The sequence below is a fragment of the Calonectris borealis genome, chromosome 3, assembly GCF_964195595.1.
Source record: "Calonectris borealis chromosome 3, bCalBor7.hap1.2, whole genome shotgun sequence".
Lineage (NCBI taxonomy): Eukaryota > Metazoa > Chordata > Aves > Procellariiformes > Procellariidae > Calonectris > Calonectris borealis.
In genome coordinates, this window is record NC_134314.1 from 69,543,923 (window position 1) to 70,120,638 (window position 576,716).

At 41.4% G+C, this 576,716-nt stretch overlaps 1 protein-coding gene and 2 long non-coding RNA genes across 30 annotated transcripts; 2 read left to right on the forward strand and 1 right to left on the reverse strand.

The window, feature by feature from the left end:
• The first annotated feature begins 24,653 nt into the window (after positions 1 to 24,653).
• Positions 24,654 to 27,795, forward strand: LOC142080528 (uncharacterized). Its single transcript, XR_012673021.1, has 3 exons — positions 24,654 to 24,720; positions 26,301 to 26,445; positions 27,663 to 27,795. It is a non-coding gene; the product is annotated as an uncharacterized LOC142080528 (long non-coding RNA).
• Positions 27,796 to 31,599: 3,804 nt separating this feature from the next.
• ARID1B (AT-rich interaction domain 1B) lies at positions 31,600 to 368,171 on the reverse strand. Of its 28 annotated transcripts, none has more exons than XM_075146074.1 (22): positions 365,924 to 368,160; positions 334,381 to 334,575; positions 284,951 to 285,091; positions 265,161 to 265,271; positions 180,722 to 180,763; positions 133,045 to 133,288; positions 116,780 to 116,869; positions 100,444 to 100,623; positions 93,741 to 94,068; positions 75,680 to 75,831; positions 68,305 to 68,414; positions 67,405 to 67,563; positions 61,213 to 61,422; positions 57,569 to 57,773; positions 47,821 to 47,959; positions 46,318 to 46,490; positions 44,503 to 44,653; positions 43,389 to 43,505; positions 41,755 to 41,851; positions 37,710 to 38,499; positions 36,729 to 36,859; positions 31,600 to 34,685 (listed from the first exon to the last, which is right to left on the reverse strand). In XM_075146074.1, exons 1-22 carry the CDS (start codon positions 367,706 to 367,708, stop codon positions 32,976 to 32,978), a joined length of 7,260 nt encoding a protein of 2,419 aa, XP_075002175.1. In that variant the 5' UTR covers positions 367,709 to 368,160; the 3' UTR covers positions 31,600 to 32,975. The 28 variants fall into 28 exon arrangements, 25 of the variants coding, with proteins under 25 accessions (XP_075002175.1, XP_075002176.1, XP_075002179.1 ...); XM_075146075.1 differs by having other exon boundaries at positions 75,686 to 75,831; positions 365,924 to 368,159; XM_075146078.1 differs by lacking the exon at positions 67,405 to 67,563.
• Positions 368,172 to 419,095: 50,924 nt separating this feature from the next.
• On the forward strand, positions 419,096 to 533,132 carry LOC142081393 (uncharacterized). The gene is made up of 4 exons (XR_012673313.1): positions 419,096 to 419,479; positions 420,618 to 420,714; positions 530,772 to 530,846; positions 532,278 to 533,132. It is a non-coding gene; the product is annotated as an uncharacterized LOC142081393 (long non-coding RNA).
• Positions 533,133 to 576,716: the final 43,584 nt, after the last annotated feature.

Consider the following 576,716-nt stretch of genomic DNA (forward strand, 5'->3'; position numbering starts at 1 on the left):
CTATATCAACTTTGATCACAGTCCCCACTTCTATCACTTCTCCTTCTTTTCTTTGTTTCTTTTCCTCTTCGCTTTCTTCCTTCAGGTGTTATTTTTATTCCTCTTTGGGTGCTCTCAACCACTTTTGTTTTATGCTCCCTCATTCTCCTCTTTCTCTGATAAGGTTACAACCACTTTTTTTCAATTTTTATACTACAGCATCTCTTGACTCTATTCTTCCCCCTTAATCTGTCCTTCAAGAAAGAGATAAGATGATGGTAGCTATGGCCAGAGAACGGAGAAATCAGGCATCAAGAATGAAAAGAAAAGGGCTGAATGTCACAGAGCCTTCAAGCATGAGGAAGAACAAGGTAGAGTAACAATTATGAAAAGAAGAGGAGGGAAGGAGAGGTTTCCATAAAGAACATGGAAAAAGGATGGAAAATAAGGGTGGTGGGGGAAAAACTACAGTGCTGCTACTTTTATTCCCAAGTTCAATGTTCCCTCATTTTTGAAGGACCTGAAGCTGCAAGGAGTAGAGAGCTCCATTTAGCCTTAAATCAATCCTGTTAAAAGGAATACCTTGATTACAGTTAGCTTGCCAGCATTTAGAAATGAGACAGGAACATGGCCAACATTCTTCTGGCTGAATACACAGATATAGTGAGACACATTATGGAATGATAAAGTATCTAAGTGCACCAAGCCCTTATTTATCTAACTTTTGTTAACCTTAGCAGAAAGCCTGCCAAAGTATTCTGGTAGTACTGAAAAGCCAAGCAAGTAATAGTCTTATAACCAGGCAACATTTTGCATGGCATGAATCACTGTATTTGTACTGCTTAGGGACTTCATAGTTTCCTGCTTTTGAGACAGTCAAGAAATGTGAGAAGTGCAAGATTGAAATCCTGGCCTCACTGTAGTCAAAGGCAATATATCCTCTTAACTTCTATGGGATTAAGCGCAGCTAGTTTCCAATTAAAAAGGAGCTGACAGAATGCTGTCTGTGTGAATGTATCTAATTTAGATGGTTTAAAAAAGCACCAGAGGAGAAAACACAGAAAGCTGATGAATATTAGGACAGGAGAGATAGAGAAACTACAGGTAGAGCAAGATCATGAAAGGACAAGGGCTGAAAGAGTGGAAGAGAAAGCATATCCAGATAGGACTGTAAAAGGAACAGATGAGGATCAAAATTGTCAGGGACGGTAGAGGAGGTGAAAAGGAGGATACAGGTAATGAGAACTCAGTTAGAGCCATTGTAGGCAAAGCAGAGGTTGTTGCTACCAAGTGGGCTGAACTGAGGGCCATGACAGGAAAGAATGAGGCTCAGGATGTGTCTGTGGAATGAGAGAGGTATCCTGTATTTGTGCTTGGGAACCTGGCACAATATCGTCATAGCTTTGCATCTGTTCAATTTGTAGCTATAAAATATATTTTGTTTTCAAAAAGTATGAAACATATGTACTTCTTAAATATTCAGCATTTATAGCACTCATCCTCTGTATTTCAAGGGTGCCACACCTGAAGTCTCCCTGGATGAGAAGGATGAGAAGGCAACACCAGGGGCAGCTCTGCTCACGTGAAAAGCTGGATTTCACCTGTTAAAAATCTTTTAATGCTTCTCCAAGCAGAAATACAAATATTAGACTGCTGCTTCACTAGGCAATACAAATCTATTATTTTCTTCTCTGTAGTGAGAAAGCACTAATAAAGCACTAATTTCATTCCCTGAGAGGCAGCAAGAGGGAGAAGCTGTTACATCACCAAAAACAAATCTGGGTAATAGTGAACAGTATTTGATATAAATTTTCTATTGTCTTGTCAAAACTAGTTTAAATTCCCGATGGATAGGTCTTCTGCTACTCCTTCTGGGAGCACACTCCATTATTCCTAATGTCTTTTTCTTGATTTTGTCTTTGCTTTACAGTAAGGTAATTTTTCTTTCTCCTTAGCATTTACATCCTATAAACATTTACAACTTGTTACATTTCATCTCAGTTACTCTTTCACTAAGCTGCCTATACTTGACTGCATTATTTTTTCCGTGCTAGTTCATCTTCCTGTTCTGCTTCTCTGGATTTGCTTTACTTTATCAGTTGCACTCCAGCAACACACTAAATCAAACACATACCTAGTATTCTAGCCAGGCTATAACAGAACTACACAGAGAGGGCTATTAAGACAGGGCTCAGTGATGCACAGTTTTTACACATGCAGCCTGAAATTATGCTACGCTTCATTGCAACTGTGTTATGTTACATATGCATGCTTAATTTTCTATTCACTATTACCTCTTAACAATATGGAAGACAGTAGCATGAGGCTATTCAGCCGGTTTACACTCTTTCTGAGCACTGCTTGAATGCTAGTAATGATGTCATTAAAAAAATCTGAAATCTGAATTGGGCTACTGTGGACTTTATCCATTTTATTTTTAAGCTGTTATGAGAGGTCTGAAGTTTAGCAAAATATTTACCTTTTGCAGCTAATGGTTTCACTTAACAAAAGCAGGTTTTGGCTTTTCTTAGTTTGAAGAAAGCCCACTCAGATCTTAAGCTACTTGAACAAAAGAAACAGTTTTGCTAATTAGAAAACAATTCTAATGCTCCAATGGACATAGCTAATTCAAAGAGGACTTGAAGTTAAAGATTAAAATCAGAATTGTACATAGGCTTAGTAAAGAGTTTATACAGTGGTTTCCTGGGACATCATCAGCAGTACATTGCTGCTTGCAGAAGTGAAAATTCTGGCACTAAATACATACATAGGATCTTCAGAAACAAAACCTATCAGGAGAAAATACTCCAGAAATAAGTATGTATAAACGATTTCAAATCGAGTACTGTTCTCCCTTTAGATACACAAGGTAGATCTGCCTGAAGCAATCTGCAGATGGGAAACATCCACTATAGTGCAGTATTAGTACTTCATTTGTATTTGTAAATCATTCTGGGGTAAGGAATATTTTTTCCTTCACTGCCTTCGTCCTGTTCCTCTGCAAAAGAGGGGATGCTCTAGCAGCATGGATGATTGCCTTGAGAAGATGTGACAGCAGCAAGTGTAAATGTACCTATACTACTGCTAAATTAGTTTCCCTCAACAGCGTGAACAGCAACATAAGCCACTCATGTTTGCCTGGGACCCATGGTATATAGTCAGATGGCTAGTTTACATGGAAGTCTAATTCACATTCCACTGCATTTCACTGCTGTTATTAAAGTTACGGTTGCTCAGGAAGCAATTAGTCCTTCTTGTTGCAATATAGACACTGCAAGTACACAGAAACTGAAACAGAGTCCTTGATCAGTCAGCCCTTCCTTGATCCTCGTCACAGCTTCTCCTACACTGACTTCCCACCCTGAACAATAACAGTTGCAGATCAGAAGCAATGCCTTCCAGCTGTGTATTCTCTTCCTTTCAGATAAAGAAGATATAGGATCAGCTTGAGACACTGCAGATGAGAAACTTACAGTGTGATGTCAGCTAATTCCGTAGTGTTTATAAATCATTTTCAGATAATGGATGCCATGGAATTCAGATTATTATTGGCTCTTTAATCTGGTTTGAAACTGATAAAGCTAACACAGTTTCACAAGCCAAGCCATCTTCTCCATAGGTTTAGAAACTGGGTTTGTGCATAAACTAGGTTTAAACCAAGTTTGACCTTATTAGTACTAGCAGCCCAATCCACATTTAAATCAAAACTGCATGGAGTAGTAAGTTTTTATGCCAAAGTAATAAAAACTATAATGAGACACACACATACACACATCCCTATCACAACATATATACATTGTGTCCTAAGCATACTTTTAATCTATGTCTAACTTTTTTAGTAGTGACGAAGCACCTTTCAGTCATTACTAGAACCATTAAGTATCAGCATTGTCTGGATGTACTGTTCTCTTACAGTGCCTAGGATGTCCACGCAGCCATTGATTTAAGAGACAATATCACTTGCTTCCAAGTTTATGAGGCAATAAACAGCTCCCGCATATTGATGAATGCTGAGGTGTTTGCTCAGCACATTTGCAGGGGACGTTTATTACCCAAGTGCTGTGCTTTAAAAGCAAATGAAATTGCAACTATTCTCACTTTCTTCTGTTGGGGGGAAGGGAGAAAAATACTGTTGTTTTTAATTTGTTCCTCCACTCTCCCTCCTCCTGTGACTCATTAAAATGACTGACACAGCCATGGACGTTTCCCTCATCTGTGCAGCTGACGACTACAGTCATTTTTTGTTTGGTGGCTTTGCATGAAACTGCTTTAGAACAGGGTGGAATTGTCGGAATACCAGAGAGACATGACTAAGATTATTCCTTCGTGCTTTAGTACCCTATTATCGCCTTCCAAAGAATTAAGCTAGCTCATCAGCATAGCCACTTGGAGTTACTAACCCTACAATAATGTTCATTGTTTTGTCCACACAATAAAAGAATGAAATAATTTTTAATCTGCAGAATTGGGATCATGCGAATGTCAGGGATTAAAAGATGAGTCTTTGGATTGTATAGCTGGCAAAACACTTCTTGGGATCTAAACTCCTTTTAAGTATATGATACTGGGAAGGAAGAGAGGGCGGAGAAAGAGATGAGATTGATTGCAAAGCTGCATGCCAACTGAGTTGTTATGAGGATGCCAAACAGAGAGAGCAACCCGTGAAAAATGTATTAAATTATCAAAAACACAAACCTGATTCATAGCTGCTATAATTTCTGCTTTGCTCTTTTTTCCCATAAGAAGGATGTCAGGGACAATATTTTCTTACAAGGAAAAAAAATATTTCTAGCTATTATTAAAATATATACAATTTTTTTTAATTATTTTATTTAACTAGGTTGGGAATTAAAACAGAAAGACAATTGAATGAAAAGTTGGAATACAAAATCTAAGAAGCAAACAAATATTTTCCAAAATCCTCAAGATGAATGGATCATTGAATCTTCTGGCTTGTATGAAAAGTCTTTAATCTAAATAGCAGCATATCTGTTGTTTTAAGAAAAGGATGTTTGAAATTTCTAGCAGAGTAGATGATTCCTTTCTTACCCTTACAATATGAGATTAGGGAAAAAATATTAACTTAAAATATTTTATAATGCTCATTAACTTGTTTCATTGTTTGTCTCATTATGTTCTTTTCTAATTTAAGACTCAGATATGCCAACCTGCATTCATTTATATAAACCTCTTCATCTGAGTAGTGCCATTAAAATCAATGGGACACATTCTTAGGACAAGCCAGCCATTAGCAATGTTATGCCAGTAGGCTGTAAAAGGTCATTCTTTTCCTTCATGTTTGAAAAATCCCTTCAATCCATTTGGAGGTATAAAAACTATAACATTAAGAACTAATACTTACATTTAAAAGTAGAAAAACTTTCATTGGTCATACTTAACTAGCTCTTATTACTTCACACTGTTAGAAAAAGAATGTCTACCACATTTGCTTTAATCCATATACTTGGTCTTTTCCATTATGGTCCTTTTCTCTCTAATACTCTTTCTCCAGTTGTCCTGATTTTTCATTTTGCGTCAATTTTTGTCCTTCATTCTCATTTGACAGAGTGAATTTGTTAAGGAGAAGTGAAGGGAGCTTATGGGGATAACAGGTTATGCTGACACCTGTTCTGTCTTTGTGGCCTGTGCTGAGCATTATTCACCACAAACAGCCAGACTCCAGTTTACTCTGCTTTTACTGTCCTCTGCCTTCCTGTTGCTGCGGGTTAAAGGGTAGTCCCTGTAAGTGAGATGGAAAATAGTAGCATCTGTTTAATTTGCAAGTCAGTTGGCACGATTTAGTTTACATCATTAGCTTGGTAATGTTAGGTTATCATAGATTATGAATTATGGAAATTAGAAGGAACAAGTTGTCTAACAGGTTTTGACAACCTCACTGACTGCTGTTTGGGGAATTTATTGGGGCAGGATAGGGGTGGCCATTTAAGGTAACATATTTAGATTCTGCTTTTACATACCCAAGCTGGCTGCAAAAAGTGTATTCCAGAAAGTCAAGAAACGGAAATTAATGTTTTTCCATGCTTATAATTTTAAATAATGGATGTGTGGAATTCTGGAATTGGAATGACTTAAAAAAAAGTCATGGCAATAATGGATGGAGCCTGTGCTTCAGTCTGGGAACTGAAGTAAAAATCAGTGTCATCACAAAATGGTTTAAGTTAGATCTAGTTACCTCAAGTGTGAAACAAAATAATGGAAAAGAATGTTTAATATATAGGGGTTTTTTATGTATCCTGTTCTATAACAATTGGGCTACTTCTGAGAACTGATATAGGAAAAAGGTTCAGTTGCTCAGTAAACTTTACTACATAATTTGCTCTACTGTTATTAATTTTATCTGAATGTCTCTAGAGAAGTTCATAGTAGCCTTGACTAAGGTCCACGCATGACCTCATTCTTTGCAGGACTGGCTATGACAACAATCTACTAAAGTGGTAGGAAGGAATGCTGGCATAAATGTAAATGAGGCATCTCTTGGATTTAATGTACCTAGGGAACATTAAATGGCAATATCTAATAGCACAGGGCTACATTGTCTAATACAGAACTTTTAAACTAAAAATATAAAATAATTCCCAATCAACGTAGTAAGAAAGAATCAAGCCTGCCAGTACATACTGATGATAAAGTATAATATCTATCAAAGACATAGGATTAAATCAGAGTATGCATTTTTTTAAAGAAAGATTTTTAAAGAGTTGTTTCTTTTATTCTTTATTTAGGTTGTCATTGTGGAAGAAAACTGAGTATAATTTTTGTGTCCTAGTTTGGGGATTTCATCTTCATAAATTTTTCTATTACATGAAAGCTCAAGAAGAATTGCTTTCTTTCCAAAAGCTGTTTTCAAAATGACTGCTGCCTCCTGTTTTTCTTTCTGGTCACCCTATTTGATCTTTTTTTTTTTCTCAAAGCAATGGGAGCAAAGTAAATTTGCCTCCAGGAAGGATAACAGTGGCTTTTGGCACCATGTGCTGGAGAGAAACGTCAAGAAGAAGCAAATGGGGACAGTGACAAGTCTAGTTATGAAGGACTGTTATCCACGTCCCATGGAGAAAAGTGGGCGATGGCAATAATTTTGGAAAAGTCATTCTGAGTGTGTGGGCAGGTGTCTCTGACCCATTGAAAAAACTAGGAGATGGCAATGATTTTGAGAGAGGATCAGTTTTTTTATGGATGTGATGTGCCAGCCTCTGCAGGAGGAAACTTCAGAAGTGTATACTAACAAATAAGACAATTTTCCTTCCATATTTTCTCTGCTAAGGGTCTCAAATACGATCAATGCAGTCAGTAAGCTCTAATGGCAGGGAAAGTGTGGAAAGCCTATAATACTCTGTGTGAAGATTATTCGGGCGTCCCCAAAAATCTCATGTTGAGTGACTAATTGCTAGCAGCAGACACATTCCTGATTAATTTTAACAAAAATTAAATTATTAATTTCAGATACACTGTTTCATTGTCTGAAAATGTGTAAGTAAGCTCTGCTATTTGCATACGCTGTTTGGCCCAAGGGACATGTTAGTGCTGCAGCAAAAGGAAACCAACAAACACTTTTGTTAAAAGGAGAAAGGAGTGATGCAATCAGGTCTGTTCTCTGATGCAGTTTTACTGAGTTATTGAAAACACATGCAACCTTGTATCTCCAAACACAGAACAAACCTATATTGAATATTGATATTCACACTCACAATTGCCAAGTTTGTCTTCCCAGTCTGTTCAGTGCCCCAGAAAGTCTTCTCCTTTCTCCTGTTCCCTATTAAAGCCAAACAAGCACCTCGTATCTCTACCTGTAGTTGGAGAACTCCTCATGACACACAGCCTAAATTTGAATCAGGCCCTAACATGAAGCCTTTTGCTAGTGAAGGGAACTCTACTCTTACCAGCTATTTCATTTGTATAAAGAGGCTTAATCAAGCCTCCCCTTTAGCCAGAATTAGGGGTGTTTAGCACACCTTTAGCTAGAGCTGCCATGGCCCAGAGATCACAGGCTTACTTGACAGCAGCCACTGACATTTTCCAGCACAGCAATATTGTATCCAGATACAATCCCATATATGATTTCATTTCAAAGCCCTTTTGTTTCTGCAAGGGTCCCATCAAGGAAAGCATACACCAAAAGTATAAATTCATAGAAAACACTGGCTCCCTACATGGATAAGAAATATATGTTAAAGGGGAAAAATAAAAAGGAATTATATCTGCTGCTTATGTGTGATTTTCATATTTATTAACATAATCAGATTTATCATTATTCTTATGTATCTCTTGAGAAGCACAGCTGACAATTATTTAATTTTTTAGTAGCAAAGAAAAGCACATCTCTTAAGCACCAGGTGACAAGGGCGAGAGCCTCGCTTTGAGACAGGGCAGTACTTCAAAACCATACCCTCTGTGCCAGAAGGACACTTTGGATGAGCCAGTGTGCATAAAAAGTACGTATATACTGGAGTACACTGGAGGCACTGAAAGGAGAGCAGTCCCTTCCTTAATGAATTAGTACAGGCAAGCTTTGCGTGCTGGATTTATTCACTCCCTCCTCCCCCCAAAAAACACCACCACACACTTACCTCCTGAAAACAGCTGCACTTTTGATGTGTTCTTAATACCATTTGTTATTTCCTGGGCAAAACTGAACTATGGCTCACCCTCCAAAAAAAGCAGACGTAGCTCTATAAAAACTATCTTGCTATAAAGGACTCTATAAAACAGTATGTTTTAATTGCTTCCTGGTTTCAGCGAACTGTTTTATACTCAAAGTTAACATTAGGTTGACACTTAACTTCTTTGGGCTTTTTATTATTTTAAAACATAAATTATCAGGAGCTATTTATTTTAGCATTTGCTTTCACGAATGGAGGTAGCATTTGTGTGACTGATTAAGCATTTAAAAAAGCAGTACAACCCACCCCCGTTTTTAATTAGTTGCACAAATTATTACCAAGCACCGTAAACTTAATGTCATCCCTTTTACAATAACCAAATAAATACTGAGCAGGTAATAACACATTTGTATGGATCAACTGAGTATCCTGCGGGCAGGTTACTATTATATTCATTTGGGATACAGGAAGATGGGATTGAAGGAGATGCCCAAGGTGATGCACTCAACTGATGGCTTGGATTCTGAAACAGGGAGACTGATAATTCAGGAAATGAGGTTGGCTGGCTTCGTGCAGAGATGACCAGAGGTTCTTCCCCTCCCCCCCATACAGAATAGTTTAAGAATCACAAATATGATCAGCTGAGCAATTACTGCCTTTCTTGGAAAAAATAGATGAAACAGTCTCTCTTTGCATTGTACATGTCTAACAATGTTTTGGTGCTCAGCCAGGTAAGTCTTTCCCTTAATAACCTGTCTTCTCACAGATGTTGAGCCTGTAATATGGCCACTAAAATGTATTTAAAAGGTTTATTAACTTCGAGACTCTTCTGAAATCTGTGTCACAACAAACTGGTATCATTCTGGAGAGAAAGATATACAGTAGCTTCTGTAGTGAGCCTCTGGCACTGTTTATCTCTCAAATGAGATATCAGCTCATGAGGTTAAAGTGAATTTTTATATTATAGATTCTCACAAGAATCAGATGAAAACTGATGACGTGCAAGAGAACTGAAAGCATGCATGCTGTTTACAGTACAATCTACAGTCATTAATAGCCTGCTCCCAGGTAACATGTGGTAAAGAAAACCATGGCTGAACTGTAAGCACAAAAGGGTCAGTGGGTAGTTTAAATACACCTAGTTTTTGGAAAAATCTGTTCCACATTCTTCCCTGTGGAGGATAGGAATGTTCAAAGAAAAGCAGTATGTTACTTAAAGGTAAGTCAGCACCCTAAGAAAAACAAGAAAAATGAGTCTGCACAATCTGAAGACTTAGTCCTTTTCCTGGAGCAGTCAAAACTTTATAAGCCACAGCAGAAGCAACATTGAAACTCTGTGATCAGTAGTGATCGTCTATAACAAGCACTCTTCCAAGGTCATGCATTTAAGGGAGCTGACAGATGAAGTCTGATAAATCTAGCTGCAGCAATTTAGGATGTTATTCCCAGTGTTTGTCTGGATTCCCCTCTCTGCCATGGATTACTGCAGAACGCAATACATGCTCGCGCTTCAGCCCATCTCAGCATTGTTACTGGAGGTTTGTGCTAGAGTGGCAAGCTGTGAATTGAGCTGGCTGAGCTGCAGACACGCACGCTGTTCTGCTGCCCCTGCTACAGCGGCTGCAGCCTCTGGCAGAGGAGTAGGCCAGCTATACTCTCCTTGGCTAGAGCTGCCTGAACTTGCCTGTTGAATTCACTCGGGCGCACTACAATTCAGAGGCTTAACTGCAACCCCTGTAGATAAGAGCTTTCAGCTGCCAGATATTATGCAGGATCCCTGATGGGCTCGGCAGCCTATGTCAAACCCTGTGAGGTTGTAGTTACCATCACGCTGCAATCATGTACCTGAACTGCAGGCTACAATTGCACCTTAAGAGGAGCAGCACTGAGAAAACATAACAGAAATCTGTCTAGCATGCAATCCTGTCTCTTAACAGCAGATGCCTAGAGCAGCACAATATAAGAACACAGGTACTTTTAAAGCCAGAGGTAGCATCACAAACTCCTCTTGTAGGAATCTAGCTAATTGCTTTTAGAACTCATAAACTTCTGACTTCTACATGAGGAGGAGCTCCAAATTATAACATTTTCGTAAAAACTATCTCTTCTTGTTGCTTTCAACCAGCCATTTGCTAGTTCCAGTAACAGCACCTATTTCTTGGATTGGAAAAAGCAACAATTCCTTGTCCACTTCCCTGTCTCTCTCACAGGTTCACAGATCTGGATTGTCACCATCTTCAGTCATTGCTTCCCTAGACAGAACCATCCTAGTCTAGTTATTTCTCATCTGGAAGTCATTCCCTATCTTTGCTCACTCTTGTCATTTTTCTCCATCTTTCCTACTCTGCTAGTTAGGCAGGGGTATCACAGGAGTCAGTGGCCCCTGATATTGGCACACATACATGAGGAACAGCCTAAATCTCAGCTAACTGCCCAGCACTGGGGATGGCCACCAGCCTAGCAGCTCTATAGGATAATGTGCACATCCATCTGTGATGTGCTCCTCCATGATCCCCACACAGTCACAATCATATACCCTAGACTATGGGTTCATGAATGATTTTCTGCTCCTCTCAGGCCTCTCCACCTCCTACCTTTTGTAAAGGGATGAAGGATCCTTGCAGAGATGGAGACTCTCAGTAAATACACTGCTTGAGTTTAATTATAAGTTTGTGCTGATATCAGATTTATTAATAGTTAGAAAAATTCTAAGATACAACTACAATTACTCATTCTGCTCTCCCGCTGCTTGACCCATTCGGTTAAATTCACTAAATTAACAAGATTATTTCCACCCAATTGAACTATCAAACAGCAAACAAAAAAAAAGCAAAGCAAAATAGCAAACAAAAAAAACCCACAGAAGCATTAAGTTGGGTTCCAAGAAACTATGAGACTGCATTACAGATTATTAGGTTAAAAAAATAATAATAACTTGGGATAAGCCTTTTAGTAAAGTAGGGATTCTGTTTTCGTGTTCATGCAAGATGAAAAAGTTGACTTTTAAAAAGAAAGCTGACTATCTGTAGCTTTTTTCAAGGTACAGCTTGAAAAACCAATGAACAAATTCTGGGTGATGACACCATGATACCAGCCAAGGTCCAAGTCACATGGGATTTCACTTGGCTTAGCATTTTCAGTTTGTGCAGTTAAAACTATAAGATTCAGCTGTTTACAGTAAACTAGTGAAGCAAGGACAGTTGTTCAGTATCATATATTAGTTCAGGTAACAGGTACTCTGGATTTTATATTCATCTCCAGTATATTTCATGTTTCTTCTCTTCTATCTCCCCTTCCAAATAAGCAGAAAAGACTTTTTGAGACTGGTAACACATATTTGGGGAATGACTATGCCTTTGTGTTCACAGCCTCAAGAGGAAAACTGTAGTTGTGGAGCATTTGTATCTAGTGAATTCTCTTTTCAGAAAAAGAAATGGGAATCTTTGAAAACTGTGAATGTATTGCTGGAAAAAAATGCAAAACCCCAATCTCATTACTAAGCATTAAAAAAACCCAACACAAAGAAAAGACACTGTAAGGAAATTTTATCCCTTAAAGAATTTTAGCTGCAATTACAGTTAATACAGTCAAGCTAAACAGTTCTGCAAAGCATTACTTTAACAGTGTCCATAGTAGTTATTGATCATAAATTAGCCATGTCTTATTACTAAGCTATTTTAGTGGGGATTGCTTGGCCATCACAGGTCAAATCAAGCCCTCAATTACCACTTTTGTAACATTACTAAATTAATAGAGATGCATAATCTAGATGGCAGGGAATACTCAAAATGCATCACATCTTTTCTGTATTAGACAGAGTATATTTGCTTTAAAATAAGAACTCATCATTACCCACAAATTTGTACAGGTCTCTCCCCCATCATGTCAGAAACTGGAAAAAGCAGTGAACATGCACTCTGTATGATTTATGTATGGAAAAGAAGTAAGGTTTGCTTAATTCCCCCCGCTTCCCCTGCCCCAATGCTATGGAGAAATATGAAGTAGGCAGTATCAACCTCCAGTTTTCTACAAACTTCCCCAAACATAAAAAAATTATACTTACAAATGTCTATCAAATAATTATACAATAAATAATATTAACTGTGCTATCAGACCGTATTAGTGCCTTTAAATATAATTTTTATTCTTAACCCCAGAAAACATATTATATTTTTTCATTGGAACTAAGGGCAAACACCTAACATGTAAGATATTTCAGAGTTTGTTAATTGCGAAAGGAGAAATGTAATTAGTCATAATAATTCTTGGGATCAGTTTATAGTCAGTCTTTCTCAATTAAACTTGCAATCTATAATTTTCCTGGAGGAGATTCTGAAATGTCTCAGATCTCAGCAGACCAAATTCTGTATGTAAAACAGCCCCATAAAAAGTTGTCACAGAGCAAAGCATGGACTCTGTCTAAACTGTTCTTGACAGTAGTAATGTTCAGATTTTACAGTTTGCAGTAGAATAACCTTCCTGTAGATTATGTGCAAAGGGTGCCCCTGTTCTATTGCAGCCTCTGCCAGAGGTAGACTGGACTTGAAGAGGGAGTGCAACGGGAATGTATTTTGACCTGGGACCATATTTATCTCTTGATCTTTATGCTGGCAGGCACTTGCCTCTACATGTAGTTAGCTCTCTGGACTGCTGATAGCCTATGTTGGAAGAATTCACTATTTAAATATTTCCATCAGTTCTAAGGGTAAGCACTCCTTTTTACTGCAGGAAAAGCAACTTTATAGTGAATAAAAGAATAAAGTAAAACATGGTGCACTATGGGCCATGCTATTCTATGTAGGCATAGAATAGTTAAACCCTTCACACCTCTGATAAATATGGAGGAGGTGTCTTTTATCCTCTCACCTGTAACGTTTGTCCATATAGCAGAATCACAGCTACACTCAGGAACACTTTCTAGAAATGTATTTTAATGTGCTGGTTTTGGCTGGGGTAGAGTTAATTTTCTTCATAGTAGCTAGTATGGGGCCATGGTTTGGATTTGTGCTGAAAACAGTGTTGATAACACAGGAGCATTTTCGTTACTGCTGAGCAGTGCTTACACAGAGTCAAGGCCTTTTCTGCTTCTCATCCCACCCCACCAGCGAGGAGGCTGGGGTGTACAAGAAGTTGGGAGGGGACACAGCCGGGACAGCTGACCCCAACTGACCAAAGGGATATTCCATACCATATGGCATCAGCTCAGCATATAAAGCTGGGGGAAGAAGGAAGTGGGGGACGTTCGGAGTGATGGTGTTTGTCTTCCCAAGTAACGGTTATGCATGATGGAGCCCTGCTTTCCTGGAGATGGCTGAACACCTGCCTGCCGGTGGCAAGGAGTGAATGAATTCCTTGTTTTGCTTTGCTTGCATGCGTGGCTTTTGCTTTCCCTATTAAACTGTCTTTATCTCAACCCACGAGCCTTCTCACTTTTACTCTTCTGATTCTCTCCCCCATCCCACCGGGGGGGGAGTGAGCGAGCAGCTGGGTGAGGCTTAGTGGCCAGCTGGGGTTAAACCATGACAGACCTTTTTGGCACCCAATGTAGTGGGCATTTTGCTCATACGTGGGGGCACTTTTCAATGCCTTACAGATTAAATTACATTTCTGTTACTCCTCTTAGATTGGTATCCTAACGCATTAACGTGTGACACATGTGGAGCAGGAAGGCAACATTGTCCCCTGGACTACATATGAGATATTTAATAATGTGTAGTTATTAAAACATACATGTTTGATTGTACAGTATGATCAAAGGCAACTATAGATGGAGTCTAAATTGGGGTACTATGCAATACATAATTTATGGATGCCTCCGTAAGTATTTTAAGGTAAATATGCCTTGATCTGCTTTCAAAAAATTTTACAGTAACTTTTTTTTTGTATGATTGCATCATCATTAGGCCAAACTCCAACTAAGTGTCCAAAGCGCATAACCAAAATGAGTTCTGTTTGCAGAAAACTTGTTTTTATGAGATGCAGCTAGAAAGAGAAGCTATAGCAGAAAAAGCATGGAAATATCTAGATGGAAATTAGTTACCATACTGTCACACATAACTCTCAGGTTATCTGTAAAATCCCTGAACCCTAGTCAGTATTTCTATAGGTAATATGTCTGTGTGTAAACAGTACAAGGGGAAGTTTATCCCAAAGTGTCTCTTCTTCTGGAGCGTCTCCATTTTTGATCCCTCATAACTTCTTCCTCCTTTGGCAATAATTCTTTGCTTTTACCTCTGCTTTTGGGCATATTACTTGGAAGTACAGATTATCCAAGAATATGGACTACTTGAAGATTTTTTTTCAAGGAACAGAATTTTTAAAGTACCAGTTATCAGAAGCGCTGAATGTGGAAGAAAATATGGACAATTCACTCAGTCCCTGTATCAGTGTGCTTGAAGCCTAGGAATCCAATACTCAGCTCTCTTGGTCAGGTTGTAATTTCAGATACTGCTGGGCAGCTATCTGAATCTCTTTGCAAGTTTACGTGGCCTATCCCCACATGCTGACAGGTTCACACCTGTAAATCTGATTAGCAGACAATGTTTGACTTGATTAGTCAAGTGCAAAGCTCAATGCAGTCAGACATTTGAAATTCAAGATTTCCTGGAGCTGTGTTAATAGATTTGAGACCTGAGCAGTGTGCAAATGAAGCTACAGGAGCCACACATTCTTACAGTCAGTGTTTCATTTCTTCATGCTCAGGGGGTATTGAATCAGGAATTGTTTGGAAGTGACATGTCCCTCCCTTGCTAAATACCCTAGGACAGACAGTGGTCGCCATCAGAGCTTTTCTGGAGCTTCTTCAAATGAAAAGTAGCAAATTTCTGTAATAGTAACCAGCAAATTCCAGCCTCCTATTGACTACTGTCTGTGCATTTGATGATCTCGAAAGGTCTAAAGGCTGCTTTCAGATTATTCCTTCACATGAGAAAGAAGGACTATATTCTTCCTCCAGCCTTTTACAAGGCTTATCTATTTGCAGTCTCTAAGCTCATCCTCTTGTTTTCTTATTACTCTTCCATTCCTGTGACTCCCATTTCTCCTCAAATTAATGTCAATGCAAAACCTTCTTTCTCTTCTAATACTCTGTCTCAGCAGAGCATTTGTGATACCACACATTATGGATGCTCTGTGAAATCACTTTCAGAGTGATGATACACTATGTATGCTTAGAAATGCACTTATGCTTCCAAATGTCTCCTTGCATATTATTAAGGTTAGTGAACCAAAAAGATGAGTAGTTCTGTCACCATAAGGAGACCAAAGAAGACACCCATGACTATAGATACAGACCAGTCCTAGTTAGTGTGGGAAAAAGTCATGGAAGGGTTGTCATCTATTATTTACACCTACCCAATATGCACATGGTATTTTAATATCCAGTAACGAGACATGGATCCTTGCCCCTTGATCCTGTAGGAGCTGGAATATGAGAGAAATTCACACTGTACTGAAGTAATTGCAGTATTGCAAACCCCTAATACTGACACAGTTTGTAAGAAGCAAAGCAAGATTTATTTTCATGCTGTGCACTCTGTAACACATTGCAATAAGTAGTCTTAGGAATAAGCTCTACTCTCTGGTACCGCACCTGAGTATCTGTATTCAGACTCTCAGAATATTGTCCTAAATTAGGTCAAAACACAGTACAAGAACAACAGGACATTATGACAGGGCAAAGTAACGGTGGAAGGAAAAAAATCAATAAATACAAAGAAAGGCTGAAAATTGCTTTGAGGTGAGGAGAGTTATTCCCACAGAAAGATTATTTGCATTGATTTAATTTCTGACATGCTTTGTTTTCAAGAGTTGTAATGATCTGTACTATTACTGTTTGTTCTGAAGCATTGTCAGAACGCCTGAGCAAAGTAATGAATAAGCAAGAATGGGAAAGAAAAATTTTAATGTCTCCACGCCATCTGTGAAGGGCGGGAATCACCTACAGGCATTAAAACATGAGCTGGATAAACAGGATAGGCAGGAGGCTGGAGTAGAACAGAGTTCAGAGAGCAGCAACTGAAGTTGGGGACTTAGCAGGAAAATCATAGACACAGTGCTTTAATAATCATTGACCTTGCACTAAACAGCACGGGAGAAAGGCAGTGCTCCAGAGATTTAACACGGGGCAAAACCAACAAGACGAACATTAAACAGATTTCTCTTTCATGCACATGTTATTTTCCTACCCATTTCTCCCTAGCCATATTAGCTCTGTCCCTTCTCCGGTATCGTAAGTCTACTCTCCCCTTCCTCCAGCCAGTTCTCTCTCTCTCATCCTCCCGCCTCCCCCTGAAACTCAAAGGCCTCTCCGAAACCTGCAGGGTAACATTTATATCCAAACCAACACTTTCTTTAATATGAGAGAACTACTTACCAACGAAATTTTGTAATTTTTGAGAAGACATTAAAAAAAAAATCCAAACCCTAAAATTACAACACTGTGTTTAAACTGAGAAAATCCATGGAATAGCTGGCTTTCATTTGGTGCTTATGTGAATGCACAAATGAGTATCAAAAGGCTTTTCCCTGTACCATTTGCTTTATCGCAAAGCAGCCATTTGGAAACTTAACAAAGATTTCAGTGAATTTGCATTAAGACCAATGTTAGTTACGCTATCATTTTGCATAGCACCATGCAATTTCAGAATTTGTTTATTTTGAGAGCAAAGTACTTCTTGCTCATGGGCACTTTCAAATGAAGCCCATATTTTTACAAAAAGTGAGTCTCAGGGATTGACCTTCCTCTGTCATTCACTTCCACATGTTCTGCCTCCTTTCTCACATCTTTCAAGACACGCGTGAAGGCAGCGTGGTTTGTAACGGTGATGCAGGTGATGCCTCCAGTCACAGAACAGGAAACAAACTGGCTACTGCTTCCACTTCCCACCTCAGCTGACCCAGTGCCCCTTTCATGATTCATCTTTCTCCTTCCACAGGTGATGCGGAAACTTCTCTCACCCAGGCCTCCTTCCTCTCTAAATTACCTGGACCCTTGCGTCCCCTTCAGAAAAATCCTGCCTACCCTCCTGATGAAATATGGCTGCAGGATATAGAGTGTACACACACGCACAGAGTCTGTGGGAAGGCATGAGGTAACCTACTGTTACGCCGCACTCTCAGTGGGTATAACTTCGGCAGGTCTCTATCCCTGTGGCAACCACTAGCAAATGCTTGAAGGAATCATTAGGACAGTATTTAACACAGGGTTGCCTTCACATCGAACGCATTCACTGGAAATAACGAGGAGTGAGCAAATCGCTACTGCTTTGCAAAAGGAGTGCACGGCCTCCAGTTTTGAGAGTTTCTGCCTCAGGGAAGCAGGCAGTGTGAACGGTATTTAAATGTTAGCGGGGAGGGAGGGGAAGGTCACTAGAACAAACAGGTTGGAGTGAATTTCTCTCTCTAACACACCATGGTCACCAAGGCTGGCAGTGTATGTCAACTGCCTGATCTGGAAGGATCACTGCCATTCTGCTGCTGCTGCAGCAGTTTGTATGACAGCTTGGGTCATCTGATTCAGGCAAAATCAGCCAACCTAGCGTAACCCGTTGAAATATGCAGTGTGAGTTTTCCTGGCTCATGTTGTTCGAAGCAGCTGAGGCAGAGCTCATACAAACGGCTCCCCAGCAGCGCCACAGGAAAGGGGCAGCAACAGGCAATTGGTAGGTAGTGATGGCTTAAATCAGAGCTGTATGCAACACGAACATCTGTGGTTTGGTCATTTGTCAGTATAGTCAGTGTTTGTCAACGTGGTCAATGAGGTCATTTGTCAAAGCAAAACTCTGCTGAGTTCCCAGATGCCTCGTTCTTTCATGTGAACTTCCCTAACATAAGTGCGGGAATAAAAATAATGTTCTTGTCATTACAAGAATAAATTCATTAAAGGTTAGAGCAAAATCCAAAACAATTACAAGGAAGCATTTACCTCTCCACAGACAGCATCTCTCTGTTATTTTTGCCAGCAATTTGGAAAACTAATTAAAATAATGGATTATGGTACTGCATGTTTTAAACTAATCAGTAATGCTAACATGCTATGCATTTGCTCTTTCCTAAAAACACTATTTTTAAAAGCCTTCCTAAATTGACACTTTTAAATAAAAATAATTTTCTTGCTCTTTTTAATTCTTTCTAATCCAATAAATAATAAAGCTCAGCTTGCTGATATTTGCATGAGTGCGAGAAAGCACAGGTCATTGGGCCTGAGTAGCTGAGGAGGTTTAATAGCCCAGAGTATCTTTTTCCACTAGTTTGATCAAATTAGACTTAGATAGCAGTAACAAGAAAGCGTTAGCATTACAGAGTGTCTTGACTCCTTTTCTCCAGGAGAAATGTCAGAGTCTGATCCCATGATATTGATGTACAAATGCAGGTTCATCGACCGATACAGAATCCCATTAACTTAAATGGGGCTTTACGCAGGCATCTGCCCTGCTCCCAAGATTCAAGAACTTTATGATTGGAACCTAGTTCCTGAACAACAGGAGTTCACATCTCACAACCTCCTTCCTCCTCCATGCCCCATTCCCGGGTTGTCACACTGCTGACAGTTTCAGGAAATTTGGGAAAAATAAAGATACATGAATTCACTTTTAATGCATAGAGCGACTCTTCACTACTGTGAGTGAAGTATGCTTATTGGTAAACACAGAAATGTTTATGTTGAGACTCTGTTCTGTGGGTAAATGCTGCGACTAGATCCCCAGGAAGGCAAGATTTTCATAAAGCTTTTTCGATACCAAATATGTAATGTTTTAAAACAGTTGACCTTCCAAAAGGGTGGAGCATCTTTCAGATGTCTCCAGGTGAGCTTTCCAAAGCAGAAGCCCACTAACCTAACAGTCAGGCTTGAATACCTTGCCTCAGGGTGTTTTTGACAAACAATACATACACGTACCCTCTGCTCATAACATCTGTCTCTTCCACTTGCCTGAGAACTAAAACCCAAATAAGGGAAAGAGATCCTCAGTCGAGCTATAAATTATGAATAGTTCTTCAGTGAATTGAACTTTGAAGCTTAAATAACAAAGCAGTGGAAGTCTGGGAAACTGAAAGATGTACAGTTTTAATTTAGTGCTACCCCAAAAACTCAGTTAAAACATTTAAACATCTTTCTTTCTTTACCTAGAATCTTCAGTGGACTGAAAGTGCCTCTGGGGAATCACCAAAGCAAAAATAATGTTTTGAATGCCACTATTAAATTGCTAATTTTAATTAGATTTTTTTCTCCTGTCCTAAGTAAATCCCTTACTCTGTATTATAGTATGTATCATTGTAGATTCATTAGTTACATTGAAGATGTAACTTCAAGATCTGAAGAAGATTTGGGGGGAGGAGGCCATGGGGGGAACTATCCGCACTTCAAAGAGTTTCCGGCAATATCACTATTTTAGAAGAAGATTTACAAAATGTTTATTATTTATACATTTAGTTATTTAAACAAATGTAATGTATTACTCAGATGAGAACAAAAAGAGTTTGAAAACTTAATTTTTATGCTGTAAAAAAATTAAAGCCCATTGGACTGAAGTTTCCTTTGACGTTCCTTTTTCTTTTTAGAGATTTTTTTCAAACCAAAGACAAAAATAATGTCAACCTCTCTGTTGAGGTTCAAAGGATTTTCCCCCCTTCATTTTAGTATTATTTTGTATGGTAAGTATCGTATCAAATGAAGGCTGCGTTTGTTTGAATTTCAATGAAAAATAAGATAGAAGTAAGGAGCCAGAAGCAAGCAATGCCCACTGAGAATGCTACTTTCTACACTTTTGATATAGCTACTCTAAAAAGTGTGCAAAAAGAACACAAACAGCAATTGAAAAAATGCAAAAAACCCATATTGTCATAACTTTGCTGTTTCATTATGTCACATCATTTAAAACTAGTTTCAGAAAATAGGAAAGTACTTTCTAAGGCCAGGGTATCTAGAGGTATTCAGTGGCCATGGCTGTTACCTGCGGCACAAAAATGCTAGGAAAATTTTCTTTTTGTTAAGTTTCTGTGTGATACATAAATTCAGGAAGTCCTTTAAGCATATGATGAACTTCAAAAATATGTTTAAGTTCCGCTTGGTTATATGACTTTAGTACGGGCTTGACGCTGTTCTGAACTGGCTCCTAAGTCTGCAACAACCTACCACAATGTTATTTTTTTGATCTTCATCATTCCCAGGCCCCATTCTGCAGGTCCAAATAATTTCTGTTTCTTTGAAAACATATATTTACTATTGGAGAAGTTTCATTCAAACTAAGCAGGCTAACCTTTCAAAAAACCTGATCTGCCAGGTGAGACAGATTTAATAAAAAGCATTAGTAAGCATCTCTCCTGTGTCCTCTGGGCCTTTGCGGAGCAGGTCCTTTCAGGAGAGGAGCAGTGCAGGAAAAACGTGTACACCTTTGCTCTCAGTCCACCAGTTTTCCGTGGTCTCCTCTGCAGCCAGAGTTTCTGCCCGGTGCCCCTGGGTCCTTTGGAAGCATTTCTTTCTGTTAATGGGCGCCTGGCTGCACCCAGTCTCACTGCTGTGCTGGGCCTTCCCTGCTGGCCGTGAGAGCATTCCCCCAGCTGCTCCTGCCCAGCCCGCCGAGGGACTGTGCTGGTTTGCCCCAAGGCGCTTCACCTGCTGCAGGTGCCCGGGCGGTGGCGAGCAGCCAGCCACCTGCCCTGCGCTACAGCCTCGGAGCAGCATGTCGGCAAACCAGCAGGCAGCTCTCTTCCAGCAGCTTCCAGGCCAGCCTGGGAGATGGGTGTACGGAAGTTTCTACGCAACCTTTGACTGTGAAGGTGAGTTCCTACAGCCTACCTAAAAAGCAGTGGCAAATCAGAAGCTTTGCAACGGCATGTGGCATATTTTAGCGTAAGTTCAGTAAAATCAGAGGCTATTGATTGATTTTATGGCCATGCGAATGTTGTCGGCTAGACTAAAATATATGGCAGGCCAGAACGGAGTTAATGTGCCAGTAAGACAAAGAGCCTTTGCTAGCAGGGAACTGTAAAGCTCTGAATTCCCCAAGGCTGTAACTAGGTGAAGCAAAGGTATGGCTGGTTACCTACTGCTATGCTAACATGACTTGTACGACTCGTACAGCTGATGAGAAACTCCTAGAAAAATGGAGATGCCTTGGCAATAGCGTGCTTAGTTCTATTGAGCGTATTGTAATGTCCGTTTGCCTTTTCTTTGCTTGAAGTAGCATTTATCATTGTTTAGGGAGTACCAATGGCAGGGGTTTTAGTAAGCTTCTCCAGCACGCTGTTCGTTATCTCCTTCTGTTGTTCCTGTCCCTGCTGAGAGCTAGTCAACACGCTTTTTTCTGGATGAAAGTTTGTGTTTTCTCAATCGGGGGCTGAACTTTCACCGCAATTGAGAAGTTTTGCAAAAAGTTACCGCTTTCAAATACATTTTTATTAAGGGAAAAATTCAGAACAAACCAGTTGAATTTACTGTTTTGTTTTGACTATGTTTCATGCCTTTGAAATCTTTAGCTTTGACAAAATGATGTAGGTTATTATTCTGATTAATTTCCCATCTTTTTGTATTATATTAGTATCAGTTAGTATTGTGTTATAGACAAGTTAGCTATTACTATTCAGCACTGAAGCAATGTACTTTTACTTATCAGTGTTTCAAGATTACAAATTACCTTGCAACCTGTGTCTTAACAAAACAACCTCCTACCTTTATACAAGGCTTGCTTCAAAATTTGAAAATACTCTCTGGAATATGGGAAATAAAGTTAGAATCATAGAAATCTCACTTCAAGTTATGAAAATCTCAGTTACTGAAATTTCTGTACTGAAAACTCAGTGTAGTTATTTCTGCTTGCTGTTGATCTGCATTAGTTTGATTGATTCAGCCTTCTCTTACTTCATGATGAATTAACGAAATACAGAAGTTCTCTTAATGTGAAGGATGCGTTATCCGATTCAAAGTCCAAAGAACCCACAACTTCAATGGTGATGCCACTTGCAAGGATGGTTTAAGTTAACACATTTAACTTAACAATGGAAGTAGCATTGTAAGAGCAAACACAGCCATAGTTAGCAGCAGCTGCCAAGCCACAGACCAGCTTGTGCCCCATACTCCTTTAAACTCTCATCGACTCTCCTCCAGGTTAGAGAAAGGAAGAGTTAGGGAGAGGCTCAGAGTACTGCAAACCTTTTAATGCCTCGTGAAGGGCACTGTAAGGCAGGCCAGTCCACGCAGAGCCTTGTGGCTGAAAGGGAACATCTAAGCAGAACTTCGATGTGAAGCGTGAAGACTGGTCCCTGCCAGCTTGGGATCTCTCAAATGAACTTGTTGCAGAGGAAGTTCAGATAGAAAGCAGTCAGTCAGCTTTTTCATCGAGTCTTAGATCTAAGAGTCTTACAGGGACCTTTGTTATTTTAGCCAGTTTTTATCTAGTTACTTAGAAAATTTCTATATCATTTTATCTGTTGTATGTTGCTGTGACTATGTTGTTTTCTTTCTAGTTAAAAAAAACAACAAGATGTGCTTGATATCTTAGTCTGCGGCCACCAGATGCCTTGAACCATAGAAATATCAAAATACTACAACACTTTGTTACTATACGGTTAAAGGAGGAATGGGTCATTATTTATTTGATTATTTTCAAAACAGCACTGAAATTGCAAAAAGATTCTTCAAAAAATGTGAAGATATAGTAATATCATGCATTTTTAACTTTGACTTATCTTCAGCTGATAATGCTGATACTAAATTTAGTAAACACCACTGCCTACGAGCTAATTAGAAAATAAAAATTTATGCTTAGGTGATTGTTCTGCTTGCATTCTTCATAACTCACTGTAGCAAAATCATTGTTTGATCTTGAGTGTTGCAGAATAAATGTTATCAGTTACTTTATCAGCCAAAGAATTTTGGAACAGAAGATATTTTTTCAACTTTTGATTCCATGAAAGTGAAGGGGTGTGTCTATAATATAGCACTGAAAGGGTCTTAAAATATTACATATTATCAGATACTTATAAACATGAAGTGAGGATTGCAATTTTTAATAGTCTAAGGATAATAAAGTTGTTCTTTCAGTGAATGACTACTACTCATATTTCTTTCATTATGAGCTAATTTTTTTTTTTTTAAATTAGAACAAGCTGATCTCGTATATGCTTAAGTTTGATACAGTGTGTTAATTGCTGTGTTATCAGAGTCTGATGACAAAAGCTTTGGTCATAAATAGAGCTCTCATATAAACACACCCTAGTAGAAGGGAAAAAAATTAATTCAAAGATATACCTAGGCTTTTATAACCGCCTCTCCATTTTGAATGCACCAAACAAAAATTACCTTGATTCTGTTCTCCATGGGGAAAAAAATAAGATTGACTTTTCAGGAGATCACCGGTATTACTCAGCTGATGACATTTGATTCAAAAGGTGGGTAAGGGTTGCAGATCCTTGCGGAGCAGGAACCCCGGTGTCACGCCGCAGGTGCTGGGGGAGCCCAGCCGGGGCCGGGGAGCCCGGCAGCGCATGGTGGCCGCTCCCGCCTCACCCGCAGCAGCGCGGGCAGGGCTTTCCCTGTGCAAATAGACTCGGACAGATTGCAGAAACCTGCTAAATATTGATTCTGCTAAGGCTTCGAATTAAAGTTAATTTAAATAGTACGTGTAAAGAGTTTTATGAATTGAGTTCAAATGACAAAGAAGTATTGAAAAAGCATTAATCCTAAGTACCATTTTAAACGATAAACTTAAGCTCACGATAATTGAATTACGTGTTTGAGTGCAGCTGAAAGGGCAGGCTGGGGGAAAAACGCAGCCTGTGCTGCGGGACACGGGCTCCCTGAAAAGCGTCCTTAAAGTAAAACGCTGTCCCGCGTGCGGAGGGGCTGCGGCTGGGCTACGCCAGCTTCCCCCGCACGAACCCGCCCCGGCCGCTGCCGAGGGGACGAGAAGGTTCTCGAAGGCGGGCTCCAAAAGCCGCCGCGCGCGGCGGGGCGGCACGAGCTCAGCCCCTGCTGGCGGCAGCCGCGGGGAGGGGGCGGGAAGGGGCCGGTCAGTCAGAGCAGCGGGCGGGCCGCCCGGGCCGCCTCTTTGCCGAGCCGCGGCCCTCGCAGCGGGTCGGGTTGCGTGCGAAAAAGAGGGAAAGCCAGCGGGACCCGAAGAGGCAGGTATGGCGCAGGAGGAGGGCTGGAGAGCAGGGCCGGAAGGAGCTGTAGGGACAATCCCGTAGAGAATGAGGTCCCGCGTGCCCTACCGGAAGGCGCTAGGGGTGTTTCTTTCCAGGTATCCTTGTCATCACCCACCTCACTGACTACTAAATAATTAAACATTGAAAGTTGGGAACAGACTTCCCTCCAAACCCCACCACCATTTTCAGTCCCAAGGCAAAAGAGTGCTGCTGATGGAGAGTAAGTGTCAAATTCGTACAAATTAGGGGATTATTGGCTTCCTTCCATGCTTGCTCAGGGATGGTGCTGCTGCCGAAAACTGTGTGCATGGCCTTCGGGTGCCGCAACACCTTTGCGATGGATCGATCGCCTGCTGGCTGCCCCCCTGCCCAAGGTGGAAGGGAAATGAGAAGCCTTTCTTTGTTCTTGCAGTAGAATGTGTAGTTTCGCAAATAGCAGGTCCAGACATTAAAATCCAAGCAAAGAGAGTGCAGATTAGACTGCCTATTAGAGGAATTTAATAGGAGTTGTGCAATCTCCTTAGATACTGATTTATCGGTATATTTTGTAGTGCCCTTTCAGCGTGAGTTTATCACTCGAGCACCACATCCTCTGCCTGTACCTGGGGCAAGAAGCTGTGCCGCGCTTTGTGCAGTCAGGCTGAAGGTCCAATGCATGTCGGCTCTCTCTTACACTAGGTTTTGGGATGCTCTGGGAGGTAAATCAAAGCAACTGGCTCTTGGAGAGTTTGCAGCCAGCAACAAATCATTGTTCGTAGTGTAATGGGTGAGTAACTCTGTGAGTGTATGGTCATAGCAGCTGTCAAAATGTTCTAGGTGGAAAAACAAGCAAAACAAACATCTGAATGCATTAAGTGCTTAACCCTCTTTGCCTGGACTAGGAGGGAAACAACCACTAGCAGTAGCGCTGCTGTGTTTGCAGGGAGGCAATAACTTCTAGGAGGCACAGGCCAGGAATGGTAACCTCCTTGGGTAAGGCCACAGCCAGAAGAACGTACCTAGCTGCAGCTGAAGATAAAATAAGCTAATGAAATTAGGTTAAAAATCTCCTATTTAAAAGAAGGTGTTTAATGGATATGATCTGCACATACACATTATATATTGGTATATTTTCTTCCTTATGCCACACATAAGGACCAAAATATATCTCAGCTGATAGCCCACTAGTCAATGTTTTGGTTCTGTGAGTTGCCTTTCCTAGACAAGATATGCATGTTGTGGAAGGTTGGCATATGCCTGGCTGATAAATATGCGTGAGCCGCCTGAGATACAGAATGAGCTGTGGCTGAGGTGACATTATGGAGGCCCTAATGTTATTTTCACAGGTCACACTGGTCAGGCATCTAAGTGCTTTTAAATGGGCAGTTTTATTGATATTTAAAGAAAACTCTCTTACTCAAAAGACCCTATATAATAGAAAAGCTGAGGAAGTTATAGTTGCTGACTGGAAAGGTTGGTTATTTATGCTTACCATAAGTAACATGCCCGTCTTTTGAAGAGGTGTAGAAATGTCAAATGTATAACTCGAAGCCTTTTTCTCTTTTTTCCTCTCCTTGACAGATCTCGGCCACCTCCACGCTCTTAAGGCTGGGAGCCCATTGTAGTCACTTTTCCTTGCAGGATAAGAACCTTCAGGAGATGCTGCTGTCTCAAGAATTGGTGATACAATCCAGCACAAAGAAGAAATCCTTCTGTACACTAAAAGGTATCAATAATAGGCAAAACCCAGGCTATTCAGTTATTTAAAAAATCAGGACTCTGTATTTGGTACTACTGTATGGGGGAAAGGAAGGAAGCAACATGAGAGGCTTAGGGAGTAAATATTAGGAAAGAAAAAAAAGAACAAATGAGAAGAACAACTTCTCCTGCACTACTCTGTTATGAGATATGCCAGTGAGACATGCATGACTATATGAAATGGATGGAAATACAGGGAAATACACTTTTTTAGGTGGGCACAGGATATTGATAACAAATAACTTGTTGTTACAAGTCTGTCTTCCCTGACTGCATATAAAATGTATAGTGCTAGTTCTGCTCATGAAGCCTTGTGCTTAAATCTCAGTATTTCTCAGTCACTGTGTTTCATTCTGTACAGAGCTTCATCTTTCATATAAAAAAAAGAATCATCTATAAGGAGTCCATTATAAGCTTTAGTGGTGGTGATACAACCAGTGGAACATTGTTTCTTTTCAAATTCTCTTAGAGAAAAAGAGATTTAATAGGTGACTTTGCAGTTTTTTGTTATAATTTGACATGTGCTAGGTTTAGTTATTTTTCTGTGTTCTTCTCAGTTGCAGATGTATACGTAGAACTGATAAGCAAATTGCTACATGTAAAATGGAATTGCATCATGGAGTCCTGTAAGCTTTTTCTAGCATGCGTCTAACAGTTTTTCATGTTAGATAATCATATATCTTTCTCCTGGCATGATAATATATAAACTTGCCTTTTTAAAATACTCCATAGTGGAGCAAAAGTCAGAATGTTTGTCCTTCAGGAGTCTCTTTGCAGACCTGGATAAACATTGCAGAGATGTCTGAATCATTAGGGATTTGCTCTGCTAGCTAGGCAATTCCACCCCATCACCCTTTCAATGTAAATAACTATCCTTAATTAATGGAAATGCAATATATACTAAGTAATGACAGACCAAGTAAATTAACAAATGCAGGGTAAGATGATGTAGCTCTGTTGAAGGCACTGTTGAAGGATCTTGCTCTTTCATCTCATTAGTTTAGGCCAGTTAAAAACAATGTGAAGTATAAACCTACATTTTTTTACACTGTACAACAGCATTAAAATGAAATGCATTTTAGACTTTTGTTAGAATAAGTAATTGGAAGCATAAATCAAGTCATTTAGGCATGTGAATAGCTGGATTGGTATGCAGTCCAGAACAGCTGTCTCCTGTACCCACAGCTACTGACAATGACAGAAAGGAAGGCCAGACCTCGAAAACCCATTTCTGACAGTGCACAAATAAACAACTGGGGGTGAAATGAACAGTGAAGACAATATTAATCCTTCCCCGTTCCTGCTGTCTTGGGGATTTGAAAGGTAAATGTAATTAAGTAAAATTTGAATTTACCAGTCTACATGTGGAAGCTCATCTTTTCCTTTGCCTTCCCTTCCCTTGCTCCCCCTACCTCTCAAAATCTCTTTTTACTTCCTTTTTCTTCATACCAACCACCAATTAAATGCCAAATTCCCTTAGCTTGGTTTAATTATTCATTTATTTGGAATGACCCTAATGTAAAAATAGAACAATGCAGCAGGGACATAGGATGCTTTTCTTTCAGCTCTGTCTTTGTGTTCTGCCTCCCTTTCTCCAAATGGCCATGTCTTTTCTCCCTTTCCTCCCTCAGAACTTTTTCTCTCCTTTCTTCAGACTCAGTAATCCTTAAAAAAAATCTTTTTGAGGGATGAAGGGAAAGGAATTGGGCATGGGAAGTGTAAGATGTCATAATGAGAAAACAGAAGGGGGGAGCCCCCAGAAATTTCACAAATTATCCTGAGGAAAATTAAATTTGCAGGTGATACGGGGCCATGTTTTAGATCTGCATAATTCCACTCTGCTACAAGAGTGGTACCTGCCTTTTCAGTTTACTGTTGCTTTTGTTTCCATTTTCTCCTGTCCGTCTCCACCTGCAGTTACTTGTTCATGACTTGGAAAATAAGCTTTTTGCAGCAGGGACTGCTTTGTGGTTTTGTGTGCGAGTGTGGTTTCCACATGTTTGATATTACCAGGTCGATGGTGATAAAAATAGAAGTCATCATCCCTCTCTGGGGAGCTCTTGTCTCAAAATTTGAGACTGTGCTCCTATTAAAAACACAGAAAAGACTGACTTCTGCGATAGTGATAGTGTTACAGTTACAGTGTTTAGGCAATAGGTGTGTTATTATTTCTTAGGTACACCAGTACTACTACTTGCAGAGTAAGGAACCTACACACAGCTCCTTGAAAGGGTGAACTAGCTGTGTGCCGCCTCCATTCAGTTCCCACGTTCCAGTGCAGTTTCAAGTTAGCTTGGGCATCTGCACTGTAGACGCTTAGAACTCTTCCTCTTGTACAGGGGGGAACAGAGGAGATGAGAGTGATTTTTTTCTTTGCTACTAAATAACATTGAACAAGCAGCTTCAGAATGAAAGTGAAGCACGATGCTGTGGGTTAAAACACTGGTTGGACTGAACATACCCCCTGCAATGGCTGGATCTTTTTTGGATGGAAGTGTTTTTGTCATAAATGACAGCTACATTTGATTCTTTATTACTGAGAGGTGTTTTCATATTATCTGTAAAATAAGAGGTGTACCGTGCATTGCACTGTAGAAGTGTTGTATAGGAATCATTAACGTGGAAGACAAGCATATGCTTTTGCTACAATATTTGTCAAAGTAAGTAAATTTTTCTTCTGGATGTAGCCTGGCCAAAAAGATAATGGTCTCACAGCAGTGTGAGTTCACAGCAGAGTTCACTGTTTGTGGTATAAAACAGCAAAAGAAGATGGAAGAGAAAGTGCAGAGGCTTTTAAGCATGTGGATGAATTTTTCTTCTGCATCCTTCTGTTTGGGTAGTTGAAAATGTGGCACTTCTGAGTAGGGTGTTTTCATGTGGTGTTTTTTGATGGTTTTTTTTTTGTTTGTTTTGTTTTTTTGAAAGGATAGTGTAGGAAATTATGTTAACAAGAAACAAAACCATTTTTTCCTGCCAAAGGGGATAGGCACCTTTTAATTCCTGAAGTGATTCTAAAGGTCAGTAAGATTCAGGGACTCCATATATCTCATTGCTGCTCTTTCAGTCTACAAGCAATTAGTTGCTTGGGCCGGCCAAAGAAACAGTTAGCTTATTGATATATACGTGTCAAATATTTGTGTTTGATTATTGCCTAAAATATTAATTGGCTGCTGTCCCCTAAATAACTCATTGCAGTTTTAGAATTTCAAATATTGCACCTTCTTCTTGGTACTGGTCTGAGCTTCACTACAGAGTATCTGTGATTACATCAGCACAAAAATGTAGAAATTTTTTTCAAAACTGAAAACCAAAATACCTCTTGTAGGAACAATACCAACAGCAGCTCAAACTTGTTCAGGATTCAGTCAGAACATGCTAAGTTCACAAGTCCCATGAGCAGGTCTTCTCCAAAGGCTTAAGAGAACATTGTGGGAGAGGTGAAATCATACGCAGACAACAGAGGGAATTGGAGTTCTTGCGCTTCACCTTTCTCCTGATAAATGTGCTGTAATACTAACCAGCGATTTAGATCATTTACTTCTACTATAACAGCACAAAATCATGTTCAGGCAGAATCTGTATTATTTTCCTTTCCCTTCCACTCTTCCAGTTCCCCAGCTAGTTCTTGGCCCAACTGGAAAAGTGGCAGCAATGTTACATACATATGGACATTACGTGGCTGGCTGGCTAGCTGGGTGGCTTTTTTTCCCCCACCACGTTGTTTAACCAAGCTCGGAGCAGTCCTGAATAACATTAAGGCGCCGCCTCTGACAGCTCACAGCGTTTTGCCACAGGTGTAGTTCCCCCAGAGAACTCTGGGTCTGAATGCTGAAGAGAAAAAGAGAATAGGTGCCCTTTCTTGTCCTTGACAAGAGAGGTGAGTATCGCTCAGCAGAGGGTTTGTTTAACAGCTTGCTTGTATCCATGGGGTAATATCAAGCAGTAAAATGTTAGTAAGAAGTAAGTTTAGCAGGGGATACTACTTCCACACTGCCCAGTATTAAGCTATAAAAATCATCCCTGAAATATGCCTCCTTCTGTGATGAAGAGTTACAAGTGGGTTATAATTCACCATGTATTTCTTAATGTAGCGATACGCAAGAGAAAGACAGACCGCTATAGCAGGTCATGTGGGAGTGGAGAGATTACTGAATAAGAAAAGCTAGAAGGAGAAATTACTTTTCATGACACTAGGGAGTCACGTTTCAAACTTGGCTTATAATTGTATGTACTTTACCTGTCTCTGAAATTCTCTTACATATATTACTATTATAGCAATCTATATGAACAAGATGGGCAGTATGCCAAAGGGTATTGTAATTTTCAAGTACCTCCGTATTGTTACTGGAGAGGGGAGGAGGATATCCACTAACAGTGTAATTATGTGGCAATTCCAGGGAAATTGATTATTATTAGCTTTTTATGATCACACTAACAAAGTCAATGATCCAAGATGAAATAGCAAAAATTAGCGCTTGAACAATATTCAGCAACAAGATATCACCAGGTGAGAGTGGATGCATCTGAAACCAGGTAATTCCTGAAACTGAAATGGCCATCTCCCACCAATTACAACGATGGATGTGCTCTATTAAAGCCTGATCCACTTTAATGGGGGACTCCCAGGATGAGAGGCCATGTAAGTATGCAATGACACATACAGTATCGAGAAGTGGGTGGGTGTTTATTCTAAATACCCACATCACTGGGGTATTTGCACCTTTAACCAGCAGAGAGAATTACAGGTAGTGAATACAGATCAATTTCTTCAAGTTGGTTATTGCTTTAACAAAATCTTTTGTCACTTTTTCTAACATCCGTCTTCAGTCGCCCAAACACAGCACGGAGACTGGATACCTGCATAGTCAGAACTACCATTTGCCAGCCGTGTCTTCCCCTTTGAGGCTCCGTGGTTTTATAAATAATAATTAAAAACACTTCTCTGTGATGCGAGAAGGCTTTTCTAAAAGGAGAGCAAGTTGCTACAACACAATAGCGTAATATTTTTGAAGGTCATAATAATGAAGTAGGGGAAAGAGAATAATCATTATTGCTCTTTCTTGTAATTAGTTTGCTTTCCGATATCCCACACTGCAACTAGAACATTATTCAAGAACACCCATCACAGTGCTTAACAAGATTTAATGTACATTTATTCTTAACATGTGGAACATATAAAGATTTTATACTGAATAAATGAAATTCATTAAGCCAGAGGAAAAGGAGGAATTTACATCAAGTTTTTTCTTTTTTAACTACATTATCTTGAAATACAAATGCAGATTCTTGTCACTGAAAAATCTTTGAAGTTGTGTTTCTTCCTTTTTTTTTTTTCCTGTATATATTTTTTTGTCTGTAGACTGGTAACCATTTTCTTAAACCAATCCATACGTAACCATTTCCACACCTTGATTTATAAAGCAAATTGTGATCGGCTGCTCTCCCGAAATAGAGCATGACTTTATACATACAGAAACTTGTACATTACCCTCAGTTGTTGGTTTTCTGTGTTGGGTTTTTTCTTTTTTCTTTTTTTTTTTTATTATTTTTTGGAGATATGGCCCAAATGAAAGAAAAAATAATTCTACTATCACTTTGTAGATACCACATCATGAAAAAGAAACTAAAAACTTTGTACTAAAAAAAAAAAAAATGAGGGTATGTTTAATGTACAACTTCTATATACATCACGGCCCTTAGGCAATAAAAAAATATTTTAAAAAATGATTAAAGGAATTGTGAAGAACTGTCATTGTGGAAGGTCAAAAAAAACAGATGTAGACAAGACAGTTCTGGTGAGGAAGCAATTGATGTTTATCATCAGGTTTTGTTTAAAAATCTTTTAACTTGACTTTTTTGTTTTGCTCCTAGCCTAACGTAACCATTTCTCCTGAGGAGAAACCAGTATCGTGTTGTATTTTGACTACTGACTGACACCCTCCTTGATCCCCTATACCTACATCACTAGAATCTTCTATTGCACAGAGCTTTGGGTGATGGTATACAAGTTTTTTTTTATTTTTTCCTTATTTGAAAAAATAAAACACACAGGAACTTGGTATGTTGGTTATTTTTCACCTTTTTGTTTCAAAGTGGTGAGATTTTTTTTCCATCATACAATGGTTTGCCATAACATTTTTTTTAAAAAGTCACTAGTTCGCTTCCCAAAAAATATGCAATACAAACATGGAAAAGAACATTGAAAAGGATAATCTATGGAAAAAAAAAAGTGTGACCTTTGAATGTACTAGACAGCAACTTTGGTTAAAAAAAATAAAATAAAAAGATGTACTTATACACAGAGACAGCAAATATTAATTTCATAACTGTTCAAATTAATAATTTCTTTAATTCCCAATTGGTAAATAGTGAATGGGGCAGAGGAGCAAAGATTCTTTTTTTTTCCTTCTTCCTACGTTGGATAAACAAGAACAGAAAACAGCCAGTTATATGTGACCCTCTAATCTCCACTCACACATGCTTGGCTTCTCACTTATGTCATAACTGCCCAATCTGAAAAAGTACATCACAGATGACAGATGCAACCAGAGAGTTCAGGACAGCAGATATTGAGATATCCAGCAAACGACCCTCGTGCAAAAGGAACTCTGAGCGGTTCTCGTCCACTCTAGCCATGGCCAGCAAGGCCTTGGCTGCCCTGCACATCATGTCTACGCTAGGCGGCTCCAGAGGTGGAGGCTGCATGTGCATGAGGTTATGCTGGCTCTGCTGGTACTGGGCCATAGTGACCCCATCCTCCAGGAAGCTTATCAAGTTTCCGATGCTTCCCTTCTGCACAGCTATTGCCCTTGCTGCTAATGTGTCCCCCTGGGCAAGGTTCGATAACAGCGCCATGGACATTTCTCGGCAGACCGGGTTTTTGCGGTCCCCAACGTACCTAACTAAAGTAGCGTAGAGTTTCTCCTGACGACTGAATGGGGGGGTGGCCAAGATAAGGTCCACATTATTGTCCTGGATACTGAGCTTACACAGGGTCTCCAGCACAAGTCTCTGAGGCGAAAGAACTGAGTTGGGCCCCACGGTTGGAAAAGGATCCTGTGCCTCCGCAGACGGGCACACCATCCAGTGCAGCAAGCCATCCAAAATTGGCAAACAGATGCTTTCTGTGTAAGCAGACAAGTCTAGCTGCCCAGAAATGTTGGCTAATGTGACCAATGTATTATCCCTCAAGACCTCGAGGCAGTCCCACCACCACTCATCCTTGCTGCAGGCCACCCCTTTGTCCTCCTCTTCTTCTTTCTCGTAAGTCTGCGGCGCTCGCTTTCTTTCTGGATGCTCATGGTGAAGAAGGATCAACTTTCCCAGGATCAGCACCAAGCCTGGATGTTTGGACATTTCGGTGTCATTGCCAGGCACAAAAGACAAGCTACGGACGATATTTGACACACAGATGCAGCGTTTGGCCAAGGAGTCTTGCCAGTGAGTTATGGTGCATAGAGGAGTCTCATCCCGGCTCCTTGGCTCATCCTCTAGCAGTTTAATATTCCGGTGGCTTTTGGCTTGATGGATCCCAAAGGGAAATTTACTGCTCTCTGTTTGGGAACCAGAGTTTGAGTCTTCAGGCAATGCTCCTGGCCGAGCTGAGAGGACATCATCGATGGTTGCTGTTATACTTTTTTCTTGTTGTTCCTCAGATTCACCTTTCCCCTCAAGGTCCTTCTTTTTGCTTGGAGAGTTCAAGGGAGGAGGGGCTTTCCTGCGTGGAGGAATCTCCATCTTGCTTTCAAAGTGAGTCTGGATATGCTCAGTTGTGTCACCACCACCAAGCTGCCAGTGGAGAAGTCCACTATCAAATTCCTGAACACGTCCAAGTTTGTCAGATCGGTCAACAACAAATAGGTTATTTTTCTTTACAATCTTTATTGGCAGCTTGTCAAATTTACTGGCTTGTTTTGGCCTCTCACTTGGATCAGCAATGGCACCAGGAGTGGAAAAAACAATGCTCTTCTCTTCTTCTACCTTTTCATCCTCCCCCTCCTCCTCATCTTCATCAAAATAGTCAATACATTCGTCATTCTCCTCTTTTCCAGTATCCTCTGCCAAGGACTGGCTATCATCTTTCTTGGCTGCTCTGTGATCAAGTGCTTTGTGGCCTGGATCTCCCACTTCATATTCCATAAGGATTCCAAAAATGTCAATCAGGCATTTTCTAAAATATTCTACTAAAAGCTCAAGAAATCCAGACAACTGAGGGGAGAAGAAAGAACATAAACATCAGGTAAATATTTTGGTCTGCATGGGATTTTATTAGGAACACTGATGCATACATCTGTGAGTACTTCCCTCCTCCTGCTGTGGACTTGTGGCTAGGTCCTGCATGGCAGAAGTTAATCAAAGGAAATTCTTCTAGTGTCTGTCCAAACAGTATATAATGTCAAACTATCACAGCTCCATTTGCTTAAACTGTAACAGCTATGAGGAGTACAGAACTTTATTCATATGTTTCCTTTAAGCTACAGTAGACATCTAGCCCAGCTGTTCTGTCCCCTTGGAAGTGTCTAGTATTCTCTATTTTCTGTACAGAGTACTGAAGTTTCTAACTCACTCAGTTTTTCTGATTTGCACTTTTATTAGGTGCCTAAAGTTTACGATTTTTCCTCTCCTCTTTTGTCTCTCAGTCTCTAAAACCAACTGTCCTGTAGGAATCTGCAGTTCAGGGTCTAGGTACTGACATCCTAGATTAATATCCCATCTGTGTTGGAATAGTTCATTTTTTGCCTGGCAATATTTAAAAATTGTTATTGGAGCCTGTTGCTGTAAGTCACCCTTCAGAAACAGTTTTCATTTAGGTTTAATCCTCTTAATTAACTTGTAATCACCTTCTTATGGAAAGGCAGTAGTTGGACTTGGTATTAATTTACCCTCAGTGGCTTTATTATTAAAAATTCTTTGCTGTTATGATGTATTCAGCAGAATTGTCTGGCTTTTAATGTTTTTTTTCAATTGTGGGCTAATAGATTTTCAGCAAAATGTATCCTTTTGTCCATTCTGTATTCTTTTACAATTGCCAAACCCTTGAAGAATTAAGAACAATGATGCTTATGAACTGCAGAAATTATCAGTCATCATATGGAGTCCTGACTGCATTGGAAATAGAGTCCAAGGCAAAAGTAACAAAAAAAAAAATATTAAAATATGCCTGGTATTCTGTGCAACTTGCACAGGGTGCATTAATGCAATTTCTAATAAAATTCAGAGGAGATTCACCTCACTTAACTTCAAACACCAGCAACAGTTACACACCTAACCTAATTGTCTAGATTCCTTTTATAATCAATGGTCTTTTACAGGCCATTTCTAGGGCATGATTCATCTGACCTATTTTAGATCTCAACTTCAAGATGAGATGAATCATGCTATAGATATCCCTAGTTCTAAAGTTAGGTGGGATGAAATGTACCATTTCTGTCTGTATTTTAAAAAAAAGGTCATTATATTTAAAAAAGTGATGAGTTACACTATTAGTAACCAAGGAATGAATGGAGCAGAGAAACTGAATATTTAATTTGTACAAATTTTAAATTATGTGCATTATCACCATGCCATCTATTACTATGACCTAACAGGCCAATGGTTAGAGCAGGGCTGAAAAATGCTGGGAGGTAGTGAGGCAAAAGCACACAGTGTTAAATCCTGTGTTACTTGCATCCTGTGGACAGACAGTGAATTTTAGCCTTCAAATTGTCAATCTGATACTTCTGTGCAAACTTAGTTTACTGGAAGAAGAAACCAAACAGAAACCAAGCAATTAAAAAAATCCCACAGCCTAGTATGGAACTACTGAATAAGACAAGTAGTCAACAAAAGACGGCCTCAAATCAGTTTAATATAGTTTTGCAAAGCCTTTTATGGAAACACAGGTTAAGCAAGGTTACTAACAGCAAGATATTGCTGTTTTCTGGGATGTACTGTCATGAGTGTGAATTTACACATTAGTCTTCTGTCAGTGCTAAAATTCTTATAGGAATATAAGAATTTTAGCACTGACAGAAGACTAATGTGTAATCCTTTCTACAAGAGATACTCTTCCTTCAGGCTTATTATTTCCCCTATTTGACCTAACGCTATCTCTTGTTGTTCACTGTTACCAAGCATAAAAAAGGGAAGTTTTGCAATATTCAAATTTATGTTAATTATAATAAATTTTAAAGGATTTCAGCATTTTCGTAGGTATCTCATTTCAGTTTTCTTTCCTTGGAAAGTTGAGAAGTATATTGCTTTCCCACCTACCTGGGAGAGGTTGAAAGTAGCAACAGTGCTGTCATCATACAGAAGAATATTAATAGTGTCTAGCGCCCAGGTACTTTCAGCCAAAAGACCAGATTTAAGAGACATCATCACTCTCCAGGCCTCAGGAGTTACTGAAGAAAGGAGGAGAAGTAAAACAGTATTAGTGCATCCTTGGAGACTGTTAATGAGTTCTGAAAGATTAAACTGTGACATTCTGAGGATGCAGAATTTAAATGAAATAGTTACTGAAACACTGGTTAAGACCCTGCTTTCACCACTTAGTCCTGTTCAGTTTTTCTTTAACTGCTGCTCAGCCTTAATACTGGAGAATGTCTTAACATGGCTGTTCTTCCTGACTTTGCTGAAGCCGAAATAATCGTGCAAACTTAGAGAAGTTGACTAAACCAAGTAATTGGTAAATAAAGGTAGAATACTCTGTCAGGAGTATGGGAACTTGAAGTATGAGAACTTGAATGTGTGAAATGTAACAGGAATTCAAGATAAGATACTTGGGAAAGAACAGGGGGAGAAACAAACGTGACAAATAATATGGAATGAATAAATGGGCCATTCAAGGGAGGCAGAGACTATCACTACACAGCAGAACAGCATGAGCTTCCATGGAACAAGAATACAGAAAGCTTTGCTCAGCTAAATGTTGTATTGGTGATTTAACAGATATTCTGAAGGACCTTTCAACACATACCCCATTTGGACATCTGAGGCAAGCTTCATTTTTAATGCATTTCTGGAGACCTGAGGTCTTCATAAAAAATACTGCTTTCATATCACGTCAGATTGTCTGGGATGAGTTTTACCTATCATCCTCACTGATGCATATGTTATTACATTTTTATTGAAGACAATCACATTATAGTGACCAAGTTAACTATTTGTCAAAATAGTCTTAAAATGAAAATCAAAATCAAAGTCCCTTTCTCCCAACCTATTTCGGTATTTGGCTTTTGTTTTGATGCTTACCAATATCTTTTGAGGTAATCTTTCGTCTTGGTTTTAAGACTGGTTGGGATGCTTCTACAGAGCCTGGGGGGAAGGTAATTTCTCGCCTAATCGGTGGTGGTTGGGGTGGAGGTCCTGTCACCTGTGACACTGGAACTGTGGGTATAACCTTTTGCATCTTCATGGAAGGTAGGAAAGGAGACTTGCTTGGAGACATACGGTTTTCCAAAGAGCGCTGGAAGGATGCAGGACTTGGAGCTCTAGAGATGTGGTTTGGCATAGAGGGTGGCGTCTGGTAGGATGACTGAGGAGGTCTAGTGATAGGCTGCATGGAGGCTGAGGATGACATATAAGAAGGCTGACGTTGGTTGACATGAGAAGGCCACTGACTCTCGTGGTTTATCCTCTGGTCAGGTACCATCATATCATCAGTGCGATTCATCCCTGGATATGGTGGGGCCTGTGCAGGGCCTCCTGGACCTTGCCTATTCTGGTAAGGGTAAGGCATATCATTTCGTGTTGGCCACATGTTCTGCTGAGGACCTTCGCTGGAGGATGACGACTGCATGGGGCCACCAATCATCTGGGGAGGTATTCCATGCTGCTGCATTTGTCCTGGGCCCTGCATCCTCTCCCTGTTATACGGATATGGATACTGTCCCTGCATGGGCCTCCTGTCAGGCCCCGTGTAAGCGTTGCTGTACTGGTTATACATTTCCTGTTGCTGGTTGCCATACTGCATGTTATACATATCCCCTTCATGGCGTTTGGCTGGAGGCCCATACATGCCATCCATGTGTCGCTTATAGTTCTGAAAAAAAATTTTGGAAAGAAGACGCGTCACTTTTACTCCATATACAATACAAATATATTGGCTGAAAGCTCGTTTAAAAAGCTGAAGGCGCTTAGTTCTAGAGGGATCATGCTGATTCCAGAGTCAGGCATGCAGCGCTATGGTTAGGCTTGGTCCAGTGCTTTCTTTTTAAGCCCCTGTTTTGCTGCGCTTATAACTTAATACTAAAAGGAAACTTATCCTTGGGCTAAATTTTCTTATGCTTGCTCTCATTTTCTCCCTTTCCCTTTCCTTTCCTATCTGTCAGATTAAATTCCACTGGTCATTTCAGACATGCACGAAAAGGCAGTGGTCCTCACCAACTAAAATATTTTCACTTCTTTATGCTTAATCTACTGAGAAGAAAAATCTTAAAAAAATTCAAAACCACTCAGTGAATCTTTTCAAGAGACAAGCACTGAACAAACTCTTAAAATAACAAGATATGCTGCAAGCATGCATGGCTGAAACACTGGTTCTTACGATAGGGCATAGGCTACACACAGTAAATTTATTAGTAGGAGAAAACATTCTGCTGCATTTGCTACTCTGTGTAATTCCCAGGAACATGGTCCTGTTTGGGCAACCATCTCTCTTCCCAAATCATCCTAATCACATTTAATTTACTGTGAGATTATTACAGCAAATGGTCACATCCAAATCATGGATTCTGTTCTAGTTTATGCAAGTTCTTACCCTGCTGATCAGTAATGAATTAAGCAATGTAACTAACAGCTGCCACCTATGGTTTATTCCCTCTTTGTTTCTCACCCTCTCAAGTGGGGAATGTTGTGTGAGGTAAGCTGTTTTACCCTGCGGGGAGCTGAGCTGTTCTTAAATCATACAAGCTTGTATGTATTTACGTTTAAGATGGCAGGACAAAAAAAGACATGTTGCAGTTTGAGGGGAAGGTGGTAAGGTTTGCAGCGGTCCTTAGTTCCTGTGGGAGTTTGTTCCACAGTTCAAACCACACTGAGTGCTCTGAAGCAAAAAATGTGAATTAAATGGGGGATTTTTGAATATATGATCTATGGCAAATTCAGAGTTACAGCTCCCCCGGAAACTGTAGCTCAGTCACATTGCACAATGTATACTAATGTACTAGAGTTAAGATCAGATAAAATTCTGTAGGTATTCAATACAGGTCAGTTAAAACAGCTCTGGGATTCATAAACTCATCTTCCAACTTTGGTGCACATAAAACTAAAACTACTGTATTGCATGAAAGTATTTTTTTTTTAAACCTGCTATAGAGCTGCCTGGCTACCTGAGAAATACCTATTTTCAGCCTTACATAAACTACTTGCTGTAGTAAATTCCACCCTTGGGGCCAATTTATACGTTAAGAACTGACTCGGCAGTTGCCACACCTAAAAAGGTGGTGTTTGTTTTGCTACAGTGACTCAGAGGGCTTGAAGTAAACACTTGGGAAGGAAGCATGTGCCTTTTTAAAAGCAGTTGAGCGCTCTTGTATATGTAGGGGCAACACGCCTAATGGTACCCAATGCTGAGGACAGTGATGCACCTGAACTCCCCCTCCTGTGTAAAGGTTCGGCAGGAGACTGAGGCCGCACGATGTGTGCCCCTCTCCACTGGGAATGATGTGGAATTCTGAGACCTCGCAGAAGACAAAAAGACACCAACACAGGGCACCTGCTGCATAATAGCTCTCGGGGTACGAGCATTCATACGGGAATTGAAAAACCTGGCTCAAAGTGCTTCATTAGCCCCAGGAGTTCATGCTCCAAGCACCTCCTTCCCAGGTCATTCCTTAGCCTTCAGGTTGTAGATAAAGCTTTAAAAGGGCCATTTTTCACATTCTTCCTGTACCGCTATAGAGTGAGATTTAGGAAATTGAAGATAAACTAGTGGCAACTTAATCTCTAGCTAAATGAAGAAGTGGAATCCTCTGGGAGGGGGAGGGACAGGCCGAGGCCGGCCGGGATCCTTGCCCTTCATCCTTCACTGCTTTTTTGCATTAATGCATTTTGCATTCAAGACTCATTGTACAAAGCATATAAACAGCACTAACGACAAGGCCAAATATAGTTTTATAAATTCTATCTGTCTCCTTGCTTAAATTAACATGTAGTTAATATATTCCCTGCATATGTTAGCATGGAGTATCACAAACTGTTATGTTATATATCGTTGCAATTTCCCCACTAAATCACCTAGACTGCTAGCATATGCTCATCATAAAGAACAACAAAACAGTTTTTTGATTATGCTATTTTAGAGATGTTACAAACCAAAGAGATAAGCAAGAAATTCTAAAATTGAAATTTATATACATTTTCAGTACAGTGCAACTTAAGATCTCCTCTTTTAGGTCCCACCCCTGAATTTCCTAGTAAAACTCTATCCCAAACTGAAAAGAACTATCTGAAATCGACTGAAAACTAGCTTACATTTTAATTTTTATATTGTAAGGAAATGCTTTGTATTTTGGAAGGTAACTTCAACTTTAATTATTGTATGACTAGAAATGAATTAATAACATGCAGGATGAAACTCTGATCCTGTTGAAGTCAGTGGAGTTTTGCTATTGACTTATAAGATGGGATTTTGCCCACAAGGTATCAATGATACACCTAACAAAAAAATCTTAATATAATTTTTATTTTCAAGGTTATTACGCAGTTAGGGAGACTGGAATGTACAAATGTTTAAACTACTTTTAACACTAATAATGTTCTCTCTCATGTATTTGTACCATATTATTACTACAGGTAACATGTGGGGAATATGCCATCTGATCTATATTAAAGGTAGGTATCTCATGTGACCCACCACAGCATTGTCGATAATTAAGAGTGCTGCATGTTTTACTTTGTTCCAGTTTTCTGTTGGGTTCACTTGGCTGCATGACATAAAGTTAGGCCCTTCAACCTGCCAGCCAAGCAGCTTTCCTATTTGTTTCTGGAATTGAGGCAGCATCACTTTACTAGCCTACGAATTATACTTTCCCAGTCTGCTGGTTATTAACTTGAGACAATCACTTGATACACATCCAAAGCCACAGAACATCTGTTAAAATTTACACTCTTCCAGTGTAATGAACACATTTTCCTATAGCTGCACACACACTGCTTATCCATATGGGCTGTGATTTTGACCAGAACTACAGTGCTCCTCTGTGCCAAAAGACATATATTGTATAAACAAAGTTTTGAATGTATACAGAATTTATTAAACAAATATTATGAATATAGCTGTTTTCCCCTCTCCTACCTGCTGCTGTGGATACATTCCAGGTTGATGTCCTCCATATGGTGGCTGTCCTGAGGGAGGTCCTTGTCCTGGATACTGCTGCCCGTATGGTTCATGCCTAAAATTAAGCATTCAAATCAACACTTAGAGCTGCTGGAATTTCCAAGCCAACAGGAAAAGCCAAGTACTTTGATGATCTTGCACCTTGAAGATATTTGCCATTTGGAAACACGGTGAAGGTACAGTGTGGTATGGTCCTGAGCCTGATGTAGAAAGCTCTGCTGGAGCTGGTAGTGGAAGGAAGGAGATAAAGCAGATAGAAGAAAGGAGGAGCAGTGAAGATGCAACAGAGAGATTTAGAGGTAGCAGTCAGGAATGGGAACAGGGCATGGTCAGCAAAGAGGTGAGAAAGGCAGCTGCAGCCGCTGGGAACCCATCTTAGGTGGAAAAGTATCTGATGTACAGCTCAAAGGTTGCAAGTCAAAATTCTTGTGTTTTGTCAGTCTCCAAGCAAGCTACTTTCCAGATTATTTAAGAATATAATCAATAGTTAACTGCTGATCTAAAGTGAAATTGTGATTTTAGTCTGATGATAGTGACAGAAAGTGAGTACAAATTTCATTACAATATGTAACATTTAAATACATCATTACTGAGTAAAAACAGTACTTATAATTTTGCTAATGTTCATGTAATTGTTAATTAAAGCTACATAATGAAGCATACACATAAAAGGCAGAGTTGTGTTGCACTTGGAAACTTACCTGTGGCCTTTAAGACCTCTGAGGAGCACTACAGTGCAACTGCAATACTTTTAGCACATCTGAATGAAATTTAGGTTGCTGAAATGAAGTACTTGGAAAGTATTAAGATTGATAAATAACACCGTATTGCAGACCAATATGTCAGTAATTCCTCTCTGTACACTACCAGTGAGAACACATCTACAATTCAAGTATAATTATGGAAGTAATATATCAGGGAGAGTCAGAGCAACAGGGAACTGGGGAACCTGACATGTTAAAAGAGCTAATGGGACCTAATTTTTCCGAAAGCATAGAAAACTCACATTTTTTGAGAGCTGACCGGAGTGAAAGCAATAGCTGTTCAGTATTGCCTAAAATTATGATGTGGATGGAGAAAAATTACGTAATGCCAGTTAAAAGAACAACATAACCGATGGGAATTGTCTACAGTTGTCCAAGATGGTACATGCAATAAGATAAAACTGAGCAAAAGTACATGTATGTTATACATAAGGGAACACTTTCTAAATGTTCAATCTGTTAGCCACAGGATAACCACAAACCAGGTGAAGTTGTGGAAGCATCAGAACCGGTGTCATTTAACGCTGCTCTGGAGAACTTGGGCCTATAAAATATTTTCTAGTTCAGTGTTGGCAGGGAGATACACAAGGTAGCATGTATACTCCTTTTCTCACATCTCGGATTCTATGGCTACACAAAGTCAACCGATTCACCCAAGCCTCCGCCCCCCCAAGAAACTGAACCAACGGGAAGAGCCTGAATAAGAACAGACAAAACAGAAGTAACACACCAAGAGGCCACATATTCTGCCTATGTGCTCTCACAGAGGCTGCTAGCGCTCGTTAGCTGGTTATTGCAGATATTACAAACAGAGAAATCAGTGTTCACCTTTGCTGGCCAGGATAACGATTAGGAGAGTACATGCTTGGGTCACTGTTTGAAGGCACCATGTTGCTTTGACCAGGTGGTCCCATACTGCCTTCAGGACCCAGCCCATGATCCGACCTAAAAAATGACAAAGGAAACCTCATTCTATAAAAAGCACTTATTCTCCAAAATTGCCAACAAAATAAAACAAAACACACCCCTTAAAGAAAACATTCTCTTGACTTATCACCTTCCACTGGAACCCTTACTCTCACTGACTCCCCAGCAATGTGACCTGTTGAACAACATGATTACACTCGTGTTACTCTACACATCTACTACGTCGAAACTACTGACTGAAAACTACTCCGCTGTTACACTTAAAAGACCCACACTGCACCACTTTGGCTACCATCAGGAAACTAAAAGTGAAGGTAAAGCCTAATGGAAGTAAAAATAGGAATACAGCCAGAGCTGCAAAACCTACTGGAATACTTAATATAATCCAAACATTCCCAAACCATTCTGCTTGCTATACCAATGCTTAGGCATCAGTGATTTTACTGATTTTTTTTTCCCAAAGCCTTTCCCAGGATAAACAAAAGAGGACCAAATTTATTTTGTGTACTTCACTGAAAGACAAACTTATGATGGTCGTGATGGACACACTGCAAGACTGGTGCCCCTACAGCTCAGACAACAGACTCCAGACTCTCCAAAGGCAAAATTCACTAACAGACCACAAACCAGACATATTTAGGCTGTGCATTTTGTTTTTCATAAAAAGCCCACCAACAACTGTTTAGGTGAAAACATGGCCAGAAGACTAACTCAAGTGCTAGTTTATGCCATCACAGCCCAGCCCAGCCGCCAGCTGAAGGCAGCTGTCAAACACACCCACGTGCTGATCTGCTGCAGCTTGAGTGACTTCTAAGGTGTGACAATTCCTCCTTATTTATTTCTGTGAACAGCCAGACTCAGTCATTACCAGTGCTTTGACTCCCAGTGATTTAGTAAGATGCTGTAGGAAATGTAGGCTGCTACGTTCTCTGCAAGGTGCAATGGGAAAATAAGAAGGGGAGAGAGAGGATCATTTTCACTAACGGGCTTTGCTTTTTCCTGAAGATTGACTCACCTCCTGTCATAGCCACTTCCATAAGAGAACTGCTGTCGCTGGCTCATGCTCATGTTGGACATTGCTCCAGATGGACTCTGGTTATACATATCTTGTATTCCACTGTTAGGCATTTGTCCAGGGGTCATGAAAGGCTCATTGCTTCCAGGCACTGCAACAGTAAGGGAAGTCAAATATATTATTCTGGGTGTTTGAAGATATCTTTCTATTAAATGATGTATTTAAAAATAATGTTCAGATCCCTAATACTGCCAAGGAGAATTAGCTGGTGTCTGACAAGCTCTCCAGAGTCTGATGAAAACACATGAAGCAGCACTACTACCAAGATGATGGTAATAATATTAAGGAGCTGCAAGTGAGGAAAGTAATCTCATCCTATGGAATTGAGCTCATCAGGCACCAGGCAGCTTCTTCCCTGTGGTCTTCACAGCTGAAGATGAACTCACTTGTGTTCTTTTCACCCCAAACAATGCTAAATATGAATGCAAACATAAACCTTACAAACCAGATGAAAGCAAATCTCCTAGTCTGGATTACAAAGCTGTCAGAATCAGGCTCTTCTTTTTCCCATAAAGCCCTCATACACACATGTATACCATAATTTAGTTATGGAAAGGATACTGTATCCTAATGTAGCTTCTTGAGCAGGATGGGCATATTCTACGGGACCAAAAAAAGGCATATTGACCACTATTATCGGATACAAATCCTCAAGCAAATAGAGTGAGATCCTATCCTTTAGTCCTTCATAGTAGATGCTGAACAGAGACATTTCTGTTTCGACAGGATAAATGTGAAATGTACGACAAAGTGCAATAAACCCACTTAATCTCACATGGATATAAAACCTAAAGTGAATCTAAGGCAGAGAGAGTTTTCCCTTCCTCCAACTGTGTTATGCTGGTGTCCACAGTCCAGGCAAAAGGATTTAAAGGGAAGGTTTAAAAAAAATCACGTTAGATTAACTATCTTTTAAAGCATCTCCCCACTTTATAACATATCTTTCTTCCCCTGATTTCTGGACCCCTTCTTCCCATTCCTCCCTTTTGCTCCCTTTCAGTTTCCACTTTCTTAATTTCATCTCCTCCATCTGCTCTTTTCTTTGCAGCCATTGTAAGCCCTGCTTGTGTTTTCCTCCCACTTTGCTATAAACGAAGCATGCAAGATTGATTCATTTTAAGCACATTTTACGATATCCACAAAACCATCTGTAGGTTAAGTGCCCAAAAGGACAAGAGTCAGGTTTGACATTAATTTGAATTTTTGCTTTCTAGAAATAAACAAACTTTGAGTGTGTTTATCACCTTTTGTCAGGGGCTGTCCAAGTGAGAAAAAAATTAGCTTTCCTATTCTGAAAAATATGTAAACTGAGACAGAGAGCATTAGGAGACTTGCTCAGTTCTGCACAGTGAATTCCCAGTTCAGCCCTACTACAACTAGGCATGTTGCCTCACCATTTCACATTCTAACACTGAAGTCCAGCATCTGATTTGGAGAGTAGCTAACCACCTTCAAACATACAGCGTTGCACAAAATCTAACCCTATGAATTTATGCCATTTCTTGAAATGTATTCCTACAAGCATTTTTAGGATTCTGTTAAGTTTAAAATAAACAGAATTTTGTGTGACTCTGAGAGGGGAAAATATGACCAGAAAAGAATGAAACACAACTGCACTGCACCTCTCTTTTTGCTACAAGGGTACCGTTTTACCAGTGGCAAAATCAGCAAAGTAAAAAAGCTCATTCTGATGACTAGAACATCTTGATTACACAGAAGTAGGGAAGAACACTTAACCTCCCACAAAGAAAATACCTTTTCTCATTCCACCGAAAGGATCTTTATTCGGCTCATATGGCATCCTTCCCATCATATCTGGCATGTTGATTCCCTGCTGGTATGGTGCATTTGGCGTCATGGAGTTTCGCTTCGGGAATGCTGAATCGCTTACGTCAGAAAAGGGATCATGCACACTAACTGCGCTGTTTCTGGCAGATGAGAAAAAGGAGGCATTAACATCATCATGTATTCACAAGAACTGTGAAAACAGACTGGACTGTAATACACCTAGCCCATGATGCTGTGACAGTGATCGGTGCAGGGCACATCTGAGGAAGACACAAAAAACTTTCACAATGGACAAGCATTAGAAAAATAGACCCATTTTTTCCCCAAGCTTATCTGGCTACTTACCTTAAAGATCAGGGTTTTTAATCGAATTCAACTGTGCATCTTCCTATTACTTATATAAAAGTCTAACCCTTTCTGAAGTTTCACTAAGCTGTTTGCCTCACTACCCCAAGGCAGTGAACTCCACAGGTTAATTATATGCTGTGTCAAAATAGTATTACTTTTTATCAGTTTCATATTTATTACCTTTCAAATTTACCAAGCACCCCACTGCTCTTCTACTAGAGGAAAGACTAAACAGCCACATTTGATTTATCTCCCAAATACCATTTACTATTACGGAGAGGCACCAATCATTATGGTTGCAGCCAGCTTTATTCTAAAGCCCTTAAAAATTTGCCTTGGAAAATGGAGTTTCCCTGATAACGATCAGATTTATTCTTAATGCAAAAGAAAATTTTTACATAGTGAAAGAAAACTCAATCTGAATTTAAGATGATTAAAAAAGGTTCTTATCCTTTCTGCAGTATTACAGATGGAAAAAAAAATAAGTATGTTAAGTTCGGAATGACTCTATACACAGTTCAGAGCTCAGCGACATTCCTGCTGAAGTCAACAAGAACTTTTTTTGCTGGACTTCAGTGGGCTAAGGATCCTTAACGAATGGTGAGAAGGCTTCACGTCAGATTAAGCTGGCCTATGTGATTCACAGGACATAGAACTGAAAGGGATCTCTTGGTCCATCCAGTTGAATCCTCTGCTGTCTCAACCAGTGTTATTATATACACTTTTCATAATTTGAATTTAAGTAACACATTAAAACGACATATTCCTCCTTCCTGAGCATGAATGTCTGGACCTGTATACCAGAGGAGGACAGGGTAAGCAAGGAAAGGAAGGTTGTGGTTCTAAGTTGGTGCTGCTGGCTTCCCACCTTCCTCCCCACTCTTCATATATTCACATGCCCTCCTTTGCACTGGTGCTTCTCTGATCCTTCTCTGGTGTTTAGGAAGCTAATGCAGCTCCTACTCCTTCCTCCCTTTCCCTCTCGCCTCTCCAAAGAGATAACATTCTGCCGCTTTTAAGGCTCTGACCGGTTCACCACAGAATCAGATGAGTGCCCGAGCAGTTGGGAAAGGAAAGGTTGGCTTCAACTGTTGTAGAACTACAGCAAAGCCCTTTTCATACCTGCCACCCTGCATAGGTGTCATCTGTCCATGAGGTGTTGATGCTGGTGTTGGGGGCTTCAAATCGCCTGGCACTTCTGTCATGGAATTACTACCAGTAGACTGTGGAGTCTGTGGGCCTTGCAAGGAACCAGAATTAGCTGGGAATTTAAAGAAAAAGGAAATATTAAAAGGTAGCAGCCAAATTCCTGTGGAAATAATAATCATCAAGTAGAGAAACTGGTTCCTTCCCCCATAAGCCTGCTTGTACCATGCATCTTGTAACTTCCCCCAAATCCTCTGAGATCAGGATATGCTATGCAGTAATAGCCATCATCTTTCCTAGAACCATGAATTTAATCTGCTGCCTGAAGCAACATGAATAGAAATCATCTAGATGAAGGATCATTTAAATCAGAGGTCAGAGATACAAAGTTAATTGTCTATAGTTTACAACAGAGTAAATGAAGGTTGTTCTTTGGCACAGCTTCTTTATATAATCACTATCACAACACGTATGTTTATAAGGCAAATTTCAGCCAGAAGCTTTTCCTCACAAATATAAACTGCTATATTAATATAAATTCCTAATTTCATTTACCACTAAAAGGCAGACATTTCCATGGTGAAACATGGCAAATAATTAGTGGCACACTCCAACCCTATGCCACCTTTGAGATAGCATGGCAAAAGATTGTATTTAAGAAATGCAAACGGCAATCTGGGGTAAGAAGAAAGTGATCACTGAAAGTAGAATTTGAACAGGAGGCTATAGCTAACACTCCTAATGAAATTGTAAAAATAGCAATGGGCATCTTAACAAAATGATCAAAATGAACAAAATCTTAACAAAACCCTTAACTAGGGTCATTGTAGAGCGTATGTAACAAGACCAGGTCAATTCTGCAAAGCATCTATTTCATCTGCAAGAACTTCTATGTTGAGAACTCAGAAAGCGATAGAGTACCTGCGCTACTGTCCTCCTTACCCATGGTAAATAGCGATATTCTTGATATGACAACAAGCGTAGAAAAGCGTGTACTGTTCTATTCCGATGAGACTGAGCAGTAATAAGGGCATTAAATGAATACATCATATAAGCTAATGATAAAATACATCCAGACCAGTCTTTTAAAGTAGACACTGAAGTTACTATTTGCATATGCCTACTGAGGAGAAACACCCCCCAACCCCAAAGATCTGACGTAGTAGTTTTCTGATTTAGAAGGTGGTAAGTGGGAATTAGTAACAACATCTAAGCCTTGGATCTGACTGGTGTTGCAGCAGAAATTCTACCTGAGGAGAAGTTGTAGGATTCAAATCTTCAGATGCAATTGGGAAAAAAAAATTACCAACAGAAAAAATTCACAAATCTAATAGACTCAGAAAGTCTTGAGAGGTCCTTCTTTTTTATGAACTGTCATGTGACCATTTTATAGTGCCTGACTATCTACATTCAACAACCAATTAACAAAACTTTATAAATTACTGTTAGAGGGAAAATTGGAACAAGCAGTACGGCCTTTTCTTCTGTATGTGGAAGAGAGAGTAGTTTATAATTGACTCAGAATCCTAGAACACTCATCATCTTGACAGGCAGAGCTTGTTTTTAACTGAAGAACACCTTTTTTATATGTGTTTCATTTACATCTGTAACACATGTTCCACTATCCGGAAATCAGTCTCAGTAGCAAGTGCATATGTAAAATCCACACTGTGTAGAACCACATTGTTCTTATCCTCAGCTTTCTGAGGCATGTTTGGATTATGCTCACATAGTAATGAGGTTCAAAAAAGTTTACGAAAAGCCCTCTGATTGCATTAATACAGTAACAACAGCATTTGCAATAACTAATGCTACAGTTGACTGAAGGCTTTAGTGCTATCATGAAACAAATCCATACGATTATAAAAAAAATCATGTTCACATAAAATGAGCCCTTTGTATATATGACCCCTGAGAGAGCCAGGATCATTCTCCTGCTCTTGAGCTTTAAACACAATTCTAATTACTTCTAAAAAGCTTGAAAGCATTTCTGAGTTAAGCCACACATTGTCACATACCATCTTGTTATATTAGAACCATGTAAGTAAACATCTTAGTGTACCCATATACTTACTGCAAAATATGATATTGCCTAACCCTGCATATTTCTCTTATGGTGGGCTATTAAGCAGCAGTTAAGTTCTTCCCTATCCTACCTGAGCAAGAACTTAATTCATATCTAAAGTAAACCTAAAAAAAACAAGTAAAATATTTTTTCAGTATTTATGGGCTGCATCAATATAGAATCTTTATTATGAATAACAATGTGTTTTATATAATCATCTTAGATTAAGAAAGGTTTAAAAGCAAAAAGAAGATATCCAACTGAGAAGCTACAAGTCGAATTTCTATCTGCTGGGTGGTGGTTATAGATCGGTTATTTTTCTTCCGCCTCTTTCTAAATGACTGCTTATAAACAGCTGAAAAAATGGAAGGCAAATGCTATCTTGAGGAGTGCAAAGTTTCTGGTACTGCTTCGTTAATGCGTTTGCTCTTGACCTCCATTGGGTCACAGACGCTTCTACAGAATAGGGACTGCAAGTGTTTCAATCTCTGGATTAAGTCATCAGCTACCACGAAGAGCCCAAGTGTGGATATGACCTACAAGCAACTGCAAAGACAATTATTCCTGTGTCACACACTCACAGGCCACTGAATAGTTCATCTATATTTTAGTAATAGCATCAATGTAAATAGCACATTCCTTGAGAAAGAATAAGGTAAGTATGTACTCTTAATGGTTACTGTTGGTAGAGCAGGTACAATTTTTTAAGCAACTTAACTTTCGCTTGTAGGATGTGATTTTCAGTACCTTTGCCAAGCTTTAGCCAATCATCAGAAGTCATCCTGATGGATATTCCCCTCAAGTTAATTTTGTTTTGGAAATTTTCAGTTGTAACTGGCCAGCTTTTTTTAAGAATATGCCTTTGAAAATATACGGTCCTCTTCTGTTGTCCCCAAAACAGAAATATTTTTCTGTGAGTCTTCCAAGCCAAGTATATATTGGGTCACCTTTTTCACACATAGCACCAGTAGTCCCTTCGTTGTTTGAAGAGGAGACTTGGTGGTCATGCTGGGGACATGCCTGTGACAGGGAAAGTACTCTTGCTTTTCCAGTGGTTGTTCTGATTTGGTCAAATAAATTTGTGAAAAATACCTGTTTTTATGTAAAGATTATTAGCTTGCTATACATTCACTGCTTGGTTTTCTGAAGACCCTGTTTGTATTTATTTCAGGCTGGGGGTGAGCAGGACTCTCACTGTAATTGAGCTCCTGGGTTGACCTGGCAGTCTTGAATGTGGAGCTGAGCACGAGAACCTATAGCCAGGAAGCCACCCCACGCAAGCTCTCATGGAGGTTGGCAAGCAAAGGCAAGGTGATAGGGTTTCTGACCGTCAACAGAAAAAAGAATAGAAGGAAACAGACAAGGGGACTGGGAACCTGGAAAGGAGATATGGATGCTGCTGAGATCAGATTAGAATCTGAGAAGTCTGAAGTTGCATGGACATGGTACTACACAATAGGGAACACCAAAAAAGCCCAGAAAATGTACCTAATGAGAGTTAAAGTACAGGGAAAGAACCATAAGTGGCTGGATAAAGAGACAAAGAGTTAAATACTGGGAAGAGCCCAATACTGGGCATATGAGTGAAATTAAATTTTGCATAAGAGGTTCTCAGATGTGTGTTCCTTTTCTCAGAGGGTCTGTTTAGAGATGCTGTTTTCCAGCTGTGCAGAACATGTAGAGCAACAGATGAGATCATATAAAGGGCTATATATGGCAAAAGTTAGAAAACTGGCTCATGTTGTGAATTTTCTGGTAGCCCAGTTCCTCTTCTGTAGAATGGGAATCATACTACTTTCCCTCTCAGATGGATCTTGCAAAGGCTGATTAATACTTTTTAAAGCCCTCAAATACAGTTGTAGTGAAGATGAGAAAAACCAAGGAGCAAATTTATAACTCTCTGTTTGAGTCTGGTTGAAATCTGTGGCACAAGTAAGGGCTGTGTACTGAAAAGGGAGGAAAACACAAAATACTGAATAGCTCCTCATTCACTGAGCACTGTTTATTCTGTGCAGTGAATGACACAGACATTTCATGGAAAAAATTTCAATGTGACTGCGTAATTAGGAGTGTATTGAACTGTATATGCACAAGGAAACATAATTAAGGTTGCAAAGATTATATCTCACTTTTGGCATTTCCTAACCTTTGAGCACTTGACTTTGCATCAAAGCAATATACTTTACGGAGTTTTTGGATATAGCATGTGCACACAGGTGCCTGCATGACACATGTTAAATGCAAACTAGTTACATTCTCTCACACATGCATATTACACACATTGCTATTAGCAATGTTTTCTAATTAAAGAATATGAAAACAACCCTCGTCTCTGTAAGAAAGTACCATATTCCTTTTTCGTGTTTCACCTTAAATTTTACATTTGCTAAGCTGCTCTCTGAAATTTTTACATCTATCCTTGCAGGGTTTTTATTTGTTTAATTTTGATTGTGAACATCCTGAAATAGAAACCGTATCTTTTAAAGTGCTTGATAAGCTTCAGTATTAAACAAAGAACTAAGAAGGAAGACAAACAACAATGTTCTTTTAGAATAGGTAATCTCTGCTTACATGATTCTGCAGCTGACTTGGGGACGTCCAGGAAAAAATCTGTGTGTACATAGCTACTGAATTCTTCATCTCACATCCACATCTAAGCAACACTTGTCTTTCAAGTGTCATAATAGATTTGTAAGAATATGCTTTTAACAATAGAAAATCCATCCAAAATGAAATAAAATGAACATCTTTGTCAGTGAGAAGGCGAGGTCCTACAAACTTTTCCACAGTTTACTCAATGGCACAATTATTCTCGGCAGCACGGAATTATAGCGCTGGCATGGCTTTTTTCTTTGCAAAGTCCGCATGACAGTAAGTACTGCTTTCAGGAAAGACCCTTTATTTACCAGAACAGAAATATGCAGTTTAAAAAAAAAAAAAAATCTTTCTCTTGCTAGCAATTTTTTCCTTTCAGGGAAAAAAAAAAAAAGAATGCAACCTCTTGAAACTCCATTAATATGAGGCCTGACATGCTCTCTAGGATATCCCTACCTTTTGCCAGAAGCTACAAATGTATACTCTAAAGTAAACAATGGAAAGGTTACTGAAGGTTAAGTACATTCACATACTTCAGAGTGAACTGCCAGCCGCCACGCTGGGAAGATAATTTACACAGCACGAACCCAGTGCCCCAGTTAGGCTGGGCTGGGGGCCGCTGGCTGCAGCAGGGCCCCCCCAGGTGGGCGCGGGTGCAAGCACGGGGGCACCTCTGTCTGTCCTCCCGTCCACCCCTCCCGACCCCTCGCCCATCCATCTTCCGTGGGGATTCCCTGGCTGGCCTCATGACATGCTCCATGACATCACCTGCCTGCTAATAATAGCACTTCAGTCAGCCACCCGCCAGCAGAGACGGATGGGTTTGGTTACAGACGCACTCACTGAATGGCTGTGTCGTGTGGTGTTGTGTCGCGTCTCCCCCGCCATCCCCCTCCCCAAGTCTTGTTTCTCTGCTGCCAAGGAAACGCAGGGAACACACTCTTGGCGCGCTCTGCTCCCTCTTCCCTTCACAGGCGCACAATTTTCCAGGTTTGCTGTAATGAAATCTCCGATGACTTCAGGGCCAGCTGCTGAGTGTTACTCAGGAGCATCCTCAGCTGTACCACTGTGACCATCCTGTTCATTCAGCGTAGGATAAACTGCTCAGTCTGTTACTTTGAGAGTCACGCATACATAACCGCATACTGCAGCTAAGAACTTACAGTGCCAGAGTACGGCAATGGAAAATAACTCCTTCACGCTGATGTTTTTTTGAAATTTGTTCTTCGGCACCCATCAGTGCTTAGCATAACGGCCCCCAGAATTATTTTCAGTTTAGAACTTGCCACATAATTTGTGCCTATTTTGGTCAAAACTATCAAACACGCATGACAGGAAGAGCATTTTGTCTTTGCACCCTCTTCTGGAAAGCACTGGAGTCCTAGAAGGATGATTATGAAGACCTACAATGCCTCTCTCTCTATAAGGGACTTTCTACGCAGCAAAAGAGCAGTCAACAGTTGACGTGGACCTCGGCACGGACCCAACAATCAGGACATAAGGCCAATAGGGGTCCTCTAATAGCTAGCCGGTCATTAGGCATCTGCTGCTGGCCTTCACTGCTGATGGCATTATCTGACCCAGACAGATTTAAACTGTGACACAGAGGCCTCAGCCTACCACAAGCACGCCTCCAACTTGCACAGCCTCAGAGCAGTGCAAGCCACGCTAAAACACATTCAGGCCCCCACCTCTCCCTGCGAGTTTTATGAAAGAACAGAAGAGGCTCTGACAGTTGTATGAAGCCAGAACATTTATCAAAATAGGCAGGTGATCCTACCCCTGATACCGTGGCTACTGTGCAAACCTCTGCTGAACAAAGCCAACCAGCCTGTCACTTTGCTGCTCTACCCTCACTCCCTTTTTCAACTTCTTACAATTGCTGACGCTATCCTGAATTGCACTGTACATAGCACTAAATTATTCACTCCTTTACATACTATTTACCTTATTAATGATGTTGTAAAAACCAGAAGTGATGGGAGAATCCCAAATACAGTGCTACAAGCAACACGTGGACCCAGACCACCGCCTTGCAGTCCCATAAATTTGACTTACACGATGCATCCTTTCCCTGACCAGGTTCTTCCATGGCAATCTCCTCACTGTGGTTGTTGCGCTGCGCTTCCTAGGGTTCCCTCTATGCTTGCATTCTAAAGGTCGTCTGCGAGGCAATCACATAATCACCCCTTGGATGCGGGGCATCTGCAACAACTGATTTGCTCTGAACTGTGTGTCACCGTGCTCCCGCCTTGCGTAACATCTGCCTGGGAACTACATCTACATAGGAACTGAATTCTTCTCTGTACCAAGAAGGCTGCCACTCCCTATATATTCTTATATATATTCCCTATATATTCTTATATATAGTCTCTATATATCCTTATGAGAAATTGAAATATTAAGTTTTAAAAGTTTTATGAAGATGAGCTCATTTTTAAACTCTCATGACCCTGATTTCATAGCATCAGCTGGTTAGAACTGGACAAAATACAACACCCTCTCCTCTGAGACAAGCCCCCCTGCTTTTTTATCGGAATTAAGTTCAGCCCTAATACTGTAACTAGTTCTCTGCAAATGGCTTTGGCTTCAAAGTGGCTCTGCCTACGCTGAGCTAACTGCACAACAGAGGCTAATGGTTAAAGCAAGGACCTTTGGAGGCTACTGTTTCTTGTCGTATTGGGCTCCTGTTCCCTCTGAATGCCAAAGAGTAACAGATTATCTAAAGTACATCTACAACTCTACTTCTTTTGTGCTGTTAAAATGTTAATGTTGGTATATAGTAAAGGAAAAGGAGCAAGAAAAAAAGCTGACTATTAAAGAGAACAGGCTTGTAGTCTCTGCAGCATCTATACCTCAGCGGGATTTCATGTACTAAAGCTGATACACACTGGGAAAGCCTTTCTCCGTACAGAAGTGCAGTCCATTCAGTGACACAAGCTCTTTTCTCGCCAACAAAACAAACCTTGAGATCTTTGCTTGCTTCCCTCTCTTCTAGTCTCTATGTCCTGCTGTGTTTTTATTTTAGAAAAATAGTTTCAGTTCTCCTCATAGACAGCTTGCTTGAATGTTATGATAAATTTAAACTTGGACTTTGCCATTTTCATCTGTAGCGTCATGATGCAAAAGGACCCTCTAAAAGTGGTACGTCTGATATTTCTATTCCTTTGTTTCAGCTTTACGTATTTAAATAACAATTCTTCATCTCAAAATTCAGCCAATTTATGGTGATCATCCCCAAACCAACTACTGAGAGCAGTGTTGGAGGGAGAGGGGTAAGGGAGGAGAGAGCAAAGCAAAATACTCTCATTTTTAGTACTGCTGTTTAGTTTTAGAAACAGATGAATTTCCTCTTCACCCTCCTTAACAAGCCTAACAGTTTCAGCTCCCCTTACCAGCCTTCTCAAGAGGTGACAGGCACATCCAACATCTTTTATTTTTTGCAGTGGTGCACATTCAGGACACTCTATGCTCATTTCAGACAGATAAACATTTGGACTATAGGCTTCACTTCTAATACCAAGTATTTTTACCCATCTTCTAAACTTGCCTTGCAAAGTAACCTAGTTACCTTCTCCATTAAATAATCAGCGTTGGGGTACCTGATAACCCTAGGTGTTAACAAGGTGGAGGAAATATTTCAGGTATTACACGAAGAGATGTACCTAGAAAGATTTTAACTAAACACTCCCCAAAATCCTTACACTGAATACATCAAGCTGAAAAAGATTTAAGCCTTACTGCCTTTATCTTCTTCTGTACTGACAAAGCACTATCATAACAAATGATCTTGTAAAAGCTAGAACTGTATTATTTGATTATAAAGGTCTTTGCAATTTTCTGGTATCCACGATAGGAATTCTCAAACTGGAGCCACGTAGCCTGCAAACTGCCTGGAGAGCTTGCTGGGTCCCCGACTCGCCACTTCCCATTTTCAATCAGTGAACTGCACTAACAGAAATTAAGGTATTTAATACTCTCCTAATACTGCCTTCTAATGCAGGAAACTGCTGTGAACATTCTAGGAATTATAATCTCTTGGCAATAAAATAAGGTAGTCTGCCTAACAGTAATTGTGAAGGTAGGTATTAACAAAATTATTTTGTTGGTCAGAAAAGCCTAATAACCAGCAAATCAAAGGAAATAGTTCCTCTTCCATGGGTAGTCCAGAAGTCAAACATCATAGACTAATACTTACTACACCTTTTCCTATGTACTTAAAATGTTATAACTGAAGAATTTTCCTGTCTTGAATATCACTCATGACTATCCAATCTTGAGAGTCTTAAGCTGAATTAATTTAGAAAGAAAACAGTGTGGTTTCAAACACCGCACTATACATGCAAAAAGAACAGCCAAAATCAAGCATTTCCAGTTCCAATTTTTCAGACCAGAAGATAAAGACAGTGATGCTAACGACTTATCTGACATACAGGATTAGCAACAAAAGAACTGAGAGCGTGCCTCCAAACTATGAGGTCTGGCAGTGGGGATATACCATACTCTCAGCTCTCTCCATCTGCCACGCGTTCAACATGAGCTGTATCAGAGCAACCATCTGAGACCCGCTGATCAGTCCAGCATCTGCCATCCTGACTCCAACTGAAGCTCTACTGACCAATAGTTGCATTGAAAATGCAGCTTCAGAATCATAACAAGGAAAGCACAAGTACCAGAATCTGATCTTTAGACAAACGGACGCTCCTTTTAGGACTGGCTAACGGCCTTGTGTCTTACAGTGCAAGCACATCCGTGCAGAATGCTGTTCTTTTTACTATGCCAACGTAACTCTGAATATTAAGGGTATGCTGGCGCACACGTCTTTATCTGTTAGAGTGAGCAATGACAAACGAGACACATGACTGCAGATGGCCCCTCAGAGTTAAATCTGACTTGACTCAGGACCTAGCTCCAAGTCTGAAAACAAGATGCCAACAACATATTTATCTTTGTTGTTTGTCCAGCATTAGCAAGACGTGCTTCTAAATATATAAATGCAACCTAGTGAGTATCTTTTGCATTCAAAAAATGGTTGTGTAAGAGGCTGCAGTTTTTTTGACTTACCAGGAGATGGCGGCTGAATCTTAGGTTGTTTCTTAGTATCTCCAGTGCTGAAGACTTCTGGAGGGGGCTCCTCCCCTCGCTCAATCTTGCACTCGAAGGCAAACAGGTACTGAATGTATTGTTTTTTCAGGGAGCTGGCTGCGCTGCTCGAAGTGCCAACGTTCAAGGTGGTTGCCAGCTCACGCCACTTCTTGTTTTTATTAACCTAGCAAAATAAATGGCAGAATCATGGGTTGGCAGCAAAGTGGTTTGTTCAAGTCAGGAGACAAAAAAGGGAAAAAAAAAGGAAAAAAACCACTTAATGTCTTGGTTTACTTTTTTTATTTTCCTCTTTTAACTAATGCTCATTACTCCCACACGCAGTAATGCACAGACAGCATTTACAGTTATAAAACCATTAAGGAACCTGCTGATAGCTACATAAAAAGCTTTGCTTGTGGAGAGTCTTCTGTATGGTGCATCTTTTAAATGCCTTGCACTTTTCCAGGGCCTATGCTCTTCAGTTAGCGATCCATCTCCAAGCAAATGCACCTCATTCTCCCGCTCTTTGACACCCACCCACACCCACCCCATTCTAATTAAAAAACAGCTTCTAAAAACTAATTTAGAAAGCAGTAACAGCGTTATTCTGCAATTTAAGTGTTTGAGCATGGACATGAAAAATAAATTTTTCTCCAAAATAGCCACTAGCTGTCAAATAGTTCAGCCTGTAATTCCTGGTTCAAGTCCTTTCACTTTAGGGCGTCTTGCATGGACAGATCGATGGTCCTTTGGCTAGATGAGAGGCAGAGTAAAGCAAGGCCCCTTAATTAATTAAGGCAGACTTCAAACACACAGGGCTAGTCCAGCAATACTCTGTATTACAGTGCTGACTGCACAACTCCGCTGCGAGTCTTGTTTGCAGTGTAAGGCTGAGAATATTGAAAGACTCTGTCCATGAGCTCCTCAAACACAGCTGATCTGTAATAACAGCGAAGTTCATTTGTCATCCTGGATGATGCCACTGGCTCGCTCAGCTGTACCACTCATAGCAGCCAGTATTTTTGCTGTAATACCTGATGCTCCAGAGTTCACTCAATCACTTGTGCAATTGCTAGGTATGATCTAAGGAGGGGAGGCAGCACTGAAATAAATGGGCTTTAAACGTCTGCGCATCTCAGCTTTTGTTGGGGAAGAATCCCGATTCTTGCCCGCCATGATGACTGCTACTTGCCCTGAGGCCTGAGATTTTAATGACTCCAACTTAACTTGTATGGCTACACAGGTTATCGCTAGCCGTGCTGTTCCTGAGCCTGCATGCCAGCAAAGGAAACATTCCTCTTACGTTTCTCTCCGTGTTTAGTAACACCGTAACTGCTGCCAGTCAGCAAAGATCTTTTGGGGATAGCGTTAATAGTAAGCAGGTTGGCATGGCTATGAGAAGTGTTTTTATTTCTCTGATACATCCTGCAAGAACCCAGGAGTTAAAGGAGACAAGATTTTCATAAACTGTCCCTGTTGAGGCTTGAAACCCAGCTACACAGTCCTTTGTGCCTACTGACTTACAGCTAAGTGGTGCGTAATGAACACATTGCATAATGCAAACAGAAACATTCATGCCTAAATGCCCAGTATACTGGCATTTAAAAAAAGACTGCCAACAGCTGGTCTGTTCATGTTGGGACCCCATCAATTGCAACTATTCAGACAGAGAATATGCACCGCTGCTGCACAGCTCCACTCCCTGTCACTCTCCGGGCAGAATCATGAGATGTGGAGTGCAGCAGTCGGAGCAACAGCTTTTTAGGAGAGCATCACACAGATGCATTTAAATAAACCTCAGCAAGCAAAGCTCTGCACCTCTCCGTAGCCGCAAACAGATAAACATGGTGATCATTCATGTGGGCGCACCAGCAAAACCAGGAGCCTTTATTTTCAGTGTCAACTTTTACCAGTGCTGAAGCACACACGTTTGTAACTCAAGCTCTTTCAAAAATCAGTCTAAATGAACAGCATCTATTCTTTGGCAATGCATAATGTCTGCCACTGCAAATCAACACTGAGTGTCCCAAAATAAAATAAATTTCCATAATAAGCAAACATGAATGACTCTCTAGAATATCCCATCTGCCCCCCATCTTGCTTAATTTTTGATGCTAAGAGTCATACTATGGGCACAACCACGCTGTCTGAGGCAGAGCAGCTGCATGACACGATTTACCTGTAATAAAATTTCTGAGCTAAAAGTAATCAAATCTTTATGATGCTGGGGGGCATGAGCTGATCACTAGAAATGTCAGGATAACATCTCTTACCCAAATACACAGCATTTAACAACCAGCAAGGTGAACTATATTAGGTTTCTCTGCCTTCCTTTAGTAACACGAATAGCCAAAATCTCTGGACTTGAAGGGCCAATGATCTAATTCAGTAGTCAAATCCTGTGTTGTGAGGTGTACTATTCAAAACAGCATTGAAAATGGTACTAATTGATGATGGACATTTCTTTCTTGCACTAACCACATAGATTATTAAAATGTGCTCGCTTTCTGAGGATCTAATGCCATATTTTTGAGTTCAGATTTTGTAATTAGTGTAAAATTGTATCTATTTAAATATTAAATATTATCTATTTTATATTAAATATTGCATATACGTATTTATCTACATAGCTATGTTTAAGACCTCATCTTGCAAAGCACTGAGCATCCACAAACGTTCTTAAATTCACAGAAATTATGGGTCTCAGCACTTCACAGTAGCTTCTAGCACCTAGCCAGAGTGATCCCCTAGATGCAAGGGATGCTTTGTAAAAGCATCAGGTAAGGACAGATGACTTTGAATACCAAATCTAAGGCTGCAAATACTGACCATTTTCTCCTGCTTTCCCTTTGGATGGTGCTAGACAATGAAACATTTGGTCTTGCTCTGTGGTGATCAGTCTTACAGAACTCACAAGTAATTTCCAAACATCCCGTTGCAAAACCTCCAGTTAACTGGTGAGAACACAAACGAAAGCTTCTCTCTCCCATCTGTGACTTTTATTGTCAGCTCTTCCTGCTTTTATTTTCCTTCATCTCAATGAAATAATTCACCTCTTCCTTGTAATCATTATGTTTGTAAGGCAACCCAAAATATCCTGTAAGCATTTTCCAAACACAGATAAAGCACAGTCTGTGTCTAAGAAACAAATGTACCATACAGAGCCACTCAGAGATGAAAGGTTTGGGACGAAGGACTGTGTTTCTAGAAAGTATCTGCCACTTCTCTGGCGAGATTATTTGATTTGTCCTAGAGGCAGTACCCCTATGTGGGAATGATGGATTTCAAAATCTCCCTTTCCTTTCAGCTCTATCATGTGTTTCTTACTCGTAACTTTGATCCAATGGCTTTTTCCTCTTTTCTTCTCTTAGTGGCATTACTGGATTCCCCTGAACAGGTAACAATTTCATCTGTCTATAGCAATGGTCAATTTTGATTCAAACTGTAGAGTTTTAGGGCAGTTATGCAGCCCAAAATGAACTCCAGACAAATATTAAAGCATGAAACTATTTTCTTCAACAATGTTGTCAGGGCTGAAAATGTAGTGGTGTAACCAGCAGGAAATACTCTAGGAAAAAATGAGTATCACCTTTTCAAAAGGTTCACTTTCAAGCACTTCTCACCTGTGCTAAACCTCCAATCTCTTTGACGCAGACATAGAGCCTGAACAGGTCCAGGGGCTTCTTGCCCACAGCTGGCAGACTGGCCACGGGCGTGCCCCTCTCCTCCATGAACGTGAGGTACCGATCTACCCACATCTTGCGCTCCGGCTCGTTTCCTAGTTCATAGACTTTTGTGATCTTCTCTCCAGTTGTGGTAGAGGAACTTGACTTCTAAATCGCAAGAAGAGAAAAAAAAGTTGGGGGAAGGGCGGGAGGGGGAGGGAAAAGAAAGTAAGAAACTCACAACATTGAAAAAGAGAAGATGTCAAACAAACTAAAGCTATCACACAACAGTCAGGAATGAAGGCTACTAGTTCAGGCACAAACAGTACATTCTGTCCATATACGGAAAATTCAGCTTTTTAAATAAAGGGCCCAAACTCCCCATTTTCATTATTTCTTTCACTGATCTGAACTTTGAATCCCAGAAGGCAAGTTTCTGATGTTGCCTCATGTCATTTTAAGAAGAGGTAGCTCTCACATAGTGCTTCTCATCCACTTATCTCAAAGTGCTTTGTAAGCAATAATTTGGGTAAAATTAAAACAAGTTTGTCCCACACAAGTTTAGATAATCCTAAAAACAAACCAAATCAACCCTCTCTCCTTTGCCCCCCAAAAGGGGCTAGAAAACCTGAAAGTGTTCCTCCAGAACAGCAATTGCACAAAAGTAGCCTACAGCGTGAATCACGGCAAACTAGCACACTGAGGAGTACCCTCTGTAGAGAGTCACAAATGGTTATGCTTTACTACCGCTTCACACCATCGCTGGCCAAAAAGCAAGACGAGCAAGAGGGCTACAGTACAAGGAGACTGGTGGCAATACTCTTCCTGAACTGCCAATTAGGTGCCTGAGCCAATAATGCTTATGAATAGCTACTACTCTCCTCCCTTGAAAGAGGACAGAAGATAGCCATCTCACATGTCCTACCTTGCAAAGAGAACATGTGTTATGACCCGGGAAAAAGCAGGGATGCACAGCGGTAGGATTTGAACCACCATCAGGAAAAGCGAAAGAGGTGGAAAGAGCAGAATTCTTTCCCATGTGGCAGAAGTGCAGGAGTGAACCCGTTTTCCTGCTGCTATTTGAGCTTGACAGCTAATGAAAGCTCACGTTATCTTGATGCCTGTTTCTTCTCCATGGAGATGGCGGAAAGCACTGAGGCTGCTACACAAGCTATAACTTCTCACCGTATCTTTTCTGTGCAATGTAACCCTGTGAGCTGGGCTCTGTGCCATGTGTGGATGGACTACACCCTATCCGAGCTGCCTCTGGTCTGATAGCAGAGAGGGGCTGCTGCTACTGCAGGAAGACCCTCCAGCTTGCAGAAGGTGAAGTGATTTGCTCAGCAGTGGAAAATGGGAGTGGTTCAGAATTAAACACAAGCGAAAAGGATTGACATAAAGCTTTGGGAAAGGAGCCATACATATGAAGGGAAACATAGCCTTTATGTCTGTATAGTAAAATCCTAAACTTGATTGTTGACTGCAGTAGACACTTCTTTAAACTCATCTAGTCAATCACTCTTTCCCTCCTTTGCCTTTTCCTCACTTTGAACAGGAGACAGCACCATTCTGAAGTAAACAGGAACTTACTCCTAGTTGAACATCTCTGAAGAAGACCCTAGCTGTACCTCACGGATGCTACAGAACCACCCACTTTGTCCATGTCCCCACACAGCACTGCTGAGGACTGGCACTCAAGAGCATGAAAGATGCAGTGGGGTAGCATCCAATGATTGTAAAAGCATTGCCACCATTCATCTTGCATGTTAGCCTGGAAAATATGACAGGCTCTGTATCTCCCTCCAGCCATTAGCTGAAACTTGGCAACACTGGAGGAGAGCCAGGCAAAAAGAGACGTGAAGCCAAGGGGGGTGACCCAGCAGTTCCATGAGCCATTGCTGTTCTTTCCAGTGAATGGATATTAATTTTAATTAAATAAATAGCCTCCTGTAAAGTTTTCTGCCTTGCTTCCTGATACTGTAACTTCTTTGCAGTAGTCCTTCCTACAGACAGATATTATTACCTTTCTTACTTAGAAATGAGGTGCACTCCTGAATTTACCTGAGCCAGATTCAGTTGTGTTACAACTCCTACTGAAGTCAGAGTCAAGGCTGAGTTTGTTTTACTAATACTAAGTGGCTGGCAGGAAAGTACTTTGACATGAGTCCTGCAGATTATGGAATGAAAGCACAAACTGATTCTGTAATGGCAACCAGTTTACTCTAAGCATCACTTGCTATGTATCTGGGTATTTAAGAAAATCAGTTTAACTCTTTTCAACAAATACACTTTCTCAAAGATTTTTTTTGGGGGTGGGTGGAGAGAGGGAAGTAGGCAAGTCATGCTCCTACTAATTTGATTTTGTAGTGAGAACAGATATATGATCACATAGGCTTGAACAGCTGAATAAACTGGAGCTACCCCACTACCAACTGCAGTAAGAACAAAGTTACTCTACTGCTCATCAGCATTAATTTTAATCTGACACTTATAATGCCACAGAACTCTAATAAAAACGAAGGTGGGAAATTTCAGCTTTTACCCAGCAAATTTTGCATGTGCTTATATTCTAACATGGGGCCACAAAATAGTTTCTATTTCACTTTTATGGTAGTTCACATTAAGAATGTTCAGATTTACCAGTCTTACATTTTCATTTTTATATGGTAAGATTCTCTTTTTCAAATCAGATTCAGAGCAGAATGGAAACCAGTTAAGAATTTTTCATTCTGGGTTTTTCTACTACGTCTCAAATGATGCTGCTTTTCTGCAGTGTGGCAGCAGGCTCTAAAATGACAGTATAATCTGAAAACTTTTCACAGCTTACAGAAGGTAAGAAGTGTTTCTTACTGTGTGAGCTTTCAGGTTGTCATGCTTTGTAAAATGGGTGCAATTTTCTTCTAAAATGAAATGTTAACTTTAGAAGAATGCACTGGAGGGAAGAATGCTATTCCTCAAGAGTAAAGATCTTTTTCTCTTCTCTATTTTTATAAATGTAAACATATAAAAATGACAGATGTGTGCAAGCTAGTCTACACACAAACAAACTTCAGTTCCACATGGGCAGGTTCAGCTGGAAGCCTAAATCTGCCTATAGGTAAATGTTAACCCTCAGAAAATAAGGGTTTATTACAAAATGATCCCATTAGCGGATTGTTAACTAAAATGAGCACATGCCAGGCAATGCTGGAAGAATACAGATCATGAGCTTTTCTTTTGTTAAGTTTGCTGATAATTCTGGCAATAGAAGAATGCTGGTGCAAGCCTGTGGCACATACCTTTCCTGATTTAGTTGTATCCTACTCTGCCCTCAATCCCTGGCACTCTTCTACATGCTATGACTGGCCATGTTTAAATGGGCGATTTAAAAAAACCGCATCTAAATATGGACACCAAAGCCAATTCTCATATTAAATTTGTTAAATCCCATACTTTATTTTCAATACATCTACCACCCATTAAAACTGTATTACACACAAACTCTTTTGTAGTGAGTCTGCAGAATCCTTCAGAGCAACACAGATTTCTGTAGGAGTTCTTTTCACATTAAGGCAGTGGGTAGTTGTTTCTGTACAGATCTCTAAGCATCTATATTTATAGAACTATCTACCATTCACTTCCCCCACTTCAATAAAGAATTTGCCAATATTACACTTATTACGTAGACCTATTTTACTACAGAGTGTGCATACACAGGCAGCAAAAACCGCCAAAGTCCAGTCTCTGGCAGAGGCTTTCGCAGGACACAACCCTCTGTCAAGATCTCCTGAAGGACTCTGCAGACCCCTCACATCTAGCACTATGGAGAGATAGTACTATTCACTGTCACATTTATGTGTACTTATGGACAGTAAACAGCATTTTATGGCATTTTCATAACCTACTGTTTTATCCGTGTTCCAGTGACTCTGCATAGTTCACACCCACACTTGCAAATTCTCTTTTAAAGAATTTTAAAGCCACCTCACCACTGTCAGGGATGCACACTACGTGCAAAATTAGCATAGCAGAAGTGTTTCTTTCACCTATGTACCCAAAGAGGCCACAAAACATAACATTCAACAATTCCTTCTCCACATTTTCTCATGCCTCACTTCCATATAAGACTGCTGAAAGAGAGGATCCACTTAGGAGGATCACAGACCATTCACCTTTGCTTTTATCCTCTGCTGGAATGGAGAAGTTGTAGCACACGAAGCAGCTCTGGGATTTAATGACCAAATTCAGGCTGCTTTCAAGTGTAACGGAACGCCTGCAATCAATCGTTCCAGTCTATGTCAGGCTGCTGTTGAAGTCGATGAATTTATCCAATACACTGGCCTTCATAGGTAAAAAGCGATCAGCTAATTTACAGCACTTATTTTTGTATCGTTCCAAAGCACTGCATTTATCCATATCTGTGTACCAAGAAGCTAACTGAAGCTAAAGATGCAGCAGCATTTGGACAGAAGGGCGTTCAGAAGAAACTGAAAGCACAAACGTCCTCTACTTATTTTTCCCAACACTATACTTTGTCATATTTACATGGAAAAAACTCCACATATGTTCACAATGATTCTAGGATTTGTTATGCAGTTTATGCAATGAGCTCAGGAATGCATTATCATTTGGTAGCCTTGTAGAGGAATAACTCGATGTGTTAGACAGCCTGCGCCGTAACTCTCTTGCTTTCCTCCAGAAAACCGCCCAAACAAGCAATACCCAAAACATTACTACAAAGAAAACTAACTCCGTTTCCAGTACCACCCTTTCAGAAATGCTGTTAAGAAAAAGATGAGACTTTGTGGGAACAAGTAACACCAGCTGCCTTCTGAGACTCAAAGTCGCTGCCAAATAAACATCAAAACATTAAGGTGGTGCATTTCATGCCATGCTGCCCCTCTGCTCAGGGGATTCACGAGATGTCTGGTTTTTGGATGGGGAGACCTTTTTCACTCCAATTGGCCTTCCTCTGTTTGTCCCGAGACATACTCTTCAACATACCATTTTGTGAAAATTAAGTTATCAAAGAATTGCTATTTTAAGTGCACATTAACATCAGAAAAAAACTTTCATATTCCTCACAAAAATATACGGCAGTATTTTTCTACAGAGAAATTATGATCATTATTACTTTTGGTAAAAAGAAAAGAAAGAGGAACAACATTTATCTTCCTAATTCCAAAAAACAAAGCAAAAATGACCAAGTGGACATTTGCTCCCCATAGGCCATATTTGCTTATACCTCCTTCTCTTTTCTATATATGTATATAGATTTTCTATGCGTGTATATATATACATATGATGAAATTCATTTTTAGCTCCACGCATTTCTCTCAGGTTTTTCTTTACAACCTGTATGAGAATAACTAAACATTATTAGTCTAAAAATAATCTAAACATAATCTAAAAAAAACATAAACATAATCTAAAAAAATAGTTTTCGAAAAACATACACCTATCAGGTTTTTTCTACCCAAAATCTGGGTTATTTCAAAATAACTGAATGAAGCAAATCAGAAACAATTTTGTTTCAGACTGTGCCCTGATAATCTAATGATTGTATTTCCAAATACACAATTCAAAATTAAAAATGTTTCAAAAACATACATGGCAGCTTTTTCATGGTGCTGAGTCTACAATTCAAACTTTGATGGATCTTAGTTTCAATAGGGGAGAAGATTTCTTGTTTTGTTTTGTTTTGGTTTTTTTTTCCTAAATAATCCTAGCAAAGACAAGTGCAGCAACCAGAGTGAAGTCAGTTGTGTGAAGGAGTTTGGGCCCAGGAACAGAAATGGAATTGTCCTTAACAACACAGTCGGCATGCTTGGAAGCTGATGCATTACAGGAAGGATGTTTTCTTCACAACAACTGCTGTATTACCAGACAGCACACTTGCACGATGCACGCAATTTTACTCTTTCTTATTTCAAAGTACTGTTGGGACAAATTTTGCCCTTGGATAAGCATGCTCAGGCCCCACTGAAGCTAGGCAGCGGAACTTACAGTCATGTGTCCGAGAGCAGAATTTGTACCCAGTATTATAAAGAAAGAAAACTGTTTAGTGGATAAATAATGAAGAAAAGGAACTTACAAAACAAACAAGCAAGCATTAAAATATAATTAATTACAAAAAAATAAACAAAACCAAAAAAAACCAGAGCCACTTACAGGGCTTGATGGAGTCTTTGGCCAGCCTGGGCTGCTAATGCTATCACTTTCATCTCCATGAAATGAGGAGATGCTAGCAGAGCTTGGGGACATTGGGGAAGGGACTGGCAGGTTGCCTGGGGTTGGGGGCTGAGAAATACCCTGAGAGCTGTAGCTATCCTGTGGTAGAGGAATAAAAAAAAAAAATATGACAAAGGCAGGGCAAACTTTATTAAAAACAAAAAAAATACATCCAGTTTAACAGACTGACCAATTTTTATATATAAAATATATATAAACAGAGAGACACATACAGAAAACACACACATATATAAATATATTTTTATATATATATAAAAGGTATTAAAACAACATTGTTCATTAGTATAATTTGGAAAGTTTGCTGGATGCTTGGCTAAAGTCACTAAGCCACCATGCTTATTTCAAGCTCACATGGAATGCTAAGCATGGGTTTCCCCTTATGAAAGAAAGAAAAAAACCAAGCTGTTCACCTTATTTTATCAAATAAGGCAGGAAAGCAAAATATTAAAGTATGTTGCTGCTGCTGAGGCGGCCAAAACAGGAAGCTATAACTGAAGGCAGAGAAAAATGGCTGCAAGTATTGAAACCAGGCAAGACCCTTCTTTCCCACCCACCTGGCACAGCCGAATCCCCACGCAACTTTTGGCTTGGGTTGCTTTGCCCCCGCAAGTTAAAATGCCGTAAGAACTAGTAACTTTCAGATCCACACAATGAAGGAAAAAAGAAAAAAAATAAGAAAAGAAACAAACAAAGAGATTGCACGTGAATGGAAAGGCATGCAGGAAAGAACAGAAGTGGGTAGGCCAAAACCAGAAGATGAAGACAACACAGCAGACTTCTGCGGGCTGAACCAACACCACGTGCGGAGGTGGTAAATACCTTTGACTTGCTCTCGGGTTGGGGGGGTCCTTCTTCTTTGCCATCTGCTTTGAGAGGAAGGGGTAGTTTGGACTCACCGGGTGTCATCATATCTGCAAGACCCATAGGTGCTAATCGAAAACAGGAGAAACAGTTAAGCATGACTATGTTTGGCTTTGTAGGAAAAAACACGCTTCCTGCTGCAAGATCGTGGTGCCACGTGAAGCAGAGCTTATCCCACCTCTGTACTGTTATTCTAGCATCCGGAAACCTGGAAACCTCTTCAGTTGAAGTAAGGAAATAAAGAGACAATGAGCAAGCCGAGAATACAAGCACCATGCATCAACAACAATAAACAGTTTACAAAGTAAAATTCATTCTTTATGCTGCTGGTGGTCTTCAACTGTGTCCACATTTGACCACTACATTTTAACAGAACAACAGTCTATTTTAATAACTACTGCACCTTCCCTTTAGCAACAGACAAACGTAAATGAAAATGATGCACATTTTGCTTGCAATGTTGAATCTGAGAAAAAGGATGAATTTCCCAGTTACATCTGTATTAAGGTTGGTGTCCAGCAGATAATTCCTGCCCCTACCGACTTGAGCATGAATGGCTCAGCCACTGTGAGCCTTAACTACAGAATTACAAGCTGTAAACTCCACTCTGTTGGAGAAGCGGCACTCAACTTCTTCCCCTCCTGCTAAAATGAGGTGGGACTATAACGAAGACACAAATGTCTTTCTATGATAATGGCACACAGTTGCTTCCCAGGGGTGTGAGGAGTTTAAGGGTTTTTTTTTATTTGAAGATGCAAGTGCTAAGTATAGTATTATTGCTGCAAAGCTGCTGGGTTCCTGGATTTCTGGAAAGATGCAAGGAGAAACATTCAGATAAATAGACAGAAAATACTGGGCAGATCAGATGCTAGAAGGTGCCATGACACTGAGTCAATGCAAATAACCAGAGAACAACAGCAAGACACCAGGTGATTCTTTTCCTGCAGAAAACCACGTGCACAGCACTTATGAAGGACTGGATTATCTTCCCTTCCTCTCCCTTTTTTCTCCCCCTCATGCCCTTCTTTCAAAGTAGGATCTGAGGTAAGAAAAACATAGGATAGAATAACGTACAAGGCAATAAAAAGGAAAAAATACATATCCCAAACTTACAAATTTTAAGAATCGGCAAAGCATCATTGTTAAAAAAAATAAAAAATCTGATCATTACCAGACTAGCGCGCCCCTCTGCAAAATGACAATGCTGGCTCGCACTAGGCAGCAGGCACACTGCATAGCAAGCCAAAGAGAGGAGGGGGAAAAGAAGCTTTAAAAATACTTCACAGATTGCCCACTACAAAATGATTATTGCACATATTCATGTATTACTATGTTTTAGAAAATAATTAGTTTTAATTACAGCAGTGAGAGCATGAGCAGGACTCTGGCGAATACGCTGGCAAGCTTTGCAGTGCTAATTTGCTAATATCTTTAGCATCACTGCAGGTTGAGACTATGGGTCTGCCAAAAAAACCTACCCAGCCATGTGCCATGCGAGTTTACAACTCTATGCTCAATATTCAGCTTTGAACTGCCGGTGTTTTTCATGGGCACATTTTCTTGTTTTTTCAAAGCACATTTGTAGCCCAATCAAGCCCTTAAAGTCATCACAACACATAAATCATAATTGAGATTTAAAAAAAAAAAAATTACTTGCAATACTTAAGACTTCAAGAATTGGAACAAAAAGCCTTTTTCAAGTGATGCAGCTGCAGAGAAAAATCTATTGGGATCAGCTAAAAATGCTGTTATTTTTATGTATGTGTGTGAAACCTCAACAAAACAGCCAAGCAATATGATACTGGGAAGCCAGCATCCACTAAGCGTTTGATTTGTATGCATTTTGCCCTTAGACTCTGTTGGAGGAATTGGGGCAGCTTGTGACCATTATGAAGTGAAGGATGGCAGCCTAACACATTTTAGTTTTGAATTCCACAGTTAAAAAAAAGTTATTTTTCTTTTAGACGTTTTTTAAAAATATATGTACAAAATGGTCAAATGTATGCCACAGTCTGGTTTCAAACTGGGATGCAGAACTGTTATACAAAATCCATTTTAACAGTTAACACATTTCATGCTGTGAACGCGCTAAAAAAGAAGTCTTAGTTTTAGTTTCAAAGCAACCAAAGATGACCCTTCCCCTCTAAAGCAATTTTAGAGAGGTCAAACAAAGCAAAGTTAACAATCACACTTCTTCACCAGAATTCTGCATGGCTAAATCCTCTGCTGATATCTCACTGTTATCTAGGTTGGCACATCGTATTTCTATTACAAATATAATAATTGTGCCCACTCCTGGTAGTCCTGTTTCCATCAGAATTCCTTTATAAAATCTCTTTTCCAGAGAGGTTTAAGTTAACATCTCATAAAGGGCAAGTAACTCCAGTCTGCAAATTACCACATGTATTCTGACTGTATTAATCATGTTTAGAAATGTAAAAATACGAATTCATTTTGGCTTTTGAATATTTCTTGTTGGCATATGTAAATATAACTATCAGGAGTTGGAGACAATTATGAAAAAAAATAATAGTTTCCCAAATTCTGTTTTACTTTTTGTTCTAAATTATTTACTTCATCTACGTCCTTTCTTTCTACCTATACGAGGAGAACTGCAAGGATTTTACTAGCAATTTGTAAGGCTGTCTAGTTTCCCTATAGCTTTTACCAAAGATGTTTCCACAGCTACTTTTCTATCCACTGTTGAAATGTTGTTCCATAACTTCTTGCAAACGTACTCTCCAGTGATTTGCAAACACACATTCCTTCCTTTTTTTAGCAAAGCAGTACAGCGAGAACATTGTTTTGACCCTTTCTGAGCAGTGAAATACTGTTATTCTCATGAAACTGCTAAAATAAGACGTGGTCTCTTTCTACACAGGTACTAATAATTCTGCGTGTGAAGTGCAGACCAAAGGATAAAACATTTTAGAGAGGAGGGTAACAGGGAAATCTTGACTCAAAAAGTGCTGTAGCGTACTGTGAATAGGTTTCAAGTACTAGCCTCTGGCTTATTATAAGAATTTAAGAGCTAGAATGATTTCAAAAAGCAAGTATGGGTCACGGTCCTGAATTAACTATTCCACACTGAATTTAATGTACTCAAAGGCAGATATTGACATGAGTAAAACTGCAGCAAAGTACTCTTTTTTGCTAAAGGCTGCTCTATCAGTCCCAGAAGATGATGAAATACTGTAGGAGCAGCAATACACAAACATTGTTTTTCTCTTTATTGCTAGTGCAATAACAAATCATACTCTACAAAACATAATATTACATCCTTTGTAAGACATTCCTTCCTCCCTTCCACCCCTAGCACTCTCCTTCCTAAAAAAAAGGAAGAAAAAGAAAAAGCAGCGAATTTGTGACTCGTGGAGTTTGGAAGAGGATCCCCACTGCTTTTAGGCTCACAGGAAAAATGGAAGAGGGACAACAGCACTGCGTAATGTCCTGCCACGAATGGCCGTCAGCCTCTGGGGAAAAGCACAGCCCAGGGCGCTCGGGCACCTTATCCGAAAGGGACGAGTGGGCCACCAAGGACCTCAGCACCGCATCTCCTTTCTGCCTACCAAGTCTCATCCGAGGGATGACAAGTGCCTGCGGTTTGGGACGCGGGCATCTCTGTGCCAGGAGCTGGCTTGATTTACAGTCACACAATGACCACTGGGTAACGGTCATCGCTTGTTTGGCGTATAGGTGATGGGATACTTCAGCTATTACCCACTGCTGACATCCTCCAGAAAGTTTATTTAAATGTGCATTATACAATAGCTCATACAAAGATATGCGTTAGAGCAAAAAAATAGTGAAATAAATGGAGGTTTCCATTTTTCAGAAAAATATAACCAAGCTGCAAAACAGAGAAAACCAATTAAGATTTCTAGAAAATGCTTCACATTCATAAATATGATTGCTTTCTCTATCAGAGCTTCATCCAAATAAATACAAAGTCAAATATATATAATATATATGAAAAGGTAAGTTGTATCTATTTTTAATGTTATTTTTAAAAGCATCCTTTTAATTCCTTTAGTGCAAATAACTTTTCCTAGAACTTCATGTTTTATATAAAGTATTACAATGTTAAAAATTCGTTGGGAATAATAATACCCAGAAAATGGAAGATGTCAGTAGGACAGAGGTAGTGAAATTAGGAAAGGATCCTTGTGGCAGTAAAGAAATTAACGTCTTTTTATTGCTTTGTTCACTTCCAGAGGTAGCAGAGATTATGAGTGCCAGTTTCTGTGCAAGCACAATATGGAAATCTGTGAGATCCAAACTCCATATTCTTTTTGAAGATAATTTTCACCAGAATTAACAAGGCTCACAGCGTGATATTATTATTTTATTTAGGTTGGGTTTTGTAAGTTTACTTTTATTATACACATTTTTAAAGCTTGAATTTAAAAAATAGGGGAAAAAAATCTAAAATATATATGGGAAATGTGAACTCATATAACAAAAGGACAGTGGAGGTTATACAATTTTTCTGAATGGCAGTTTGTTCCATAATTGTGAAGGAATTCTGGCACTTTTTCTTGAAACTTTTGTTATTGTTATGGATGGGATACTCTTTCAGAAGCATCTGTCTTCTTTGATCTCATAATTTCTGTGTTCCTAAACTGCTCTACATCAGCAGACGCTGGCGATCTGCTGTTTGATCCACAGTCACTGTTGAAGTACCAGGATGCATAACTGCAACACGATTTTCCTTTCAATTGTGACATTAATTAAAAAAACTAAAGAAAAAAAAGGATCAACTAGAAAGGAGGAGTTATAACTACTCCTAAAAATGTGTGGCAAAACCAGTGTTAGGTGTACTGAAGCTCCAAAACCATATGAAAACAATTCCATCAGCATCAGCAATTTTCCTCTATTTTAGAGTAAAACCTAAAAGCGCATTTGATTAAAATGAATATAACCAAAACCCACCCGCCTCCCTCAAAACAGGCAACACAACTGCACTCTCGAAAACCCAGACAGTTCAAGCCCATAAGGAGGTATCACCTGCAAGTTCTCCACCTCATCAAACGCACCTCATCAAATGCAGGGCCAGAGCTGACCCTGAAGTGCTCCCCCAGCTCAAGACATTATCATTTTAAGTGCTGTATTTACACTTGTCTCAAACTCGGCCCTTCATTTCTTTGACCCAAGCAGAAGGATGAGTCAGGACAGGGGGAAATGCAGCATTCCCACTGCGTGTGCCCCCAGCAGCATATTCACACCTAATTTTCTCTTTTTCTTCCCCCTGTACCAACCCCGTCTGTGTGCTCTTGGCGGCTGGCTGCATGAAGCAATCTAGATGCATGCCCGCTGACACACAGAGGAAAAGAGGTGCACTGAACTCTAGTTCATCTCGTACTTACTTTCCATTGGGTAATCTTTGAATTAATAAAACTGGAACAAAAGAAAACCTCACAAATGCACTGGCAGAAAAAACCCTGATAAATGTTTAAATTATTAAAAATCCAATATTTCAGAATGCATAACACAATAAAAAGAGTATGACTACCCCATACAAAAGACTGCTAGGATAAATGGCCTTGCATTGAACAGATTTCCACTGTATGAAATAACGAATGGCTGAATTATCTGAACAAAAAAACCTCTGTGAATCTTCCTTTAAACTGGTTATTCCTTAGGAATACATAAATCTTCTTAGGCAGGGCACTCTGCCATCTGTTTGCTGTTGGTTATTTTTGCAGCTCTGGGGGCCAAAGGAAAAGGGGGAAAAATTACTTCTGCTAATAGCAAAACAGAATTTATAGCACAGTTTCAATGCTCAGAAGTAATTTTATTTGAGCAAGCCAGACAAAACACATAACTACACAAACGAAACATAATATTACCTGGGACAGCTCTGGTGGGGGAAAAGCAAGCTATTATCTAATGGTCTTTTCAATAGCTCTTCCCTCTTCATCCAGACGGTGAAGTGTGCTGTCTGGACTAACCAATGGCTTCCAAGCCAGCACTGGAAAAAGCCTTTTTTTTTGGTTTTCCTTTTCTTTTTAAAAAATCTTATTGATTAACAGCTTCCTTCCTGTTTCTTCTGCTAACTAAAACCGTAAGATAATATTCTTGAAAAATAAGACACTGTTAAGTGTCTCAGGAGCTCCTCTGTAGAGGAAAGAAACCCTCTGGATACTAGACACTAGAATCTCACAGTGGCCATTTTCTGCCCAGGAAGCAGGGAGATACAAAGCTGACAGGGAGGAAGGACAGGGAAGGAGGCAAAGGATGAAGGAACGAAATAGGCTAAGCGGGGCAGAGAGGAAGATACTGAAACACAGGCTCTTAGTAAGATACAATTTAAGTAGTAAGGCATCTCTAAAGAAATAAACAAAAGTAGAAACAAAACGAAGAAACAACATGAAATCACCTTAGCACAACCTATCCAGTTTTCAGAAAAGCTTCAAAAACCCCAACATTTCAAAAAGGGCTAAAGTAATCAGTAAAGCATGCACAGAAACTCCATAACTGGAATAAGTATTCCGGAGGATCCACTTCAGGGTCACTGAAACTCCATCCAAACCCACCCCAGTCAAAGAATTGATCTTTACTGTTCGTATCGTGATGGAGGATAATTGTTAGGAGCTCAAGCTGAATACGGACTATAAAGCACATTTCCACAGAACTACATTTACCCGTCTTCAGTCACACACAAAGATGCAAATAATTCTAAATTCACAAGTCATGATATGAAGGATAAATCCAGAAGCTACATTGAATATGCTTTTTTTTTGCAAAAGGATGCTATGATTAAATTTCATATACTGATATTTAAATAAGTAAATGAAGAAACCTTATATATGGTTATATGAATTTTAGAAACAGTAAATATGGCCTATGTTTTCAGAACAGAGTAACTATTTTAATTGCTCAACTTACAGCATCTTCAACTCAGAGCAGGTGCACATCTCTTTTTTTAAACCAGTACCACATTAAATATCTGAAATTGCCATCTTAGGAAGCAAGACATTGAAAATCAACAGCAGCCTCTTAAAAGATGAAGTTTTTCTCCTTCCCCCTCTTGCAGACACATACACACAAATATACATACACTTGCCAGTCAACACCTACGTCAAACTGGGTCCGAGTGTTGCTGGAACTGTTCAAAACATTGTACTCATCTACATGCTGTGCAAAAGGACTTAATGAAAAATGTATGAGTTACTGTACAAAAATATGCGAATACCTTAGCCTAGTTTCAAATCACTCCAAACTGCCCAACAGGGGTGAACCGAATGAAGAAGGCTATCCCTCTGCCACCAGCCCAGGGCTGGTACCGTTAGGCAGATTTATGGAGGAAGGCCACTGCTGGAAGGTTACCCACCATTACCTGTTGAACTGTTCACCATGTTAGGTGCCATGCTGTAAGGAGGAGCCTGCGGGTTCATCAAGCCAGAGCTGTTGTTCATCGGCTGAGTGTAGGGGGAGCTGGATCCCATAATACCGCTCTGATTCATGGCAGGAAAATTGCCTTGCCTACGAGAAGAAAGAGCACACACACGATGTCTCATTACCTACCTCATTGCTGAAGATGCTGTGGTTTGTCATAGAGTACATCTCCTATTGTTTGCAAATAGCTAAGGAGAAGGCACGCAATTAGTTCACTTTACCTACATGGGGAGCTTTGAATTAGTCTTGATTAGTTACCGTATATCTGAGACAGAATTGGACTGAACACAAATTTCAAGAGATGTATGCAGTGTCTTTTTACATCACAACCAATCAGCAGAAAAATACAACTCATATTATTTATCCTATGAGTTGACAGCAATGTGATCAGAAGTCAGAATTAGAACCGAGCGTTGGCATAAAAAAATACCAGTGAATTGCAATTTTGACCATGTAATAGAAATCCTTACCTGCCATAGCTTAAAAAACTGAAATGAGCAGAAGAAAAATGGGTACCATAGAATCTGTTTCAGATTTCTGTATCTGATGTTATTGCATTGAATACAATGTTCATCTTTTGTACATGCCATCTATGTCCAATCTTTCAAAAAACCACGTACTTTGTTGAAACAAAAAACCTCAGCAGAACTATTTTGGTTTTGAAAATTAATCACATATCTGTATAATGCTTTCATAACTGAGACTTAAGTTTGTCTGAAAAACTGCCCTGAATGAAGCCCTTACCTAATTCTTCATATCTTCAGATGTGAAGATCTTCAGACCAAATATTTTTGAAGGCTTAACCTTATCTACTCTTAAGTTCTAAAAAGTATCTAAGTACGCTTTGTACTTGATTTATCAAATTCTATAGATAAACTGAGGCATAAGGAAGAAAATAATCCAATCCAAGTAAGCAGAATAATAATGCATGATCCAACTTCAAAAATAACCTTTTATTCTTTTAATCCTTAATACAATTATTTACCTTTTCTTGGTAAAGCTGAAGACTGCACATATTATGATATGTAAGTGGATATAGGCTTACACATATAAAATCATATATATACATAAAAACACATGCAAAAATATACTTACTCGTATATTCATAGTCTACATAAGAAAATACAAAACTCGGACCTGTTTCTTCAATGTACCCCCTGTAAATTTATCCTGTTTTTCCAAATAAAGGAGACAAGAAAGGAAGCAACCACCCCTTTACATAGCTTTGGTACCTGTCAGGTTTTTGTTCTCACGAAAAACAAAGCATTTAATTTTATCCTACAGGCAGGGAAAGCTGCATGTCCTGGTAGCAAGATGGAGTTTTGGTATAAATTCTACTTTTCATTATTATACAGTATTCAAACAACAGAGACAACCCCCAAACCAACAACCCTGAATAACTTCAATGGCTTCTTGTCTTCTCCAAACTCATGGCAGATTCTTAACACAATTGGTAGAAACAGATTTCTTTTTTAAGAGGTACAGGAGGAAAACCATTAAAGCACTATTTGGCCTAATTTTTCTTGACACACTGAATTTCTTCAAAGGAAAAGAGAACGTGTTATCTAAATAAAGCATCTTTTTCCAAGTCAGTTTTGTCCTTTGCTCTCTGAAGACAAACTTTTCTTCACTCTTGCAAAGAGGCAAAGGCTCTCTTTTGATATGAAGGAGACAACTGCCACACAATGTCATTTCCCTGATGAAGCTTGCAATGAGTAGAGGAGGGAAAAGATTTAAAATGCACAGTGGTGCAATGCTCCAAGGGAAAATTACAAAGGGAAAAGAGAAGAGCAGGACCATTTGGCAACAACTTTAAAAGGTTTCAGTCACACAATCAAGCTTTTCTTATGTAAATACTGTATCTTAAACACCCCCACCCCTCTTTTTTAGCTGAAAACTGCTATATTTCAACAAATGCAGTTAACTGAAAAGTTCTTTCTATGCTGGATAAGCGAGTTGCTTTCCGTTACTGGGTAAAGTTACTAGTGAAGATGAAGAAAGTCTGCAATTGCATTTTTGCACTTAAAAAGAAGAAGAAATAGATTTTGAAAGGTTCTTTTATGGAGTAAGGCTGGGATTCTGGAAAAGACAGAAGTCTCTACAGGTATCTATCTCTCCAATGTCCTTCTTTTGCTTTAAGAATACACAGGAGATATGCACCTTGCAGGTAAACTGAAATTGCTCCTCACCTACTAATATTTCAATACTATTACTTCCTATAGCATGTATATCTTCTAAGCTGTGGGGCTCTTCATTGTCTCAAATTGAGGTACAACCTATTTCATGTTACCCACAATGGACATCGATCTCAATTGTAGCTCATGAAAGCATACTGCTGTACAACAGCTTTAAATCAAAAAGTAGGAAACTATTTCCAGTTTAGACGGAGAGTGGAAATTAAATAAAAGGAATATACTAGCTTTGGCCAGGACAGCAAGAAAACAACTGAAGTCTAAAAAAATTGCTTCTGTACCCAGAAAGACCTGAATGGCAGAACCTAATTCCAAAATTTCATCTGGCAAGGCAATACCTTTCCCTTTCATCCTCCCATGTAATGCCGTACTTGGAACGGACACAGCTCTCCATCTCTGGAAAGAGCCAGCAAGTGAAAAGACTCAGCACTATCCCTGGCAGAACTTTGTCCTTCCCCGGTCCCCTATCAAAGCACTGACGCAGCACGTGTGAGCTAATTCAGTAACACTGACAGGCGACATCCTGTAAGAGTAAACGTTATTTTATCCTGAGATTGGGTGCAGTGCGCAGTACAGAGCTCCTCCACATATTATTCTGCTCTATGAGGGCTTGGAATGGAAAGTTTCTTTAGGGAGAAATAATCAGGTATTACTTCAGCCTTTAATTCTCACTCCACAGTGGGCCTCCTTTGAGTAAAGACTGCCGACTGTGACAAATCGTGCTGCATCAGTGCTATAATATGAAGTGGAGTCCATTAAGAACTGAGCTGAGATCACCAAACTCATTCTGATTAACCTCAGGTCACTAAACACTTATAAATATGTTACACAGCAGCTGCTAAACATATTTATATATGCTTAAGGTCACAGCATCATCTGTTGGTTGTTGGAGTTAAGTCAAAAATCTTATGTTTCCTTCTGTGCTGCTTTTAGTAAAGGCATATCCAACATACTATTTAAGTAGTAATCTCAAAGCATACTACCAGACTCTCTCCTACATCTCCCAATTCCCTCCTCCATTTTTCTGGGAGGCTAAATAAAAATCAAGTCCTTTAAAAATAGTCTGCTCTACACGTAGTGACATCTAATGGCAAAAATTCAACTGACCGGCTATGAATTCTACACCAGAACAAACCCAGTTAAGTGTACAATTTTACAGTATTTACCACATAAACACCAATGGCTGGGTTGCTTAGGGATGATGCGAGTGATAATTAGGAATAATAGGAAGAAATTAAGAAAAGAAACACTTATGTTCAGTATAATGAAAAAATGTCTTTGTGGTGAGATGCAGTTACCCTCCAAGGGAATGAAGGAAATGCCAGTACTTTACACTTCTGCACACAGACAACACATTAGAAAACATACTGGTCAGAGAAATCATGCATCACGTATGAACTAGATGACCTGTCAGGTATTTTCCAGCTCTAACTTTTCCAACACCGTGATCACATAATTTTCCCCATTTACAAGAAAATGCAGCTGGGCCAATACAAATTTAGGATTATGCTATCAATTTAAACACTATACTTAAGCCTACACATTTCTTTTTTCTACTTTACTGCTACAAGTAGATCTCCAAGTATTCAGCAAATGGAAGAGATTAAAAATGGGAAGGGGGGGAATCTGCTTGCTTTCTGTGGTTTATTTGCTCTGTTGACAATTTAGTAATTCACAGCACTTGCATAATGCCAGAGCCAGTTGTTACGCTCGAGAAAAAGGCTGCCACCCAGGGGGACCTAGACAGGCTGGAAGAATGTGCTGACAGGAACCTTATGAAAGTCAACAGGGACAAGTGCAAGGTCCTGCACCTGGGAAGGATGAGCCCCCTGCAGCGGTGCCGGCTGGGGCTTGACTGGGGGGAGCAGCTTCGCTGAAAAGCCCCTGGGCATCTTGGCAGACAGGGAGCTGGTGAGCCAGCAGAGTGTCCTGGCAGCAGAGAGGGCCAACAACATCCTGGGCTGTGTGACCAGGAGTAGGGCCAGCAGGTGGAGGGAACTGACCATCCCCTCCTTACTCGGCACTCATTAGACTCCATCTAGAGTATCATGTCCGGTTTTGGATCCGCCAGTAAAGGAAAGATGATGATAAACTGGAGTGAGTTTAGCAAAGGGCCCCTTAGATGGTCAGGGCTTGAGCACTCACCCTGGAGGGGCGGAAGGACGAGGGCTAGTTCAGCCTGGGGCAGAGACAGCTTTTGAGAAGAAGCTAACAGCAGCCCCCCAGCACCTAAAAGGAGGTCAGCAAGAAGATGAAGCTGGGGCATGGTGGGAGGATGAGACACAATGGGCATCAGAAGTTCAGACTGGATGTAAGGAAACCCTTTTCCCAGTGAAAACAGTCAGGCACTAGATCTGCTGACCCAGATAGGCTGTGCAATCTCTGTCCTTGGAGGTTTTCAAGACCCAACTGGACAAAGCCCTGAGCTCTCAGCTGAGCCTGCTGAGGAGGAAGTTGGACCAGAGGCCTCTTGAGGTTCCTTCCAGCCTGAATGACCCTATGATCCTAGATCGTCAGCTTCATTGTGCTGTTGATAGTCTGGTGTACTATCGGCTCCAAAATACAACTGCTCAAATTCAAAACATTGCCTTTTAAGAAGGTCCTGTTCTGCTCTTTTGTCTTCCTTCATTTGCAATCTACCCGAAACTTAATCTGCACTTAATCTCTTTTCTCTGCAAACACAAGTAGCATCAGATCTAATTGTGTCTTCTGAGCTAATGCAGAAGTCCATGTATTTAAAGAGAGGAGATGACATGTGAGATCTGGTCATCGTTAAAAAGTAGAACAAAGAAATTGTAAGAAAGAGGAGCACTGACAACACCAAGGAGCACACGAGTGATCACAGCTGCTGAGCAGTGTCTCTTATACTGAGATGTCTTCCTTTAATTGGACCTGAAATCACCAGTAGGTTAGTGTGTTGTCTCTGACTGCTACACAGAAGTCACTCTGCAGCCCTGTGTTTAATACTTGCTGGTATGTGATGTAGCACCTCCTCAGTGTTGCCATCTGATGAAGGTTTTTACTGTCACCTTCCTCAGATTTGAACAGACAACTAATTACAAAGTTGAGTTCGGAGGCAGGTGTGGTTTAGCTATGGACAATGATAAAAGTGGATTATGCTTCTCAGCAGGACAAGAAATGAAGACACAACTTTTCATATGGAAACATGTCAAAGTTCAGGTTTTTGCTGTGTGCAGAGGGATCAAGTTCTACAACTTTCTGTGGATTTTCTGGCATGCATCTGACACTCTGTGCTCTCCTCTCGATCTAAACCTGCAATATTGGAGCAAAGCCCTTCATGCAGTCAGAAAAAATGATCCAGCTTCTGCAATGAGCCCTGTGACAGCCTGAGCACAGGGGTGAGTCGAGTACAGAAGTGCGTAGAGAACAGAAGAAGGGTTCAGGGGTGGAGAGTCTAGAAGTGCTGGAGGTGAGGAGAGTTTGGGGCAGAAAAGATGGAAACGGAGGGGAGAGTAGATGGAAATGAAGAATGAACAACAAGGGTTGGGAGCATCTTCACTAGGTGCCAAAGGTTTTTAGGGCCAGAAGGATGATGGGTGCTCCGGAGAAGGGAGATGAAACAGAGATGCAGGAGGAGGAGCAGAGAGGAACACACAGAGAGCCGCTACTCCGAGGGAAGGTCCCTCCAGCATGAACGTGGAGCCTCTCAGCCAGGTCCGCCTGAAGGAAGGGAGGGATTTATGGGGGAGCCTCAAAAGCAGGGTGCTACCAGAGATGTGCCTTCCTGCAGCTCCTCTGCTTGTGCACACTACTGCGAGGCAGCCACCCTGGCCAGGAGCTGTGCGAGCCCCCGTCCAGCAGCGTGGCACAGTGGGGCAATGCCGAAGGAGCAGTGCTGCAAGGATGGGAGTCGGGATGGGGCACACAGCCCAGGTAGGGAAGAGCTGCCACTAAGTCACACCTTACGCATCCTGGTGGCCACAAGCTTGCACCAATTATTATTATTTATGCAACTCTGCACTGTGCTTCCTGATGCTTCCCGTAGCACTCATGTAACATAGGGATTTCTCCCAGTTATCCTGCCCTAGGCACTAGACCTGAAAAATCATCCTGTTACTGTGACCTGGCCACCTGAACAATTGGCTGGTGAAAAAAAAAAATGGCCCACAAGCTCATGGAAGTTTGCCATTTCTGCTCCAGATCTTTAACCTACATCAGTTTTGCAGTGAATGCACTGTAGCACCTCAGGGGAGTAATTTGTGTAAACATTTTAAAAGGAACATTTTTTTTAATGCTGACACACTGCTAAGGTGGCTACTTGATTACAAACTGTGAAAATGACTGCGTTAGGCTGCACTCACAAATCACAGTGTACTGACCAAATTGCCCTGTGCTTATCTGTGCCAGGTCTGCAGCATGACAATATTTCCTTTCTCTTTTAAATGTCAAAGTATGATTTGGGGGGGTTGTTATTTAAACACACTGACCTGCACAATAACCAGAAGTACTTTATTTAAATCTGTCTTGAGCTGGGACTAGCCTTAAGCGCTTATAATCTGTCATACTTGGACACCAAATGGGTTATTATAATGAGAGCAATTCAGGAGTGAGACCTGCGAACGTTTTCTCCCTGGAGAATTTACACATAAACATGTGCATGCAGATACATATGCTCTTTTGTTATGGATTTTCCCTCTTGCTACATTATGGGCTTCCTCGGAGAAGTGAAACCGTTTCTGTGGTCAGGGGATATGGGAGAACTGGAGGAGGGAGAAGAGAGCAAGGGAAAATAAACCCTAACATTGCTTACTTTGCTCTGAGTGGAAGTTCATCAGTGCGTCAGCGCTGTTAGTCAAGGCCAAGACACACAAACTCTGAATACTGGCTTGAGCAGCCATAAAGAGGCATTAAAGGCAATTCTCATGTAAATAAAACAAATTTAACATCACTCTATGTGAAAGCTAAGTATCTCCCCCTCTTGTCAGCTGCTATTATAAGTGTAGTAACCTCGATTTACATTTCCTCCCTTTGTTCAGCAGGGACCCTTGCCACTTGCAGCAACGAAGTTTTAAAAAAGCAACTATGAAAGCTGGTGATGTGACAGGTGTTAGGTCTGCCATGAGGTTTTTGATAAAATCAATTTTTCAGGTTAGTAGGAAAAAGAAAATATTATACTTGTGTGTGTGTGCATGTGTGAAAAAGGGAGGCCAAAGCTCTGAAACACACTGACAAAACATTAGGAAACAAAATAAAAAAGCATCCAGATTTGTACCAGGGTGCATGCACCTGTGTGTGTGTGTGTGCCTCTGCTGACATCTGGTACACAGAACCATCACCAAACTATTCTTCCCAACGACCAGGCCTAAAAGGCAATGCTAAAATGGGGAAAAATTTTCTAGCACCATAATTATGTGATAGTGCACATCACCTTGTAATCCACTGCAATCTGAACAAGTACACTGCCTGCTTTCTTCATCTGGTTATCTAAAGATTATTCTGTAAGATACTTTTTGGAAGAATAAGAGAAATAGCCTTTCTAAATATATTCTTTTTCTTCTGATTACGCAAATACTTGTGCTTTTAGCATCATCATTACTTGGATTTCACTAAGAAACAATCAAGGAGGGAGAAGAAACTTAAAAATTAGTTGTTCCTACCAGACTGATTCAATGCTCAGCCCCTCAGAAAAGCAGCGACAAAAACTTATTGTTTGCTTTTATGCTGTTGTCATCACATTAACCATTTTTCCAGTGGAAACATCTGCCCAATGGACTACTACTTGGTAGTAATTTAAAGCCCAGTAAAACGCAGGAGTGTCACACCGCGTCAAACACTGAAAGGGCAAGATAAGAGGCACGTGTAATTCATGAATATTGACGCTAGTAACAACACAGCTACACAATATTTGTACTGCTGAATGCATGTTGAGGTCAGAATAAATCTCCCTATCCTATTTTACAGATAACAAAAACTGAGGAAGAGATCCAAGATTAATAACGGTCTAAAATATGGCCAGAAGAATAATGAAGAAGTTGAATACAGTGAGGAAAACATAGCACAAACCTTCAGAAAAATAAATCCTTAACTTCATTTGATCCTAATGATATAAGGGTGTATGACTGAAAAACATGAAGGATATTTAGTGAAATACTGTAGGGTTTTTTTGTTTGGTTTTGTTTGTTTGTTTTTAGGTTGCAACTATTTATTTTTGTTTTTATAAAGCTCCTTTTGTGTTAGTTAAAGTTTTTTTGCTCTGAATTTCATGGTGACTGCAGCATTTGGTCACCAGTCTTCAAACCCACAGGGATTCCCTGAAATGCCTTTATTGCGCAGCATTCTTAGAAGCGCAGCAAGACCTCTGCATTTGTATTTATTTGTGTAAGAACAAACCAAGCACTTTGTACTCAGTGCAACCTGTACTAGGTAAATACAATATAACACTGTGTGACAGAGACATGGGACTACTGAAAAGCGGACCAAGTCAAATGGCTTGTAGTCCCGTCAAAGCTCCGCTCTTAGTGACCCCTGCCTACCTTCCTGACAATGTGGATTTAAACAGCAGCCCTAACGGCAGATGCTTGCACGCTGTCCCCATCAGACAGAATATCTGAGTACTAAAAGGAGATACATTTCTTAGCTCATGTGGAGTGTGTGATGGGTAAAAGAGGGCTGCTGTAATCTGTCTGGCAAGCAGGAGCATGCATGAACTGAGTTTATAGCAAAAAAAGAAATTTGCCCGGTATGGCATGACGCAGTCAAGCTGAACCAGAATGCCAAGAAGGGTGATTTAGCCTGGTGTGTCTCGATATCCAAACGGGAATGACTCATATGACTATCTCACTACGCACCTTCTATTTTTGCGCATGTTTATAAATAGCTTTATTAAAAAGTCGGAAGGCCCTATGAACTCTCTCCCAGAAGGATTACTTGAAAGTGGGTAAGAGTCTGTTCCCAGCACATGAACAGCCAGGAGGTCACCAAAGTGTGGTGCTAAAAAGCTAAGGACACACTGCGTTTCACTGATTCAGTTTCCTCTGGTGCGGCACTGCCTCCGGAGAGGCTCGACCCCTGAGCTCCCTCCTCTTCCACCCAGGGATGTGGACCTCCTGCCACCTCTCAGGTGTTCAGTCACATCCTCGCACCATTTTTCAGCACCACTGCAGCTCCATGGAGCTCGCTGTGCTGGCAACCAACTGAAAACCTAATAAAATCCTGATTGTTTCATGCCAGCTCTTCAGTGTATCTTTTCATAGTAAAATGTCATCTGCCTGACAGCACACTGAACGCAACTGTGCATGTGCAGCAGCATGGTGAGGAAGTTCTCCAAAGGGACTTCCCAACAGACACATTTTCACTTACCTATCTTTGCCCAATAGCCTGGAGCTGTTATATGTTTATCAGTATTATTACTACCACCATTACCATCAGTCTTGGCACTTTGGCATTCCAGACAGTTTCACAAGAGCAATGTGGTGCATATGTCAACATGGTTTCAGCTGGCTCTTTTCTTCATCTTTGGCTCAGAAGATGCCTGAAACCTACTGTGACAACTGCAACAGGTATTTAACGTGTTAGTGAAACTGCTGGCCATCATTAAAAAAGTCTTATTGCTGTTATGTTACCATTTAATATGATTCCTATTAGAACCGATGCTCCCATCTGAACTTCATCAATAAAGGGCTCTTCCCACTCATACTTCCCCAGGTGGCATTGCTAAAAAAAAAAATTGTTTAATTTTCTCTCAACTATTACCATTGTAAAACAACCTAAAACCTTAAAAACGCTTTGAAACCTGAAACCCTCCTATCATTTTTTATCTCTCTCCCTTTCTGTCACAAAAATCTTAGGCTGTTCAATCACAGTCTTGTACTTGCACAACGTATGTGCCAAATCACACAGAGCAGTCACGGAATTAGCTTTCTTCACGAGTCCCATTAAACAGATGGCTATTCTCCTGTTTTTTGGTGTTTTTTTCCTGACTAGTGCTGTGATTTAAACTAGTAGACCTTCTGGCTAATAGGCAAAAAGACAAACAGTGTGAAAATCCAGTTTCCTCATCTGAAACATTTCTTGCCACCCAAGAAAGAATACTCAATCTAAAGTCCTCCCTTATTCTTTACTTTTATACAATAACAATTAATGAAGTACTGCATTCTTAATGCCCTCAAGATTACCTTTTGAAGTACAGAATTTCTACGTAACATACGACTCTGAGGCAGAATGTTAATAAACTACACAGAGTCCAACACTGCAATTTCGTTTCAAAATAATTAGTATTTCTATAGAGAGCCTAAATAACCAAATCAAGCCAAAATTAATCCTGACACAATAATAATCAAATTAGAAGTGAAAATTCTCATTCATGACTCTGAAAATCACCCTTCCTTCCCAACATACTCCTGCTTTCACAATTTAAGAATGGTTACTCTCCGAAGGAGGGAAGGAGTAGGACTCTTGAGGTCTGTGGTTAATCTCTAACGGCACGAACAGCATACAGCAGTCTACTTGATTGATGAGTAACCAAAAAAGAAAAAAACGTCTCCCCAGATCACTGGTTGCCTGCACGAGCTCTGCAGCATAGTGACATCCAGGGCTCCAAAATGATGGATTTACCTTTTAGTAAAACAAAATTCCAGATAAAAATGTATTTCTCTCAGTCTCCCACAAGAAATGGCTTTGGTTAGCTCAGCATGTAAAGTTTCTTCCAATCCTTACACTACTTTATCAGCAATTTAGAGCTGATCTACAAAATGCATCTCTATTTAAAAAAAAAATAATCACAGAAGTGTGATTTCCAGCTCTCCCTTTACTATAATAAATACATGTAAGCTAAGTTGTACTTCACCCCTCCTAATACATTATAGAAAAAAGCCATATATGGTTCTGCTTTGAAAAGCAAAACATGAAGAAAGGAAGTGCCCTTTCAAAAAAAGAAAGAATAAAAAAATCAGCTTGATATAAATGACTATTTCTCATGAAGAGGGAAGAAGCACGGGTCCTTTTGAAGAAAAATATGTCAATACTGGTTAATAGCTCCCTTAGAAATTATACTTACAGTAAGCATTAATATTTGGACTTTAACCGCTCAAATCACACAGGAACTTGGCGTAGAGAGAAAATATTCCACCCGTTACTGAAACGCTGCCAGCCTCAGGTGGAGCAAGCACAGCAGCTACTTGGAGTTCACAGAAACGCTATACAGTCATTTAGGCCAAGAAGCAATACCACTTCATCCAGCTGAAACTATACATGGACTTTTTTTATTTTGGAAGCCAAATGTAGTTTCATGGACTGAAATGTACTGCCTGGATATTCAAACAGCACTAACAGAAAGCAAAGTGGGGCTCATTTCAGGGTGATTCATCAGGATCCCTAACGGAAATCCAGAATCTGGGAGTGTTCAGAGGAGCAGGATAGAGGGGAAATGACCAGACACCTTGAGACTGGAGAATTGTGAATGGCCTGAATTTGAACAGGAGTAACTCCTTCCCTGTGACTGAATGTTAACTAAGAGAGCCAGCAGAAAGAGCCTTTCTGCTAGGGGCTTATTTCAAAAGCAACAGAAAACATACCCCGGCACTGGGTCCAATTATGGCTACCAGTCCTATCTTAGCCTAGTTTACTTTGGGGATTTCACAGTTGGCAGCCTTTCATCTAGAAGTAGCCTAGTTTGAATAAGCAAAGAAACTTGAATGAGTACTTAACCCTCCTGCACTTCCCAGCAGAGAAGAACAGCACCTCCAAGCTTAAGGCGAAAAGGGAAAACAATGGAAAATATATACTCTCTCCAGGGATTAAAGACAGTCTTACTGTAGCACTTCAAGTCTTCCTGCTACATAACCGCAGCTTTTAAAATCACAATTAGAATTTTAAACCAACTTTCAAGATCAAAAGGGCTAGACTGGAAAATACTGCATAGAAATTGACAGGCTCTAGGATGTAAAACACCTAAGAGAGTTCTGGTTTTTATTTATATTATTATTCTTTTTAAAAAATTTATTCCCCATTTCCGCCTCGTTCTTTTTCCTTTTGACATTTTAATGCACCATGTCCATTACTATATTTCCTCACCAGTACCTTCTAGTCCATCAGCAGTGCTGCATTACCCTGCTGTTGGAGAAAATAATACGGAAAAAGTGCTTTGCTGGCACCAGCGACATGGAATATGAATTATACATACATAGCAGGAGAGAAATGCTGATGGAAGGTTAGCCTGCTTGTATGGGCGCAAGCGTGCATGTATATACAGAGACAAGACTAAAAAGAAGACATAGAATGCACATTTTAAACTCATTTACACTAATTGTAACTGTTACTCTGTACAACAGAAATTCTCTAATATCAGTGCAGCTTTTATAGATCAGAGTTAGGACTGAATGAAAACTTACCAAAATTCTTCTGACCTCACCACAATGAGGCTGTAGTATCTAACCAGCTGCTAAGCAGTTTAGAATCAGAACCACTTTCTAGAGTGCCTAAAAGTATGTCAAAGCAATGCAACACCACACGTTACTATAAAGTCTGAACACCATTTCTCAGGTGGCACGGGGAGCAGCAGATGATAATGTAAATATCCACCTCAATTTAGCAACCCAATGACCAGGATTTAAAATGGTCAGAGGTTGCAAATAGCTAAGCTGGATCCCAATTCCTCAGTTTAATAAACTACTATGTCTAAATCGTCTCCTCTAAAATCAATGAGACTGAATTCTAAATTCATGCAATCTATAAAAAAATTGCTTTAAATGTATAAAATTGCAACATGCAATCCCGAGAATCATATTAAGGTACAGTACACTGAGGTCAAAGACGCTGCCTTCAAAGATAGGATTGCTCCTCACGTAGGCACATCAAAACTCATTTATAGTAATTAGTTCAGGTATTGGTAACTGTAGTTGCACCAGCAAGAGGCTCATTTTAGCATCCAGCTGGGTGTGTATTTTACAGCCAGCTAGTACTGAATTACGTCTTCCTAAGGCTGCACTGCTAATAGTATGTAAGCCAGCTATTTCGCAACTACATTTTTACCTTTCCGTATACTACAGTCACACTTTCAACTGCTAAGAAGACATGCTCAGAATGATACTCACTGCTAGCACGAGAGATGCTGAAAATGATGATGACAAGCATCTAGCTCCAAAAACGTCTGTTGACTTCAGGTGTCAACCTAATAATCAATTTTCAAAAGCGTGTACTGGGCACTTACTGTAAGAAACAAAAGCTCACAGACAGTAAACACATAGACCTGAGAAGTTTCAAGGTGGGCATCTACAAACTGAGGAACTCAAAATTGGCTGGTACTAGAAGATACTGGCTAAATTTGCTGCCTTTCACATCAACATCAAGGGAAAATGCTATCTCATTTGCTTAAAATTGTTTGCTTTTACTGAAGGCTTACTGTGTTGCAGGTGTATACACACATAAATACTTATCTATCACTATAAATACATGTACTGTTGTAAGAACTACAGTGTGATAAAAGACTTTATTTTTTGGAGTCACCTGGTTCTCAGAGGCCTCCACTGGGTTCTAACCTCCAGCAGCAGCAGATCCTTGGGGTCTCGGCCAATGCCAACCTAAGTTATGAAAAGCCTCTCCTTGGAGTTTAGTGGATACATTAGGTCTTCAACATACAGTCAATGTATGGGTGTGCTGAGGCCAAGACAGATATAAAAAGGAAAACAGTGTTTTGTAGTTCCTTCACACTGTCTTCCTGAAAATAAAGGGAATTACTATACAGGGTATTAGAGAGTTATTTAGCATTGCCTGCTGTAAACTGTTACCCAGACCAAGCTTAAACATCCTGGGTAGCGTGAAACCACAGATACTGCTGGTTCAATGAAGAGGTCTTAAGAACACCTTTCTCCTTCTTTGCCTGACATGCTACATATCATTTGGGAAACACTGGCCTGTGTGCACAAGACAGACTAGCACATCTTAAGATTTTAGGTTACAGGGAAGGTATTCTATAGCTGTAGAAATTAATCTAAGCTTAACATATAACAGGCCTCAAGGTGAAGTCAAAGGCTAATTCAAATGGCATAAACCTAGTATCTTCCACAGCCACCACTTTTATTTATAGGATTTTATCTTTTCTAATTAAAAGGGTGGTGGTCTGCACTGAGGATGATACCTAGGTATAACTGGCTGACACTCAGATCTTGATCATCCAGCCCTGGTTAACGAACATTGATTTTCTGCCCCAGTGGAAGTGGTTTTATTCTGATGCATGCCATTTAAATTCATTTTACACAGCTGCTTAGTGTGGCTTGGCAAGGCAGAGGCAAACCAGCTTTCTGTGTCTAAATGAGACTCCTGAGCTGGTAAAGGATAGATCCTGTGGATTAACAGCTGAAGATAAATTTCTCTTCCCTATTGATACTTGGCTACTGATTCAACAAGTTGACCTTGAAGGGGATCACAACCAACTCAAACAGAAATTCTGCTGTGTAACCATGACTCTGACATAACCATTTCATTTTCTTCTTAATTCTACATAGAGGCGTGTGTTTTATAGTAATAAAAATTCAACAGTTTTTGAACCCCACAGCTGAGTATTATAAACTGAAGACATTCAAAGAAAAAGGTTGGCCGCTATTCATGCACTTTGACATAATAGTGGATGTCTTTTTAGTTAGACGCAATAGTACGGTGCAAGTGCTCTCCCATTTCACTAATTTTTGCTTTTTGAACAGGAGAACCAGTAGACTTGTGTTCTAATTTTTTGTTTTGCTTTGTCCTTTTTCATATGCACACATATCAATGATGTTATTAAGGAAAAAAAAAAACAAAGAAAGGCAGCTACAGAAAACTGGTAATTAAAACTTGTTAATAACCAGGAAGGCAGCAGTAATTTGGGTATTATAGATTTCCTAAGGAGGTAACAACTGAAATAACATGATGGCAGGGAAGTCCATGAAACTTGAATCTCACGTGAAGCTAGACTTGGTTGTGAGGGAGCAACAGGCTGAGAGCCAGTGTAGATACTTTCTCTCAGTGCTGTAATTTACGACATGGTTACAGAAATCACAGTGTGAAGGACTCTGGTGAGAAAACAGCAGCTGCATTTCAGGCGAATGTTTTGCACTGGATACTTAGTGCTCCTAAAAATTGTTCTAGTGACTAACCGAAATTTTTCAAACACATGCACGCTCAGTTACAGTGTAATAAAACTTTCTTGAAAATCCCATTAAGAAACCCTGTCATCACTCCTGCAGTACAGCACCTTTCAGAAAGGGATCATACTTTGGGGGTTGCAGCTCACTGCCCAGGCAGCATTGACAATACCACCAAGTCAAGAAAATGGGGTTGCACAGCACCGCTGCAAGGCAAGAACACCAACAATGAGGGGAGAAAGACGATGCGTGGGTCAGGGGGAGGAGGAATCTCATTCCTTCTCAGTGATGAGGTTCTTCATTTCCCTCTCAGGCACAAGGAGACGGAGCCATGCCAAAAACCATGTAGGTGTGTGAGCGAGTGCCATAGAGATCTTCATCATACTGTCACAGTGGTGTTAGTAAAAAGAAAACAAAAAACTAAAATCCCCTCTACAATGCAAGTATTTGTGTATCTTTCACATGACTTTTATGTTCCTTCAGCAGCCAGATGGCATGTTTGTAAACATTAAAAAAAAATTACCAAGGTCCCACAGCAAGTCCAGTTTACATTGCTACCTACCCATACTGGCCAGGCTGGTGCACTAAGGGAGCCTGAGCGTTGCCATAGTTAGGGTGCTGTGAAGAAAACATGGGGGGTCCACCAGGCCCAGACTAGCTGGGATAAGCAGGCAACCTAATGTATGGTGGCCTAAAGCAGAACAAAAGAACAGCCTCTTTGGATTTGCTCTGTATCACAAATACAAATCACTGTCAAGTACATTCCTTCCATATGCACGTATGGAGGACTTGCAGGAATAGCCAAAAGCCATTACGCTTTCTTCCCTACAGTTGACTTGAGATCAGAGAAGAAAACAGTGTGCTTGCAACCCCGTGGCATCAGAGGGGTGTGACAGCTTTTGCTCAATTTGCAGTTTATAAATAGCCCTTTTGCCAGTATTTGCAATAGAGATTCAATGACTGCTCAGCCCTTCCACAGGTCCTGGATCACTGGAATGGGCAGTGTGTGACAAAAAGGTTCTGAAATGGTGCAGTTTTGCCCAGGCAAAGCTAGAAACCAAAAGCAGTTTTACAAAACTGACTTGGGAGGAAAGTGTGAGACAGGAGTGGTAATCATTTAACCTAGTTTTTGATCAAACACCATACACTATGCCCAAAGTGTAAGTTGAATCACAACCAAATACTTTCCGCTTAACACAAAGTCTTTTCTTGCTGTAAAGACTAACAAACGTAAGCTTTTCCGTTCATTACATGATTATAAAGAAAGTGTTCCTGCAGCTGCAGTGATGGCCCATTTATTTCTTCGTGCTTGATCTATCAGCTTATAGCCTAAACCAGAGAGACAGAAGCAAACTTTTGTAAATCCTACTAGACAGGTCTGTTAGAACAACCAACACAAGCAAGAGACTGCTGGTTCACAGATATCTGTTGAAGTACGGTCTATTTTAAGCGAGTGTAGTTCTATTTTACTGAACAAGAACATGAAGAACATCAACTAAATTTACTGTTATTGTTTTAAAAGTTTGCTATTGCTTATCACTAGAAGCCACCTGCCTTCCAAACTCGCAGAACAAGAAAGCAACAGATACGGGGACACATTAGCTTCCTATTTCTAGTTTTACATTGCATCTTGGAATTAGAGCAACTCTAGTGTCCACAAACACCGGCCTTGAATGATAAATACCTGTATACGTATATGCACATCTGTGTAGGCATATGCATAAATAAATGCAAGATACTTAATACAAACACACACATAAACATGCTCACCAGAACAGTGCAACCAGCTTTGTGTAGTTCTCAAATGTAATGGAACTTCTTGCAACAGAAAAAGATAATAAATACACCAGGAGCTATTTAAGTCCAGGAAAATGTGGAAATTACTTCATCTGAAAAATTTCCCAGAAAATATGATTTCATTTCAAGTATTCAGGCATCTTAAGAATAACCACGGACAGAAAAGTGCCTTTGCCAAAATTCATGTACAAATGCTGAGCGGCACTGCACTCAATTATGCTGCCCAAAGGGGAGACAAGATGACAGATGATGGTTCCAACCTCTACAAACCTGTTTGCAGGTTCTCTCCTATGGATGCATAAGTAGCAGTTATCAACTCCAGATAACTACAGATTGCTTTTATGCCTCCTTCTGCCTTTCCCCTCCAGCTGCTCCCCTCAGCCTGCCCTCCTGTCCCCCTCTGCATGCCTGCCTAGGAACAAGAACATCCCGTAGAAGAGAACTGCCATCAGCACTGCTGCTCACAACATGGGCAGTAAATGCAGGAGTTGATGAGCAGCTTCATAAGCTTCCTTACTCTCCGGCAGGGGCAAGCTGCCAAGGACATGTTGGCCCTCTCTCTACTGGAGATAAAAAAAATACATATCCAGCTAATCAATTTTAAGTTGCAGAGGGCTTGTTTTCGACTCCTAATGTCGCTGCAACCCTGCGGGTTTTCCTAAAGCTTACAGTGCCAAGAACCAAACTGGAAGTGGCCGTCATCTCCATTGTCACAGCTGCTTTTCGAGAGGATAATTCAAACACACGATAGCATGCTTTCCCCTTACGTTTAAGGAAAAGTACTCTTCCCACATGCCATCTCCTCCCAGAGATAAGGGCACAGATAGAACATGTATAAATGCATATGCATACACCTATACAGTGCCGTTACTTCAGAAAAGACAAGAAAAACATTCCTACTCATTTAAGCTCCTTTCACCTGGATGCATACCTGCTCTGAGCGGAGTTTGCAGCAGCCTGCATCACTGCAGCAGCCGCCTCCTGTGCCTTACGGTTCACAGTTGGCATGGGTGGGCCCATCCCGGGGCCTCCCTGCTGAGACATGCCAGGAGAATTGGGGGTCATACTGCTCATGTTTCCAGGAAATGGTCTGCTCTGCATCCCAGCTGATGGCATCCGTCCCAGGGGCATGGTACCGCAAGGCTGGCTTGGCCCCTGTCCGTGCATCTGGCTGTTGGCATTTATCCCCATGCCGGGTCCTGGGCCACTGTAACTTGTGTTGGGCACGCCGCTGTACGTCGGTGGTCTGGAGTAGTTTCCTGAACAAAATGATAAAAAGCACAGAGAAAAACATTAAACTTTTGAGCAAATATTTCTATTTAGGAAGTTAGCAGCTGCAGAACTTACACATGTGAACTAAAGTGAACCACGCTGGCCTCAAAGTCAGAACAACTTTTTCACCATGAGGACAAACAAGTAGTGGAACAAGCTGCCCAAGGAGGTTGTGCACACTCCCTCCTTGGAGGTTTTCAAGACCCAGTTGGATAAAGCCACGAGTAACCTGCTCTGATCTTATATCTGATGCTGATTTGAATACAAGGTCAGCAAGAACAACTCCTGAGCACCCTTCCAATCTAAACAATCCTATGAACCTGATTTTCATGTACCCTCAAACATCTTCTGCCTAATATATGTCATGGGATAATAGCAAGTACAGAAAAGCACAGCCTCCAGAGGGTTAACAACATAGCATACAGTACAAAAGTGCCTTATGCAGTAAAGAGATATGTGGCATGTAAGAAACCCATTACATAAGCTCAAGGGAGAAGCTTATTTTTGTAATTTCATGTTCTCATTCTTCATCTTTCTGCAATTTCAGCAACAGGCTATTCTCACTGGCTTCTTGTTCCTAACCGCTCTGCCCATTTGTGTCAGAGATGCTTTGGCACGGACTGGTGAGGACGGCTGCCGGGCCCCGAGAAACATTCCCACTCCCTCCTGGCCTACCCTGCTTTCCTGCTAAGTTCAAAGTTTGGCTATGCCAGCAGAAGGGCTGGTAGCTTACAGTGCACCTCCTCTAGGAAAACTAGTATTACAAGAGTAATCAGCAATAGTACAAAGATGCTAATACAAACAGGTGCCTTATGAAGGATGGCATGAAAACCTGGCTGACCCCAATCTACGTTGTCACTGGAGCAAACTGCTCCACTTGCAGCAGCTTAACTCATTTCAGTGTCGATTTTCCTATCATGTTGAAAGCTCAAGAAAAAGCGGGTGTACAGCATTCAGTGTTACAGAAACAAACCCAAGCAGCATGAGAAAGAGAAAAAAAAGGTAAAGATATGATAGAAAATTATTTTAGGAAACGGATCACATTACACTACTTCAGTCATCAGATTTGACTTGTCTTTATTTCCATCTCATCCAGATTAGTGGAAACACGACCCGTTCCCTCCCTGTGGGATGCCGCAGAGCAGAGTTTCCTGACTACTCTCAGATATTCCCACACTTGTTCAAAGGCAGCAGCCCTTGAACTCTTCCTCTGAACATGGAGATCAGCCACGTCTCTCCTCAGGCCTCAGCTACCAGGCAGAAGAGTCAGTGGCATGCAACTCCTGTTTATATTTAAAATAAATATATTCATCCATCATTTGAATGCACACATAATTAATTCATATGCTCCTGCTGCTGTGCTTTGGCTAATCCTCCCCTCCTCCCCACCCAGTAACTGACTCACTCTGCTACAAGTTCTTCTCAGCAAGAACGCGTGAGACCTACGCTTCCCAAGGAAATGGAGCAACAATTCTCTTCTGCTTTAGAAACCAAGTTTCTGCCTGGGGGTCTTCACAGAAGGATCCCCAATATGTGATTCAACAGAGATGAAAGGCTCCAGATTCAGCTTTATGCTGATTTCAGACTGCCCTGTCACTTCTCCTCCTCTAGGCTCGGCCACTGGCAGCTGACCATTTTCTGTTCAGTGAGCCATCGCCCCCAGCCAGAGTTTTGGTTGCTGAGACCTGCTAAAGTCACACTTCTGATCCAACATACGTGACCACAAACTGAAGGGTTCACTAGTTTCATACTGCTTTGCTTAGTGTTAAAGGTGTAACACGCAACCCGGATGCTGCTCTGGTTTTCCAGTTGCTTTGTGCAAGAAAAATGTAATGCAGCAAGATGGTGTGTATGTGTGCTCAAAGATTACATACAGCCAGTTAACACATTTTATGTACATGCTATTAGTAACACTGCTTCCCAAAGTGAAGCAAATTCCCTCCCTAGACTAGCAGACCTGACATCCGTAATCACTGGGAGCTACTGTCAGTCCAATTTACATAAAGCCGATTTGTTTTGTCAGTTAGGGTCTACAAAGTATGGTTCAGCAGCATGCTTGGAAGAGCAAACACCAATGCTAAACACTATTGCTGTTTCGATGCTATTTTGAATTGGGATAAAAAATCTCTTCTTTTGTGTTTTGGCTTCTCCAGCGTAAGCACAACACAGAAAAAACAGTGGAATCTTCTCCATAAAAATATGTGGCTCAGTTAAAATAGCTCCTAATCATTCATCTCCGGGGATACACGTCCAAGAGCACGGGGAAGTGGTATCTTTTCAGTAAGGAAAACAAGTTTCAATGTTTTTTCCATGTTTTTTTTTCCCTAAGCATTTCCTCAATACCTCAAGTACTAGCTATTCTTATACCTTTCCCAGACCACAAAAAAAAGGCAAAATAAAAGCCAAACAAAATACAAGAGGAATTGCCAGGAATGAGGAGTGCAATCTTATTTCCATGTTTCTCTAATAGATTAGTAATTTGTTGGCAGTGGCTTTGACAGAAAACAGATGGATGCAGCATTAAACACAATGAATGCAGCAGATGCTAGGCCAGCCCACATCAGCTGGATGTGTCAGGCAGCCAAGTCCAAGAGCCCACACTTTTCAAGTGGGTACAAGCCTGGCAACAGCGGCTGTACGATACTACTGAACAACTCCTCCCCTCCATATCCGAGGGATTTTTGATTCCAACTCCCCCTCGGCAGAATAGAATTGTACCCAGAGAGATGACATCTCAAATGCAGGAGAAAAACCAAAGCACTAACTGGAATCAGGAAGAAAAAAAAAAAAAAGCGTAATGAAGATAAAATATAAAAAAGCCTACTAACAACCTGCCAAAGACAGATGTTCATACTTACTGCTGAAACTCTGGTCCACTTTGTCCAGGTTTGCTGAACAAAGTGCTCTGATATCTTGCCATTTCTAGGCAAGCTGAAAAGCGGGAAATTTGAGACCTACCTGTTAGTTTTGCTCTCTGCTTTAGAGACATAAGTCAGATTCACAGTATTAAAAACAGTATCTTAAAATAATTTCAGAATTTTTTACATGTGCACTTAACCATCAAGTTTTTCTTATACAGATGATTTAAATGTATTGTTCCGAATTCCTCTGAAACTATTTTACCTAGGGGACTTTGGTAGATACAGTTAAGTCTTAACTCTACAGGCTCTTGCATATGTGGGTCTGGATTCGGAGGTCCAGACTCTCGAGATACTTAGGGCATCTCATCCTTAAGATGCTATCACTTTAATTAAATTCTAGGATTAAAATCAGTGGGAGCTAGATAGCAAAGTGCTTTTGTGAAATGAGTCCAACATTAAAGGTTACAAAGCACAAATACTCAATTCATATTACTTTACCATGAACTAAAAGGGGGTTTAACTTAATGTGAAGTTCTGGGGTTGTGGTTCAAACATATTCAGTAGTGGTTTCTCTCTTTGTTATACCCAAACAGACCAGTTTTACTGCTGAATTGATAGGAAAAGTTCGGGAGACGGGATGCATTTCTGACACGTTTTACTGATTCACAGGAAGTTTTTCTCTGCCCCAGTCTTAAAAGACCCAACTGACTACAGCATCTGACTGCTCTCCAGAGTGCATTTAAGGGACATTTTGCTGTGGCAGCAGTTTGATGCTCAGGTCATAGACCAGAGCTCCGTTAGCCCCCGAGCTAGATGTTGTCCAAATACAAACCAAAGAGACTGTTTCTTTCAGTAACAACTTCCATTCTCGTTCTGCTTTTTTTTATTCTTGGGGACAGGAAAATGCTGGGATTTAATACAAGATTAAAACTAATGTTCTGTACTGCATGCTCCTGTGTTGTATCACAGACACACAGAAGTGTGGAGCCAAAGCCATTTTTTATTTTTGTAGGAAATGGTTTCACAGGATTGGACTAGGTCCCCAGTACAGAACTGCTTCCTGGGAAAATATATTCTACTCTTATTATAGATCTAAGTGTCATGTAAACACATGAAAACCAAATAAATCAACCATACGCATGAAATGGATCATTCTGCTCTCATAAACTGGGGGCTAATTCCTCCAACCCAAACTTACTGGTGTAGTCTTTACTATGGTGAGCAATTCCACTGCAGAAAAAGGACACTAGCCTTGAGCAACGGTTTTCAGGACAGCACATAGTGAAATCTAGCATTCAAACTAAAAGCTTAATGTCACAGAATGCTTTGACGCATATATAAAAATACAAGTAGTCCTGTCAAACTTAGCCCATGCTTAACAATATTCTGGAGGAAGGCCTATGTGAACAAAACATGGAAAGCAAATAAAATCCTTGAGAATTATTTTAGTTTAATAATTTAAGAACTTGGTTGCAACCCAGGTAATTTTTAATATATTTGTTATTTTGGCGATAAAAGGCAAACGGGGTAACATTATTATATATTCATCATTGCTGGCGTATAATTGTGCTTTGTAAGAGGGTATGTTAAGAGTTGCGATTACAGATTATTTTCATTAAAAATGAAAAATGCTATTAAAAACTTAAATCCAGGTAAATATATGACTTTGAAATATCACCATCTTCATCCCCAGATTTTATTAATGGTCACATTAGCCTGATGAAAACGTAGTATTCTTCTGCTCTAATTGTTACCTGTAGAGCTGAGAGTCTGCAGGGCCCTAATATTATGACGACCAGTGCACAGGATCACCGGTACTCTCCAAGAGCTGGCAGAAGAACACGCTTTTCATCCATCACACTATTCACCAGACCCTTCTGAAACGGCCTGTTAATGACAATGATGCTCATTTTCTTCCTGCCCCTCAAGTTCACTTTTTAATAGCCGTTTCTTCCTGACCGCAACCCATAAAATCATTACATAGGCACTTTCATCTACAGAGGGAGGAAAAGAACTGCTGAACTCAAGCAAAAAAGAAAGTAGTATTCGGCGTGTTACTTAAATGCATTGATTTAGTACAAAAACCTTTCCATTCAATCAGTGTGGATGGCTAATGTTTTACTGCACTTGACACCCACTATTCCCATGGTTCGGAATCTCAGCAGCAGCAGTACAGCTGGAAGTCAGGATAGCACATCATAAATCCACTGGATTTTTACCAGTTAAGCTAGTTGCTCACTGTGCAGATAAAAATAAGCACTTGGACAGCATTTTATGGCCACAAAATGCTTTCCAAATAAAAGGAAAGCACCAGTCAACTGGAGTTAGGTAATTAATCTTCACACATGGCTATAAGGCATTACTAGCCCCATCTTACAGTTACGGAAAGCGAAGCAGAGAAATGAATCTACTTGCCTAGGTTGAAAGATGGTGTAAAAGGCAGAGCCAAAATTAGAAACTGGGAAATCTTGGCTTGTAGCCTTGTGCTCAGAACACTACAACAAACGCTACCCAGAGATGAAACAGAAAGGACGACTGCGCAGGGCAGCAAGGCTCCCTGCAAACAAACATCAGAACTAGTTCTCAGAAACTCCGGAGATTAAAATAACCATCCTTGCTTGCATGGGGAAGCCATCGAGCCCTTACACAATTTCCCATCGCTGACTCCAGTCCTTTTTGAGGATTTTAAGTAAGAAAGCAATAGTAGGAAGTGCTGAAATAGAAAAGCTTCTTTATGTTTCTCTAAAGAAAATACTGCCCCTTATATATTCTGTGGCTTGACTTCAACTTCATTAAACCCCTAAACAGATGCATACTTTATAAAGGTTATCCATTAAAGGCAAAACAATAGACAAGTTCAAAGTTGTCCAGGGGCAGAAATTGTGTATTCTGTTTTTGTTTTAGTCCTCCAACAATTCTGTCAAACAAGCAAAATAAAAAGAACTGTCTCTCTCTGTCTGAAGGATTAGTTAAGATTCACAAACCGTATGCATTAGAGCTCAATATTATATTCCCACAGTAGCCACTGTATTATTATGCTCGTTAGAAGACTTTAACCCTCACAGTCACCACGCAATTTCAGATTGGCCTTGGGATTTCATCTAAGAAAAGAAGTCCTATTTTGGGATCGGTGTTGTGACCCTTATTCCATGCTTGGTCAAACGCGGCCTCGTCGCAGAGATAACATGCTTGGACTCCCAAACAATGGCCCTGGCAATGCAACACATTCATCATTTCCTTGCCCAATTTAAGGTCGCTATTTTTATACAGAGAAAGGTGCTAAGAACAGAAGCAACTTCTTCCACAAGGTGCAGTTCTACATCTGGATGAGAGTTTTGTTTGTTTAGGATTTTTTTTCAGGGAGGGTGTTGTATGTGTGGTTTTTGGTGGTGTTTTTTTTTTTTTAAAAGAAATCACATACCTACCTAGATACACAGTACATATACATTTTATAAATATATATATAAAAATTATCATATGTATTACCAGCAAGCATTTTACCTTGTGGTCCATACTGGCTCATCTGCGGCCCATAAGTACCACTTGAATTACTCTGCTGAAAGCTACTGATTCCAGGATGCACTTGGCCTCCAGGTGAGGGGTGTGGTGACATGGAAGGTCCAGTTTGCTGAGGTCCATACTGTGACATCTGGGGGTTCCTCTGTATGCCTGCCATAAAACCTAAAGGGAAAAAAGCACCAAAGCAAAAATTAACACTCAGGTAACTGTTCTTCATTTAAGAAATCTTTGACATTAAAAAAAAAAACAACCCTCTTTAGTTATTTTCAGACTAAAGATACCCAGAAAACTGCTATTGTTCATATGAACAGAAACAAACGCATCTCCAGGTCCGCAAAGCTGTCTCAACAACCAAAACCTGTATAAAAGGCTTAAAAACTTTTACTTGTAAAAGAAAGACAGGGCAGCCCTGCTTAGTTACAAATGGCTGCTGATTGTAAAATTGAAACAATCTTTAGGAAAAAAAATTAAAGGCAATTATCTGCATTACCTAATAAGTAGTAGGGAATTTGCCTGATGACTTATGGTGGGAGTATCGTAACTTCCAAAACTGTATGTTGCTACCAAAATGCGTAACTTCAGCATATAGAAATCCACTGTAAATACTCCTATTGCCCACAAACTCTCCAGAGCTAAAATTTCCCTTTATGTGAAGGCTAGTCATACCAGCCAGGAAAAAAAGTCATTTTGGTATGTATTTGTGCTCTAGGTCCTTCTTCTGGTCTGTCCCCAGCACACCTGTATTGCATTCTCTCCTTTTTCCCTTTTGTAAATGTATTAATGAATCCCAATTTAATTTAAGGTTCAAAAGCTGCAGCAAGAGACCTAGTGAAATGCTATAAAATTTAGAAGCTTCATATAAAGGAACAGAACTAAGCCTATTAAATGGGAGAAGAGGAGGGTTTTGTGGTGCGGTTTCTTTAAGTTTTCATGAGCTGGGAAAAATCCTGCAATCCTGCTCATGAAATGTCTATGCAGGGATGCTGGTTTTCTAACATTTTACCCTGAAAGGTTTTAGTGCTGCTTTCAATGTTGAAGAGGATGTGCTGAGGAGACGGCAAGGTTTTTTTCTTATTTCTGGAGGAAATCCGCTTTCTCTTCTGTTCTGCTTGCATATTAAATTTCATCTTCGCATTTCTCTGAGAGGCAAAACGCGAGCGTACTGAAGGACCGCGTTTGCTCTGCTGCCACGGGCAGCCCGCGAGGCCGCTGGCGGCTCACCCATGCCCGGTGAGGCGGGAGGCACGGCGCGCTGCTGCCCAGCAGGCGAACGTGCACGAGCAAGTCTGCATTTGGGCCCATCCTGCGACTAGTTCAGGCACCCACGCTTTGAGGCTGCAGAGAGCTGAAGCACTGTTTATGCAAGGTGCCTGTTTCCACTCCCCTCCATTAATTTTAGTGGCGTGCGTGCGGGAAGGTGTGAAGTTGAAAGCCAAAAGACACCTCACCTGGCAGCTAATTACACCTTTCCTTACAGGAGGGAGGGAATAGAGGAAAGGTAAGAGCAAAACCCCCTGACAGTGAATGGACAAATGGAAGCTGCTGAAGGGAAGATCAGAAAAAGAAAAAGAGAGAAAAGGGGAGAGAAAGGCAAAGACAGGTTGTGAAGACAGACAGAAACGGGTGACAGGAGGAGGGAGAGGTGGCAGAAAGATGACTCTCCCAAAGGTCCGGCGTGTCCTCCCACTGGTTAGCATCAAACGTCACGCAGACCGAATGCTCAATGCCTGATTAATGGAGAGAGGTAATTTTTTCTGAGCCATATATAGACACATGATCAAACTCATAACTGAAAACATTGAGGTGCTATGGCTCCCACGACCAGGCGGGTCAGGGGCCTCTCTGTGGGGATGACAGCCCCAAGAAGCACATCTTGAACTCAAAAGAGTAAGTTTCTCATCCTAGTGCTGCTGCTACTGACACGGTAGGTGGCACTGGGTGAATGACCTTCCCGCCTTTCTGCAGGTCAGCCTCCCTGATTGTACACTGCTGACAAAGTGCTGTACGAAAGGGGACAGTATCCGCAATGTAGAAATGAAAGGTGGTGTGTACTTTAACAGAGATCAGGCTTTGAGTCCAAACACATGTAAACAGTTTTTGACCCTCCACAAACCTTTGCTATATAGCATACTTATACATTCACTAAAACCCTGTCAGAGAGACCACAAGCTCAATGCCGCAGGTCATAAGGGGAAAAACCAGGAGCTGAGATGATCTTGCACCCCCTTGAGCCCAGTTCTTTCGTGCTATGAACAGCTCAACCCATAACGTGCTAAAACTCTAACAACTGCAAGGTTTGGAAGAATATGCACAGAGTTTTCCTGATCTTTGTGCAAGCCCCAAGACAAGGGATTGCAAAGTCAGAGCCTGGCACCTGCTCTGGAGGAAGTTGGACCACATGCACTGGCATGCGGCATAGCAAATAACCAAGGGCGAAATGGTGGCTTGGAAACTGGTCTGTACTGGTTGGAAAACTCCACACTTCTGCAAAGGAAAGCTCATATGACCTTCTCCACTTAGCTTTATTTTGAAACAGACCCCTCGATTTTTAAAATAGTTCCACTCTGCACACAAATCTTATTACAAAGTCTATGTCTTCTGCTGACAGTGCTGTAACTAATTTAGAAACCTAATACAATCGTATGTCTGTATGAAATAAAGGCTCGCATTCCTGACACACATACACATATATATCACACTCGTGGGATCCATTTAAATGAAAAATTTTGTATTGGTCACACTAAGTTTTTTATTATAAAGATAGTAAAGTTACTCCTATATCTAGTACAGAAGTGAGGGGTTTCTGTTCACTGTGGGCCTTTTAATCTATACAAGGTAACTTTCCAAACATTGTGCTAGTGATAAAGGTTTTTCAGCCCGGTTATTATTGCAGGCAGTACTTTTCTTAACACCACAAGGATGGATGACACATTGAAAAGCTATCGTTTGTAAGGGTTGTAGTGATTTCCAGTAGCGATGCAGAGGGACTGCTGGTTGTTGAATCTAATGGAGAACGTGGACTAATGTCTAATGGAGAACATGGAGAACATCCGTTTTAGCCAGCTCTGCTGTTGTCAGAAGGGCTCCTGAAGGGACTAGAGTAATAAGTGAAATAAATGTTTCCACTCAAATGACCTCTTCTTCAGGAAACTTCTCGTAATCCGTTTCTGACGCTGTGAAGTGGACTGTGTGGCTATGTGTACAGTCATAAACGCCACGACCATTCCCTGGCCTGGAGAGCGGTGTGGCACGCTCGTGTCCATCCAACTAAACCTTCCCACTCAATCCTGGTAGTCTTATCTGTATGACTTCTGTGCGCAGTCTCCTGTGCTGCCTTATCCATGCCCTGGGCTGTGGCTCAGGGAGTGCTCACAGCCATCGGCCAAAACCATGCCATGGGGCACGCCAGTAATTCAACAGCAGAGATAACTGTGTGATACTACTCAAACTCATGCTCTGGCCTTAGTTTACAGAGGTGTTGATTAACACGAGAAGAACAGAACAGACTCCTTAGCAGCTTTGGACGCGAGGCATGAGTTTCATCATCCCAGAGGGTGTGAGATCCCCCTCAAATGAGGTTGGCTTTCCTATCTTCTCTTGAGCATGGACAGGTAAAGAATTAAGGAAAAGGAGGCCTGAAATTCAGGAAGAATATCTGTGCCATGTTATCTTCTATCACTGTTTGTACGGCACATTGAAGCATGCCCTTAGAATAGGACACACTCCAACTTCCTTCCAGAGAGCAGAGGAGTAATTTCAGCTATAGATGCGACAAGGAGAAGAAGGTAAGATCAGGTTCTTACTGTGATCTGGATTCCACTACAACAAAGAAGAGTCTATCCTCCTCTACCTCCGTGAGAGCCCAGTGAATGTTCAGAGACCAGTGCATGAGTTTGAAGCGTTTCAAATATTTGCAGAAAGCTCAGATGTCTTAGAAAGAAAAGGGGTTCCTGGTCAAGACGTTAACATTCTTGCATCAAAAAGAGAAAACAACATCAATTCTAGAAATCTTATCAGAAATGAAAGGGAGCAGCTGGCATACATTCATTTTTCCTTATTTACACACATTTTCCCTAGTGTTCAACTTCATTTTATAACTGATACAAAAAGAAATAAATTTTCTTTCCACAAAATTAGATCTAAGATAAAGTTTGCTTTTGTAAAGACGGGAAGCAGGATTACATTAGAGCTGCACTGGAGTAAAGGCGGTGGAGTGATTAAACAGCCAGACTGCATCTGACATGTCAACCTCTGTGACAACAAGGTGGGGTTTTTTGTCTTTTAAATAAACTGCTAGGAAACAGCTATGAGTTAAGACTTTAAAAATTGCAATGGCAACATGCTCATCAGTGAACAAATCTACTCCTTTCCCTTAATATTAGTCATAAAAGAGGTACAGATGATGCTTTACTTGCCATCACAAGAGATTACTTACCAAAAAAACACTTGAGTGGATTTTGGCAAACTAAGCTATTTCAGGAGTAGCTGAATAAAGTGAGCCTGCCAGAAGTGTTCTCTTCCTTTTTAGTTATTTTTTATACTACATTTCTGTACTTAAAGAAAGGTTGTCTTTATTAAAAGCCTATTTAATGTTGTAGAGTTGTCTTTTTATTTAGTTCTAAATGAAACAGTAGCATACTATTAACAATCAGCACACCATAACTATAATAAAATATGTTTGCATGTTCAAATAAAACATACGTACAAGGTTTAAAATGGTCAGGTAGCAGTGTATTCGTCTTCTGTCTTTTTAGCAAAATACAGAGAAAAAATATAAAACAGGTAATGCTTATGATAGAAGTGTTTCTGCTCCTTTGATAAAGGAAAAGACAAAAATGAAGCTTCTGTTGTCCTATACAGTACTAACATCTGGTAATATACATCATATAGCTAATACCATTTATGACGCCTTTGTAAAAAAATTTAAAATCTTGTTTTTCCCCTATGCATATGTGTACACAAACCAGATAAACAACAGTAAATTACTTCGTGAAATTATGCACTAAGGTTGTCTTAATTACATTTGTACACTGACCAATATAAAATCACCTGTTTGTTGAATACTATCTCCTTAGCACTAACCATGAAAAACACCCACCGAATGTGCTGGGTGTTGCTGTAAAATCTGAAATGGATTCTTCTGATATTTTAAAGTCTTGGCTTGAATATGAAAAAAACTTTCCAGGAAAGCAGGAGCTCAAACACAAAGGAAGTGACTGCAAAGTAGTAAGTTACTGCATATTAGCTGATGGACAGCAACTGTCTACTGGCACACACTTAACCCACGGTCAATGAGAGGTCTTTTGATTTAGCCAGGAGTAGCGCATTGATTTTCATGAATGAATTAAACCTGAAAACACACGGAAAACTTACTCATTTTAAGCTCAGGAAAACTTTGGAGTTTACAGCCATAGCAGATCATCATTAAATTACACATTTGATAAATAAAAAATGAGGAAAGATACAACTTGCAACGGTACTTTGTAAAAAAGAACTTAAAATAAGAGAAAATACATCAGACTATCACTCTTTCTAGAGAGGCATGCTTAGTGACAGAGCATGGGACCAAAACAACTGAGGAACCCTTCTGAGTAAGGAATAAGGAAATTCCCCTTGTTCCAGGGCAGAGGCTAAAGAAGGGGCTAGACAGGCTTATTACTCTGAAAATCATGGAATGAGAAAAGCAGAAACAGATTGGATGCATTCACTAATCATCAAATAATTACGAGAAAAATAACATAAAATTATCTACTTACAAATCAGCTCAAAAAAATTAAATATGTGAAAAGAGGTATTTTCCACTACCTATAAAGGAAAAACTTGTGTGGGGGGGAATCGCACAAATTTCCAACGCTTGGTAAGTTAGCAAGGCACTGGCCAGTACCCTTGAGAAAAAAGAGCAAAAGTTTGCACACCCATGACACAGTTTTTGGCAGACTTTCCTTCCTCAGACAGCCGTTTGGGTTGCATTCACTACCTCAGGATTTTCACCAGAGAATACAACAGAACTGAGATGGATCTAAAGCGGCAACTCCCAAATGTAGCTCATCCATGGGTAAACAACACTGAGACAGAAGTGGCAGAGTAAAGCTAAACAAACGAAAAACAATATTCTGTGCAGTGGATATAATAAAATTTGGCAACCTGTTAGCATGGCAGGATGCTCAGGAAGATCACTATTAGACTGAAACTCTCCCTAGCCCACCCGCCTCGAATGGCAAGGACAGTTCAAGAAGTCTTTGGACTGGTGAACCATGTCTGGGTTTTTGCCCAGCTAAACACGTCCACAGTCAGCACCTCAGAGCACTACAAAGAAACATCCAACAGAACAAGATTCACACATTAATGAAGCGTTTTAGTAATTGAAAGAGTTCGTTACCCTCACATAAGTCTGAGATACCAGGACCCTAAATATGCAACCAGGTTGTCTGCACAGACTGCTAATGGTACTGGAACAAATATCTTCAAATGGTGTAGTCAAACCTAGAGATGAGCAGCTTCCCGACTGTAGGAGCTAAGAAAACATGTCTATTGCTTATGGACAGCCAGTGCTACCTGGCCACAAACTACTTACTGCCACTGGCGAGAATGGCATGGTACCTCCTAAGGTGCTACTTAAAATATACATTAAAAAGGACACAATGAGAGAGATTTAGATACTGGAAAAAATCTAAGCAGCCAAAAATTTTATGCAAGTCTAAACAAGTAACAGCAATGAAGAAACTGGGGAAGGTTTGACCCATGTACCAGAATACAACCCAAGTAAACCAAGTGAAACCATGTGGGTGGCGCAAGAAAACTGGCCTCTAGAGCAAGCAGGCATGAGATTTCTTTACATTCAAAATAATGTACTTTCCTCAGCTGTTATTCTCACTTTCCAGAAGCCAGCCTTACTAAAATATGCCCAGCTGGACTGGTGACAGCACTTAATGAAACCTACGTTTGTCACACACAGAACATCCGACAGTAATGTACACTACAGCGTGATGGGTTGGTGAGCATGAGTAGACCAGCTTTCAGTGTAAACCTCATTTAGATGATGCAAACACTAATTCTCAATATTCCTGTCCAGTTAACAGGCTGGTAAAAAAAAATACAAATCAAATAAAGAAAACACCTTCACATACAGATGGCAAACAAGATTCTGATCCATATTTAGCACAGCTAAGTCACAGCACTGCACCAATACGGTATCGTTGGATGGCTCTGGTATGAACCTGTCAGATGTGTTCCAAGCAGCAGCACTGACATGGGTAATACTTAGGTATTGAATACATCAGATCTTTGCTAACATCCCTGGTACTGAGTGAACACTTCTACTGACAAGCAACTTGGGCAACTGAAGGGTAGCAGCATAAAAAAATGTACTGAGACCACTGACATAGGAGAAATTAAGAGGCTTATTCTTTAGCCTCTAACAAGAAAGCTAATAATCTTCCTGATAATAAGTTTTTTACTCATATAAAAGCTAAAAAAAGATTTTAAAATCCTCACTTCTTTCTCTGATCACAATCTATTTTTTAAAAAAGTCCCGAAGAATTTTTAGGAGAAAGTTCTTTATTGTTTCCCCATTAACCGTGGGAAAAAAAAAAACTAATTTCTACATTGAGCTCTTTCTTCAGCCGACATAAAACCTTGTTGTCTTCTCCAAGTCCATCAGGGTGCCACTAAAAACATCTGAAGTTCTCTGGGTCAGTGTAACAGGGACATGGTTTACCTTTGGTACCTGGACGTTTTCACGTTGGCATCTGCTAATATCTGCAGAACGACCACATTTCTTCACACCCATTCAACAAAGGATGTTTCTTTGCTTATGTGAATTAGCAGTTATGGAAAACATCACCTTAGCAAAACTGGGGCTTCCTGCAAAGATCACTGTGGTATTTCTCCTTTTCACAAAAGGAGCAATGTTCTGTTTAAGAAAAAGCACTGGATTGGATTTATTTTTTTTAAAAGTATTTTCTTATTATACTTTAATATCTATCTTACAGTCTCCTCACTGTTTATTTATCTGAATGCTTTTCTTCACAATGTGAATAGCTTTGGGGAAGATGGAAACTAATGACCTAGCTAAGGTTTTAACCCAGACCCCCTAGTGTTTTACCAGCTGTGCTATTAGGTTAACTGGCTGAATCTCCTCTGCTTCTCTCTCTGATATTACAAAACCCAGTCTATGTATAGCATGCAATAATGTTTAAATTTCTCCCACCCCTAAACCTCCCTCTGCTACTGCCTAGCCTTGAAATTCATATAATCTATCATTGATAAATTAGAATCTGGGGAAGGATCAGACAGATTACCCAGATGGTAGCTGGGGAAGAAATATCCAACCTTTCCTAATGCAAACCTTGCGTAATGGTCTCTGATGTAAATTTTAAGTGCTATACTGAGGGCAGAGAAGGGAAGACATTTGTGGAGATGTTGATGCACAGACAGAACAAAAAAACATTGCTTATCCACCATCTTACACACAATTTGTCACTTGCCTTACGCAAGATGCTTTTACTATGGTGCTCGGAAAATCAGGGTAACGGTGAATTGCAGTACAAAAGCACCCCACCCCGCCCTCCCAATTGCCCGTGAAGCGAATCCTCAATTTCAGTAGGTAGCTCGGGCTGCTGGAATTAATCTGAGCAACAACATGAAAAACCTGAGGAATCCATCTGTTTTATACAATCAACATTTGTCTAAGTTTCCCTAATAACGTGCATACTTATGAAAATCATGGAGGAGAGCAAAGAAGAAGCGGCATTTTTCAACGTGTAATGTGCAAGGCCTGCAGGCTTAATGGTCTAAATTTCAGGTTTGAAAAATTTACCCTCCCTGGAGACTCCTGTTCAAAGGTTCTATGGACCAACTCAGATCTTCCTTTTCATGAAGTAAATATATTGAATACCATGAGATATATATGGATTTTGTGGACAAGACTAAAATACACACAATGTGTCTTTTCTGTCTTGCACACACGTAAAATAAATCATAATATTTTTTCAAAAATATAAAATCAGTGTGTTGTCCTCAGTCCCAAAATGCCTTTGTCTTGGTCTTATTTTACCATGCGTTACGATTTGACTGGTTCTTCGCTGCCTTGATTTGCAACTGTTCCCTGACGAGTGTTTATTATGCAGCCTTTTGGGATCCTTCGGGATGGAAAGAACTATCCAGTGTTAGCTATTAATATATACATTGTATAGATGTCAGCTCACTGCCCTATATATTAACTTAAAAAGACATACAGGGTCTTAGATCAGAAGTTCTTTATTTTTAGAGAAGCTTCATAAAAAGGTTAACTTAGGTACCGAGGGAGCAGAGTGTCCTGGAAATGATGGTGCTGCTGAACAGGCAGATCCAGTTTATAGGCCATGATGGGAAGCTGTCCCAGGGACACGGATCGTACCCAGTAACTTTACATCGAGCCTGGTGACAGGAACATTGACTGTCACTTCGTCAAGTTCTTCACCAGTGACTGCTTGTGGCTTATCTCGCTCCCTGACCCCAGAGGCAGGGAATCTGATGCTGCCTAATGAAGTCAGTGGAAACTTTTCTATTGAGAAGTCTCTCTGCTGGCAACTATATAAACTCTCTCAGAATAATTCAATTCTGCTCCCTAATCTCAAAAAGAGAATCCTCAATTTAGTTTAAAAAATGAAATAAAGATTCATCCCCAAGTATAACAAGATTTAACATCAGCAAGAAGAAAGCAAGCACCAGCTGCTAGTATACAAAATTTACTTGGGAGACCTGACTCCGGGTTTTGATTGTACAGATATTATTATCTACTTCAAATCCTACTTCTGCAGTTCTGCTCTCTCCCAGCATGGCTTGTCACATGTAAATCATACCCTTTCCTCCTTCGGTTCTTCTTGCAGATGGCCAATACTGCTGTATATTTAGTGTAGGCCACAACTAATCAGATCGGCCTGAAGCTGAGACTGGCTGGCATGTGTTTGAAATCCAAGTACAGTCTGAAACCAGCACCCTGAAAAGGCAACTTTCTTTACAAATTAACCTGGTTTAGCAGAGTAACATCACTTCTAATACTTTTGGGCAAGAAAAGCAGGTCTTCCTGCAATGCTTGAGACAAAGAGACATGAAACTATTCACTCCCACAGCTCAGAGTGAAAACTACTAACCTTTTATCCCAAAGATCTTGATTACTAATCAAAGTAGACATATTGTAAGCTTTTTTGCTGTGCATTGCTACATGATGTAGTACAATACAAACAGGTAGAAAAATGGAGGTCTTGGGTGCTATTGCAATTAAAATAGCAAAGAAAAATAGTGTGTATACATTTAAAAAACCTGCTCATCACACCAACACTACATTTCAGTGCACTACACTTCCACTTTTACAATCAAATTAAAAATACAGTGGTAAAAAACGATGATGGCCTGATCCTTTTTAAAGACTGTTGATAAATTTAGTAATCACTAAATTGAGAAACTGTCGTAACTTTTTGAGTCACCAAAGTAGTTGAGTGCATGGCTCTACTGCATGCCTCTGCCTTCACACACAGATCAGCTCTGTATGTTCCTATGCATCATGTTCCTATTTCATCAGGTGACTTGAGATGAAAGAGAGATGTTTTACAGAGCTACCCTTGCAATGAAATAATGCCTTAAAAAGATGTGTGACCGTTTCAACTAAAACCTGCTTTTCCTCCTTACATGACGCACTTTTCTAGCTGTTGAGGGCACAATTCCTCTAACCCCAGTTTTCTAGGCATGAACACCAGCCTGGCACGGCGTTCCTGCGTACCAGCTGGAGCTCAGCTCTGCTGCACTGACCCACTTGGAGAACGCTATGTGCAGAAGAGGCACTCAAACATACCTGTGGCTTTGCACTCAGTGCATGTCTCAAGCATCTTTCTTTAAGAGCCTGAAACACTTCAGTCTACATCAAGTAAACTTATTACCAAGTCTGATTTAACCTTAAGTGGTGTCATCGTTAACATGGCAAGCAGAAGAATTTTAATGACAAGAATCATTTTATTCTCTAGCTCCTCCGTGCTCTGAATAGATCCCAAATCCCCAAATGAGAGCAAAAAACGTATTTTCAGAGAAAAAGTCTTTTTAAGATCTAAAAGCAAACTACAGTGTCTTTTTTGTTGCAATAAGAATTCTTTGATCTATTTTCTTCCTTCTGGTTTCTTTTTTGAGAAGAAAATAGATCTCAGGGAAAAGAATCTCTATCACCAAATGTCAGTATTAAGCCATAAATCTGATCAGGAATTGTAGGTGCAAAATGCCAGATTGGTATTCTGCGTCTTCCACACAAGCAAAAACATTTATATTTTGTTAGAAGAAAATACATGACAGTGGAATTTATGTGATGACTGCGTACCAATAAGCATGCCCAGAAAACAGTTAAAGGGGAGAAAAATACCTATATGAAATCTAATGGGCAAATTAGGAAATTGTAGTTACAGGAATTCAGTTGCTACTTAGTGTTTATAGGGAAGCACAAAGAGAACATCAAAATGCCTGATCACATCCCATCTGTTACTACCTCTTGCTGGATAACATCTTGGCTGCCAAAAAAGCTATTTAAATTTACTACATTGCAGCTACTGATAAATATCACTTCTGTGAAGATCTCATACTAAATAAGGACTAGATGTGAGGATAAAGCTCACAAGCAGTTGTGTCAAAAAGATCCAAATTTTGCTTAGTATAACACCTGTACTCCTACAAGCCTGCAGTTTCTTACTCCCTGTCCCTGTCTGTGATACGTTTTTAATAGAGCATACAACTGTACAACAATCCTCAAAAGCTGGATCACGTCAACAACAGAAAGAAATAAAGCTAGAATGGAAAGAATGACATAAAAAAAGAAAAAAGAAAAGGTACTGGGAGGAGGTGACGGAGAAGAGGAAGGCTACTATTCAACAATTTTGGAGGTGCTTACTCCGGGCACTTTCCACATAGATCTGACAGGCACAGAATGGTGCCATGAAACTGCCTCCAGCAATAGAATACATTTTCCAGCACATCACAGCAGCTGCAGCGGCATCAATTCTGCTTGCAATCCATGTCCAAACAGAAAAGTTCTCAGTGGTCCTATTTCAGCATATCTCAAGGACTAATTAAATCCTCATTACTATCTTCTAATTATTCCAGTGCTCTGGGATTTCACTGAGCAAGTCCCCAATGGTGCATTAGATGAAAAGGGTTAAATAACCTGTGTTGATTTTGAGACTCCAGATCTATTTCAGACCTTTAGCATATCATCAGCATTATCATGAATATTTAACTACGTACCGCTGTGAAAATTATAAGGGGAAAACAATTAAAGATTTTTTAAAAATTAATTCTGACCCATATACATTTGCACTAATAAATAAGGCTTCTTTAAGTATCCCCATTATGAGAGTGCTTGCTAGAGTAATAACGTGAAGTCATTAACTGTTTCCATTAAATTCAATGGTTTTCAGGAGCTCCCAATTCACTGTTTTAATATAAGACTGAAACCTGACATGTACATATCCAACTGGATAAGCATGAAAAATACTACTTAAAAGTAGGTAAGTTTTCTAAGCTTTTTCAAAATTAGGTAAGGAACCATCCACTTCTGCAGGGGTAAAAGTGCTATTTCAACATTATTGTGACACATATTCTCCTATTAGTTTTTGCAAAGTATTCATGTACACAGACTGACATCTCCATTAGGTTACAAAAGTAAGAGTGGGAGTATAAGCTAACGGCCAGGATGGAAGGCTTCTTTTTCATGCTGCAACTTCAGGAAACTGATTTAGGGGGGCAATCTGGATATGCTGTGGTTCTATTTGATCCATACAAATAACTTCTAACCCACTGAGCAGTTTTGGCTACTAAGCACATCCTCAAAGTGCAGCTCCCAAAACCCAAACAGGCAAGGTAAGTAGGTACAGCTGAATATAGGGAACTCAAGCGACTGTGTACCTCAATTATTTGCCAAACGGTTATGACAGCTGTGGTATCACCGCTGCCCTACCTCTGGGGGCTGATGTAAATAAAGTTTATAAAAAGCTCTGACTTCAATAAACATGAAAAATCAAAACCCTGCATTTGATCATAGTGAAGAAAAATCTGGAGTAGCAGTATCAGAAACAAAGAGCAAAACATGCATCCCCCTTGCCCCCAAAAGCATAGCAAGTTTCAATGACTAGCTTAATTACACTACATTTTCGTATGGTATCCTCAAGTAATGGTAATTGCTGGGACTTAGCAGCAGTTAAATGCATGTGTAGGTGAGCGGCCATGGCTACTCCTGGTTCTCCAAGAGACTTCTGATCCCAGTCCTGCACAGCCTGCTTTCTCTGTCTCCAGAGCTCTCTGGCTCTGACAGTCCACTAAGGTATATGGGACTTATTTCAAGCCCCAGTACTTTCAGACATGTGAGCTGAGACATAGGTTATGCACATGAAAGTACATGCAATTTCTTATTGCCTAGGTAGATAACACGTGTTGGTAGAACTGAAAAAGTTTCATTCACTGGACATCAAACAACACTGGCCGGTTACTGATTCTGGGCCAAGAACAGAAGTGGGCTGCCTAGAATAGCATGCTCCATTTACGCTGAGCCAGGTCCAAATGTCCTACAGCTTGAGCAGGACGTGAAAAATTTTCGAATTATTTTAAAAAAGTAAGCATTTTTATGCTTATTACAAAAAGTACGAAATAAGCTATATGAAAAGCAAGCTGAGAGCACAGAAAATCCAATCCCCCAAGAAACTTTTATTACTGTACACACGTAACTATGTTACCACTCCCCTCCTTCCACACACAGAATGTACATATAACAATATGCTCATCGCTTCATGCTGCACTGTATGACAGGGGATGCATAGCCTTAGGCAGGCAAACATAAAAATCCCAGTTGGGTGCTGAGTAACCATGGAAAGTAGGGTAAAATATAATCAAACACTTTCATAATAAAATAAAGAAGTGTAAACTTAATGGTTCAAGGTGGTGGTTTAGCATCCTGAAGTGCTACAGCTCAGACTCCACCTGTCAATCAAGCTTCACAATAGCTGGTAAACAAGATTTTTTCCAAGTATTGAGAGCAGAGGATTCTGCTCAAGAAACGATTAGTAGTCTTCCATTCATTCAATTCTCTCTCTAAACAAGTAAAGAAATGTTATACAAAGTGCTAAACCAAACAACATTACCTTATCCTATGGAGGTTTTCTGGGTTTTTTGTTTTCTTTTTTTTTTTTTTTTTTTTAATTTTTTTTGGCGGGGGGAGAAAGTGTATCAGTAAGCCAAGAGTTTAAATTACTGTAGCAGATGCCTATGGATCAGGTGTCCTTAGCAGCAACGATTTTCTGCTCAGGTTTTTATCAGTAAATGACAAGCACCTTCCCTTTGAGTCCCCATCACTCCCCCTCCTTCCTTTCTTCAAGTTCAGTGGAAACCAGTTCAACCAAGCAAAGGAATCAACTAATGTAACAGCCTTTTTAAAAGGTGAAGTTTTCCATTTCAAAGGAGCCTCTAATCAATGACAGGGCGCAAGAGGGAATGCACGCATGTTTATTCGCGTATAGCACAGACTTTAGAGAAGCTTTGGGGAACACGTTCTGCAAAATCGATATGACCTAGCTAGTCACAAATTTCGTATCTGCTGCATGAAACAAATGGACTTCTTGTACAAGCTGGGTCACAAGGATCATGCATATTACACCAGATTTTGCGTATGAAGAGTGCAAAAATCGCAACATTCCCAAATACATTTTCTCTAAGACCATACCCACAATCCTCCTCCCCGCCCCGCACAGAGGAAGAACCAGACTAAATCAATCTGTAAATTTTATTTGTCTCACTGTTATTTACTTGTTTGACTTCCCAGTTATGGCAGCTGTCTTCTCTGTTTTACTTTTGAATACTCCTCTGACTTCCCCGACCATACAATGACCCCTGGTTTTGTTCTACAGCAGCAACAGAGAGGTTTGATCCTTCCAGCTCTGTCAGACCTGCCTAACTCATCCCCCAAAGCCAGGTGAGGAACACACACGGCGGAAATAATTATTGCCGGGCAGTGTAACATTTTGTGCCAAGACCCAGTTGTGCCAGGAAATGCACACATCTTTCTGAGATGCTTGGGTCTTCAAAGCCTCAGTCTGATTTGTTCCCACTGCCTTGTGACATTCTATCCCACAAAACATCATATATTTGTATTGGGTACCGAGGCCATTCTTTTTTCACCAAACATGTACATTATTCTAAACATTTTTTAAGGGGAAAATAAGTCCCTGCAGTAACAACTGTATATAAAGAACGACCTGAAAAGGAAACAAAACAAATGAGTTCAGTGTGAAATTGTGTTTTTCATATTCTCATTAATCAGCATTCATGGAGGAGGGGACATCCAACACAGAAAAATAGCAAAAATTAAGACTCTCTCCTCTTGTTTGAGAGTCCTCTTAGCTCCTCCTGGATGCTATCCCAGAAATTTGTCATTCTGTGAGTTCAACTTGTTTCACTGTGAGAAAACTTCTAGTATTTACGGTATCCCCATATGGTGCTACTTGGAATATTTCTGGTAGCAAGACATTTTAGGAGGGGCATTTCATAAATAACTCCATGTTTATCACAGTTATCATGTGTCTGTTTTGCAAGCTTGTCGCTGGCACATGTTAACCACTGCATGGACAGGATGCCCAGTTTACAGCAGTTGATCGTATGGCCGCACAACAAAGCTGTGACAACTATCTTTCATGAGCTAGGGAGGAAGGAGGCGAAAGGAAAAGGACTTAAAAAACCGCTCTGTTTATTTTTGTGAGCACCTGCTAGGAAGCACCCTTTTAGAACGGTGCTGTTGCCTGCAAGGTTTTCCCTTGCAAGATTTCCAAATCTTTGAACCATTTGACCTAAATAGTTGATTTCCCTTTATATTTAAAGATATTTTTATTTCTAGAACTGGCTAGAGGACTAGCTATCGTGTCCATGCAAAGACATGAGAGATGAGAATTTTAAGAACAGTAGCAAAACTGCAGTGCTCGTAGCTAGCACTATTTCTATACATCTTAATTCCAAGACAGACAACGAAAAGTTGAATTCTCTAGGGTATGAATCAAGTATTTACAGCAAACTGCCTTTATACTCTGGGCATTCACAGTATTTTGAGAAAGCCTTGTTTCCAATTACATTTTGGTAAAACCTGCTATTCAATTGCTCTTTCCCCAGAGAAGGAAACCCCCCGAGCCTTTTACAATGAAGACTGTCATTATTTTCCCTGGGAAAAGAAAAGAAAAACCAGGAAATCCCACATTGCTAATGTGCGACTTAAAATGAAGGCTGCATTTGGCACCAACTAAAAAAGCCCCAACACCTAACAAACCTCGGTCCTGTGGCATTGGTGACTGGCTCAAGGCAGGGTGGGAGCTGGATTCTGACTGGCTGCCAGGAGGCTGCGGTGGCATCTGACTGCCTGTAACACACAGAGAAAAAAGGGAAAATAGACTTGCTTTTAACATTGCAATGCACAAAACCAAGCCTGCTGCATTTTTCAACCGCTCAACATCAAAGAAAGTACCAGGTGTATAAGGTAAAGACAGAGCTCAACAGGTCTAGCTTTTTTCAGTTTTTTTCTATTTTTTCCTTTTTTTTCTCCTTTTTGAAACCCATGGAGGAAACATGCATAAACATATTTAGCAACAGGCATGGCGAAATGTTCAATTTCGTATTGAGCGAGTTCCCAACCTCACCGACATGATCCAATTTATAGCTGCAAATCTCCTGACACATATTTCTGTTAGAGAGTTTAACAAAATCCAAGTCTGCTGAACAATAGGGCTCATCCTGCCGAGCTTAAACTGGCCTCCAGCCAGGCAGACATGGACTGCTGCCAACTATATTACCAACGAAAAATTCAGTCAATACAAAAATGACTAACAACAACAGTTTAAAAAGTATTTCAATGAATCAGTGGTTTTAATATTATTTGAATGTATTCCATGTAGAATATGGGAATAAAGAATAATATGTAGGTGCACGTGGTGAAAGTGATGCATGTTTGAAAGAGATCAGACAGAAAAGGGGCACTTTATTATTCAAATAAAAACAAAGGGAAGATACTTGCTTATTAAAACGTCCATCCAGAACAGACAGACCCATTTTTATGGCACCCACACAGTTCATCCACTGCTGTCTACCCACCCAAAGAAGAACAGCACGAAACGTTCCCTTTCAATATTACTGAATAGTAAAGCAGGTGCTTATTGCACCGATGCAAGTCACTCCTCTGGGTCACCATTCAACACCGTGTCAAGCAGGGAGGTCCACGGTACCACCTTCCCACTGCACAATGCCCCAACGGCCTCGTGTCTAACAGCCAACCTGCCACAGCCTGAGCAGGAGTAAGAATGAGACTTGGACGTCTCCTGGGACTCCTCTCCGCTGCTGGTCTGAAACACGCCTGCTCTTGGCAGCCCAAGCGGCTTGAAGACCACCTCAGGTTAGGCAGCAAATACATACTTAAGCATTTAGATGCTGTAGTGACGAGCACGGTATAAATAGCAGCAGACAGATTTATATCCCTCATCCTCAGAAACTGCTCCGATTGTTTTCTGTTTGAAAGAAATGGAAAGAATAAAAACACAGGCAATAGATTTGTGCCTGCTGAGACTCATTTCCTCCTGCTCAGCAGCCGCCCCTCCGCAGTGGCAGGAGCGAGAATCCCGCGGCCGGTCCTGGCGCTGGGAGCTGGGCTGCCGGGGGGGGCTGCTCTTTCTTTAGAGTGATGAAGGGCCCCAAGTTGGACGTAAACACAGGAAAGCAAATGTGTCTGCTCTGCCCCATCCACTTCCCAGCCTCAAAGCAAGTGGCTCTCAGCACTGACTCTAAAGAAAGGCCAGATTGATACAGAACAAAAAGAAAACCCATAAAATGTGGAGTGTAACCACTGCCTAGCTATTCAGATGAGGTGCATTTGCACTAAAAAACATGACAGTCAACATCACCGGGAGCAGCTGTGACAACTGTCTCAGAGATGCAAATGCTGGACTAGAGGCAGAATTGCTCCTCCAAAAGACCAAACATGCCACTCAACGCCCAAGGCTTTGGGATCCACGGCCCATTCATGAACTCTAAGGCATATGACAATAATATTCTGACTTATGTTTTGATGTCACTCAAGAGCGGGCTGTGGAGATGGCAAGTGCCTGCATTATAACGAACACTTTCTGCTTGACAGGAAGGATTCAGTGACTCAAGACTGTAAACAAACAGCAATTCCATGTTAACACGGGGCACTGCCACTTCCACTGTGTATGCCCGAGGCACCGCTACCAGACAGAATACTTCAAGTAGATCTGAACCATCTAAGATTTTTACAAATACTTAAAAAAAAAAAAATAAAGGCAGGGGTAGTCCTGACTGTATCACACAGCTCCCAGTGGGATCCCCCTTTAGGTGGAGGCTTGGCAAACTTTGAGAGACGTTAATAGTGCATGGAAGATCTATGCCAGGCAATGTATTTTGAACACATTTATACATGGTCTTTATTTTTTTACGTTGATAATAACTTCAGTTATCTGGCAGGAGCCTTATCCTGCACAAGCAGATGTGCAAGAATTGACTGGGAGAGTCAAAGCCTAGGACAGCACGTGTATGACGTGTTACAAAGAAATTGTTTTGATCTGCATCCTTAGGGAATACAGACTCAGGAGTTTTGCAAATTTGAAATTATCCGCCTCTGCAAACATTAATGCTATTTTATTAGTTCACTTTTTAAAGTTTACTTCTGATTTTTTTCTGTATTAAAAAAACTTTAAAAGCAAAATTTTTGTTTCACAAAGGAAAACAATTTCGTAAACAAGACCAACTCTACATATATTCCGACAAGTAATGAACTTGCAAGAGAAGTGTCCATTATGCTAATTATCAGTGGGTGCTACAAATTACCCAGGTGCTGGACATGAAAGTATTGCACCAAAATGTTTTCAGTTGAACTGCCATTTTATCCTTAGAAGTGATCTGAAAGGTAAAAGGAGGTTAAGCACCCAAATACCTTTGAAGACTTGAACTGAACTCTTAATTTGGGTATCTAACTCCTATTGATTGGAAGCTGATGACAGGACTTTAAAAACCTTTGAAGATCCTGTCTGCCATCCTTTTTAAGTTTCTTTGTCATGAAAAGAAATGACCTTAAAGATTATCCATTTCTTTCCTTTAAATGATATTAATCCTTCTCTCTTTCAACCAGTATTGTAGTTGGGATTCTTGGAAGACACTTTAAATAATACATGAACAGACTTTTGTATTTTATTAGGGAAGGAAAACTTCCACAAAAGAAAAACAACCTCTTTTCTTTTTAAACCTAAATTCTACAGCTATTTAAGAGAGAGAAAAAAAAACAAATTATTTTTTTCACTGACAGACCACTGCCTCCTTTGACCCAAAGATACACAGATAAACAGGGATGACCTTTTCCCATGTTTTGAATAGTATTGTTGCTACATTGGTGAGATACTCCACCTGCCAAAACTTACGCAAAGTGAATACTATGGATGTTTCACAATATTTTTATTATGCAAAATCACAGCAAATACAATAATGCATGCTAAAAAGATAGATGCTGCCACACTAGTTCTTTCACCTAGATTCAACAGAGGATTTGTTATAATTTGTATAGCTATCTTGTAAAATTAGTTGTTAAAAATACCCAAACCAGCAGTCTACCTAATACCATGTCTGCTATTTTTTTTTAAAAAAAAGTAAAGTCAGTTGAAGAGGTGAGAGAATTTAAAAATGCTTAATAGCATAGTTGTAAGCTGGTTTTCTATTTTTTAAATTATGTTAGAAATGCTTTTAAACATTTTGCATGAGACACTGAAAATCTATGCTTGAAACAGAGTCAGGAGAGACTGCACTGCACCTTTGGAAAAGATGGATTGAGAAAAGTACTAAATGGCAATTGCATTATGACTACAGCCATGAAACCTGCAGTTAAAGTGTAAAAAGTAAATTCCTCGGAGCCAACATAGCAGGAAAGAGCAGACCTTTGCTATCCTGCTGAGGAGGTCCTTACGATGAATTACGGCCCAAATCAGAAACGTTTTGAAACATTGCTGAGGGCTTTCCGCTCCCATCACTGTAATGACACTGGAGGATGCTCAGCAGTGATACCCTGTACCAGCTGGACAATACCTCACAGAATTGTGCCTGAACAATTGAATCAAGAAAGCACTTCAGTGATAACAGGTTCCCCCTGGGAAATTACTAGTTAAGGAAGGAAGGAGGGATACCAGCACAGGAATTTTAAGACGTGTGAGGAACTGGGAAACAGGAGGGCGGGGGACTGATCACAGCCTGTGTTGAAAGGGGAACATTAGGCTGGAGGAAAGGCAGAAGTTAAAGATCTTGTGGGTTGTCTTTGGGACAATTCTCAATCTAATTTAGGAATTAAGAGCTAGGACCGGATTAATGACATTGGCTGATGACAAAGTAGGGAATCTTTAGTCGATATAGAAGATGATCAAAATACTATCTAAGAAACTGGATCACCTTTTGGGTTGAAGTAACAAAAATACAAACATTTATACTCACAGACCAGAAGTAGGCCTTTTCTAACTGAAGAACTGTAGGGATATCAGTTAGAAATGGAAGAAGAAAAGCAAGGAAAATCTGACCATGTTTCTGATCTACAAATGGTTGTAACTTACAAATGGTTATAACCTACAAATGGTTACAACTAACCATTTGACGTGACTCTGAATCAAACAAATTTATTATAAGGATGAATTAGGAGAATTGTTTCCAGTAGACGTAAGGAAACATAATGCCATTGCTGATATGTCACTGGTAAGGCTTCACACAGACAAAACCAGAAAGCCTAATGCTAACTGGAAAGGGAACCAAGAACAGTTACCAGCATGATGTGACAGGAGGCTGAAAGGGCAACTATTATTTAGCATGGCAAAAACTAAAGCTGTGGTTTTGTGACTTCTTTTTAAAAATATATCTGTGGCTAAATATCAGGGAGGAAAAAGAGCATGATGTTTAGGATGATAACCAAACCATTACTGGAATTTGAAACGACTTCCTTTTAGGAATAATAAGGTCCAGGAAACCTACTGATTAAGATGAAATCTGATAAAATAATGGGATTATACCACACAGTCAATGTGACAGTAAAGGCTTACAGACCGGAAAGGACATTCTGGGTCTCGGATCCCTACATCAGAAATGAAAGATCATAAATAGGCTTCTATATGGGATTGTTTTAAATGAGCTTTTCAGGAAATTGGAAGTGAGGTGCAAATGACCTCAAAGGAAAGAAATTTTTCTATGGGTAGCATAAAGGGAAACTGGTCATTTGGTTTGTGTTATCTCTTTCATCTTACAAAGCCTATGACCCCTCAAGAAAAAAGATTTTTTTCTTCCTTAATTTATGCATTGTAGCTAAGCTTCCTGTTGTATCAACAGTATTTTTAAAATGACTTATTCATACGAGTAAAAAGCAAGGGTTGCCTGCACATCCCCCCAAATTAAGACACACAAAGTATTAACACCTTCCTCGTATCTATACAGTAAACTGAGTACAGATGCTTTAAAAGGCCAGTGACAATGAGGACCCTTTCAGATCCAGCAGCCGTGGCCTCGCTGAACCACTCTGAGGGGGGTATGCAGAGTCAAGCCTGCTCGAACCAAGCCTTCTGGCTCTGCTCAGCACCATGCTGTAGCTAATAACCCTTTGCAAGCAACGGCGACGCTGGTAATCCACTGCTGCCTGCTCACCGAGATGACTTCCACCTCTCCGACCCGGGAGCTCGGGACCAAGCCCAGAGCCCTCCTGCCTTGGGATGCTTTTGGTGGCTGGCTGCATGGCTTGTTGAAGGCGAGATCGCAAGCGGCTGATTTCTTCCGCGGCAGCAACACAAAGCGTCTGTAAACATGAAGACTATCAATTTAAGCCAGACTTACAAGTGCTCCACATTACAAAAATTATCAAGGCTGTTGTTGGGCCTGGCCCTGATTTTCCATATTACCTCTTAAAACAAATGCGTCATGCTCCAAAGACACAAGATTCCCTAACATACACGAGTATCACTCACAATCCACATAAAATCAACAAAGGTAAAAACCCACTTCTCTTCTCATGAAAGTATATCATTCTCAGACTACTAATCCTTGAAAGTTATACTCCATCTTCTTTTTCATATTTGTGTTATATTTACCATATCAAGGACTGGGTTGTGAGCAAGTTCCAGAGATGTCAGTGTAACCTAAGTGCTAAATTACTCTCAAATCTCCATTAAAAAATGCAACACTGAGCTAAGGTGGCCTGCAGAACCCTAGCTCTGACTTTTCTCCACACACATACAATAGCATAAACATCTTAATTTCATGACCAGAAGCTACTTGTTTGACATGATATAACATTTAATACAAAGTGAAGTTGACACTGACAGGATGAGGTAGCTATTCAATATTTTGTTTCATCCTCATTATTCAGCATGTAGTCCCAAGGTATTACTTATGGAACACCATCCAAATGTCACCCTCACTAAAGAATAATTCATTTTATTACGGACTTTTTTAAAAAAAGAATTAAGTTGCTGAAACTGGGGTCTGCCAAATTAGACATCCAACTTTTATTCCCATGTTGTGTAATCTCTGAGTAAGGTATGAAGACTTTTAACAAATACTCAGGAGTATAAAGTGAAATAATTGTTAGTACTGCCTAAACTGACAACGGGCTGAGTGGCAAGGGGTAGGAAAGCAAACATATTGCCCCCCAAAGCCGAAGCTTACTTTGCTCAGGAGGGGGAGGGAGAGCAGCAGCAGCCACTGCAAGAGGGTCTGTTTCATTCACGCCCCATCCAGCAGTCACCTCTGTGTTTGGACCAAAGTGAAGCACCGCAGCATTTTTTCCTGAGATTTTGGCAACAAGCCCACAGCAAGCTGTCAATGGAAATCTTCAAAAGGCTGTGACTCACCCGATAATGAATGGATTTCCAGTAGGCCACAGCAAGCACCTGTCTGCCTGAGGACTATTCCTCTCCAAAAAATTTCAAAATCCTGCTGCAAAGCAGGAAAGGCACTAGAGCTCCTCAAAATTAAGGATGCATCATTTATTTATTTATATAAGCAAAGGCGTAAGTCAGTCTAAGTCTAGGGATCACTACTTCTCTATCCTCAATAACATCCACCCCAGACATGTAATTTCTCTTCATAGTTATGAGAAGTTTCATTTTGGGGGATCAAATTCTTTCTGCTTTCACCTCTGCCTAACTCCGCATTCATTTAATGCATTATTTCCATTAAGCTCGGGAGACTTCCCAGCCCAGGGTATTTCTGCTGGAGGCCGATCCAGAATGGCGCAGCCTAGGATAGCAACCAGTTAAATCTTTTCTAATCCCTGCATTCAGAAATGGTGGCTCACAGCGGCTGGCACGCAGGAACTGAATAGAGCAGGCAAGCTCGTATTTCTCTCACCAGGCCAAATTAATAAAAACAAAACCTGATTTCTCCTTCTCGTTTTCCTATTCTTCCCGCTCCCCAATATTTTTCCTCTTTCAAACAATTTTTTTTTTTTTTTTATTTGAGAAGCTTAATGTTTGGCTGCCTTCTGAAGAAATGGGCACAGTGACAGATGAAAGGCCGTATTCATCGCCTAATTCAGAATAGGGAAAAACCGACTGCTGTGCATTTAAGATTCTAACAACCTTGCAATTTTGTATAGCCGTTTTCCCCAACCCGTTCTTTTGAAGAAATCTGCTTTTATTCTGTTAATAACTAACCACAGTTGCAGCAGCATGGATCCGATTAGCAGTTCTTATGCTACAAAGGAGAGGGGGGGAGGGCTGTGAACAGGGTTGCCAATTTGTCCACCTGGGTCCCCAGGAGAAAGATTAGATGAGGCACTTGCTCCTTTCTTCCCCACTCGCTCGCTGCTCTGCACTAGACAAACCTCTTCAAAGCTCAGCCACTGACTTCATTTTTTTTTTCTCTAAAGTCTCATTTAACCGCCCCTCCACATGTTTTGCACTCTGTGTCACCACGTCCCTCCAAAGCGACGGCGTGAATTGGCATGAGAGGGGTTGGGAGAGGCTGCGGCTGCAGCTTGCCCAGCGCTTTCTCTCACACCTCTACAGGGCCTCTGAATTGCTTTTAAATTTCATAAATTGTATTTTCTTAAATTTGTGCAAACCATTGGAAAAAAGCATCTATGTTCTTTAGGGAACATAAAGATCCAAACCCTGTAATCATACCATATTTTTTCACTCTGTCCTTTTAAGCCTTTCATAAAAATGACAGTTTTGCTTGCATTTAGACTGAAGTAGAAGATTGCAAAGGGTTGCATGGATTTAGTAATTGGTAATTACTTGGGACATGACATTACATGTTTGTTAATGCAAAAAGCATATGCTTCGGCTAGAGAAAAAACATTCTCAATTTCTTTATAAAATGTCTATTAACCAGAATATAAAATTGTAATTGATGCAAGTCCTAAATATCTAAAAGCTCCTAACAAAGGACGGGGTAGTATTTCTTCCGTATATTTGGCTCATTTCTTCCTTCCAGAAATGAAACCTACCCTGCCACACACCTGAAACTTAAAATTTCAGAAATCCATGTATGGAGTTAATCCAAGTTCCAAAAGTAAGAATCTTTCATTATCAATGCTCATTCTCTAGACTGCATTTATAACTACGAGGAGAGTTTTTCTCTAAGCTGTTCCTCATCGTGTCTACTGGTTTTAAGAGCCTGAGAAACACAACAAATGCAGCAGACATACACTTCTGATATTTGCCAGCTAATAAAAGCCTTAACTCCTACCATTGCCAAATTCTAACAAAACTATGTATCAACTTTCATTTATAATATTTGAAGTGTGAAAACATGCAAGATACCTAAGAAGGGTGAATGTGAACTGAAATTGCTATTTCTTATCCGTATTTCTTTTCCCTTGATCCAGCTACATGTAAGAATTGCTCAGAATAAATATTCATCATCAGGCAGCATTAACTCGAAAGACCAGCAGCGATGAAGTTTCACTCCTCCCTGCTCCTCCCGACTCTCTCAAGTTCAGGCAAGCAGGTAGAAATTGGAGCAGCGCTGATATGTGGCAATGAACTATTTTGCGAGTCCTGCCTGCTACTTCTCACACTAGTCCATTGCCTGTGATTAATGGGTGTTTTAGTAGCAAAATGTATGTGCTCTCATTAATACTATCCTCAAAAGGAACAAACTCTTAGATAATCTAGTTTTTCTTACTGCGTTATATTGCATATTACACAGCCCTGGACTCAACGGTTCTCAGGGACAGGGGAGAAAAGGGCAAGTTGAATGCATAAAGGATAAAAGCACCTTGAGGCAAACCCGCTTCCAAAAACCATTTGGTCGGTCCGATCTTCCTGAAGACAAGATCTATCATGCCATATTTCATCTCGCCCGACAACGGTAAGCTCCAAAGACCAGTGCAAAAGCAGCACAATTCTTCATGTATTTTTAATCAACTGAGAACTTTCATCCAGCGAGCTCCCTCCGCAAGGTCACACACCCCACGCGCGGCCACGCGCCTCTCATGCAGTTTGCAAACGCCAACTTCTATGTCAGCTTCTGTTTGGAAGGGGGAGTATCAATGTTAGCAACCCCTGGTTATATCATTTATAAACATGCAGATGTGGATTATTAAAGATTAATGCATTTTGGGATTGGTGTCGGCATTCCGTTTGTCTCACGCCGAAACCAATTCTGTTCTTCATTAGTCAACGACAACCCACATCACCCTGTTGTGGAAGAGAAATCAAAGGTGCAAGCGTGAATTGAGAGTAAGTGATGAAACTGATTACTAAGAAACTTAACGGCTGTAATCAATCAACACATCACAATAATTTGAGTCCACTGTTATCTGGAGATGGGGAAGAAACAGAAAAGCTCGCTGCCGGAGTGAGTTGTTCTTTTGTGTTTGCTTGCTAAAAACCCACTTTGCAATTTGACTTCCATATCTACCTATGGAGCGATGCTGTCAAAGGGCCATTCAAATCTTTCAAGCCGCAGCTCAACCTGCATGAATTCTGTCCCTAAGGAGGAGAGAGAACATCTTGCTTTTCATTAATTTTTAAAAAAATTATTATCTGGAGGTAGTGAAAATGTTCTTCTTTTGAGGCTAAATGGCTATTTTCTAGCTGGCCCAGAATTAATTCAAGCCATATATGCAATTGTTCAGGTTCCTTCTTCTAAGGGGTGACACACCACGTATCCGTCTAGTCAAGTCTGACACTAACTATGAAGCATGAAGGCCGCTTTAAATATCTCTAACGGCAGTGATACACAGCCCACTGAAAAACTGAAAACTGCAACAGCCTATCCCATCACAGAAACCAAACCACTTACGATATTTATGCTCTATTTTATCTAGGTATAATAACCATCTGTCAACAACAACAAAAACATACTGATGGAAACATGAGAGACTTTTCCCATTCGCTCATCAATCACTGCTTAGCATTGCAAAGGACGAGGGAGTGAAAGACAACCTTTTAATTTATGATAATATGCAAATTAATGCCTTATTTGGCAACACAAAGAAGGAAAGAGAGTCTATGTTTGTGTAGCCAAAAATGACAGAATAAAAAAACCCAAACGTTCAAAAACACATAAATTTCTTGACAAAAACATACGTGGGTTGAGCAAAAAAAGTTAGAAAGAAATGCAGAGGTTAATGATTAAATGTAAACAATAATTGCCCAGTGATGGCCTTAAAGTATACATCCAAAACTAACAACAAACATACCTGTCAAATCTTGGCGGCTGTGGTTAAGTATATTTGAATTTTGTTATGTGAACCAGAGCACATGCATAATTATGCAAAGATTTTAATTGGATTTCAACAGCCGTCATACTCTAGGTGGATTTGTACCAGTTCGGGGCTATCAATGACTCACAGAGCTACAAGAAGTGGCCTGTTGCACGCGTGCTGCCACAGCGTGCACAGCAGCAGATGCCCGGCCGTGCCGGCTGTTTGGCAATTGCCAGGATGGTGAAAACAGGCCTGGCAGGAATCAATGAAGAGCACAAACCAGGCATGGGGCAGAGCACAGCTATGGGGATGTGAGCACTACTGATCTGGCCGTCTGGGGGAGGTTTACACGAAGCCTTTGTAGGGTGCTGGATGACCCTCAGTGCCGTGCTCCAGTCCATGGGGCAGAAAAGTTTGTCACTGGCTTACACAGCAATTAAACACTGAAACTGAAACGTGTGACCGTGAAATACAAACATTGATAAACCAGATATTAAGCAACTGAAAACTCTAAAAACCAAAAACTACCCCTAAAAAATAACCAGCCAGGGCATGCTGGTTTCGGTGATTTATTGTTTTTCTATCTGACGCTTAACTTAGAGCTGATGAAAACCAGCAGGTTGATGGTGCTGGAACATGAAACCCTCTGTCGTCAGGAAAACCTAACAGGAGAAACTCGAACAGCGTGTCTCTGTCTCATTTCATCTCCTGCACCTGTTCTGGGAAGACCACCTCTGCAGAGAAGAACACCTCCCTGATCTCTCTGGCCAGACTGCGAGTATGACAGCAGGTTTGATAGTGCCTTTTGTAGCATGGGCTTTCCTCAAGAAACTGGATTAGGACTATTTAGTTATTTCACGAAGCCTTGAGACAACACATTATTCATCAGTTGTGACCTGGGCTGAATTCTAATAGGTATCACAGGTTAGATGCTTCATATGCTTATGCAATGCCTTGAGCTAGAGCGCCTTACAATTTGCTTATTTTTCTCTTGTCAAAAGACAGAAAAACCCTAAATGTTGTTCAAACCCTTCAAAATAAAAGGTTTTAAACTACTGCTATGTGAAACATTCACATATTTCATTTGTAAGCATTCTAGTTTTGCAAAACTGCTGAATAGATGTTTTGTGCACTAGCAGTGATTAAGAACATAGCTATGTCAATGGCATTTTGTGTTTTGTTTTTTTCTGGTCCGGATGCCAATGAACAGCATGCATCTTCCTTGCAACAAGCTGTTGCAAGATTTTTGCCTCCGGAGAAGCCAAGGGGGAAATATTGATAGATGTGTTAAAATAATCTTTCTAGACAGGGGGATCATATCCATTTTACAAGGATATAATCCCCTTTTTTGTTTTGCAATTATTTTAGGGTATCTGTAAAACTTCAACAAAAAATATAGTATTATAAATTCACTTTGATATAGTAGTCTTCTCTCCCTCAAATAATGTTTGAAAAGAGTCCACGTGTATAACATACCAGTAGTGGTGGTCAATGGAGTAAGCATGTGGAATAGCTCAATCCCAAGCAAAAGATTTTTCCAAATTCTTGTTTAAAACGTGATCTGTCTGATCGTCTTGTCTTACTGCAGCCACTTCTGGAAACAGTTCAACTCTTAGGCTTCTCCTTTTATAAGGCATGAAAGAAAGCATCACTCCTATTCAGATTTTTGCATCAAAATATCCTTTTGGACTATGATAGACTATTGCTCCTTTTTTTTCTTCTCTCAGCATTTTAGTCACTCTAGTCTATCCATACATTGCCTAACATGCACACCAAGGCAAGGTTTCCTGTTACAGCTCTCTTTGGGCATCCCATTCCCCTCTTGCTCCTTTTTTGCCTGGAGTGCCAGCTGTAATTCTGACGGGTCCTGGATTTCAAGCTAGCTAGCTGATCAATACAGGAGGGGAAGACCTCCGGGTTTGCAGAGAGTAGAGTTGATCACTGAATAGAACACATCTATTGACTCATATAATTATCAGAATTAAAAATTAGGGGTCTTTTTAATCAGAGGAGGGTGCTGACTACTGGTTAGCATAAATGGCAATAACATTCCTAAGTGAGAGTATACACACATAGATTTCTTCCTGAAAATTATAACTCCAGCTGTATCCAAGCTCCTTGGTGAAAGAAGACATCAATACAATTGTAACAAAAACAACAACGCAGCTTAACAGAGTGAAAATAAGGTTGTTTGTTCAGAAAGTATTAAAAGTGCAAGTCAAAATACTGATCTATGCGAAAATAATAGTTTTATGTATTTCTAAAGATGGCATTTGCTATTCATTATTAGTGTAGCATACCCTTTTCTTCTATACAGATAAAAATTGCTGCAGAGGTTTAAAAATAATAGAATCTATTAACTTGTACAAAATCTGCTTGTCCATCATGGGTTAAGGCATTCCTGGCCTATCAGCAATCTTCCACAGAACTCTTACTATTAAAAATTTTTGCTGCTTACACCGCAAGGGAGAAAAAGCTGACAAAAGCCTTTGGCCAGTGAGATCAAAATTGGGGATGGGGGGGAGAAAGGGGAGTTTAGCTTATTTACATTTTTGCTTTGTTAGTAAACCAGAATGGTTGGAGCAGGAGGGAAAGGAAAAAAAACCAAAGAGAGAAAAGTGAAATTAACAGCCACTAAATCTTCTGGCAACAGCACTGCATTTTGATGATGTGCTGCGTCAGCTTCCACTAATGGTTTAGGGTTGAATCAGGCACAGTTCAAGACCCAAAGCAGTACAGGGCATCACACCTCATTCTTCGGAAGAACACGTACCCTAATTATGAACATGGCTACAAAATAAAGAGATTAGGATTTCTGGCAAAGCAGAATAATGATCTACTTAACAGGAAATCAGAATGCCATTTTGAATCGCTAAAAATCATAGAAGAGTAGGATTTCAGTGCTGTAATGAATGTGCGTCTGAATGAGAAGTGTTACCATTTGAGAGAATACTATCTTTCTGAGCAAAACCCTTGTAAGTTGCTTTTTCTGCTCTTAGGGGTTAATCTCCCTGGTCTATTCCAGTAATGCAAATGGAAACAAAGGCTGTATATGTGTGTGCCACTTACCACACAAAATATCCGTCCAGTATTTCAGAGAGCACAGGAAGGAAATGCCCACTGAGCTAGGGACGTGCCAATGTCAGTGCTGCCTGTGCCAGTCCATTCCCGTGAAATTCACGGCGTGTGGCAGAAAGCAATGCGGGCAGCAGGCTTGTGGTGGGGTGGGAAGACAGCTTTAACAGGCAGTGGAAGAGAATCAGCCATTTGGGAGGTTTAATAGGGGGCTGTTTGTTTGTCTGCCCTTTTGATGTTAAATTAGTCTTCAATTTTGTTGCAAGGAAGGAGGCATTGGGAAAAGGATGCTTCTCTTCCAGTAAACCCTGGGAAAGCAACACCTTTATTTTAACGGCCTTCCCACCAAGAACCCCCTGCAACATTTTGGCTTTCCCTAGCCATAGCTATCAGCAACACAACAGCTGCTCATTTTACAATGACTTGCTGGAGAGAGAATGATTGAAAGAGCCAATCTATGTCACATGGAGAAGCTGTGGCACAACATTGCAGGAGGTAATAGGAGAGGAATGAGGTCAGAACAAACAAGGGTAGGGTGAGAACGGAGAGGAAAATAGCAGCGAACAAAATTATTAAAGGCGAGACGCTGTACTACACAATCTATGTTTAAAAACGGCCACAACCTGAATGCTGCAAACAGCCGCAGAAATGCAAACAAGCTCTGTATTACTTTTTCATAGGGTCTCGTGAATATGGCTGATGAAAAAAGCTACCAAAGTGCTAGCAATGAAGCACAATGGTGGGAATACACTTAAGTGAAAGCACAATCTAATTCATACGGCTTGAAAGCCCCAGCACCCGGCAGCATCCCACTAGTCGCAGGGTTTTAAATAGCAGCCTTGCTCATGTCATTTTGTAGCTTGAGAAACACAGCAGCAGCAGCGGCAGCAGCAGCAATGCTACCGCAGCTGCCCGGCTCCCCTCTGGAGAGCGCTGCATTAGCTCACGCCTGGGAGTTCACCTTTAGCAAAAGAGCTGCAGAGACCAGGAGCTCGCCCACACTGGGGAAACAGCGGCGGGTGATTTTGATTTAGTGCCATTCATAAAAATCCTTCCTGAGGAACAGTTGCTTTTGTGTTACCGCAGCAGACCAGAAAACCATCATGCAAAATGGTGGCATGGTTTGTATGAAGAGGCAATACTTTTCACTAGGCCAGTCACAAAAATGAGCTTTTGGGCTCAGCTGAAGTGATGAAGCGACTCTGACCCTGACCTCTGGGCCCACACCCCTTCTATTTTTACCCCACGGGGATCAACTGGTTTCATAAAAGTTATTACTTTCCCCTACACACTGTCCTTTTCCCATCCTTATCTATCATGGCTACAATAAAGCTATTTTCAACGTCACAACGTTGTTTCCCTATTCAGCAATCAGGCTGCTAAAATGCCAATCCATTTACTTGCCTGAATCTGACTGTGGGAAAATGTTACCTTTCCAGCTAGGTGGACTATCTGGCTTCACTCAACAACAGGGACGGGCTTCTGCGCCACGTACTGGGAAATACGCTGCAAATACAAAGCTACCGTACTGCACATAATGCAAATACGCTGGTCCTGCCGCTGTCCCCGCTATTCCTGCCCCACCTGAACACGTGCTGCCGGTCAGAGTGGCTGGAGAGGGAAGAAATAACTGCAGGACACGCATGCAGCATCAGGGCTCGACACGCTCAGGCCACATTCAGTATGCAATATTCCTGTGTGCACTGAGCTTAATCCCCTTTGCTTATCTAATTTAACCTCTCTATACAAACAGGCACGTACATTTTACACAGGTACGTTTGTACTGAATACCAAAACACATGCTGCTCACTGAATTTTAACCTGCATTTGGTTTACAGCACATGTAATGAAAAGGCATCACTGCTTTTGTTTCTTTTAACTGAACTCCATGTTGATTTTTTCGTGGTTTTGTCAGCAACTGATGTTATCCCTGGGGTAATGCCAGCATTCTCCTAACTCTTAGGAATTCCCCTAGTATTCAAGATGTCAGAAAATAATAAAAAACTTGAGCATCAGAAAGAGAATAAACTCATCTGAAATACCAAATACACATTGCTGCCTGACTCCCTGCAAGTAACATGCCAGATGGGTGGGGACAAGGTAAGAACTGGAATTAATGCATGCCTTTTTTTTCTTCTGGGTATCTTAACAGATGTCCACAAATTTCTGAACGTACATGAATGACTGTGTGTCATACTCTATGTGGCACAAGAGGGCGAGTGGCAAGCCTGCCACTGGCATTTCAATTATTACCGGTGGGGATGGATTCCTAGTAACTTGTTGACCTTTGCAAATATTAAGAAATAGCTCATACAATATTCTGTACTCGTGTCCAAAATTACATTATCACAATACATGGTTGGAAAATCTGTGCCTCATCGTGCGGGTCTGAAACCACCATACAAGTCCAAGAGCTAAAACCAACAAAAATACACAGTAAAACCAAAAAAGGGGCCCTGTAAATAATACAGAGAAATATGTGACAGATAGATGACACACGAACCAAATACAAAAATTACGATCAAGTATTCGCATTGGTCGATCATAAAGACATTTATCAAACACATGTATGGAGTCAAGTTCAGAACTTTAAGCACTCCGAGGGCTTGGCAGCTGAAGTTTAGATGGCATTCACCCCTGCTTTAAGTATGCATTTTTTGCAGAAAAAGGCCCTGAAAATGCAGGATTCTCAGAAAATAAATTAATTTGGAATACAGGAGTATTTATTTATTTAATAAACCCATCTATCGGTTCAATTTTGTTTGTTGGAACAAACTTACCTGGAATACTCGCTGGAGAAATGGGACCAGATCTTGACTGGTTGCTTCCAACGGGAGAGCCTACAGGGGAAGGTGATGGGCCCCCGGGGATGCCAGAGAGATGTGGAGAAGCATGAGGGGAGAACGGAGACTGTGCAGGGTTGCTCTGCTCCCCCTGGCTGCTCGTAGAGCCTGACGCACTAACGGCTGAGCTCAGGGTTGCTTCGGTTCCAGTTGGCAAGTCGTCAATGGATCCAGATAAATCCTGAGGAAAAAGGAAAAAAGAATGTAAGTAGTCGTACGAACTAATACTCAGGCCGCTGGACTCAAGAGCCGGCATAACAACGAGGTCCATTTATTTACTTATTGCAGCAGATAACTGAGAAGTTGTCTTCAACATTGGTTCATGTAGTTAAATGATGGCAGAAAACGAGGATAGTATGTACAATTCTCTGCTTAACCTCTAATTCTTCTGAGAAAAAGAACAAGCAAGGGCAACAAATGAATTGGAACCAAATTCACTCAACATTGAATCTAACCTTTTCCATCTGGATTAAGCTTTCAAAATTAATCCCACAAATTCTGCCTGAGCATACCAAAACTAATGAAAATGATACATCAGCTTCACTTTCACACCGTATTTCATTTTGGGGTTTGCTACCGTTACAATCACAGCTTATACACTTCACTCTTTAAACCATCGCCAAAACGAGAAAAGAAGGGTGTAAAATATGCAGCCCTTCTAAAATTCGCATGCAGCTCCTTCACCTCGCAGAAGAGACACAAGAAGAGGCCCTGCCCTCAGCAGCAGCATAGGACCCGCTGGCCACATAGGAGCAAAGAAGGCTGCTTCTCTATTTCCATCAAATACCAGTGTACAACTCACAGTTTCTCTTCAATTTCATTTGAATACACTGCTAAACAGTTGCTCCATTTCAGTTCATAACTGCTGTGTCTTCAATGAGGAATTTCCTCCATAGGTCAAAGCACATCTGAGTTCTAACTATGAATCGCTGGGCATACTCCCTAAAGCTGTAACACGGGAGTTATACTGGTCTTTGGATCTGTGGGAGTTATTTGTTTTTTTCAATCATTGTAAAATCAGATATGAAAAACCAAGAATGCTGTGACAAAGCAAGTGCATGCCCGTTAACTGTCAGGAAAAATGTTAATCCCTAAGCATCACAGAAAAATCTCATACAAACTGAAAAGCGCAAAGATAGCTGTGCTCCCGTGACTGTTGGCAAGGCACAAGTTAACGAGCACGTTACTATTTCTATTAGCAAATGAAGGTGCAAACGAGGCAGAGAGCTACCTCACATATAAAACAGGTCATTAAATGACCTTTGAGGCTTCCAATAATTGGGATGACAGAGTGTGGTTACTTTGGCTGATAATGACTTCACTTGTCTGGCTCATGCAAGTGGTTGTACTGCAGACAACGGGACCCGTCATCCAAGTAGCACAACAAAAAGAACTGGGCTCTGCCTGAGCAAAGAGCTCAGGAAGCAAATCCTTACTGATGCCTAATTTTCATAACAAAAAATAAAGTTATTTTTAGAAGTTACAGAACTTGGATGAAATGCAAAGTGGTGCATTTAGAGTAAGAGTCCTGCCCGATGCTGACTACGCCCATTACGAGGGAGGCTCACAGCCAGTCTCCCCTAAGAGACAGACAGTCAGTCTTCCAAGGCATGGAAAGAATAGGATTAACAGTTTAAACACCAGTAACACTCATAAGAAGCCACCTAGAACGCTACGTCTTATTCCTCCTCATGCATTAAGGTAGCAAATACAACCCACTCGACTTAGCTCTCTGCAGGACATCTTGCAGACCTTATTTCCAACGAATTTCCATGGATACTTCAAGCACAACTCTCACCACAGGTTAATTTTGCTTTTTCTGACAAGCACAAAATTGTACATGTATTTCATTAGGCATATGAAAAGCAAAAATTAAGTTTGCAACTTCAATCCATGTGTGGACTCTGCATTCACTCAAGAGTAGACTTCCAAATCCCTACAAATGGAATTTAATTGTGAAATGGGCAATAAACTATTTTCACGGTTTCTTTTTCGAAACTATTAACTATAGAAAATGTAAACAAGAAATAACACCGTTTGGTACTGTATAGAGCAACGCTAGCAACACAGTAGAACGTATTTGGCAAACAGGTAAGCAATTACTGCTTTTCCATACATAATACGGTATTCTTCTAAATGGAATCAAATCGCTGCTGTCGTGATGTGTAACAAATGCTGCAGGAAGTGCTGATAAAACAAATGCTGCTGAAAAGCATATAATAAACCCCTGAAAACCGAATGTAGCAGAATAGAGCCTATTCTAAAGGAATACAAATTCTGCGTAAAAACACAGACAGGCGCCCAACTGATAGAAGATATAGAAAGCACAGGGTTTTACGTTTAGAATAACAAAGATTTTAAAAGGGTGTGTGGATTAAAGCTTTCATTTGTTTTGGCAAGCCACGAAGTACTTGAAAAACAAACACGCCAAAATAACAAAAAGCCATGAAGCACTTAGCACTGTCCGTGATAAAATTATCTGTTGTTCAGAGACCAAGGCAAAACCAGACTGCTCCCCACAGCATCTCCCCAGCTTGCCGAGCATGCGTGTGGGAAAGAACTTGGGGACAGGAATGAAGTTCACTTTTCCCATCAGGTCGCATCTGACTTCTCCAGCCTCCTGTGGGGGTGGAGCAACTGACGAGTCCCAGGCGTTTCCTCAAGTGCCTGCCTTCCAGGGATTTCCTCACCAACCTCATGCAACTCCTTCACCAAAGCGGAAAAGAAAGAGGAAAGCTTGCATGACGCCAGCTATTTAAAGAGCGAAGCCACACCACCCCCCCAGTACATGCAGAGGGAGCAGCCAGGCGGGCTCAGCACACCCGCAGTGCCTCGCGCTCCCCACGTGCGCTCAGCGTAAGCACTGATTTCCTCCCCGGGCTGGGGAACTTCGCAATCAACTCATCTGCTGAGGATGCTACGGTAGCATTCATTCGTCAGACCCATCAAGAAAGCTGATAATGAGGTTGCTCTCAGGACGGCACGAAAGGCTGTTGCCTATCTAGATGCCTGGGCTGTGCTACACAACCTTTACCTTGTGTTACAGCGGGCTAAAATGAGAAATACCAGCTGTTCTGCGCAGGGTGGTTTGCAGATCATTACTTTGTATTTTTTGCTAACATACACTTCGTGGCCTTACCTAGTCTTCTAAGGTAGAAAGCCTGAGCAGGTGAGCTATGGGGAAACTTCCAGCATACAAAGGCTTTAGAAACACCTCTGTTATCCACAAAAGCTAATTGGGAAATTAAAGAGAAGGAGAAGAAAGACTTTCTGTGAAGCGCCTGGACAGAAAGAGCAGAAGTCGACTTACTGTTCTCCTATTATCAGTATTTTAATGCTTGCTTTTACCTTGGTTTAACAGAACAGTAATGAAGTCATGTGCAATTTCCACATCACAAACATTTATTTATGTATAAAATACTGTACACGTACACATTATATACGTAAATTACATGGATATACTTGCATTTACTTAACATAACCATATGTAAAGCTATTAAAAAGCCTACTAATAAGAGAAATTCACAGTGGTTTAAGCATACAGCCTAGTTAACAAAGAAGCTCTGTAACTAATACTCCTCTAGAGGACAATTTAGTCAGCAGGGCACCAACTCTATTCTTCTTTTATAAGTACTATCAGATCTATGATGCCTGTAAAGAACAGAGAGACCTTACTTACTGCATCTCATTCAAACCAAGGCACCTTCAAGCTACAGTGCTTCCATTTATCTTGTTGGAAAGTTGGCAGGTTAGGTAATTGCTGGGATTCTTTTAAGGGGCTGAAGTCCCCGTACCCTAAGGCATGCCTTAAATTTTGCCTCTCTTCAGAGGCTTTTTCTGGAAAGCACTCGTATCTTCCAGTAAAATACAGTAAGTCTAGAAATACCAGAAATCTCTTGTTTCTTGTAGATCTGTTTCTTGTAGAGTAATCTTATTATTCTTGTCTATGGTATTGGTATGACTATATTTTCAAATGTGGCACCAACTCTAAGAAAAAATGAAGGACAAAATAATTTTTTTCCCTTGTCGCAAATCCATATTACAGTTCTGCATTCTCTATGTCAGCTTTACAACCTATATTATTCAGGACATCCCAGCCAGGTTTCAAAGTTCATTTCTAGATAATACCTTGATTACAAACTGAAATGTCCCTGTGCAGGATTTATCTGTTTTAGCAAAGTGTTTTATCTCTAACTATCTTCACTTCTAGCCTCACCTTCCACCCATGCACAACCTTTATTCTTGTCCCTCTGACAAGTACAAGAGCTAAAATGAACAGGATCACATTGTGCTTGGGATTATAATGTTATGCCTTCCTGGTGGTATGATCTTATCAGACTGACAGGAGAGACACTCTTGAAACAGCACAGCAATTTACTATTGCAACGCAGCCAGCAAGGGGTAGAAGGAAGCAAACTGCTTACATAGAGCCAGGAAACCCAAAGTTACCTACAAAGAGAGTAAAAGAAAAAAAAATACAAACACCCATATATAATATAATAATGTTAACTTACGCGAGGAATACACCTAGATCCAATAAACAGCAAAAAGGAGAATATAGTAACTCAATAATACCACCACAATTTTACAGAGTGTGACAGGATTAGAGCATTCACCACGGAGCAAAAATTTACACCACAAACACTTCATAGAGTTGCCCGTTTTGTCAAGAGTGTCTCACCAGACATAAAACAAGATTTTACTAAAGGGATCCCTTGCTAAATACCTACAGTTGAAAAATGATAAGCATCTTCTCTGAAATCAGTATAAAGGGAAAGTGTGGAGCACCTTGCTAACTGAGCTCCTACGCTGCTAAATTGCACCCTAAGTTCACTGTTAGTTACACACTAGGTTACTGTAGTTTGGGGCTTTCTTGCAGGGATTGTGCGGAGCATATACAACCTGGGATTTATTTAAACTTCCCAGTTGTTGCCTGTTGATTCCTTTATGCTCAGGGAGTAGAAGAAAAGCAGAGGTATTCTGTAGATATTAAAATTAAAGACACCCAAAAACCTCCCGGTCTCCAAGAAGCTGAAAACCCCAGACTCTACCCTACCGTCTGTTTTGCTAGCACGAATCCCAGCGCTATGCGTAGGGAACTGCAGCAACTGACTGGCTGCAAGATCAAAGCCCTGCTCGCTCCATTCAGGCCTTCCTGCAGTCTTTTATATAGGATGCAGGATGGTGCTGCTCAAAGACAGGATCCTGCATGAAATATCCATCTCCTTAACACGAATTACCGCTTTTAGAAGTAAAATTATATATACACGCAAACATATTTTACATGTAAGTATGTAAATATATATTCAAGCAGACATACACTCTGCTATTGTTTTGGAGCCATGGGGGATTATGAACAATATGCTCTGTAATTGAGATTAACTTTGAACAAATGATTTGGCTGACAAACACACATACGCACACAAAGGGAAAACCCACAATAGCTCTGTTTAAATTTCAAGATATTTGTAAGACCTCTTTTCATCACAAAGCAGCCTATAATAGCATGTTTCAAGAAGTCTTCCAAAGGCCCTGCTGGTCACATTGTCGAGGCAGCGAGCGAGCTAACAGCCTCCCATTGCCCGCACAACTGGAAAAAACACACAGGCACAGCGACGATGGGGACGACGAGGGAAATCCTTTCATTTTCAAAGGCTGCTACACCCTACACGGATGTCTTCCTTCCATGCCAGCTACACTGCGAGACCCTCAACTAAGCACATCAAACATACCTAACGCACATCCTTAACAAATTCTTCTTTAACAGGAGACAGCAAGGCTGCCGTCACATTTTTGCCAAAGTGCCTTTTACACCCCTTACTGAAATGAATTCGGGGACAGAAAACAACATTCATTCTCTGAATCTTGTTAATTCAAGGTTTGGAAAAGGAAAAGTAGACAAGATCACTTCCATTTCAAACACCTCCTTGAGGAAAAAGCTCGATTTTTATGGATGGGCACAACTCTACCTCAGAACATGCTATTGCAAGGAGAGGATTTGTTTCATGCTAAAAACTTACTTGCATGACAAACCCAAACTTTGACAATAGTTGGGTGGAGGTACTTTTTAGTTAGTCATGGTACTTGTCACTCTTAATTTACTCCACTTACTAGATGTTTTAGTGTTTTTAATCAAATTTTTAACTTTAACCTCTATGCGGTAAACTATTCATGCAATACTCTGGATGAAGGAAATTCTATGTATGTGATAAAAACACTAGCTGCTTGCACTAAATTTAGTGACAAAGCACCACTTGCTGGGGAAACAAATTCCCTTCATTCTGCAGACCTCATATGCTTCCCAAAATAACTCAGTTACTGAACTGTGTTGCAAGGACTCTGATCAGTATCAAATACCTTCTCTGAGAAGTTATACAGGGAAGTCCCCAAGGATGCAAAATCTTTTCCCCAAAGCTCTATATTCACTCAAGCAACTGAGAAAAAGCGTAAGCAAACAATGCAGTGCCAGTGCTCTATCTGCTGTCTTTTCAACCTATGGGATCCTGGAATTACATCAGCCTTCAAGAAATTATCTACAAAAAGCCAACTTGGAAAAACAGATTCAAGGCACAGCTTACTACCTAATCGCTAAGTGAATGACTGTTTTGGACAGTTCTTACTCATAATTTGGATATGAAATTCATTTCCAGTCTTAAAAAATCCCCCTGATTAAAAGTGCACAGAAAATGTTGTTTCTAAGAAAAGTGTTAGTCCTAATAAATAATTATTTGCCGAGAGTGGGGAAAGAGCAAAGGAAGGTTTGCTTTTTTGTTTTTTAAACAGGTTCACTAAAGCTGGTATGAATTTTGCTTCTGACTTTAACTGACTTGGGTTTTTCTCCAAACACTCAGTTAATGGGAATGTTTCATCTTCCAAATGTAAGGGATCTTAAGTGGACTCGCTGCAAAGGCAAACCCAAATGTACAGTCACGCCTGTTTTTTCCCCCTTCTCTTCTTTTTTTAGGTAAGTCCTGGTCCTATGATATGAACACCAAAGCATACATGATGAGTTGGTGCAGAGTGTCACTGGCTCAGATCTCAGATTAAGGACCTGAGCTGTCGGGACTATGCAGACCGCGCAGGAGAGGCTGTGGCTGAAGGCACACCTCCTTGAACATGTGCCCGCAGGCTTGGACTTCCGTCGACAGTGAACACCACTGCAACAGCATAGCCCGCGAGGGTCAAGAGATGCAACCGGCCTTCCCGGCTGCCCAGGCAGGACTGCCACCCTAATGAGGAATTAGGAATTGTTCTGCTGAATATGGCATCTCACTGTAGCATTCAATTCCCAGTTCATTTAAAGAATGAATAATTTCTTACCACATTTGTCTAACAAGCAAAGGATCTGTGTTTGTAAGACAACCTCAACTAAAAATAAAAATTGTTGACCTGTGGATACAGGTGTCCAAGAACAGAACATGGTATGCCCGCATCTGTGAGACACGGGATGAGAAGAAGTTGCTAAGATGGTCACACTTCTGTGCCTATGCTGACCCACAATGGGATCTTATTTGCTTGTCCAGACAAGAGCTTTATAGCAAAAACAACTTAGGGCAATTAGAAATGCAAAACTGACACTGCAGCTTCGAGGCACCAGACGAAAGCCCAGACAACCGCACACCTCCCTGCCCATGCTGAATGCCACTCATTACGGGGTCTGCAGCTCCCTGACAGTTAACGGGAAGGGGGCTCCTGAGGTCTCCAGCTGCATCAAGAAATCTCCTAATGGCATAAAAGAAGTTGCTAGTTTACAAACATCGACTCCTGTGTATGAAACGATAAATACTAATGACCCATGTGCTATCAAAGCAAACTGACAACGTCTAACAAGGACTGTAAACAGGTAAGACACACAGCTTGTCTGACAACAATACTTTTTTATATCAGAAATAAACAGTAAATCTCCAGAACAGAAAAACAATAATACAGCATCTCTCAAGATACGAACTTCACTGTTTATCTCTGAAGCAGAATGCTTAGCACGTAGAATTTCTGGAAATAAAATTTAAAAACAAAAAGGCATAAACCCTTAGGAGCCATTTGTTTCTTCAGTACTGGAGCAAAGAAAAATTCTCAGCCAACAACTCCTGTAGCTACAGCATCAGCTATTTATCATCAATAAATCATCAATATTTAAAACAACCAAATCAATGAAAACCACAACAAACTGCCCCTATGAAGAAGAAAGAAAAGTTACTTTTGCGTAACAGCAACCTAATAAAATTTAGTCATACTCATACTACTTCCCATCCATCGTTTCCTCAGTGCCGATCTTAACCATCCCCAAACATGAAATCCCCTCTGTTAAACTTAAGGCTTTTTCCGATAAAGAACAATGAGATGAGACATAACAACTTCCTTCTTTTGCGTCTCTTTGGATTACAACCATTTTCTAGATCATATAGCCTACAGCCACCTCCCCAGGGAGAAGACAGACTAAACTGGCAGGATAAAACAGAGAGGAAGCTGATTGAAGGAAACCATGCACTGATCCAGAACTTTTCAAGCTCTCTGGAGCTTGTTATTTTGGGGATCACTATCCTCCTCCCTCTCTGCAGAAAGCTTAGAATTTGAACGGCCACGGGGCAACTCCCCTGCTCGCCAGCCCTGCCTGCTTTCCTAGCTGTGCTTCTGGCCATTTGAACCCAGCATCACAAAGCCCCAAGGAAAACACCACGCGCCTGCTACTCCCCCTCCCATTACCTACTTGTTCTACTTTCACAGCTGATGTAGAAAGAAATCAGACCAAATAAGCAAAGGAAAGGAGTACTGAATCACCAGAAAGACAAACATGGATTTGAGCAAAAGCATATGAGCAAGAAGAACAAGACATTACCAAAAGAACATATGGGTCTGAAAGAGGACCTAAAATTTTAGCATGTGCAGCAGCAATATGCCTTAGAAATTATTGCTTACTCCCTTTATTCCACTTACTCTGGCTACCATACTTTTGGAAACTTGCAGCACATGCAGTCAGACATAGACCATCTATCTTGAGACTACGTATTGAAAAACCTGATATTTTGCAGGTGTGACTCAAGCAAAAAGGAGCAACACCACTTCAGAATATGGTAACATGAAATGTGGTAAAATTCGCACCATGTCTATCCTGCAGTACGCCCACACGTGACTGAAGTGCAGAGATTCTCAATAGGTCTATGCAGGGTAGCTCACATAGGACAAGCTCTTTAAACATGACCACACAACCTCACATGACTTAATGTACCTTACTGTTTACTACTACAGACATACCCTGAGTCACAACACACCGATTTTGCAATTCTAGATTAACATCTTTCCACATAGGCTTCTCAGACTACCCCACATTGCATTCAGAAGGCATTAGCTGTGCTGTTAAAAAGTTTGGACCTACAATACTATCTGATTTGGAGACTGCAGTTGAGAGAACAGAAAAAGTGTTGGTTCAACAATCAATTGCCCACTGATCACTGAAAGCAGATCTTTTCATCCCACAGTCAATGAGGCAAGTTGATAACAAGTGAGCTGTTCTGAGAGCTCAAGGCTACCTATGTGTGGACCACGATAAAGGGCTTAAGCAACTGATGAACCTATACACCTATATGCCCAAGGTTTAAAAGCTCTTGATCTACAACACTTGCCTTTTTTTTTTGGCACATTAATACCCTTTGTAGAGTTATGGTTTGATAAAAAAGGATGTCCCAGCAGGTTACCGTGGGAATAAGGATCTGCAAAACATAGTTTTTCATTAGCTTAGGGCTTGTGCATGCATCGTACTGTGTCTCTTTCTTCTCTCTCCCACAACACCCTGTAACCAAATACCACAATTCAATGAGATGGTAAATAAGCCACAGACACTTCAAAACCACAGGTGCTCCAATAACTTCCATCTCTTCCTCTTGAATCAGAAGCTGAAAGGAGCAGAAAAATATATACACCAAAAAGAGCGATAGATGTTAGAAAGGCTTCCTTTTTAAGGGACTGAGTAAGGTGACTTGCCTCAAACAGTATTAATTAATTAATTAAGTCTTATTTAACAAAACTGGAACAAACTGGATATGCAGTGTTGTATTGGGGTATCAGGCAGGAATGAGTGTCATAACATTTACTGCAGTAAGTTCAGCTTAATTTGCCACTCCAAACTCATTCTCTCAGCATCACGCGAGAATCTCTCATCCTCCTCCCTCTTTGTTTCTCTTTCCTTTTTCTGAACTGAATGCGACCCCAGCGGCGCGTAGTTCGACAACCAGTAAAGCACAAACAAATGGGGCTGTGATCGCTCTGACTCTGCTTTGCTCCATACCCTCCGCCACGCACACGAACTGCTTACTCCTTTCTGAGGTTTATGGGCCACAGCAGCAAAACCAAACAACTATGCTTCAAGAGCTGTTCACTCAACCCCTCCCACCTCTTCATTTTCCAGTAACCTGGGAAAAGGTTGGGAAATGAAATCCAAGACGGTAATAAAGCAGAAAATAAACTTTCAGATCGTTTGTCACACGTGCCAGCTAGAACCAGACTCCCTCATCACCCCAAGTTCTGGAATTCATATCTCTTCACAGTAATTCAGTGCTGGTTGGGCACGCTATTGTGCAAAATAATTGAACGGCAAGGGAACGCGATATTTTGAGATGATACGGCTTTAACAGGCCTGTGTAGAACTCTTGTTTCAGAAACCTCTATATAAATTTCAAAAGGCTTTTGAAATCCTAGAGAAGTGTCTTGGCCTCAGATTTCTTTTGAAATAATGTCTTGATTACCCTAGTAGGAAGAATTACTTGTAGTGCTTCAATTTAGCTTTAAGAAAAAATTCTGAAAGGCCAATATCCTCCCCTGTCTACTGCTAAGCATGCTGCCCCAGCCATGGCTTACAAACTTTGCTTTTGAGGTGGGAAGAGGTATCTCGAGGCTAAGATATCAACATGGTTGTCCTGATCATTGAGTGCATTAAGCTAGTCTTTATCCAACAGGTTCATAATTTTAGATGCACTCTTAAAATCCAACAAATGAGGAGAAATGTGGAAAAGTCACTACAGAAGTGTTAAACCACATAGACTATGCAATCTAAGAAAAAGCAATATACCAGTTACTACTGTTCTTTAATATACCACAGAAAGGAAAGATTTCCATGGTGAATTGCAAAAGCCAGCTTTTTCTGAGTGTCTGAGCATGCTTCAAAGTTGCAGCTTTTTCTTATCATGGAGAAGACAGGGAGTCCTGAGATCTTTTAGATAAAGCTTTCAGTAGGTTGTTCCTCCAAAATTTTCCTTGGCTTGAAGGGAGTAGGTTGGTATTGCACAGAACTACCAATTCAGTGTAATGCTAATAAAAATGCTCCGAAAAAATTCTAAGCAAGCATGGGTAGGATGTTCAGTGTACAGCAATTGTGATCAGAAAAAATGTGGCTGCTGCTCAATGGACCACAAAGGGTGGACACTCAGTGGAGCCTTACTGAGCAGGGTGCTCCCATCTGCCCTCTTGTACGTTGGTGCTTCACCCAGCCCTTCATCCGAGGTACCAACTGTCCTTCCCCAACACCTGCCAAGCTATGTCCCTGCTGTGGCTCCCTCCAGCAAGCACCACTGCAGTACCACGGCCCACAGAGACAGTGCATTTGGAAGCCACTTGTATGAAATGCTTGTAAATAGAATAAAAGAGAACTTTTTTCCCCACTGATCTCTATTCTAGTTGCACTGAATTTTTAGTGTGTTCATACATGGTACGAAAAAACACGTCAGGTAATGTGACAGAGGTAGAAAAAAAGGGCTGCAGGTGGAAGCTTCTTTCAAAGACGGTTTGCCAGGATCTTGTAAGGCAGTGATCCTTTCCCATCCTCTCCTGCTGCTGCTGTTCTCCCATGGAAAACCCACATCACAGGCAGCAGGCTGAGGAACTGCAGCACTTGTCAATGGCTGCATCCTGGTCCTTGCAAGATGAAGCAAAGAGAGACTTCAGCCCTGCCAGACCTTCAGGTGCAGCCTTACCTATTGCTGATTCTCCATCCTCCAAATCTGTGTCTGAGCTACATAACATAGCTTAGGGAGCAGGGCCAAGAGGTTATCTGGGGAATGTGTGTGATAGAAAGACAGGAAAACAGCCATCTGTGTCAAGGCATGGTTTGTAAGAGCTACAGTTCAAGAAGAACATGTTTCTTAACCTGATGAAAGTTTTGCTGCGTGGCTTGTAAGGTCGTTGCTGCTTTTCTGCAGTGTTGCCTGAGCACTCGTCCCAGTCCCCCGTTTGCAGTCTTCTACACTGAAGACTGCAAATAGGGCCAGCATTTATACACTCCTGTCTTTCTTTAAAAAAACCCCTACCTATCTCACAACTTCTAAGAAGATCTACCTGTTGGAACTATCGAACTAAAACTCATTTCATCCTCTGAGTTATTCATTAGACAGACCACCAAAAAAAGAGGAAAAAAAGCAAATCAGTAAGTTGGGATCTTCACAAAGTCCCAAAATACTTCTGAAGGGTGCTTGTCAGAATAAACAAACGTACCAAAGGAACAAACAGCCTTATGAATTAAGTCAAGAAATAAATAAAGGGAAAACATACGAAAATTTCAACAACCGTGCCAATCTGTTGCGAGCTGTACCCGTGCCAGTGAGCGGCCTCGGGGCGCCGTAGGATTCCTCAGCGCAGTGCCAAGCTCCAGCAATATTGTTATGGTTAGAGAGGAATTTCTCACAAGAGCTAACAAAGGCAGAAGGTCATAAATAAACACAGCAGGATCGCCTTGTCAGTTCTCATTATTAGCACTGCAGGCACTTGCTTTTCTATGGGCTGCTCACAGGTTCATTTAAGTGTAAGAGCTCGTCCTCAGAATTTCACATGCTCATAAATAAAGAAAACATTTCTTAAGAAAGAAAGGCACACACCTAAGTTATTTTTTATTATTATTTTTTATGCACACAGGGGCACATGCGCATGAGCTGCTCGTGCTGTCTGCAGCTGCCCTGTCCATACGCACCCACACGTGCTTCCCGCACTGGCCAAAAGCTTACGTGCAGCTAACCCAGAGCTGCAACATCCTTTTACACCGGCCTCTGTTACGCCGTGCAGGCCTCCGTCAGACTGTGGCAGTAATGAATGAGCAGAGCCTTCCTACTGTAATAATGGTCACCAGAATTACATCTGGGCAGGAAATGAGGCTGAGCTCCTAAACTGATCCCGACATGCATTATACAACTAAGAAAGCACAGCTGTGTGATCTTTATTGCAATTATAAAATTACACTTAGTGTTAACTTTCTTCTGTTACTGAATTTTGAAACAGAGAGAGAGCACTACCAGTAACTCTAGGGGTACAAATGTGCAAACAAGGGAGGGAAAAGTTCTTAAGGTCTCAAGCGTTGGTCCTTCGTCTCCTATCAGAAGTTAACAAACAGCCCAAGTGAAAATATCTCATCTCTCCCACACAGATACCTACCTATCTATCTATCTATATTCATACCTATATAAATGAGTGAAAAGTGAGCTCTAGATGCAGTTTAAATAAATTAACACTATCATGTAGTGCATACTGATTTCAAGTTGCATATGTAGTGCTTTTCAGAATATTAGGGGAAATTTAGAGACAGCAATGCTATCCCTAGAATATTTTTATTTTCTATAATATGCTGGAATAAAAAAATGTAAAGACGTGAAGAAAGCTCAAAGGTCATGATCTTGGAAACATCACCATTAAATTAAAAGTAAGTAAATGAACAGGCCTTATGTTACACAGGGGATACCAGGGGATGCCTGGCAGCAGAAAGAATGCTGCTCAGTCGCCGTCCCTTCCAACACTAGAGGGGTGATAGGGAATGTTATTACTCACCTGCCAAGAAACCCCAAAACAGTGCTCCCTCCTGTGAACTGTACTGAACACTAATGCACTGGTTCGTTAAATGGTCATGTCTATGTTTCTAGTGGGCTAAAATTTGACCAACGTTATCGTTACTATAATCCATGCAATCTTGAATTCTCACCTTTTAAAGCAAATTGCATGACTGACAAGCAAAAGCCCTGGTGCCTCATAGGCCTTCTGTGAGAAGCTCAGGAAAATCATTTTCCTTCCAGTTTGCTTCCTATCCCATCACCTGCTATCAAAGGAAGTCGGGTTGTGAGTCCTGATGCGCTACAGTGGAAAAGCCATGTTCAAAGAACTGTTTCTCTCAGCTGCACAGCCCTTCATTACACACCATTCATCATTATCAACATCAGGAGTTGTTGGAACAGCCCTTGTGAATGAAAAATCTCCCTATTTAACTTTTAGAGGCTGCCAGCCCGCTCCCTTTTGCCTCCGTGCTCAGGCAGGGTTTGTACTTCGGGCAGCGGGCTGCCGGCTGTGCTGCGTGCGCCTTCTCAACACAGCCCACCCTGAGAGGGGGACAGCAGCCTCTCCCTTCCACCAGCTGGTACACACAGAGCCATTTTCCAAATTTCCTACCCTATTAAGCTGGCTTCTACCAGACACAACACCGAAGGTGCTAGGGAAGCTGCTTTCTTTCTGCACAGCAGCAATGGTGTGTTTCTCAGCTCCAGCCTGCTTGAGAGGAAAGAGCTGCTGGAAGTGGAAGGTGCTGGAGTAAAGGATAATGGTTTCCAACTGGTCAGTTCCTCGGTCTCCCTCGATCAGCAGGCAAGGTGCCGTCAGGGACCTTGTAATCCCCTCTATAAGCACGGAAATGGAGATGCTCCTCTATTTCTAGCCTCTTCCCTGTGCTGAGTTTCCCCGACTCCCCACCATCTTGCTTTGGGCCTCCAGCACCTCCACGGGCGCCATCTCGGCAGGCGGCTCCTCCTGCCAACCTGCTGCCACACACCTGCATTTCCAGCCGCGGGGCAGAGACCCACAGCACTGCCGGCAGCGGGGAGCACGCTCAGCATAGTGGGGGCCCGAGAGCCTCATCAACCGACGAGCAGGTTATCTGCTGTCTGCTGCCAGCGCGCTGAGGGCCATGCAGCCTCAAAAGATGTCGTCCCCGCCGCAGGCAGCACGCGAAACCACTGGACACGGCGCAGAAAGGGAATTTTTTTTCTGATAAAATACAATCTCTTTCTTACTCACTTAAATTTTCTCTTTCCCGTCTTACCGATAAATCATCGTAATTACAAGAACCCTCCAGAAAAAGAATGTGTAAACTAAGGCGGGGAAGGGGAGGAAGGCCCATAATAAACTATATTCAAAGGATAAATGCACGGAACTTAACATTTTTGTTCCTCCTTACCCACAAAGTAAGATATAAGAGAACCGAACGGGGAAGACAGCCCGCTTTGTGAATCGCAAGCCATGAGGCAGGCCACCTGCCATCCAGCACAGTTCTCCACACACAATCTATCCCTCCGCAGCTGGAGACGGTGAATAGTTTCACGTTGACTTCTGAGACCTCCATGTCTTCTTGACTTGTGGATCTCAAATATGGGTATTTCTGAGAGCAGAATACCCCAGTCAAAGCAGTACTTACGTATTTTTTTCTCAATTTTTTCTTATTAATATTTTAAAAACATTTACCTATCAGACACGTTGCAATTAATTTATCTTCCCTGATCAAAACACATTTAAAAACACTCCTCTGCCACCAATTTCAAAAGAAGAGCCGGTTTCAGCCCACTCGCTCTAACGTGCATTTGTGTTAATTCTTGCGTCTTGTTAATTATTTCAGAAGGCGAGAATTCCTTACACAAGTCAGAAGGTGTCTTAAACCTACTAAGTGCTGTGTGCTATGAACGGCGGTGGACAGAGTTGAGGAGAAGGACATTTCTAAGGGGTCTCTGCAGCGCTTTGAAGTGGCAGTGAAAAGAACTTCAGGTTTCCCAGACTCATCTTTTTTTTTCTTCTTTTTTTTAGTACGATCTATTTTGTTCTTCAATGTTTGTGGTCATATTTTAGTAGCATGACACCCATGACTTTTCTGCATTTTTGATATTTTCAACTTATTTTACATAGTTACACACTTGGAATTATATCAAACATTATAAAAATGTTTCAAGGGCTTCAGATTTCTAAATTAAATCATTAAATGCTTTCTTATATTCAGCAGTATATTTCATTGCCATAGATGCATTACTGTGGAGTTTTTCCTCTAGAAGCAGGAAATATTTATTTTGTACAGTCTGAAAAAGGTCATTTTACATTTTTTAAGAGTGTGAAAAAATTATGCAAAGAATAGTTGAGGGAGGGAAAAAAAGAGCAGGAGGTATATTTCTCATAAGAATTATGGAGATATTTTCTTGTTACAAAATATCATTTGTTATTTTTCAATCAAAGAAAACTGCAAGGGAAGATAAAAAGGTTGAACCAACTCCTCTAAAAAATTATGAATGTGCCAAAAGATCACAAATAGCACGTTAATGTCAGAGTGTTGGCTCCTGTTCACTTCTCAGGGTTTTAATTTTGCTTTTTAAAGGGAGAAAAGAGGAGAGAAACAGAGAAGGCCTCATTAGACTAAATCCATCCTGCCTAGTCTTAGTTTTTTAAAGCTAAAACCCCCAAACTGTGTCCATGATCTGTATCGGTTTGTAACTGACCACTTCAGCTGTCCCTGACACTTGACCTGCTTCCGAAAAGCAAGAAGTCCAATTTAAGTCGACGGTCCTACAGGGAGGTAATGGTTTGACCCTTGGTCCCTCCACCACAACCGTTCCAATTCTCTAATGATTTCCCTGCAGGGTTCATTTACCAGTTCTGGGTCAATGACCAGCGCATCCACGAAGGCAAGGGGCAGCACAAGCACCGCATGATGGATTTGAAAATAAGTGCATCGTAAAGGAAAGCTCCATCAATTAGGGATGGCCTTTGAAATTAAAAACAAAAGGAAGCAAAGTGCAAATCATAATGCCTACTCTGTTCACTTTAGCAGCAACAGATACGAACGTTAGGAGATGTATTCTAGCCTAGGTGCAGAACCAGCAATCATCCTAGGACAAACAGTCCCCATTGATTGGCCTTTCGCTCATGCTCAGCAACTGGGAAGTCGAAGGGATTCACTATTTGATTCCAAGCAAGCTTTTGGTACATCTTAGCACTTCAATATTATACGCATCGTGACTCTAACCAGGAATATTAAGACCTGCTGTAACTAAGAAGTAGAAGATTATCCAGATCCACTTTCACTTTTTGGAATCTGTGCCTTAATTTACCTTTACAGGCAACAGCAAAATCACCAGTTACAAGTACTGCTTTTCCATCCACCCATTGCCATGCATATATTAAAGCAGCTGCGAATTTCCTTTTTTTCCAGTGGTCCTCAACATTGAAATGCACTACGTGCTTTTTTGGAAAGAAAGGTACAAGGAAGTATATTTAATAGTACAGAAGGAGATGCTGTAAGGGCATAAATATATGAACACTGGAGGAAAAAAAAGATACCCTCTGCTTGTTGCTAGTGAAAGATGAAGGGGAAAAAAGAATTATGCCCCTTATTACCAGCGAACATGCAAATTAAAAAAGTATGAGAATGCTAAAAATAACTCTGAAGAAGGTCTCCACTTTCCTGCATGAAGCGACCAGGCGAAGCCATGTTAACAACTCGGCTGATGCTAGTCTTCGGAAGCCCTGGCCATGGCTAGTGGTCACTGAGCTCTCATCTAGCAAATTCAGATTAGTTGTAACAACTAGGGAGGGTAGCTGTATCCACACATGCAACTCTTTCAGTGCTATGGTTATAAGACCCCCAAAATTAAAACATGGAAGAAATCCTACAGTGACAAATTGTCTTCTTTTTATATTATGCTTTTAATACATCTAGGTTTCCCTTCCCTATCCATTTCCAAAGGACAGGGAAAAACTGCTTATCTGGTGTTCAAAATATGTTTGTTATCATGCCTCTTGCCAAGGCGTTTCAAAATTAATAGCAATTGAGATCCCGTAAAAATACTCTAATGTTCCAAGAGTGCCAAGAAGCCTGAAAAGAAGGGACTTCTTCATAGTGTCTCAACATCAGCACCTGAAAATCACAACTTGTCTTTGAAATTTTTGTCTGCCTGTGTGCATGAGTATCACTCACTCTCTCTCCAACATTCTGCCCAATACTAATATGTGTGTATTATTTTCCACCACAAGAGGCATATATAAATCCATGAATCTGGCTAAAACAGAAAGAAAGAAAAAAAATCAAAACCTTTCTAATGTGATTTTCTCCAACAATATGTCTGAAAAAAAATAGAGAGTATGATCGGTAAGACTGAGAACAGCCAAATCTAAACAGGGAGCAGAGAGAAAAAATGATAATGAAAACATTTTTAAAGCACCTTTTCTTCACAAATTCAAAATTTAAAAGCTATGTAAAATCCGCAGTATTGAGCCCATCGAGTTTGCTGACCTTGAATCTCATGCATTACCTCCCGAAGTCTTTAGTATTCTCACTTCTATTTTGGCAAAAGTGAGGGATGGGCAACAACCCCTGGGATCTGATTGAACAGGGTTTGTCTATGCGATCAGGCTGCCCGAGAGTAAGTTCTTGCTGCCAACCACACTATATATGACAGGAAAACTGTTGTTAATAAAAACCATATTGATGTACTTGTTAATGACTTGAACACTCCAGTAATTGAATTTAAACCAGTTAACTATTCACCAGGGCTTCATCAGCCCACCTCCTTCATCTCCTCTACCCCTGCGTTGCTTCAAAGCAACTGGAAGAGTTTTACACCACCACCACCCTTCTCACCACAACCCTTTCACCATTACATGAGCTCGGGAAGCCTAGCATTTGAGCAGCTCATTTGAAGTGCTCTTAACTGCGTTTTTGAAAGAACAAAGCAGTTTTATAACTCACTCTATACAAACAGAAGGCCCTTCTCTGAGAGCTTCTCTTATTTTCAGTCCATCAGTAAGAGACACCGGTACGCTACAACTGGCTACCACCACGGAGACAAGGTCTGTCTGTCCCTGACCTCATAGGGATCAATCACATCAATGTTTCTGTGTGGTTTTTTTTTATTAAAAGGGATCAAGGCAAGAAACAAAGCTGCCCAAAGCACTCAAGCCCCAGTACAAAAAATGTTTTAACACAGAAGTTTTCCAATTTCCTCATCAGCAACATTATTTGAAAGCTGAATTACTAAAAATTTGCAATTACAGAAAGACGGTTTTCAGTTTGTTTGTTTGGTTTTTTTGAAGTAGTAATTCTTTAATTTCTTTTCCCTTATTTTTCATCAATTACATTTAATTTTCCTGTGAATCAACACAAGGGAGTTGACAATAAAAGCCTGATGCAGCAAATGTTTCCGGAGGCCCTTAAGCCAAGTGATTTCAGCTTACAATCAGGATATGCTACAACCTGTATTCACAACTACCCTTACTGTGGCTCCACCTCTACTCAAAAGTGTGGTTTTGCATGATTTCTTCCGGGCTGGCAACATTCTGCTTTTGTAGTTGCATGCAAAGAATGGCTCACTACAAACATTATTGGAAAGAAATGACCTAATTTGTTTATTTTGACTTGAATTAAATTACTCTGTGTGCACCTCATTTATCTCACACAGACCACAATTTACTATTGCCATTTATTTAAACAAATTCTGCATCTGATGAACTCCTTATTGGTGAGCACCTACAAATAACAAAGACATTTCTCTCATCGCAGTCCCTCTTCCTCCCTAAATTCAGGTGGGAACAGAAAAGCCAATAGTTGTCTTCAACTTCACACCGGGTCTAAGGCCATACAATAATCATACACATTGCAAGAGACTTGCATTTGGGCAGCATCTCAATGGATTGATAGCTTGTCTGTAGAGATGTGAACTTATCAAGGTTCTGCTTAGTGTAGATATCCAGACAAGCAGTTGGCAGCAAGGTTTCTTCTGCACTAATTACATTCTTTTCCAAAAGTTCACCCTGCCTGGGTGTCCAGGTAATTGCAATTAAGGCAGGAATCTGGTAATTAGAAATTCAAGTGCCCTGCCAAGAACAATACACTTCCTCTTAACGTGCTGCCCAAAGAACTAATTCACTTGGAAAGGACAGAAGCTGATGTGAAGTGGCATAGTAGATGTTGATTAAGCAACAACCACAGAAATAAATTCCCCTCCCCCTAAAATCAAATTCATTACATCTCGTTTAGACTCCTAGAAAGTGTTTTATTACCTTTGAAACATTTAGAATAAATGAGAACTCAAAATTTCAGACCTCCAAACAGCAGCATTTTCTGCTCCCCAGCCTCAGAGCCCATCTGCTTAGAATTGCTGGAACATCTTTTATGAAGCTGAAAATACAACGCTGGTCATACTCCCCTTCAATCTCCCACCAAAATGCTAACTTTGACTCAGCCCTTACTGCTCATGGGCACTATTCGGTAAATATCAAACCACTTAGTAATCTTCACACAGAACAACAAACACATTTTTAAAAAAGTATAAAGCAAAGCCACTCACAATTTAGCGCTCTCACTGGATAGAAAGATACTACACTGTCCTCTAAATTCTAAATTTTTAAATGGTACTGTTAGCTGGAAACAAAATTATTCTTTACTCTCCCTATACATTTCTTTCTAACTCACAGTTGTTCTTATCGATTCAGAATAACATCTCTATCCCAAATCTTGGGCTTAGCCTCTTACACTTTATACTAGTGTTTTTTTTTTCAGGAAACACAAAAAGCCTTGTGCCACTGGGGATAAGAAAACTCTTATTGTGTGTATATTGTGTACATGTGTGTGCGTGTGCGTATTTACATAAAGTTACATGAACACAGAGGTTTCTGTCCAAATCAAAGCCCTGGAATCATGTGCCTGGCTTTAGACATAGCAGTGTCTATTCATTTTTATATAGCTGAATAATTTGAAATTCAAAGTTGGAGGGATCTGGGCTGATGCTGTTTAAAATTATTTGAAAAAAATGGGGTGGGGGAGGAATTCCCTCTCTCTTTCTGAATAAAAATCTATACCAGGTCCATGTTAGTGCCAGATGAGTCAAGGAGTACTCTCCCCAGTAGCACACTCTGTGGTTCCCAAACTGCTTCTTTTGGATGACACTACCATCTCTTCTAATGAGCTACCCAAGCACTCTCAAAGGAGCTTCTGCTGCTTTGTCCCGTGTTTCACCCACTGGAGGCTTCAATAAACTCCCATCACTGGGATTGATCTAGGGATCAAAAACCACCACAAGCATCGCTCACATAATCTGTAACGCACTTCACAAACCGAGCCTAGAGCAGCACCGCAAAACGTATATAGAGCCCTGATGGAAAACTATGAAAAGGAAAGGATGCTTTGAAATTCTCAAGATACGTTGTAGGTTTGCTTTCATAAAGCATTGTAAGAGCAGTTCTGCCCCCCTCCCGCCCCCATTGTTTTTAAGTCTAAAAAATTACTCCGTTCTCTCCTGACCTCTGTTTCCTATTGCCTTAGTGGGTTTCCAAGATTCCTTAGATCATACCCAGACATAACCACTAAAGGAACAAGCTGAGATCATCAAAACCTTATGACTGAAACACTGAAAACAAAATAAAATGTACAGTTTTCACCGCCCACCCCAGAAGTACATCAAGTGCACAGTAAGAAAAGCCTACGGTAAGAAATTACCTCTCACGCGCTGCAGCAAAGCCTCAGGAGCTAATAATACAAGAAATAAAACTGCTGTTTTGATTGATAGATCTGTTAAAGTTTCTTATCGCTTATTTCCAACAATGTCAGTCAAATATGTTTCATCTTTTATCAATAACAAAATAAAGTTATTTTTGCCTCAGAATCTAAATTATAGATACTTACATGTAGAGAAATAGCACTAAGCCAAGCGACAACTGAGGACTAATATTTTCCAATTGACCTAACAATGTATTAAACAAAAAATAACAAAGATTAACTATTATGAACTAACACTCTGTTCCTTCCTATAATTCATTTCAGCTGATCATAAGCAAGGTGTTTAGTTCAGGTATATTGGTATATAAGTTAATCTTCCCATCTTCCCTATTATAGGTACCTCTCAGGGCACAGCAGAATAAGCTGAAATTCTCTGCTAGATAGGCATTTGCATCACGATACAATATAGAAATTAACTGTATGGATTCATGACACATGAATTTTACATGTGTTACGCATGTATTTACACATATTTATATGTTTATGTAAACATACACACTACATATAATGATGACAAATCTTTTGATCGGTAAAGCTGGGTACTGAAAAGTGGCTCACTCTCAGCAATGCTTTGCTGTTGTATCCTAAGTGATTTTTATTTCCTTGGGTAAGTTAAAATTTATTATTCAAGGAGTATGACAATCTTCTAAACTGCATGCTGATTTCATAGTTGCAACATGCTGAAAGTCATCGGATGCTTTGTACATGGCATAATAGTCAAAATAGTGCTTTGCAGAGAATTTGGACTAGAAAAGACTGAAAAAAGTTAGTAGCCTTATCCTCATTGTATTCACATGTACTTACACGGAAGCCGATGAATAGCTGACTGCAAACACGCAGTTGGATAAGATCATTTCCCAGGGTGCTAGCGCTACCTGCAAATGAGCAGGGCTGGGCCCCATTCCCTTCCTAATTGCAGGGGTCCATCACAACCAGGAGAGCGAGAGAAAACTGTAAAAGGCCACAAACCACAAAAACAGCAGAAGGATTTAGAAAAAAAAAAAAAGTATTTGTCATGTCAGAAGCTACCAGATCCCCAGCAGACGCCACTTGCGGGTCCATCCTGCTGCTTCTGCACGGCTGCTGGAGGGACCTGCTCCCACCTGGGACCAGGGGTGAGCAGCAGCTCCCCTGCCCCTTTCCGTAAGCTCTCTCTCCTCATCTGTGTGCTGCTACACTAAGACCACAGCTTATACCACATTAAACCATGCTATTACAATGTTATCTCCCATCGGCTCTGCATGGATATTAAAGACCCCAGCAGGGTGCCAAGCATCGGCCATGCTCCCCAACGCTGGCTGCCATCAGGGGTATCCCACCTCAAGAAACAAAACTGCCTGGGTCTCTCTCTGGATGGGAAATGGCACATTTTTTTACATTAAATATGTTATTACAATCTAAGTCATTTCTAACATCTTTAAAAATGGTTAATAAGGGATTTTTAAAAGTTAGGTTTTTCTATATAACACTCCATAAAACAATAACGTTAGAGCATTTCACTGCTGCTTTCTTCAAAGATGCACAGCTTTTCTGAGAGCTGCATCCATTCAACTAATGGAAAGAAGCCAAGGTGCAACCAGAAGCACTCACATTTCGAAATCCAAGTGGTCATTTTACAAAAATTATATTAACCAGCACATAGCAATATAAATAGCTCCATAAAAGCAGCAAACTGCCTTATAAACTGCTCTTTTAAAACTAACTTATGAAAAAAAAAATTAGGTTAACAATGGGCTGCACAGCTGTAAAATAAGTTGCCAGTCCCCGACTAAGATAATGAAAAGCAGCCATAAAGAAATTTTGGTGAATGGCAGAAAGAATAAGGTGACGATTGTATTTGGGGGAGTGATCGGGCCCTACAGACTGTACTTCAGCAGCAGAGTACCACATCCGTCTCAAGCTGGCATCCACGAGGCATGATATCCTAGACAAATCCATTACCATTCAATAATAATGGCTCAAGAGCCAGTATTTTCTGCGAAAAAAAACGTACTGCAATGGACAAGTAGCAGCCTCCCAGCAGTTAGACGGATTCGGGGACAAGTCAACCTCACTGGAGATTGTTTCTTCCATTTTGTAAAGGTTTGGTCGCAGTACAGACAGATACCTTATTTTCCTAACTGCAAATCGGAATTCCTTCCCAAAAACCTAACCCACACACGCCTTCACGGAACAGACGCCAAATATTTTTCTAAACCACAGGCAAAGCCTCGTGTAAATGCAAAGAATGCCACAACAGGAAAATTACCGGTCACCTTCATTGTTTTTCACTAGGTAATTTTTTTTAAAAAGGAGATACAGTTTCTAATGACCTTCCCACCCAAAGGGTAAGAGCTTTGTCACTTGTGAGTTATTTGTATACTCTTGCTAATTGTATCGCAACACTCCTCCAACCGTTATGAATATTCATTTTATCTCACTTCTTTCTCTGTGCACTTATTAACTGTGTAACACATATACTCGAGAGATTTTGTGTGTGTGTATGTGTGTATATGTGTGCGTGATATTATTTATGTAAATCTATATCTGACCTATGCACACAAATGCACTGTTCAGCAGTGGTACCACAGCCCTTAGAAATGAGGTTTTAAAGGTCTGAACTGCAACAGAAATTGAAAGGGTTCCAAATCACCAAATATCACCTCAAATAAAAACAGTTCCTTCTATAACGATTTTTTTTTGGCAAGGCTGTGAACTCACCAAGCGTTTCTTATCATTATTGTTACTATTATTTACTGAACACTAAACCGTGTTTTGTCTTATATATTTAAATTAAGAGAGTAAGCTGCCTAAAAGACCTTGTCTTGTTGTGTTTGCTTCTATCTGCTGCTACAGTTTTAAAGCACATTTCCCTTTATTTCACTTTTCCACAAGCCATAAAAAAACTCATTTCTAATTCATCCGTTCGTTCAGCTTAACCTCTCTTCTCAGCAATTAAAGCACTCTGCGCATCCCTCATCTATCACACAGCCAGCTAAATAATGCATTGCGTCCTCCGCTCATCTTTTATCATCCCAAATGACAGGTATTAGCATATCTCCCCAGTCAATTACAGTGCAGCGGAATAATCACAGCATAATTGGGCGAAAGCCACTCTAATCACCAACCCTGCAAACTCGCAGAATAAAAACTGAGTGGCAGTTCAGACAGGCCTTGCTCTTGTCCATGACTCCAGCCAACAAGCTTGGCAGGTCTCCATTTCCTTCTGCCTTTTCAAACTTGTTCTTCGGGGCTAAACTTCTCAGCACATACACACGCAACTCGTTTCGGTTTTCTTAAAGGAAGACCACGCGCATTGATAAGTATTACCCAAAGACTGACTGCTGACAAATGCAAGCCTGGAATATAGCACGGCTGTTTTCTGCCCTTCAGATCATGCAGCAGGGCTCTGCTTTACAGACTAGCTTTGACAGATGGGTTTGTTGCTCAAGGTAGAAAGTTTTACATTCCATGTTAGAGCAAGCAGAATTTCTTTTCCTTTAAGTATAAAGGATTTACGAGATCTAACACAGTTAGGTACTGCTTTAGATGGTGCTGCTTACCGCAGACATCAGCCTTCTGTTTTTCAACACTAGCGAAATGCCCACAAAGCATAATTTTTATTTGTTGTCTGTTTAATAGATCTAGATTAAAATCCTACGTATATATTTGAACATAAAACAAATGTTTCATTTGATAAACAAAGAAACACAAGTAAATCAACATCAGGTTGCTGTCTCCTGTGCTCAACCTGAGCAAATTAGAGTATCAACAGAAATTCTCCATGGTCATTACGCCAACTTAAGACTAACAGGCTCCTGGATGTGTGCTCTTACAGCAGCTCACAAACCAGTGGTGCAGGATTAATCTCAGGTCAGCTACCTGCTCCAAGACCTCCCTGCTCTGGGATTCAGAGCCATGCTCTGATGGAGGAGCTACCTGTAGACAGTGGTGGGACCATCCCAGGCCTATGTGTGCTCCTGGGATCTGCTTTCCCTACAGGGTAGGCGTGCGTCAGCTCTATGGAGTCTGGGATCTTCTCAACAGCAGGAAGTTCAGGGCATGAAAAGTGCCCTGGGAAATCAGGATATGCATTTAAAAGAAAATTTGTGACAATACTACTTCAGTACAGTTGAAATTTTCAAATGTATTACAAACATGGGGAAAGTCATCTGAAATCCAACAGCCAAATTATCTTCTTTGAAATTCTAAGACATACTAAATTTGTGCTGTCGTCATCACTGGTAGCAGACTCTGGTTGTGCGTATTTAGATGACGTCTCTGTAATTTACCAGTGTAGCCCCAAAGACAGAATGAAACTCTACTGAAGAAAAAGGGCCATTAGACATAACCAGACCATCAGTTTAGTGCATTCCTGCTGTTTGGATAGGATTATGCGTAACCACAAGTTCTACTCACTATTAAGGTTAAATAGCACAAAATGAGGAAAATTAAGACTTTCTGGAAGCAAAGTTTAGGCAAGTTATGTACCTATTTCAGTCTAAAGGGAGGGGGTTGCTTTCACCTCCTTGTACTAAATGGTTGAGACCTTACTCATTATTTTAGCTACATCATCATTTAAAAAGAGCTGTTAATGTTTCATCTTCGTAACCTCTTCTCCCCAATAACCGTTTTCTCTAAACCACTTTCAAATTTCTACATGTGTGCAATTCCTTTGTTGTCAACAGAATTACACCAAATACATTTAATCAACGGTGATCTTCCCATCCTTGCTTGCCACAATGGAGCTGAACAAGACATGGACTTTTTTTTTTAAATTATTTTTAAATTCATCTTGTATAATGTCTCATCATATAGCTCTGTGTGCCAGCACTGTTCCATACAGTGCAACTACATGAACAATTTGGTATTAAACCACTGCTGCGAAGCCGGGGAGGGAAGAACAAAAGCTTGTGTATTTGTAGGACAAAGACAAATGCCTTCGTTACCCCATGTCTTCCATAAGACCTATGCTACTGATCTGCACCTTCCTTCCACACACAGGCTGCTGCAGCCACAGCACAAGCAAGAAGGGGAAAGCGAGGCTCGAGGCTGTTTGACGCTGGAAATGCCGGTGGAGGATCTGTGTTTCCTTCCCCTCAACGGAGCCGAGTGTCCACAAAGATGCAGCAATTACTCAGCTTTCTGTGCTGCTTCTTTCTTCTGTGCCACTGAGGAGCTTCCCAGGGCCAAAGCCTGGCTCTTCCGCTAAGTGCTGGAGAGCAAAAGGCATACCGGTTGTACCCTTCCAATGCCTTTCATCTTAAGTCGTTTCTCATTCTCACTTTTGCTTAAAAAAAAGTATAAAGTAGCTATACAAATAAAATTTTCACTGTTTTTAAAATCCTGGTGTTACTCTGTTGTACCGCCTCCCAAGTCTGCTTACTTCATACAGATAGACGGAGGATTCTTTCCAGATTCCAACTTATTACCCCTTATAATGTCAGGCACTGTGCTACTCTCAACAGATTCACTGAAAACGATGTGACTTGGGGACAAGCCAACCAACAGGGGAAAAAAAGCCATTAAAAAATGGCTTTAAATCTTGGCTTTGAACTGATAGAAAGACTTTTTAAAAAAAAAGCTTTTTTTTTTAATTTCTCTCCTGCAATTGCTGATTTCACTCCTCCTGTTCTGTATAAATCCCAACAAACTGAATGAAGGCCAGTCAGCTAGGTCATAACAGGTTATGTTGAAAAAACCACTAAGTTAGATGCTGCTACAGGAACCTTTATAAAGCCCTGCAGACATTGCTTTTCGTTCTGCAGTGTATTTACTGCTCATAAAAAGTGTTCAATAGCTATTGAGAAGAGGTTTCTTCATCTCTGCTATATAAGGGAAGCATAGCGTCACCGAACAACCCTTGCCGACAGTGCCCTTCACATCGCCCTGCACTAAGAAACGCATCTGCTCTGCTTTTGTTCTTCCTTTTTATCTTTCTGTTCTCCTGAACACCAACATCCAGCTTTATGAAACTAACAACTTCTCCATGAAGAAGCAGGCTAACACCAAATCTAATTTTGCAGAAGTATGCAAGTCTCCCTGATTTCTCAATGGATAAATCTGGAAAAGCCAAAAAGCGAAGGATTTGGCGGCCTGTGATAGAAAGCCTTCCCAGGAACTGGTGAGGTATTTTGAGGTGCAAGCAGCCTTGTTAATCTGCTTCATCTACAGGGACCAAGGGCTTTTACAGCCCAATTCCAACAGACCTGGCTGGGCCAGGTTAGGGCTGTTCTACCTGTCTATCTCACTACTTTGCTGCTTTTACAGAAAAATCATGGTAAGAGAATGTAAACTTGCACCCAGATGCTCAAACTCAAACTGAATCCATGTTTGAAACTACTGTCTGCGATTGTCTGGACTACTGCAGCATACTTCTACCTGTTACAAGGCTGGTAGCTTCTGGTAAGTAGCTGGGGTAGTTAACACCTTCTGCAATAACATCTGTCAAAAGACCGCTTGGTAGGCACCTAATCTAAAGAATGCAGAGATGATCCTTAAAATCACACAACCCAAATTCTACAACATTATGTGATATCATGACCGATCTCGGCTGATCCAAGGAAGCAAACAGAAAGCAGGCTCATCAGAGTATCATCGAAACCTTAGCCCAAGTTTTGCATATTACCTACTTGATGGCACATCCAGATGCAGATTGTAATTCATATTTTTGAGAAAAGGATAATTCATCTAATAACAACATCCAAAATCATGTACAAATAAGAAATTCCCATAGGGGATATGAAAGGCTCTGCAAACAGTAGCTGTTAAGACAAGGTCCCAGAACTTCAGACGGAAGGAGAACATGCTATACAAACCCCGCCACCAACATCCGGAACGAAAAACAGCTTAAAAAGAAATTTCCAAATCTACATTATTTGGATCAACCGAATTTTGGAAACAACATTTCCTTTCATCGACGACCACGATTCTGTAAGCAGCAAATGGATCAAGTTCCACCAAGATTTCCTAGAGACACAGTATTTTAATGCCTTCAAGCTGCATGCAAATTTCTATCCAGCAAGGGAATTTCTGTGTTGAGGTTTAGAAAGTGCAAATGTGACATGCTGCAGCTGCCTTGCACATTATGAGACACATTCTCATACTCTTGGACAATGCCTGTCTGCCAAACTATAAAAATAGAGAGACATAAACTATACAACATCGTAGTCAGAGAAAAAAGCATGGGGGGGAGGGTGGGGAGAAGGCATGACTATATCACCAACCTCAGCTCTACAGCGATGATGGAGAATTCTGTAAATTAGTCTTTGCTTCTCTGAACATTACTCTGCTGGAGTGGACATTACCACAGTGTCTGAATGCAAAAGAACCGTCTGCAGAAAAGGCACGCAACAGAAATCTAAGAACTGATGGGAAGATGTACCACTTACTCCAGAGAGGTTAGTAGGGAACTACTATGGTTAGAAGGGAACCGTAACCTACTACTCAAACCAGAACTGAAAGACTACCGAAAGTGTGCGGATTTGCAAAGTTTAGTCACACAGCAATTCTCTCCTGGATGCAAACTCTTCATGTTCTCACTAAGGACAGTCCTAGCGACACAGACAGAAATACCGTCCCTTCCTTCACAACTGCACTGGTTTATGTTTAACAAGTTAGGCAGCAGTATCCCTTTATCACTGAACTGTTATCACCATTGTAGTACTATAATTTATTTGAAAGTCAGGTTTGCATTTGTTTTGTAGAACTTGAGGAATGTTAAAATACTGACATTTTTATTAAAATACATTTCTTTTATTCCAGCAGATCTTACAGCCCTAACACTTATTTATCTTTTTCAAGAACGCTCTAATAGTGTAATAATTATGACCTATCTTCAATTGACTTGACGACTAATGAGCCTTCTGTAACCCAAGTAAAAATCCCATAAGCTTTGATAAATTGCATAGATGTAACGTCATAGCAACACTCAGTCACTACTTTTCCAGAGTGAAACAGAAGCACCGAGACAAAGCTGGGAGGATAAATGTCTTCCCTAGAATGTTGTTTTCCAAGTGGGAATTAAATAAATGTTCCTCTTCCTTCTTTTTTCGGGAGCAGGGGTAGAACGAGGAGAATATGCACTATGTTAGAGCCCCAAAATCCTCAAATCTGAGAGGAAGGTTAGAAACAACAGGAACCTCTTTTAATTTAAAAGACTTCCTACGCTGCCTGGATTATACCATTAACAGGAACGATGGCTCATTTTTTCCATGGATCTTTCAGCACAACCACACCTACAATGTGGGGATGCAAGTGTCTCCAAAGTAACAGCATTTTCCATCCAAGAGAAAATACAGTTGTTTTGAGATCTTATTAGAGAATGTAATACTCTGCATTTTAGTTACTGCTTGGAAGATTGTAAGAAAAACATACATAGTATCAAAAGTGGGATTTAGAGTTCCCTTTATCGTAAGAATTACTCTAAATATATGGAATGCAATCAGTTCTACACATAGCTATTCTCATTCCCTTTCTGTACGTGCATGAGTGTAAGCAGGCACATGTGGTTATTTCATTTCTTAGTATACATACGATATTAAGGGAATGACACAATCTTTGGTTATCTAGGACTTTCAAAATCCACATTATTAAATAACTTACATCATTTTAAAGACAGGTTAGCAAAATTTCCATTGTTTTCTTCTATAAACAATGTTAAAGAAATGAGACAAATCAATAAAGTAACTGAATTCAGAGCATGGTCACAAAGAGTGTTCTCTCTAGATGGAGTTATTAAAAATAGCTTATGACTCTCTCCCTGAAAAATACTCCAAAACCTGGGTAATGTCCGAATAGTATTTTGGAATTAGACACTTGCTCATCACATCAGCTACCTTACAATTTCCTTGCAGACTGGTTCCAGCTATTAACAAGTAATTTTTTTGTCAGGGATGATGATATACAACTACAGAACAAAAACGCTAACATAGATTCCCTTCAAAACAGTTTCCATTTTAAAATATTGCTTTCTTTCTGATTTGCAAGATCATATGCATGTAAGAATAGAAACCATTTGTAATCCCTGTAATTCCTTGATGGCAATTTACTAAGGAAATATAAATACGAATTATTATAAAGTAAAGCATTTTGAAACACAGAAACACTACATTCCGATTTTGAATATACTTCAAACATTAAACTAACTTTCCAAATTCACTTTAAAAAATTGTCTTTCCATTGTTGCAGAAGGACTCGAAAATGGGAGCTTTTCTCCGTCGGTCAGCTATGGCAGGTGCCAACTTTGGGAGGGAGACGTGCACCAAAAGTTTGCGTAGCCCTTCTGAAACTCTGAAGACTGGCATCCGCAATACTCCTCCTAAATTTATTATGCTCTTTCTTACAGCTCAGCGGTGACACATAGCAACAAGCAGAGCTGTGGGCAATTCACAGTGACAATCTCAGGCTTGTTTTATTTTCATTGAAGAGTTTAGTATTACCACTATCCATACAGCTGGTAGGTATAAAATGGACCCAAGGTATAGAAAGTCTTTGATTTTGTTACTTCCAACTGAGCATGTACAGCTATGCAGATATGCAGCCAGAACTTTATATGCATAAGCCTTTTATAAGATCTTCTCAGTGCAAACATGAAAATTCAGAGTGTATGCATAAAGAAATCTGAAAATTGACAGAAAACCAGCTTAGCTTTTTCACATACATTTCCCAGCACAAACTTTAGCATACAGTGGGGAGCCGTAACTTTGAAATACTAGCAGATAACACTGCATTCAAACCATATTTCCTGTTATTTGGGGGTGCCTATTGCCTTTTTCTTTTTTTTTTTTTCTTTTAAATAATAAAACGACAAGGGCGCAAAACCAATTATAGAAACAAGGCAACCTGCCCTTAAACTGATTAGCCTAAATTTCAAAATGGTCATATTCACTTTTACTGAACACCTTTCCAGCAAAGCAAACCCACTCTCTTCTAGACCAAGTGTCATATACAAGTGTACATATGCAAATATGTACACTCCAATCTACTGACTGGTGTTTGATCAATTTACATAGTCGAGTGGCTCACTCAAACTCTCTGCGCTTTGAGGTTACATGTCCCAGAATGTACTGAGCTTGTTGGCATTCTGAAAATTAAATTTAGAAAAATGTATTACTTCACAGTTCTTTCCTCTAAGTTACTGAAATATTTAGGCGTAAGATATTCTACATCTAGATAAGGGGATAAATCAAAGATCAAGACAATGAACTTCCACTCAACACCAGCCCTTCTCTGCACCTTTCATCTCCTTATCAAAACACGGAGAAGAGATGAGCCTTGAGGGAAGGAAGCCCTGGAGTGAGACAGTCCGAGTCTGCTGAAGTATGCAAGGAGACCGCGCTACGATGATCGCACGTATTTGAGTGGAGCAAAAACCATCTTTCACTTCTAAATTAGAACGTGCTGAACTCAAATAACTTTGCAGAGCAAAATTGGAAGTGCAAGACTAAAATAAGAAGAGACAATTTTAACCAGGAGAAAGATCTGGAAATCTGTCTAGACCTCATAGGCTTTTTTTTTTTAACCTTAAAGATGTGCCAGTGGAAAAAACAGAAGGCTAACCCTTCTCCTCTACTGAAGCATAGCAATCATCTGGGCCTCACCAAAAGTTCATTTCAGATTTTGCACACTGTGGCCCCCAGTTCTGGGGAGACTTCAAGGCTCCACATAACTCCGCATTTGAAAAAGCTCTCTTAAGTGAGGGCTGTTGACATATTTAATGTTAAGCGGGAGCATATACCCAATGTGGCACCCTGGCGTCGACAGAGCTGTGGCACCCAGCCCACAGAGTGCAGGATGTGCTCGGAGAAGCCAGCACTCCTCCAGGGGTAAGGTTAATGCTGCAGTTTATTATGCAGTAATTTGCATTCTGATGGTGTAAAGGTAAACCACCCGATATCCTGGCCAACGCCACGAAGTGACAGGCATCCTCTGTATGGTTGTTTTTTATGCGTGTGCACATTTGGGATTTGAAATTTGTATTTTATCAGATTTAGCAGAAGGATGGCCTCTGCCAGAACATGATGGAAGGGTATGTATGGAACGCAATCTCCAAATTACCATGCCTGTCATAGTTTAGAGTATAATTACTTTACATCAGAGTAAAATACCATAAACTAATCTCCAAATCTTAGTGAGCAATGCTCTTTGGTAAAACATATATTCGCAGTAAAGATCAACACAGAGAAACTGTGGCAATAGTTGCAGCCGGGAAAAAAAAACAAAAGGAACCAGGTGACACCATATAAACTCTTGTTCATAATTACCTGTAATTATTTCACAAGGTAAACTAATATTTTAGGAATTCCTGCAAAAAAAAAAGTGTTAGATACTTCTGAAACATTTCTCTTCCGGAGTGAAGATTTCATTCTGCCTGGTAGTCTGAAGTAAGTAAGTGGCAGTGAGCGAAAGGAAACCTTCGCTGGCCTCACCTACTGGGGTTTAGGCAAAATAAACAAAGTTTAACTCCCAAACACAAAAAGGACATAGTTATCTTCTTCCCTTGTAACACAGGTTTTCTTTGTTTAACTAAAACCATTTATTTCAAATCTGATGGAGATACAATTATAGCACATTTCCCACACACAGCTTCTCTCCAGTAACCCCAAAACGTTATGAGCACCGTCCAAACAAACGAGGGCACATCCCTTCCTAGGAAGGATGTATTTCAGTGTATATTCAAGTCCTAGCCCGATCCCACTGAAATCAAACTGTGGTGTAGAAAAATTATTTTGCCATCAATTCCGATGGTGACGGTCCCTGGCAGACAGATCTGCTGCCGATGCACGAGCAGGTGGCTGCCCCGCACCGCCCTGCTCGCTCGCCGCGGGGCACCAACTTGCTTCTTGCACAGTCCCATCAAACTCAGAGATGATTTTCAGTCCAACCCTCACCTGCCATAAGAAAAAGGTGTCTGAAATGAAGCCTGAGAGCCACTAGTTACTTCAAATAAGGCTGACTCCCTGGTAAAGCTAACGGAAGAGTCGTGGAACAAGTCATTTAAAATCAAATAGTTCTGCCCATCTCCAACAGCAACTGGGCCTGTGCTATAATGTGCATTTGTGTACACATATGCCTAATGATAATGTGGTTCACACTACTTTTTCATTCCTATATTTCAACTTTAAAATTGTGAATGCCGTTCTGGCACAAAAATGAAACGCACCAAGGCCCAGAAGGTCCTGGAGCATCTAAGGTCGGTACCGGTTTTCGGCAGAGAGGAGCACCATGGCCACACCGAGCTCCTCTGCTGTCCTTCCCCAACACTTCTGCCCTGAACACAATAAACCTAAGAGAAGGGACACTCATTGCATCTGCCATTACAGTTGCCCAACGGCCCGAAAGACCTGAAGAGCCTTTTCTGGCAGCAGTTTACAGGACTCTTGAATTCTGCCTGCCTGCCACCCCGTCACCAGCACCTCCCAGGCAAGTCTGTAAATCTGTAATCTTTGTGATCGAGGGGGGCTAAGAGACTGGAATTCAGGATTTTAAAAGGGTGTATTACAAGTTACACTGCGAAATATGGAGAAAGTACAACATCGCCTAAAGTCTACAGCTGCTGTTGGAAGCCACTGCCTGTGCAACTGCAGTTGTTTTGCTGTAAAACATCTGAAGAAAAGAAACAACGGTTAGATTTTTTCTTTTTTAATACAAATTTAGGATGAGATGGAATTAGAATAAAGCCTGTATCTTAATAATTAAGAAAAAATACACCCTCTGTAAGAGAAAATTTGTACACCAGAACATGCCAGTGGGTGATCATGTGCAACTCTGAGCTTCTCCCGACTGTGGAGGGGCCCCACTCCACCTGGCTGGCAGGAGGGAAGGAGAGCGGGTGGAGGTGGGCAGAAAATCCTGAGAAACTCTTTGCATGCATTACAGGAAGATTTAGCGCACAGGTATGGTATGAACCAACTTATGAAAAAATTACAAGATCTGCAATTATCCCTGCTTTCAAGCCATGCACAAATCCCGCCAAAAAAGAGAAAAAAACGAAGTAACTAAATATAGATATATAAAAAATAAAACTATACATATATATTTAAATACGCAGCTCCGTGTATGTACATTTTATATTTCTCTGTGTGTGTATAAAAATACAGTTTTGAGTATTTTAATAGAAGCGAGCACAAATTGATTTAAATTAATCTCTGAACATATTGGAGAGCCAGCACAGTAATTAACTGTGTTATTTATTAATTATTATACCATACCAACTGTCCTTTCTCTTCATCTCTCCAATAAAAACAATTCATCTCTAATCCACTACAGCTGCAGAAACTTTTATGAAACGTTACATATGGTAATAAAATAGCTCCAGTTTTAGGTCTGCAGGATCCATTTCTGGCCTTCAATCATTCCTGTCAGATTATAATCTCCAGTGAAGAGTTTGATGTTATTTCAACAATCCAATACCTCACTGGCACAGGCGAATACACAAAAAGATTCGTTAAATTACACAGCAATATAGTCTGAATAGGAGATCGGTCACTGAACAAGCTAAATCTGCGTGAAACAGAAAGACTGAAAGAGCTGGGGGGGGGTGTAGCAAGCAGTATCAGAAAAATGAAAATAGAACTGAAAATGGAGGAAGGATCATAGAAATGTACCTTAGTTGAAAAGGTTTCTTGCGATATCTGCTGGCAGTTTCTTCTAATCTGTGTAACTAGTTCCCTCTGTTGCAGTCAGTAACTTGAGTGGGCATAAAATAGGGAATTTCTAATCGTTTAGATCAACACAGGATATAAACCACAATTGAAATGTATTTCCATGTGCTAAATTCAGCAATGATTATTGCAATCCGATTGCTTATATAGCATACTTTGACGATTGAGGTGGTAGGCACAGGGAATATGGAGCAAAAAGGAAGGTAGAAATATGTTGATTCAGATTACTGCTTACCGCATTTACCTTTGTTTTGCTAGCATATTGTTAAATCCTTTTTTGTGCTTCATGGGAAGATACACATTTTGAAGACAGTTAGTCATAACAAGTTCTTTATTTTGTTTTTGGTTTAAAATGCCTATAATTTGCACACCCTGACACCTGCTGATTTCATGCCCTGCCTTTTCCCGTCAAAGCCCCTTCTCGGCTCTCCACACAAGGAAATCTCATTTATCAAAATTCTGTTAGCGTAAGGGGAAGGGCTATGCTGAGCTGAGCCATGGCCTTCATTAAACATGCAGAACATAAACTGCTGACACTAAGCACAGTCAACTTGCAGCATGGCAGAGGAGGGGGGGGAAAGAAAAGAAAAAAAAGAGCAATGAGACAGAAGGAATGGTGCGATGGTGAGATGGGAATAAAAGCCACAGTTTTGCAAAGCATTTAAGTCGTACTGGAGTCAGTGAGATTTAATCACAGACCTGAAGTTAAGCATGTGCTTAACTTTGCCAAACAGAAATAGATCACTAAATTATGAATGGAATAATCTATTTCTGTTCCCAGGAACACAGACACTTTGTTCTCCAGACCATTCCCTCAGAGAATGAAAAAGGTGAGGGGGTAAAATGATAACAAAATTGGAGAAAACAATCCCTTCTTCAACTCAAAATACTGGTCCGGATAAAGGAATTATATGTTACGTTTAATATAACAAGATTAAAAAAGGTTTCCATTATTTAGGTTCCAGAAGAGAGAAAAGAGCAAATGCCGTGATGGTCACTAATTTCAACAGGGTACCAAAGGCAGGTGCTCTGCACAGGAAGAAAGAAGAATTTGTAAATTTGGAAGAGGCAAGCATGAAAACAGAAATGCACTGAAAATCGACATTAGGGCTGAGGGGGAACAAAGTGGGTTTTTAAATTGTTACTTCAGTTACTGTTCCTGGTATTTTTTTCCCCTTTAATTCTCAAAGATAGCTGTGTAATGCTGCCTACAATAGAAACTTGAATTTAATAGGCACAAAGCCGAAGGTGTGTAGCATTTTCCTCTGATCACAAGGAACAAGCACTTAGCTGTAAGAGAGATCCACAATGAGTCACTGCAGGGAGGAATCAAATGCATCACAGGTACATGCAAGCCTTTTTATTATTATTGTATCAACTGAAAATACATTATAACTTACAGCCCTAGAAAAAAAAATCAGTGTTAGACCTCCTAGTCCTGCAAAAATACAGCCTAACGCAATCATATATGCCTGCATTTACACAGTTCGAGCAGAGGCTAAGGCAGATGCAAGGGTGGGGGGTGGGGAGGGAAGTCAACATTTCCTCTGCAAGCTTTTTTTGATATTTATAAATAAGCTAAGATAATCATTCCAAGTTGAAACTGTTTCAATATCAAAATGAATGACTTCCCATCAAGTTTCAAACAGCAGCTAAAAGCTATTTTAATATTCATTATCTGAAAAATAGTATCATATTAACATTTTTTGATACTTTGACACCTCTTAAAATAGTTCTTCAAAGTTAACCTGGAATTAAAAGTACCGTAAAATTAATGGCCGGATTCTGCTGCCCTTTCCCATACTGAATATCATCACATTCCAGAAAGAAAGAATTTAGCTCTGATCAACTAACTCTTAACATGATACTAATTTTTCTTCCATCTTCCAGGGTTCTGTGTACATGTAGCTCAGACAGAAGAGAGCAGAAAGTAGACACACACTTGTGGTGATGGGGCATGCACGTTGATCATTCCCCAGAACTGATTTCTGTCGTTTTTTTTTAAACAAACGCTTATACATTTAGCAGAAGTCAACTGCTGCTTTCATAATGAAAAAGCTCTAATATTGTTCTTTTTCTTAATATCACCTATAAAATAGGATGGTCCAATTCTTCTATCTTTTCTTTGGACTTGTAAACAGCGCAGTATTTTCAGCTTTCTTAGCTTTATTCTGGTCGACAAGACGCTGCAGCCTGCCATATAAAACTGCACACCACATGGCACCATTCAACAATATATCTAGGTCAGCTTGCATTTTTAATGTGTTCCATTATCTTTCCCTTGCTCACTGTATCAAGTTTGAACTTCTCCTTCTCACTTTCAAACCTCTGTATAACTAAGCCAGGCAACACACAGGATCCTATGAGTATTGTGACCGTCTTCAACATTTGTTCCACCAAAGACACCAATTCTAGTTCGAATTAATATCCTTGATTTCATGCCATTTCCAAGCCCAGCATCCTCAAAATTCCTCCTTCAAGATCCTTCTCCACAACACTGCTGGTAAAAAAAGTTTACTTAAAAAAATAAAAAAGCTTCAGCTAACATAATTCCTTCCTCAGTACTATTTGGGGCAGCTTAACAACTGTGACCTTGGCAGCATTCTGCACACACCTCAGCTAAAAAACTACGAGTTAATAAGCATATAAACAGCCATACCCACATTACTGTAAAGCTTTTGCGCGCAATCGTATGTGCTATAATGATATTTAGTTACTTAGATGTGACAAAAGCCAGTTCCACATGATTCACTTCATTGCTTTCTTTCATAAACAGCAGTTAACACATTTCTCAAAATACATTTATTAATTTTTAAACTACTATGTATTCTAACTGTTCTTCCCACAAGTGTTTTTAAGGTGTACATCCCTCCATTGGAGCACAGCCCTTGCATAAGGACTGAAGTTGTAAAACCACTCTAGATATAGATTACATTTATGAGGTAATCAGTACATTGGTTCTGACACAAGGAATGACACTGTGAGGAAGTTTCACAGGAGGCTCGGGGAGATTCAAATACATCTTGATAAAGGGGGGTGGAAATCAGCCAGTGGAATGAAAACAGACAGTCACATTAAATAAAACGGTAAGAATGATGCTTATTTTGCTTCAGATTAAAATGTTAAGGCAAGTTTTACTAAAGAGACTGTAAATCTGCCTGCTTCCTATTTCAGGTGGTAGCAAGGACTCAATAGTAAAATCATAAAACACATAGAATGATTGTTACACTAGAAATATATCACAATAGTTTACATGTGTATAATACTGAATAATTTAAAGTGTTGCAACAGTATGAAAATCATGCCAGAACCACCTATAATCTTGATCTTCTTATAGAAGAAAATATTAAGACCCTGTATAATTAACTGTTCACCAAGAAAATCAAAGAAATAACCTTGAAAACCAAGATTTCCCAGTGTCATTCTAATCCAATAAAATTATCCATCAAAATCCCAATTCACTAGAAAACCCTGTCTCACACGAAGAAATTCTTAAAAAATGAACAATGGAATAGTTGAAGCTTCACAGTTACAAAACGATGTTTTTTGTAGAAGAAATGTACGTTCAGTAAAAAGCCCAAGATTCTGCATTATTGTTATTGTTTTTTCCGCTTTGAAATCTGCGACATGTCAACAGCCCTTTGTCCAGCAAAGCACAGCTCCGAAGCATGATACACACCTGACCTTGTCTCAGGAAAAAAAAGGGGAAATGAAAACCTAAATCACATCTGTCTACCCAACAACTTTCTCACGTTCCTCTTTGCAATTCCTATTCTCCAAACCTCGCATTAGTTTTAACAAGCCGACTATGCAATCAGGGGAAGCAGCCACATAGCAGAAATGGAATCTTTTTCTATACATGTATTGCATGCTGTTAAAAAAAGAATGCTATACCAAAAAAGCAAACAAATCAACAGTAGTTTTTAAAAAAAAATATTTGTGGTTTCTTTGTTGTTGTTTTTTAAGTCGCAATATGAATCAGAGCATGCTTCCTGTAGCAAGGTGGGGTTGGTTGCTGGAGGGAGCAGTTCTGGTCCCACCAGTTGTGCAATCAGGTAGAATTTACAGAAGAAAAAGAAATCTGGTCTAACCTGCTCTCCTAATCAAGAAGGAACAGCAAACTATTTGCAAATACTCTGTCCTGCCCTCTTCCCACCCCCAAACAAAGAGACCACCTGCCTCAACATCTATTTAAAATGTGCAGGTATTTACAAGCAAACATTGTGTTCCGATTGTTAGATGACTTCTTGGTAAAAGTTCAAACCAGCAGTATAAATCAAAGGGGCCACACAGAACTGTAAAGGACCTGCCGTATCAGGCAAGCATCACCCGCTTGCATGCTAGCAGGGGGCAGCTGAGCGGGGGAGGACCCTGAGCAGCACACCCAGCCAGAGGTGGGCAGCCAGCTCAGGCACGCCAGACTCAGGCCGCCTAAGCGCGCCCACCAGTTAAAAATGTCAAGAGTAACAGAAGGAAGACTGAGAAAATAAATTATCTTCTTTTTTCTGTGCTAACTTCCATCACTGCATCATAGTGACTGGTGTGAAATGGTGGGTTCAGTCAAACCCTCAAGGTGATGCATGCTCCCACCACGAAAACAGCACCAAACTTTGCACTTCTTCGGGCATTTCTACAGAGTTTGGAAAGGGCAAACTATATGACAGACCATCCCTTCAAAAAAGCAGCACAGGGAAGTATGGACTGCTAGTGCTGCCGCCACAAGAACTGGGTGGTTCAACGTTGCAGCAGTTAATTTCAACAAAGGGGCAACCTAAACTGGCACAGAAATGCAGGAGAAATAACTGATCGCAGAGGGATACAGATCGATCAGAAAAGCAAAACCAGTTGCCAAGCCTTCTTCTTTGCAGACATCACTTCAGCAAAAACTAAACAGTTGCCTTGAATCACATACACATCTGCTTCTGAAAACGGCACACCACCTTCTGCCCCCTGGCACTCTCAGAAAGGTGGTGGGAGCTTTAAACCTATATCAAAACCCAAGTGTGGCCCCATCCACACCTTGGTAACATAAACTGTGCATATTGGAGATGGAGGCTGTTCATCGTGTTTATGTATGCCCACGAAGTACAGCCGATGTAGGAGGAAAGCTAGCAGTTTACATGTTTTTAGTGCTAATCCCAGTGGACTGCAGGGCGCTGGGCAAACCACGTGACAGCGGTGTTCAAGGGTGCCGAGGCAGGCGCGATGTTCACCGGCTGTGCTCACACCAGCCTGCCACTGAGCGCTCAGGAGCTTTGTAAAATAAATGTTACCACATACCCGTGCAGACTGCCTAAGTCTAACCCTGAGGCCACCAGTATTTATGCTGCAAGCATCGTGAGATGCTTCATGCTGAAAAGGAGCATTAAACATGTTTTTATTGCCAGTCTGGGTCATCGACAAGAGAAGAAGCAAGGGAATATCCAAGAAAGCCTGACACGCTGTACCCACACACGGACGCTGCCACAGGAGACAGTTCCTTCCTAAAGCCTTGCCTTGTCTTCCCTGAGACCACAGTCCAGCAGCGCGGGCTACAGGGCACAAGGAGGAAAGAAGCAACTGTTACTACGCCATTTATCCAGCGTGTCTTGACATTCTCACATCTGGGGGTTCTCAGCTAGCATATGACTTTTTTTTCCTGTTCTATGTCTCATTTAATCTTTTCTTCTTCATGCAAGATTGTTTTGGAATTGTCCAGATCCACCTCCACTGCACAAGGAGGCACTAGGACCTCTAAGAAGCCCTCACTTTTTTCCATCCTCCCACAAAGCTTTAAAATCCTCTCTACATGGGAAGCGGGAGTGAGCTGTGAGGCATGGGGCACCACAACAAGCGGGTGCTGTTTGGAATGGATTTTGATGGGGTACAGCACTCTCATTCTGATTTCACCCTCCATATTCAAGCTGGTTAGATGCACTCCTCTACAGCCTGCAGCACTCAGGACAAAGTTGGACCACAGTCAGGACTTTACTGATAGATGGAGAGGAACTTACGGCGCTACATCTCTTGGTGTGCCTCTTAATTTCTATAAAAACTAATTGGGGAAAAAAACCAAAACCACAGAGATATTTCTTGAGACTAAACTTACCAGACATTAAGAACTATTGATTACGTAGATGAAATTTCTAAAATACGATCAGAATTGCTCAGTTTTGCATGTTCTCGGATTGTCCTGAATAACAGGGCAGTGATATGCATAGGTCCAGGCAGAAATATGTTCAAGTTGCTGCTACTTACTTAGTCATAACTACTTCAAAACACTTTGACACATCTGTAAGGGGTCCCTAAGAATATTAAAAGAGCGCCTTGTTCCCTGCTATAATGCCATTCTCTACTCTTAGAAAACACCCAACAGAGGGGGCACTCAAAAGACTTCAGCAATCCTAAAATGCAGCTTTAAAAATGACTCAAAAGAAAGAAGGCTGAAAAATCCTTTCAGTCATCTGAACTCCTCAGGTGAAACAACTCCACAAAGAATACAACAACAACAACAGAACTGGGGAAATGTGTAATCCTAACTCTGCTCTGAGTAGCGAAACAGAAGTTACTGGAGGCTAATATGAATATCTATTTTTTCTAAGCTGAAACAAATCCAAAAACTTATTTACAACCCCCACATTCCTACCTAAGTCAACAGTGCACAGACAGATGTAAATGAGGACTCATTTCTCTATATTTTCCCATATACTAAGCACACACATAGACACTCCAAGTGTCAACATATCAAGACAGAGATAATTCAGACACTTGAAAACATCCTCTTCTGAAAAGGATTAATTGGCTTTAAAACAATTTAATTTGGCTTTGAAGATGCAACTTTTATTAGCAACCACCAGATGGCAGAAGCAGAGGCTGCTTAGAGTCTTCAACAAAAGAAAGCGGTCTTAAACAAGGCGTGCATTAAAAGAAAACAATTTTTAATGCCTACTTTTTCTTCTCCTTCAATGGCTTCTTTTCTCCTTCTTTCCAAGAAGTAAGTACTATTTTGTTACAATCAAGCTAACATAAATTTAAAAAAAAAATTAAGAAAATATCTCTTGAGAACACGTTTTCTCAATTTTCTCAAATGGCATCTCTACTCCATCTCGTAGCTCAAGGTTTCTGTGTTACGGATACAGCTAAAACAACAGTTTCCTTCTGGATTTGCACAGTCATAGCTCACAGTCAGCCACCAAATGTATTCTCTTTGGTGTCCTACGCTTCAAACCAGGAAGCTGACACGTAGCTACACTGCATAGCTGAATTTCCCCTCGGGATTTGAACTTCTGGTATCTGGGACCGTGCAAATAAGTGGGCTACAGAAGATGCACTGTGATGTGCTGAGTGTTGCAATAAAGCAGTGTTTGCAAGGTGGAGGAAAGCAAAAAAAATAAAAAAAAAAACCACACAAAAAGAAAATCTTAATAAACTCAAGTAAAAGTACCATGTTTGGGAGGAAAAAAAGATGTTAGTCCCAAGCACATTTGATTCTTAAAACCATGCATCCTGTATCAGAGAAAAAGCATTAAAAAAATGCATCCCAGGAGCACACACTTAAAAAGACTTAGAAATAGACTCTCTCAACAACTTCCAGAGTTACTAAATTATGGAGACGAGATCATCACTTTATGCTGTGTCACAAAACAAAAATACAGCTAGTTCCACGAACAATGTTGAAAGCTCCACCGCACAGACACAGTCACATCAGAAATGCCACCCTTGCTGCATTTCTTTAATGGAGCTGTGTCTCCATTATGCTGATTCTTCGATCAAAGAGAAAGCTTTTCTCCTGCATTTGTCTTCCGCAAAAAAAATGTAAAATCACTCCTACAGTGAACACATCCATCCAGCACGAGATTCTCTTTCCTCAACCCCAGCAGCACAGAGCCAGAAATGAACAGGTGAAGCTTGTTCCTACTTCAAGACAGCGTGAGATGCAGTTGCATAGTTAATTCTGCCTCTGTACATTAGCAAACACGCCGCTTGCAAAATATGAAAGGCTTTCTTCCCTGCCCCGTTTTTAAATGACACCTGCAAATCACTAATCCAGTTGCCATTTATTTCCGTATGTCAAATTACAATCTTATCTTGTGCAAAGCAACATAATAGTAATGATTAAGCCAATTACATCACAACACAGCTTAAAACGACACACAATGGAAGGATTAAAGCTCACTACCAAATAAGAGAGTGCTGTTCTTGGTGGAGCACCCCCACTGTGGGAACATAAGTGTCTCTTTTCCTGTTGCACAAAGTTGTGAGCCTTCTGACATGTAGCTGCTGGACTGCCATTAACAAACTTATTTATATTAATGCTGCGCTGAGCTGGGATCACTGCACCTCGGCATTAGCTGCGGTAGGCGGGCTCTGCGGCCGTCTCTGCAAACAGAGCTTATGGCACTTTACACGTCCACAGACAGGTTGAGACACGTGGACGAGGTGATCTCACTCTGCTTAGCTGAATGAAGCCGCCTCTACCCTACGTTATTTGGGTCAGGTAGATGCTGACAGTAAAAGCCTCAGGGAAAGGGAGGGAAAGAAGAGGAGAGTAAACCGAGCACAAATATTTTAGAAGTCAAGCATCTCATTCTCTAGATAGCGCCAGACACCATTTGTAGCCTGTCCGGATGGAGTATGTGCTACTGCATTCGACACCGTAATTCCGACTGATGCCAACATGCAGCTCCTACAACAATAAAATGTGGGTTAAATCTTTATATAATAACCAACCTTTCAGACCAAAATTTTCAATTCTACCTCAGGGATTAAAATGTTCTAATGGAAATTGAGCATCTAAATCTCTTAGGAGGATTTTAAAAAGTCAGACACTGTTATTTTTATTTGTTCATTGCCTTGGTGTTTAAATCAGCATCATTCGAAATGGTTAAACCTTTTACCTTTTATTTCTGCTCTGTGCACCTTATTCTTTTTTTCTTTCTTTTTCACATCTTTGTATCGCTCCTAATTTTCTCTACCATCTGGGAACACTGGTCCCATCTGCTAAAATGTATCTTCCTATTCCAGCTAAAATAAACACAAAATAAATTGGTACTGTTAGTACTTTACATGTCATCATTAGGCTTTAATAAGATTAATGGGACTGAAGGAGTTTCCAACTTTGAAATACATTCCTGTGTGTTGACTGGGGCAGACACCATTCCATCTAATCACTCTTACTCTACGTTGTTTCTTGGCAACTACGGTTTTAAAGAAACTTATTATTTGTGTAAGTTTGTCCTCAGCAGAATCTGAACGAACCAGTCATAACTGTTAAGTCTGTCCCGTATCACCTATCAGCTGTTGCTGTTTGCTAGGTGGTCATTTCCCCTACATCTCTCCATACACAACCATGCATATATCACAACCCTTCTAAATACTGAAACAGAAGGATCAGTCAAAAGCTGGATGTTTTGTTTTTTTCTTTTCTTTAAGAAATAAACACGCATACAAACACACACAAAAATGCATGTGTGAATTAAACTGAACACCACATGTACCATCTTTGAAAAAGCTGCTACAGCACACTAACAGCTTCCCCCTTCTGTAAAATTCAGCAAAGAAAGCTGAATGGTTTTGCTTCCTATTATTCAACCGAAGGAAAGGTTTGGACAGCAATGCTGTCAAATCTGGGCATCTTTATACTTATCAAACAACAACTTCTATTTAAACTGAAAAACTGCTTACATTTTCATGGCCCATTAAGGAGTACTGGTCTCACATATGCACAAAATGAAAAAAAAAGGTTCATATTCAAAGTGTTGGTTTTACTCCAATAAATACCTTATATTCTACCTTTGTTTTGGGAAGACTCTTCTCTTATTGAAAAGGTGAGCTGGAGGGAACATTTTGAAGGACTATTGCTGATGGTCTGCAATTTCCACCTGTTCTATGCATACGGACTACAGATAAGATTCGGCACGTGAAGGTGCCTCTTCCCTGAGTATTTTGACAGTGTGAAACAATAGCTTTTGTTTTAATTTTCTTTTCTAAAATAAGAATTATTTTGTCCAAATCAATATGCATATCTTGCATCAAAAGCATCCTATAGCTGATTTCTACAGGCGCTTACCATCAGCATCATCAAAGACTTAACTATTCAAGGGGCAGCCAGATCTTCGCTTCACCGACAATAGCTGCAGTGAAGCTGAACAATGTTGTCCCGTCTCATTCAGCACGTTTTCCTGGGAAACAGCCCCATTTGCTGCCACTGTGCATATATACCATGAGACTAAAATCATGGAGAATTTAAGACTAACGGATAACACTGGAAGCTCTTCCAGCAGTCTAGAAATATCCTTTTTTAAAAACAGTATTCTAGTATCTACAGGCAACACAGCCTGTCAACAACCCTACAACTAAGTGGTAAGTGCCTAAGGATAGGTGGAATGGATACAGTCAAAAGAAGAGTATTCTCTGCAGCAAATTATGCTTCTGCTTATGCATACAGACGGGTCCTACAACGTTTCAAGCTGAGGCATATGCTACACCCAAAACCATAAAGATAGCCCCCTCAACAGTTTCCAGTAGACTTGGAGGGAAATTCAGGCTGGAAACTGGTATCAAGGAAAGCACTCCATTGTGCAAACTCTAACCTTACATGCTTCTTAACTATGTTATCTGGTATTTGCCATACAAGCTTATTTTCCAATTTGTAACATGAAAATTATTTTTCATTTAAAAAATTGTGCTTGTATGTATTCTTTGTGGGCATACCAACGGATTTGTTAATATAACAGAGACACTAACATTTATTTGTCATTGAGACAGACAGTAGAGGAAGCATTTCTTAAGGGAGAGGAGGAAAGAAAGTGCTTTCACAGCATGCCTAAATAGACAGCTAAGATAAATTCTGGGATTAACAAATTTGGGATGATACATTTGCTTTTCTTCTTGATTGATAAAAAGTACATGACATTCCTAGACATATATAGTTCACTATATAATGTAAAGCTACTATTTTAAGAGAGTAAGAAGACCCTGTTGGTTCTGAAGCTGAATCTTACAGAAAAGTTGCTTGGGACTCTGGAGGATGACGTTAAGAGTTGATCTGATTCTGTTTTGTAAAACTGAAGCTTAGCACTGATTTGGTTTTGTAAAACTGAAGCTTAGCAATAGAAAATTCTTAAAACTTTTGGTAATAAAAAGGAATTTCAAAGGATGTCCATCAAGATCACTCCAAGACTGAAAAACACCCTGCAAGTCTAGCCATGAAGAAAATAAGAAACCTCCTCCACAGCGCTTTAGTTGTGAGAGTGATTGGCTACAATCAGAGTATTTCTGTTCGTCCACCTAGTCTGAAAGATTATGGAGATGAGTTCACAAGAGCTGGCTCTCCAAGTTTATTAAATATTCAATGAATATTCTATATGCATGCTGGGTATTAAATAAAAAACAGAAAATACTGCAGACTACCGTATGTTAAACACTTCAAAATAATACTGGAGTAGCTCTGTTTGTTTTTTAGTAATTTATTTAAATCACTTTATCACATATCAACACAAAAATGTACAATATGGACACAATGTAAATTCTGGCACCATGAATATTTAGGTGCTTTTAAAGCTTTTTTTTTTCCCTGTGGGTTAATTTTGTTTATGGTATTCTATACAAACTTGGAGAACTTACTTCATCTTTTCTTGATTTTTTTTTTACCTTGATAGTAATAGCACTGCTATTTTCTCGCCTGCAGTAGTATCACAGCATGTGGGCCTTCAGCAGCAGGAAACTCTTCATTGTCATGATTTAGCCTACTATTCCCACAATCTCCTTCTTCCCCTCCCCATCCACTCTCTTCCTTGCTAACTAGATATAGCCTACACACAATCTGCCCTGCTTAGAATCATCTGCTATTAGAGCTCAATTAAAACTGTGGTCGTCACCATAATGCTCACCGGCCAAAGAAACTCGAGCAGTAACTAGGATACAGCCCATCCATTTAGCAGAGCAGGTCTACAGTGGTCTCTCCAACACGCATACTGCGTGCCATACATTGATCTACAATTGAACACAGGGTGATGCAGCTGTTCAGTGTACTACTTTCTACTTGAGATGCACTGTGAAAAAGGACCATGAATAAAGTGGCTTATTCAACAGACTGCGAAGCAGATAACAACTACAAATTTTGAGCTGCAAATCTATGGAACAAGAACAAATCCAGCATTTGGGCAAGTCCAATCTTAAAAGTTACTCCAAAGCCCAATGTTCCGTGTTTCCACACGGGCTTCTGCAAGTTAAATCTGCTCACAGGTTTTATACCAAATAATAGGATTAAGACAGCCTGTGTGTCGTTCTCAGATTACCACAATTAAGGGAAAGTTTCTGAATTGGTGGATATAAGTCACAGAATCTTCAATTCTCAGGTTGAAAATTGTCATCTTCTGTGACATCACATCCAACAATTTAAATTGATGGGACCTATATAGCAAAACTGCATCAAACTACACACCTTGTGTCCAAATGTAGCATCCTCGGAGGCCAAGACTTCAACCTGAAATTATAAGGAGAAAGATCGTTTCAAATTTAGCCACTACCAAGAACCTCTCTCTCCTGAGCACAGCGCCACAGTCCAGGCAAAGAGGAGATCTGGAAATGAATACGCCAGTCTGGGTCATCCCTAGGAAACCTACATACGATAGGTCACGCTGAACAAACAGCTGACAAAGGAAATCCTCACGAGAGGAAACTCAGGAAGCATCCCTCACGACACAAGCAAGGTTTCTCACCTAAATGACGTAAAGAGGATCTGTCCGTGTCCCAAAATTTACTGTACCACAGCTGGAATACTGTTCTCCATATGGAGTTTTGTGCTTGAGCACAACGAGAATCATCTGCCACGACAACTCCCTGTAAAAAAAGGCTGGGAATATCTGAACTCTTCCCCTAGCATTATCTTCTAACCAGGCTGGGTACTCCTGCACCAGCACCAAGTGCCCTAACAGCACTGATGGGAAACTCTGCAGCAGAGGTCTCGCTTGCAGGCTCCTGTCCTGTCTTGCGCACAGCGAATTCTTTGAAAACTGTAGAATTCGGGAAACACAAACTCCCCAGGCAAAGGCTGAAACTAGCTGGCTGCAAGATGCAGTGCATGTTTGAAAGCTGGAGGAAAGCAAGCTGCTAGGTCATCTAGCGGTGCTCCAAATCAAACTCCTTGCTGGCTGCCACGTACCGCACAGCTCGAAGAGTTGACACGCGCTGATCTGGGACAACAGGCAACAGACGCAGAAAAGCAGACGCACTGACTTTTCATTAGACTCCTTAAAAATACTTCACACTTCAGCACCTTTCACCTGAGAATCTCCGTGCTTTTATGAATTCTAATTAATTAAGCTTCCCAATACACCAGTGAAGCAGGAAATGTCATCATCCCGATATACAAGCAGAAAAGTGAGGCAGAAAGAGGTTAAATAATTTCTTAGTAGTCATGTGCCAAGACAGGGACACATTCAAGAAAAGAATCCCAGATTTCTACTCCCAGGCTCACAGTTTTAACAACTAGGAAATTCTCTAGTTCTCTGATTTACGTCCCATTTAAAATGCCTACTGCTGCATTATAATTTATACAACTAGTATAACTATAACTAATGTATCTAATCTCCAGTTTAACTTAAGAAGAGTGAAGGATTTAAAGCAAATCAAGAGGGAAAAAATGAATGTCAAGTTTCAGCCTGAAGCACGTTATAATGCCAGAGTTGTAAACCCCTGAACAAGAGGGTTTATAATGGAAAGGCTGATAAACCAACAATGATGGCAGCACTTAAATATATTTATGTCATGATCTGGCAACATATGGTATCTCTTCATCTCTAAATTAAAAAAGGGAGGGAAAAAAAAAGGGGAAGGAAGTAAAGCATTTATAGGAACTAGGAATAAAAGAAGAAAATGAACCTGAAGTTACCCAATTGTGACCTGTCCAGCTGATTAGGAATGGCAGTAAGAGGCTACAAAATAGCACCTCATTCAATAGGAGGTAGAGAAAAAATCCAAGTAAATAAAATCAATCTAAAATGATATGCATTAGCTACTTATATTAAGCTTCTAATCCTTTAGGCACTTTATAAATATTAAACAATCAGTCCTAGTGAGACTGATAAATATCCATAATATATTTTACAGATGAAGAAACAGACAGAGGGTTAAGTGACTTGCCCAAGGCCAAAAAGAGAATAATCAGCCACTGGATTGGAAATAGCAGTATGACTGCCTGTCACAATACAGTGCCCTACTCAGATGCTCAAGTGGCTTCTGAAACAAGTCATTCCAATACCAGAAATAGCCCAGCTAGGGGTTCATGTGGTACCCTCTAAACTGTGAATGCTTATTTTCACTGGGCTTACTGTTTTGGTACACCAACCATAACTAGAGAGACCCCAAAACTTGAACAACCTTGTTCAAAACTCACTCAAGTTTTCTCTATCCAGTATTGTGCCAGTCACATACCTTAGACGCTACCTCCAGACCCATTAATGTTTATTACTCTGCTACTTTGCTGCTATGGAGATTCATTAGGAAAACCGGAGCCTTCTCTGCATCCGTGGTGCCCTCTCCTGACTCCCCCCTTGAACCCAGCAGGGCTGCTGACTCCTTGCCCGCCCCAGTCCACCCTGCCTCCCTCGCCCTGCTGTCCCTTCCTCCTCCTCTCCTTCCCAAGCGGTCCCAGCTGGGCTAACAGCCCCACCGAGCCTGCCCAGAGCCGCCGGCTCTCTGCCCTGCCCTCCCGCAACGCTCCCAGCTGCAGCAGCACGCTGCGGGCGGCACGGAACTCCCGCGCTGACCCAGCACGGATCGGGCAGAGCGTCCTTTGTTTGGGCTCCGCACCCCGCCTCATCTGCAGAGAGGCCACCTCACCATGCAGGGACCTTCGCTGTGGAGGACAGTGGTATTGTCAACAAACGGGTTGTGCTAATTAAGCTCCCGCTCGCTCAGCGGCGCCAAGAGAATGCTCGCGATTGCCATAGTTTCAAAACACATAAATTAACATGGCACGACGACCAGCACATTCACAAAACTCAATCCTCCTCCTTTTCACCAAGAAACTGAGAATAGGAACAAACTGTGACATCAAAGAGTAAAGCAGAAGTTTAAGCTGATGTAACATACTCTTAGTCTCTTTTACAGACAGAAATATTTTCTTTTATGCTCAGAAACGTAAGGCTTGCAGAGACAATAAAATGGTTCGGAGCGCAGCTATTGGTGTAGATGATAATTCTAATTAAAAACACGTTATTCAACCGGTCTGATAAAGCCACTTCTGTTTTTCCAAGAGTGATCACACCACTTCTGTGATAAATGCTTGTCCTCACCTGGAGGATGATGCAATAAAACATCCTCTGTATTCTTTGTTACTACCGTGTTTACCAGTGTACCAGTGTGTTAGTCCATTCATTTTGTTTTTCACCTCTTTGTATAAAAGGCAGTTAAGATCAGTAAGAGACAAGTAACTGCTGACACCGTAAGATACACCATATAAAGTACTGAAACAAGATGTGGGACAACGTGAGGTTTTCCTCATGCTGAGTTTCAAAAAAAAAAAAAAAAAAGCCAAAATCATTACAACCTAGGCTGAGAGGACCCCCCTCTAGTGGGAATGAGTGTGTACTTCAATCAGCACCCACATCACCCGAGCAGAAAAGAAAATTTTGTGTCCTTAAGAATCAGGCAAGCACCATCTTTCTCTTAATCATCTTCAAAATATACCACTTCCATTCCAATAAACAAAAAAATGAACAAGAGATTTATTATTGCTTCAAGATAATCAGACATTAGTTAATAACTTCTCATTATATACTTATTTGTGGCAGTGAAACATCTCCTATTTTAGTTGTCTGTTCTGACTATACATACGTAAATATATTATCTTGGGTGGGGGGGTGTTCTTCTTTTACAGTGAAAAATTCACTGCATCATGAAAAAAAGCAGACTTGGTTCTTAAAACAAGCACTGTTGATTTCATGTGTATATATCTGGATCAGATACAGTAGCTTTCCCCTAGGCACTACTCTGAATCTTTGCTGAATGCCCTTCTCCATCTCCACTTCAGTCCACCTTCCACTCCCCACAGTACAGTCTTATAGTTGAATGGGCCTGTTTGCCCCGTATTTTATTTCTATATAAAAGCAACTTTTAATCACTGTTCATTGGTGTTTTTTCCAGTTTATCTAAAGAATCACACAGCCTTTTCGCTTCTGATAAACAAAGCCAAACCACACTACAGTATCCTGCAATTCTGGGCTAGAAGGCTATTGTAAGTGGTAAGGGGTAAACGATGGGGTAGTATTCAGGGGAGTGTGTGTATTAATCATACACTGCGGACCAACTGTGTTAGATGCAATTAGTGGTTTAAGCAGGAGTGCCCCACAGCTGGAGCACGCCTGTTCTGCCTGGGCGATTCACCCCTCCTGGAGCCTGCTCCCTGCTGCCGCCCCCGGCCCAGGCACCCCAGGGACCAGGGAGCCGGCCTGAGCGCAGCCCCCAGGGCTGGCCGGGATGGTGCCAAGGAGCCCTGCAGGTCTCCCCAACGCGTGACAAGACGAACTTCCCACCTCCTACACAACCTACATGGTCTCTAAAATGGGCAGCTGTGGCCAAGACCACTACTGCTTATGTAGTAATCTGTAATTTAATAGCAGAATAGAGTAGCAGTTAATAGTTTTTTATTTTACAAGACGGAACAATTCATAAACGTGCTCACATCAGCCTGGAGGATACTCGGTGAATAACATGTGGAGCACCCTGAAACAAGTTGGGGAGTAGCCCTGAGTCTCTTTTTGTCAGAAGTAACGAGACTTTTTCAGTATTTTTGTTTTGCTTTTCAATAAAGGACTCCTACAGCCCCAATTCTACAAACAATATTGCATCGCAACCAAGAGACTTACATCAAACCATGCAGAGTTATTTTTACCTCCCTCTCAAAAAGAAAAGGAGTTGAAACATAGATCAAAACCTTGAGGAGCAATGCTGAACAATACCTTTTTGGAACAGAGTTGTACAACCTAGTGATCAGATGACACAAGGAATTATTACAATTTGGTATTCTCCAAAGCCATACTCAGCATTGATTTGGTCCTCAGCTCAGCCCAGCTCCTTTTTGTCTCATCAAGACTTTGTTTGAGATAGGATTAGCTGGAATCGAGCAACAGCCACGGGAAGTGGAATACCTTTAACAGGAGAAATTACAGCTACACTTAATACCCAGACTGTTATCCAAACAACAGAATATGAGGTAGCAAGTACGCAAGGACAAAATAACTCACAAAAGACACGGGTCACAGAACCCCTCTCTATCTTTTTTTGGGGAATCTGAAAAGAAGCACTAATAATAATCTCTGATGCATGACAATTCCCATATAATACCCTGTTAACACTAACGCTGAAAAGGATCATCAATCCGCATTTAACTACTCAGGCAAAAACTCCCAATACAACACACACTTAATGCTCCTCTCAGACTTGGGTCGGGGCTCCTCACAGTTTATCTAACGGAGCCGCTATTTGCAGCTGGCAGGTGAGGGGGTTACAGCTATTCTGGCAAGAAACGCAGTAGGCTGGAGCAGCTCTGATCAAGACAAAATATTCTGCATGGGCACTTACAGTTGCCATGGGTCACACATGAGAATTTGCCCAGCTGGCTCCAAATTTTATAGGCTTTCTATTGTCATTTGTTTGACATTATTATTCTAAGAAAATTATAGCACAGGGCTTCTCTGATACCTAGAGGGTTTTTGCCAACTGCCTGCTTACTAAAAAGGCATGCCTCTGGCACTTTTAAAATATGCTCAAAACAAAATAAATGTATATGTTAATACTTGCATTTTGCAGTACTTTTGTCTTCCCTGTTCTGTAAACATCAATCAGACCAGAAAGAAGACTCTTTCCCATGATAACAAAATCCGAAAAGAATGAGGAAATACAGGTGCTCTCTCCCGAATTACTGTCAAATCACCTTCCCACCGTTGGGGTGCACTTCTTGCTCAATAGTGCTACGACAAACTGCATCACACTGCCCAGTTCATAATCAGACTGTTTGCTCTTGTACCCACGTTTGCCCTCTGACAGGACTTCTTGGCAGGTGGCGGAGGCTCTGTAGTCCCAACAACTTATAAATGGGACTCATTAGTCCAGGCGCCAAGCGATCCAAATGTAACTCCGACTACTATTTCCACATGCCAGTCTTGCTGAGCTATCTATAGGAAATAGCCTGGATAGCGTGAAACACGGAGGATGCTGTAGTGCTTGGCGCAGATATACCCTCATAATCCTTTTCTAGTGCAGATTCTCAGCTTTTAAGGTTTTCCCATCAGCCTAACCGCCCACACACCACCAGTTCTGAACTCGCCTTTTTTAAACAGAGGTGACAAGAAGTTAATCCAGTTTTTATTTTTCAAAGTCTTTAGGAAGTTTCTTTCAAAGATGAATATGGCTGTAGTCATTCATATCTTTACGAAATCCAGCCTAACTAGCTGTAATATCTCCTCACTTTGACTTCCTTTTAAAGCAATTTAGGATTTAGCAATTGTAGAAGATGGTTGTCCTTCTCACTGGAGCAGGGACAAACCTACATGACCCACACTAGTTTCTGGCAATTCTTCAAGGACTTACTGAGGGCGTACACAGCTTTTAATGCATGTAGAACTGTAGGAATAAACTTTGGTAACTGCGACAACCCTTCCTTCCCTTTTTCTCTAACTGCCACCAGTTTTGTTTATTTTTAATGGCAATCATGCATGTACTTCAGGCTAGGTTACAGGTCTGTAGCAAGCAAGGACTGGGCATGTTCCCTGGGCAATCCTTGAGCAAACACACCAAAGACACACCTTTGTCATGACCCTGAATCTCTGCCTGAAATAGAGGCATGATAGTTGCACAGTGTAAATCTCATGAATTAAGGATATATCAGCTGAGATTTCCTCGTTTTCTATACAGTCTGTTAAGACTACTTCCTCAAGGCCTTTCAGTTAAGTAAATGCCATCTCCTCACAGTTTGACCTGTGTAAAAACTGGATACAATGTGATCCAGGTTCAGGGCAATTATTCATTAAATCTGGCATCCACTTTTTCTTAGACCTTCCCTTTAATTTATTATGCTTGTTCTTTGTGGTATCAGTCATTTATCTCTTAGCTCACGAGGTCTAGCAATAATAAAAATCAATGTTCTAATTTTTGAAGCCGCAACTTTTAGCTCCAAAAATACAAATTAAGTAACAAAATTATCCCTTTTTAAATGATAGAATATCTTCGTGTGCTACTTTATTTTAAAAAGGTTTGAAAAGATGTTTCAAGAAACTATGCTGCAGCTCAAACTTGCTTATTAATTCTCCTCATTCTCCTTATTAGCATGTACAGACAACACAGCGGCTCAAGGACGCAGCTCGCTGAAGCAGCTCTGTACTTGGTCAGCCAGTGTTCGAGATAAAACACAATGATGCCTCCTGTTCTTAAAAGCTGTTTAGTGGAACAGATCTGTCCTGCTCATACTTTTAAACTTTTTCTTAAATGCCAATGTCTTTGGGGAAGCTGATTTACAACAACAACAAAAAAAATCATTCACATCTTCAACACTGTGCCCAACACACATTCTTGGACATGCTGTTGACTAGCCTGCTGGTTTAGTCTCCCATTGCAAATATTTTGCAAAATCCTGGGAACAAGGCCAATCCCTAAGAAGCAAAAAAATTAGACTCTAGATATTAGCGAACTAAAAGCAATAACGATCAGCCTTGTGAGATACAAAACTTACAAGAGAATTACATATATTAGAAGGAACTCGGGAGAAAAAAAAGTTGTGCACTATGGGGCAATGGGGGAATTCCTGTAACCTCAAAAAGACAGATCTGCACCAGGAAACAACCATTACAAATCCCAGGTAAATTGACATTTGAGATTGTGCACATGTCCGCTCGGCGTGCGCTCACTGCAGGGGAACCTATGAGACCTATCTGTGAGCATGCTCCCATCCCTTACAATTCTGCGATAACTTATTCCTCCATAGGTACCTCCATAGGTACCATATAAACAGTTGATCAGCAGCAAGTTCATGACTAACATGTCCATCTGCTCTTGTCATTAGGAGACGAAAGAGGTAAGATATATACACGTTTTCCCCCTGTAAACATATATTCACAGTTCAAATTCCTTTGTATGTTTCTGTCATGCTGTTTTTCATACATATATGCGAAGATGTAACATACAATTAGTTCTTTCACACCAGAACACTGCAAGAAACAGACTAACTGCACGGAAAATTTGCTTTTGATATTTACGTGTTTGACAATGTAGAGAGCAAAACGATCGTTGTACTTAGGCCGAAATCTCAGAGCAGTCGCTATTTAATTTCCCTTCAGAAAAGAGTGGTAGGTATTATAAAAACAAAATTCCAACCTTTCATCCTCACGCATTCTAATACATGGGAAATCCTGAAAAACTGTCATTATACTGTGTGACATACACAGTAACAATTACTGCCACCAGTAAGCCTTTTATTTAGATATTGTGTCCACATCTTTTCTAATCCATTTGTATTTCTTACTCTCTTGTTCCAACACCATGATTTCATTTTCATTCCCCACTTCCAAAACTGGGAATCATAAAACCCCGTCTACCCAAGTCCGCTGCAAGGGTCTCTACAGCAGCTGCCGTTGTGCGTGACCACACTGTCAGGCTGTAGAGGGACCCTGCTACGGAAAACGCCAACAAGGGTTAAAACACCACTGCCCTCTACTCGCAGGGCTGGAGGTCCCCGCTGCCACAGCTCAGCAACCCCAGGGGCCACCTGAACACCCCCGAAAAGACCTTTTCAAAGTTGGGTGGCTTAGCGTAGATACAAGATGCCATCCACCAGCAACTAGGGGGTGGTACTGAACAGCTGGAGTGCCATAATGCTTTCAAATATTCCGGAAAGTTCCAGAAAGGCATGTTTTAAAGCCACCCTCACTAGCGGGGAGGGGTTTTGCTGCTTAAGGCTACAACTGCAGAGTACTCCCCTGCCCCCTTTTCCTACCTCTCTACAGAATTCTTGTACATACCACCTGTGAAAGTGAAAACAAATACAGTCCTAGCTAAAACTGCGCGTCTTAAACAACTTGACAATCTTGCCTAAAAGAAGTCAAACAATCTGCAGCAAAAATTGAAGATAAGTGACCAAGGACAAAATCTTTACAGAAACAAAGCGTCCAAGTTTCAACTCTACACCATTCTGTCAGCAGCTTTCTTATTTAATTGAGCCCGTATACAATCAACATCAAAGATACTAAGCTATTTTGTGCTGAAAATATTGGAAGCATGTTAGGAAGAGGTGGCAAACAGAAAGGATCTGTCAAAGGTAACAGATGTATCAAGGGCACCAAGCACTGTGAAGAAGGCGTTAATTATCTATGCTGAAAAAGAAAAGGTGTTTGAAAAACAGAAACTGTTTTCAAAAGGTTCAACATATTCCTATTGTGCTCAAGAGAAAAAGCTTCCTGCACCTTAGACAACATTATTTTGGGTATGTGGGTTAAAAGATTTTTTTTAGGCGAGGAGGCACACAAGGTAGGGAGCACTCTGTTTCAGAAACACGGTTTTAACTTCAAAACCTTTACTGTGTCTCACAACCGATTCCAACCGTAAATTGCATTCTTTATTCCTACTTTTAATGGAATGGGTAACTTACACAACCTAGCTGAATCTCAAAAATAACAGGAAAAGAACACCTTTTTGAGCACCTTTTTGTAATTGAGCACAATCTCCACAGTACTTTCAACTCCTGCCCTACAAGGACCATTTCATTTTTCCTTTTGCTTTATCTAAAAAAAAGTGGTACTTTTTGAGAATAAAACACGAATAAGCAAAAAAGTCACACCAAAGCAAAATTTGTCACCAGAGGACCTACCCTACATACAGCATATGTTCTTACTAACTTTTTTCTAGATTGTATATGGTTCTACTCTCTCACAACCTAGTTCTGAGTCAGGAGAAGAAACTATGCTTATTATACCTATGCTCCCCTCCTCCACCTTTCCTCGTAGGACTGGTGAATCCAGGGGACTTTCTAAAGCATGATTTTGAGAAAACTGTTTAACACAAAAATGACCCTTTTAATTTGCAACAGAAAAAAAAATCGGAACAGATCAGAAAGGAGATGAGCAACAATTAAATGCAAGGCAAGCCTCCAGCTTTATACAAAAAAAGGCTGAAACATATTTCTCTGAAGATAATTAAAACATACTAAATGCATGTCTGATATTGCATACTCAGCTAAATTAACGTTGTTGCCATAGGAGTGTGATAGGATCAACAACAGAACCCCGGTGGTCCATGCAACAGTAAATTACATGGGGAAATGGCCCAGGCAATTGCCAGCAGGGACGTAACAGGCTCTCAGAACCTGGTCCCTACCTTCCCAACTAGACAGAAAGCTCTTCCTGACGTCCCCTTCTCCTGTACCAGTATCATGCCATATACAGAGGGTGGCTACTACTGACGACATCTGGGCAATTCACTTGGGCATCATCTGGGCATCGTCAGATCCAGAGCACAGGTTTGGAAGGGACGGTTTCCACAACAAAGTATCAACACACCTGCCAAATAGTCACACAGGAGGAATCCCCTGGGTAATGTTCTGTTTTTCACACCGTAACTTGAAAAGGTAAATCTGTGGAACAAGACTCAGCTGAATTAAATTATTTTTGCCAATGACCTGGGCTTTTCTCTTGAAGTATTTTAGGCTGCATCCCCATCGCCTCCCCACGAGGTACGAAAATTGATAAGCACTCTGACTGGATTAACTGCTTTAAAAATTACTCAGATGTCACAGCTGGCCAGTTTTTGACCCTTCTGGTATCAGGATTTAAGAGTTTACTGGGAAAGAACAAGTGCTCCAGTCAGAGCCATAACTCTTCCACACTCTTCCAGCTCACAACAGCAGTACACTTCCTCAGAACTGAAGGAAAAACTGGCTCTCAAACCTAGTCTGGCTTTACACTGAACCTTTCAATGGCACAGGCGAAAATACAAACATTCCTAGGAGTCACTTCAGTCGTAAGTAGGGCACATAATAATAAAAGCCTTGATAAACTGACAATTTTTGGGTTTTTTTCCATTTTACTCAAGTTCTCTACCTGTTGCAATAGAGAAAAATGAACACAAGCCCTGAAAACATGTCCTCCAAAAACACGTTCCACGATTCACATGCACAAAGCCCGAATTTGCATACAGGAATCAAACAATTATGTTTCCTCAAATGCTTGAACCACTTACACAAATTGGGACTTTTGCTCACCCAAGCAAGTGCACAATGTACGATTTTGCAGACCGCTTCAGCATTTCACTTTTTTGCTATACCCATAAACAAAAAAAAAAATTTTAAGTCCAAATTTTTCTCAAAGTTACTTCACACAAATAGCAGCTCCCTTATAAAAGCCTGATTAATTGCAGAATCTTGGCTTCAGAATTCAATTATGTTAGAATATTAAAAACTCTAGAGTCCATAAACAATGACTATAAAACTGTTTATAGCATTTTTAGTATTTTATTTGAATATTGCAATATGAACTATAAATGTTCTTCCCTCCTCACTTTTCTTCTTATTTGCTGCAGTTTCTTCATACAAACAGAACAAGAACGACACTCGGGGCAAGAGGAGAGGAGAAAGGATGTGGCAGGCTATTGACACGCCACCTCCTCACAAACTCTGATTCTTCATTGTGCTTTATGCCTGTTCTGTGAGTTTTATTCTCAGTCTACAAGGGTGCTTCTGGATAATTACAGGATACAAGCTAGCATTTTTTTCCAGCCTGTCTCAATTTCAAAGTAAGCCCCCTATTCATGCTTTTATTATTATTCAAAGTAAAACTGCAAAACAAATCAATTGCTAACAACCTTGTGCAGTTTTCTAAACTTAGCATTTCGGTACGATGGTGTGCATATAAGGTAATATTCAGTGCAGCAGTACATGTTCAGGCATGAAAAAACCTTGTACAAATCCTCAACTTCAATGACCGTTTTTGTAAAGATTTCTTCTTTATGCACATATATATTGCATGGGTTAGCCTAAAAGAGGATACAGCAAGTACCTGAGTAAAGATTTTTCTTGTAACTTTTCCTGAAGAACTAAACCCCAACACTCACCCTGTTTTCCAATTACAGTATCTGCACCAATTATAACAGTAAGCTGGCAACCCCGGAGACTGCTTTTTATACTCATTTTAAGCTTATTTTACTCAGAATGTAAAGAAAGACTTGAACTACAATCTCAAAGGTGAAAGGCTAGGGGTTTAATTTCTGAACTGCGCAGCCCTGGCAGGTCTTTTCAACACTTTTTATGTTTTGTGGAGTCCATTTTGTTTCTGTATTTATTCCTACTAAGGTCCCCCCTCTCCCTTCAAACCAAGAATATATCACTGTATTTACAAGAAAGCCAGTCATGGACAGGTTTTGCTGCAGCTCATTTGTTATGTCTCCCTAAGAGTTTACAAACAGCTGTCCCATGCATCTCCACTGGATACAGTTTTAGTCTAGACAGGGGAAATCCAAGCTACTGCTGCCCAAACAACATAAACACAGGAAGGTTTTCAATCTATCATTTCATTAATAGGAACACGTCTAATAATATAAGGGGAGGGTGTTTTGGAAGAAAGCCTATTTCAGAGCCTGAAACAGTGTAATTGCGTGGTATTGTTCTTGTGCTAGGCAGGGCTATGGAACGACACTCTCACAAACCAGATTTTGGTGCCGTGGTAGATTTCAATAAAATGAGCCTTGTTTCTCCAACACAAGTGGCTTTCAAGACCACTGACAACTTTGAATTAAATGGTAAACAGACTAAATAAGACTTGCACAGCGCTGGCATTCATCTCCGCTTTGATACAATCAGGTCAGTGCCCACACAAATATATTTCTAGCATGACCATTATTTCTGGTTTTCTTCAAGTTGTTTTACCTGGGAAACAGCGTTTAACACAGCAGTTCCTAAATACTAATTACTTTCTCCTGTTCTCCTCTGTGTCAGCCTGTTGTCTGTCCCCAAACATATAAACGTCTGGAAATAAAGTGCTTCTAATGCAATTATTTCTCTGTTGTTACATTTTTAGAGAAAAAAACCACTGTGGCCTCCCTTCTTATGTCTGGAGCATCCACACACTAATTCCTAATAAAATAAAAATTAAGAACATTGCAAGGCTTTTCTCAGGGGGAGGAAGGGGAAGAAGCTATTCTTCGGTCCTTATTTTATTTTTTTTATTCCTGAGTAATAGCTGTCCCTTCATCAAGAGGCTCAATTTACAATCGTGATCTCAGATCAACTTTTACCAGTGGGTGTCAGTGTAACAGTGTAATGATATAATGGGGGGAGGACAGGGAGAAAACGCATGAAAAAACAAAGATTAAGTTTTATTTTTAAATGACACATTTCTACGAAAAAATGAAGAGAAAACGTTTCTTTTTGGAGCCCATTTCACTGCTGATCTATGCTGCAAAGATCCTCCAACTTCGCATGTATTTGTGTTAACACGCCCAATGTAATTTATTTCAATTTTTGCTTTCCAGAGCTACATGTGTTCTGTGTGTGTATACACACAAACGCAGACATGCAGTAAATGTTTGATATATAAACCTTTTTCATCGTTTTGACAAAGTGAGACTGTCTCTTTAATTCAAATTTCACAGTGAACAGTTAAGAGGCTCTGTGGACCCCAACTTATTAACCTGTGCCAATTTAACTAGTATTACTCAAGAGGTTCAAAAACCTAAAAATAGGTGTTAATCTGTGCAGACTGACAGCAACTAATCAGTACCTGCCCTGTCACAACTTCTGTCCCTCCTACTCATTAAGGAGTGGGGGGGGAAGTAGAGCACATGGGGAAGCAAGAAAAGGAGTTTTAGTTTGCGTTTGTCTTTACTGAAAGAAAAAAAAAAGTATATTTGGTAGAGCTCAATTTGAAAACTTGTTTCCATACTAGCAAGCAATGGCTTCCTGAAATCAAGAACTGCTTGAACGTCATTGCTGAAATCATTCTGTCAAAGTGATAAAATCCTTTATTTTCACTTACCATAAAAATAAACAAGCTTAAAAAACATTGGCCCTAGCTTCAAGTCTAATTAGATGCATAGCGTGCATTTGAAGGTTTGAACATGCAACTTCTGTCTTTTCAAATGTTGTTACATTAATTAATAACCTGGTTCAGAGCCTCTCCCCACCAGTGCAACAAAGGTATGTGTGTATGCCTACGCAGCTACGTCCTCTTCACTTGCCTGGTTCCCTACAGTAAGCCGGTCCTGTGCATTGGAGATAACCCCAACAGTTACGTGCTCACGTACTCAGCTGCCTTTTATTAATATAAACAGAATTATATGCTGAACGAAAAGCAACCCAAGTTGCAGATCACAGATTACCCGCTGCTCTGTCTACAGGGACAACTGTAGCTCTGCCCCTAAAACCATACCCTAGAAAAGTGGATTAATTTTAAAAAAAAAAAAAAAAAGTCAGTTGGGCCAGCTCGTAACTACGCTGTCAAATAAAAATAAGCACTGAACTAGGTTAGGTCTTTCCGTATATAACTCGTACGGTTAGGGATATGCCAGGTTTTGTTAAAGGGAAGAAACGTTTTTCCGAGTAAATCATCATGGGCAGATTTGCAGGAAGTACCAAAATAACGTAAAACAATTCTGTAAAGCCATTGTTAAGAGAAGGAAGTAAACAACACTGGTTTGGGGGGGTGCTGCGCTTTGCGAGCCTCGTTCGTGCGTGGCTGAAAAGAAAACGAAAAGAAAAAAGCCCCCGCAAGGCCCCGAGCGGGCTTTCCCGCCAGCCGGGGCCGCCGAGCCCGCACTGGGCCGGGGCGGGCGGCGGGGAGACAAATGGCCGCGGCCTGCCGGCGCAGCCGCTGCCGCCCCGCGCCGCGCTCCCGCAGCTGCGCCCGCGCCCCGCCGCGCGCCAATGGCGGCCCGCGCGCCCCTCCCCCGCCGCCGCGCGACCAGACCTGTTTTTGTCTGCTTCAGCAGCAGCGCTCCAGCCCGCCCGGCTTCCTCCCGCCGCCCTCCTCCCCCCCCCCCCCCCCCGGCCTTATTTTCCATCCCTTTTCAACCATCATCCACTCATTTTAATTACGCAGAACGAGTTGCAACTCATCCAGCCTGAAAGTTATATTAAAAAGAGAGAGAGAGAGCGAGTGTGGGGAAAGAGGACGGGAGAAAAGAGGGAGATGGAAACGCAGAAAAAGCAGTTGAGGGTGGAGTTACAGCCGGCGAGGGCATGACAAACAACGCTCCCTGCCTTACAGTAAATTTTAATGCAACGTTTTATTTTAAGCTTTCTCCGAGGTCAGCAGAAACTCCCCCCTCCGTGTTTCTCCCACTCTCCCAAGTCCTCTCAGAAAAAGACCAGTATCTTCGGTGCCTAGCCCTTTAACGTATGACCTAAAACAAGACAGAAAAAAGAAGGAACAAAAAAAAAGCAAAGCCCCACACAGGCCAAGCAGACCCCCGGCCTCGCAACTGCGCTCAGCCCCGCAGGCAGGGGCGAGGCTGCCGTGTGAGGAGCGGGCTTCCCTCCACGAGTTTCCAAGTTTCCATATTTAGGCCGCCTCCAGGTTTCGCTGCTCTTTAAGCCACTCTGAGGAATTAAACCAGGGCCACTAAAAGGCGGGGGGGGGGGGAGGGCCGGCCTTCGGCAAGGAGAAGCCGCCTGCCGTTAGCCTCGGCTCTGTCCTCCGAAGGGAGGGTGTCTGCCCTCAGCACGCAATCCTCCTCAGCATTTATGTGGATTTACAAAGGCACATCTGTGCGTGTTGGAGGGCCAGCCTGACGTGTTTTCTGCTCGCAGCAGCTGCGGTTTCTGAGGAAACAAGGCTGATTTTCTAGTCAGGCTGGAAGGGCTTTTTTTTTTTTTTTTCCTCCCAAGCGCCTACGTGCGGGGGAGGGGGAGCGGGAACGGCGGGGGGAGGAGAGGCGAGGAAAGGAGAGAGAGCGGCCGCGCCGCAGCGGAGCCTTCGGAGCCGGCGGGGGAGGGGCGGGCCGCGCCACGCCGCGCGGGGCCTGCCGGGAGCGGGCTGGGGCTGGCTTTCCCAAGGCGGCTCTCGGTGTCGCAATCCCTCTCCCTGTCGGTTGCTGTTTTTTTTTTTTTTTTTTTAATTCGACCTTTGTAGTCGCGCGGCTGTGGCGCGAGGGGTCGGAACTGTCAAGGGGTGCCTCACGTCCTTTGCCAAACTCCCCTTTTAATCGCGCCAACTTGGAAAAACAAGCCCCGCTTAACTAAGTCCTCGCACTCCTCGGTCCTGCGGGGCGGATGGTCACGTTGTCCCCTTCGCGGGCGCCCCCTTCTGCTTCCCCGCCGCCCTCCGAGGGGGCTGGCTCCTCGAAAGGTAAACGGTTAATTTAAACGCCTCCAGTTATTTAAGCCAGCGGCAGATTTCCAACGCGATAGCGTTTTGCAGGGGATGAGCACATCTGAGCAGGGGGTTGTCCTTCTCTCTCCCTCGCGCGTCCCGAGTCCCTTTTCAAAAACCCGGCCCTGGCAACCAGTAAAAATAGATAAATTCCCGTGCCGAGGAATGATTAACTCCGGCGCTGACACGCAGGCCAGGGCGGCGGGAGGAGAGCAGGAGCGACGCGGGCAGGCGGGCGGGGGCAGCCAGCGAGGGGCCCGCGCGGGGAGGCGCCCGCGCGGCAGCAAACGGCCGCCCCCCTCAGCCACCGCCGCCGTCTCTGCCCCCCCCTCCCCCCGCCGCTCTCCCGAAGGGGCCTTCGACACGCAGGTTCGCCTTCACATTAAATTTTGTAAGGCCTGTGCTACCTGCATCGTGAAAAGACACGGAAATTAATTAAACTTAAGGCTGTAGAGCAAACCCGGGGCCAACATGGGCATGCCAGGCAAGATCAAATGTTCCAAGTGAAAAACGAGAGCAGCCCTTCAGCTCCCCTGTTCTACCCACCCTCAATAAAACCCCCTAATAACTAGAAATTAAAGACTGGGGGGAGGACAGAGGATGAGAACTACTGCTGTTTCGACAAGGATGGGAAGAAAGAGGAGACCAGATAAAATGCCCATGGAAAGACTTTTGCTAAGTTCGGTAAATAAAGTACTAATTGACTGTAATAGGCAAAGGTGGAAGATAAAAGAAACATTTGTGCTCTTTGTCTGATACTAAGTGTCAGATAAAACTTTAATCCCTTGTAACTGGTTATTTTTAAAACGTCCAAACATTTTCCTGTGCACCCACCATAACAAATTAATTTCACTGATGTTTAGCACTTGAGATCGCTGTAGACAAGCAAGGAATTGATTCCGAGATATAAAAGCTAATGTTACAAATTTTTCAAACTTGATTGCTTACTATTAGGTACCTATGTTCATATTTAGTCACTGAAATAATTGGCCTAATTTTCAGAAATGATAAGCACTCACATTTTCAATTAATTTCACATCTCTGAAAATTAGGCCATTACGTATCTAAATTTGACCTACGTTTGAAAATTTTGGTTGTATCTCTGAAAACAGAAAAAAATAATCTTAAAGTGATTACAACCAAATACTGGCATAATTACTTAACATTAAATATGGAAAGACTGAAAAGGGAATATATATTTATTGGATGATGGTATCTAGTGCTACAGAAGCTACATGACAATTGCATTAAAAATATTCAAAGCTCTATTTGAATCTGATACTTAGATTGGTTCCACTTACTGCCATGGAAAAAATTAATATAAACAACTCCCACCCCAACAGAAAACAAAAGCCCACAATTTACAAATTGTCAGGACTGACCCAAAACATTTGGCCATATTAATCACACTTAATGCACATTTTCCCACAAAAGAATTAAAGAAAAAATATCACCTCTGCTTTAAAGGGGAGAAAAGGCAAACCGGGTAAGGGCTGCATGTGCATACATACCCCAATGAATATAATTTAACTTATTTCTAACTGTACAAGGGCTGTTTTTCCCACAGTTTGAAATGAACTTTTCTGCAAGTTTGAGCAAGGCACAAGGGTGGCTCTAAAGAGTAGTATTAGAAACAGAGGAAAAAAGATTATTGAGAAATGCCAAAAATAATCATGTTTCTTGCCTTCTGCCAGAACTGGAGTCAGTTTTACCAAGCAGAAGCACTTAAAAATTCTGTGTTTGGGCTCAAAACAAGGGAAAAAGCTTTACAAAACATGAAACTTTTAGGAAACAACTTTGGATTCTTTTTATATGTCTTCTCGTTTGTGAACCTGTAGTAGGTACTTAGATCATTATTCTCACATCCCTCCCCCTCCATTTTACAAGAGCTAAAAAATGCCCCCCTACAAGCATTGGAATGTAGAGGCTGAAGGGTTTTTTTGTTGTTGTTGTTGTTTTGGTTTTTTAAATTATCCAAGAAACACAAATCCAGTCCCCGTTCTATCCTCATCTCTTCCCCTCCTCATATCTTCTTCCCCTCCACCCTCCAATCCAAACCCTGAAGCAGACTCCCAAGTCAAAACGCCCTGGGAGCAGGCAGCCAGGCTTCCCAGAGGACGTAGGCTTCTGCCTCTGCCTCGGCCCCAGGCAGGGCAGCGGCAATAATCGCTCCTTCTGCCGCGTTCACCAAAAAAAGGTGAACCCAGTGCCCTGCTGTAATCGTTAGGTAATATCTTTAGCTTGATCTAGGTCCTTTATGCAGGGAAAAATCAAGTGCAGTGGCTTTGAAAGTACTAGAGCTCCGTGTTGTTAGCAGGCCTCCTAGGCATATAGATTGCAGGAGACAATTTACGGTTTTCTTCCAGGAATCCTGTCCCAGCCCTATTGCAGTTGGGGAATGCGGCAAGCAAGGGCAAGTTGTGGGCTGCGTTCGGGATGGCCAACGTAAGGTAAAATTCCTAGCCACAATCGTGTAGTTCTCAATTGATTTAACAAAGCTGAAATCCTTAGAGGAACCTAAGGGTTACCTTGACCTGCTAAATTGTTTGAAAAACCCAAGTTATCTCATCCTCATCATATTACCTCATGGTAGTTAACTTGCTAAGAATGCTGCTCTTTGATGACAAGCCCTTAAAGGCACAGTGCAGAATCTCACCCACTGTACTTGCGTTCCCCATAACAGCTTTGGGAGGCCCTGTAGGAATGATGATCTGTCACTTTATGTGCCTCTGCAGGCTCTCTAAGACTAGCTCATCTAATGGTCAGTGTTAACGGCCAGGGGGGAGGTGAAAAGAAAAAAAAAAAGGCTTCAGGAACTGAACGACACGGAGGACGAAAAATCTAGTAAGCTTCTCCGATGTAGGGGGAAAAGCACAAATGAATGGCCACCATCTTTTCAAAGAGAACACCTGCACTTTATCAGTACTTTAATATGCACAAGTGTAAGTTCAGATATAATGACTTGTAAGCAGTAGATGTGACTTTAAATAAGGCAGAAGAAGATACTTTTTTTCAGTCTTGTACTATGTGGGCAGTAACAACAATTGAAAAATCAAGCAGCTATAGCTCACGTACAGAAAGAAAACGGTTTGTTTATACTTAAAAAACCCAAACATTTAATATGTAGACTATACTGGCTTACGATGTCTTCAAATGAAAACACTAATGCTTTGTATGTATGATTTTCTAGAACTGCCAACAAGACCATTACGAGATACAAAGCATAAAAAAAAAGCCATCCCTTTCAGTGCCTGTTAAACAGAAAGTAACCCCAATTCCTTGAAAATAAGCTTTCCAAAACTCTAGAAAAGCAAGAAAATTCCCTTGCTGGTAACTAAATCTCTATTTCCAAATCTTCAAAAATCCAATAGCAACATTTAACACAACACAATCACAAAGCTCTGAAAACTGCTTTTAAAAAGTTCTAAGACAGCCTGTACTGCCTCATAGGAATTACTCACATCTCTTTCCATGCTCTGGAACTAACACTTGAAAGGGAAAATAAGGTATATATGCATAAATATTTGACATACTGGTCCAATCCTTTTAAAACTTATGAAAATACAGAACGTGAAAGGAACCAACCCAGACGAACGCCTGCATGATTAGATGAGTGCTGCCTTCCATTCCCTTCCTTTTACCACTAAATGAAATTGTCATTAGCAGAGTGTCAGGCCCAATATCATCAACTTAATAAAGCAGGATTGAAACAGGAGACTAAGCCAGTTAATGCAGTCCTCCAAATGCAACCCATATCAGAAGAAAACTGTTTGAAAGGCATGGTGCTGCTTCTAGTGGAGGAACTAATAACTAATAGACTGGGCACAACTCTTGAAGAAAAAATGCCAAGGTACTTGTTTCACCGCACAGAACACTGAAAACCTACATCCTATAAAGGTATGGGTAAAGAAGAAACATGATAACAATACAGAAATGGGTTATTTATGATTCAGTTCAAGTATCTCAAAACTCTTCAGTAATGAACAATCAGCAGACAAGTAGTAGATAGGTTAGGCAGATACAACCTTGGGCACTTTACAAGACCAACACTTAATTAATTACCACCGCTCCTGGATATTTCCCTTTTTCCCCCCAGTTTGAACTAGTGTCATCACCACTGTTCACATATGAGTGGGAAACACCCCCAAAACACAATCAGTTTACTTGCTGATCACACCAATGCACTGTATGCAAGGAAAATCCTTACATAGACTACACACGCTCCCTGACAAGGTTTCTCTGAAAAGAAACCTCCTATGGTAGGTGTGGGCAAAAGTGAGAATTCATGGTCATTGGAAGTAGTTCAGTCTTCTTCAGGGACTGGAAAACTGGGATTGTTTTAATACTGTACGAAAGCCAGGCACTCAAATCAATATGAGGAAAGCCAAAGAAGTTTCAATGTAGCAATTCAACAACCTACTGAAGTTCTCATCTTCTCCCATGCATCAAGAGATTTACAAACAGAGCTCTACATGCTCCATAGCACAATGGGACCAATTTCTGAAACAAGAAACCTGTAACAAAGCTAATTTATTCCATCAGAATGAAATATCCTTCATTAGGTTCCCCACAACCTTTCATAAACATGGCTTTATTGTTCAAGCATAAAATTCTTCAATAATTGTTTTTAACTACATTGTACAGTTATAGGTAAGTGTTCTTGTATAAATATTGTCTATGTGTACAGTCTCATTGTGAGTGAAACCATACGCAAGCACAGAAAGCCTAAGAAAATTTTATTTTCTCAGCAGTATCTGCAGAGGAGGGAGACAAACATGACCTCCTCCACGTGCCCTGCATATGGCTACGACATCATTGGTGCGTGCTCTTCCCCTTCAATTCCTAACCTGAGAAATTTTTTCCTAAGGTACTCCACGGAGAGGGATAACAGGATGGTTTGTGAAAATATAGGAGAATAACACACCTTAGAGGCAGAATGGCTATGAGTAAATAACCTTTCCATCTCCTTTAAATGCCTCTCCATGTGAGCTCCAAATTGTACTTCCCACAAAATACCATTTACCTAAAGGAGGGTTCCAGAGTCCATGGGAGATCAAAGCTCTGCTCTCCCAAAACCAGCATCAATCAGCCAGGCTCCAACAGGGTGCAAAGCCTGGTAAATATATGAAAAAAACCCTCTAGGTTTGAATGTTGAAAAAAACGAGAGAGAGAAAATCTGCTAGCATTACCTGAGCTATGGTGGAGCATGCCTTGGTCATCATGTGCCTTCCACGTTTCTAACCGACCCTCACAGCATCATTCAACTAGTGACAGTCTCTGTGTTGAGAGCACGAGGCACTAAGAGTTTCTAGTCACAGATCCAGAAAGCTGAGGGAGTCCTCCTGATAGAATATTTTTTTCTTTTTGTCTTGATCACAAAACATTTAAGACATAAAAGGAAGCCTCAAGCCCTTAGAGGAGAACATGAGCAGATAGGCTGCGGAGACTCAAATGGAGTTCTGACATGGCCTCAGGAGAAAACTTCGCTTGCATCCTAGAAGTTACCTTGTCCTGAAAAGTACTTAATTAAGGGTCCACCACAAGGCCCTGGATATCTTCTTTCCTTTTGGCCCAGATTATATAGGCATGAAGACAACCATCAGCTTCTCTGCAAAAATAACAGAGAGGATAAGTGGACACTGACTGTAACAGATGAGTAATCCAGAAGGTAAGGCTGATACCGACATTTCACTTAAGGACCTACTCCTCAGCCAGAGAAGAGATTGCATGGATCCTTCAGCGATCTCCAGAGGGTGGGGTGAATTAGCACTGGGAAAGTCTCTACTTGTGAGTTCCAGGCAGAGAGGGAGAGCAAGTGCAACCTAAGCAAACTTAACAGAGCCCACTTCTTTTCAGCTCAAGCAAGTAATACAGAATCCTGGGCAGAGCAACCTGAAACAGGGTCATGTTTGTTTTGTTCCTCTGCAGATACTGCTGAGGAAATAAATTTTTCTGGCTTTCCATGCTTGCATATGGGTTCACTCACAATTTCAGCCACCCACCAAGCTGAAAAATGTGGTTTCTTTGGCTATATACATCCATTTAAGATATATTCCCAATCTTCAGTGATTTGTAATTCAAGACTTGCTGAACCAGAGGTCACACATCTTTGTACTAAGTAACATTTGATGCAGTTGTCTTCCACTAATTTGTCCAATCTTTATTTTGAACCCATGTACTTTTTTGGCATCTGCAACATCCTTCAGCAAAGATACCTACAGCTTAACTTGGCTCTTTTTGTTTGCTTTCAGCATGCTGCCTTGCTTTGGAAGAGACAGAAATGGGACTGGACTTCACAAGTGTTTCTGAAATGGCACCTCAAGACAGGACTTCTGCACATGCACATTTGGTCCCAGAATGCAAGAACATGAACGTGAGTCCTAAAGCACTCAATATTCTTCCCTCAGAAGTGTCCCTGCTAAGCCAACCACCCAAATACTAACATTGATATATATACACACACACACATATATATTAAAAAAATGATACCTTTTATGAGCAGAGGACCTGTTTCTGTGCAGACGTTAGGTGGGAATCAGAGGATTCCAGGTGCAGCACACTTCCTGCACCCGTCACTTGTTTCCATTACTGAGCTGAGGCACAGTGACAGTTGTGAACACTGGAACTGTCACCCTGACACTTTGGTGCTGGAATTACAAGCTAACAGAGCCCAAAACACAAGAAGTTGGGGGCTGTATGAAGACGACAGTCTTTGTTGGACAGAGTCTATGTCCAGGAAGTCTCTTACTGAAAAGCCAGCCTTTCAGCCTTGGAAAGCACAGTTTGAAAGGTTAAGTCACTTCGGCATTTGAGATGCTGAACCACTATCTTAACTTTTGCCTTAGGAGAAGGAATGAACAACTACTAGAACTTGTTACATTGACTAATTTGCATTTGCCTTACCAGAGGAAGAATATTTGTTGGGAACACCTTGGTTAAACATGCACTAATCGATTAAGTGCAAAATACAATTTACTTTGACTGTTTAAATCACGATATTTCCCAAAATTTGAATTCAGCATTATTTCTAAGGTAAGGTAAATACCTCTTAAAGTATTACCAAAATTTTGGAATGACTGCCAGTATTTCATTCTTTTACAAAACACGTTTTTCAGAGGAAAAAACCCTCAAGACAAACTGAAGCCATTAACGTCATCTTAAAAGGAAAAAAAAATGCATAGGTTTATCAGTCCTATCCATTGAAAGACATTGTATAGGAGACGAAGTTGTTATAAACAGTTAATAAAGGTTATTTTTATTTTAACTTCACTGCCCCCATCCCAGTTACACTTTTATCAAGAGTAACTGCAATAACTTTTAAATTTGATAAATCAAATTAAATAGGAAGAAAAGAAAACTTGCACTGGCTCTTTCTTGTGTTTCTTGTCTTTAAGGAAGGAGGCTTAACCTAATTCTGTTTTAAAGGGGTAAAATAACTATTGGACTATACGGCCAGACTTCTTGGGCTAATAATGAAGACAAGCTCTTCAAAACAGGAGTAAAGTACAAGACAACTTACTACAGAAATGGTGTTAACTCAAATCCAACTATGACAGCTCAGAGCTATCAGGCAGATGTCTTCTCACCTCCACAGCATTAGCATCTATGTGTGTGTCTATATACACACATATAAAAATAATTTCTTAATGCATTTCTTTTACAGAAACTACCATTCAAAGCACTTCACGAGCTGGAGGGTATTTTAAGCAGGGAAGAATGATGATTACAAAGGTGAGGGAGATTTACATTAAATTTGGCTGTGGATCTCACAAACTACCTTTCAATGGAAAATCATCTCTCTTCTACAGGGCACGTAATTTACTTGTCTTCACAAAAGGCAGCTGACACTAACGTTACAAATACAAGGCTCTTTGAGTCTCAATTACAGGAATTAACTTCATTTGGCCTGCCTGGATTTTGTTCCCTAGCCTTGCTGCACCCATGTTTCAATGCAAATTCTGAGCTCAAACACAAATGGTAGCAAATGTTAGGTTATTGGTAAAATAGCTTTATGTATACACACACACAAATACATCGTTCTCCTCAATAGACCTCAGCTAAGATGATGTACAATCTTTCACTTTTCAAGAGCTAAAAGTTGTGTTGCGTCTCTCAGTACCAACTGCGTAAGTCCATATTACCTTACTGAAAAACCATCCCGACCTCCATGTCACAAAGGCAAAATCTCAAAACCACAAGTGAGCAAAATGAGACCCAGAGTTCTACAATGGACATAGCATTGTCTTTAGCAACGAGCTGTAGTCCGCAAAGCGTGCATGTCCCAGCGCACAGTGCTCCACACTGCACCTCCACAGTATGAAAAATTAGAACTGCTGCACTAGATCTACCGCATTTTACAAAAACCAGCAAATAAACACTGTGCTTTCTATAGTTTGTGTGTTATGGTCTTTATGTAAACCTGTGTAAAACCAGATTTTGTTTGTGTAATACAGGAAAAAGCATACTTCCAACTAATCAAAAAGACGCCAATTCATATAATCCAGTCAGCTTTCAGTCATAAAGACAGGAAAACTGATTTTCACAATTATTCACAAAAGCTGTTACGTTTAAAATAAGTGGTTATTTTCAAAGTGAAATGCAACACATTAATGTTATTAAGTATCTTAATACCTGCATTGCTTTTATGCTTTGGTATGTATTAAAGCAATGGAATACAGCTTTGCGAGATGTAATGATACTGAATTTTCCATCTTTTTTCTCCAGTTCTCTGTGTGTGTGTGTACGTGCGTGCACACACTCTCTCTTCTCCCTCTCCCCGATGGTACTTGCACAGTTACAGTGTTTCAGTGAGTAAAGTCTGAAGAAAATTTCCTTTTTTCCTCCTCTGCTTTCACACAAGCATCTAGAAGAAGAGTAAAATGAGGAGGGAAGGTTCTGCTAATGATCCAGTTTGCTTCAAGTCATCAACATCTCAATTTTCATTTCACACACACTCCCCAGCTGGTGCACATAAATGACCAGTACACAGCACCTAGTAAGAGAGTCCATTGATGAGAGGAAGAAAACAAAAGAGAGAAAAGGTTAAGGGAAGACTGCAACTCATTCATACTCACTTTTCAGCAGCATTTGTTAGAAAAATATATTCCCATAAACAGGGATGTATTAAAAGTTGTATGCTTAATCACAAACAGAAGAGGACAAAATATTTATTTTTCGTGCAAAATGACAGGCTATTGGATGGCTCTGTTTATCTTTGGAATTAATAGCATAACCATGGTATCTGAGCTGTAAATATATGCAATTAATAAATGAAAACTTGCTGGCTGTAAGTCTCTTCTGAATTTTGTAAGTACTCTTCCCAAAGTCCCAAAGAACAATGTTTCCTTAACAGTTTAATATTCTGACAATTTCTGTACCTGAAAACCTGCCCTATTCTACACTTTTTGTTGTACAGCAATAATTAAATCCATTCTTTAGGGCTAAATGGTACTAGTATTTACCTTGACTTCTACCTGCAGCTGCTACAAACCGACTTCTATGGAACCAGTCATGGTAATGCATGTTGTTTGCTGGGCTGAGGGCTCAGGAGAGCGCTCCATTCTAAACTTCAGTTCCATCTATCCTACATGAAGGAACCGACGTAAATCAGTGTCTTGCTATGCCTTGGCTTCTACAGCCTCCATGTTCCAAAAATCACAGGGGGGAAAAAAAAAACCTATTTGTCCTTTATCAGACTGTTTTTTAGAAAGCTTAATTCCTTACTCCAGTAACTTTAAAAAACCCCCAACTAACAGAAAAAAAATTCTCACCTTGGTATCTCCCACACAACAGCCCCCCAAAGAAGTCAACTCAACAGCTGTGCTGCATCAGCACATAGGCAAGAAAATGAAAGGAGAACAGGGAGGCAGGCTTGTAAGACACATACTGCAAGTAGAAAGTTAGCTTGTAAGCGGCATGTAAGCCTTGGGGCCTTCTCCAGGCCCTGGAAAAAACAAAGCAATTAACAGATAACCAAGCGGAATGATTTGTTTGCTTGTTTGGGCTTTGGATTTTTTGTTGGGTTGGTTTTTTTTGTTGTTGTTGTTTATTTTTTAATGCTCAAGAACAGAGATTATTCATAATTTGCAGATTTCCTAAAAAGCCAAGGCAGCCAAATAATATAACATTGTTATTTGTACTTGTTAACAACAGCAGCAGCAGCAATAACAAAATACTGGAAAAGAAGAGACAGTAGGGAAAGGAATATGATGTTTCCTTTATTCCCCAGCATTTGGAAAATGGCCTATAGGGAAACACCACTGATTATTTTTCATAGAAAAAACAACAGAAACCGTGCTTAGTCCCCCACCACTGAGGATTAGCTGCTCAGAGAAAAGATTTTTCATTTTCACACATGCACACGCTTATACACACGCTTGGTTTAGATAAATTTGCACAAGCTGCTTTAACTAAACTGATGGGAACCTTGGCTGCATCTGAAATACATGGTTATTCTCATGGACAAGAGGGTGGGTACTGCATGCATGTTGTTCAGAATTAGACAGCAATTCAGGCCTTCAAATTGATCTGGGAAGAGCAACCATGCTTTTATTCAGTCACTTACTATGAAGCAACCAATACTGTGATCATGGTAATAAACTCGGATGCAAGTATGTGTGCAGGCAGAAGAAGAAAGAGGACGTATTTTCATTCTTTTTCCTTTTTAGATTTTAATAAACACAACCTCAATTTGGGCATGGATAGAGCCATTTAACTGTCTGGTTTGGTTCACATGAAAGCATAATTCACCTTCCTTCTCTTCTTCCCTCCTCCTCCCCTTCTCCCTTCATTTGTTTGCTCTTTCCATGCCTCCCTTATGGTCAGATTTGACAAAATCTGAAAATTTTATAACATCTTTCAGAAGTTACCTAAGAAATACATCTGAAAAACCTCCATGACTATGGAACCAGAGCTCAGGGGGAGATCACTTCACTCACCATGGTTCACTCTGTTTTCATGTTCAATTTTTCATTACTAACTACAATTACATCTCTGCAATAATACATTTAAAGGAAAAAAAAAGAAAAAAAAAATCATTTCCAGGTCAGCAAGTGCCTTTTGTATTGTTTGCCAGATTTAAGCCTAGCTCAAAAAAAGCCAATGGTGGGTTTGGGATAAAGAGCCCACTCATCCTCCACTGGTAGAAAAAGTCCAGTGGCATCAAACTGATGGAGAGAAAGGAGTGGTATCATTGGAAAGTCAAGTACAAGTCTGATCAATTCTTTGAGACACTACTAAACTGCATTTCTAAAGAGACTTTTACAGACTTATACTTACTGTAAGTCACATATGCTCTGTATTAAATATAACCAAATAAGCTCTAATCTTTGAGATAGTCAGATGTTGTAACATGTGAGAATGTAATCTTCTGTAAGAATCTTTTTGCTATTATACATGTTTTGAATTTGTGTATAGAGCCTTCCCCTCTTGACTACATGGTATGCACATTTTGCTTAATTTTTAGAAGTATTCTTGTTTGCATATGGTATTCCCAAGGAGAATTAATAGCTTCCTACAAAACACATAATTCAGCTGTCTTTTGCCATTCTGCAAATACTACCAACCGTACTTCAGTACACAATTCTGAATATCTTAAAACTAGTAGCATTCTCACACTCAACATTTTCCAGTAAAAAAAAAAAACAAAACCAAAAACAACAAAACCAACCGAACAAAAAAAACCCAAAGACAAAACAGAGTTTTCTGGCACTCCATATAATGGTCTGAAAATTCTTAAGTTCATGTAAAGTCTCTTATCAATTGTCAGTACATAAGAAAGGATTTTCAGAATAGTTCCTGTTTCTGTATATACCATTTAATTAATTAATACTTCACAATTATATAAATGCAAAAAACCTAGGCTCACAGTAAATTCTGACACAAGTTTTCTACAGATGAAGAAGTGAAGATACCAAGAACTTAAGTGAAAGGTAATGTTATAGAAAAAACTAGTTGCTGCACCTAGAACTCCCTTGATGCTTAAGAGCAGAAAACCTTCATCCTCGACTCCGTAAAAATGGCAACCCCCTGTCTAACCCCAAAGTAAAGTGTTCGGCCTCTTCCTTCAACACAAGTTCCAAGCTCCCTTCCTGGACGCACCGGATAGCCTATTTATCAACACGCTGCTTGGAAGCAGCTCGTGCATCGCTACTGCCAGGGGTGCTGTTGTGGGAACCCCTCTCCTGGAGCCTAGTGGCAGAGAGTAACTGCATACAACGTGCAGAAGGAAGAAAGCGAACCATACCCACCTGTCATCGTGCATTTTCCATTAGATTTATTCATCAATAAATCAAACTGGGATGCGGGGGCGACCTCCTATCTTCTGCTTTAGTTTACTGTGGAACCTTGTCATGACTACAAGTGGCCAGGACTTTGGTTTTACATCTCATCTGAAGGGGGCCAGCAAAAGGTATACTGTCCCCTGACGCACTGCTGGGGCATTGATTCAGCACGGGTTTAGAGAGAAGAGTGTCACCTACTGAATCACAAATACCACTTGCTAGAGCAGTTTTTCTTCTATGTGTCACATCTAATCAGCATAGCACAATTCTCACAGCTGCTAGGAAGGCTGATAACATTTTCTTTCAAGGAACTAAAATTTAATTTTATTCAGGCAAGATACTAGCATTGCTGGAAAGAAAGGCTTTTACCGAGATTTGGAAGAGCATTAACAAAATGTTATAGGGCCATATGGCCTTTAGTATTCTGGCCAAGCTGAAGACCATTTAGGGGTAGTTTGAGATGCGGAGGGAGTTTCACCACAATGGAAAGATCTCTCGTTGTAAGAGTGCAGAGTTGATGAATACAGAGATGGGTGACACACGCAGGGGCATATCCACACTGCTCAGCAGATCACCTCTTTATTTTTTAAAGTAATATCCAGGACTTTTTTTTAGATTGAATTTGCTATTCAAAACAACTTAACATGAATGTTCTTTTAGTATTAGTGATAAATCTGCACAGCCTCCGTGCAGCGTGGAGCACTGAATCCATGTGGCTAAAAAACTGGTTATGCAAGCAAGGCATATGCTTGAGGGGATGAAGAAAAATTGGCAAGATACAGCTTGCCAAGGCATGCCACACATTAGCTCTACTTTAAAACTGTTAGCAAATTCCAGCATTTGCAGTTCATTTTTGTCTACAGATACACAGAACGGGATGCATCTTCTTTCAAGAATCATCCTGAGATGCCCTCCCCTCCCCTATTTTTGATCACATCTTCTCTTTGAAATTAATGGCCACCTTTCTCAGATGATGTCATCTCTAAGCTAAATAACACTACGTCCTTTATTATTTAAAATTAGGTATTAAACAGAAGCAAACATTTTTTGTAAAGTAATTACTGCACATTTGTGCAGCATACAGCATTGTTCTTGGAAATGGCTTAAAACATTGTACAAACACATAAAAGAAAGACTGCACACATAGGATACTGCCATGTTATTTTAAAGAATTGCTTTACCATAAATTGCCTTTTTTTTTTTTTGAACCTGTGTTCTGAATTGTTTCTAATTGTAATCCTGGGGATTGGAGGAGTGGGGGGTAGAATCAGACAGTACCAGAAATCTTAAGGAATCAATATCACCTACAGTGTTTCTGAAGTAAATCTCTTACAATGACCAACTAAACAAAATACGTTCTGTGTTTAAAACATGAAAGCAACTAAAATGTTAGAAAAATGTTAGTTTCTTATTTACAAGTAGTGCAGAAAGTAGGTATTAGGTATTGACCCAATCAATTAATGTTTATCACGGGATGGTGAAGTATAAAATCTTGTCTGGAAAAAGAAGCTAGAGAAAACACGTAAAGGGAGTAAAGGGGGGGGACTGTCTGGAAAAATACACGAGAATTACAATAAAGTAAAAGATGAAGCATCAGATTACATCACTGAATATCAATGTTTACATTCCAGTCTTCCTTACAACAATAAATTTTCCAGAAACTTTTAGAAAAACTCTAGATTTTCAATACATATTTAAAAAGTTAAAACGAATATAAAATACTGGATTGTTAAAAATCCTGTTCAATATATCCAGACTATCTTCCTCCTCCCCAACGTTACACTTAGCTTTCTGCTAACCTCCATCAATGCAGTTAACATAATTACTGAGGAGTGTTATATTTAAGCTTCTGCTTTCAAAGTGACCATATATTTAGTGTTGCACCTGGAACCCTGCAAGCAAAATAGGAAAAACAAAACAAGCCCCCTAGTATTTTACATTAAAACATTGCATTCAACCAAATTCCTGTCTCCCCAAGTCGCTTCTGTGTGTTCTTTTCATTTTTTTTTAATTTTTTTTTTTTAAGAGGGAAATTAATTTCATTAATAGTAATGATGTAGGTCGTCTTTCTCTTCCCACTCTTCCATTATCATTCTTTTGAATATAGACACACCAGTTACTGTGAAGCAGAGATTTTACCCCAAACTTTCTGGAGTTCCACTCACACTGTAACTCCATAAACTTACACTCCCTAAAGCAAAGCGCAGGGTATCTTCCCTATAACCCTGTTATTCCGCCCCCCCCCAATATTTGTTCACGAGAGACAAAAATGACCCCATTTAACATTTTTGGGGTCTGCAAAGCTATTACCCTTGCTAAACACTCAGCAAACATGTAATTTACCCGGCAGCATTAGACAGAGTTCAAGCTCTTGTTTGGCATGCATTTAGTATCCCAAGCCCATGACATTTCAATGCAAAGCAGGCTTCCTGAGAAGTAAACTAATGCTAATCAATAGATCTGACTCAGTGAAAAGCCTCAGACTGATAAAAGAAGGCATCAAACATGAAGACAGATCATTACCTCGTCTAGCAGCTGTCTATCATTTCCAGCAAGGTGCAAAACTGTTTCTTAAAACATCACTTTAACTCAGTTCAAACTGAAGCACCATTTCAAAAGCAAGCTCGGTGGGTTTAGTGCCCCTATGTTACTAAAATTGGTCAGATCCCATTCAGCAATTGCCAGAAACCATTGTTATTAGCACCGCTCAAAATACTTCCACAAAGGCTGTTTTAAGTCTCCGCAGAGAGACATTTGGATATCCCCTTTAAAGTCAGGTACTTTAAAGGTTAAAAAACAAAACAAAAAAAAAACCAAAACCCAAAACCAAAACCCCAATGAAACTGTAAAAAGGCGAAGAGTTTCTTGCTATGTAAAAGGCTGTAGTCAAAACTGATCAAGTTTTCTCCCTTTGCTCTATGTAACAGGTGTTAAGAGAGACAGCAGTTAACCCTTGAGCCCAAATTCATTCCTGATAGCAGTATTTGCTTCAATGAGCTTTCAGGAGCACAGATTAATTTGGCTCTCACTGCGAATAACAGCCTATCAGTGGAATATTTAAGATATTTAAAATTTTTAGTAAGAAGCAAAAGGAGCTACATTAACATTTGGAAGGAAGGGAAAAAAGCTTGCATGAAATCCTACCTCTTTTACAAAAGACTTCTTTTTGTGCCAAAGTCATACTGAAAGCTGGATGAGCATGGTATCAAGTAAGATTCATAGCTAGCTTTGAAAACAGTACCAATAAGTCTAATAATCACATTGAACACCCAGCTTCCCCAGCTTCAAAAAGTCTTTTGGTAACCTCATTCATTGTAACTTAAGCCTCTATGTCAGTTTACAAGCACCTTCATAGAAACAGCCAACCCAAACTGAAGTTTTGCAATATAAAAATGATGTGTAGTTCTCATGAGGGAAAATTTCATATGTATTTGCTTCGGATTGCAGTCAGCTTATTTCAATGAACCCTTCCCTCTAAAAAAAATACACAAATTTCAAGATGTGTCATGATTGTTTAGAATATGAGCACTGGAGGTCATGGATGTTGAAGTATGTACTTCAGGAAATACAGGCTGTGTTTTTACAAATGCTCATACAGTAAGGATATTCTATGTTCTTCCAAGGTCAGGTATTTTTAACACCCCTACGCACAGAGTCCTGTACGTTAAAACATTATATTAGGTCACAAAAATAGGATCAAAAGTTAAGTTGTGAAAATTGAGGTTGCCGATGTCAACTCAGATGTGGTCTTCTTTCCCTGTCACCTCCCATTTGTTCATGTCCTAGTTCTGCTATCTTTCCCGTGTGAAGCTCTTGGTCTTACTCTCACGGCAGACATAGAGGCTTCACCCTCCTCTCCTCCGCATTCGTGTCTCTACAGCTCCCTGTCTCTGCTCTCCCTGTGGTCCCCATTCCCGGGGACTCAGGCCCTGCGTTCCCCCTGCCCTCACACAGCGTCACCCCTCCTCTTTCTCTGTGTCCAGCCTTTGCTGCCTCACCCCAGCACCAGCACCACCTCCAACGCTTATCTCACTCCTGCCCTACCACGGTGCAGCTCCAGCTCCTCTACGGCTCCTCATCAGACCTCGGTTTCTTCCTCCTACTTCTGCCCCTTCCTCCAGCCAGTCATCCTCTCTTCTCGCCCCCACAACGGGTTTCTCTCCCTTCCCGCAGCTGCCAACGATCCCTCCGTGCCACATCCTCGCTCAGGTCTTACGCCTCACCTCTGCTTTCAGAGCATCGCCAGGCACAGCCCACTGCTGCTAGCACGGGTGAGAGCACGATGCTGAAAGGCTCTTGGAGGAATTTAGCTACGCTCCTGGACCGAGCAGGAGGCATCACGAACTTAGATCTGCCAGGTGTGGGTAACATGGGCAGATTTATGGCAACGCTAAGTGAGCTACCCCGCACGCCAAGCGCAGCAGCAGTTCATTTTTAAGTTTCTACTAAAAACAATGGGACTGCAAGGTCTGTTTAAAGAGGAGGGGTTGTAGTGTGTTTTTTTTTAATATGTCTAAACCCCTTTTTCTTTACACCCATTTTTAAAAAAAGGCTGAGCTGTTTTTGCGAAAGTTTCAACATTTTTAAAAACTATCTGTAAGCAACTTAAACCAGGCTCTTACAGTAGGAAATGTCAGACACCCTGAATATTAGCGCTATCGCGCCTGCCCATAATAATTTCCAAATTAAATTTAGATCCTGTGGTATATCTTCACCTAAACAGATTTCCATAACCACCAACCAGTAACTCTTATTTTAATTTAGGAGCGCTGTGTTAGATGAATTTGTTCCCAGACTCAGACTGTGCGGCTAGCATCCCAAGAGACACTCCCACCTCTTCCTGGGGATAAACAAGCCAGCCCTGGGAACATGAAACAAACAGCAAGAAACACTATTTAGCTTTTATAAATTTTAATAAACTAAAACACAGGATTGAAAGCTTGAGATTTTTTTTTATTTACTATTACCCTGAAGTGAAAATGGGGCAGGGAGGGGGACAGAGTATTTTTTGCATATACTTTGAATATATAAATATACCATTTTTGCCATTCAATACACTTCTATCTACCCATCCTTTTTTGTTTGCTTTGTTTTTTAAGCAGTCTGGCATTAGGAAAAAATCTACCTTTTTTCTTTTTTATCTACAAGAGGAATGTATCTACAGTAGGCTTCATAATCCTAGCAGATATTTTTCATGGTCGTTCTTCAGTTTGTGAATCGGGCAATTAAAAGTAAGTTGTGTCACTGCCATCGCCATTTTGATCATCACGTGTGAGAAGTTACTGTTCTACTTGGGAACTTGTTCTGGAGTCTGTCCCTCAGAATGGCACATTGCTTTTTACTCCTTCCCTTTCCTCATTTTTGTAATATTATAAACATAAATATATATATAAAGAGACACTTATATACATTTCAGCTAAGTAAGCAATTTTTGACATTCCTAAATACTTACGTTTACAAAGGATATTTGTAATTAGAAGGGCCATCTTAGCCTATTTTATCACTGCATCACTAATACTGATTTCTAACGTATTGCTGTGTTACACAAATGTGCACGTGAGGTATGTATTGCTGGGTGGGAGAGGACAAAGGGGAACATGAGGATACATTAAGTATCTTGGAGAGAGTGGAAGACAATAGACATATTACCAAGAAATTCAATATATATTGTTCAGAATGGGTTAGTATCAGCTTTTGAAATCCAAGAATTGCTCTGCTCTATCATATAAATGAGAAATGAGGGGGCTGCAGATGATAATTGCTACTCTGACCTTCACCTTCCTGGGTTAAGCGGTCAGAAAGGAAAACTTTGTAAATACCATTAGTAAGAATGCAACAAATCTGAAGATCCCAAACTACTCCAGAGTACACTGGGTCTCCAGTGACCCATACCAGGATTTTTTTTCCTGGAATGGGCTATCTCCTCCCATCTTTTGCAGGCTCAAAAACTCAGAGAAGAGAAAGCTGCCATCTCAACATCAATACCTGAGCTGTGTTTTTCTCTCTTCCTTTCCTCAGCTATCACTCCTTATTCACTCCACATGGTGGAAGAGAGTCTCATCTCTTCGAACTTGTCTCCACTATTTTCAAAAGAGACAGGGGGCAGCGGAAAAAAGAAGAGAGGGAGGGAAAAAAAGAGAGAAAGAAAAAGACAGAGAGGACACATCAAGGTGAGTTAGATTTCCACATCATTTATCCTACAAGAAAGCACATGTTTTAATCTACCCTGAGCCAGACACAGGCATTGTTAGGGTTGCATTTTGTCTACAAAGCTAAAGAAGTAGCGAGTGTAGTATTATGCTGCTGTGTCAGTCTAGTTTGACCAGTTTCACAAGTTCGCTAGAAAAGGAAGTGTGACATTTTCATTTAGAAGAACATGAGCAAAGCTTAAAAACATGGCTAGGCATGTTGGAGTAAATGGGACGGTGTGTTTCTGAACAAGAGAACCTTATTTTAAAATCAAGTGAACATTTTAACAACCGATGACAGATTTGCCTGAACTTAAAATCTGAATGCAGAAAAACTTCACTGAAGATAATGGAAAAAAAAAAGGAGAGAGATTTCAAGAGGAAAAGAAAGGTTATATATTGCAATTCTAGTTCTTTGATATCCACGGCTCATATGTACCCTCCCACAGCAGGTACAGATACACCCTGTCACTCAGGAACAGATGCCCTGTACCATTACTTGTCTGGCATACCAGTGTGGTCCTCCCACACGCTTACTCTCCTGCGCGTGTAAACCAGAGTGTGCTCCGTGCCACGCCAGTTTTTAATCCGATTGCACTATCCCAAAGACAGGAGTTTCAAAAGGACTTTCAGGCGGGAGAGGGAAGGGAGGGAAAGAGGAATGCAAAACGTGAATGTTCATGTGGGCTGTGTGTTGTAAAGAACATCAGTTACCAGCAAGTTTCCAAACCCATGTTTATATTCGTGAAGGGCAAATGCAGAGAGGTCCAGGAATAAGCCCCCTTCACACTCGCAAACCTGGTAGTGGTCCCAGAATCTTTTAGGTAAGGAATTGCTGCAGGACTTTCCTCCCGGAGTACCCTGCGCGCCCGGCAGGAGCTGAGCTCCATGAGGTTTTGGACAGAGTTCCAGGCGGGTACTTTGAGGACATCAGGAATGGCGGTATTCCTCAGTGAGGCCAGAGCAGTAGCTTGAGCACGCTCTGATGACAGAAGGGAACTCCACCCCGGCAGTCCTATAAGAGACTTTAATGCATCTGATTATCCAGTTGAACAGTCTCTGCACGGATATGGTTACACTCTTTGTCCTTTCATTATTTGCTACAAATATCTTCAGGGACTGATCTGCTTCGTCACTATAGGAAGAACGAACCTTTTGACATTTGAGGATGCAAAGAGGGGCCTTGGCACTGGAAGCAAGTGGTTTGGCTAAAAACACACAGGCTGACAGCTGGGTTTAAAAGGAATTAAAAAAACACCTTGCAGAGAAACTCCAAATGGGGCACAGGAGCACCCTGTCCAGCCAGAGCACTGTCTGAGAAGGATCAGCAATAAGGGCCTGGATTTCTTCCACCTTCCCGGAAAAGGCAACTGCAAAAGGAACATCACCTTCACAGTAAGGTGAAAGAAGAAACAGATTCTTGTGGATTGAAGGGCGGGCCAAAGAGAATTGAAAGAGAGTACCTGGGGTGGCTTTATCCATCACCACACAAACAAGATCATTTTAAAAATAAGCTAGAAATGCCTGTCCCTTTCACGTAATCCTGTCATCACGGGCAGGGATAAGAAAATTCTGCTCCCTCAGCCCTCTGTGCTCACAGCCAAAATGTGCTCCCTCATTAAAAATGAAGTATCTGTCACATCAAATCTCAGCCAGACAGAGAGGAAGGGTTTCCAGTGTTAGGGCTGTCCAGTCCTGAAGAACAGACTTCCTTGCTGGGATGTGAACCAGTTGTCCATAAACTGAGATGTTTCCGCATACTAAGGGAACCAGCCATTCCTCACAAATCAGGAAATAGTCGAAACCCAGGATTTTCGGTTTCATGTCAGTTTATGAAGCTACACGGTTTAAAAGGGCTGCACATAACCATATTGATGGGGGGGGGGGAAGTCAGGATGCCAAGACAAACAACACATGGTCTAAAACCTACGCTGCTGCACAAAGACCTTTGAGCCACTCAATCCAGATTCTCTACAATGATCTTTAAAGCCTGGATGCAGCTAACCTGTTGCTTTTTGGCGTTCATCTTTATACCTCCAGCTCTTAAGGCATAAAATGCTGCTACAGAAAGGCTGTAAGATTCTTTCATCAGGCAGTTGTTCAGATAAAGTGAGGAAGATAGTGAATTCCCCTGAGGTAGGAACAGCTTTGTTAAGGTGCTCACTATAGTAGGCAAGGAGACAATTTGGAATTATAAATGGTCTTGCCTACCCTAAGAGAAAGAAAGCATCTGCGGGATGTTCTTACAGCTGTATTAAACCAGAAACCTCAAGATCAAAAAGACATGAACCAGCCTTTTACCTCAAAAGCCAATAAATGGAGCAGCCAGGGTCACTACCCTGAACTTGAACTTGTGAATTATGGTGCTTAGTTTTTCTAAATACAGAACCAATTTAAATCTGCTACTCCTCTTCAGTTCCATGAAATACCTGGTTTAGGTATCTCACACACTTTGTAGTGCATGAAAATTATCTATAGGGCAACCTAGCATCACAAAGGTATTCACTATTTATGTGAAGTAACTTTAATGAAATAATCAAACGGGGGTAAAAAAAAGTTTTGCGGAGACAACGCGTACAGAATAACTTCTGATAATGGTGTGCTGGACCCATAAGTCCGACATTGCATGGGCTCCTCGAAGAACTCCGTCTCCAGTGGTAAAATCAGTGTGCACTTACTACACAGTATCACTGCAGAGGAAGAGAGAAGATTATATCTAAAAATATATTTATTCACATTTAATCCACATCACTTCCCAAGGTGTAATAAATTTTAACAGTTTGGAAATCAGATGCTATAGGTAACAACATAATAATCAAGGACAGCAAAAAGGATGTCGGAAATTGACCAGTTCTGAAACACCTGATGTTGTGTTATGAATGGTTTCCAAAACTATTACTGTATAGAGAGCTACTCCTAATCTGCAGAAAAATTGGGCTGCTATAGTTTATGTATATCATTAGTTACAGATGACGCATACCTATGAAAAAAAGTTACAGTAAAATAAACTACCTAAATTAAAATAATCAGAAGATAAACATGACAGGAAAGACAGCTAAATAAGAGAAAGGGCAATCTGGCATAAGCAAAATGGGTAAAAACTCCCAGTAACAACTGCACTTAAGCTGGAAGAGAGAAAAAATTCCTAAGTAATGGGATGACCTTCCAGTCAGGGAACCGAATGCAAGAAGGTCCCTGTCCAGAAGGAAATAACGCAATATGCTATGCGCAGAACCAAGTAACAGATCTTGCATGATCTTCTGTGATTACAGCTTAAGGGTTCCTCATCTGTCCCACGTGCAGAGCTATTCCATCACCCAGGAGTGTGCCCATGCGTGTTGCTGACCTTGTCATAATGTTTATTTCAGAGTAAATGTACAACCATTAGCAAATTAACTGTGTTTCCTTGGTTTCCTTCTCCTTTTCTCTTTTCTTTTTCCCTTTTTCTTAAGGGTGGGAGGGGAGGTGCAAGGGTAAGAAGGCGGCAGAGCAAAAGGCATGGGGAAAGACAAGCTAAGAAGATATTTTAAGCAAACCTAAAAACATACAACCTGAATTACAAGTATTATTTCCAGAACAGAATATGGCTGCCTATACTTCTACTGACAATTTTTTTTTTTTAAGTAATATAAAAATGATACATACAACTTCACTCTGTCTGTCCTTCCTCAAAGGCATGCTGCAGACACAAATGGATCCTCCTAAAAAGTTGTGAATGGTGAAAAGATCTGTGTTTCAGCCTCAGGCTACAAACGTAATCTATTTCTACTATATCAGTTTCCTTTTCAATACCAATAAACAACACAAGTCCTGGGTGACTTCCCTCCAAGACTTGCTGTTTCTGCTTCTGTTCATCCATTTATGTTGTCTATTATATTTCAGGTTAAACACATTTTGTTAATTATGCAGCAGGATAGGATACGTCTTCCATTCACACGCTTTTAATTAAAAAACAAAACAAACACAGCAATAAGTAGATTCTCCTAGTCATTTAAGCCTTTAAGCTCAGGTCAAAGCCTGCCCACCAAATTACGCAGTTATGTTTTATTTCCCTGCACCAATTTCTTCATTGCAAAATAAAAGCTGATGATAAAGACTTTTTTTCATATACTGCTGAGGAAGGCCAGAAAAAGAGTGCCATGGTGGCACAGAAGTGCACTAAACATGAATAGTCAGCTGTAGCATACCCCAGACTTTAACTATAAAAATGACCCATACAAACACGGGAGCATCAAAATACCACTACAAAATATGTGACAAATGCTACCTTCTGCCTTGATGCAAACTGCAAACACATGGTCATTTTCTTATTGAAATCAGCCTTCATCACACTACATTTGGTGGGAATCCTGGGGCAGGTAGTGCTCAAACATGACCACTGCCAGACCACGTGGCCAGCTTACGGCATGTCACAAAACGACTCAATAAAAGCTCTGGGATGCAAGCACTGGTGGCAGCACAACTGGGAGAGGTTTTGCAGAAACACCTGCAAGGTTAGAGACTGCGAAGAAGAATTATCCAATATTAGAAAGAAATCATACAGAAGTCCTCACAACACACAGGCAATTTATTCTCCGACAACATGGGAAACCAACAAAATTACCCGACAACTTCATCAACTAATGCCTCATCTCCAGTCTCTCCTTCATTAGCGAAATCGTGCTTCACCATGCCTTTCCACGTCCTCACCTCCATTTTCACCCTCCGCTTTTTCTAAACAAGCTTTTGCTGCTGGATCTCAGCTCAAACCCTTCTCCCCAAGAATCCCTTTGGGCTTCATCAAAGCCCAAAACGTTCCCATCCTCCCTTGTCCACTCCAGCAGCCTTCCTCCCGAACCTTTCTCCTCCTGTGGCTTCCCGGCGTCCATCCCCCTTCCTAGTGCTAACCCCACCTCTAGTAACTTCTTCCAGGTGCTCCTGGGAGAGCCGCATCCAATCTTCTGCCATCTCTCCAACAGAGATCTATGAGTCTTGGACACAGCGTTTCACACCAAAGACTGATGCCTTGGGGAGGGGAATACCACTGAGCCAGGAAGACAACTGGAGTTAAGGAGAAAGTAGCCAGTATTTTTAGAGAAACACATAACTGTCACACTGTATTTGTATAAATTCTGCACTTTTCATAACAGACTCTCCACCGAACATGGCATTTCACAGAGCACTTGAAATTTAATCCTTGGCATTGATACCCAAGTAAAAACCACTGCCAGAGCTGCTGCACCCCTTCCAGTCTCACCTTAAAGACAGACGATAGTGACAGATAAGGAATAGAGACATGCCCAACGGGGAAGGCCTCATGCACATGTATGAAAAGATGTTCTGGGAGCCACCAAATCACTAAAAGGGAACAGGATAACATGTATTTTTAGGATGCTATTTTCAGTTTTTTAAAAACTTTTTTATTATTTAAATAGTGTCTTTCAACATCTGCAGAGCATATTGATATTAATTCTATTTACATGCTAGGTTTGACTTTCAGTAAATTTCAGTAAATTCTAAATTATTTGATTCATCTAGAAAAAAATTCTGTTATGACCAGATTTTACCATGCCTTCTTCATGCATCCATTTACATACTCCTCAAAAAATTACCGTTTTGAACTCCTAAGTCCTGATATCGGAATGTTTAACTAAAACAAAAAATACTTCTACTGACTAAATGCAAGAACTTACATCTCCGTAGGAAAACTATGGCACTGCTTCCATAGTGCTATAATAATTAGAGTTAACATAATGAAAACCTAGTAAAGAGACTATAAATACACCATATGAGCACATATGGATGTGAAAAAGGAAATCAAATGAGTTCTCCAAACTAAAATTAGATTCAAAACAGAACAGTGTCCCACAGAAATAGCACAGGCCTAAAAAGTCTATATAAATTTACTATGCCAAATCCAATTTCACCTAACATTCGGTTTCATCTATTCATGTTTCCACAGTGTATTTAAGGTATTGAGAGTTTAACTGTTCATGTAAGCCTGGACTACAGCGTAGTGACTTTAGATAGATTTTCATGTTTGAAGCAAACCAGGGCTGGGTTCATCGCAGAGCTACAAAACCACAGAGCCCAGTCAACTGAGTTGTGAATGTGATTTTCCTAACCTAGCTTCTGCTCCGAGATTCTGCATTGCTTGCTCTGTTCATGTTTTCTGTACAATTGAGTCTTCCTTTCTAAGGATTTCAACACAATGATTCATTTAAAATATACCTTCTGAAGAGTGGTCTCATCATAAAAAAGGAGAACAAAATCCATTCATTCTCTGTTACTGTGTATGTATTCATCTAAATACGCTTTTAAAGCAATTCACCTGTGAAGCTGGGCCACCTCTCAGTTCAAATACAGGTAGTTTCAAATATGATACTGCTTTTCTTGTAGCCTCTGCAACTTTCTGCCACAAAACTTCGGTGTAAAAAGCTTGCGACAGAGCTCTGAGCAGTTTTTGTTTTGTTGTGTTTATGCTGCATCCTCCACGTCAGTTTGAATTGCTGTGTCCTGCATCTTCTAACATGTCATATACACTGAAGGTCATGTCAACCATCAATTAGGGAATCAAATCAAGCAGTAGCAGTGTGTCCATTTTGCTTCTGGACTGCCCCAAAGGTGTTTGCTGCAACCGATGCCAATCATTAGATTGGGATTCTGTTAAACTCGCAGGCACTTCTTTTGTGGGATAAACCAATTTCTTCTGAGCTGTTTAATTATCTTGTGACTTGCGGGATTTAGCTTTTTTTTTTAGAGAAGTCGTCAAATAAATAGCAAAGCTACACATCTATTGACGCAGTTGCAAGAGACATGTGGTAGCGGAGGATGTGCTGCTTCTACTGACCGGGGAACCGCAACAAGGGACAAGGCAGTTAATCACTCCCTGCCTACGTCTTTCATTTTTATTGTTCAGATGCTTGGCGATCCCATGTTTCACAAGCATCCCAAAATATTCAAGTCCTCTTTAATATAAGAAAGAACTACTACTTCTAACACATGATTGAAGAGTCACATCCCTCACCTACAAGGTCTTAACTTACCAGCCCATTTTACAGCTTTTCAGCTCTTGTGCAGCTCTGCCACGTGTATGCTCCCTGACATCTTTCTATTCTTGTTCTCTTTCTGAACTTTTCTGAATCTTCTGCTGCATCTCCCGTTCTCAGCAACCCTCCTCTCAGACCCTCCAGGCTCAATGACAGATTTTGTGCACAAAAGGCTGTAAATTTTTAGGGCAGGAATTATCTCACTACTTTTGTTAGTTAACAAGCTATGTAGCCTTGATAGGGGAGCGAAATGCAACCTACTACATGGTTTTAAATAACCACTATACTCATAAATTATTTGTAACAGCAATAATACGCCTACACCAAAAAGCAGTAGGAAAGATCGCGTACAGCCATGGTCTCTCACAGTTGTCGGTGCCATCTGGAGCTCTGAGCGGCTAACTCTGCTCGGCGGACTGTGCGCGCCGAGTTGCACGATACACAGGAAAATACTTCAGGACTTCACAATTCCTTCCCAAGTAACACATTAATAACAATCTTCCACCCATAGCTAGCACTTCAACTGCAAACACGCTGTTGTTGACGGTGGCACAACAGGTCAGCTGGGAGGAGAGAGACCGGCTTTGTCCCCGGCACAATGCCCTAGAGCCACCACACATGCCCCTCGCTCAAGTTGCGTGTGCCCCGTCATTATACTTGCTGTCAGGTCCAGCGGGACCACTCGGGGGCTACGGCAACTCTCCGAGGTCCACAGGCCTCCGAGAAGGGACAGGCCACCTTCTGATCCACAGCCGGGATGAATGGATTAGCGGCGAGCCGAGCCAGCTGCCGCAAGCTTTATCAGCGCGCAGCCCTGACAGATGGGAGCCCATTGGAAAAGCCTCCTGCTACAGCCCGCGTGGCCCTCGTGCCGGCCTTCTGCTCACCCCGCGCTCGCTGACACGAAAGCGGATACAAAATACGTAGAAGGGGCAAACACGCATTTAAAAACACATGCACCCGGTTTGGGACGCTGCTTAGGTTAAGCAACACCAAGCAAGCTGCCCTGGAAGAGTGAGCTGGTTTACACTGCAGTGCAGCTACTCGTGGCGAAACGCTTCATTTTTGTTTGACTTTTCAGTTGGTAGGATTTCTAACAGATGACACTTGTTTCCACCAGAACCGAATTATCTGCTGGCATTAAAACTGCATACATGACGACTACAGTAAGAGACACACAAAAGGCAGAGAAGACTGTAAACGGTAGAGATTAATTCAAACTAATTTAGTTTTTCCTGGGCTATCTATACATATAAAAGTCATAGATATTGAAAGAAACGCATACCCCATCTTGACCCAGTGGAAACTGGAACTTCTATGTTTCGGATGAGGCAGGTGCTGTCCGTTTGACTTGTAAGTCATGGAGCATGCACCTACTCCAGAATTATTTGGTATTTTGTCTGAGACAAAGGGTTGCAACAAGACCAAAAACACTGACAGTTTTTATTGCTGCAATTGATATTCATGAAAATTAAAAATCCTTAAAATCACAGAAATAGAAAATAATCTTAAAAAGGAAAATACCTAATTATTGCCAGAAAAAAAAAAACCCCACACTTTACTGTTGGCTATGCCACACTGAAGTACGTGCTACACTTATGCACAGCAGTATAAAAAAAGCAAATCACACTGCTTCTATTTAAGAAAGAAACTCTCTTAACAGATTGTTATATAGCCAGATAAAAGCCCAGCGGAGTCAATGGCAGCCTTTGCATTCATTGCTAGGGACTTTGTACTAGACACTACATATCAATATACACAGTTTCTCTCGTATTACATCTCATGAGTCTACAGTTCACTACTTTTTCTGTGAGCACAAATGTGAACAATATTTAGAAAGAAATGCTACAATTTGCCAGCCTGGTATGTAAAAGCCTCAGTTTTCCCCCTCTCTCGCTTCTTGAAAGGGGTGTCACATAAAAGTATATTCCAATCTAAGTCTAAAGCTGTTTCACTGTGGGAGAAAAAATTTTGCAACTCAAAAAAGCTGCCTATCTTTGAGCAAACAAAGTATCTAGAATTTTATTTACACAAGTTACACTTGTGCACCGTGGGGAGTATCAACTTTAATTTATATTTTCATAGGTAAATTCCTATTAGAACTCAAAATCAGCCTTATACCAACCAAGAAATCTGCCAGTGATCCAAAAAATACAGTCCCAAACCAGTTAATGCAGTTTCAAGCTAATTTCACAACTTCCTTAACTTGAAAACATATTTAGTGCATAAAAGTCAGAATACAACATTAAAAAAAAAGAAAGCTAGTAACAAGTACTGCAATGAAACTTGTTTGAACTTTCATTGAGTCAAGATGTCTAGAATAGTTTATAAATTATTCATCCAGCTCAAAACTGGCTATTTTATTTACATTTAAACACAGTGATTTTTGTACTCTAATATAGGTACATGTTGAGGACAGCTTTCTTATGATGCATTTTCCAAAAATTAAATGAAATAACTGTCTTCAATATATGGAAAACAAGACTACAAATCTATTCAGGCAGTGTCCGACTCCATAAGCAAAAATGGCCAGTACTTACTTCTAAAGACAACTCGATTTATCTTCAGCAAATTACATCAAAATGTATACAAAACTTACCAAGTATCTCCTGAAAAATAAAACCTATTTCTCATTAAGGATTTCCAGTAAGCGTAAAATCAAGATGAAGGAGTAAAGAATTTATTGTAACTCTCAGTCTCAGACCAGAAACAGCAAAATTCTTTATGATGTGTTCAAAATCAAAAGCAACACTTAAGTAAATAAAAACACAGGCATCTAAAGCATAAGTAAAGAGCATTTGAAAACACTGTATTTATAAAAAGAAATAGTCTTCCAAAAATTGTTTACAACAGAAAAAAGTGTTCATTGCAAAAAAAAAAAAAAAAAAAAAAAAAAGAAAAATTAAAAAAGACGACCAGTACTTAAAAAACCCTCTAGACCAGGTAAAGACCAGTTAAAAAAGGTAAACAGTGATTAGGATTCCACACTTACACTTGTGGGACTTCATCAGTTAAACCTGAACCCCATGTTTTATAAACATATTTATGAATTCTATGTGTCATTTATAAATGTAGTTTCTGATATATGACTGAACTCAACGCCCATGCCTAAGTGATTTCTGAAGAAATGTGTCATCTGTAGATCTCAGTAATTCACTTTTTAAACCCTACAACATTGAGAATATTGAAGGAATTTATGAATACTGCCAAGCGAGTAACTTCAAATGGAAGGGTTTGGGGTTTTTGTTTTGGATTTGGGAGGGGAGAGGGGGTATTATGTGCAGGAGACATCTGTACATCCACATTTCATGCCATGTAATGTTTGTTTGTAGTACACTGACCTAGTTAAGCCTAACGACAGAACTAACAAATATGGCCAACAAATTCAATGGAGGAGGAACACACACCTTCCATGCGGAAACAAGAACAGAGGAACAACAAAAAATACAGTAGCTCGCACCCACTGACACATCAAACATTCAGAGTTGACCAACACAGTTGCATCACTTACAATGCTCAAAGTCCAGACGCACTCTAATTCCTACTTGTTACAGAAGCCTAATGAGTGTTGACAGACAATAGCTCACAGTGGAGGCTGCAGATAGTCTACTTCAAAGACACATGTATAGAAAGAAAAGCAAAAACACAGAAGAGATGGGTTTGGGCAAACACGGGAGCAGCTATCCAAACAGAGCAGAGCAGGTGCAGGTAAGGCAACCAGTTTTAAGACTGAGCTCGATCAATCTATGAAAAGGCCTATATGATCTAGCTGCCTACAGCGGTCCTTGGTTTCCATCGCTCTTCTGCTACAACAGCTAGTTCAACATGTCCAAACATGACGTCCTCATGCTTGAGTGTCTAAATGGATGAAAACAGGCTTTCTGTGTCATTTTAATAGACTAAGCTTATGGAAGATCACAAGAAGAAGAAGAGAAATGACAGAGAATGAAATTTGTTCAGGCAGCTCTAAAGCTGCTCCATTGTGTGACAACTTCATCAGATGTTCCATCACAACCAAAACTGTACAACAAATGAGCAGTGGCAGCACACTGACGCTCCCTCTCACTGTAAGTTCATTGTGCCTTGTAACTAGTGCTGTATACAAGAATCCATATATATGATCACCAAAAAAAACCCCACCGAACCCCCCCAAACCCCTGGGTGAAGAACAGTTGGTGAAAGATTGAATGAAAATGCAAATATATAATCAGAAATTCAACCGCAGTTGAGATTACTGATGGATGAAGACAATGACTGGACAGAGAGAAAAGAAACGAGGTTGTGTTTAGTTCTTCTGCTTGGCCAATTTTGGAACATTTCTTCCCACTGGGCAGCACGATGAGCACCATATCCAGGTGTCCTGAGGAAGCAGAACGTTACTGCTGATGTGAAGAAGCCTTACGCGCAGTCATTTCCTTTGCAGCGAACACCTTCCCAGCTGATTAAAATACTGTGACAATCTCAAAGCTTGCTAAAAGCAGGAAAAGTAAACATACGGATTGCTTTACAGAAAAACTAGAATACTGACTTGTGTGTGGGGGGGAACCTTTTGCCAACGGTACTCTAACGTATTAAAAATATAGCTGCCACTATCATTAACAGCTGATTGACATTAATACAGTACAGTGGTACACAGTGTTCAGGGCAGAAAGCACTTCTCTCTTTGCCTATTCCAAAGACAATTAGAAGCCACCTAACTAAATTCCAGTGCCCAGCCCTGGAAAGCAAAGCATGGGCGTGTGAACAAGTTACTACGTACCAGGAGTCATTTACCCTCCTCTGTTGAGGGCTACGGTGACAGCGCGAGGCACCAACGGTGACCACGCGTCCACCGTCAGTAACTACAGATTTGGAGACCCATTGCAAGCTCATGCCTTACGGTAAGGTGGTGTGCCTGCACGCGGGAGCAGGGAGGACACTGAACGGATGCCGACTCCGGCAGGACACAGGAGGATGCTGAAGAGGCCACTCTGCCCCAGCAGAACCCCCTCAGCTGCCGCACGCCGCTCACTGCACCTACGTGATTGTAGCAGCAACAGACTTGTGGTCGAAAAGCCTTTTTTTAAGCTTTGTTTATTCCAAACAAGTTATCGATGCAGAGAACAGATGGGGAGAAAAGAGAAACTGTTTAAAGGAATAAAATAAAAATAAAAAAAGGTGTGGGATAAGCCAAAAGTAATGCCAGCAATTACTTAATAAAAATGAAATATTTAAAGTATGATGAGAAGAAAAACTTAGAAAAAGCAAGGTGCACAAAAAAGTATGGTTTTGGTTTGCAGTGCAGATGTTTAGGATTTACAATCAATATGGTTTGCTTTTTCATGCTATAAAATGCGTATACAATTATGCCCAAGATGTGTGTAAATGTTTAAATATTAAAACAAAACAGATATTCTGGATGTTTGATGTTTGTTTTTGAAAAGAAAAAAAAAAGTATTTTACAAGGATCCAAGCACTAAAGTGAAATTAACATAAAACAAACAAACCAGTGTAATAAAATAAAAAGCTCAAAACCAAGTTAACCAAGGTTGTTAATGTCAGTTAAATGGCAAAGATCCATGTTAGCCAATGTTTAAATATCAATTAAATGGGAGAAGACTGCCTTGCAATTACACTTCAAAGATTTATTTCTGCTTCTTCTAGGGTTTATATTGTCTCAAGCAAACACGCACGTGTTTCCTTACATTTCTGAAGCTTGAATTTCCTTATATAAATTGTCTCAACTACTCAGAAATTTCAGATTTCTTCCTCCTTTTTGCCATTTATTTTTCTAAATATTTAGGAGAATGCTAGCACTGATCTGCCAGTCCTACCTACCTCTTCCTATGGTAATCTGTAACTAGTGAAACCATATGCTGAACCTCTCTATTTGAAGAGGAGACAAAGCTCTTGTCCACCTCTTCACTCTAAAAATACCCCACAGCTTAAGATCTTGAAACACAAAAGGCAAAACACGCACTAGTACTTACTGACCATAAAAAAAGGTCCTTGTACAGATGGAAATGGAAGTCTGGAAAAAAAAATTGTATTTGGTAAGAAGGTTTTTTCGTGCCCTGCCTCTGAGTGATACTGCCTGGATGGAATTTACAGAGAGTTACAGTCTAAAAATACAGAAGCTGGGAACAGCAAAGCAGCTACATAGATTACACTCGGCTCTTACAACCCTTCGTAGCTTCACAGGAAAGCCAACTGCTGCATCACCCATCAACAGTATTGCTCCTTCTCCTATACTGGAAAAAATAACAATTTGAGGAGAACAGGTAAAAGGTACCAACTACAGAAAAGCAAAGTCAAGTGTTGGCCACTGTACAATGCCCACATAAAATATTCACATGGGGAAATGTCAGCACTAACAAGTGCTCATAGAACATACACACAGCTCAACCAGTGGAAACACCTCTGGGTTTTTTTATTATTACTCATTTTTTGTTTTTATTTTTAATACAAATCCTCCCTTTTTTCAGCCTACAGGAAGTGAAATAGATGCAACTGATAGGTATCTTATGTTAACAATATTAGGGGAGGCCCAACAGCCTGTGTGCTACTGACACAGAGCTATCGATTTAAGTAACATAAATTCAGATTTTTCCTAACCCTCAAAAGAGGATGAAAAAGGAGGGTTTGGGGTGTTTGGTTCCCCCTGCCCCTGCCTCCCTTACTTTGGCATCCTAGGCAAGTTTGCCTTATGGGCCCCTATACATGCAGGATTGTGTCAGAGCTCTTCACTAGCATTAAGGCACAGCATGGGAGGACTGTCTTTTGATTGAAACAAATCAGTGCCTACTATACCTTTCTTTCAAGAGGTCAATAGAGAGAAAGGGATTTTACTAGCAGTCCTGGCCTTTTCACCTTTCTGTATTCATAAACAAGTTCAACAGCCAAGTTACTTAAACTGCCAGTGGAAATATGGATCTTGCTTACGACTGCGTAAGCAGTCGCCTTTCCCTCTCCTGTTGGTCCTTGGGGTGTGGAGTTTTGGGGGGAGGGGAGGGTGGTCAGCTCTTCCAAACACGCTATCATCTAAACAGGTAAGTTTCAAAAGAGGTGATTACCTAGTTTGATGTTATTGATTCTTTTCCTGGAACAGGAAGGTTCAAATTTGTCCAACACGGAGAGGCAACCCAATTTAGGAAAGACGTTTGTAGACCCTTGCTTGGTTTACTTGCATAGACACACCACTACCCCGCTGAGCAAGAGAGGATGTTCACGCAATCCCTGCTTCGAGGTGAGGAAGACGCTTTGAGCAGCACTGAGCTCACAAATGTCAAGGCAGAGGTTCCTGATACACTTAAAAGTCACTACATAATTCTTCAGCTCAAATCGGCTCTTCAGCCCCTCAAACTGAAATCTGTGGTTAGCTAAATGTAATCCATGTGCACCAGAAATGTATCTTTCAAGGTATAATTTCTTGTCTACTGGCAAGAAGAGCATTTTACATAAAAGCGTATTCCTCTCTCAAGAACTGTATCACAACCGTTGCAAAGAAGTCAGTTACTCAAGTCAGTCAGTCACTATTTCGCCTTCCTCACGATAACGCTGAGACAAAGGTGCCAAGTCTTCACAGGAAACACCAACTTGGAAAGCTCACAAGGAAGCGAGCAGAAAAGCACGCCTGTGTTTCAGTGAATAGTCGTAATGCCTGTCCCAAAGGGAATTACTAATATTGGCAATAAATGAGCTCTCTGCGAACAGACAAACAAGAACTTTCTTGTGAATTCACCACCAGGCCCCTAATTCTCTTGACCATCAAAGCATGCTCAAGATCCCATCCTCTAGGTAACACATACTAGAAATCATCTGATGGAGGTCTGGCAGCACAACTGTCCAGCATTTGCGTGAACACCTTGAAGGGAAGGACCACATAGTGGGGCAGAGTAGAAATCGGGCAGACCCACCAACAACGTGGGATTGTCAGAAGACATCAGAAGACGTGTAGACAGAGATGTGTTTTTCCAGGATGGATCTTCCCTGAAAACACACAATAGTCTAGCTTTACTGCTTATGCAAGACACTTCAGGAATGAGCTTAATTTCAAGCTTTCCTGAAAAAGAACACTTTTGCTGGATTTTTGGTACAATATTACCAGCCTTAGAAGAGGTCAAAGGGAGTAAGTATCTATAGTACAGAGATACTAATATCATTCTTCCAGCTCCCACCAACGCTGAGGGAGGAGACAGACACGCAGTAGAACAGTCCCCATCCCTTTCCAGAATGAAATGGCAGTGTCTGTTCAAAAAATAGAAAATGCATTTTGTGCAATGCTAACTGTACCCAGACCTTCAGAAATGTGGGAGTATGTAAAATCAAACACACAAAAAAATCTTGATTAGGTGTGTTCTGACTGGAAATAGGAACATGCAAATGAAAAGCTCTGACAATTACCAGCCTGCTCTCAAGGTGAGAAGGAGGAAGGAGTTACCAGTCACCCAGCGTTCACAGTAACCAGTACATACAAGCATCAAGTACTCTATGAATACATGAAAGCATCGGTACTGGATATTAAGTAAGCCGATGGAACTTTAAAATGCTTAGGAATTAAAACATACAAGTTTTCAATGCAGATATTAAACCAGAACTAGCAAATTCCTCCATATCATTCTGCAATTTATATAGAAAGCCTCGCTCCTCTCCCTCCACCGTCTGTCTAAAATTTAAATAAAATACTCAAGAGCCCAGGACAGTCTACAGATGTTCCTAGGTTCCAATGAGGCAGGCTTAAGCAGTAAATGAAATCAAATTAAGGAAAAAACAAATATAAAAACCCAACAGCATTTTTTTTTTTTTAGAACAGTCATTTATTGGTTTGCCTTTTATACAAATAATTTCCTTTCCATGGATTTAGTCAGTAATATCTTTGAATGGTTGCAAGTGCAGTGCTATTTTGAAAGCAACCTGAAAAACTAGGTTAGCCTAGAAAGTGAGTTCCATCTGTCCTGGTTGTCATCAGTAAAAGATACCTATTCACTTCCTTTCAAGCATATAATCTAGTACTCAGTCTAAAATAGGATTTTAAAGACTTCTCTTATCAGCTTTTAGCCTTACTTCAGTAAGCAGAAAATACACTACTTGAAGATGGTACTATACTGAAATTAGAGAACTGAATATTTTTCTTCCACAAAAGAAGAACGGGTACAGATAATACAGGAGGTCAATGCAACAACAGATGTGGAGAGAATCTAAATACCTTGCATTCACAATAATATGTACCGCAAGCACTTGAAAGAACCTCACAACGTGCAACGTGGGGAGAGGAAAAAGGGTGCTGAATGATTATTACAGCCTCGGTTTGATACTTCAGTGGCTAGAAGATCCTGCTTATTAAAATAAACAACATTTCTCTGAATAGATTAATAATTTTGCATACGATGGCGTTATTTCAGAAATTTGCTTATTTCACTGGAAACATAGCATATGAAATCTGGGGAAAAGTTGCTACCTTCATGAGAAAGCTGGTCCAAATGCACAATATTTTTTCAATTAGATCCACTTCTTCAAAGTTTCCAGGATGGTTCAGTTATTTACTCAAGACTATGAAGACAACAATGGCTTAGCTTGCGCTGAAACCTGTGTTATTCCCTACAATACTTACAGATTTCTCGTTTCAGTATAAATCTTTAGAAATGGAAGTATGTTCAATCTCAGTTAATTCTGGGATTTGACAAGATCATACCACACAAGGAATGCAAAAAGTGTTTTTCTAGTTAAAAATCCCAGGCAATATGAATAGCATGTTATATACTGTCCTCCCTCAATAGGTGATGTAAATTCTTCAACATCTCAACACTACTCACACATCCAGACAAATTCTTAAAATCCTAAGAGTACAGAGAGTACTCTACTGTTTTTGCACTTTCCAAGATTTTGGGAGGAGTCAATATTGCTATACATGCAACTGAACCCAAGGGTTTCACTTGTCAGTATGCCTGGTTATAAAAAATAAAACTGGGTGAGCAGGAAATTAAAATGCAAGCAAGCAAAACAAAGCAGCGTATCAATTCTTCAATAAACTGCTCTTCAGAGCAAAGATCACTTGAAAGAGTTGGTCATGCCTGGGACAGAGGAAACATGGCACAATCCATCTCACGGCTTCGTGAGGGTTTACCGCAAGGATGAGGCACGGGTGCACCTCAGCAGGGCTGCTGGAGAGCCGGCGACTCTCAGACCCCAGCTCCGAGGAGCAGGCTTCCCACACCCTGGCCCACAGACGGCTGCAGAGGACCAGCCAGGGCGAGAAAAGCCACCAAGATTAGATGAAGAGAGCAAATCTCAGTGCCACTACTGAATCTCCCAAATTTCAGCAGCCCTCCTGGAAGAACTTCATTGCCTTCTTCACTCCCGAAGTCTCAGCCCTCTACCAAACATCCCAACTCCAGCCTCAGTCCTTCAGCGACCGCACCGACTCTGCCGCTCACTGAAGCATAATTTCCTTTCGACAACAACCAATAAGCACCCTTGTCAGCTCACCCAAATTATAATCGTACAGTAAGAAGTTGAACAGTTATTTAAAAAACCCAAACAGGTAGGACGAGCGAGTGTTTGAGCACTACAAGACTGCAGGGCAGCTACCACTAATGAACTTTAGCTAACAAATTTATGAAACAACATTACTGGTTTTACTCAACTTTCATGGTAATTACAGTATATGTTATAGAACTGTCAAATTAACAAAATGGCTGTTTTCTTCCTCAAACTGTTCTCCCTGTTACGGAACACCTCATTTAGTGCTTGATATTTACTTCTTGTTTCTTTCAAAGCAAATTCACTTTCCGCTATTCTACTCATTTAACGTGGACTGAAACCCAACAAGGATTCTTTACTGCTGTGGGTTCTTAAGAAAACCTCCAGTATGAGAAAATAAAGTCAAATTCCTAGCTATTATAAACTGACTTCTACTCATGTGAACTAAGCAACTACTGACATACAAGTTAATATGAGCATACCAAACTTTATTTAGGAAAGAGAAATGGGCTATTATAATTGTATTTGATTCCCATTCACTTATCAGACCCACTCTGGAAAATGAAATAAACCATGCCAAGAGACATTAATTCCCTTCAATGTATCAGAAGTATTTTACAGAAGCAGCGTAAAGAGAAATAGCTATTGTTCTTATTTTATTTCCAATCCCCTCATGCTCCTTACTGTTATGAGGATCAAATTCAAATACACCAAGCAGCTATTTTGAATGTTTGCAGCCCTAGTGAAACAGAATATGAGCACACTGCAGCTACATCCTAACTTGCCTGCCTGCCATCCACCCGTCATTTGGATGGGTAATTTCTCCCCTCGGGACCATATGCAGTGCTTAAAGCTGAGTCAGTTTGCCGTATGGCATTATTCTATAAAAGCAACACAGCTTTGCTGGAATCTGACCTAGGAGGGTAAAGGCTTCTACATACTTGTCCCAGTAGCTGCTAGATAAGTTAAAGAAACAAAAAAATTTCAAGTGTTAGTGTAATCCACTTGTTTTACATGGCATTTTTCCTATCAACAAGTATCAGCTTTACACCAATTAAGAAGCAGAGTTCTGAACAGTATTCTTGTTATTACCTACATCCCATTGCACAAAATAATTACATTGCACTGAGTTATAGATCTACAGCCAAATTATAAATCCACTGAATATTATATCTACTGAATTATACAGATATATTTTACACTTTTGTTTCATAATTTGCACTTTCCACCTCCATTCAACTGTGCTTCTTTTCTTTTCAAACATTTTATACGAATAATTTGGAGAACACTGGACAAAGGCTTCTAATAAATGGCTGGTGGATGCAGGACTAGCATATTAGAAATGTTTACTAATATTCTCCCCCCTTACTTTTGTTTTACTGCAGCTACCTATTTCAGCTTTTTACTGAGTAGTGGGAAAGTAATTATTTCAGAATGCTGTAGACAGAATCACTGTTTCTTTAACTGTGTCTTTCTTGAGTGCGATACAACAAAAGCAAGCCAAGAAAGGAAAAAAAACCCCACCACATAAGCAGGAGGGTTCCTTTTCATGCTTACTCTTGATTTGTTTTCTGTTGCAAATGCTGCTAACATTGTTCAAGATCAACAGAAACAAAAAAATATTAGGAACAATCCAAAAACCTTTACAGATGCTGGTAATTCTGCTGATGTGCATTTGCTGATCTGCATAAGAAATACAGTGTTAGTTTACAATCACGTTAGACATCACAGGCAACAGTGGCTTGCTAAGATGATTACGATAAGAGGCCATGTATCATTACCAAATTCTTTCTGGCCCGTTCTTTTACAAAAGTTTTACTACGTACATGAGAAAAGGAAGAGAGGAGCATTATAATGTACTTGTTAATGTAGACCTCTTGCTACGTTTCCACAATTCAGACAACTGGCACTCAGAAGGGGTCCAGCCAAAATGGAACATGTGCGTGTAGTACAACCCACTGGCCTTGACCGTGGGTATTAAAATATTCATATCTCCTTTCAATGTCACTTGCATACAAACAGCTTTTCGTCCTCCTTTGAAACATTAACCTCTGCTCTCCCAGGTGATACCAACTGGTCACAAAATTAGCACTGCCTTTCCATACAAAACCACCGCCAAGCTGAAAAGGGAAGCACCTGTCAGGCACTCGCTTCTGTCTTCTCCGAGCTCAAATATCTACTAATTACAGCCTACCCGCTCCACCAGGAGATAGGCCAAAACAGGGTGGGGGTGTAAGTGTAAAGGTCTGCTCAGAAACAAAAGGAGAGCTGCACTACACCCCCCCCAAAACTTCATCCCCAGGGTAGCCGCTCCCTCCCTCTCCCCGCTACTCTCCTGCCATGTGCGTTCACCATCAAGGATCTTTGCTAGAGAAACTTCATCCTTCGCACAGAACGTTTTATTTTAAAACGCAAGGCTCCATAATGCCTCCTTTGTGGCACCCTGAGGAATATGAATAATAAGCTGAGGATTCATATGGCTTTATTATTACAGGGCTTTATAAGATAAACACCCAGAAGAGTTGAAACAAAACAAGAAACCTCCTACTGTTGTCGATCTAAAGTATTTTGATTAGGAAGTTATCCAGATGAGGTATTTATCTTTTTAACACAGAACAGACAGGACTGTATTCATACAGGAGTTTAAAGCCCAGAATGATGCTTACTCATTAACCCGGGGGGGGGGGGGGGGCGGTGACGACACACACTAAACCAAACCAACCAACACTCCCTCACCGCACAAATAACCAACAAATAACCAAACCCACTCCTAAAACCCACCCCCCAGCCAGGCACCATCAGCCTCTAAATTAACAGTAACATTTTGGAAGATGGGTGTCCACTGGGACATCACATCTGTATTAGCCCAGAAAAATACGGCTGGAAAATGTTTACTAGGAAAATTCTGTCCAAAATCCAACTGAAGCTTAACTGGCTACGACACAGCTACCCTGTGGAGGCAAACAGTGGAAGGAAATGTCCTCTTTAATGCTTTCACCATTGCTACCCATGGAAAGGGATACAAGGAGCATCACTTCTGCATTTTGCTTTTTCTCAAGCATAATTGTCACAGTGATGGATGCATCAGGAACATACATAAACCAATTTCACCATCGAGAGCGTAATGCTCTCCCAAAGCCGTGCAGCAGGCCAGTTGCTACGCTGGAAGCAGCACTTGGGTTGGTAGGACCATTAGACAGAGCTCTCTTACTATAAAAGCCTGCAAATAAACGTAGACTAAAATAAACAGCAAGTCAGATGTTTTATCTGGGGATGTTACCTCATTAAAGGCTATATATGCCAACTCCAATTCAATTTGAAGTAACCTTATGAGGGAAGACATCTCCCCCCCAACCAGAATTAGATCCACTTGATCATTTTAATTATACAGCATTGCTCTTTTCAAAAGAGTCCTGCGAGCCTTTATAGGCTGCTGTGCTCCCCTTTGAAATTAACAAATTAGGCTTGGTAATTAGAGAGTCAAAATGGTGTGTTATATTGCTTGGGGGTGACAAGGGATTTAAGAGTGTTTCATTTTAAGCCGTTTTCAAGGTTTGAAGGTAAAATACTATCACTAATCATGTATGTTCCCATTTTCCACCTACGCTGATTAATATCTACACAGTGCACTGAGATAAATTTCTTTGCATCTTAATTAAGAACATTTCAAGGCAGATTCCTCAAAGTTCTGTTCATTTGAAATGACGCTGTAAATATCTTTTAAATGCTATTTATCACAAAAAAAAAAAAACAAAAAACAAAACCAACTTCTAGGGTATAACAGTAAGTACTAATTTATCCCAGAAATTATAAATTACTATTTTTTCGCCTTAATAGACCTGTCATCAAATCTTAGGATGTCACTGAAGCCTGATACATCAATTCAAGAATACGGCTGAGTCACCCTTCCTTCTGAGAACAGGCCTGTGTGTTTGCTTACTGTCAAACAGAAACTTTAATAATTTACATTTCAGTTTGCGTTGCTTAAGATTACTTAAGATTATGCTGCAAGCCTTACATTGATTATCATTATTAACCACGCTGCCTCCGCAGAAGGATTGCCGTGATGTATCACTTCAGGGACTGATGTCCAGTTTCACTGGACAACACCAACATCAGATCTGAGCAAAGCGTGCCAAAATTTGGGGAAGGTTAGCCTGAGAGGCCAGTAAGAGGACTTTTATAGCATTGATTCTTTCATCTCAGGCTCTCAAGCCTCTTTACATATACAACAACTCACAGGTAGTTAATTATACTTTTGTATGATATACAGGGATAAACATTTGGCAATCTTGTTCACTGATCAGGGCACAAAAAAAACAGAATTGAAGAAACTCTGATGCCTCCCACTGTTGTCCTCCCATAGCAAGTAAGGTACAATATGTTTTGATACTATGATATTTTTCACTTACAGCAAATCTAGAGCAAAAAAATATGATGCTGACGTTTTAATTCCACTTTTGAATATGTTTGTTTTTCAGCAAAGCCACTGATTTTCTGTGCTCAGAATAAACACGACATAGCAGTATTTCTCACAAAATTTACAAAACTTGAAGTGTAAGGTATTTTAACTCTATTCAAAGTTTTAAAGCACAGAGTACATAGACTTTGTTCCCCTGAAGTACTCTTCTAAGCTGGCATTGTATAACAGTAGGTGAAAATGTCAGAGAGGAGGAGGGAACTTCATTCCCATATATAGGATCAAAGAATATAAGACATAGGAGACAATAAAAAGAAAGCAAGCAAGAAAGAGAGGCATTAAAAGGGTATGATGAATGGCATATATATCCTTGTGATAATTCCTTTCCTGCTTTATTGCTTGGTAATGATCATACAATACTATACTTCATTGATCCCTGCTTGAAACCTAAGCTTCATTTCCTTCACATACATTAAACACCTTTGACTTGAATTCACTTCATGTAACTTTTCAGGACTTTCTTTTTAGTGTAAAGGGAACCCGAATATAAATACTGAAGGGGGGGGGGAAGGAAATCATTCGACATTATTGTTCTCTAACATCTATAGAGCTAGGAGATGTCTTTGAGGTTCAAACGTGTCTGTGGCAAAGCAGGGCACCACATCAAGGCACTCTATATATTAAGTGCGTGCCTTGGGCTAGTGATTGAAAACCCACTTTGACCACGAGCTGCAAAGACTGAATGCAGATTTCCCTGTAGCCAAACCATTCACTGTCTGGACAGGAAAGACGGAACCTGCTGTATGATCCTACAAGCAGTTAGACCCACAAGCAGCCAGTCCCGCCACTGCTCCGCATCCTCTTCTCTCACAGGGCTCACAGCGGGATGAAGTCCCCCACGAGCAGTCCACGTACCTGTGGCATGTACAAGGCGAGTGTGCGCACAGACATTTATTACAGGCTACTACCTAATGCTTTTTGACTACGTGCACATTTTCAGATGCCAAATGAACAAATAAGAATGCTGGCAGCTCCTTTTATACAGATAAGCTCCAGCTGGAAGGATATAATTTATGAGCAGTTCCTCACTGCATATACTTCCCTTTTAATCAACTGCTAATGGTCACTGCGGTGCTCCCCTTGGACAGCCCCATCTCCTGCTCGCTGTGGAGCACAATGACTCCAAACACACGAAGGCATATAATGAATCAACACACCACTAACAGCTAATATTCTTTTGACAGTTTAATCATTTATTGTGATGAATTCTCTCCCACAAAAACATTGGGGGAAAAAATATATTAATTAAAAAAAAAAAGTATTTTGCTTATATTGCATTTTTAGCATTCTGATTTACTCGATGAAACAAAGCGCAACTATCTATAATCTTAGAATTAATATATATGGAAGAACAGATGGCACTTAAACCTGAAGTCCCTAAAAATCCTTTTCACTAAGTTTCTATTCAGGACAAAAGGCACACTGGGTAAGGATTGCAAAAAGGCCAAATAAGGCTTTTAAGACTCCACATAAAGAAAATCTAGTTAAACAAACAAAAATCACAAATATTAAGGGGTTACGGTCCTGTGATTAAGGCATCTAACCGGGATGCAGAATATCTGGATGCAATTCCATCTCTGCCTCTCACTTCCTTCATGACCTTGGGCAAATCAATTAATCTTTCTGTGCCACAGATACTCAGCAGGGATAGTAGTAATACAACTTCCTACCTCCCAGGACTGTTGTGAGAAGAAATGTGCTCATGTTCGTGAGGTCAGCTCCCTCCCTCTTAGGTCATATAGATTAACTCTATTTTGTTTATAGCATCAGAGTACTAACAGCAGCAACCCAACACTACCTAATTCCTAACAGCAAGGCAACTAGTTCTGCAGATTGTTTTATACACTAAAGAACCTGAAATTCTGAAGAAACCTGAATTCTCCATGTGACAGCATACACTAATGGTGTATTATGGACTTGCAGCTTATGACCACCAACCACATAATAAGAAGTTGAAAGAGGCAGTAATTCCTAGGCCTTTATCACATATCTATGTGCTTGACTGGAAAAGTATTTGTGTTCAAGGCATCTGAGAGGTATCTGTATTTCACATTCAGAAACCGTTTAAGTGTATAGACAATCACAGACTTAAAAAATAACTGTAAAGTGAAAAAAAAACCCGAAGAACTAGAGGGCGTATCATACAGGAACAAAATTATAGATCACAAGTACATTAGGCATATAAAATATGCTAACAATATAAAATATTGTTTTTCCTACATGTATAGAAAGACAAGGGAAGTGGCTGTTACAAAGTATTCTGTAAATCAGAGAGAGAAAGAAAAAAATTTCTAAGCAGGCATATAATAACGAGGTTTAACAGTATGGACTTTATGCTGTTCAGAAAGTATCCAATCATTCCTGAGTTTCTATATTAACCATGAATTGAACAACAGAAAAAAAAGACTACTTTTTTAAATGGTCCCACAGTCAACTTGAACTACGTGAACAAAAGACAGAAGAAAGTGACTCGTGCTTAGGAACACTGAACAAGAGCAACTGTGTCATGAGGAGCTTATAGATCCTGTACTTGATTAAAAAAACACACAAACATGTACGCCATCCTGGCAAATATGGCATCGTTACATGTGAAAGGAAAAGAGGGCAAATGCAACAGATAACTCTCTGATATAACTACCATTAAACAGCCTGCCCAAGATTTGAAAGATTTGAGCATGCTTAAATTTTGAACATTACTGTCCAATACAGACCGGTACGTGGCTGGAAAAATCCCCTAAAATACTCCTTCTAGAAAGAGCATCAACTGTGTACAGCTTTTACATTCATACCACTGGTTCAGAATACATGGATGCAGGCACAATGCATCGCACTACTCTCAATTCCAGACTATCTTATGCCTTATATATGTGATTAAATGAGTTTTAGAGATTTATTATTTTTGTTTTGAAGAAAAAAGACAAATACTATATTCTGTAGGCTTCAAAGTGCACTATGAAATATATTGTAAAGTATGAGAACAAAATAACCAGGCAAGAAAAATAAGTAGTCTGTCTAGTCAAAACAACACTTGATATTTTTATAAATATTTCTTTTATTGCATACTTCAAAGAAAAATACATTTTAATTTTGAGCAGACTGGACAGGTGAGTACCAAAGGAATTCTTGAATAAAAGAACAGAAAAAGAATCGAGGGTGCCTTAAGGTCAGCTTTGCATTTCTCCTATTTTCAAGCCAGTTTGGCCCGTTAGTATAATTCAAAACCTCCAAGTTTGTTTAATTTTGATCCATCTGCCAAAGCACTCAAGAGATCCAGAAAGCAGTCATGAGCCAGCTTACCAGTGCTACAGAAACTCCCCTGATTCAGGGTCTGAAGGATATGTAAGGGGGCAATCGCACCACCTTGTTGCTATCCAAAATTTGCCCTAAGCCAGGGCAATTCTCAAATACCTATACAGATCACTACAGAGGTATATATGCAACTATACAGATCCCCCTTGCCCAACTCTTCTAGCAAAAAGAAGCTGTACTAAGGGGAATCAACCGCTTGGATTTTTATGGTAACTTTCATCACCGAGGAACAAAAAGTAGTAAGAGTATTATAGCACAGCTGTATCACTAAACAGGGTTTACTAATAGTGGCAGAGGTCTCCAACAGTTGTGTTTTCATTTTAAACTAAGTTTAAAATATTTTAAATCAGTCACGTAAGCTGCGCTTAGCATGAAATAAATTAGAATGTTTTAAGAGTTTGGGACTAATTTTACTAAAACTTCTGGGTTCTTCCTAGCTCTCAGCCACAAGATTAGCCACTTGTCAGGAAACATTCACAAATATTTTCTTGCCCATCCATGGCTGAAAACAAGAATAGGAGATGAGGGAAATAAAAGGAATTCAAAGCTGCTGAAAACTAATGTCTGCCACATGAGGCACAAAATAAGCATGCCGTTGTATATTTGATGAAAAAATAACTGTTATGAAATATTCATTTGAAAAGTGATTAAGCTTTGCAATTGAAAAGCTATCCCTTCACAACACGAAATAATCATGCAGCTTGGGAATGAACACATCCTGTGTCCTCTGGTGCTCATTATAATTTATGCAACATCTCTACCCCAATACTTTGGTTGCTTAGATATTTTCCTCTTTTTTTTTTTTAACTTTGAAATGAAAAGATCACTAGACTTGCTTCTTACAAGCATTCTTCAAACCCAGATTTACCATCCCCATACATTTCCAGGCACGGAACAATAACTCTTTCTCCAAATTACCTGCTGGGGAGAGTAGGAGGCTCTCCAGGCCCCAGCGCAGGGGCCCCCAGGACCCAGTGCAGAATCCCACCTCCCGCTCTGCAGCAGGAAGAAGGTTCTTTCTTCAAAGCTATTAACAAATTTACTCACCAGCACAACGTACGATGTCTCTCCTAAGGGTTAAAACAAATGACCTTTCATACAGAACAGGCAACCTATTCCCTAAACTATGAGCGATTAGTCCACCGAGCAAAAGAGATGTTTTACAATCGCATTTATTTTAACTAAATTTCTTCAGGGATATTTAACTTTACATATGAAAGCTATACTTTGTACATGGTATACATGCAGACACATTATTTATTTACAAATCCCAGGCACAGAAATCATGAGTTCGAAATTTTCCTTACAATGAATGTCATAATTAGCCCTTCTGTAGTCAAGGCACATACAGAGATCAGGGATTACTCATGAGAGGAAGGAATTAGCAGGATTTTAGGCTTCAATGGCCTGTACAGACTATTAGCTTGCGTTTGGCTATTAGGCGGGTAAGCAGAGTGGTCTCTAAAGCGTCAGCAACAGATAACAATAAATTCTCAAAATGAGACTTAACACCTGCTTTCCTAATCTTGAAGGGAAGGGGGGAAACAGCTGATTCAGCGGTGGCGCGGCACCCCTTCCAGTCGCACAGCTCCCGGCGTCAGGCCAGGAGCGCCCTGACAACTCCCAGCCAGGGAAGCCAGAGGTCCCGGGATGAGTGAATAAGCCACGCAGGCGAGACCATGGCAACGCCAGGCCCCGGCATCAAACAACGTCCTCCAGATCTGCACGACAGCATGCAGGCTCTGCGACTGCTTCCCGCCGATAGAGGAGTTTTTGAAAATGAAACAAAAGGATGGTACGCGGGGCTGGCTTATTCGAGGACTATCGGCCGGTCTCTGTCTATCCCTTCCAAAGTCTGGATTTCAGAGATGAGAGGAACACAGGGATTGCGAACAGTGATGGAGACAGAACCACAGGCGTCTCTTGTCCATGCATTTTATTTATTTATTTTGAATGCCACCAGTACCCTCCACCTTCTGATAACACAAACCACCTTCTGGCAACACTAGCCTGTGTTTTCCTTTTAACAAGCTAATTCATTGCTTCAAAGCAGATGGGAAAAATGAGAAGAGTCTAAAGAAGGTCTCTTTTTTCTTTTATTAAAGCTAATGCACTTGAAGATGAAGGACAGAACAATGCCTTTACCAAAAATACAGTGCGAGACCCTCAGGACCACTTTGTTCGGCTACAGCTGGTGCATCAATGCTAGAAAACCAAGGAATTTTGATTTTAACTTTTCTCCCCACTCTTTGCATTTCCAAGGCACACAGAAATAACCGCATTAAATACAGCTCCTAAGAACGGAAGTGCTGGCAGATAGGCAGCACAGGCCCAATCAGTGAAACGTCTCGACGCTTAGTACAACACTTCATTTTCACCTGGAGCAGTAGAGTATTTCAGCTGGAATAAAAAGCACCATCAAAAGCACGACTCTAATTCACCACTACTGCAATTTTGTATCGGCATAAGTTCAATGATTTCAAAGTAATTACATAGATGTAAAACAAGGATAACTGCGATAAATCAGTCCCAATGCAAATTCAGAGGAACTCTTCCATGCACATGTACAAATAAAAATATTAAGACAAACCATTACAGGAAGACACACACAATTACATATAATTGTAAATACACATTCTACTAGATCTCTGCGTCCAATGATGAAATGGAGCTACACTTTGTTCCGAGATTGTTTAAACATCATTATTATAGTATACACCTGTTTTGGAAAGAAAAAAAAGAAAAAAGAGTACAGATTTTTTCAATTTAGGGAAGATGAAGATTAAGTAAACAAAATAATACAGTAAATAAAGAAGCAGAAGTTCAACAGATCCAAGCTGTCCACATTTATTTGTTAAAGCAGTAAGTTGATTTCCTACCTCACATGAAAGGATTCGGAGGAAGCGGGAAAAGGAAAGCTTTTCTGGATACTGATCAAACAACACCTTATGCGATAAAAAGATGTAACTGCACACAAAAAAACAATTTAAGAAACTTCTTTGGAAAGGAAAGAAAACTTAGAAGGGAACATGTGAGATACAGGAAAATGGAAAGAATTGGTACTTCTGTTATTCAATTAGTAGGACAGTGAAATGCCTTCTATTCCATCCTCGCCTTTGAAAACAAACTTGAGATTTTTAATTAGCGCTGTTTTTAGATCTATGGCATAACTCATCTCAGAACAATATTAGTACGCACGAACATTAAGATGAGCTTTTCCTTTCTCTCTTCTGCCCTTTTACTTCGAAACTGTGAGCAAAGCGACTGTTGGTGAGGATGAGGGGCTTACTGCACAATTTTGAGAGGAGCAGACAGTTGCACTGATGCTGATCTCTCCACTGCTTGTCAGCGCAGTTCAATCCATGACCAAAACTCCCCTGCTAATTTCAATCTTGGACCTTACTTGAGCAACGAGTACTAATTTTCTGACTTTTTTTTTGACAGGGACAAAAGGATTCCAGGAGATAGCAAGAAGCTCACTTCCACTTGAGAACTGATCAGACTATTTGAACTTGGTTCTTTAGAAGGTAACATTTTCTCATTACAGAAAAGTCTCTGAATATCCCTTTTCAGATCACAACCAAATCATTAGGGCCTGCCACAAAGCCTATTAAAGTCAATGGAAGTCATTCAAAGACTTCAAAGGACTTTGGATCCAGACCTTATGTAAAACATCCAGATGTGGCCCAGCAGCATCTCGCATTGAAGGAGAAGGTTACGCCTGCCAGAGCCAGCGGTGCGGCTATGCAGAAGCCGACGCTGGCAGGAGAGCTTGATGCTGAGCACCCGACACCCATGCCGTACCCCTGTTGGACGGCTGTCCTTTGGGCTAGCTTGGGGACCCAGTACCCGGCCAGCAGCTGGAGTGCATTAGGCAGGCTCCTGGGGCACATTTTTCATTTTTGTTTCATCCGAAAGGAATCCAGCTTGCTCCGCGCCTGCTGGGTAATGTGAATCAAAGTATGGTAACGGGGCTCAACTGGGAGAGTCGCTTCAAAAGCCCGCTCCTGATATGCACTGAAGTGTTAATACAGTCCCAGCCCAGCATCAAACAGCTCCAGCAGCCACTGAAGGAACAAGGCCAAGTTTCTGTAAAGTAAGGTCCTAAGAGGAATCGAGTAGATTTCCAGAAAAACTGTGGACTTTGGGGGCCGCAGCATAGCAAGTGCCCTCGGGAAGAGCTCAGTTGATAAAGCCAGAGCTACAGCTCTTGTTCAGTGGTGATTGCTCAATACTCATATTCTGTACTCAGGATTGATCCTGAGCTTTCATATGTAATAAAGAAAACCTGGGAGTCCTACTGTCAAAAAAATTCTAAATCCAAGACTAAAGTTAAACAAGATTACTTTCTATGAGACGCCAAGTCCAACTTTCAGAAGTTTCCACAGTTTGGTAATTGACGATCAATGGCATCATTATGCTTTTTCAGGCTTGCACATAATTTTCTGATGGTTGATTAATAAATCATGGAAGTTCTCAGCACTTCCTATTTAACTTTGAGGTGTCTTAGTCAGAAATTCAAATTACCGTTCATTTCTAATACATTTAAAAAAAAAATGTAAAAAAAAGTTCAGAAAGAAAACAAACAAAATATTCCAGCACTGACTTCCCCCAAACTGGCTCCGAAACAGTTTTCCAAAAATTAGAATTTCAAAATTCCAGCTGAGTTCTTTTCAATGTGTCAACAGGCAATCACCTGAAAATCTCAACACACTTTATACAGACTTAATTTTAGATTGCACATGAGAGAATCTAAAAAGGTCTTCCCTGCTGTAAGGTATTATACATATTCCACCGATCAGCCCTTCCTCAAGATGACACCACATTTGGTAAAGTTTACTAAAAGGAAATTTGTGATGAACTAGAGTGTTTACTGACGTTCAACATTGGTTTAAGTCAATTAACCCTAGAGTAACTGTTAATTATTTTCATAAAATACAGTATTATGTTCTGTACTCTGAGCAATTGCATCCTAATTTGGGGATACAGCTCCTTTTCTGGTATAAAAGCAGATCTAACATAAAAAAGGACAAATGTTGTCTTTTCATTTGATAAGTGAATGAAATTAAAATACAATTTCATTATGGCAGTGCTACAGGAAACAAACACACAAAAAAACCACCAGAGCAAAACCAAACTACACACTTAACCTAGTTCTGAAAGGACACATCAAACCAAAAATGACAGTGTTATATCACTATTACTAGCTTTAGAAACAAAGCATTTAGGAGTAATTTCGGTTTTTAGTCCGTTACCCTAAATGATGGCATATGTAAAAAGAGCACATACTGAAATGTAGTTTGGAAAAGATTAAGAGATTATTTTAGAAGCAAATCACTCCATAAATAAAGCACAAAGGGAACACAGCATCATTCAGGAATGGACATCTGTCACCCAAGCAGATACCACATCACGCATTCGCAGCTTAATTCTGCAAAGTGGAAAAACAAGACTTAACACATAAAGCCTTACATGCATTACGTTTATTTTTAAATTTCTAGTTACCATAAATATCCAGACACCATCAAGAAGTATAAACATTACACACAGAGGAAATGGTGAGGAATAAAATGAACAAAGAACAGAAGAAAAGAGAAAGTCCCATGGAGTTGGAAAAATCCAGCCCTATCCTGAGTAGTTTCAGCACCGTTTTTCTTCTAGTGGGGGAGGGAATGAAGAGGGAAGAGAAGTCACATTCAATGTCATCTTGACAGCGACCTCTTATTCAAAAACTATTATTTTTCCATCTTGAATAAGAGAGAACCAAGTGCTCTTCATAATCACATAAATGACCTACCACTCTCTAAGTGCTCTCTCTTAGATCAACAAAGAGCTATCGGAAGCAGTAAGTATTGCACACTACTCCCCTGTCGTCTCAATCCAAGTCGTCGGCACAGTTCAACCTTACCACAAGAGAAACCTTGAAAGGCCAAAAGCTTTAGGAAATACACTTATCAGACTACCCTTCCGCCTCGCAGCAATCCTTTCAGAATTCTGCAGAGTTAAAATGACACAGGGAAAAAAAGAAAGTTAAGAGAAAGAGGAAAAGCATGATGGGATTTAACTTTTATTTTTCTAGGGGAAGGAAATCCATAGTTTCAAACTGGCGTTTAAGAAGGGTGGGAGGAAAAATTTCAGTTGTCCTTAGGGGCAGACTAAAGCTGCATTTCAGAAGACCCATGCAATTAATTAACTTAACATAAAGGTTCTTATTGCAGAGAACTCTGCACCAGTACATAAACTGACAAACTCACCCTCCCCTCTCTCTGGGGGGATCACAAGAGCCTGTCCCCATAAGGTCAATAGCAAGGCTAAGGATCTTTATCCCAAAAGAAGAGCTGTTTTTGGGGCAGTTGTTTGGCTTGTTTTCTTTTTTCAAGGAAGGATGAGGGGAGAAATCCCATTCATTTACTTGTCTGCAGTTCTCTCCATGTAATTAAACAGGGAAAGTACCCAGGGAAAAAATGAAAACTGTGTCATGTGAAAGAAAGGGGGAAAAAAAACCCACCTCTTTCAGACTACCGTATTACCAAACACACAAATACCTCCCAGAAATACGTGGCTGTTATGTTGAAATCCAACTGCAAATTAAATTAGTTAAATATAAAAGAAGGATCTGGTGCACCGAGTGACTCAGCAAGTCAGACCCAAGGCTAACTCACAGGGTGGAAGTAAGGGGGTAGCCCACATCCCAAATATCCTGCCCATTTTATGTGCTCTGCTTTGTTACCGCAATTGTTCCAAAATGCTCCACAACCTCCTGTTCCACCTGTGAAGAACAACGCGATGATCATGTCTGGTAGGGAAAAAAAAAAAAGAAAGAAAACACCCCTCTGCTTTTTCCCCTTGGTCCCTCAAAGGCTTAGTCAGCAGTGATGAAAGCTTACCTTTACCAGTCAGGTCAGCGTGAAACGCTGACTGTGCAAGAACTTCTATTCATGCATCCAAATCACCTGAAAAGGTGCAAAACAAACTATTTCCAGTAGATGGATTTGCTGGAAATTCAAACCCTCTCAAACAGAATGGGTGAACCACAGCTGAGACAAACAGTGTTTGTTGAAATGCTCTGCGCTCACAGGGCAGACTCCTTGCAATAACTAAGAGCTGCGGAATATACAAGGACCATGGCAAGCGCTCAAAACTCCTTCAAAAACTAAATCTATAAATTCACCTCTACCACTATCATAAAGCAAAGGGATCAAGTGTACATTACCAGTAGGAGGAACCAACAGGCCACAATGCTTTCTTCTGTTTCTACCAGGAGAGAGTATAGTAAGTCACAAAGGAAAAGCAAAGACGAGAAAACCCTAGGAGAATCCTTGGATCTGACCTTCTCTCCATATTCTCCATCTTTTTTTCTTTCTTTTTTTTTTTTTTTTTTAGCTTCTATAAAATCCTTGCTGTATTGCTGACTGCAGAACACTTACTGAAGAATGCATAATTACATCTCTTTAACCCCTTACTGTCACAATGTATATACTGTGCTTGGATCTGTTTTTTTTACATTCCCCTCCTCCCCAAAAAAAGAATGAAGAGAATTTGCACAGGCTAGCAAGCCCAAAAAATTATAAAAATACCACTAATATGGTACACTACTGCCAAAGATTCCAACCCATACAAATTAGACTCTCCACATTATTTCACTACTAGCTGCTCTCGTGTACACCTCCCCACTATGCTTTGTTTCAGACTGCTCAAGTACACTCACAGTAGAGTCAGTAAAATGCAAGATCACCACCAACAATGGAACATTTCAGGCCCAGTGGCTTCTGTTCACATGCCTTTCCACGTGAACCTTGCAGTATGCAAGAGCAACAAGCCTTTTAATTTCCAACATATCAATCCCTACTCTGGAAGAGCTTAAGAACCCTACTCATACGTTGGAGACAACAAGAACTTCCTGTGAATTTTGCTCTTCATGCAATGCCCAAAGCAATAAACAATTCTTCAAATTAATAAGTAATTTTTAATTTTTATGGTATTGGTATGCAATCTCAGGATATAGTGTTTGTGTTTTCCAAAATTCAAGAACTAGCATACCCTGAAACAATGCTTTCTCATACAAGTAATAAGTATTTTTGTAGATCCTAGCTGCTGCTGATAACAGGATAAGAATTTTTTCTAAAATAAAGTACTACTGCAGTGTTTCAATGGACAAGAGACCTGAACTAATAAGCATACGTGACCACAGTGGTACTCAGCTGAAAACGATGGGAAAACACAGATCCTGACCTAAGAGACTTAGAAAACTTTCCACAGACCACTAGCTAATGAGGAGTAGGGTTTTTTCCTCCATTTTGTCTCTATTTCCAGCTAGTTAGAGGAATAACTGGAGGCTAAGGGGTCTGAATACAGATACTACTTATACATGTAACACTGGTTTCTAAAGGAATTTTTTCTTCATTTATGTATGGTTTGCAAATATATTGTTTTCAGCAAGGCTTCCACCTGTGCTGAAGAACATGATTATAGCTCAGTAGAAAGCTGCAAACGTTACCAAGGAGAGTTGTATTTGCTGGTCACTACAGGTATAGCATACACAGCTGTATACAACAGGTTTACAGACCCTGTCCAAAGAAAAAGGCTCAAAACAGACGTTAATACAGAGGAACAGGGTGACAACCGGGTAGAATGAATGTAAAAATTAATCGGCCTAATCCAAAGCTGACTGAAATCAGCCAAAAGGCTGATTTCAACAAAGTTTGAACTGGGCCCTCAAAGAATAAGGAGATGGGGAAAAGCAGAGGGAAGTTTACACCCATTTGGGACTACTGTTGCTGTTGTTCATTGACTGATTCAGAAATAACCACCTGTTCAGAAGAGACGTTACTGGTGTTTAAGCGTGATTTTGCTTCCATGTGGTATTTCTCTTTTAAAAAGTCTCTCTAGTCTTTTCTTCTCGTTCCAAGTCATTGGTGACGAAGTCTGGTATCAGCTACAAATAACCAATATACTGTTTGACTCCCATGGCAAAAACTAATACAATATACAGAGCTTTCTCATCTCATGTCTTCTCTATGTTCTTCTGTATCATGCATTACTATAATTAAAGCTGAACTGGTTTTAGTTAAATTATTTTATGTAAATTGTCATAGTTTTATGAATTCAACAGATATGACAACTTACAATAATGAAAGGCTTAGCCAGAAGATTTAAAAAAAGAACAGAGAAAGTGAAAATACCAGGAACTCTGGAAAAACCTGAGGAAGGAATAATTTTAAGTTGTTCTGAATTCTGCAAACACAGCGCTAAGAAGAACATTGAGTACCTAAATAATTAAAGTTTATCCTCTTTATTGAAACAGTCCATGTTTGAGAATTCGTGTGAGTTTTAATGTTTAATTAAGGGATTTAAGCATCGTTTTAAGTGAAAACTCTGTGCAACCTTAACTATGGACCCACTAGGTCACCTCCATAATATATTCATGTTGGGAAATCCAGGACCTGGCTTTTACATAAGTCACTTACTTCAAACACACAGTTCAAATATCAGTCACAAGCACATGAAAAATCAATTTACAAGAAGATGAAAAAATAAATGTTCTAGGAGATAGGATATGCTAATGAAAATTAGTGTAGTGTGTTTGCTTTTTGTCCACGTCCAGGTTTTGGTTTCACATGCAGGGACTGCTGAGACATGTTTATTTAGTGATTAAAAAAGAAAAAAGATTAAGCAGCAACTTTAAAAAGCCCTGTGCAGATAAAGATATGCCTGTTCTATAAGCAATTAGTAATTTCTTATTAATGGAATGTAAACTGTTTTGTCTAATTTTCCCAGAATTTGCAGATTTAAGGGGAATGCAACTCAAAGGATGAAATTCATGCCCACAAAACCAGGAGATGAGAGTAAACCTTTAGTCCAGCCTATTTAATATATGCAGTTGTACAATACTGTATCCACACTTGGAGAAGATTTGCCAGAACTGCTTTTTTTTTTAAAATATATTTAGACAGAATTTTAAAAACCATATATATGAAAGAAAAACTTTAAAAAAACATATGTTGTTGCCACACTCACCCAACACTACAACACACTAACTCCAGGTTGGGCCGCAACACAGCCCGCAGCTGCTGTTGCCCAAGAGCAGAGATAGGCCTCGTGCTGGTCTCAGGTGGTCAGGGAGTTGACTATCCATCTCTTTCATCTACCACAGGGCCTCCCTGAGGTAGGAAATGTATTTCACTGGAGTTTTAGAAGCAGTGCTATTTACCAAAAGTGTCTGTGGGAGTCACAGGGGTGAACAGTTGCATGCAGGAACAAACGCAGAGCTTTGAGACACTGAGCACTGAAGACGCATGGGGGCAGAGCAGGAGCCCTGCACACAAAACCTCTGTGCTCAGAGACCTGAGCGCGATCCACAGTCCAGCTGGATAGGTAAATTAAATCTCAAAGTTTTGGTCCACTGTCTAGAAGGTGAAAGTCCATCCCACAAGAGGTACCATTTACATCAATATCGCTACATGACATCAATTTAAAAAAAGGACAAAAATTGAGGAAATTTGCCTTTTCCTTAGATGTCCTTGGAAGTGTTTAGGAGATCACGATCTGTGACAGATACAGATGGACTAAGCGAAGTGCCAGTAAGCACCCTGTAACAACAAATTCACAGTTAAAAAAAAAAGGGGGGGGGGGGTAGTAAGGAGGAATTATGAATTCCAGGTTTGCTTGTTAGAATCATAGAATGGTTTGGATTGGAAGGGACCTTAAAGATCATCTAGTTCCAACCCCCCTGCCATGGGCAGGGACATCTTCCACTGGACCAGGTTGCTCAAAGCCCCATCCAGCCTGGCCTTAAACACTGCCAGGGATGGGGCATCCACAACTCTGGGCAACCTGTTCCAGTGCCTCACCACCCTCATAGTGAAAAATTTCTTCCTTATATCTAATCTAAATCTACCCTCTTTCAGTTTAAAGCCATTACCCCTTGTCCTGTCACTTTTTATGTTGTAGAAAGCCCCTCTCCAGCTTTCTCGTAGGCCCCCTTCAGGTACTGGAAGGCTGCTATAAGGTCTTGCCGGAGCCTTCTCTTCTCCAGGCTGAACAACCCCAACTCTCTCAGCCTGTCTTCACAGGAGAGGTGCTCCAGCCCTCTGATCGTTTTTGTGGCCCTCCTCTGGACTCGCTCCAACAGGTCCATGTCCTTCTTATGTTGGGGGCCCCAGAGGCGAACGCAGTACTCCAGGTGGGGTCTCACCAGAGCGGAATAGAGGGGGAGAATCACCTCCCTCAACCTGCTTCTTTTGATGTAGCCCAGGATACGGTTGGCTTTCTGGGCTGCAAGCGCACATTGCTGGGTCATGCTGAGCTTCTCATCAACCAACACCCCCAAGTTCTTCCCCTCAGGGCTGCTCTCAATCCATTCTCCATCCAGTCTGTTTTTGTGCATGGGATTGCCCCGACCCATGTGCAGAACCTTGCAGTTAGCCTTGTTGAACTTCATGAGGTTCGCACGGGCCCACCGCTCAAGCCTGTCAAGGTCACTCTGGATGGCATCCCTTCCCTCCAGTGCGTCGACTGCACCACACAGCTTGGTATCATCAGCAAACTTGCTGAGGGTGCACTCAGTCCTCAGTCCCACTGCCCATGTCGCCGACAAAGATGTTAAACAGCCTCCAAGTTTTTAAACAGAGAGACCATTTGTGTCGGCAGGGGCGACTGCATCCCTGTATCCCCAGCACTTGACTGCACTTAGATATATGCCTCCTACTAGAGACTAAAATGAAAGCTATATTTTAGAGCACTGGAAAAGTTAGACAAAGCCTGCAGCTTGTGTTTATAACAATACTTCTACTTGTCTAGATGTATTTCACCAGCTCCGTGCTAAAGAGGAAGACGGTGGGGGTGAATACCGTTCTGGATTTTTTGGTCCCCAGTCTTTCAACCATGCATCAAGAGGTGCGTCTCTTTTGAAGGCTGCCAATGCTACTTGTACAGAGAGCGGGGTGACAACACTAAGGGCAGAAGAGAAGACGGGCACACAAATTAAAACGCAAGACCAAAATACTTCCTCCACTCGAACCCTTCACAACCCTATCAAGGCTCATGTGTGCTGACTTCAGCATCTGCTTCAATTAAATGACAAGAACAGACCCATTTGCATCGCCTTGTAGAACGCTTCAAAAAAGCAGAATTCTTCAAAAAATAGTAAAAAAAAAAAAGAAAGAGAAAGCCTTTTTCTGTTTTTAAACACGTTAAATGGGAGCAGGCAGAACTGCCAAAACCTCCAAGTTTTTGAAGACACGATCAAGGAGAGAAAGGGTTAAGCCCTGAAAAATAAAAGAGCAACAGAGCAAATCTGACTACATGTTTGAAAGAGCCTATAAAATGTTACAAGCAAAACAGGAAAGCTTGTGTTAATAATGCATAAACCAAAGGAGGGGGGAAAAAAGCTACCCATTTAATGGAATAATGCTTTTATCCTTGCAGTTAAAACGAAATAAACCATGACTATTAATCTGGTAAGGCCACGTAAAAACGCAATTTTTAAACATTTTCTAACAGGGGACAGTTCAGTAACCGCTCTGGAGAGCGAGGCCTTGTGCAGGGCCGCGCTCAGCGCTAAATACCAGCCTCCGCTCGGCGGAGGCCATTACCCGCCCCGTCGCCATGGCGACGCTAACAGTGCGCCCGACTTCAAAGACAAAGATGTAATTTCAGACTTCCAGCAGCCAGAGGGAGCGGTGAGAGCTTTCTGGCCGGGCGGTGTCAGCTGATGATCAATTATAAAAATGCCCAGGACGGTTTCGAGGTGGCCTCAACCGCCGCCCGCCCGGCCCCAGGGGAGCCCACCCCCCCCGCCGCCGGGCTGAGGGAAGGCGCAGAGCGCGGGGCCCTGCCCGCCCGCCTTCGCTTCGCGCCCGGCAACAGCGGGAACGGCGCCCACCGCCCTTCCCCTCCGCCAAGTCCGCGGGGCTGCGGAGCAGGATGATCGCCGCCGGGGCCTTGCTGAACTGCCTCGCAGAGCTCCTACCGCTGCCTTTGCCAGGCGCCGCTCCGAGCGGGGAGCCGGTGGCTGAGGCGGCCGAGCCCCTTCGCCCGGCCAGGAGGAGGGAGAACCTGCTTGCTAAATCAACGCGCTTTTAATTTTATAGTGTCGTTCCAGCAACAACAAAGTCGTTTTGACTGTTTCGTCCTACATGAAAAGAGTATGGATACTTGCAAGATTGGTTCAGTGGGGAAAACCCTCACAGGGAAGGAGAAAGCTCGCTTTCAAGTTTTGCCACTATGTGGATTCTGGCAATAAAGAGTAATAGTAGTGCAGAAAAAAGAGACGTTAACTTAGCTTATACACCATTGTCTCATCAATATGCTCTTACTAAGCGTGACAAAAATAACCACTTAGAAATCAATCTATAGAGCGGGCCTTGTAGTCTAGCAGTAGTATGGTGTGCTGCCTAGGAAGTCATGAATGCTCAGATGCATTTTATTTTTTAAATCCCCTTCAATGAGTCTTTGGGAGGGAGTGCAGTTCTTCTGCTAGGTGCCATGTTTCCCACAGCATCACAGCTGTGTGCCAAAACCAAGATAAAAGGAATATACTCCCTTTCGGTTTACTAAAGCTGGGTTACCCTGCAAACCCCTTAGAGAAGAGACAGAGGAGCTGCAGAAAAGACAGATCCTTGAACAACCCAACACCTTGAGGTATTTTTTTTAATGTCTATGTATACAGAGAGATATATATAATCTAAATGGCATTACATCCGTAACCTGGTTATTACCTAGTCTGAAGGAAAACTAACCCTGTTCTGCAGAAATTGAGACACTTTGCTTCCCTCTGGCCAGGCGAAGTACCATGACTTTCCGTATCCTTACCAGAAAGGCACCTTCCCACCTGACAGAGCCCAGAAGTATTCAGAGACCTAAATGCCGATACAGCAGTACAAAGCATACTAGTTAGCCAGCAAACACAAACACACCACCCGTGCACACAGTCTAAGACGACATGTCAGCCCTTTAGCTGCCCACGCGCAGCAGCACATGCCATCGCACCGTGTCCCTGAACCACGTTCTCCCGGTCCAAGGCGCAACGCGGGCCAACACTTGCTGTTAGGTTTTGTCACTCGCCCTGGTAAGACTGGGAGGTATATACTGCTCACAAGCATGAGCTGGATCCTGTGTATGACCCTGAACCAATAACCCCAGACTGAACTTGGAGGAGCATTAGCTGCCCGACCTGCACTTGTTTAATCATGAATGTATGAGTTCTGTGGGCTACAAAATTCAGCTTTTGACAAAACTGAGTCTATGTCATCTAAGTACACAGGAATCAGGAGTCTGTGGGAAATTCGAATATACACAGGGTATACAGAATGTCTTAGATTGCTGGAAAAGTAATAATTTTAAAAGTTAAAGCCTGAAGAAGAGGGTTGGGGTTTTTGTTGTTTGTTTTTTCTTTTAAATAAAACTTCTTTTTTTAAATCCTTTGCATAGCTGGTCACATGTTTTGTTTCCAAGTTACATTTTTAATGGATGGGGGGGTAGGGGGAAGCGTCAGTCTATAGGTCCTTTACTCACTCTTCAAATCTGTAGTTTCATTGCACACTGTAAGTGACAAAAGATAGTTCTTAGCCTGCGTGGCTAGCTGACTACAGCCCTCTGATCACATCTCCATGGAAATGGAGGTCAAGTGATCAAAATTATTATACAGGAGAGGAAAGTTTGTTTTTCTGGCAAAAATAAGGTAAAGGATTTACAGGGTTGACTTCAATCTGACCTGTACTACTCTGAATATAGGCATTAAAAAGCAGAAATCACTGGTTCTAACCAGCAGAAATTAAAGAGCTAAAATGTTTGTAAGTATATGTGAGTATGTGCATGAGTGCATTTCTCAGCGTTTCATAGGATCTGATATCTGACCTCTGCTTCTTTGCAGAGGAGAAAGACAACTCTGTAGGTAGCCCGAATGGCCCCTCACGCGCTGAGCTGCGGTCTAAGCACCGGAACAACCCTGTGGCCAGAAGCAGCCAAAGACTTCCAGAGCCAAAAAGATTCCTGTACTTCGTCATACCTCAGAATAGGAACAAAAAGGCTGTTACTGTGATTTCTAACAGGGCAAAATGTCTAACGAGCCATGCAGGAAGAATCAGCAGTCATTTAAAAGCACCAGTGGTGTGTATATACAGTCTTCCTAAGTCTTCTTTAAAGGCACAAGCAAAACAAAAGGAAGGAATGAGGATGGAGAGAAAACGGACTATGAGAGAATCCAAATGAAGCCACAACTATGAGATGGTTACTTATTTAAAAAAACAAACACAGATTCTAAAATTTTACAGCCGTGTTTCCATAAATCCTGAAGAAAATTGCACTGAACAACTTTACTCTTCTACTTTCATGTAGGCGTCTAATGATACAATAAACAGGATAGGAAAAATTAGGTTTTCATGAAGCTTTCATTAAGCCTATTATTAAAATCTTGACATGGTCTGTAAATTAACTAAGGAAAAGAGATAATCTGAGTTTTTCTTCCACCTCCACTGCAGTATCATACAAAAAACTCGTAAGGCTTTCAGGTCATTATAAAAGTCTAAAATCAAAAGATAACAGTTTGCATTAAGTTATATTCTGCGCCATAATGAACTAGTTCACTAGGGCCAGTGTCTGTACTTAATCCATACACCATTTTATCTACCCATATAATCTTGCTAAGTTATTTTGCTTTTAACAAGTGAGTCTAAAAATCTCAGATCACTTCCAGTTCCTTTATTTCCATACTTTTCAAAAACAAGCACTGGCCATTGTATAGTTTGCAGTTCAAGAAACAAAAATAATAATGTTTTAGATCTCTTTCATTATCTTTTGTGCAAAATGCATTGGCAAAATTCATTATCTATGATACTATAAATGTACATGTGAGTGTACACCATATGCTATGGCATGAAACAAGCTTTGTTCTCTTAACTAGGTCCACTACTGTGTATTCAGCAAACCTTACTAAAGCTTACTGATGCATAATGTATTACTACATGCAAACATATAAATATAACCTCTCATGTGTGCTTATCTCTATATTACTTCCCAAAATGATAATTTGAATAGTAGGGTGGAAGACAAACTATTAAGTGAATTTCCACCGGGGGGGGGGGGGGGGGGAGAAAAAAAGAACATCAAACCCAACACCACACATTCAGTTATAAATTCATGCCACTTAACTGTGATGTGAAATAAATGATCCAGAATGGCATATTTTCCTATACTAATGCAATTATTCAAATATGCCTCAAAATTCAGGTCCTAATTCTAATTTAACACAGTAAGTCTCATTTCACAGGTTGAGATGATTAAAAGGGTCATCTGCAATTGTTTGCATGGAAGGAAAAAGATCAAAAGCCTAAACACTGGGAACTGAAAGTAGCCTTTTACTGATGTTCAGCTTTTCTGTCTTGATTTCAACACACTATGATGCTTCACCCCCCTGAAATTACATTGCCAATTCGAACAGGACCCTCTTTATAAAGTCCTGTGGGTGCAGAACCGTGTTTGGAATTGTGTAGGAAATGGCACAGAATAATCTGCATGACGTTAAAGAAAACTGATGCAGTGAGTTTTAAGTGTAGTGCCTTCCAAAGACAAATGCAGAAACCCCCCTCATTTAGAGACTCTGTGTGTGTACTTTCTTTTTCAAGATAAATTGATAATGGAAGCCCATTTACATGTAATACACTTCAGAAGCACTTTTCACATACAGCACAATATAGCACAAATTCTATAAAAAGCCAGCATGAATTGCTGTCTTCAAGGGAAGACTTCATAGTGAATCTAAGATGTATGGCTCCAGCAAAGGAAGGAAGGTTTCACAGGCTTAAGCATTATAAGACATCAGGTTTCGAGAAAACACATTTGAGAGAAATTTAAAAACCTGTTTCAAACTTCAAAAAAATAAAGCAAAACATGAATAGTCACCCACGCTACAGGGCTGACTTTATCGGGATTCTAATGTAGTACTACAAAACAAATAATATATTACAAACACTTCCCATTTGCACCATGATGGTACCTAAAATCCCCAGCAATTATGGATACACCATAAACAATCAGACAAAGCACTGTGAAACCTGGCCTAACCTTAACACTATTGACCGTGACTGCACAAACATCTGCTTACACAGAAACAGCAAGCTGACCAGGAGCACTCAGAAGTGAGCTTCACATCAAAGACTGCCAACAGGTTGCAGCGATAGCACCAGAAGCTAACACATTCCCAGCAAACAGGAATGGATGGTAGAAGAAAAAGAAAAGGCATCTGCTACTAGACTTCAGATGTTGCCGGTTGGAATGAGTTACTGTGTTTAGTCAGGGTTATGAAGCTGAGGTCACACTTCACAATGGTTGGTAAGCACAAGTAAAGGAGTCATTCTGGAAAAAATAATTCCTATCTTACAGGAATACTTGTGGTAAAAATAAAAGAAAGAAAAAACATTTACAGTGTCTCAGGTACTTCCTGAAATGGTATTCAAGTGGGTAATACTCTTTTGTCTTACTTTCTGCATCGTAATCCCAATGTTCACACAGGCATGAACAAAGACATGCACCAGTGAATATATTAAGCCTTGGAATTTATAGTATGCTATCAACTCAAAATTTACAAATAACCAAGCAGATAAGACATGCATGCTTTTATACACACTATATATATGTACACACATTGCGTAAAATGTTCAAAAATAAAAATAATCCCCAAATCCAAAAACCATTTTAGAGTTAGATTCCCAAATGCAGAACCTAAAGGCATTGACTTGGAAATTCGGGCAGATTAAAAGGACAGCTAGTGCAGTTACTTGCCCCTGCAGCAGGTACGTCTGAGCCACGCATGCGGAGGCACCCACACTACTACACTTTATGGCTTTGCATATTAAAAGTAACCTTGGGGGCTTTCAGCTTGCCTCTCATTTCAAGCTGCAAGCTTTGGCGGTTCAGGGGCTACCACAAGCACAGCTCAGTCACTTCGGCTATGGGGGCAGCCGCCTCTGAGGGAGGGAACAACTGGAGTGGGGGGAAGCTTCGACACCAATACTATCCTGGCATGTGGAGGCATAAAGCACATTTGATGCAACTCCTCATGGCTTCAAAAACACTGCAGGAAAAAAAAGCTACTAATACTTTAATATTCCACTTAGGATAACATTGGCCTATTTAAATACAAGTTTTTGCAACCTTAACCACTACTGGGATCTATAAACCCTTAGCAGGTTTCCTACATAAGTTTCATGTAGAGGTCAGACTAAATATTTCTTTTTGCATTTGTAAATTTTCTTAGATCCTAAATTAGTAATTTTGTTATTACAGGGATATTGTAAACATTGTAAAGGTAAAGTATTTTGAAAACGGAAAAGGTGATGGAATAGCCAGGTATCTTTTTTACAGTACTTAGTGAAATTACTTTTTATACTTCAATAACAACATAACACTGGTTTTTAAATAAATATGATCAAACTATCAAGCAAAACCAAGTAATTCTCTTCACATCACAAATTTTAATTTTAATAGCAAGAATACTTAATTCAAGAATCAACAATTTTGGTTTCAATGTTTCAGTTTAACCCTACATGGACAACATATGCCCAGGGCTGCTCTGCACTACTTTAATTTTGTACTCTTCCCCAAAAACGGGACTTAAACTGAATGTAGAAGTTGACTCTCGGACAATGAATCAGTTTGATCACCTGCATGAAATCCTGGCTCCGCTGAAGTCATGTGTAAAACATGCATGAACACTGAGTGGACTAAGGTTTTCAGTGACACACACAAAGGGTAAGTTCATCCCCCCGATAACATCACCGATTTCAGTGGTGCTGCAGTGGCTCCCACTGGATTTGACCCACTATTCTGACCGACACCAGGACACAAACAAGAGGCCACATACAGAATCTGTATGAGCACCAGCACCAACAACAGAGCATGTTTTGCACCTCAGAAACGCACTGAAATACATATACTTGGTATCTCTATACATATGTGTTGTATGAAACTTGTTCTAGCTACAGGTTTATTACATGGAATGGCGAGAAATTAGCAACTGCACTTGATCTAGAATTAAAATGACTTGGAAAAAACAGCAACTTTTTCCAACTCTGTGCATAATGGCCAAGAAAAGCCTTTGAGAAAGCTTAGTCACTTCTTTGCAACTTGAAGCTTTTTTCCTTTTATTCCAGGCTTAAACAAAGTTCAGTGGGGCATCAAACTGCCTCAGTTTTAAATTACAGTCTGTACTTTAAAATAGAATGCATGCACCACATGTTCCTGAAGCTAGAGGGTGGGAGTGTTATTCACTGAAAATTGAAGGCTTGTTGAGTCAATAATCTTCTTTCACAGAGTAACAATTTTCAGCTAAAATTTCTTGACCCAAACAAAGGAAAACAAGATCATTCAGTTATTTTACAACACTGCAGAAAAAAGAAAGGAAAGTGGGAAGGAGGCACACCAGTCTTATCCTACTTGATGTAAAAACAATGGAAAATTTAATTCACAAGTATTACATACTCACGTTTCCTTCTTGTTCATGGTTTAACATACTCCCAAACAGTTATTTTCAGATGGAGACATGAATAGAAATGAGTAAGTACAGGACAGAATTGCTATCATGTACTACACATGCATCTATCAACTGGCAACTGCATTTGCCTCCCAAGAATAACCAAAAATCCATTTACAGATTTTTTTTTTCCCCCCTCCTCTTTCTAAATCAGAAGCAATATTCTGGATTTTTAAAATATCACTTAAATTTAGATCAAGCTTTCTAATTTGCTTACCTGCAAAGAATCCAACAAGGATTACAAGGATTGCTGCCCTACCTCTCCTTCAGTACTGATTTGTCCTTACCAGAGGGGCTACAGTTCTAATTAATATTTACATTATGGTAGTGCCCACAGCCCTGATCATGATTAGGGCTTACTGGACTAAGCTCTGTATAAATGTCACCAGAGTCCCTTGTCCCAGTAGTTCAACCTCTGAGAAAAGAAGAGGCATCTCCTACTAACCCTCAACCACAGTTTCTCAAATAATGCTGCAAACTCTTTTCCTGGTCTATTAAGACTTCATACATTAAAGGCATTTGTTCAGGGAACGCTGTTGCTCAAGATGACTTTCCAAACTACTTCATGTTCTAGAAGTGAGACAGGGAATGTGGATTCCCAAATCATCCCATGTATTGTCCTTACACCTGCACCTATCAAGATGCATCTGAAATTATGCTGTTCCATGAGCCAAGTACATCTAGTCTTGCATTTAGTTCACTACTGGTTCTCTACAGAGGTCCTCTGAAATCTGATTTAGTACCCTCTTTCTACAATGAAAAAGGTGTGTCAGCCAGAGGAATGACTGTCCAGCACTCGAAACATCCTTCAGAGGCTCATTAAAATGAGGTAAAACAGAACTGTGAAGCAGTTAATAAAATCAGGAAGGGATTGCTGATGTACAGTTTTCCACAGCACCACGCATAATGAAACAAGGCAACTGGCATCTTAAAAAGTTTATTTGTCCAAGGAACAGCATGTATTACTTAAGACCTACCTGACACTGAAGCTCATACAACTATAGACATTGAAGAACCACAAACTTCTCGGGTCACAGCATTGCACAAGATACAAGCGGCATTCTTCCTCCATTGCTGGCTACTATTTTTTTGCATAGAAACTGCTCTGCTGCCATGAAAAGACCCAGTGAATGAGTGATGTCACAGAATTAATCCATGAACTCAGAATTCTGAGTGACCGTAAAGTCACTCAGTAAAGCGACTAGTAAAGCACCGATTCCCTCAACTCCAGATACAACCTTCCGCCTTCGGCACTTCGTGACCTCCAGTAAACATAAGACGAACCTGAGCTAAGTTACAAGACTAAGGCCATGATTCCCCCCCAGTTCACACCAATGCAGCTGAGGGCGGCCACAAGCCCACCTTCCCTGCAGCCTCCAGCCATTAAACAACTCAGGTATGTAAACTGGCAGAAAACTTACCTTACAAAAAGAAGTTAACTGTTTTCTGTCTGTTTGGGGTTCTGTGACCGCTGCAGGGCCCAACTGGGAGCACTGGGATCTGCTGTGCCACCATGTCTCAGCTGACAGCATGACAGTCTTAAATGCTTCCAGCAAGATCATACAGTCCTTTCGGATGTGGCTGCTGCAGTCCCCGCTGTCCCCTTTCCCATCTCCTCTTCTGAGGTACCACTGATGCCCACGCAATTACACAGTGACTCCGTCAAAAACTAACCCAGAAATAAAGAATGATTATTTCTCAGCTGGTTCCGTTCCCCAAGTCAAATCCACTGGCCAGTCCCAGGAGTGACAGTGGAGGAGATGGGACGGCACAGCCGGCATGCTGTGGGGCATACAGCCACTCTGGCTTACAACGGCTCAAGCAGCCACAGAACTTGACCTGTAAGTTACAACAAGACAAAATTAGCAGAAACCTGTGTTTCAAAAGCATGGCAACCTTGGGTAGGCCATTTGACCTCACACAACCACACCTGACACTGGGCAAAAAAGGACCTTATTAAAACAAAGCAAAGTAATAGCAATAACACCAATGCCTATCTGAAATGACTTTCATACTTATGCCAATAAAAAAAATTAAATTCATTTATGTTTTCTGGTCTTCATTCTACCAACACAATCCAACGTGAACATTTACAAAATTACTCATTAAAGACAAAATAAAGGATTAGTCTTCACAGACACATGCAGCCTACTGCTGACACAAGCTCCTTTACTGCAACAACAAATTTGCAGATATATCATTTGGAAGCTTTTTCCTGTAAGTCTGCTCTAGCTTTCTCACAATAGCAGAAATGTGTATTTTGCTATTATCCCTTAAGTCTCAATAAATATATTCTGTAGTAGCTGCTCTCCAGACAATTTCATTCAGGCTTCTCCGCCTTTATTCCTCTGCTCTAATAGGGAACAGTTTCTGTTTACGACTTCCTTTCCTTCACAGAGTACCCAACTCCCATGTTTTCTCAAAAGCTTGAGATTTCCTTCTAATTGTGACCCCAACAAAAGTGCTCCGAGCACCACTCTGTGCAACTTTTCATTTGGGCTCTCAGTGACTCCACATGGTCAGAGACCCACAGGTCTAACCCTCCAGATACCAGAGCAGTCAGGAGAAGGAAAGCAAGCATTGTCTAGAATCTGACAGGCCATTAGAAGTAGCTAATAAAGCCATATTTTGTTTGTAGCCATTTGTTACCAACCCACATTACAAATTTGTCCGCTTTGAACTTTATGGGAACATTTATGCCAGGACTTTTATATACAATGTGTGAAGGAAACGGAACAACTATTGAGCTGTTTAGCTGTGCTCACTGTGACACAAACCTGCTGAAAAAACTCCCCCAAAGGATGACACAAGCCAGCATTCAGTGCTGCAGAAAGTGGCCAGCTCCTCTTCAAATCCATCAAAGGGAAACTCTTTTTTCAAAGCCACATCAGAGAACACCATTCACCATTTACTATTACATCTCTTTTGTTGTTTTTAGACACTTGTATAAGCTTGCTATATAGCTGCTGTGATTTTACACAATGCCCTTAAGAAATAAAAAGATAACGGACAAATTGTATAAATACCAGAATACCATGAAACAAAACATAACCAAATTTTCTTAAAAGTGTACCACCACTGCTATCATTTCAAGTTTCACTGTACAAAGACGACTGACTATCCTCAAGAACAGCATTATCTTGAAAACAACTTAAGAAGCCATATTTAGCATCCCAAAATGACAATATAACTAGGAATACTAAACCAGGGATAGTGATCACGGGTTGTCATAAGCAGTCGAAAACTGAACACAGAACTCTCTCGCTCCAGGGGAAAAACAAACGAAAACATGTTTATATGGTCAAGCCATCCATACCCCAAGTAGAGTTATATTAAAGCATTTATCGTGTTCACCATACTTTGAATGTATGGTTTGTTCCTAATTTCTTAGACATCTTCCTTGGACATAAGATGATGGGGAGTTTGCTCACACTACCAAAAAAAGCATTGTCGCCACATATGAAGCGTTGCAGTTGTTTTTAATTTTGAAAAATAAAACAAAAAAACCACAAAAAAGCCCAGATCAAAACCAAAACAAAATACAAAATGATAATACCTCCCATTCCCCAAACAGCAGGGTTTTTGAATATATGAAGTGCTCTCTGGTTATGTATCAAAGCTTTTCAGTAATAAAGTGTCTCAGTAACAGCATTTGGGACCAACTTAGAGTTTAAGCTATGTGGCCAAAATGGTTAACATTCACTGTTAATACTACCAGCTTACTCGTACTTAGAATAATAATGAACTACTAAATATACCAAACACTCAGGGACACAGATAATACCCAATACTCTGGTTAGATATCACGATGATGGAGGTAGGACAGAGCATGGATTGAAAGTAGGACAATTATTTAAGAAAAACCACAGGCAAATTAGTAGAACATTAGTTGATAAATAACTTTACTTCTCTCTACCCTAATAAACACTGTTCATGAAAAAGTGGGAGGTTAAAAAGTCCCCTTTAATATCACAGCTTTTTAAAGTAGGTAGTTGTTGCCAAAAAGAGTTCAACGTCCACAGTAGCCACTATTTTTAAGGTAATCGCCAGCATCCGTTTTTGAGACCTGTTCAGGGAAATTAGTCTTTTTAAAAAAGGTTTCCTGAAACACTGTCAAATTAGTACTAGTTCAAAGCAAATGGATATCTCTTCTCACACCAGTTTCCATAGCTTCTCCTGAGACACGCACGTCTCAAACATCATGCAAAGAATTTGTGGCATATATACTCTCCTAGGTGCCAAAGATAAAACTTTAAAATGCTACAAAGATATTTATTGCCCTATTCTTAAGGGTTGACAATAGTGCCATGTGCCAGAGGTAAAATATACAATGAACTACCAGATTTCACAGATACATTTGGTGTCTTGATAGGGTAAACTCTTTGGAGAGGTCCCTCTGCTAACTGGAAAAGAATACATACCCAGTGGACTGCAGGAAATACCCTATATGTTTACAATACATTACTGCAAAGCCAGAGGTCACATAGTTTATAAACAGTTTTCATCATTTATAGCATATTCTAGTTGGTTTAAACTCATGCTGTTTTACTACCAACAAACAAGAAAATTCCCAAACCAAGAGGGGCACACAGAGACAAGGCTAAGGAGTACTTTGTCCATTACAGTGAAATAAGACCTTCAAAAATGCAAGTAGCTGCAGTGTCTTTGCAAAATAGATTAATTTGTGCATTTTCTCCCACAGCAGAATGCATAGAGCTCAGAAAACTAAGAAATGTTAGTCCAAAATAATCTCCTAACCAGAAGATCAACCTAGCCCAAGTATCACCATCATTCCCACTTCTACACTTCTATAGCAATAGCAGCAGAATTAACAGTCAAACTCATTACTGATGCTCAGGGTTTGGAGCAAATAACTCCTACCAGCAGTATTCTAAACCAGAACCTACTGAAATCCTTCGAAAAGGGCACAGAAAAAAGCCTCTTCCTCACCAGATTGTTTTGTGCAAGTATGGAATTCCTAAAGCTAAAAAAATCAATCCATTTCCTCTTTGCAAATACACATGTGCACAAGCACAAAACATGGTGTGCCTAAATAGTGGTATTTTGAACCAGAAAAGTCTAAGCTAAGTCCACTCATATACAAGCTGTCTGTTCTCACCACATTTTTAAAAACGGTTTGTGATCAACTTCGTTTAATACTTCTTCTTTCAAGATTTCTCATCCGCTCATCCTAGATGCAATGAAATCCTACGTAAAGTGCTTTCATTTTAAAATACTGAAACAAACACTAGTTTCTTACTGGTAGGCTTGATGGTCTTTCTTGCTGGATTAGATTCAAGTCTTCATGGTTAGGCTTTCCTGGGGCCATCGGGGGTTGAGATCTGGTTCCATAGCCTTCCTGAGACATGTCCTGCAACAACAGTTTTAACAGAATTATTAACCTGACTCAGTAATTACAATTAAATCTGGATCACAGAAGGGTGAAAATACAACAGCTGAGTGCTGATGGTTTTTTTGATCAGAAGTTTTTACTAGTTATACCTTCTTGATTCAAGTATCAAGCCCACATAGGTACTGCTGTGACCTGTGCTGTTTGTAAAGAAATCCAAGGAGCAGAGCGACATGCTGACAAGCAGCAGGGAACCTTACTACTGGAACACAGGGAAACACACAAAACCAAACCTACTAAATAAAGGACCCCCTTTTACCCTAAAAGAGTAGCAAGCACAAAGCGGTCAAAAGATTGACCTACTCTGAGATGTATTCTCAAGCCTTTTGATGAAGTACCGAGCCAGGTGGAAGACTGACTTGAAAGTAAGATTGTAATCACGCTGTGTAATCAGACTGCCGTAACAACCCTGGATTTACCATCACTAGTACCGGCACAACTTTCAAACGCTGGCTATCAGGTCGTAGCACACAACGCAGTCGCTGCACCTGCTGGAGGCGTCTTGCCTCCGATGGGTTAGAGGAAAGTGTATTTCATCAAGAGTAGCTCTAAAGATTGTACCAGCAACCGGGGGATTTTCCTCCCTATGCAAGCCCAAGCAGTCTCAGGTAATGGCCTGACACAACACCCACTACACAGGGGCAGGGGGAGCAAAGAAACAACCTCCCCCCTGCCATCCCCCATCCCACAATACAGGCCTACTTCACACGTATAGATACTTGCCCATTTTAGCTACTATAGCAGCTTCTAGACTAACTTCTTCAAGGGAAACAATGGAAAGTGGATACCCACTTCAGCATGTGTAACTGGCAGGGAAAGTTGGAGAACCAGTTCCCGACTGCTAGAAAAGATATCGCACCTTAAAGGTTTTTCTTTGTCACTTTTAAACGGTTTAATTCTCCTCTCCCCCTCCCGAGTTTACTACCCGTTCAATTTGCTTCAGCCACCCTCACACCCTCAGTTTTGACACGTACCTCAAAGCACGCAGCCGCCCCTGGCGCGAAGGGGCAGGGGAGGCTGTCCTCTGCCCCACCCCACCGCAGCCCCAGCATCACCTTGCTGCTGCTTAGGAAGGGCTGCTCCGACGGCCGAGCGTCCCTATCCACAGTTACTGCTCACGCAAGGCTCCGCGAGGCAGCTGGCTTGCAGCGCAGGAAAGCTTTCTGTCTCTGCTTCTAGCCCTGCTCCCGACAGAGGGAAATTTGTTAACAACCACACTGTTTCCATTCAGCCCCTTCCATCGCTTTGGACTCTGCTGAATTATTTTAAGGGACGCAGAAAATTCAATGGGGCTAATAAAACAAACCCCAGCAAACCTGATAGGATGTAAACCCAGCAATAAACGACCCTATCCCTAAGCCTGTGCCAAGTAAAATCAAGAAACACTTAAAAGGCCAGCACTTCAATGTGGTTACCAGCAGAGGGTAACAATTAGGCTTAAGGGTGACAAAGGCTGATGGCTGAATGATTATTATCCCCTGTGACCCCCCGCGCTCCCCCCCGCCCAGATTTCCACTTGTCACACAGCTCTCCTGCTGCGCACACCAGCAGGTTCCTGTGGATTAACAGTGAGGTTTAAAATCAACAAATGGCACAAGGCCTCCATTCAGCAGCCTTCACCCCACTACAAAGGCGTAGAAAGGTGCAGGACAGCTTCACAATAGGCAAACAAATGAGCAAACCTCTGCTTTCCTTTTTATTTAAAAATGCGCGCGCGCGCGCACACACACTCTCATGCACATGCACGCTAGGGGTTGTCACTGCGTAGGCATCTGTAATATACCCAGCAACCCCAGATTTCAACTTCCAGTTCAGCACTCGACTCTCTTCTTCCTAATTCTTAAAAAAATACACCAAATAAGAACCACTTGTTAAAACAACAACAACAACAAAATACCCAGAAATACCAAGGGTGGTGAAAAAGGATAAATCGAATATTAAATTTAGGAGTCGTCATTTTAGAAACACAATTGTTCCTTTTTCCAAACAGACACTACAGGATTTTGCTGGGAAGCAAAACATGTTTTATATTTTGAAAAATCAAGAGCCATTAATTCCTTACAAGCGTGGTTTTTCCCCACATGTTTGCAAGATTTTAACCTCGCTTCCTACAGAAATTTCCAGGGGGAACGGAGGGGGAGTGGGAAGAAACAGCATGCTTTCTCACAAGAAATACTGCATGTTGAATGGAATTTACTTTTACCTGGTATTTGAAGACTATCTATGAACTGTCTTTCCACACACTGAAGAGCGCATAAAAAACCTGGACATGACACCCTTTGCCGTTTTAAATACACCATTTTCACAGTGCTTTCTTTTCTGATTGTGGAAAAAACAAATTTTTTTTGCTTAATTCTAGATGAGGTTTGGAAACAAATACTGCAGACATCCGTGTTTGTTATGATGCAGATACCTGTGCACTCCAAATGGCACTGAGATCACATACTCTTTCTTATATTCTCTGTAAAGCCATTTAGATACTTGGATCACTCTAAACTTGGAAAGCAGCTCTTGAGAAGTGAAGAATCAGTTTGCTCTCAGTAAGTTGCAGGCATGGGAATCTCCCAGATGAAATATGCATGGGGTTGTGTGTATAATTTTATGTGTTTATACATATGCATTGTCCAATAAAAACAGTCCATTTATATACTAAACATAATGATGATTAAATAATAGCATATTTCACTAAGAGGTTGGCTTCATAACCAAAATAGTGCTTAGTATCATTTTCACTGAAAAACAAAGGAGAGAAAATCCCTACTGCCTTTCTTCAGTTCTACATTAGGTAAGATACAGCATATTACAGAATAGAAACAACAGATTTTGAGAGATAATAAGAAATAAGGACAGAAGTATTAGAGTAAATTGTCCGTCATTGAAGAAATGCATGGAATTGGCAATTCTCACTTTCAGTTTTGAAAGGTCATTTTCTAACATCTAGGAATGGATTTATTGGGGACTGAACAGAGGGAACATAAGGGGAAGAGGAACATGTTACCACGTGTTGTGCTACAGTCATGGCTGAAGAGCCCCCCATTGATACTGGGGCTCAATCTTCTCCTGGGATCCCTGATTTTTTTTCTTTTGACTCCCAATATTTTATCCATCAATGACATCGGCTTTCAAAGCAAAGCTTGTGATTTTTTTATGAATCACAGAAAATCCCTCCTCCCATAGAAGAAGAGCCTGTGTGTAAGAGAGAGAAATCCAGGCTTTTATAAACAGAAGGCTACAAGTTTCCACTCAGAACTTCCCAACTTGGCACAAACCCAATCATATCATAGCTGTTATAGCACAAACTGTCAACAAAGTTGTAAAATAACTAAAAGCAGGGTTTCCCCCATCAGATTTTAGAAAAGGCACTGGGACAAATAATCTGCAAGTCATAAACATATACTCAAAATAGCTGAAGTTTAGACTGTTTTCACAAAACATTCATATTGTGAAGCAGGTAGGCAAAAAAAAAAAAAAGACTATGCCTACATATACACGGCCTAAGACCTATGTATTGGGTAAGCTGTTCAGAAATCAATCCATATACAATTATTATATTTGGGTAATAATAACAACAACAACCAATTGCTTATCATCCACAGAGCCAGGACTAGTTATTTACCTCCTGTTCACATGCACTTTTTGCTCGCTCTGCAAATTGTGGTATATGGAGCTCAAGTTTGAGGAGCAAGGGAGGAAACAGGATATTTTCTTCCCTCTTACTCTCTGTTACTGTACTCATCTTACAAACTTTTGAAGTGTCTAATTCTGGTGTGGGATTTCACTAACACAGAGGTTTCGAACGACCAGCTGAGCCAGTGTGCCAGCCTGCAAGAAAGTCAAAGGCCTCTTGCTCCTGCCTCCCCCGGTTCTTGCCATTGGACACACACCCCCTTAGTTTGTGCTGGGTCTTTCCTAGACCACTTTGTGAAATGGTGCAACTTAAAACCTGCCAGAAAGATAACCCCTTTCCCTCTAGCTTTATCACGGATTACGGAGCAGAGCTGGCATCGGGAAGGGTTGGGTGAGCGGAATAGCAGAAGGAGACTTCCCTCCTTTGGCAGCAGCCAACCACGAGCCCGGCTCCACCAGCCACCAAACTGCAGCCAAAGTCAACTGCACTGCGACCATTTTGGAGTAGGCCACAGACAGACAACCTTTTTCCTTTCGATATGCAATGCTAATTAGTGTCATGCTTGCACTCTCTAGCTGGACCTAGTTTTAAACAAGCAAGTCTGTCCACATTCACATGTGCTCTGCAAACTTGAACGAATACAGTGCTGATAATGCTTGAAACCATGTAGATGAAATGCACATTTCTTGTAAGTTCTACCAAAGAAGATAAGATTATTAAATAGTTTAAATTATTTTTAATAGAAATGGAAAGGATAGTGAAAACGTTAATGTTTGGGGGAAACCACATTTAAAGAAGGGCTGGGTGAGAAACATTATTCAGGCTTCATCCACTTCTACTGCAGCAAATTTCAGAGGGATAACATGACCACCCAGGAAGATAAGTACCATGATGGTTAAATAGAAGGAAAATAATTGATGGAAAATAATATACTAGACTTCAATTTGAAAAACTCATTAAAAACTATTTTAGCTCATGTTCTTGATTCAGTTGGTTGATCCTTAGAAGACTTCAAGTGTGAGAGCAGTGAATTCTACAGCAATGTGACAACAGCAAAATTGAAAGCAAATGTTAATTTTTTTTCGCAGACCACTTGAGAATGGAAGTCAGGACCCAGTGCAGCAGCCAAGAGGAGCATACAGCCCTACAATACAAGACTATTTTATTCATCTCTGAAGGGATACTATGGAACAGGAAGAAGGCAAATGAACTGTTAGGGGTTATATAGAAGGACATTCCTTGTTATCACTTAGCCAAGTATCTCTTCATTCTGTGTAGGTAAATACATACCAACACATTTCCCCTCATTACCTTCTGCAGTAAAAAGCTACAACAACAACAAAAAAAGTTACTTACCGGAACAGTGACATATCCTATACGGCCAACTTCTAGACCAACCTTAATACCTAACATGTCACCTCCCAAGTTGTACACTCCCTGGCAGCACAAAACTGACAACAAAGGACAGCCAAGCTATTAGAGGAATATTGTAGGTAAGGCGGCACTCAGAAAAAATGTTATGCCCAGGGGCACAGCCAACACTGAGTCTCACGCAAGCAGCCAACAGAATGCAGCCCTATGATGAATGATCCATTAAGGACAGAAGAGCAGAAGGGTTTGCTTGAATCCTGGCAGATGGTCTGCAGAGGTCCTGCAGGATGTAGACGGACTCCTGCAGAAGATCCTGGGTCAAGAAGACGTCTTCAATTTAATGAATCAGAAATGGAAAAAACAAACCTAACAAAAAAACCTAAAGCCTTGAGGAAAAGAACACTGGTACCTTGCAGCTGGAGAGCGTTGTGCGCAAACCAGCAAGCTAGTCTCTTATTGCACAGAGGGAAGAGGCGATTGCAGGACAAAATTGTTTGGTAGGTCCCAGCACCTGTTACGCCAACAAAGAAGAAGAGAATGCTAACCACCAGAGGTGGATTACCAGTGCAGTCTGGCAATCCCCTTCAACATGCTGCTCTGTGTTTATGTGATGAAGTGAATAAACCCTGCTCATAACCAGAATATGTAAATAATTTCAGGCCAACTGCCTACCACCACCATGGAAACCTGAATGGAGACAAGGAAAGCAGCTGTCCTGAGTACAGCAAGCAACAGGCTGGCATCCACCTCAACATGCTGATGCTATTTGTTGACTGTTGCTTCAGTGGGGCTGGCAAGCGGTGACTGCTCTTCTTTCAGGTGGTTATTTCCCCACAGTCAAGCCAGGGCAGGATTGTGCCCTCAGAAACAAAGATGATACTTTGCCTTACCAAATTAATTTTGGTCTTCACCTTCATTACAAGTACTAGAGGGAGTCAAGAGCTTCAGAGAAGTGCCAAAGCAAAATAGTCCTTTCCTTTTCCAACAGGAGATAATCATCCAGAAATCATATCTAACTCCTCAGAGAAAAATCCAACCATGTATCTGAGAAATTTGGAAAACCTGCCAGTTTGGATGCCTCAGGTGTAGACCAGTCATTGTCAGTAAGACATCTCATCATCTTCTTCAACGTTATTAACACCTTCTCTTCCAAGATATCTGCAGTTTCATTCTAAAACTTACTATTTCCTAGATCTCTTTTTTAAGCTAATTAAAAAAAAAAAAAAATCTACAATGGGAACACCATTTTCTCCCTTCAGGATCCCAGTTATCACAGAATGACAACTAAGTTAAGTCTTAAGACACCGGAGGGGGAAGGAAAAAATATACTTTGCGTAGCAGACAGTAGTTCATGTAAAAGATAGTTAACTTAGGTAAGCAAATATATTATTAAGGCTCAGTCCATCAAAACTCTCAGGAAGTTATTAGAAATTCAGACTACCTAACTATGGAAGGTTTTCCCCTGCAGAATACACTGAAAGCATTTTAAACGTAGAGTCAAAAAAAGCCCCCCACATCTTACAGGAAGAAGCTTGTTTGTTTGGACAGCATAGCTTCTAGTCACAAATCAGGTAATCTGAGCCAACTAACAAGAGAGAAGGGTCTCTCTTCCCAAACGCTCTAGTCCGTTTTCACACATGTCTCACCTATATGGCCTCCAGGAGCCACATGAACCAAGTGATGCAAGAAGAGCTCCAAGATTAAATCATTCTCGGAAACCCTTATCTTGCGGTTCTCTTTCTGCCACTATTGCATTCCATGGATCACAGAGCATATCAATAGCGGATTTAATCAGAAACAAGACATTTCTTCTGGTTTTCTTCTCTCATACTTGTAACGTGACACATGAAAAATATAGGCGAGTTTGATGTTTGTATTAAACTGTGACTGTTGCACATTGCACAGCCTGATAAACAGCTGTCAGTTCTTCATTTATAGGCAAAAAAGGTAGTTTCTTTGTTCTACAGATGTAAAGTTCCAGTATGAACGAAGAGATGAGAGGGAACCTGAAGAGGTAATCTGAGAAATATAACTTGGAAATAAGGGGTAAACCAAGCATTTTATTTCCATTAATTTTCCAATGTTTATAGAGCTTTTTGGACTTTTCCTAAAAAACCCTACAAGGCTGGGCAGTCCAACCACCCTTTCATTTTCTACACCCACTCCTTCCTCTTCCTGCCCATGCTTTCACTGACAAAGCTATATTTAAAAAAAGAAAAAAAAAAAAGAAAAAAAAAAAAGAAAGAAAAAGAGCCTTGGCAGTTTTTACCTGTCCTATTCTTTATAGTCACTTGGGACAGACTACCACGTTAATGTGATGACTTACAGATTTTGTGCCATCCAGCATCCTGCCCTGCCAAACCAGTCCTTCCCAAAACTCCGGGAGGAACGCATCTCGAGACGCGAAGATGGGCTGAGAAACAGCTCTGCACCCCGAAGAGCGAGCTAAACCTGACAAAACGCAGGAGAGGGACAGGATTTTAAAACCTGCCATTTCTTTCAACTCGGCTGCTGTGGAAGCGGGGAGCTGGGGGGGATCCGTGCCCCAGAGGGCAGCAGCCTGCCCCAGACTGCCCGCTGCCGCCGAGGAAGCTCTCCCAAGCATACGGCTCGCTGGCAGAAAGGAGGTCAGAGCGCTGCCCGCAGCTTACAGCAGAGCTGAAAGCCTGAAGCCAGCTTACAGAATAAAGAGAAAAGCTGCACTGAGAGCAGCTGCTACCTCTGGGCTAATCGAGCTAGGTACCCAAGGATGAGACTTCCTCACTTGAGACTGGGAAACGTTTCTTCAGCGTTTTCTTAGGGGCACGTCTGTAACTGTGCTTTGAGGTAAAAGCCAGGACTTCATCTAAAGGCTCATGAAAACCCACAAATCTGTGAGGAAAGATTGCAAGCAACACCCAAAACATCACTGAGATTGCATTAAAAAAAAAAACAGAATGGTGGTGTTTGTTTCCTCCCCCCCCTCCCCCCCAATTATAATGTTATATATTATGTTATAGACAACATTTATATCACAGTCCAGTGACACCTGTTAACTTATTCCCTAATACTCCACCATGGAGGTCTCTTAGAAGAAATGATTGAAATGAGGTTTACCTATATTTTATCAACAGCAGAATCATAGGAGAAAGAACTGAAGTTCAGATGCAAAGGAGTCTGTAATAATTTTGGTAAAGGAGGTTTTCTTAGCTGGACTTTACTGTTTTGGTTAACTTAATTTTGCAGTATGCGAGGGGGTTAGCGTGTTACATTTGGGGCTACTGAACGTAGAGAATTAGCTGCATTACCGTCCTCTCTTCCTCTGCAGTCTGTGAAGACACAGAGTATCTGCACAACAATCTTTAAATCCAGCCACCATGGGGAAAAATATCTTAGTCCAAGGAGTGGAAAGAGAACAATAATTTACAGAAGGAAGCACCCAGCAGCAGAAGCAATTCAATGGACTGCACAATACAACTGTTTAAACCAACAGCAGCAAAGGATTTCTTTCATCTTTGAGGTAGAAAAGTCTTCACCATCACCACAACTGTGATTTTTTCGAAAGAAAGTATTCCCAACTGGGTTGGTGTTGGGAGTGGCGGGAAGAGGGTGGAGAGGGATGGAGAACAACTGAAAGAAGTGATGAAAACTTAAAACTCTGAGACCAGACCACTGACTACTCTTTCAATACAGCAACAAAAAACCAGTGACTCTCATTAAAAGTTGGTGAAGGACTGCTAGGTAATAAAGCAACGATAAACCTCTCCTTTTTGTGAGGGTGAAGGAGCACAATCTTTCTGAATTCTGTAGGCAGATACTCAAAAACCAAACACATACCTAGTTATTTGATTTTCTATCTAAAAGCATGCATGTGGAAGATACCTAAGCTGGGTGGTTGGCAATCAGGGAGACACGCGAGGAAGACATGAAGAGAGAGGCTGTGCTCTTGCAGAGCTTGATTTATTGAGGGACAGCTCACCAAGACCAACAGTTGTTCTCCTCTCTCCCACAACAAAAACACCAAGCAGTTTTGTCAACATGTAAAGGTAAACTTGTTTTTTAAGTGGTATCTTATTTACTTTGATTTGCTATTTCATTCTTTGTTGTCCATATCTGATTGCAACAACTAAAACACCCTGTAAGATTTCAACTGCACGCTCCAAAATCTATTCTAAATCCTACTACAGGAGCAGAGAAATGCAGTAAAAGGGAAATACTGGAAAGGATAATGAATGCATAGAACATATATGCTGACCTATATTCAGAAAATACATTGTCTTAACAACAAAATCCCAATTCAAAATATAGAAACTAAAACTAAATATACGTACACTGAACATCTTCAATTATAAAAGAAAATATGGGCAGCCAAAAAAAATAGTGGTAAATTTTATGCCAGGAAATATTAACAAACTTCTTCTCCCTACCTCTAAGGAAAATAATGTGTGTTAATTTAAAGGCCATAAGAGAATACTGCTGCATTGCAACTGGCCACGAGGTGTAATTTACAAGACCACTAAAATTTGGAATATATACTGCTCATACAGAACTAAAAAAAACCAGAAAACAAACAAAAAAACTACTACTCAGATTTATTAGCACTTCTTAGACTTTACAACTTTATCACTTAATTCATAGTACTATACTATTTGCATTTTAAAATTTTTCTTAAAACAGGATTTGTGCATTTATATTCTAAAACATTTGCATAGACAACTTTGTCTAAGAACAGTCATCAGATTAACAGATCATAAAGTAAAAGACTATTACATGATCGGGTATCCTTTGACAAATTCACTATTCTGTTTAACTTACTGCTAAATTTCAAAGGTATGGATAAAATTATTTCTGGGATATTAATTTTGCTCTCAGAACAACAGTAAAAGAAAATCATCATTGAGTAATAAGGAGAGTGGTAAGGGGAGCAACAATAGTTATGATCACTAATCTCCTAAAACAAAATAGTTTTTATCAGCGTGCATTCCAACAGTTTTACTATCAAATTAATTAATAGACTCCTACGCTAATATCTAAATGCCAAGCAATTAATGGCACTGAACTATAAATGGCTTTGTCTTTGCTCTTGTAGAGTTACTTTATAAAGCAAATGCAATTCTATCACTTCACTGATTTAATGCAGGCTTTGTGAGGTTAATATTCCCAAGCAATTGCAAAATAAAGAACTGCTTTAATTAACCTTCTGTGATTTAAATACTGAGAGAAATCAGAATTCAGAAGCTTTAAATACCACCATCATAACAACAACAATAAAAAAAACTTTGCGGATCAAAGCCAAACCACTGATTTGAGAACTTTGAGAGATACGTTTGAACACGTGTATCTTACTGTATTTCTAAACTCATTAAAAAGACTTTTCTCTAAGCATAACATGCTGAATCCATGACTGTAAAGATTTTTACATAGTTTTTGTAGTTGAGATGAAAAATGTTTCCTTTCAGGATTACTTACTTACAAATATGGAAGTTTTTAGTTTGAAAAAATGATTCAGCATCCCCACCTTTTGCACTAGAATGCGTTGCAGAGATTTTTGTTACAGACATGGGACATTGCCCGCTGCATCTACAAACTGATTGCACGTAAGTAACTGACTACTTGAAAATAAAGGAGCAAAACAGGACTTCCCTTTTCCCCCCAGACTAAATTTTCTCTTCCCAATTTAGCTGAAAGGAGGCTCTTATTGCCAGAATTTCGTTATGATATTGTGTGCTAACTTTATTTTAGTACATGAAAAAACTCATCAGGTCTTGGGCCTTTCTGCATTGCTCATCTTACAAGCACAAGAGCTGCGATATATCTACTAGGTTTAAAATAATACAAAAACAGGGGATAAAAATTAAAAACCAGCAGGGTACAGGTGGTCATGAACATTCCTGCCAAACAGGTTTGCAGTGTGCTCGGACCCATCTCCTCTGACTATCCGGCCAGTTATCATCAAACCCCCATCAGCAGCAGATGCCTGAAGAGGTGCACTTGCTGCTTTCTCAGGAGAAGAAAGCTGACCTTCAAAATTCCTCCTTCAAGCTGCAAATGGAAAAGCCTACTTTCGGCAGAAAACCATTAACAGATGAACACAGCAAAAGAACATACAGACTGGGAAAATGTTTAACTACAATGAGGGAACTTTAAACTGAAGGTGCCATACAATTGTTAAGACAACACAGAGGCAAACAAATACTTTCACTGACAGCCCTTTGGAAGATTATAAAACAGAAGCATAAACAAGTTTGCTACATTTTATACATAAACAGTAGTACCACTATGCAAGATAAAATACTTCTCCTTTCCCAGTAATATCACTTAACAAATCCAAGTTACTACAAAGACGGATACGTGTAAGGGGTAATTATACATGCTACCTTTAAAGGCTTCAGACCTAATAGACTGGAGATTATTTTTATTTGGCTAAATCAATCACCATGTCTCTAAACACTCACTTTAAAATAACAGGGCTGAGAAAGTCTTCTCATAATCTGAATGCAGTTTTTTGGGTTTGGTCAACATGCCTTCAGCAAAAATAAGCCTGAGCTGCTGTGAGTGCTGCTCCATGCTATGCCCTCAATTTTGTGTTCGTGCTCAGGTGTGAGTTTACAGACAATTATCTTCGCTTTTTCTGCCTGACTCTATTCCTGCTAGCTACTTGGCTCTGGAAGATCATTCTCCAAGTCTGACAAGCTAGCACCTGTTATAATCTTATAAATACAGATATAAATCACTGAGGGAAAAAGAGAAAGATTTGACACGTTTCCTGGAATGATATAAGCAACGCTGAGCAAACAGAGCATTCCCCAAATGGGCAATAATCAGCTGTTCCCACTACTGGGAGAAGATGTAGCACAACAGGAGTCATGGTTTCACTGAACTCCTGAGCTGAGTAAGTCACCTCCGCCACAGAGATAAATAGCCATATGCTTTACACTTATTTGCTATTATAGCAGCATCATGATTATGAAATAAGAGTTTATAAAAGCAGAAATCTAACTGGCAAAGACTTCAATCAGTTAAGCGCTCATTGAATCTACACAGGTTCAAACCTCATCTGCCCTTCCTGAAAAGCACATGAAAAATCATGTGCTTAAGAAAGGCTCAAAAAGGATAAATTAGTTATAGGCACAAGATCAGAACGGTTCCTGAATATTTCAACAGTTTGTTTGTTTTTAAATCACATCAGTGTTCAGCAAGGTAAGGTGACAACTGCCGTTCAGAGGTGCTGGTCACTGGTGGCTTGTCTAGAAGCCAGGATTTAAGTCGTGGTGTGCGAGTTTGGAAGTCAGTTGCTGAAAGCCTGCTCTCCTTCCCTCCTCCCCTCCAGTCCAGCCAAGCTTTATTACAGATGCAAAAAGTCAGGGTTGCACTCTGCCTTTTGATATCTATCTGATCTCTCTGAAGCAGGTTGGCAACAAAAGGTTCAGTGTACCAGAATGGATGCCCTCGTAAAAAGTTATACTGTTGTTGTTCCTTGTCTCTAATTTCAGGTCCCGCAGAAAGGAGGCTGGAAAAGCTGGCAGAAGTACGTATACCTGTATGAGATTTTTCACCTAGACATTTTGCTGTCAGGCATTTCTCTGCTCACTACATACAAGCAGCCCTGGTTTCTAAAAGCCAACCAACAAGCACCCATCAAAGCAAAAGTTCTCAGCGCCATGAATTTGGGGTTGACTGCTTTAAAGTAATCACTTCTCCTTTCTACCTCTTTACCCTGGAAAGAAAATAATTGCTTCTAAGCTAAAAACAAGCCCAGCGTTTCAAGACAGCGTGACTATACACTGGGCACCAGGCACCTCTGTTGCTGAGACAACGGAAGCCATGAAGGATTTATGGTACACAACAAGTAGTGGTGTCAGCCACTGCCAATGATGGCAGGCAACAATCTCTTCTGAACATTAAATTTGATTATGAGTTCTCATATAACTATAATAGCCAACTTCCACAAAGAATGCTTTCCTATATGCCTGGCAGCAAATGTCAGATTAACATACAAGCTGCTTCTTTCCCAGATTTCCTGTGGTTCATAACACAACAAATATTAAGTGCAACCACTCTTATAGTGGTAGATGATTACAGACACAAGAGTTAAAACGACAGAAGGGCAAACAATTTTTATTACAACTTGAAGCCGTGGGCAGCTATACGTTACTTGCCCATATATTCTAAAATAAGTTTAAATTAAATTCTGCAGGAGTTAAGACTAAAGTACAGTACAGTCAACTGCTAATTCTGTGCCAGTTTCTAGTAACTTGAGTGAAGATTTTATTAAAAAGCATAATTGCGTTGAGGTATAAAATTTAATTTTGAACTCATTGAGGATTGTCTGTATTACTTACTAATGAATTTGGTATTTGCATGTAACACAACTATTCCTAACTTACAACAGCAGTACTTTTGTACAGTGTTACACCCCAAAACAGCTTGACAGTGTTAATTAACATGCTACTTGTTACACTATTAAAAACTTCAGCAGCTCACATCGAATTTAAAAATAATACTTCACCCTCATTGTACCAAAATCACTTTAATAATTTGATGCATTGTGCCACAATACAATTTGTTCTGTTTTCATGACAGTCATACAGCTTGGACATGAAAACAGATTAATTAGTTTCACATTTTGTTCACATTTTCAAAGACCGTTCCAAATCGGGTAATGTTTTATCTGTCCTACCTTGCACTGACTCAACGCTAGAAACAGATGTCTGCACAAGAACATTCTCATCATCATCTCAGGCTTGCGATTGAGACTAGTTCAAACCACTGTCACCAGTTCAGGAACAAGCCTGAAATCTATGGCCTCCATTGATCCCGGTTCGGGGAACTGGAGAGAAGCCGCAGCCCCCTGCGGGAGCGTAAGCGGTCCCCAGCCCCCCGCCCGGAGAGACCAACCGAGGCACCGCCAGAGACGCCCCCACCTCGTCAGGCAGGCAGCCCTCCTGCTTCGGATGCCTTCCTACCCCTTTCTGGGGCTACTGAAACGGTTCACAAATTCTTACTGGCCTGAACTGCGTTCACTCCCTGGCCCACTCAGGAAAAAAACCCAGTAGTTACTCTACTCTTCACTTGTCCTGTGACAATTTGGGTTGAAAAAAATCTCATCACGATCAGCAGGTCTTATCAGTAAGAAAGGTATTATACTGGGGGGAAACAAGGTTTTGGCCAGCTTTTAGAACATTTTAATAAAACCTGACAGTGAGGGAGTCTTGATTGTTTGCTTGTTTATAAAACATTCCCTCCTTTTAAATAAAAGCTGACTAAAGACTGAGCCTGAACTACTTGCCTGTTCCTTTAAGACATTTAAAAGAAGTGATGGTAACCACACAGGAATGGTGTAAAAACACACACACAGAGCCTCTTCATGCAGCACACTGTTAAGCAGAAAGACCAATGCCCCAGAAAAGTGCGCACGCGTGCCCCGCCTCAAGGACCTGCCACGCTTTTTTCCCCCTTTTAATCTCATGCCTGCATGTGAGAAAAGGGCTCAGCATAATCCCACTCTTTTCTGGAAACTTGCAAGCAGAAAGCTTCCAGGAGTACTTAAAACAAAAGATGACTTCAGGATAACAGTAGCAGGTGTAGAATGAAATAACTGTTTTTGTTTAACTAAGAGTAAGCCCATAATTATTTTGCAGATCCATTTCAGCTGTCAAAAAGTGATATGGTCCCAACTCATACAATAACACATTAAACCTCAAAGGCACGATCCTCTCTCGACACATATGAACACATGCTACATAAAACAAGAAAATATATAAACATGGCTGTTTAAAAGCCAGTTGGAAAGCATAATAACCCAAAATATACATCACACTATCTTAACAAAATACTGTTTAATGATGACAGTTTAAGTTTGCAATTACATGACATTCTTGAGCAAAATATCACTTCTACTTATGGCAAAAGATTTAAAACTGCAAAAACAACTGAAGCATTTATTCATTTATATGCCATTTCAAGATGAAAAACTCTGCCAAGGGCAACACTGTAGTAGTGTAGCACATCTTTCTCTTTTCTTTTAAAGAGCAGTAAAGGTAAAAAGTAGTTTAAAAAAAAAAAACAAACCACCAAGGCGGTATCTACATCTACTGGCAATATCTAATGATCAATGAATCTGCTACTGCAATAAATTTGCTTAAAACAAAGCTCTTCCTTTAATGTTTTTTTACACAGCAGGCTCCTGATATGAAGAGGGGATGACTGATGCTGGCTGACAATATGGCTCTATAGTAAACTATGCCAGTATTACTATCAAATCACCTCTTATGAAACTCCCTTTCTGCCAATCAATTTAACAAAGATCTAAACAACTTACAGTTCAAACATTCAAATAAATCCCACTCTCCTCCTTCCCCTCTATGCTTATTAGAAGAATGGAAAGTCACAAGTCACTGGAACAGTCCCAGAAATTATTTTATCTGTTTACTTTTATTGGTAAGATTGCATATTGAATTCAAGCGAGTCAAGGAAAAGGAGCAATGGCTTCACACTTCCACAATATGCGAGAAATGAGTACGAGTCAGAACACTAAGAGTTATACCTGACTGCAGAAGCTCGCTCACATTATGTCTAAAAGAGCAAAAATAAAACATTATCTGTATGAAATTTTGTATCAGTTTTCTCTCCATAATGGAATACCCAGTACCTCACACTACAGGGTTTTACATAAAAGGAAACCAGTGGCAAGAAAGAGTCCATCATCCATCCAGAACAAACACTACTTTCAGCTTGATAATCTCCAAAACAAGTAGATTGACATAAATCTACAAGGGCAGTAAAGAAAATACAGTAGGGGAAAGGCGGCAAATTACTGAGAAGCCCGCTTTCTCCAATCTGGCATCTCTCTTCTCCATCCTGAAGTAAAACCAGTTCAATCACACTCACGTCACAAAGGCGGCAATCAGGGAGATGGCTTATTTACCCTAAAAGAGAACACGAAACTTCTTCCCCTCACAGCTGCTCTCCTGCTACAAGCAAGTTCAGCTTCCAGTCCATCAGGCACAGAATAGCCTGTAAACTCTTTGGGGCAAAGACCACCTTTTTGTTGTGTACTTGGAGAATCACCAGAATAACAACATCCTGATCCACAGCTGGGGTTACTGTGAACTACTACAGTACTATTAGAGTGATTTTTCTTGTGCTTCATGGCCCAACCATGCTCTCTGGGAAAAACACTTGTAGTCTAAAGTTTTCCCATAATTCTGGCTAGCCAGCATGAGGCAAAAACATCTTCAGAGGCTAGCTTCTCTTTTTGAGGCCGACATCCTGAAACAGCTGACTGTATACGTTCCTCAAAGTTGTGACCATTCAAAACTAAGACTTTGCACCAATGTTGAGTGCAAAAAAGCAACAAAATCAATATCAAAGACAAGAAAACGGTTAATGAAGAATACAGAAAACATGGAGGAAACTCATTTGCAAGCTAGAAAGAAAGAGCAAAACTAAGGATGACAGACAGAAAGGATGACAGGTTGTATGACTGAGACTACCTCAGTTTTCTAATGGACAGGATTCCATAAACAGGACGTACTGATATTTTTTGAGAGTAGAAATAAGATAGATGCACCAACTGGTGCAACAGGTAGTTTATTTTTAGTTTATTTTTAAATTCTATTTAGAATATGTAAAGCCAATATTAAATCACAGCAACACGGAATCACATAGGTTCGAAGAGACCTTCACAGAGAGGTCATGCAGTCAAACCTCCAGTTCAAAGCAAGTCTAGCAAGAACAGTGTGTTTGGGGCACTTGTCTAGTCGAATTTTGAGCATCTCCAAGGATGGAGATTCCAGTCTCTCTGGACTCCTTCCTCTGTTTGAAAACCCTCACAGTAATTTTGTTTCTTTTCTTTTCCCAAATTGCAACTCCCCTTGTCCCAGTCTGCCCCCACTGCCTCCTGTCCCTCCACTGTGCACCTCTGAGATGAGACGGCTCTGTTCTCTCCCACATCCTCCCATTTGGTAGCTGTAAACAGCAGGAAGATCTCCCTTGGGCTTTCTCTTCGTAAGGCTGCCCAATATATCAAATTCAGTGAACTCCGCCCTTAAAACGCCTAAAACTTATATGAATACCTACTCTTATTTCTCTTGCTAAAATTTTAATCCAGTAAAATCTAATTTTTAAATTATTTTCAAAAGATGATCCGTCTCATATAAGCAGAGACATGTATGCTTAAATAAGCACAGTTTTTACAATTTTTGTCTCAGCAGCAGAATTTGACATACACTCCCAACTTTTTTTTTATCCTGGTATTAATTTTCACACTGATTACCACTTGACAGTAACTCTACTGTCTGCACCAGCAGCAGAAAAAGAACACTGTTGCTGAAGTCTCAGAAGTAGAGACTTCAACTTCTTGTGTTAGGAATTTGTTTTCTAGATTAGCAGTTCCCAAAGAATGGGAAGGAACGCAGTGATGAGGTTTTACAGAGAAACATCAGAAAGGAGGTGTTCACCTGATGAGCCTTCCTGAGACAGGGGGAAGAGCAGCCATGGAACCAACTGGACATGGGGAAAAGAAAAGGAGCAAGCCCCAAGGTGTTAAGGACTACTTATGTCAATATGAAATAGTCCCATCTACACACAAATACTCCAGGAAAAGCCTGGGATCAGAGTTCAAAACTGAAGCGGCTGGCCACTACTGAAGAACAGGATAACCAAGCAGCCATTCACAAACTACTAGGAACTTCAGGTGTGATTCTCACACTAACGATTACCAACCACAAGGCTGTGTGAGTGAGGACCTAATGTATCACCTGAATTTGCAGATTTAGGCAAAAATGCCTATTGACCTTGAGATGCCTGTATCACCCTTGGAGCCTGGATTTAGACACTCCTTCAGTGTACCCTCAAATCCTCAAAGATGAAATTTGGCTACATCGAGGCTGATTATCTTCTATCTGTGAATCTGTCCCTGCTTTTCTCTTCATCTCAGTTCTCTGAAGTCCATAATATCCGGAAGGCTTTGCTCTTATTTTGCCTTTATCCTCTTCTATGATACCCCTTCACTTCATTGCACAAACCTTCACTTTACTGGCTATGATAGCAAATGATGCAATTGGAACATGTATCAACAGATAAATCAGTATCTTGTTATTTCATAAGTCCTGTATAGTTGGTATGTTATGTATGTTTTGAACTAACGTACTCAATCCGTTCAACTGACAGTATTTAAAATACGATGAGGTGTCCAAGGCAGCAAAAAAACCATTTCAATTTCACAAACTGTGATATGTAGACATTGGAGCAGCTGTGTTTCCTCTATCTCATAGGCTATATTACTAGGACTTTATCTGCTAAGACTTTACCAAGATGCTTATGAACAGTATTTTCAAGTCATAGAGAAATCAAGCATTCAATGCCAAAATAAAAAAGGAGAAAATTAAATTTAAAGACACAACTGCAATCTTTAAAGTCACAGTTACATATAATCCAAAAGATGGAAAGTGGTGACATTTACAAGAACATCATAGATACAATTAAGAATTCTATTTCATAAACCATCCAGCATTTTAATGAAAAAAGTTAATTCTCAATGGAATTTTAAAATGTAGATGAAGAAAAATTAACATGTAATTACACAGTGAAATTATCATAGCTTTATTTTAAAATCAAAGGAGGGAAGCCTCCTGTATCATTGCTACTTACGGCATCTTTTGTTAGTTTGTTTTTACACACTATTTTTATTTCAAGCTAAGATTTCTACATTGCACCAGCATTATCCCAAAATGTTAATCAACCATGCCTGACAGAATTCCCCAGTGATTTGCAGCAAATGCTGATGCTTCCACTAATACCCAGTCTTGAGCAACTCACTTTTGTTATATTTCCCAGGATGGCGAGTATGCTTTAGTTTTATCCTTCCATTTCCAGATCACCTTTCTGTGATTAACAGGGCTGAGACTACAGACAGAACTGAGCCTACACATACAGCCGCACCAGCTGTGGACATCCATTTTGTTCAGTACCTAAAATCCGTGTGTTTCTCAAGCTCTGGGAAGCAGACCCATACATTACCACTTCTGATCTGAGTTAAAAACAGAATCACTTTAAACGAATTTTAATGGCTAACATATAAAGCACGATTCAGGAACTGCAATGGATATTAAATTATGCGGTTTCACTAACTGGATGTGCAGACTGACAACATTCAAATTAATAGCTGTAACATCAATTAAAAATATCTCCCAGGAAGCTCCCTTGACAAAGCAGCTCCAAAATGTCTTGAACTCATCTATCCTCAAATGAAGCAGCATGAAAAACAAAATGGTAGTGACCATGTTAGATGCAGGAGCTCTAAACAACATTTGTTTTGTGAGGGGAAAACAAAACAAAAGCAAGGAAAACCTCCAGCCTCCATCTGATCAAGAAACTGTTATTTCTTTTTAAAAGCAGAATTAATAGTTGCTGGAGTATATATACTGGCTTTATTCAGAAAAGCTGATCTAAAATAAAGCCTGAAAGTGTATGCAGATGTATTTCTGTGTACATCCCCAAAGACTTTTCAGAAGGATGTTGTCTGATTCCGTGTTTATTTAATTTTGTTTTTAACGCTGTTCTCTCGAAAAGGGGTCGGGTGGGTTTTGTTCATTTCACACAGATGGTTTTCACACTTCCAGCTCCAGGGTGACTGTCCGTAGCGGAGGTCGGTGCTTACCTGCTGAGCCTGGTACCTCTGCTGGGCCTGTGACAGATATTGCGCCTGGGGCGGCAGATGCTGCGGCTGCTGGTTGTAGTACGGCTGCTGGCCTTGCTGGCAGTAGCCGCTTACACCTTGCTGACCATACTGAGGCGGTATCTGTTGGAAGAGCCAAGCAAAGCAAATGCATGAGTTGAGGCAGGAGAACGTGAAACCAAGCGATGTCACATCTGCACGGCAACCTGACCAGAAGTGGTATCCCCAGCTACACACCTGACCCGCCAGCCCTGCCCTTTTACTCGGCAGCTACTGCAAGCCCCCAGAACCTCTTGCCTGAGCAGGAGGAGTAAGCCCGAGTGCTCTTCTCAGGAAGAGCTTCTAAGGAAAATGCTCTGCTTCTGGACGTCACGATCCCATAATGCCCAGCCTTAAAATACAGAAGCAGGTATTTTAGATGTTTGCTCACCATAGGCACGCTACTGAGGCAAATCGACAGAGGAATCATTCTGATGCGCTGACCCAAAACTACAATTGTGGAAAAAAAGGCACAATTCTAAAAGACATATTCAAAGAGAAATGCCTTTTTTTTTTTTTAAAGCAATAAAGTACTCATTTTTGTGAAATGCTTTGCCCACAACCCCCAGGTTTTTAGTGTTTGTGTGTTTAAGCCTTATACAAAAAACCTTAGGGCTTGGCAGGTTTTTGTTTTTGTCAAGTTCAGCCTCTCTCCATCTCCTCCCCCCTACTGAGATAAATCTTTTTAAAAAAAAAAAAAACAACACCACCACACCAGTGCAACTGAAAATAACCTGTTACAAGTCCTATTAACAGACAAATTAGCACATATATCATGCATTGAGAACCCCCCTACACTGAGAATTTAAGTTATAACCAAAAGCAAGTCAATTATAACATCAGAGGAATTTTCTGCATCAGTTTAGTCTGTAAGCCTTGTATCAATAGACATTGACATTTTCTCAAGATATTTGAAAAAGCACACTTTCAACAAGCTCCTGATATTGTGTCTGTATCAACCCTATTTTAGGTACCTATGCTTTTCCCCAAACACTGGTATTTAGTACCATTTCAGATGAATGACAGATGCAACACGGGACTTCTCTCCTCTGGAATAGGCCTTCCGTTTGTCCTGCACATCCCTGCCCTAAGCAAATGTCTGAGCACATCTGAAATGCTTTGATCTTTGAATTGTTCCCACTGAGTCTCTGATACACCGATAAATCTGTTTACTCAACATGTAAACACATACCTGTTCTACCTAAAGTTAACTTACTACATTCATTCAACAATACAGTAATATTTGCTAGGCGATAATATAAAGTCAAATTTAAACACGTGTGTAGGTTGTTTTTACTATCACAACTTGATCTGCTCCTATTACTTCTGCCAGAAGTTGGTAGTCCTACTCCTTGCTAACTCCTAAGGTCAGCGCTGTAACCCCACTTCTGCACTTGTTCTCTGCACTTGCGCTTCCATTTCCTTCACCATCGTTTCACAGGCAGTTAGCTGTTTCTGTGACCAAAGTAAGCCTTTTTGACAAATACCCTCTCCCTGCTGATGCATAAATGAGGCAGTTATTATGCAAACTGAAAAGGGTGTGTTGGAATATCATCAGGCAAACAGACAGCTGGAGTCTGGGAGCTGACAGAAGACCACATGGTGATTTGCCCGTCAGCTGCAAAGGTCACAGAGCCTGGACTGGTTCCTAGGAAAAGCTGAGGAGAAACCTATGTTGTGGTCCATCTGGGTCCCAGTAACACTAGGAAGAAAAGGGAAGATATCCTGACAGCAAAATATGGGCTTCTGGAAAGAAGAAGAAGAAGGAAAAGAGAATTTGAATGCCCTGTTGACAGGATGGTGACAAAGCAAGAGATCAGATTCATCAGGAACTGGAACATTTCTAGGATAAAGATACTTGTACAGGAGGGCTAGAGCTCACCGGAACATAGGAGCCAGATCACTGGTACCTAAGGATCAAGAAAGTGAAATTTTAAACTGAAGAGAGGAGATTAGAAGAACACATGGTTCAAAAGCTATGGCATTGCTATGACAAATGAAGACATGGAGATTCTGGGTCATCAAGTGAAAATGCGGAGAACAATCAAAGAATGAAAACAGACACACAGACGACCGCAGAGTAAATAGGGTGGCAAGAAGAAAATCCAACGATACATTGCCTTCTACACAAAGTGGGGGGGTAGAAGAAAAACTGGATCACTGGAACATCAAGCCTCTAACAAAAGCACTAGCAGTAGTCGTATAAGAAATCTAGTAGAAGGGAGACAATTAGTGGGTCGCTATTTTGCATCATCCTAGGATACAAATACATAGGGAAGACAGCTGATGACAAAGTAATATTATATGCTACACAGAGTTTAGAAACAAATCAAAACAAAACTCCACCTCACCAAGCAGCAGAGACCTGGAGCTTGGTCGGATCCGGAGGAGTCAGTGCTGGAGTCAGTCACCAGGCATGGCCAGACTATGGTGACACTGGCAGCAGCACTGGCACCAACCGAGATCAGCAAAGGCACGGTGCAAGATTGTATAGAGGGAGATTTCAACTCCTCCCATGTAGACTGAGAAAGCGGACTACAAAGCAGGTAACTGCCAAAGGTTGTTCCATCAAACTGCTGGTTAGGGAGCCTGCACAAGGAGCCACTCCCTTTGGCTCAGTCCTGAGCAGCAGGAATCATCTACTTCTACATCCTACAGCTGCAGAACCACCACGCATCAGTGACCATAACACAGTTAAATTGAGCATCCCTACAGGAACAATGAAAACCAAGGAATCTACTACTGTTGTGCTTAACTTCAAAAAGTGTAACTACATAAAAAAGGAGAAAGCTTGTTAAAAGGAAGCTCTAACAGACAGCTACGAGAAATAAAATCTGACTGGCAGCATCAAAGCTGCTTAACAGCAACCACATGGAAAGCACAGAACCAATATCCACCATCTATTAAGAAAGACTTGAGAAGAGCAAAGGGACATCAGTACGGCTCATCGCAGGTTTCTAGAAGCAAAAAGGCATCCTTCAATAAGCCGACACCAAGTCCAAATGAGGAAAACAGAAAAGACTGTAAACTCTGGCACTTGAAACGTAACAAGGCAGGCCAGAAAGAACTGGAGGAACAGCTAGGAATGGGAATCAAACGAGTAATGAATCATTTCTTCAAACACATCAGGAGCAGGAGGTCTGCCAGAGAGTCTGAAGTGCCAAGTGATGATCAAGGTATAAAAGGAGATTCAGAGAAAACAGGGCCATCACAGAGAAGCTGAACAAATTTTTTGCACTAGTGTGCACCATGGAAAAACCTTGGGAGGTTCCCATGTTGGAGTCCTCCTTTGTGAGGGACTCAATGAATGTGTCTTAATCTGATGGGACTATTCATGGAACAAACTGACAAATGAATGGTAAGAAAGGCTCAAGACCATACAGTATCACCCCAGAGGTCTAAACAAATTCAAGAATGACATAGCTGAATTACTAATGACGGTACACAGCCTCTAACTTGGAGCTGCCTTGGTAGTGAGAATTGGAGTATGGCTTTAGGAAAAAAAAAAAAAAAAAAAAGCAGAGATTTGAGTAATTTAAAGGACTGATGACTGTTCTGGATAAATCGGGACAGGCAAGTATGAAGATCAGAATTAGGAAACATCAACACAGCTTTTGCAAAGGAAAATCCCTTTCTACAGACTTCTTGGACTTACTAGGAAGGGTCAAACACAAAGGTTCAGAGAAATGAAACAAGTATGATCAAAGGTACAGAACAGTTTCCATACAAAGATGCTAGGAAAAGACACCAGGAAGTAAGAATGTAATAGAAAGCTACAAAACCATCTTGTCCAACACAACAATTAGGAGGCATTAAACGGTAGATGCTGGTAGAAGCAAACTTCAACATAAGAGAGAGAGGTTCTCTAGTCACAAAGGTAGCAGATGTTTGCAACTCCTTGCCAAATGATGTTTTGAAAGCTGAAAGTTTATGTGGGCTCAAGCAAAGACTGGACAAGTTCACAAAATATATATCCTCTGAGGGTTACCAAATATATAGAGCCACATCTGGCTCAGGAAGTCCCTGAACTGAAAATAGCTGGAGGCTTGGAGAGTATTGGGGGAAGTATGGCATGCTTGCTTTGTTCTGACTTTTCTCTAGGCATCCAATTAAAGCCTCCACTGGAGGCAGGATACAGGGCTGCACGAACCCCTGATCTGACCTGTTATAGCCATGCCTATGTTCTAACCACCTCTTTGCAATACGTGTTTGTGTCCTGTGAGAAAGCAGTGAAAATTTGGTGTGCAAGGTACTAAGTAACAAACGTAAGCAACCTGAAGAGGCAATAACACCTGGATTGCCAGAAGCTGGGAGAATGCTCCAATTTCTTAAACGTTTTCCCTAGCAATCTGCTTCCAGGCACTGGTGTAAAAAAGGGTACTGGGCTCTTCTTCTGACCTTATGTATCAGTTACTTATGTTGGAATTTTCCTCCATATTCTCCCAATCCATACTGTTTGGTTTTTTTTAAAAAAACTCCAAAAATACAACAATAATCCTAATGCCACATGTACTTTCAGATGCTATACTCTTCAGTGCAGAGACCCATCACTGCTGCCTTAGCAGAACACTCAGTATAATTTCTGTGGCTATTTAAATAAATAACAAAACAACAACATGCAAATTAATCCTCCTGCTTTCCTGATGGGGATCACAAGATACCGCTTATGGACAAATGTTTATTAAGCAGCATATAAAAAAGCTTAATTAAAATCTCCCCAGAACAAAACAAATCTGAAGCCAATTACTTACAATGCTTGGAGTGAATGACCCAAACATCCTCTTTCTTCATAAGGTAAACCCTCCCGCCCTTTCTCCCTTACACCCACATTCTTTGTGGCTGCACAACGCAGGAGATGAGAATTTGGGAAACTTCAGCATGCCTGTGGTAACGCACACATTCTTGGGACGGTTCAAGAGAGAACAGACCCAACTTTGAATCTATTTCTAGGCAAGCACAGAAACTGTAATAATTACTTTGCCTCCTGTCTGACTTGCACAGTACAAATAGCATTATTTTGGGAGAAGTATGACTGACCATCAGTGATTAAACCACTCTGAACGCGAACAAGAAAAGGATGAGAATAAAAGAGGAACAAAATTGGCAGCCAGAATGAAGAGGTGGGAGAAATCCAATTAAACATAAAACTTAGCCCATTATCTTTAATTCTTACTTGAACAAGGGGTCTTGTGGCAGACATTCTTTGTCCAGGTAATACCTTGATAGTAATGGAAGTTTTAAGCAATTTTTGCATGCATAATCTATAACCGATGTCAAAGGGGAAGGATCATTAGACAGCATTACAGTCATTATAATAATTTTTTAAATTAAAATGTAACAGAATTAGTGTGTTAGCATAGGTACACTAATAACACCAGCAATATGCAGCTACTACGCTTTTACACCATCCTAATGGCTAGATCTGGTCAATAATGAAGAAACTTTACGTGTCCCCTATCACAAAAAGCTCTGCCAAGTCACTCTGGGACCCACCCGAACATGCCAGTCACCATGACATGCTCACTACATGGAAAGAGTCCTGGCAACATCAGTCATTGCTTCTCCCTGCAATCTATTCGATGCCCAAAAAGTCAGGCAGACCTTGGATAATGTCGGTAGCAGGCAACAGCACAGTTCAGAACTCTTGAACCACAGTGTCACGATATAAAAACCTGGGTGAAAAAGGGTGTGTCTGGCCTGATCAGCATTAAGCCCTGCTTACAGAGAGAAGAACTACTGAACTCCAGAGGCAGGGGTGGCAGTCAGAAGAAAGGGTGACTACCTGGTTCAATAGCCTACTTTGCTGAGAAACAGTGAAACAGACCTGAACACTGTGAAACAAGTACCGTCTTCAGAAATGTAATCATCAGTAACATTCCACTTTCCTAGCAACTATAACACTGTAATTACATAGAAATTAGAATACAAAATGTATAGTGAGTGGGATTCCCAAGGGGGAAAAAAAAAAAAAGACACCACCTGGTACTTCACACCAGGAGTAAAACAGCACATTCTTTCAGTCAACAAAATGTTATAGCCGATTTTAATTCTAATTCTTTTAATTTTACAGTGGTCACTTCAGTAATAACTATAAAGAAAGCTGTCACACAGTTCCCATCAAACCTTCAAATAAAACTCTTCTGATTTTCTGAAACATCTACTGCTTCCGTCTTAGATTTCCAATGCCAGACCTCTGCCAAAACATAAGTATTTTCCCCCAAACATTCAAACCAAGCATTCTGCCATACTTTTGAATAGAAAGTTACAAGGGAAAACTAACCCTCTGACTATCACATACTTAAAAAAAATTTGGTTCATATTTAGAACTTTCGAGTTGATGTAAGCCCAGGTCTTCATCTGTATGTTCAGCTGGATGACAGAAAGCAGAAAAATAATACGCTTATACAGTGTAGGGAAATCCTCTGGTACACATTCAGTGGAAGATTCTATCATAGTTAGTGCAGCATGGTCTCCTGTCTCAAATCACCACGTCCAACCCCAGCGTGCTTGTGCACACACAGTCTTAACGAAGGCTACAAGTCCTTCTCACTGAAGGACAAAAAAAAATTCTAAAAGGAAACCAAGTAAAAAGTTGGGTGTTAATGTCAATGTCATAATCAGAGGTAAATCAGAAATCTTGATGCTAAGGCATTTTATTCATACATTCTATAACTTCTATTACTTCTTATCACTTAGCTTTGACCTTTTGACAATACATTGGTCACAATGTTCACCTATGTTACTGTCTTTCCTAGACTGCTTGCCTTTACATTCAAGTATGAACTTTAAAATCTTATTAAGAGCCTTTAAAATATTAACGCTGGGCCTGATACTGGTCCACCCTGTGACCCAGAGCAAGGAAGCGAAAGGATAAAAAGCATGTTTCTGTGTCACAGCACAATAATCCCCACTCCAGAACTTGCAAGGTAGCGGATTTTGCAGAGTCATTAAATGTATGTCTATGTTGAAGACTGCAGTGCAGTACACAGATCTGCAAACTAGCCCAGATATTGGAAGGAGCCTCCACCAAAAGCCATGCTAGGCTAATTTGCCATGCTCTGTAAAAGGGTGATCTAGGTCAGAGGGACATCCACACTCTTGTAGACAGTCTGCTTCTTGTACACAAGCCAGTTCATTTCAAAAGGTAGCTCAAGTATCTTCACAACAGGCTGCAGTCTGCAATGCAGTCATACGCTGTACTACTGTTAATGTGCAGGACAGAAAGGACAGGACTTCAAACACACGCCTGTAGTCCCCTTTTCCTCAAAAAGTGCACAGCAGCATGATTACACTAGTCATCAGAGCAATGTATATGGCATCAAATATGTACCTGTCATGAGGTGCTCTCTATATACTGCTTTTTACTGTAGCTTAAATCAAAGCAACATGAGCTAACCCATTATTAGTACAGGCAATTTTCCTCTCTTTTGAAAAAGAGAAACTATAAAAAAAAAGAATGTAAAAAACTACTAAGATTACATGATTAAAAAACTCTCCAGTCAGAAAATATAGATGTTAAGGTTCCAAAAGCAACATTAACTGAGCCATGTTGCACATATATAACACCTTCTCTTACTGATTTATGTTGTCAAAGGCATTTCATAAAATATAGAGGATGTGAAATGTGGCTCAGTTAATGTGGCTGCTAGAATCTTATCATTTATGTTTTCTGACTTCTTAGCTGTGCAACCTTCACATCTTATTAACATAGTTTTTTGCATAGACTGAAGTATGGAATAGTACTTATGTTTTATGTATTGACATATTTTTGATGTACTGAGATTTTGAATAAGTTTGCTATTCTTCATGATGAGAGCCAAATAAATAAAGACTACTACCACAAAATAGTCAATCATTTATAAGGAAAAGCAGTATCTCTCCTTCCAAAAAAGAACATTTTGATTCCCTTGTCAGAAATTGATGAAAACTACCTGTGCCGTAAATGCTAAATCTATGCCAATAACACAACTACCTCCCACTCCCACCTTCCTCTAAAAACAGCAAACAAACAAAAATAAAAAATTTGCATGTTTTAGATGAGCTAAAATTACTTTCAAGAGAGAAGTAAACATCTGAGTCTAGAAACAATAGGAAGAAATTCTTCCTGCACAAGAGCCTGATAGTGTTGATTTGTACAGTGCATTACAGTTTGAACTAATGCAACATTTGGTCCTTTCTGTAAATTAAGGGATGAAAATATGATAATCTCTAGTAAGACATTTCCATATTGTTATATCCATCCCCTAGACCAACACCATAGAGAAGATTGAAAATATGCAATAGAATTTTTTTCAGAAGAGCTATTTTGATATCTTGTATTAAAAATAGAGAGAAATCATAGTGCCTATATATATACGCACACTTAAATGATGAGTCAGATAAGATATCTATTCTTATACTCGTCCTTCCTTCGTTTTTTTTTTTTTTAAAAGTGATCAAAACAATTATAAGGGATCATGTAATCTGTTTAAGTATTTGATTTCCATTTTACAAACCAATATAAGAAAAAAGCACATCAGAACTGCCACCACCAATGCGAGCTTCACCTGATCCCTACAGTGTCTTCAGTGGTTGGTGCGTCAGTAAAAAGTGTGTAGGAAACCTCATCCTTCACTGCACTAATAGCATAAAACTCACCTACAAAATGCCAGCCATTAAAGAAAAATGCAAAAGCCTGTATTTAACCTGATTTTTAATCATGTAACAAATAATTTATCACATCTTGTGCATCTTGTGCATTTATGAGCGGACCACACAACAGTATTTGGTCCCCAAATCCTGTATTTGCCATTTATACCCCAGGAAATTGGTAACAGTTTTGACCACTATTTCTCAAATGGTGGTTAAAATAAAATACGGTTAAGAAAATACATACATATAAACATTTTTCTTCAGACAAGTTTTGCAGTGCCATTCAAACCTTCTAAAGCAGGGAACACAAATGAGAGGTATGGGTTGAATCTGAATAGCAGGTAATCTAACCGCATGAGTAATCCTCCATTTTTATGCATTTATACACAGAGAGACTCCCAACACTTAACTATTGGAGACTGAAAAATCCCTCTGTAGCATGGCTTTCACTCTACATTTCTTTTGGCACACGATCTTAGAAGCTGGAAGAAATGCAAACGTTATTCTTTAATTGCAATAGTGAGAAAAGGCAGAATGCACACACACCCTGTTTACCATTGCTTCCCCAACATCTTACACACCCTGAGTTTTCCTTCCTTCTTCCAGCCTCTTTCAAGAGAGAAGGGTGCTTTTTAATTCATGCATGTGCTCCTCCAAAGATACCGATCTTGATGAATACTGTCTTTAGCATTTAGTTTGATGGCTTTCAAGCTAAATCATCTGAGATCGTTTAGAGTCCTTGACTGTACCTCTTAAAAACAGCAAGAGAAGAATATAAAATATCTTCCACAGGGAGCGATGCTGTGTGCTCCTCAGCAACCCATGCCCTTCTCCTCTGCCCACCCAAACTTGTTCAGTTCCACTAGACTATTGGGCTCCACAGACAATCACAGCGCACACACCCTCCCCCTGATGGCTGCTTTTCCTCTTCTTTCTTTATTCCTCTCTCGCCCCCCTAGAAAGGTCCACTTGAGTACACCTGTGACAACATAAGCATTTTTAGGCGCTCTAGCACCTCACTGTGCAGGGAGATGGATGACCCCAAGCTTTTGATGTCACAGAAGCGCAGTTTCAATTCTTCCGCCCTCACTGGGCTCCAGGTTCCTTGAGAAACATGGTGAATGTAAAGGTTAAAAAACCCAGACCCTTTCTGGGAAACCGGCATGCTGGGATGCCTCTCTGAAGTGCCTGCACACAAATGCACGCAGCATGGGCACAAACGTGATCTGTCAGAGCTCTGTGCGCAGTCGCAGGGATCTTACTGGGATCACAGAGATGTGGTGAGATGGCTCCCATGACTGGAGCGCTGCAATGGAGGGATACAGGCTCTTTCAGAGGGTCAGGCCGGGATGACGAGGACGGCGACGGCCTTTATGTGAGAGCGCAGCTGGAACGTATGGAACTCTGCCTGGGGCCACAAGGATGATGAAGGGACTGGAGCACCTCACATATGAGGAAAGGCTAAGAGAGCTGGGACTGTTCAGCCAGGAGAAGAGAAGGCTCAGGGGGATCTCATCAATGTATATAAATACCTGAAGGTAGGGTGCAAAGAGACAGGTTCTTTTCAGCAGTGCCCAGTGTCAGGACCAGAGGCAATGGGCACAAACTGAAACACAGGAGGTTCCCTCTGAACACCAGGAAGCACGTTTTCACTGTTGAGGGTGACTGAGCACTGGCACAGGTTGCCCAGAGAGGTTGTGGAGTTTCCATCCTTGGAGATACACAAAAGCCGTCTGGACACGGTCCTGGGCAACCGGCTCTAGGTGGCTCTGCATGAGCAGCCAGCTTGGTCCAGATGACCTCCAGAGGTCCCTTCCAACCTCAACAGTTCTGTGATGCAATAATGTGGAGCTGCTCTAAACATACTTCAATGTCGTGTCTTAGTACAAAGTTAACAGCCAAGGGGCACACCCAATTTCTGGTGTTTAACAGAGAACCCCTCTAGTTTTGGCCCAGACACCTTTGACAAGATCACCACTTTCGAGTTAGCCCCCACAGCTCTGCCTCCTGGGCCTTGCTCTGAAACAGCAGAGCAGTAGGCTGATGTAACACACAGCCAGTCATCTCCAGTTCCAGTCCTTCACTTTAAGGGATATCACACTTCTAATCACGAAAAACTTGCCATGCACATGCAGTGGGAGAACAGATTTACAGCTCTGTGTTCTCATTATGGATTTCAACCCCCAAATAGTGTCCACAGCACAGGAGGTCAACACACAAAAGAAAAAGGCATGACCTCCCACGGCTATCATTTAGGTTCAGCAATTTCTGTGACAAATGTAGTCATTTGTACAGTCCAATTCCACTAGTTTCTTCTATTACAGCAGGATCAAAATCATACTTTTCATCTGGACACTAAGAACTCCCCGCAGCAAGGAATCCTGAGGCAAACAGAACGACTGGCTGAACCAACTGGATAAGAAAATTTGATTATGTCTTTACCAGCCCAGCATAATGCTATGCTGCAAGATAATAAATTAACTGCCCAAGATCAGGATCCCATTCCTGTGGTACAGTCCCTCAAAAACAACATTCCTACCAACACAGGCAAACACTCTGGAGTACTTACGCTTGCTTAAAAGAAAGGAAAAAAAAACACCAAACCCCACAACACCTTTTTAGAAGAGTTTGACCGAACAGCATCAGCAATAAAAAAAAGAGAGGAAGATGTAAATCTTTTCTGTGCTGGCTTTTTTCCCCCCTTTTCTCTATTGGGAACAGATAAAAAACAAGTCAGCCTCTTAAATAAGAGTACTTACATAATGGTCCAAATGCTACATCTTACAACTGTAATACAGCTATGACTTCAAATATTGCTGCAAGTATTTTTAAAAGAAAACTTTCAAACCCATCCTTGTAGTCCCAGAGTTTAGATATTTGAATTATTCCATTTCTATTATTTAATTTGACCTATTACTTAGCACTGGAAAACATCAAAAGAACCCTGAAGAAACATCAAAGACATCAATCTTATAAATTCATGGCTGAAACCATATAGCACATCATAATTTCTTAAATAATTACAGTTTTATTATACTCAAAATAAGATGATTATTGTAAATTATTCCTCATATCACTTACCACAAATAAGTCTTAGAAACATCTGCTAAATATAAGTATCTGAATACAGACAATCCAGTTCATGTAACATTATCCTCAAAATGGAATAGAAAAACAAACAAGAACCTTTATAGTCGTAACATCACTTATTAAAAATGACCTGTTTTGATTAATTGAAAATAGCCCCTTAGAAACTTAGGAAGAATCAACCATCCAGCTCATTCACTCACTCTGCCAACCTTCTAGAATTCTTTAATTAATATTGTAACTAATCTTAACTCAAATATTGTGCTCCATCAGTTAATCTTTGTAATACCTGCTATTCTTTCAAAGCATCCAAGCACCTCCAGTATATTCATGCATGCTCCTTCCCTTTCTTGAAAGCTTAAACCGCCTTCCCCCCCGCCCAAGTCTGGTCTTCTTGGGCTATTATCTGAACACCTATTTTGTTTAGGCACTCACAAAACAAATTCTTACACTCACAATAAAATGCTTCCTTCTCATTTATGGCCAGACTGAAGTAATATCTATCTGTACACAAAATTAACACACAAGTGTATAATTGTAGTTTTATGCTCAAGTGCCCCAATTATGCACTTTAAAACACTTTAAAGGATCCATCAGGAACATTCAATACCTCCAAACTGTAAAGTCTAGAGGAGTATCTTTTGACAAAACAGCTGCATTACAGGGAAATCTTTCAGTTAAAAACAAAGAAACCAATCAACTGTTTTTTTTTACCCCAAGACACCCAGACTGTAAAGAGGGGAGCTGCCTGCTGCAGTGCATTTTGCCAAAAGTAACGGACAAGCAGGAAACTGAACAGTTCATTTTGCTTTTGTGTAATAAAGGTGTCCCAGGTAGCCTTTGTCTTGTAGCGCTAAGCGCAAAAGGGGCCCAGACTTAAGCTTGTTCAGAAAGGTGATGAAGGATGTCTGCACCACACAAGTGAGGACCCTACACCTTCCTCATTTCACTCCCAAGGTAACTGCAAACTCCTCACACAAGCTCTTTGAATATTCAGTCTTCTGCGTTCTCACTTCTCCTTGCAAAATACTGTTAAGAAGCAGCCTTTTCCAAAAAGAGCTGCAGGAGGTGACCGTCAACATTTTTTTGTTACATAAATGTCTCTGCACCTGTGGTGGTGAAGGGAAATCTACATTAATCCATCTGACTTTGCACTGAAATGGATTACAAGTGCTCACACAATGCATTAATGCTTTTTCACCCGGATTGGTGATAAACTTGCAGATTCTTGCATTTTTTAGTTTATTAGAACAATTTAGAGTGGTGGTTTAGAACAATTTAGGGTGGTGGTCATGTCGTGTCCCCCCCCCCCCCCCCCAACTCCAGCGGACATAGAGGAGGATAAAGGACAAAATTATTTTTGTTGTTTCCTATGACAAACATATATCAAGTTCTTAATAAATAAGAGGTGGGGAAATCAGGAATGGTAAAAATAGTAAGCACAACAAGAAGGTGGACACTTCATTGCATTAAAAAGCAACACACAAAGCAAAGGGCTTCAGGCTGACTCAAAGATGGTTAAATAGTGAGGCCATGTTAGTGAAGATTTTCCTCAATAAAAACAAGAAAATAGACACGGTAACTTACAGTGAGAAAATGCAATGCTCTCTGCAACTCATACAGGATTTAGCATCAGGTGTCAGGTGCATGTTGACCATCAACAGAGAGATGAGAAGAGCCTATTTAGGGGTCACAGTCCTCAAAGAGAGACCACAAGCACCAGGCAGAGTGAGTCAAAATAGCAGTTGCTGTTGCAGTTCTCCAGAGGGGCCAGAGTGCTAAGCTCTTCCAAAGGTGATGGAAAAAGCACAGGTTCTCAGGAGGGAGCCACTCAAAGCTCTTCTACAGGCAATGCTCCATGCAGAAGTGCTCCAGAGCTCCTCATCTAACCCACTGAGTGGGTTCTTGCCTCACAACTGCCCAGTGCCCACCTCTGCACGCTGAAAGGCCGGGGAAAGAGGGGTCTCCTGACAGCAGGCACTACAGAAGGTAGGACTGCCTCTTCTGGAAAGACAGTAGGACACAGTGGGGGTTGTTCACCTTTTGTATAATGCTCCAGATGCTAGAGCACCAAGCCAACCTATCTGCTGCTCCAGAAGTTCCACTGGCTTCTCTCTTCACCCAACCTGTCAGTCCCCCATAGCTGGTCTGGTCCTCTATCGAGCTGTTCCACCACAGTAACAGCTGTTAACAGTAAAGTTAACAGACAGCCTTCTGCTGGTTTAGCACACAGAAGCAACTCAACATGGTCAGATGAACCCATAGGCGATGTAAGAGAAGTGGCACTGCAGCTACCAGTTGGGTTGGCTTTGGCTGCTGTTGAACTGCGGAGTCTTTGGGTTTTGTTTTCCTGGGCTCTCCTCATCCTGTGAATCCAAATCCACAATTCTCACTTTCCAAAAAAGCACCCCATATGCAAATTAACAACTTCCAGCTCTCCAGAAGAGAGGACATGCAGAGCCCTCTAAGATACAGGTGCCATGAGAAAGCTGCAGCCCAAAGTAAAGCTACAAAAAAAAGGAGCCCTTCTCCTTGACTTTCAGGGAGGACACTGGCTTTTTGGGTCTCCTCAAACTCAGACACCTAAACTCTGCCACAAGATTTAACCCACTTTAAGCAGGAAAGCAGTCATTGCAGCTCTCACCCAGAATGACACCCAAGGGGAAAGCAGTGATGCGAGGAGGGGAACGCACACACAATTCTCTCTCCCTTCCTTCCTTGCAGGAAGCAGTAACAAAATTAATGCATTTCAGGGACATTATTTGCATGAAAGTAAAGCCACTTTGTAAAATGCAAGTGGGCAATGCCCATTTAGATTAGTTCTTTAATATTATTAGGTCAGTGACCACTTTTCTATGTTGGTAGGTAGATATTTAAGCCTCCCATTTGGTTTGGCAAGTTTTTCTCTGAGTACCAGTTGTACTTCACCAGCTACAGTATTGTTCAGGATGAGCTTCTAAGATTAAACTAAGCTTCTGATTTTGCAGTTGCATAACTATTTAAAATATTTCAAACAGGTCAATATTTCTCAGCAGCTGTATATACCCTCCAGAGCACAGAGTTTACATGTCCTAAAGAACAACAGGCAAGTTGCATTTTAATTTTAAAAGCAGATATTTTAACTTCTTAGCTGGCTCTGAAGTATATAAATCTGGTTTTTTGAGCGTATAAAACTAGGGAGAAAAGCTTAGGAAGCAGCACTGTCTGCTTTAGAGGGAGTACTTACCCATCTGCCCTTCTGGCCAGAGGTTTAATAGATTTCTATTTTTATAAAAGACATGAGGGGAGGGGATGGCTCCATCAGTTTCCTACAGAAACCCAGCTGCCAAACTGGATGTGCCAAAGGGGAATTTTAGGGAATTTTAAAGAGATAACCTCTGCTGAGACTGCAATGTCAGCTTTGTAACCTCATGACTGGAACATGTGCAGTGAATGCTGGATTGAAAAAGCTGTGCTATGGGAGTTAGAAGAAAGAAAAGGAGAAAACATGAACAGCAAGAACTGGGATCATTACTCTGTGATGAGAAGGGGACTGGAGCTCAAAACCACCGTTAGTTCACTATGAAAAAATACATCTATAGAGAAGCTCACTTTGATTTGCGTATTTATTGATAACCTAGCGCACTTCCATTCTCTCAGATCTAATATGGTCTCTGCGTTTTATGCTGATGCTGTTGTTCCATTTAGCAGTTTGGTTGTAGCGTATTTTAAACAACACACAGAGCCAAACTGACCTCTGGTTTAAATATTCAGCACAGAAATTGGGGGGCGGGGGTCGAGCAGGGAAGAGGAAAGGGAGAGGAACAGGAGCACTGCCAATTAAAAGCAAACAACAATAAAAAAAAAATTAAATAATCTGTGCTTTTCCAGTCTGGTCCTTCAGCTTCTATTTAGCTTTTCTTTCATGTCAAGAAGTAAAAATAAACTAAATCTCCTCAGTTTAAAATTATCAAGACACTTAATTTTCCAGAAAATAGATAAAATAAAGAACCACGGCATGTGCTACTATTTACTCACCAAGATCACAATGTTTGAAGAAATTTAGTAAGCTGAGAAAGCTGCAAGACATTTATGATTCAAAACGAAGACCAACATTCAAAACAGTAACGATAGCCAAACAACCCACACAAATACAGTAGCCACAAATACATTCAAAGGTCTATAAAAATGTATTACCAGGGAAGGGAATAGCATTAAAAGTCTTACTTGGGGATTAAAAAGGTGAAACCAGGGATTTTCACTCAGATAAGACAAGTAAATTTCTGTACTACATTACAGTAAGGGAAGTCCCTACTGGGTAAGACCCCATTACAAACCACTTCCAATGTCTACCTGTTTTCTTCCTCTCCTCACATATAGCAGTGTGCTTGCAAAACCTATCCCTTTTACTACATTTGAAATAGATGGGAAAAGATGATGTCATCACATTTCACCTAGAAGAGCAGCAATAATAAATAGCCTTTTGCAGTGAAAGCAGGAATGCTTTATGATAAAATATAACAGCTCTTTAAAAAGAAACATTTCAAAGTAGCAGGAATGTTAGAAAGGTAAAATAAATTAATAGTCTATGTTGTTAAAAGCGATCGACAAATCTTTATAATCCAATTCTCTCAACAGCTCCGATATGTGGTGAATGTCATTAAATTATCAATCTAAGAAGAAGCTGTCTTCAAATTTAAAGATGCATGTTCTGTTTAGCCTGGAAATTTGAGAGTGTTTAGAAAACTTTTTTTAACTTTTTTTGGGGGGGTTAGGGGTGGGTTTTTTGAGTTTTGGGTTTTTTGATTTTTTTTTAAAGGAAGATGTCAACTGAGGACCCTTAAAAACCAGCTAATTTTATAACCTCACACCATAAGGCAAACACTACTAGATACTATTTTTAACTAAATGCCAGTTTGTTTCACCAGTGTTTGTTCTTCTTCCTGGGAAGCACTTCACTGAAGACCTGCTCCCTTGAGGAAAGACAAGCTCATTCAGTGCAGTGTACCTCAATGTCTCTCCAGAAGAAAAGGCATGTAATCAAATAATTAGCATCCAACATAACCGTTCTATGCATCAGAGAAAAAAACCTAGACAAGCACCTATTTAAAAGCATTACCTCTTCTACTTCGTTGCCTGTAACTGATCTGAAAATAATCTTATTTCATCTTCAAGCCAAAAAGAAAACCACTTGTTACATTGCGAGTGGCTCTTCCATTGCCTTGCAATAAGAAAAGCTTTGCAAAGTCGCAAGATTTTTGCTCTATCAAAAAAAAAGTATTTCTATGATGTATTGTAAATCTTTACCTCCCTCAATTGGGAGGTAGGTTTTTATGCCTTTCAAAATTTATGATGTCTGCTTGACTGTGCTTTCCTAAAGATCCCCTTCAGCTTCTGTTCCAACTAGCAAGTGAAAACTCTCTCAAGTGCAGTAATATAAAAGGAGAGGGAAAGAAATTCAGCACATGAACAGGGCAGACACACAATGTAGTGCAGTGCTTTGCAGAGCCTTACAAAGCACATTACAGCTGGATTCATGAAATATGTGAATTCAAAGTACTTGCTATATAAGTCTTATAATTTATTAAAGTTTATATTATAAATAAAACCATGAAGTCAGTCCCAGTTGAAATGCGTAAGTTTCCAAAGAAGCCCTACAAACTCAGCAAAACTTTCAACCTTTTCTATACATCTTTCCCACCCACGTCCTTATTTGTTTCCATTACATGTTATTCAGGTTCCAACTCTACAAACTGTTATGCATTTTTAAATTTTAATCATACGAGTAGCGCCACTGAGCTTAACAGGACCAATGCTACCAGCATAACTAGTGATGCATACATGAACCTATAAGCACAGGGATTTATACTGCAATATCCTTGGGGCAAGGTATATGGATTTGTCTACATTTCACAAAGCAGCACACAATTTTCCTGGCAAACAGAAAATAAAGATCTCAGTTTTAAAATTCTCATAGATGATGAATGTGAAAGATAACCCCACCATTACACTACTACCAGCAAGCCCAAAGAGGATAGCAGAAAGCCCAGAAAATGCTCTGTAATGTGTCAGATTAAAAGGATCTCCACAATCTTTTTATCTGATGATGATACTCAGGAAAGGTACTATACAAGCTATGATACAAGAAATTTGTGATTAATTGGAAGACTAATCAGGAACCAATTTTTCCTGCTAGCCATTCTCAGGTGTCTTTTTCTACTCTTGTCAGAAGCAAAGGAGTTTCAATAAAATAAGAATAGGTTATACTACTTCTATTAAAAAAACAAACACAAAACCAGAACCAGTTTAAACTACACTAACTATTCATTCTTTACATTTTTGCTACTGTTAAGTTTATTCGGTTAATAAAAAAGGGAAAAAATTACATACAGAGGCATTATCAAATTCACTATCAGAGAAAGAAGCAATACTTAGCCTGGCAATGAATTTTTCTCTGATATTTCAGTATATATACCAGAATAGACATTCAACACTATTTCTAGGCTTGAACAGTAAATTCATCCTTCGTATGCAGAAAGTGCAGCAAATTTTCTGATAATATAAGGGTGCAGGAGAACCTTGATAATTTTAATTACTGAGAAACTTGTCTTGCACTTCTAAACTCAACCAATAACAAGGTACACAAAGCAAGCAAGATATATGGAAACAGAAACCAAGGCTATTTCAGCAAAATTATACCTTACTAATATGTTAGAATTGCAGGGCTTGGTTTCACTACAAAGTATTAGCAAGCATATTTCGCTAACTTCTATAAGATGAATTGATTATTACCATGACATTTCAACCACACACAAAAAAGTAAGGCTACACTACAGCAGAAATGTGCTATCAGTTTGACGGTGGTTTTGAGAAAGAGCTTTTCAAGTTTATACTAACGGGGTTTTTTCATGAGCTGAAAATAGTTTTATTCCCTTATGTCAAATAACATTTGTGCTTGAATTATGTATCTGTAATGTGCACCATACCACAAAAAGGGAGACATGAAGAAAAACATGACTTTACAGACATGGCTTTACCATCACACAGTATTGCTTTATAAATAATGCTGAAGTAAACAGAATCTGCATATAAATAACATTTCTCATATTGACTGTTAAATACATTGACAGAGCCAAGCAGCAGCAAAACGTCGCTTACCAGAAAAATATCTCTGCTTTTATTTTAAATATATAAACAAAATATTTATTTTTGTAACCATCAAAGCATTCAGGCAGCTGACTTTTGATTTTGTCTGTGAGGAGCACACGTCTACAAATAAAGGAAGGGGGGGGGGAAGAGGGGAGGGGAAAAAAGATACAAGTGAGCTTTCACACTATTGACAAGGCTTATAATCCAGAAAAATCTGCTGTGTGAGCCAAGGCACGGCAACATAGTGTTTAGGCACATGGCGGAGAAATGCTTGTAAATTCCACTGGTCCAATGAGCAGAGACACAGTTTTCATAATTTTATCATTGTGCTCCACGGCTGAGCGACTGTCAGGCCAATGGCAAGGCACAGGTTCCCATTTGAATGACATATGGGTTCACCCAACCAGAGAGATGTTAGAGCATTAAATACCACAAACAGACAGGACAAGAATACAAAAAGCCAAATTAGCGCTCGCACAACGGCGCGCTCCGGCAGGGACCTGGCTGCTCCCGCCCGGCGCCTCCGCCAGGTCCCCGGCGTCGGGAAAGCCGTGTCCTCCAGATAGCAGCCTCTCACCTCATAAAACTGAAAGACACACTGAAAAATTGCACTTCAAAGGGCAGCGGGAAAATAAGAAAATGTGTATTTTTAAAACGCTGGGAAATGTAGGCTTAGATATGTCTAAGAGAGAGAAAAGCGAGCAGGAATTACTGTTTCCCACAGTAATTCTAAAAAGCACCATGGAAAATACATTTTACCTTTGTGGAAAGCTGTTCTTCAGCCAGAAGTGTTTAACATGTTATATAAACATGTTATGCAGTGAAATGTAAAACACAGGGGGATTTTCATCACATTTATTGCATTTGTTAGCCAAAACGTAGTAGTCTTGTAATCACCGCCACCGCTGCAGTAAAACACCTCAGTAATATTAACAAAAAAGTGCTTTCAGCCAGGCTTGTTGAAGGGGAAAGAGATTATAGTGAACAACTTGGACCTAAACAAAACAACAAAACCAAATAAAACCCCTGAAGAACTGCAGACGAGCACGCACCGAGACAGCACGGGGCTGAGTTCGACCGGCAATTCACCATCCTTTGAAATCCCTCTTTGTGACAAACCAAACCCGAGTCACATCAGTTACCGAACACTGCCCAAGACACGAGCTGTCCCCTCCCTGTGCAAGGCCATGGAGCAGCACGAGCCACACGACGACACCGGTCCAAACCTTTCCTTGGGGAGCTGATGGAGGAATTGCATCAGCAATTTTCAGGCTTCGGTCAATAAATACAAGTCAAAAAGTTCACCATCATCATGTATAACGAACACTGCCCTTGCACAGCAGGGTTTGCAAAAGCAAAAGCAGAGACAGAGCTGCACCCAGGCTGCCCTAAAGACCCTCCCTGTTTACAGTCAACTTCTTGGGTGAGGAGCAATGGGCACCCTCACCCCTGCCCCTCACCCTGCACCCAGTTGGCCGCAGCCTCCCCACAGCTCCTAACAACTCAGGGGTGTGCTCGAGACGGTGCCTTCCACCGACTTTACGGGAATTTTTCTTCTCAGTCTTTCCGTGCGCTATTTTCACTCTGCAGATCTCTCTCTAGGCACGGTCTCTTCAGGTTTATTTTATAATACCAGGATCCTCTTCTGTTTGTACTGAAGATTTTTCCTGTTCTCGTTTGTTTTACCCTTTCAGTACTACCGCCATCATCGTGTCTATGCAGAAGACTTGGGGGACTTCACTGGGATCTGCAACATTCTCCAACAATAAACTGACGTGACCAGGAGGGAAGATTATCACTAGGCATCCATTCAAAATAGCTGTTGACGTCGAGGGTCCCAATTAGTTACTGCAACTCAGAAGTCAGCGACCATCTCTTCCCAACACGAGCAGCAATCCATCATAATCTTTATTAAGAGTTATTTAATCACACACAATTTATTTTTTAAGTGGCTGAATCTGTACTTTACTGGCAAAAAGATGGTTTGCTTTTTCTTGGGGGGGGGGGAACACTTTTTAGGACAACACAGAATCGTTAGGAAAAACAACCACAAAACCAGTTTTTTCCTTAAAAATTCCAGTACGCCACCACTATCTGCCACCTCTTACTTCTTTTCACACACATCTCCACACACATCACCTGGTAGATCCCAGTAAACTGTATTACAGATTAAGTGCTGCCCCAAGGTTTATCCCAGCAGTATCTTCATTTCTGAATTTCTTTTGCCTGAGAACTTTATATTCCAACAGGACTTTCAGTTGAACACAAGCAACTACTATCCTCCCACCTTCTTTTTTGTAGTTAATTACTAAGAACCTATTTCAGCACTATGTACACCAAAATACCAAAAGAAAGCCCCTCTGACTCAGGAAAAACCCCAAACAAATCCATTTAAATATTTCCCAATTTGTTCTTCATATAAGCAAGCAGTATGCCACCTGAAAGGGTAAGATGAAGAGCAAATGAATCAAAGACTATGAAATGTATTCCTTAGTTATTTTAACATCTAACAGTAGAAAATTATTTCAAAGCTACCAATACATGCACAGAACAGCGCTGGCAAAACACAAGAAAAGTGGGTATGAAGCAGAATTGTCAGTGATGTCCTTCTTAAAATACTATCTTAGAGAACGACTCTCATATCCTCTAGGCTAATCCGTTCCCATGCTCTGTGTTGGAAGATGATACTCATATTAAAAGATCCATCAAAGCCCGCCCTACCTCAGACAAGGAAAAAGAAGGCAGCACAGTTAATGGAGAAAAACCCTCCAAGCCGTAGGCAGAGCATCTCTCCCCTTGCCATTATCTCTCCCACTCTACCACGCTAAGGGAAGCTGGCAAACTGAGACAGAACTCCCAATTCAAAAATGCAGGAGCTTTCAAAAAAGCTTAGGAAACAGGGAGAGTGAGGCTGAAGATTAATAGGATCTTCAGAGCTCGGCAAAGTGCAGGACAGCGGGGGAGGAAGGGGGGGAATAAAATTGGTGTCTATGACATATCAAAATAAAAGAAATGTGAGTAACACTTTTTTCTTAGAAGTTAAAATTTTTAATTACATGGATGCAGATTTCAATGCCTCATATGGAGATGTGAAAACTCCTGAGGGTTAGTTTGGGGTGTTTTGTTTTGTTTTTGTTTTTTTTTTTAAATAAAGTGCAGTACCAAAGCATGGCAGAAATTATTAAGAGTGTTTTTGGAAGTTTTCAACGCAGAATGAAAGCAATTTTTACACATACACACAGGAAAAAAAATCGAAGTCTATCAAAAGAGAAAACTGAAAAAGTTACAAAATTTGAGTATTTAGATTTGACTATAAATGTCAAGAACATACAAGTTATTACTTACAACTGAAGAAAAAAAAAAATCACTGAAAAGAAAAACATTATTCTGAAAAAAACTAACCAACCAACCAAACAACACCAGACCTTTTCAACCCCCCCCCCCAATATTTGTCTTGAAACCAATTTTCTTTCAAAGATACTTTACTATGACAAAAATTCATCGCCTGGCAGAAAACTACACTCGCCACATTTTCCAATAGCTTACAGGTATCCAAACTAGTGCATTGCAGTATACCATTCTATTTAGGTAAAATACGTAAATACTCAAAATTAATAAGCACTTAATATAGATAAAATTAATATGGACTCACAACAGACTTGCACAGCACGAAGATAAGCATGCTGAGTTAAATTTATACATCGTGTCCATAAACCTGTAGGCAGATACACACTAAACTGAGTCAGAGTGGAACATGACTTTCTTGGATGTTAAGATAACTTTAACATGCAAAAATGCTGTCCCCATCTGCAGAGCTCCAAAACATTGACGGACCTTTTCTAACTCTCTTTCTCTGGAACATAAGCAACACGACATCAATAAAATGAACAAATCATTCTCACAAAGTTAATGAAAATGAAGTTATGATTTCGCTAAACCAACTGGTATCCTCCTCTCTTTCCAAAATTACTCTGAAACCAAAGGCACCAAAGACTTGAATAGCACCGGTGAAAATGCTTTCGGGTCAGAAAGTAATGTAGCTTGATGCTTAATGTTTGGGTTGCACAGCTCAGGGCTTTTTCAAAGACGAGATTTCAGTCGAACCCCGCGCTCCGAGGGGAACGAAGCCTCACAAACTATTGCTTCTCCCACCCCGGGGCAGCAAAGCCCCTGCATGAATATCATCTGAACTCCCGACCAAACAGGTATTACAGTAAATAAATATGGCTCATCTAACACCAGCGCACACTTAAAGAACAGAAGGATTTCTTTTGCAAGTTTTGAGGACAATACCCAACCGCTCACATCCCCTTCTGCTCCCTGACCCCATTTGTGTAATGGATGGAAATGGTAAGAGCTCCACCATTGTGAGCAGTTGTAAAATGAACAGCTGTCCTCATCCTTCATCTAGCTGAACAAAGACACAAAAAAGTCAGGACTGCACTTACTCCATCCTCAGTGCTTTTTCAACCGATGACTGAGCGGTACTTAATGGAGTGACATAAAGACGACGACTGGAGAGGGGGTGGACAGAGGGAAGCACATTAACAAAGCAATGATGCCTGCACTTCAAAAATATTTTTTCATTTATCATAAACTGCAATATACAGTTATAAAGCTGTTTCTAGATTAAGGGTATACTTGGAAAAATACCCTGTATTTCTTCTTTCAGAGCCAACGAGATAAACACCAAAGTCCCGTAGGAAGATAAATAAGTCTTAGGCATTCACCCAGAAGGAGGAAGGTTTCAGGTATTAGGATGTAAAACTGCACTGAAAATACAGGGTAGGCAGAGAGTTAATGATAGTTTGATAGACCTGATTAAAAAAAACACATGGATAGATGGCAGTCAGTGCCTATTATTGCAAGACTTGGATGGGATTATTTTAATTAATGTTCTACCTAAACTCTTACTTCAATAGCTACTAATTACCATTAAGAACTACCAGCTATATCCGCAGATTAAACATTTCTCCCCACCCCAAAGACCCAATTTTAGAAGCTGCTTCTACAACAAATTATTTGTTATACTGTTTATGGTACCATAGAAACCTTTACATCCTTTTAAATTTGCGGTAAGATCCTTTGATGTAGGTCTTAAAAAAACAAAACAAAACAAAACAAAACAACCAAACCAAAAAAAAAGAACAACAAACAACAACAAACAACTTGTTGAACAGATACTCACAAACCAAATGCCTCTTCACTGTATGCCCAAAGAAGAGTGTGAAAAAATGTCAATATACTACATAACTTTATAGCAAAATTAGAGGACTCCCAGTACTTGATGCAATCTTCAGACTGATTTAAATCCTGTAGTTTTCTCTTTGTTTCTGAATACACTTAGGAATAGAGAAATAAGGAAGGCCTTGTCTTGAAGATGCAATTTTTTGTAGATTGATGTATTCTCTTTTAAAAAGATATAATTTTTACAATCCCTCACAGGTGAGATAGTGGGTTTAATATCTAAAGGAAAGTACATATTTGTCTTTATGTCAATCTACACGAAAGAAAAATCACTGGGAAAGTAACAATAAAATATATGCACTGCAAGGATCCATCTACATTCCTATTTTGTGGCTCAGATTTGACGTATTATTTGCCGTACTCAGAAATGTAGTATTTCTGTATGCACACACATAAATCTTGACAAAAAGATCTTATTTCAGTCATGCTGATCCTATTTTTAAATTTATTTAATACTCAGCTGTAAAATGCGAATACTATTTTATAATTGAAAAGGACATCACAGTTGAGAAATATTCCTGATTGAAAACACTATCTGGATGGATAAAAGAAAAATCCTACTGCCTTTCCTTTAAAAATAGTAGAATAAGACAGATATGTACAGAGTTTGGAGAAACTAATAAACAAATTCCAACAAGAACAAAAGTGTTACCAGTTTCCCACGCACACTTTAAATCTCAATCATATTTTTCCCCACAGTGTTGTGAATTTAATAGAACTACACTGTGTACATCTATGAGATGCTTTAGTTAAGAATTTTTACATCTCTTCAAAGATATCCACAAATTTCAGTAAACAATTATATAGGCTTGCAGTTTAAAAAAAGAAAAAAGTGAAAATTCTAGTAGAGAATCTCTTTGAAAATTTTTTTTAATCTATTCTCCTGCAAGACAGAAGCTCTCATTTTATACTACTTAACTGAGAAACTCATGAGAACATACTGATTATAGTATAGCCAAAACAATAGCATTGTACAACTATATGCTACCTCTCCCCTAAGAAACAGTGAAGAAAAAAAAAAAATTAAAACCAATCAAACCCTATACACCAATTATGATAAAAAAGTGACTATTAGCACAGCCACAATACTTCAGACAAAATTTTTAACAACATTTGCTTTCTCCATCTGTCGTTTTTGAAGACTTACTTCATCAGTGAGTCAGATTTTGGACAACATTTGATGCGGTGCCATTTAAAAAGAAAGAGAAATAAGAAATAGGAAGAGATTTTATGAAATAAATTCTGCCACAATCCAAGGCAGACCTGGAATATGACAACAAATTCATGTCGAATAACAGTCTGCCTAATGTTTAGATTGTTAAGACTTATTTAGGAAATGTGAAGAAAAAAATTTAAGCTTTCCAAACAGTCTTAAGGAACTTAGATTCTAGTGCGTATAATGTATTATATGAAAATTAATAGATACATGAATTTAATGAAATGATTCTGTGTTTGCCTATTGCTGTTATATACAGAGGAGCAATCATACGCTGGTAGCAGATCTGTCTCGTTAGAGTGACTTCTGCAGTTTTTCTTTTCCGTGTACAAAAGCCACTACACGTCTACAAAGACAGTAGCAAGAGGGCCAACTGCTCTCTTTTTACTCATTTACCTTCGTGATCAATGTTGTACAGGTTCTTCTCTCTACCAGAACTAAGAGAAGGAAAAAAAAAAAAACAAACCACATTTCAAATAGCAGGATGGAGCAGACAGCATTTTGGCGAGTGGTTCTGCACACAGACCAAGTTCACAAGGTAAGAGTGCACTGACAGCACATTTTCTTTACAAAAAAAAAAAAGATTTACTAGCCTCTCTATTAGGAGTGCCTACCTAAACAATGCTTTTCTAACAGGCTGCCAAAACATGCCAAATTAAAGCCAAAACTTCTTGTGCAGTGACCTCATTACTTCTCACAAATGGGACTGTCGAAGAAAAATCCTATGCTAATGTTTTTTATAATAGTTATCAGTCAGTCGTCATCCTTCTGAATACAGCTGGTTTGAGAAGTCAGACAAAGCATCTTGACAAAATGCTGTTCTATAAAACCAGAAAAAAATAACGGAAACTTATCAATTTCTTTTAAACATTTATTAGGTCCAGAATGGAACTGCTGGACAGAAGAGCACAAGGCATCGCCGCACAGCTTTGGCAGACCCAGCCTCAGCCACCAAGATGCCTTATTCAAGGACATGAGCCTTAACTAGCAAATTACTGCTTATTTTCAAATTGTCCTGACTGCGGCAATGCAGCAAACCAAGCCGACCTAACTGCCAAGTGCCCGAGATTCACCCTCCTCTCCATCCTCCCGGCACGTGCTCCCCACTTCTTTTTTTGCACGGCCCCAGCACCAGCCTGGCCCTGAGCTGAGCCATTTCCATGCACTAAACCGGCAGAAAACTAAACCTCCTCTCCTTTTTTTGTGGGGAAGGAGGGAAGTCTCCTGCCCATCCAGTGAAACACTGCTAAGCTTCACTAAAATTAGCAAGGCATTGTACTGATCCACAGGGAAAGCAGGAGCTCCAAACTGAATCAGTGTGCTGCAAGGAACAGAAAACTGTCCAAAATTAAGGAAACTGTTTACCATATCCCCCTGATTCTGACTCAGATTTGTAACACCAGCAAAACGCCATATAACAGTGATGTGATTGATGCGCGCTGTATTTTGCATCGCACAAAGCATAAGAAAATCTCAGAAGCATAAAAAAAATCACTCCAACATCCAAGACACATTAAATACATATATATGCATCTATACTTAGGACAGAAATCCTCATTGAATTTTGTTAGTAATTAGTCCTTCATCTGAAAAATTCACGCAATTCATAACAATATATAAAATATATTGGTGAAGCTGACAGATATTATCACCTCAGCAGAGACAGCATATTAAATCTTTCGTTCAAGCCTATGGCAGAGTGATGAAGCCCACCACTTACTCTCACCACGTTGGAACAAACTCTCTCTACAGAATTACATTTTGCCTGTTTATCTTCTCCTACCGATTTAGTTTGCTAAATATTTTTCCCATCTCCTTTCTTCCAAATGCATTGTGAAGTGTCTAGCACACTGTAGTTTTTGAAGCACTTGGGTAGTCAATGCACATATATAATCCGGTTTTCAAAGTCATAACATGCCTTGAGGGATGTGAAAGGTGTTAAGAAAAATAAATAAGGCAGCAAGAGTTTTTGGTTCAGCCAATCAGCCTAAAGTTACATTTTTCTATGTACTTGTATGTATTCTTAGCCACTTTTAAGTATGTGTTAAAAGCACAGAAACAATAAAGAATTTGTAGTTTTCCTCTAAGCTATGAAAACCTCTGCAGCTCTCTAGTGTAAATGCAGAGGGTAACGGATGAGGAAGAAAGACGGTCACCTTCTTACTACTAACTGGATTCGGGTGTTCAGCCTACTTAAGCTCTTCAGTAACAACTTACTTCAGTGGCTAAACCAAAACCAATATTCAACAAACCCAAAAAATTTATTACAAAAGCTTGCTGAAACCACTGGCAAAGGAAAGCCAAAAATTATCTGGAAGTTAGAGACTATATAAATTATTCTTTAAAACCCCGTTATTAGGATATTGCCAGCACTCTTCAGACATAAAAGGCTGACGTCTTATTTGTTCAATTTGAGCCCTGCATGTCTAGATGGCTACAAAACCTAACAATAACATTTTTAATATTTTTTCCTAAAGTTTTGTATTTCAAGAACAGTTTTCTGAAAGATGCAACTGTCTTGTAAATGAAACATCTCCAAAACAACCCAAAACAGTTGCAGAAAACAAGGAGGGATGAAGGAGAAAGACGAGCTTAGATGTTTAAAATACTGCCATTACTAAGGATATCAAGGTGAAAACTGAAGGGATGAATTGAAGGTATGCTCAGTGCTCAAAGCACATTTCTGAAATACAAGATAACAATTTGTCAGAGAACATCTTCTCTTTATCTCCCTCAGAGGGTTGCAAGATTATTAATCTTCAGAGCACAAAACACTGCAAAACTACAATTCCCGATGTACCCTGCAGCCCATTCAATTACCACAAGTACATGAGTCCTTGCTAAGAGGAGGAGGATTAGTTTTAAGAAAACGTAAACCTAGCTCTGCTGTGCAGTGCCCAGCTCTTAGTCGCTGGGCATGTATTTTTCCCATGCTCTACTCCTCTTGCAGAAAAAGAGAAAATTAATCAACAGAGAGGCTGAATTATATTTTTGGTTTCCTGTGAAAGAACAATCTCAAGGCGATACTGCAAATACATAACCGCTTTTGGAAGAGATTTTGGCAATGCCTTCAACACAACCGTATGTGGTACTGAAACAGTAACCTCAGAGCAAAAGGGTATGTTGCTGGGTTTCCACTATCCCCCAAAATGCTTCAGCTGACCAACAGAGAAACAAAACTCAAGCTGAAATAATGAAGTCACACCTCTAAGGAGGAACAAAACTCCCTGGCGTGGCTCAGAAGAGAGGATGAAACCAGGACAAACCCCCTGTGAATTTACAACCGCACCCGTGGTCCAGCGCTCTGGAGCCACAGAGCAGCATTTAGGGACAGGGAAAATGTCTCATCTACTGCTGTAAAAGAAAGCACGCACATGGCACACACGCGCGTGCATACATATGGATGATACCATCTGAGACATGTGCATCCTCTCCAGGCCTGAGGTCACAGCTACCACACCAGGGTTCGATAGGACACGTGTTACAGTTATGACTAACACAGAGGGCAACTCCACCTGAAACACCTCTGGTGCATGGTTTTTCCAGAAGGTTAAAGGGGGGGGGGGGAAGGAGAGTTGGTTGGGGGGGAAATGTTTTATCCCCATCATATGGTTTGGTTGAACTTCATGATGTCAGCTCTGTCCCACTGCCTGGCCCCTCCCGCCCACTCCCCGAGCTCAGGTGAGTCAAGGGGTGCATTAACCGATAGAGCAGAGGGACGCCCGCACCACCTAAGTACAAGAGGCTCTGGCAGCACCAACCTGCCACCAAAGCCTCCATGGTGTCCCATGGTGCTAGAAAAGATGCACCTAGTCGCCAATGAAAGCAAAGATCCCTCCAATTAAGCCACGGGATGCACAAACCATCATGTAAAACTAACTAATTACATTTATTGCATGCACTACTTCTGCAGCAGGAAAAAAAAATCCACGTCATACAGAAGACCACCGTCACTCTCTGGAAAAGCGAAGGAGAAGATGGCTTGGGAAGCCGCAGGGGAACCACCTGCCACCCCATAGAGAGGACAAGGGGTCTCACCCAGGAGGCGGACAAGAGCGGTTTGTCCCACCAGAGCCCCAGCAGGTCAAAACAAGTCAGATAATAAACTCTACCTCGCAGGAGATACAAACACCTGGAATTTGGTGCCTGTGCCAGTACCCACCCCATTACCGAATTAAGCAGTGGGCAGGGAGCAGATGACATGCACCAAATTTACTGCCTGGTACTGTAAGACCATTAATTTATCTTACAGCTATTTTACTGGCACAACCCCCGCTCTCTAATGGTGCTTTTTTCCCCGACTATGAGAAATTATTGGGCAGTTTGTGCTAACTGCTTTCCCGTCATGTTTCATCTCCAAACACCATCTTCTGTCAGTTTCTTCCCATTCAACCAAAGTGACTGTCAACGTGAATACAGACGATCTGTTCATTTTTATAATCATCTAATTTTGAGAGTAGTTTCCACCTCCCCTACTCCTTGAACTTAAAAGACTAACCAAACCCAAGCAAAAAAAAAACAAAAACAAAAAAACAAACAAACAAACAAAAAAAACCCCCACCACCAAAACACTAGTAGATTAAATCTCAGCATTACAGGAAATATATTCTGCACATGTCATTGACCCATTTACATTTTACTTTGTTTGACAAAAGCCAAGAATTGTGGAAAATGAAAAAAAACCCCAACCAAACAAAAGGAAAAAAAAACAACCAACCAAATCCAAAACCACCCCACCCCTACAAAGTTTTATCTGTATATAAACATTTTGCACCATAAATAGGCAAAATATGCTTTTCTATTATTGCTTATTCTACTAAATTTTAGCATTTAACCAAAAGGAGAGGCCCTTCTTGAGGGGCTGAACCCTCACCTCTGAGGACCCACGAACTTGCATCCGTGCTGGAAACACACTCAAAATGCAGCAAAATCAAGTAAGGATTGGGGGGAGGAATGGGAGGGTTAAAAAGAAAATAAGGAATCCCTAGAAATGGTCCTGCACTGCAATTATGTAACTCGATATCAAAGGTGTGAAAGCTAGAATGAAAATATTTGATGTGACAGCTCTTCACCTCAGTTATAGCATGCCCTATCTAAATAGCAGGAGAGCAGATGGTGATTTTCAAGCACATTTAGACCAGAATACAAACGATACTTAAAAATAAATACATAAATAAACAAATAACAGCACACATGGAATAAATAAAGCAAAGCGTGTGTAGGGGGAGAAAATGTCTTACTAGGCTAACCAACGTAGCTGGGGGAAAAAAAAACCCACCACCACACACACAAATTTACAGTCACTCAAGCCCTTCTTCAGATCTGACATTTACAATTTATTTCTAAGCGAAACCACCAAATTGTGGAGCAACACAAAGATGCATGCACTTGTCCTGGCAAAACCTCTGAAGTTCATCGGTACTAAATCTGCAGCCCGGTAAGCTGTGAAAACTCTGTCCTTTCAAATGAAGCAGCTTTTGAATACTTGTTTTGAAAATTTTAAGTGAATAAGTAGACTACATAAAATTTGTTCAAACACTCACCACTACCTAGTGATTTATGCAACGTCAGATGCACCCTCAAACTCCAAATTATTTTGATGATAAGCAGCGATAAATCATTTTAATATTAATAAAGACTGGTTTCAAAATGCTGCTTGCTCCACCGATAATTCTGAATAGTTTTCCAACTGTCCAATCAAATAAATCAATATCTGGGGTCATGGCAGAGGTGGATTTGTGAGCTATACATGGTCTGTATTTAATTGTCATAGCAAATCCCAGATTTAAAGCTTCACTATGGCTGACAGAGCCAAGAGCAGCCGGTGCCGTTATTAAGAGTGGTGCCTACCACTGCCCAGGAATCCATGCTGTCAGGATGTTTCTGGATACGGAGATATATATACCACCATATATATGTATGTGTGTATACACTATATCTACCTATATGTGTGCATATATATTATGCCAAAGACAAAATTTAACAAAACTGGGACCAGATGAAGAGAAAGAACAGAAATACATGGTGAATTGTTCTTAAAGATCTACTAATCACCAGTATAGCTGGATGCCCACACACACCTTTCCCAATTCTCATCTATACAGTAGGCCAAGATGTTTTTCTGCTGGTCATGTTCTAAAAGGTGAGAAAATGACAACTGACAACCAAATGGAAAATGCTACAAATTTTATGCTTAAGTTGCTGTGTTTTTATGGAAAAACAAACAAACAAGTTGCCCACTTAACTGAATAAAACTTCTAAAACTGCTTTTCCACATACTACTCTAACAAGCTACATGCATATACCTGCCCACTCCAGTATCTTCCAGGGTTACAGTAACATCCTATGTCAGTAAATCATGAAAGAAAACGTAAAACTAATTGTGCCTAAACAAACCAGTGAACACTCTTACCTCAATAATCCTGACGTTAATTATTCCAAAGCCCTCACGCTTCATCCAGAGCAACAGCACCTAAAATTTAACAGTTTCCTCTGCCTGCATACCTACATAACTCATCCATGCCCTTGTCACTTCACGTCACAGTCACTGCAACGCTCCTCCCTCTGGTGCGGTCACACCGGTTTTGTTACCCCTCTGCCCCACACTCCCGCAGACATCTGCCTGACTCCCTGCATTGGCCGTGTCCTCCCCTGTGCGGGTCTCTGTTGGTTTCTGCTTCCCCTGCTCACCCCCGTTTTTAAAGGCCTCCCCAGCTCATCTCCAGACCTTCTCCTGTGACGCTACCACCTTAAGCATGAACTCACATGCAATACAGCAAACACCGCTACTCTGAAAACAAAGCCAGCCCCCCCGGCGCTGGAGGGGGACAGTTTCTCATGATGGCAATAAGGCACATTTTGACCTGACGTCAATTGAGACTGAAGATTTCAAGACAAGACCGTATTAACAGGGGAGGGGGGACGGGACGACACCAAATTAAGTGCTGAGATAAAAGCAATTAATTGCTGTGTCTACAGCACAAGTGTTTCCACCTGATGTGTAAGAGCACATTCGTTCAAAGGGTGCTAGAACTCCAGCATGTTTAAAACTTGGATTTCGCTTCCATATTTTGCAAGAACACGATTTCTGCTCAATAAACATTATTTGGATAAAACGCTGTTGAATATGCAGCACCAGGTAGGTATTTTATGATTTATTTGCAAGTATCATGCATTTTATAATAAATTAGCATAACAGTTCAGCAGCAGAGTCAAAATTTGTACCTAAGCACCCTAATTACTAGGATTCTTTCTATATTCCAACTCTAATGTGTTATCTCATTTGCTCATTAGTATGTAGTATACATGCATTACTAAAAGCACACACAAATGAAATTATCATAAATATATAACTACAGTTACATTTTTATTAGGTTTACAGAAATGTGAAAGAAAACTGAACTATTAAAAGCAAACTTACATATAAAAGTTTAATTTATTCACCAAAATACCCCAAAAAGTTCTAAAGTGAAGAATTATTTTATATAAAAACTAGTAATAACTGTCTATTCATTGTTTAGAAGAACTAGAGGTTATTATCTGAAGTAGTAACTTGAGTATATTGTAACATGGCTCCCAGGCATTAAAAAAATATAAAGCCATTTATTAGCTATTAATAGAGCCAGACTAAATTGATATGATTAAGTCACAGTTTAATCTACTGTATAGCTTTATGAATTTGTTTAACTTGCTTCCTTGTGGTCAATTTTGGAAAGTAAACTGTTAATCAAACAGTACTAAGACCCTTACTCCCAAAGCACGCCAAGACAGAGAAGAACAGATAGAGAGGAGTGCTTAATATGCGTACACTTGCTCGCATTTCGCATGGAAATTCGGTAAGGTAAGCTTTTCTTTATTTGTACATTTTTGATTTCTCAACAAGCAGTGAGAACCAAGACGGGTGGCTAACCAACATACAAAATGCAAAAGTCATTCTCCAGAAGTGCCTCATGCAAACGCAGTAAAACCTACAAGTCCCCACCTGACTTCCTTCCTTGGAGAAACTCTCAATGATCTTCAGTGGGACATGTTTGGGAAAGAAAAAAAGAACAGCTCAAAAAAAGAAGAGCTTCACAGTTTAAATGGGCTTTACAGAACTGGACCAAGTCAAATTCAGGAGAAAAACCCGTGTGTACCCCATTCACTGAGTCTCCTGTTCAGAAGTCCTCCCTATGAGCTATGGTTGGTGAGACCACAGCAGCCCACAGACCAGCCTGCCAGCTTGCTGCTGTCTCAAAAGTACGTTTTTTCTGGAGGATGCAGGTATTATCCTGCTCATGATCCAAATGAGATGCAAAATAGCATTTCTGTGTCTTCTGAATTCTTACAGTTTACCCAGGGTGTTTTAGAAGTAAGAACGCCTTCCATCTCCAGAAGGCGTTTTCATGCCTTTTACCTGCATTTCAAATTACTTGCCTGATGGCAAACATCTCAGGCATAGAGAACCCATCTCCACAAAAAGCACTCACTTTTGCAAAATTAAGAACCACATTACATTATTTTTAGTAATTAAAGTTCCTAGTTTCTGAAGGCATAACAATGTGCTACAGGTTTAATAAATTGACCACATTGTTGGAAAATGAGATTCACTAGAGAAAGAAAAACAAATACTCTGATTGCAGTAACGCAGAAGGAAAGTGCTTTCACATTCACATCACTCAATACTTTAAAGACCAAGTTAATTTTCAGATCTTTTGGGTTATTTTGATTGTTTGAAGATATTCTGCAACACTTGAAGGAGACAGCAAGCCTTACACAGCACCTGCACACGGCCACAGTTCTCCAGTCAATGTGCTTTCCCTGCCTGTGAAAGTATAGCCCATGCTATATATTTGTACGCTGGACTGAAAAATTCTTCTTTAAAATTTCTGTTCCACATATTCAGTTACACACAGATTCAGGCCAAGAGACCTGAATCACCTCCTTTTAACCTAAAAGGTTATTCAGTTTTGGGAATTTTTACAATCAACCACATTCTCCAGTTCACTGCAGCCATTCTACTTCTTTATCTGGGCTCCATCTCCACTACCCATTTTGAGGGACCACAAACCAGATTCAGTTTTCCAGTACCACTTTCTTTTACTCAGCCAAATATCGTATTAATGCTTTTAAAATGCAGGATTGCACAAGGAACTTGCACTCAACTGATTATCTACCATGACCTTCAAAGCCTTCTCTGTCACTGCTTTTCCAGAAGAAAGCAATATCCTGTAAGTGAGATCTGCATTTTAGTTCCTAGATCACAGTGGATTTATTCAAATCTAAGTATTGTATATTAGTCTGGTCTTATCTTCATTTAAATCAGCAAGCAGGAAAATCTGGTGTGAGTAATATATTTTAATCTTGTGTTGCATTAATTAGTTTTCCGTTATTATTTTAAAGAAAGGTTTAGTTTCACTGATTGGTAACTATTCTGTTTTGTCTTATTATTAGCTCTAGCTTTCGCACTATGCTTGGCAAGTCTTTTTGCTAACCAGAAAAATGTATTTAAATGTCCACACATACTTATTTAAGCAATTATGTACTTAAAAAAATATTTATTCAGTTCTTAAATTTAACATGCTTATTACATTAGAAAAATGGTAAACAGAACATTTCTTTCTCACCAGATCATTTTTTTAATTCACAATTAGCGCTCATTTATAGTTGAAGGAATTTGACTCCTTTTAAAACGGGTCTTCGTTAGTTAAAGAAACCACTTTAAAATAAACTTGATCCACATTCAAAATATCCTTATTAAACAAAACAAGAAATAGCTTCAAGAAGTGAAGCTTCTAGTTCTAAAATTCTGACAGATGCTGGAGACAGAAACAGCAGGAGAGAATTAAGTTTTTCCTCAATTATTCATTTAGTAAAAAACCTTTAAGCCATTTCCAAGCATCATCTATAGAAAAAAAATTCCTCCCAAACCATTTAGCTTATGACCATTCCCATCTTTTTGTTGCTGTCCCTCTGAAAGCAACAGACACATGTTTGTATGTGTACACAATATATCTACCAATCTATACACATCCATGGTCCTAGATCTTACGTTTTTGGTTATTTGAGCTCAATTCTTTCTGCATACAACATAGTTAAATCAAGCTATGGTCCTTACAACTGAAAAACACTAATTTACTTCTGTGACCAGTCCTTCTCCATCTGCCTTTGAATTCCTCAGTGCCAGATACAACGCTTTTCCAGAGAAATTGTCGCCTACATTTACACACACACGCAGTTTTTAACAGAAATTCATAACGGTTTCAATATTGGCAGCAGAAGGTGTTCAGGCCCTGCTCCCCCCGCCCTCCCCAATGCCAGTAACATTCTTAAAGGACTGGTCATCCTGCTTCTACTTTATTTCAGCAGTATCCAGCCCGTACTAGCTAGTACCCTCATCTCCTGCTTCCTCTGCCAGGACAGTAACTCAGAAGCATTTAAGATCATTTGCTTTTGAGTACTCAGTGATTCAGAAATACATAATACCGCTCTTGATATAGAGTACCACTTTCCCTCCCCTTCTACCCATTCAATTCTCTCTAAATAGGTTATAACCGTTTATTTTAACATTCCAATCCTGTGAACCTTCCCACTAGACTTCAAGTAATACCAAGTAGATGAAATTTGTAATCGTAAATGAGAGATTTCAGCTCCTCTTGTTTATTACCCTGGCTGCCAGCATTAGAGTACAGGCAATTAAATAGGTGTTTTTTTTCCTCCCTTCTGTCATGTCTGGGTACCTTGATCACTTTTGTTCACAAAACCATGATTTAGATTTCAACATGTGCTTACATGTTCCTCTAATCTTACCCTCCACCCCCGTCACCCCAGCTCAGAGCTCTTCCACCCGCCCAAGTCAAAGTGCCCCCCAGCAAGTCACTTCTCGGCTACTGTAGGGAGCCCAGCCAAAGAACGCGCTCCCTTCCCTTCGCAGACGATAACCAGCTTCTCCAAAATCCCAACACCTTTCTACACTGCATTATTCACTCTACCAGTGGGTCACTTCCAGGATCTTTGTTTCTGTCCTGCTTACTGGGAAGTAAGTTTTTTTGAGCACATCAACTGGGTAAAGAGGCTTTTAAAAAGCTTCTGCCTCCTGGCAACCAGCATCTAAACCGTACCCTACTGATGTGAATTCTTCTACCGAAGCTGACTGACAGGACAGCCAAATGAGGCTGGGGGCAGGAGAAGGGGCTAGAGGGGGGTGCTAGGTTTCTTGCACTAAATGGAAAAGATGGGTTTTCTTCTATCTCATGGGAAGTTCTGAGACTTGGGAATGTCCCTTGGTCATCACCTTCTGGGAGTCTCAGCAGCCTCCAGAGTGTGAGCCATACTTTCCTTTCTTTAGGTCAGAAAACACCTGTATAGGTGTATTTTGTGGCCAGTGGAGCAATTCAAGCCTCACAGCTCCAAAGACCTCCAATCCCATAGTGTGGATTTAGCCCACTTATCTCTGCTACCTTGAAATTTCTGAGATATTCTGTCATTTTGTTCTATAGTGGAAAAAAAAGAAGCCACTGCTTCAATATGCAGTATGGTTTCAGGAAGTATCTCATTCTAAATTAGTGGTACTGTAGGTTGTCCAAAGGTATGACAAGGAGTCAGGTCCAGGCAGAGACACTAACCCGCAGTGGCCAGTCACGTACCATCACCAGCTTCATTCGGGAGAAAGATTATCAACATTTTTTTTTCCCCCCAAGATTTGCATTTGCACACTTATTTTCACATGGTAACTCTTTTCTCAATAGTTATCAAAACGTATCTCCATCCAAACGACTGCTGCATCAAGATATATTTTTTGTAATACAGGTCCAGATTTTTCCACAGCCCTACTGTCGCTACGTTTACCTCCACTGTCTCACAAGCAGAAGGGAGACCTTTGAGACAGATCAGCTCATAATCACCATAGTTTTCCGCTAAATAACTCCGCGAAGGGACAGGTTGCCGCAGGAAGGGCTGGTAGCCTCTCCCGCTGCCCGCGAAGGCAGCTCTCCCCGCCACATGGGAGGCCTCCTGTGCCTCCAGCTGGAAACTGCAGCCGTAAGGGCAAAATTGACATGAATAGCACAACCTCAGGCAAATTTCACGAAAAATCACGTAAACCAACGGGAGAGCTCACGGCTCGTGGTGGCATTCCTGAACACAAACAGGGTTTCAAAGGGAGCCCCCCAGCAATACAGTTTCCCCACCCAGAAGGGAAAGCAAACAGAAGACTGTCCAAGCATACATAACCCCTTTAACCCCTTTACAAGGTTTCAGGCTTCCATTATTCACTTATTTTTCCATAAGCAAATATAGTGTAACTAACAATATTAACGTAGCAGTAAGGGCAAACAGGTACATCTCTGCCTAAGCTGACAAATATATTTGCAAGGCTTGCTTCACCTGCAGCTAAAAAGAGAAAGTTGCCCCAAGACAGAGAATCTTAAGGAAGAAAGACGAGAAAAATTCCTCAAGGCAACTGCACACAAATATACTGTTATATGTTGCTTGCTCCAATAAGCACTTACACTGACTTTAACCGCAGGAAAAATTATGGGGCAAGAGTGAATTCACGTCCTTTCAAAGGGCCCTATCGCCCAATTCATTCTGCCTTTTTCAGCACAATTGGGATTTTCACAGCATATCACATTCCAGTGTCTGAATATCTCAATTTCCAAAACAAGATGTTAACAGCGTAGATAAAGAACTCCAGCAACTCCAACAAGACTACACTTTTTTCAACCACTATTCAAGTATCAGCTACAATCTCTCGCCAAGTGTATGAAAATAACAAAGAAAAGGCATCTCTTTAAGGAAAATATTAAGTCTTAGTATTCTTATTGCATTCTTTAGGTGAGCCATTCACAATATTTGTTTTCAATTGTAATTTGACGTACTCCATGCCACATGCATTACTAGATGAACTACTGAAAGCAACACAGGGAGAGCAAATAATGCATTTCAAAAACAAAGACAGTGTAGCAACAAATGTGCACAGATTTATGTTAGATTCACTGTAAAAATATCTCCAGGCTAATCACAAACTGTTATAGCATCCTCAGTATTTCCCACTGCTATTGTCTTCCTTTAACGGGGGAGAAAAAAAGAAAAAAGAAGAAAAAAGCCATGATTCAAAATGGAAGTTCAGTAATTATTTACAGCCCAGTATGTAATTGGCAAAATGACTGGCAAAGTTCTTAGCACATCAACCCAGATGTATGTAAGCAAGGCATTCCTTCCCTGCGGTAGGCGGCCCCATGTCAAGCAGCTATGTGCTAGAACTTGTCCTGTGCTACCTGTTCAAAGGGAACTGTGCACGAATATTTCAAGCTCTGACAGATACCACTTTGTGCAAAAACATCCACAGGAGTATTACAAAAAAAGACAGCACTGATGTTTCAGCAACCCCTGTGTCAAGAAAGGTGCTCTCCTGCATTTTTATTGACACGCAGGAAGTGGATGATCATTCCTTGTACAATCAGCGCCAGCACTGCCGATACTGCTTCTCTACTAGTCCCCCGCTCCCTTCCTTGCCTTTTACCAAACTCCATTATTTAAGACTTTGCATCTCCCTTTTTCAGAGATGCTACTGAAAATGCCAAATAACCTGGTGAAATTTTGCATCTCTGAGACAGTAAAAAGTACCCAACAAAAACACAATGCAATTAAAATTTAAAAAAAAAAAAGTTATCAGCAACATTTTAATACTACAGGATTAACAAGTGCCGAAGTGTGTCCTTTCTCTCAGCAAGTATTTACAAAAAATCTTGAGGATACTTAAATGTATTACGTGGAAGGATTCAGGACACAGTCATTCCTGCCTACAGCTGGAAGTAGAATACGGGTCCACATATAAAAAATACTTTTCAAGTAAAAACATGTTTTCTCCACTAAGCAGAACGCTACACGCAGCGTGCATCTTTCCATATTCTTATAAACAACAGCCTTACAATCAGGTTTCATAACTAATTTTTTTTTTTTTTTAAACCAGCTTTACAGAAAGCAAAAGTTTCAGAGTTCCTGCAAGCAAGTCTAAAGCAACTCCAGTAAAAACACGGCAACTCACATGTACACAGGGTTCTGATATTTAGTCAGGTTTTTATTCTGCTATACAGGATCTTAACGCACACCAAGAATAGGAACATATTTTTAGATAGTTATATATGTGAAAGACAAAAATGGGATAACAAAATGTGAGAGAGAAAGAAGAAAGAAAAGCCTACACCCAATACATCCAAAGTATATCTGATCTTTTTCTGGATGTTCTTCAATTACTTTCTGTGGTTATGCTCCTCGTGTAACCCCTGCGTTATAGGCCTAAAGCAATATTAGAAAACATTCTTTTTCTTGTAATGTATAAAATCAAAAAAGAAAGGCCAAGTACCCACACAGTCTTGGCATTTACAGAATCTGCTCTTCACCATTTGCTGCAAGACTGCAAATTTACTCAGGTCATAAAACTTAATCTTCAATTTGAGAAGGATACATGGGATTTCTCACAGCATCACCTCAGAGGACTGAAAACCCACCTGCCTTCTCTTCAACATTACGTACGATCTTTTTCCTTGGTGAACACAAGGTCTAAAGTACCATTTTCTGCAGAACTTAAGGTTCATTTTAGAAATAATAGTTTCCTCTCTAGGACAACTTTCCAAACGTAAAAGGGCCATAAATCTATTAAGTACACACTTCCCAAATCTGCAGGGGGATATCTTGGCCTCTGATTTTCTTCATTTTTGCCAACCAGCAATAAAATGAAACCAATGAAAAACGCAAAACCAGTCAATTTGCATCCGTCCTTCTAAATGCTCTCCAGTACGGTTGGAAGAGTCAAAACGCACACCAATTTTCAGTGCTGCCAGCTGGGAAAGATAGGAGGGGCAGCAGAGACAGCAGCGGAGTTACTCAGCAGGGGCAGGAGGAGCTCGAAGCAGAGGTCCTCGCTGAGCAGCCCTGCCTGCCTCCTCCCTGCACAGGCTCAGTCTGTTCTTGGCACGGAGTCTTACGTGTTTGTTTTTACTGAGCACCACTTGCACAGCACGAAACAGTTCAGAGAGAGAGACAACCCTGTGAGAAGAACAAGGCGGTTTTGCTAACCTGTCCTGTAAAATACATATTTGCCAACATGGCCTGTAAAACACACGTATGTACATAGACTCAAGATAAGTAATGTCACTTCTATAATTACAACATCTTCCCTAAGTGGCTATATAAACCTTGTTTATTTTGATTGGACTCTTGTCTCAAAAGACAAGTTATATTACAGTTTGCCAAGAAATACGCAGAAATCTCTTCATCACTGTTCTGTGAAACAGACAAATAGCAAGTGTAATTTGTCCCTTTGACGTATATACTGAAGCCAAATTCACTCATATTCAAATACACCTTTTGGAAAGCAAGATTCAAATATGCTTTCTAATGCTGCCCAGTCACTAAATTGTTTATTACCTGTTATGTGTCTTGTCTTAACACAAAAATGCAAAAAGCATTACTACGAAACAATGTTCAGAAGAGGAGGAAAAGGATGCAGCATACAAAGAAATAAAACAGACACTTATTTTCTCCTTGCTCCTCTTCCCCACCCCCCAAAGACATTCTAAAATTCAGAGATCAAATACTTACCAGCAAGGATGCAAGCATTTAACACATTTGTTCTATTTTAAGCAAAGCAATGAATAAGAAGCAGAGATACGAGAAGCACCCCAAAATGGGGTCATGCAAGGTAGCAGAAGAATAAAAGCCTACAAAAATTAAATGAGCTGTAGCTTTAAGTTATTCCTTAAGTTCTTAAATCTTTCTCTCATCAGTCTTGAAAAACAACAAAACACCAAAAGCTTGAAGTATTTACATTAGGATCTTTATATGCCCCCAGTCAGTATAGTTATAAGGAGCAATGCAATATATAAACAAACATGAGTTTTAGAAAAAATGACCTACAGAGAATGTTAATAGTCTTAAACATATTTAAGATTTTTTGTTTGTTTGTTTTAAAGATTTTATAACTCATCTACTCCCACAAAAGTCTTAATGTTTTAGGTGATAAAACATACAAAACTGAAGCAGGTGGCTGAGCAAGCTTTGATTATACTGCATGGGACCCATGTCATTTAGGATTGACTACATAAAAAAGGTGTGGAAAATGCTTTTGATTTTTTACAGTACTTACTATGCTACCGTAAAACTAATTTTCACTTAAGTTTTGCTGAAACTAAATCTAACATAAATCTTAGTTTTAAAAAAAAAAAAGCTGCTGGTAGCAATAGGAGTCTAATCTTGAGCTACTGAAACATCAGATATTTCTTGAAACGTCTACTGTTCCAAGAAGAAAGCTACCTGACACTGTCCCTAGGTCACCAAAGTGAAGGGTATTGACCTGTCTCATTCTGAAATTCTCTTCAATTGACTTAGAGGGCTGATTCTGCCTACACTGCTATCAACTAAAGACAAGTCACCCAACCCCAACAACGTGGCCCCCAAGTGAAATCATAGCTCCATTGAAGTCGCAGTAAATTTCCCACGGATTTCAGGCAGGTTTCACCTTCTTATCTTCAGCCCTATTTTCAGCTGTGGGAAACACACTCCCTATTTTTAAAAAAGCAAACTCTATTGCCTCCCTTGCTTCCTCTGAGTAAGTTCAAATTTACGGACAATTGATAATATCTTCTGAGAAACTTATACCAACACTTAAAAAAAAAAAAAAGAAAAAGCTGAGTTGCCCCCCAGGGACATTACAGAAAGTATGGTTACAAAAATCTTAACGTGCGTGCGCATGATGGGTCTGGATGTCATTTCAGTAGTTTGGAGTGCCAATTATTCTTTGATGAATATTATTAACAGAAAACTACTATGACTGTAATATTAGGAGTAACAGTTAATTATTCCTTACCTACACTTTAAAACCCTCCTGGCACAGTCATTATATGGCAGCTGTTGAATAGAGTAATGCAGCAGCCTTTCCTTAAAGCAAGATGCTTATTTTACTTCAAATGTAAATAAACTCATGTCTCCTGCTGCCATGTAAAATGAGCTGTTCATAAGTAAATGATTTTGTATCTTCCTAGTGAAGCAGCAAATGGCCCTCTGTTCTCCACTTCTGATCACCAAAATCTATTTCCTACCTAACTCCAGTGTAGACTGACAGCAAATACTGCTAACAAACCAAGTTCTCTACAACAAAAAACTGCTGCTCCCGTAACAGCAACCTTTTTCAGAATACCTACACATAGGGTTTGCATGTTTTCCTCTCTCATGCCCCCACTTCCAAGCAGAATAACAAATGTGATTACAGCTATTAAATATTCCAACTGAAGTACAACCGTTTAGCAGGTAACGAAAATATATTTTATTTGGCATAGTATGTTGATGATTCTTATGCACTTTCTATAGAAATGTGGACTGACATTTACCCCAGGATGGATGTAAAAATTAGCATTTACTGAACATCAGTACATAGTAATTGAACAGATAAAAAATGCCGACCCTGTCTCATTTCCAAGCCTTCTCTCAGCAGCTGAAGGATCAGTTCTTTTTCCTTTTCAACCTACATTTTTTCCACGCAGTTTCAAAGAAATGATAGAAGCTACTGAAATGTTTCTATTTACCATAATAATGCAATTCCACTACTTTAGGGATTTTCTTCGGTAAACAATCTCAGATGACCAGCATTAAGATGAAGAGCTAAGCTACCATAAAGACCCCAAACTTATGTCAAATTTGATTCCGTGATTATCTGTAATCTGTGCTCACCTCCCTCTATAGAGTAAATTACACTCAATAGAAGGGATAATTCTAAAGGAGACAATACAACATAAAGCCTTATTCTGCCATGAACTAAAGTAGCAGCCTTTTTTTCAATTTAGTCAATGAGGCTTAGTATACCCAAAAGAAAGAACCATGCTAAACATTTTCCTACACTCTGCACAAGCACAGTATTTAGCATTTTCCCAAATCTGAAATTTAAAAATCCCATTTCTTTACATGACAAAGAGTAGCAACTTTTCTTTGCAATTATTAACACTTGACCACCAAAAGATCCATTCTTAAAGTTGACCTTACAAGGAAGACAAATAGCTGTGACTTCTCGTCCTTTTTTCTGATTCATAAAAGGAAGGATTCAAACTTCACACTCTCCAGGAAGCGTTTCTTCTACTTATTTTATTGATTTTTTTTTTTTGCTGGAAGTTTATAGCAGTTCAACAGGACAGCGGATATATCATTCAAATAAAATTTTACTGAGGAATGATTTTAATTCAAAGTATTTACATGTTTTTAATAGAAGAGGAAGTTGGGAAAAGATTAATCTTTAAGAGTTTCAACCTTTCTGCTTTCCAGGAATTACTAAGAAGGACCATAATCTACTAGTGAGAGCTCAAAATAAATGCCCAAGAAAAAAAGTAAAACAAGATAGACAAAACAAACAAAAAAAAACCTGAAATAAAACACACACACAAAAAAAAACCCCAGAAGAAAAACGCCCCCCCCCCCCAACCCCAAGGCAAATCAAACAAAAATCTGGAAAAACATACTTCTGAAGCACACACTGATCAAAGCTTCACACTCCCTTTTTACGCGTATGTATGAAATGCGTCTATCAATCTTTAAGAAAAAACAACACATCTCAATGTTTTGTCCTCTGCTGGTTGTTTTTGAGATTCAATCATATTGATTCATTCCCTGTTCTTGCAAAACAAATAGGCTAAGAAATGAAAACTCTGCTTATTTTCTGTGTCTGCTCCCTTAACCAATACTAACATCAACTGTGCTAAAAGCTGCTTAGGAGCACAAAAAACTGCAATCTAGTCAATATTCTCTAGCTGGTGAGGGCAATTACACACACAGAAGACAACAAACGTATCACTTGACTAGTATTCGCTGTATGCATGCACCACATTTTAAGTTAATGGTTCAGTGCAACACATGACAGTAAGCCTCACCTTCCTGGCATACTTCAATCTTCTAGAATTAAAACGATTTCAGAAAGTAACACACACACAACCAGCCACCCAGTAGTAAACACGATTGTGTTTGCTAGCTTTAAAACTCTACCTGCCAAGCCAACAGCCAATTGATTTCCTTGGCGTAAATTCGACATTTCCAATCTGGGACATTACCCAATACGAGCACTGTAAACCCTTTCCTAAATGAGGTAATCACATTGGTGCTGCTATAGTTCTGGTTGACTTGCAGTTTCCATTACAATAAATCCTTGCTGCACATTCCCAAAGGTTTTACAACTTCTCTGCCCCTTTAAAAAAAAGTTACTCCAAGCTGAAACCTGCCACATAAAATTTAAAAAAAAAAAAAATACAGTTCCACTCTTAAAACTACGAGGACATTGACAACGTTTATTTTTTAATTCTGCAAATCAAGAATACAAAAAATGTTAAAGGGACAAGTGATTAGCACCCTTTCACCTTTCTATAGCAAAAAAGGGAGAAAGATTAGACCGACGCTCAAGCCTCATAACTGACTTAGTGCCTTTAGCCTGCTTGCAGTAAGACAACTGCATGATCAGTACAGAAATGAAAAAGTACTGAAATATTCCATTTTAAACAGCTATTAGGAATGGCTATTGCACATATCCACGCAACTATCTTTCATAAAGAATTTACTATGCATTATAGCAACACGATCCTATTTACACAATAAGTTGTTGTTCCAGTCCATCAAGTACACAAGGAATTTTAATGCATCCTAAAAAAATCAATTAAGCAATGATCATCTGATTAAACAGGCACATCACACCATTCAATTCTTTCAAACATATTCATAAATCCAAGCCTTCAGACTTTGCTGAAAACTTCCAAAACCTATACGTGGGTATTTCAAGGAGCTGATTTTTAAGCTTAATGAAATTCAGCACAAAATAAAGTATTACATGCTATTAACACAAAAAAGCAACACCATCCATCAGACAATGGCAGAAAAAAAAAACTTATTTTAATAGGTACTCTGAGGTATTTCTAGTTTTAGCAAAAATGTTTTTATGAAGTAGCAGAAGGCTTTCCTACAGCACACAGCACTAAAGCACAGAAACACTCTGACAGGGCAATCGAAAGCCAGAAACTATTAGGGCATCATCTCTTGCTTGACTAAGGTCCAAAGGGGTGAGGGGGAGAAAAAGAAGTTAAATGAAAAGGAAATTATTGTCTTTATAATCAGATCTTATTGCTCACACTGTAGTGAAATGTATTGCAAAATCAAGCCTGAAGTTTGCTGGTGCTAGGTATCCCTGCATACTAGGATTTTCAATTTTGACATCACCTCTTTGTAATTCCAAGCAATATCTAAGAGATTAGAAACTGAAAGTTAAACCTGAAAGTAAGTTTTTCAGCCTTCTGTTTTTACATACATACTGCGATCTCCCTGAAGTCCTGGGTGAGGAGTGCTAATAATCCTAAAATTACATTCATCCCATGCAAACCAGGAGAGAGATGATGAGATAGCAGTATTAAGATTTACATGCAAGACCAGCATTTTAAAACCTTGGGATGCAAACACTGGCCTTGTTGCAACTTGTGTTTCAATCATGTTGAAAACTGACAACATAGGCACAGGTCAACCTACTCCCAGCTCTCCCGTGCCTCCTTCCCCCCCCTCCACTGAAAGAGGACGGGAAAGAGATGAAAACCCAAAAGTTTCCTAACAACATAAAAATCTCTGTGTAAGTAATTCATTCACCATACATATTTATGCCTACTGACAAAAAAGACAAACTGTCAAGTCTGCAATCCTATAAATTAAATATATGACTCTTTTATAACACTTCTCTTTCTTATACTTCCCCTTTTTATACAGGTGCAGAATAATTTGATTTTTAATACCCTAACCCATTATGACAATTTTACCCAAACCAGTCCAAATGCTTTATATATTTGTTTGACTCACACTGAGTTAACTGGACACGCCCTTAAAATTTGACAAAATGCTGCAGCATTCTTCAAATTGCTTAGCATTTTGTCGCTACCAGCTATCACCCATCGTCACATGATAAATCTGGATCTCTGTTGTCAAGCATTGGAGAAGAAAGAGAAAACCTCAGGTTACCATTAGCTTCATCACAGTTTTACCTCTCTTTCCTACGTATGCCTACGTATATACCTCAACCCAGTTATCTTTAGTTATATTAGTGAGTAATGCAAAATGATTGTCTGCATTTCAAATTTTGCCCCTTATACAAGGCTTAGTGTTTTCTTCTGGGGCTCGTCATTGATAACTCATGAGAGATGAGTTCCAAGCTCAAATGCTTAGGAGATCTGGTTTCTCTCCTCACAGCATCCTTGCAGCCATGTCACAGAACGTATCCCATGCTTTCCGTACTCTTTTCAACATCCTGCGATTTCCACATAGAATGTTAAGAAAATTTGGGGTTTTATTTGCACCTTCTTGTTTGCTATCAAGCATACCCAGACCAAACAGCAGTTGAAAGAGAATGTCTGCAGCATTACGTCAACAACACTTTTTCAGCAGGTTAGCAGGCTACGCTTGACACCCATGGTGCAGATATGTAGAATGACTGCACCTGACAACATTTCATCTTTTTCATGCTCTTTAATCTTCCACTGCTGATGCCAGAGGCCTCCCTTCCCGCAAGCTCTCTCCTCCACCTCTGGTCTGCAGGCTGGAACACACTATTCTCTGCTGCAACACGACATAGACCAGCTACCTACATCTAGGCAATTATCTTCATTTCTACCATTTCCATTAATTTTAGCTGGATCTTTAGGGTGTTGTTTTTCATCTTTATTTCTTCATTTGCAGCATCCTGCAGCAGAGCCTGCAAGTTAAAATCTGTCAAGTCCCATAGTTCTAACCTCAAGCCACAACACTCGCTGACAAAGAGCCAGACTTAACATTTCAAGGTCTTCTTCAAAATTCAAAAATCTTCACAGCCTAGCAAAAAGCCTTCCCATTTCATCCAAGGAAACAGAACTGACACCCTCGGCTATCTTTGGGCAACAGCAGACTATAACTTAAAATAAAGAACAACCTCCCCCATCGACGTTTCCCACCCGTCCTACAGTGTGGCACTTCCATCCTCATAACCCATCTACGCAATGCTCTCTCTGCACAACACTTAAATCTGAGCACTGCGTGTGTTTAAGGCCCAGTATTTTTTAACCAATCAAGTTTTCAGAAGTGCCTTGCGCTTTTGATAAATTCAATGTGACACTGTAAAGGACTCCAATTTCCAGAAAGTGTTGAGATTCATCTCCTGAAACTTCTGGCAATATTATTTATTTTATATATATTATATCTAGAAGTAGGTACATGCTACACAGCCAATTTTAACAAGCGTAGCTAGGCTCTCCTTATTTAATATTCATGTCACAGGAATAAAAATCCAGCCAGGAATCAAACTGTGGCATCCTGTGCCAAAGACAACTTACCACTCAGCTGGTAAGTTGGCAATTCAATTTACAAACCTGCATTCCTGCATTTTAATCCTTTGTAGAAAGGTGGTAATATATGAGCAATATGAAAAGAACTGGATTCAGATCATTAGAGGTTCACAAACCAAACACACGAAGCTTTGGAGGCTGTCCAAAACAAAATCATGCCTAGGTGGTGATGTCCGTTCAATAAAAATTCAATGTCATAATTATCCTCTCACTTTTCCCCCAAAGAGCATTAGTGCTCAGAACTGTGCTGCTGCTGCTCAGCCAATTACATTAATGCTGTGAGAAGACGGATAGGGCCGGCAGCCAATCGCTGTGCCAGGTCACTGCCTGCTGACGGGTAATTTACAATTATCAAGCAATTAGCAAATGAAGTGAAAATTCAACACTCATCTCCACATAACGCAGAATAACTCATTTTAAAATTAAAAATATGCTTTAATAACTTCATTTTGGCTACAGACACACAGAGAAAAATAAAGCCTCATTTTTCCAATTTCTCCTCCTTTTACAACTGACAAAATGCTTTGCTGTCTGAAGCTAGTGACCAAACATATTGTCTGATGTTTTTAAACTAATCGATCTCTTCCTTGCAACGAACTATCTAATTAACAACAGAAAAGAATAAAAAAGAAAGCTGTTGATAAAGATACTATTCACTCAACTAGTATATTTGAAACTGTTATTTAATTAACCACCTGATGAACATCCTGTCCTGGTGGATGGGTGGTAACTAGAATTAACCGGGCATCTATCTGCCAGGAGTCCAAAATTTTACTTTCTTCTCTGTATTTAACAATAAATTACATAAAAAGAAGTTGATTTGCAACTAGTCAGTTGCACAAAACAAATGTTCTTTCCCATTAATGATCAAGATAATAGTTTGTTGTGCTCACAACAAAGTACAGAGCTCCCATTGCATACACTCACAATCCTAATCCCAATTTTAAAAAAATTTAGCAAAACATAACTTCTGGATAACCTTGGTTTATCCCGCCTCTAGAAAACTACTGCATCTTCCTTAGTGTATGGCATGAACATTGGAATTGACCTTCTTTAAAAGGGTAGAAAAAAGGCAGAGGAGGTCACGATCAACAGTGAAATTCAAGTAGATAAAAGGAGATTCTTACATTTCTATGCCCTCTGACATAAAAAAAAAAAAAAAATCCTGACTTTAAAGAGTTGGTAAAGGGGAAAAAAAATAGGAAAAGCTACAGGCTCCCACCAAAAGGAGGAGAGAAAAAACAAAAACAAAAAAAAATCCACAACAAACAGCTGATGTAAATATGTAACACTTTTGTATGCACTGGACAACACTAGTCTTGCTGCACTGATGTCAGCTTACATTTATACGTACCTAAGCCAGAGAGAAAGAGAACTTTCAAAAAAAAAAACCAACCAAAAATATACAAGGCTAAATGATGTCAACTGGAAAAAAAAGAAAACTGATGGTGTTTGACATAGTTCTCTCTCCAAAAAGATACCAGCGACAAAGTAAACTTTTTTCTGACTGTATGGGGTTTCAGAAAACATTCACGCTGTCAACATAATTTATTTACTTTTAAAACAGTCCTTCACCCTCTTTCTGCACAAGAAATACTTATTTCTGATTTTTTTTTTCTTGCACCCTCTGTGCACCACAGTGTTAGAAGGGAAGAGAAGGAAAGGAGGGAAACCAAAGCAACACAGAAAAATCCTCCACAAACCTGTTGCTGTGGATACTGCATTCCTGCCATGGCGGCCGGGGCTCGGCCCTGCATTCCCACGGGATAGCGCTGGGGGCCGGGAGGGCCATAGGACTGCCCGGGGTAGGGGCTGCTCTGCTGCGCCTGAGAGTGAGGGTTATTGCCCATGCCGTACAACTGAGGTCTCTTCATGACCATTGGATCCATTGGACTGCCCTGTTGTTAAACACAAGCAAAGAAATATTTTAAGACAGGGAAAGAAAAACGACAGAATAGTCATGCTTACCGCGGGCAAACTATACACGTGTTTTCTCAATGCTTTATGCATCAAATATTGACTTGACATACGAACAGGCAAAGCACCATACTCTGGTTCTCGTATTAATCAGATGAGTTTTTGAACGGCGAGTTTGAGATTTCCATTGCGTTTAAAAAAAAAAAGTAATAATTTTGCACTCAAAATAAAGGTTGTCTCTTACCTATAGAAAAACTGCCCAATAAATTTCAGCTTAAGAAATAATTGAGTATACTGTTGTAAACTGATTAGCATCACCGACTTTAACGTTTAAACATAAATAAAACTGTGTCTATCAAGAGAGACACAAGTAGCGGACAAGCCATTTAACCTTGAGAAAATGTCTGTTTTCTTACCTTGAAAAAAGGGAAAGTGGAAAGAAAATAAAGTTTCCAAGAAGTGCAACACATACAGAATGCAGCGTTTTCATATTGCTATCGTGTGCATTAATAAGTTTCCAGATCAAAAGGCAAGTCAAAACCCACATTTTACATGAAAGTTTATTTGCCTCCTTAATAGACCTTAGAAAAGCCAAACTGCAATCACTGATGGAGGGGGAGGGGAAGCAAGGGAGGGAAGTTTTATTTTTAGATTTTTTGGCAGCACTTACCAAGCATCGTAACAGTTTCAGGACGGGTGTCAACCATTGTGTGGTATTACTCTCATGTTTTATTACTGAGGACTAACTGAACCAGAAAAAATATCTTATTTTGTCACACACAGCACTGTGTTGTTAATATGACATACATTTTTTTAATTCCTGAGTGCCAGTTATATTCATAGAAGAAAGGGGGGGACAAAGGTTTTAAAAAGCTTATCACAATCTCATCTTCATGAAAGAGACATATCCCCCCCTCCTCCTCCTCCCAGGGAAAAAGACTTATTAACTTACCCTGCCAGCCCACCCTCCCGCCAGGAGCAGGATTCCTTCCCGTAACACATTTTGTACATGTTTTCCTACAGTGAACTGTTGACCAGTTTCATTTTAAAGCCTCCTATGTAACACGGCTTCTACAAGTCCTTTTCGGCTATTATATTCTGATGTAATAGTTATTATGACAACAAATTACATTTCCCCCATGCCTGTTTCTTCTCATTATTGCTGTTTGTACTACTAATGCACTAGGGCTTCTTTCCCCTATACACACGAAGTATGTGCTCTCCAAAGTAGTCGCTGCTTAACGAACTATTGTACTTTGTTCCTACTCTTTCCTTCCTGCAAGTGAAAAACTTGAACCTTCTCACTTTTCTCACTGGCTCTCCCCACCCTTACCAATACCGATTTGCCAGGAACGTCACCCAAGCCGAATAAAGCATTCCAAATGTGGACACACTACACCTGAGGAGGTGGAACTGATAACCTCCTCCTCCTCCTCACAGGACACCTCCATTCACTTCAGCAGAGGACTGCCCTTTTTTGCCACCATAGCGAATTGCACGTTCACTTCTAATTTTGGGTATTACTCAGCAGTTTTCCCTTTATTATTTGGCTTCTTTGTGGCCAGATTAGAAGTTTCTATTTTTCACCATTAAATGTCCCTGGGTAATTTACTATTTATAGTTCATACTTTTCAAAATCAATGGTTCCCCAACCACTTCAGGCCATCTGACCCATAACAGCACACTCATATTTTTAATTTTTTTTAGGCCATCATGCACTCTCACCACACTTTTAACTAAAAACAACACAAACACAAAGGTTCAGCAGATGAACTAGAGATTCCTTCTTACAGGGTCCCAGGGGACAACTTAAATTTCCTCCTATAGACCAAGATACTTTACCTATGTTTACTTCTGTGTTTTAATGTTCACTCTGTGCATCACCTGTCATATTCATCTTCTCAAACACAAATCCTTGTTTAAAGCAAGTCTTGAGTTTCCTTCACAAGATTCTCATGAAGCCAAACAGCACTGTTCATTGCCACCATTTCAGGGTATTATTTCCAGGTCTCAACTCCAATAATTCACTCAAATTCAATTTTAATTAATTTTGAGTAAAATATTTTCTGTTTCATATCCAATACTTAAATATAATTATAAACAATGCAGATAGCTACACAGCTAAAACAGTCTGACATTTTCCATTATTAAGACTGCTTTCAGGTGCATATAAACTTTGCCAAACTTCAAACATTTAGGCTGAAATTTTCCAGGCCATATGTATGCCTGAGGCTGAAATTCTCTGGAAAATTCAGCAGAAACAGTTCAGCTATGTCTTAGAATGAGGTCACAGAAAAATACATCGTTTATGTTCTTACATAAAACACTTAAAAATACCTCTTGAATACCATGCTTTGGGGCAGAGAATTTTAATTTGCCAGGGTGACATTGGACGTTTGGGAAAGGCGAGGCATGCACCCCTGTCGAGAGAGAGCACCTGAATGTCACCAGATGGTGAGGAGCACGGGAGGAAGAAACGGGAGCGCAGGAGTGGCACAGCGAGACTTCATCGCAGGAGTTACAAGGTGTACGGAGGTAGCCTCGCATTTGCCAGACAAAGAAAGAGGGACAAGGGGTTAAAAAAAGCAGCGGAGACAGAAGTGAGGCAGGAAGAGTTGAAGGGACGAAGAGGAAAGAAGGTCAGGAGGTGACATGGATACAGGCCGAAGAGTCTCTGTCCCCTGGACTAGTGACCTCCAAGCGGTGGAGGTTTTTTGTGCGCGTGTTCGCAGAGTGACCCTCACGGCCACTCCATCCTTCCTTCCCTTCTTCTCATTAGCCGGCTGCCTCTTTGCTTCTCCTTGTCCTCTCCAGGAGAGCTGCTGCTCTTTCCCTCCACTTCAGAAAGGTGGAGGGATAAAGAGCCCGAGATACTGCTGTGACGCCAGTCTGCAGGTGACCCGCACAATGCTGAAACCAGGGGGCTGTGGTCACGGGGTATGGGTAACAAGGGACCCGGGCGTCCTCAGAATTTACTGTGGACACTGCGACTGAGACATCATGATCAAGGACTGGAGATAATGAACATGAGAGGGCTAGACAGAGAGCAGTAAATATCCCCAGGCAAATTACTGGGACAACCCAGAGAGACCTACCCTAGCTGTCAGTGCTGCCTGTTCCCTCCTCCCTCCAAGGTCTCGGGGAAAGAACAAACAGTACGGAAAAGCACTCTGATCTTCTTTACGACTGGAGAAGACAGACCCAGTGCAGAAGCACATCTCATCCCATGCACTGGCCGGGTCCCTACAGAGGGTGGCAACTCACCACTGCTATTCCTGAACCCCTTCAGATTAGATCCCAATCATCTGTGCAGTGCAGCTAAAGGTTAAGACACCTACCAGTGACTCAGTGGCTGTCAACACATTTCTGCAAGGCAAAACAAAACCAAAGAGCTAGGTTTCAGAAACATTACCAATGCAGAAGTTAAGAGCTGTTGGAATTAAGTTTGCCCTTGCAACATTAAACATGTCTCCTTCACAGATATAACTGTATCAGTCTGTAAATACACGGTCACACTTTTGTCCTCGCAGGCAGTGGATGTGCCTGCTCTAGGGATCACTCGACAGCAGTGCAGTGAAGGGGCTGTTGCGTACTACAGGACCGAATGCTTCGCTTAACTGTATGGGTAGTGAACGGAGCAGAAGATGGTCTTACCATTAAGGTAGCTGTATGCTCCCCAGGCAGAACTTGAACTTATCCCTGCATCTGCCACAGTTTTTTCATTAAAACAAAAATTTTCAAAATTTACCAATTTAATGCATCCCTCATTTCCCGACTTGAAATCATGGGATTTAAATTGCAGAAAATGCTGCCTATCTACAACTGCAACTAATTTTGAATTTGATGAGAGATGTGCTTTGAAGGTGTTTTCAGAAGCTGTATGTTCCAGAAAAATTAACCTACAGCCATCATAAACAGGCCACTCAAACTTCCTACAGCAATGCCTCAGTTTCCCAACTGTAAAAGTGAAAAAAAAAAAACGCAAACAAAACCAAAAAGAAAACAACAAAAAAAACCCCAAACAAACAAACCCAAACAAACACATCATCTCTTCACCAGAGGTGATTTTAGAATTTAATATGACCGTGATCAATACCATAGAAAACTCTCTAACAAAAGAACAGATTTTGTCTTCAGAACAACATACAGTGAGAAAGACCTGAAGCCATACACTTAACAGAAAGAAAAACCAGCTGCTCACTCAGTACTATGTGTCCCATATAGTGGAGGTAAAAATTTAATTACAACTTTTTCCAACTTTAACGCATGCACAGCTTTAGCATTCTTTTAAACTTAAAGTTTCATTTCTATAGCAAGAGTTTCTTTCATCCACAATGTTTTGAGAAGTTATTTAGAAGGAATTGTTAGTTGAGAAATACTTATTATAATCTCAGTAAATGTTGAAGGAACCTTCAGATAAGTTCAAATATTTTCTTTAACACCGGTTCCAACAGTTTTGGGTGACAGGATGATTATGACAAGTATTGACCTCTTCATGTTGTCGGGATCAACAACCAGCCCCTCCACACCTGCTCCCTAACACTTATCGAAAATGACAGCATTGCTGTAACTGCATCACATTCTAAACGCCAGTGGGCCATGTATGACCACGAACGGATGATGGCATCTTCCATGCCTCTACTTAATTCTATTACATGCTGTACTACAACATTTTAACTACTTTTTTTGTTTTGTTAAGTTTCATTGCAGTCATCAATATCCATTTATTTCCTTTACCTTCTTTTACAGCAGGGTCCAATTTTTCTCTAGTGCTATTTTACTCCAAATATACACATCACCTTTTTACCAATTTAGCTAGTGTTTGCTCATGCTATTTTTACTGCTATATTCTGCCAGGCAAGCCTGAATGGATTCGGCCTTTTGCTTCTGATTCTGCACCTCCTCTTCAACTTGCTGCATTTCATTTAAACTTTGAATAGATCTGCAATTCCTCAAAATACCTCAGTCTTGTTCTTTGCTTCAGTCCACAGTAATATTATAATTTATAACCCCTTTATTATAGTGCCTATCTTGTGTCAGTATCGGATTCATTTGCACATGTACTATCATGCTTTGTAAGAACAGAGCATTTCATAGGAGTCCTTGCCTATTATGTACCTTGTGAGCGCATTAAAACACCCAATGGAAGGTTTGCTAATGATTTCAATAGGAGCAAGGTTTCATTCCCAGTCTTTAGATTGACAGTCCAGCCATTAAGGTAGGGCGCAGAAAAGCCTACACTGCCTACAAATAGTAACTGATAACCTTTTTCTGTTACCTGCTCCTTTTTTCAGTATTTTGTGTAGAAGAATGCATAAAGTCAGCATTCCTGCTATAAGCAGAAGTGGAAAAATTAATATTCTCCACCCACCTGTAAACTCAGTATCACCACCACTTCTGCTCTCCTCCTAGCCAAAACAATCAAATAGATCTCCTCACCCTGAAGTACCTGGAGATTCAATTTTACCTTTTCTAAGGTGAGAGAAAACAACACTACCATTTTCTCTCATCATTTAACCAGTGTTTTCCCAGATATCTCGTCTCCAGTCAGATCTGAGGCAGGGTGCACACTGGAGTAACTTGAGCAGCAGTCTGACCAAGACCTATCAGCTCTTCCTTTTGGGACATTACTGATGTTACATATGCATTATATATACACTATTACGTTATCCATGTATGTTTCACTTCTAACACCAAAGCCTTTATTTGAAAGACATTTATGAATATGAACAACACTGGTCACAGTCCCAAAATGTACTTTAGTCCTTTAAAGATGCCACAAAGAACCCCACCAAAGTCTCGAGACAGGGAGGAGTGGGAGACGCTTTACAAAGGTCACGGTGGGATTCAGATGTAACGATAGAGCTCTTACACAAGGCAGACAGAGCAATTCACTACAAGACAAGAGTATTCACATGAGATATAACTACTCTTCAAGTGAAAGTATGCTTTTTTGTTTGTTTAAACAAAAAAATTGGAAGAAGCATTGGTTTGGCTGACAACAGCAAATGCTGCAATTTAAAGGGACTATAAGCCACAGCGCATCCCAACAACTAATGCTACATCATTTGTGCCTATAACAAAACAACATGAACTCAACACTCTCAAGTAGGCTTGCCCTCAAACTCCTAGAGCTACTGAATACAATAACTCTTTGTTTATTCATTGATCTGCAGCCAAAGCTTCTGTCTCCGTATTATAAAAAAAAAGCCTCTTTATTAATACCAAAGCCTTGAAACCTCATAATAAAGACAGCTGACAATCAGCTACCGACATTCCAAGAAAGATGGGCATGGAGCTCTCAGCTCTAGGTCAGGCACCAAGTTACGAATTTATCGCTAGAGATAATCACAAGTATTCACTATAATACAATGACACAGCTGGCATGAGGACGCAACTGGGGAAAAGATAATCCATTCCTAGATAATGCCATCATTTGTATGAACATGTACAAGGACTCCTCAGCCAACGTTTTTACACGACAAAAGGGTGAGTATCAAAACACAACTCTCCTTATGTGTGTTTTAAATATCCATTTAAGAAAGATGCAAACAACTATTATAAAAGTATTAATGTACAGGATTAAAATCTGACTTACATTAATATTAAAATCTGAAAGGTGACTGGCAAACATGCTTCCTACTTTTTTGAAAGAGGATGTCTACTGTCTGTGCTTTACTAAAACTTAAAAAAAAAGTCATCAGTTGCATAAATACAACAATAAGCAAAAACAAAGAGCCAAGTTCAACGTAAGCCTATGATGAAGGAAAATCCAGTGAATGAAGAAGCATATACTAGCAGAGATTTAACTATAATATCAATTTTCCTTGTCTTAAAGGCTCTGCATACTGTCTGATTTCAGCTGCAGGGAGACATTGGAAAGATAATTTCCCACTCAAAACAGAAAGTACATAATTAAGAAGGGGAAGGGGAGAAAGTCAAAGCTATGCCCAACCAAAAATCAACTACTACTCCACTAGAACATTTACAAATAATTATACAAGCAAGTGTCTCTGGGGGGTGAGGGAGAAGGACATTTATATGCCTGTTTTCCAGTTTTCTTCTAGGTCCTCTTTAACACAACCTGAAAACTGGAAGGTCAGTGATTCAGCCACTCTCTAGTTACTATTTTGTACATAGATAAACCTAAATGACTACTGAAAAAACAAATCACAATAAACATAGCAAGGAAAAGAAACCAGTTTTTAACGAGCCACACGACTAACTTCTTTGTGTTGCCGCTATGAGCGCATGCAAAGGTTAAGACAACATCAAAAAACAATTATACCCATTTATCACATCTGATGGCCAAAATAATCCTATGTCTCTGACAAGTTCACATGGCTATACAGCTCAGAACTGTTACCCGTCAAATTGCCTTTGTCACTGCCAACTACTGACATATAGGTAACACCCTGATTGCTCTGAAGTCAACTGAAGGTGTGTCATCCGTCCCCATCACACTCGAACCCTCAGCCTTCTTCTGTAACCCACTTTCCTAATTCCTAACTTCTTCCAGGAGGACTCGGGAATTATCTTCTGTCTTCATTTTTGCTTTCTCCAACTTGGATGGTCTGTACAGAGGAGACATCTTCCCTTAGGCATGCAGACGCTCTAGTCTCCTGGCAGAAGTGCTTCCCAGCAAGTTAGCAGGAATTTCTAGTTCTAGTAGCAGAATTTAGGCGTTCTTACAGACGTCTTCTAGCAAACCTATCTGCAACCATACAATATGTCATCAATTCCAGCTGCTTTTCCTACTTGCGGCCAGATCGTGACCATGCTTTAGCTACTTCCCTCCACAGTCCAGCATCTGAACTTAAAACTGTCTGTGCAGGGTGGTTTTGCACCAACACAACAGCTTTGGCACTGGAGCGTGTGAGACATGGGGACAGTTCTAAGTCTGCCATTTCTGCTATCGAAATAGTAACCCGCGGCAGGAGAGCAAGGCAGATAGTGAGGGAAAATAGTATCTTAAAGTTGTCAGGCTAGGTTCACCAGAGGATGTCTCACAGCCCTAAGGCCTCCTCAGTAGCCAACGCTCCGGCTCAACAAGGAAGAGAAAATCCATTCATAAACGCAGAAAACTGTAAGTTAAAAAAAGAAAAGCCCCACCCAGAATACCAGTTACTTCTATTTTGTCTGGCAATGAGGTTCTCAGCTTCCTAGACAAGTAAACACCTTCACTCACTGTGCATGGCTGCCATCTGGAACTCGAAAAAAATTCGCTTTCCTACTTTGTACAGCTCTTACACAAACACAGGGTTAGATGGACAGAAAAGGATGTACTAAAAATAGTGTCCGTCAGGCGAGTAGCAGAGAGCAGCCTCGAATGGAACGAGGGGAGCTCTGCAGGAAGGCTCCCTGCAGAGAAGTCCTGGAGTAGGAGCAGAAAACACAGAAAGTCCTAAAAACCAGTAAGTGACGGGGGTGGGGGGAGGGGGGGGTAAATGAAAGAAATCCCACATCCACTTCAAATTTTAAAGAAAAATCTTCCTAAACCTAATAAATATTCAAGTAGATTTGAATACACTTTCTCAGTTACTTGGCTTTATCAGCAAAAATAAAATTAAAGGTTAGATGTATTTAATTGCTGGAGAGAGCACTAGCTGAGAAAGTGACATTATGGACACTAGGGAGAACAGTGTACCCACAAAAAGGTATAACCAATCACAACTAGGTCACAGGCCAGAAGTACATACAGTTAGCTGCAGATTTTTTCCACTCCAAGCGTTATATATAGTTCTATATTAACACACACACACACAAAAAGGTATGCTGGTCATATATCCTCAGCATTTATGGCAAATTATTAATCAAGTCCCACCTGAAACAATTTGTTAAATTGATTTTAATCACTGGGCCTCTCATGTGAAGCTTTGTATAATCAGCATTTCATTTACAAAATTAATTGCCTGATTGATTCTCAAGAGGCAGTAGCTGTCATTACACTGCTGTCATAACTTTTGAGTAGGGGTGTCACAACACTGAATTCTGACAGTATGAAGAGCACTGCTATTTAAAAATTGAGGGCGGGGAGGTAGGGGGGAAACAAATACAGTGATTTCACAGAATTGCTCTTTAGCCCGATAGTATGTTAAAACCATTTCCCAGCCGTTTCAGCCAGCCTTCCCGTTTTCCATTCATTGAATAATGCGCTACTCAGCTATTCAGTCTCTTTTCTTAGAGGCAGGTCCATTTAATTCAATTTTATCATAGTTGCGGTTGCATAAAATGAGTTTGTTGTTGAATATACAAAAGATTTAATCACAGGCCACTCTTAAGGTTATTTGTAGAGCAGCGTTTGACTTTCAAACACGTAGAACTTTTTTTCCACATCCACAACCTTCTGGAAAGCTATTTTTCAACTAGTTTTTTTTTTTTTTTAAAGAGAGCAAAGCAAACCGTAACTTTACAGAACTTATCTAGGGGCTCCTTTAGAAAGCTTTTTTCCTCCCACAGTATTTTATGCTATGTATAAGCCTCGAAGCCCTGCCAGAGTTGGAAGCAAAGCTCCTATACTTGCTGTAGCTGCTTCTACACCCCATCGCTACGACATTCTCGGAAGAGACCAGTGCTCCAGAGAGGCGGCGCAGGCCAGCGGTTCGGGCACCAAGTCATAAGACAGGGCTTCTATTCCTGGCTCAGCAGCTGACCCGCTATGCAAACATGAGCACAACACTTCACCTTTCTGTGACGGGGTTTTCACTCTCATAATAACAAGTATTATATGCACACTTAACAAGGAACAAGACATGAAGACTTTGGGGAGACTAGGGAGACTATCAGTTATTATCAAAAAGAACCAGGACTAGGAGTCAGAAACAGGTAGGCTAAGGGAGAAAAAAAGTCTCTAGAAGGTTTTAAAAAGGGGAAATCGCATCGTAGGCTGTAACAAGGTACTCTAAACTTTCAGAAACCTACCTTCAAAAGGAAAAAGGTGCCTGGAAACATCTGTTTTTTTAAAAAACAAAACAAAACACGCCTTAAGTTTCTGCTGGATCACTTGGAACAGTATTAATGCCTTTGAGAAACTGACCTATTTCTAAGGTAAGTCCAAATATAAGCCCCTCAATTTCTCAAATTCAACCTTCTGCACTAGATTTCATCAAGTAGTCCTGAATGAAAAATTGAAACGTATTTAAAATTTCTAGGCTGTGCTCTGAGATTACACTATTATAAAAAAAGCAAATGACAACTCTTCAAAAACTGAATTATACCTACTGCTAGCATTTGTAATGGACCTCACCAGAATAAATCAGAGTCCAGATAACACCAGAATCTAGTGGACAGTCTAGAAAACACAGCCCCTCTTCCCTTCCCACCCCCCCAGCTCTTACTCTCATCCCTGACTGCTGTCAAAGATTACCTTCCACTCCTTTCTGCAAAGTGCCCTGCCACTCTCTTCCAGGCACACAGCCTAAGTTGCTTTGGTATGAAGACTCTAATACAGTTTTCTTCTCTTTTTGCAGGCCTCCGAGTTCATGATGAATAAAATCAGGGGCAAAATAAAAACCCATACCACTTACGAAATAGATAGGCTACTGGGATAAAGAGACATAAAAGGATAACAAAATGGAAAACCCCACCAGGCAAACAAAAGCAGTTAGTTGTTTTCCTTTTTCATAGCCATAATGTGAGAGTGCAACCAAGGTAAGTTCAGAAAGTTATGGCCACACTGAGAAATGGTTGCCAAAGAGTTTTAAGAGTTATATTCCTCTGCCACACCAGGAAGAAAAGCAGCTCAGAAAAAGGAGAAAAATTAGTCACCCTACTCACACCAAGTGATAGCAAACTGGGACATTAAAAAGAAGCGTAAAGCACTGACCTTCTGTATTTGTTTGTTTCCACCCTCACAGCAGGTAGCTTACTCATTAATCTAGCATTTTCTCTTTTCAACACCAAGATTTTTTTTTATTACTATGTAATAAATGGTCTTAACTAAATAAGAAAACAGGGGAAAGCCCCTAGCTAGAGCCAATATATGCGAAATTCCTAAAGGATATATTTAGGATCAGGATAATTGGAAGGCAAACTCAGTTCTGTAACAGAAGCCCTGTCACTTCTTCAACTGCCAAGAAACTGCTTCTCTTGTAACATATTTTCTGCGTTAAAACTGTTTCCTGTAGAGGCTGAAAAACCTTGGTTGTAAATAGTGCAAAATATTAATAGTTACTTGCAAACTAACCGGTTCATCTTTTTTTACCATCGTTCCATAACGGTCTCTGTATCATGTTGGTTGAAGAACATAAAAATCCACTGTCCCAGTTAGAGACATGCCAGCAGCGTCAGCTCAGACCAAGGGTTCAGATAATGAATCTGGGACAAGACACCTGTATTGTGGAGCTGGAGCAACAGCATTTTGGTTGAGTACCTGCCTGTGATTATTTTGCATTTATAATGATCTTCCTCATCAACACAGACACTGTCAGGAGCATGGAACTAACTTTCTGGGAAGGAGCAAAACAAACAAAAATTAACCAGCAGCAGGTGATTTAAAGCCTTAGAAAATAATTTTTATTTTAACTACTGAAAAAAGCTTAATTCAATTTTAACTTAATTTGTTTAAAATTTAAATCAAACAACAGAACAAACTACAGTTATGAGCGGAAATTTTCATTATTGATTGAAAACATTTAATAGTTAAGTAATAAATTAGAAGAAACAACAGACTGCAGGTCAAAGGTCAAAGTCCCTGTATTACTTGAGCGAACAATGTGATCGGAAACCACGAATTCACACACATGCCTACATTCACACCAGCTCTTTTGTATAATGTAAATGATTCCCAAGTATCATTTTACAATTCTGATTAGGTCTTACAAAAATCTTGTTTATTAAATTGCTTTCTTTAGGCATGCATAGCTGCTAATTTGTTTCCAACTAAATCATGTATCATCTGAAAAAGATTACATTGCAACAGCAAAACAACACTCCTGGGATTATGCTTCATCTGGATTTTAGAATTAAAAGGACAAATATTACAGGAGTTGTAAATTTCCCTTTAAAGGTAGTGGTGGCGAGAACACCCTGCAACAGGGTAATTCCAAACAGAACTATTAGTGTACTTAACATGTAGCAGCCATACTAAGAGACACACATAGCAAGTCAAAAACTCAACGTATTAAGGGATCTGTTCAGCTTTAAACTTTAATTTCTACAAGAAAAAAAATATTGCCCTTTAACTCAACATATATGTATTTACACAAGACATATTTGGTAAGCAAAATAAATAATGGTAGCAAAAAAAATTAAAAGCCCCGCTGATTTAAAAAGATTATCAGCTCTAATACTCACAGGTTTTAAAGAAACTTAAAAATTTGCAGAGATTTGGGAATGACTCCCAAAGAACTCTACAGAACAGACCTCCAAAAACATATCTGGATACTAACATAAAGTTCCCTATGGCTTACTCAGGGAAAAAATTCTGACCTGGGTTTAAACCAGGTCAAATTCTGGTTTAACCCTAGTGCCTTCACCTACTTCTCACTCAAAACAGGCAAAAGATGCTAAGTCTTCACCACTCTCTTTGCAACCACTCCAAAAGGGACAAATTCTTCCACAAACACTGGCAGACTATGAAACATCCTAGAGCATCTCAGCACAAAGAAACACATGCACATGGATAAGTGCAGAAATAGGGAAGTAGGATTAATCACAGGTATGAACACCTCTGCAATAAATTATCCTGGATGTTCAGAATTAAGTGCATGGGTTTAGTATAGCTACTATCCAGAATTTTCAGTTTCTATACAAAGAAGGCATGTGTTTTCAATATACGATCATAATTTTCTTTTAATATCACACGATTTAAAATTAAATTAAAAATCAATGTGCGAGACATATCTGGTCTGAGAAGTATGAAAGCAGGAAAGCTGATCCACTTCTTCAGTATTTCTCATCCAAAAAACATCATTTAACAGGAAACCTGACTATGCCATATTCATAGCATTTCCCCCCCTCTCCCACAGCAGAAACCATTATTTTCAAATTCTGTCTGCCTGAAAACTTTGGCTTCTTTCCACTGCTATGCCCACCTCTTATTTCCCAGACCTAAAGAGAGCCCACATCAGCCATCATGTGAAAACACCAACATAACCTTCCTAAAAGCACTTCAAAGAAACTCCTTTATTTGTTCGAGAGGATATTCAGGATTAATGAGCCCCCTTTGAGCACAACCCAAAACACAGTATTCCCAACTTCCTAAAATTACCAAATCTAGAACAGAATTAAAAATAACAATCAGATTAAATGGGAAGAAAGAGAAGGAAATGACTGCCTTCATAAACACGAAAGCAGTACAGGTATGGAGAGTCTTTCCTGTACATCTGAGTAAGCCATTTCTGAGGGCAACAGCAATTTTGAGTATATTTACATCTAATCTTTCTCCCTTCTCCAAGGCTGCAACTTACAGCAGCCTCTTCCTGCAGCTGATGAGGGCTGAAGACAGTTCATTCTGTCAAAACCACTTGGCCTAGTCAGAAAAGGTCATTTAGCAGCAAAGACAGATGTTTCTCAGCTGATATAACTAAAAGGCAAAATAGAGCAAACAAGCCCAAAGACTCATTTTAGCAACAGGATATCTGCAATTCCAATTTTAGGTATTGTTCAATTTAGAAAGATGTTATTCATCCAACACTCATTTGCAAACTTCAATTTAGGATTAAAGAGCTGCAGATACCATGTGTAAAATTCTGAAACATTCTATTTATTCTTCAAAGAAAAAAGATCTTTTCTTAAAGTCACATTATTCACTTCATATCTAACCTGGCATTTCAGCTAAACCCAGCTCTTCTGCCAAGTACTATGATTCTTGAATGCATTCTTCCCCTTCTCCCTTTACACTCCTACCCCTAGGATTTTTTTGCTCAGCTCTTTCACACAGAAAAGGAAAAGGAACAAAAAAAGGAAAACTGAAACTGACCGTACACCAGAAATGCTGTCAGGGATGAAAAGGAAATGCTACACATTTCTAAATGAAATTGCTCAATGCCCAAGAAGATGAGACACTGGTTATAAAGCTAAGACAGAAAAAGAATCATTTCAGGACGAAATACACCTGAACAACAGACTACCAGTTAAAATTAGAAATGAGCACTACATTCAAAACTACACAAACATTATTAGACTATTTTGACAGAAAGCATTAAGTTTCAGAAAACAAGAAACAACAACTCAGATATTTGAAATAATTCTGTATGAATCTACATATCCTCTCACATGAATTCTACGCCAAATTCAGCTTGCACAAAGCTTTGGGGGGGGGGGGGAAGCGTATGTATAAATAATTCCTTTTTGCTCAGTCTGTTACTACTACAGGAGAGCGCAACACCTGTCATGAATGGTTTAGGTCTGTCTTATCCTGCCTCAGAGCAGAGGGATGGATCAAATGACCTCTTGATGTCCCTTCCAGCCTTGCTCTTCTATGATTTGGAGGTTATTACATCACCTCTATTTTATTTTAAGACTTCTGTTTCTGCAATTTGCCTTTCATTTGAAGCCATAATCCTCAATTTCTGGCACAATGAGACAACATGGACATTATAACACTACAAACATACTAGAAATATTGACAAAAGAAAATTAAGAGGACAAAAAAAAGGTATGTTTTCAAACCAGTCACTTCATAAGAAGTAAAAAAGATACATAAGAAAAACTGTTTCTATTTTATATAGGAATTTATATGATATTTGCAGAAACTGCTAAAATACTGTAAAGAAATGTTTACATATTCCTGGTTTTGGGGCAGTGTGAAGGTAAGGATGAGACATGCTGTATTCTAAGCAGCAAAGGAGATACCAGCAGAAGAGAACCAGAGAAGATGGTCAACATCAAAGCACCATCCACTCATTCTAATGAAATGCTCATTTCTAATTTTAACTGGTAAATACCCCTCTCTAGGTACCCACTTTTGACTGAACCAGGCAAGAGAGATCATCCCTACCAAGCGTATCTTCTACACAACATCATCCTCTGACTGCATCCCATAACAGAAGAGCATCTGCACCCTCGCCTCCTTCTGCATCCAGTTTGAGTTGCTCCCTGGACAACTTGTGCCTGGCAAAGTCAATTACGGTCCTAACTGTCTTGTGTGAAGATCAATAAATTTCAGCAATTCTCCAAACAATTAACATTTTTGGAAGCGTTTTTTTCAACTTCATCAAGGAAACTTCTTTCTGTGATCCATAGAGATGCATGCAATTAGAGCCATAGCACAACAAAACTCAAGGAATAATGAGAAACAGGAGACAAAAAGTGTCCAACACAGAATTCATTAGGCAGCCACAGACTATTCCACCTGTTGCGTTGTACACTGCGTACTTGTAAAACCACGGGGGGGGGGGGGGGGGGGGGGGGGGAATGCAGATATATCCAAGCAGCTAGGAACATGAATTTTGATCCCTTTTTATATCCTATTGTTATCCACAACCCAGGAAGCTGTTAATTGGCTTCAGTAACTGGTTTAAATACCCAAGTCCCATTATAAAAATATGCTATGAAAGTGCTTAGACACTTATCACAACCAAGAAATTCTTAACTAAAGTTCAAAGCTGAAAAGGCACTAGGGACTTGTCTACACTGAAGGAAAAAAATGCCTAATTATACCAATATAACTAGCTCAGTATGGAAACTTACTCCAGTGTAAGAGTACCCTTTTCCACTTAGGCTTATGTGCTTTGGAAGCAGAGTAAGATAAACCATGAAAACTCTTATTCCGGTGTGAGAGTGTCTCCATAGGGAGTTATATTGGTATAATTATAGCATATAATTATAGCACATGGTTGTACCGTTAAATTTCCTTGCGTAGACAAGCACTAGGTGCCCAGTCCACATACATTTCCTAGCAAAACAAATGGTTATCAAATTCCAATAGAGGCACATAAAATACTTAGCTTTTATTTTTGTTTGATGAACCTTCTTCATTTTAAAGTGATGAATTACTTCAATTAATCTTCCTTGCAAATGCTTTTCTCTCTGCTATCCTATGTGGTAATAGATTATTCTTCTGGTGAAGGCATCATAAACTAACACTTTGAGAATGGCTGCGATATCTCCTACACTGATTTAGGCTCTCATCATATAAAACAAGTGGTGAGAAATCAGGTACAAGGAAGGAATAAGGTGCTGTTTACACATTTGACTGTTAGACTCGCACCTTTTATAGTACATCCCCAGCTACTTTAAACAGTCAAGTGCTTCAATAATTTAGTCTCTGTCCTTCTGACAATTTCATTCTCACCTCATTTGCTATAGAAGTTAAAACATTTCAGTCAACCCTGAGGAAGCCATGCTTCCTCCTCCTCCCCTCGTACACACTGGGGGGAAAAAAGTACATCTAAAAACCATGCCACTAGTTGAACTTCAAACTATGAAAGAGAACCATTAAAAGATATACAAACTATAAAACTACAAAAGACACTTCAGAATCTTTTGAAAAGAAGCAATTTTTCAGAGGATACTGAGCTCAGAAACCCAAGCTTAAGCCAAATAAATTGTCACTGTTTGTGAGAAAGATCCCTTAAAAAGGGAGCAAACAGAAACGCTGGTTATGCCAGCCTCCAAAAAGTGGAAAGCACTGACACCCTGCCACAAAGATGGCACCTGACACCCAGCAAAATTATTAATAGCAATAATACTTCAGTTTGGGCATTTTAAACACTCTACTAAGAAAGGTTAAGTGACCCTAGAGATAATTAAGGATCACATTTAGCAGGACACGTAGGTAAATCCCTTTTGCAAAATGTGTTTTTTCCTCTTCAACCGTTTTGTAAAAAATTGCATTGCCAAAAAGAGCTCTTTGCAGGATAGGCATCCCTGTGTTTTCTTTTGTACTTCTGAACAATTTCATCCCTCAGCATTACATCGGGTTTCGTCACTTTGGTTTTGGAATACATCCGTAGCACCCCGAAGACGCTCTGTTTGCTCCCACAGACACCAGCTCCCTTGGTGGCAGAGATCCCTTGGCTGGGCTGCCCCTCCCTTCCTCCCCGTGCCCAGCACGGCCCCTCAGCCCTGCCAAAGTGCTCACTGGGTTTGCTGCCCTGCGTGTCGTCCCGCAGACAGACCCAGTGGAGCGACCAGCGGGAGGGCTGCTGAGCCGCAGGGAGCACCCGCGCCGGGTGAGGAGGACCACCACGGCAGCTCCCTCCCTCCCAGAGGTGCCCGCTTCGCCGCAGCTACAGTGCCAGCAACCGGTGAAGAGTTTTCAATAGACTGTGAAGCAGCATCTACGCGACAAAACTGCCGCCCTATTTCCAAATCAAAAACTTGCATCCCTGTACGGAAATTGCACACCTAAGCATTAAGGTCAACTGATCTGGAAATTCATCCTGATATTTTCAAATTTGCCAGCACGCCTCATGTCTGCAAATATGCTTGAAAAGAAACACTGACAGTTCTTACGTGCAAAAATTTAACATATCAAAAGAAAAGCAACAGCAGGAAAAACTCTGAATAGGTATTACGAAAAAGGACAACAAAAAAGAAATGTATCAAGCTTACCAGGAAATGGGTATTAAAACCATTAGTTCTAATGGGTTAGCAAGATAACGAGAGGAAGGTTAGTCCAAAACCCCAACAGAAGTCTGGAGTCATTTGCCTGTATGATTTGAAAACACTATAAATAGTGGAAGGAATTAATTTCACCTGCCCTTTGACATCAACACCTGAGCTTATCGGCTTAGACCTTCTTTAGAGCAAGGGGAAAAACACGTAACTTAAGGAGCATGATTCATTAGACCTGCATTACATGTCTACTTTAGGATGAGATGATTCACACCAAGAAATGACTTTTCTTTACACCAAAGAGAAGAAAAGCCCACACGAAAAGATCAGGTATAAATGCCTGCAATACATATGGTTACATGAGTCCCACCCTTGAAATGTAGTATTTCAAAGATACTGAAGGCTTATTTGGCCACTGCAATCAGTGCATTCTGTCTAATTATCATCTTGGCGAAAAAAATACATCTCTCTCTCTCTCTCTCTCTCTGCTTCTTTCCTCTTTAAGAGGGGGATAACAATGATTCCCTGCTCCAGAGAAACGTTGAGGATTTAAATATCTGTCATTATTTACAGAGTAATTTTACACTCAAGATACAGTCTCATGATGAGTTTAAGCTGATACAAGCCTGTACCACCACCAAAAGGGGCTGTCCTGACCCCCACCCTCAGCTGAACTCACCACACTCTCCCTTGCCTTACCTCTGTGCTGGAAAGATTGTGCTACAAGTCAGATCAGCTCAATGATCTGGCTGAAAGCTAACCATTCACAGGTTTTCTTTGGCTGGATTAGTTTTCAGACAAATTAGCGAGCTGATGCGACTCACCTTGTGACACAAGGGAAGCAGCAGGGAGCTGATAAAAGGGTGGGACTCGTCTTTTCAGCAGAAGCGAAGAGGTCTTAGATCAGCTTCAGATGACCATTAGACTCACCCTTTGGTGTAAGATCTTTTAGCAACACAAAACTCGATAAAGGAGTGCCCAAGGAGTGTAACAAAAGGCTACGAAAAAATGCAGAGGTAAACAAATTAGGTTTTCAAGTTTTCTTCAGTCTTTCCCAATGAAATTCTGGCTTGGTATCTACAGAAAAGGCACGCGACCATTTAGTTCAACACATATTTTCCTATACATTTATGTGTAACAACCTTTCTCCTGCTAATTTGCTCTTTGTTTCAGCCCCTGATCCTCAAAAGCCAAGAAGAATAGAAAGCTGCCTTTTTGAGGAACACCTGCTTGGATCTTCTGATGAGTGTCTAAAGAATGAACTTGATTCAAAAAACTATTCCCTGCTTACTCCCAAGCATTAATCTAAAAATGACAAAACATGCTACTGAATGCTCAGTATCAGATAAACATTTGGAAAAAAAAAACTAAGAATAAAAAAGTCATGTTCATTGTCTCCTTCGGTCTATGATAGGATATATAATCCCACTTCTGGAGATAAAAACTACATTTCTACCTATTCCTGGCACCCTGGCTGAGACAACTTGCTCAAGTTAAGACAGACAACCATATGCAAGTTCAAGGACTTCAAGGAAGTAAAAATGTCATCAGAAATCATAATTATTTGAACCTTCTCTTATGATGCCATGCCCAGCTGCACCCTTTAACAAAAAGCACCTCCATCTCTTCAAGGAAGACATCAACCCCAAGCAAAGAAAAAATTTAAACTGAATGTTAAAAAGCAGGAGTAGAGAGAAGGAACAAACAGAGTAAGTCAGACTCAGCTTTTTACAACCTAAAAGACAAGTAACTATCATAAGTAAATCTGAGATTTTTTTTAAGGAACAAGATTGTTGCAAATAAACATCTAGGTCTTCTTAGAGGCAAAGCAATAGAATTTGGAGACTACCAAGCAAGAAGAAATTGGCCTTTGTTCTTTCAATTCCTAAGGTATTTTCCTAGAACAATGGAACCTTAACTAACTTGTTCAACAGGCTTCATTCACCATCTTAACGAGCTACATCCCCCCAAAGAAAATATGACACAGTGGAATAACAAACCACCATCTTTGGCAGCTTGCTTCTCTCTACACCCCCAGTCTTCTAAGGAAAATTAAAAGGAAAAGAAATCTATGAAATGAAATATCAGGTACTATAAAATTGCATAGACTTCATCTAGCACATCACATTCACTACTTAATATAGACAATTACACGCAAAGTGTTTCCTCTCGTCAGTTCCTGTCTTTTCCACACTGTCCACATATACAGGAACACCACACTTCAATTTTCATGCCGACATCTTTTCAAATATCTTTTGGGCAAAAATATAGAGATTTTTAATTACAGCTGCCATGCCAGGTAAAAAGTAAAGAAACTGTGCACGTCAACATTTATATTCCAGCTTGGTTTCGTGTCCTTTGTTTTCCTCTTTTCTCTAAGTTTGCTATTACTTAGAGGATCAGTATTAGAGGAACCTGAAAAAAAAAAACAACGGCACCATCACCCGCAGATAACTACTTGTACGATTCCTCCTATTACACTGCCAAGTCTTGCCAGGATTTGGGGGCTTGCTTGCTTGTTTGTTGTTTTTTTTTGGTGGCTTTTTTTTTTTTTGTAATGTAACTTGACCTCCAGTCACCAGAAGAGCCTACACAGGAAGCCGGCTAGCCGAGGCACTTTCCCTGCTGTCACTCTTTCCCCAACAACTTTTGTGCACAGATTCCTTAGAGGACAGAGAGGAGCAAATGCAAGTCAGAGGGAGGGATGGGTACCAGGGTCACTCAAAAACTATCTTCTCCCTGGATATATGGTCACGCTACTCATTCTCGCGCAACTGGTAGAATGATAGAAGACAATAAGGATGGCTTTTCCATCACTCCAATTATTTGGAAAGTGAGAAGGACAGGAATTTGGAGAAAACATTTTCAGAAAGAAAAAGAAGTATCACAAGCCAGAGGAGCAAAAAAAAGATGACGACGTTTGGATAGAACAAGTAGTATAACTTTCGGAAGGAGAGAAGTGAGACAGAAGCAAATAATCCACATATAAATCTCTCACTACCTGCAGGAGAAAATGCGGAGGAAAAGCCTTGAGCAACCAAATCCCACAACAGAGCTGACACGTAATAGTGTTAGTATCTCCAGAAAAAGTAGATGAACGCATCTACCATTCTGCCGACCACTCTCTAGCAAAGTAACAGCTCACTGAGGCCCTCTCCAACCCTCCTTCTAATAATTACTGTTATTATTATTACTGTTATTCTTATTATTATTTAAATGAGCTGTGAAGAACTAAAAGGAGGAATGGGGGGCTATGCAAAGTCGTCCTGGGGCAGGCAATCCCTCTCCGCTGCTTGCTCATACAGTGCCGCGTTTGGCAAGTTCCTCGTGAACAACTGAATCCCTAAATGCTACCCCAATATATAGACATGCAACCCATATATCTAAACCTAAAACTTACTGAGGGTCTCAGTTCATCCAGAAAATGTTCCAATTGTCACCAGCATTCACACATAAAACTCTTGACAGCGTAGGCTGCAGTAGCCCTCAGATCCCCAGCTAATTCTTGGAAAAAATCTTTTCCTCTATTTTTAAATGTTGGCAACTATGCCTACACGTTGAGCACTTCAAGAAAACTGTTCTGAAACGCAAGACAGTTTACTACGGATGCTGCCCAATGAGCCCCTCCTCTTTAAAGGAAGAGCTCAATTAAGTTGGGAACTTTTCTTCTGAATGATTTTAAATGGGTTTTTTTCATTGTGGTTGGATCTCAGTGAGTGTAATTGCTATTTATATCAAACCATTAAAAGGTCTGGTTATGGGGTTTATTAGAAAAGCAAAATGTGTTTTTAATACTTAAAAAGAACCACAACAAAATACTTTGTAGCACTATTTTCCCCTGTATTTGCATACCACATGTTCAACAACAACAAAAAGGGTATTTTACAAAGTTGAAATCCCAAAAACGTCACTGAAGTAGTAGCTCCTACAGTTTGTTAGCAGGAAAAACACTTCTGTGCCAGGTTGGGGGGACTATCACAAGTGATGCATGTTAGCTTCAGGATTTAAAAGGAAAAAATATATATTGTAAACCAAAATATAACATACAAGACAAACAAATACAATAGCTCTTTATTAGCAAAAATGGAATTTTAAATGTAAAAAAGCATCACTTAAGGAAAACCGCTATGAAACAACATTATGCGGAGTATTCCAAGATGTGAGGGCGGAGAGTCATGTGGGAGAAACCTTCTTCGAAAGGCAGCTAAGTGACAATATAGTCAAGAACCATCGTTCGAGGTAAACAAAGCACTCCCCAAACTTCTCCCTTTCCACTCGTGTCTCCCGCAGCAGCGCCCCTCCGGCCGGGCAGGCAGCGGCTGCCTGCACACACCGCTGCCCCGCGACACCTGCCCGCGTGCCATTCCAATCCCATTTCCTTGCGTTACCTCTCCCCCGGTCAGGGATGAACAGCTGTCAAATTCCCCAAGGAATAAAAAGAAAAAACAACAAAAAACCCCCCACAACCCTTTCTTCCCGAGGCAGCGGGTCTCAGTGGCGGGAGTGCGTGGCTCGCCTACGCCTCTGAAGGTCGGGGCGCTCCAGCCGGGGCGCGGAGAATGGAGCAGCTCGGGGAAGGGGCCGCCGCGCACACCCTGGCCCGCTGCCCGACCAGCGAGATTGCTGAAAAGCAATAGATAGCTTCTGGCAGCAGCAAGGGGAAAAATATTTTGATCATGTGACGCTATACAAGCTAACTAGTTTGCTTCATGTGTGAAACTTTTACAGACGCTACAAACACCACGTTTGTAATCGGCCCCAGAACGCAGCCCGCTCTCCTCTCCTCCCCGGGGAAGCCAACCCGCCCTTCTACAGGCTGGAAATTCCTCGCTCAAGCAAAACTGCAGTTTAAAACAAATTACGGAGAACAGAATACAACCAGCTAGCCGCTATCTATGTATTCCTAGCACTTTGCATTACTGCTGAATACAGGGCACCGTGGAGTTATCTACCTCGCAGAAATCTCCCTTTCTGTTTACAGGAAGGAAGGACTTTCAAATGTAAGTAAAACTGCCAAGTAAAATTATTTTGCTACTGCTGGTACACAACTAAAGCAGCCTCAAACGTACCTACCTGTATTTTTCCAGAAATATTTCTTTAAATAGCCTCTATCTATGACCATCTGTAAATATCTTAAAACAGCAACCGCTCTAAAGAACACGTTCATTTTTCTTGACTTGGGAATCTCAAACAACTAAGAAACACTGAATTAAAAAAAAAAAAAAAGCACAATTATTTTCCATAAATCATGTCTGAAAGTAAGACATCAATACTACTATTTCATATAAACAGAGAATATCCAAAATATTCACAACATAAATTGCTACACAAAAAAATACAGAACTCCATACATTCCACCCAAATCAAAGGCTGCAAATAAACTAGCATATTCCTTTGATGCTGTCAAAACAAACCTCCTTATCTTTATTTTTAACTTTAAAAGAATAAAATTTAAGAACTACAAATCCTGTCCTCGTGCTTTCAAAAAGAATTTTCAGAGCTGATGTTTCAGTATCTTGCTTACAAACAAGTAAGTCTGACAAGCTAACCAAATAACATGATCAGTGTTGGGAACACTTAGTCTCAGATCCCATCCAAACAAATAGAGAGAGGAAGGTACAGTGCAGACTGGATACCTTCACACATAACAAGTATTTAGGCTGCCTATTTATTCTGCATGCCACTGTAATTAAAACTGCACAAACTCCAATAATTAAATAAGGCAAATATTGTCCTTATTTTAACATAGGGAAACTGAGGTACCCAACAGTGAAACCAGCTACCTTTAGATCATGCAGTCAGCAGACGGCCATCCAGAATTCCTGCACCAGTCCTCTACTAACCACTTTCCTGAAGTCACATAATTTACTTACCATGGCTGAATTCACTGCGTGTGTAAAGAAGGCACTATTCTGCTTCAATCAATCTGCGAATTAAGCCATGTCCACACTGGGAACAGCACACATGACTACAAATTATTTTGTTTTAAATAAGTTTCTGTTTTAAAAAAGTATCTCTCCTTTTGGGATTTTCTGAACCAATTTTCTTTCTTTACTCAAACAAACAAAAACCAACCATGCTCAAACTTCAGGTCCTTCGGTGAAAGCCAGCCATACAAGGATCGTGCTACAGCAAGACAGCCCCCTCTTCCCTGCATAATACAGATCACTTTGCGCTTTTAAAACACGACCAAAACATGCTGCGGAACCATCTACTTTGTAAAAAACTCAGCAAGTTACCTCTATCACAACAGCCATACCTATAAACCCCTCAGGAGAGGCTACTTATAAAGGCTGTTATTTTGCCAGTGCACATACACTACCACCCCAATGGTAAGATAAATACAAAGGGGTTTGCCACAACAGCTATTAGTCAAGGATGCAATTAATTCCCTGAACCTAACTATGTAGCTACAACAACAGAACTTCACAGTGGACCTGGCCACCTGGTCTTTGAAGGGCAAATAAATTGATTCAGTAACTTGACAGAATCAAAACCATTTTGTAACTAACACAGGTAAAGAATGACTTAACATCCAACAGAAAACCCTGCTACAGAAAATTTTTTTTTCGAGTAAGTAGATACCTAAAATAAATTCCAAACAAAGTTCTCAAGGAAGAGTAAAATCTGAGCGTAACAGTTTAGAGTAGAAGCTTATAAGACCCTATTAATAAGACAACTAACACTACCCCCTAAAAAAAGAGAGGGGGGTCACACATTGAGTTTTCCCCATTTTCGTATTTTTTTTAGCAAACATGCTAAAGAAAGGAAGCAACAAAAAAAACCTCACGTACATCTAATTTCTTAACCAAAAAAAAAAAAAAGGCAGAAAAAAAATTAGTAGAAAATTCCTTCCCTATCCCACCAATGGTCAGAAAGAGACTGATGGGGGTGGCAGGGGGAGATCAGTGACACAGCCCTACAGATGGAAGTGTCAGAGGGCCTATCACTCAGGTGGATGTCTTCATAAACAATGATCAGATCACAAACCTAAATTCAGTATCTTTTCAAGTCTGAGAAGGCTACAAAGTAGGGGGGAAGACAGAGCGCAGCAGTGAATTCTTAAATGCAGAACACCATTTGGCAATTGGGCAAGTTCAGGTGCAAAAGATTAACTAACTAATAGTTCTTGAAATTGGAGAAAGGAAACTAATAAATAGATTACATACTTCTACACATGCTCAGTCCTTCTGACATAGTTACTAAACCCACCATGACTTAAATGCAAGAATATGCAAGTAGATCAAACACTGACAGCTCTCTACTGAAAGCAATTCCTTACACACGCTACAGAACCATCAAACTCTGTTTTATACGATAAATTGGCCACTACCCATTCAGAAATTCAGCAGCCTCACGACTTGGTGTGGTAGTTTATAAGGAAATTAACATTTCCACTATACATGGAGTATAAAACACCCTTTCAAATCATACATGCTGAAAACTTTTACACAGATTTCACATTGGTTTTAATAAACATGAATGAAACATTTTGATAATAGCATCAGGATAATGATCTCAGGTTATGCAATTTTCTAAATAGTTGCAGGTGCCTTCAGAAGTAAGCTACCTATATAGGGAACACAAAGTTTGCTAAAAGGTATATTTATATTTCCAGTAAGAATAATTCCCATCTGAAAAGCAATCTTTAAACAAGACATAATAATTGTGATTTCTGCATCAAATTTGTTCACTTTAAAAATTAAGACAATTTATCTGCCAGATAAAACAACCGGATTTGGTGGTAAGGAAGCCTGTGCATGCACCCTCGCAGCCCCCAACACACACTTGTGCTCTGTACATCATATTTATCAGAAGGCTGCTAAGCTCCTGGGCACTTGTTCAACTCAATTTTCCTCAGAGTTTAATTTCTATGAGAAATCTAGTGACTTTATATAGATGACATTGAGTACATAATGATAAAACAGTGCAAGGAATTTTAGATGACGGTGCCTTTAGTTTAAGGTGACTGTATTGACGCAGCAGACAAATCCCTCGTTTCGCTCAGTCATTTGTCTTCTCAGTTGTCTGAATAGATGCCTGTAAAGCTTGTATTCTCCCAGAACAGAATGTGTTCACGGTAAGACTGGGTTTATTCAAAAGCTGAAGTTTATGGCACCAAGACCCTATGTATTTCTAGGAGACCTCTGTTTGCAGTTGTGCCAAGGTGTGCCTGCCTGAAGGAAGGTGTACGCTATGTGCCTCAGTTTCCCCACCCTGTACAACAGGAGGAATCGCCTCTTACTCCAGTGCAAGGCACACTAGAAAGACAGTGTAAAGATCAAACGTACTTGGAACGTTGTTACTGAAAAAATAGTTAGTTAAAAGTAACCCTGTACAGATTAGCCATCTACCGTCCCCAAAATGCACTGCTCACAAATGACATGGGTATCTTGGGATACATTCATCCCTGAGGATTCCTCGACTGCAGTGGAACACCACCCTGGATGGGTTTGGCCCTTTTGGAGCCGACACGTTCCTGGTGGATCACTGGATGCCACATTCTCGGAACTGGAAGTACAACAACAGAAATCCTCCGGCCCACCTGCAATACAAACACTGCAGCACTGTGCCAGCATTTGTGTGTAAAACTGGGCATGAACAGGTACGATTGGGTAACAGAAAAATTCAAAAGGCAACCTTATGATCTGAATGGCAAAACATACATCAGATGTACAGAAACCTTCCAGGTTTACTAAAAAATAAGATTTAAATTTATTAACAGGTAAGGCTTCTTTAAAATAAATTTTACTCCAATACAATTGGCTCCACAAGATTTTCATGTATTCCATTTATTTGCTTCTCTCAGCACCAAGCAATACAAACCCAACACTGCTTAGTACCACTTTTCTATTACTAGTTTTCAAAACAAATTTGAAAACCACTAAGGTATACTTTTAATTTAAGTTTAATTAAAGTCCTCATTCAATCCTACCAAAACATGTATTTAGCACTATGTAAATAGCCCCAAAATTGAAAGAAAAAAGTTTTTTTCCCAAGTACCTTAATAATCACAATTCTAAAATATATTCTAGCAAGTTAACCTACCACAAACACATGCTACTGAAATTCTGCAGCCTTGAGCATGCATGCACAGCGAGTGTGGCAACACTACTTTACATATCCACAGAGAATCTTCAAAGCCTCCCGATAAATGGCACGTTTTGAAAAAGTACTGAAATGTAACTAGTTAGGACACAGGTACAATCTTAAGGACACAAGGATAAATAAACTACTGCCATTCTCACGTTAACAATGAGAATTTCAAAATACCTGTGATAAAATATTTGAGGTGCAAAAGTAAAAAAGAGAAAGACCTATCAGTAGCTATTGAAACTTGTTTTCATAGCACAAATTTCATCTGGTTTTAACTAAGATACTATTTCAGAATGAAACAGCATCACCTAACAGACCGTGCTTAGTAATTTCAAAAATTTTGTGTTACATATATAACTAGAAAATTTAGCAACGGATTAAATGCCTTAGTTTTCATCCCCACAGATTTGAATTGGAATGCCAAAAAGACCGTAATCGACTGCTTAGTTGAGGAATCCTTACACGATGGAGGCAGTAATACAGTAGACAGGTTTGCGTCTCTCTTTATTGTATCTCATACACAGAGTCCTGCTGTTCAACATGTAGGCATAAGCGCTACTACAGAAACCAATAACTGAACACCAAACCACAAAGTGTCAAATATATGGTCGTAATATATCTATAGATGCTACTAACTGAGAATATTGCTATTTGCTACTTCTAAATAGAAGCTATGTGAATACTAAACTGTTTATTCGAAAATGCACAGGGAAAAATATATTTTATTCTCCCATTGAGACATCAAGAATCTATTCACCACACTAACAGCTGTTTAATGGCCTTCAGGCACAGGACATGATTCTGCAGCCCTGGCTTAGCCAGAACTCCCAATACAGGCAATCTATTTGGCATAAAAAGAGCTGCAGAATAAGGCATATTCCGAGTTTCTCCGCTGCAAAACAAATGACTGATATGCACACAAACTCAGAGCAGCTCGACAGATTTTTTCCTAACACTTGCTATATACTCTAGGCTAAACAGGTACTCCTGAAAAGACCCAAGTCCTCTCTTTGTGTGTAGGTGTATGTAAATCTTACACACGTGCACAAAGGAGAAAGATGTATATAAAGCACAGACACGGAGGCCAGCTAATGTGTTAAGCTACTGCAGTGCAAATCAGCAGTGAAGAATAAAAGGAGCCTCAGGATTCTGAATACCTGTACACTGCCAAGGAATTAATCAATAATCAAAATAACTGAATGACAAGGTACTGTACTAGCATCACACAACTCCTCCACAATCAAATCAATGTATCCGCATGAGCAATATCCATCTGCTTTGAAAACGTGTGTTTCTTCAGAAACAAGAGGCCTCTTCTCAACCTTACATCTCGTCTCACAACTGGGTAAGGCGACTAAATGAAATGGAAGCAAAATTTTCTTAAATAATTTAATAGGCTGGACAAACATAGAAGTCAGTTCAGAGTGGGATGCCACACTGCTGCATATTACCCATGCTGAGGCAAGAATTTCCTGAACAAGTATCTCAGATGTTGTAGCCTACTGTCGGTCCTTTTTCTCTGTTCGCAGCACAATAGTTTCTCATAGGCGTAGGGGCCAATCATCATCTGCTTTGCAAAGACACATGACAAGTGAGTATATTCTAATGTGTGTATACACATATATAGAATATACACTCAGAAGATTATTAAAAAAAATAAAGAGAAGCCTTCCGTTCAAATGTCGGACTGAATATTCCATTTTTCTCTTTCAAAAAGCAATCAATTTCTCTACTTAATGATGTAACATACCTGGAGATTGACTCGTGGGAATTAAAAATAAAAACAATGTACAAAAATAATTGTGTTCTGTAAGCTAATGGTAAGTATTTATGTTTTATTTGACACAATCTATTTTATACATTAAAAAAATCTTAATTTCAAATCTAAGGAAATTTCTTATCTCAATCACTTACAGGTTAGATAGAAAAATCGTAAGATAAAGACCACTGATGACTTGCCTTTATGACAATTATTTTGAGGAAAAAATAGTAATAATTTAAAAAAAAAAAAAAATCAAAGAAATTGTGCCCTTGCCAGACTATTCTTTCTAAGCTGCATCCTAATTCTTACGGTACCAAAAAAAAAAAAAAAAAGAAAAGAAAAAAGAAATCTGTGAGAGAGGACGTAAACCCATAAATAAAAGGAAGTATTTCTAAGGGTCATAGTGAGGACATAATGAATTTACTCTCATTCCTCCAATAAAAATAAAATACTTTAAACGATTTCTGCCATGAAGAAACAGCACTCTGAAGTAACATGTACTATGTCTCTCTGATGACGATTTTCCTAGCTTGTAAAGCCGTAAATTCTGAACTACCTGTGTTTAAGAGCAAGCAGACAATGCAAATATTTTTAAATTAATTATGAAAGGTTATGTATACGAGGCCTCATTACCTTATGGCTTCCCGTGACCCTTTTATCAGTGCAAATTAAAAAAGGTAAAAATTAACACCCACAAAAAAATCTTAGAATTCAGAAGAAATAGAAAGGAAATGGAATAAAAACTAAAAACATGACAAGAGTGGTCTGTTGGAAGTAGACAAACACACACACAGCCAGCCCATCCCGGGTTTCTATTATTATTTTTTCAGGATTAATACACCGTTCACAATATTAAGCGATGCTTTTTCCAGGTTCTGTTCATTACTTTAGGGCAAGATCTAGCTGTTTGAGGACCCCAAAAGCGTACACCTGCATTTGTTCCTGTCAGTCCTCGTTGTTAAAAGCTATTAAAAGATTTAACAGTTCTTAATAGAAAGATCTTGAAGGGAAAAAAAACCCATAAAATTCTAATGCACTACTCCATTTAACACAATTCACTCTCTTACTGAGAATTCAAGCCTTATCTCACACTTGTGTAGAAAAATGATGAGATCAACAACTCCCGATGCTTCTTGAAGTATTCTAACCACAATTCAAACGCAAAAGCACGTTTTCCCCCGAATATCTGGATCTGTTGCAGAGATGAATGCAACCTCTGACAGAACGGCTCCTTTTTCCCTTCTCTGCACAACACACGGCGTTTTCTCACCTACAGCAGCTACATGCAAACAAGCTTTTTTTAAGAGGCATGCACAGGTTAGCTATCAAGCTAACAGAAATGTAATGAAATTAATATTTGGATTAATTTTTTTCTTAACAAAAATCTAATCCCTTGCATAACATCCATAAGCTGCAACATTACAAAATGTTTCTAGAGGCACGAGCGCAACTTGAAATCCCGAATCCTCGTCCAAGCACTCTTATGACAAGAGACTCCCCCACCGCCTCCAATTAGCATGGAATTAAAAATCTAAAAAAAAATCAGTAAATCGATGCCCGGAAAAACCACGCCATGGAACCAGAGGGAACGGGGGGGCGGGGGGGGAGAAGCCCCCGGCTCTTCCCGGCGCGGGTGGCCAGCACGGCCGGTGCCGGCGCGGAGGCCGCGCGTGTGCGCCTCTCCCCCGCCCGCGCCCCCTGGCCCGGCGGCGCGGCTGCCGGCTGTTGTTTGCGGCGGGGCTTTCTGTGACTGCGCCGCTCAGCACTTCTATTTACATCAGCGGCGCGAGGTGCCCAATGGCGAGCGGGGAGCCAATCAGATGGCAGATTAGATGTCAACTCGGAGGCAGCTGTCTGGAGACGGTTGCAGCCAGTTTACCTCCACAATTCAAATTCCGAACCTGGCGGAGGAGACCCGGCCGCTCCTCGGGACCGGCCGTCCGGCGGGGCCCGGCCTCCCGGCCCGGCGGCTCCCCGCGCCGCGCCCGCCCCGGAAAGGCGCTGCGCCACGGCCCGCCGCTCCGCGATCGTCGCGCCTATCTATCTATCGATCGATCGATCGATCGGCGGAGTTACCGGGCTGGGGCGAGGGGGTGCGGGCGGGGGTGGCGGCCCGCCCGGTGCCCGCGCCCCTTGACTGACGCCAAGGACTTTTCGTTCTTTTTTTTTTTTTTTTTTCCCCGTTTTCCCCCCCCGGTTCGGATTTCCGCGCGTTTGGGGAAAGAAACGTAGTTATGCGCGCGCGCACCCCCGCGCGCTTCTGCTGGTGGGCAAGCCCCCTTCGGGTCACCGGGCCCCGGCACCCCACGCGCCCCGGCCCGCGCCGCGCGGACTGAGGCGCGAGCACACGCGCGCACACAGGCGCACACACGCGCGCTCTTCCCACAGAAAAAGGAGCCGCGTTCCGTGGATCTCACTGCGGTAACTCCATCAGTGACAAACTAATTTGCTAAGAGCGTGTAGCGGCGCAACTCGTTCTGTTCAAAAAAATAACAGGTTAAAGAGAGGAAAAAAGGGGAGGAAAGCCCCGTGGAAGATAATGGACGTTGTCCCCCGGGAGCCCCCCGGGCCCGACACTCCGGTTACAAAATCCGCCCCCCCACCCCCGTCCCAGGCCGCCTGTCCTGCGGGCCCCGCGTCTCTCCGTCGCTGTTTCAAAGTGGAGGGAAAAAAATACTAATTGGGTTTGAGAACAACCTAATTTCGCCAGCGAAAGCCGCGCTCCGGCGCCTCCAGCCCCAGCGGGGCCGCGCATTGTGCGCTGCTCACCCTTGCTACGGAAGCAGCGAGGAGCAGAACTGGCCCGGAGGAAAAAAAAAAAAAAAAAAAAAAAGGGGGGAAAAAAAAAAAAGGAGGAAAAAAGAAGGGGGGGGGGGGGAGAGGAAAAAAGTGAATTATAAAGAAACTAAGACCCCGACGCGAGTGGCACGGAGGCGGGGAGCCGTCATTAATCGAGCGCGGGGGGTTACCTGGGTCCTGCTGATGGCCTGCCCGGTGTTCCCAGGGCTCATCGCCGGGTGATTCCTTTGTTGTGCCGCTGCCCAGGCCGGGTTCGCCGCTCCGTACTGGGCGCCCATGTCCTTGCCCATGCCCATGCCCGCCGCTGCCTGCTGGCTTCCCGGGGCGGCCGCCGCTGCCTGAGGCTGGGGCTGCGGCGGCGGCGGGGCGCTGGGGCTGCTGTAGTCGGGGTAGCTGCTGCCGTAGCTCCGCATCATGGGGCTGGGGGACGTGAGCAGCTGGTTCAAGGTAGGGGTGGCCCCGGACGGGTGCTGGTTCTGCCCGGAGAACCGCGTGAAGCCGCCGGCCGCCGCCGCCGCGCCGGCAGCAGCCTTGCCGAGGCCGGCCCCGCCGCCGGGGCCCATCATCATGCCGCCGCCCGGCTGCCGCGGGGAGCTCAGCACCCCGTAGCCCGCCGCGGAGCCCCCGTAGCCGCCGCCGCCTGCCCCGGCGGCCGCCGCCGCCACGGCTCCCGCGCCGCCGCCGCTGCCCGCGCCGCCGCCGGGGCCGCGGCCGTAGCCCGGGTAGTGGTTGTACTGGCTGTTGGGGTAACCTTCGTGGGAGTTTTGCAGGGGGTCCATGCTGTTGGGGGCCGCCGTGGGGTGCATTATCCCCATCCCGGGGCTTTGTTGTCCGCCATGTTGATCAAAGCAAGGCCCGGCGCGGCTCGCCGTAGCGCTGCTGGCAGGGGCAGGGGCAGCGTTGCCATAATAGCTATTGAACTCCGAGACACCCACCGCGGAGGGGCCGCCGCCGCCTCCCCCGCTCCCGCCGCCGCCGCCGCCGAGGCCGCCGCCGCCGCCGCTCCCAGCGCTCGGGGGCGGCTGCTGGGGCTGCTGCTGTCCGCCCAGGGGTCCCAAGCCGGGGTGATCGTAGCGGCCGCCGATGGGCTCGCCCATCTTGCCGGGCATCTCCTCCTCGTCGGCGCCTTTATTCAGCATTTGCTGCGGCTGCTGGGGGGGCTCGGCCTGAGCGCCCAAAACACTGTCTTTTCCTCCATGTTGCTGCTGCTCCATGTCTGCACTGGGCTGAGCAGCGCCGCCACCGCCACCGCCGTTGTTGTTGCTGCCGCTGCCGCCGCCGCCGCCGAGGCTGCTGTTGTTATTCTGCACGGGATGGTGCTGAGGCGGCGGCTGCTGCGGCGGCGGCGGCGGGAATTGATTTAGCTGCTGCTGTAGTGCATGGTGGTGGTGGTGCGGGTGGTGGGCATGGTGGTGGTGGGCATGGTGATGCGGGTGGTGGGCATGGTGGTGGTGGGGCGGCGCGGCGGGGTGATCGCCTCCGACGCTCTTCAGCTTGTGGTTGGGGAGCAGCCCCGTCTCCATGGCCGAGCCCGGGTTGGAGGAGGAGGAGGAGGAGGAGGAAGAAGACGAAGAAGATGAAGATAACGCCGAGGAGCTTCCACCTTCCTTCAGAGCCGGCTCCGAGGAGGAGCCGCCGCCGCCGCTGGCGTTGTTGTTGTTGTTGTTACCGGCGGCAGCGGCGGGAGCCGCGTTATTGGCCATGTTCAGCGGCTCGCTGTGGTGGTGGAGGAGATGGTGATCTACATTATTCACGCTGCTGCTGCTGCTGCTGCTGCCGCCGGCCGGACTCCCTTCTCCGACCCCCAGCGCGGGGCCCGGCCCGGGAGCCCCCGCGGCGGCGGCGGCCCCCCCCGGGCCCCGCTCCGGGCCCAGGCCGCCCGGCAGGCTCGGGGCTTTGCCCTTGCTGTTGTTCGCACCCGCCGGAGCCGCTGCGACTTGCGCGGCCATGATCATCGCAACATTGCGAGTCCGGAGAAATTAGTACTGATAACAGTAACTACCAAAAAGAGGAAAAAAAAAAAAAAAGAAAAAATTGAAAAAGAAAAAAAATCAACCCCCACCCTCCCAAAAGGGGGGCGAGCAGGGGTGGGGGAGGGAGAGGAGAGGGGCAGAAAGAGAAGCGGCCGGGGAAGGGACTTGACTGAGCCAAGAGTATCCCCTGCGGAGCGCTCCGCACGCACCAAATTACAGAAATTTCCCTCCCCGAGTCCGTGGTTGCGATTAGAAATGGTAAGAACGCCTTACGGTCTGTGCCTGTTCCTGCTGTGTGATTTCATGTTGAAAGTTTTTTGTTCAGGTTTAAATGAAACTTTTTTTTTTCCCCCCCTTTCCTCTCTAACCCGGATATGGGTAAACACACGTCTGCCGGAGCCGCGCTGGCCCGGCATGGCATGAGCCAGCGAGCGAGCCAGCGCCGGCAGCCATCGCCCCCTCCGCCCCGATCGCTCCCGCGCACTCGCAAAACGCGGACTGGACTCCGCACGGCTCCGGCTCCCGCTCCCCGCCGCCGGCAGCAGCGCGGCGAGCTGGGGGGGCGCGGCCCCCTCGAGTGCCCCTGCTCGTAGTCGGGTCCCGCTTCCGGACGCCCCGGGGGTCGCGGCCGGCACGGGGCACCCTGCGGGCTCCGCGGAGGAGGCAGCCGAACGCCGGGCTCGGGCGGGGGTCGCTGCGAGGCGAAGGGTCGAGGCGGGCCCCGCCGGGCGCCTTGGGCCGCCTAAGGCCGCGGGGGGGGCCGGGGCTGGCCCCGCCGCCGCGGGGCCGGCAGTGCCGCCGGCGGCGCTGCCCCGCGCGGGCGGCTGCGGCGGGAGGGAGGCGAGGGGCAGCCGCCAACGCCGCGTCCAGGTGTGCTGGGGCAGGCGAGCGGGTCAAACTTTGAGGGGCCGCGCGCTGCCCCCCAGCCCCGCGCGTCGTGCTCAAAAGCCGCCTCGTTGTGTTCGGAGGGCAGGGAAACGTTTGCTATGCCACGGGAAAATAAGACTTTTCTCCCCCCCCCGAAGATTCATATTGTGTGTGCAGACGGTTATAAAATTTAACCTCAAATTCTGCGGCGGTAGCATCTTTGCAGTTGTCCACATTGTCCAGCTGTCTCCAAATTCTAACGGTCATTTGCACTGATGATGCTTTTATATATAGGGTCGTTTTCAATATGTTCTGTGTACTTATTTGCAGATCAACAGGAGTTGATCAAGGAGAGCGAGACATTTTCGGTCTCGTAATTGTTTCCCCAAACAATATAATTTCCAGTACGCACAAGACATTCGTGAAAATGTAGTAACACAAAAACCAAAATGTGTAATCCAAGTAACTCTTGGTCCAAATGGAAGGCTGCTGCTGCTGACCTACACTTTTGAACCACCTTTCAGAACGGTTTGAAGGTTTTTTTATACATATCTTAATACAAATTATACCCTAGTATAAGAAAAGGTAATAGTCACACACTACATTCAACTAATAAAAGCATTTGGGAGATCAAATACTTGGCTATGAATATAGCGAACTGGGATGTTAGTGAACGTTTTCAATGTAGTAAGGGTCTAAACCACGCTGTTTTAAATGAATATATTTATGCGCTCTGTTAAATGTAAGCACATTTTAAAATTTCAGAATGGATAAATAGGAGATTCAATAATAATGGTAGAGAAAAACGCAGCGTATCAAGAAAGATGCTGTCGAGTAGGTAGGCTTTTTTGAATCCGCTGTGAAAACATTCAAGTGCAGAAGCTTCATGCTATAGAGTTGAATTACATGCAAAGATTATTGATAAATGTATGAACAGTGTGATTCCAGGGTCTATTAATTTTAGGTCTGTCTGAAAAGTCAGAAGTATTCTGATTTCCATTATGGAGTTAGTTTTGAAAAGTCTCAGTGCTCGTCTCGTACATATTGCTAATACTTCTGTTACAATTGTATTTTTCTCTTCTTTCTTTTTTTTTTCTTTTGGTACTCTTGCAAGTGCAGAAATTTTATATGGCTAGTAGAAAAACATAGAGCGGGAAAAAAAATGGTGAGTAATTCTAGTGGGGGGAATCAGGTGCATACCCAAGGGTCATTACAGCCTGTAACAACAACAAATTGCAATTCTATGCAAACTGCTAGAAAGGGGTATATCATCTTTGTAGGAGAGAGAATAACAGAACTGTAAGATGAATTCATGCCAAATCATTCATCAGCTTTTGCCAAGAGAATACTACATCTTTGTTAGTGAGCCTTTTTGACATTTTCTCCTGGATTTTCTTCTTTTCTATATTCAAATGCACGCTAATTATACACATTAAACCACATAAGTTGATTTTTTGAAGTCTTTCATATGCAAATATAAATATAGATGTCTACTTGTGTGTATTTATTTACATGTGTACTCTAAAATAAAATATAAAATCAATTACACATTTATTCTTTAAGACATTTATATTCAAGCAAAAATATATAAATTGAAAATCTGCTAAGATGTACTGATAGCGCCTCGGCTGTGGATCGCAATACTTCCTGACATGTTCCGCAACTCTTTCTGATCAGGAAAATAACCCGCAAAGTTTAACGCAGATTTACTCGAAATGTTCTCCCCGGGAAAGAAAAAAAGGATGAGGCTTTAAACTGAAGAGTTTATACCACTAACTCCTTTTCCTTCCATTTGTTTCAGCAACTCGGCTACAAGATTGGAACTAAGAGGCTATAAAATAGAGGCCCTCAGCACAATGAAATCAGTCTGCTATAAAAGGCAACACATGCCAGTTTTTCCTCCCCAATGGCAGATGCCACACCCTAAAGCAGACAGAAGGCACTGCAGTCTGTGCAAGGGAAGCACAACACAAAGCAACAACGATGGTTCAATTTTTTAGATCACAAATAATGTTGAAATTCCTTTTGCCATCTTTGCTCAGATGATGAGTGGTAGTGTTTGTTAAATTCAAATGCTCCTTTCCAAAAGCTCTCATCGTATGCATGAATTATGAACTTATTATAATATAATGTAAAAAAGCTCTAATTGCCATGCATATTATCTGCTGCAAAACGATTGCATTGATACTTGATATTGCAAGTGCGCAGTTTCAACTTTAGTTCCATTTTCATTGTTTCTTCAATTTAATTATTTTCTATAAACCAATGTTGTCCAAGTGTGGTTTCTTTCTCTTGATTCTTTTCTGATAAATTATAAACTCCCGTGCTCTGGGATCCCTTTCCAGGATAAACAGCATCTTTTTCTAGACTTACTGTTGGTAATTTGTTTATTCCATTGGCTGCAACATCCATACAGACCCCCTAGGCCACCCATCTGTAGCTTGACCCCGTGGAAGTGAGGCGCCTTTCCCAGCAGTACGGCAGCCATCCTTCCGTTTGGTCAGAGCAGCAGCTTTTAAACCATACAAAGAGTAACACTAAAAAGAGATACAGAAAACAAACCAACACTGTAATAGCTCTGAGGTGTTGTTTTAGAGGTATTGGGAGAAACATCTTTAACTTTTTTTGGTGAGGTGAAAATCCAGTCGGAGGTTCAAGAGTCTCTTGCACCTGACCTGGGTACCCACAAGAGTCTGAAAAATCTCTGTGTACAAAACCCCCCTTTTTGTTGGGTTCTTGTTGTGCTTTATGTTTAAATCCACTGTGCAGTTCGATGAAACAGTTGTCGAACTCACCGTAATTCTCAATTTCCTTCTTTTAGATTGGCATTGGATTTAATGAGGAAAAAAGAGAAAAGTATGTAGGCTTTTATTAAATTATCACTTCTTTTACTACTTAAACATCCAATCGAAATCTTTATAAAGTCAGTGCAAATCTTTTAATTGATTTCAATAAGGCATAAATCAGATCACAGAAAAGTAAGCAGCCAGCTCACAGCTTTAGCTTTATGCTTTAGCTTGGTATTTGGAGCTATAGTAATGGGATTTTGCTTTTAAGAGAACCCTTATGTGGTCAACATATCAGTATAAAATAGTAGTGTTTTCTTTATTACATAATATTTACATTTCAGTCACAAATGTAATATGTAAACTATTGCAGTTGATACCCAGCTGATAAGCCAGAATCTGTTAGGTGTAAAGCCTGTAGGTAAGTGTAACAATTTTATTTTAGCTGGTCATAATGAACTTTGAAAAAACACGGTTTATGGCAACAGATTGTGGCCTAAAACATGTAGAGAGTGACACATTCTACCATTTAATTAAAATCCATTCTTTAGCAGCCACTAATCCTGGGCAATTTAATCAATTTCTTCTGGCAATGTGTAAACAAAAGGACTTCAAAACATCACCATCTCCGTCTCAAGAATGTCACACACGATTTTATTATGGAAATGCAACATTAGCATTTTTTTTCCTTGCTGGATTTAGACCACTTGAATAGAATGTTTAAATACCTCAATTTTACAAATGCGAATCATCCACTGAAGTCACTAAGATCACTCACTTCCTTAAAGTTAAGCCCTGATTAAGTGCTTCTGTGGACCAAGGCCTCTAGGAAAAACAGCTCTTGAGTCTGTACTTTGGTGAGATAGCAGCCCAAGCAATTTTCTAAATCAAAACAAAATCTTCCACTTGGCAGTAATAGTAGGGGTTGTTGATTTCTGGGTTTACCCACTGGTGAAATCTGAGCCTTTAAACGGAATTACATTAATATTTCTGGATCCTATGTCATTATTTGGGAACATCATTGCATTTTGGAGAAATCTAGGAAAAGGCCAGCCTTCCTTTGAATTAATAATTTATGGTCCTGTTCATTTATAAATTAGAAAACTTAAACGAGATTCAGTACAACAGTAATCATTGAGTTCTCTGCCAATGATTCTTTCCCGTTCTTCCACCTTTTACAAATCTTTTCTTTGCTGATGTGCAAGAGACGCATGGGAAACCACAAGAAATATATGCTGGTAGCTACACATTGGTTGGAGGTCCTTCCTATCGTCAGTTGTAGCATGCAGGGTTGACTGATACGTCGAAGAAACAGTCAAACTGACAATACAGCTTTCACACTCATAAAATAAACGAGATCGCTACCTTAGCTGTAAACGCGCTGGATCTTCCAAGAAAAAAAAAAAAAGGCCTAGTTTTCCTTCCTAATCTTTTTCCACAGTTTAGTTACACATTTTATATGACACAATGCAAATATTACCTATAGCCTGCGGTATTTATGAATTGCTGTTTCTAGGAACAGATTACTGTGGCCTCCATGTCTTCACCAAGAAAAATAATTTGTCTGTAGGATATTTTTATGTACAGCCAGAAATGCATGGATTTTAACAGGAGATGGTACATTTTTTTTTCCTTTGCAAACTAAATTTCTTTCCTATGACTATAGTGTATATGCTATTCTGAATATTTGCAAGGGTGATTATGATTTTGCCTGATGCGCTCTCTTTCTGACCCATTTCTGCAGTATTTGACCATTCACATTCTCTAATACAGCAGCTCTGAGTCTTTTAGCTGGAGCCCCACCTTTCTCCTTTGCTGTAATAGTTTGTAATTCCCTCCTTCCCCCACCTTATCTTCATTCCCCACCCTTTTACACGTACATGCACGTTCGCTCTCTGGGTAACCCCAAATTCCTGCAGCCCAACTTGCAGCTGCCTTAGCCTCCCCAAGTATAGCCATACTGTATCACTCGTAAGTATCACGCATACTGTTGCTTTCTGTCCAGATGAATCCTACCCTCCAAGTTCCAACAAAGTTCACCCCAGTGCCCATTTCTTTCGGCCCCTCTGCGTAGGGGACACAAAGTGAACGCTCTCAGTGAGGAGAGGGAGGAACTGCAAAGGCTGGAAGGGGATGAGGGAGGAGAGAGGTGGGAGGGGCCAGATGAAATTTTCCTGAGCCTTTTCCATGCCAGCCTGGTACATGCTGTGCTTTCCCAAGGGGGCAACTTCCTAGTTTGAGAGCTGTTGCTTCGATATATTTATGCTTTAAGCACTCCTGTAAACTGAGAAGTCCAGTTACTCCCACTTCACCGTCAAGGAAATGAGGCACGAGGGAGGAATGCCGTGACTGCATGAACATTTCTTTCAGCTGCAGCGCCAGCTCCAGCAGCTCCAGGTGACTGCCATAACCACCTGGCGTGGGCCTTGGGGGTGCTGATGCAACGGTCTGCGCAGCTGCATGGTGTGCCAGTAACCCAAGGGGGGAGAAAGAAAACTTATTTTTATGCAGATCCTTGCACTGACTCACCCAACGGCCCAACCAGTAGTGCTGGCATAACAGGAAGGGGGAAGAGAAGGGGCAGAGCACACGATGCCGTTACCCACTTCTTACTGTTTGACCGAGGAGGAGGTCTGGAGACAGAGGGAGACGAATAGGACCTGCTTAGCCAGCACTACTGCCAAAAGAAACGTATGTCCTAAGATAATAAACAGGTGCTCTCTTGCAAAGCACAGCTCAGCCAGGGAAAAAAGTTACTATCCCCATTTTTTGTCGGCATCACCCCTGCCAGATATTAATGCTCCTCACATCTGCTGGTACAGTTGCTTGCATGTGTGTTCCCCCTTTTCCCCCAACCCTTTTCAGATTAAATGAGCCAGGTTACCAGACTTACTATTTAAACTATCCGCATTAGCTCAGACCCATTTGCCTAAATAAGATTAGGATAAAGTGAGCCAACATATCTGAAGAGACAGCGGACTCCAGCAGAGGGACAATAAATAGCTGGTAGGTGGCAGTAACCTCTTCAATAAGCACAACTTCTTAAGTACTGAGGGAGTCCATCCACTTAGGCCCTAAATGTTGGTCACGATGATGTAGAGACAGTTACATGGAAGTGAAGAGGGTTTATCCGTTTTTTTGATGTCTAGCCTAGAGTAGTAAAAGCTCCAGGGTGTGGGGTTTACCATTTTTTATTTTATTATTTCTGCATCACAGGGGTGTTCATTTGTGAGGCATATGCTGAACTGTACGTACATCTCCGGAGTCCCGGGCTTGGATTATGACTGCTGGTCCATCCTCTTTGCTCATACAGTGGCTCAACGGAGTCTCTAAGCTGCACCAGTGAGCTAGCGGTTCTTGCCTAAGCGTGCGAGGTGGGAATGGTCCTTGCACAGAGACAGCTGAAATGCCTGTGATCTCTAGATTCACGGGGAGAGGTTAACTTGCATGAAGATGCTCCACACGCCAGCTGGAGAAGGGGCAGCCACGGCTTTGTTCCCCGGGAGCCGGCGCAGGAGAAGGCTACGCTCCTGAGGGGTGCAGTAGCTGTCGGTTACACACGCAGTCCCCACAGGCGTGTTGAGCTTGCTCCTGTCCTCAGCAAACAGGACGTCACCACCAACTGTCGTTCGGGTGCTTCACTTTCACATCCTCTCTGCCATGACATGCCTGATTGTCAAAGCCACAATCAAATCCTCGTTACAAGGGCAAAGTATTTCTCAAGAAAAGCATCCCCCATGGCTGGCTCCCTGCTTCAGCTAAGCTAGAAGCTAAACTAAGCTAAGAGGAGATTTTTTCCTACATCCTAGATGTAAACTACTTCAAGATACACAGCTCTAAAAAATCTCAGTATGTTACTAGTCTAGCGCCTGATCCTGGGAATGCTTACTAATTCATATGGTCCTTGCTCCTGTTAAGCCATGAAACTTAGTGACAGACTTGAGCACCTATCATGTGGTGAGGATTGGTCTGTTTAAAACATCTCTTTCTTCTTGCTTAAATTAAAAAAGAAATGTTATTAAAATTAGAACGACTATTTTATTAATCCAGAATATCATCTAGTTATTTAACAAAGACTTAACAATGTGAGTCATCTGCATTAACAAATCCAGATGCTATAGTCAGAGGCAGCGAAGACTCAGGGACTGACAATAGGCTTGCTTTGTACGCTAATTAATTTTTTGCTATTTGTTTTTCATTCCAAACAGACCATCCCTAATATTTTATGTCTCCTGGTGGATTTTAGGGAAATTGTAAGCGAACAGAAAAATACCATGTTCTCTCTCTTTTTTAAAAAGTAATATACAAATACTATTAAGATTTTTCTGATCTTGATTTTGTCTTTTCGGCGAACTTCATAAAAAAATGAAATGTGTGCATATCTTTTTGCCATGTTACAGCTGTTTTCTTCTCATCCAGAGGATTGGACAAATGTGGTTTTCATTTAACCACATTTAAATTTAAATTGCCACACCATTCTGTGCTGGGTGTAAACTTACTATGCATATGTCCAAGAAGAAAGGAGCCTAATTTGGGAACCGCTATCCATGGTGATTCTCACCAGCCAGAAATCAGGGACTGCACTCGTTCTGGGAAAGGCCACATGATGCAAAATCATCAAAATCATCATGTCCTTTCTGCTCTTCACTGAAGGGCTGGTCCCACTGAATGGGAATTTTCAAAGCACCTTGTGACAGAAGAATTATAGTTCAGTGGGAGCAAAGTGAGGCCAGTACTAAACACTTTGCCAATTTAATTTTAATACGTGTCATTTTTATACAGGGATCTTATTTGCACAGCTCAATGGAGCCGTGTATTTGAAGAGCACTGCTGATTAATTAGGTTGGTTCAGTATGAATGAATTAGGTGATCTCTATTTTATGTCTGTTTTGAAGTTCACTGTTGTGAACTTGACCCCATTCAGTGCTTCATCCTGTTTAAAAGACTTATTACTAACTTTACTTGGGCAGGAAAGGGAATCATTAAAAGCACTATGCAAGCCTCTTGAGTATGGTGGGTTCTGTTACAGATGTATAAATCCAGCTCATTACTCAGCTAAGGGGAACTGACTTTCTAGGTAGGTTTTGAAAACAGAGGGATCATGAGTTGGCAGGTGTGAAAACTGCAGTTTTGAGGGACCAGAGCTGAACCCAAGTTCTCTGTTCCTGGAGTGATGTCTGTACCAGCTTTAAAAGTAATCTGCCCCTTTTTATAAGTATATCGTGTAATTTGCTCCTATTCTCTCAAAAGATTGCAGAAACGACTGATTTCAATTATTTGGAATATTTATCTCAACCCTTCAGTAAAAACAAATTCATGTTTCACTTCGAAATACAACAAAGGTGGAACATGCTAGACTTCCCTTTTTGCTTCTTCCAGTTCAGGAGTTCCTTTATTCAGTCTGATGTTAAATCTACTTGTATTAGAGAATCCTTTTTATCTGAGCAAATCTTATTCCTTAGCAATGAATCTCAGAACATTGTGGGGTGATTGTATAAAGCCATTGCTTTTTCTTTATTGCCCACTAAAGAAACATTTATGATTAAATGGGAAAGGGAACTATCTCATTCTCTTGAGCTGGAGATATTGGACTCAATAATGTCCTTCATATGTGTATGCTCTATTTCAGCTAACCTGTTAGAATTGCCATATAAAATTGTAAATCAATGGCATCAAACACCTGTGAAGATGAGTAAGATTGCAAGCCATTTCTCAGATAGATTTGGAGAAACAGCTCCCAGCCAAGAACTCTTTTACATGTTCTACAGGGTCTGTCCTAAATTACCCCAATAAAGTCACTTGTTATACATCATATTGAGAAAATTGCCAGCTGTCTGATGTCAAGTACTCAGGAACACAGGGACACTTGGACTTTGAGGTATGTGACAGACAACTGGATGTTAATAAAAATCGAGTTACAGGCTATTCAGCTGGTTATTTGCAGAGCTAAAAATTCAGACTCTTCTTAATAATGGAAGTGGAATTTGTTCAAATCTGTTCTGTTTAGCTATAATTGCAGAAAATGCATGCTTCTCTATCCAAGGTGTTCCTTTATTGATTACTTCAGTGAGGCTAGGAATAGTTAAACCGAGCTACTCATAAACACTTTATGGGATAGAAAGACTGAAAGTAAGGAGGAATTTTGTTTGTTTTTCTTGTCTTTCTGTAATCACAATGGTATCTCTTTTAAGCTTGTCATCTTCTGCTTGGCTGATTCTCTTGTAAGGGCTTTAATAATATGAATTTAATATGAAGCGTACCTTTGTACCTGCAAATATACATCAGTCAAAACCCCTTACTCTCTGTATTTTGGAATAAACTTATTAAGATTTCTGTATGTGAAATATCCCCAGACCTAACAAATGCAGAGTTGTTATTGCCCAGGCATGCTTTTTACCTTTGCAGAGCGTGGAGATCAGTGCAGTATAAACACTTGGCTGTCAGAAAATATACAATAAAAATATACACCACCCAGGTGATGGTATTTCAACCCCACTCACAGAGCTGACAGGACCCACTGAGCATGAGTCTGTCACAAGGGTGTTCTCCCACTCCCTGCAGAGGACACCAGAAGGTGGGGGGAATATGTCTTAATGCGTCAACCTGACGGTTTATGCTGCTCTGGAAGGGTGATAGCAGTTCTGCTGCTGGAGAAGGGATTACAGTGTTATCTAGAAGAAGGCACCTAGAAGGAGTCAAAAAATGATCAAGGAAAGGATCAGAGAGAGAAGGAACTCCAAGGAGAGGCACCCACACAGAAGAGGGCATCACAGGGGTCAAAACGTCTTCTTATGGCTCTGAATTGAGTAATGTGAGGCAAAAGTTATAAGCTTGTAAGGAAAACGGTGACTTCTTCACTTGGTATCTTTGAGCTAAAATTGGTTTCTCGAAGATGCTTGCTCATCTATGAATCATGAGGGTTAATGACATAAAATTGCTTGACCTATGTTATACCTCAGGTTGTATGACCTAAAGGTATCTTCTGACCTTAAATTTTATGAATCTGCATTAAGTAGCTGTAAGGAAGGAATGGCAGAATAGGATGTTGTTTCACTGATTTGAATTACAACAGGTATTTGCATCTTCATTTGCATTTACTGTCTTAAGAATAACTGTACCGAATGCAGTTGTGGGATGGAGTTGTCACTGTGAGCTGAAAAGAGGTGAACGTGTGTTCAGAGAGACCAAGATCACGTTTACAGGACTGACATCTACTAGCATAGGTGTAAAGAGATGCCAGCCCTGACAGGCATGGCTGTGTCAACAGAAGCCTCTGGTAGAGGCACAGTTGTACCAGTAAAACTGTATTTTTACCAATAATATTTTATGCCAGTGGTGGGAGATCATTTTATTCTATTAGCAGAAAATACTGTTTTGCTAGTACAGATGTATCCACACTAAAGCGCTTAGCATTTTAGTATTCACAGCAAAGCACTCCCCTCAATGATTCCTAAACCAATCAATTTTGTTGGCGCTGCCAGAGAAGGGGCATGCAACTGACCCTGGCAACTGTCAGCTTCGTGGTACCATACATGACAGCATCTAATAAGGCGAGAACGCAGAGAGAGTTTCAGGAGAAGTCCAGGCTAAATCTATTGGCCAAATAGTTTTGTCAGGGAGGAGTGCGAAAAGATCAGGCTGAACGAAGTTGGAAGAAACAATGACTAACAAAAACGTTCTTTTTCTGAAATAGTTTCTGTCATTTGAAGCAAAGGTTTAACAATACTGGCAAAAATGACACTGGAATAAATTGCACTGACCCCATGGTTTTAGTAATTGCAGCTATACTGGAAAATCCTTTGTGGTGTAAACTAGCTCCGAGAAGAGACCCTAGGGGAAAGGGTGAAGGGTGATAACAGTTAGCACTCCATCCAGGAGCAGGGAACGAGGAGGGAATGACACTACTTTGGTCTGTAAGTGTAGGCCAGATGCACCAGCCCTGATCAGACTGTGTGACCCACTCGCAAGCCTTGCCTGTGCAAAGTGTGGGTATTGCTCTTTATTCAGCAGTGCTCACGGGCTCCATTTCCAGGGAGTTCCTCAGGCGTCGGTGTGCACGGCTTTAGCATCAGCCTAGTAGAAGCAGTTTCTACTGAGCTGGTGCTCAAAAGTGCAGTTCTTGCTTTTCACAGTTCATGTCTAGATGCTGCATATTTTGGAAGGGCATGACCGCTAATCAATCTTTACTCCACCTTAATAAAGTTTTGCAATATTCCACATCCTTACTTTATTTTTTTTTTCCCAATAAACTTCTTTCAGCCTTCCAGTACTCTGACGCAGCTTTTCTTCTTCACTGCTTCTGCAGCTTTAGCAATGATTCTCCTGATCAAAATGCCTACCGGCTGCATGCTAGAGCTTTCACTGCATCTGCACCACTCACACCTCAGCCCTTCTCCTCACCAAGGAACAGGACTCAAAGGCTGAACCTCAGAGCATTCAGAAACAGTTTGGGGGTGATTGTGGAAACGATTGTTGGGAATGTGTTTTCAAGCGAGTGAGTGCGTGTGGGAAGCTAGGGGTGAGGGGTTTGGGGACACACAGTGCCCTGGCTGCTCTGACTGCTTCTTGTCTCTCCCCCTCTTATGCTGTTGTGCCATTCGTGCCGTGCGGTGCTGTTCACAGCGCTCACCCACCACAGGGCTTTTGTTTTCCTTATTTCCAGCATCGCAGCTCTGACTCTTCCTTCACCCATCCCACCATCACTCCTGTTGCTCTGACCCCCGTCGCAGCAGCTGCTAGTCTCACACCCACGTGCAGACATCCCACATGGGACTGCGTGGTGCTTTGTTTCACTCCTCGTCTGGGAAAACATGGAGGACCAGCAGTGAGGCGGGAAGGTGAGGGAGCTGGGAGAGGTGCTGGCACACCTCGGGGCAGGCACAGCTAGAGGCCGGGAGAAGCAGAGGAATGGAAAAGAATAGAAACCTCTGCTCCAAGGTTGGGCCTCGCGCCTCAGAAAGGACGGCACTGGCACATGGGAGGCCTGGAGAAGACTGAAGTGGCTCCTTCCTCTCCGTGAAGTGTTCAAAACCACACGAGCACCCCAGGGAGATAAACACAGCCGTGAACAGGAGCTGGGGAAGGGTGACTCGCTTTCCTCACTTCAGTCACTGCACGTTCTCACTTGCCCTTTCCGGGGGATTTGGGGTCACAGGGGCAGGGGAGAAGGGCTCAGCTGCCAGTGGAGGAAGGAGTGCAGATCCTAATTCACTCCCAGGGGGGCTGGTGTGGAGCCAGTGACGGGGGGGCTGCAGCCTGGCGTGTTCGGTGCTGTCTGCCACTACTGACCTTCTTCACCCAGCCCAGGGAAGGGAGATGCCGCTTGGTTCGGTTTGGCCAGAGCAGATGAGAGTGGGGCAAGGCGTGCACCAACAGCCCGCCCTGAGCCGGAGGTGGTATAAAAGACCCAGTACGAACGCCAGCGTGGCACAGGCAGGGCCAAAGCTTTGGCGTGAAAGCGGGAGACACCTGGCAGGGCTGCGCTGGATGACTCCTCGGGCAAGCGGCCTCCAGCTTGGACTGCAAGCGCTATGCAGCCCCTCGCTGAGGCACCGGGGCCGGGAACGGGTTTTGGGGTGTTTGCAAGAGTCCCTTTTAGAGATGAACGTGCTGCTCAGCTAGAGCTGTGTTTGCTTTTGCTGGCATATGAGAGGGAGATTAAAAAGAAAAAAAGCCACAGTGGCTGAAACAGTGAATTCAAGTATCACTTGTACTCATGTGTTGCAAATTTGCTCCACAAAAAATGTCATTTTAACACAAAGATTTTGGGAGTGTGAACAACATAGATCCCAGGCTGTCATAATACTAAGTTTAGTGGATAAATAAGCATGCATTCAATCCAGCGCTATTTATAATGAGCCCAGAACACTTTATAAAACAATAAATTAACCAAAACAACCGCCGTGCCAGCTCCAGGAGCTGACAGGGCACGCGGCCGCGGCGCAGCTCCGCTCTGCCGAGCGCCATCTTGTGGCCGCCCGCCTGACGGGCCTGGTGGCGCCCCGTGCCCCGCGGAGGTACGGGCCGCGGTGCCTGCCGGGAGCAGCAGCCATGTCGCGCACCACAGGCTGTGGGAAGGGCGAGGAGGGGCCTCCCCACCGGCTCCTCCCCCCCATCCCCGTCCGTCATTCATTCCCGCCTTACACATACCTGTTCTACTGTAATCAGACTAGCTAAGAGTTAAAGCACTTCATGGGTGTTAGATGTTTACCTTCTTTTCATATTTTGAGTGTCTCGTGCCAGATCATCTACTGCTGCCAGGCAGCCTGGTGCCACTGGAGGTGCGGGGATGTGTAGTGCCTTATGCCACCTGCTGATCTGGTAACACTGGCTTCCGGGGTTGATTTTTTGGGGCAACATTTTCCTCAGTACCTCTGCACACACCTCTTGTTCTACTCAGAAGTAAGTGTTTTTCTAAAAGAAACGTCATTTAAGTTCCACATGATGGGACTTGGCAAACCTATTGTCTGTAGAGAAACGCTTGTAGGAGTAGGAGTTATTATAAATCACACCGTTACTCTGAAGGATTATAAATGGAGAAAACAGCAAAAGACTTAAAGTTTTTATTTGGGGTACAAAGAGCACAGAAGTGAAATTTTCAAAGTGTTACAAATACCAATGGAAAATCATTAGAGGGATTAAGCAAGAGTATTGGTTTTATCATACCTCGAATGCAAGACCTTTACTAATCTATAATATGAGTTCTCAGAATATTGAGTGGCCCTGCAAAAATGCAACCATTTTCTCCCTAGGTGTGGAAGGGCTGTGGTGTATCTTTGCTCCGTTTCCCATTTGGTGGGCATTATTTGTTTCCTGATGCAGGTCTCGAGAGCAGATGAGGAAGAAGTCATGATACCACTGCTCCAGTGTTGCCAGTGTTGCATGAAGTTAGTTGTAAAGTTACAATGACAGTCTTGACAGGTGATGCTTTCATAGCAATCCAGTGTTCTGCAGTCTTTTGAGAAATTAAATATCTTAAATTTTATTTTTTAAAAAAAGTTTACACGTGTGTAGCAACAGGGTTAGAAACGCTCCTGAAGTATTCCCACAACACCAGAAGACCCAGACAGCCCTTGTTTGTTTTTCAGTCCCATAATGAGGGTAATATTGGACTGGGGAAGGGGTCTGACTTCTGATTTTGTAATTCTTTGGGTTTGCAGTACTGCCTGACCCTGGACTGTATCCCAGTGTAGTAGCTCTGTGTGTGGACAGGAGTGTCATGTATGTAAGAACACGCTGCTGCTCACGGTGGCATGAGGCTCCTGGCCAACTGATGATAGTATCTTCCCTCACAGGACACAGCAGCCCCCCCAGTGTCCAGACTTCTGAAGCCAGGAGCCACTGCTTGTCGTGGCCACTTCTCTCAAATCACCAGGGCTCACACTTCTGTCCTTGCTTTGTGCTGTTCATAAACTGCCCGTGTGCTGTTCCTTCCCTCCTGTAGGCTGCTGACCCCTGAAGTAACAGATTTGCTGAGGTGTTTTTTGTCTTCTACACTGGACCTCTCAGGTACAGTCTAATTGAGAGGACAAAGTGGGCTTACTGGTTTTGCGTGGTCCTCTTGTATGTACATCTACATGTATGGATGAACCAAGACTTCTGAGTATCTCACCATCCAACAGAAAAGAAATATTTTGTTTAATGTCTTAGAAAGAAATTTCCTATGTCTATAGAATAGCTCTGTACTACTCTGACTAGAGAACAGGGCTTTCTCTCTTGGGTTTTATAAAATGTACTCAAAATGGGAGCCAGAGAGAAAATCAATGATCGGAGACAGTATATGCTGATTTACAGATAGATTAGGGATATAAATATTACAACCAATATGGCTGTTTATGCATTGTATGTACTGTCTGTAGTGTCTTCATCTTATCCTTAAGCCTAAATCACATCAGAGATTCCTGAGCATTCAAAAATAGTAAATGTTACATAACTGATAAAGAATAGAAAGATTCTGAGGAATATAACTGCCTTCTTGGGCGTGTATCAAACCCATGATTGTAGAGAATGGAAAAACAAGTTCATGGAGTTCAAGCTTTTTCTCCTTTGTAAAAACAAGAGCAACCTGAAAGATGGTGTAAATTTTATAATTCAAATGGCTCAAGTGCCTTTCTCTGGGAGTTGGAGGAAAGAACATCTTATCCATACCGCTACCACTTACATGTATTTAAAAATAGACAACACAAAGACTCTGTGTATTCCTGATGTGTCTTGTACAGTGAATACAACTTGGATGGTTTATGCTGTGTCCAAAACAAAAAGAGTTCCTGTACCTTCTGCTTTAACAAAAGGTTTTGTCTGAACTGTACTTGAAAAGGAGAGGGGGAAAAGCACAACTGAAACCGAGCCATATTGTTCCCCTTACTCTAATTCAGCCAAAAGAATATCAATTCCCAGCTGAAATCTTGAGACAATCAAAAAGGGATCCTTCAGTAAGACTGGATTTTTTACAGACACAGTATGTGAGGAGGAATATTTTCCCCAATATTTTCTTTGCGCAGTATCTTTTTACGTGGCTATCATGTAGATAACAGCAGGGAATTCCACTTAAGTAGATCCTTAATGGATTTAACTAATGGTTTCTTTGTGATGCTCTCAGACAGTTCTCCTGTAATGTGGATCCTCTAAATATTTAAATCCACCATTGAAGCATTTAATAGGAAGAAAGTCTCCTACCACTAGAATAAAGAAAAGGCTTTCAGCTGGAAACAATACCAAAACAAAATCTGATTTGTACAACTGCATCAAGAATCTAAGCCCACTTGCTCTCTGAGGCAGCTGATACATCAAGGACCTGGGGTGCCAGGTAAACAACAAGCAGTCATTTGTATATTAAGACAATCTCTGTCCTTTCCTGTTTCTCTCTATCCTCCATATTTTTGAGGGCTCTTTGTAGTGATTAATGGTTTGAGTGGACAATAAAGCTGGTAAATTAATATTGCTACTTACTGTTGGTACAGGGTAACTGCCTAACCCAGGGGCTTGTGAAATCTTGAAAATAATGGATGGTTTAACCTGGGATGCTTCTCCTTGTTTCAAGAACACTTTCTTCTGACACTGTCTCAAAGTAATCTTTCCTACTGTTGTATCCATTATCCTCTTATTTTATTCTTTTTACAAGTGGAGCCTGATGTTTCTCCAGTTCCATAAAATATTTGAGCTGGAAGGAAAGACCTTTTAGAAATCTACTTCATGTACTGTCAAGACCCAATTTTTTCTCTCCTGTTCTTGCTTGGGAGGAACAGTCACTTCAGAAACTAACACTGCTCTTTAAGCTGTCCGCTTAGCCCTGGATTTTACCATGTTTCTCTTGCACAAAGAACAAAATCTACTGTTTTCAATCATCTAGATTGTTTCTGAAAATGAGAAATAATAGAAAAATAAAGACTCCCTGTAGCTTCATTCAATGGAACAAAAACATAGAGCTGCAATTGCCCCACAGCTGCTTTTGTGGTATATAAGATACATCTCCTACCTTTTGAATATGTAGGACTCCTCAAAAAGAATAAATATCACTCTCAGCTAAATACACCTGTTTATTCTTCTCTGCACAGTTTGAGTAGGGAAGTTTATTTCTGTAGCTGATATTAATAAATTTATAGAAATTTTCTGCAACCACTTCACAATCCATATTGTCTAAATCCTTCTGTAACTTGTTCCATATCTAGCCCCTAAACATAGACACTTTTTAAATTTTACTCTCTGATATTTCTGTGATATAATTAATTTCTGCATTTCAGTCACTTGGTATTACTACATATACAAGCATGTAAAACCATTCTGAATTCCTTTGTGCACAACCGTGGTATAAATAATATAAGCAGCAGAGTTTCTCACTTGCTATGGAAAGATATGTAGAGATGCTGGACCAACTTATCCAAAACGGCACCCTCATTTGGCTGTAATAGGAAGGTTCTCTAACAAAATGAGCATGCACTTAGATTTTCCTTCTTGTTGCATCTCAGTGCTGTTAGGGATAATGCAGAACTATCAGCATGTTCCTCTCACGCTTGTACTTTATGTTGCATGGATACACTCAAAGGCTCAAATTAAAGGCTTTCTTGCTATCCTGCCCGCTGCCAGAAATGGAGTGCCTGATTCTTTGTTACTCTGTATCTCCTGCAGTTATGTAAACCAAAGAGAGTCAATGGAAAATGGCTCTCGGATGTTAACATCTATGTAAATCAGTGCAGATGCTGAACGGGTAGCATTTTATATCCCCTTGCAAAGCAGAATATGACTACCCCAAGTTAAAAATGGGGTGAAATTTATTTTGGGTGAAGGAAAGGAGTAATGAGTGAATACATAGGAACTGCTGTTACTTAGAACCACTCAAACTTTTTAATCCAGGTGCCTATGTATGTTATTTGCATAGTGGTTAAAAAGCAGAGAATGCAATATTAATTTCCCGATAAAGGCCACTTAGGCACCTAACTCCTGTTTGTGCCTTTGAAAACCTCCTGTTCTTACCTATTTCTTAAATGTATTTACTTTTGAAGATGTTGTCTATTTTACTCATGAGACCAAAGAAAGGATATAGTTTGAATTGGTACAGGAGCAAATGCCTCCAAAAATAGTATGATTTTTTTTTTACAGAGGCCCATCTGTAAATTGCTGCTTTGTGCTGACCCACAGTTTATGCAGCTTTTGCCCAAATCTATCAGACGAAGCTCTTTAAATGGCTTAAAAATAGTTTGTAAGTGTTATAGGCATTCAGTCAAATTAGTCACTTACTCAAATCATCCTTTCAACTGGTGCTTTCAGCAAATGGTTAAAACAGCATTTGAGGAAGGACCAGGTGTATGATCTAATGGCTGAAAGCAGCTCATGCTCAATGACATAATCCTAAGAATAAATGTATTGTAAGTGTATGGCCAAACACAAGAGAATATCTGTCATCAAGTAGCTGGAAGTGCCACATGGTTTTTGTATCACTGTGCTTCAGCTGGAGCCACTGAGACTTGTACAGCACTTTCAGCTCCTTCTGAGAAAAATACCTCCTACTGCTTCAGCACTTCCTGGATCCAGGGCAGATACTTTTAAGAAACCCTTAACTAGCAGAAGTAAAATCTTGCTGGATATCTTTTCTTCTAGATGGAAGAAACTCAAAATTCACAGAGTTTTAAATATGCAGCTTCTAGTGGCATATATTCAATGGGTTGTGGGACAGTGCCTCTCGCCATGTTGCGGCAGTATAGCTAAACAGACAGAGGAGGACACTGGGAGTCCTGTGTATAGGGATCAAAGTCTGGGTCTATCAATCAGTGGCGTACATGATACCAGGTTAATCACTTGGCCTCTTTAAGCCCTGTTTCTACTAGTGTATCAGGATAATATACAATATGGACATTTGGAAAAAAAGAAAAATTGGAAGAAGGGAACTATACTATTACAATTACTATTACAGTTGTCCTTGTGCTCTCAGAACTCACAATCAACAATACATCCCTCATTTAAAGATTATTGCAGGTTTCTCCAAGAATTCCTCTTGGACTAGCCATCATTCTTCACCCCTACTTCTGTCTTCACTGTGAATGTGTATATCTCTGTCATTACTGTTTTTACTGGTAACTTTTAACTGGACCCATTGTCCTTGTCTTCCTCCTTATTCTTGCTAATCAGAGCTTGTGCTAGAGTTCCTTGCTTGTTGATATTTTTCTTTTCCTGGAGAATGGTGTGTCTCCATTTACAGTTTAAAAACGAGTACTTAAATGGAGTGTTAAATCACTTCTGGAAACTAGGCCTAAAATAAACGGTTATACTCTATGAAAAGCCGCATCAACCTTTTGACCCTGCTCTTGCCTCTTTTCAGAGGCATGTTAGGAACAGCTGTGTATACAAATTGAACGTACTCTCCATCTTCATACCCTTTACTAGGATCCATCCTAGTATTTTAGTGCTCATTGCAACTCTATGACTGTTCAAATCCATCCTCTCCTGCTAACCCTGCAACTAACTTCTCAGCTTTCCTCCCGCAGTTTCCTGCCTCTCCCGCAGCCATTACCATTATAATCTGCAGGTGCTCCCCACCCCTCCTGCACATCACTCCCCAAGCACTCTGCATTATTCCTTTCACTGGTGAGCCCTCTGACCTGTAACTTCCCCTGTTCAGCTGAATTGCTGTTAGCCAGCTAATTTTCCCAAATAGTTAAAAAAAAAATCAAGGCAATTACACTGCTGTATTAAAATTGGGGAATGAAACATTGGAGAATGATAAACCAGAGCTGAAGTCAGCACAGATTTTGCCTTTTCTGAGGGGGGAGGGGGATTTATGGGCTTCATTTCTCACAAGTACTAGGCAATGACACTTTTTTGAAAAAGTAAACATCCTTAATTTTTCATTATGGGAAAAAAAGGAAGGAAATTAACTTTAATAAATTGAAATTAAGAATGCAGAGTGGAACCTGTTCTGTGGCCACAGTAGCAATGGTGAATATGGCTCATTTAGAAATCACCTCTTCTGGCAGCAGATGACAACTGGGATTTTTCTTGCTCGTGGATAATTGGCGCTTGTGGAGCGAGAGAGGACTGGGAGGCCTCATCTTGTACCAGATCCTCAACCTAGTTCCAGAGTAAAAGGGAGAGGAAAAAGAAGGGGGATGGAATTTTTTGGCAGTCTTTCTTCCAGGAAGGGAAGAAAAGTGTGAACAGGTGAATCCTCACAGCAGCAGGTAGAGACAAGTCTTTCCTCTTCTGCCCTGAAACAGCAGTTGGATATGTGCCTGGGATGTTCACTGGGAAACCCTTCTTGTAGCCTCCTGGTCTGGGGGGTGGCAGACAGTGTCACAGCCTGTTTTGTCATTCAGGAGAGAAGGCGCTGTTTAAGCAAAGCTCTCAATGGCTTAGACAGGGAGAAAAGACATCTTTCACACTGTCTTTATTTCTCTTGATGTGGATTTCGTATCCTGGTGCATTTCCGAGTGTATGTCCCCTGATGTCAGTGGAATTAGTGCCAGGGGAGGAGCAGCAGCAGGTCCCGCAGGCATGTTTGCAAGGCAAGGAAGAGATCTCCCAGGGGCCTTCTGAATTTGTGAAGGCAGTGGAATGGTAGATCTGAAAAGGAATACTAAATGTGAAATAGGGAGGTGGGATGTTTCAGCTCATTAGTGACTGTTAAAAATAACCATTACTCTGCGAGTGTAAACAGTACTGAGTATGCTGTGCTTAAAATGAGATAGAGCAAGACACTTCTTCACAACCCAGTTGTTATACATGGTCATCTACAATCATTGCTTTTTAGACTGTGGCTTTCAAAGTGTGTGAAAAACACTTTATACTCCCGTATGTGTCTAAGTTGATTTCACACAGTCCAGCCCAGCCGCCATGTGCAATCATTTAGTGATTATTTTGCGTGCCTTTCTAATGTAAGACTCTTTGAGCAATGGCAGATATTTCATTGATTGCTCTTTTTGTAAAGTATCAGCATTCAGCCAGTAATCAATTTATTACCAAATGTTGCTTGGAATGAGCAGCTTTCTCCCTGACAGTAATCTCATCGGTTGTGAAAAGATATGATCGGGTGACAATGAGACCTTCTCAATAACACTGTAGTAAATCACACTCAATAAGAATAGAGAGTCCTGAGTAAAAATAATTCCATTTTCTATTAACAAAGTCCTTGGCAATTGGCAGCCAGTGCAACAATGACAATACTGCTGACACTGCTGGAGAAGTGAGAGATTGTTGTCTGAAACAGAAAAAGTTATTGGGAAGCTCAGTTTAACTGAGCTTTCTCAATACACTAATTTTTCACTGCTAGCTCTGACAACCTTTTCTAGGGTGTGTGTGTCCCATTTTAAAGCTTCCCTCTCTTCATTGCTCTAAAACTGTCAGGTAAAACTTAATCCATGGTATCTGTTAAGGCAGCTATATCCAACTTACTTCCATGACATCTGTTAAGGCAGCTATATCCAACTTACCTCCATGATATCTAATATACTTTGACAATTACGCACAGAGGTACATTTTTTCCCCCTACATTTATATCTTGCAGTTACCATTGCATTTTTTTATTTACAATATTGTACTGTCATTGTGTCTATTGGACAAAAAAGTGGTCTCATGGCAGGAAGATCTGTGACTGTTCCAGTGTTTTCAAAAGGGAGATAGTTCCATATTCAGCTTTCTGACACCTCTCATTCTTGTTGCAGACAGTTGTTCAGAGAGGTGCCTTGAGAAGTCATGTTAGTGTAGGTTGAAGAGGTTCCTAACTCTCTCGGACCTCCCACAAAGGGCTTTGAAAATAGATGAGAATCTTAAAAACCATTAAATATAGTGGCTTAAGAAGATACACGATTTCTGTAGTGTAAGAACTGCACTTTGCACAATGGAAGCTTTTAAAGTCTCCTTCCCTGATGCATACAATCCTTTGGAAGCCACAAACATGGCCGTACTGTGTCCAAGACATAATGTCATTGTGCCCAAGACTGGATGCTTCTTGACTGAGTTTGGTCAAGTCAGACACTGCAGTGCTTTGTTCAATTGGCTTCAGTCTTCACACGTTGATTTGAAATAAATTAATTTGTCACAAATGCTGGTGGACTCTAAGATAACCTCCATCCTGCTGGTATGCTGGCCTCTGCCTGAGTGTGCAGATGACCTGAAATAACAATTCAAAGTATCGAGAACTTCCATATTTTTATCAGTTATGGTAATCATGGCCAGTTAAGCATTAATTCTGACATATTAATTCTCTCAGTCATTAAGTATTACTTCTTCTGGTAAAACCACTGAAGAACAGGGATTGAATTATGAAGACCTGCACTGCCTACTGTGAGTGGCCTTGTGTCATTGATAGGCATGAATGGCTATTTAGGATACCAGAGACAGACCATACTATATTTTCCTCCACGAGCTCCCAGCTAACAAGTAACCTCAAGAAAGAAAAATGTCCTTGATGTATCAGTTCTTTAAATCAACCGTCATACTCAGGACAGGTACTATCTCAAAACTCAGCCACGTCTATGAAATAAAATGTGCAGTATTATTTTAAAATAAAGAAAAAAATATTTTCCTTGCATTTCTGCAGACTTAAAATGGCTAAAGAAATTTTCCAGAGATTTAAAAGTAGTTGCCTTTGGCCATGAAATGTGAATGGAGAGCTTTAACCCCCAAGGTGATATTTTTAAGCAAGATCTTACCAAACAGGGAGCTGTCATGAAAATTTTTTCCTCATCCTATCTGTTACCAATGGATGCTAGGTTTTCCTTTAATCTTCTGTATGATACCTCCCACAATTGCATCTGAGTCCATCATTAAATTCCTAATTGCTAATTAATATAAGTTATTATTTATTGTTATTATTAAAGAAGGGCAGGGCTGCCTTCATCTGTCTGGAGGGTCTGCCATTATATCTGCTCTGTGCATTGCTACTACAGTGGAATTGAATATGCCTCAGCTTCATGCAGATGCACAGTGTCAGAAAACATCTGCTAGCTGCTGATTTTATGCATATTACAGAGACTTTATGTACTGTTAAATGGACCACTTTTTCATTCCAAACCATAATTTTCCATGTGGCATCATTTGATCTGTCCTCACTCCAACATTTGGTTTGATCAAGTCATTTCTTCCTACCCAATATGTGTGTTGTAACTTCCTCTATGGCTCTGTATATGTGTGTGTCCTGTCTGTGAATGGAAATTACTACAGTGCTCCTGTCATGATAATATGGTGGTAGGGCGACACATGTCATTTTAATCAATGTACTTTATTTCCATTAGCTTCTTTCATCACTGAGCTTTAGTCTAGACAACTTAGGTCTGATAATGCCAACTGCTACCCAGCTACATAGTAGAATACCATGACCAAATGCACTTTTCCAGAAGTACCAAGGATACTTACCCGGGTACCAGGTTTAGAGCTTAAAGGCAGCTGGAGAGGAAAAGCACGTCCTACACAGAACTTCCCTGTGCCTGTACAGCAAACTTCAGAATGGAAGAGGCAGAGGGGCAGCTCATTTGGGTCACTGCCCAGGTCACGAGCCCTGCTGTTACCCTCCTGGGAGTCGAGCTGCAGGGCCACGGCAGCAGAGGGTGCAGGAGGGAAAAGCTGGAAAGGGCTCAAAAGGGGGCAATTCCCTCTGGGGCTGGGGCATGCTTTGCTATGAATTCTTTTGCTTTGGTTTTCTTGTACCATTTAACTTTATATCACCTACCCTCCGCTGAGAATGATGCATGCTGCAATGCTGTCACTCCCCCATGGTTAAACTTGAAATTACTGCGGAGAGAGTTACCTTGTAGAGGCAGGCTGTTCATGACTGCTCTACATGGGCTGTGGAATGACAACTCTTTGTCTGTCCATTCCCAGGAGTTCTTGAAACAACAAATCTCTTCTGTACCTGTTGAATCATAACTCGGGATGAGTACAGCTCTAATTACAACAGGGAAGTCACTACTTCTTTAGTAACCTGTGGTCGTGGTGACATTTCTAGAGGCTACAAAGAGAAAGATGTAGTTTGAATAACACCTACCGATCATTTCTTATATATGTAAGTAGCAGGAGGAGGGGCACATACTGCTGGGGAAATATTTTTGCCAAATAAAACATCACACAGCCCTTCTTGGTACGCAGAGAACTCTACTGCTACATTAAAAAAAAAAGCACAGATTTTGCATATTTAGTGATTCTGACAAGTTTGAATAAATATGGTTTATTAATAATAATAATAAAGCACATTTAGATAGCTCTTTTAATCTTCAAAGCACTTTATAAATCCTAGTTTGTTAACTAATCCTTGCAACATCCTTGTGAAGTGGAGAATTATTATCCAAATATTAGAGGTGTATAATGGTGCGCAGTGCGCCAATTTCCACTAACTTTTTAACAATGCACTGAGGTCTAATAGATGACCTGTATCTCTATATATCTGGAATATCATACATGGACAAAAATGCATGTAAAATTAGTAATTTCTTATATGAAAACAGAGTAAATATATCACTTATGTATGCATAATTCTCTCCAATCCATTTTCTCAAAAAATGATCATTATCATTTAGTTGTGCTTGAGGTACCAGTCAGGAAACCCAGTGCTGATGGTGGTGGGGATACTGGGGTACAAGGTGCTAAGCTTATTTGTATGTGTGACTGAAAAAGGCTGGTTCCTATCCCAGATATTTTGCAGTCCAAGTACATGATAAGAGACAACAGATGGATACAACAAAGAGACTGAGACATCACGAGGTTACAGTGAGAGGATTACAATTACTATAAGAAGTGGTGGTCATAGCACACCAGCTGTTTAACCATTCTCAGATAATTTTTTAGTCATCACAACAGTGAGAGTAAGAGAATGATTTGAAGGAGGATGACAAAGTGACTAGGCAGACTTTTATAAGGTCTTCTTCACAGACGGAGGTAGAGGCATGGGGAAAATGCCTTCATAAGAAAATGGGATGAAAAGCATTTCACCTTTGGTGAAAATGAGGTGAGAGCTAAGGATTCTAATTTACCATATGAAATCATGGTGGATGAGACAGCGATAAGCCCTGAAGAGAGAAACTGAAGTGAATTTGGGTCTGAAGTGAAATGCAAGGTATAGGCATGCAGTGACAGTGAAGTGAGGTGACAGGAGTGCAGTGCCAAGACAGATATGACAGATGTGTTTTGATAGAGCTGTTTGGTAGAAACTGTTGCAGTTCTAAGGCTGTAAGAGCACCTGTTTTTCAAAGTCTTCAGTGAAAACCCTGTGTTTCTTGGCTATTCTACAGGCAGTTGCGAGGAGAGTCTTCCAACACTGACTTTCTGTGGCCTCCATGACATGGACCCCAGTTCTGTGCTTTGCAGCTCTTTTAGTCGTCTGCACAAGTGGCTTGCACTCTTGCTTTGTGTTCAGCTAAAACACTCACTGTGTTTGCATATGTACCTTAAGACCCAGTTGAAACACAGAGAGGGAGTGAAGATTTACATACCACATTTGTCTCTGATCGATGTGGTCTCCATTCTTCACTGCTCATGGTAAAGCCCTCTCCACACACCACTCCCGAGGCTACAGATACTTTGCCATATTGCCATTCCAGCCCTTTCAGACAGCCTGGGCATGGTAGTTGCACATATCCACACTGCATACCGAGGTGTAAAGTTAACATACACGAGCCCGTTTTAAATGGGAAGCAGCCTCGTTGTGGTAGCACTGAGGTCTGTACAGATTAATCTATCCTTTGAAAAAGGCAGTAACCCTAATTTGTGTGTTATTTCCAGTGTAAGCATTTGGGCTTTGATCAAGCAATTCATTTGCTTGATGGGAGTCTTTCCATTGCCTGCAGTGGGCTTTGGATTGGAACCATAATCCGGATGTCTCACATGCATATATCCTTAATTAAAATTTTCTAAATTGCTGTTACATAATGAGGATCCCAAACCTCCTGTGAAGTGTTTCCAGTTAAGCCAGTGAAAAAAAAATGCACTCAATATCTTATCATCACAGTTAGCATGAAGTACAGCAATTCTCTATACTGAGTATTAAGAGGACAGGTGAATTATTGGTACATTGAGAACACTAAGTGAATGTCCTGACTTTTGCATGCTTGCAATTTATAAACAAAGCTGCTTTACTGTAATTTTTGCTACATTGCACACATACATATATACACACTCAGAAAGTTATGATCAGCTTTAAAAATAGGCTTAGAATGAAAATAATAAATCAACCTTAAATATAGCAAGTGCTTCTGCTGTAATTATATTCATTCAGTTTGGCAGGCATATTTTTTTAAATATATTAGATTGCTACACCTTTTTACCAAGAAGAGATGCATCCTGTGACAGCTGTCCATCATTAGCCACAGAATGTTTTTACACTGACCTATACAAAAAAGCTGAAGGAGACCTCTATCAACCCCCCTCTGTTGTGCAGTAAAAGCAGTCATTTAAGATTTTAACTGATTTTATTTTTTTCAGCAGGAAATACCAGTCTGGTCTCATAGAAAGCGCTCTGACTTGGACTTATGTGACCCGCTTTCTATTCCTGGCTCTGACTCTGAGTGACTTTATGAAAGTCATTTTTATGAACTATTGTTTTTAAATGAGCAGAAAGATGTTTCCTAGCAGAATGGGCCAAACATAGGCACTTTCTTTCCGTTATCCCACCTCAAAAACCTATCCATGAAGAAGCTCCATACCTGTACACATACAAATGCCAGTCAAGAGTTTGCCTCAGATAAGCTGCTCTGCCTCTCTCCTTCCTGCTCTCTCTCTTTTTTGTTCTTTATAGCATGAGGAAGTCAGAGTGGAGTGCCTAAATAATGTTCTTTAAATATACATAACTTGAAAAGCCTAATTACATATACACATTTCTGCTCCGGTAGGCTGAGGTGATTTCTGAAAGCAAATACAGCATGGACCAAAGTGAGCTTTCCAAAGTATTTATCGGCTTACTGTACTGCTACACCCAATACATGACAAGTATTTTTTGGAAAACTGCCTTCCCCTTTAGCGGTATAACTGTCAGACAACAGTTCATACACAGCAACACAAAGTCATAACTTGGGAGATAATCTTTTATATGCTCCTAACAAGATGCTCTGAAATTCTACATTTAAAAGGGTTTAAAAACACACAATACCCCAAACCATCAAATAAGCAGTAAAAATAACATGCAGAGCCAGACACAAAACCAGAATAAAAAAGATTTTTTATTATTCTCCTCTGCATTACCATAAATGACATGCTATATTTAATTTTACAGTGCCCCTGGACAAATCATCAAATACTTTAATAACTACACAAACATTAATATTTAAATACAAGAGATCCCCTCAGTTACTGAATAATCATAACTCTGGATTGATAGGGTACTAAATGGAAAAATCTTGTTTAGACAGTTGTAAGAGGGGGGAGGGTGTTTAATGAAACAAGTTTGATGGTCTTGTCATCATAAAACTGATAGATATTTGGCACAATTTATATCTTTGCTGAAAAGAAGTTTGAGAAATGGAACAATTGTGGTGAAGATTAATTTTCCCTTCTTCTGCTGTGAGAGCATAGTTCTTTAGGTCATTAGCAGGAAAGTGTGACATAGACTGTACTTTACCCATGCAAGCCCTGTGCTGACTCTTGGAAAATGCATGTTACATAGCTGCGACTTCTATACTTGTGGGATGGGCTGCCCAACTATCATCACAGCTAGCTAGACTCATTTCATAAAAGTGATGAATTTAGATGGTAGAAGAGACAGCACACGGAGTTCTGACCGTCAGTGTTTGTTAGACCTGCCCACCCATTCTCCCATTCTACCCACTGTCCTCAGTGGGATTTTTTTTAAATGCAGATTTGGTATTGTCACTCCCCCAATTAAATGTTCTACATAATAATGGAAGTTTGACTACTAAAACACAGTAAGAATAGAGAACTGCAAGATATTTCTGATCCTTTCAGCACCAAAAAAAAAAAAAACCAAAACAAAAAAGACTGAAAGATTTCTCAATCAAACTCACTCACATAAACATCTAAACTGAAAGTCTGAAACCTCACTAGACTTCTAGGTCTCCAGATCTGGGACTATGTTCATGCATGTGTACTATGTGTCACTAAGCACACATGACACTAAGCTAATGATAACATTTGTTCATTACTGGACAAAGGCTAGGGTCCTATTTGTATCATATCATATTCTGCTTGGGTGCCCCAGCATTTGTAGCTAAATGAAATGCTTATGGATTGGGTAGTGGGCTGCATTCACTTACCAGTTCCTTACATTGTTTGACCTCATGCCTGTTTCCAGAAGAGTCTGTCTCTGCGACTCACCTTAACATTTTCTTTTCCATTTTGGAGCACCTGCTCAGACTCTGCACTTTTCGGGTTTCCTTCTTCTTCTATGCATTCAAGCTCCATGGAGATAATACAGCTTTGGCTATATTATATGTCTTGGGCTCTTCTCAACTGGGAAATACCCCTTTGAGGGAAGTTCAGGGGAAAACACGGATGCCTTTACATTCTAGCTTCAAGGGAATAGAGAGAGGGGAACTGGCACAGAGACATAAGGCCTCTGAATTATAGGTCATGCCTGTGGACTGGTAGACCCTTGGAAGCAATACCATTAGAGTATTCCTCCAGATGTGGACAGCTGACAAACTTAATCATGAAGGCTGCACCCAGGCCACTTATGATGAACTAATTAAATATCTTGCTCCATTTAAAAAAGGAAGTGTGGAAGAATCCCGAGCTGTCTCTAAACCACCTATCCAGTGCCCTGTCAAGCTTCTACAGTGGTAGGAAATGTGAGCAGAAGAAAAAGACAACAGGGCAAAACTAAAGGACTAAGACTGATGGAAGTTTTTGTGCTAGGAAAAAATGTGTGTTGTCACCATATCCTAATGAAAAACAAAATACTGTGGAAACTGCAAAGCTACAGACGTGGAATCAGAGCAAAGCAGGTTACAACAGCATAAGAAGTTAGCATGAACACTGCTGCACAGAGCAAATCTTTAAATAAGTAATTATTTCTGTCTCCGCTTTATATGCTTAACCATAATTTATCGTTCAGTTCTTATAACTTCATTTATTTTTTCCCTTTTCCTTGTTATAGGATAGCAATAAAACAAGAAGAGGTTGGAACTGAGTTCTTGATATTAAGAAAAGGGCTGATTACTGGCTGAGACTGACTCTGGGTTTGGGCTGCCTCCATCTCTGCTGCTGCAGTAGCAACGCATGCTCCCTTGAGAGGACAGATTTAGCTACTGAGCGCAACCTCTTTTTCAGGAGAAGAAAATGTAAAGAGACAGCAGTTTCTAGCAATAAAATAAAAAACAAAACAACATAAAACATTTCTCTCCCACTCATTTCTCTCTCCCTCGTTTCAGCTTCTCTTGAAATGGACAACCCATGCTCATCAATGAGATTTTGAGCTGTTCATGATTATCTGTAGTGCTTGAGAGACAAGCTGATTTTGCACCTACATGTGAACATGAGAAAATACATTTTCACCTTATTACTTCACTCCAAAAATCTACCTGAAACATGCCTAGAAACTAGAAATACATTCCTGTAGACAAATTTCATTTGAAGACATTGAAACACTAGTGAGGAATGAAATTCTACAGAACTGCATTACTTCATGATAAAATTGTGAATGCAATGTACTGGAATGAGTAATTGAACTCCCCAAATTGCAATGTGATTTCTCCCTTCTCCTGTATGCACATGGGTGTTTGTATTTTTGTACAGACAGAGAGGAACAGAAAGCTGCTGTAAAAGGATGTTTTAGTGAAGTCTTTCAATTTCTTGTTAACAAAATTTTTTGAGATGCACATACGTTTTTCTCATTGCCAAGCATCTTCTTTCCAAGAAATCTTCAAAGTCCCACAATTTGAAGGTTAGAGTGGCTTTTCCATATCACTTAAGTGTGCTAACTGCTTCTATTCCTTGACAGAAACAGAGATAAGAAACTGTTTTATGAAACTATATTTTGATCAGCTGAAGTGATTTCTGGGGCTAGACATAGTCCCAAAGTATATTGGAAGCATGAATGACTCCTGTATGGACTAGAAATCATAAATGGAAATGCTGGAGAAGTCTTCTGTTCACCAGTAACGCCGCTCACAACAGAGGCACTACCTTTTTTGAGCCTTCTGTGAAATAAAAGGTACAGGTGGTTGTCTATGTGCACAACATCAGTGATGCCCACAGCAAAGATATTACAAATATTTTACAGAGCTATTATCACCAAATATGTACGCAGGAGGATACAGAAAGGCAGAAATTCACCTTAGAGTTATGGAAGATGGTCGTTGCACTCTATTTACCACTCTGTTGCCCGTTTGTTGCCTCTCAGAAAGCACAGATTATTTTTCTAGAGCAGGTTTCCTTTACTTTTTTCTAGAGCAGGCTGGATTTTACTTAGGATATCACTTTACACTGATGAAGTTGTATTTAACTTTGCAAATAAAATGAATTGCCGGGAACCATCTTACACAAACTGCATGTGTTGTCAGAGTTTCGGAAAAAAGTCACTGTGGAGAGGAAAACTAGTTGGCATATGTAGTGGTTGAAATCTTGTTTCTATAATGATGCTGCACATAAATGTCTGGCCTCGTGGATTTAGCATCTGAGGTGGGATTCAGGGACACAACATGTATACTGGTTGTGCTTATCCGGGGTACCTTCCCAACTCAATTTGTAAACTATGGCTCTTTCCTGTGAAAGTCTGTGATATTGCAGAAGACAGTAACCAAAGTTACTATTTTTGCTTCACAGGAGGAACAAACTTCATGAAGATAACTGGTTGCTAAAGTATCAAGAAGTCAGTGCATACATTTGTTTCACTGTAAGACCAGGGCCTGACACCCTGCAGGCTAAACTAACATCTTTAGATGTGCCTGTATCAGGTTGAAGAGCTCCAGCTGTTGCTGTTCTTGCGAGAGTCTCTGTTTAAACTCCTGCAGTCCTTCTGATCTTGTGCTCCTGTTTGTTTCCCTGCCTGGCATTGTCTTTTAACAACACTTAAGTATTTTACTGAGATGTGGTTTATCTTGATTTGTTTTCCTTCAAGCTTTTTTCAGCACTATTCTCTATTAAGCTAGATCTATATGTTTGTACAGTAAATATCCCAAGAACTGGCCAACATAGATTATTCATAATGTCTTAGAGAACAACTCAGTGTTCATCACACTGGATCCTACTGAATCACTTAAGCTTACTATTATATACCAAAAACATCAAAGACAAAAAAAACCCCTGGCACATGCTATAGATCAGGTGCCCATGGTTGAACTACTGCTTATTTTAGGCAACACAGTTACAGAGGGTCCCTCATTTCTGCCATCATTGTCACCTGAGTAACAGTGACTTGTACAGATTCATCTTCATACAGACAAGTAGTAAAAAAACCCCTACAGATACCCTTCAGCAAGGGCAAGAAATGGCATCAAAGGAACCAAGAGAATACACTTTTTCAAACAATTGTTAGCTAATTAGAAACTCACATTCACCTTCTTCTTCTAGGAATTAACTGCATGATCAGTAAAAGTGTGCTTGCAAGTCTTTATTTGGGACAACACTGAGTTTACCCATAAGCACAATGATGTTATTACGCTGTTATGAACCATCTTTGGGATTTTCTAAGATGCCTAAGGAGTTTTGATCCCTTAAAATCAGGGGTTTAACTTCGATTAAAATGAAAGAGAATTGGAGGTCTGAATCTTTTTAAAATGGTCGACCTAGACGTTATGATACTTGGTGCAAAAGATAAAAAATCCACCCCAAAACTGGTGATAGTTGGGAAAAGAAACTAATGCATGGGAATATGTAACAGAGCTCCCCCTAATGGGGGTTGCCCTCTCTCCCATTTTTCCAGATGAAGCATGTTCTTGCCAATTTTCAAAATCCTGTGTCCACTGGGAGTGTTTACTACAATATGCTAACTGATTTCCAGGGTAGATCAGTTCATATGACCCAGCTATTGTAAATCCTCACAGCATTTTCAACTGGCTACAAGATTCTCTCTTTCTCTCCTAAATTTTAGTGTAACAACACTGTAAAGCTGTTAAGGAGATGGTGCTACACTCAGCTGCAGAGCTAGCAATATTTCACTGGTGGGTGAAGAGATTCCTGTAAATATCTGGTAGAGTTATTTCAGACCCTTTGGGATGGAAAACATTGTAAAAACCGAGAAATTGCTATTACCAGAAAAGACTGGGAAGAGGGAGGGAAAGATATGTTTGTCTTCTGTTAATGAAAGACCTGTTCGGTTTCCTTCATACTGGAGAAACTGCTGAAGAACAGGGAGGTGTGTGAAAATGCACCTTCCCCCTCCTGTAAGACTGGCAAGGTCAGCAAGACGTCTAGTGACCCTCTGTGGAAGCGTTGATTACTCAGATTAATAGATGCTTGGGAGCTGTTTTAAACCTTATTTTTTGACATAAGCCTTATTTTCCTAAAATGCTGGATAAGGAGAGCATCTATAATTTGCTCCTTTATGGGCCAATGTCATCTCTTGCTCTCTTTTTTTTTTTTTTTTTAATTTCCTCCTCCCCTTCTGTGAACAAGTTTTTCCAAAGCCTTCACCACACTCAGGAAGGGGAAACACCTTCAGATTTAAATGCAGTGGCGGTGTTACGACACACTATAAAAGTACATAAGGTGAAAAGTCTGAGAGGTATATAGTTGTAAGTGAAACTAGAAAGCACTTCCACTGGCCATGCCCTTAGGATAAGCTGTAGTAGGGTGAGGATTCATGTTGTAGCTGAGCTGATCTACAGCTTGCTGCTGCCAAGAGGGAAAAGGCTGCTCCTTTCCTCCCTTCTCCCTCTCTCAGTTGCCCCTGCTGCACTCATCTGCCCAGTCAGCAAGTCATCCAGCTCACAAAAGTGGCAGAGGACTAACCCAGAAGAAAAAAATGAAGTGTAGTGACCTGAACCAATTAAGTAAGTAGTCAGTTGACTGGAAGTGCTAGTGCAGCGGAGAGGATGAAATTACATGCCAGAAATGGGCGTGAGGAAATGGGGGAATAGGACTATGTCTTTTAGCATCAGAAAAACTGCCAGACTTACATCAAGAGCTGTATCAAAAGTGATGGACCTACTCTTGCCAGGGCCAGGTGCGCACTACAACGGTATCCTGCCTCCGTGTCAGGGTCAGAACCAGGCACTTCCCCCTCCTGTCACTTTGATGCCTGTATTTTCAAGGAAAGCACGCCTGAATGCATGGACTAGAAGAGAGATGTGGTGTCCTTCAGCTAGGAGTCTGGTCTGGACACTTGTGGAAACAGGACTTTGAGGCATGTTGTGTGAAGCACTCGCTTCTCAGCAGAGACACAGCCTAAATGTCTCAGCTTTCACCAGGGCTGCAGGCACTTACAAAGGGTGCCAGGCAGTGTGAGTAAGAGCTCTATTCCTAAGTGAATTAATTTTAAAAATAATTAACATTCACATGAAAATTTCTCCAAACTTTCATTTCTGCCAACAAAGAAAGTTATCATGGTGAGGTATTACTGCGAGTCACTCTAAATTGATACCTATAGGTAATGAGATCATCATAGTTTCACATCTCCATGTTCCAGGTGCTGTAATTGTATCCAGTAGTTTGGATCCTTGTCAATTGCCTTCTTTTATTTCTTGCTGGAAGAGGCTTAAAAGCACTGGTAAACTCAGGACTGTAATCTCTATCAGTTGGGAGGTTATATTTTCAGTATATAACACCACTGTGTGCTTGCAACAGAGAATCCCAAATCTATAACTTTGATCGATGCTGATGTTTTCAAAATCTTCAAGCAAAATCCAAACCTGGTTTGCCTTAAGCAGACTCTGCTGGTGTTGGTTGAGATGCGCCCTTTCATATTAATACAGAATGCTGATTCCTTTACTGCGTAACTGCATTTCAGCATCCCATGTCAGGAAGGTGCATGTAAGTAAATCCCAGAACGGCACAGCCTGGAAGGTTCTTTCCAGGAGGAAAGAAAATAGATTTATTTAGGAACATAGAAATAATCTCTGGATTTCAGTGCCAGTTGAACTGACATTGGTGCTGTCAGTTTTATCAGGTAGCTCTCATTCAAATATGACAAGAAGTCAGTCTCTGTCATCACCTCGGTCACAAGGAATGCCACCAACCTCTAAGAGACCTCCATCCCCGTGCTCCAGGTAATACAAATGTATCCAATAGTTTTGATTCTCGATGATTTTCTTCTTGCGTCTCTTGCTGGAATGGGCTGAAAATTAATGTGTTTCACTGGTGGATGTGATTACCCAGATCCTTCTGAAGCACATGGTGACTTTCATCTGTTTTAATAGCTGCTGTAAACAAGCAGGCAAAGCAATGGTGTACTATGAATATAGAAAATAATCAAATCATCTGGTTTTAATGAAGGTGTGTAAAACTCTAAAGCACACTTAAAAAACATGAACCAAAAGTTTACTGAAAATATAAAGCAGCTTGTCCTCAGCAAATTTATGATTTGCATCAGATTTAAATGCACCATAATACTCTTGGGTCAGCTTGAGAGAGTTGGCTTTGAATGTCTGGAATAATATGTAAGGTGCAGAAAAAATGTGCATTTGCAGCAAATCTGCTCTGATGGAGCAGCAGCAATAATGAGGCCTCAGATCTTTGAGCTCCTGGTGACATGAGAAGGATCCCAGGGGCTTAAAGATCAGCAGACAGATGGCCCATTTTCCAAGACAGGTAACATGGATGCCTCTGAAAATCTCACTGAGAATGCTGATATTTGTTGCAGGGGGCGAATCCTCCTCCAGCCGGATATCTCCCATGGCTGCAGAGAAACTGCGTTCATTGCTATGTTCATAGCAATGTTCATAGGGGGCTGTAGCTCTCAGAGCAAGCCTAGCCTGTAAATGTTCCTGGGATGGGACTTTGTCCTGGACCCCAGACCAAATACAAAGGAGACTTTTCTATGGACATAAGAGTACAAGAATCACCACGCTGACTCAGAATCTCTCTGCTCCAATGACCTATCTCAGACAGTGGCCGTTACCAGATAGCTCAAAGGAAGGTGCGAAAGCTGAAGGAGTTCACCTTCATAGTTAAGACTGGATTAAAACCAGAAGCAAGTTTTAATTTCCTTTGTAAAGCTGTTATTATCTCTAACTATGATAATTCTGGACAGTTTAGTCTCAATGCTAAACTTGATAAATTCTTGGCATCAGGGACTTCCAGGAGCGAAAGGCTTCCACTAGATAATTACCGGTTACATGACACCATTTCCTCATTAGCTTTGAATTTCTCACCTCTGAACTTCATTGCATGTCATTTTGTTCTTGCGTCACGATATAGGGAGAACAGAAATTCCTGACCTACTTTTTCTATGCTATTCATCATTTTGTATCATGTAATCCTCTCCCCTCTTATTTGTCTAATTACTTAATTAAGAACTCCTCCATCTACTCAGTTTCTCATCAGCTACTTTACTTAAAACCACAGCACTTATTTTTCTGGTGACTAAATTGTATGCTACAGACAGGAATAGGAGAAACTGAGGTGCCCACAGCTCTTTGCGGGGGCAGGGAACTGATTCTATGATGTAATTTTTTGTCTTGTGTACTCTTCTAATAATGGTATGTTGAGCAAAAAGTCCTTGCTGTCCCAGGTCTACAAGATGTCCAGGTCCTGTTCTGAGCTGGTACCTCCCACGAAAGCACGAAGTCTGCAATTATATCCTGACATAGGACAGATCAAGAAGGGAAGAATTCTGTGCCTTCTTGCATGACTTCATACAGAAGCAGCAGATGCAGCCTAGCCCTGCCAAAATAATGAAGAGACATTGACCATTTAATACAAAATAAGATCTCTCAAAATGCCTTCTTCGTGTTTTTTTGCTAAAACAAAGAAAAGAGCACATTTGGAAGAAAAGTTTTTACTATAAGCCAAAATGTCTTTCCTGTCTCCAAAACACTTATCTAATAGGAATGAAGTAATGACACTAAACTTTTGTCTGTTCAAGATAAAAATCACAAATTGCGTGGCTAGAACACCAGTTTTCAGATGGTCCATTCAGTGGAGCTTGGCTACTCAGAGCCTTACTGCTTTCTCAATTACGTGATGCTAAAGCAGAAGCGCTGTGCACTGAAGATTCAGGGCAGTGTAAGAGAGAACAGAATTAGGCCTTCATGAAATCTTAATGCACTGTGAAGCTTTCCAGCTCACATACATACCCCAGTGAGACTGGGAAAAGCCTAGTTCAAAAAATGACTAGCAATGAGAGGATAAGGTTCAGTTCTGCTGTGTTCTAATGAAAGACGAGCCACGCTTCTTAGAAGTCTCGTAGGATTTTTACCTCAGTTGTTATAGACAGGTATGTAGATGGTATACCTAAGCTGAACAAAAGAGGGAGGAAGAGAAAGGTCTGGAATTAATTAAATGCCTTCTCTCGGAATAGCCCCATAAAACTCTTGTCTGATTAAAGTCCCTACAAACAAGGGGAAAAAAAAAAGCCTGCCTACTAAACAACTAAAAATAAAGTTAAACAAAAGGTGTTCTAAAGATGGCACCTTATAAGTGAGAGAATTTCCATGAGCTTTTGGCTTAGTTGGCTGACAGCCTTTTCTGAATGGCAAATGCTTGAAGGCTCAGTTTTAGGACAGGTTGTTAGTTGCCCAAATTGACTGAGTGCTCCCAGAGGTTGTCTGAGTGTGTGGTTAAGGGCTTGCTGCGCAGACAGGCTATACAGAAACACTCAGAGGACCCTGTGTGCTCTGCCAGATCCTTCTGATTTATTTATATGAATAAGCCACCAGGCCCAGACTATGCTCTTCAGACACTACTCATTTGTAGGTCATTCTGCACATTACTCTTTACTTAGAAGCACCAAACAAATTAATATTAGCATAGATGTGCAAGACTCTTGCTTTTGTTAAAAGCTGAGCACTCACTGTTGAGAGGGCTTTGGGATGTAACCTTAGAAAATTAGGGTCCAGACCTGAAAGCTTTTTAGGAAGGGACAATCACGAGTCTGGATGATATTACTGACTGGGAAACACAATACTGACTCTGCGAATACAATAATCTCATATTTAAGCTGGTGGACATGATGGGGAGGGATTACACCATCATTTCTCCATGTAATGACCACATTGTGAAGGGTGGAACACAGATGAGTTGGGCTTGGGCCAGTGGCTGCTCCAGGAACTGCCTACTGATGTGCAGAAAGGACGGGGCATGTTCGACAATCAGTTTTTAGTGCTTTGAAGTTAACCATTACTTGTAGTCACACTGCATATGTTTCTGTCAGCAGTGGACAGGTAATGAAATACAAGTGTGTCAGGTTTCTCTGTCTCCCACATGCATTATCTTCCCTTCGGTACGAGTGGGAGTGAACCAAAAGTGGTCATGAGATGAACTAATTTTCTCTATAGGCTTGAATTCAACTTCGTAAATTAATCTAATATCCAAGTTGCTTTGCCTTCACTGTTACTTTAACTTAATTTAGCTAAATCTGGCCAGCTCACAAAGATAGGAACACAGCTTCTTGTTTATTGACTGTGATGTGCATCCCTACTGTATTTTTTTTTTAAAAGTTTGGTTGCTTACCAGCTATGAACAGGGCTGTGGATATTTGATCCTGGCTACTATTATTTTTCCGGTGACAAAAAGAGACCAACTACATCCGACTTCCCAAGTACCAATACAAACTGGCAGGCAACTGACTGGACATACGAAAGCTTTTATGCAGGAAAATCCCGAGTTAGCCCACAATTATTTATTTTTTTGTTGGCAATAGCAGATATTGACTGCCAGCCACACTGGCTCCTAGTTGGCTTTGAGAAACCTGGCCTCCAGGAGCCGTTTCCTCCTTTGAGGAACTTTCTCCTACCTGAGAGAACTGGGTGAGTCTGAGTGGAACTGATCACTTCTTTTTTCTGAGCTGATAAGGATGGTGCTTGGTCAGGTGGGTTTTGGAGAGCTCTGAATCAGCAAATCCTCAGCAGCTTAGTGTTCTGTAGCAGAACCAGGAACAAAGAGTTAAACATGGCAAGTAGGAAGACAAGTATCTCAGGAGATGAGCAGTCATTTCTTCTCTAAAAGTGGCACGGTATCCAAGGAGGGTAACCTAGGAAGGATTTTGTCTTGCTTCTACATGCACTAAGCAAGACACAGGTATGAAATATCCCTGATGAGAAGCTAAGCAGCATATTGTGGTGAGAAATGTCACCTCTGGATGAATGTGCTAGTGACAAGGAGGAATTCACAGAGAAACGGTTAGAGTGGAGACTGCTCTTGAAGAAGGACTGACTCACCACCATGTGTCCAGCTCTCCATTCTCTGTGATGGTGCTCGCAGGAGTAGCTGGAAGAGGCTGTTTTAAACCAGCCAGTGAATGCTAGACCATGCGCTTGCTGTTCCAGGATAGCCAGACATCCACTACCTTCCGGATAGCTCCATGCCACAGGTCACTTCCCAACTGTCAGTGTCCTCCAGCTGCTCTCATTTCACAGGTTCCTCTATGAAATTGCTCCAATAAAGGACAGGGCGCTACAACTGCAACATTTCATTTTCTTTTGCTTCCTTCTGCTTCCCTACCCTGGATCCTGTGTCTCCCTCTTTCTTGGTCCTGTCCCTGTACAAGCCGCTTGGCCAAAATACTCTGATTGTCACTGAAAACCCTCTCCTTATATGCTGAACATCTCTGCATGAGCAGACCTCATTATCATGTGGCAAGAGGTCATTTACATATGCAAATCAGGTTAATGAGAGCAGAACTGTAAAAGGCTTCATTCCAGAGGCATTTGCATATCTAGCTTTAGAAATATTTGAGTGCTCTGCCCCTAGCTGTGCAACCAGGACACAGAAGCCCTGGCAGTATGTCTTCAGTGGTGATTATATCCGCAGACAGCTGCCATCCTGGTTTGCAACAGCTACTATCTGAGGTACTGGCTCGTTTGAACACAGAGGGTAGTTGTGTAATGTGCGCTTCTGCACCGGACTACTAAGAGGCAGTTAAGCCTTGGCCCTTATTGGGACAACATGTGGGCTTCTGATAGGTAGGTATATGCAATTTAGCATGAAGAATACAATTTCCTACGGTGCTGTCACTAATGCACGCCCGGTGTATGATGAATGAGGAAAACAATGCAGGTACCAGGCACAGCTCTCTAGGGAGAATACATTCTGTGTGACATAGCACCACGCAAAATACTGCGTTTATTCTCTAACTAACTGGGCCTCTAGCCCCCCAGAGTACAAGGACAGCTCTCTTTGGGATATCTGCAAATCACCCATGAGAGAGGCCCAGTTCCCTCCTCTGCCACGGACACAATAGGCTGCCCCCTGTCCCTTCTCAGGCGGGTTCTGGACAACCATGTTAGGTGCCTTCTGAGTGTCTAATTGTGAAGCACGTTTGCACAAAGAGTTCCTTAGAAGAAGCATCTTTCGCTGATCCTTTTTTCCAGCTGTTTTGTTTTCAGGGAGAAATATGAGTGCTTTTTCACTATAAAGCTTTCTCAAGTATTGCTGTCTGCCAGGGACTTCCGCGCCTGGTTCCAGAGAGAAAAGGCAATTACCTCGTAATTTCTGAGAAAAGTTACTGATTTTCCCTTTGCTCCTGCCCAGTCCTCCTGACTAAGCTAAGCACGTTTCTGGCACATCCCAATGGCTCATTTCATAAAAGACACTCCTTCTTGAAGAAAGTAGTTCTCTGCCATGACATACGCTACTACAACCTTCTACACGGCTGCCAGGCAAATGCCAGAGTATGTGACACAACCCTTACCACCTGTAAACAGAGGGAGGCTCTTACAAGTTCTCCAGAGCAGGTTATTGCTGTGCCTGTGCCCTCAATCAGTAGGCAGAGCTCCGCACACCTTGCAGTCGGACAAACACACAGCAATTCAATGTGCTTGGTGCATGGTTTTGGTGATGACCCTGCATCTATTCAGCTGGAATGAGTTGGGATCTTTGCCAATCCCCAAACCACAGGATCTAAAGCAAACCGCCCCATTCATGCCCTCGTTTTATCTCTACCTCCACTTATTCTTGGGGAGTCCTGTCCTAATCCCATGTCCAGATGCAGATCATGGAGAATAATTTACCATAATTCAAATAACCGTGTCCAACAGTTCAACAGTATGTCCAGCCTCACATGCTACTGTCCATGGATTTTCTCTCATTTGGCCTTGCACTTCTAACACTCATGCATCAGCGTGGGTCAATCTCCACTGCCGTAACTCCTTGGAGTCATTCCTGTATTGCAACACTTTGCCTGTAGCTATTCCCTGCAGCTCTAATATGACAGACAAGATGAATTATCTGTGCCTATAGGAGCAAGAATTGCACTTACACTTCTGTCTGTATTTCCTGGGACCGAGCTGGTTCCTCCTCTCAGCTGATGGCTATCACAGAAGACTGCTTCTGACATATACAGTATACAGACACTTTGGCATTTGCCTACTTTATTACACATCAGTGGACAGATACCACCATCTAACAAACCAGCTGCTTTTTGCACAGAGTTGATCTGCAGACTGAAGACAAGATTCTCACACCTTGGAAGGAAGCGCAAATTCACCAGTGTGCCTGAAAGACTGCATACCTCTTAAGGCCTATGCCATGCACCCTATGCGCTCGCGTGTCAGAGGTATAGCCGTGCCGCTGAGCAACTTATCTTATTGATAGCACAGCTGGATGTGGTCATGACTTCATCACTGCCGGCTCACAGCTATGAGAATCCTCTCTCATTTAAGAGCACTCAGGACTGAGCGGTCAGCGTCCCTGCTGTGCCCCCAGATTGTCACCTTTGGAAGCTGATCTCTCAGAAAAGCATTCCATCGTTTCAGAGCAGAACTGTCCTCTCTTCAACAAACTCTGCCACCACCCTGGGTTTGCTAAGAGAGAAGAAAAGCAAAATACAAATTGCTAAAATAAATACCTGTGGGGCTAATGAAAGTTGATTTTTTTTTCCATGTTTGAATTCTACTTTTCAACTATGAAAATTCAAATTTAAGTACCTCAAACTTACTGTCTATGTTGTTTCTGGAGGTGTATCTTTGTTTCGATGAATATCCCCCTTCCATTATGCTCACTTTTAAAGCTCCTGACACAGAATACAATTTACCTCCTTGTGTAGCGTGAGATCAGAAGCCAGAGATTCTGTTTAGTAAACGACGGCTTAGGAGGTGTTCTGTTTTACATAAGCAATAGCCTAAAAGCAGCCAAACCAGAAGGGCAAAGAAAACTTAATCATTTCTAGGAAAAGGGAGCAGCCCTCTCATTATCATTCACTTGTTGGAAATATATATGGATTTTTTTTAAGTATTAATAATAAACAGTTTTTCACTCGCCTGCTTTTCAGGTTGATAATACATCTTCCATATTTTGCTTAAAATCCAGCCCTTCCCATCTTAAGAGCACTGAACTGATTTTATTGCCAATTCTGAAAAGTGTTAACAGGAGTAAATCACCCCTCACATTACTGCTGTTGTTCCCTTGCCCTGAGCCAAATTCACTGCTAAGCACCTCTGACCACGCAGCTCATATAAATGTTCATAATAGAGGAAGCGTCTCACATCTGCTTATTTTCACACAATTAGAAAAAAACACCTTATAAAAAGCTATGTCACTGTAGTTTTTGGTATATGTACATATATATTTGGTTATAGCTTACTTCTTCATACCACATGCTCAATATTCGGCAGAAAAATTAAAGTCAGATATGCAGATGCCAAAAAAGTGCATAACATCAAAAAAAAAAAAAAAAAGGAAAGAGGGAAACTAAAGCCATTTGGTGGTGTCAATTTTCATTGTGCACTACATTGTGGGAGAGCTTTTGAACTCTGGTATGGAGGAGCTTTATTAGAAACCAATTCTCTTCAGTGACCTCTGGAGGCCTAGTCCTATACAAGAGCAAGCCAGGTGCCAAAATGAAAGGGGGGAACTCATTATATAGAGGTGTATTTCTGAGGTATGAGCCAAACACAGTGAATTGCAGCAAGTAGGATTGCTACCGATGAGCCTGAAATATTCCTGCAAGAAATGAAAGATGTGTCTTATTTTTTCCATCTTCTGTATTAACTTCCCTTATTTTATTTTACACTTATAACATCTCCCTTTTGTTCTTGCCTCTCCTATGATATACTGTTACCTTTCTTCCTTAATCTTTTGCTCTTCTGATGTCCCCTATTTCTCCATCCTAATTCTCATCTCATTATCGTCTTTCTGTGTGTCCCGTTTTCCTCTTTTCCTTAGTTTATTTCCCTCCTTTCCTTGCTCCCTCTGACTTAGAGTGGCATAAGTTCCTATAAAAGCTTAGCAATATAATGATGAACTTCAAAGAAAAAAGTCAAACAGCAAATTATTTTGTATTGTATTAGCTGGAATTAGTAAGCGCTGTTACAGAATTCCAGCTCAACAGAAGTGCCATCTCACATTTCTGGAGAGTTGGGAGTTTCATTTCATTTTCAGTGCTGCACTTCTCTCGGTCTTTGCTGATAGACTGACAAAGCCAAAGCAACCTGGTTGAAAATGAAATGATTTCAACAACTGTGAAATACTGCATGACATAACGGCCAACATAAAGCCATCACTCTCTGTGTTTACATTGGTACTGATTCCTAACAGCATGCTGTTAACTCGGCATAAAGCTCTGCTGCTCTAAAACAATTCAGGTACAAGGACAACTCTTTTACAGCCAATCATGCTCCGTCCCTATAAAGAATTATTATATCAATCTAAACTGGCATGTAAGTTAATGCTCACCCCTGGCAGCTTAAATTTACATTGTGACCCACAGACTTACTCACCTCCCACCACTGAGAATCACAACCCCAAGATCACTACATGCACATCCACACTATCCCAAGAATCAATGGATGCTACAGTGTTACACATATTATCAAATCCAATTGCTTGTCAATTAACCCAGTATGACATCTGCATGGAGGATTTAAATAAGAAGCATCATATTATGCTGTGTGGTCGATAAAGTGAAAATGCAGGCACTGACAAGGCTTACCATTTGGCCCGCTACCACAGCATCCATCTCTCTGAATGGAAGTTATTTATGCTCCCACTGAATTATGGCTTGTATTCAAATATTGGCAAAGCTGCAATGTAAAAAAAATGTAACATCTACAGTATGCTGTGGTTGGATACAGCTCTTGGGGATATCTTGAAAGGGTAATTTCTCCTTCAGGAGCTTGTCTGTCCATCCAGGATTTACGGGAGGATCCTTTTCATCTTAGATAAAAAGGTGCTACTGAAAAAAGTACCAGAGTAGCAGATGTGTTCTTCAGCACATACATGTATAGTGGAAAGGACACCTTTCACAGTGCTGGCTAAACAGAAGTTCTACTAATTAGAAAGAATCCTCACTTTTACAAAATAAAATAAAACAAGGTTCAGCTTTTTTCCCCCTCAGGAAAAGTACATGAGCTGATGAGGATAATAAAATACATCATGTTGACAAATGAGTTGAATCTGGACACTGTAAGAAAACTAAGCTTCTTTGTAATTTAAAATAACAAAACTGCCCCCGGTGTAATGAGATATCCCACATACAATCAGTGTGAGCACAAGGAACAACTGTCCTCCCAGTTAATTTGACAGCAACGGCATTGGCTTCTCCAGCTGGAAAGACACCTCCTGCTCTCGAACAAACTGGTGACCTACAAGTTCTGACTGAGAGAAAAAGAAATGTCTCCTGTTGAAGGGCTGCAAACAAGTGAGATAAAGTAAGTTTAAAGGGTTCCTGCTACGTTTAGCTCAAAATTTAGGCTCGGTGTCAAATAACTTGTTACCGACTTAACCGTGATAGAAGTGTTTCCATTAAGAAATATTCCGGTGGAAACAACTTTGGTTAAAAGACAGATAAACCTCAGTAGTACCTGCGGAACAAACCTGCGGCATGGTGCTGCTGCACGAGCCAGGCATGATGTTTATTAGAGGAAAGGCAGTCGTGTGTCTGTCCATAGTTCAACTCAAAAGAAATTCTGAATAGAAATAGGGTCAATATCTCGATTTTGGGAAGTGAGTATCTACACAGGCATTGTAAAAAAGACACTACTGCTGAATCCAGTATTATTTCAGGCTACAGATTGACTACAGATATCAGTGCCCACATCCACTGCCACTGCAGGCAGCGGGAGCTTTTCTACTGACTTTAACACTAGAGGCTATAAAGTTCCATAAAAAGTTTGTTTTCCTTCTCCATCTCTCTCTTCCACAAAATAATTTTTGGCTCCTGATGTTTTAATCCCACCCTTCTGTGTGCATTATTTCAAACTCTTGACATTTCTCATATGAATGCATGACATAATAACCTGTATTAAAGCATACAAAGACAACTGTCAAGTCACACCTCAACATTCTCAAAATTCGGGAGCTCCCTAAATTTGAGAATTTGGCTCGGTACAGAGCCAAAGGACAGAAAACCAAAATGTTTGCCTCTAAACTCCCTAGGTTCACAGGTGTGAGGCCTCAGAGGAATCACATATTCAGAAAACAGGCAGCATGAAGACCAAAGAGTACTTTTTTCTGTGCTGCTTTAACAACAAGTGAGAATACAACTGAGATTTTGGCTTTTTAAAAATTTGGCTGATTTAATAGGACAGGGCCTTTCTGAAACAGAAGCTAGATGAACCCTCTTCACCTCTCCCTTTTGATCAATTCTTAAATGAAGGTCACAGCATCATATGTAGCCCTCTACTCTTGTTTAAAGCTCAGCTGGTTTTGTACACGGCAAGGATGTATTTTACTGAGTAGCAACTTACGTGTTTTGCAATGTGCTTATTCCTGGGGTAGATGTAGCCTCTGAGAAACAAGGCTGCCATGGAAAATTGGAAGACTCTCAAGGACTGTAGGCTGCCTCTTTGGAAAGTGTTGCCATGGTTGCAATGGAGCGAACCTACCCCTTCCTCTGGTTCTGCCATAAAGCTTGGAGCCTGTGATGAGGTGGATGTTGTAACCAGCCAAACAAGGGGGCACAAGGGAGTGGGAAACAGGGATATAACTGCAGAGAGACTCAGGCAGTCAATGGACGGGTGCCCCAAGCTGTGACGTTAGCAACGCAGCTCCATGAGAAAGGATGGTCGCTCCTCTCAAACCACGCGGCAAGTATCTTCTGAAAGGTGAAGAGTATGTGTATGAGTGTGTGTGTAGGTGGGGATTCTTAGCCTGCCCATGACAAGGTGAGGAGTCAAAACCGTTAAGAGACAGATGAATGTCTTCATGGTAAAAAACAGTAAGGGAAAATTTGCTTAATAGGTATGGAAAGATACAACAGGCTATCTGTCGATGATGGAGAACTAAGATAAGACAAAGTAAACCTCTGTAAACAATCATCTCTTCCACTTGTAGATTCTGCAGGGAAATGTCTGAGAAAAAAAGGGGCTGAAAAACTCCTGAAGATCTCTCCCATGGCAAACTGTGAAAAGCTACAGCATGCTACAAACAGCTAGAGAAAATGGCCTCTCTCCTAGTACAACACAGCCTTCCACTGAGATACTAACCTGTAAAAATCATGACTTCTTTTTACAGAAAAGTAATCATCTAGGCAGAATCATATATTCAGCTACCAGAACTACACTCCCTCAAAGCAACACGAGAATAGATACACACCTTGATTTTGCAGAGAAAAACACCATGATTCTGTGTGTGTGTCACAGTTGTAAGTGTAAATAGTGTAAGCAGTAAGTAATAATGCTTATTTGTCTCACCTTAAAATATATTGGAGACATCCAAGCAGAGGAACAAGGGCTTGTGTAAGCTGCACAAGTCTATTTATCCCTGTGTCATATTAAGTATTGCCAGGCTATAAAGAATCAGGGACACAAGTATCAAGAGAGCTAAAATAAAACAACAGCAATGATGGTAATAATAATACATTTATGTTTCTTTTCCTTTTGGTTCCAGAGCTGCTACAGCACACAACATAAGTTTCTACTGCAAATAAGAGGACCAGAAACAGACTTATTTCCTTTCAGATGAAAGCTGAAATTCTTACGTGACTTGTGGAACTGGAGCTTTACAGAATTTCTACCAGAGAACATCAGCATCAAAAAAAAAATCATGAGAGCTGACAACACTGTATTACAAAAAGTAAATGTCGTGGTTTAACCCCAGCCGGCAACTAAGCCCCACCCAGCCGCTCGCTCACTCCCCCCCCCGGTGGGATGGGGGAGAGAATCAGAAGGGTAAAAGCGAGAAAACTCGTGAGTTGAGATAAAGACAGTTTAATAGGGAAAGCAAAAGCCGCACACACAAGCAAAGCAAAACAAGGAATTCATTCACTACTTCCCATCGGCAGACAGTGTTCAGCCATCTCCAGGAAAGCAGGGCTCCGTCACGTGGTTACTTGGGAAGACAAACGCCATCTCTCTGAACATCCCCCTTCCTTCTTCTTCCCACAGCTTTATATGCTGAGCATGACGTCATATGGTATGGAATGTCCCTTTGGCCAGTTGGGGTCAGCTGTCCCAGCTGTATCCCCTCCCAACTCCTTGTGCACCCCCAGCCTACTCGCTGGTGGGGTGGGGTGAGGAGCAGAAGAGGCCTTGGCTCTGTGTAAGCACTGCTCAGCAGTAACGAAAACATCCCTGTGTTATCTACACTGTTTCCAGCACAAATCCAAACCATAGCCCCATACTAGCTACTATGTAGAAAATTAACTCTACCCCAGCCAAACCCAGCACAATACATTTATGAAATGAGTAAAAATTGCACACCAGCATAAATCACAGCTACACCTTGTTCAAAAAGAGCCACATGCCCAATGTCAAATATGGGCAGAACTCCAAGTAAGATGTGTGCTTGTCAATTAGTGGATGAAATGTAATATGTAAGGGAAGAAACATATTGCACAGGAGAGAAGATGGCTCAGGGAAGGGTAACATCCACATAAAAAATCTCTCCCATTTCATTGAAATCCTGGAAAAGGTAATGGCAAGTGATAGTGGTAACCATCGGATGGACAGCTTTTGGCTGGCTCACATGAAATCATGCAAGCAAAACACACAGAGGTCTCCTTAGCTCTGTTGAACTGACAGGCCGGTTTGTGCAGGATCCCAGCCTTAGCAGGCTCGGGCGAGTTTCATGGCATTTAGGAGAACACTTGGGTGCGCTTTTCGTAAGGGAGCTCAAGGCTTAAAAGGGCAGGCACTGCCTCACCCCCCGCTCCCGAGTGAAGGTTTGTGGGATAATATTTGAAGCGAGGTGTGTAATGGGGGACCATGGGGGTACTGTGGCTCTCCGTACCCAGCATCCCCAAGCCGGCAGGGCCCAGCCGGCCACGGGCGGCCTTTTCAGATCCTTTATGCAGCACGAAATAGAGATTCTTCTGTTCTTTCTAAAACCTTCCTGGCGACTAGTTCTGAACCTCCGAAGCATTTCTAACGTAGGGACGTTGAAGACAGGTGGCCGGAGCGGAGGCGGCCGGCCGGTGAGGGAGCGGGGGCTCAGCGGGAGAAGCCTCAGCCCCGACTACGCCGTGACTTTTCGAAGTTGCAGGCCGGCCGTGGGAGGATACGTGCCGGCTTTTAACCGACGGAGGCTCATTCCCCGCTGAAACCTACGCCTCCCCCCTCACGCCACCGAGGAAGCCGGAGGTGACACCCCGACCCCCGCCGGAGCGGCGCCTCCCGGCCCCGTGCCGCGCTCCGTACGCCAGGCGGATCCAGGTCGGGTTTTGCGCGCAGCCGGGCCCCTCGCCGGTGGAGCCGCTCGTCCCGCTGCAGGCCGCGGCGCGGCCGCGGGAGGCGGGCCGGCCGGTGGGGGCGCGGGCGGGGGCCCAACGGTCGCCGCCCCCCGCCCCGCCAGGCCGAGGCAGCGCGGACCCCGGTCCCTCCCGCCGGCCGGGGGTTCGAGGGGGCAGGGAGCCCCCAACGGGAGCCGGGGGACGGGGACTATTTTCTCTGCCCGCGTCCCCTCGGAGGCCGCCGTAACGAGCAACATTCCTGGGTTGGAGCCGTCTCCCCGCTCTGTGCCTGTGGGCTGTTCCGCCCCCTCCCTCCGCTGCTCGCGACCCGCCCTGCTAGCGGCGGGGGCGGGGGGGGACGGGCGGCTCAGGCCCCGCGGCGAAGTGACCCGGAGTCGGTCGAGGCCCGTGTTTAGCCCCGACGTTTGGAAGGAGACGTGTCGTGGGCTGTTAACGTATATTGTTTCCCTGAGAAGTGCCAGGAGGTAGGGGGTGGGGGAATCTGCCTGCAATTGCTCCACATGCATCAATAGTTGTCAGTAAAATCAAACTGACGTCATCCTTGGGTAAAAAGATCTCTCTCTTTTGTTCTCATTCCCTCCCACCACTTCTCCCCCCCCTTGAAAATCAAAAGCAAGAACATTTGCAAAAAATAAAAATAATAAGAATTCCTCTCCCCCACATTAATTGCAATGCAAAGGGAGATCTTGCATTAAAGATCCTGCTTGGGCTGTGCTAAATTTTAATGAATGCATCAAGCCTTTTGATCTCTCTGAGTCAGTTGGGTTCAGTTGTGCCGGAAGGTTAGTTGCATATCCTGGCTGATCTGAAATTCGATCAGCAGAGGGGGCAAAGAAAAAGAAAAGCATTTTAATGGGAATCAATAGAGGATCATAGGGTCCTGGAAGGAAATAGGTGTTGATTAAAAATGCTATGTGGTTTTTTGTTTAGTTGTTTTTTTTTTTCCCATGTACCCGACTTGTTTAAAAATAAATAAACACCCAAAGCAGCCCGGCAGAAACGAGAGAGGGCAAGCTGAAAAACAGCTTTCCCAATCACCCGTGTGTTTGTGTTCCAGGGAGGCAGTCAGCAGACCAAGAGTTTGTGCAATGCTTCAAGCTACAGCGCGCAAATTTAAAGCAGTAGGCTCCAAAGGAGAACACTGATTCTTACTGCACTGCATTTCTGTGCCTGAGCTGTTTACTAGCGCATTACTAAATAAGCCCAAAACACTCGCCCCCCTCCCCCTAAGCCAACTAGCTTCCCCCTTCCCCCCCCTTTTCCTGCCTGCTGCCGAGCCACAGGGATTCCCGATACCCGACACGAAGGGGCAAACCTCTTCTGTTGCAGTCACAGGTTTTTATAGCTAAACTTTCTAAACACGTTTTCACTGTTTAGGAAATACCGAGCTGGAAGGTTCTGTATACATTGCGCGACTTTACGTGAAAAAGAGGGAATTACAATTGTGTTGAACATTTTTTTGCTCAGAAGGAGGTGAGTCAACTTCCTACGCAAAGACTTGAATCACCCGCCCTGCACATTACAATGAAATCTGGCCTCTCATCCATTCGTGTGCTCGTGTACACATGCACACACACAAATGGGGATTGCAGTTGGAGAGTTGGGAGAAGAGCCGCTACGCGGAAGGCTGAACGTTCCCGGAAGGAGTATATGCCGGCTGTCGTCATGGAAAGAGGGCATTGTTGGTGCATGGCGGTCACGTTTTTATCCAAATGGGAAGCCTTCCTATCGGTTCAAGTTTCTTGTTGAGTTACCATTTCTTCTGTTGTCACCTTCTGGCATGGCTCTCCCTAGCTGCTGATAAAGACTTCTCCAGTGTAATTGAGAACTGTTGCTGTTAATGGTGTTACAGTAGTGTCTACATGTCCCATGTAGAGCATGAACCATGGCATCAGCTTCGTGCAGGTACTCGTTAGCAGGCAGCTTTTCAAATGGGGAGACAGAGTGGGAGGAAAGACAGCATGGATGGTTTGTTTAAGGCCACAGAGGTCTCCTGACTCCTAGGTAAACGTAGGCCATGTTGTCTCACCATGTGGTGTTTGAACATCCCTGTGGTATCTGATGGTGAATTGCCGTAGCAGTGATGATTTCCATCCTGAATAAGAAATGGGAAACACTTTTTCTCTCTTTATAGTTTTTGCCCAATGTTTGTTTGAACAAAAATGTTTTGGGGCACATCTTTAGGTGTTCCGAACGGCAAATACTCATGATAATTTCCCTCCATTTTAATTAGGCATATATTAACCCCACTTTGAGATCTGGTCACTCTAAGACCTCTTTTTCTTTAAAGGAATGATGGTGAACTATAGGTACCAGAGCCAGGTTTGACATTGACAGATATGTGGGTGGAACCGATAAGGTTGTATAATGTCCTTTCTTTTGCACCTGGCAGGAGACACCAAAAAGGTCCACCAACACTGTTTTACTGCCCGATTTTTTTTAAATTGGATTTTTATCTTAAGTGTTCAGCCATGTATTAGCTAATCTTTATTTTGGTGGTCTTTGGAGAAAACTGGTGGAAAGGCAGTGCTAGATAACATGACAAGTTGAGGATGACTATTGCATAATAGTACGAGGATTTCTTCTACTGTTAGATATAATTCATTTATTTAAAAATTATGGTGACAACAATAATAAATTATCTTGTTTCTGCAAGACAAACTGCAATGGAATATGGGATATAGTGAGCTGCCATTGTCACTTATTATCCTGCAAACACATGGAAGACTGTGGAAGGTCAAGTATCTAAATTAACTCCTCTAGGTTTGTGCTCATGGAAGGTACCAGATTAATAGCCTAGGAGAATGAAGGGCTTCTTTTATTCTCAGAACAGGTACAATCACGGGATCTTTCCCACACCTTACCTTACTCTTCACTGCCTCAAACCATTTTTGGGATAGACCACAATTACACCCGGAACCTGCATAGACTTGTGTGCTTAAATTTATTTGTAGAGGTAAGTCATTAGTACTAAGAGGCTGTGGAGTCCTGAGAGGCTGCGGAGGCTGAGCTATCTGCTGAGAATGCTAAGAAAGTTGTGAATTATTCAATTTTTATGTGGATACTTGTGAAATACCACTGGAACGTTTCATATAAGCCAACAAACAGTCAGCAGATTACCTGCTTCCATTCTGGCCTAGATTTGATCTATGAATGAATGGCTCTCAAGCCCTTAAAAATGCCCTGGGCAATCCCATCCTATTATCTCCACCATTGTTTTTCCATCCAGATACCACAGGGATGAGCACAATCAGTGGAGAAAATGAAAATCAAATTGCCTACCAAGAGCTGACCATATGGGGCAGCTGGTTGCTGCTTCCCAGCCCCCTGCCTGATGTCTCTTCCCTCCCTCAGATGAGGTGATACTGAGTGCTAGTCAGTCCCCGTCACCCTTCCAAATCTGTTTTTATGCTGCAGACAAGCAAATTTCCTCAGGTTTTATATTTTTCTGAGAATGTATCCTCATTTCGCTCCGGCTTCCTTGGGCTTCTGCAGGCTACAGCTCTTTGTTTGGTGTCCGTCTCCCCCCCCCCGCTTTTTCTGCTCCCTTGAATACGAACACTGGGCCTAGAAATAAGGAAAGGAGGCCAAGAGGAAAACGTGTCTCGCTGAGACTTGCCAGATATCCAAGTTGCATGTGGAGAGAGAGTTTCAGTTCATGCGTCTGGCTTGGACGGCAGCGTAGACCATTAAAGATCCTGTTGCCGGTCTCGCACGGGGCAGACAGCGCAGCTCTTCGCCCTGACACCTGGAGGGGCTGGGAGGGCTGGAGGAGCGGGAGGTACTGCCGTGCTGAGCCGGGGTAGATCCGGTGTTTTGCTGTCTGGGCCCAGGGACGCATTTTATGTTACGTGTTAAGAATGAGGACACTGGGAGAGGAGAGGTGTCTGCAATCAAATGCTATCACCTACCAGGCAGAGGAGCGCAGTGCGGGTTTCCTCCTGCCAGCTTATCCCCTTGGAGTCTCTGGCCCTTGGTTTCTGCAGGGTTCTGCAACAGTGATGTGTGGTAAGTTATTATGATTATTATTTACTCGTTGCTTCATGGCAGTTCACATGGCCCAGTAAAAGCTGGATCCCACTGTGCTTGGCACTGCGTAAACTGTGGTACTGTGTCCTGCCACCCAAGGAATTTACAGTCCAAATATACAAGGCAGGCAAGGGCATGAGACAGAGACATACAGAAAAAAAAACCAACCACCAAACAAAAAAACCCATGCGTTGACTTACAGACTGTCTGTTCTTTGACAGTTCCAGAAAGGAGTACAGTTTAAAATGCCTGTGTTGCTAGATAAAAACACCCTCCTCCCCCAGGCAAATTAACAAAAATTAACAGAAAAAATGCCGAGGTGTGTCTGCCACAGTACCTTAACGCATTTAGCTGTGCTTCATTGTTCTCAGTCCTTGTTCTCAGATGGTGGAGCACACACACAGGTTGTGTAACACCTCCGACTGCTCTGGGACACCTCGGTTAGCGCAGCGCTCAGTGGGGCCGAGGGGGAGCTCTGCAGTAGCTTTAGCTGAGAGTGCTTTACTTCTCTTGGTTTGTGTCCTGACTTTCAGTAATCTTTGAGAGCCTGAGGACATATATACGTTCATCTGTCTGACAGTTTTGAAAATGCCAACGTTCTAAAGGTTAATTGTATTTTTTTACATATTTGTTTGGTCTGTTATTTTGTACAATAGAACTACTTTTACAGCGCTTTCCATGCAAACACCACCTCATCTACGGGCTTTGTTGATAGGCGGTAGCTAGCAGCATGTGCTTCCATGCAAAAAAAAAAGAAGTAAAACCGCTATTAGGTTAATAGCTTTCTGTGACACAGTTGTAGAGTTAGTGCAATGGCTAGGCACCTCTCTGTCCGAAATACCAAGGCTCCTGGTTTCTCCTGCGCTCCGGTGGGGAAGCCGTAGAGAGACAGAAGAGCAATTCGATTCTGTGCTGCGAGTGCTTTCCTTTCCCACCAGCTGGCTACATCCATGCGTGTAGAGCTTTTGATTAGATCTGCTGTTTTGCCTATGGCAATCTTCACTGCAAACATCCTTTGTCTATACATCATTTGAGCATCTATACATGATAAGATTGCCACCTTTTATTACAGTAAAAACAGGAGCTTTCTTCTCAATAAACTTTCCTCCTTCCTCAGCTTTCCAGCCAGTCCTAAGGACAGGAAAACTTTGACAAACCTTTCACCTCCTTGTTCTCCGTGGAAGAATGTGGGAAAAGTTTTTGTAAAGACCAAGGTAGGCAATTCATGAAAGGGGACTTACCTGGGTGGCATAAAAATGGGAAACTTGGTAAAGTATGTACATGTAAACACACACACACACACACATTGTTGTATTGATAAAGTCACATTTTTCTGTAAAAGAAAAATTATATCTATGTATTTCTTAACTTACATACTACTTTCAGTCTTTGTTTCCCCTGTTACTTTTAACACCAGGGTCTTGGAGCATTACAATGCACTTCAGCATTAAAAGCTTCCTTTTTCACTATGGATAGACCTCTACTGTAACTAGGCAAGTTCCAGTGTATTACATGAGAACGAATAAAGATGTTAAAGTATGCAAAATGTGAAAAGGAAAAGGCGGTAGGCATGAATAAGCAAATAAATAACTTAATCACATTTTCCTTCGAATATACAAAATAACTTTACACTGAAGGATCACGTCACTAAAAAACCACGTCTGCTGAAAAAGAACTATTTTTTGTACGAAAGCAGGTCACGCATCTGCTTGTCTCTGAGTACTTTAAATAGTCAGTGTATGCAGTCAGTTAGCTTTTGCTCTACAATTAGACTTTGAACTAGGACTGAAGCATGTGTGATATGCGTTCCCTTGAAAAATACCACTATATGTAGGAACCCAGTAATAGAGCAAACCCACTAATGGGGCTGTGTATTAGGACAGCCACAGAATCAGGGAGTTTAAACATGGAAGTTAGCTCTTAGGCCAGGTAGTTCGACTTCCTGCAAGTGCACAATTGTTCACTACAGTTTGCCTTTGAATGCTTTACCCTCTCAAGTTTCAAATGCTTTGTTTGATGGGACTTTCTGCCCTCCATTTGAAAATTACCTGCTAGACTGAATAATTTCTGAGAAACTGCCTGATACTTTGTCCAAATCTTGTTCTTCCTTAGTTTCATCCCATTACATTTAGCGGTACCACTGCACGTTAGCATCCAAGAAATTCCTCTCCATTCTCTCTGTTCATCTTTCATATATTTCTAGACAGCTGTCATTTTGCCCTTGTCACCTAGATTAATAAATCAATCCCCTTCCTTGTCTAATCAGTTTTGTTGCTCTTCTCTGAAGTCCTTTCCAGCATGCTGGCATTCTTCTGTTACAGAGGTGTCTAGAAGTGGATGCAGTATTCAGCAGAAGTCTTCCCAGATGCATAGACAATAATTTTCCTCTTCTGACACTATTCCCCTGCATATGCAGCCCAAAATTGCATCGGTCTTTTAAACTGATATATCTCCTTGAGAACTCATATTCGATTTGTTGTTCACTGTCACCCATAGATATCTTTCTGCACAGATGCTTTCCAGGTTTTGCTTTCTTATGGACTATCCATGTTTCTGATTATTTTTCCTCAGTGTATTAGTCTACATTTTTCCAAGTTGAATCTCATTTTATTGCCTGCCTACATATCTAATCTTGTTAGTTTCCATTTATATTATTGCTATCCTCTCTGAGGTTTGCAAGCCTCCTGGTTTATTGTCATTTGTGAATTTCATTAATGTTCTATTTACCTCCTTTTCCAGATCATTAATTGAGATATTAAATAAGAACAGACCAAAAACATACCCCTGCAGCAAACCAGCTCGATACATCACCTCCCACCATTACCTGCTGGTTACAGTCCTCCAACCATCTTTTTCGTCCAGGTCACAGGACTCGGCTTCAAGTCAATTTCAATTAGATTTTTGTAAGAGACTCAGTTCAGTTTTTAAAATGTTTTGTAGGAATTAGCTCCATGACCTTTTCTCCTTTTCCTTCATAGCACAGGTGGGACTGATGCTCCTTCCCTGTGTTTCCATAGATAGCAATAATGACAGTGACGTGGGGAGAGAAATGGCTGCTTTTGGCTGATTAACCTGGAATGCAATATGGTTTCTAGTCTTAATTTTTTTTAGATTATTTTTGCACTTTAAAGTTGTCATCGTTTTCCTTCCCTTGTATCCTGATGGGTGAAGCTTTGTTGCTTCTCTCAGGCTCATGTTTGCAAACACCACTCTTATTTCCCTTATTTACTTTGGTTATCTGTTAAGCACTTTATGATGATGCACTCCTCTTTTCTCTGCAGACCTCAGTTAGCTTTGAACATTAGACACTGCCTGTGTCTCCATTGTGTAGACAAACCTTGTGAATGTGAAGCAGTTAATTTTTATTTTAAGCATTTTTGTGATGAAAAATCACACAGTGCAGAGTGTTATTGAAACTGCCTCTAACATCACTTTCTCTTCACCTCTCCTTCAAGCAGCGTGACGGAAAACCCACTGGAGTGGGGAAGAGAGTCACTGACCTCAATGGGCTTGGGGTCAGGTCCTTAAGCCCCCACTCTCCTGGTGCACTGTAACACCTAGGGAGAGAGGAGGCCTTCAAGATTAATTCTGAGGTGCTTTCAGTGTCTACTGTATCCCGTAGGCTCTCCTGTGGCAGCCGTGTTCCCAGGTGCTGCTCTGTGTGTCACCGGCGCAGCTGGCCAAAACAAGCGTGTGTTGCCAACAAGTGTTTTGAAGCAGCAGCTTTTTGCTGTTATTTAAGGACTGATGTCAAAACTGTGCTCTAGTAGGAATGTTCTTCGAGCTACACGGCTTAGTAATGCCATTGTGAATTTAGCACATGGTGATTGCCTGCAAACAACATTTAATGGTCAGACAGGTTTTGGCAGCAAGGGTGGTGGAGGGGAGGGAAGTGCAAGAGGCAGGAATGAGGAGCAACAGTGTGAAAAACGTTTTCCCTCTTGTTTCTTTCCCTGGCTCTACTTCTTGTCTGATAGATGATGGAGTAAGTAATGCTGCAGAAAAAGATGCTGCCCATAGGGACAAGTGACCCTAAAGGCCTCAGCATCTCCTGAGGTTTCTCCTGATTCCTTCCACTGTCGTCCCACGTCTCTCACTGCTGCTGGTTTTCCTTCCTTTTCTGTTCTTAGCCACACTTTCCCCTCACTTTACTTGCGTTGCCATGGCCCTGCAGTGTCCTTATACCTGAAGAAACCCCTCTGTGCAACTGGCTTTTGGTGAAGGTGGACTGCGATTCCAGAATTATATTTTGAATTAATAGAAGAGTAAATGTGAGTCCACATCTAGGGCCATGACTTGCTAGAAAAAGGAATTATATTTGGAAAAGATATTCTGGGGCTATCTGTGGAGTCGGGCATATCTAAATATCTTTGAGAAGCTAAGTTCTTGGCCTGGAAGAGGCAAGATTCAGTTAGTCCAGTTTACTTTGGAGATGTTGAATTTTCTGAAATCAATCTCAGTCTCTTTCATTAAAAGAAGAGGAAAATCTGTGATTGACCTTTTATCCACTGATACTAAAAGATCCATAATGACACTGGACAGTTACAGTTTCAAGGGAAGGAAGCTATGAAGTCTGGTAACATATTTATGCTGATGACTGCTGATTTCTGTTCTTGCCTGTGTGTGTAAGATCCTGGTGTGATCTTAAAGAATGTACTTGTCACAGTTTCCCCGTCTGGAAACGAAAATAATCGTACTCTTTCCCTGTCTCTCTAGGATTCTGAGGGACTTAGAGCTAGTCAGGTTTTCTGACATGAAGCTATGGAAATAAATGATATTGTCATTATTCTTTGAACACTGTCTGTCTTTCATAATTCTGTCCGTGGCACCTGATTTAACAGCTGCTGAGTGTCCATTGCTGGTGTTGAGTTCAGCTGGAGCTGAGGGGCTGATTCACGCCGAAGCAGTGGAAAAAGCATCCAAAATTTTTTTTCTGCCATGCTGCTCCATCAGCATACGCTGTGCAGCACAGCCTTTTTTTTCATCTTTTCAAAAGCTAATAACTGTAACAGCTATAAACAAAAATGTGAACTATGGTCCTTTAAAATGTTTGTTATACGACATTTTGCTTTTTTAATTAAACTGAAAACCTATCTTTTGAGTGAGACGTGGAGTAATGTTAGAGGCCAAAGGGAGGATAGGGTGAGGCAGGAAGGGGTGAAAGTGATAGCTTGGTCAGTGAGGGCTAAATCTCTACTAATCTTCAAAGCAAGATATACCTCAGGATTTTTCTTCTGTTTCTCTCCAGACGAAGGCCATTGTGTTTCCATCCTTGGCTGCGTCAGCAGTGATAGCCCTTTTTTCCAACATTGATTGTTGACTTCCCCTGACACCATATCACAACCCATTAGTGCTGAAAACTGACAAGCCCAGCTGCAACAGCAAAATGGCAAGTTTAAAAGAAAATATACAAGGGACAGGCACAGAATGCTATTAGTATAAAAAAGTAGTTGCTTTTTGTCTTACCTCTGTAAAGGTCAAGAATACAAACATTTTTTTCTCCTGCTAACAACAACTTGTGTATTTTGTGAACTAACAAAGCTATTATCTCTTTTTTAGTTTTTTTTTTTTTTAATTCAGGCTGTAATGTGGGTTTTACAAAATCAACCATGTTGAGGTACAGTAAAAAAGAATCCTTCCTTTAGGAAGCTTGCAGGGAATATTTTCCTTGTACATATACAGAATATGGGAGTTTTTTGTAAGGCAGAGACAGTTCAGAGAAATTAATGGCTCATCAGTTCCCGGGTTCTGGGGTCCCAACTTCAAGCTTTTGTGTTGAGTTGGATTTCTTTCTTTCTTTTCTTTTCTTTTTTCTTTCTTTCTTTCTTTCTCTTTTCCTCTGGAGTTATATGGTGGGTGTCAGCACTCTGGAAGGTACAGTAACAGTAATGGCAAATGTTCCTTCTGATTGTACAGGTGATTCCCCAGGGGAAGTAAGCGACAGCCTCCGTAGTTCGAATGCTGTGTACTTACAGAGATATGGGGCTTAAGCAAGGGCAGCCAACTTGTCAAAACCTTAGTGCCAAGGTCTCTATTTCATATCATTCTGAGGGCTGCATGGACGTTTTGCTCTGTCAAAGCCCAAGGGACACTGCAACCTAACAAGTACAGCCCAACAGCTCTCCCGACACCCAAGTTTGTTGCGAATGGTTACGTAGCAGCAACAGCAATGGGAAACTGGTGAAGTACATCAAGGAAAAAAAAGACTGAAAGTCAAATTAAGTAAAAAAAAAGATCCAAAATATATTTGGAACCCTGTAGGGCAGTAAAGATACAAAAAACTCAGGTTAGCAGAAGTAATGAGTTTGGTTTTGAACAGGTGGGATCATTTAGGCTTGGTTTTGCAAATTGATAGCTGTGGACACAAAGGACATTCATCTCAAGTTACCTATTCAGACAACTCTGTCATCACAAACGTAAATGAGTTCTTTCAAACTCATACCTATGGACATTTGTATGGCTGTAGCTCGTAGAGCCCCCGTTTTGCTAGGATGTTGCAAAGCAATGTTTTCTGCCCCAGAATGCTCTCAGCTGAAACCGGCTCATCAAATGAAGGAAATTATACTCTTATCCCAATTTTATGAGTGGGAAGCTGAGTCTTATGGATCAAGTGACCTATCCAAGGTCATACTGTGCACCTTTCTTGGAGAATGATTGCCATGTGCTAAGGTATGAATTTACAAAGCCCAGCCTACTCTGTGGTAACTTTCTGGGTGATGCTTTTGTATGATGTAGCTCAAAGTGAAGTGTGTAGAGAATGACCACGTTAGGATATACAATTAGGGCAGAGGAGCTGGAATTGAATCAGTTGACATCCTATTTACCCACGTGGCATATTTCTCATTTGTTCAAGCCCTGGGTCTGTGACTGTGGATGAGTTGAGCTCCATCCTCCTTTATTCATTGCTACAGAACTAGTCTGCTTTTGAGGCTTCCTTGTTTTTCCTTTCTCTTCCACTTGCTTGACCAACCCAGGAACTTTCTGAAGTACTTAGACACATTTCTGAAATTTCTTTTTAATGCACGGGGATTCAGGCCTAGTTTGTCTTCACATGGTAGCTACAGTTTTAATTGTGGCTCAGATTCCAGAAGGATTCTTCACAAAGCTTGTTTTTATGGGTTGTGTCAGGTATGAAATGTTATACAGAATGGGCTTATACTGTATATGAAGTTGTAGTCATGGAAGAACTTTATCATGGCAATTCTACTCCAGTCATTTATGGGCAGTCTTCTCCAAATAGCCAAAATTTTCAGAAAGGCTCAAGTATCCAAATATCAGACTTCCTACTTATTTTACACTGGCATGACCCCACTGAAGCAAGGAGAGCAGTGTTGAATCAGGCTTCAACCTCCTTGGAGTAGTTCCCTCTCACAGAAAGAAAGAAACCCCGTAACTTCAAAGAGTTAAAAAAGGGGAAAACAGATGAAGGCATAATTACATTAAGACGAGGTTAGCACTTGTTTGGTTAATGCACCTAGCTAATCCAGTTGTTTCAGTCTGAATACAGAGCTTGCTGCTACTTTTTCCTATATGAAGAGCTGTTTATATCATGGCTTTGGACATACATGGACTGATTTCTGAGATTTTCTATGAATACTCAGTCATCACTTGTCAACTTTACAAAGCAAGCATGGGTTTAGTGGCAAGAAAGCATGGAAGGAAGGCTCCCCGTCATCAGAGTTAGGCAGTAAGGCGTTTCTCTGTCTTCTTCAAGGCTCAGTACTTTCACTGAAGTTGCTCATGTCTCAGTGAGCCAGTCCAACAACAACATTTCATGAGATTTCATCTGTCTGGTTAACCATTAGCTTAAACTGTGGTAAAGCTACCACAGTTAGCTTTAATAAAAATAAAAGTCAGACAAAGCCAGACAGAATGCAGAATAAATTAATGTTTGCTTGGGAACCAATGCCTATAGAAGAATGTATGTTTACGTTGTAGATGATGGTTGATTATGGGTTGGTCTTGACTATAATCGAGGATGGCACTGAGGCCCAGGTCAGTGGTAGTGGCAGGGTTCACGCATTTACAGGCAAACAGGTAAATGGAGGTGGAACTTGGCTTGTGCTGGCTCCCTCTTCTTCTGGGCATCTATATTAAAAGCCTGACATGCTGTTTGACAGCGGTCCATACTCCTGAGCAGTCTCAGTCAGCCATACTCCACTTTGACAGGTATCTAAAATCTCAGTTATCTGATCTGCTCTGTTCTATGCGCTCCTTTTGTGTCTTCTGAGATAGCATGGGAGAGGGTAACAGTGCAGACTAAGTCTCCACACTGTTTCAGATACTGAAAGGAAACTGGATATGATGGAAGTTGTTGCTGGAAGTGTATTGTTTCTCCCTTTAATCAGCCCTCGCAGTGCTAAAATAGACACTAAATGAGGAAACAAAATATCTGTGTCTGTGAAAAGCATCTGGAACTTTGCTGTACTTAGGGTTTTTTTAAGACCATTAAGGAGGGCTTCCACTTTAAAGGGCACTTTAAAACTGACTCTGTGTATGCTTCAGCAAGAGTTTTCAGCATTTTCTTAGGCAGCAGACACTTTAAGTGTAAGGTAAAGCAATATAATGTGATCATTTATTTAATTCAGTCTCCACTCTCCCTGCCTCTCTTCTCCCAAATGCAGAGTGGATGTCCCTCATCCACTAAACATGTCCTGGATTTTTTTTCAGTACTAAGTGGGCAGATGGTCCGTATGAGACACAGCTTGGGATATCTTTTACCTTTACGAATGAGACTACGTTTTGGTGGAAGAAAAGTCTTTCCATTCTTTTGAGGAATTTCACTCCTCCAGAAACGACCTGTCTGTCATTAAAGTCAGAGGTAATAGTAGCACAAGGGTGGGAAAGTAGATTCCTGAAAGATCTTGCAAAGCAGTTAACATGCTGAATTCTTTGGTCGATAGGTATCGTCTCTCAGAAGGAGCTGGACTCTGATTCAGGCACTGAATTAAATGAGGATTTTTAAAAATTAGCTCAGCATTCTGAGCTTTATTGGAAACCTGTCTCTTATTTTGGTGTCTGAGATTTGAGCTCTTCTGAAAATCTGTCTCAGAGTAACCCAAAGGCCCCTAGGACTTGGCTTCTTCAGTCCTTTCATGGCTTTCAAGAATTTTGCTATGAAAAGTCTCCCTTGGAAATACCTTCTTTCCTGCATAGCAGCCAAATCCTTCCTCCTAATATCAGTGACATACAAACGTGTAATAGAGCTTATATATGAAGGTATTTTGTCTCTGAAGGAGAAAGGCAGCTTACAGGTGCGATGGGGTGAGCAAACCGAGAATATCCCCTGTGGTCTTTAAAAAGTTAAGTCATGTACTCCCTGCGCAGCACCAGCTGATGTGGGAGGGAGTCAAAAGTCGTCTCCCATTTCTGCTCCCTTTGAGAAGAGCAGCCCTTCAGGGCTGCTGGCGCTCCCTCCCTGAGTGTGCCGAGCTGGCAGGCAGCGGTGGAACGGAGACCCTGAAGTGGCTTTAGAACAGTTAGTTCGGGTGCAAGGAGTAGTCTGGCTGTGGCAACACAGAGCTCAATGAACACTGCTAATTTATTTGCCGACCCAGCCGCTGTGTCTTGATAATACCCTAGAACATACCCATTGCCCTCAGAGGTCTAGGTTTCTTGTTTCCCTTCTCCTGTGAAGAACCAGGATTTGGCCACTTTTGTGCAAGACAGTTACTTTTGTAGTAGTTAGCTGTGAGTTAGTTTTCTTATATCATGTTTGGGCAACTAAATAATTAGCCTGCTTTGGAAAATGCTGAGTCTACAACGGCTCCCAGTGAAGTGAAGAGAATTGCAGACTACTCAGCAATCTGGAAAACGAGACCTTTTGCTTATTAAATATGGAGCTGGGAACAGAATTTATGATGTTCATTTTTTGAAATTTGAAGCTGCATAAGCTACAGCTTATATTAGGGCTCTACACATGTAGAGTTACTGAAGGGCTAGTAAATGACTAGTAACTAGTAACTACTTCTGTAAATGACTGATCAATTGCTACAATGTCCAACAAGTTGTTTTTTGTTTTTTTTAAATACCACTTTAAATTGCCTATAATACATCTATTCATGTACTTTTAACGTACCTTTGACCTCTGTAACATAAAAGTATTGTTCCTTTGTCAATTTTATATCTCCAGAACATCATGTGTGGCCATGATATATTTGTAGAAGGGATTCTTTGGTTGAAATGGCTGCTGACTGAAGTCAGCTGGGGCTGACTTCAATCCAGCACAAGAATCTTGGTTTGGGGACCCAAATAATGGGGCACTGTAGTCTTGTGGACAGCTTAACCAGGGAGAGAACGGAAGCAGGTTCCTTGAATAGCCTTCCTTTGTCCACCATCATGAAATCAAAAAGCAAATCTTTTGCAAAACACTAGGCAATAATTCCCATGGGGCTTTCCTAGACTCATCCATCATGGAGAAAATCCAATTTTCCTTCTTTCTCTATTGTACTCCAAGAAGCCTTGTGACCAGTTAGGTCATTTAGCTTTAAACGTTAACTTGGCTAAAACATTTTAAATTAGTAGGTCCTTTTCAAAATTTAGACCGCAATCTTCCACTCATACCCTAAGAATAATGATCTATACTTTTTGTTAAATGCTTAGTGGTTTTTGAGTGAAAAGTATTTTGTTTATGATGTTACTTTTGAATAATAGTAATTAGTAGTGCCATTGTAACAGATTTTTTTAAAGGTCTGGAACGCGTGAGGTTCCCACCAAAGAATTGCTTCAAGACTCTGTCAAAGTCCACTTCCATGCACATTTATATGGTAATAAAATGTCGGGCCTAGTGTTTCGGTTAGACTATATCCCAGTTACACCGAACTATTAAAATGTTCATTCATTAATTCATTCATTTCCCGACTCCTTCCAGAATGTCCTACAAAGATATTTTGCCAGCCTTGTTTACATAAATTCCCCATTGTGCTTTGCATTTTTATTAAATAAAGGTGGTGTTTGAAATAGCTTGTAAATTGACAGGATACAAATTAGTGGGAAAGCAAACGTTAAAGAGTCGGTGGTGTCTCTTGGTGAGCTTTGAAAAACATTCTATTTAGAACCAATTGTGCAGGTGTATCATTTATTTTTCTGCTTTCCCCCTTCCTTCATTTGTTAGAACTAGGGAAATTTGCATGAAAATTGGTTGTGTGTTTTTTTTTCAACGTTTACCTGCATTGACTGTTTATTTTATATCTGCAGTTTTAATGCTTGTCTTGTGACATCACTGTTCATTGCTGGGGAGGTGATGGTGATGTCACAGAAGTCACGGTTTGTAAGACTGAGTGCTTTTCGCGACTAGGGATGATGTAAAACCTTTCTTTCTTTTGGGCCACCAGTTGTTGCTAGTTGATGGCTGTCATTCTCGTGTGGAAAGAGGCTGAGAGCCTAAAGCCAATGTGTAAGGGTCAACGCCTTTGTGCTTGTGTGTGTGTCACAAAATGGCCACTCTCCTGAAAACTTCACGGCAGACAACCAAGTGTTCCTGATCACGGGAGACCATGTTTCCTTGTCAGCCTTACTCAGGACACAGATTTATTTGGGGATGAGGACTCCGCTGATGTTTGCCTTGTGTTTTCTGTATCATATCTGTTCTTTTTTCTAAGGAGTCACCTCTGTCTCTATCAATTCAAATCCAAAACCTTTCAGGAAAATGAAACTCCCCTAGTCCAGTTTGGGGAGGATGTGAAACTATGGCTCCGGGTAAAGGAATAAGCAGTAATGAGATTAACTGTACAGGAAAAAACCAAACATCTTCCTTTGGTATATAGGTTTATATGAATAAGAAGTGACAGAAACAGGACAGGACAAGAAGAAAAGATCTATCTAAATACAGCGTATTTTCCAAAATGTTCCCGGAGTTGTTGGAAGCTCCTTAAAAACACCCCCGCCCGATCTTTTCCAGTAGAAGATAGACCACAAGACAGACAGCCTTTGGGAGACAACTCCCCTTAATGTAGTCAGACAGTGGATCTGATTGCTGGGCAGAAACTGGAAGGACGGTGAGCACTCCTTTCACCTTTTTTCCTTTATGCTCAAACTCATTTCCCACACCTCGAAAATCTCCTACCGAAAGTGACCTACCGGTCAAGTCGCAGTCCCTCACCTCCAGCAGAGCAGGAGGCGGCTGGGTTGCTCCTTTAGCAGCCCATGCTGGTAGCTCACCACCGCTCGCCCCGCGGGGCTTCTTACAGAGCGGCTGGTGCTGCTCTGGCCTCTCTCCGACGACTGGCTTTGTCACTTCTGTCAGTCTGCGGCACGCACGCACGCACGCACGCACGCACATGCACAGCAGCTGCCAGTGGCCTGGGGGGCCTGGGATCCTCATCTTTTTTTCCTGAGCTCACTTCTCCTGCACACCGGCTGGCTACATTGCAGTCTTTCACCTGAGATAGGCTCTGACCTCTTTCCGTGCATCTTAAAACACCCTGCCGTGTAGCTGCAGTGGCACGCAGGCATTCACCCTGTTTGCTGGTGTCTCTCCTCCCACTTTCAAATCCCCTCTTCAAAGCCCATTTGATACCAGTGGCTTGGGTCTTTGTTTCTTTTTGGAAGGTGCTGGTTGCCTTTGATAGAAAGGTTTGGTTTTTTTTTTACTGTGAAGGGAGTAAAAATGTACTTGTCCATTTTAGGTACATTTGAATAATTGCTAAAAATAAAATGAAAAAATCAGGGCTCTGCTCTGCAAAGTAGTTTTCAATCCCCTGAAGAGTAACATGGCTCTTTCTGACTCCACACAGGCAGACAGGCCTAATTCAGCTGTCTGTTGCATGGTATGTTTAAGTGGTTTTGTAAAGCGGTGTTCCCTAAATGTTGACAGTTTAATGGATTTCATTAGTGCCTGCCTACGGGCTGAGGGCTCAAACCTGCCCCCACCAGGGTTAGCTCAGATGAGTTCAGAAGTGGCTATGTGGAGGACCACCCTCATCTCTGTCAGAGCTGCTCCAAGAACTGCATCTGGAGCCTTAAGACAAGAGCAGGCGTCTTCTGCGTTCCCGCATCCACAGCACAGTGTGGGCAGTGGCTGGTGGATGCATGTAGTCATACGTCCATCTTTCCTGGCCTCTCATTAGGCAGAAATGGCCCCAAGGGTCCATCGCACACCCAAAGGTGCGTGGGCCTTCTCAGGGTCCTCTTCCACGTTACCATGCAGGTGAACGGCCTTGGTTCACTACCTTGGGGGCTGAGGGAGTGTCTCTGTTACGCCAAAACGTGCTTGTGCTTCACCCCCTGTGCCTGTGAGACCTCTAACTGCATAGAACGTCTAGTGACCCTCCAAGTCCAATGTCCATTAGGAAATAATGTTCATGATTTTGTTCCAGTCGCCCGGTAAGTCGAATAACGTATGAAAGATAGCCTCATCAAGGTAAATAATAGCTGAATCGAGTCTTTGTTTACACTCTGTGAGGTCAGAGGAAGCTTGACTGCTTTGTCGGGAGTATGAGTTGGGGGAACATTTTGAAGGGGAAAGCGTTAAAAGTAATAATATGAATTCTTAGAATAGACAGTTACTCCTTTCATGAACAAAACAAAAAGAAAGGATGGTCCTAAGAAGCCATGAGTGGAACTGAGAGCCTGGTTTAGTTGTTTCATTGCATGCTAGACTGTTCCCAAGCCAAAGTGAAGACGACACTCCAAGACTATCAGAAGTAACTTAATACTTTGCTGGCATACTGAAAATCTACAGAATGGCAATTAGCTATAATATTTACAAATTGAAGGCAAGTCCTATAGTTAAAAATGAATTCCAGCATCTATTCTGTGATGTCTAGTGATTTCCTCAAATTTCTCTTTTTGGGGGGGGACTGAAAATACCTGTAGTTTGTCCCCGTCCAAAGATGGTTTCTCCCTTACCAGAAATACTGTGTGAGATACCTGTGTCTGGATTAGGTACTAGCTAAGGGAGAACAGTGTAGGCTACCCCACACTTTGGCGTTATGAGCATCAGGACTGCAGTGTAGCTGTGCCTCATGGAGTATTAGCAACTTGCCTCTCTCGAGTTTCTAGGTCCAGTCCAATTTGATGGCCCTCACACTCTTCAGAAGATTTAGGCCAAGTTCATTCTGGCGTCTCTCTGCTCCCAAGGGACTGCTGTGCTCTTGGGTAGGGCAGGGAAGGCACGTGAGGCCTCTACCTATGCAGCATGCTCTTTGCCTGCAGGCCGAATCTTTCCTGCAGCCTTCCTGGACCCTTTGCTGGGGAAGGTGAGGTTGTCAAAGTGTGACTCAAAGTCATTCCCCAGCCAACATGACCACAGAGGTTTTTAGGATCTGTTTTACTACTACCACCACATCTAATGCACTTTTTTTTGCTCTTTTTGTTCTCCTTTGTTCTGCAGTAGCAACTTTTTGAGGCATGGTTTTCCACTGAAGTTAGACAAGAGCAGTGAGACATATAAGCAGGTCTTTCATACTCCAGTAGAGGTCAGATACCTACCTACAGTAAGGGAGCTAATTCATTACAGCATGATAGATTGTAACAGCTTATTTGGAGCCCTATTATATAAATCACTTAAATGTGTATTTACATAACATTCCTATTAATTACCACAAAGACTGTAATGACTTTGAGCTTTCCAGTTTATCTTGTAAATATGTATTTAAGCAGTTCTGTAACAGGTAATATTTAATCAATAGACCATAACAGATCATTAATCATGCCAAACCTTTGTGTAAAAAGTGAATTTGTACTGGTGGAACGTAATGGATCCTTTGGAGTACCATTTAACATATTACACTACTCACATGAAAACTTTACAATGCCACTAATGATACATGTTAAAAACCCTAATGTGACCTCCCGTATGGTAGGTCTGCGTATTGACAGATGTGAGCATATTTTTCTTGAGGTAAAGAAGCCAAGGAGTTACTCAGCAGTGATTCTTTTGGACACTTGCAAGGAGCCGAAAAGGCAAGCTCCAAGGGCTGTACCTGCCTTATTCTTTCTTGGCTGAATAGGAGCTGGGAAAAGACGTCTATGTAAAGTGCTTATATGCTTACCCAGTATCTGTAGTTGTACCTGAGCATCATGCAATAGTGTTTTACAGCCTCAGTCATGGCAACAGCTCTGGAAGGTAGAGAAATGTTACTTTCATCCCTACCTTAGAAGTGGGGAAAAAACCCAGAGAGACACATGCAAAACAGCAGGACTCATGCATGCAACAAAGGGATCAAGATCTGTCCCACCCTGCACTGCTGCTGTTAAGCAGATGACCATCCTTAATTTACTTGACTGTAGGCAGGTAATGCTGCTGTTTTTATGGAAACTTAAGATATTATCTCAAGAGGAAGCATGTGTTTGTTCAGGAGCCAGTGTTTAAGTGGTAGTATTTTGGTGGTCTTTGCTAAACTCTTCAAAACATAAGTGCAGAAATGGAGCTCATCGGCAGGGGACTTATATTTTTAAATACTTGATGCACAAGGTAAGTAGAAAAGAGAAAGTAAAAACCTAAAGAGCTTTCAAGACCTCCAATAAAAGCCCGAAGAGTTTTGTTTCCCTCACACAGTACAGAAGACTAGCCATGTCATAAGAAAGCAGGGAACTTGAGAAGGAAATCCTGCTTACTTTACCTGTGCCAGCAGCCTGACTGATTTTAAATAGACTGCTTCGGAGAGGGAGGTGAGCAGAATGTTTCTGCAGAACTGAATTATCAAGTATTATAGCTGCACCACTGAAAATCCACATGATGTACTGCATGCATGCTTGCCAGACTGTCCTGGGAAGCTGGCTTCAAGCTATAGCTGAAGTCATAGCTAAAAGTTAAGAGCCAAATTGTGGTCATGTGAGTCGGTCTGCTGGCATCATGCAGGACTACTGCTCGGTTAAGGTAGGCAGGGTTGGTTCCAGGCTAGGAATGTAATTCTAGAAACTGTTTGTCCTACGTCACGAGCGTGCCGTGCAGTTTGTGGCGAACAGCAGTGCCTGCTCAGAGAGGAGTCGTGACTGAAATAGTAAGAAAGTCTTAGTCCAGGACCATCATGTATTGGCAAAGCCTTATAGGAAGTCTGTACATCATGGCCCTAACTCCACTGATCTCTTGCTTTCGTAAGCACTAAATTAACTTTTTTTTTTAAAAAAACTTTTATTAATGGTTCCTTTGGCGCTTTTGCAATCTGTTGTCTAATGCAAGCTTTGATTAAGTTTAAAAAAAGGTCTCTGCAATAACAGTTCTCCTGTGTAATAACTAATCAATATATGCTAACCATTTGCCAAATATATTTCTTACAGAGAAATGGTTGCGAAGTTAGGTGACTGCCAAAAAAGAAAGAAAAAAAGAAAAATAAAAAAGCTTATTTAATTCCTTAGCCAGTAGGTATTTGTATCTGTAAAAGATTAACCAGTTTTGTATTTTTGCCAATTAGTATAGAGATTTTATAAGCTGGCATGAATATTCAATTCAAATGATTTTTTTACAGCTAAGTTATAAACCTCTAGAAAACATGGGAGGCCAACTCAACCCTGAATATAGCAGTGAAGCTGAGTGCTGCTGTAATAAAGTAATCTATTAAAAGGTTATATTTCATATAAGATTGCTTTCCCTAAGCACCTAAGCATATTAACAACATCTGAAATGCACTTGTAATTATACACACCTCAGAAAAGATTTAAAATTGCCTTCTTTGTCCACACTTATAAAAACATCTCAGTCACTCTGATCTTATTTTACCTATGTACCTTAAAGCTTGTAAAAGCAAAATGGAAGAAGCAATCACCCATCAGAGAACTGCTCATAGGTGAACTTTGGCTGTCTCTGGTGGCATTAATTTTGCTCTCTGTGAACTGCACTTGACAGCCTTGTAAGGTCTGGAGAATTTTTCCCATCTGTGACCGGCCTGCATTACTATTTGCTACTAATTTGCAGTTCGAAGATGATGCACTGGGGGAAAAAAATCATTCATTTGGTCTCTGAAGAGCGGTTACAGGAATTACTATAGCAGGAACCTCCTGAACCAATGGAGGACAAGCCTTACAAGAAGCAGTGCAAGTGCAGCAGTGACCCGACCTGAGCTGGCTTTGGTGCCCAGTAACTCCACGCAACACACCACCTCTCCCGTCCTGAGTGACCACCATAACAGATGGAGCCCAAAGTCATGGACTAAATGAACTCAGTGGGCATTTTGTGGACATTTGTGGACATTTTATGGACATTTTACAAGGGTGGTCACTAGACTAAGGGAATGATATCTGTGTATTATATCAAAGGATGGGAAGGGGAGTGGTGGTTAATGAGGGTGTATTGGATAGTGTGGGACCTGAGCATGACATAAATGGTATGGAATAAGGAGTGGAGAATGTGCTGGGTTTGGCTGGGGTAGAGTTAGTTTTCTTCGTAGTAGCTAGTATGGGGCTATGGTTTGGATTTGTGCTGGAAACAGTGTAGATAACACAGGGATGTTTTCGTTACTGCTGAGCCGTGCTTAGACAGTCAAGGCCTTTTCTGCTCCTCACAGCACCCCACCAGCGAGGAGGCTGGGGGTGCACAAGGAGTTGGGAGGGGACACAGCTGGGACAGCTGACCCCAACTGGCCAAAGGGATATTGCATACCATATGACGTCATGCTCAGCATATAAAGCTGGGGGAAGAAGGAAGTGGGGGACGTTCGGAGTGATGGTGTTTGTCTTCCCAAGTAACGGTTATGCATGACGGAGCCCTGCTTTCCTGGAGATGGCCGAACACCTGCCTGCCGGTGGGAAGGAGTGAATGAATTCCTTGTTTTGCTTTGCTTGCATGCGTGGCTTTTGCTTTCCCTATTAAACTGTCTTTGTCTCAACCCAGGAGTTTTCTCACTTTTACCCTTCTGATTCTCTCCCCCATCCCACCAGGGGGGAGTGAGCGAGCGGCTGGGTGGGGCTGAGCTGCGATGGAGTTAAACCACGACATGGCTAAATCCTGCAGCTTTTGGGGGAAGACTGCTCTTTGCCTGTTCGGTCAGTGCTGGTGAAATTGGCAGCATGCTTGCATGACTGGGAATTGCAGGAGCGGGTACAGCAGCAAAGCGGGAAGCATGCTGCTTTAACCACAACATCTTCATGTTTGAACTCTAGCCTCCTTTTGTCTGCTTGCTGACCATACTAATGAACTTAAATGCCCTGCAACACTGTTGCTGTCATCTTTCGGTATACTGCATAAATATGTTGTGTATAACACATTAAGAAACGTCTATAACTTATTTACTTCTGGTGTGGTATTTAGTTTCTGGACCAGGCACCAAGACCAGCAAAACACAATTTCTGAAAATGCAGTTCCATACAGCGGAAGTGGAATGGCTTGAACAATACTGAGATTTTTAGACAAAGATAATAATAGTACTTTTAAAGTTAGTATGCCTCTTTGCCTTGTTAGAGATCTGATTTGCTGTCCTACTCAGACAAAAATACCTTTGATTTTAAGCCCTCATAGAAATTCCATTTGAAAATATTCAGCTGGCTCCATTTGGCAGCTAGGTTTAGGAAGGAACATTTTTATCTGTCTCCAGTCTTCTGGGGCTACTGGTTATTTGGTGAAGAGCATTTGAGCTAATGGAGCTCACTTGAATTTCCCTTAGGAATTAGATTCTTTCCTGAATAAGGACTGTGGGATCAATTATCAGCTGTTCTGCTGAATAAACTGAATATCCATGGAGCTTTTTAGCTTTTCCTTTGTGAAACCCATGGCTCTTAGAAAGGTCTGTCATGGTGCTGGTGATTTTTGTTGTGGTAATACTCCAAAATGCCCAGACACAGCTGAGAGTGGTACTAATATGCACCACATGCTACCTACGGAATTGCTGTGGCAGAAGCATGGGGTCCCTGCCCTGAGCACTTCATAGTGTTGGGGTTTTCAAGATGATTCGTTGCAGATTCTACTTGCTGGATTTTTTTTCTAAAGCGATCTTGTTTCCAAATGTTAATTTTCACAATGGAGCATCAGTTATAAGTGCATATGTTATTAGGGCATTTTATCATATTTAATAGGACTTCCTAGCATCTCCTTTGGCAATTTTATTAAACGAAAGTATTCATTTCCTGATTCGGAAGGGAGAAAGCTGTGCAGTTTGGTTCTAGCTATAATAAACTGATAAAAAACTTATATAGGACTTAATGGAAAAATCCTGCAGATTTAAAAGCAGAATGCCATCTCCACCACACAACCCTCTGGGATGATTCAAAGCCAGATGAGAAGAGACTAGCATAATTTTACATCCTGTATTTTAGGAGCAATTTCTTAAAAGCTGAATATTGTCTTCACTGTAAAACTTTTATCAGTGTTGAGTCAAAGAAACCCATTATAATACTTTTGGATTTAACACTTCCCGGATCAAGATTGGAGGCAAGTGTGATGGGAGGTGGAGGGAAGTGAGGAATCTGTTGCAATGATGTATTCCTCTGTTGTATCACACAGAAGAAGGATGATCTTGCACGAAGCATTTCCAGGGTAGAAAACGTAGCTCCTGAACTCCCTCCGCTCCTGCAGGTTGGGTGGAAGAAATGCCTTTTTGACATTAAGGGAGGGCAGTAGATGTGGTGGATTCTCTGCTTTAGAGCTGTTTATGTCAAGTCTTGCTTTACTCAAGCCATACCTGTATGGTAGGTGAGCCTGGGTAAGATGGTCACAGTGGTCCTTTTTGGTGTTAATGATATAGGGAAAATCCTGCAAAGCATTTGCATAGGATACTGTCAGCAGATATGCTTTAATTTCTTAGGGCATTGTATAAATTGTATAAAATCATATGCTGACTTACAAATGGTGAAAGTATTAGGCCCGTCTTTTACTGTGCTGATACATTGGAGGAATTAATTAAAAAAATAATTCTGGTAAGTAAGCTGAAAGAGGACTAGAAAGTGCCTACTCTTTCAGACAGTGCAGGGAAGTCACTAATTGCTCTAAACTAACTTCACTGAAGTGCAGAGCAAGGGAACAGATAACACAAAAATGTATTAGTTGCTTTTGTTGCAATAGAAAAGGCTGTGGCAAGGGATTAGGATTTTCTGTTCAGCAAAGGAAGGGACTGAGTTTCTCGCACACTCCACGTCTCCTCTTTTGCTATAGTTCAAGAATCTCAACGTACTCAAAACAATCTGGCAGCATCAGCAGCGTAGTTTGACAACACACGGAGTGGCCAGCACTGCCCCACAGAATAGTTTCCTGATGCCCTTTCGAGACTGCCGCTTATGAACACGCTGTACGCTGAGAACATTTTTATGGGAACATTCAGGCAAACAAACACAGATGGCTGCAATTGCCCGCCCCCCTCCTCTTCCCCGGTGGGTAATCGACACTTGTATTAAATCGCATAATTATTGGGGGTAATACTGTATTATCAGGTCAGGCAAGTTTTCTTCATGAAGGTTCACCTGGTAAGTACCGCACGGTGATAGATGAGTTTTGTGTTACTTCACATTACGTGGGACCGGTGCCAATGAAATCACCGCCTGACTTGTGTACCAGGTAATCAGTCACACCCAGGCTATCTAAAGCCGTGCTTGCCTGGGCCAGTCTTCTGTGAAAACAGCTGGGAAGCATGCCATATCGACCGCGTTCCTGCGAAACGGCAGATAAAAGCGGCTAGAAAAGTTCAGCCGCGCTTTAAGTACGCAAATGGTACTTCTGGCGCTTGCAGGGAGAAAAGACTGAAGGCTCAGAGACGGAGCGAGCGAGCGTGCAGAGCAGCCGCGGTCACAGCGCAGCGGTTGGCTTTCAGCTGGGGCAGGGGAGGAATGTGGGACGGTTCCCACAGCATCTCCCGGCTTTGGGAACCTCTTCCCTTCCAGCGCCGCGTGCGCCGCGCTGCCTCCGAGGGCACGGTCGGATGTTTGCCTGAGAAACAGCTGCGGTGGTTTAACAAGTTACTGCTTGATCAGCTATTTGTTCCTGCTCCCCTCTGCCGAGGTGCAGTAACTGAATCCGTGGGCTCTTGCAGGCTGCTGCAGCAGGGAGGGAAACAGGCTTTGCTTCAACTGTTTGCAGGTACGGACAGTTGCCACGTCTGAGTCGTGGGGGCAGAGATAAATAGTTAAGGGGCAGGGACTTTTTAAGCAGAGACAGCTGTCTCCCAAACGAATGTCTCACTGTGCCATAAAAGACACTCAACACCATTAAACATTGGGCTGTCAGCAATAATTACAGAACGTGTTCACACTGTTTAAAAAAGCAAAAACTACAGAGAGGAAGAGAAGTGACATGAAAATTCAAATGTGAAGAAACTAAATAACTGCATTTGGAAAAATAAAGTGTTGCTTATGTGACTAGAGAGTGTTGTTCCTAAAAAACACAATTTAGGAGCAAATTTTGCCAGTGAGCCTTTCACGTAGGAAGTGGGAATGATGAAGAGAAAAACTGCTTGGCCCTTTTGCTGTTTGCCCCTTTCTTTCTCTTTTTGGGTCTTGAAAGGTAGGCAATCTCCACTGCAGTTTTGTAGTGCTGATAGTTTAATGCACATAAAGTTACATATCGGGCATATATAACCTCACCTGTCTACTTCAGCGTACGGATGAGAAATTGCAAGGTACATCTGCTCTGTGGAAGCTAAACAGTCTGAAGTCCATCACTGTATCTTGTAGTCAATGAGGGAACACCTTTGGTGGAAAAGTCACACTTGAGGCAACAGGTGGCTTTTTACCTACGGTCGTCACAAATAATGTCTCTGAGGGCTCCCAGTCAAAGAAACTGATGAAAAAATGTGGGTTCTCTACTGGTTTGTGGTAGGTGTTTGCTTTCATTGCAAAGTCAGCTTTGAGTTTCTTCATCCTTGTCATTTTGCCCTCTCTGTGTGACTTTTTACATCTATGGGAAGGCATGATTGTAAAACCATGGGCACTTGCAGTGGACACAGGAGGGGGTGTAGTGCTGCAAATGTATTCTGCTTAAGTGATTAGATTTAAAACTGCTTCTGGCTCTCCAAAGAGAGCATCCTTTTGACGCTCTACAGCATTCTAGTTGGGATAATAGTAAAAAACCCCACAACATTTCCAAAGATGTGTGTAAAACGTTATGGAAGGGCTATTCATATCCCTTGGTTTACTGGCTTAAGTAGAAGCACTTTAGAAACACTTTTTGAGCCTTGAATTCTTGCGTTTCTGTCAGCCCTTTGCGGAGCCATTTGGGCCTGCCTGTGACCGTGCTTCTTGCCCAGCACCCTGGTTTTGGCACCTCTGACATGTTCCAACTGGTTTTTAACACGTTCACATGAGCTTCAAGAAGACAACACGTATTCACTTTGGCCACACTGTGCCAGGTACCAGCACCAGGTACCCACTCTCTCTGTACCAAACACCTGGACTAGAGCAGCCATGCATTGGCAGGACTGACAGTGCAAGCTGTTACACATGCTTCTGGCATTAAACCCTACGTGAGTACCCGCCTATGCCTGCCAGTGCCCTGCAGCCTCCCATCATCTCTTGCAAATGGTGTTTAGACTCTCTCAGAAGGACTCTTGGCTTCCCCTATACAGGATGTCTTGACTGGGAAATACAACTGAAGGCTTCATGCAAATTGTCTAGAAAGTGGTAAATCAGTTCATTAACCCATTTACAAAATCAATATATCACACAGGGAACTGAACAAAACTTGGCAGCTCTGCCTATATCCCCTTTGCACCTGAGGGACTACTGACTGAAAAAATAAGAGCCCCTTCACTCTGCCCTTGGCTGTATACAGTAGCCACGGACCTCACCAGGATCTGCAGAGCAAGCCTCGCTTGGTAAGTTGGCACTTGCGGATTTTTGTGCATAGGATGTCCAGCTGCAGGAAGATTTTTCTTCACTGGTATTGGAGCTTCACATAGGAGTAGGTTGATCTTCCTGAGCCCCTAGTGACACAGGTCCCAGAGCCCAGGGTTACGCAGGGTCAGTCCTCCTGGTAGTTCCAGCCATGACAGAGAGGTAAGAGAGGTAAATCTGTTATTAATTCTCGAGTATTTCATCTGCTCTCTTTTGTGTTAACCACAGGATTAAAAAAATACATCACAGGAGAACCCGTGTTTCACAAACGCCATCATCATTTTCTTGTGCAGAATGGTGGGTTGAAATGTGGAGCAGGAAAAGCACAACCCCCCCGTTTAGTGCTTGGTAGGCTCCTCTTGGTATTAGGCACTGACGTTAAAGGATATGGCTTTCCTGCTGACTTCAGCGAGAGGTAGGGCTGTTTAAACAGTTTTCCCTGGCGTTGCTTTAGTCATATGCCTTTCCATGTGCAGCAGGGTTAAAAGACTCGGCGTCCTTCCTGGCTCTGTGCTTCACCCCAGTGTTTGACAGCAGTGGTGGGGGCAGCGAAGGGAAAAGGAAGACATTAGTAGACGAGAAGCTGAAACCAAAAGACTAGCCCGTGCTGCATGTTCCCACTTCTGGGCAACTGTGAGTCACACGTGTAAAACACATTTGCGCGCCGGTTGTGCGACTTGTCCCTAGAACGCTTCAGACTTTTTATAGCTGCTCCCACTTGCTGCAGTGTCACCTGCTGGTGAGATCAAAGTACTCAATAGCACGCTCCCCCGCGCCACGCTAAACAAAGTCACCGAAGCCCTTGAAAACTCCTACAGATGTTTCCTCTCTGAAGACAAAAGGATATTTTTCTCCCCTCCCTTCCTCCTTCACACCAAAGAACGAACCCTATGCCTCGCTGAGTTTGTACCACCTCAGATTAATTGGCACTAATGCAAATGTTCGTGGCTGTGTGGGGGATGTTGCTGAGAGCATAATGGTTGTCGTATTTGCTTGCATGTGGTTACTCCACTTCAGCTGTGTAATTCATTGCTTTGTAAAGTGCTTTACAATGCACTACAGCACAGGAAGCTAATCATATGCCGTGGCAGACAATACAGCAGAGATTCAGGGCGTTACTGCAGGTCTCTTAAGGCCCGTGCCCTGAAGTCCCCAGTCCTTTTTCATCAAAAGTCCCCCCTCGAGTGAGTGTCTATTTTGCCACCTGGAACAAACTCTTAGAACCGACAGAATGTCTGGAGCTTTTCTGCCAGCTCCCCGTGGGATTCCCTTTCATTCCTTTTCGGTCTAATTCCCCTTCCCTTCACTCCCACCCTGAGTTTCTCTCCCTCTTTTTAGGCATCTTATTGGCAGAGTACTCCAGGCATAGCAGTATGAAGGATGTACAAGAGTTTCCATTCTAAGGGGGTTATTTTGAGTTACTTATGTTTCTGGCTGCAATTTTAAGCATTTGATATCAAGCCCAGAAGCAATTTTTTAATTGGAAAGTGTAAGCTGAGATAGGTACAAGAACAAAGATTTCTTAAAAAATGACACTTCCAACTGTGTAGTTTTAACAGTTCTCATGGATGTGGGGATGGTGTTTGGTTCTGAGGTATCTCTTGGCTGTTCTGGTGCAATTGATTGTTACTGGCTGGTGGTCACAGGGTGTTTTCTGTGTTTGCAGACTCTGCTCTCTAGGTGCCAAACTACACTGGTACCATGCTCTCATTTCTAGCTTAGGAAATGTCTCTCTCTTTGACCAATAAGGCACTGAGGAAGAATGGTGAGCTCCTCCACTAGATATAGTTACAATAGAAAAGCTGGCGTGGAAGGAAGCAGTGAATTTGCCCAATTGGTTGCACAAGTTTTGCCTTGGTCTAGTGTGCTGGCCTAGCAGAAGCTGAACCATGTAGAAGTTCATCATTTAATTTATTTTTATTTTCATTATATAAAAATGCACGAAATTCTATTAAACACCCTGCATGAGAAGACTATCAAATTGCAAACACTCGAAGGCTAAGGAAATGAAAAAATTGAGCTTGCCTACCCAGCCTTAATTCTGTTTCCTCGTTTGTATAGTTACAATAAAGTTTAATTAGATTGTCACATATTATTTTGGGGAGGTGTTGGAGCTGGGCTCCCGCCTCATTCATTTTGCATGCTAATGCAGCGCAAGGCAGTTTTTCATGAAACACTGAGGGCCAGAGTACCTCACTTACTGCAGGGGCTGTATGATGTGTCATAAATAAGATTGGTGTTTGTAGCAGGCAGGAGCTGTATGGCATACTGTGAATGTAGAATGATAATGAAGAGTTCGCAAAGCACTGGGTAACCACTTACTCCTTCACCCTGCCAGCCACCAACTGCTATTCCAGTCCTTCCAGTCCACAGTTGAGGAATACCAAGCTGATACTCCCATACCGGCTATGTCCCTAGCACACATATATCCCTGTGCTCCAATTGCAGCATTCAGCAGAAGATGTCAGGATGTTGTGTGTCCTAATTCAGAGACCAATCCTGAGGGACACGCTGACCCTCTTAAATGCCCTGTGGTAAATTACCGCTGTGGGAATGACTACTGCTCCACATCTCACTGGGTCCTTCGCTTCAATAATTATAATCTTGCTGTGTGGTTCTTCATAGCTAGAGAAGTTTCTTCATAGATAAACACGCTAAGGATGCGTTCTCTTTTCGTTCTCAGGCAGTGGTAAACATGAAATTCAGTTTCATGCAATACAGTTAATTCATATTCAGGAGTCATTACTGTTCCCAGCAGATGAAAGCTTTATGGCCATTTATTTGAGGGGTCACCTATCAGTCTTCCCCGTTCGCGGTTAAGGCTGGCAATTGCTCCTCTGATAAACATTGTGTATTTCCCCCCAAATGTTTTTCTGCTTATTTCTGATTAGTTTTAAGTGCTGGAGTGAGTTTTCCTTTTAGCTACGAATGCTGCTCTTTGAAATTGCAGTGAATGACAGTAGAACTTAGGCATAATAACAGAAGACATCTCTGCTCCTGTAATTTAACTTGCCTCCTTCCCATGTTCTTCTGCAACCATAGCAAAATGCTGAATAGCTTCAGTATTTCATCTTCTGAAAGCTAGAAAATATAGCCAAGGACGCTGAGCCACACTGAAATGAGAAAGGGCTCCCAGAGCACTGAGAAATGTTCCAGTTCTTTTAGGTTCAGGCAGCCCTTTTCTGTTTGTTGCTTCAACTTATGTAAATTACTAGAGTTCAAGTAGATTTAATATTTATCATCCAAGACAGGAAGGGTCAGTCCTCCTTTCTTCTACATTTTCGTTCTACTGGAAAAGTGTCGTTTCAGTAAAATGTCAGCATTTGTGATTTAAATAATTTCAGCAAGAAGATTTGCAAATTGTTATTTCTGCTGTCCCTCCTCCAAAGTGTCTCTTATTTTTTCTCTCTCAAATAGTAAGATCTAAGGAGTAAAGCAAGATGACTACAGTTGCTACATAACAAGGCTTAAAGTCTGTTTCCTTTTTTAAAGCTCTTAAGGTTCTTGAGAGTCTTTGGACAAATTGCTAAATAAGGTACATCACATTAATAGTGGTGATCCGTGAGTGTCTGGCAGGATCCCTCCATGAGATCCCCTTTCTAAGAAAAGATCAATGGATGAAGTAGCAAAATTATTTACTTGTTCATATTTGTTATTTGGAGACATCATCGTTTGCACTGGAAGAATGTGTACACCCCATTGTGCTACTCGCTGAGCACCATGAACTCCTATGATCTCTCCTTATTTCAACAATAAATAAGAACATTTAGCAACTTGTAAAGCTAGATGTGACGTATCATATAAGAGCCATACTAAAATCATGTCCTTGATTTGCTTCCAAAAGACCAAGTCTTGGACTGGCGTGGGACATGGTGGAGTGTCATACCAGCGTTTTCTGATAGCATCATCAGTTCCTACAGAATACAGGCTTTTGTTAGAGCATTACCCCATCCAGTTACAGAGATTACATTTTTTACAAAGCAGGTTCAGCACTACTCTACCGGTCCAATCTGTGAAAAGCAAGTTCTATGTTATTCCACTCACTTTTCAGGCCTCCTCTCTTCAGGATCACCAAGCACTTGACTTTCTTTTGCTCTATGCATCAGGTTTCAGAATATGTAGGGGCTTCTGGACATCCATGAATCCGTCCACAGCTTTTTAAAGGCATCCTTCAGCTGCTCTCACATGGTTTTGTTGTGCAGGCTTTGTCCTGCTGTTCATTCCTCGTAGTCCTGGCTTCACAGAGGACTGCAGGACCCATTTCCTGAGCACTTTTCCTGCTCTCTTGCGGGTTAGTCCCCGACTGACAAGTCCTCCAGGGCTCTGCAGTTACACTCACTCTGGGATAGAGCAGAAGTTCATTAATGCAGTTCTCACCTTGTATTAGCCTCTATTTCCTTCTGTCATGGGTAATGCTCATGTAATTAAGACTTCATTTTTTTATTGCAAAATGGCAGGTGTGTTTATCCTATGGCTTACATTTTTCTGGTCTTGGTACAGTTTCATTGTTACTGAAAACCTTATGTGGAGAAGACCTAGCTGTTACAATTTCAAATATCACTGTAAAATCTCATGTATCAGGTATGATACATACCACTGACTTTTTCATTGTGTTCCCTATATCTCACTCCTTTGAGATATGGCGCATAACTTGTAGCCTGCCTCCTGATGCTGGGCCTTGCAGGCAGCTACTAGAGGATGAAAGGATCTTCAAGTCAGAACATTTGGCATGGTGCGGGGGTCATGAAATGGGAGGCTCCAATAGTGAACAGGGAGTGACTGGGGATGATCTTGCAGGCCAAAAGCCATGCTAGATGTTTTACCAGGTATGGTCTAGCACTGTGGCAGGTGAGGTAGGTGAGTTAGGTGACCTGATACGTGAGAGGACTTGGGGACTGTTATGCCTCGGGAGAGAAGAAAGCTGAGACGCCTGCCCTAGCCAAACTCATCACATGTCATCGTGACTCTTCTGGACAGTTGGCAGCAGGGAGGAAAATTTCACATTTCTTCCTCCCATTCAGTTCCTTAAAACAACGCATTAGGGCCTTATAACAAAAAAAGTATTCAAAAATCCACCAGCTCCCCCACTAACACTGTTTTTTGTTTTCTGAAGCTTTCCGTATTTCCATTTGGCTTGAACACTTCAGCTGCTCCCGTCTGCTTCACTTTCCGTTGGGAGCCCCTCTCTGGCTCGCCCGCAGTAGGCCGAGCGCCGCGGTGTTTGCATTTCCAGGGCTGCGGAGGAAACGATTACCTTAAAAACCAAATAAAGCAGATGTTTTCTGCTGATAGGCGTCATACTGTAAGAAAACTCCAGAGCGTGCAAAGAAATGAATATGAATGTACGTGTGCATTTGTCCCTCTCTGATCAGTCACAGCTTGTTGAGGGAAGGCTGTGCGTGAGGGAGAACGGATTGAGCTCAGTGCCACAGCTGGGCTGGCAAACTAGTGCCTGCAGGGGCAGCACGAGGGAAAGAATTAAAATCAATTGCAGACAAAATCTTATACTTCCTTTTTAACCCGCTGCAGCTGGGGAAGCCGGGGAAGGGAGCCGGTGAGCGGAGTGAGGAGATGCACACACACAACTGCAGGGCGCTGGAGGGAACGGTGTTTGGGAAGGGGAAGCTTTAGTTAAGGGCTGAGGAAAACGGCAAAGGGTTGTAGGTTTATTCCTGGGCCGAGTCGGAGATCGAGGACGCTGCTCTCACGATCGGTGGAGAAGAGCAAAGTCTTCTGTCTCTTCTTAAGAGCTGTTTGGAGAAAGCGGGGGAGATGCAGAGAGGCAGAGCTCCCCCATGGCTAATATGGGGAGGAGGCCCTGGTGTAGGAGAGGGGCTGGGAAAGACGTGGTGCTTTGGGGCAGCCCAGGAAGAGGTATTTTGCAAGCTGGCTGCTGTAGTACAGTGAGATAGAGGGAAGGGTTGTCAACAGTTGTTGTACGTGGTTCACTCAAAAGCTGGGACGTGCTCTCCCTTTTGTTATCAGTACAAGTGGTCCAAAGCACTGCCTTCTTAAGACTGCACTTTTTTGAGCTGTAAGAAGGGGAAGAATAAAACCAGTCATATGACGGCTTTGAATTGCAATGGATCCATCCAACAGCTAAAAAAAGTTCTGCAAATAAGCGCAACAAATTTATGAAGAGTATACAGTATATATTTGCAGAGCGGCAGTTCCCCTTTCTCTCCTTTCCTCCACATTTTCCCCTTAAAATCTTGTATGTGACCATTATGAATATCTGTTAAATAAATGGTAACCCTTTGCTTATTACTGGCTAGGGAATATGGTCATTACACCTGAGCAGCCATTAGGTGCGTCCTGTTTTTGTGGAAGCAAATGCAAAATGCTACTGTGAATGCAAATTAACTGGGATCACCGAACACTTAACAAGTTTCCATGTTGGACTTCAGTGTCCTCTAGGGCCAGGTGGTTTTTCCTCTCAACTGCGTGTGCAGCGCTGGGGAGACAGTGGAAGTTTGCACAGCTTGTGTAGTGGTTAAAAAAACTCCAACCCCCAAAATACGATCTGAGTTTAATTCACTCATTAGATGGTGCGTGTGAGCAGAGATACTAAAAGTCCTTTAGGTTAGATGTTACGCATATCTGACCTGAGAAGTTAGCCAAAGTTCAGGGTACTGCTGCTCTTTTGTTAGGAGAAGAGATGGATGAGGCAATCAGGTGGTCTTGATGAAATCTTGTATTATGACGACGAATGCACGAGGAACTGCTCCCTTGAACCTGTGGGGGATCAGGCAGGAGATAATCTCTTTACACACAGGGTCAGGTCTCTCTGCCCCAGCCCCTGCTCATCCAGATGCTTATTTCTTTCCTGTTTTGTCAGAATAGTGATAAGGTCTTTTTTCGTCTTCCTCCTCAGCTTTTCTGGTCTTGCTGTTTCTGTCACGCACAATCCCTCACAACGTAATTGCCTGTGAAACCTCTCTGTCCACATGTGTCTTTGTTTTGGGAGACGGCATGTAGTTATGTTTGGGGTGGAGATCATTATTGTTTCAAACATCTGGCTTCATAAAGAACCTTAATGGATTCTCTGAATTCATTCTGAATGAAAGGATGAAGTGTTACGCCCACCATCTTCTACTAGCTTTTACCCAGCTCGTAGCAGTAAAACGATTGGAAGCCGCATAACCTGTCAGGCTGCTTATTAAAGAAGATGTCAGGAGAGGACTATTAAACCTCTTTACTCGGAGGGGGACATGTGGTGACTGACCTATACAGCAACTTGTGTTGCTGTGTCGGAAAAGCAAAGTTCAGGAAACTCCTTGTCTTACAGAAAGGGGTAGACTGCTTAGATGGAGGAGCAGAGAGACATTTTCCTCAAGGCAATGGCAGGGATTGCCGTGAAAGGGCTGTGTTGCTTTGACCTTGATGGCACTCCTCCCTGGCAGCAGGCTGTGGGCGCAAGGTTCGGAAGAAGCAGCCAGCACCATTCCTCCAGATCCATGGAGGTTTCAGGCAGGATCATAGCTCATGGCAGCTTGACCTCTCCCTGTGCACCATGGGGTCATGTGTAAATCAAATCCCCTTACCTTGAGAGGTGATGATTTTGTGTGGTGTGAATCAATATATGTCCTGTAAGAGCAGCTTTGAAATATGTATCTCTTTAATGTGTGTGCAGATGGGGAATTATATCATGTAAATGCTAATTTACACACATTGGAACACAAGTGAGTAGTTAGTTCATCCCCTGACACCAGAGGAGAGTCCTGGATAGAAAGTACATGAGATATTAAACAAATACAACACTTAACCTTAGCTGGTGATGCGAGTGACGCCGTTACTGCTTTGGTGGTGGTGGGAGAACAAGATGCTCAGTGATGCTTCTGAAGGTTTGCGATACAGTGCTTACAGAACGTGAGTGTCAAGGACCGTGTACCTCAGCCATGGGAGCCCTTTTACTGGAGATTAAAGAATAGGAAATGTAGGAAAGCTGCTGTGAGGATAGCCGACTAAACTGAGATAAAAGATGATCGGTTCATGGGCGGCCATAGCCCTGCTTCTTATTTCCTTGCTGTAAGGCAGCGATGTGCTCCCCTGCGGAGCCTTAATTTCTGGTTGTTTGTATGGAGGGTCTTAGCGGTTTCTGGCAAGTTGTTCCTTCCAAAGTGAGATTGAGCCAGTGGAAAAGAGCTGCTCAGCGGCATGCTATAGAAATACATTATAGATGACATTGTACAGCAGGGTTCCTGATGGGAAACAAACAGAAGAAGTGGCGCTCCATTAATAGGAAAAATGGGTAACAATATAGTTTTATAGGCCCTGTCATCCCTGGGTTTTACAGGATATTGTAGAGAGAGGCATTAGGTAAAATTAGATAATATGATGCAAGGATTATGGCCATTTTACAAACAAAAGGTGCACTGAACAGTTAAGGCAGTGTTTTCAAAAGCCTTTCTCTGTGCTCAGTTTAGTATGTTCTTTAATCTTAATGGTTTGTTATTTGGAGAGGACCAGAAAGTGAATGTGCATGTGTGTGTGTGTGTGTGTGTGTGTAAGTAGAATATTATCCAGACTATCTACCAAGCACATCAGCAACATCGGGCAATATGGGATTTGCCACTGGCATTGCGTGCCCAACCCTCTTGTTCTGTAAAAGTCAAAATTTGCTCCTCTACAGCTACTGTTGAAGTTATTTGGAGATTTGAATCGACCAGTGTTGAAAAATCAGGCTGAAGTCACATTAAATTTAGTCCCCAAATGTGGCAACTGTGTTTGAGAAAAAAAAAAAAAAGCATAAATGATGCCTTTTTCACTTCAAGGTGAAAGGTGAGTACACTGCAATCAAAGAGAATACAGCAGTTTTAGCCTCTCCACACTGCTGCCCTAAATGTAAATTGTACCACCTCCCAGATAGATACCACTTTTGATTTTGCCAAATCACTTGATATAAACATTGATCCATCCACGGCTGAACATCTAATACTCTCCCTCAAACATTTTCCTGTGATGTGGAGTTACTTGCTGTGTTGTAATTCAGAGCTGCGCCATTCTGTTACGAATGTGTGAGTGTTCATGTTTGTTCCTGTGTTAAGCCCTCTGTGCATCAGGTTTATGAGGCTAACGGTCTTCTCAAAAGAATCACCTCATCAGATGGAGCAAATTGAAAAAGCACTCTCAGCTTTGGAATATTTTTCACATCGCTGTAAACATTAGTTTTGCTATTTAAATTAATGTCCTATTGTGTTTTATTTTGTCCATAGTACAACAGAGACAAATTCTGCAATTAAACCAGAATAGTTCATTACAGATGGCTCTAATAATTGAACAGAGACATTGGAAAATATCTCTTCTCCTTTGCAGCAAGTGTGCATGATTGTCAGAAGGTTATACTGGATATAAAAAGTCACATTACAGTAAAGGAGGAAGTGCATGAATCCTTAATCTGGATGATGGGAGAATGTTGCTGGCAGGAACAAAGGCCATTTTAGAGTCCCAAAGTCTAATGAGTGGTGAAAAGGAGTAGAAACTAAAAAAGAAGCCTGTAAAGCTATGACAGTGCTATAGGTCTGGCTGAGATATTAGGCCAAGAGTTATAGGGACATTTAATCTTATGTCTGGGGCCAAAAGAGCCGAGGAGTATTTATTGTTAGCGCTCTTATATGTAGACTTCACCTCAGTATTTCTTTCTGATCCTATTCCTGGCAATTAATGTGTAAGAGAGGGACCACATTAATTTTCAATCCAGAAATACATGGTACCTTTGTTCTAATATGCATAACTTCAGTGCAGCTGGAAAGATATGAGGGAAAAGGAGACTACCATAGGGAAGGGGGACAGAGTGTTTTTGTAGGCAAGCTTTAAAATACCTTTTCCACTAAAGCTAGAACCACCGTTAGGCCACATTCACATTAGGAAATAAAACGTAGTGTTTCTTCTGCAATTTCAAGTTACCATTTCTCTCTCTCTGCCCCGCTATGAACTCTCAGAAATTACCCACTGTAGATCCCAGTAAGAGGAAGGAAAAATAACCTGTACGTTTTGCTTGAAGTTTGAAGCACCCACATTAAAAAAAAAAGAAAAGTCACAAAGGGATTACATCAGCAGAAATGTTGTTATGGGTAGCATTTCGCAAGTGCCCAGCTGGGATACCAGAAGCCCAGTAACAGCTCCTCTTCTTTTGAAGGTGTGATGTTTTGCATCAGTCTGTCCTGGAGGTATGTGGATGGCTTCCACTGACGTGAGCTGCAGCTGCACAGTGTAAATGAAGGCCTGCGTAATTTATTTCTTACCTACCATTAACAGCTGCAACCCCAAATTTATCCACAATTACTTTTTTTTTCCCCCCTAAAACACAGAGTTTTTTCATGTATCACTGCGCAAATACTTTCACTAGAAATTTCAGGGATTTGGAAGCCATTTTTGCCTTGGCCACCGTGTCGGGGGATATGGGCAAGTTACTTCTCCTGAATTTGCACAGCCCCCTTTAATGGGCATTGCAGTTATTTGCCTCCCAAAGATGTAATGAGGTGCGACTTGTGAATACCTGGGAAAGTATTTGGAGAGAAAAGGCTTCATATAAATGTCATTTTAAAAATATTATTATATTGGCCTTCAGAACAACTGAAATACGGGGAATTTGGTATTCACTAAAATGAAAAATTAGAGGCAGTAATTCACCACTAGGGCTTCCTGCTGGTTCCAGGCTGTAATGGAGACAAGGCCCAGGCATCTTACTCTTGCGCACTTAAATTTTAAACAGATTTCAAAAGAAAATCTGGTGGTAGAAACATCTGATCTGCTTTATGTGATACCCTTGTGTACAACTAATTGCAGATTTTTGACTTTTTTTGACTTTTTTCATGTGTCTTTTCCTGACACAGGATTTTGCAATGGCAGATCACAGTGCTCCACAAAGTTCATGGCTCTTGTTCTGCAGATCAGGGGACATCTTGGCTTTAAATGCAAAGTGTCACCTGGGGATTCAGGGAATGATGGCTGGGGAGAGAGCTCCTGCCTCCCAAATCCCAGGGGAGCTCTACCCAGGAGGCTGTTTTGCCTCTCTGAACAGGAATTTGAAAAACTCCCCAATTAGCATTTGCCTGAGCCCTGCTTCTCACTCCTTTTCTACTTTCTTACAAGTGTTAATTTTGCTAACATTGTTCAATGACATCTTAAAAATATCTTTGGCACTGGAGGCATTTTTCACTTCACTGTTTTGTTGTCTTTCTCAAGTACTTGTAATGAGTCCTTCTCTTCCTGAGATAACAGCCTTGCTGAGGTCTAATAGTTCAATTCCTAAATATTGCGTCCCTTTTAAAAGACACACCAAAAAGAATACAAAATGCCATGTATAAAACAATATTTTGGAATATAAAGAAGCTCACTTGGATTAGTATTCCATAATAACATGGTTATTTCTCTCAAAAACAGTGCTACTTATGTTGTTTCCTGTTTGAAACATCCTGCTTTGCATTTTTTTAAATTTATGAAATAATTGGTTTTGCATAGCAATCTACAGCAAAAATATTCAGAGACCCCTGTGCATTTCTGCCTGATCTGCTACATTTCCTCTCTCCAAAAGAAAAAGACCTTGGATGTTTTAGATACAGCAGTCAGCATCCTTCAAAAGACAAACTTAAAAATTAGCTCTGATGTGATATAACGAAAATGCTGATGGTTCAATTTTTAGCTATTCAGGGTTGATGATATAGCTGAAATAAACCAGTTACACAACCAGGGCTTCTTTCAGGAACACATTTAAGCACATGCTTAAATTTGGGCATACATGTAAGGTCTGAGATTTTTAATATTTTCGTAAATTAGATCTTTAGTTTCCTGGGGGTGTATATACAAGAGATTTCCCTCAGCAATATGGGTATTTCTCTGAGCACTGCCAGGGCAAAGGGGATGCGATGCCTTAAGCGTAACTTTTTCTTCAGAAGGTTGCATCTTCTTCACTCTGACTTTCTCTTGTTTGGTTTGGAAGATGTAGCTATGTATTTCCTCAAGTCCTTATTAATGTGGAAAAACATTCTTCCCATGCTCGTAAAAAACAGACGCATCCCAGCCAGGCCCAGAACATATGTGACCGGTTCCATCCTCTTTACAACATATTGCTGTGTGAAATAAGGAACATGAGACAATCATCACTTTCCAGTCTCTCTGGACTGCAATGCCAGATAGAAGGCATCCATCCATTTCTTCCCTCATCCTTTTCTGAGTCCTTCTTCTCCCATACTGATTAAATTTGAATAGCCATTTTATTGCCAGTTCTGCTAGCTATGATCATGGCTTGTTATGCTCTTAAATGAAGTTAAATGAAAGTAGCAGAATCAGGCCCTTTGCTTGCCTGTTGCTGGCTTGGAGGTTGAAATGCTTCACCATTCCCTTTCTTCTCTTGTTGTTAATAAATAAGACACGTAATTCTTTCATTTAATAATTTTGATCTTGAGGTTTGATGGTGGCGACATTCTAAGAATCCAGAAGGAATTAGTCATTTTGCAGTGCCAAAGCTCACTGTGCCTAGGAGGGTGTTACTTGTGATGTGAAAAAAAAAAAACAACCCCACAACAAACCAGGCAGTGAAATTTTTACGCCTTTTTTTTTAATGCCTTTTTTGTTGTTGTTGTTTTAATATAAGGTGGTATATTGACTGTAAGTGATCATATCTCTGGCTGCACAGAAGAATGGACTCAGGTCTTCCCACATGAAAAAATCTCTCTGGAGAGATTCACACTTTTTCTGTTTAGTTTTGCTTTTTCTGTTTCTCTTTCTTCAAACAGAACCACACTTTAAAAAGCTTTGGATGTACAGCTGAACATACATGAAAACCACACCTAACTTGCATCCGTAATTTACCTTTGCAAATCATATTGTTACTTGCACATATATTTGTCCAATTTATATATGCACAGATAGGGCTCTGGTTCTGCACCTTTAAAATAAATAGGAGCTTTGTCATTGAATTGGTGAGTACCAGATAAAATCCTATATATACAGATTAGGCATCCAGTTTCTCATGTCTTTCATGTCTAGTGATCTTGAAAATACAAGCTTGACTTGGACGCACTGGGCAGCTGGATGCATTATCCAATATTTGTCCCTGAGTGAACAGTCATTCTCTTACGCCAGGAGAAGATGTCTAGGTCTGGCTCTCTGACAGTAAAGAGAGAAAGAAATTTTTACCTTTCGTCTATTGGTTCAAATCAGGAGTGAATAAATGTAGTGAGGCATGTAAAATACATTGAAAGTTGAGAGGAATTAGGTTGCATTATAGGAATAGGATACAACTTTGAAAAGTCTGTTCTTTATTTCCCTCTCTTTCTTCCTGATTTATTTACTGACTTCTGGGCAAACTTGTTTGCCATGTGGTACAAATCGAATTGAAACCGCTGAATTTCCCTCACTGCTCAGGGTACATACTGTCAGAAAATCTGCAGAACTTTTAGAATTAGCAGACACACAAAATGTTTATCTCACTTGTTAGCTTGGTAAAAGCCCACTGACTTTCTGAAATCACAGCAGCGAGCTGTAAATGATGTGTGAAATGAAAAGGCTTTGCTCACCCAGCAAACACAGAGAAAACATTGAGGAAGCTGTGCCATTGGACTGGGCTTGGTGGAAAGGAGGAAAACAGCTGTGATACAAGAAGAATTAAGCCCAGAATGTACCGGCAAATACAGAAAATAAATCAAGTTTGATGTCATTTTTTATTTTGCTATGCAGGTTTTTTTTTTTTCTTTTCTGTCTTGCTCTGTTTCTTTTTGTACGGAGAGCTGCATTGAGGACTGTGCAAAACTGAGTGGTTCTGGTTTGTGTGACTTGCATGAAGTTTTAAATTTGAAATGATTGTTGATTTGTGCATTATGTTCCAGTATGTTCTACTGCATCAGGCACTTTGTTTTGTTTCTGTCCACGTCTATGTGTTTTAGTGGGAAACAGCTTTAGCAGGGAGCCTGTGATAGAAAGCTGACTTGGAAAACGAGTGCTGGTTCAAGGGCAGGATCATCCGTCTTTCCTGCCTTCAACCTTCTGATGTTCTGGGAAGGAAGAGGAAGCACGTGGGCGTTGGAAACTTGAATGAGACTGAAATTAAAGGATGGGCCACACTTTCAGGTTAGACAGAGACATACATTTTAAAGAGCATACCCTTGCAGAGGAACCAGATGCTGAATCCTTTGTGGCTATCACCACGCTAATGGGAAAAGGAGGAGAAAGGGATAAGGTGAGAACCGTAGGACCTCCTTGCCAGCGGGTGCTAGTGGGTGCCAGCAGGGATCACACATCTCTGGCCCTCCCAAAGTTTACTCTGTTTCCATGCCATCTGCCATCCCTACCCCCATACTTGTTGGCTTAACCCCATTGAACACATGTGGCCCTGTGCAAGCTGGAATAAGTAGCCACAGACCATTATGTGACTGCTCCATTTAAACACTGATCCAGGGGAATATGAATGCATAACCAGTGTGGTAGCTGGGGCCTGACACCGAGCGAGGGCGGTAGCACGGCTTTTGGATGGGATCTAGCTTGCCCTGTCCAGTTCCAAGTGTGAGGAGAGCAGGCATGTGGATGTCTGTCCATGTAAATCTACTTTAAATAGTGTCTTGCTAGGCACTATTAGATTTCAAACCCTTTGTGTAAAGATGCTAAATAGCTATACCTGTCCCAGGATCCAAGCTTTGAATTGAGGCTTTTCATTACAATAACCTTCATTTACAAAAAAGCCAAGATGCTCTGTTGCGACAGTTCCTAACAGTACAGTTTACAATTTTTTTTTTGCTGTGTTTTGGCTTGTTACTGTAAAATACTGTGACAGATGGAGCATCATCTGTCAACAATTCCTATCTGACACAGAGTAGAAATTATTGCTATGATAAAATTATTGATCCTGTATCTTTACATTCAGGAGCAAGGAGGGTCTTATACTAGACTGAATAAAATCAAAAGCAGTCTGGTTTAGGATCCAAAAAGGATTTTACTCTAGGAAGACCCTTAGTGACTGGAGGTGGAAAAGATTTTAGTCTTGGCAGACACAGCCACATAAAAGCTAATTTCTCTTAGCTGTCTTACTGCTTTCTATGATATGTCAACACTAGTATGGATGTATACATGAGTCTTTCGTGTGTGTTTTTCAGGCAGATAAGAACTAGGGAAGATTTGGAGGGTTTTTTGTGTTCAATGCGTTCTCTTTGCTGGGAGCCAACACACTTCTCTGTACAAGATCTCGGAGCGAGGGGAGAGCTTGACTAGCCAGGCTTGCAGTCAGGAGAATCATGAGAGACAAAAGCATCATGAAAAACAATTAACAAAAAAGATTTGGGTTTCCAAGAGTTGGCTGGCACAGATACGGATGTGGCACTAATGTGGCCTAATGTGGCAGCAATTATAGTGCTAATGCCCTCTTATTAGTGCTTAAACCCAGGATGCCTTCTTGTTTTAATGACCAGTGGCTTTTATCACTGATTTGCTACCTCATTTGCTAGCACTCTTGCTGTAAGTAGTTATGCTGGAGAAACAAGACAGAAACGTTAAGAAGGAAGGAAATGTGAGGACGTGGCTCTTACCAGTGATGGTCCTTGTGCCTAAATGTACCTCCTTAGACTGACCCTACTACTGGAGAGGAGAGCTTGTCTGAGCACAGGCGAATGCAGCCAACATCAGCCAGTAGGTAAAACGTCTTGTTGGTAGTATCCTGAAAGTGTTAGAAAGGTGAGTGGGAAGTCTCAGGCTGTTCTCCATGAATTTTTGCTCCATTTGTGTGATATTTAAGGGTTTGTACAGGTTATAGCTGAACGAGCCCATTCCTGCCTAGAACTTGTAAGAAGTGACTGCTCTTATCTCTTCAGCAAATAGTCATGTGTTTTGGCACTTCATGTGATTATCCCCAGAGAAAATATGCCACCTGAACATCTTCAGCCTTGAGCTAAAGCACCTGTAAACCTTGATCTGAAAAGCTTGACAGCATGGTTTTCTTAGGGCATTTCTTATTATGGCTTTTTGTTGGGTCAGAAATATCAAGAAATAATTAATTTTTCTCTGCTTCCTAGTTAAACTAGAAGGACACAGGGTGTTTACCTTTTACTGAAAAAAAGTCCAGCCACATTTGTGGACAGTGATTTGGATTGATTCTTTTTTTTTTTTTTTCCAAACCTGCCTGTCCATTCCCAACAGTGAAAGGGAAACACTGTTCATTAGGTGATTAAAAAAAGTTAGAGTGGCTTGGAACTGCACTGAGGTGGATTTTCCTGCCAGAGACTCTATTAGTAAATGCTTCCAGAGTGAATAAGTCGTGCATCCACAGTCTTGCAAAGCAATCATCTGTGAATTGTACATGAAGAAATGTAGGGGAGGCATGTGTGGTGTGTGTTCCAATGGGACTATTCCCTAGCCACCACTTGCTTCAGAAATTGTATTAAAAAGTACAATTGTTGGTCATTAGGGTTAGCCTTGCAAAGCAGGCATGACAGCATTAGCAGGAAATGCTTCCTTGATTTCAATTATAATGCATAAATTATACTCTTCTTCTGTCTTATCCTTGCAACATTCAACAACAGCATTTCCGTCTCGGTCTGGGGAATAGGATTTTGCACATGGTGTAACTTCCATTGCCTTAAATAAGGCCTCCCCAATTTTATCACTGAGCACTCACAATCTTCATTATTACAGTTTAGCCAACAGAAATTAGTTGTATTTAGATCCCAGTAGGCCATAGGACGCATGCAGCTTTGAGATTTGGCTGCCATTTAGCCTTGGGAAGCAGTCTTAAAGCTTGATGATTGAATTACAAGAACTACTCACACCTCTCTGCCAACATTAGAGTAAAAAGCAGAGCTGTCCTGGGGTGTGAGAAGCAGGGAAAGAGAAAGATGGGACTAATCATTCCTTGTTATAAGACTGAAGCATCTATGGGAAAATCCAGTTCCTCTGATATGCTTTCATCTGGCAAAATCATTCCATGGAAATAGAGGTTGAGATAATTGTATAGTGGAGGTCAGTTTATTATTTACAGTGGTTTATTCATGAAGCACAAGTATGTAGCTTGCTGATCTTGTTGTCCACACATGTGAGACTTTATCTGCCTTTATCTGATACATTTATAGTATTTCTCTGGCTGGTTTGGGTGGCAAGAGCTGTGAAGCTTCCTTGAGCATGGGCTTCAACCGTTGCAAATATGCATATAAGGACCTTGATGGGCTTGCATAACCCTCTCGTGCGGTTGGAAAGTCACTTGTCTTCATACCTAGACTAGTTACTTCTCCCTTTGCTATGATCCTACCTCCAGGTATGGTGCAAAAACAGCTCACAGGTATTAATGAGCATGAACTGCTTGGCCTATCAACTTACTGTGTAAAATCAGTATTTCCTTTAGCTTTTGTACTGAAACATTTCTCTGTGTTTGTGTGTGTATGTATGTGTTTACATTAGAGGGTTGGGCTGCCTTGCCTATGTTTAGCACGTATCTGCTTGGTGAATATATCTCAGTTGAAATGCCTGCGTGCATGATATTGTCTCTATAGAAGGCTAAAATTATAGCTCCAGAAAAGGAATGTGAAGCGTTCAAAATGGCAAGAAAAACTGATCTGATGTTGAAAAAATACAAGACCGTGAGTTTTCTTCCAAAGAAGAAAACCACTTACCACTTTCAAATCTCCTATTTGCATCTCTTAACTACATTGTTAATTGGAATTGTTCCATATTTATGTCTTAATCAGTTCTTTCCTTCTCCTCAGAGGAAGCAGCAGTTTTCCAAATTTCATCCTGAACTTTTTAAAGCTTTCATGTGCATTATAGAAATGGCTGTTGCCTGCTTTTCTGTTTCCATGTATTCACAATTTGAACATTGGAGGAAATGCACCTAGCACTAGTGAAACATTAACACTGAAAGCTTTGCACAGTGGAGCACTGACTTCAAATCATTTTAAGCTCTGGCATGAATAAAAAGTTGTTTTCAAGGATAAATACTTGGGAGCTCATATTGTGAGTTTACCTTCTTGTTAACTGTTAACTGTTAAGGATAATAGAGACAAATATTCCTTGTGATCATGAAGGAATGGGAGACACTGTATTCCCTTTAAATTTTAGAAAGACAGAAAGCTTAATTATGCCATGCCATCCAACAAATGCTGACCAATGACCGGTAAGTCAAGGATTGTCATGGCTGAAACATTTTAATGCTAAAGTAACTAAAATCGGCTTTTCTTCCCCATTCTTCATAGGCAGGCAGCCCTGTTTCAATTGGTTTTGTCTGCAAATCTCTGTCTTTCTGAATGTCCTTTTGCTACAGAAAAGAAGGAAGTTTATGCTGTCTTCAAGGAGCATGTTAGCTACTGTATAATGTTCTAGACCTTGTGCAAACTGCGGAAAAAAAAAATCAATATTTTACATTCGTAAAGCACCTTCTGTTTGTCTCAGCTTACTGTGAAAACATGAGCTCTGAATTAAGAAGCAGCACTGTCATTATACCCAGCCTACTGATGGGTAAACTAAGGCAGTAAATGCTGTGAAATCATGAACTCAGCTGTGAACAAAATCCAGGAACAAGGAAAAATCTTCTGCACTTAGAAGACCAGAAATATTTCCCATTGCCCATTCCACTGTATCGATTGAATATATAAGAATGCAGCGTTTTCCTTCCCTTAACAGTTTCTGATGTGGTAGACAAATGAGTAACATGTGTGTCATAAAACAAGGTCAGACCGTTTTTTTAAAAGAAAAATGCAGTTGAATAGTAACTCTTCATGTCAGGATTTGAGGACATGAGTGAGTGGGTCTGGGAATCTATTTTGTGTCCCAAGTCTGCACAAAACCTTCCCCATGTGTGCAAAACAACTAGGGGCTCCTCCTTATCACCACTTTCTTCATCAAGCTCCCTCTTGATGGCTACAGTCGGTGTGACAAAGAGTGAAGTTATTCTACATTATGTGCTACTATTTACAAGTGGCTTGGGATATTACTTTGCACTTGAATGTTGTGTGTGTGCCTTCAGCTAATCAGCGTTTGGCTCTGAGAGGTCTTAATGCTTTTCACAACCAGCAACCACAAATAATGGTCACTGATGCACAGAATCCAACTGTTTGCTCGGCTGTTTCCTTTTATTACGAACATTGTATTTTCCATTCTGACTATGCAGAACATCTTTATGATTTCCAATGTGCCTTGTTAATCTGGGAGCAGGAGCGTTACAGAGCAAACGCGCATGTTGGAGAACCCAGGGCAGTGATCTCCCCATACCCACAGCCCACCTCTTGGAAACAGAGAGAGTAAGTCCAGCAATGCCATAGTTGCATGTTGCCTGGAATTGGGGTGACTTGCTGTTCTGCTCTTTTGGAACTTTTTCTCCTCAAGTATTGGGTCAGATCAAGCCTGTAAACAAGGTATAGTATCTTACAGAAAAAGGCTGTGGCTATCTTGAAAATTATATGGGCAGCTGAAATGTTGCTCTGTATCTTTCAGTAATGGGACTGGGCTGTTTATTCACTTTACCCATCATTCTGAAGCCTCATTCCTAAACCAGCAATACTTCTCTTCCTTATTTCTTAACATTGCAGCATTATTCGGAGTTTTATAATCTCTCCCACCATTGCAGTCATACAGAATTCATGTGCTTTTGCCCACAATACACAGAATGGAAGACCTGGAATGAAAATGTAATTAAATCGTATGCAAATAAAGAATACTGCAGCTGACTTCATAAGAAGGAGACTGTCATATCAAATACTGTATTGTATTTGATTTCAATATTAACCGATAGGATTAGCAGAGATGAAATTTACCTTAGAAAGGTGAGCCTGCCTAGAGTCACCGGTGAAAGCATTTCAGTGGTTTTGCAGCTTTTGTATCCAAGAGCTTTTTTGTTCCTCATCTTGGTGCAAAGAGAGCTGTTTCATGGCAGCTAAGGTTTCGCTGCCCGGGTGGTGCTATACGCGTGTTTCCATCCAGTCGGGTCCAGCGGGTGGCCTGATGGCTGAATATGGCGGAGGGGACACCTCAGCCTGCTGCCTTTCCCGCGGCAATGCCAGGGAAGGGCTGGGGAGTTTGCTGCTTCTGCTAAGTGGGCTGTACGGGCGGGCAGCCTGTGGAGACCGTGTGCCCCAAAAGCTGGCTGCTGCCCGGGAGCTGCTGGCTGCAATCACCAGGCTGGTGCAATTTTAGGGCATCCTTTTCTTGCAACAACGCTGTACCCTGTAGGTGAGGAACGGGCGAGGCACGAAATGCCCCTCCTCTCTCTCTGCGCTGGTCCTTGTGGAGCAGTTAACCAGCTCTTCTGTTCTCATCTCGCTCAAGTTTCACTTTTGCAAGGCCCTGGGAACACGTGGCATGGCTTACGAGCGCCTTGCACCTCGCGTTCGGGTCTGCGCGCTGTGGCCTCGGCGGGCCCCGTGTCGCCTGGCTTTCCCCTCCCCGTGGGAGCGCTGAGCCTGGCCCCACGGCACAGGGACCTCTCAGCCTGTGCCATCTCCTGGTGCTGCCCTGCTCCCAGCCTTTACACCTCGGCTCAAGGCACGCTCTTCTGACCTGCTGTGTTCATAAACACTTGAGCGGCTTTGCCTTCTGTGTAAAGTGCCCGGTATGAAAGGTGCTATAGAAACGTAGGTTTGATTTAATTTGGTTTGATTTACAGTTTGAAAAATGAAAATCTTTCTGCAAAGCTAAGACCCCTGTACAATTATTCCAGCTTGCTGCTGCTGCTTGCAAAGCTACTTGCATTCCCTTTTGGATCACTGGGGATTTCCTTGACACATTTACACTCCTGTTCTCAATAACTCCATACCCAGCCTCATGCTGACACTTTCTCCCTTTTTCTCTTATTTATTTATTAAAATTACCTGCTCCACCGGTATTAAACATAACCAAGCCAAGCAGAATAGAGGCCAGTCATAAAAACATAGATGACTACATTTTTCCCTGTTATGATCTACGACAGGCACTTATTCTTTTAAAAAACTGCTACACCTTCAGAGCCTGGAGATCTGAAGACCCCAATAGCATCAGAGGTTTAAAAAAATATTGCAGAAATTTCCTTTCAAATCCCTGTACTTCCCAAATTTTCTGTCCTTATTTTTGTACTATGGCGTCACTCTGCTTGATGCTGGGATCCTATACTGGTAGGCACTCTACAAACCCACAGGAGTTGCCCCAGAAACCACACACTTAAGCAGGCAGAACTATTGACAAGAAAACAGAAGTACAAGAGAGGTGAAGTGATTTGTTCAAGGCCACAGAGCAGCTCACTGACGGGGCTCACCGTGGAAGACAGGCTTTCTGGTGCCGTGTCCACTACAGTTACCCACCTCTAAATCTCTGAATTTGTCTTTTAATCCTTTGGCATTCACGAAGATTAAAAAAAATTACTGTACCGGACTTGAGGAAACCAGATGGTCCCTGAAGTGGAAAATATCAAAGAATATGACCAGCACTTGTAAAATTAAGTTGGGTTATTTAATGTATTCCTAGCAGCTCGTACCTCTGTAAAGAAATACAGTAACCCTGGTTCCCTTGCCAGCATTTCCTAATGTGTGACAGACTTACGGTGAAGAACAGGAGAAAAATGGGAGTGATTTTACTTCATACCACAAAGAATTGTCCATGCTTGATATATAGCAATAAATGGTGAAACTACACTCAAACCTGCAGGTTGGACACAACTTTGGAGTTAAAACAAGGAAGCTGTCTTGTAGGTTTAAGCAGGGGGGAAGTGTTTTGGGGCAGAATATGGCTTCTTGGTGATACAGTAGCCAGAATAAAAAGCTCAATAATTAGTCTTGCAAAAACGGGGTGCAGTTCTGGCACAGACATTTTTTCAGTGGAGGCACTGCACTTCCCAGTAATGTAAACTAACCTGTTCTCCACCGGCTGATATAAACTAACGAGGCAGAAAGATACAGCACATGGTGGAATAGAGGGCTGAGCTGGGTCAACCTTAGATGACACTGACACTGCTTTGAAAGAGTTGCTTTGGGAGGGATTCGTCTCATCTGGCTTGTAACAGGCATCAAATCCAGGCTCGTGGGCTGAGGCCCCTCTGCAGTGGCGGTGGGACTCCATCTAGGGAGAGGGGGGCCCCTTCAGGGGCCAGTTCATCCCATCTGCCACAGGTATCCGTCTTAGCAAGGGATGAATCCCTCTCTGGAGGGATCGCTCGCTCTCCACTGAGCATAAAGGGAGCCCGGACGACTAGTGCTCTCTGCTAGCTGCCTGGGCTTCCAGGGAGTTACAGCGGGGGGAGATCAGCCCCACATCTTCTTGTCCTCCTTCATGTTGCCACCAGAAACATTAAAACCTGCCAGGGGCTGGCTAACAGTCTGCGCTTGTGAGTGTTGCACACTCCAAGTTTTAGGATATGTCCTATGTCCCTCTCCCAAGTCTCTCTGGAACACTGTTGGCTTCATTCCTGTTGCATCCATGGGTTTCCTTACAGCCTCAATGCAGGCTGCTAGGTGGGGGAATATTTTTTTGTGTCAAAACATGATTTCTTGGGGAAACATAAAGAGGACACAGCTGCAACAAAACAGAGAGACAGGTGGGGATGTCTATTTATATTTTTAAAAACTGCAGATACGTGTATTCGTGTACATAGAACTGCTCAGGTGAGCCAGGATGCATGGATTAATCGAAACCTACACTTTTCAAAACGCAATTTGAGATGTACTTGGTTTGATGTTATATTTGAAACCAGCACTATAGTGTTTTTTTTTTTCTGCTTGGGAAATTTCAAATGTGATATTTGGCTTTGGAATGAAGGCAGGTTTTTTGGAACGGAATAATTTCCTGGAAAAGGCTCTAAAACTCATGTAGATAGTTTTATCCTGCTCCTCTATTCTTGGTGCGCTATTTATCTTCCTTCTCTGTACGCTGTGCATGGCAGGACCCCATCCTCTTGTCGTGCCTGTGTCAGGGGAGCCTTGGTTCTGGCTGGGAGCTGCAGATACCATCCCATTAAAATTGATAAACAGGAACAGTGGAGGTTCCTGGAGAGCCTATGATAAACATTTGACCAAACTTACTCTGTTTTAAAATGTGTCAGCCTTCGAAAAGCAGTGTCTTCACTATCTCATCCCTCATGCTTTTCTATCATGTCTGTCATGTGCTGAAGTTACTCGTTCACCTCTCAGCTCACTTTCCTCCCCTTGTCACACTTACAAGGGGGCTGACACCTTTTCTTGTCCTTCACTGACTGATGGCTCCTAAACCAGGCCTGGCTTTCTGCACCCCTCCCTGGGAGGGGACCCTGTATATTCTCAGAGTACTCATGGGGGTACAGGCATCTTCTGCTCTGCAAGTGTTGAGTGGTGTCAGGTGGGTGTAGTGACTCAGAAATAGCTTCTTCAAAAAGAAAATATGCATTGTTCTTACTATTTTACTCAAAATGGAAAATACACATTTTTTTTACACAGTTTATAAAAGCATGTTGTTTGTAAAAGCAATAGAGGTCTGTGTGTATAGTTCCACTCCTTAACCTTTAATCTTCCCTTGCAGGTTTTTGGAAGTTCTCCGCCACCCCACCTTGGGCTAGCATCCTCTCCCTGCTTCCACATATTCCCTCACTGTATGTGACAGCATATGAGCAATCCTCCTGATGACATCCAGTCTCCCCTGCTGTGCTCCAGACTCAGGATCCTGCAGAGCTTTAGCATCTTTGTTTCTAAGCTTAGCTTAGGAAAGATTAAACTGCTCTTAGCATGAAGACAGCCAGTCTCTAGCAAAGACGACTTTTTTTTTTTTCCCCCAGGGACTCCTATGTTTGTTACTCTTTAGCCCTTCCTGATTGCTTCTTTTAACAAGCTGTTTTGACTTTGCTGGATGCATTGAGGTAGGAGAATGTGTGCTTACTGGTGCATGAGACTTATTAAAAACATAATGCAGAAAGCCCCTCCCTCCCACCTCCTCTCCTGGGGCTAGTGGCTGGTAAACCAGGAGATGCCTCCATGGCAAAGTGAGTTGTGGTAGGTTCATCATTTCAGATGTTCTCCTGCAACAAACCCTACTCGCTCCCTCTCGCCATCTTTCCTTGGAGCTTTCACCTTTCAGGTTAGTCCTCTATTTTTGTAGGTAGTAGCCATACTGACTCCACCTGTTGGAAATCCCATATACAGGGAAGGGAGTCGTCTTGTGCTGTAGCCACTTTCCCATACATTCACTCATCGTTTCCTCCTCGTCCTCTCCCTTTCACACCAACAGTTTCTGCCCCTGAAACCTTCTGACCTGAGAGAGGCCTGAAGGAGGCGAGTTAAGACAGGATATCCACACTGGGAAACTGATAAGACCTTGTATCTGTCACGGTTTTGAAGTCAAGACAGCAGTGCCTTTGCTGTGGTAGGAGGAGTTTGTAAAAGCTAACATTAGCCACATGTATGGAGGCCCTCTTCCCCCAGGAAGACCTTGGACCCAAGTTTCCTTGGGTTTTCAAACTGCCTGAAACAAGTCTCTGGAGAACCCAGTGGTGGGTGAGAGAAGGTCTGATGTGAGGCAGAAAGAGCAGGGGGTATAAATCATTCACCTCTGGACAGACCTGAAGCAGCAGCTGAGACTTTGGAGATACCAGTCAAATGTATTGTTCCTTCTCCTGAGGGAAAAAAAAAGGTGAAAAAAATCAAGGGTAGCAAAACATTTCCTTTGCTTTGCATATTACAAAAGGCACCAAATGTAGAAAAGAAGAGGAGCAAGTAGGCTGATAAGAGATTTCATTTCATCCCCCTCAGGGTGCCAACTTACCAGTGGTAACCTCGTGGTCTGCTGATGTCATTCGCACAAAGCAGTTACTTCTGAAGAGACAGGTTTCCTCAGATTTTACCATCTGAGGAAGAAAATAGAGGAAAAAATTGTTTGAAAGGGAAAAAAATGTTAAGGTGTCTGTGTTTTACCAAAAGCCTTTGTAGGAGGTTATTAACTTCAAAAGAAAACTAAATTTATCGTAACTTCTGTCCCCCCCTCCCCGTGTTTCTGAAAAGAGCGCTTGCTGTGATTGTCTGAGCCATTAAGGGCTCCTGGAAGGGCGACCAAGTCCCGCGCTCCCACGTCTGTGTGCTTACTGATTTATAAACCTCTCTGTAGGTAGAAAGAAGAAGGTGAAATTTCCCCTTTGGTGGCAGATGGGCTCCAAAGGGTAAAATACAATTATTATGCAGCCTCTCAACATGTACAAAATGGGAAGAAAAATGTACTTCTAAGATTTGTATGAGGGAAACTTTTTTCTCAAGCTCTCAAGGGAGCAGAGACTTCATCACCCCAAACTTTTTCTTCTTTTTGAACAATGACTCCTGGAAAGAAAGACAAGGTTTAAAAGTAGTTTCCAGAGGTGAGCCATGGATGCCACCTGTTCATTTTGAATGTTAGCCCGGGGTCCACACAAACCTGCTGCACTACCTGTGTAAGTGTGTGACATTTTGAAGGAAAACTTTTTAAAGCATCTGCACTGTGGGACTGGCAGAGGGAAGATTCGTGTTTTCTCTTGCATTGCGCTAAAACCTGTAATCTGAAGGAGACAGGAAGGTAGCTGAACTGCTTACACCATTGCTGGTGCAAGAGAGTTAATCTGGCATGAAGCAGAAGGTGGAAGATTTTAGAAAAAGCTCCTGCCATGTGGCAGTGGTTTCTGGTGCCCAAATACGCATTTCCTATCAGTGTGACATGCACTGCCTTTATCTTCAAGGAAACCTTCTTCTCCCAATGACCTGGTCGGGTCCGCTTGCCGCTCCGATCTGTATGGACCTGATCCTTACGTTCCCTGGCAATGCCACACTTCCGCAAAGCTCGCCTCTTCCTGTCCCAGCCCTTCTCTCCTTGCAGCAAGTAGGCTTGTATTTGGTGGCCGGTGACCTTTTTGGGAGGGACAGGTTTAGGATTACCTGGTCAGTGCTGACCAGCTCTGATGGAAAGAGTGCTAGCTTCACTGCTGGCCGGTAGGCAGGTTGTCCTCTGTTCAGACAGACTCCTGGATGCTGTCAGCGAGGTTGGGTTCGGTGCTGTAGAGCCCCGCGGTACGAGGTGAAACCTTAGGCAGTTTCAGCGCGAAGGAACACTCAGCTGTGCCCGACCTGACGAGCGCAGGGTGAGAAAATTCAGGAAGCCTTTCCTAGGGACACGGGCGTTTCGGCTTGGTCGCGCGGCTGCCAGCCAGCGCCGTGAGCACCGCCAGCTACTCGGGAGAGGACGTGCAAGGGCAGGAAACCAAACTGGCTGAGGCTGGCGGGAAGCAGGTCCCGCGGCGGCGGGGGGACGGCAGGGTAGCTGCTGCCTGGGCACCCTGCAGCGGGCAGGGGAACAGCGGGGGGAGCGTGGAAAACAAAATAGACTCTGTGCACTGGTTTGTGCTTGCCCCCGCTCCAGCGTGCGCCCCAAGTAATTCCAGCGGTGTTACTGGATGGGTACCGGTGCAAGTGACAGCCCAGCTGAACTCAGTGTTTTCTGTGCCTCTGAAGTAATAGCAGTGCTTAGGAAATGGGTAGTTAAAAAGCCCACATATCCCTGAAGTAACCTTAGCTGCAAAATAAGTCACTTAATTAGCATACAGTAGATACTTATTGTTAAGTGAGAATGCCATCCCCTCCTGCAGGGATTTGAGTTAAACATGATGATTGATAAATTGTTATATTCACACAGTGTCACTCAGTGATATAATCATGGCTTTTGTAAATATTTAGTCAAGAGAGCAATCCAGCTGTTCCCAGCCAGGTTTCATCCAGTGTCAGCCAATGTTCAGTGCTGATTTATTTCATGTGCTGCTTAAGCCTTGAGTAAGATCACATTTTTATGAGTCTCGAAATACCTATGGTAATAAATAGCAAGCGTGCCGGAGCTAATGACAACAGCAGAAATAATTATACGGAAAGATATTGCCCAGGGTCCAGAATATGGCCAAGAACTTAACTATTTCTAGTTTTTCAGGACAACTGCTTAGCAGCTTTTGTCTAGATCTACAGCAAGGCAGCCCTCACCAGATGCCATTGAAAAGGAAAGCTGAGCAGGAAACATTTTTCAAAAGGATGCTAGCATCTCCCAAAGCTTGACTTAGCTGTTGACAGAGGGCTGAGGTTTAAAGCAGTGTTGGACAAGGAATGGAAATTCCGTTTTCCAAAGGATTTCAAGATTTTGAAATTTACCTTGGGTTCAATTTTGAATGGAAGTCCCAAATTTTGAAATTCTTCCTGACAGAGGAGGGTTCTAGGAAGGTTTCACTCTGACTCAACTGTACTGATTTTGCTATCAAATACAGTACTAGAATGTGAAATATACAAGTATATTTAAAATGAGAAGTCATTTTAAGATGAAACACTGACACTGTTAGCTCTGAAGGTGTCCAAACCTGACATATTCACAGTCTTGGAGCCTTCTTGTGTTTTTTCCCTAAAACACATTTCTGCAAAACTGACAATTTCGTGAGGCATTTTGGTTTTAATGAATCTACATTTTCTTACATCTTTTCTGACCATGTTCTTGTTTGAAGAAACACCCATGCAACTTTTCCTCACTCATCTGTCTCACTTTTATTTTGGGAACTCTTCAGGAATAGCTTTTGTTCTCATGTCAGTTCTTTGTTGAGGAACTGTCTGTCGTGATGTCCTACCCCCAAGACTTGGAAGTGGTTCATAAAAAAAGAAGGTTTAAAAAAGATGACACCCAGTTTGGGTTGTATTGCGTATTTGAGATAGCATGCTTCACCCACAGGACAAGATGGTAGATACTGAATTTAACTTATTCCCAGTAAAGAACCTCTTTGGTGACCCATATAGACACCTCTTACTGACAGCAGAGGAACAAATTATCGTTACTGCCAAAGTCTCAATTGCAGAAAATTCAGCTTTTTGTTCTCTCTTTGCAATTTATGGTCTTTCCTGTTCAGAGGCAGGCCATAATTACTGGGTGTTTCTAATTTTCCAGGGAACGTGGACATTTTGAAAAGAAATACAGTATTAACAGCAGTGGGGTGAGCGTCTACAAGAAGGTAAGCTTAGATCAATACACACACAGCCTTTTGCTAACTTGGATCTTAAAGTGGGGGAGACACGACACACTCCAGGAAGGGAAGCAAAGTCTAGGAAGTGCCTGAAAGCTACTGTAGCTCACTGACAGAATGAGGTGAGGTCGTCCTCAGCACTGCAGATGGAGTGAAGCAGAGACTTTTTATTCGTTGAGTGCATGAAAACATCTGAGGCAAAGGAAAAGCTATTTCAAATGGGCATTAGCATGCCTGTTGGCACTCTCAGGCTGATATCAAGGGCGCCCTTGAGCTCAGAGCCAAGCGGAGGTACACCCCTTGAGAACCCAAGGTGACAAAGTGCAGGTGGAAATGCTGTTCAAATGTATATTTAATGGACATGGGCATAAGCTGTGTTCCAGCCAGTGAAGGTAAAAAAAAAAAAAAGCACACAAAAATCTAACAATATCTCATGGTCGATAGGACTAATGGGAAGTAGAACTTCGAAGCCAATAGAATTGCTGTAAAGCCAACAAATTCAACTGCAGAAATGAGTGGACGACTAGCAATTTTTAAACCCACTCCCCAGTGGGTCGTGTTGTGTTACCCTTTGTGCTGAAACTTGGAGGAGGTAGAGCAATTAGAGCCTCCTGCTGCAGAGTCTAGCTCAGGTTGTGTGGATTTGTTTGTTTTTTCCCTCTAGGTCTTCATTCTGATTTTCATGGTGGTTAAAGGGGAGTTACCCAAATCAGTACCGAAGTAGAAATTGCTCTTCTGCCATTTTCTGGCAATAATCACCATTTTCTAGTAACTGACAGCTATAGGGAGAATACTTCAAACCTTCATTGTCAGCAAATATATTTAAAATGCTAATGTTAGTTGCCTTAGAAATATTTATTTGTTTCTTATGAAGACCCCTTCATGCAATTGCAGAAGTTTCTGGGTATTATAAACCAGTTCTTGCTTCCGCGTAGAAGCTGAGAATTTGGGGTTTATGGTTTGTTCTTTCTTATTCCCATCCAGCCGTGATGTGAAGTCTTCCCACTCACTTGGTTTTTGCGGGCTAATATTCACCAAGGTTGGCATTCATCTCACCTAACTGTAGTTATTCAAAAATTACACGGTTATCTAAGCGAGTAGTTTGGGCCGCCTCTGTAGTCAGCGGTGAGACTCGAGCAGGGTGATTCATTCCATCCTCCCAGGTATCACCCTCTGGAGGTGCCCGAGTCTCCGCAGGGAGACAGATGGCTAAGGTTAGGTGAGGTGAACCTCAACCCCAGTGCTCAGCAATAACTGCTTGGCATGTGCCCAGGACACCTGGGGTTCCCTGGGGAAATCACCCATCCAAACGCTGGTTAGAACTTGCAGCATTTAGCATCCAGAATTAAAGGAGTTTATGTGCTTTCTTTCAGTCCAGTGTACTTGCAAGTTTTGTGTGTAATAGAAAAGACTTTGCCCTACGTTTGACCTACATACTTACACACAAATACAGCCTTAAATTACATATTCAATATTTTTATACATCTGCTGTCTGTGTGAACATGCACATATTTTCTGCATAATAATATTCAGATATATGGTTCTTTATGATATTTTATTATTAAAGTGCTGGCAATATGCTCAAAGCTTTACAAAACACAGATAAAGGCAATTCCTGTCAGAAGGAGGTTGTAACAAAGATGAATATTAGATTCATAGGGAGTGAGAGACCAGAAGATTGTGGCTTCACTGTTTGTTTTTTAGCCTCATTTCCTTAGAAAATGAGGCTTCTGTGTTGCAGTGTGGGTGAGGTGAGCTGTGTAGCTGTCCTCTCAGTGACTTTTGGACCGGTTGGCCGGCTTCAGCCAAATGTAACCAAAGAGCAGGTTTGTATCAAGAGACAAAGCCCTCTGAAAAAAGGTAGGTATTTAGAAGAAAGCGTGCCCTCACTGAGGAACAGGTAGAGTGCGAGCCAGTATTAGGTGCTAGAGGATCTAGAAGGAATCCTGTGCAGAAATCCGAGTGTGGGAAGAGCATCACCTGTCATTGGTGTTGTGCTAATCCCTAGGGAATTGGGCAAGGAGACCCATAGGAAGCAATGTATTGCCGTTTTTGTTGCACAAGAAACATAATTTATGCTAGTAGTGGCCTTTATCTTTGAATCTTCCTTAAGAAGGGAAGATTTTAAGAGTTCTCCCAACCATGGGGACAAAGCTGATTAACTGGGGGAAGGCGCAGTGGAAGACAGAAACAAGAGATGAAGCTGAGGGTTGGTAGATTGAAAGTGTGAAAACGAAGAGCAATTTAGTATTCCTACAGGCCTCTGCCATTTTCCAGGTGCAGAAATATCTATCAATTCTCTTCGATATTACGTTAGAATTAAAAATATTTTTTTCTTAGGTATTGTGTTCTTGGCTAGTCCTAGCTGGTGAGGGCATCTTTGATTAGCTGTGCGTTGTGGATTTCTACCTCATGCTCTGTGATAGTTCCAGTGGCTTTGTAGGAAGGAGTAAACCTCCCTCATCTGCTCTGACATTGTTTTCAAGGTACAGCTTTATCAGCTTATGAGAAGAGCTGCTAGATATGACTGTCAGGAAAAGAATTTGGTGGCCAAATAGGTCAGGTCCTGGCCTGGGCGTTCCTATGGATACAGCTTTATCAACATGCTTTATCAACAACAGGCAGACCCAGGGTGCAAATTGTTTCCATCCCCGTCTGCTGATGGTAAGAATTAGGAGTATTTTTATCAGATATGGAGCACGCCTCTGATGCGCATGATGTCTGTTTTGATTTTGATGCTGATGCAGACTTCTGTGCTAGCTCTTGGCTATTCTGAATATGAGAAGAGAGGGGCCAGGTTTCTAATTTGAGATTCTCTTATTACATTTCCTTGGTCTTTCTCAGCACAGGGACAGGTAGACTGGGGTTGTTGAACTTGGTGGGATGAAGCAGGTGCTGTGCTTCTACCCCATGCGTAGCCTCAGCCGTCCCCGCTGTGCAATGCAGGTTGCTCAGGACTACGTGTGCAAGATGCTCTGTGGATCTCTTTCCAGCCCAGCTTGTGGACTTTTAGGCAAGCTGTTTACTCTGTCTTGCTGCTATTTTGGACTTTGATTTTCCTAAGAAGCCTTTCCAGAGAAAGCTGAGGGAGAAAGAAACACTCTGGGAAATGGCAGTGATGGCGAGTGTTTTCGGTGTGCGGGCCCACCTGCCCTGCAGCAGCCGCTGGAGTGTGGAAGCTTCCCGATGAGTGGAAGAACTGGTTGGGTTACAGACTGCAGGGAGCAGAAATGTCTGCCACTTTCTTCTACATTTCCTCTTCCCCCCAGTCATATCTCGGGATATTACCCAAGATCGTATCACCCAAGACATGCCACTTGCAATTGGTGAGGTATATCACTAGTTTTCATCTTTCTCTAAAACGTGAGGTACTGGCCACTAGATTTGATTTACAATTAAATGGCAAATCCTACAGTATATTCCCAGGACCCCAGGAGTGATAAGTCATTTGAGTTGTATTTTTAATAGATCGTTATAAATCATTTTTATATTGCCGTAATTGAATAAGGTGCTTTAGAGAAACAGAAGATTGTACATTCCCTGCCCCTAGGAGTTTGCTTGCTAAGTACATCTTGAGGTACAAAAGGTACTTTGTGTAATTTTATGCAGTGCAAGCCCTTGCTACTAATGACAGTGCTATAAATGTGGCCCATATCCTGAAACAACTTAATGTGTGCTTAACATTGAGGATTTAGCATGCCTCCGGATGAGTATGGTGATTCATGCTGGAGAATACAAAAGACTGCCTTGTCGGCTGCACCACCTGCCCTTCTGCCAGAGATGGCTGCCCTGCTGTCGAGTCAACGTCGAGATGCAAGGGTGTGCTAGCGTCAGCGCCGCTGTAGCTCGCAGCCCAGCATATTAGCTCAGGACTTAGGAACAGCTATGCTAGGTCAGACCAAAGGTCCATCTAGCCCGGTGTCATCAGGTTTCTGACAGTGACCAGGGAAAAAGCAGAAGGAATAGGGCAAACACAAAATGACCCATCCTCTGGCATGTTATCCCAGCTTCTGACAAAGAGCATTTTAGGGACTTTGTGAGCCAAAGTTTGTTTAATGGGCTGATGGACCTATCTTCCATGAGTTTAAGCTTAAACTGAAATAGATATAGTTGCAGTGTGGTCATATTCCAGCCTGGTTAATTCCATTCTGCATTTTCAACTTCCCTTGATACATCTTCAGATAAAGCATTTGTGCCCTAAAGCTGGGGTGTAGTGTTTGCTAGTGCAATTTCGTAGCAGCTGCATTCCACCCTAGAGATGGGTGCATTTTGGCGGTAAGTGATCCTTAGATTTAAATAATCTATAATTCTTTGGAGCACTTTTTGGACTTGTAAAAGGTGTTATACAAATCAATGAATAATTTTCACTCACCATTGTTTGTAATATATTCTTAGTCCTCAGCTGAAAATAAAATTTCTTTTCCTATTGATTTTCTTCTTTTATGTTTTGCCAAATTGATTTTTCCTTTTCCTAATGGAGCAGAAACTAACATATCTGGATTTCAGTTACTTCACCCTTTCTGCTTCAGCATCATTTAGGATATCAGAAGGAATAAAAGCAGCTCTAAGGAATAGTATTCATTCATTAACTTCAAGGGAGCTGACACTGGTTTAATCCATTTTAGGGGAAAGGGTATCTTTTGGGTTTTGAAATTTCATCAGTGGACTTGTAGGTGTTCTCTAAACAGGTATTAGAGACAAGTATGAATATGATATTATGACCTGGGAGGGTGAGGTGGGAGAATTAAGCAGAGTTTAAGGTAGGCCAGATTGTTGGGTGGCAGAAGAAAGGTTTGGAGCTCTCACTGAAAATGTGGACAGGGTTTTGCAGGGTTTTGAAGATGTACTTCTATTTCTGCACACCACGGCCCTTCTACATTCAGCTGGAACAGCAACAGCGTAAGTATTCTTATGATATTTTCAGATCAGCTTTGATCAGGAAGAATCACAGTTGTCTTGAAATACCCCATTTCTGTCAAAGTATGAACCTCAGCTGGGGGCTTGGTTTTGTAAGATGCCAAGCGCTCCTTTCCATTTAGGAGATTAAGGGGGCCTTTGAGCATCCGGTGGCCAAGAAACAATCTGAGAAATTCTGAAATATTTAGCCTGAAAAGGTTGTGAAAGACTAGATTATTCTCCCGAAACAAATAGTGTTATCTGAAATAAATAGTGCTTCTGAATCAATGTTCATTAATACGCTCAACTATGATTGGGGAGGCTTAATACAGCTAGTTCAGGCTACAGTAGAGAAAAATGAGTTTAGAAAATACTGAGATAAACTAAATGTTTTTGAATTCATCGCGTCTTATGAAATTCAACCCAGGATAGAGAGAGACAGAGAACTGGCTGAAACAATCCCAGAAAGTTTAGTGTTTATCCCCAGAAGTCATGGAAGACAGGAGAGGTTCAGGAGGATGGAAAAAGGGCGAAGATAGTGTCTATCCATAACAAGGAGAGAAAGCTGAATCCAGGGATTTGTAGTCAAGTCAGCTACCTGCCAATACATGGAACAAACAATCAAACAATTGATCGTAAGCACCTTGAAGGTAATGAGGATATGAGCAGAACCGCCAGCACGAATTTGTCAGGAGCAAATAATCTGAAACCAATCTCTTTTCCTTCTGAGACAAGGCAACAGACCTTGTGCGTAGGAAAAAAGCAGTGAGTGTCACGTGTCCTGATTTTAATAAGGCTTTTGATAATGTTTTACAAGACATTGTCATAAGCAACCTGGAGAAACCAGGGCGAGAAGAAACTATTATCTTAGGTCAGTGCACAGTTGGCTGGCAAGCTGTAGTCAGAGCACAGATACCAATGATTAACTGTGAAACTGGAAGGCGATTTTGAGTGGAGTGCTTTGAGATCTGTGCTGGGCCAGAGAGCAATGCGGTGTTTTCATTAACGGGTAGGATGGTGGAAAGCAGAGGGTTCTTGTTTGGTTTGCAAGCTGGGATTGGCCGCGGGCCGGGTGGAGAACGAGTTCAGAATGCAAAGTAACCTGGAGAAGTCGGAGGAGTGGCCTGGACAGACTGGGGTGCAGAAGGCTCCAAGGCTCTCCTCTGTTGAGGTAGGAACACTCAACGGTGTTAATGCAAGGATAAGAGATGACTGGCTAAGCAGCTGTCCTGAAGAGAAGGATCTGTGTCTTGGAGTGGTTCATCTTAGAAGAGGTTACACGTGAAATGTGACTCAATAGGTGTGATCAACTAGAAACAAGATCCATGAGAAAAGAATGAACAAATTGGGGTTGCCTAAACTAAAGAAGAGAAGAAGGAACATAAGTCTTGAAAGGTGACTGAAAAGCAGAAAGAAATAATCTGTCCTCTTTGTCTACTGGGACAAGGGGTAATGGGCTTTAACCTCAGTGAGAGACATAGCTTAGATGCCAGCAGGATCCTTCTACTAGTGATAACTGCAAAGAGGGGAAATAGGCTACTTGGAAGCTTACCAAATGTCCACCCCTGGAGGTTAGACAGATATCAGTTCAGAATAATGTGGGTCTAATTCACCTTGCCTTTGGGAGGTGGAGACAGACTAGATGACCTCCTGAGGTGCCTTTCAGCTTCAATTTCTTGAACTTAAGAATCTTTTAACTTCATTTTAATTTCTTTTCATTTTAGTCCAGATAAGCCTACCTAGTCTATGAAGAGTTAAGATTTTCTCTGTTCCAAGGTATCTTACAGAATATTGTTAGCATTTAGCATCAATTAAAATGGCAAAGTCTTATGATTCGCTGTCCACCTTTGCTCAGCCTTACCCATTACTCTTGAACCAGTTAAATAAATATGGTTTAACTGCAGTCTACTGAATAAATGTTCTCTCTTTCTTTCTCTGTATGTATGTCTGTACATATATAATATCTATATATATATTTGAAATTATGATTCCATTTATCCTAAGTTTCTGGAATTTATTGATTTTTTTAACAGTGTTTAAATTACATCCACTTTTATGGAGACAAATCTGTTGAAGAATTAAACAGCAAAGTTTGCTCCAATCTATAAACATGACAGGGGGATGATTTCCTCTCATTTGCTAAATATACAGCTCCTTAGTCGGAGACATAAATAAGAATGTTGCCTAAGTAGGTCAGATTTGAGCTAGGGCTTTTCAAAAGACATGAAAGCACCCACCGTGAATATACACTTCAAAGCCAGAACCCATTTTTTTGTGCACATTTTGTTCCCGAGAAGTTTTCCATCTGTTCTAATGTCATGGCTTTGCCACAGTGGCTTGTCCTCAGACTCTGTATCTCTGGCAACTCATATGCTTTACTTTTTAATGCGGCAGGTAAAGGAGATAATTGGAAGACCTTCAGAGCCAGGGTGGGGGAGTGGGCGGGAGGGAAGGGGGAATCTTTCACTTCTAAATGGAGACGAAGGACAGACTTCCTCTGCTCCTTGTTGTTAGATAGCAAGTTTGATTGGATGCCAGGAGCTGAAAGGAGGGAGTGTGCATTTTGAAAGGCTTTTCGAGGAGCAAATCTGAAATTAAAAGACAGATAATATTTATAGAGGTTAGTGAAGTTCACTTCACCCCGCTCTCTGTAGCAGTGCAGTTCCAAATTCAAGATTCTTGATGGATTTAAACCCTTTTTCATCAGCAATAGTCCGACATGATCTGCCTGTCACTTTTTCAAACGGTGCCTTTCTGACTTCTCCATGTAGCTCTGAAAGGGGAGGAAGCTTCCTTACTAATATGTCACTCAACCCACCCACCCAGACACCCACAGCTTGTTTGAAGCCAGTATAGGAAAAAAAACCCACCACACCACACGCCCTGGATTGTAGCCATGCTGAAAAAAGCGCTTCTTTAAATATCAGTATCAGGGAGCACTGGTCCTAGGGGTGAAGCCAGAAATAAAACAGCTACTTATTCATATCTCAAGCCACCCCTCAATCTTACAAAACAAGCGGAGCTGTGCTTTTGCTATTTTACCTGCAAATCAGTGACAGCATTCCTGTGCGTTGTATTTACGCAAGGCTTTTTATTTATTTGGATTGTAGAGTGCCCACCACCCACACAGGATCACCGCTGGGTGCCGTGCAACTCATGTGTTGCCCTACTCGGTGTCCAGTTGGTGACACCTCTGTAATGGCCTGAGGAACAGGGGGGACATCCAGGGTCTGGGGCTGGCTCTGCAAGGAGCCGGCTGCTGTGCCATGGCTGATGCAGCAGCGCAGCAGATGACACAAAAGGCAGGGAATGGGTTGTGAAGGAACCAGACGCCTGCAGGAGCAGTGATTGCTGGGGAAACAGGAGGGCTGCAGACCTCAAGACCATATGCATGCGCCTGAGTAAGTCAGCGCTGTCCACAGCGAGGGACAGAAGGGCTGAGCTCAACTGTGGGGGTCTGCATGTCCCAGGACTGTGCCTGGGAGAAGACTTGCACGAGGTATAAAGAGCCCCTCTAGTGTCTTTGGCATATTGGCCTGTACCCAGGGGAAAAAACCTCTTTCTAAATGTCTGAAGAAGGTCTTCTGGGGCTATCTGCATCTTCACACCCTGGGGCTGATAACATCCACCATTACCACCACCCTCATTGCAGACAACCTTGAGACAAATGAGTACATTTAGTACATCACCACTCACATATATAGCAACAATTTGGGCAGTATTTGTGTTTGCTGGTCTCTAAGGAAAAGGCAAACTGCCTTTCTTCCTGCATCTCAAAGTGCCTTCGTGCCACAGTCCTAGCAAACCTGTGAAACACAGTCTAGATTCAGAGCAGGATGGACTGCCACCTCGTTCACAGCAACACCTGGCAGTGGGATATGTGAAAACATAGCGCCACATACAAAGAAATTAATCTTTTACCCATTACAGAAAGAAAGAACAGCATAAGAATTTGCTTCAAAAGATTCAACAATTAAGAGCAGAATGAATGTGAGTCATCTGTCCAGCAAAAGCTGTGCCAGATGCAGACACAAAGTAATTCTGCATGTTAATACCACTTATGCAATGCTGGTCCTATGACAGCAAACGTTTACTGTCGGTTTGTGAGGTGGTACATGCACATGCAGGCATACGCATGAACTTCGGTGTAATTTGGGGTTGTTCAGTTTGCTGATCTGCCAGCTATTCCTCTTAGGGCATTTTTAACACGTCTCAAAGTCATTTGGAAGCTTACAAATTTTGCCTCTTGGCCCAGAAATTATCAATATAGACACTGAGCATAAAGCTGGCTAAAAATTGGGATTTCAGTTTGAAGGAAATGCCATTGTTTTGAAATGTGATGGGTATTAAAGCAAGCAAATGAAAGAAAGACTGAAGAAATTTCCAGCAGCTCCACAGCTCTACCACTGCTCAGTGGAACGGAGAGGACCGTGGGACACAGCCCTGCCACTGAGCTGCTGCCGGCAGCTCCTGAGACCCCCAGGCTCCAGGGCAGCTCTGCAGGAAAGGAGACCCTGAGTGCTGAACTGGCATCCCAAGTCTCAAGGCTCACCTCCAAAAACTGGAGTGAGGTTCCCAGAGAGCTGAGCTGTTGGCTGAGTTTGGGAAAGCAGCAACCGTTTGGGAAGGAATGAATTGGCATTTTTCGGTCAGAAAATTTCCAACCAGCTTTGCTTCAAAAGGCTTTGGTATTATTCTATTTGTAGAATAGGAAAGCTGCTAAGTCATCTCTTTCTGGAATCACCCTGAAATCCTTAGACATCTTGGTCTCCATCTAAGATGCAGAGCCTTTGGAGGTAGAGTATGACAGTTGGTATTGCTGACCAGAAATAACGGCCAAAGTCCTGTCTGCTCTGGCAGCTCTAGGCTTGCAGATGATTCCCCAGGTGATGTTTGTAGCTCGTCAGAGAGACCTTATCTTACAAAGAAGCCCAAAGCATGAAGCTGGGGGCGTTTATACCCCCACCTGACTCTGCCGTGCGGAAGAGCGGCTTGTGGGGCCTCGTGAGGGAGACTCTGAGGTCCTGGAAGACAGAGTCAGGCTGTTTTAGTGAAGGTTAAACACGAGGGCTGTCCAAAGAGCTGCTAAATATGTGAGCGTGGAAGTACTAAATGTATAAGGTGCCTCAGGCTGCTTGTAACAAGGGCGGTAGTAGCGGCAGACTTCGTGGTGCTGTAATGTGATTTACTCAGCTGTTTCCCATGCTTACCATGACTTCATTTACCCACAGTTCTTCGTATTGTTCAGGTTGCCCAGATCAGGAAATTTGTATACTGGGGAATGGGTATGACTCTTGAAACATAGGCCGCATGGAAAATGCATGTTGCTGTTTGGATTGTGATCAGTTATGAAAATGCAAGAGCATGAGAGGTTTTCTTTTTGCTGGCTTGCTAACGGGTGCATGTGTCTTGCCTTCTTCAGGCTATTGCAGTGAAAACACCTGGAAATGACCTGGGGGGCTGAGGATTCAGGGAAGGAAAATGAGCTGCCAGTGCTGAAGGCAGCCAAATTGAGTAGCAGGAGACAGCAATATGCTACCGCTGCTGGGAGATAGGGAAACAGAGGAGCACAGAGGTCAGTGCTATTATCTCTGTGTGTTGTATGTCTGAGTGAGAGTAGGGCTATTTCAATCTGAGCTATTAAATTTTTACCATATTTTGCTGATCTTTTCATCTTCATTTTTAATGAAGAAGATACACTTTTGGTGGGGCTTGCAAGCTGCCTTAAGAGGGACCGAGTGTCATATCATCACTGTATCTAGTGCTGATCTCGCCGAATTCAAGGAGTTGGTCCCAGTGACAGACCCAGGGGAACAGCATCAGCCTCTCGGGGGTCCAGATCTGCCTGGCTTCTTCGTTTGGCCACTCGGCTTGTCTGTGAAATGCATGGGCTGTAAGCACACAGAACACCAAAGCGTAGATAAATTCAAACTCCTAAGATGCCCAGCTCTAAAAACTGCCAGCAGCAAAGCGTGGTGCAATGATAATTAACTTCCGTGATGGCAGGTCTGTTATTTCAGTACACATTGGACGCTATGGGAGCTTTGGTCCGATGGACTGAAAGCACTGCTGGGGGGCACGGGCTGGCGGCGGGGCCCCCGGGGCCAGCGAGCCTGGCGGGCACTGGAGGCGAGCAGATAAATAAAAGGGTGCTTCGGTGCCTTCTGTGTTCCTCCTGCACCTCCAAACGTTGCAGCTGCTTAGGGAGGCTGTGAAGTAAGAAGTTTGCTTCTCCTGAGTGCTTGCTGTAAACAGTGCATACAGCAGTGTTGATTATACATCAGCTCGCTGGGCTAACTATAGCACAGTAATTAAAAGGGTGAGAACGTTTTGGAGTACTTTCTGCCACTTGTTGTCTGCGTAATCCCCCTGTGTTTGGCAATAAATAGAACTTTTAAGTTTAATTAATACACACTTGGCTGGCTATCCATTTAAAAGCATGCTTCGGTGGCCCGAGATGTTATCCATTTATGCATAGCATTGCTGGTGGAGCTGGTGCAACGCCGGAGAGGGAGCGCAGGGCCGGGACGAGGGGTGCCAGCGAGCCCCGGAGCAGGGAGGCACGGCTCCGCGTCCCGGCGAATGTAGGTCAGTGGGCAATTCAGAGCATGCTCTGACACAGGCACGCAGGCACTGCAAGAGAAGACAAAGTAAATAAACAGCTTTTCTCCTGAATGCGGGGCAGCTTGGGCTATTTCTTAAATTTATTTCTGAACGCTGGGTTTCGTAAGTGAGTTCCTCCCAGGCTGGGGTGTCAGAGGGTCAAATGAGTCTTGAGAGAGAAATGGGGTCTCGTTTCTCTCTTTCCCCCTCAAACTCCTTTTGTGTAGGGCAGTTTGAGCCATTGGTTTGGTTTTTTTTTTTGTGAGTTTAACAGAAACAACAACAACGAAAAAATGGTTTGGATCAGATCAAATATACATTCCTTCCCTCCTCCTCCCCTCCTGGGATGAAACAAACAAACAAATCATGCCGTTTAGCACCATTGTGTCATTTGCCCAAAACGAGCCATTTCATTTTGTACGCTTTTTGAAAAGCAGAGGCAAGGAACAGCTAGAGTTTCATAAAACTGCCAGAGGACTTGGACTCCAGTCCCAGCTCCAGTGAGTGCCGAGTTATTTATATGCAATGGCAGGGTGTCAGTGGGAGGTATTTCAAGCCCCCCCTTCGCCCCAGAACGCACCCCAGGTTGATGTTTGGAGGATTTTTCTGTGGGTGGCGATGAGTCTGTGCAGGTAAAGGAGTGAGCTGAGCTGCAGCGTGTGCATGAAGTGAGCCATGGAAGAGCAGAAGTGAGGGTCAGGGAGGATGGGGAAAAGATTTAACTCTGAGTGGAAAGAGAAGGGGTCGGGAATGAACCAGGTCTCTGCATCTTCTGCTTTTTTTCTTTCAGTCTCTGTTACTGTTTTTCCACTGCCCTCCCTGCCTCTCCTCATCCTTTACCCCATGCCTTCTCACCTCCTGTTCCCAGGTCTTTTTCAGTTTCTCAGCCTTTCCCTCTGGATCAGGTGCTTTGATCTGGGAAGTCGGGTTGGTGTGCCGTGATGTAAACTGATTACTTATGCTTCCTAGCGGTGAGCATACATATGACTGGGTGTCTTGAAGACCCAGTTGTGTGTGATCTGCTCTAATTTTCACAGGGGTTTAATTTTTTTTTCATTTTTAAGTCTTCATGTTTAAAAAAATGTTTCTTTTTGGAATTGCTCTTCTAGAGAGGATCCACTGGCCTATTCTGCAGGGTGGAGGGCGTGAGAAACGTCCTTTCTCCTGACTTCAGAGTGGAGTGAAACGGGCACTTGTTGGATGCATCTGTCCTATTTACTGTCAATTACAGGAAGAGAGGAAGTGTTTTCCTAAGGAAAATGTTTCTCTGCATTATCTGTAAAGGAGCCCAGGGTGGCTGGCTCAGCTGCAAGCATCGGCCATGTGGGTGTCCACCTGTGCCCAGAGGAGCTCCATGCTCTCTCTGCTTGGCCCGGCCCGTGGCAGTCAGACTAGCAACAGTGGGTCCAGAAATAAGCGTATTTAATAAAAAAAGCTTCATGGCACAGTGGTTGGGACCGTGCTGTGCGACTAATTAACTTGCTAACCCTGTGGAAGCACTTCCGAAGATGAACTCCTGTCCTCCGCTCCTGCGCTTCCCGCATTCGGCTTCCTGCGCTGCTCTGGCTTCTGTCCCCTTCCCCGGGAGAACAGCACGGCATGCGGAATGTCACGCACACCCCACTGTGTGTACAGGAGGGGCATGTCACGTCTTGTGCCTTTCGGGGCCTGTCACCATGACCTTCTGCAATAGCTGAGAACATCATGTCCCCCTCACTGAAATGGGGCAGCTCTTTGCTGTAAGGAGACTGCTCCTTTCTTCGGGCTTCCCTGTTATATACAGTAATCATCCCCCAAAAGCTGCATGTAAGGACAAGGAGATGGGTGCTTTTTTGAGCCGTGCTTCCTTTTCTTTATGGCAAGCAGAGTGTTACCCCTCTGCATATCAATGGCCAAAGGTGTAGTTGTGCTTCTCTTCTACGTTGTGAGACTTCTCAGTTCTGTGTGCAAAATATGGCTTCCGTTTTTCTAAGCCATTCTGTTTTTTCCATTCTCAGAAATATCTTGATTTTCATAGCGTGGTTGAAATGCCTGGCTCTGGCTTTTTGTACTTGCTTTGTAACAACCCCCTTTGAGAGGTGAAAAAGGAGGCTCTAAAGCCCAATTCCTAGATTACGACCTGCACATTATTTTAATTTAAACCCACCTCCTGTTACAACAGAGAATCAAGGTGTAAGTGTGTAAAGTGCTTTGGGAGCCCTGTGATAAAAGGCCCTATAAAAATATAAATGTAGGCAGATGGCAGTCCCAACCTGCCTAGTAGAAGCAACACACAAGCTCACAGAAAAGGGTGCAAACTCAACCCATTCCTGGGGTTATCTCAGGCAACAATAAATGTAATCTTTGCCAGAGCTTTCTTGTTTCTAATCTAGACCCCTCTTTTTCTCACCAAGTTGCCTCAGCCTCAGAGACAAGCTAAATCATCTGGGTTGCAGCTCCAAGCACGTTCAGACTTTGTGTGCCTGTTTGAAAAGAGGTCTATGACTGTGGCACGACACCAACGGCAAAGCCATGGCCATGGCTGTATCTCAACCACTTTGCCGCTGATGTCTTCAAGCGAGGAAAAGCATAAAACAGCAAGTCCTCGGATATAGCATCACCAGTTTGTAGTTAAGATCAGTCTGGGGCATAATGCACAGGAATGGGAAGAAGTGAAATCTAACGAGTGAGACGTGCAGTGACGTGTTTGCTGAGGAAAAGGGAAAGCTGATCTTTTTCTACTCTTGCCTGTTCTTCTAAACACCATTTTTTCCAAAGGATGGATTTTCTCTTTATCTAACTTGGCTTTTTTCCCTGCTGTGAAATGTTTTGGGTCAGGTGATGTTTTGCTGGGCTTTAGGAAACTGCTAAGAATTAATTAATCGGTAATTAAATTGATGGGGAAAAGACATACAGAACTGTTAATAGAATTACATCCTCAAAAGGAACAAAATAAGACAGTTGCCTTTCATTTCTCTTTTTTACAGTTTGCAGTCTGACAGATTTCTGACCAAGTTCGAGTTTAGACAAAGTGCATGTGGCAAAAGTTGGAAGTGTTGTAATGCTGCCTACTGTGATTTGTATAAACATTTAGGATCCCCTGGAGAGGAATGTAATCCAGGGTTCCCTGCTTACACAGAAATGCTCAGAACAATATAATATTTGAAAGAAAAGAAACATTTTTAATTGGATTTGTGCTAACTATTTTTGAAATACAAAGAAGACACTTTATCCAGTAAGCTACAGATTTTGTTTGCAGTCACAGGGAGTTGGCAGGCCTCAAATTAGCTGCAGGACAGGCCTCGCTGTTGTTCCGTGAGCCCAACAAAATTCGGAGGTTTGAAGGAAAAATACTAATGATAAGAAAAGGCTATAAAATTCAAGCTGCATGCTTCTCTAAGTTTATGCGAGTTAGGCTAAATGGATCACGTGATTTCCTCATGCATTCCTCAAACGACAAAAAATTGAAGGGGAAAATTGTCAAGTTTGTCTTCCTTCTGACTGGAGATTTGCTCTGGGATAGGGCAGTTGCTGACGTGTGCTCTGCACCGCTCACCGAGGGAGGTGCTGCCAAAGGGTGACCTTGGCTTGCTCCCCAAGACCTGCCACCTCACTCTGAACCCCTTCTGCCTTTGGGGGTGACCTTCCCTGCTCTTAGCAACCATCCCCCCTAGCCAGCAGGAGAAGGGCAGCTCGAGGCACTGCTCACGTGTTCATGCCGGGCTGTCTCCCTTTCCTGTTTGTCTTGAAGGCCAAGAGAAGAGAGTGCTGTGGTTTGATTACTTTCAAGCAGAATCAGCAGCAACAAAGAAAAGAAAATTGCACTCGAGAGAGTATATCCAGATTTGCAACATCCCTTGGCTTTTGTAGTAATAGAAGGATGATATTAGAGGCTTTTAGTGAAGGTATAAAGCCTGGCTTTATTTCCCTTTTCCTTCCCATTGTTACATTTTTTCCTTCTTTGCATTGATGATTGGTGAGGTTCATCAGTAAGGTCAACAGGCCAAATTTTGTCAGATGCTGCACTCCCCTTAACATCAGTAGCAGCTGAAGAATCACCAAACTTAAGGCAAGAATAGGCTTCAGAGAAGATATATTGCCCTGAAGCAACTAAAAATTCTATGCCTCTGTAGTTGTTTGTATTTATTATTTCCAAGTATTAAAAAAATGTTAAGATGTATTCCTATAAAAGGAAAAGATATAAGCTTGGGTTCACCCTGACTATCTTTTGGCACTTAGTGGATAACCCAAAATAAGGAATATTGCCCCTCAGGCTGCCTTTTATGTAACTAGTGAAAGAAATGGGTATCTTCATGGGGCAATTAAAACTGCAAGGTCTGAGAGCTCCTCTGGAGGGGACTGTTGCTTCATTGACTCGAGTGACCAGACACACCTCATGCAGGTGTCTCATCCAAGTACTTATGGTTAGGAGGGATGAGTCTAGCCCATATTCACTGTGATAAGTGAAACTCGGGACAGGGCAATTTGTACATGATAAGATCCCATAATTGCTGTTTAAGGAAGGTGAACACTTGGATGGTTCCAGTAACTGTTTGGCAGAGCTGTGAGCACATTAAGTCAGGATTAATGTAGCCAACTGGGTAGGAATGATTTTTTGGAGGGACTTGAATAAGGAGGGCTCCTGGAGAATGGGATTTAAGGTGGGACAAGAAGAAACAGGATGGGAAAGAGGACTAAGAGTAAGGGCTTGGAAGTAGGCACGAGAAAGTTAAGCTGAATACACCTAAGTAACAGGTAAATGCTTATGCTCATATCACCTCTTCATCAAGGACCCCAAAGTAAAATTCTTAAAGAGGAAGACAATAGCCTCTGTTGTCTGTGGATGATGGCCCCCTCCTTTCCAGGAGGGTGACAGCGACAACAAGGAGAAGCTAAGATGGGGAGGAATGCAAGGGGGGATGATTCTGCAAGACAGCTTTGGGGGGTGACCCTTGTCTCATTTAACATTAGACATCTGCAGATGTAGATGTCATGGCTGAGCTAGTTGTCCTGAGTTTCCTTTTTAGCCAAAGGAGAGCAACTGCTGCTTTTAGGGTGCAGTTCAGCTGAGCTATTTTAGATGTCTGCTTAAAAGTGCGATGAATCCTACCTTGCCTGTTTCTTTCTATTGATGAAAAAGGAGTTGAGGGAAGTTAACTCAGATGGGGAGTCTAAGGTTTATCAGATACTATAAAGTGATCTGTAAACTTGCATTCACCTCCAAACAGCTAACAAAACTGCCAAACATTTGTTCTTTCTGGACAAGTCTTACCGTTGCATAATCCAAGTAGGACTTTTATGTGGTGGAGGACACTTACAAGGCTGATAAATTTAAGAAAAGGCTAAGTGAGATATTTTTGGTAAATTGCATTTCCTTATTAGTCATCACTTCCCTTTTCATTCTGAGAAACTGCCCTCTTCAGATGTGTTCATTTTATTTGGCAGAAGTGCAGATAACTCCAGATGTTGCTGATTCTTTTTCAGTTCATTGCCTTAGGAAACTGCAGTTGCACCTGAGAGAAAATAGAAGCCAACCTGGAAGAAAAATAAAAGAGGTATATAATAGCCTTGCTAGAGGGAAAGGAAAATCAGATTAATTTATATGCTCTGGATGATCTCTAATTGTTTCCTTACAGATGAATTAAAAGCCTTCTTATTCACAAAGAGCTGAGTTCAGGACCTTGTACATCTCCTACTAGAGTTGAAAACATCACTGATAGAGAGTTGCATTTTCTAGCTTTTAGCTTAAAGGTCTACTATTGCAATGGAAAACAGAGCACTAAATGTAGCAATTGGCAGGTAAGTAGAAGTGATAATAAGTTTTGATACTGAGGAGCAATATCCTTGGCTGATATAAGTAAGTGTCATCTTCTGATTTCAGCAGAGCTGTGCTTTTTTACCCCAGCTGAAGATGGGGCTCCTCGATTCTTAGCTATGTTGTCATTTTAAATCGGAAATATAATGCGTTATCTACCATGGCTTTCACACTTTTGAAGCTTGGTGGAGAATATGCTTGCTGTTCTACTCTCTAAGGATAAAGCCTGAGAAAACACTGAGCATGGAGTTTTTTCGTTCTCTGGGATACGTTTCTTTGCTTACATTCTCTGTTATGTCAACAGAGGGTGACAAGGTTAATGACATACAGACCTTCTCCCCTCCAGAGCAGCAGTTCATCTCTAGTTCACGCTGCTAGCTATTGAAAGTCACTTCACCTAATAAAAAAAAAAGATCTCATCCAGTTCGTGGCAGGTAAGAATTCACAAGCCTACGACCACTGAGATGGAGCTTTCCCCGTCACTGAGTGAGCAGGCGTGGAGGCTGAATAACGTGCCAAAGCGCTCCTCCGTGACACCTCTGCAAAGCCCGGCAGACTTTTCTGTCCAGGGCTGGAAGACACCGAGATTTCCAGGCTATTATCTTTCACCGGAATAACATTCAGTTGGAGATAACTTGCACCTTCCGGTGAAAGTACTTCCAAATAAATAAGTGAAGGAGCGGTGTTCTTTGGAAACCAGTCCAGTATCACTTCTGACAGATAACAGCAATTGTGATGAAGAGTAAACACCTCAGTCACAGGGTGATGCGAAGCACGCTGATGCACACTGGAAGCAAAACCACAGAACAGCAGCTGAAGGCTGAATCACTGCTGTATCTAATTAGGCACATCAGTTAAGATATGCAAGCCTCCAACTGTCTGAGAAGGGCTGAGATTGCTAATACCAATCTGTTATTGTCCTCACTGCTCAGAAGAGGTGACGGTTGATAAGATTAAAGAAATAGCATTTTGTGTTAGAGGGGTCAGTAGTTTTCTGGTTGCTTGTTGGCGGGAAGGTGGGGCAGGCGGTTAAGTGATGTTACATCATTTTCTGGTTTGGCCCTCTGAATAATGTCAAGGTAAAGAAATAAATTGCTTGTATTTAAAGTGTTGGTGAATAACAGCAGCCCCTTGGTTTTCTAATGTGGTGTCATTTGAATTGTATATGTTACTGAATAAGACAAAATATGTATTTATGCATTAGGTTTCTTCAAAATTCCTAGTATGTTTTTTAACAAGATGCAGGAAAAATAAACTGAAATGCCGATCTTTTATTCCTAGGTTGTTTGTGACAGAAAGTCAGCAATGCCCTGTGCTGAACATGATTCATGTAAGGTGCAGACAGCGGATACTGAGTTTGAAAGGGGCCTAATCAACAATCTTAGGAATAAAGAAGTATCTTAACTCAAAAATGTTGATGCACAAATGAACATAATTCTCTGTGCGCTGAGTTACTGTTTAGGGGACACTTGTACTGTAGCAACCACGTTGAATCAGTTCACTGCCATTCACAAGCAAATTAACTTGTAAAATCTCATCGTATGTGTATGTGTATGTCTAAATATCTGTAGAGAAATTATTTATTTATTTTCTACTTTGCTTAAATTTTTCCTCTTCCAATGTACTCAGCTCATCCCTGGAGTCACTCTATTGAAGTTAACAGTGGGGTGTCAGGGAGGTATTTTGCTCTTTTTACTAAATTTTCAGGATAAAACTGTCTGGGACAAGACCAGACATGGCTGACAGGAGAGCCGACTGACCCAGGCAGGGGGCTCACGGAGGGTGGAGGGAGGTCTGCTCCACTGGCCTGGGGGACAGCACAAATCCAAGTTGGGTAGTGCGTGATAGAGCAAGTCAGCAATACAGAAATGCTAAAAAAGGTGCATGTCCTGGCCCCTAGGCTTTTAGGGATGACCTGAAAGAGGGTCGTGGGAGATGCCCGGGGATGGTAGCCCTTGTAAAAGGGGCAAAGAGCAGTGGGAAGACAGGAATGGTGCAGGCGAGGTCAGAGGACTGTGGCAGCTCGTCTCATTGATGGAGTCTTTGTGCTCCACCTCTCTTAGGCATTTTGCACTTGAAGATGAGCGATAAGGAGATACTGAAGAAGGAGGCCAATCAAATTACTCTCACCGTGAAGACAACACTGTGGCTCTACAATCTAGGCAGTGTTGAGTATCGTAGGTAGCCTCTTTGTTGTGTAAATGAACACAAAAATGCGGCGTCCTCTTGAGAATTAGGGTGCAGCTCCATGTTATGGATCCTTCATCTCATCTTCACCCTCTCCCACCCCTCTCTGCCCCCACGTGAGGGGCTGCTGCCTCTGCTGCTGTGCCTGTTCCACTGCTGGTGTGTCCAGGACTGGTGAAAATGAGATGGCTAAGAAAAAAATAAATTATAGCAAGAGGTCCATAGAAAAACAGGTGGATAATAGGAAAAAAGCACTTCTTTAGAACCAGATCATTTTATAGCTCTGTGTTGGCTGAGTTGGTGCAAAGAGGAGGGGTAACCAACCCTTCTTGGGGACAGAGGTGGCAGGGGTGAGCAGGGGTGGTGGGGGCGGGGAAGAAAACTTCTTAACCAATGCTGCTGCCAAAGGATTGGAAACATCATAATCCACTGTTAATTAATAGGGATGGGATTCAGCTAATGTTGCTAAAAACCAGGTGTGCGTATGGACCCTGGTCAGGTCTGGAGAGGGAGGGCCCTATGCCGTCCAATAAATCAGCTCCCTACTGCTGAGCTGCTCTTTCTGTCCTCTGTGAGGGCGTCCAGATGCCCAGCTGACCCAAGTGCCTACCTCTTAGATGGCTAAAGTGAGCTCACATGAGTGCTACCCTTACCTTTTAAATAGTTCATGTATTGTCCAAGTTTACAAGTAAATCCCTTCACTAGCTTGATTATAAACAGATTCTGTAAGCACCTAATGTTGGACCTATTTTAAGGACAGAAAAAACTCTTGTCTGTAGGTTACTTGCTAGAGAAATATGATCATCTTCCATTTTGTGTCATTATTTGCCAAATATAGTTTCTTGCCAACACTGAAAAATCATGTTCTGCTGGAGGAAATTCCTTAAAGACTTGCCATCTCTCAACATCGCTTCCCTCCTCTATTGTTTCTAGAAGGACTAAAACTCCAGAGTGCTTTAAGCAAAAACGACCACTGCTTCTCTTTGTCATTTGAACATGGCTTAACCTCTTCTCTAAGGACAGCTTGCCTTCACTGTGGGGGAAAAATGAAGACGTGATACTGGGAAGCTGGAAGACCTTGCCCAAAGAGTCGTTTTACCTAATATGGCACCATAATTGCTACAGCGACTTTGTCGTAATTTTATGTTTACTGGATGTAATAACCACATGCAATGAATGTGCTACATGCTATACTGCATACAGTAAAACCAAGGCAGAATTAAGGTTATTTAGGTACCCGTTTGAATATCATTTGAAACTATTTCTTGGGTTTAGAATACTTGGTTTGGAGATAATTAAACAACCATGTAAAAGACACTATAAAAGATAAATATGTATTTAGTCATACGGCTATCTTGCTAGAGTTTTTGTCTGGCAATTGTTACAGCACTGTAATACTGTAACTCAGCATTGTGGTATGTATTATAGTATTATTACCTGGCCATTGATCAGATGAACTGTTGGCTGCTTCTCCAAGCCAGCTGAAGCTGGCCTTGGTTTCTAAGCAAAATCAATGCAGTAAGTCCCCAACTGACCAGAAGAGCTGTGTTTGATTTATCATAATTACAATAAGGCTGTCTGTTCATAACTAGGGGATTGCTTCTACTTTTCTTTATATCCTGTTTATAAACTAGACTCATTTCATTACCATTTTCTTACCTGGAACAACTACAGATGCCTTTATTGAACCCTTAGTTGTTGCCTAACTCTTTTAATAACCAAGCTGCAGAATTTGTGATCTCCTGCAGGTAGGGAACAGAGGTATGTATTTAAAATAAGTTTGTATCATTTGTGTGCCACCGTGTGAGACATTTTGGAAGGATTTGGTGCAGATCATCTGCCTTTTGATGATCAGGCTTGTCAAAGTGTCCCAAGGTGAGTGTTTAAATCTCGGATGTTACCTTTGAAAAGATAAATAAATCTGTCTGAGTTTACTGACTATTAATTAATTTCTGTGATTCTTTTTCTCCCTTACATTGTGCAGAATAAAAGGGAGAAACTAACCAGTCTCCATGTGCCCTTTTTGTAGTTTGAAACTTCTGGGTTTTATTCTTTTCCCACCCTAGCATCAGCATAAGCTGCGGTATGCTGGTTTCCTCCCTCTTTCTTTCCCATTAGTCGCTCTATTAAATATGTTAATTGTAGTGTCCCAGATTACTGGGAGCTTCTTAAATCAAAAACCATGAGACTTGGTAGCAAGGCGCTTAGCTATGAGCTTTGCCAATGATAACTGCATCATATGAGTATTCATACAGAACTGATTGAGCCCCTGAGGCCAGATGCTAGAGCGGTTTTGTGCTGCTCTGGCACCATAAAGCAAACTTGAACAGAGTTTACAGGTCTGCTTGAAGCCTATTTCCAAGTGAGGAAATCCTGCCATAGCGGCTTTGATGCTGGTCTATCTTTTGCAAAACCCAACCCTCACTGGAGAGAGATGAGGCTGAAAGATGTAGCCCCAATGATCTGGCCAGGAGGGTCCATCCCATTCATTGTGCACTGAGCTGAGGGGAGCTTGGACGGTTTCAGTGGCCACTATTGTTCTTAAAGTTACAGACTTGGAAAGGCTTATGAGATGCTTTTCTAACATAATAATAATAACAACAACAAGAATAATTAAAAATAAAGAAATTATTATTATTATTACTAGACAGTCAGAATCAACATCTCATGGTGCTCGGTACTGTACAAACATATTGCGTCTGAAGAAACTTGCACTGGCAGCTTTAAAATTTCCCTCTCTGTGCATCTCTGATGCTGCTTTCGGCTTTTCCCAAGGTGTATTTGCTGAGATGGGCTGGTACATGCTACGTCTTAAAGCAGGTACAAAAAAGCTTTATTTGTACTGTCTGTCATTTCAAGCTGGAAGAATTCAGTATCTATCTCACTGCCTTTGCCATATGCAGTTGGGTTTTCTCCCTCCCCTCTGTAATGCTTCTGGGGACACTGCATAATAAAAGTCTCAACTTAATCAAGAAAAATTCAACATGTGGCACGGCAAGAGAGAGCATCGGGATATAAAAGCACAAAGCACACAAACAAGCAGACCCTTGTGATGTCAGACTAATAACACATTTGCTGCTGTGCTCTCCGGCTTTCTGGTGTGTGTACTGTTTCTCCTGTACAACATTGTTCTGGGCTTTGTTTCCTTCGGCTGCTCAGCCCGAGAGGGTTTGCTGCTGCCGGGGGGGCTGCTGGGACACCAGCAGGTGTCTGAATAATTGGAATCAGAATTCTTTTAGAAAGAAGCAGTTCATGGAAAAGAAAACCCTGTTCTTAGATTAAAAAAGTGAAAAAAATTTTTTTTAAAAAATCATAGTTTTCCAGGGCCATTAACAGCATCAAATCTTCCTCTCTTACTTAGAGATAAGATTAAGACACACATGAAGGAGCAATTGTTCCAGATTGGAGCAGGCTCAGCATAATGCATCATGTGGAGAGCCACGTCCTGTGAGCCTACGGGAAGTGGAGGCTCTTCGTGGCGTAGGGACCAATACTCGACTCCTGGGTTGGCACCACAAAATGAGGCTGTGATTTGTCACACCTGGCAGTGCTGCCACATGGAAAGCCAGCGCGGGACCGGTGGCCATCCCTGCCCCCATTCCAGGTACCTTTTCCCACACCCTTTTCGAAAGCAAAGATTGACTGCTACAGCAGAAACCAGCTGCTTAGGCATAGATGGATGTGGGTGTCTTTTGCTGCTTGGGCACCCAGTAACACCGAGTCATCCAAAAGGACGTCAGTGCTGCGGACCAACATAGCAACTGGGGCCAGATGCCCTGACTGGTGGGGAGCTCTCCCTGCAGAGGTGGTGAGCATCTCTGACACGTTCTCCCTTCGGTCCAGGCTGCCTCGCCTTGCTGCAACTGCTGTGCTCGCCTTCGCTGCTGGATGCGCCCGGCCAAGCAGAGGGAGGGGTCTCTTTCCACTAAATGGATGTGGGGTTGGATGTGGGGTGGTGGATGTGGGGGACGTCTGTGCCCCAGGTTGTCTCACCTGCTCCCTTGAAGGCTTTGGGAAGGGTGAAAGGAGAGGGCTGAGCTTGCAGGTGTGGATGCGGGCTGGAACAGCTGAGGAGTGGCTACTTGTAGGGACTTTTGGTGTTGGGCCTGGAGGAAAGACCTGGGACATTTTAAGGCATCCCTATGAATTAGGTAGGCAGGAGCATGCGGCTGTCCGGTGGGAGACCCGCCGTGCTGGAAATGGGTGCTTGTGCCTCGGCCCTGAGAAAGGGCAGCCTGTCCCCTGCAGCAGCCAGCAAGGTAGAATTGTGGTGAGGGGCCCAGACCCAGTCTGGGAGGTGTCCTGGGACTGGTGGTGGGAGTGGGCTTTAGTGTTAGCACCCCAGGTACCTCGCAGAGGAATAAGGACTGCACCCAGCGTGTATGCAAGGTTCCCTGGGTGCTGGCTCTCTGCACTTCAAGCCCAGGGACAAATTCATTCTCTATTGAATGTGATTTCTCCTTCAAAGCCATCTCAAAGTCCTGCACGGTGTGTAAAATACCAGGAGTCTCACCCTCATAAAAAGCAAGGTAGCAGGATGAGCAACAGTTAAAAAAAAAAATCCCTGTGGAATGATAGCAAGAGGGCTGGGTCCTTGCATTTGCAATGGGACGGGGAGAAAAGGACTTACTGGTTGAGCGTGTAAGAGCCCCATAGCTTCTCAGATCATTTTGGCATTCAGCATGTTTATGAATAATGAAATAAACTGGTGTGACATGAGGGAATAAGCTGTAAAGTGTCACAAAGCACCAGAAACAAAATCCATCCAAAATGCTTCTTTTCTTCTTGAGGAAAACCTAAAACAACTTTTCTGATTACCTGACAGTCCATTTAATCCCCAGGAAACATTCCTTTGTTACAGTTTCAAGGAGAATTACTTGAAATAATCCTTTGTACAATGCGCTTCGTTCTATTTTAGTTTTAAATCATGTCCCTTTTCTTTTTTGATTTTTTTTTTAAAAAGGGGAAAAGAAAAAAGACACCTAATCAATGCCTGTGGAAGAGCTGAGGGCAAATCTGAGGCTTTCTGGTACAGGGATTGCCTTTGTGAGGAGACCCTTGCTAAAGAGACCAAGACTGCAAGGACTGAACAAGAAATAATAATAAAAAAAACCCTTAAGCCCAAATTGTTGTAATTACGCAGTGCAGACTTGTCCGTCACTGTGTCCCTGGGATGAGGAATGGTCCTTGGTGGGTCTGCGTCACACGTGGGTGCCTTCAGCAGGGCTTTGTGCTGCCAGTGACCCAGATTCAGGAGGAGACCTGGGGTCTTCAGCACAGAGATCTTCAAGCGACACATGGTCAAGGAGGAGAACTGGGCTTGTCTGTGGCTGCCGCCATCTGCCTGCCCTCCAGCAAAGGTCACTTTCCAGGAAAGAGCCACCTTGTCCCTCAGAAAAAGGTAGTGGTGTGATGAAGGGAGGAAAGTAAAAGGCAAAAATCTCATAAATAGCACGTATTTTGTTCTTTGCATTCTGGATGCCATGAGTTAGTAATTTTAACAACAGGAAAATGGTATACTCTGGAGGATATCAGGGTCTGTGAGTTTGGCATTTGAATGCTCTCATCTTGTCTTTTCTCTCCCATTGACTTCTGGGATTTATTTTCTCTTCTGTAATATTGACATAAATCTTATTCACCTCATAGAAATGTGTCAAAAATTACTGTATCCCTATTCCCAGCCATCTGAGGGCATTCTACATGTACAGCCTGAAGGATGCTTTCAGGCAGGTGGGGTTTCTTGGTGAAGGTCAAGGATATGTTTTGAGGAAAGGGGGTCTGACCCTTCCTCCAGGGTGGGCTTGGAAGGTGGCGGCATTTTTCCCCTCATCAGATCTCTCCCCTGAGTAGTCACGCTGTTGGACATGGAGAGAAACGGTGTACTACTGTCTGTGGTCAAGGTCTGTTTCTCCTCACATCATCCGTGACTGTGCTCTTGGCTGAGCCATGAAACTCACTGCCACAAGGTAGTGCAGAAACCACGTGTTTCGTAATACTTCAGGAAAAGCCAGGCCTGTTTCCTGGATGAGAGCTTTCAGAATTACACTGAACAGGAAAAAAAAATCTCCCCCAAACTGATGAACGTCTTCATCCTTCAAGGAAGGGGATCAGCACCAGCTGATCTGGATCAGGAACTTGAGCTTAGCCTGGAGGGGTTGTGCGGTGATCTCCTGTGGGGTTTCTCGCAGCTGGGTCTGCAGCACCGGGTCCCGGGCACATCTGAGAGACGATACTGGAGTGCGTGTGAGAGGTTGGGGAAGGCTGCTGAAAAATATTCACTCACTCACTGGTTCAGCACAGATTGCATTGGAGGGAAGAATTAATAACTACTGCTTAGGTCACAGGTTATTCCCTCTTTTTTTCATTCTCCTTTTTTTTCACCTTTGCTTTCAGAAAATTCATTGCTTTTTTTCCTCCTGGAGAAAGAAGCTCCTTTTGATCTATAAATAGCTCCACAAGTCAAAGCGATGGGGCAACCTTAAAAATATATTATGGACACGTCAGTAGTGACTCTGTTGCTAAGGTTGTGTTGAGGTTTGAACTTAAAGCAGGACTAATGTTCCTTCTTTCACACTCCAGTGATTAGATACTGTGGCCAGATTTGGCACAGGAAGCCTTCAGAGGACGATTGCCTTTGCTGTGTATTACTTTAGGGAAACCTTGAACCTGCACCCTTCTGAGATCTGCTTATGCCCTGACACGTGTGCGTTGGGTACTATGTGCTCGCTTTTGGGCATACAGAGTGGCCTGTATGAGAGATCCCCCTTCCCCAGAATGACAATTTTTTGCTACTGAGGAACCGCTTGGCCATGTCGGCTGCTTCCCCCCGCCAGCACTGCAGGGCATTCCCCATCACCAGCTGTGCAGGGGCCCAGCGGAGGAGAGAGGGAGGGTGGCAGCAGGTTGGGGCAGGGCAGGGGGACGGAGGGGGCTGCAGGGTGGAGTGGGGGACTCGGGGCAACTCTCTGGAGCAGAGCGTCCAAAGAAAGAGGGAGGGAGAAGGAGAAAGCGGGAAGCTTTGTGGGGGGCTGGTGCCTTCCCTCCCGGTGCAGGGAGATGGAGGGGGCATGGCGACAGGATGATGTAGGGGATGCAGGACTCAGCAAAAATCCAGAGTGATCTCGTGAGCTGCAAACTTTCTGAAACGCCTTCTTTAAAAAAAAAAAGGCTCCTGGGAGACGGAACAGCAGTAAGTACAATGTTATTCTTTAAACAAATATCTTTAGAAATAATATCCTATTTGGTTCAAACAGAGCAGGAAAAGAACAACTGAAAAGGCAGTTAACGTGGAATGCATTAAATGCTCGTGTGAAGTTGCCAGCATATTATCCTTGTATCTTTAACCAGGGAGGACTTCACTTGCAGAAATGGCTCTTGACAAAGTTAAGTGGCCCTATATATTGTTTGGGAAATTGCCCTTATTTTGTGCGCTTCTTGTTCCAGTAATGGAACCCATGAGCAGAGGATAATTGCAGCAGTCTCATCTGTCAAATAATATTAGAAGTCAACAGCTATAATCTCAGCCACTTGCTTTACACAGCTTTTCTCTGTATTTTCTGTTCAAATTGTCAGTTGTTACATGTAAGTGTCCCCATTCCCTGTGGCTGATAAAAGTAAAAAGATTTAAGTAAATCAGGAGGAGTGCAGAGACAGGGCTTGGGCAATGGCTCTCAGTGCTAGCACAGTAAATCATATGACAACAGCACACTGGATATGAAAAATTACAGTCTGAGCATAGTGTTACTTGTTACTATTATTGGCAGAGCAGTGTGGCACTGAATTGTTTGGCTTTGCAGTGATTCGGGGAAGCTACTGACTGGTTTTAGCTTGTGTGGGTTTGTGCTTTATGAGCTTGGATTCTAGTTTTGAGAGATGAATGGGTCCCTGAAAAATCAAAACAGAACTCAGCTGAAACCATCTTCTCATCTGTGGGTCAAATCAAAACCATTAGAAAATGAATTTGTTGGGGTGGTCATTCATCAGCTCACTGCATTCACTGCAACTCAGGGCACAGTTTCCCCAAAGCTCCCTTCACCTCATCATCCTTATTCCTCTTTTCTTTCCCCAATGCTAGGAAAAGAAATATAGATACGATTACGGTGATACAGACTCCCCACACCACCACCTCCTGGTGAGGCTCTACCTTTGCTCCTGCCTTGTAGGAAGGAGGAGGAACGCATCTCCCTCTGTGTCTGTGCTGCTCACAAAAGGGTTGTTGTGGTTTTGTGAGCATTTTACAGCTCTGTTAGGAGCTGGATTGAGACTGCTAATGTATTTTTTATCACCATTGAATAATTATCAATTGGTTGAAGCTGGATCGTGAATAGCCGAAGCCAAATTCATCCTCCTGGCTGGAGGGAAGGGGCTCTGTTTGTCATTACCAGCCCTCTGTGCAGCAGACAGGGCGATTGCTTCCACAAATAGCCTGAGCCGTGTTTGGCAGCCTCTCCTGAGCGCCGAAGGCAACTCCTCCTGGTTTTACTTAGTGGCATAGGTTACACGAACTGCTACTGAAATACCGTGAGAAATATTTTCAAAGGTAGATTTGAGGGCTATTGTGATATAGACGTTAAACTCTAGCCCTCCATATAGAAACGTCTTCCACCCTCAGACTGCCTTGTACGAGTTTACTTTACTCTGTGTAATTCACACCCTCCCGTGGTTCACAATAGCTTCCCTGTGTTGACAAGCCCTTCGTGGTCAGAGCTTTCTCTTATGTTGCTTTCTTATTGATTGCATCCTGGGGCTATCAGAAATCCTTGATGTAAAGCCATATGATAAGTCCCATGTAAAGCTCCGGATACAAAGCTGAGGTGTATCGTTGCCTGTGCTGCATGACTGAGTCGTTGTTGCTCAGGTGCTCTGATCGTGTCAGCCACCTCCTTCTGCTGAATTTTATCCCTCAGAGCTAGTGATAGGGTGATCCCATCAACCGCCTCAGATCTTCCTCTGGTACTTTTTTCAGTATGAAGAAAGCTTTTTGGCTTTCTTCAGTGGAGTATTTGTGTATACACGGCAACACAGGTCATGATTAATGGGCTCCGCAGCCTCCTTTTTTTAATGTCAGAATAATAAAATATCTGTCTCGTCAGATTGTTTGCCCTGATTGTTCAGCTAAATGCATTTAGCACCAGCGGTAGAGCTAGCATATACGTATATGAATACCATTCTGGCAATTATTGTCAGAACTGACAGCTGATTGCAGGTATTGGAATGATGCAACTTGTTCAAACTTAATGTTATCTATTATGAACTCTACTTCATGATGATAATAGCTGGAAGGCATTGATTTTGTTTTCTGTTACGTATCTCAAGCCCATACATTTTGCTTGCATTATTGACTTTTCTGATCATTTCATGCATCATCTCTTCGGAAGATGTGTAAATCAATGTTGACTGTGCAATGTATGTTGTTTATTAAGCTGCCGCGTAGGTTTACACCTTGAAGAGAATCATCAAATGCGGTCCACATCACATGTCTTGAATAATTGTTGAGCAGGCCTGGCAAGAGAGGGCAGCCTTGGAGCATGCTGGCGCTGGTGTGGAAGAGTTCAGTTAATTATTTATCTGGGCCACAGTATTTGCATGCCTATATGAATTTTTTATGAAGTTAATTAGCTTTTCAAGATGTTGAATCGGTTCAGCGCTGCAATGATTGCTGGGCGAGTGGTTCAGAGGGAGATGCTTGAGTCACAGGCGGGAAAACAGGCGGTGGGGAATGCACATGGACGGGGGTGCCTTTGACCACTTTCAACAGGTGGCCCTTAACACCGCGAAACCTATTGTGTTTGCGGTCAGCAATTTGAACACGTAATACAGGAAGGGGCTCAGATTGCACCTATGTCTCAGGCAACAGATTTAGACATTCAGGCTGAAATAAAACTCCACCCACATAAAACCCAAGAGGGTGGAATGAAGAGGGACGGGGGAAATTAAAACCCATCCCGTGAGATGGCCCAGGCTGCACAGCTGCTGCACAGGCTATTCACTCAGAGCTGCTCATTCAGACCGTGGATGGAAAAAAACACTCACCGCCTCTTTGCACCAGCTGGGGCCACTGCAAAGTCCTTAAAACAGGCTGTGTGTGTCAGAACTCGGGGCTGGGAATTCAGCTCTACAGCTGCACTGGGAAGTCAATCCCAAACGTCAGGAGGCAAAACCAGGGCCAGGAACCAGCAAGGACCGAGACTTCAGAGGCTGGTGCTATTGCACGGCGTCTGATGGCTATTTCTTTTACTGCTCAGAGCAAGGCAGGGTGGGCTGGTGGGAACTAAGACCTGCCCCGGGTTTGGTAGGGCTGCAGGTCTTTTGCTGCTTCTGTTGGGGCCAGAGGCTGCCTCAGGGCAGAGTATAATCCTTACTCTGCAGGTCTTCTTGTCTACCACCATTGCAAGGTTTTGTGCCCGCCTTTAAGCAGGAATACGGGCACCTAAAGCAGCCTGTTCCTCCATGCACCTTGCAAATGGGGCCTGGCTGACAAGGAGCTTTCTATGGAGCACCTCCTCCAAGAAGTAAGCTCCCTCCTGAAGACTTTGATCTGCTCACTGTTCTCCACTATTCCCATTCCCAAGTGTTTGATGGTGAACGTACAAGATTTAGAAAGGTTTGCATTCTTTTCCTAGAGGAAACATTGCAGTGTCATCCACAGCAATGAAATGCACACTGTGACAAAAATAATAATAATATAACGCAAGACTGATAGCATTGTAAATGAACAGTTAGTATATAAAAGATGTACCCATGTCTGATCTTTTCACATATGGTGATTTATTCAGAGAACAAATATTTCAGCATTTGGAAAGAGCCCCAGCTTTGAATAATATCTTGAATCCAACTAAAGAGAAAAGAATGTCAAATAGGCCATATAAATCCCATTGAACTAATGTTTTCATAACCTATATTGAAAAAATCTGAGAATAGAAGGTTTTTTTTTAAAGTGGCTGAGGGTTAGTTATTGAGCTCATTTGGAGAAATGAAATTTTCACAGGTCTAGAAATGACAAAATATAATTGATATCCATGAAGATTAAATGAGATTTGGAGCCAAGTATTGTTCATATTTAAAAGTTAAATAATAATTTGGCCTCCACATCATTAACAATAAGTTTCATCTCCATCTGATTTTATTGTTGGCTACATAGGTCATTCTCTATTGAACAAAACGGGGAAGAAAGAGCCTTATTGGAAACTGTGGGAACAGACCAGAAGGAGAAGGGCAGATGAATGAGAGAGACTGTGTTGTTTTGGATGTGATTGTGAGAATAATTTCTCCCTGAAATCCTCATGGAAGTGATTTTGGGTCAAGAACTCAATCAGGGGTACCATGGTCCATCTAAGCTGCGCAACCCCCTCTACTTGCTTGCATTCAGTACTTCATCTGTGCTTTTGAAAATACATTCATGTTCTTTGTATATTCAATTTTGAGCATCGTTGTTCCTCATTTCTCCCTTTGAATGAACTCCTTGGAAATCTTAATGAAAATCGAACAAAAGCCCCCACCAGGTGCCTCATGGAGTAGCTCTGTTCCTGCCAACTGATGAAGGCCTCCATGCAGTATCTGCTTCTAACACATTGTTTCCTGCCTCTCACACTTTCTTATCTAGAGATGGAGCTTTATTTAGCCACAGGGGTTCTTAGATAGAGAAAAGTCTTTGATGGAAAGTTTTCCTTACTGATTGTCCATTCTTTCTCATGCTGCAGACTTAGGCACATGCTGGACTGCGGTCAGATGCTGGAATTGTTGCTTAACAAAACACCCTGCTCAAAATACTTGCTGGACTGTGTATTATTTAAACCAGTATGTGAATATACATATATGCATACACAGAGTAATTGGGCAGTTCTTGGGAGGCGCTGGACACCCAGGACCCTTGGTGTCATCTACCCTTCTGTCCCCTGCAGAGTTTCCAGGGACTCAGAGGGTGGTGATGGTCACGTTTGCTCCTTTGACTGTGATTTCTGTCTGTAGGTGCTCAGGATCCTTGCTGAAGGATTCAGGAAAAATTATGCAAAAGATCTTTAATTTTACTCTTAAATGGAAAAAGGATGACAGGAATGGCTACTAGTCAACTAAGTGCGGGAGATCCTCAACCATGCTAATTGTGTTCATTTAAAGCTCTTTTGGTGAAATTCGGATCAGGAGTCAGTGAGAGTTGCCACTGAAATCGCTACAGCCAGGATTTAACCTCTAATGTCATCGTCATTTCCTGATCTCATAGGTTGTGTGTCATATCTGCCAGGTCTGTGTGGGTGTACACGAAGTATATATATGGTGTCGTCTACAGACGACAAGCTGGGCGGGAGTGTTGATCTGCTCGAGGATAGGAAGGCTCTGCAGAGGGACCTGGACAGGCTGGATCGATGGGCCGAGGCCAACTGTATGAGGTTCAACAAGGCCAAGTGCCGGGTCCTGCACTTGGGCCACAACAACCCCAGGCAACGCTACAGGCTTGGGGAAGAGTGGCTGGAAAGCTGCCCGGAGGAAAAGGACCTGGGGGTGCTGGTTGACAGCCGGCTGAACATGAGCCGGCAGTGTGCCCAGGTGGCCCAGAAGGCCAACGGCATCCTGGCCTGTATCAGAAATAGTGTGGCCAGCAGGAGCAGGGAGGGGATCGTGCCCCTGTACTCGGCACTGGTCGCACCTCGAATCCTGTGTTCAGTTTTGGGTCCCTCACTACAAGAAGGACATTGAGGTGCTGGAGCGTGTCCAGAGGAGGGCAACGAAGCTGGTGAAGGGCCTGGAGCACAAGTCTTGTGAGGAGCTGCTGAGGGAACTGGGGTTGTTTAGCCTGGAGAAGAGGAGGCTGAGGGGAGACCTCATCGCGCTCTACAACTACCTGAAAGGAGGTTGTAGCGAGGTGGGTGTTGGTCTCTTCTCCCAAGTAACAAGCGATAGGACAAGAGGAAATGGCCTCAAGTTGCGCCAAGGGAGGTTTAGACTGGACATTAGGAAAAATTTCTTTACTGAAAGAGTGGTCAGGCCTTGGAACAGGCTGCCCAGGGAAGTGGTTGAGTCAACATCTGTGGAAGTATTTAAAAGACGTGTAGATGAGGCGCTTAGGGACGTGGTTTAGTGGGCATGGTGGTGTTGAGTTGATGGTTGGACTCAATGATCTTAGAGGTCTTTTCCAACCTTAATGATTCTATGATGTCTCAGATATCCAAGGCTTCGAGCAGCATGTAAATCCTAGTGAGGGTCTGTATCTCTTTTCTGTCCTGCAACAATGTAAAAATCTCTAAGCAAAAGAAACTATTGATTATAGCTGATTACTAGAGATGAAGGACAATGTCCTTAATATCCTTAAAATAAGTAGGACATGAGTCAAACTAGTTATTTCTCTGTAAGTTCATATACTCATATTCTCTCAGTTAAACAGATATATTTTAAGAAATGGTATCCTGGTTACAAAACCCTATCTCCCAAAAGGTAGAAGACCTCAAAGTTTCTCCCACCTTCTGTATTTCTTCCTCGAATGCAATCCCAAATGGGAAGGATTACTAGCTTACTAGTTCTCATAACTGGTTGATATTTTTGCCAAACACACGCAACTTAAAGCAATGGGGCTTTCATTCTTCATTAGTCCTACTGTGAATGTTTTAATATTGCTCTCACCAAATGTACTGTAGGCAGCAGGATAATGCTTCTGGTTTTAAGGCACACAGACAGGCAGGTGCATTGGGGGTTCAGGCGGAGAGGTAACTACTCTCCTTACGGTCTGGATTTCGAAGTGGCCTGAGATGCTCTGGGTACCTGGACCTCCACAGAGAGCAGCCACTGCATCACCTATAGGAGATCTCTGCCCTTCTGGACTCCCAGCTGGAGCCCTCATATTGCCAGGCATCCCAAATGGCACCAAGTGCCTATCCTTGATTAACTCAGTCGAGCCCATAACATGCCTATAGCACTGTTCGTATGAAGTCTGAAATGCAGATGTCTTAATCTTGAGCTCTCAGATAAAAAGGCAACTAAAGAAAGACATCCACGTCTCTATGTGGTTGCAGATACCATGTTCCTCCCCCTCCCACAACCACACTCATGGTCCGTGACCTGGGTTTCCTGTTATTGTAAATCCTCCCCTCTTTTCTAGGCAGTTAGTGAGCACAGTCCTCAGGTGGTGTGAATTGGATTAGCTCCAATATTTTAAGCCATCATTTAATTTGCAAATGAATATTTAATTGGCTACTGAATGCTCAGAGGGACATGGGAAGCTTCTTATGTAGGGCTAGCTCCGTGAAGGCAGAGGCTAGGATGGCACACGGGGACCCGCCCGACCTGTGAGCTGAGCTATCAGGTTATTTGCCAGTATTCATTTATTTATATTTATGTTTATTTGCATTTTAGAACCTTGTTATTGGTAAGGGAAGTTGAAGAAACTTTGCATTTTACTAGCTTGGATGAATCCTGCTCTGAAAACTACAAAAATACTGAGCTACCCATACCCATGTCAAAATTGGGCTGGGTAGTTGTGAATCACCATGTTTCCATTTCCACGTGGGAGCAAATCTTCTGGTCTGGGAGGCAAAGTCGTATTATACACAGATCATTGCAAAGTAATAGAGATTTTAACATCGCTCCCTATCAGGATGTGTGCTCACTACTTATCAGAAAACAGCAGGTATTTGAGATTTGACAGGTCAGAAAAATATGTGACAATCCACAAGGAAAATAATTTCCCTTGATTACGTCTTTTCTGACTGCTGAGTCTGTGAGATTATTCTGTTTATCTATATTCAGGTACAGATTTGAGGAATTCTGTATTTTCCTATACATTTTTTCCTGTTATGTGATCTATATTGATATTGCATAGTGTTGCTCTGGCTCATTCATTTGTTAGATGACCTGTCATGAATAGGTAATACTTTCGTACTTATAAGCAGCAAAATGTTTTGACCGTCTGTACATCTTTAGTGACATACACGCATACGTGACTGACGTCGTGGGGACGTGAAGGGCATCGGGCGAACACACACATCAGAGCAATCTCACCTGCTCCAGAGGAGAAGACCTCCTGGACTCTTCCTGCCCTGGGAGGAGGAGACAGACCAAGCCAAAGCAGACAGGACTGAGAATGGGAGGGAAACAAACCAGGCAAAGAAGCAACACAAGGAAGAAGGGGTTTTGTTTCCTAGTGTTTGCTTTCTGACTGGTACTAAACTTATTTTGACTTCCTGTCAAAACATCTTCTGATCTGCAGCTAGATCTTTTGGGGGGGGAAAGATGCTGACATGTCTACTGGGTGATCACATTCATTTGAAGTGGAAGGAGGCAGGACACTGGCGTCGTTGCTTTACCAGGCAGTGCATGTGGGTGGGGGCGGGGGGAGTTATGTTCCAGTCTACTTGCCATCTGCCAAGCACAGCTTTCTGCAATGCAGCTCCACACAGGGATGTTTATTCCACAGGATGCAATACGTACGAAATCTTCTGGTGCATGTGTGCCATTGTTTTGGATTCTTTTTAACACATTTAGTCCCCAGTCCCATAAACACTTCAGCGTGTACATAGGTCTACTCATATAAATTGCATTACTACAGAAGAAAGTGTTTTTTTCTGACTCTAAATATATATTTGTTTGGAGGATCAGGGTTTCTCAAACTATTACTTTTATCAAAAATTAAAATCTAGAGAGATTGTGTTAGATAAATGACTGGCTGATTTTTTTGTTCAAGCATTTAGTTTTGTATATTTTAATGGTTATTTATTATTCCAAGATATCTATTCAAAGTTATTACCACTTAAAGACGTGATGAGAGAGACCCAGCTGCAAGATACTTAAACTATTTCTCTGCTAATAGCTGAAGGATGAGTGCAAGCAGTATATATACTTCTTGGCACTCTGAGGGACAGTGTTCCTGTTGTTATCTCATTTTCTGTTGCTGGAGAAGCTCCTTTGCGGAGCATGGCTCACTCATTAGCACGGCTCCACAGGCGATGCCAGTCGCAGTTCGAGATTACATGGCAGTGCCCTCGGAGCCGCGTGTTGCTCTGCTGACACCACTCTCCCTCCATGCGCAGCCCAGCCAGTGCCGTATGATAGCATGGCTTATTTCACAGGACACGGGGCTTACTGCACCTAGCCCAGACCATCAGCGTCAGAGGCGTTCTTGTCATGCGAACGGTCCCGTGTGCCTATGCACGCTGCTGGGGAGATGGCGGCGATTGGCTCCTGCCACACGTCGCTAGCCGATGACAGCAGACATGGGTGCTGTGGGAAACCCAGGGATCACAATCTCTTCTCTGTATAATGAAGCTCGGATTTTACTCTGGGATTTGCTGTATATCACTGAGTAGCCATGTCAAATTGTGCATGTTATAGGAAACGGTCACTGGCCTGTAGAAAGACCCATCAAAATATGCTTATGGAACTATCAAAATCATAATTGGTTTTTTTGGAAACTTCCAAAGGAGAATTTTAATTTTTAAACGAAAGACGGAAAAATGTATTTTTTATCAGTAGTCCGAGAGTCCTTTCCCCTGAGACCATCCTGATGAAGGCACGCTTGCCATTCACTGTGTAGCCCATCCTAGTGTCTTCCAGTGCATCCGACAAGCTCGATATCCACCTGTGTGCTTCTGCTGAAGTTACCAGCAATGGTATACCTAACAATGAAGACACAAGTTATCACTGATGGGTTTATTTATTAAATAGCTTACACTTCCATTATGAGCATTTTCTATGGACTTAGACGTCACAACAGTAGCAGTGCTACATTCACGCTCTGAAGTCTTGAGAGATTTTTCTCCTCAAAGATGTCCCAGATTTGGATTTGCAAAGTAGATAATAGTTTTTTCATCTGCCTCAGGTTTGCCAGTTGTTGTTTTTAACTTGAAAGGATACATCCCTAAAAGCAAAATTGCTTCCCAAGGAAGTGAAAAAGCTTGTTTCTACATTCAGTCTTGCAGGAGATTTTGGTCATCGACACATTTCCTAGCAAATTACTCTGATCAGCAGGAAGAGTTGTCCAGAGAATTTACCCCTTGTTAGGAGCTATTGGCCAGGAAAATGACCTTTCTTTCCTGCAATCTATAAATTACCTTTTAATGTCATTTGCAATAACCATTAAAGAACAGAAGCAGTTATGGGAGAGCTGTATAGGAAGGAAGGTAGCTCGGAAGACGAGCCATCAGTAGACACTGGCCACAGTGCATTCTAAATCCTTTTTGTGTCAGTGGGAAATGAAATCTTTCTGCATAAGAAATAAAAGGAAAGGTAAGTTATGATTAAAAAATTAAAGATCTGTTTAATTAGCTTTACTCATCTTAGTGATCACCGGAAATGGAAAGGTGGTGAGAGTAGGGGAGATGAAAACTGCTAATTCTTCAAATGCAAGTGAGGAGCTGTGATAAAACCCAACTTTGTGGTAAGCATTTAAAGGGCCCTTTAATTAGCTTTTCTGGAAAGTTCACTGATGATATGCTGGAATAATGATCCCATATGTTCGAAAATGTCTAGTCATTAGCCAGCATGGTGGCTGAACATACTAATGCATTTGCCTTTTAGACATTTCAAGAGCGGCTGGTGCTGCTGCTGCCGATGCTGGGGAGGTCAGCCCTTTGTTTCGCTAAATCACATGGCGGCTTTCAGGACTGAATCATTTTCTTAGTCACACTGTGAACATCAGTTCCCAGCAAAGAGAGGAGCACGATCGTGTTCGGAGTGGAAAGGGCAGAGGGTTCGAGAGAGATGGGGTTTGTTTTGTTCTTTTTTGTTTCCTGTCCTGGCCCTGGTCCACCGAAATGTGCAAGGATCTGGAGCAAATTAGCAGAACAAGTGTGAGACTGGCAGCCAACTGTCAATAAATTATTGATAGCATGAAAAACGTTTTTATTAACACTCAGTCACTAAAGCACCTTAGATTTTCAGACAGCTGCTCAGGTGTATTCTAAAATAAGTGCCCTCACCCCATCTTTTTGTAACGGTGATAAACCAGTATCCTGTCTGACAGAGATGGAGACTGGGACCCTGAGACTTGCTGAGGACAAGAAATCTCTTGGCTGACACCTCAGCTGTGAAGTTACTGACTTTCACTCATTAAGTCCATGTGCTAGAAGACTTGAATAACCTTCTCTAAAGTTTTTGGTGCAAATTTACCTGGTCCAGCTCAAGTCAAAGGGAAGACTTCTCGTTGACTTCATTAGGATTTTATTAAGCTCAAGTTAAAAATAAGAAGCAGGGGTAGAGCCAAGCTAAGAAAAATTAACAGGAGAGACACTTCTGCAGATGGGATTTCAGAGAGGTAGGTTTGAAGGCAGAGAAACAGAGCAAGGCTGCTCCAGTTGTGTGACTAGGACAAAGACCTTGTGTCGGTAGTGATGAGACAACAGGAAAATACAGAGAATAAGTGAGTTTTGGACCAACAGAAGACATGGAGGGAGAAATAGCACAAGTAATTCCCACATTTGCAAAACAATCTGATTTTCAGGAGGCAAGAAAAAAATTCAAAAGAAGATATATTAAAAAGACTCTCAAGTTTAATATCCCAGAAATAAGCATCTCAAATCAGATTTAAGCTATGTCCACTGGGGTGTTTTTTTTTCCTTCTTACAATTTACCTTTTGAAGTCTAGAGGACAGAGGAAAATACAGAATCAATAAACATACAATGGTGTCTTTTTATTGGTGTCTGTTACCGTGTTTGATGGCATTACAGGAAAAAAGGAAAGGTGTTTCTTAGGATAAAGTCTAACACATTCTTCTTTTTAATCATATTTCCAAGCTAAGGCAGTGTGATTAGCTATTATCTTTGTCCCATGGCTCCCTGGAATTAAGAGTCTGGGCTCCAAGGGACATTTTCCTCCACTTATGGTAGAAGAACCCACATCAAGTTCATTTTTTATGACTTCTGTAGTCATGTATGGATTGTGACAGTGTGGGAGCTGGAGTTAATTTTGACTGAATTGTGGCCTAGAAAATATAGTTTCTTAATAAGCCTGAAGTATACACCAGATCAGAATTTCCATTTCCAAAATTTGGAATGAGTTACTCATCTGTGAAGCTGACAACAGCTTCCATGTTTAACTGCTAAACAGCTTTTATTGAGCCAACTTTTAGAAGGTGCTAATATCTAGATCCACATGTCTTCTATGTTTGCAATGGCGGATACTCAAAAAGAAGCATAATTTGGCTCAAAATGAGTTGATAAAACAAAAAAGTTCACATTCTTCCTATGTCGCTGCTGCCTGAAACAGATATAGAGGCAATTTGTTCAGAATAAATTATTGCCAGCCTTAACTAAAATAACTTGCTCTGTGAAGCTTCCTCATGTACGTAACCAAAGGGAGCTGTCTGGTTACATCTGTTTTTGCACATCTTTCAGATATATCGCATACAAAATCCAGCATTTGGGGATATTGTGTCATCAGTGACACTCTCTAGGGAACTCTGGGTTCATAAACCAATGAACAGATTACATCCATCCATATATGTAGTTTTTTCATCTGTGACAGATGCAATATTGATAATATTCTTCATTGTAATATTTAATGACAATCTTCATTTAATAATTGATGGCAGTATAATTTAAGGCAAAAAGTTACTTAGGCACAGGAGGTTGGAAAATGTTCTTCATTTTTCTTAACTGTTTAAGGACACCTTGAGAAGGAAGAAACAAGTGAAATTGCTTATGAAAAAATGAAGAATATGGATTATCCAGTTGAATTGTAATGTGGCATTACACGTATTGGGACATGTCAATTAGGGGCAGATGCAGGAAATCCAGCGTACCTGGATTGAAGTTCCTTTGCTTTTATCTCATTTATCAGTCCACCGGTTTTCTTTGCGGCACAAATGCACTATTCTGCTTCACTCTCCCCCTTCTCAGCAGCACGTCCTCTCCTTAAATAACTCTCCAAGACTGTTGTTCTTTCTTTAGTGCCTCCCAACTAGGCAACCCCACTGCAAGACCTCCAGTAATGACCTATGTTGTCTTGCCTTACCTGCTCTGCTCCTCCTCTGATGGCTACGGAGGATGATGCACCCAGGTTTGCTTTTGCAGGAAGAGAAGATATGTGAGACTGGAGATCTCCAAGCTCTCCACAGAGGGTAATAATAAGCTTTACATCACTCTTCTTAAATTTTGTTTTTCCTGGAGGTGGCTTGGGTAGAAAATTGTCTGAGCTATGCTGAAGGGCCAGGGATAGAAAGAGCTATGTTTTTTTGCTTTTCAGCTAGCCAGCTGTGGCTTTGCTCACTTTCTGTCTAGTTTTGCAACAACACAAACTGGGGTGTTTCCCTTTCTATTGCCAATGTCCTTGTGCAGCGCTTACACCGATGTCAACTGGGCAGACTGCCTCTAGGACGGGGCACCTTGCAGAACGTGGGCTGCAAGGATGAGTTGGTGTTTTGAGAAATAAGTTTGTGTCTTCTTTCTTTCTGATAGTCTATCGCATACCTGTGACAGGGATATAAGAATTTATATCAGTCATCAAGTCTTTGCTCTTTTGGAAACATCAGGCTTTTCAGATGTAGCATTCTGCTGAGCCCACATGTGTTAGAGTGGGGGAATGCAACCGAGGCATTCCTAGGGCATGCTGATGTAAATATCTGGTGAATGGGGTCTGGGGATTTTCAAGGCTTATTTGCAAGACAGACCACAGTGGAGTAGTTTCCAGCAGGCAAGGTGTAGACTTTCAAAGCCTTAGGTTGCAGAGTCCAAAAATGACACCTTGTGTTTCTGTACTGTGCTTTACTAAATGAAAGATGATCTCAGATTCATCCTCAGCAGATGTACGCTGTGCCAGTGCTGGCTTTTGTCAGGAGACTGTTACTCAATGAATTTTCTACGTTTCATCAGAGCAGAACTGTGGGAAACATCACATGAAAGTAATACAGCCTATAAAAGATATTAAAAAGGTGAAAAATATACCTGTGGGAATTGTCTCATAATTTTATTATCCAAACCTCAAGAATTTGCCAAAGTGGGCTGGAAATCTCAGAGGACTGGCTAGCTCACAAAATTTCCGCTGCTTTGCTAAGGAGAAAATAGGGCAAATGCACATTTTCATTCTGAGCACTTTGTTGCTTCTGTTTCTAGTCTGTAACTGAGCAAAGGAAGTGCAGAGGTATATGAAAATGAAACTGAAGAAAAGGATCTGCTTTTCTAACCGTGTTGGCACTTGGCCAGGTCTTTTAGGTGATGTAAATTGGGAAAGCTCTGTGGCAAGCTAAGGAGCAGCTTTAGTTTACACCACAAGAGAATCTGGCACGTAGCATTTGACAGGTTTTTGGAATTTAGATTTTCAGGAAAGAAAATGTAAGGCTTTTATTTAAGTGCTCAGGTGCAAATATAACCTGAGCTCTTCTTAGTTGTCTGAAAATATCAAGCTCTTTACAAGCATGCTCAGAGAATTAACGCACAAACTAGCCAGAGGCCCTTCCATATTACCATTCTAGCATCACTTTTGCATAGTCACACCTATCATAGTTGTTCGATGACTGCCCCCGTAACCCCCTTTTTAAGCTAAATTCAGCTATAACTGACTAATTAAGCAACTTTGAGATGTATTTCAGAACCTATTGACTAAAAAGTTATATCCTTTCAAAGCTGAAAGTGTTGCCTTAGGGGAATTAAGTCAGCCCTTTAAATTTTTTAGTAGCATAGCTTTCTGCTCAATAGGTTTTGAAATACATCTCAAACTCACTTAATTAGTTATAGTGTATTTTAGCCCTGGAAAGTGGTTGGTTTTCTCCAGGCATGGACACTGAGGCCTGCTGCAGGCGTGCCACTTGCACACCAGGCTGAGCATGCCAGCGCTGCCGCAGATGCGGCGAGGCAGATGATGGTGGGGTGCAAGAAGCTGGCTGTCACTAATGGGACAGGGTGTAGGAGACTGAGCTGCTGGCTGAGGCACCTTGTGCAAGGGTTTACATGTGTGCTATATGTCTAAGGTCCCCTCCCTAGCTCTCTTGGATGTCTTGACTAGCTCGTCATCAGCAATGATGGAAACCAAGGCAGCGCTGATGAGATCCCATTGCTGCAGTGGGTGTCTAAGATAATTTTAGGCTTTGTGGGATATTCTGCTTGAGAAATGTGCAGGACCTCTGTATTGTCTCTGACAGCCCTGTACAGATGTCTCAAATACTCTAGGACAGCTCACACAGCCAGACACCTATGTTTAGGCAACTTAATTTTTTGTCTAGTGTGCCTGTACACACCTAAATTTTTTTTTTTTTAATCTGGGGCTGGCAAGCCTGCACTGTGGTGTGCCTAAGCACGCTGAGCTCCTTGAGCCGTCCCAGGCTCAGGAAACTGTGCCTGGTCTGCATGGCAGGGCAGCAGAGAGAGTCCTACTGCTTCTGGGCTTGTAAATCTTCCCTCCTTCCAAGCAGAAGCAAAGGTGCTCTGCTAGACTCCTGGTCGCTTCTCTCTGTGCTCGCTGGCCTGAACCCGCAGTGGTGGTCTCCTTCATCTTCGTGGAGGAGAGCATTTTGACTGGTATTAATGAGCTGCGTGCTTAATTACCTGTAGAGGAAACTTACTGTTTTTACACTAGAAAGGTGTATTCATATAATTCAGCAGCATCCTCTGCCACAAAAAATACTTAGAACAAATGTCCATAGATATCACGTTGCCCTTCAAAATCAGATATCGCTCACTCTCCTTTTATCAGCACAGATAATTTGTTAATACTCACATTAGCCAGTTCTCTCACTGAAGACTATCATTAGTCAATAACATGCTCATTTTCTAATATCGTAAATACAAACTTAACCTGTCTACTAGATTTATGGGTACTATTTTTTTCTAAGTCTCGCCTACTGTCTTTTTTTCTTCAGAGCTGTTTTTTCTTTTCTAAAACAAACTTCTTGCCCTGAGTCAAGGCATATGTACCCAGTATCTGGCTTCAACATAACACAAGGGTATCTCTTGCCATTCTTTTAGCTTGTTGAGGTATCGGTGGATTTTTTTGGGTTGCTCGTAATAACTGAACCGCCACGGCAACATACAAACGTGGGAAACTTTATGTCACCTTGTCGTGGGATTTCCAGTCTGTTCTTTCCAGTTCACCAAATTCTCCTGCACCTTGCCCCTTCCGCGCTCATCGAGCAACCCACCCACTTATCCACACCAGGTTGCTGACAGCCTCCAGCAGATGGAAATTCACTGCCTTTCGTCTGCAGCACTGGCCATGCCCTGCTAAGGGGGCGGCTGCAGCCTGCCGGTGTGGGAGCATGGCTCTGGCAGGGCAGCCCCAGGGGGAGATGTCTCTGCTGCAGGTGGCCCCGGGGAGACTGGCCACCGTGGGCTACCCCTTGTGGTGGCAGGGGAGCCACCAGTGCTGGAGCGGGGCTGCCCCCAGCCCTGAGACTCTGCCAGGGTCCCAGCCGCTCCTCTGAGCTTTTTCCCCACCACAGTTCCAGGTCTAGATCATAAACAGCATGAGTGTTCAATGCTCCTAACGACATTGTTTTTAACCTATTGCAAGTCCTATATAAGCAAACCTAATTAGTTGTCTTTTACCTTTACACGTCTGAATGATGTATCAAGTTTTCCTTTTGCTTTTCTTTTCCAGACAAAGCGAAAAGTGTGTACAGATTTTACTGATAGTACTAAATGGCTAAAATAGACATAATTGGGAGCTGGGAGCCTCTTTGGACTAATTATAGGACACACTGTTTCACTTCCATCTAACTTGTTCAAATCCAGCCCAGATCAGTGGTAACAAAGAGCCTGGGATGGCGACTGGCCAACGTTACGGAGTGTAAAATCAGCGGGCTGTTCCTTGTCCCTATTCCTCCTAATGGACAGATGTTCATACGAACACCCTCACCGTCCTCACCAGCACCCGCTGGCACCCTCGGCCAAGGCACCGCCGGCCATGAGGGATGGCGACTCCCCTGATTTCCCCTTCCCCTCCTGGACTGATCTCTCCCCTATAGCCCTGTGGCTGAGTCCCAGGTTAGAAGAAGCTTTTCCTGCGTGGGCTGCAGCCCCAGAAGTGACTTTGCAGAGAGTCAAAATGCGCCACACTGGGATATTAAATGCACTGCATAAAGTCCCCAGTCAGCACAACGCTTAAGGGTATGCCTGGTTTTAAATAAAGTTGTCCAGCAGACATCAAATTAAGCTTGGTCTTTGGTACTGTGCTGCTTTTAGACTGGAAGGAGCAGTTTTAAGTAGTAGACATCTCAGTTATGGGGGAAGGAGATTTTTTTTTCTTCTTGTAGTTTTTTTTCCCCTTTTGTGAAAGGAGTAAGTAAATATCTTATTTGTTTGGAAAGGTAATACTCTGGTTAGGTAATCCGTTGTTTTGAAGGATCTTGCTTTTATTAGGGAAAAGAGTATCTGTATCTACCTAGCTTAGCTATTTGCAGGACACTTATCTCTGCAGTGTCTGAGAGCCAAGCATGATCATTAAGACTTGCGTGGAATGCTAACATCTTTAAATCCTAAATGAGAACCACATTATGGTATAAGTTCAATTTCATGTCATAGTGGGAAAACTAGAGCCTTGCTAAAGATGAGCTGGGTATTGAATCCAAGCTGTATTAACTTTGTGTGCTGGGATTTTTTTTTTCCTCTTTTAACTTTCTGTTTATTAGAGACTTTAGACCTTGATAGGTTATAAAGCTTGAGGAGGGGGCAAAATGATATAATAAAACCAAGCAGCATCAATAGAGTGGAGAGCAAGAAGCACGTGCCACTCCATGAGCTGCAGCCGATGAAGGGTACAAAAAGAAATGATTGACACTGGCATACAAACACACGCCCGGACTAGACACAGCAATATAGCTCAACAGCAAAGTTATAGCCTGTGACGAGATGAAAGAATACAGGCTTTAAAAGTAAAACACTTTGTGAACATAAACTCCCCATATATTGCAGCGAGTCCCCGAGGAGCAACAGCGTGTTCCATGCCCCTCCTTTGCTCCCGCTCGCTACAGATCCCGCTCTGCAGGCAGCAGGCAGGTTCAAACAAGGTCAGAGTGTCTGGCTTCTTGGCAGGAGCTGTCCTTTCTGCAAACTTAATAAATGGAGTCCAGGTGCAGAAGATATTCTTTGCAAATATGTCCTCCATTGCGCCTGTAATGTTTTCCATTGCCTGGGCTGTAGCTCCCAGGTTGTATTAGTCCCCTGCTGATCAGAAAGGCGTCTGACAATGACCAGTTGCCAAGAGAAGGAACTTAATCAAATTAGAATGCATAAAAATTAACACATTTCCGAAAAACATACTGAGAATTCAGAGCTGCACGCAGCTGCCTAGAGCAGAGGTCTTGAACACCCTGTCCATAGGCTGGAGTTTTACTTCTTTGTGGGCCATATGGCACATGAAGCTTGAGAACATGCTTACTTTAGAAATAAAATGCTACTCACCCACCTGGCTACAAAGCCAACCTTTAAAAGCAAGGTAAGCATAACAGGTAAAAAGTTCTCTTCCTTATGTGAAATGAGAGGTCTGGGAAAAATGAATTCCTTCCCACTTTTTCCTCCTTTGCGCTGCACTGCACTGGAGTTCACTCTGAAGTCTAATAATGGTACGAACATCTGTAAATATGACCAGTTTTTGTCAAATGAACTAGGGAACAAGAAAGAAATATAAGACTAGAAGAGACCTAAATCAACAAATACGGTTCTCTACTGCCACTGATAATAACCTTACTATAATATGACCAGTCAAGCCTAGTTTGATAATGAGTTGAGAAAGAAATGAAGCTGCTGGAGGAAAAAGTGGGACTTGCGGATGGGAAGCAAATTCAGAAGCAAGAAAGTTAGAGCTGGAAGAAAGAAACAAACAAGGAAAAGTGAAAGGGGATGGAAAAAAGTAAAAAAATAGAGAAACAGTGGGAGAAAGTAAGAGGGTACCAGAAAAATGGGAACAAATGGCCAAAATACTTAAGAGACATACTTTCTTCCTGGTGGTAATCAGTATGACTTAAACGACTGCTGCTGACAGATATGAGCTTTGTTATTGCATATGAGACATATGCCAGTTCTGATTGTAGTATAACTTCCTCCATAATATCACTGCTATTGTATAACAGATATCACTGCTATTATATACTGAAGGTATCACAGAGTCATACATTTCTGCTTCAGAGTTAAATAAATCTACTTATTAATATAAGTATTTGTAGTCATATTACATATGGATTTTCATTTGACTGTGTTTGCTTCCTGGGAACACTTGAGTTTTACTTGTGGTGTTTTATCTTGAATTTTACTGAAAGCAATTTTTAACTGTACATTTGGAGAGACAAATAGTGTGTTTGCACAATTAATCACATGCAGGTTGTGTCTAGTTATGGACCACGAGTCCATAAGTGGCATTATTTCTCTTCCTGACTGGATGAATCATGCAGGTAGTCAACGTGGGTCAAATTCTGAACCGTAACATGCTGCATTACTTCCTCTCTGTGTTGTCTAGTCAAAGACACAAAAACCCACCATGGGATTTAGATGGCTAGCCCACTCTATATTCAACTGAGACATTTTCAAGATACAATTTAATTGCATTTTCATACCATTTGCAGCTTAAAATCAAACTTTATTATTGGCTCACTCAAACGGCAAATATATGGAAAGTTGTGAGCAACTTTGGTGGATGAGATAAACTGACCTAATGTTATGAAAACAGTTTTTGCTGGAATGTTTGCTTTCAATTTGCCAAGCAATGCTCCAGCTTTCTTTGGTTTTGGGGCAATTTTGAGCAGAGCCTGGCAACAATTCCTAACTCACTGATAGCTTTGACTTATGCGGAGTGGCTGGTAGGCTCGTCCCAGCAAGTTGACTTCCCTTTGCAAATTGCTCAGGACTTGAAACTGCCTCCTGTCACTGCCCCTCATTTCATGTTAACCTTAACTGATGCCCAGAAGGACTTAACTGCAGGGCACTGGAAACAAATGTACCAGAAATCCATCCTTCCACAGTTTTACCACCAGGCATTAGATATATCAGAGATCATTCTATTTAATTTATGAGGTGTGGGAATCAAATAACCTATATAAAAATTTATGTTGTGTCTCAAGATGTCCAATCGAGATTGAAATATGTCTGGTTAACTTCCAAATAAATTGACTCCTCCAGAGTTTTCTCTGAATTTTTCTCCCAGGCTAGAGTATGATTGAGTTTTATAGGTTTAACATTGTGAAGTAGCACCTTAGAGAGAGTAGAGTTGAGACATTTGCCTGTACCATAGGCGTATGCTATTGTTTCAATACCAGTGAGGGGGACTCACTTTAGAAGGGGTTTATGACTCTGCTTTGTGTGTAATTACTGATTAAAATGGTACCATAGCAATATTTAAAAAGAATCAAGCCCGGTCTACAGAGGGATAAAGCCAGTGTTGCGGGAAGCATTTGTAGACGAACCCATGCTTTTCAGCCAGCAGAAGTTTAGCCGTCATCTTCAGGTTAACTGGGATGGGAGAAGAGGAGAAGTAATTACACTTTTCAGTTGCATTCTCCCAGAGAGGTGAATGGGGGATGCCAACGCTTGTGAATCACCCATCCAGCCAGAGACCCCTCTCTTCAAAAACACAAGCAAAATGCCCATGAAGGCAAATGGGCTGGCACTGAGCACCCTCCTCCAGCGTATCCCTTGCAGGGGGCCCTGCAAGTTGCTGGGCCATGCACCAAGGAAATGTCGGCTTGGTGGGATCCGCGGGTTTTTCCTCGTGGCTGGAGTCGGTGTGTCAGTGTATTGGGTCTGGCTGAGATGGAGTTAATTTTCCCCATAGCAGCCCTCATATAGTGCTGTGCTTTGTACTGGTAGCTAGAAAGGTGTTGATAACACACCAGTGTTTTGGCTGCTGCTGAGCAGAGCTGGCACAGCATCAAGGCTGTCTCTGCAACATTCCCCCCTCACCCAGTAGGCTGGGGGTGGGCAAGAGGTTGTGAGGGGACATAGCCAGGACAGCTGACCCGAACTGACCAAAGGGGTATGCCATACCATATGACCTCTGCTCAGCTAAGAGAAAGGAGGAAGAGGGGGGGCATTCATTATTATGACGTTTGTCTTCCGGAGCAACCGCTACGTGTACTGAAGCCCTACTTCCCGGGAGGTTGTAGAACATTGCCCGCTGGTGGGAAGTAGAGAAGAAATCTTTTGTTTTCCTTTGCTTCTGCGCGCGGCCTTTGCTTTTGCTTTGCTTTATTAAACTGCCTTTATCTTGACGCATGAGGTTTTTTCCATCTTATTTTCTCCCCTCCTGTCCTGCTGAGAAGGGGAGTGATAGACCAGCTTGGTGGACATCCGGCATCCAGCCAAGGTCAGCCCACCACAGTCAGGCTGCACTAAGCTTTCATTCCTCTCGCCTGCAGTGCTAGTGGCAGAGCTGAACACGGGACAACATTGTCCAGCCTGGGGAGGCCTGTGTACAAAGTGGAAACCAACAGTCCTTCCATGCCTTGAAATGTATACGGTAGCTCTGTTTATGGGTGGAAAGCTGGATTTTTGCCTTGATGTGCATATAATGTAGTTGAGACAAGGACAATATGGAGGAGAGTAGATCCAACTCAAGCTATGCTTTGGTAGCAATGGGGAGGGGAGGTGTGTTGGTAAGGGAAGACCTTCAGCAAAGGGTTGTGTACCGTGATTGGGAGGTTAGAGGACATGTGGAGATTAAGCAGAAGTCTTGCAAATTCTTCAGTATTGCTGAACCTAAAGCTGGCATTTTTAATGCTCTTCATCCTTCCTTAGCAATCACTTGGGGTAATGTTAATCACACCTTACTAGTTGGCAAAGGAATTTGTACAGACTGCACCATCTTCTCGATTGCTTTTTCTTCTGGAAATGGAAACAAGATTGGAGAATTGGCAAAACAACTAGGGTTATAACCCATTCTTTTTTGCCCCGAAATCTTTCCTTTACTCTTGGGTAAATCTGTGGCAGAAGTTGTGTTTTACAGTGCTGGGAAGGGGAGCAGCTTTGCCTTACCTTTCACGTTGTGTACCATTTCAGGCTTTGGCTTGATGATTTTCATGAATTTTGTAGGGTGTGCAAAACAGCAAAACAGAAACATCTATATCTCCATTCTTTTTGTGAAAATTTACAGCTGGCACAAGGATTACACTTCCTCAGGGCTGCTAAATCCTGTGGGTGCTCTTGAAAATTCGAACAGATTTCATTGACTGTGTGTAGTAAATTTGACCTATGATTTCACCTATGTTTCCCTTTAGTTTGTTTTAATTCCTGCCCCTACACTTTGCTCCTTTCCTCAGCTCTTGTTTAACTTTGTCCTGCCCTTGACTTTTTGCTGGAATAATCTAGCTCTCTTGGGCTCGGTCTTCATTAGAAAGGAAGAAAAGTTTTCTAACATGTCTTATGTAACAGCCCTGTTTTTTCCAGTAAAGGTGAGAAAGGTGGTTTTCTTTTCAGGCCTGCCAGTTCTTGTCCTTTCTTCTGAGATTGCTCGCCAGCGTGGAGATGGCTTTGTGTTGCGAATTCCTCTTTCACGGTTCTGCTCAGAACTGGGTTACGACCACCTTGTTGTACCCAGGTTGCTGCGCAGCTTTCCGTTCAGAAAGATTTCCAGTGACAACCAGCAGTGTTTTTTGCTTTGAAGTGTTGTTAACAGCTATTGTTGGGTTCTTCCTGTCCTGGGTGGATTGTGTATGCGTGTGAGATAGCAAAGGGGGAAGAAAACAGATGGAAGAGAAGTATCGTAGTGCTGGGGAGTGGATGAGTCCACAGCACATGGGTAAGGGAAATGCTGGGAGAAATAATTAGGGCTGTAATCTGATTTGCTAATAATCCATTTATAAAACAGTTATGATATATACTTGTAGGAATGTGACTGATCATAACGACAAATGATATTACTTCCTCCCCTCCCACTCTGTATTAAGGAACCTTAATTACTTGATGGCTCAAGACTTTGTGGGTGACTCATGCTACAAAGAGTCAGATGCTCGCAGCACATAATGGAGCTCTTGAAAAGCTTTCATAACGATGGCGAGCTTGCGCTACCTCCCTCCCATACATCCCTCTTTGCCAAAGAGTTATTAGGTAATTTAAAATAATTAAAAAGGAAATAATTAAAAGATTTTACACACACAGAAATAGCACTTGCAGCTAATTATGTAAGTCTATCACTTCTAACGCTGGAACACTATTACCATTATCAGAGAATTGCGTTTGAATTGTGACGGATAATCCTCTAGTCCCATGTTACGCTCGTGCAAGTGGGAGCCGGTTGTCTAGGTTTTTAGAGAAGGAAAGAGGTGTATGGAGACCATGCTCTAGCCACAGCTCTGCTGTAAGAGGTTTCTGGTCAGCTTTGTTCCCTACAGATTTTTACCTAATTAAAACATAGCGGGGAATGAAAACTCCTTCATCTAATCTTAATGTGTTTGCACAAGGTGTTTTGCTAAACGCACAGGAGCTCCTGCATGTTTGCAGCTCCTCATAGGCTTGTAGTTAGAGTAACTTCCTGACAGGGGGACTGTAGGCATGGGTCATGTTAAATGAAGTAAATGACAAAATTATTCTATGGTCTTGCTATCAGTAGCATGGACATCGCCTCCATAAATATGGTGATGGGGGTATGAGGTAGTAATTTATTTCATCGATCAGCAACATAGAGCTACCTTTCATGTGGGTAATGGCAGCTGTTTAACGGTGCAAAAAAAATTACATTGTAGTTTTATGGCAAGAAGCTAATATCTTACCCAAATAAAGCCTTTGACACTTTAGGCGTTCAGAATCTAATTATTCAGAGTGAAATTTGACCCGAAAAAGTGAGGCAAACATCCTTTCACCTTTGAAAAATACCTGTAATACATCACTGCTGCTAATCAGAATGCCCCTAACACCGGACAGTCAGTAATAGCTTAATGCTAATCCAAAGGATATGGCCAAACTGTGAAATAGCAGCAGAAAGTAACGGTGGTCATTGGATTTTTGGATCTCTTTTTTTTTTTTTTTTTTTACTGGAAAGCCGTTGAAAATATTATCCTACTATTCGTTCCATCTTATGTGAAGAAGATACCAAATAGGCATTGACCACCAGAGGATACTTCTGATAAAGACAAACGCAGCTTTCCATGTATTTTTTTCCTGTCTGACAGTGTCCCCAAAACTATGAGTGAAACACAGCTCAGGAGAAGAACTTTCAGGCTGTGACTTGCGAAAAGAGTTTTCTTATTTTGGCTGTCTTCAGCTCTGATTGCTCCCCTGAATTTCAGTGGGAGCTGCGGGCACATGGTACCTCTGAAAACATCCAGTGTTCAGAACAAAAGCTTGTTTGAAATGGTGGGATTAGTTCATAGATTAGCAAACTACCTTCACCTCGAGGGGCAGAGGCAGGATGGGACTGCACAGCTATTTGTGTGCCCCAGCCAGGCACGAAGCCTCAAGGGGAGCGAAAGCCAGCTGTGCCCCTGCCCCTGCAAGGGTAGCAGCGGGGGACAGAAAAGCAGTTGGTCACAAGGCAGCGGCAGATGTGTCCTTCCATGTTTCCAGCTAGACAGAATAGCTGCTCCGGGGCTGCAGCTGATATTCACGTGGTTGCTGTCAGGCAGCTCCGTAATGGTTCAGGATCTTCCAGGTTTGAGAGGGGGCTGAGGAGGTCCAGTGGCAGTGCACCACCATTACAGTGGCCTGTACATTTCTTAGGACACAGTAAAGGCGCTTTCCCGTGTCCTGAGAGAGACGTGCAAGTAAGACGCTAATGGGTGTGTGGGAGAGAAATCCAGCAACTGTGATCTGCACGCATTCATTTTGATTTGTTTTTGACCTCTCCTCCTCAGTTTCCAGTGGTAGGGACTGGAGTCAAAGCTGACTTTTTATGTCTGCAAAGTCCTGGTCCCGACAGGTGTGCGGGAGCGCCTGGCTGGGGCTGCACAGTTGGGAAGGCTGGGTAACGCCGGTTTTGGTGCCTTTTTCCTCCTACCTGTCATTCTTCATCCACAGCGTGTCATAAAACTGCTGTGCTGTGGGGCAGATACTGTCTGAGAGACTGGTGCACTGCAGAGGCTTAACAGGAGGTTGTGTGGAAGAAGGAGACTGGAGGGGCTGAGAAGTTTGGAGTACCCCTGAAACGGATGATATCAGCCATTGGACCTGTGGGTGGGGATGGGGTTTCTCTGAACCCTGCCACAAACTGAGTAGATTACAAAAACCATCAGTTTCTGTCAGTGCTTCCCAGGCTGTGGCCAATGGGCCACTGCTGGTCCAGGAAGCCACAGCCAGTGCTTTGTGGAGGCATATTAAACAGGATCTTTCACATCACCATTATACAGCTTTTTATTGAAAACTGGGAAGTAAAAGTTTCAGTTTTTCATCTGGGAAAAATTCTGAGGGTTTACCCAAAACTTAACTGGGGAATTAATTCCTTTTTGTCCATACATAAGTATCCCAACACAAAAAATTGCCCATGCGCCAAGCAGGGATGGAGACCTGCAGTACGCTCCACTTGGCCAAGGGTGGACAGAGCTTGGTTCGGGTCCCAGCTCTCCTTTGCCAAGGTCGCCTGCCCAGGGGTATTTGCCAGAGTCTTCCTGACTCCCTGTAGAGAGTTTGGGGTCCCCTAAAGGGCTGTTCAAAGTAGAAAGCTCATTTAACCACTCCAAAATGGGCTCTGGAGAAGTTTGTATCTCTCTGTCCGTTGACTGTAGATGAAGCAGAGGGAAAGGAAACCAGCCTTTGTGAGTGCCTGCATCATTTGCATCTTCAGTTGTAATATGGGGTAACAGCATTTACCTGACATATGAAATGCTTTGTGAGTTATGGATAGATTGTGCTTTCTAAAAGCTAAGCATTATTATGATCATGCAGTACTTTAGGAGTGGTGTAAGGAGCGGCTGTATTAAATACCATCATTAATGATCTAAAAGAAAAAAGTGAGAAGAGCATGATTACAAAATTCAGAGGATATTGAATTAGGAGGACTAGAGAGAAAATGAGATAATAAAAAGAGACCTAAAGAGATTATAAAGGTAGGCAGGGGTTTTTATAGAAACGGAGATTCATCCCGGAAAACTGCAGGATAATAAATCTGAGGGAAAATAATCTGAAACACATATCTCCAAGAGGAAGAAGAAACCTGGGAAGCAGTAATTCTGAAAGAAGTAAGATGATAATGGATAGCCAACCAAGCCTGAATTTGCAATATCATAAAGCTGCAAAATGTCCAATGTAATTTTAAGTTGCAAATGCCAAACTATCATGTCACAAGACCGGTAATCTTTTTTGCAAACTGTTTATTACAACTGAATGCAGAACAGCTCAAGCAGTTTTCAACTCTGAGCAGTGAGTTTTGATCTATTTAGTCACTGCGCAGGGTCCTCACTACAACCGAAATTCACTTTTTGTGTTTCAAGATATTTGCCTAAAACTGGTGAGATGCTATTTTGTTCATGCTACTGTGCATGTCACACAGACCCTCCATGGTCTTCAGTTGCCATCCACTCAGTTGGGTGAAGCAACGTTGATAGCCACCATCACACACTTTCTTTTTTGCTTTTCCTCTTGGGGGAATGGTCTGTATGTGTGGATGGAGGCTGAAGGGGAAAGAAGGGGAAGATCCTTGTGTAATGTTTTACTGAAATGTGCAAAGAGCTGTTACTGGCAAAGGGTAAGTTGAAAATCTGCCCTTCACTTGGAATGGACAGTGGGAAACAAGTGATGCGATTCATGGTGGTTTAAATCAAAAAGTTTCAGTCTGCAGTTGAGATGGGCTTAGAGCACACAGGCAGGCTATTACTACACCTCGTCTGAGGAGTGAAAACTCATAAATTTGCAGCAGTTGATGACTTTTGCATTGCCTTCACCATACCCTCAGTTCCTCGGCCCTGGACCAGCAGTTCTCTCATTGAGCCATGGCAGATGAGAAGACCGCGAACTTGTTCCTGTAAAGTAATGTGATCCCTTACATATCCTGGGCTGAGACTACTGGGCATTTTGCAAATGAGTGATGACATAATGAACTGCTGCAATAGGCAGTGAGAAGCAAGCACAATAAGCAGAGGACAGTTTTGATATATTCCCAGTAATGGATATTGCCGAGGAGGAACTCAGTGGATCAGCTGAGGAACTATCTTGCTGCATTTGATTCCCACCGTATTTTTTTAACCACTGAAGTTTTCAGACCCAGGTAGTTTATATTTACAATCTCCCTATTAAATCATCATAAACTTTTAATGCTGGGAATATGACCTGTTCACAAAACCAAATGTAAATAGCAAAGGTTTGGAGTGGTTATTGAAATCGCTGTCAGTGTGAATCATACCGTCTTACCCAAGAAATAAGCTGCTGGATTTAATAAGGCAGAAGTTGTGAAAATGAATGCCTCCTCCAAATAAAGCAAAACTAACATTTTACCATCTTCTGACGGTTGAAATTTATGGTGGCAGCTAAGATATGAATGAAAGTTAAATAGTCCTATTAATTTGATTACTTGTTTCCAGAGCCATCAGACATGTGGAAAGTAATATCATGTGGGAAGTGGTGTAAGATTTACACTCGCCTGAGAGAAATCACTTCTCTGTCTATCAGATTTGATAGGTGTCAGAGGGCCTTTTGAAAATGTATAATAAGAGGACTGAATAATAAGAAAGACGCTTAGCTGTTTAAAACTTTTAAACATTTGGATGAATTTTTAAACTAATTAAAACAAAAGTTTAAGTGGAAATTTTGACATATATCTGGAATATGGTAGAACTGCTCAGCTGAATGTGTGAATTATCTCACACTTGGCATTTGTGAGGGGGATTTTTAAGGTGCAAAAGATTTTAGGGCCATTCAAATCAGAGGAAGTTTGATCTGAGTTTGTACCTGTGTCCTTTTATGCTTTCACAGTACAAGAAAACTCAACCAGGTCAGGACCCTGCTGTCCAAGCCTTTGTACAGACCCAAGCCATTTTGCGTATGCAAAACAACCCTCATAACCAATGTCCCTTCAATTTTACGTTAAATTTTGCTAAGCCATTAAATGTAATAAAGTCCTCTTGGCCAGGCCAGTGCAATGGGTCCCAACTGCTGTAGCGATGGTCACAAAGCCATGCTGCTGAAGGGCCTGTTTCTTGCCTCGTTAATGCTGATGGCAGAACTCCTCGTTGACTTCAGTGGGAGTGGTGTTAAACCGTAAAGGAGGCTTAAAAAGAAATAACTGTCCTGAACTGGTGAACGGGCACTAGTCACGTTTCATCTTCGTGCCTTTTTCTGTGGGGAGGAATCCTTTCCCTGGCCAGCCCGTGGAAGTCACGTCTCGCAGCGAGGAGCTCCAGGGCACTGTGGTGCGAGAGCTGCCCGGGAAGCAGAGCGATGTAAACCAAAGCCCCGTGCAGAGCCCGCCTTTCCCATGGAACAGCAGCAGTTGCTGTTCAGCCTGGCACAGAGTGGGGCTGGATTAATCTCTTATTCTTCATTTGAAAGGCTCTGTATTAAAAGACTAAGGTTTAGGATTTTACATCCATTTAACACCTGGCTAAGAATTGGGGGTATGTGTTCAGATATTAATGTGACTAAAAAGATATATGCTCGGGTTAAGGTTATTTCAAAAAAAGAAGCTCTGTCATTAATAATTTTTGGTCAGGAGCTCTGCCCGTCATCAGGAGATAAATCAGCTTGCAGCAGCTGTGACAGCTCTTTAAGTCTGAGGCCCGAACAGCTTAATTGGGGAAATGATCAATTCTAAGATGCATAGTCAAGATGACATCCTTGGTGCAGTAAATTCTTTCAGGAATGAACATGAATAAAATGAATATATTTATGGAACAGTGATGTAATTCAGAATCTTGGCTGTTAGGGAGCCTATGCATCTTCATTCCTTCTCTGCCCTGTAGCAACTTTCCAAGGCTCCAACCTCAGATAACTGTGAATGGTCTGAAAACTGCCCTAGGTGAATGCAGATTTTATAAGAATGAAGAGTCTTTCCAAATACTATGAATGAATAAAAAATCCGCATTTCCCAGTGAGTATTTTGAGTCAATTGTACTTATTTTTTGTACATATAGGGTAAACATAAGTCCTCAAAAGCTCCTATTTGTGAGTTGCTGGAAAATATTGCCACTTTACAGTGACAATTATGTGCACTGTCCCCATCCGTAGTAATATAGAACCTATAAGCACACACAGGCGTTTCTGTGCTTCATGTGCCTGAGCAGCACTTGAAAATCCCATAGCTTAGTCTTTGCACCTTTCTTGAATTAATGATTTATTCAGCTGAGGTCACTTCGAAAAAGAAATACCAATTCACCTTTTGGGAAAAACATACTTGCTTCAAGGCCCTACAGCCAGCTCTCCCTCCCTGCTCGTCTTCCCACCAAGGAGAGCATCCTGCCGTACGTACTACTGCCGCCTATAAGTACCTCGCACAGCAAGGTAAATTCGTGGGGCCAGTCATGTCTAGGCAGAACTGTGTGAATAATGAAAACAATTTCATCACATGATTTATTTAAAGGGTGCATGGAATTCCTCGCTGGAAAATTTGGACAAGCATCTTAGGGCTCCTCAGGGATGAGGCCCCAGGACTGCTCTCTGGTTAGGAACCTCTCCCCAGTGGTCGGGGGACTGGGGGGGGTGGTGGGGGCAATGTGAAAGGGACGGTGTTCGGCAGCAGATCAGACAAGTCCTGAGGTGGGCAACGGATGCAGGAGAAGGAGCCTGCCTGCTCAGAAATGACACGATAAAGAGACTTTATGTGGTGCTGAGGATGTTGGAAAATAAAAATATTTGCATGGAGTGCTGGGCTGACCCCTCTGTCCTGTTGACCCGGGGGCCTTGCTGGGATTTCTGCAGTTTTTACGTTGCCCTGCTATGGCACCCAGGGAGTTTCAAAGGGGTGTGATTTGTTACTCGGACAGCTAACGATCTGGCAAGTTTTCTTCTGGACACTGTCATTACCTTATTCAGATACCAGTAGCACTGGCTGTTGGCTGGAATTTGCTTTGCAAGGGAGGATGGCTCCCATCTGCTTATGTATATTGCTGTGATTTCAAATCCTGCCTGCACCGAGTTTTTTCCCCTCACGAGAGTTACCAGGCATGAGACGCAGCAGCAGCCCCGGAGGGGTGCTGCGGCGGTGCCCCGCTGCCTGATCTGAGAGGCAGGGCTCACGCAAGGAGGGAGCCAGAGCAGGGGCAGGACTCGGGGGGAACTGCTGCTGCCCAGGGAGGCTGTGGGTGGGCTGGAGATGGTTGCCCTCCTTTCGGTTCTGCTGCTGCTGGTGGTGCTTTGCAAGCTGTCGGTGTTGCTTTTTGTAGGGGAGAGTGCTGGGTACTCACCGCAAAAATGGGCTCTGGAGCCTGCTAGGTGTGTACCAAGCAATTTTGGTTTCAAATTAGGTTATTTTCATTCTTACAATGTGCCATGTGCCTGCACATGTTCCCAGGGATGGCAAAACACTATGGGAGCCATTCCTAAGTTGTGATCTGCGACTTTATGCAGAAGAAATGGCTTCAGGTTATGTGAAGAGCATCCATTCATACACAGGTTCTTGATTAACCTTGCAGGTTCCCACTGAGCTGTTATAGTGAATAAAGCAAGAGGCCACAAGAAAAGCACTTTCATATTGACATAAAGTAGAGCAGACCAAGTGCTCTTACCGTGTATTTTGTCAAAATAATTTTCATGCTGAAGTTTGAGCCACATAGCATAAATATTTCCCAGCTAGCAGGCAGTGATCATGAAGCACATACTGGAGTGTGTGACTCAGGCCATCAAAAGAAAAGCTTTAACCATGAACTGCGTGAACTCTAAGGAAAACCTCCAGTTGAGCTAATATAATGTGTTGGAAGTGACTTGGATACCTTCCCATCTGTAGTGCGCCGTAATGAAATCTGTCCTCTCCCACTCTGAATGTGTGTGTGTGTGTGAGTGCGTACTTAATAGATACAGGGCAGCAAACTCCCCAGGATTAGCTAATGAAAATAGCACTGTAAAATGAATTGAGCAAATCGATACAGCTGGAATTTTGAGCACTGTGACAAATGCACCCACTCGAAACTCCCCTCTCCCATTGCAGCCAATATTTTATGTGCAAGTATGTATTACAAATTTCTAAAATGAGACTGCTATTTGTAAATTAAAATTGACTCGGGCCAGATGCACGTGCTCAGGGAAGCAAGGAGAAGGAGAAGCTCTTCAAGTAGTGGAAGATGGGACTGCCCTTGGGAGCTCCAGGTCATGATTGCCATTAGAAGGAAGCCCAAAGAGACCCTCCTGAGCGATGCTGGTGTGAGGAACTAGGTTCAAATGTGTGAAATAACACAGGGCTGAAGGAGCTGGGGAATTTTTCTGGGGTCCTTATTGCCTTTCTGACTCCTCTGAGGCTTCCAGCCCAGTTGTGAGAGCACTGGGGCAGAAGCGAAAGTTACCTGCAAAAAGAAAAGGCTGTGGATGGGCCAAAAAAAAAAAAAGCCTGGGCACCTTATGTAGTTTCACCTTCTGGGGCTTCATAAACACATACCCCTGGTCCCTCCAACGCTGCAGGAACCCCCCCTTTGGGGAATGCAGAGGAAGTTTAAACTTGCTCCATTTCAGGAGGAATTTTTCATCTTTCATGCAGGATAAGTGAAACATAATTTGAAATGTGAATGTCATAATTAAGTCTAATTATTTTACCATACTTTTGCCTTCATTAGACATTGTGTTTGTAATAATTGCTGTAATCAACCATATGGTTAGTATTAACTCCTTAACTACATGAGAGCGGATGATCCCTGCAGGAGGAATAGTTGACTTCTGGGTTTGGAGGTGTCATGCTGAGTCCCGTCACCCCAGAGAGCAGTGGGGGTTTGGCTCTCCTTCACCTCTCACAAATGAGCAGGAGGGCAAAGTTTCAGATGCTTCACATAGCTGAGCAGGTTCAGAGGACATGTAAGCCCCAAACCTGTGCTTTGGGCATATCTGGCTGTTACCTCTGCAGTGCCACAAAAGGCATCCGTGTGGGTGCTCCTCGTTCCCAGGGAGCAAGGCTGGGGAGCTGGCTGAGTTGGGGCAGCCTCACTGGGCAGCTCCCTCTGGCCCAAAGCTGGGCACTTTTGGTAGGCAGACTGTCATGGTTTAACAGAAGTATGAAGTCAGTCTGTAGAAAAACTTCTCCTCTGTGCATTAGTACTTATGTTTATCCACCTCACCAGCTTCAACCTTGTGCCATCAGCTGTAATTTCAAGGAGCCACTACTAGCATCTGAGTGTGTAATGGTGGTATCTACCAACTAATTCTCTTTTCCCTGGCTTGCTAATAATTCTGTCATCTGGTTGCTAATGATTCCACTCTCAAATTATTTTTACAGTTATATTATAAAAAAAAAATCCAGATTAACTACACTGTAATTGCTGAGGATTGTAGGATATATGTTAATTTTTCTTTTGTAGTGTGCCAGGCTGCCAGAATCAGTTAACCGAGTGTTTTATCTTTCTGTATAACATTTGCAATGTGCAGGACTTACTGAGTAACATCTCACGTGACCCACTATTAGGTGCCTTGTATTTTCACTGATCCCACCATAAGTGGACTTTGGTTGGCTATAGGGAAAACCATAGGACAAAATCTATTCTTACTGCTATTTTCCACCCAAATGTTTAACCCATATGTTGGTTTCTTCATTCAGTTTCCTTTCTTCTGTTTCCAAGAAAGCAAACAAAGAAACGTACTCATTCATAGCCCCAACAGTGACGACAACGAGAGCTAATCCATGACCTCTTCAAAAGCTTCTTTAGTGGAGATGCAGCAGGTTTGTTCAAAAGCTTTCTCAGCTTCATGGTGGAATTGGTGGTCAAAGCCAGAAAGAGAGGGGGTGCAAAAAGATCCCAGTTCCGACTGACCTTAGCTGAAGTCTAGTCAGGTCCAGCCAGAGAGCCCTCATCCCAAACATCCCATGCCTGCTGGGTACCCCTCTCACCAGTGATGAGGGGACAAGGATGATGTCCTTGTGCTGATAAACACCTAAACATTTGGCTGGCGCTAATAAGGAATGATTTTAAGCTTTGCATGTTGAACCTGGACTTCAGATGTATACCAGAGGTGGGGTGATGGGCGCTTTGTCTCCCTTGTGATTTGTTTCCTTCCCTTATACAACAGCATCCTTCTGATGCAGGCAGGAGAAGGTTTCAAAATCCTGGGAAGTGAAAATTGCCTCCTGCTTGCCTCTTGTCCCTCTGGCACAATTTGAGACTGCCCTGAGCTGCAGGAGGTGACAACACATGAGCCCATCAAATGGTGCTCCTTTTGTGCCAATGCAAAGGGCTTGCAGGGCGCGATTCAGCTTATCACGAAGATGAGTCGGGATGTTAACTTTACAATAGGTTAACAATTTGCTCCCTTGGAGGCCCTGTTCCTTTCCAAGCTTGGGGAGGCAGAGGAGACAAGACAGAGAGGGATGCCTATCTGAAAGGTATCTACATGCATCGTCTCTTTTAGTTAATGACAGTGACACCAGCATTGGGGGCAGAAGAATTAAGTATTTAAATAAGCTTTGATAGACCTTCCACAGAATTCAAATTGATGATTTCCAAGACTTTTTTGCCGCAACATATGCTACTTTTTCCTTCTGGATAATTCCTTGAGAAAATGGAAGTTGAAGAGGTGTCTACTGTAAATAGGCCACTTCCCAAATCCCTTCTTTGTGATTTATTGTGATTTGTGAGGAGAGTAAGTGGGACCTGTATCCACCATGGGAAGAAAAATGGAGGAATTTGTTTTGTAGTGGGTATAATATAGAGGATATATTATTACTCCTAATTGCAAAGATAATGAGTGGAATGGGGACACCTTTTCGTGGGGACATAAATGGGGAAAGTGCTTTTTCAGGTGTGTCAAGATAAAACCTCAAACACAGCCAGTGGGAAAGGCAGCAGAAAATCTGTGGCTGAATGCTCACAGGGCTTGTGCAGCCTTTGGAAGCAGGCTTGTGTCTTACAAAACATACAAAGCCCTACCAAGCATGGAATAACCACTTCATCATTTTAAATGAGGGCTATAAAAAATTACAGTCAGCACATAATAGGTGTTTTGCACCCATGCTAAGTACTGCCAAGAAAATAGTTACCTAAGTAAATCAATAAAGTATCATTCCCTCCCAAGGTCTTCCTGTCCCAGTCCCTGAACTTCTCATTTTGGCAGAGTACTGAAACCTGTTCAAGATTTATTTTGATGAAAGTAAGTATCTCTGCATTATCAGGCAGTAAAGAAGTTGTTTACTACTACTCCAGGAGTGTTGAAAAATCCCTCTGAATACATACTTGCATTGTAGCTGTCATAAAAATGTCTACCAGCTATTGGAGCCCCCAAATTGATTTTTTTTTTCTTTCCAGAAAACAAAGAGTTCAGCCTGAGACCTAGAAATTGCTTCATAAGAAAACCATCTGTGTTGAGAGAGATGGACTGAGGTATCCTGTCACATACGCTGTTCAAGTTGGGTATAAAACATTTCTATTCATATTCTGTTAGCAAATAAGCCTGGGCTGAAGTAGCAGCACCTGTTCTGGGTTCGTTTCCTATAAATCAGTCTGGATGTTTAATATGTTCCTCATTACCAAAGCATTTGAAAACCAGCAATACACCTGAAAACCAATTTGCTGGCATAAATGTTCCAACAAAGTGGTGAATTTTCAGCTCACACTGTCAATTATTGGCAGGAAGCAAATTTTGACTTGGCCCTTGTCAAGGTTAATACAATTCACAGTCATACTGCTCCAATCAAGCTATGAAAACGCAGTGTGCAGGGTACGCCATTGCAAGAGCCGGAATTCCAAGTTTTTAACACATGCAACAAAATCTTTGCACAGGCACTGCATATATAAAATGATTTTGTGAAAAATTTCAAATAGCAAAGACATTGAAGAGAATTTTCATCTGTTTGCAAAACATGTGAACAGGAGAAAAGCTGACTTGGCTCCTGGCTGTGAAAGGCTTGCCCTGCTCTGAGTGGTATTACGTCGAGTAGTCGGCAGAGCAGTGCTGCGAAGGGGAAAATGCCTCGCACTCTGGGGATTTGCCCCAGAAACAAACCAGAGTGATGTCCCCTGCTCTGCTCTTGAAAGCAAAACAGTTTCGGGGGAGTGAGAAGGTGAAGAGGAGGAGTGCTGACCTGCTAGGTGCAGGGGAGTGGCAGACAGGTTTCTCATCCCTGTCCCACCTCCTGGCAACCACGAGCTCCTGAGGGGAGACGCCAAGTGACCAGGCTTCGTGCACCTCCTAGCACCTTAATAGATCTTCAGAGGCTGCAGGTGTCTTTCTGTTGAGGGACTCAGCATTTAGGATGAGATTCAGCTTTGGTTTAGTCATCTAAAAGTTACGTGTCTATTTGAAGCTACTTATTTAGGCTTCCTGCAGAGACAAACTTGTTAAGCCTTGACTTGAAGCCTTGACTTTATCTGGATGGTTTATTCAAGATTCAAGATTTTGTGGGGATGTGGAGGAGACCAGACTTCTGCAAGTCTGAAATAATTCATATTTTAGCCTGCATGGACACCCTTGGGCAAGGGGGCAAACTTGCAGCACTTGTTGGAGTTATGACGAATGAAGGAGCGGAAAAGTCACGCTCATCATTGGAAGGAGACCGGCACTGTTTTTGTATGCCTCGTACCTTTTGAGTGGGGTGGGTCAGGTTTTAGCATCAGATACTGTGAGCAGCAGGTAATGGGGGCAATTCAAAAGATCCAGGGCAGCTCTTGTGTCTGTGTTTGGGAGGCCCCACTGCTAGAGAGAGGAGGGTAAATGGGAGGTGAAAGAGCCAGGAAAGAGCAGATTTGCTATAGGAATTGAGAGTGGCTGATATACGGCCTTTCACTCATACAGCTGGTGATTCTCTTTTCCAGACCTGGCACGACACTGACCCTTCGCCATTATCCTTCTTCTCCCAGATGGAAAACATCATTATCAATATTCCTGTTCAGAGCAAATGTTAGTTGGGATTTTTATGTTCTATGTCCCTTGTTTAACTCCAAATTTCTCCTTTTTTGCTAAACTTACCAATAAATGCAGTATTTTTGGTTAAGTTCTTCATTTTTACATCTTGAATAAGCCTCTCTTATTGATGTCTGCCTTTATGTTTCTATGTACAAATCTATCAAGACCATCAAGAAATGGTTTCCCAAACAGAATTTATTGCAAAGCTGATTATGTATTAATATATACAAATGACAAATCTAAAACACAATGTCAAAAAGCAAGAAAATGCAATCAAGAATTTATTATTCTCCCATTACTATTCAGCTGGGAAAATAGCTGCTCTACTTTACCAGAATAACTTCCCCCTCCCAAAGCTCACACCTAACCTGGGTTTTCTAAGTAAGTGCCACAGAATTATTTATAATAAAATACTTTAATATATATAATAATATCAGAATTTCACTGTAATTTATCCACCTATTTTTCTCACTTCTATATTCCACATAGGCTTATTATAAAAATCTATTGTCACACATATACATTGTGTACGTGCGTGTGTGTCTCTAAACTTACTGGTCCATTTTACAGATGGAATAAGCATCTTCTGCATTTCATAACTTGCATCTTGTTCGCTTTTGTACCTGTTTTTCCAACATTGTAGATATGGTTTCTTCTAGAAAATATTCACACAAGTGCTTCTCCTCAGGAACTGCCTTATCCCAAGCCCCAATTTAACATTTTTTTTTGTAATTAAAAACCAGTAATTTGAATAAAATGCATTTGAGAAAAAAATTTAATGCTTTGCTTTTCCCCTTGGAAGGTGACATTGTGACAATGCCTTATCCACCATACAGTCCCATTTCATACCTCAGGGAATAACTGTTCATCAGGCCTTTTCCAACCGAAGGACTCATTGCGCTGACCATTTTGTTACCCTTCATGTTGTGAGATATTAGGAGGTATGGGAAAAGAATTATGTCTTGCAATGTCTTTGGTTAGCAACATCACTGCACGTTATATTGACACCATTATATTTGCTTGCCAGATATTGGTAATTATGGATGTATTTTGGATCTAGCAACTCCTACATGCCCACATAGCAACTGATGAAACGTCTCTCATTTGCAGTGGAAAAGTCTTTACTTTTGGGAAGTCCATGGCAGCCGTAGCCCTATTTTTGTCACCAGAAGCTGGTTCACTGCCGTATTGTCTGAGGGAATATGGTGGTTCTGGACAAGAGGAACAATGGGAGCAAAATGGTTGATATACACACGCATACAGGTACACACACACACACACACACACACACACACACACAGAGATCGTAGAGCATACATCGTATACTATACATGTATATAGTATTATCTGTTAGTAACATACATGTGCGCATGTGCATGTGTATTTGTGCACATACACACATACACTTAGACCGAACTCTGTGAAGCATCCTGGACATAATACAGAAATGATCTCCCTGTGTTTCACACAGAGGCAATCACTCTACAAGCATATACAAGAAGTCATTATAATAGTTATGCTATTTATGGAGAAATGTGTAGCTAAAATGTAGGAAAATTATTGTTCTCCATAGTCTCACTTTTTTATTGAAGAAACAAATCACACAGTAAATTACATCTGATTTGCATGAAATGTTGCACGCACCTAGAGCTCAGCATGAACCTGGGAAAAGACATTGTTTTAATTCCCTAGCCTTTATAGGGATTTGTTTGTTTGGTCTTTTTTTTTAATATAAATTTCTGAGCTATAATTCTTATTTGGCTTCTCTTGTATTTGATAGGCCCTCCTGGGTGTAATTTAACATCTGCAAATTGCCATGGTGGGTGAGAAAAGAGTAATGCCCACTGCCCAAGAGGATGTGGAGGAGAAGCAGGAGGGAGTATGTGCCTGCCCCATGGCAATGATGGATGCTGCCCATGCTGGGAACTGCTGCCACTTGCTGTGGAGATGCTCAGAGGGAAGGGAGGCTCCTGGGCCGTCTTGAAACAACTTGGTTGCATGAGCTGTTTGCCCTGGGCCAATCCAACAAGCTGAAGGTTTTGGCTTCTCCTTTTCCTTCAGTTTTTCCCCCTTCATCTCTCTGGATGTCACCAGTGAGCTGAAGAGCACTTTCCCCATCACAGGTCCCCTGGGATGTCTGGAAGCTGCAGAACAGCCCCTACATGCACATCGGCTGGAGGACACACCTGGGCCAGGTCCAGAAAAGAGCGATGTGGTCAGTGTGGCGGTGCACTGACACTCTTTGACTCCACAGGGTAAACAGAGTCCTTGCATATACAGCCTGAAGGAATTTGTCGAAAGCCTAGTCTGAGAGCCGTCAACAAGACCTGAGTAGGTCTGAGTGAAAATTTGCCATCTAATGGAAAATTGGATTTTTGATAAATTACCCCTTTATTTTTTGCAGTGAGTGTGTACTTTCCACAGGAATCCCAGTGTTTCCTCTAAGAAGCATATGCTTGAGTATAGAGACATTTTTGGTGGAGATACTCTGCCCTGTTCATGTTGTCATAAGTGAACAGGATGGTTTAACCATGCTTGCTCCTCTCTGCTGGGACATGCCCTTTGCCTTGAGTCATGCAATAGGGCGTGGCCCCGTGTCACTGACATCCAAGGTGGGAAGCCGTGGTATGTCAGATACACACACACTGCACAGATTGACACAAACTCTTTTGCAGGGCTGTTGCATTGTGCTCAACTTCTCTTTAGAGCCAGAGGAGCCAGCGAGGGGCTGCAACGGTGTGCCACAACAAGGGGGTGTGAGATGTCGGCGCGAGGGTGGAACAGGAGGCAGCAGGGGAAGGGCAGGAGAAGGCAAAGGCAGAAGCCAGGAGGGCAGTAAAAACTCTTTAGCCTCTATAACCATCTTTGTCTCCTTCTTCCCCCTTAAGTCCACATCTGACAGTGCTTCCTGGCAGGTACAGGTCAGTTGATTTTTATCTTCTCCTGTCAGCTAAGCTGTTTCCTGGCTCTGCCTAAGGTTGCTGTGGTTCACCATTCGTTCCCTCGAAAAAAGCCCAATACCTCAGGAATCTCTCACCATGTGAGGCACAATCTGATGAGAGAGCTCAAGTTATAGAAGAGAAGGGGAGCGTGCGGTATTAGGCCTGTGCTCCCAATTAAAGTATTTTGGGTTGGAGTCACGGTTCTCCCATAGTTAATTGTTGCTACAAGATGCCAGTTTTCTAGACAACAGGTTCTTCAGAAAAAGTGTTTGAAGGAGTGCAGCAAAAAACCAAAAGTGGACAAAAGTATTTCAGCTAAGCTGGCTAAATAAGCAGTGGTATGAAGGGCAAATTGGGAGGATGTAAACACAAGAGAAGGAGGATTTTGTTTTCTAATTCAGAGAAGTACTTAAATGAAAGTCTCAAATGATATCCTGGATGAGAGTCTTGGTAAGGTATGTAAGGCATACAGTTGTAGGATAAAACTGAATAAATAAATAGCTTCTCAAAGAGCCTTTCTCTTGGGGTTTTCAAAAAAGGACTGCTTATATCATAACCCTTGCAAAAACACAAAAGCAGCTTGTACAAGCTAATATATGCTTCAGGTCTCTGTTTTTCTCTGGGTGTAGTCCACGGAGAATGCAAGTTGCCCTGGCTTAGCAAGCGAGCATTTGCTTTCTGATCTGAACTCTGGCTGGCAGCGGGCTCCGGCCCTTGTGCCGCTGCCAGCAAAGCCTGCCTGCTTCAGCCCCCCTGACGGGGACGGGCCGCTGCAGCGCCCGTGCCGCGGCTGTTTCTCTGGGTGCCATTGTCTCGGGAGGCCAAATCTGTCCCACGGCCGGCCTTGGTGATGAAATGGAGGTACAGTGGGCAATGCCTCACAGTCAGCAATATTTTAAACAAATAACACCTTTTTCTTTCACATGGATTTTATCTGAGGGAACTTATATACTTGGTTTGCATGTGAGAGTGTTAAGCTCGTGTGTGTGTGTGTGGGGGGGTGTGCAGGCGTGTAAGAGAGAGAGAACCTCCCCATCTAAGCTTAAAAGTCTTTAACCCGGTATTCTATACTTCCTTGTTTAGTGTTGCTGAAAGCATACTGTATCTTGCTAGAAAAACTGTTTAGTATGCTTAAGGACTCAGAAACTAATCTCAAAGTCTAGCCTTGAAGGGTGTGATCTATTGCAATTAGAAATGTATTGCTTTGCAATTACTATTACCACTTGCTTTTACCTGCAGGCATAGAAATAAATACCTGTTGCCTGTGGATATTTATACCCCTTAAATTCCTGCAAAGAAGCCAGTCCCAATTTCAGCAGCTCGGCTGGGGTGAAGCTGATGCCTCTAACTATCCCTTGCATCTGCTGAAAAGTACCGCAAGCAACCACATCTGGGTTGTAACTATGATCATGCAATTATTGTCACCTGTCTGTAGCAAAACGTTAGAAAATAAGCATATTTAGAACACCAATCTGATCTGGAAAGTCTAGGGATTGCTGCAATAACCCAGTTTTGGACACATTATGTGATTTCTTCACCTGGAGAATATTAATGCCCAGACATCTTTTTCATTATTCACTCTTTAGCATTTCTGGAGAATGATGTCAGAGTTACTATGTATGCATCATCCCTTGCTCTTGCATATGATAACTAACGGTCATCAGTACTGTATTTGTGGATATATCAGAAATTAATAAATATCAATTAATTAATAGATAAGTATGATGACATCTGTGTTCAGGTGCATGCTGGCTCAGGAGTGGTGAATCACTCAGATCTCTCCTCTGTTGGACACTCTTTGAGTGGCATGTCCAGAGGGTAGTTTGACAAGGCTGCTACGGCGGCCCCTTCACCGTACGTCTGTCCTGGTCCAGCAGAAAGGAAGGCTGCAGGAACAAGTTGTAGCTGGTACTCAGCTCTGCCCTACTTAACAGCTTGGTGGGAAGGAGTCCAAGGAGGTGACTAAAGCCAGGTCTACACAGGACTCTTGGAAGAGTGAAGGCAAATTATTGGTATGAAGTTCATAAAGAGCGTTTGTGCGTCTTCGCTGTTCTGTTTCTCCGTGGGCTGAAGCTGAATGGAGTTTTGAGGCTATAGGCTGAAATGGGGGGACAAAACTGATCTAGGTTAAAAATACTCCCTACTCCACCTTGTTCCTTGCGTTTTTTGCAAACCTGGGTAAGCTCATCATCCCAGGTCACCACGTGCTCCCTCACAACGTCAGAGCAATTTAGGGGACGAGGGTCTGTGCGTGTGCATGGGAGCAGAGAAGGAGCATTGGCCCCCGAGCCCTCCTGAAGAAACCACCATGGATCAGACTCTTCCCTCTCCCACTTGTGTAAGTCTAGAGCAAGTCTATCACAGTCGGCAAAGGCTGGCCTAGCAGACAGACAGCTGAAATTATCCCGTGTCAGAAGCTGCAGGATTTGACAGGAATTTTCAGACCCCATGCAGGGGTTAACAACCTAAAAGCAGATGGTGGCATTCGCCGAGAGCTGCATGTACGTGAGACGACTCTCTCAGCCCCTGCCTGGACCGGCTGCTGCCAGAAGGGACTGGAGACAGCGCAGTGGCACTTGTTGGGATTTGTTTGTGGGAACAAAACCTGGCATTATTCAGCACATGTTGGGAGTACATGCTGGGGATCAAAGTGTCTTGTGAGCAGTTAGTTTGTGAGGAGATGAAGGAATTCGCCTTTAAAACAAGATATAAATGGGGGAGAATTTGCTTTGCTACTTATGGTGAGTTGCGGGGGATGGCATTTTTTGACTATTGCTTGCTAACCAGAAACCACAAGGAAATGAAATTGAGCAATACGGGACTGCTGTGTGCACCATATACTTGTCAGGTTAGTGTGCGATGCCGGATTGAGGAGCGGCTGGATGCAGATTCTCTCCACAGAAACATTTTGAAGGAGTGACTCGATGAATTTCAGTGCCTCATCTAGTCATTCTCTCTTGCAGTTACAAACTCTCAAACAAAACAGCTGAGAGTGGCTACATATTTTTTATAAAAATAAATTAATAGGATTTTTAAAGTAAAATATGATACTGTATCTTTTGCAAACCTATTCCTTGAGTGGACTGTAGGCCTTCCTGGAACCCTGTTCAGCTTTTACTTTCTATCTGTTTAGGTTACTCACTGGTAACAAGGGATAGAAACAGGTGCTTCTCAAATTATGCCTTATAAATCCCACAGATACAAAAATATGTATCTGTTCCTATCAGACTTCACAGACTTACATATGCCTCCACCACGGTGTTGCTTAGATCCTATATAGCAATATAGTTAAGGAGAGTTTATGTCATTGTTTGAGGAAAGATCATAGTGCTGTACGTACACACACAAAGCAGGCTGAAATTTCTTTTGTACGGTAGCAAGAGAGATTTCCTGCTGATAGGTGAATGTAGGAGATACGAACACAAGAGCAAGGTTAACGCTGGTGATAGACGCGCTTTCACCCTTCTTGCTTAGTTAATCAGATCCTGCTGGCTTTTCCAAGGGGGCTGAAGCTTTCCATGGGCCATCCCTTGAAGTGGCCTGCTGTACTGTGGATTCCCAGGGCCTCCCACAAATGGGAAGAGAGGGAAAATCCCTGCTCGACTTGAGAGTTGGGAGCACCAGGGGAAGGTAAAGTCCATCTTCTTGTTCTGCTCTTCACTGTCTCCTGTTGTTCTTTTCTGAACGACACAAAATTACCTCCTGTCCCATGTAAGGGGGGGATTGCTACACATTTCTGCAACTACCCATCACTCCCAGCAGTGCCGTTTGCTTGACACATACATATACAATATAGCTGTAGGGATTGCAGCTTTGCTTGGCTTGCAGCATTACTCATCAGCAAAGAGAAAAACCTGCCACATATTCTACAATGCTGAAATCTGCTCCTCGGTTTTGTATAAACAATTCTCACATTATTGCATCCTCTCACACATGATTGTCTGAAGCGCTTAAGTAATATGAAATTATCATCAATATAGCTGTCACAGGTGAAAAAAGCCTACAGTGTGTTTATAATGCAGATCAAGCTAGTCATTGATTTCTGGACCTACTGTAGCCCTTCAGGGCATATCTCAAAGCTAAGCGATATATGTCCTTGAGAGCCGGCTTTTGTAGCTGGATTTCTGAATGAGGTGGAAGAAGTGCTTTAAAACCTTTGCATGACCTGACTTACAAGTCTGACTTCTCCCATTGAGAGTAATGTGTATGTCCCCTGCAAAAAGGTGATTCTGATATACCGGGAGTTTGTGTATCTGAAGACCATATAAATAGGCTGGATATCAGGGACTGTCTTAGATACGAGGATGTGATGAATTGGGGCATGCTCTACCCTCCCCCAGTTTGCCAGAACACTTATTTCTCTGAAGTTATTTCCCTCTAGGCAGAGGAGCTCAGCAAAGTTGCAGAGCCACACATTTTGGAAAAAATGGTAGGGTATTGGCATCACTGCTTGCTCTTGGGCTTGCAGACACATAAAGTTAGTCTGCCAGGTGGTGCCAGTAATACCTGGCTCTCCTGCTGGGCTCGGTCTGGGGAAATTGCAAAGTATTTCTCACTAACAGGAGAATTATTATTGTCCCCAACTTTTTGGTGTGGAACTGGAGTTGCAAGATGTGAATTGGCACGCCAAAGTCACTCAACCCCACCCCAGAAAATAATTTTGGATCATAGGCCGCTTGTCTAGCTCTTGGGCAAAACTGCACCTCTCCTTATTAGGGGATCTGAATACAGCACTGAGGTCTTGGTAGGTGAATCCTGGGACTTGTCATGTACTCCAAGTGCCAGCAAATGTTACCCAAGACTGGAACAATGTTGGGTTTGTTGACTATTCTTGTTCTGGCTGAAAATCCCAATCATATTTCTGTTCCAATAACCTTCCAACTTGGAAAGGATTCTTCCAGTTTCCAGGAGACATAACTTCTTTTCATACCTGGCCTAGTAGGGAAAATGCCAAAGGATGCTTCTTTCACCCACCCTTGAATGCCCAGTCTGCAGATGAGGTTTTATGGACAGCAAATAATGGCAGGAATTAAGAAGCATGGATAGTATTCCCTGTTCTGTCGCTGACTCCAGTGCACTGCTTTTCTTCTCTGTGATTCAACAGCCTCATTTGTAGAAGGGGACAAAATTATTCTGACCCACTTCTGTAAAGTACTTCCAGGTCCTTAACTGCATGTTATGTTTTATTATTTTTCTGCTGTTCCGAATCCTCTGACACGAAATTATGAAAGGGAAATGAAATGGACAAATAATACATGGATTTATTTTCCTTGACTACACAAAGATACATACATTTTTAGTGGACACATGGACTTCATCCTTTTGTTCAGAATGGAGAAAAACAATTCTCTCAATGGGATTGCTAGGAAACTCACACTGTCCTCAGTTACAGGTTTTGTAGTGAAACTATGGTTTAATGCTTTTCTAGTTTGGAGAATACATACTATGATCAGAGCTGCCAAAAAAGAGGTAATGTGTATAGCATAAATATTAAAAAAAGAAGTCAGCTTCTTAAAATTATTTACAAAGAAAATGTTTTAGCTTTTGGATGTTCATTAGTTATTTTTCTCACCACCTTTTAAGCATTTTAAAATGTTACTTTTATCTGCTTGTTTTCCTTGCTCCTATGGATTAAAAGTGGAAAGGAAAAGGGAAGAGAGAAACCTCAAAACTGGAAAAGTGAAAAATTGTTTTACTTGACAACCCCAAAAAATTGTAACATGAAAAATGTACAAGAAATAATTTATTTCTGAGGAGAGAGTCATTTTTCATGTTAAAAAGTTTCAGACAAAACTTTGGCATGCTCTAACGATGTCTAAAGCACTGAAACCCATCCCCCAAGTCGCAGCACGGGCGCACACAGAGCCTTGCAGTATCATTTCTGCAGGATAATTAGCATTCTGCCTAACAGAAGCCAGCGCGGTGAGGTCAGGTTTCAAAGTGGGAAGCAAGGATAGGCCCCCGAAACTGTGTATATGGGTTAGCTGTAACCAGCCTAGCAAGCTATACGGTTCTGTTATTCCTTTAACCCTTTACTGATGGATGTATTTAGCTTATTGCAGAGGTAAAAGGACCATTTCTGAACAGAATGTAATACTCACCTACCTTTCCCATTTCCACTGGGTTCAAAACAGATGCTGTGTTGGCTCTGCTGCTAGTGGTCAAGTAGACATAAATGAACAGTAGTGTACTCTATGTATGTATATGTGTCTGTAGATATCTGTATTCGTTTCAAGATGATGTGGGATTTTCTCCCATTTTAACTCTTAAGAAATACCTATCTTTTTAGATGGGCTTGCTTTTGCTGCAACACAGGCGCTTGTTCCCAGTGTCTCTCTGCTGCTGTAATATTCTCATTATCCTCCCTGGGAGAAAGTTTGTGGTAATCGGTACCACCATTAGAAAAGAAGGATGTTTTAATGTTAACCTGTTAATTTGCTCTTCTGGCAAGAGACATTCCGTTTCTCACTCCACCACAGATTTCATGTGTGACCATGAGTAAGCACTTTGGTCCAGACTCACACAAGTCTACTGAAGCAGCTAACACCTGTAAAGGTCTGTCTTCGTCTCTCAGTTCCTCTTAGGCTAAGCAGTATGTAAGCACATAAAGCTTTTTATTAAAATACCTGTGTTATGGGCAGCAAGGCCCTCAGATAATATGTTGGGGAGTCAGAGAAGCTGAAATTTGTCCTCCAGAGCTCTGATGTCAGGGTGCAGGTTTGTGCATTTTCATCTTTCTCAGTGCTTCCAGATGGTGAAACGGTGTGGAGCGCAGTTGGGAAAAGGGGTTAGTTTCCCGATGTCACGTTTGTTATGCATCCTCCTGGTCACTTCCTAACTGATCAGCAGTTCTGGTTTGGACTGCAAAAGCTTGCGGTTAGCAGAGAAATTCTGCTGATAATCATTGTGCTTTCAAGAGAGATATTCCTAGAAGAAGCAATGACGGGGGAGGGGGTGCGGGGCAAGTTATAAATGAACATCAGTGGCTCCATTAGAGTTGCACAAAATTAACAGAAATTAGATCTCTAGTTACTGAAGAGAATCTTCTGTACTGAGATAGCTATTAAAATAAAACAATCAGAGATTATGGTACATGAGAGCCTTTTTAATTGTTAATTTGCCCACTTCAAAATGACCAGAGAGTGAAATCTCTGTCTTTTTAAATAACATTGTTTTCCTTAAAATTGGTTTCCCTTTTCAGCGTTATCTTTCTGAGAGCACTGTGGTGATATTGTTGGGAATTATCTATCCCACACTGAGGGGAGCCTATCTGAAGCTAACACAGTCCTTGCAAAGTGCAAGGTAATTAACCATTCTCCTCCCCCTATTTATCTTGATTTTTGCTTCCATCTAGTTGTTTTTCACGCTTGTAAAGTATAATTTGCATAGAGTTTTAGCACTTTCTTCCTACACAGCCCCTCACTCTCTGTTCTCCCCCTCCATAACATTGCAGTGATCTGAGTGTGAATTACCTCTGAGTAAGGGTGGGTGAACTGTTCTGCCTGAGCACAGCAACACTGAAGACAATGGAGCACAGCATCAGCGATTGACACAATTCTTTCTTATAGAGACGTTTTGTATGCTAATGAACCTCTGATGGCAAGACCAGACTTTTTTGCTGCTAATTCTGGCAATATCTATCTCTGATGGGAACCTAATTTCCACCCACAAGGATCTTCAGAGTAAAGGAGTGAGCAAAGAATGATGCTGAGTACTGATGTGACTATCCTCTTGGCTTCACTCCTATGTTTTGCCCACAGCCAGGAAAATAGAGCCTCTAGACCAAAGCACTTGGCACCTGGTATTTCCTTTCAAGTGCTTCTATTAGCCAGGCTCCTCTCACCACTGGATTCCTCACAGGAACTTCTCTTTAAAGCAGTCACTGCTTCCTTTGTAATTAAGCCACAAGGCACATCAGCGTAGCCAGGAAACATTGACCTAACAAGTCTAAGTGATGATGGTCAAGACCAAGCAGCTACCATGAAATGGTAATGTTCAAGACCAGTAAGAACGGGCTTTGTTGCATTTTTTGTGCTTTACGCAATGTAAGATGTAGGAAACACAGAGGTACAGTGAGATTCAGATAACTGTATTTACACACTCAGTATCACATGGAAGGCATGACTTTGCCGAGTAGCTTTGCAGAAGGTCGAACATTCAGAGCAATTGTTCCCAGCCTGCTCTTAGCTCGAAATCTGTGGCTTTCATTTCAGACCCAAAGAAGGGTTTATGAGAGCCATAGTTTGTCTGTTTTTCCCAACTAGGTCAGCTGGTTTAATTAGAGACTCTGTGTCTCCCTCCACAGCTTACTTCCCCAGGCTACTCAACTGTTTGAATAGATAATCCCAATTCCTAATAATTACAGCTGCAATATTATATATTTTGCAGAGATAGCTCTTTCAACTGAAAATTTAGAGCTGCCAGTTACATCCTCTTGTATTAGTCCTGTGTCGCTAGGAGTAGCCGGGCTTTTCTTTTCTTCCCTTCCTGTGTGCCATGCACAGCTTTTCCTAGCACTGACAAAGTGCTGGTCTACAGAGGTGTGATTCTACACCAAACCAGCTGGGCTGGTGGGACCACTGTGGGGATTCCTGTATTTTTGTTTAAAAACAGGTTATGGCAGTTTGACTGGTGGCTCTACATTTGCAGGTGCAAGTTAATCTGATATTAGCCAGGTTTCAACTGATTTAATAATGTTCACACCCAAAGCTGGTTTAATTAACTTGGATTTAGACCAGGGCGTAAGAGGGGACATGTTGGTTTGGTTATTAATCAAAGGAGTAGGAGCCAGCAGATCTCTTCCTCCTCTGTTTCAAGCTCTCCAATAGATTAGCAATGTGGCCTTGTGCAGATCTCCCTGGCATGTTTTTGCCTTGCTCTCCTTGGCCTGGATATAATCAATTTCTCAGAATAGATGCAATACTGAACTCACAGGCGTCTGTGAAACTTAATTCCCTGCATGCGGAAAGGGTTTTGGCAGCTGCTAGGGAGTGCAGCTCCGTGGAGAAGGGGCAGGGTTTGCCTGCTGCCTGATTCAGCTCCTTGCAGAGCGATCGCTGCCAGGAGTTGTAGGTGCTGCCATCCGTCACAGCAATGTGCTCTAATTCTAAACTGGAAAACGCACGGAAGTGCATTTGAGATGGCTGGGGTGGTCCTAACCAGGAGTTTGCTCTCCATTTGCCATCCAATGGATTTTTTTTTTTTTTGGATGGGGGAAAAAGATCCTCTTCAGGAAAGCAACCTTTTCCCTGTTTTGCCTCTGTGTGTGGAACAGCTGTAACAATATGCCTGGCACTTGCAGGGAGCAAAGGGCGGAGAAATCACCGCTCTGCTAAATTACAGCAAGTGCTGCTCTCACAGGCAAGCACAGGTAGGGCTGCTCCTATGCTCCTGCCACAGGCACGGCTGTGCACAGACATCTGCCTCCCCACTGCCCATGCCGGGAGAGTACCTCCTGCTGAAGGTCTGCTCCCACACACCACTCTACGTGGGAAGTGTAGTCTTGTTGACTTCTTGGCCAACACTGTTTAGCCATCTGCTGCTGTTATCGACTGATCCAGCCTTGCTGCCTTCCCTTTTCCCAGTCAATCCATTATGGAAAGTGTAAAAGTCCTCAGTAGCTATCTGTTCATCTGTGTCCTGGTGTGGCTTTGCTGGGTGCTTCTGCCTCCGTTTCCGTTTCTGCTTATTGTTATTCTGGTTTACGCTCTTTGGTTTGTTTCTCTCAGACAAACCATGGCTTTGAAAGTAAGGGAAGGGACTTACAGGCTCCTGGTAATTACCGTGGTTTCATTAGGGTCATATTTTGGTGCACACAGGTACTGTTTCATCAGTCTTGCTTTGAAACATCAGAAGGAATCTAGGGAGAAGAATTGCAGTGCCTTTCATTTTTTTCCCCTCAGAACCGATAGTGAGAAGAGATTCACATTTCTTGATTGTCTGCACAGGTCCAGCATGAGCTTCTTGATCAGAACCCCTCGATAAATCAGATACTCCAGCCTCATGCAGGAGTGCTCCAAAAGAGGTGGGAAGTGAGAAAACTAAGATACGACTCTCTGCCCACGAGCCCACTTATGGGTTTATTTAATAGATGGGAGTTTGCACACAATTAACTAATTATGAGCAAAAGTCAGTGCTTGGGGTGAAGAGCAGGCCTTCGAAAATAAGTACTCAGCCTCATTTGAAGGTCAGACACTTGACACTCAACATGAACTTAAGCAGGAACTGCCTTTCAAAAGGAAAAATATCTGTCACATTTAAGTCTACACACATATTCTCTTCAATATTTGGGATTCCAAGCTCTTTGAAGGTAGTCTCTTCACTTCCCCACAAAGCACTTTGTTGTTCACCTTTGGAGTAATTTTCTCCCTTCCCTCTCCCCCCTCATCCCCAATCCCCTTAATGTTACAAAAGAATTTGCTTCTGGGATGAGATTTTGCTTGCTGAGTTTCAGCCCCAAATTATATTTTACAGATGACTTTGAAATTCCCTGTAAGTGTGCTCTCATTATCGGATATCTTTGATACAACCTTAAACACAACTGTGCAGACATCGCTGCTATTAGTGCTAGGAAAATGTAAAACCTACAGAAAGAAAGCAATAGTCAGAGCCAAAAAACCCTGTGATAGATAAAAGTAGGGGTATGTTTCAGATATGGGACCCCAGCCTTGTAAACATTGTGAAGCTCTCTGAATTAGTCACTTCATACAATATTCTTAGGGGAGTTTTAATCAGACCTGTTGTGCAGGGGCTCGTCCTGAATGTATTTAGCCTGGGGAAATTACCCTACTCTGGTGTGCCTTTTTTTTTTCTTCTTCTTTTTTTTTTTTTTTTTTTTTTGACATTCCTCTCTCCTGGAGATCAGTACAGCAAAAGAAGAGAAGATACTAAGCAAGAGCAGGCCAGTCAAAGCAGTATTGTGCTCAATAAGACACACTTGAAGCACGTTGACTACAAGCTACTGCAGACCACATACATTTTTCAACAGACTGGAAGACCAGTTCGCAGTTGGAGGGAAATGCTGGGCATGCAAAGAGAATGTGGACATTGCAACTGAGAGTAGAAACTCCCCATCACTAATGTTTCTTCCAACAAGTCAAGGCCTTTTTGTATTTTTCAGATGGCTCAAACACCTCTTCCCAGGGTTCAAAGTGAACAGGCTAACCTCACTCGGCGGAATCTACTGCCGGAATCTACTGCCGGAATCTACTGCCCCAACAGTTACACCATGATGGGCAATGACTCACCATCCTCACCTTTACGGACGGCAGCCCTACGTATTCGGAGGTGTGCACAGGTTTCCTGCGCAGCCGGGGCAGAAGGGCGCAGCAGAAACCGCCCGTGCCTCCACGTGCCCTGCCGCAACTCCTGACAAGCTCTGCTCTGCCTGGGATGGGGGGGGCTCTCCTGGGAGAGGCTGCTGACGTGGTGGGTGAGCAGTCTCACCAGACCAGGAGAGCACCGCCAGAGCTTTTGCTTGTCGCCCCAGTTTTGCTCCAGAATGGAAATGGGAGGTTTTTGGTTTTGCCCTTTTTTGCGTGGTATAAAACTTTCTTTGTACTCTATGGGAATGTGTATCATATCCCTCACTGTTTCAAAGTATCGTCATATAAGAAGTGCTTTGAGATCATGCTCCCAGCATGGAGAAGAAGAAAAGTAGCAAACTTTGAAAGGCGTTTCTTAATGGGGATTTTATTCTTACAGGGTTTAATTAATGGGGATTTATCAGTGGCAAATACTTCCAGTAGGCTGAAAGTTTCTGTGGTGTGCATGTGCAAAAGGACCTGTCAAAAATTCAGAGTTCCTTTACACGAAGCTCTTCTTAGCTGATTTGCTCTATCAACAGGGTATGTTGTACTGATCCTCAAGAAGCAGGAGGAGCTAAATGTTTCTGAAATCCTCCCGCTGTGCCATTTTGAAAAGTGGTATTCATGTAATGTGTACCCTGGATCTCTTATCGTCGAGCCATTGTTCTGAATATTTCTGAAATCCTCACGCTGTGTTGTTTTGAGAAGAGGTATTCATGTACCATAGATGGCTTAGTGCTGAGCCATTGCTTTGCCATGTCAGACATGACAGAAAGAAGCAGGCGACAGTATGGCTAGCACTGGTGGAGGAAATGTTATTAAAACTCATCAGAAGCAGGATCGAGGGGCCCTTACTGAGATATTATTTGATCAATTGGGATGCACATGGATTAACAGAGAGATGATCCTGTCTTAATAAGCTGAAAATATTTTTATTTTAAGGCAAGAAGCGCAAAGAACTGGCAAGAGGAAGCTGGAGATATAATTTACGAAGGATTCGTGATACTTTTGCGACAGCAACAAACACAAAAAGGCCAATGTGTGGGGTCAGCAGTATTGCACAGGGGGTGACGTGTTTGAGTGGATTAAGGGGTGGTCTCAATATAGACTACACAGAGATCATACGGCATTCAGTGTGAACTGAATGGAGAAGCAGAGAATTACGTGGGTGAGAACTGGACTGGATTTGTTCCTCTTATTCATACTATTTGTCTGAGGCCTGAGGAAGATGAAAATACTATAAAGCAAAAATATTTGCAGATAATGCAGAAATAGGGAGCGCTGCCAGTACAAAGAAGCTACATGTGTGTCTGGGAAGATGAATGACCTAGATAAAAATAAAGTAATGAGGAGCTGGACAAAACAGAGGACCAGACTCTGAAAGATCATACTATGCAGAAATGCAGTTCAGGAAAATGTAGTTCATGGGTAGCAGAAAAAACTTGAAGTAGAAGGATTAAAATGGGTGCATACAAGTGCAGAAATTTACAGAGATCTTTGCAAATTTTACATAAATAGTGGATTTAAGTATCAAGAAATTAGCCCCCCTTTAGTACTGCAGAGACCATACTTGTGCTGTCATCCTCATTTCCTATCACCTGATTTTAAAGAATTATTATAGCGATAGACAAAGATATAGCAAGAGCAAGCAGAATAATGCAGAGATTGGGGGACACTAGTTGTCCCAAATAAACCAAAGAAATTAGGGCTGTACTCTGTGAAAGAGGAGACTGAGAGGTGAGATCATTTTGCTCCATGAAGTTCTTGAGGGAATAGGAAGAATGGTTGATGCAAGACAGTTTGAATTTGTGTCAAATACAAGAAGCAGAGGGCACAAATTAAAGTTTTGCATTATATGGAGGGAGTTCCCTCAAGGAATTTAGTTTAGAATTCCTTTATGCAGGGAGCAGATAATATACAAGATGCTGAAAAGTGCACTCTGCTATACAAAAAGCCCAATGGGAACACGAATTTTTAGTGCTATGTTCCCCAAAGCCACATCTTTGTCTGAAGAGTGCTTTAAAGACAGCACCATTCTTCTAGAGAACACAGGAGAGGGCTATAAAAAAAAATAACCTATCTCATCCTCGTGAGAATACTCAAAGTGTTTCTCCTGGATTATTGGTAGCATTTTCGGAGAGGCTGGATGTCTGAACCCTTTCGAAAATTTCAGCTGTGAAGGAATTGTTTCCTGGAAGAATCAGTGAAGTAGCTTTGAAATTGCACAGGACTGGAGCTGAAATTGAGACGCCTTTGGGTTGTAGGACTGAGAAGACTGAATTTCTGCTTTGACGTATTTTTTGCAAGTTTTAAAGGATTAATAATATTGCAGCGGTGGAGATAAAAGGCACATGGCAAAGTCTGTAAAACACAAATGAAATGTGACATTATTTGAATGAGTCTATTCAGAGGATACATAAGAAAAATATTTATTGGGGATAGGCCTGATGGTGCAATGGATGCAGATGAATTTACCTGTCCCTCTGGCACTCAGCTGAAGGGTGGATGAAAATCTGAAGTTTAATAAGAGGAAAGTCCTGAGTCCCTCCAGCTGCCCTTTTCCTTCCCTCTTCTATTAGTTAAGTGAAATAATTCTACAGAGTATTGGCTTATTGAAAATAAACAGATTCTTAACTTTTTTCTCCACTAAATTGTGTCAAGAATTTTGTATGTGAAGCAAACACTTGTAAAGGCTCTGACTCAAAGAAATGTGTTTGGATTCTCTTCTGCCCCTTTTCATTAGGGTCTGCGTGAGCTTCCAACATCTGAAGGACTCCTTGACCTGTCAGTGACATCTGCTAGCGTATTATGTCTCAGCCTTGCACACAAACTGCTTGCAAGACAGTCTGAATCCAAACCTCTGAAGCAGAGCAGCAGTTGTAAATGAGTCTTTCATACAAACTAGAAAAGAACTAACCCTATTACTGCAGACATCCAAAAATGTAGGCTGTAACCCTTTGATGTCTGCAACTTGTTTTTCCCTTTCTTCTCTCAGTGAATGCACCATTGAGCATCACTTGCTGACACCAAGAGATTTAAATGCACACAGAAAGACAAACAGAAAGGCACCTGATCCAGTCATTTACAGCACAGAGTATATACTGCTGTACAGTGAATTATTTTTACATAGGTAATTAATAATAGAGAAACAATGCAGTGACAGTGTGAGTCCCAGGGGAGAAAATTGTCAGCCTATTTATTCATTTATTCTTTTCTAACAAAATTGATGGGATAGTCTGATGCCTTTCTGGATTCCACACGGATGATGAAACTGCAAACAAGTTTCATTTAAATAACAGGCAAATCTTCCAATTAGTCAAAGCCTAATTCTTATGCCTTGAAATGATGAACTGCACGCACTGTGGCTTCTGTCAGTCTGAAGGGGAAAAAGCTGCCCACCAAAAACCCAAAGCCATTGATCTGAACATTTTAGGCACCGATTCAAATACATTAATCTAGTGTGATTTGCCAAGGTTCTGAAACTGTATTCTGGATTCCTAGGTTCATGTTAAATGGGATATCACTAATTTTTTCATATAAACTCATCTTTTAGCTATTGGGGAGTTCAAGGGAACTAAAGTGCCGTTCTTGGGAGTATGCGGAGGATAGCACTGGATTCTGCTCTCTAATGCATGGCTGTGTCCAGTCTTCTGTGTGGGTTACGCTTTCAGAAATTACACCCTGCACAGTGGCTGAATTCCCAGTTTCAGTAGGGGAAGGATTTTGATAATAACAAAGTGCTACTGATCTACAAAGAAGCTGGCGGCCAAAGAACTCAAACACAAAACAAATGTCCCATGGCCATTTCTGTCATGAGGCAGGTACTCCTGCAGGTAAAAAGTAAGCTCCCAAAACGCATTTTTTAGAGTGGAAAAGATTGTGTATTTTTTTCTGGCTTAACCTTTCTCTCAGAATTTATGTCTCTACTTTTGCACCTGTTTGTTTTCCCATCTTTGTGAGTTAAGGATCACCTCTACTTCAATGTTCTTGCATTTTTTAAATACAAGCAGTTGGCTAGCATACATGTGGGGCAAGAATCCCCAGAGCAGAGTGAGTAAAGAATGATTTTTGCAATAACTAGCTACAGCTGAATCATGATAAATCATACTATTTCATTGAATTTGTCTTCTGAATATTAAATTTAAGAAGCTGTGTCATGTTGAAATATTGAAATATCTCCGATGTAATCCACTGTAATCCATTGTTGGGAGTTTTGAGGGGGAAAGGGCAGTGAGAGAAAAGGTTGGCTGGCATTAGATAACCAATAATCTGCACAAGCTCTCGGAGCTGGCAGCAGAGCCACAGTCTCAACACTAGTTTCAGCCTGGGAGCGATTGACACTCCCTGTACCAGCTATTTGGCTGGAACTTAAATATGTCACTTGGCACTGAGAGTTGATAAAAGCCCTGTTATTTTCCAGGCTGAGAGCTAAACAAGACTGCAGCCTTCCTAAACCATTACACAGTGCTTATAAGGAATTGTTGGTTTATGTGAAGTAATTTAATCAACCTGATCATTAGACGAATTTGCTACTTCCACACTTTATTCTAATTGTGTTTGTTTATATGCATATTACACTTTTGCCCAGTTGCTTAGTTCTAATTAATAAACTGGAAACAAGCATGCTATGAATGTCTGCTTCCCAAAGAGCACCTTCCTGAAACGGAGGAGCCTGCAGGGAAAACGAGCAGGACGGCGAGACCAGAGGGTGTTCTCCAGAGCCATCCTTGCAGGCTGCCGAAATCTGGGGCCCGTGCTGGAAAACCCATTGTCCGTTGAAGGCCTGGCACCTAAAGCTAATGCATTTCCTTTCATGAGTCTGTGTATACTGCGTCACTGACCTCTGCATTATTTGTAGGGAGATTGTTCACATTTGGGATATCAGCACTGTTGAGAACAGTAAAACACTTACTGTTAATCTAAAGGAATATGTGCATAACATGTGCTCCTTCGCTGTCTTTGTTCTCAGAGTCCTTTTCTTTCCTTGTTCCCCTGTTGCAGGACTCTGTGGCTGCACTGTCCATCACATCCCACTTCATTTACAAGCTGGTGGATAAAGTAAGCCCCTCCTGCAGAGCAGCACTAGAGCTCACGGTATAAAGGTTTCGCTGTGAGAGCTGCAAACTCAAGGGTTTTTTGAGGAAAAAGTGGTTTTTCTAGACTAGGTCTTTTCAGGCTGAAATAAATAATAATCTTATTTTTGTTCTATTCTTTTATCTTTTATATGCACACATCTTTTGTCATCTTCCCGAGTAGGGAGATATCCTGTAACTGACAGACGAACTCAGTGTTGTCATCTCTCTCTATTGCCAAGCCAGTAGCATTTTATATGCCACATACTGAAGTAAGACTGCTGCTTGGCACAGCTTTGCCGTGCAGCGGTCTTCTCTAGCTGCTGTCAGTAGGAAGGTGCTGACTTTGAAGGAAGCCAGACTGGGGCTTAAATACACAAGAGGAGGAGCTTCACAGTGCAGGAATACATTACTAAATATGACCAAGAAAAGTTTTCTTCAAAGTTTTCAAGAGTATGTACTTCCCCCACCTTCTTTTGTATTGGGATGAAGTCAAAATCTTTTGAAACAAAAATCTGAGATGCTACACATAGACACAGTCTTTGGAAACAGCATCTGGCCCTTGAGATGCTCCCCCAGAAAGCACCTGAGAGAGGTGCACATGGGAACCCCTTCCTGTTTAGGGTGACCCACCAGCATACAAAAGACCAGGATGCCTCGATCAGAATACGGACCTCAGCCTCACGGGCTGAGAGGAAAGGCCAGGGCCTGAGCTAGGGTATTGGTGCATGGTCGTCCACGCTGTTGGGTTATGAGTGTGCTCCCTGCCCTGTTTTGGCCCGTGTCGTCTACTGCTCTTAAGTTATGCCCAGGCGAGGTTTGGAGGATGGCACAGGTGAGGATCTGTACCCATAGGCAATACAGATGAGGCTATGTAAAACTTGGGGGGGAAGAAGAGGCTGGAGACCTGTGGGAACCAGTCATGCTGTGCTACTTCTTCTGCCTCCTCAGGGCCAGAGAAGTCCCAGGGAAGTGCCCAACAAGTCATGGCGTTGGCTGTGCCCCCTGCATCTCATACCGGGTCTCAGCCTCTTCTGCAGGCATTATTGCAACCTCTATGGGTCCTGAGTGCCTGGAGCAGGGCTGTGAGCCGCGTTACCTTACACAGACATGGGTCCCCTAATACCGGGCTGGTGGCTCTTTTGAGGAGGAAGCCTTGCTCTCCTTCTCTCTTGCTTTGACTAAAAATCCCATGCTGCTTGAAACTTGTACATTTGTTCCCATTAAAAATTTTAAAATTCAATTTGTGGAAAAAAATTCTACCAGAAAAACTCCTGATCAGGTCAAATACTAGTTTAAGACCTATTAATTCTACAAGCCTTCTCTGTTTTAGCAAATGTTGGGGTTTTTAAAGGCCTCTGGGAACAATCTATTTTAAGCTTATTTAATTTGGAGAAAAAGATGACCGTGGCAGAGAATGGTGTCAGTCATAGAGGAAGAGGTTATATGGAAGCTGGAGCAGTAAAGTTCTTGCAGAAGAACAAGAAAAGAAAGGCAACATGTAGTTCAAGAGGTCTGAAAAAGAAAGGGAACATGAGTTCATGAAAAACTGTCCATGCACTCAAAATAGTTGAACTAAAATATACTCTGCACTAGAGCATAAACTGCACACCAACCTCTTTGGATTTTGGACTTGAGAGCTTAAGGAGTTAATTTTTTTTTCTGCTTTGTTTACTGTTTTTCTGCCCCACTGTGGGTTATTTTTTTAATGTCAGATCTACATTGACACTCATATCAAAAAGCCTGTGATTTAACTTGATGGATCAGCTACTGTGAGGGGGTAGGGGTGGGTAACTGACCCTACTATTGAGATATATGATGCTTATTTAGAGAAATGACATATATTCTTGATGAGATGCATAGGCGTAAGCTGCACACTTCTCATTCAAGGTTACTTACAAACAAGGAGGAAAAGAAGCTGGATTTAGTCTTCTGCCCTCCTTTCTTTTAAGATAGAAAATGCAGCGTTTTCTGCATTAGAAATACTATGTACTGTGGGTGAGTGAGAGATCAGATGAACTGTGATACCCCTTAACATTTATACGGGAACAGTTCAGCAGGGGTAATTGTTTTAATTAGCTGATGGTGGAATTTGGGGTTCTTTTTTTCATCTACACAAATACAACTTCAGTTCATACATTCAGAGGATAAGATGTCACTCCTGCAATTAGGAGATTCCCCATTACTTCTTGCAATATTTCAAAAAGGTGATTTGTGGGACATAATACTCTCTTGATGTGTTTGGATGATTCTAACTATTTGAAAGAAAGTGAAGAAAGAGATCCGTAAGCTCCAATAATATCTTAGACAGGTGAAAAGGCAATGGAAGGGCTTCCTAAGCCACGCCTGAAGATAAATTGTAGGTGATAAAACTCATCTGCAGAGGGACATTCTTCAGTGTGGTTGCATAAGAATTCTTCATTATCTATTTCAATGAAAAATGCTGATTTCTAAAAGAATTTCAGAAAATGAGCTGTTTCATTTCAGTGAATAATTTGTTAATAAATCACGTGCAATAAGAAATATCTACTTTACTATTTACAGAAATGATAAACATTGATTTTTTTCAGTCAGAAACAACTTTTTCTTTTAAAATTTAATTTAATTTGCATAGAAAAGAGAAACTAGGTCAAATGAAACATTTCAATTGAACAAAAACCATTTTTTTGCCTGTTTCATTTTGCAGAAAGAGGTTCTTTGCAATCTACACTATTCTCTGATTCTATGAGATTTCATTTTTGAGGCTGGAAAAATAATTGAAATATCAAATCTTTATGGATATGAAAACTATTTGCTGCCTAGCCCTGCTTTCTAATAATGTCTTGATATCTCTCTCAGAAAGCTTACAAATAAGCAAATTTCTCTGCATTTCTTTATGACAGAGAGAAACTTGGTAACCCGACTAAAGATATATAATTTGTTTGTTGGGTTTTTTTTTCCCCTGAGCTCCTTTGTGAAGAACTGTGGCATGATGTTTAACTTACAGTTTTCAGTAGCAAAGAAAAGCACAAATGCTGGAAATATGCATTAAAGCTCTCCATGGTAGCTGGAAAAGCTGAAAAAATTGTAGCCCTGTCTGCTTTCCATTTGTGACTATTTTATATATTATTTTTTCTTTTTGTACATTATGACAGTTTTTAAATGGCCCACATGAAAAGCCTTCTTTAAATCCCTTGCCTTTTACTAGACCAAAGCCTCCAGACCATCACAAAATGGATTATTTTGGGAGGAGTTCTTAATGAACTGAAAATTGAAAACTAGACCATTAATGCTTAACATCAGGCGGAAATTCTTCACATTACTCTTTATTGTCTTAGTGTCATTGGAAATTAAGGTAGGAGAATATTTCATGAAAAGCATCAAAGACAGCCATAGCAGAAAATAATGAAACTAAGAGAAGATGCTTGGGTACCAGGAAGCTGGAGTGATGAGCAATCTTCATCAAGGTCTGGAGTCTGGGTACCTATATAAATCAGGTACTAAGAAATAAATTTTTTTTTCCTGAAAGAACAGACTGTAACAGCAGTTTTTTTGGTCTCCAGTTAGTCCTTCACACTTATCCAAGCTGAGTGAAGAGATTTTGGCTACTTCTGGTAGAAATTGAATTGATTTCTCCTAGTTGACCACCATGTCAAAAACTTCCAAGAAAGCTCCTCAGGGAGTAGAAAACAGAAGAAGCTTCTAGAGATAGTAGATACTTGGGGTTTTTTTTTTGTTTGTTTGGTTTGTTTTGTTTTTCCCCCCTTGCTATTAAGACGGTACATTCAACCATATTGTTTAGCTAGAAACAGTTGATTTCCATCAAGGAATGACGTGCTAATACTCTATTAGTGAATTATGCAGCCATCCCACCGGGCCATTGGAGGGAGTAACTCTGATTTCAGTGTAGCTTGCCAGTGTGACTAAATGAAACAAGGGGCTTTAGAACAGGTTGATGTGGCCTCCTCTAAAATTACTCAAGTCATTTGCAAGTCCATTGCAGTTCCATTGCAGTCCACTACCTATAGTTATTCATTAATCAGATACTTATAAATATGCAAGAAATGGAGAGGGAGCTTCAGCCTGTAAGCACACCATCTGTAAGAACCTACCATATTTCTGAAAGATGTCAGACCTGCTGAGCATGTGTACCCAGGTGGATGTGTTTTAGACTTACCAGATGACTGCAAACCCTAGGGAAATGTAGAAAAATCTTGAAATATGTCCAGAACAAACAGAGCATGTCTGGGAAAACCCATTTATCTATAGCGGCCCTAACAATGATGTTCACATCAGGGCATTATAGGCAAAACCAACAGTATTGTCATGAGAAGATATGTGGGATTTCAGTCTGCATACGAGACTGACCAAATAGCTGGGTCTGTCCATGAGAAGCTGAGATTTTTGAGGGCCACCATTTCTTGCAACAAGACAAGGAGGACTTGTGAATCACCTGAGGCACTGTTGTCGTGTGTGAATTCGAATTGGTCACATTAGCTGCTGGAGGCAATCACCTGGGTTACGAGGAAAGCATGTGGCAAATTCCAGGAGAGTGGTGGGACTTACACCTAGTGGGAGCATAGAAATGCCTTGGATTCTGTTTTGAATTTTTTATTTGTAAAAATGAAAATGATCCTTCAGAACTTGATAGTAGCTTTTAATATTCATTTCACCCCCAAACTGCTGTTAGTTTTGACTGTTTAGCAGCTATATGTTTATTAATTTAACGCTTCTGAACTTGCATTTGAATGTCTGCATTGTAGACAACGTTGAATAGGTTGTATCTTGTTTTTGATATTTAAGTCTCCTTTCTGATTCTTCAGCAGAACAGAAATTGGGCTTGCGGTTTTTTCCACAGCGCTTCTGCAATACAGCTGTTGTTTCAAATGATGCCACTTTAGGCAGGATAGACACAAGCAAACTGTAAGCTCAGAATTGCCCATTGTAATCAAATTGGCTATTTTCCAAACAATTCACAGTCTCTCTCCTAGTGTGACCTTTCAGAGCCCTGCACTCAGCAAAATAGGGGTATATTACCTTTCATGCACTACTGTTCATTTTCAGGAGAAAGCCAGGATTATTGTTCAGATTCTGTTCAATTACACCTGAGCACCTCATTGTTTTCAGGGGGAGGGCACAAACGAGTCGGGTCGGCATGTGGTACAGAGATGTGTCTAGCGTTACACACAGCAGGGCAGAAGCAGGAAGGGTTAAGAGCACACTCTGTAAGAAATATGCGACAAACTGAATGCCTAGAAAGAGAATGGATGCTATCGCCCAGTTAGTCCAGTTATTCTCACCTAGCCTTGATGATGGTTTCCAGAGGCGTAATTGGACATACAGCATATGTTGGGCAGGACCTGGGGGCAGAGGGGATAGAGAAGATAACTTGTTTAACGTGTTTACCTGTTATCTAAAGAGGTAAAAGAGCAAATGAGATCCGGAGTTAGGGATCTTTTAAGTTGGGGTACTTGGGCTCTAAGCTGTTTCCACTTTCCTGTTTTCTCCCCCAGCATTATAGCTGCTGTTAGAAATCTTTGGGTTTATGTAGGTACTTAAAAAAAAATCCAAACAACGATAGATTGCCCGGCAGAAAATTATTTACATGAAAACTCCTGCCTAAGCATAATTTTTCTTGAGATGACATCTGCTTTGAAAATACAACACAATTTAATCTCAGATGTAAAAGTAACACCCTCTCCCTTATTTTTTTTATTTTTTTGCTGACACCGAGAGATACATAACTTGCTGACGGTACGTGGCTGATAGCTGTATCAGTCAATCCTAAAGAGTCTATAAATCCATGTACAGTGTAAAATATCATTGATTTATGTAATTGGGAATTTTTAGCCATACAATTTTGTGTAATTATGTTTGTTTTTCCTCATCCAGAACTGTCTTCCCTGGTGAATCTGGAAGCAGTCTCTGATTGTACAGAGCCACTCTTTATTCTGCCCTTGTGCTTCCCTTGAGTATAAGTTATGATATATCAGCATTGTCTTTGAGGTCTACTGAATCTGTGGATATGCAATACACTGAAGAGTGGAGACGGAATGAAGTTGAAAGGATTCATGAATAAAATGTAAGTGGATGATACTTCAAACTAAAGCACAAATACTGCATTGCCTAAATGGAGAGAAATTTCTCCTTTTGCTCAAGTAGGAGTAGTAGCAGTAACAATAAGCTAGGATTATTGTGGCCTTTGGTCTCGGGCTCAGTTGTTATCTGAGAGTGGCACACAGCAGCTACCGGAATACTTTCTTTCCACGTGACAGTCGCAGCTGAACTTTGGTGAGGAAAATAAATACCCTACTGGGTACAGAGTCTTATAGATCTGTGAGGGAAACTTTGCCAACTCTGAGTGATCCCCCACAACCTGTAGCACCTACAAAAATAAATAAGGTTTTCAATCCAAAATTCTTGATAAATGGAAAGCATCGTTCTGCCCCTGGCATTGTCAATTTTCTCTCCTTTTTCAGGAAACCTGATTATTCACACTCAGTATATAAACATACTGCATGAGGTAAATAGGTACCAAGGCTAGTGCTGTTTTTGAACATAGATCATCATTTTACTTACTCCCTTACATCATTTAACTCTGTTCTGGTGACCCTGGGACCTGGTAATACACACTGCAACCAATAACCATAACTCTATGATCCGTATAGAATACGTGAAGGATGGTGGCAAGTATATAATTTATTACCTTCTGTAGTGCTGTGTTATTATTATGTGACTGTTATAGCATTCATAGTTTGACAGATTCCTATTAGCCAGTCAGTCAGAGTATGTAGTGTATTATTTTACCAATACCTGATGCATATCAATAAAGTGGGTGAACACTGCTATAAAAGAACAGCTGAATTGGCTTGGATGGCGTAATCTCCCATCCTGAGTTCTCACCTGAAACATCGGTTTAAGTTGATGGATACTTTTCTAAGTATGAGAAAATTCTGGGTAACTTTCTTCCCTCCTTGTCCTGAATCCCTGAAAGGAAGTGTCAAAATAGTACAATAGGTTATTTTCATCGTACTCCCATTCCAACAGCAGAAGCAAAAATTACAAGAAATCCTGTACTGTAAGACAACCTGTTCTCACAAGATTTCCAGCCCATTAACTCAAGAATCAGATTGTTTGGATTAGGTTTGCACAAACAGCCAAGCTTTTCAGGTGCTTATCCAAAAGGCATTGAACCAAATCTTTTGAGGTTTCCCCACATACTTAATGTATTATGCCAATATTGACTATATGTGGAGACAAGAGCAAGATGGGAAAAATCTTCTTGTCCAGGACAAGCGGAATTAGCTCTTGCTGGACAAGGAAAGGTGTCATGCTTTCTGCTGGCTGGACAAAAACAGCAAGAGGGAATGGCAGCACAGACAGACAGTGCTGCGGGACTGAGGGTGACCTAGGGGCTGAAGAAGCCTGAAGCTAGAAAGCAGTGAGATGCTGGAGGGTGGGAAGAGGAGACGAAGCTGCCTATAGCCATGAAACAGTCTGTCGAATTATGGGAAATACAGAGCTTGTATAAGAAAAGGATATGACCAGGGATAGCTGTGATGGTGGGGAGGGGAGCTGGGTAGTATAACCGCTATGCCAGCATGTGGCCAGAGCTCAGCTCACAGCTAGTGGCCTTGGTGGGGGCTATAGCGGAGCTGAGCAGGGGGGTGTCTGTCCTCCAAGGGACAGATGCTGCTGCGTTTCTCCCGGGGGCAGGATAGCTGGCTGGAGCCTGTTAGATCCCTGTTTTTACACTTCCTCTTCCTGCATTTCTGAAAGAGAGGAAGAGTAGATCAGCCTGTAATGTTTATTTCAGGATTGTGAGGTATAATATTCTGATTAGGTGAAATACATTTAAAGAGTATCAATCAAAATTTAAGAAACTACATAGAGAAAAATGCAAGTTATCCAGATTTTTTCTGTAATTTCCATTGCACAGGCAACCTGACACAATGTGTTGCATGTAATTCGACCATGCTGTCAGTTTGTACTAGGAATGTAATCAATATGATCAAACAAATTTTAATCAAGGTGTCTGAAACAAAGTGTTTGATATTATATAGATTCTTACCTAATGCATTACAACCGTATGTTAACAAGCTGATATGAAGGGTAAATCTTTAAGGTGAAACAACCTGACTGTTGTTAAAGACCACAAGTCCTGCCTCACCCCATACATGATTGGCAGTAGCACAGAGAGAAGGGTTTGTATCTAAGGTAGTCCTACTGATCCTGCTTCTGAGCGGTAATATAATAATAAAGTACTGGCACAGCTGTGTCTGTTCACGATTTCATGAATGGTCAAGCAAATAAAGCATGATACTTTGTTATCTCATGATGAACTGCTAAGCAAAGATGTAATCATCAATGGCTATAGAGAGGCTCTTTTTTGACTTGAGTAAAGGAAATTTCTGGAGGCACTCAAAGAGCTGGTGGAAAGAGAAGAGAGCTCTACGAAGTCATGTTATAAGGGAATCAAAGTGCTCCTTGCAATTCTGGTTAGCTGACCTGAGGGTGAGCTTCTGTCCACCTAGCTTTAGACATTTACGTGGTAAGCATTTAGGGATTACAGTCACTGTAGGAGCCCTTTATACTCTATGGAGAGAAATAAGCATTTTTAGGGAGAGATTCTTTTGACTGGTTTTAGGTTTCTTCTTTAGGATAAGATGATTTATGACCTCATAGTTATTATTCTTATCAATGACTATAAGGTTCAGCAACAGTGACTATACTTATGGTGATGTTTAATCAGAAGAATATCTCCCTCTCCCTCACCACAGGTGTTAACATTTTTTTCTTTGTATCTTGCATCAGCTATGGCATCACAAGATCTTTTGCGTGAAGGTACTCAAATTTTTGAAATAATGTTACAAGAGATGCTTTGTTTTGTCACTGTACAATAAGAAGCACGGCCAACTATTTCACATCTTCCCTAAGGAAAAAGGGGTCATTTTTTGATAAGCTCTGCCAAGCTGGGTGACTAGCAGAAATTATGCAAGTTAACCTGTCGTCTTCCACACTACAGGTTGTTTAAACATCTGTTTGAAAGGAATGTGAGTGGGGTGCTCCTCTGCGTAACTCTCTTCCACATCTTTGATGCCAATTAAAACCTTGTTCCTCAGTGGCACGCCATTGGTTTTGCATTTTGATACCCCACCAGAAAGACCGAGGGGATATGTGGATAGAAGAGTGGAAGATCATTACCACAGTGTCTCCAGTGAAGCCCTGTGTGAGATGAGGCACCGCTGGGTGGGACAGTGCTGTTGGTGGGATCAGTAGTGCCACTCCAGAGTGGCTGCCCTGCCTCTGCCATAGACATGGTAACTCACAGACGTTACTTTCAGAAGGGATTTCAGCACAGACTGCCTACCGGAGTAGATATTCAGAGTCCCTGGAAGACCTGTACACTGAGTATCTTCAGTGATAACTCTGTTATTTATATGGAGCTTGCTGGGTTCTCGCTGTCTGTTCTGCAGCTGTACCTCCACAGACAGCCAAGGCATACCCTGCAAGAGTGAAACTGAGCTAGATAGCTCACATGCGTGCTGTCCTCTTGAATAAGTAGGTGGAGACATTTTAAAGTAGTGACATTTGTCCCAGCGATGTGTTGTTGATATTAAGCTAAATGTGTCTCAGGAAGCACAATCCCATGGTAAGTAGGAAGGGAGTCTGCTGCGTCACTGAACGCAGTCCTCTGAAATCTCAGAAAACCACATCTTATTATCCTTCCATTAGAAGAACCAGCTCCGTCTTAAAAGTATGTACTCCCACCGCTTTCTGCTCTTTTTGAAAGATACAGGTGCCTGTAAAGTCATCATAAAGTGCAGGTACTCAGCAGATTTCCCACTTCTAAATCTCACCAATGCTGAGCGCTTAGAGGAGCCCTTCAGGTCTGGATTCACTCTACATGGAAGCACATAATTGAAGCAGCCTTAAATCAAACACCAAATGTCCTCAGACAAACAGCAGATACTCCCCTTTTACTATTTCTTACTGACCCCTTTATGCAACTTCCCACTAGGCTTTTGAGTGTCTCTTTGGAGATGCCCAAATCTCTTCACTGACTGTATGTGGATGCTAATTTTGGATTAATTAATTAATTAATCAAATAATGCTGGGGCTAAGTATCTATTTGTAGGTGCTGTAATGTTTAACACAGACATCTAGAGTAGATACTCTGGTTTTGCTCTTTTTCATTTAGTGCTCTTCACAAATGTTGTGGAAACGAAGGATGGAGAAATTAAGTCTAGATTTTTCAGTCTTCATCATAAAGATTAAGGTTTCAGCCAAGCCAGAACCGGTGCACAGTAATAAGCTGGTACTTAATTATTTGTTCCTATTATGAAATATATGTCTTAGATCTACGAAGAGCTTGCTAGGAATTTTCCAATATGATGCTTATCTATATGGAAACATGCTCCTCAAGAGTGAAAACTAAAAAATGTAGTTTTCTTCAAAATAGTTCCTTTTTTATCCACAAGAAAGTTTTTGTGTAGATCGATTCATCTAAAACTGAAACTTTACATTTGCCAAAGGCGCCAGCAATATTTATTCTGAGTCAGTACAACCACCCTTCTCTCATGGGAAGGATTCAGGGCCAAATGTCATGTCCATGATACGACGCTGAGCAGGAATTCAGGGCTGTGGCTCACATAACATATCCTTTCCACCAACCAAAATGAAACATGTCAGTGTGGGAAGGATAAATGGCAGTCTTTGACTGTCATGCACTAGGATCTTATTATAGACACAGAGATAATGAAACTAATGTATCCTGAGGCAGTGTTACTTAAAAGAGTATCAGAACAGGAGAATGTGTGCTGAATTTCGTTTACTGAGTCTTTTTTTCCGGTGTGTTTGGGGCTAAGTTTCAGCAAACAATCCAGAGCCTTGGTCCTTCAGAAGTGAAGTGATGTTTGGACAGCTGGCAACAGGATAAAGCTATACAAGGTTTGTCCACCTATTTGTGAAGCTTTTTTTGTCGGGAAATGTATGCATACTTATGTGACCCTTTTTATCACTCAATCAATCCTTCACTGAGATAAACAAAGTAGAAGGTAGGCTGGGAAGAACTGAACCCCATACAAGTTTTCCACAAAACGTTTGTACCTGTTAAGCAAATGGTAGAGAGGACGGGAACAACTGATCTGGAAATTAATAAGGTCAACTGATGCAATTTTTGAAGATGATCAGATATGACAGAAATGAAGCTCCTCTTATAACTTATTGAGAGTATATATGTTTAGTTTCAGGTACATTCTTGGGTATGAGATATTGCCTCATGCCTGTTCCCTCCTGATAGACTAGTGTTTTCACAGGGCTGGTTAGGACGCCTGCATTTATTTCATGGATCCGTGTATAAGCAATCCGTAGGCTGCACTTTAATGCCTGAGTGGGTACACCATCTCTCTCCAGCAGCTGACATAACCTATTGTTATGTACAGGAAGCATGTTAATTCTCATAATTAGCACAATTCTGGGGTCAACGCAGGTGAAGAGATTTAATACACCTTTTAAGTTTACTTATGATATTTCCTTCATCTTCTGCCCACCTTTATTTTATTTCCTCTCACAATAGCTACTCAGCATAACTTCCTCCTTATGCCTCAAATGCCATGCTGTCACTGGCAGTTATAAAGGGAACAAAACAATCTGAAAGGAAAATTTCCATATGGGAAACCTTTCCTAGCAGGGTATGTTTTTATTTGATTGGATCCAGGAAAGTAACTGGAGACATTTAGAAGTAGATCTACCTTATTCTGTTGAAGCTTTGAAGCTTTTATGAACTCAAGAGTTAAAAAAGCTGTGTAAAGCCCCATGCACATTGGTCTATATGTCATTGCTATCTCTATTAAACTGCTGCTCAGAAACTTTGGCAAGGACTGAGTTCTGTTATGCTGGGCACACTTCAAATATATGATAAAAGGTGACTCCTGTCTCCAGAGTTTAAGCTTTCAATCTGACTGGCTTACTAGCATGTTATAATAGTCCTGTCTATGGCATGCTGATTTGTGGCCTTGGTCAAATCACTTAGACTTTTACTTGCTTAAAAAAAAAATTACTCCTGCACTTGAATGTATGGTAAGTCAATAGAGCCTCTCACACATACAGAGGAGGTGTGTAGAACTGAAACCTTAGGCCATGCAAACAACATCCTCTTCTTGAGAAGCCTCGTGCTCCCAGCTGGACCACTCTGTCCCTCTGTCAGGCATGCCTATTCTGCTTTATCTTCTGGCTGAGCTCCCTGAGTAAGAGCTTCTTGCTCCATTTAAACAAAAATGAGTCATGCTAAAAATCGCTCCACCTCCCAACCCTAGTATTTAAGCTACCTAGTTTCTTTGGGCTGATTCAGATTTGGGAGAAAGCACAAGGTGAGTTCATTTAGCAGATCTGACTGGGTGACAAACTTGATCAGGGATGAGAGCCAGGTTGGCGCAGGGTGAGATGCAAACCTTTGAAGCTGGCCTATCTGTACTTAGAGAGACCATGAACATACTGCCTTCATCCTTTTATTTCTGGAATTTGAGCTACATGCTTGACCCTGAAAACTAAAGGATGCTGGTTCTTGTCTCTACAGACAAGATACCCTTAAAAATTTGAGAGATGTGGAATTTAAACACATTGAGTCTTCCATTGTGTCTTCCATGAAAGGTCAAAACTGGCCTACTGCAGCCATCTCTATGTTGTTTTTAAAAATTACCTCAAGAAAGAAGGATATTCGGGTAAAGGCAAGGAGCAGAGTAGTGGGTGCAGAAGGAAGAATTGGAAACGTAAGGAGCAAAGGCAAAAAGCATTTGGTTTGAGTAGCAAACGCTCACCTACAATAAGCTGCAGTGGAAATGACAACTGTGAAAGACAATCTTAAATTTGATGAGGAAGGAACGTATGTGATGGGAAGACGTGGGCCATGGAGCAAGACATGACTGCAGCAGCTGAGCTGCGAATAAGGTGGAGTGGAGGAAGAGTGCTGCTGGGAATCCCGGGTAGAAGAAAAGGTTGTAGCGTCAGAGCTCTGGACAAGCCTCTGGGTAGGAATGCATAAACATTTAGAAACGGGAGAAGGAAAGATGGAATAGGAGTCATTGAGCACTCGGATGTTGAAGAGCGTAAGAATACCATAAGTACAAAAACATCTTGCTTTGTTAGGAAAGGTTTCTCAAAAATATACCTGTCCAGAGAGTTCATAACTACCCATATACTTCATCTCTGTGTTTTTCAGTGTCTGTCATGTAACCCATTTTTCTTCACAACCCAGAGAAAGCCTGACTTCTGCAGCAGTTCAACATGGTTTGAAAGAGGCCTTTGAGGACATAGGCTAAAAGCATCTCCTATAAACTTCAGCACAATATATACCTCTCATCCTTCACAGATATTTGTCTAATTGCACTTATTTACTAATCTGAAATGTAAAGTGTCCAAAAAGACATTGGACATCCCCACTTTAAGCTGTTCTCTCAATCTTCCCTGAAGGTCCACCCAAAGTAGACCCTGAATGTTTGTCATTTGTCAAGGATTTGATAATTGACAGGAAAGGATGGCTTTGGGCACATATGTCCCTTTCCTCCCTCCCTCTCCCAAACATTGTGATCTTGTTTAGCTTTGTACTGTAATGTCAGCTTCTTCTGTACTCACTAGGGTTCAACTTGTATCTTGTGATGGCGCTGCAGAAGGTATTCTTGTCACCTTGAGCACTTTCCACTCTTTCCTCATGCTGACTGCTGTTTCCATGGAAGTCTGTGATGTGTTTTATTCAAAGTATAATTTGTAGAATGTTTGCTTAGAACAGAAGAAGGGAAAAATAACTTCTTCAAGGCAGAGTGAAAGAAAATATACTCTAAATTTTAAAAACATCAACCCCTCTCTAAACCTCAATCCCTGGCTCTACCAAATCCCCAATTAATATTAGTTCTATTTAGGACAGAAGTGTTCAATGACAACATGAAGGCAGACGTGTCAGGTCACAAACACAGAACATGAAATATCTCCACTCTTCTTAATTATGACCCAGCCTTACCGAAAAACAGATGGAACTGCTTTCAAAGCTTTGTGTGTGCACCCGTGTGTGTGTGCATATGTATGTCTGTCTTATGAATGGCTAATTCAAATCAAACTTGGGATTCTAGTCAAGACAACAGCTTCACTGCCTGAACCAACTTGTTTCTGTACTCTTATCATTACCAAAAAAAAGGAAAACTGCAATCAAGTTTCATTCAATTCCAAAGAAAAAGAATAAATCTCACACTTTCCAATAACAGCCCACTATGCAATACTTGCCTGTATGACAAACATACGGAGAAGCACATACTCTGGGCTTGATTCTGCTTGAAATTTCACAACTAACTATAGCATCTGTAGCTCAGTAATGCAGCTAGAACCCCAATCAACCTCTCCCCTTTCCCCCTCTCCTTGTTACAGGGCTACAGGGTCAAACTTAATTTATGCATAATAGGCAGAGAGCTCCATCTACTTATGCAGGGATGTGCAGCACTAGCTATAGGTGCTCAGGAGCACTGCTGTACTCCACAGCCTCACCAGCTATAGTGGATTATCCAAAAGACAGCGGTGCCTACACCCATTCCTTCAGCTCAGCCATGCCCGAGAGTGTTTTAAGTATTGCAGGAACATAATTCTGGTCTTAAACCAACTCTTTTGCAAGACTTTGCGGTGTAGCGCATTACTATGAAGTGTCAGGAATTCAAAGGGAGGAACATGTGAGAACAGAAGTAGGTGCCTCCTGACTGTAGCGGCAGTGCTGTTAATTGGGACACTTGCAAAACAGTGTCATATATATCATTGCTTTTTACTATCCCCCAGAAACACCTCCAGAAAAACATAAAATGTTAATCTGATTTTTTTCCCAGCTTACAGCTGTTTTACAGGAGGCTGCCTCTCTTGTCCCTCAGAATGGATATTGTTCAGAAGTATTTACAGACAAAAACTATTTTCTAGGACCACTGACACTGGGACACAGGCATTAAGCAAAAATAAACCAAAGCAATCCCAGATGCAATGGAATGAACAGTTAAAAGGCAGGAAGGTAACATATGTGCTTCTCTGCCTTGCCTCAACTGGGTGACACTCTAATAGGTTTCTTATTCTGCTTTCTTCTGCTAAGAGACTGGAAGACATATGTCACTTTTCCACCTTAACTGTGCATTTTCTAGTTTGTTTGGATTTATGTCATAACCTTAATGGGATTTAAATGGAATTTTTATATGTGAATAATACTCTGCATTAATGCAAGAACTTTAGGTTGCTGTGCTACCAGCCTGATTTGCATAAAGGTTTTTAAATATGAAAGAAGAATAGCCAGGCTATTGTAGATGGCAAAGTGAAAAAAAAAGACACTGGCGTAATAGTAAGACGAGGAGACAACATCCCCCAAATGTTGGCTTGTGAAAGGGTTAATTCTCTGACTCTCAGGTACAACGGAGTGTGAGACAAAAGCCTGGAGGTCATGCTAGTCATGAATATTCAGTTGCTGGAGGGTCAAGGCTGGATTAAATGGTGAAGCAGCCAGGTCAATGTCATAGGTTTATACTTTATCATAAAACACTTTCTGTTCTAGTGTACTATCTGTGATCTGTAAATGTAAATTGTCTGTGTCAATGCATAGCTCACATGACAGTTACACACATGCACCACACTTCGGTGTGCAGAAGTGTCTGTTTCCTGTAAGTATATGCTATATTCTAGATTTTGGGAGATTATCTATAAATAATAAAGCCAACAAGGTGTCCGTGTCTTACATTGAGAAATGTGCTATTATGCAATTACATATTGCTTATGTTTAATATACAGTATGTTGTCCCTCTGTTTCCAAGGCCTTGTTTACCCCTGAGTATATCAAATAGGAGTAGGAGAATACTTACCCTTTTGTATTATTATTTTTTCAGAAGGGGAATTTGGGGCACAGAGAGGTTCGAAGATTTGTCCTGACAAATTTTTTGTGGCAGCGCTGGGAGTAGCACTGCAGCTTTTCTGACTCTTGGTCCTTTGCCTTAAACAAAATATCATCCTTTTTGTTTTCCAAGCCTGAATTATGTGTGAGCAGCTCTGAGTTACTGATGGTAGTGCAGTCAGTGAACTTTCCTGCTGGCATGTTTTTCATTCTTAGTGTACCATTATTATTTTTAAATGAATTATGTATATAACACGCTTGGTGTACAGACTACTCTGCATGTGAATAATAAAGCACAGTCTCTGCTCTGAAGAGCTGACAGTCTAAGGGCTTGATCCAGTAAACACTTATTCCTGGGTGATTTGCTTAGCCTACTATCATGAGTAATCTGTTGATCTGGCCCCAAACTAATTAGGTAACTTGGCAAATAAGAACAATAGGACACGCTCGGTAGTGAAGGAAGGAAGGGATGAGACACAACAGTACATAAAGATTTAGGAAGAAAGAAGATAAACACAAGCTGGTTTGGATTTGATTCACTTCTCCGTGGCAGTGTCTTCATGGCAATGCCGTAAAGGATGGAGCTTGGGCTCTGGAATGAAGTGTGTTGGGTTTCATCCAAGCCTTACATCTCACTGTGCGTTCAGCCTGTCCTCATGGCAGGTGATAGCCTTGTCTTGACCTAATTATTTTCCTTTATGATCCATCTCTGCAGTCAGTTCCAGAGGAGTCTTCTCAATGGTCTTTTAAAAGTAGGTGAGATTGAATATACACGCATAGGTCTGAAGAGCATGGGAGTGGGCTGAGTTAAACCATGCTATTTGCAAGAAGTTAGCTGACTGTCCAGGGTGGTCCCATGCTCAAGCAGAGGGAGGCTTACACTTCTTGCAAACGAGTTAGCTCCCTGCCCGTAGGGAACAGAACTGCAGCAGCCAGGTGTATGTATGACCTTCATGTGTAAAAAGCTTTATCAAGGGATGATAAAGTCGAGTCCTGGCTCCTTGTATCTCCTGCAGAGGCAGAATACGCAGTGCCAGGGTGCCAGGACACTGGTGTTGTGCTCTTGCCTGGGAGTCCTGCAGGGCGAGGGGCCAAGCACTGAATTTGAGTTCTGAGATTTCATGTGTTGGTACAAATGAGCTTAAAGCACTTTATCAGGGTTGAGGCCTGGATAAGCACTGTTTGAGTATGGTTAGTTTCTGTCGAATAGTAATATTTAGTTTATGCTTAAACTGTTCGTACTGCTGTAAGTGATGCTCGGATTTGCAGAGGTCACCGCTGACCTTGTTTGCATGGCTCCTGCATTTAAAGGCTACAGAAAGGTATCAAGACCTTGGCAGAAAAAAAACCCATGCATTTTTGTCTGGGAGGTGACCCAGAGCAGATTATCAGTGGAGCTGGGGCTGTGAAGGACAGAATGGAAGTACCTGCAACTGGCTTTGGAAGCCCTTGACTGATGGACTTAGTAACATACTGCTTATAGGCACCCTTGAAGCAGTTTCCTGGTACCTGGCTTCTGTCTGCATTTTCCACGAGATCTAGGCTAAGGGATCTTGAAAAGAAAAGTCCACTTATAAGCATGGACAAAATGATTGTCTCGAATGATTATCCAAGGCACTCATTTCACCAACTGCTGCTGTTTGCAGCGTGGAAAGGGTCACAGGTGGCTCAGGAATAATAAAGTGGTATTTATGCAGCTGACCACTGTGCTGGAAAAGGGATAGATATATTTCACTAACTTGATCCCAGAGGCAAAACTTTTCTTTAATTCAGAGGCAGGTCAATTCTATTCTTCCTCTAATGTAGAAGTAAGTGGGAAAACGAAACAAAGTGTGGAAAAATATCAAGGTGTTAGGCAAAATAAAAACTTCATTGTAAAAATCTTAACACAAAGCTTACTTGCCCTCTTAATTTTTTTCTTTCTCATGTCTAGTTCTTATAAGAAAATGTTTCTTCATGCTCTTACATCAAATGAAACTAAAACATCCCACTACAGGTGTCTATTTTATTTCCTTTTAATTTTTTTTTACAAAGGGAATTATACTTCTCTCAAAATCTGCAGGGATAAAAGTTTAATTATGTCTTAGTTGCTTGCTGTGATTTTGAAATCAATGCTTTAGTCTGAATAAGCACTTGGTGGGTTATAAAATGACATGATGAATATTTCTATTTCTCATGTTAAAATCTAGTTTTTGTAAGATAATTGGCAATAATGGAGTTGACACTGGATTAACAGAGGTGACCTGAAGTTGGTTTAAAGAAGGGGATTTTTTAAAAAAAATGAATGAATGAAATTTAAAAGAAGGACCATACTGTGGAAGAAAATATACTTGCAGCAGTAAGGATTCATCCACTCATGTTTTGCATGCCAATAGATCTGCAGATAAAGATATGTGAATAAGCTAAAACCGACATAAGCATTTTTTATCCTGGCAGAATTTTGTGAAGACTAGGTTGTTGGACTGTGTAGAAATATTGGTTTCTATAAAAAATAAACTGATACAGAAATAATAGTTTAGACATCATTCATGTGAATAGATCAGTCCTAAGAACAATAGTCTTCACTCCCGGATGAAAATGACAGATGAAAGTGGAGGTCAACACAGAAATGCCGAGGAGTTTCTGGACCATGGCAGAGAGACGGACAGAAAGCAGGGACAGCTCTGAGGGGAGACAGCGATATTGCTAACGGGTGGTGGTTGGACAGATAAAATGGGGCCTAACGCAGGCAATTTGGGTAGAAATGGGCTCAGGGAGTCTCGGTGGAGCTTACTTTTTGGTAGACAAGGATTTGATGGCAGGGTCCACCTCTAGAAATGTTCTCGTTTTGTGGCCTCCCAGTTGGGGTCGATGTGGTCTGTTGTTTAGAATATACATGTATGTGTTTCTGCCATATCATATGTTTGTATAATTCCACAATGCACCCAAATCCTGCAGACTGCCTCCACTTCTACTGCCAAATCCTCAATTAATTAATAGGTCTTTCTTTGAATATGAATTTTTTAAAGGATGCTTCCGGGCTTGTGAATAGGCCACTTACATTGCCTCCCTTGCAGATACCCTTCTCAGAGAGACAGAAATAGGAATGAGCATGTTCAGAAAGATTTCTTTACCCTGAGAGATGGTAATTCCATGTCAGGAATCAGCGAAGCTTTTTTCCCTGTGAGTTCCCAGCCCCCTTTCAGCCCTGGACATAACTAAAAATGTGCTTTAAAGGTGGAAATAATCTCTATGACTTCAGAGTCCGAAAACCAGAGTCTCTAGGAACCAGCCTAGGAACCACTGCCCAGAAAGGATGGGAATCATCTGTACCACGATGACCATCTTGTCCCAGCTCCAGATAAAAACTGGAGAAATGCACAGACTTCACATACACTGGCATAGCCATTTGCTTTGTCTCTCATTCTCCATCAGAGTAACTGGCGTTTGGCACATCTCTGTTAGTGCCTTCCTTCCTATTACACAGGTTGACTCAGATAGACTCGGAAATGCAAAGATCGAAGGCTGTGAGACTTGCTTCTGACCAGAAAGCTTTTAGAGTTTAGCTTCCTGCTGAGTAATCCTGATATATGAAGAATCAATTGTGCTAACTGCTTTAGGGGAAAATATCTAATCACTACCTCAAAACATTTCCCTCTTGACTGGGGTAGAGTCTTTCTTGTAAAAACTGAGGGAGAAAACAGGAGGGGGAGCAAGATAGTAACACTCTAAAAAACATTTTAAAGAGAAGAGTTGTTTGCTAATTGTGGTAAGTACCGTAATACTTTTCTCAGATCTCTGTAATTCTTCTGTAACACAAACAAATTCAACTTCAAATCCATCTCCGCTAGATGGAAACCAGTTTTCTTGTAATGTCCTGTGTGTCTGATCTCCAGTTTATTTATATAAGCAGATTTTTATCTTGCATCTTCTGTTTTGATCTTTAGGATTCACTGACAACCATTTACCTAATGTGTGTGTATGAGCCATGTAGCACAACATTCATGATAAGGGTGGCAGCTGGAATGGCGTGTGTGTATCCATCCTACCACCCCGTACAACGTAATAGGTGACACAGTGAATATCCCAAGTGTTCTTTTTTATTAAGATATTGTTATTAAGTAGTGTTTTACAATAACAATAACAGCTTTTTTTTGGAAGGGTTTGGGGAAGATATGATAGCAATGAAATGAGTAGAAATAGGAAAGAGTGTTGTGGGATCCCTGGACCACTTGACTGCTAGAGTAGAAATATAGAGTTGGCTCATCCACCAAGTGACTTCAGTTAAGCAATGATAATTTGTGCTGGCTGGGGATGTCGTACTTCCTGGTAGCCCTTTGTTTCGGGTTGTGCATTTACATATTTGGCTTTTGTGTGTTTACTGAATCGTGTATGGGAGGATGCGTAAACTGGGCAAAGAAGAAGAGAAATCACTTGATAAAGGCCATGGGAGGGTCACAGAGCAGCTTTCAGCTCTGCTTGTTTTTTCTTGCAGCATGATCTTGCAGTTCTTTGCCTCCTTGCTGATTTCTCTAGTTGAGCTGTAGGTTTATAATGTCTATTTTAGGGCTGATTAAGTGCTAGCAACAGGAAGTTTTGTGTGTTTGTGGAGTTTGAATGAATCTTGGGATTTGGTGCAGAATTACTATAACAACCATAAAGAAAAAATATGATAAATACTATATTCAGCACAGTTCATAGGTCAGTCTAAAAAATATGATTCTTTTTGTCATCAGTTGCTCTAGCTGCTGTTAGAAAGGTCTTAAGGTGGAAAAAAACTCCTTCCAGTTGACCAGTGGGTTATGGCCAGATTTCTTTCTCATTTAGTATTTCAGCGCCACACAAAATGATAGAATTATTGTTAACTAGTTCACATCAACTCCTCTGAATTCGTCTCCTCTGTGTCTGTGTTTCTGGCATGTGATATGGTCTCCTGTCTAACACATTGGTCAAGCTGCAGACATGTATTGGAGTTTCGAATAATTTTTATGATGAGTTCAATGATTACATTATGATCTTAGAAAAGGATATATTGAGAATACAGAAATAAAAATAGATACATTGAGAAAGTAAAGGCAAACATAAAAGGAAGAGCAGAGCCATTTTGACCCGAGGAACGGAGAGATATAGTTTCTGGGGTATATTTGGTAGTTTGATTTGAGCATGGATTGCTTGAACACAGGATTTTCCTACCTGAATACTCTGAATTGCTGAAATAAATGGGATAAACTGCTTTCCCTTGGGATGGTGAATATGGTCGTGTTTAAAGAACTTTTAATAAGGATGCAATTCAGGCCTCAATGGGTGCATAGATAAGAAGTGAGGTATGCTGAATGTTAATCTGTTTGGCCCTTCTAATGAGGTCAGGTTAACTCAAGTTCTTGTGCCTCTCAAAGGAACTTTGGGCCAAATGGTGTGCACCGACATATATCATTTTGGTATGGCTTGGATCAAATGATTCCTGTGGTTTACAATCAGTTTTAATACTGATAGGTTTGTTGGTTTGTTTGTTTGGTTGGTTTTTTTAAGTATGTAATTCTTGCATTTGGGGTTTTTGTGAAATTCAAAATGGGAAAAAACATTCAGACAAAATCTCTGAGTTTGAGGAAAGTTTTCTACAGCTTTAGTTAAAACCCGATAGCATGTAGAACTATAAAGTTAAAACAAGAAATCTCTGGTCAGGGCATTGTTTGTGAACATAACCAATAGGAAAAAACATGCTTTCATAACTAAAGTAGCAGTTAAATGCAAAGTGAAAGAAGTAATATTTTATGTTTGAATTCTGGTAACCCAGTATCAAAAGGATAGGTCTTACGTTGCTGATCAAAATTAATCAAGGAATATATCTTTTCTTCAAATTCCTAGAAGTCAATTATGTGATTTCTTACAATCATGTCAGGTACTCTTACAGAAAGCTGAGCTCTTGTGACTATGCCAGACCTCTTTGATATTACTGGGCAACCTGCCAAAGTCTCCTTTCTGTATGCCAAGATGGTAATTATTGACACTTCATAGGGAAAGGGTTTCAAGGAACTCACATCAATATTTCTTCCACAGACAGAAACTGGAAATGCCACTATAGCAAAGAGATCCTGAAATCCTTGGGGATTATATTCCTGGACTGAATGAAGACTAGCGAGCACTGAGAAAGTTAACCTCAGGCAGACGAAACAAGGCTAGCGTGCAGATGCCTGGAGTGGAACTGGGGCAGAACTATTTGAAGGGAATAAAGCTGGTGAGGAGGAGTGGAAGTGGGTGAGAAAACTTTGTATGTGCAACATGTTGTCTTTTAGGATTGAAGGTGTATTGGGCTCAGGAAGGGACTGAGAGGCTCGGCTCCATCTCAGGAGTAAGTCACAGAGCTGAGGGGAGGTGGCACCACGCACTAGCAAGGTTGAAGCTGTCACTTTCTGTGCTTTCAAGGTTTTATACCACATCTGTCTGTGGCATTTGACTGCTTATCTTGGGTTTTCCTCACAGTCTCAGGAGCCAAATTAATTTGGTTTTGTAGATGAGGTTTTTAGGGTGAAGGAGGGATGTCTCACAGAGTGAGCAGATTTTAGACCAGGATGTGAAGTTTCTGGTCATTTTGATCCCTTTCAGATGTGAAGTTTAGCACTTGCAATAGCTGTTATGCTGGGCTCCTCTCCTGCTTGTGTGAAACATGTGTGCTTCACTACCGAGACTGACAACTTCACAGAGGGGTGTGGAAGTTTATGTAGATTGCCATCAAGAGTTCATACCTGGCCAGCCACGAGCCACAGTGATTATGATTTCTCCTCTGCACTGTTATTTGAATGCTTTAGATCCTTGCATGTGGTTATCGCATCCTGCCCCCTGCTCGCTGCTTTATCAAGCTCCATGTGCTTAACAAGATGCTTAACTCTTGTTAATCTTTCCTCATGTATCCCAATGTGTGTCACTTGTAATGCTAGCAAGTAATTCCATAAAAAGCAGAAGTTACAAAGTTTGAATTCCTACTGATTTTTGTTTTGCAGTTGGGTCTGCTGGTTTCTATTAAAAATTGAACTCTTGTTTCAGTCTCTTTCTTGGTTAGGACTTCAAGAAGATCTCTCTTAACTTGCCTGCCAAGTCCCAAAGACATTTATGCAATTTGCAAATTTGTTTGAAGTTACTCAGTATGTTTAAAAGTTACTGAGGAGGGGAAACAGACTGACAGACAGACAGACAGGAGGCTGAAGAGAGCCAGTGAGTTGTGTAAGTCTTGTTTCTTTAGGAAACCCATAAAAAAAGTTAGAAGGAAAAATTTGTATGGTAACTGTTACATAGTTATGTTTGTATGAGAGCTGTTACATTCTCTGTCTCAGTGCAAAACACTTCACGTTTTGCCATAGGTTCACCTTCATTGCAGTGCTAGCTCGAGTAGCCGCACTGAAGCTGCACCGTTTCAAGACAGTTTAGCTCAAAGCTCAGACCAAGGAATAAGAAAGGCTTAATATAAATAATTAACAAATCCATGTTTTAAGACAAGCTAAAACTGGTGATGGTTTAGCCCAGAAAGTGCACCTTTACCTGCGGGGGCTCAGGAGCTGACTGCCGTGCAGCTCAGATGCCTGCGCAGTGTGATGGGGAGGGTCAGCCAGGCACAGGGACCCTCTCAGCACCCCAAGCCAAGCCATCCCCTGCCTCTGCAGCCATACACCGGCAGCTCCGGTTGTGTGCTGTCAGCAGGGGTGTTTGTATTAGCCCAGGATAGTCAAGTCTCCACTGCTTTATGAGCTGGAAGGTCAGCTACACTTGAGCTTCAATCTACCATCCCCTGCCCTCCATTAAGTTAGCTGCCTGGAGCTTAAAGCACAGTTTAATCTGTGATAGAAACTTATGGGAGTCTGCTCAGGGGCAACACTCAAGCTATACCTCAAACTAATTCGACAGTCCCCATGAGACAGCGAGCGTTTCTTAAGGAAGATACCAGATGCCAAGAATGTGTCTGTGCAGCCCAGAATAGCTCTTCATGGTGCCATAGTAGGAGGCTGAAAAATTCATAGGACTAGCCCAGGGACGTCTGTGATGGGAGGAAACTGGTTTACTGAAAGGGACCATGCATGTTGTTGTTTGAATGTAACAAATGAGTGTGTAGCAATCATTCTTATTAACACTAATAGCAACTATATTACTGTAGTTTAAAACCCTTGCTCACCAGCTCTGTGAAAAACTCTTACAAAAAAGTAGATGAGGGGGAGAGAAAGGTGTTGATGCTGTCACTGCAGAAATGAGGCCCAGGGCACAAAAGCCTATAATGTCCGTAGTGCGTGTCTGGCTTGGTACTGAGCCCAGAGGTCGACTTGACTGGCTGGCCTCTGGTCCAGGCTGAAGAGCAGATAGTCGCCTCCTCAGTGAAGAGGCAGTAAGGAAGGACTCCTTAAGCCACCCCTCAGCTACTAGTTACCGTCTCACACTCCCCTTTATTCAGCCTGACATCTAACAGGCTGTTTTAGGTCCTTGGTGATGGTCTAACTAACCTGTTTGACTTTGCACCGAACTGAGGAAGGGCTAGCACCCCGTCTGGTGAAGCAGAGAAACTATTTCAGAAGGTGCTTGCAACTCAGCTCTCGGCCTGCCCTGGGCCGTTTGCCCACGCCGCAGCCAGGCCTCAGCTTTGCCCTTTCCTGGGAGCTCCTGGGGCTGCCACGCTGGGCACCAACTCCCAGACAGAGGAGTTTCGGTGTGATGGGCACGCTACTGTGCAAGCCGAGACCAAGTCCCTGCCCAAGGTGGCATGGGACATGTCTCACTCTGTACCATGCCTCCTGCTCCTCCCTCCTTCTGTTTTTTCCCCTCTCCTTTAAAATACACTGGCTGGATTTTCTAAGCACAGAGTAGGAAAGTATTTCTGCTCTTAAGTTCTGCTTAGACTTCTGACTTTACACTCCTGAGTTTAGTGGGAGGTTCATAGCCTAACGAAGAGACAGAGGCCTAAGTATTTCATCTGTTTTGGAACTTCATGTTTGTGAGTTACTACCAACCACAGTAAAATCTAGTGCGGTTACATGCTGTACGTTACATTGCCATGCTGTTCTCGTTAAAGTAATTAAAAGTGTTTGCACATTAAACAAACAAACAAATAAAAAAAAGGTGCTAATCAGCTGTATTTCAAAAAAAGTTGAAAGAAAAATGATGCTGTCTAAAGACCTATTCTATTATATGT

What these genes read in the sequence shown, in the direction of transcription:
- ARID1B (XM_075146074.1), bottom strand. Translation starts at nt 367,708, where the DNA reads ATGATCATGGCCGCGCAAGTCGCAGCGGCTCCGGCGGGTGCGAACAAC. An exon ending in CAAAGACTCCATCAAGCCCT is followed by an intron (nt 61,423 to 67,404) that starts GTAAGTGGCTCT and finishes CTTGCGATTTAG; the next exon opens with AAGTCAAGTTCCTCTACCAC. An exon ending in AGATTGGAGGTTTAGCACAG is followed by an intron (nt 57,774 to 61,212) that starts GTGAGAAGTGCT and finishes TTATTTTGCTAG; the next exon opens with GTTAATAAAAACAAGAAGTG.